The following is a 500,320-nucleotide window of genomic DNA, read 5'->3' on the forward strand; positions in this document are numbered from 1 at the left end:
ACACACACCCACCAACACCTGCACAGGGATGGGCACCTGCACCCACATCTACCAGCACCCACATCCACACCCGCACCCACACCAGCACCTGCGCCTGCACACACTGGCACCCACACCTGCACTAGGGCCCACACCCACAGCCAGGCTGGCACCTACACCTGCACACACCAGGACTGGCACATTCTGTGCCAGGGTCCACATGTGGGCACAGTACACGCATGCTCACACTCATGCACACACATATGCACCCCTGTGCACTCCCTCGACCACACTTGTGTGCTCACTCATATGCAGATACGCACATTCACACTCATGCACACACATACACACCCGTGTGGACCATCTCAGGCACACTTGTGCACAAATGTGTGCACACACACGTGCTCATACACATATGCACATGGAGGTGCACACATACACGCACTCATGCTCATGCACACATACACACCACTGTGCAACCCCCTCACCCACACTTGCACACACTCATACATGTATGCACACATCCGTACACACCCATATGCATCTGCACTCCCTTGCCTACACTTGCACACACACTCATACACATATGCACATGTATGTACACATACACACATGCTCACATACAGTAACACACATGCACATCATGCACACGCCCCTTCATACACACTCACACGTCGCACAACAGCCCTGCAGCTGCTCTGGCATGCCTCTGCCTGCACGGGTGCTCATGCGTGTGCACTTGCATCCCACTGCTGCCGTGCAGCACACAGACACACAGAGCTGCACAGCTGCATGCCTCACCCAGCATGCCGCGCTGCAGAGCACATGGCCCACAGCCCCGCAGACCCCACTCAGGGTGGGCACTAGGGTGGGCCGGGGCACAGGAGCTCTCAGGGCCAGCCCATCTCGAGGAACGCTGCTGAAGTGATGCACTTTGGCATCAGCGTTGTGGCCTCTCCTCTCACCAAGGGATACGGAGAGTGATCCCACGATCCCACGGCCGCCCGTGTTGCTTGCACCCCACACTATCCCCCGCACAGGGACCTGCCTGGAAAAGCATCTGGGCATGGGGAAAGGCCAGATCCTGACACTCTCTGCGCAAGGGACAGAGGTTGAGCTGCCCAAATTGGTGGGACTGGGGCTGTCCCTGCTGCCAGGGGTCTGCCTGGTATCCCAGGGCTGACATTCCCTGCTCCATCCCAGGCACCTGCTGGGCCAAACATGGGAGATCGTGGGGAGAAAGGCCACAGATGAGACTGTCCTGGGTGGAAGCAGGAACAGATCTGTCCATCTGGAAAAGGGAATGGTCTTGGCCTGCCCTGTGGCTCTAGGACATGTTTCGTCAGCTACTGACACCCGAAACGAGGAACAATTGTTCTTTGCACATGTGCTGGCACCTCAAGCAAACTGCCAGCAAGCAGTGACATGTGTCACTGCAGCAGGACACCCGGGTCCCTGCGGTCCCCGGGGGGGGGGTGGTGTCCTACTGCAGCATCCTGCCCCTGGCTCTGCCCTCCTGTCCAGATGCAGGAGTAGCAGAGGGAATAATCCTGCCCCAGTGAGGTGGTGCTGAAAGGGCTCACGGTGATGGGAATTATTTAATGTCACCGCCCCTGCTGCTCTGATGCAGGGCATGGAGAGGGAGGATGTCCATGGTCACGCTAAATTAACTTTCAGTGGCAGCTTCCCAGGGGACATTCCCCCTGTGCCAGGAGGTGACAATTGCCCTCCTGGGCTCCCAGTTGTGTTCTTCTCCTCCCAGTGGAACTTTTCTGTTTGGTTTTCAAGTTGTGTAGGCGAGAAAGGGCAGAGGGGGGAGAGGGAGAAAGGAGAGGAGGGAGCGGGGAGCCAGCCTGGTGGGGCTCAGCAGCCAGGGCACACTTGCCCCATGGGGCAGAGGCACACTGAGCTCGTCCAGAAGGCAGCTTGCATCTAGTTTTGCACCCAGTGAAACCAAAAGGAGGAAACCCCAAAGATTTTTCCAGGAGGTGAAGTGTGCAAAAAGCTGAAACAATAATCACTCAGGAGGCAGAGATGTGATTTCTCTGCCCCCAGCAGCACGCTTCCTAGACCTGTGGCTCTTTCGAATGTACGTGTGCTTCAGCAACAGGTTGTGCCAAAGGCAGGGTTCCCCATCCAGAAAAAGCACAAATACTTTGGGGAAAGTTTTCTTGCAGGTTTGGGAGGATTTCTGCAGGAAGAGAGACACCCCAGTGCACAGAGCAGCCTGGGGAGGGGGGAAGGCTGGCTATCCGCTTCCCCTCGCTGTGGCCTCCAGGCAGGTGATAGGGGTACCCAGGTGTCCAGAGGGAGCCACATCACCCTCTGACTTCACTTTGCATCTGGAAATTAGAGCTGAAGTGATAATTTACAGGAGCTTTGCAAGTTCCTGCTTACCAGTGCTGTGGCTCATGGGGTGCTGCAGCACACAGGATGCTATGGCTCATGGAGTGCAGTAGCTCATGGGGTGCTGTGGCTGGCAGGGTGTTGTAGCTCAAGGGGTGCTGAGGCTCATGGGGGGCTGTGGCTCACAGGGTGCTGTAGCTCAAGGGGTGCTGTAGCTCGTGGGATGCTGTGGCTCACAGGGTGTTGTGGCTGGCAGGGTGCTGCTGCTTTCCCAGCACAAGCTCTGCTCTTTGCCAGCTGGAGCTGCGAGGTGTAAGCAAACAGGGTGCAACACAAGCTGTTGCTGGGAGCTGCTGCATCACCCACCACCGCAGCCCTGGGTGGGCTGGGGAAAAGGCAGAGGCAACTTCTCCTTCTGGGGAGCAACCGGCATCTCCTTACTCCCCAAAATGCTCCCTGCTGAGCCCCTGAGATGAGCCCCAGGAGCATCCCTGGTCATTGCTCAGCTGCCACAGCTTCTCTCCTGCTCTGGGACCTCTTCAGACATGGAAAAGCAGCTCAGATGCCTGATTCAGCCCCAGACTGGGGACCCCAGCCAGACACCTCTTGCAGAAGATGCACAGTTTGCCTGCCGTGGCTCTCCGTCCCCCAGGGCTGCACTGGGGCTCATCCAGGAGGCACAGGCAGGGCAGATCGAATCCCACCCCACTGCCCTGCCAGTGGGCAAAGGGGTTCGAGCCTGCTGCCAAGTGCAAGCAGGGAGTTGAAGCACCCTCCTGCTGCCAGACCCAGGACTGAAGATCCTGGGAGGGTGAGGTCTGGTTCTGGAAAGGGACTGAGCTCTCTGCTTCCAGAGAAGATGGGAAAGGAGAGCATTCCTGTGAGAGGAGAGAGGTGCTGGACCCTTTCCCAGGTCACTGCCCCTTCCAGTCACTCCAGCTACTGCTGAGAGCGAAAGGATGGTGTTAAAAGGGGGCTGAGGAAGGGAAGCAGAGATGAGCTCTGCTTGACTCCCTCTGCCTGGAGTGAGAAAAAGCATGATGTGAGCAGGTATCTTCATTTCTGGCATCAAACTGATGAGGGCTCATGCAGTGGGCCCTTGGATTGCCCTAACAGCCGCTCCTCCATCCAAGCACCCTGGTTCTTCATCCCAGCTCCTTGCTTTTCATCCCTGCTATTCCATCCCAGTGTCCTGCCACTCTGCCTCTGCACCCATGCTGCTCCATCCCTGCGTTCTGCTCTTCCAACTCTGCTCCTCCATCGCAGCACCCTGCTCCTCCATCCCAACACCGTGCTCCTCCATCCTAGCACCCTGCTCCTCCATCCCAGCACCGTGCTCCTCTGTTCCAGCACCCTGCTCCTCCATTCCAGCACCCTGATCCTCTGTCTCTGCTCCTCCATCCTAGCTCCTTGCTCCTCTGTCCCAGCGCCCCACTCTTCCATCCTGGTATCCTGCTCCCCCAGCCCAGCACCCAGCCGGGTTTGCAGCATTTCCCTCTCCCCTTCCCTCCCTTCTGCAGCCCCGCTGCCTGGCTGTGACTCATGCCCTCTGCAGCACAGACACTCTCAAACTCCGGCCACTTCTGCTTCTTGAAAGCCACAAATGCATCCGGGCTCAGGCAAGGTCATTTACTCCCTCTCTGCTGCCATTGCAGCTGGCAAAAATAAAATAAAATAATAATAAAAAAGGAAAGCAAAAAGACCTCCTAAAAAGCAAACTGTGCTGTCTCTCTTCTGGCTGTGCTGCCGAGTCACTCCCAAAAGGCTTTTTATTTTGTCTTTGCAGGATCCTAATGCATTTCTGCCCTGACAGCCAGACACCGAGTCCTGCGGGAAAGGGGGGGCTGCTGAGGCTCCTGCGGGCAGCACTGCCCTCCTTGCCCACAGCAGGGGTCTGTGCTGCTCCAGCTGTCCCCGCCACCACCTTTGGGCAGACTGTGTGGAAATTCACTTTACATCACTGCTCTGAGAGACAGTTTTGGGGGCTGGGAGGGGAAAGCACTCAGGTTCTCCATCCTCATGTCTCAGGAGGAAAGCGGAGCAATGCCTCTGGGACCAGCTCCCACCCCATCCTGGGAGATGGACTAAGGGGCTGGGACAGGAGCTCTGCAAGTGGGACTCAGGGAAACAGGTTTGTTCTGGGGACTGCCCAGTGCAAAGGACATCATGGTGGTGGTTGCTTGGCCTGGGTCTCCCGGGGCACGCTGTCCATACAGATGTCCCCCCGTCTTACTCTGCCACGGCAGCCTGGGCAGGTGAGTGGGGGCACTGGCATCCCTGGGGCTCCTGCACAGGGACTGGCACTGCTGGGACAGGTCACACTGTGTGGCCTGGGTACCACTCTGCCTTTCCTGCAGCTGGACGTCCAGAGAACCTCCTGTGAGCCACCGTCCTCTGTAGACCAGAGGCTGGGAGGGCTGGCAGAGCAACAGCCTTTGGGGAGGGGTGGAGTGGGGTGGGATGGGATCCGGTGGGATGTTTTGGGCTGGGCTGGGTTGTGTTCGGATGGGATGAGCTGGCAGGGAATGTGTTGGGGTGGGATGGGATGAGATGGCATGGGTTGGCATGGGATGTGTGGGGTGGGATGGGATGAGATGGGATGAGATAGCATGGGATGGGATGGGATGGATTGGGATAGCATGGGGTGGGGTGGAATGGAATGGGAGGGTTTTTCCAGGTAGAGCAATAGCCAAGGGTTCTCTGTGACCCCAGGGCAGAAGGATGGTCCCTTGTCCGCCTCCCATCAGCAGCACTGAAATGAACCTGCGGAAGTGACGGGGCCAGGCCCTTGCAACAGGCTGGTACCACTCTTTGGGTGCCAAGACTGCCAGATCCTGCAGTCTGCCCTGCTCTGCCCCTCCTGCCCAGCCCAGGCCTAACGCTGACCTTGGCTCTGACTTCCTTGTGTTTCCTTTGCTTTCTTCCTTAGGTCCTTTGACCACTGACATAACCTGAGAGTATCCTGCAGGGGACCTTAGGGTCTGAAGCTAGATGGGGCCATGGGATTCAGGCTCCTGCACCTTGCACCTCACCGGGTGCTGCTTCATTCCACAAGGCAGGTACAGGCTGTACAGCTCCACTCCATCATCTGCAGAGCTTCTGCTGTGTTTTTGCCCATTCCTGCTGCTCGGGTTTACATGGAGGTCCCAGGAGCTGTGGCAGCATTGTGCTCCATGTTGTATGACTGTGTGTGTTTGCTAACAAAATACAGGGCTTGGATATCTTTATAGGGCCACTGAGCCGGAAGGTTTCCACGATACGTCTCCATCATTCATGCAGAAAGTCGTCATGCAGCAGAAAGAAGATGCAAAGTCCTTTTGGTGCTTCCTAACCTGGTTTGGGCTGGGGCTGGGGCTTCTCCCATACTAGTGATCCTGAGCTCTCCACATGCATCTGAAAGGGGCTCAGAGAGCAGGGATCTGATGGGTGGTGCAGACTGCGGGAAGGGCTCCTGCAAGAAGGACACCTAAAGCAAGGACCTGAACTTGGTCTTCTCCTCTCAACACATCCTTGTGCTGCTGGGTTTGGGTGTTCCTGGCGTTGCCCTTCCTCCAGCCCAGCAGCACCAGCTCTGTGAAGGGGGAAATTTACTGCACCAGCTCATTATTTTGGCAGGTTATTTCCCAGGGAGTGTCCTTAAGCAGCCCATCATCCCCAGGTTTTGGAGAGGGGCTTGACAGACCCCAGGAAGTTGCTCCAGGCTCCCCGGGATCATCGGGTGCTGCAGGCAGAGGTGGGTGAAGGAGGTGTCTTCCTGGACAGCTTAAAACTGGAAAGTGGCCGTGCAGATCACTGACTACATCCCTGCTGGGCATCGTGGTGGGGGTGGTGGGGGGCCCTGGGGCAGCAGCGTGCTCCAGCAGCACGCACCTGTCCTGTCCTCGCTGGCATTGCTGCTCCCTAATGCATCATCAGCCTCTCCAGCCAGCTTGATTTAGCTCCGGTAAATGGCTTGGTTTCCTGATCTGATTTTTTCTGACGTGAAGCTGTTCCTGCCCTGTGAGCTGCTCTCCCCGCCACAGCGGCTGGATGGATGCAGTCCCTGGGGACCTGACACTTGTCTGCAGAGGTGAGTGGGGAGCGAGCCACCTTCCCCTCTGCCCCAGCAAAACCAGCAAGGCAGCCACTGTGCTGTGCAGGGCACGAGGACCCCCCGTTCCCCCAAAACACTCCCTCCCTGCAGCCCCAAAACAGACCCGGCCTGGCAAGAGCCGCGTGATCCCTTAAAAACCCAATGAAAACACCAAAACGGTTGTTCGTGCCATCTGGAGCAAAAGAAAATGGAATTTTAATTAAAAACTCATGAGCTAGATGCTATAAATACATCGTCTTGCTGTAAGTTATTCACCCATCAGGAACATGGAGGTCTGATCCAGGGCTCAGCGAGAGGAGCAGGGTTGTTTTTTCATTTCTGGGGATATTGATTTATTCTCCCTCCCCCCGCCTTGCATTTCCCATTCAGTCCAGCTTCTCCCCGAGCCCTGGTGAGCAGCAGCACCCAAGCACCCAGCACCCGGTGGGTTTGCAGAGCCCCAGCTGAGCTCAGAGCTCTTTGCCTGGAGGGCTGGAGGCTGGCAGAGCGTGCCAGCCCTTGGGCCATGGCCAGCAGATCTCGGCACCAGCGGAGGGAAGTATCACTCTGGGTAAACTGGGGCCTGGATTTCTTCTTTCCAAGCAGTGGGAATAACACGCAGATGAAACCAGCAGCTACCTTGAAGAAGCAGCAAAGTTTTCATAACAGACCCCAAACTGCCAGGCATGCTGCTTCCCCAAACCAGCCACCCCCATCTGCTGAGAGAAGACTCAGACTTCCATGTTGTGGCAGTGCCTGCAGCTGCCTCGGCTGAAGAGGCAACCTGTTAACCCTGAAGCCTAATGATGGACATTTAAAAGTCACCAGAAAGGAAAAGCTTCCTGACAGCAGCACTGGGCAGGATCAAAAATTCACCTGGCCCAGGATTCTGTCTCCGTTCATGGAGAACAGGGGTCTCCAGGAGAACAGGGAGCCCCAGATTAGGACAGAAGCGGAACAGCCCAACCCGTCTGGACACTTCCAGCCTCAGGAGTTTATGGATGTCCCAAAACACAGGCAGAAATACCCGCATGGTGTGGAAATCTTGGGAAAGGGTTTTCATCCCAGCTGTTCTTCAGACCCTGTTTAGGTCCTTTTCAGGGTCTCACACAGGGAATTAGCTGGTTCCCAGTGGTGTGGCAGGAGCAGGAACCAGGGAGGCCAGTCCTGCTTCCAGTCCTGTGAAGTGCAGGTAATAACCCTGCCATGCAAACAGGCTCTGCCTTGGGTTCTCTGGGAAGCTGGCAACCATCATTAGGGAAGTGTTGACCTTCTTTAGCACAGGGGAAACCTCAGAGGGAAGGAGGATGGGAATTAGCAGCAGGTCTGTCAGAAAAATTCTCAAATCCTCCATGCTCACACACAGCAAATCTCACAAAAAAAGATCCCTGGGTCCCTGCTAGGAATATCTTTGCAGGATGCTGCCAGACCCCATCCCTGCCTGCTCCTGGGTAGATTCTGTGCCAAAGCACATGGGATCTGAGCTCTCCCCAAACTCTTCCCCAGGGAAGAGAGAGCAGAGCTGGCCTGGATGAAATGCAGAACTCTGCTTGCAGGGTCTTCCAGGGCAAATCCACCCCACCACCCCCTGCTCCAGCCCAGCTGTGCTGGTCTAGCTTCTGCAGTGATGCTTTTATGGGCAGAGGGTTTTGTCAAGGCTGCTCAGTCCCACCCTGGGGTAAGGTGGCCACATGGGTGAGGAGTACAGAGATGTAATAAACTGTTCTTTTAATAGTTTGATGTGCAAAACGTTTTTCCTGGCTCAAGCTTGCACGCTTCAGCATTCATTTATGAACCCTGCTGATAAATCATGGAGATGCTCTGCTGACCCCAGCCTTCTGGACACCGTGAATCATCCCAGCCCAGGTCCTGCAAGAACAAGGAGGCCCTGGACAGATGTTGTCTTCTGGATCCAATGGTGCCAGGAAGAGTGGACCCTGCTTGCAGTTACTTTGATCTTCCCTTCTCCAGGAGGTAATTGCCCTCCTGGAGAGCTCCCAAACCCATGTCAATCAGGAGGAGCTCAGTGATTCAGCACATCCTTTGCATGGTGTTTAAACCAGGCTGAGATGAACCACGCTCCAAGATTCTGATGTCTCACTCTAGATGATGGTGGGAGACAAGTTGCTGGACTTCAAATAGATGTAAAACTTTGAGCTGGCTACAGAAACAGCAAGACTATCATTATTTAACTAGATCAAGCAAACCTAAGTTATTCAGCTTAAAATGGGGCGAGGGAGGACTTGTCAGAGCTGATCTGAAGCTTTTTCACGTCCTGAGCTCTGGCAGGGCTGGCGAGCAGAAGAATTCTCTTTCGTGAGTGCTTTTTTAAGAGCACACACTTTGACGGGCCGAGACACGAGATCAAACCGATAGAAAACTGGAAGCCACCAGAAAACTTTCCCAAACGCCTGTTGTGATTCATTTGAAGTACATACTTTTTTTGCTGTCACAAAAAGACAGAACTAAGAATGCTAATAAACTAAAAGCAATGTAAATATAGAGCGAGGCAGTCAAAACAACAAAACCTCAGCATTTGTTCTGATTTTAAGTGACACACAAAGGCAACAACCTTGCACTCAGAAACACGCCAAGGGAGAGCTTTGCAAGCGGCCGATAACGCTGGTGTAGGGGTGGCTTGTTTTCACTTTTGTGGCATCACAGGCTGTCTGGAAGCAGGCTTCCAAGCCCAAAACACAGCATGCTTTTCAGGAGCAAAACACCATATCTGGATTCCTCAGTCTGAAAGCACGAGCACTGTATCTTGCCATGCCACATGCACAGCCAGAAAAGGAACACAGGAGGACTGGCAAGGCTTGGGCTACCTCTTGCAGAGCAGTATTCCTCAGGGATGCTTCTTGTTTCCCACTGCCAGCATCTGGGAGAAGGTGGTGCCCAGCTCGTGCCCAAGCACACCCCATGTGCCTGCACCATGGTCCCTGTGCATGCAGCTAATGCGGGCATGGGCTTCAGACACACCCACACAGTGCACTACAAGCGTAGCTGTGATGACATCACTTTTGCTCATGTGCTCATGACATAAACGGTGGTATGTCCTGTTCTCCATCCCTGAGTGCCCACCTCAAGCTGCCCTGCACACTGCACCAGCTCATGCAACCCACCCCGGCGTGCTCTGCCCTGCTCCAGGGTGGGATGGAGCTGGGCACCTCCTGGGGTGGATGAACAGGAGGCATTGCCTGGGTTTGGCTGGGGTAATGCCCTGCTGTAGTTGTACCCCCAGAGCTTGGCTCCAGATGGACTGCCATCCCTTGTGCCTGCTCTGGGTGGGAGCACCCACTGTACCCCCTCAGCCTTGTGCTCCCAGCATCATTCAAGGGCTGCACACGCACTCCAGAGCAGCATCTTCTCCATTCTCCTCCCTGAACCTCTAACATAGCAGCAGTACCCCAAAATGGGCGGGATTCAGTGAGGTACAGCAACCTTGGAGTGTTCTGGGGTCTGCCCTCATGTCTGCAAGTCCCTCTGCCTCCCCATGTCAGGAAGATTTCTCCAGGGCTATGCCAGGTTTACGCAAAGTGCAGCAAGCTGCAATAACAACAGGGCTGTTTAGCTGGCTGAGGTTGAGCCAAGCTGCGAGATGCTGCCAACCTCCTGTTCCCCTGCCAAGTGCACAGTGCACAGGCTTTCATCACCTACTGGGAGCCCAGCTCGTCTCAGGAGTCACTGCTGGCACTGATCTGGTGCTTTGGGAAAGATCTCCATGCTTTGGGAAAAGTCCTGGGTTACGTACGGGAAGGATATAAGCAGTGAACGGTCACGCCGTGCCAGACCCCAGCCATACCCGTGGTGCTGGCTCTGACTGGGACTGCTGTGGATGCCCAGGGATGGACACAGCCTAATGAGAGTGTGTGGAGGAAGGCTGGTTTGGGTAGGCTGGAGATGTTGTTTTGCCACGAGAACAGCGAAGGCACATGGGATCCCTCCTGCATCCTGGGTTGGTCTTTGCTGGTCGCTGGCAGATGGAAAGATGTGAGAGGCCCTCCTTTGCTATCCTGAGACCCTACAAACCCCTGTGAGCCAAGCAAGATCACCTCTAGCTGCTCCCTGGCCACAGTGTGGAAAAGGAGCATCATCCTGGTCACACTACTGCTCCCTTATGAAGCGAAGAGCAACAAGGGGACAGGATAGAAGAGAAATGAAGGAGGGTTGGCATATAAGGCAGTACCATGAAAATGGGATGACTCTGTTGCTCCTTACAGCCAAGCCCCTCCTGGTTATCCATGGGGAAGCAGAGATCCCACCAGTGGGATTTCTTTGACCTCCCAGGAGATGCCCCATCCCTGGCAGTGCTCAAGGCCAGTCTGGATGGGTCTTGGACCAACCTGGTCTAGTGGAAGGTGTCCTGTCCGTAGTGGGGTGGGTGGTACTAGATGGTCTTTAAGGTCTCTTCTAAACCAAACCATTCTGTGGTTCTATGATACCAGGGAGAGCAGCTGTAAGAGCGAAGCCCACCCTGACCCACCATTGCTGGGGAAGTGCGGAGGAGGAGGCTGTAGCCTCTTCCTAAAACCCAGCACTGAGATGCATCGTGCTGCTTGCAGAGTGGAGGATTTTAATCTTACTTCTCAAATTGTTTTGTTTGCTGTCAGGACAACTTGGGATTTCAGCTCCCTTCCTATAGTTTTCTCAACCAAGCCCTCATCCTGGCAGTTTGTCTCTGACCCTGGATGACTTCCATAAGGGACTTTCTGGAGGAAAATGCATGGGATGGGTGCTGTCAGGGCTGGGAAGGGCCCTGGTGATAGAAAGATGAAACCTTCTGCTGATGGGAGCATCTGAGCATGGGATGTTCTGCAGAGGAGAGGGAAATCCCAGGAGGAAAGGAAGTGCAATGGGGCCTGGAGAGCCCCTGTGAATGAGGGAAGCCCAGGTGGTGGTTTCACAGGGCAGAAGTCCTTCTCTTTCACCACAGGTGCCCGAGGAAGTCCTACAGGGAGACAGCTGACCCAGGGGCTGAGCTGAAATCATCCCCTACCCAGAGCTGGAGCAGGGGCCATCGCTCTGGGACCATTGCTCAGGCTCCCTTTTGGGTTTTCCTAAAAGGACTTTTTTTCCTGAAGGATGAGTATGCCCAGGCTGCCAGAGGGCATAGGTTCTCTCAGTCTCTGGAGCTGCACGTGGCATGGGCAACTGTTGGGAGCAGGACCATGGCGCGAAGCAGGGGAGAAACCGATATCACAGGAGATATCCTCTGGACACCAATATCTCTCGTCAGCGCTGGAGCCAGAAGGCATCATCTCTTCTAGGATCAGCCAGTTCTTGGCCATGGTTTGACCTTCGGGACCACCAGGTCCCCACAGCTGCGGGGAAGGATCAAAGGATGGAGCTGCTCTAATGAAATCTCTGTTCTCTTGTTTCCAGCCAAGGGCTGCCCCAGTGCTGTCTCTGCACCAGACAGGCCACCCACCGCCTTGCATCCAGGCTGTGTCCCAGCACCATGGCCACAGGCAGAGCTGGATCCAGCCCCTTCCTGTGTCCAGCTCAGTAATCCAGATGGCTCATCCATGGGATGCTGTGAACCAGATCACGTCCATTCTCCCACCCTGGCTATGTGAGGGTCCTTGCTGGGATCACAGCAGCTTCTGGTTGCTGTGGTTCATGCCATCAAACACTGGCATCTGCCAACACCGGGTATTTAACTTTGCACGGGTATGAAGGGCAAAGCCCCAATTCATCTCCCTTCCAGCTGGCCTGAAACTAGGCATCGGTCCACGCAGTTGGCAGTGGTTCATCCTCGCTCAGGCAGCCAAGGATTGCACAAAAAAGCCTGGGAAAGAACAGAGAGAAGGGGACGGTTGTTGGGCTGGGAAGATAGGGACTCCTCGCCTTTTGCAGGCACCAAGGGAAAGTCATGCACAAGCTGAGTAACTCCAGCCAAAACCCAGACACAGGCTCCTGTGGCACCTGGGACACTTCTGGCATTTGTATTCTGAGCAGCAAAAGAGCAAGAGTCATCACAGGTGAGTCATGGGCACAGGCGCCCTGGGGAACTATGGAATTGAAATCGATAATTGACCTGTCCTGCTGAGGTCTGAGGCTGGGACCCACAGTCTGCCAAGAGGATACGTAAACACTGGGGGGTTCTCCTTTAAAAAAAGGGGGAGGGGGGAAGGAAGAAGAGAGAGATTATTCAGTGATGTGGCATGAATCATAGGCTACAGCGAGAGGCTGCTTGCCGCGAGGCCAGAGGAGCAAAACCGAGTTAAAATGCAAACTATGATGCCTGGTGAAATAGGATGAGGGATGCACTCATCTCTGTGGCTTTGCTCCAGGTCTGTGGGCCACATAGCTCTGAGCAAGGCCAAGGTGAGCTGGAGGTGGCACGGGCTCAGCAGTGCCCACATGGGGAAGTCCAAAGAGGACCTGTTTTTCAGAGTCTTTTTGCTCTTTCTGCTGTCTGGTTTTGAGCACTTGAGGATGAAGGCAGTGGTTGTTCTGCAGAACATCCTGCCTATCTCTGAACTGGGAGCTGGAGAATCAAGGGAACATTTTCAGACTAAAATAGGTATTTGATGATCCCAGATTGTGATCCAGATGTCCACAAGTCTAGTGCCATTTGCAGTGCCCTCGGGTCACATCTGCTAGCCCAGAAAGCCATGGATCTCCCATGAATCTTTTGCCAGCCCATCAGAATGTCTTGCACACCCTCCCAGGTCCTGTGAGTACTTCAGATGGATCTGGCCACCTATGCTTGGGCGACTGGCTTGAGTCCATAACATCATGAGAGGGTTGTTCACACTCTCCTTCTGCTCAAAAGGCATTTCCAAAGAGCAGCTCATCTTAGTTCATCAAGGCACAAGATTATCTCATTGCACCTAGGAATTCCTGCTTTTCTCCTGGGACTAGCAATAGGTGGGAGGGTGAGAAGTTTCAGTGGAGATGTGTGAAGCTAGGTGTGGAGGATACCATGCTGAGAAGTTGCCAAGCTCAAGACATGGCCTGCAGGATTGGACTTTCCCAGGAAGTACCTTTATGAGGAACACCAGGCACTGGAATGGGGCACATTGGGTCCATCCACGTGGGACATCTGCAAGCAAACCCAACCCAGAGGTGGGTTTGAGCAGAGCAGAGTGAGTGAGGGGTTGGGAGAACCGTCTCTTGTATGAGGGCTGTGCTTGCAAGTTCAGCCCATAGCTGGGTGCTGTGTAACTGGTTAGTGAACCTACATGTGATGCTGAGGAAGATCAGGCTGGGTCTCCAAGAGGTAGCGTAGCCCACTGCAACACCACTGGTGGTCACCGGACTGTGCAAGATGGTGGGAGTAGCCCAAGCAATGGCTGCAAAAGAGTGACCCAAGCAATCACCCAAGCCCAGAGCTAATGCCACATGCCCTTGAGCAATGAGGGGGCAGGCAGAGGGCAGGGAGCAAGGCTCAGTCTGCACTCAGCTGAACTTTTGTTGGCTTGTGAGCTGCTGTCAGGCCCCAACACATCAGCAGCCCGTGGAGCTTGGGATTCTGCTTCCAAGGGGGATAAGTGGTCTGTGGAGTAAGAGAGGATATAAAACTGGGATCTTCTGCCCCCAGGCAAAGCCTGCTTGTTCTGAGCATTCCCTGATGCATCCTTGTTAACCTGTTTTTGAAATCTCCCTTCATTGACTTTGGATGTTTCAGACCAGCAGTGTGCTTTTTTCTAGAAAGGTTTTCCTTAACTTTCACTTCCTTCACTGCATTTTGAGCCTGGGCTTTTCTTCTGGACACCAGGACACTGGGAGACAGGATAGTCCCTTCCGATTTGCATTTGAAAAGCAGGGTCAGATCTCTCTGGCACTGTCTCTTCTCTACCCTGAAGCAATTCCCATTCCACCTGACTGCTGTTGCAGGTTGTATTTTCTGGAAGCAGTCAGAGCAAAGGCACTGGTGAACTGATGTGGGACCCCAGAGCATCTGCACTGGCCATGGAGTGCAGGGGAATAAAAGACATGAAGACGTCCAAGTGCTCAGCTGTCACACCAAGAGCTGTTTGAAGCAAGAACAGAATAGCGGGGAGCAGAGAGAGGCATGAAAGCCACAAGCGCCTGATATGACAGCAGAGGAATGAAATCAGAGAAAATCCAATTTTCACCGGAGAGCAAAAATAAACTCTGACAAGCGAGGGGAGGAAGGGAACAGCGTGTTCCTGAAACCTCTGCTTCCCCAGGCAATGCACACAACCCAACCCAACATGCACCAGCACACATCCCACAGCCCTGGGGTCACAGTCCCCAGAGGTAATGGGGACCCTGAGCTGTCCCAGCCCAGCTTGTTACTGGGGTGGTGCACGCTGCCGTGGTTACAAACCCCTCTGAGACCAGCAGAGAGGAGTCCAGAGGGGCCAGAGATGGGCTGTGCCAGCGCTAACGAGCCCTGATGGGCTCAGGCTCCATCCCAGCCTTGTGACGGCAGTGAGGTCCTCAGTGGGGTAGCTGCAGGGATGGAGCAGGATGCTCTTTGGCTGCATGGGGGCTTCCCAGCTGCCTGGACAAGACCATTCCCTCTGGTCCTTGGGGGTGTCCTCTTTGCAGAGCTGGTGCAGACAGACATACGGCTGGATCTCTGCTGGGGGATGAGCCCGGTGAAGCTCAAGAGGCAGATGCCAGGCTCTGTCCCACCACTGGTCTCACCATCTCTCCTTCCCCTTGAAAAAGTTGCTTTAAGGTGCTTCCCTGATGGAAAAAGGACCACAGGTCCATAGCTTGTCTTGGAGGGACTGTTTGTGGCCAATCTCCTGCCCGCCCTCCCTGAGTATTTCATTATTGGCTTTTCTAATCCACCTTTTCTTAGCATGCCCTCGTTTTTGCTATTATTTTGTGTTTTCCTATCTAATTAGACAAATAACTGCACAAAGGCAGCTCCCAGCAGGTAGCGAGCATCCTGCTGTGAGCAATCAAGCCTGCCATGGGTCTCCTGCTGCTGGCGATGCAGCCTGGCAGCACCTTGATGCTGCATGGACTCATTAACGTGAGAGGTGCCCCTCTCTATCGGGAGAGTTTTGGTGTCTGGGGACAAGGAAACCAGCTTTCTTAAAAAAAAGTTATTTCCTCTCAGTGCCTGGAGGTTTCATCTCCCTCTATGTTCATCCTTGCAGATAAAATACCTTTCTTGCAGGTGATGCATCTCATGGATCCATGTGAGCATCTACACTGGGTCCTGAGCAGGGAGGTCAGTCTTGCGGGGAGGGGCTTGGGGCTGTAGATGAGGAAGGGACCAAGTGACAACAGCATCTGTGAGAACTCTGTGCTCCTTTTCTCTGGCTTTGGGGTCCTACAGGCATATGATACTCTGCAGAGATTTTACTTCTTAATTATTATCTTTTTCAGAGCAGGTTTCTGTTTCACAGCAAACCTTGCAAATGAACATGGCAAAGCTATATCCTGGCTAATCTGCTGGATCTGGCCAGCCTTGCCCCACTGAGGCTGCAAGAGACCTTGCCACCCTCCCAGCCTTGCTCCGTCCCTTCCACTCTGACTCCCCAAGGCAGGCTTGGACACCACAGGGTCCTCCCATCGGCAGGAGCCCCCCTCCCCAGCTGTGGGTGACTCCGCTTCCAGCGCCAGCAGCTGCCACAGCGGCTTCTTCATCTCCTCCCAAAACCTGCATCCTCCATCTGCTCCGTCATCCGTGTGGCTTTGCCCCGTGTGCCTTGTGCTGTGCACTGCCTGATGCAGCCCTGCCTGCACTGCTGCTGGCTCCCCAGCCCTGTGAATTGTCACGTTGCAGGCAGCTCCTTTTGCTGTACATCCAGCAGATGAGAGCTGGATGTGAAGAAAGACACGGTACCCCTGTCCTCCAGCTGCCCCCCTGTGACTCCTCTAGAACCACTTCTGGGGCTCAAACAGCACATTTGAAGGATGGAAGCTGCATCTGGCCAGCCTTGGGTGTTCAGGACCAGGCTGTGCTTTGGCTGGCAGAAGGAGCATCACTACCAGGATGATGCCGAATATCGACTTTGCCAGTCAGATGCTGATTAAAGCCCCGAGCCCTTCCGCCTCCCTCCTCTGATACAGGCTGATAATGCTGGCGATGCACCAGCAGACTTTAACTCCAGCTTAATTGCCCTCCCTTTCTTTCTTTATTGTTTTGATGAAAAGGGATCTGAAGAATAAACTCCAAACAGCTATTTTAAGGGGAACAACCTAATGCACAAAAAAGCCTACGTTTCTGCCAAAATGGCATCGCGACGAAGCGGTGCGTTTGGCTTCTCCTGAAACCGAGCCCCATGACCAATTTAGGCAAAACTATTTGCCATCAGAGACAGATACTGCAGGGTTTCCCCAGACCCATCTCCTCGGATAGTCGCCATCACAGGACACAAGGCTTTCTTCGTGCCCCATGCCTGCGGGGCAGGGAGGAGAGGTTTGCAGCCGGGCTGGTGGTCCTGTACCCCATCACAGCCCCCTTGCTGCATCCCACCTGGATGGATGGGGTAGCCGGTGAGTCTCTATGAGTTGAGGTGGTGCTTTTTGTGGGGAGGGAAGTGTCCTCTGGCATGCAGCAACATGACACTGGCCCTCTGTGATGTCCCAGCACGGTGCAGACGCAGGCAAGGCAGACATAGGGGTCTGCTCTCCTTCACCTTGAGAGAAAAACAGCTGACGTGATCCATCAAATATTGATGCTTTCCATTTATGAGGCCCTCAGAGCTGGGTTGTGGTCAGCAGAGGGGGAGACTGGTGCTCTCCATCTCTTCCAGAGTTGTGCAGATGATCTGTAACAGCACCGTGAACAGAAACAGGGACCTTGCTGGTGTCCTTGTCCCCATCCCATCGGCTGTGAGCTGGGGATGTTAGCAGTCCTTGCTCTTGAAGGTGGCCAGCCACTTCTCCTGGTGATTTTCTGCACCCTCCTTGTCACGCCCCACCTTGCTATCATGCTTCCCAGGAGCCTGGGGAGAAGCAAAGCCAGCAGCCCCAAGCTGCAGAGACTGGCTCCCCCTCTGTGGCATGGTCCGTGCGGATGGTTTTCCCATCAGGGCTGAAGGACATGGGGAACAGCAGCATCAAGAGCACAGGCTCAGCAGGAGATGCTGCAAAACACCAGGGACATTTGTCACTGAGGAGTGGTGCAGGGCTAGGCAGGACTCCCCTGGCAGAGAGGTTTGTGAATGCTGTGGCACACTGAGGGCCATGGGCAGGCTTGGCCATTTTCAGAGGGGATGGAGAGGGTCTGGCTGGGGTTAGGGTTTCCTTTCACTTGCACTGGGCTTTTTAATCTTCCCAAGCACCTGCTCAGCTGCTGTTAAAGGCGGGATCTTGATTTCTTGTATTAAGGGTGGCTGCAAGAAGGGCACATGGTTAAAGAATGTGAGGGTCCCTGGGCTGGGTGCCTACAAGCCCAGCACCCGTGCTGGTGTTACACCATGTCTGAAGGACACCAGAATGTCCTCCTGGAGTGGGATTTTCTGCTGAACATTTTCCAGTGTCCCCTGCCACCATCAACACAGTCCTCGATGTCCCAGCCAGCCCCCCCGGCACACAGTGCATGCTCGGATGTGTGCCCACACCCCCTGCCCCATCGTCTCTGGGAGCGATGAGTGTGGTGCAGGCACCCTGGGCAATGCTACCACAAGCCTGCAGAGCAAAGCTGCTAAAAATACCCTCCATGCCTTGGAGCGGTGACAGTTAAAGCCTCTTCCCCCTGATTTACAACATCTCCAGCTGCAGCGTTGGCTGCCCGGGGCATTGTGGCCGCACTGGACACTGCAGGAGCATGGAGATTGACTTTCAGGGTGACTTTCCCAAGAAAAGCAGGAGAGCGCAATGGCTGAGCAGCCCTGCAGGGCTGCATGATCTGAGGAGCCAGTCAAGAAGCCTGAGTGACGTGGCCTCTCCTCTGGGATGTGAGCAGACATCCCACCATCAGACACAACCCCATCACGAACCATCAGAGAAACCTGGAGGGGACACAGGATGGGAAGCAAGTGACAAGGACATGGCAAGCCAGAGCCTGGACAGGAGCTGCCTTGGAGCTTGGCAGTTTTGGCTTGGGAGCAGGATGAGGTTCCCCACAGCCCTGCACCCCTGTGTGTGCACAGCTGGATAGGGAGCAGCACCCAGAGCCTGAGGTTTGGTCTCTTGTAGCCGAGAGCAACTTGACCCTGAATTTTGCAGCAGCATGAGCTGATCTTTACACATGAGGATGCTGAAAGCCCTGTCCTGGGGTCAGAAACCAGTGTGAGCTGGTGGCCCTGTGGGTGATGCCGAACATTGAGACGGTCCTGCCTAGCCAGGCCTCCCCATCCAACTCTGCCAGCACTGGGACATTTGAAACATTTTCAGCCAAAGCCCGGACTTCTTTGGGGCACCTACCCCTGACAGGTCCCTTGGGTTGGAGCCCCTCAGCAGCCCCAGCCCTTCCCCAGCCCTGCCTGCAGAGAGGGGGGAGGTGAGGATGCCCCATGTGTGAAGCACATACAGGTCCCTCCATCCTCTGTGGCAGCTGTTGGGGCCCCATGTTTTGGGGGAAGCATGGTCAGCAAGGGCAGCAAAGGGTTACAAAGGAGCCCTGAGACCCAGGCCCTTTCGTGCCCAACCCCCTCCCTCCCCCATCCCAAAAGTCCAAAGGGAGAAGGCTGGGGATGCTCCTCCTGCTCTTGCCCTTCCTCTATATCCAAAAAGACAAGAAGCAGCCTCAGGCATCCAATCTACACCTTTAATCCTGCCAGCAACATGTTCAGACGTGGGCTCTCTATGCCCTCTGCAAAGACCCCAGACCCCAAGAAGCTGGGGTTTGTGTGGGGCTGTGGGTGACAGCACCTGACAGCCACCCCCATAACATCCTGGGATGGGACAGAGCCCTTTCGGCAACTGGGAAATATCAGAGCACCACAGCAGAGCATTCCTTGCTGCTTGGCGTGCTGGAGGTAGAAGGATGCAGCACGTTGCTCCTTCCTTCCCAAATACCCCAGCTGCTTCCCAGTAGGAGCCCAGGGCCTTTGGCTGCTGCTGGTCTCAAGTGGGGAAAGGGGAGTAGCAGGAGGAATGGGCCAGCTCATCCTCACTTACAGAAATGGTAAATTTGACCTGGAATTACCCTGTTTGAATAACTGGCTTCTCCTGCAAGGAGTGGGCAGGCTGGAAGATCCCCAGACTCGCAGGCATTTGTCAGAGCGCGGCGCTGTGTGGGAGGCGGTGTTGTCATCCCCAGCCCGTGCGATCCCAAGTGACTCCATTCAGAAATCACCCATGATGCAAAAAAGGAAAAAAAAAAAAAAAAGGAAAAAGCATCTGAAACAGAGGAAACACCAGAATCCCTGTTGCCTGGACAACGAGTTTGGACCCCCTTGCCCGCATGCCTGATGACTCAGTCCCTAAGAAGATGGCCGAGGATTGTTTTTGCCTGCAGGAACCCCAGCTTACCCGAGGAGCAGAAGCAATCGCAGCCAATGCGTGAGGAGGCACAGCCCATGTCTTCCCTCCTCTGGGCCAGCCGACAATGTCTCCCTGTTTAAGGCCAAGCACAGGCTTTTGCCTGACAACCAAAAGGCTACCACGCCAGGACCGGGGCTGGCCAGCTCCTGGGGTCACTGGGGACATGGGACGGGAGGCTCCGGCTCCTGCAAGGATGCCCAGAGAAGGGCACCCAGTGCATGAACTGGGAGGCAATAGTGGTTGCAAGGCTGCATCACCTTTGCCTTGGAGAGGTTTGGTCTTTTCCTCTGGTTTTCAGCACTGCGAGAAAGTCACCAGCAGGACTCATTTGTGACTTTTATTTAAAATCCCATCATGTCATGCCTGCCTTTTTTTTTTTTTTTTTTTTTTTTGTCTTTTACACTTGCCATCTGCCAGTATCCGTTCTCCCTCTCCCTGAACCTTTCTCCCACTGGGGGTTTGGACTGGAGAATAAAAATGCTGGCCATGGAATAAATAATTCATTGGGCACAGCTATTGAATACGGCATCCAAAGCCCATGGTGTGGTAGGTACTAAACAGTCTTGCTGCGGCACAGGGAGCAAATAACATTGTTGGCCCCGGTTTTCTCCTGGTGCTGGCATCTGCCAGGGCTGGGAGCACAATGTACCTGGTGCCTCTGCTGATGCATCACAGCATGCCCAACCTCTTCGTCCTGAAGACTAGGATTTCTGGCATGGAAAAGACAGGGAGACTTAGGTTTTAAATAAGAGAAGCTGGCAGGGTTGGGATAGTGATGGATGGGAGCTTTTTTTGGGGGGGCTTTGAAGGACGCAGCCCTCCAGAGACTGTGGTGGCCTGGCCAAGGTATCCTCAGCCGAACCGCTCCAGTCCAGCCGCAGACGAGCCCCCAGCTCCTTGGCAGGGACCCAGGGATGGCATTGGAGGCTCAGCTGGGGTGTGGAGGGGAGGAGGTGATGCCTCCCCCTGCCCCTGCAAGGGCAGGGTGGGTTCAGAGGGACTGGCAGCCATGTCAGACTGTCCCGGTGTGACCTCTGGCAGCCAGACAGAGCTGAGCAGGAGCTGGCAGCACTGCAAGCAGGGACAACGCTATAGACCTGTTTGTCTCTACTGAGATCATCGCTCTAGTTCTCCTTCCCCTTTGCAGTGAGAGGCTTGGTACAGAGAGGACCGTCCCAGAAGGGATGCACTCGCCAAGGAGTTGGTACCCAGCAAGATGCCACCCAGCTTCGTGGGGCAGGGGCAGCTGGGAAGGGCAGCAAGGGGCTGGGGACAGGCGCTTCCAGGGGTGGTACCTGCTCTGAGAGGCAATACAGGTCACTGCTGTCTCCCATTCTCACCGGGGATGGCACATAAAGCTTGCAGGAAGCCTGCTGGCTCACTGCCAGGCCTTCGGGATGGATGGTGACTCAGCCAGGTGAGGACCACGCCAGGGACAGTGCTTGTGATGCTTGCCCAGTTCCAGCTTCCTGCATGCACAGGTCTGGGCTTCATCCTGCCACCCTCACACCGTCCTCTGCCTCCTGTGTCCACACTGGGAGCAGGTCAGGGCTGGCCAAGGACAAAAGCTGCATCCCCGCATCATGCCTACACAGGCAGAGAGCAGAAGCAGGAGCTGAGGGTGAGACTGAGAGGTTTCCCTCAGCAGCAGCAGAAGCTAGGGTTGGATGGGGAATAGCCTGCTGTGGGGAGGCACCGCCTGAATTTTGGAGCCATGTGCAATTTGAGTGCAGTTTGGTGCTGGGTGTGGGGGCTGGGGACCTGAATCCTCATCTGAAGGAGGGTGAGATGTGGGGAGGGGTCAGCTAGTGCATCCCTGGGCAGCCCCCATCCTGCCCTGCTGATGGCTGAGCCCCACAGCTCACCTCATGCCGCAGACCCCCAGCCAGACAAACAGATTGCTAATGCTGCCTAATTGCTGTTCTCCCAAGGTTTCCTTTAGCCCCTAATCCAGGGGTGGTTCAGCTGGATTTATCTATTGGGTCTGACCTCAGGGGGTTCCAGGCAGCTGGGTTTCCCCTCCAGCCTTTCAGTTTTCCTTCCAGCATTCTTGCAGTAATGTGTGTGGAGAGCAGAGCAGGTCCTTGCCAGGGATTGCTTAGAGAAGCCCCCCCCCCCTTACATGCTGCTCCCTTCTCCTCTTGCAGGTGACACTCAGACCATGGCTGGCCACCTGCATCACAGGCTCGTTTTAGCTCAGCTTGGGTGCCAGAGCTTTGTAAAAGAAGGAGTAAGGGATATTTAGGAGGGAAACCATCCCAGGCAGGACTGGCTGCTGCTGTGTGTCTGTGACTCACTTTGCAGGAATCTGCCCCATACCGAGGGACCATCCTGTCCCAGTTACTTGACCAGAACAGAAGCGGCCTCAGGGCCCGTCTGCAGGTCAGGACTGTAAAAACAGGCTTTAGCCTGTGCCAGCCAAGGGAAGCGGTGGATGCACCGGCTTGCCCTGGGGCAGGTGGGATGCTGCCAGCTCTGGGCAGTGGCTTTGAGGGGCTGGAGCAGCAATGCCAGGCACCCTGGGTCCCAGCAGGGATGGCCACAACAGCCAAAAGGTGCTAATCCAGCGGCCAGACCCTGCTCTGGGATGAGCTGACCCCTTCCTGCACCGTCAAGAAGGGGAGCAGGAGGAACCAGGGGGGAGGACAAGGATGCTGCAGTCCTTTGGTGGCTACATGGCTATGAAAATATGATTTTTTGCTTGATTATTGAGAATTTTTTTCCCAGACAGCCCCAAAAAGAAGGGCTGGAATGCCAGGGTGTGCTCAAAGCTTTTGTTTTTATCATCTAAACAATCCTGCATTGGGCCACTTATGCAGGGACTTATCCAGCTGCTGCCGCTTGTCTCACTGGCTATGGGGGACAAAGAGGGTCATGGCCACCAAAACAGGACACCGACAGCTGCCGTGCATGTCCCTGACTGGGGATGAGCTGGCATGAGCAGGCTCCCTGCCTGAGCATAAACATCTCTGCAGGCAGCCCCAGCATGGGCACACTCCCCTGCAGGACAGGGATGTTCCCACCATGCCAGACCTGGGTGTCTCACCCTGGGGGGGCCTCCAAATCTGGGCTTTGGACTTGTTTGTCCCTTGGGGATAGGAGATGGGTTAAAGCTGTGTTTTGGTCAAGGAGGAACATGCTCTGCCAGACTCCCCAGCATGCAAACACTCTGCCTGGACCTTTACGAGGGCTTCCAGGGCTGATTCAGGGCCAATAAACACCCAGGACCTGAGCTGGGTCCCTGTAGATGCGTGTATGTTCCTCAGCACTGCACTCCCCCTTACTATCCCAGCTAAATTATTTATTTTTCCTGTTATCTGGGTTATCTTTATCCTATTGTCCCACTAATGGAAATTTGGTGTTGAAAAACACTTGGCTTTCTGCACTGTGCAAGGAACGATGCTCTTCTGGAAGAGAAAACATAGGATAGACTAGCCTAGAACAGAATAGAATGGAACAGAGCAGAGCAGAGCAGAGCAGACAGGGTAGAATAGAATAGAGTAGAATAGAATAGAATAGAATAGAATAGAATAGAATAGAATAGAATAGAATAGAATAGAATAGAATAGAATAGAATAGAATGGAATAGAATAGAATAATAGAGTGGAATGGAGTGAAATGGAATGGAATGTAATGTCATGGAATGGAATTAATGAAATGGAATGGAATGGAATGGAAGAGAAGAGAAGAGAAGAGAAGAGAAGAGAAGAGAAGAGAAGAGAAGAGAAGAGAAGAGAAGAGAAGAGAAGAGAAGAGAAGAGGAGAAAGAGAAGAATAGAATAGAATTAGAATAGAATAGAACAGAATTATAGTAGAATAGAACAGAACAGAATAGAATCATTTCAATTGGAAGGGACCTACAGTCACCATTCATTCCAACTGCCTGACCACTTCAGGGCTGACCAAGTTAAAGCATTTTATTAAGGGCATCGTCCAAATGCCTCTTGAGAGGGCTGACAGTCTTGGGGCATCGACCATCTCTCCAGGAAGCCTGTTCAGGTGTTTGACCACCCTCCTGGTAAATAAATGCTTCCTTCTGTCCAGTCCAAACCTCTCCTGGAGCAGCTTTGAGCCATTTCCCAAAGGAAATGATGAATCTTTCTGAACAGGACTGTGGGAAGCACCAGCATTTATCCTTGTGCTTAAATCTATGTCTGTGCCTGCACATGGCCAGTCCCTCTGGCTGTGCATTTTCCTGTGGACCCTGTTGAGTGCAACCAGTACAAATGTGCAGATGAGGAGGAGAGTAGTGGGAAGTTTCAGCCCAGTCCTGTGCTTTGAATGACTTTTCTGCTTGAACCCTGCTCATCTGCTGGCTCAGGCCCCCTTGAAAGGCTGTCACTAGCCTCAGGACCATTCTGCCTGATAAGCTTTTGTTAGCTGATGGAGATGGGGTACCCAGGACTCTGTTTCTATCCCTCAGGATTATCTCAGATAAAATATTTCCATCTTTATTAACACAAGGAAATGGTTGAAGCATTTAATCCTCTTTCAAACAGCTCCTTGCATGGCTCCACTGCTGCAAATGAGCTTTGGAGCTGTGAGCTTCCCGGGGCTGGCAATGCCCCAGCTACCCCACAACCCTCCCAGGCAGCAATGTTTCCCTTCACGCCTTCTGCGACTCTTTCTCAGTGAGCCTGGGATGGAAAACGATCTGTCTTTCCAAACAAGACTGAGGCAAGCACTGGCATTTGTTGTTGTAATGCTTAAATTTGTATGTCTGTGTCTGCACACAGTCAGTCCCCCTGGCTGCGCATTATCTTATTGACCCTATTTAGTAGGATCGTGCTTCCTCATTTATCATCAAGAGCCAGTGCTGGCTTTGCCAGAGCCATGGGCTGTATGAGTAGCTGAGTGGAGCACTAAACCATGTTTTCCCTTGTGTAAGTTGGTTCAGCTACCCTTGGAAGCCAGGCAGTGCCATTCATCGGTCACAGCAGTCCAGCCTCCCTCCTATAACCTCCTCCAGCCCTTCAGATGAGACCCAGGGTAGCAGCCTTCCTAAGGGAAACTGAGATATTAATTTAAAAACAACAACAATAAAGACCCTTATAGCCACCTCCCTGCTCAACATTTTAGTGCTAACAGCTGGATGATGGGCAAGTAACAGGAAGAGAATATGAGTCTTTGTCCTCCTTGGTTGGTTTCTGCTATAGAAAAGTCTTGTTCTTGAAGCTCAGGGCAGGGTTGGCACCACCTTTGACCTGTCCTGTCCCACCACTGCCTGGAGCTACCTGTGCAGCGGAGAAGGCAGGGAGAGGTGGCAAGAAAGGCCCATGGAGAAAGCATCTTCCAGAGACCTTGAGCCAGAAAAGGCCAGCCCAGAGGGTCAGCCCATCCCTGCCTGAAGGTGAGCACAGGCAGGCAACGGGGTGCCCTGGGAGATGGGATGCTGCATCGTCTGAGTCTCATGTGGCTCAAGGTTCCTGAACGCCTGCTGTGGTCCCTCCCATGCCTCTCTCTCCTTCCTGCAGACAATTTTAAGAATAATATTCCAGGCCATTTTTCCCCTCTGTCTAAGAACCATTGGATAAAGCCAAATGCAGGTGTGAGAACATGGTCCTGTCTACATCTAAGCATCCCCAGCACCAAGATCATCAAGGGTGCAAGGGTTGGGTTTTAAGCATCTGCTAGCAAGCTGAGGGCCAGGAGTGACTGTGTGCAAGCAGAGGCAGATTAGACCAGCCAGGTGTTTGACGGAGAGCAGAGATTGCTGCAACAGGTCCCCAAAATGCAATTAGTGCTTTTAAACAGCCAAGTCCAGCTTGTGGGGTGGCTGCAGCTTCCAATGGTGATGCACTAGCCAGGCTCTGCAGGGCAAGGTTTGGCCATTTGTATAAACCCTGCAGGTAAGGCCACTGTCACTGGGTAAGGTTTTGTAAGGGGAAAGAAGATTTTAGGTGGCAGCTTAGTCAGTTGGTGGAGTGAAAAAACAAATGCAACCTAGGTCTGGTTACGAGCCACTTGCAGATGGCAGGAGAGGCATGGCGGTCACCCAGGATGGAAAGAGGTAAGCAGACAAAGTCCAAGCACCTCGATTCCCTGGCGTGACTGGAGAATAATTCATGTCAGAGAAGTGATGCTACTGCTGAGCATTACAGCTGAGGGTCCTCCATCTCTGGATTTTTGGTCCCAGGGTGGTCTGAAATGTCATCGTCCCTACCGTCCCAGCCTGCTGCATGCAGCTGGCGTGGGCAGGCTGGGACCTTGGTAAGTGCTGAGGTTGCTTTCCTCATGCGCCGCTGTTTAACACAAGCATTTCTGAGGCAGGCAGGGATAAGTAAATCCCTTTTTGTTGAAGGTTTGGGGGCTGGGGGGAGCGAGAAGCTTTGCCCTGATCCTGCCCTCCTCCATCCTCTCCTGCATCCCGTACATCCCTTTTCCACCTGCAGAAGGGGGATGGATATGGGATGAGGGAACAGGTGGTGGGCAGGGGACAGGGTGGACAGGTTTGAATGAAAGAAAATTAGGGTTAAAAACATTCTTTGGCTGTTTTCCCCTTGACTTTCCACACCGGGTAAAAGACTTCTTTGGTCCTTCATCTCTCCATGCTGTGCCTTAAGGCAAAGCACATCAGTCCCTTTCTCTGTGGCTCTAATTGGCATCTCTACGCTGTGTCAGGTTCTTGGCTTCTCTCAAGAATGAAGAGGAATTGATTTATTTTTTTATTTTGCCTTTGAAGCAATCAAAGGGCTTATTTTTAAACTCTGCTTTCCCCTAAAGAATCCCATTTTTCTTCTTGCAGAATCTAAATGCCTGGATAAATAAGATCCTTACAAAGATACTATTTCTGACCTGGTCTGATCTGTTTGAGTCAATTTATAGTCCAACTGCTCCCTGTTTGGCTGCATGGGGAGAACAATTAACGCCTGTGTTGCAGAAATCAGTCCAGGAAGGTAGAAAGAGCCGTGAGAGACAAAAGCCATTGAAAGGAGAAATAGAAATATTCAAGGGCCGGGGTCAGCTGGGCTTCACGTTGCTGTTACAACCTTAGGTCAGCCCCTTGGGTCTGGAGAGCACGACTTTTCTTGGAGACCCAGGAAGGGGACTCAAGTTCACCCAACCTGTTGCTGCAGTTGGGGCCATGCAAAAGTGTTGGTGCCTCTGCCAGGCTGGTCCCAGACAAACCATCCCAAAACTGCTGCATGGAGAACAGGATTAGTTTGGCAGAGGGCAAGAGATGATGCTCATTAACTTTGCTTCCCTACTGCTGAAGCCAAAGCTGTTTGCTACAACCCATTGTCCATCAACATGGTGCTGGCGCGGGTGAACCATGGGAAACGCACCCATCCTCATCCCCAACCAAGGCAGAGGTTAGTCCAGGACAAGCATCACCAGTGCAACTGTGCATCCTCATGATATCGTTAACTCTTTTTATTTGGGAGAGTGAAATGAGCAGGATGTATTGGTACAAATCACCTCCTGTCCACAGCAGCTCCAGGGAACTGACCCCAGATAAGATTTTTCTGCCCTTGGAGACCACTTATTTATTTCTGAGCTATATTTGCTTCACCCTGGGGGACACTGAGTTCTTAGGGACTACTCAAATCACTCAATTTTACGTCAGTCCTCCATCAACATTTACTATCCTATTGCCATGGTTATATTATTACTGCTTAATACTTACTTGGTCAGTCACCAAAAACAATTCCTGATAATAATCACAAGTTAACAGAAACGTCATCTCCTGGATTTCCTCCTTCACTAGTGGCCACGCCAGCTTTCTGGGAAAGAGCCTAATTCTGCACTGTCAACACACTGACACCTGGGGCATTCCGAGCTCCCCATTTCTGCAAGAAACCAAACAGCACGGGCAGCATGGGGAAGCCCTGGCAGCAGTTGGCATTTGGTGTTCTCTGGTTCTGGGTCTTACAAAGGCACAAGCCACCAGCATGATTATTGCCTGGGCTGTGCTGCTCTGCTGCTGTGGCTTCAGCTGTGGCATGTGCGATGGGGTGCATGGTGCCTGTGTTCTGGAGGGCAATGGAAATCAGCAGAGCTGCTTCTGCAGCTCCAAGGGGTAATTTAAGCAAATTTGGATGGACATTTCTTTTATACAAAGGTGTTGAAGTTACCTCTGTGTCATAGCTCCAGCTTTTTCATGACCCCCGTGCTCCAAGTGAACACCAAGTTACCTGGAAAGCAAAGGGACCAAGCTCCCCAGACAGGCAGTCCTTCAGGGTAAAACCATTACATGAAAGTGAAAGAAATATCTTTTCTCCTGGTCTAATACAGAGCTCAGGCTGGTAAGGTGATAAATAAAGGAATTGCTGTGGGGCACCATGGGTGTTGCCCAATTCTGAGATGTCCAACAGTCTTGGTGCCTACCTGGATGTGAGGCACTTTGTGCTCCTGTGGCACAGACAGAGAAGCGAGCCCTTCCAAGAGGGGTTTGTCTCCTTTAGCTGAGATGAATCATTTCCTAGAAGAACCCTTTTCTCCTCCTTCCTTCAAAGGGAGCCAAGGCCACTAACCCAGAGAGGTTTACAGACGTATTTTGTCTTCTTGGGCCAACCTTCAGGTGTCCTCCAGGCACTGCTTGTTGGAGTTAATTAGGTCAGCAGTTCTCAGGCTTTTCGGGCCAACAGAACAGCCCAACCTCACTCCATCTGTCCCGCAGTTAGCTTTGTCCCCCAATAAGTGATGGGTCCATGGGCAGTGGTGTCTATAGGGTAGGAGTGGACTGGATGGATGGTGGAGCTGGAAAATGTGCTGAGGAGAAGGTTCCAGATGGGCTCTGGGGCTGGGGCGAGCAGAGAGAGGGTCTAGGACAGTGAAGGGCAGTGCCCTGGTAGTGTGGAGGAGAAAGGAAGGTCCATCAGCTCCTGTCCTGGGCAACTGTCCTGCCAGAAGCTGTCCCATATGGAGCAAGGGGATTTGGAGTCTGAGCCAAAGAGCAGCCTCTGAGGCAGGAAGGTTTTTTCTACCCTAAGATTGTGAGCCACAATTGAACCTCTACATGGGGCATGGTGTCTCACTCTTTCTTTCCTTGCAGCAAAGAAATGTGTGAATATGCAGAGGTGGCATCACGTGGACTGCTGTCATACTAGTCTTATCTTTTCTCCTGGGTCCTGGAGCAGGTCAGAGGTTGTAACATTGCATTTGTGCCCAGGATCGAGCCACTTCACAAGGACCTTCACAAGGTCCCATACTCCAAAGAGTCCTACTCCACTCCGTGGCACCTGCTGCAGGCTGATTTATTTCCATCAGCCCACCCTGCTGGGTACTTTCTTGTGCATCAAAGCAAAGGTGAGCAGTGCTCTCGGCACTAGGAGTGGCTCAGCTGCCTTTTCCACTGCTGCATGAGGCTGCTTTTATTTGGGAACAACATGCATCTGAAGAGGGATGAGAGCTTTCAAGGAAGGTCCACAACTTCTGGTACTGATGCAGGACTATTGGTGTCATGCCTTCTTGCAGATGTTATCAGGATACTTAGTGCTGATCTGTGCATATGGTTTGGTTTGGGGCTGTGTAGCAAGACCCTCCAGCCAAAGACACCTAGACTGCATCACCTCTGCCAGGTGGAGACGAGGGGGAGATGCAAAAATACCATGCCAAATGTCAGGACCCTGAGGCTGCTGGGCATAGCCCTGAAGCCACTCAGGTGTTTGTACCCCTCTGTTGCTTGAAAACAGCCACAATACACTGGAGGGAGGATCTACATGCAGCTGCTGTCTGTTCTAAGGCATTGGGTACAGGTGGGATCCAGAGCCTGCATTCAATCCAACCTGGACACACACCTTTCCATAAGCAATTTGGAGAGCAGAAGATGGAACAGGTTGCCCGGAGCACTGTGGGTGCCCCATCCCTGGCAGTGCTCAAGGCCACATTAGATGGGGCTTGGAGCAACCTGGTCTAGCGGAAGGTGTCCCTGCCCACAGTGGAGGAGCTGGAATGAGATGGTCTTTAAGGTCCTTTCCAGCCCAACCCTTTCTGTGATTCTAAGATGAAGACCCTGGCCTGGAGTAGGTGCTCAGCCACACGGATACCCTGATCAGAGCCCAGCCACTGCCTCTGGCTGCCTTTAGCTTTGGGTTTAACCTTGACTGTGTCTTTGCCTTCTCGCACACCAGGCAGTGTAGTCCACCTCTATTCGATATGGTTTCCCCAGTGGCCGGTGCCACAGTAAATGGCAAGTTTGCTTTGCAAACCAATCGATAATAAGCTATTTAAACAGTGTTGTGTTGAGGTAATAGCATTAGTGAGTCTGTGGGGAGTTAAGGAAATAACAACTGGCTTTATTAAGGAGCTTAATTCAATTACATGGGCAGGATAGTTTAAGCTTCAGTCCTGAGCTCCACACCCACAGCTCTTGGAGCAGGATGCTCAGCAGCAGCAGCAGTGAACAAAGGCAGCCGAAACCATCTCTAGTCTCCTTGGAAAACTGCAGCATGGTGTAAAGGTGGAGCCCACTGGACATGCAACAGCCTCCCTTCACCTGGAGCACGTATGCTCTGTGCTCTGTGGGAGAATCAGCAGGGCTGAGGCTGGTGGGGCTGGGAGAGGACATCCCTGCTCCAGATTGGGGTCAGGTCTTCATGTCATCCCAGAAAGACTTGTACTAACCATCCTCAGCCCACGCTGGGATGGAGCCCCCACCCCCTCCCAGTCTATCACAGAGTTTCACTTGTCTGAGACTCCAGTGCTCCAGTGCTTAACCTCACTGCCCCATGTCACAGAGAATCACAGAATCGTTTAGGTTGGAAAAGACCTGTAACATCATCAAGTCCAACCATTAACCTGGCATTACCATGTTTAACCCATGGCTGCATCTACATGTCTTTTAAACACCCCCAGGGACGGTGACTCCCCCACTCCCTGGGCAGCCTGTCCCAGTGCTGGACACCCTGTCGGTGAAGAAATGTTTCCCAGTCTCCAACTTAAACCTCCTCTGGTGCAACCTGAGGCCATTTCCCCTTGTCCTGTCACTTGTGACCTGGGAGCAGAGACCAACCCCCCTGGCTGCAGCCCCCTCCCAGGCAGCTGTAGGTAGTGATCAGGTCCCCCCTGAGGTTCCTTTTCTCCAGGCTGAACCCACTCAGCCACTCCCCATCAGACTGGTGCCCCAGCCCCTTCCCCAGCTCTGCTGTCCTTCTCTGGATGAGCTCCAGCACCTCAACCTCCTGTGCCATGTTACCTAACCTCAATCTTCCCATACCATGTCACCCAGCCTCACCTTCCTGTGCCACTTTGCCTAACCTTACCATCCTGTGCCATGTCACCTCGCCTCACCCTCCTGTGCTACTCAGGATGCCCATGATTGCCTTGTCCTGGTGAGCACAGAGGCAAGAGCAGACTTTGCCTCTGCAGGGGCTTCTCATCAGCATAGTGGTATGCATCTTGTTACCACTTCCATGTGCACGCCCTCCTTGCACACTGCAGCGTGCCTAAAGCATCTGGGCTGACACACAGCAAAAGTTTTCTTTCCAAAGTTATCCAAACCTAGAGAGGGCCTTTGCTGTTTGACTGCAGATGGTATTTGCTACTGGTCTGGATGCAGCCAAGAGCGAGGGGACAGTAGTAAGATATCCTTTCACTGTGCCTACCTCATCCAGAGCTCCTGAACACAGAGGACAGGTTGGCAGTGTCCACAGATGGTTGCAATGGAGATGTCCTTTTGGGATCCTTCTGCTTCCAGAACCGCAGCCCAGCTGCTGCCTCAAGGGCCAACAGCCACAACTTGTCCTGGTGGGGCTGCGAAAAGGTGAAGCAAGGAGGGTGAGGCAGCGTCTTGGGAAGTGTCAGTTCTTCCCAGTCACTGTGGTGGGTCACCATCAGCACAAACAGGCAGAAAAAGCTTCCAGCATTGCCACTTCAAGTCCTCTGGCAGCACCCATGAACCTTGATGAGGATGGCCTCAACACAGCAGCCTTTGGGTGAATTCCTGTGTGCGCTGCAGAGGTAATGGAGATTGAGGTTTCCATCAATAAGGTCATCTACAGTGGGCTTGCACCCACCAGGGCATGCAGCTCAGCATGCATGGTACTAAGGCGTACCTAAAATAAAGATACCCTGCATCCAGTGCAGCACCTAGCAAGGATGTTGTGGCAGAGCCAGGGTGACCATGTCCAAGTCCCAACTCAGAGCTGCCCTGGGCAGAGCACTGGGCTCTGCCTTGATGGGTTCAAACAGCAATGAGGAGGCTGCTCAGTCTCCAGGACACTGGGGAAGGGAACAGAAACGCTCACCCTCAGCAGCAATAGCAGTTTAATAAACACTCTGACAGGAACATCTGCCTAAGTCACTTAATTGAATTTTGTGGTAGCAAGTGGATTAAGGGATCTGAAACGGAGAAGTTTTGAAATCATAATAACACAAGGCAAGAGCCATTGCACAACCTGATTCTGCTGTGGACAATGGAAACAAACAGATTAATCCCCGGGAGGACAGGAACCAAAATATCTGGCAGGCAGTGAGAGGGGGTCGTGTTTATACAACTCGAATGATGCTGCCTGCCTCTCCTGCCTCTGCAGAGCTGTTGAAAAAGACATTTGGGGTCGTCTGAGCCATTCTCTACCTCGTTTGGTGAGGGAGGCCGTTCTTGCTGTTTGCCAGGATGCACTGAGAGCCAGAGGCTGCAAATCTTGTTGATGCAACTTGAGGTATTTTGGGGAGGCTGATACTTCATGCCTCATCACGAATGCGAGAGCAGCTGTAGGGGCATCCTCCTGCTGCCTCCAAGTATGACTGGTAGCAGAAGCCTGGGACAGGACACACATGATGGATCATTTCTCTGGTCAGACACGCCTGGCTGCTGGCAGCCAGAGGAAGGACTCTCTGAGTCAGGCATCGCATGCACAATGACCGCCCACAGAGGACCAGTCCTCCATCAATCAGTCTGGCTCTGTTTTGAATGCATATACATTTTTGATGTCTTTGACTCCATTTAATGACAGACATGATGCAGAGGTACTTCCTTGTTTGTGTTTGAAGCCTGTTATCTTCTCCCCACATTGAAAGTCCAACAGCTCTGGGTAACACTGGGACATCCATCTGTCAGATTATTTGTCAGGACCAAAGTACTGACTTCAGGAAAAGGAAGGCACCTGCCAGAGATAAAGAGGCTGAGACAGGAGCACTCTCAATAAATGTGTGCTGCTGAGCACCAGTGGTGCGGAGGCAAGTTGGGCAAGTTACAGCACAAGAGTGAACAGAGACATGCTTGCAAATGAGTAGACTAAGCCTGTGAATTAGAAGAGATTCCTGACCTAAGAGTGGCTGTTTTCAGCCCACAGCAAGGCTCATCTTGCCCAAATGCGTCCTTTCTAATTTCAGGAGTGATTGCTTAGGACAAGTACGTAAGACCAGGGTGTTATCTAGTCTCCCCTCCTGCTCTGCCTCCTTAGAATGCAGTTCAGTGGAGGGTATGTAAAAGCAGACATCACCCTGCCCCAGTTTCCAGACATCTCCTGGTGTGCTCCCACACCATTGATTGTTCTGTTCCTCATTACAGTGCAGGAGAGCCGTCCAGCTTCAATGATCAGAGGTCATCTTAGACCTTCCTCCACCACAAGTCACACCTACCTTTTTAATGCAAGAGTCCTTGAAAAGCATTTCCTTCATATCTTGAAAATTTTTACTCTTTCAGCAGAAAGGGCCTGCATCAGTCTGTGGTGCTAGGTAGTAAAGGAGTTCTTCCAGCTTCTTCCAGTTTTTTCATAACTCCCATCAGACAGATTCACAGATACTCTTCCTCGTTCAAAGTGGTTCTGGAGCAAGGGGTCAGGAAATAGTATTCTTAAGCCTGAGTTAGTTCATGTTCTCGAGATGAGATGGAATGGGATGACATGGGATGACATGGGATGGTGTGAGGTGGGATGAGATGATGAGACAAGATGGTGTTTGGTATCACAGGGCCCTTGAGTATGTAACCCAATTGCTCCATCCTGTTCTTGATCAAAAGTCCCCCAAGGAGATGGAAACTACAGCAGCCAAAGAAGGCATCACTTGCTGGGAATAAAACCCCTGGGAGATGGAGCAGCGAAAGAATTCTCTGCATTGATGGGATGTCCCAGCTCACCGAAGCATCTTCAAGACACACTGGCCAAACACACTGACCTGGCAATTCCTGCCTGGCAGGACCAAACTGCCAAGGAAGCTAAGCTCTGAAGCAAATGTTTGTGCTGGTGAAGAAATGTATATCCTGTTCCCCAACTTCTCCCTCTCTTTTCATGTGTCTTCTCTGTGAGAGGCAGCAACAGTTTCTACACTCGGTGTTCAACAGGCAGAAATGATGCCTTCACTCTGCTTGCCTTCTGCAGTCTTGCTTCGGTCAAGCAGGGAGTTGAATTGTTTCTTTACTGAAACCAGATGAAAAAGTAACAGCCCTGCACAGTTTCATACTTCTGAATGAAAACATTTCAGGGAAGCTGCAATCTCATTTATTTTATTCTTTTACACTCCTCAGTGGCTCATACATCTGCCCAACAACAATTTAATTAGGAGAGTCCTCGCTTCCTTTCACGCATGGAGGAACAGCAAAACAAGAGAACAACAGTTGTATGAAATTATCTTGTTCCAGCCTCTTTCGAGAAGGGGAAAAGCAGAAGTGTGATTTCCTTCCTGGGCTGTGGAGCAATAAAGAAGCTCAGGCTGTGCACTTGTGTGAACAACTGATGCTCAGTTGTTCTTATTGCTTCCAAATATTTTTCTTGTGCTACTCCAGGACCAGGCTTGCACGGCAGAAAGGACATTGCTTACTTCTTCCAGCCCCTGAGAATATTTTGTCCTTAAACCAGTTGATATCTCTATGAGTGACTCCCACGTTGGTGCCTGGAGAGCATTACCCAGGTCCCTGCTGCTGCCCCAGAGCCCACATGGCAGAGGGTGATTCTGCCAGGGTGGGGTGCATAGTTAGACCCCCACATCAGCATGGAATGATCTGATGAGCCTTTTTCCATCATCCAGCTCTGCCTAGCATCGTCATCTATTGAGGACAGGCTGAGTCATGTTCCAACTGGAGACAGTGTCTGTAAGTGCAGGGAGTTCTCGTGTGACCCAGCTCCTCTTAGCTTTCATTTCCAACACGACGTGAAATAGAGTCCCTAAGGATCCGTTTATTACATTTTCTTGGAAATTTCATGGCCCAAATGTGTTTGATGATTGAGAGAATGCAGGCAAGCTAAGCCAAGGCCAGAGAGGCTGTGGAGCACCAACATGTCCAAGTAACACACTAAAAGGGCAATAATTATCTATCCAGTTCCCCAGAGAAATTAATTATTCCAAGTATAGCACTTGCAGTGTACTACTCAGGCTACTGATGCTTTCCACACACTGACTTTCAGGACGGTGCCTGGGACAAAGCTGGCAGGAGCATCTTTCTATCTTATTAACCAGGCTGCAACTGTTCCCCTTAGCAGATACTCCGTTATTCGAGCAAGTCTGGGATGTCGGGGATCATAACAAGAAGAGAGGGACCTACATGGGGCTAGAAGGTTTTAGGGGAGACCTCTGCCTTCACCTGGACTTTAGGACTGAGCCCAGAGCAAGGCCCAAGCCCAAGGTGACCTGGTTTTCTCCCTGGGTTAGTTCTCCATGGGCTGCAAAGGGAGTCAAGCACCACAAGCACGTGCAGATGCCAGGACATGGTTTGGGACCTACACGTGGAGGGGAATCCTGTCCCAGCCATCAGTCTTGGCCAGAGAGAATGTTTTTAGGTGGGTGTTGATAGCATTCCTCCTCCGTCTTTTCCAAGCACTTTCTGTAAATGAGTCAACAGACACACTAGCCCATCCATCAGTCTGTCCTCCAGCTACTGAAGGAGGAAATGGATGCAGTGGGGTGAAATCTGTTTAGATTTGCTAAAAGCATATCTGTCTTCTTGCCTTGCTCATTGTTTACGAGAGGGGACAGGGCAGAGAAAACATGCACCTGGACTAGGAGGAATTGGTGCCTCTGGGGAGGCTTTTCCTAGGATAGGGTTCTGTAGAGTAAGGATGCTCCTTACCCCAGGAACAACTCAATGCAACCTAATTGCAGAAAGAAAATCCAGGTCACAGCACCCACTTTTGATTCTCTTTTCCCCCAGGAAAGATGCAGAGGATTAACACAGTCTTTCAAGGCCACCAAGAGCCTCCAGGCCAGCCCATGGGAGACCACATTGCTGGGTTGGCCCAACAGTGCCCCACGGCCATCCTTGTCCCAGGTGAAGTTCACTCCATCCTCTCCAACCAGCCTGTGCAAGAGTCCAGAGACCTCAAGGAGGTGGCAGGGATAAGACAAGAACTATCAGCTTTTGTGTCTTCTAATGAAAAAAGGAATCATGTAACCATGGTAACACCCAGCAGGGAAACCATGGAGATAAAAGTAAAGCTATGGGGCAGCAGGTACTGCTGGGAGGGGAGTTGTCCCTGTCCAAGATGGGTGCTGGTGTCCCAGCCACCCATGAAGCTCCATGGGATGAAGTGGCTCTGCTGTCTGCCACAGATGGTGGACAGCAAAGTCCTGGGCATGAGCAGGCTGCCAGCTGGGAGGAGACAACCCAGTGCCAAGAAGCTCTGAAGCACCAACAGTGCTCCAGGGGTCAGGAACAGCAGGGTCTGAAGCTGGGATGTCTGTGGAAAAGCCAGGACCCTAAAGCAAGCAGAGACCTCAGGACATCAGTGTGAGGACAGAGGGTTGGGGAGGGTGGTCTCAGCCGAGGACTTGGTGCTGTGCTCGGCAAAGTCAGGGTGCAGGCAGCAGGTGAAGGCAGGACCACAGAGGATGCACTCAAGGATGCTGCCAGCCTCCGTGGCACCGTCCCCATGGGGTGAAGCATCCCACTGCCCAGAGCTCTCCTGGGGATGGGATTTTGGTGCCACGTGGCTCTTCAAAGCTGCACAGCCTCAAAGGTGGCAGCAGGTGGCCGCTGCCAGCCCCTTCCTAACCCTGCTCATCTGAAACTACAGAAAAGGACCAAGCATCACCTTTCCTTTCACCCCCTCAGTGCCAGCATCCCCTGGGGAAGCTGCAAAGGCATTTTGCGTCCATCCTCAGCCCTGCGTGTTATGAGGCTCCAGCTCTTTAAGTGGGTAAATGCTCCAGTGTCTCCATTTCCCATGAGCAGAGCTTCTTATTTCAAGACAAAGCCACCTGCCTGCCCATTAATCTCCCCCAAATCCAGCAGAAGCCCAGCAATCCCATTTAAATGGGGTTGTTTTATCTGTAGCTCTGGCCTGGTGACAACTAGGGCAGATGCTCCCTTTTAGCTCTGCTGTGTGCAACCGCTCATACTGATTTGTGTTCAGGATAAGTGTGATCTGCTGTCCTTGTTCATTAGTTACCTCCCCCAAACAGCAGGCATGAGGGAAACAAATGGGTTATTTTACACACATCTAATCCATTGCCCTTGGAAACCCACTGATCTCTGAAGCTGTCATAATTGAAAGGAGGATGCTAACAAGAGTGATGCTGAACACAGCAGGGTAAATAAGGTAAATTTGATTTAGTGACTGAACTGAGGAGTCAAAACCCCAAGTTATCCGATGTTCAGGGAAATTCATTAAGCCAGAGTACATGTAGCATCCTCTGGTCTGGATTTTCTTATGACCTCCAATGGGATAATTTGGCTGTTGAGGGTGGAGAAAAAGGGAAAATGAGAATTTTACTGTGTTATCCAAGGAGCAGTTCAAGAAGCTGGGGAGCTAGCCACATCCCTTCAAACCCTAGGCTGCACCACGGCAGCATGTGAGGACAAGGCAGAGAGCTAAATGCAAAATCTGTTCCCCTTCTGGCACCAGGTCCAGCTGGAGATGTTGCACCAGGAGCCTGTCTCTTGGGGAAGAGCAGCGCATCTCCCACAGTGGTCTCAGAGGACCCAGAGGTTTGTGGAGGCTCCCTGGGTACCGAGTTCTGCCCGAGCCGCACACTTGGGTCATGCGAGGTGACACCGGCAGCAGCAGCAGTCCAGGAGCAAGTGAGCACAGCTTGTTTGAGACACCTCCTGCCTGGGAAAACATCTGTCCTACCAACGGAGAGACATGCAAGAGCCTTGGAGAATGATCTGAAAATCATTTTGAGCTTCCCATTCAGGATCTGGGCTTTAGCATGTTTTCCTCTGTCTGCAGAAAGTAGCATCTTCAATGCAGCCAGCCTAGCAAGCCCAGAAAAGGCAGGTACCTGGTATTAACCTGTCTGATGGATTCATTCTAAAGGGGATTAGATATCCATAGCAGGCAGCCGTGTCTTCATTTCTTTTTTCTTTTTTTTTTTTTTTTTTAATTATCCCTTTGTCATTCCCCTTTTAATCATTTTGCACGCTTTAAGGATTAAACGCCTTGTTAGAAAATTCATGTTACGCATATCTCGTGTCCCTGAAAGAGATAATATGATTGCTAACAGTCTATACGCACTAAGAATAATGTCTGTCTTTTCTTAACAGAGACACTACACATGTTAAGATTCTAGAAATACTGCTGCCTTATCTGCCCAGCGGGAAGAAAAGCACACATTCCTGCAGCAAGGTTAACAAACGGCTCCCAGCCCTGCGCTGCTCAGTATTCCCCTCGAAGTGCCCAGAGCCAACCTTAAATCCTTCCTGAGAGCTTTTGCCTCCAACACAATGATGGATGGGAGAATAACGGCTGATGCAGAACGGTGGTGGATCGCTTTGGGGATGATTAAGCAGCACAGGGTTTAAGACAGAAATAGGAACAATTTTTTCCCCTCTTTGCCCCTTGCAGCATCCCCCTCTGCCCAAGGCTGCTATCATGATATGTGTATGGTCAGAGGATGGATGGGGGCATGAGCATCACCTCTGTACCCAATGGGTTCCCTGTCTGCAAGGGACAAGGAAGACCCAGAATTAGGAGTTGCCAGAACATCCCCAGTCTGCAAAGTCCTTCCTGCAGCATGCTCAGACTCTTTCACTCATCAAAATAAAGGTGAGGGAGAAAACTTGTGACCACATATAATGACCTCTCCTGGGGGAGGGCGACTGATAGCGGAGGCTCTTTAATCAAACAGGAAAAGGGAGATTAAAAGAGCTGGAGATTAAAGTTGGACCAAGCAAAGATGAAAGTAGGAATATGATCAGAGCTTTCCAGGATGGCCTTTCTGAGGGGACCGGGCTACCCCTAGGCATTCAGATGAAGCCCTCACATCCACTTAGGGAACCTCCATGCAGGCTTCCTCAAGCCCCTCAAGGATGAACCACGGATGGGGCTCTGCAGGGGTCAGCTCAGAGGTGCCTCTCCTGATCACATCAAGGCATGGACCACCCTGAATGCCTGTGTGTGGCATGGGGTGGAGGAAGGTATAAGGAGCCAGTCCCCAGCGCGGTACAGTGCTCCTGGTACCCACAGCCTCCTCTGTACTCAGCTTTCAAAATCTCATCACCCATGCTCAGACATCTGCTGGAGCCTGGCCTGGGCACCACTTTTAAATCCCTTAACTGTGGCCCGAGACCTGTTAGGATTGGGCAGGGTGCAAACTGTTTGGATATCATTATGTGTGAGCATTGTTTGTAATTTCCAGGGCTGAAGGCTACACAGCACTTCCAGAGAGAGGTATGTGGTCCTGCTTGATGTGCATGACATTGGTCCTATAGAACGTCCCTGGACTGTCCTCCTAAAGACATTTTTTGGACTTTCACGCAAAACTGCAGAACTCCCTTTGAGGACAAAGCCCCTTCCTGGCTGCAGCACTTTGGGAAGATACCAGAGACTGGGTTTCTGCAGCCCAACCCACCATGAGTACCCTGAGACCCAGGGCAGCTGCAGAGGAGGCAAAGCTGCTGTGTCCTGGCCACGGTGAAAGTGTCCTGCTTCTATATCCATGAGGAGCTGGGAATTGGCACCGAACTCATACAAAAGGTCATATTCTGCCAAATCAGCCCTACGGGGGGACTTAGCCACCCCTAACCTCACCTCCATGCAGCTTCCCCAAACATCTGCAGAACACAAAAAGGATTTACTGGGATTTCCTCTCTTCTTTTGACTCAAAATACAAATGAATCCTGCTGAAGACTCAGCTCTTTTCACGTCTCCCTCTTGCCTCCCTTTGTTTTGTTTTCATTTTTTCATGCTTTGTAGCTTTTCCAGCTCTGGGAAAGGTGTGGAGCAGTGAAAGCAGCTGTCAAAGCTGTTTCTTAAAGGTGAAACTGAGAAGGCCATCCATTTGCTTGAGAACTGCTCCTGGGTTTTGCTCACTTTTCCTCCTGCCAGCTCCAATCATCCTGGTTAAATCTTGACCTCACACTTTCAGCTGTAGCTTGCCTTTCATGCTCCTCACCCCAAGGCCAACTCTGTTCTTTCTAGCAGAGCTTCCTCCAGGCCCTCCCAAGCGACTCCTGCAACAGGCACACAGCTGTCCTGGAGCTTGCTTGCCAAAAAGAAAAACCCAACAAAATATTATATTGGGGTCCCTGAATTACTCCCCACTGTGTCCCCCAGTGCATGGCTTGCACCTTGCATCACCTGCAGCCAAAGTGCAGGTCCCTAACAGCAATGATGCTCATGGACTGCCCCAAATAAGAGGAGGGAATACAAAGGGAGGTAGCTGGGAGGGAGGAAAAAGGTCAGAGGATAGTGGTAAGAGGCATACAAGGATGGTAATAAGAGAGATAAAAAGATGACCCCAAAGTTTCCTTAACTGTGCCTATACTTATGGGGCTGTGCAGCCCTTACACATAAAATTGTGCCACTCTCAGCACTGCTATATAATTACACATCCCTGTTAGGGAAGAGGTTTCCCCTTTCCCAGGGTGCTGTAGCATCAAGGACATATTAATGAACAGTCTCATTTAATTACTTTTCCTCCACAGGACAGATGGCATGGAGGGGGGTGGCGGGAGACAGATGTTCACTGCGAGCCCACAGCAAGACATGGTGGTTCCCAAACCCAGCCTCAGCCCCAGTAATCAACTGGGAGATACTGGAAAAGAGGATGCCTCTTCCCAGACCCAGCAGTGCCCTAGGACAGCCAGACACAAGCCTGCCCTGGAGCCCAAGAAGTCCTGACAAGTCTAGCAATTGCCATCACTGATTCATAGCGTCTTAACTGTGTAATTACAGGGATTACACTGATTACAGGAAAGCAGGGCAGATGCAAGGGGGAAGAAATGTGTTTCACTTAATACCACTATTTCACTTAATACCACAAATTTGCTTTCAGAGGCAAGAGAAGAGCATCTGGGGACAGCTTGCTTCAGGGGGTGGAGACCCTCTCCAGGGGAGTTTCTCCATCCCTCATCCTGCTCCAGCCATGGACCAAAGCAAACTGTGCTGAGATGTCTCCCTCATGCTCATATCAGGAATATCCAAATACTTTATAGAGTTCCTGCGGGGGTTTTAGTGCAGATGGTTCATTTCTGGGATATTTATGATCTTCTACCAAAAAAAAAAAAAAAAAGTTTCTCTTGAAAGGCAAAAAACAAACAACTTTGCCATTCCTATAACCAGAGAGCCTTGTTGGGACCCATCCAGGCTTCTTCCTGACGTCATGAGCATTCATCATTGACCCTGGGACTTAAAATATGTGAAATCATACGAATGCAAACACCCATGTAGGAAACATGCTCCTCTGTCCCAAGGAACATCACGGGGCAGGGGGGGGAAAGTAAAAATGAGAAAATTCTGTGCTGTCCTTAAGGAATCAGACAATTTCTCTGGAGGACTTAATTAAAATCCAGGAACTAAATATATTTAGATACACTGTCAGTCTGAATTACACCAAGTGTGTTTGACTTTCACATGTTTAATTAAAGTTCTTTGCATGATGGGCTGCACAAATCTCAGAGCTCAACTTTACAAGCCCCTGGAACAAATCTTTTAAGAGTGAAGAGCTCTCACAGACATTAAAAGTGAAAACTGAAAAACTGGGAGGAGAGCCGTGCGTAGGTAGAGTGGGACAGAAACATGTGTTTTGGGAGGTTTTTTGCTTTCTGGATATCGATTAAGATCTGGGACTGTGGGGTCCTGCTCTGTACAGGGCTCCTGCGATGGCAGCTCGCAGCAGGTACCCCTCCCTGCCGTCCTGCAGAGGTCTGGGGGAGATGCTCTGTTCCTGCATCCCCATTGGGTGCTGCACTTGGTGCCTGGCTGTGCTCTCCAGCCATGGAACCCTGATACCCTGACAGGTGAGCTGGTAGAGGGGCAGACAGCATCACCGTCCCATCCTTCCAAAATTCGACTGGGCTGAGAGCACAGATGAAGCTGTTTATTCAGGGCCGAGGTGATTGTGCTGGCAGAGCCCCATACCCAGCTGGAGCCCCGCCATCTGCGGGGAAAATCAAGCTCAGCAACACCGAAGCCTCCCAGGACAGGCACCAGGCAGGTTTCCCCCATGCCAGCCGTCCCATGCACCGTGTCACCATGGTCACCCCCGTGCTGCCTGAGAGCCTGTGCTAATTAGCCTGTGTTTTAATATCTCTCTCTGCTGTTTTCGCCTTCACCACTTGACATTTGGAGTTATGTAAACATGCTGAGTTGTGGCAGACTTTGAGCTTTTTCCTGTGCAACGGCACTGCTAAGATTACCTCCACAACCACAGTGGCCAGCAGCATGTCAGCAAGGACCATCATGATGGTGCCTTCCGCCAAAACATGCTCCCTCTGCCCCCCGCCGGGTGGCACAGGGGTCCCACCAGCATCCCCCACCATGGGGGGGAGCACCACCAGCTCCAGCCCTGCTGCCTCAGGGGATTCTTGCTCCAAAGGGCAGATTTCCGCTGGAAAAGCCTCACTTGGAGCATCCAGAGGCTGGACGTTTTCTGGCGTAAGGGAGAGAGGAAACAGTCAATCCCAACCCACTCACACTGAGCAATGTCTCTTTACTCACTGATTTTTTGCAGCCACTTGCCAGTGGCCAGGAGTCCCGCTGGCTCTTAGCGATGAGCCTTTCCTGACCTGATAATTAGATTTTTTCTAGCAGAGGGCAGCTCGGCTGTGCCATGCATGGCCATGAGCACAGATGCTTCCTACACAGTGACCTCCCACCAAATTGCACATCTCCCTGCTTTGCTGCATCCTCATCGAGGTCTGAAATCATCCAGTCATGGACTTGGGTTTGGGTGGGAAGAGAACTTTAAAGGGCAACTAGTCCAACTTCCTGGCTATGTGCAGGGACACCTTCCAGTAGACCAGGTTGCTCAGAGCCCCATCCAACCTGACCTTGAATGTTTCCAGGAATGGGGCACCTACCACCTCTTATATCTTCATATATTTTCCTGACATCTGGCTGGATCTGCCTATGTTGTAACTTGTACCCATCTCTGCTTGTATCACCGTGCACCTCAAAAATCAAGGTGGATCCTCCAGCCTCCTACATCCTCTGGATCCTCTCCTCTCTGCTACCTGCCCTTAGGTAGCTGTAGGCAATAATAAAGATCCCCCTTTGCCTTCTCCTCTTGAGCCTGAACAAGCCAGCTCTCTGCCTCTCCTTGCACACAGAACCACAGAAGGATTTGGGTGGGAAGAGACCTTAAAGACCACCCAGTCCCACCCCCCACCACGGGCAGGGCCCCCTCCCCCCAGCCCAGGCTGCCCCCAGCCCCGTCCAGCCTGGCCTTGAGCGCTGCCAGGGATGGGGCACCCACAGCTGCTCTGGGCAGCCTGGGCCAGCGCCTCGCCGCCCTCACAGGGAAGAATTTCTTCCTCATCTCTCATCTCCATCTCCCCTCTCTCATGTAAAGCCATTCCCCCGTGTCCCATCGCCACCTGCCCTTGCCCAAAGCCCCTCCCCAGCTTTCTTGCCGGCCCCTTTAGGCACTGGCAGGTGCTCTAAGGTCTCCCCGCAGCCTTCTCCTCCCCAGGCTGAGCCACCCCAGCTCTCCCAGCCTGTCCCCACAGCAGAGCTGCTCCAGCCCCTGAGCATCTCCCTGGCCTCCTCTGGCCCCACTAAATAATCTATGCAAGTATGAATGAACCCAGCTGATGTGTTTGTGCTTGCCATCCCCACCTGTCAGTGCAGGCACCCCAACACTGTGGTCTCTACACCATGCAATACATGTCCCAGGGATGAAGCGTGCCCACTGCTCCCCAGCCAGGGTCCCAGGGCTCAGCTCCTGCTTTTCCCAAAACTCTTCTCACAGCAGGGGAGAAGGCAAAAATTTTCTGCCGTTCTATGTGTAATGCAATGCTGATGGCAAAAGAAACAGTTGAATAAGGTGGAAAACCTCCATATTCTTGCATTAAAATGTTGCTTAAAGCCTACTTGCTGCATTCACACCAGATGGCACCACAGGGTTGTCAGGCTTGTGAAGGAGCTGGAGATTTGGTCCTTGAAACCCTCAGCTGGAGAGCAGGAAGGTGAATGCAGTGGAAGACTTCCAGGTGGCTCCAGAAAGGCCAGCTTGACCTGTGGGCATAGACACCTCCAGAGAGCCGACGGGTGAGCCCACCCCTGAGCACAGCCTGTCTTCTCTTCCTCCTAGAAACAGCAAACCAACAGTTTACATAATTTTCATCTCTCTAAACCAACAGAAGATACTTTAGAAAAACATTTTCCCACATTGCTCAAATTCATATCTGTGCTCCCCTGTATGATCTTTGAGCAGAGCTTGGCACATCGAAGTCACAAAGGTGTTTTGTACAAAAAATAGACCAATTTGAGGCTGAAAACCACCCGGCTGATCCTGTTTTGATGCCCACCATGGTGCTCCTTTTCCCCCTAACCAAGTGCGAGGACTTTGCACTCCTGAGCATCCCTGTGGCTGATGCACACAATCCCCGTGTGCTTACACCACAAGGAATTTTTCCCTGGGCAAAGCTTCCTTGGACCCTATGAAGAATTTCCCCTCTGATAAAGCTTCCCTGGCACTGCCTGGAATGTGTCACTCAGCCCCAGGACAACGCAGATGTTCCCAAGCAGCACATCCCCACGAGGGTCTGTTGTACCCTGCCAGACTGGTGGAAAGACCCAAATGTCCTGTGCACAGGATCTTTCTTAAGAAAATCGGGTCTCAAACCAAAGGAGTTTAAGGCTAGCTTCAACACCTGCCAGGATGGTCTGGGACATGTCACTGTTGAGGTCTGGGATAGTGGCAGCATCTTGCTGGGCCATCAAGATACCTGCTGGAGACTTCTTTATAGTGTGTTCTTCTGTTGTTTGCTGACCCGGCAATCCAGCCACTTCCCTTTTATCTGCTTGGCCCTCTTCATTTCTCTCTCTGGACTCAGGAATGTGCCAGAATCATAAAACCTAAGAAAATCAGGGCTAGAAGGGTGCTTGGGAGCTCATCCCGTGCACCCCTTCCCACTTGCAGGAGCAACTTCTCTTTCCTCCACCATGAAGAAAGGTTTTTCCCTTCCTCCCCTGCTGAACAGGCTTAGCATCTTCTCACTTAACCTCCTTCCAAGGTGCCCATGGCTTTCACACCTCTTCCTTGGACTCCATCCTCCTGGTGCACGTCCTCTTCCAAGCCAGGGGGTACTGAACTTGCTGTCACCCACTGCAGAAGGATTCCTGCAAGGGTCTTGAAGGTGATACAGCAGCTGAGGCTGCTCACCAGCCAGCCTAGCTCCCGGGTCATTTTCTGCACAGCTTTCCCCTTCCACATGGTCCCAATCCTATCCTTGGATGGGTGCTTACTCCTGCTGAGTATTGGCCTGCTCCATCCTCACATTTGGTGATGTAACTTCGTGTCTTGCCAGCAGGAGATGTGAAGGGCTTTTTGTCCTTTTGGGACAGCATCCCACTCTCCTGGTGAGACAGAAGGGATGGGAATCACCCAGGAAAGCTGTGGCAGAGAGGTGGCTTACAGGCAGTCCAGCTTTAGGTGTCTTTCCAGGTGGTGGAGACAAAGACCTGTCTCCTGGGTGTGGTTTACCGCCTCCTGGAGTGGCCATTTGCACAAATTCTTGTGACTCCTGCCCCAAAAAGTAGCTCTGATGATGATGTCCCTGCTGCACACATTGCTGTGCTGTGGACGGATCCTGCTTTGTGCTGGCACGGCACTCCCACTGCCCTCACCGCTCAGCTGTGGGTCCCCTTCCATGGGGTGGGGAGGCTCCAAAGCAGAGGGATCCTCCTTTGCAGAACCAGCACAGCCCCGAGGGTGAGGAGGTACAGGATGTGTCCCATTGCCTTGCACCCGCTCAACAAGCTCTTAACTGGAGGGGTTTCTCCTGGATCTGCAGAAGCCCCCTTCCTGCAGGCACGACTTTGGGGTGCCGGCCCTGATGCCACATTAACTCTCTCCCTCCTCCCAAACAGAAATCTCCCCCTTGGGAAACAAAACCAGCCCCCAAGGTGAGAGGGACTGGCTCTGAGCCTTCCTCTTTTTTATTTATTCCTGCAGCATCCCTGGTGCAGAGCGAGCCGGAGACAGCCACAGTCTCACCACGCATCTGCCATGGATCATTTCAGATGAACACTTTGCATTTTGGGATGGCTATAAAATCCTCAAGCAAGCCTTTCCCTGGGCTGCCTCTGCAGTCATTACCCACCGAACAGACAATAAAGAAGACACAGCCGTGCATGTTCCCGTAATAGCAGGATGGAGGGTTCCAGCAGGCAGCTCACGCTCGCCTGCCTTGATTGCTTATGCAGATAACCCGGTGCTGAGCACACCAGCACCGACAGGGAACGGCTCTGGTTTGCCGTTGGACAACTGGATTTTGCATAGAGCTGGGGGCGAGGGACACGGAGGGTTTTGGGTTTTTTCTTTCCATGTTGGGATTCAGAAAACAAACACTGTGTTCTTACAGATCATCTGGTTTATGCAAGTATCTAACAGCTCTGCCTAACGCCAGGCGTGCTTTGTGCCTCTGGCTGGAGGAATACGGAATAAAACACATCTCTGGTCCAAACGAGCTCCAGTCTAAACACGGAAAGAAGGGAAAAAAACAGTGTCACTGGCTTGGGAAGCCAGAGCATGGCAAGATTAAACAAGTTGTCGAAGACAGTAAAGAACATCAGATTGATCCTGTAAATACCCACCTGTCTGCTTCCATAGCCAGAAAAACACGGCAGGACAGGAGCCGGGGGTGTAAGGGCGGGTGTCAACCTGGGTTAACCTTTATCTAGTTAAATGGTGCCGGTGGCTGTGCCAGCTGATGCTGGGCCGGTGTGAAGGGGGGACCCCACTTTCAGAGGGGTCTGAGACAGGATTTGGGAGAAGACAGGGTGAGGAAGGGGCAACAGTGGTCAGAGGGAGAGACAGTTTTCCAGGGACAGAAAAGGAGGAGAGGGCTTGCTTAGAGCTGAGCTGGATCTGGACAAAATCAACCTGCATTTGCAAAACACTGAGTCTGACTTAATTAATGAGACACGCTGGAGGGTGGGAAGAGTGCTTTAAACAACCGTGTCATTTATCGCTGACATCTCTGCTGTGGTGGATCACAGAACCACATAATTGTTTGGGTGGGAAGGGACCTTAAAGACCATCCAAGTCCCATCCCCCCACCACTGGCAGGGACCCCTCCCACCAGCCCAGGCTGCTCCCAGCCCCGTCCAGCCTGGCCTTGAGCACTGCCAGGGATGGGGCATCTAATACCTCTCTGGGCAACCCATGATTGAAGGGATGAAGAGAATAAGGTGGACAATTAAGGGCTTTCCTTCCCTTTCTCCTCCTCTTTTCTCTCTGTGCCTGTGTGAAAGGCAGGAATCTCTGCTAGCATTCAGGGTATACTCAGATTTTCCAGGCAGCTTTAACAACCAGTTACATGGGTGAGATGGGATGCCTTCCTGTGGCTCTGGAGCTGCTTGGAGGCCAGCAGATAAAATGAGCACAGGTGGGCATGGGTTCTCTTCCCAGCAGAGAAGAGCTGCTGGTGGGGCTCTCCACAACTCTGTGCCCAAAAGCACTCACAGGTGACATGGAAAAGTGGCACCAAGTGGGCTGGGACACTCAACCCCAGCCTGCAGCCAGACAAGGTGAAGAGCAGGGTGCCTTGACAGCAAGTCGGTAATGAAATTCAACATGGATGAGTGCAAAGCAATGCACAAGGGAAAGAGAGAGCCACAGTGGGCTTTAAACATACCATGACTTCTTGGAGAGGTGCCCAGGCTCATGGGCAACCCTCATGTCAGGGGTTTGCTGGAAGGCAGGAGTGGGGGAAGGAGGACATCACTTCCAACCATGAGTTTTGGGGTGTTGAAGGAGGGCACCACTTCCAACTGGGTGTTTGGGGGTGTTTGGACAAAGAGGACATTGCTTCCAGCTGTGTGTTTAAGAGTGTCACACAGCTCGGGAAAGCACGTCCCAAGGAAAGCTGCGTTAGATGGCACAGCGTGGACAGTGGAACTGTTCAGCTGCCTAAGGAGGAGAGGGAGGACAGAGTAGAGCTTTTCCACCTGGAAAAAGGGAAGCTCAGGAGGGTGTGAGGTCTGCAGGCTCAGGACCACCTGAAGAAGGGAAATAGAAAACAGCCCTCACCATGGACTAGACCCATCCTAGAGCCTGGGCCTGACCGAGTAGGGGAAATCCACCCTCTGGCTCTCACAGAGCTGATCCACACTGTCTAGGGCCTCTTTTAGGAGCAGAAAGGACACTTGTAAGTGGGAAGGTGTCTGGGCATACCCAGGCATGTTGCTTCTCCAGCCCCCAGGTATGACAGACATGCTGAAGTGAGCATGAGAGGAGCTGGTGAGATGCCCAGGGACACACAGAGCTCAGTGCGCTGGCCCCATGCTGGCAGCCCAAGATGGGTGAGCTGAGATGAGCAGCTCCTTACCTTGCTCTGCTCAAGAGCAGTCACCCCTCCAAGGTGGCCAGCACTGCCCACAGGAGCAGCACCCCAGGATGGTGGCATGCACACTGTGATCCCCAAACCTCAGCCACAAGGATGCACCGAGTCCCATCCTGTGCTCTGCAGGTCTCTTTGCCATGCAACCTTGCTCAGGGTAGAGGAGCATCTTCACCTTCACCTGCAGCGTGGAGGAGCTGGTGTCCCCTTCCCCAGAGCTGCAGGAGAGTGCTTGGCACATCCCTTTGGTTTAATGAGGATTTCACTCCCTTTGGACACCCGTGTGTCAGTGACATTTGCACCATCCTCATCGGTGGGTGCCTCTATCCCATCAGCGCTATGACCACGACCACATTCCTCCTCCTGAATCCAGTGGTGGTTCTTACCAGCCAGCGGTGCAGCTCCTGGACCTGGAAATCACAGGGTGCTCCTAGTGACACCAGCATAGCCTTTGAGGTGATGGCCCTCAAATTTCTGCTGTAGCAGAGCACCTCAGAGCTCCCTAGCATGTTTTAATGACTGATGACAGTACCGTCTATACACTGCCTTATATAGTCCTCCCTGACACTTTGGATTTTAGCCCTACATCATCCTTTTGATGGCTGGAGCTTTTCCAGTGAAGCAAAATTCTTTTGGAAAATACCGGTCCCTGGAGCGCCACATGTTTTGGTTTGTTTTTTCAGTGTCTCAGGTTAAGTGAACTGTTGTTGGTGCCCAGGCTGGGTCCCTGGGGCTCTGCCTGCTCTCTCTGCGGAGTATCCCAGGATGGGGGACCTGGTCCCAACACCTTTTCCTCCAAGCTATCCAGCTTGGCTCCAGTGGTGCCTGCAGAGCCGGGTGCTGGGTCCCTGCTCAGGGTGCCCCAGAGCACCAGCTCCTCCTCAGGGTGGGTACACCCCCATCAGGTTTCTCATGTCTCTAATGGTGTCTGCAGGTAACCCTCACCGAACAGCCACCTCCTGAGGGAGCTGCTTGGGGTCAGCCTGGTGGGATTTCCAGGGGGGCTCAGCATGGAGAGGGAGGTCTTATTCCTGAAGGGCTGTTCAGGGAGGTTTTGAACGCATTTTTCCCCACAAACACCAGGCATCTCAGGTTATTTCAAGGCCATCTTCATATCCTGTCCTTGGCTTTTGCTGCAGGGAGGATTCTCGAACCCTGTATTTCTAACCTGGTTGCTGTTCATCCCCTCCTGTCCTCCCCATCACCCCACTGCATTTGGGGTTATCAGAGCTGTGCCTCTTCCAATGCCACAGGAACAGAAGAACATGACAGCCAGGATTGGTCTGCACTGCAAAAAACTACCCTTCCCTCTGTGCCAGGGACATGCAGAACCCTGGCTTAGGTGGTGGGTTTTAATCCCAGATGTGGCTGAGCCATCCCAGTCCCCGGGCAGCAACACTTCTATGGGGCTCCCTGTCGCCCACAGAATTTTGTAGTTCTCCCTTCTTTCCAGGTAGCTGGCTCCTGGAGAAGGCTCTGCAGACGAGCAACACCATCTCAAAAGGCTGGGAGCCAAAGCAGCTGGAAAACGCAGCCAGGTTTTGCAGGCTTCAGCACTTTCCCCTGTGAGAAGGGAGTCCGTCCCTGCCACAGCTGTGCTGCCCAGGCACTCCATTATTTCTGCTTTGACCTTCCTCTGTAACCAACCTCAGCCCCGTCTCAGGAGCAGGATGGATACCCAAGTGCAGGTGCCATATATTCACGCACTGTCCCTGTGAGATCTGGGTGCCTTAGGCTTCCCCCATGCCCAGAAAAGTCCCCAGTTGTGTCATCTGAACCATCGAGGGAGGTGATAAGGGAAACTGAGGCAGGGGAAGGGGCAGTCCCCTGCCTTGCCTGCATATCCTCCATCCACGGCACGTCCCTGCACCACAGTCGGGTCCGTGCACTGTAGCCGCACCGAGCCAAAGTGCTGCTGAGCCGGGCATGGCCACCCTGCGGTGGGGCAAAACTGAGTGGAGATGCAGCAAGGTAAATTCGGTGTCCGTGCAAGCAGCAGCTCGGAAAACAGCCCAAAGGACTGGGGGTTCCATAATCCCCCTCCTGCCTCACTGCCGCCAGTGACCACAGAACACAGTTTGCAAGCTGCTGGTGCCCTCTAAAGGGAGAAGCAGAGGGAAATAGTCCCCAGCAGATATTTTCTGCTCTGAAAACAAGACATGTTTTTTTTGGTGAGCCTGGTCTCACCCCTGCTCTGACCCTGCCTGAGAGATGCCAGCCCTGCAGAGCAAAGGCGCCTGATCATCAAAGTCCTGCTAAACACAAGGAAGACGCAGAAACCCTGAGAGAAGCTTTAAGGGTATAAACTTCAGCTGATTATAATTTGCTTCTTGTCCTAGGGAGAGTTACACAGCTCCAAACAGCCAAAAATTATGTGCTTTATCAGGACTGTATTATTCCTCAGCCCCCCTATGACTGCCACCCTGTCACGTCACCTACTGCCAACGCCAATCATCTACTGTAGCAACCCCAAACCCCTGTGTGATGGGGTAAGCACCAGAAAACAGGGCTGTTTGCTGGATCCATGCCACTTGGGAAAGGGTGAGGAGATGCATCTGTTGCAGCACTCTCCAAACTATCAAGCTGCAACAAGGTCTTTTACCATCACACACAAACATACCCTTCATGCCAGTCCCTCTACTGCCTTCTCCTAGTCTCGCCTCATCCAGGGCACCCTCACTCACTCACTCTTCTCTCTGCTTCTTCCTTGGCTGCTCTCTCTTCCTTGGCTGCCCAACCCCTTAACAGAACCAGCCACAGCTGCACCTTGTCTACACCAGCCGACCCACCGCCCCTGAAGCCAGCCCACAGCTGTATGTTATCAATGTTAATTAACCCAGCTTCATTCCTCCACAATTCCCCCCTTTTTTTTCTTTTTAACATTTCATACCTCACATTTTTACCAATCATCACAAACTTTTTACAAATAAACTTTTCATAGAGTCCTCTAGAATTCCTCTACAATTTCCCCTTTTATTCTTTTTTCTTTTCTTTTTTTCTTTTCCTTTTTAACATTTCATACCTTATGTTTTTAACAATCATTGCAACCTTTTCACAAATAAACTTTTCAAACAGTCTGGACAACCTGTCCCTGAACTCTTTTTTTCTTCTTAAAATTTCATGCCTTATGTATTTAACAATCATCACAACTTTTTCACAAATAAACTTTTCATACAGTCCAGACAATTTGTCCCTGAACTCATACACCAGGGGTCCTCAAACTTTTTAACCAGGGGGCCGGCACGCAGATGAAGTGGCAGGCAGCCATCTGCGGCTGCTTGGTTCCCCCCCCAACCCCCGGCAGGGGGGTTCTGTAAATACCGGGGGCCGGATTGAGGACCCTGGGGGCCGTATCCAGCCCGCGGGCCGTAGTTTGAGGACCCCTGTCATACACATATCCCTTCTTCCATTTTATCTTGGGCTTTTCAGCTTCGGGGGGCTGATCACCTTTCTTCTCATCTGCTTTCTTGACATCTAGGATTTTGTTTTCTTCAGAGTGGGGTTCTGATGAACTTACAGTACCTCGTCCTTTCACCTCTAGGGTCACACCAGGCAGTAACCTGAATGAGCTTTCAGCAGCAGATCTAGAATACAGCACTAATACGTTACTCTGTGTTCCAACAAGCTTCTCAACATCCTCGTGGTCGCTCATTTCTTCTATGACTGGAGACACCTTCAACAAGCACATAAACACCGGCAGGAATACCACCAGGCTGAGCAGCAGCAGCAACGGCAGGAGCCACCCGTGGCACCACGCTGCTCCTGCGCCTTCCCCCAGCACAGCCATCACTGCTGTTGCCGCTCATTACACCCAGTCTCATAATCTGAAGTGCCTCACATGGGGAACCAATTTTCGCAGCACTCTCCTAACTACCAGCTGCAACAAGGCCTTTTACCATCTCATACCAACATACTCTTCATGCCAGTCCCTCTTGCACCCACTGATAGAGAGCAGACATCATGGGTGCAAGAGCTTCAGGGAGAGGGCACAGACTAAATGTGCTGATAAATCACCTCTAATGCTCTGGCTGCAGTGGGGAAGGCTGTGCAAGGTGATGCTGCAGAAGGGCTTCCACCTTCCCCTGCCTTCGCCATTTCCTATTATAGATATTCAGAATGTGGCAAGGATTGGAACAAGCACTGGCACAGGCTGGCCAGGGAGGTTGGGGAGTCACTGTCCCTGGGAGAGTTCAAAAACCATGTAGATGTGGTGCTCAGAGCCATGGTTAATGGTGGGCTTGTCAGTGCTGGGTTAACGGTTGGACTCGATGATCTCAAAGGTCCTTTCCAACCTTAACGATTCTGTGATATGATGATTCTATGTACATGCTGTTGGGAGGGTTTAGGTGCTCCATGTGTTGTAAACATCACCATTCCTTTTTTTTCATTAAAGGGCTACTGAAACAGAGTCACCAGAACTGACTGTTCAAAATGCCTCCTGGAAAGGCCAAGGTATTCCTGGTGCCTTCATGAGAGTGCTGGGGAGCTGGAGGGAGAAGGAGCGAGGAAAGCAATTGAAATGCCTCTTGCCTCCGTTACACTGGAGACAATAATTGCCAGCAGGGCTTAAAGCTGATGTTCTTAGGAAGGTTTATTCACCATGGGATTCTTGTGCATCTGTTTTCATTTGCTTTCCTGTACTTTAACCCTGAAGGCAACCTTCTTTTCCCTGCCTGCAGGTCACTCCTGCCAGGCACTGAATCGGCCCTGTGCCCTCCGCACACTACGGTTCTGCACTTGAGGACATGCTAGGCAGTGACAAAGCATGTCCCAGGCTAAAAATAGACCCTGTGCTGTGTATTTGTGATAAGATCACCTCCCCTGCCAGCTCCCTGGCAGGCAGCCCTTCCGGGAGACATGGTGACGGATAAATCATCTCCTGGGGACATGGTTTGGTAACTCCTGGGCTCCTTGTCTGCTGCCACCATGTTTCATGAACCGGGGAGAAGAGGGAGAAGTTTCCCCACGATGGGGAACCACCTTGTAGGGCTTGGTGCTTGGATCATGTTGTGCACAAATTAAAGATCAGGAGTTTCTTTATGTGCCGGGCTGGCTGGAAGAATAAGTCCATCTTGGAAGTCTTGGCCAGAGAAATGAAAATAAGAGATATCTATTTGCAGCACCGTCTTTGATGTGCTGGGGAGCTCCAGGGAGATTCAAGGACAGGGTTATGGAGCTCCGCCAGCATCTGCACAGAGGGGGCTGGTGGTGAGGGGCTCAGGCTGATGGTGAGGGGCTCAGGCTGATAGTGAGGAGCTGCAGAGGGGGCTCACAAAAGTGTGAAAAGGCAATAAAAAGGCAAAAAAGTCCTCATTTGGCATCTAAAACTTTAGACTCCAAGTTGGCTGCAGACCAGAGCCATCAAGTGAAGAAAGGTTTGGGCTTATCCACCCTGGGTGTGAGCTGTGAGCTGGGGAGAGCAGGCAGAGCTGCTCCATGAACCCCAGCAGCTCCCATAAACCCAGCAGAGAGCTCCTGGGAAAGGGGTGAGGGCCAAGGTGCTCCCACTCCTGCAGCATCACTCTGGGTGCCTAAACGCAATTTTGGGATCAGATCCTGGAACTGCAAGGGGTGGTCCCTGTGAGCTGCTGATCTCCACACAGCCTGGTCCTCTGCACTAAAGATCTCAAAGCTCTTGTTTTAACTTGGGGTTCCATCATATGATACAGCACCCGGACAAGAAACTCCCCAGGACACCTCAGCAGCCACATCAGGGGCAACACACAAAGCCCTTCCAGGGAGGCAAATGAAATTTGGTGGAAATGATGCTACTAATGAATTTTGTATTATAGTTCAAATAAATAGATGTTTCTTGCTGTTTTGCACCACTGGCTCAAAGTGACTTTCTTCTTTGTGGCTGCTGCACACATCCTCCTCTCTCTCGTAAATGCTGCATAGTTGATCTTGGCCAAGGAACAAGCCCTACAAAGCATGCACAACTCTCTCTCACTGTGAACAATGACCTGACAGGAGTTTAAAGTGATTTTAGTAATGCACTAAAATATGTGAGGGCTTTCCTTGGTGTGTTAAACTCAAGCTTTTGAAGTGCTGCAGTAGTTACTCCCCATCAGCTTTCTCTAACCTGATGAAATGTGTTGGCTGGGGAGTGATGAGGAGATAAGTTTAAAAGGGTTATTTCACTTCAGATGTCAGCAAGTGGGGGGTAAAAAGGCAATAAAAATCTACTAAACCCCCCATCTCTAGGTTTCTAAAATAGCTGCTACAAAGAGCCTCTCATCGCTGGGGTACTTTTGTGTTTTGAATCAGTCATGGGAATTGGACAGGAGGCTGGTTATGAACCAGATAAGTGGGAAAGGGTCCAGGGATGCGGCTGGAACGGAAAAGGGGTGAGGACATGAAGCTGCTCCTGTCTCTCTGGCAAGAGGCTGGGCTGGACCTCCTGCCTCTGCCCTCCCTACCAGCAGCTCTGAGATGGGGTAGGAGATGGAGCTCTGCTGGTAACAATGCATAAGAGGGGTCAGGGCCTCTTCTCCAGACCCATGGGCAAAGGGCACAGGCTGACACCCCGGGAAATGCTGTTCAGAGGTAAGTAAATGTCTCTCAGACATGGGCACTGCTTACAAGGGTGTTTGCTAGGGGCCCAGAGGCATCACATCCCCTCATGGATGGGTGGCACACGGGGGCAGACCCCTAGTCATCAGCATCAGTGACTCTGTCTGTGCCCTGCCATGTCACCCACTTCCAAAATCACAGGATAAAATATGTCTTCTCAAATAAATTAAGCAGAGCTAACTAAGGCTGTGCGTTGCCCTTTGCCCACACTGAGACACTGTCCTACCAGCCCTGGCATGGCTTAACTCATCCTAACACACTCTCCAGGGAACACAAGCCCTCCCAGAGGATGGAGTAATTAAGCTCCCATTCCTCCAAGCAAAGCACATTCTCCCCAGACTTGTCATCCTTGTAGTCACAGAATCAGAATCACAGCACCACAGGGCGGTGGGGATGGGAAGGGACCCCTGGGACCACCCAGCCCACCCCCTGCTCAAGCAGGCTCTCCTACAGCAGCTGCGCAGGATCACATCCAGGTGGGTTCTGGAAGTCCCCAGAGAAGGAGACTCCACAGCCTCTCTGGGCAGCCTGTCCCCGTGCTCCGTCACCCTCAAGGGAAAGAAGTTTTTCCTGCTCTCCCCACGGAGCTCCCTGTGCTGCAGTTTGTGCCCGTTGCCCCTTGTCCTGTCGCTGGGCACCGCTGACAAGAGCCCGGCCCCGGCCCCCTGACACTGGCCCTTAAGGTACCTGTGTGCATCGCTCAGGTCCCCTCTCAGCCTTCTCCTGCCCAGGCTGAACAGCCCCAGCTCCCGCAGCCTTTCCTCACCAGGGAGATGCTCCAGCCCCTCATCAGCTTGGTCACCTCTGCTGGCTCCTCTCCAGCAGTTCCCTGTCTCTCTCATACTGGGGACCCCAGAACTTGACATCAGTCATCCTGAGAGTAATTTTCTTCCACGACTTTCTTTGGTAGCTTTTTGAAACCATGTTAAGTTTTGCTGTGTGTGGTGTCCTGGAAGGGGACTCCTGTGGTTTAGAAGAATTATCCCATTGGGTTTGCTTTGAGCCTGACAGTGGTAACCTCCCATGGTCCTGTTCAGCTCTTCTGCAGGATGGGACAGTGGACAACCAACCCTCTCTCCTGCCCGCCCCCAGTGTCTTTCTGGCAGGCTGAGGGACACTATCTTGCATGACAGTTCCATGCACAGACACCACATGGACTCTCCAACTGCTCCAGTGCCCTTTCCTGAATCCTCTCCTGCTCCAGCATCTCACCCTCCCCTGCTCCATCATTTCCTTCTGAAGGCAGGACAGCCATGCCATGTACAGGCACCAGGGAGGGCAATCCCGCTGTTGGCTCCCAGCACTGCTTGCTCTGCTCTCCACCCTTTTCTGAATTATTCCTGCAGTCTGATTTGCTTTTTTGATCACTGCCAACCACCCACCCGCTGTAAAACCATGGTCTGGCTGCTGGATGGTACCACTGGGCTGGGAGCCCCATGGGTGATTTAGCATCATCTTCCCCAGAGACCATCCTGCAGCTCTTCTTCATTATCCTGGGTGATTTCATGTCATCTGCAGGCTCACCACCCTGTCTGAGGTCGGTGGTGACTATGCTGAAGTCCATCTGCTCTTTCTCACCAGCAGAACACTTCAGTGCTCATCCCAGCCCCAGTGAGAGGGTCCAGGGTGACCCTTCAGCACCTTAAGCAGAGCCCAGACTGGGGCAGAGCTGCCTTTCCACCCCAGCAGATGCAGCAGCATGCACAGACAGGGGCATTTTGCCTACCAGCCGGTGACCCTGTCAAACCAAGCTAATCCCCTGCCTGTCCTCAATGTCTTCTCAGCCCATAGATCATCCCAAATGGCAGGATGAGAGGCGTGATGGGAAGCTGCCCCCTCTCCTTTGAGGCCACGGAGCATCCCTACCGCATGCGGACAGGTCCCATGGCACAAGACAGAGAGCAGCTCCCTCTCCTTTATTTTCCAGTTGTTCATCTCCCAGCTGGAAAACCAGGTTTCCACTGAGGGCAGGGTGAATGTCATTGCTTGGGCGGAGTATCTTGGCTCACTCTGTCCTGGGAGGTGACTCTCTTCCCTGAGGGGAAGGTCTGGTAGGACATCAGGTTCACCAGTGACACTCACAGCAAATGCCAGAGGGTCTTTGTGCTGAGCAGCGGTGGGCTGGGGAGCAGCAGAGCACCAGGGATAGTTACGGAGGGGCAAGCAGCAGGTGCAGGTGCAGGCAGCGGTTACAGAGGTGCAGGCAGGGCTCAGCCATGGGGTGAGGGCACTGGGGCACCCACAGCCCCAGCACTGTTCACCCCAGTAGAGCTGCAGAAGCAGGCGAGCTTGCAGCATTGTCCCCACGAGAGAACTTTTTCAGTCTGAAACTTTGTGAATCTTCATTCATGAAGATGCTCAGGGGCTGGAGCAGCTCTGCTGTGGGGACAGGCTGGGAGAGCTGGGGTGGCTCAGCCTGGGGAGGAGAAGGCTGCGGGGAGACCTTAGAGCACCTGCCAGTGCCTAAAGGGGCCGGCAAGAAAGCTGGGGAGGGGCTTTGGGCAAGGGCAGGTGGCGATGGCACACGGGGGAATGGCTTTACATGAGAGAGGGGAGATGGAGATGAGAGATGAGGAAGAAATTCTTCCCTGTGAGGGCGGCGAGGCGCTGGCCCAGGCTGCCCAGAGCAGCTGTGGGTGCCCCATCCCTGGCAGGGCTCAAGGCCAGGCTGGACGGGGCTGGGGGCAGCCTGGGCTGGGGGGAGGGGGCCCTGCCCGTGGTGGGGGGTGGAACTAGAGGGTCTTTAAAGTCCCTTCCAACCCAAAACATTCTGTGATTTATGATTCCATGAATCTGACCTTGCATTGGGCTGATGCAACCCCGGGGCTCCTAATTCCTGAGCTCCTGCCAGCTCTGCCTGCTCCTGAGCTCTGCGCCTGTGCCCAAAGCCTTGCTGTCACAGAGTGCACCTGTACAGGTATTGTTTATTGGTAAGTGCAAGGAAAATGAAGGCAGAATTGGGAGATTTATCTGTGCCATGCTCAGAGCTGGTGCTGTGAGGCCAAGTCGTGCTGTCCTGTTTGCAAGCACCGGGCACCTCCAGGCCACGCATATTAATGCAGAAGCAGCTCTGCATGTTGCTATTACCTGGATGGGTTCAGTCACACACCTGCATGAGGAAAGACCCTGGGGATGGGGGAGCATTTGAAGGGATAGAGGGATTAATTTCAAGGCCACCACCGCTCCTGTCCCTTTGGGGACACATTACCTGTACCCCCAGGAGCTGGCCAAAGTCAAATAATTTCTGTGGGCCTGGGTCAGGGGGCAGGAAGGTCCTCAGAACCAAGGAGCAAGGTTGTGTAGTGGCAAGTCAGGGTCGGGATCAGGTCTAGAGATCGTGGTCGAGGTCAGACACAGCCCAAGGGCCACCCGGCAGTGAGGTCAAACACAGATCTGGGTCTGGGTTGGACCAGAGGAAGTCCAAGATAGGGCACAGAGCCAGCTGTTGCACAGCTGCAAAGGCAGGCGCCGATGATGTATCTGTGGCTTAAAAGCAGATCCCAAAGGAAAGGAGGTGCCAATCACCACCTCCAGCTTTGCTCACAACAGCTCTTATCAGGGCCGGGCTGACCTTGGTCTCTGCCAGCTAAACTCCTGCAAGGGGGATGTGCTCATGGCCCCAACAGCATCTGTTTTACTCCATCCACTTTCATCTATCCTCCTCTTCCCACACATTTGTCTGCCTTGCCATGAGAGCTGGCCTGGGTGAAGGACAGCCTCCCCTGCTCCGGTTTGTTTTGGATGGGCAGTGAAGGGTTGGTAAGGAGGCATCAGCCAGCCTAGATAGCCACAGCACACAGCCAGGATGAAGCGTTCCATGCCCGTCAATTAACCTCTCAGTTAAGCAGCTTCTCAGAGCTCCACAGACAAAATTTTACAGATTCATGGGCTTCCAGGGCTGTGCCATAACCACCCTTCCTGCTGTGCTCACAGCACCACCTGACTTCCAATCTCGCATGAAGGAAGTTCCAGCAGCCTCCTGGGCCATGTAAGCAGGACAGTGGCCAGCAAAGAGGCTGAGGCAGCATCCAGCCCCCCTGGCCAGTGTCTGCAGTGATGTGGCTGGTCTGGGAAGACACAGACATACGGCAGCAAGGGCCACTGGGATGGGCTGGAGCACAGCAGGACCCCCCTGCAGCGCTGCGTCTGGCTCTGGGGTCCCCAGCACAGGAGAGACACGGAGCTGCTGGAGCGGGGCCAGAGGAGGCCAGGGAGATGCTCAGGGGCTGGAGCAGCTCTGCTGTGGGGACAGGCTGGGAGAGCTGGGGTGGCTCAGCCTGGGGAGGAGAAGGCTGCGGGGAGACCTTAGAGCACCTGCCAGTGCCTAAAGGGGGCGGCAAGAAAGCTGGGGAGGGGCTTTGGGCAAGGGCAGGTGGCGATGGCACACGGGGGAATGGCTTTACATGAGAGAGGGGAGATGGAGATGAGAGATGAGGAAGAAATTCTTCCCTGTGAGGGTGGCGAGGCGCTGGCCCAGGCTGCCCAGAGCAGCTGTGGGTGCCCCATCCCTGGCAGGGCTCAAGGCCAGGCTGGACGGGGCTGGGGGCAGCCTGGGCTGGGGGGAGGGGGCCCTGCCCGTGGTGGGGGGTGGGACTGGGTGGTCTTTAATGTCTCTTCCCACCCAAACCATTCTGTTGTTCTGTGTGCAAGGAGAGGCAGACAGGTGGGTTGTTCAGCCTCAAGAGGAGAAGGCAAAGGGGGATCTTATTATTGCCTACAGCTACCTAAGGGCAGGTAGCAGAGAGGAGAGGATCCAGAGGATGTAGGAGGCTGGAGGATCCACCTTGATTTTTGAGGTGCACGGTGATACAAGCAGAGATGGGTACAAGTTACAACATAGGCAGATCCAGCCAGATGTCAGGAAAATATGTGAAGATATTTTATCTGAAGCCCTCTGAAGATAACTGGAGGGTGTCTTTCTGGATTTTACACTCCTGTTGAGCCTCAGAATACAGCAGTAGAGGGCACCCACGTATTTCTGCTGGTGGCTGGCTCTGCGGCTTGCCTCTGCAGCTCAGCTCCCAGTCCTGGGCTGGCAGCACTACAGGCATGTTTTCCCAGGAGGCCAGTGTTGTGCTCAGAGCTCAAGGCCAGAGGGAATTTTGGATGCTGGCTTCAACACATGCTAGTTGAGAGGAAGACACTTCTCTGACAGCTCCTCTGGTCCTTGGAGGGCTGAGCAGAGCAGTGGGGGCTGTCAGTGCCACGGGGGTCCATCCACAGGGCTGGTGGGACACCATGCCGGGCTGTGCCCCATGGCATGCCAGCCAGTCATGCACAGCCCACGGCTGTGAAGTTTGACAGTCTCGGCTGAGTTTGCACTGTGGGTCGATGCAAAGTCTCTCCAGGAAAGTTTAGCTTTGCTGTTCCCTGAATTTGGGCTGTGGTCTGTGCTACTCCATATCCTCACCAGGTTTTACTTTCCCTTTACTCTTGCTAAAAAATATTTATGACTATTTATTTCTATCTCCAAGGTACCCACTCTGCTTTCAGTGCTGGAGAGGAATACCCAGCTACCTAATCCATGTTTCGGCAGTGCTATGTTACTGCTGTCCACTTTGTGCCCCAAAGATGCTGACCAGCTCCCTCACATGGTCCAGCTCCTAGAGCATCTGCCCTGACACTCCCAGGTGAAGCCGCTCCCGTGTGACTCTCTCAGCAAGGTGTTTCACAGCTGCTCAGCCCCTGTGCACACTGCGGCGGTGGGCTCAGCCACCACAGCTGCCAGCAAGGAGCTCAGATGCATCCCTCAAGCAACACTTCAGCATCTGTGCTTCAGCGTGTGCACCTCAGGCTGCATGCATGGGACCCTGCAGTGCTTGCAGGACTGTGCCATGTGCAGACAGGTAGCAAAGACCAGCAGAAGAAAAAGCAAAGATTGATGGTTTATAGCTAACATAACCACAGCATTCATCAACAAATGGACAGACCAGACCTAAGGAGGAGACCTAGGGGGTGCTGCTTGATGAGAAGCTCATCATGACCCAGCAATGTGCACACACAGCCCAGAAAGCCAACTGTACCCTGGGATGCATCACCAGCAGGTCAGGGGAGGGGGCTCTGCCCCCCTGCTCCGCTCTGGTGAGACCCCCCTGCAGTGCTGCGTCCGGCTCTGGGGTCCCCAGCACAGGAGAGACACGGAGCTGCTGGAGCGGGGCCAGAGGAGGCCAGGGAGATGCTCAGGGGCTGGAGCAGCTCTGCTGTGGGGACAGGCTGGGAGAGCTGGGGTGGCTCAGCCTGGGGAGGAGAAGGCTGCAGGGAGACCTTAGAGCACCTGCCAGTGCCTAAAGGGGCCGGCAAGAAAGCTGGGGAGGGGCTTTGGGCAAGGGCAGGTGGCGATGGGACACGGGGGAATGGCTTTACATGAGAGAGGGGAGATGGAGATGAGAGATGAGGAAGAAATTCTTCCCTGTGAGGGCGGCGAGGCGCTGGCCCAGGCTGCCCAGAGCAGCTGTGGGTGCCCCATCCCTGGCAGGGCTCAAGGCCAGGCTGGACGGGGCTGGGGGCAGCCTGGGCTGGGGGGAGGGGTCCCTGCACACGGCAGGGGGTGGGACTGGGTGGTCTTTAAGGTCTCTTCCCACTCAAACCACTCTGTGGTTCTGTGCTCTGTCCTGGTTTGCAGCTCTGCCTGGGGATCTTCTAATGGGGGTGTTGGGCTGAACACTGTCAGATGTGGCAACAAAAGTGCTTCACATTGAGTGATAAGAGATGGTTTGGTGAGGTGTGTATATAAGTTTGACACCAGTGGTTTAGGGATCACATCTGTAAGGTCTCAGTGACCCTAATGTGGTTGTTAGTACAGAAACCACGAAGCCATGCCATTGGCAAGCTGAACATAGCACTGGATGTAGCAGATGAAACCCACCCATGAGATGCACCGAGGACTGGATGAGGAACAACGCCTACCTGCTGCCCTCCATGGCTGCTGCTTCACTTTTCTGATCCTCTGCTCCATCAGCCAGGGAAACAGGTCCAGGAGGGATGAGCAGTACACAAAATCTTCACCCATTGATGTCTTTTTCTCATGAATGACTGTTTGAGCAATAACAAAAGGGTGATTTTTGCCTTTCAATTTTTATGGGAGGCAGCATCATGGGGGTCTGGGATTGTCCCAGCAGAGGAGTGGTCCCCCAAGATGCTCTGCAGCATCTCCCCACCTCCCCATCTCACCCTGAGCCTGGTGCAAGCTGCTTGGTGGCAATGAGTTTGGTACCACATCCTCAGCCTGAAACCCCATGGTTTGTGGGATGTGAGGCTACCAGGAGACAGCTGGCCAAGATGCACGCTGACCTTTCCTGGATGCTGAGGGTCTGGTGCTTGGAATGAAGGGTCCCAGTCATTCTCCCTTTTCCTGCTGGTTTTCTGCCAGGAGAGGATTCAGCTGCTTCCCTTCCCCATTCCTTGGGTGCATGGCCAGCTAGGGATGTGCTGAACCCTGATCTGCTGGCAACAGCTCCCTGCCTGGGACACCTCTAATATGCAAGGAAGGGTGCTTAAAAAGGGAAATGAATGTCCTGGGTCATGAAAGCACCATTCCCTCTATCACCAGGATCCCCTGAGAAGCAGTTTATCCTCAGATGCAATGCTGTGCATATTTTTTTCCTGAAGTGGTATTATTTAAACCTGGAGAGGTGGTTGCTGGCTCCCGTGAGCATTCTGCAGAACCATGGAGGAGAAGGAAGCTCCTTGCTCACACAAAGCCCCAGCATGGCCCTTGCTGACCACATTTCCCATGCAAGTATTGAAGACGCATCCCAAACCCATCGTTTTCCTTCAGAAACACCCATGGGAATGCCACCATGAGATACCCCCAGGGTCTTGAGACTGTGAGGAAATGCCAAGCAGAGGGCTGGGAGCTGTGCCCACACATAAAGCAACCAGGAGCTTCCCTCAGTCAGGGAACAGCCCCACAGATGCTCCGTTTCCAAAACACAGGCCCAGGCTAGGGCATGGAATTCTGATGCCATGGCTGGTTCTGAGGGCAGGGGAGGGCTGCACAGACTCATTTCTACCACTTCATCTGCCCCATAAAGACATTATTTGGAAATTCGCTTAGCTCTTTGCATGCTCAGAGATGAAAATCCAGTTATCACCAATAATGAGAGGTAAAAGAATAAACTGTATTCACCCCTTCTGCCATCCTGGAGAGCTTGTGGGACTCCCAGTGTATTCTCAGAGCATGGAAATATGCCATTATTCTCCCTCCAGCTTCTTGCATTGGCCGTGAGCAAGCAGCTTTCCTGAAAAGCCCAATGTGCTGAGGCACTGCCATGTTTCTCAGGAGTCAGTGGAAACTGCTTCTTTCTTCCAAGCAAACTCACCCAAGGCGTACTGGAGTTAATTTTGCTGCAGTCTGAGATGCTCTGCCTGTATAACCCAAAACCAACTTTTCAGCTGGTGCAGGAGACCTTGGCTCTGAGCGCAGATCTGTATCATTCTGCAAAAGCCAGGAGAAGAAAGGGAATATCTGAGAGAAGAAGGAAATATAGCCTCTTTCCCCTTGCTGCCAGGGTGGAGAAAACAGAGCTGTTGAAGAAAGGAGATACCTGAAGGAGTAAATCAATAACAAACTACTTAGTGCATCCCCTGTTCAATGAGACCCTGGGTCTCTCTGAGTCCTGTGCCTTGTGCCTCCCTCTCCAGGGATGTTGCAGCAGTTGTTTTTTGAGTCTGTGTGGATGAAGCCACCACCTTGCTGCCTGCCCACAGCAGGGACTGGGCTTGGGGGCCCCAGCAAGCCCCTGTGTTGAGCCCAGACCCTGGCCAGCCCTGCTGCAGGGACAGCACTGACGCCCAGTAGACACCCCAGGTATAAGCACGAGTTCATTTGTCTGCCAGACAGTAAAATCCCAATTAGCATTCTCAGACAAACAGCACAAAAGCCCCAGCTTTCCCAGGAAAGTCCATTCTATGTGAGCTCGTCTGCCTGACCCTGCCCAGTTCCCATGGTGCAGCTTGAGCCGGGAATGAGGTTTTGCACACTGAACATTGCTTATATTTGAGCATGATTCAGTACCAGCATTCTGCTCATCTAAGGACCCAGATGATTTTTCACGAGAGAAGCTTGCTAATCCAGATCTCTCTGTTAAATGGACTCTGCCTGCCATGGCCACTGGTGCAATAAGGATGTCAGGACATCAATGGCCACATCCAGCCTTTGACCGAAGACATGTTCATTCACCAACATACAGGATGAGAGCACCATGCCAGCCCGTTCCCTCTGCTCAGCTCAGGCTTAACAGAGGACCCTCTGCTGGGGAACAGCTCTGTGAAGGACCTGGCAGTGCTGGTGGGGAGCAGGTTGCCATGGGCCAGCAGTGTGCCTTGGTGGCCAAGGGGCCAGTGGGATCCTAGGGTGCATTGGGAGGAACGTGGCCAGCAGGTTGATAGAGATAAAAACCAGTCCAGTGGACAAGTATTAGCTTGACATGTGTAGAGTGGGCGATAAGGTGGGCGATATCATCGTTAGCCAGCAGGTGTTTTACACCTGAACAAAAAGTTAGATAATGGATGACCTGTAAAGAACTCTAGTAGATAACAGAAACTAAACAACAAAGACTGCTAATATATGCAAAGATAAGCAGGAACTTTAGGTAACTGTCTAAGAAGAAACCAGTTTCACAGCATTCCATACCAAAGGTGAAAAGTACATCTTGAAGAGGTGCCACAAGGAGGAGATTATGATAAAGAATTTTTGGAAGCCTTATGTATATGCATGACTTTGTATGATAAATATCCAGCTGTTTGTTGAAACGGTGTGCAAGAGGAACGATCCCCCTTGCACCCGGGTGCTGCAATAAACATACCTGCTTTGTAACTCTCCTCGAGCTGTAGAGTTCGATTCTGCATGTCAAGGTTGAGGGTGGTGGTCCTCCCCCTCTGCTCTGCCCTGGTGAGGCCACACCTGGAGCTCTGGGTCCAGTGCTGGGCTCCCCAGTTCCAGGGAGACATGGACAGTTCAGGGAAGGGCTATGAAGGTGACAAAGCCTCTGGAGCATCTCTCCTAGGAGGAAAGGCTGCGGGAGCTGGGGCTGTTCAGCCTGGGCAGGAGAAGGCTGAGAGGGGACCTGAGCGATGCACACAGGTACCTTAAGGGCCAGTGTCAGGGGGCCGGGGCCGGGCTCTTGTCAGCGGTGCCCAGCGACAGGACAAGGGGCAACGGGCACAAACTGCAGCACAGGGAGCTCCGTGGGGAGAGCAGGAAAAACTTCTTTCCCTTGAGGGTGACGGAGCACGGGGACAGGCTGCCCAGAGAGGCTGTGCAGTCTCCTTCTCTGGGGACGTCCAGAGCCCACCTGGATGTGATCCTGTGCAGCTGCTGTAGGAGAGCCTGCTTGAGCAGGGGGTGGGCTGGGTGGTCCCAGGGGTCCCTTCCCATCCCCACCGCCCCGTGGTGCTGTGATAATGAGCATTTCTCTTGTCTGAGCCTCTTGAGACACAAAGGGGATGAAGTGCAGCTGGTGACAGCCCTGCAGTACTGATATCAATGAGCCATAAATCCGAAGCAAAGCAGTAAAGAAAGATATTTGATATGTAAGTACCCTGTTGCTTGCCACTCTCCACAGTGCTGGGAAGGTTTAGTAGGGAATGTAGTGATGGGACACGGGGGAATGGCTTTACCTGAGAGAGGGGAGATGGAGATGAGAGATGAGGAAGAAATTCTTCCCTGTGAGGGCGGCGAGGCGCTGGCCCAGGCTGCCCAGAGCAGCTGTGGGTGCCCCATCCCTGGCAGTGCTCAAGACCAGGCTGGACGGGGCTGGGGGCAGCCTGGGCTGGGGGGAGGGGTCCCTGCCCGTGGCAGGGGGGTGGGAACTGGATGGTGCTTAAATTCCATTCCAACCCAAACCATTCTATAATCCCATTTGGGTGAACAGGTACAGGTGCCAAAAGTGTGGGATGAGATTTAAGTGTGCAAGCACCCATGCATCCAGGCAGATGCAGCCCCAGGCAGGCAGGCAGGCAGAGCACAGCCCAGCACTCGTGCATCAGGCCCTGCAGCTCAGGGTGTTTCTCCCTGCAGCATGGCTGCAGTTTGCTGTTTGCCAGAGCAGCCGAAGAGAAGGAAAGGAGAGAGATTTGGCAGCAAACTTACTTTGGGGTTAAAGCAGTGAGAGTCCTTCAGATGTGAATGCAGAGCAGGCTGTCAACCAGAGTGCTGGATGGCTGAAAATGAGGCTCTCAGATGACCAGAGGAAAAAAAAAAAATCATATATATATATATCTATATCTATATATCTATCTTCTACAAATATAGCTCTGCATGTAAGGAAGAAATGGACTCCGTCAGCTCAGAGAGCAGCAGCGGGAGGGATGGATGCCAGCCACACATTTAACCCCACCACCAAGGAGACCATGGGTGCGGATGAACCTCCTGGGTCCACAGGACCCACAGCCTTGGCACTTGGGCTGGCTTTCTGCCAGGGCAAAGCTGCCAGGAACAGGCATTGCCCACCCAGGGCAAGGGCTGCCTGGGGCAAGGGCATTCCCCGGCAGTTTGGACCAGCCCTGGCTGCAGCATGAGTCTTTGCTTACACAAATAAAAGGAGACATGAAAGAAAACAAGAGAAGAGCAGAAAAAATATGAGAAGTCAGGAAGGGGCTGGGGAAGCTGCCTCACTAGAGAGAGCAGGGGGAGGGTAAGCTGAAATTCATCACAGCTCATCTGGGTGAGAGACATTTGGGGTCTAATGGGGAGAGGAAAAGCCCCCAAAGTCCTTCCAGGACCAGGCAGGTGCTTTAGCAGGATGTGTGGGAGAGGTCTGCCTCGCTCTTTTGCGTTTTTTTCCATCCTTTGCTGCATGCATCATTCACTGCCCTCATGTGATACTCCTGAGGAGGTGAGAAAATCTACCCTTCTGTCTCTGTACAATCTCTGATAAAAAAGACACCCCCTGACCCATGTAAAACAGCCCGAGGAAACAGGCAGGCATGGGGCTCAAGGGCAGAGCAGGTGGGAGATGGGGTCTCTACAGTTCCTGGCTCTTACAGCCCGTGCTAAATGCAGTCTTAGAACAGGAAGGGGCAGGGTGGTGGGGCAGGGTGCAGGACTTATGAAAGGTGTAGGGTCCATAGGGCAGGGTGGGGGTCCCCAGAGTGCGGTCCAGCCATGCTCAGCCCCTACTTGCTGCCAGCTGTGTTGGGGGCGTGGAGCATCCCTGTGCTGCAGCTGCCTCCAGACCTGTCCTGTGTGCTTCTGCCTGGCCCAGCCAGGTCACAAACAACACCACCAACAAGGCAGGGAGCTCAGCATCACCCCTCCAGACCCCCCTGCACAACCCAGCACCCACTCTTGACCATTCTCTGCACCCACTGCCTGCACCCAGCCAGCCCTCGCCACTGTACCCACCCCAGCACCCTCTGCCTGCACCCACCCTGGAGCCACTGCCTGCATCCACCCCTGCACCCCCTTCCCTCAACCTTCCTACTGCAGGGGATGCAGAAATGTCCCCAGCTTTGCATTTTTTAGGCTTTTTGGTTTTTTTTTTTCCCCCAACTCCTTATTTAAGGGGAGTAGTGGGTTTCATTCCTGCCCCAGGAGGGCAACCAGGGATCTGTCCTGGAAAGGCTTTAAGAAGGGTCAGTTGCCTATAAAGAACCAATGTAATTGCACACAGAAATCCGAGAATTCTATTAAAATAATCCTTGTAAAATGAGTCCTTGCTTGTAAGGGGCACTGGAAATTGGAGGGGCTTTTCCTTATTTGCATCTCCATCTAAGCTCTGAGGTATTTCAAATTAAAAAAAAAAAAAAAAAAGAAGAAAAAGAAAAGGAAAGAAAATAGAAATTCAGGGGCTTTCAGCACCCACCTCACACCAGGACATTACAGTGTGGGTCCTGGAGAAGGTCTCCCAGCCACCTTCTCTCCCCACACGGTCAGGTCGTGCTGCAGAGGCATGTGTTGGTCTCACCACACTGCACAGCCTTGAGCTGCAGCATTTCCAAAAGCCACGTGGTTTTGCTTTCCTAGAGGATGGTTCTGCTCTGGAGTTGATGAGGTGTTCCTGAGTTGAGTTGTGCATCCCCATGAGTGGGACATTGTGGCCAACACCACAGCCTGAGCTGGCCAGGCTCCTTGCTGCTATCTTCTCTAGGTCCTAGTGAGATGTGGATTCAGCCACCATGGGACTGGGGAGAAACTGGGGAGGGTGGGATCCATCACCAGGAGTTTGCTATGGGCATAGAAGACCTCATGCAGGAAACCACCACGTGTCCTTACAGCTGGCTTCTCTCTGCAGGGTGGAGAGATGAGGAAAGCTTGGTTTGCTAATTGCCATGAATTCAAGAAAACGTGAAAACCTCCATGTTAGAATTAAAAAGAAAATAATAAAAATCCACTCATTGAGAGCTGTGCTACAGCTGCTGAGTAACAAGTACAGCTCTGGCATTTAAGGAGTGAGAAGGCTGTCTGGCTCACCATGGGCTTTCAGCTGAGCATCCCCATGGCTCTCCAACCTGTCTTGGAGGATACGGTGGGAAGATAAAATAGACGGAAAATGATGCAAAAGGCCAAATGGATTTACCAAAGGACAATTCTACCACACTGACTAGGTTGCTTTCTTTGAAAACTGCTGATCTTCTGGCTGGGGAAGGGGACTAGACCTCTTCTAGCTGGGGTTAGTGCAGTCAGGGCAGGGCAGGTGGGTGGCTGATGCAGCTGGAGGAGAGTGGAACTGGTGGGAGGCTTGAAGGGGGTGAAGAACCTGCTCAGGTTGTGCCAGGGGAGGTTTAGGTTGGATATCAGGAAACATTTCACCGAAAGGGTGGTCAAGCACTGGCACAGGCTGCCCAGGGAGGTGGTGGAGTCACCATCCCTGGAAGTGTTTGAAAAATGTGTAGACATGACACTTAGGGACAAGGGTTAGTGGTGGGCTTGGCAGTGCTGGGTTAATAGTTGGACTTGATGATCTTAAAGGTCTTTTCCAACCAAAACGATTCTGTGATTCTATGCCAGAAGGACCTGCTGTTACTAAGAGTGCAGAGCTCACACTATTCCCTGCACAGCTGCACTGGAGTAGGACACTCAATCCAGAAGATCGCATGAGGACACCTTGCAAGCACTGATTTACACAGGAAAGTTTACTGGTTTGCCTGGGATTTGGCATTCCTCCTTTCTAAACAAGCCCTTTTACTTGCTTGCGCTTCTGCTTATGTACAGAAACTGCTTCCACAGCATTTCCTCCCCTTTTTTCCAGAGACTGATACACACATGCAGAGCCACCCACTAGAGCACTGAGAATCACAGATGATGCTACGAGGCAGCTTTATCCCACAAAGCCTCATTCATGACAGTTGCATCCCTGAAATTCTTTAAAATGAAAGAGGTTTGACTGCAGGAGGGATGATGGCAGATGGAGTGAGGCTGATGGTGGCAGAGTCAAGGTCGGGAAGAGCTGGGATCTGTAAGATGGAGTCTGTGAGTGGAGTGATGAAAGACAGCGGGGGACAAGGGTTGCTCCCAGCCCTTTTCCTGCTCATTCCTGGGCCCCAATTACAGCAGTCAGGAGTATCTTGGATGCTTCCCATGCACCTACAGTACACAGACCCTGCTCCACGGGACAGTTCATCAATGGGGGGTTCAGTTCCCTCTGAGTGGGGCTGAATGAATGTGACTGTTCTCTGGGAAGCTGTGGTGTAAGTAATACTTGTGAAGCACTTGAAAGCACCCCAAGAAAAGGTCTGGAGAAACTCCAGAAAGGTGCTTTAGTTTGCGTATGTGCCCCCATGAGGGTGTCCTCCTTACTCATCCTCCAAGGGTCTAGTTCAGTTCTTGCTGTTGGGGCAAAGGGACTGCACAGGGCCCAAAAAAAAAAGTGAGTCTGATGGGAAATGAAATGCACACCGCTGTCCCTCAGGGCAAGGAGGTTCACCTGCTACCTGTCACCAAGGCCCCTGGACTCGGTCTGAGGAACATCTGCATTGCAAGAGAAGGGTCTTTTCTGCTCCTTTTTGTTGTGCTTCCAGCAGCAGCCCCTTTGCCCCTCTGGCAGGGCTCCCCTCCAGGCTGATGCTGATGGAAAAGCTGGTTCAGGTGCTGCTCCTGTTCTGCAGGATTTGGGACTTTAGCTGACAGTGGGAGAGAGGACCAGCGGTGACCTCAGCAGCCAGTGGACCCAGCATAGGAATCTGCAGAGCTGAGTGCTGCAGGCTTTGAAAACTAAATGAAGCAGCCTGGAGGAAAGGGCAGGTGATATTTCTTCTAGCAAAATCACCCACTGGAAAATGAAATCTTCTCTGTCCTCGCACAGAGCTGCTGCATATCCCAGCTCAAGAGCTCTTCCATACGGATATTTTCTACATCTGAAAGGGGCCTATCAGACAGAGCTGCATAATTGCTTTCTGCTTCCCCTCTCCACCTGCTGCTGCATTGCCCTGCCAGCACTGCTGCCCTACCAACATGCTGTCCCCAAAGCACACTGTCCCCAATGCATGCTGCCTGCAGCTGGCGTGGCACCAGAGCCTTCCTTTGGGCTTTGTTTGCCCCTTTGATGGGCTCTGCCCCACGTTGCCTGCATCCTGCTGGGAGCGAGGAGAGCAGACAATGGGGTGAAATGCAACCTGCTGGGACACCTGATGGCTGCACATCCAGCAGAGAACCATCTCCTTGTCCACACCTGGCAGGAGGAAACCCTCCAGTTATTGTGAATTTCATTTGGAGGGACTCAAGAATCACAGAACAACAGAATGGCTTGGGTTAGAAGGGACCTTAAAGGCCATCTAGTCCAACCCCCTGCCACAGGCAGGGACCCCTCCCCCCAGCCCAGGCTGCCCCCAGCCCCGTCCAGCCTGGCCTTGAGCCCTGCCAGGGATGGGGCACCCACAGCTGCTCTGGGCAGCCTGGGCCAGCGCCTCGCCGCCCTCACAGGGAAGAATTTCTGCCTCATCTCTCATCTCCATCTCCCCTCTTTCAGGTCATCATCTCTTGTCCCACCACCACAGGCCTTACATCACTGTGCCAGTCTGCAGACGCAATGACAAGGGCTGGTTCAGGCATCCATCAAGGCTTTCTAGCACTGGGAAGAAAATTTGGAGTGGATTATTTGGCACAGTTATTGTGGGTATGTTACTAGAATCAGGCTGTGTTACCGCAGCCTGGATCTGCTCAAGGTATCAGGCTCCTGGGGATTTTAAGCAGCAGCCTGGATGGCACAAGAAGAGAAACATAACATAAAGAGGAAAATATACATCTTGATATACACACACGCATGCTTACACTATATATTATTGCCCCCATTAGCATTTAAACATCATTCAGTGCCTGTCCCCCCCTGTTGATGAAAGGGGTCAAAATCAGCCCCCAAAGGCAATGCCTTTGTCTAACTCTCTAGCAACACAAAAAAAATGGGAAAAACAGAGCAACTTTCTGTAATTAATATAGAGTTTTAGTGGTTTGACAAATGGAGAGGCTGATACAATTTTTCCAAGCGTGGGAAGAGAAGAGCTGGAAAAAAGTAGGGAAGACTTAAGAAAAGAAAATTTCATTAATTTGGGGCTTAATGTTCTGTAGCATCATCTATTGCTTCAGCATGTGCAATTGGATTTTTTCTAAGTGGGAATACTGGTGCTGTGGGAGGTGTATGTGGAGGGACTGGTTAAGGGCCTGATTCTGCCATGGCAAGCAGTTCTTTCCTGCTTGCCTGTGGTGTAAACCCATAGTAAATAAGAGCAATCATCAGTGATTCAGAGGTGGGTGTGTAATTTTATTCACAGGCAGCGATGTGAAAATTGCAGAGATATTGTGAAAAACTGAAATTAGTGTTTATAAAGGGCATTTTCTCATCTTGCTCTGTTAATCACAGGCGGGAAACCTTAGCTCTTAAGCTGGAGAGAACATTTTTAACACACCATACTTTGACAATCCTTGTGGTTTTTTGATGACTTTGCTGTTGGGTTCCTACGTTGCTCCTGCTCATCTTCATTATCCAATTTATGGGTATAATGGGTGGATAAATCACTAGGGAGGCAAGTGTAGATCTTCCACCATCCAGAAGAGCATTGAGCTCTAGAGGTCTCTTAGTTATGCTGGGTTGTAGCATCCTCAGAGGATGACCAGCAGCCGAGGGGCAGTAGTTCCTTGCACTGCCTTCAGTGACTGCAGTTGCCAGATTGCAGTCAGATTTAATGCACTGTATTAAGACCCACGTGTTTATCATCTTCAGCCTTAATTTCTTCTTTCTTGCTTTGCTGTGTCTCTTTAAGTCTGGCTGTAAAACTACAGGGTACCACTCCCCAAGAACCCTCCACTTGTGCTTTTAGAGTAGGAACAGCTAAATCATGTCTGGGATTTCATAGAAAATTAGGAAAAATGAAATCACAATCCTTATCAGGTCCTTCAGGTTGGTGTTTATGTGGTGGCCATCTAGCACCACTCACCTGATCAAGTTGCAGCTCTAAGTGATCCATCCGACTGCAATGAATATCTTTAGTCAACACTACTTACATGGGATTTTTTGTTTCTTAGTTATCCACTTTCTCATATTAAGAGGTTTAAAATTAACTACATGATTTAGAAGGTGTTTTCTGTGGTACTTGTGCCTTTAGGGCAATGTGGTTGCTTGGAAGGTGCCTCCTAGAATTGCTGGTGTGATTTGCTTGCTCTCGAATTGAGTGAATCTAGGATGCAGAACTGGGGGAGATGGAGGCAAGGACATCTGCTGGGACACCAGAAAAGATGAGCAGTGTTTGACTGAAGAGTTTCATGTGGCTGTTTTGTCCCACTAGAGATGCTCTGTGATAAGGGTCAAAGCAGCACCTGCGTTGACTTTCATGCAGCATTGACTACACAGCAGAGAAGAGCCAAACACCTTAAAATGTGTTGCAAAAAGCATGAGACCCCCTCCAAACAATCAGGATAAACATCAGAAAAAAACCTCATTGCCTCCAAACTCCAGCTTTTTAGCAAGGCTGAAGGCAGAAGGGTGAAGGGGGTTGCAAAAGCAGCACCAGTCTGGATGGCTCAGCTGAAAAAGGCCAACTAGGGACCAAAAAATGCTGGTTTAGCAGGATGGGACACACTGGACCCATCTCCGGGTCACACATGGCCTCATCTCCTGAACTCTGACATGGGCACATATCACGGACCAGCTTGGGCAGGGCTGCACCTTCCCCTCCCAATGTTATGACAAACCTGCCTTTCCCGGATCCCTCAGCACCGGTCAGCACCCTGCACACTGCCACCTCCTCCCTCCCTGCTGCCAGGAGTTAATTATGAACCTAACGAGAAATGGCACGCGCTGTTAATCCCCACAAGTTTCTTCTCTCTCATGCACTTATGAACAAGCACAGTGATGTTTGCTGCTGGCAGGACGACAGCAATCCAGCCTCTCTAACAGAACCTGATGTGGCAGGTGGAAACAGATGTCTTATTTCCAGTGTTTTATTATTTATTTGTGAAGATTTCACCCTCGCTTCTCTCTGATGATGCTGAAGCTCTCTTGATTTCATGCTTCACCACAGATGGATTTTTCCTGGAAGAGCCCAAGCAGGAAAGGAAGATGTATGAGGCTTGAAGACCCTTGTCCCTGTGCTCTTCCTCTTCCTAAATGCATGCATTAATCATCATCCTTGAAATAAAGGACAACTGGAAGACCCCAGGAAAGGTGTTCACGTGCAACCCTACAGGCAGGACCCGAGTCCAAATTGTAAAGCTGATTATAAACCACTTATATCTGGAAATTCCACTGTGTCCTGTTGAGGTTGAGCGTAGAGCATGGCAAACATGCCGAGCGGAGCGTACTGCAGCTCGTATAAGCATGCAGCAGAGCGCAGCACTGCTGGCGTTTGGGCAGCGGCTCTTCCAGGCTGGGATGCCGCCAACACTGCCAGGGACTTTCCTGCATCCAGCACCGCGGCAAGACACGTCCCACCCTCTGCTCCAGACTTTATGGTCCAGCTGAAGGGCTGTGCCCCAGCGGCCCTACTGCCACAGCCATGGGCTCTGCCGTGTGCTCTTAGCAACGTGTGCCACCGGTGGGCATCGTGGCAGGGACACACACACGGAGAATAGCCCACAGTGCCGGCTCCCAGCGCTGGCTGGCCCTTGGTGGTCCCAGGCAGTGTGGGCTGAGCTCAGGTCTTCCTGCGCACCCGCACCGTGCGGTACGGTTTGGGGGGAGGGGGGGGGAGGGGGGTGTTGTGGATGCACACTCTTGTCCCAGAGGCTCCAGCTTGCAGATGCCGTGCTGGGGCCGGGGAGATGTGCGGCGCTGCCTCAGTTTCCCCACTCACAACCGCCTGCAACCGGAGCGGGAAGTTCTCTGCAGCCCGCCCCCTCCCCCGCCCCCCCAACCACCCGGCTTCCCCGGGGGGTGGGGGGGAGTGTTCAACGGCGAATTGTTGGGGGGGGGGGGGGGGGCACCGCCCCGCGGCTCCGCGCACCGCCCCGCGCACCGTGTTGCACACCGTACTGCACCCCGCCCCGCTCAGCGCACCGCGCTTCGGAGCGCAGCCCGGCACCGCGCACCGTACCGCACCCCGCGCAGCGCAGCGCAGCGCCCCGCGCACCGTACCGCACACAGCGCATCGTCCCGCTGCCAGCCGGCACCAGCCCGCTCCGCGCCCCGCTCCGCACCATGGCTCTGCTGCTGCAGCTCCGCACCGTCTCCGGCCTCCGCGGCAAAGCCGACCGCATCGCCAAAGCGGCTTTCCGAGGTAGCGGGGAGGGGGGGGCTGTCGGGGGGGGTCCCGGGATGGGTTGCTCCCTGCCGCCGCCTCCCCGCCCCCCCGCCTCACTTTCCCCTCCACCGGCCGTGCTTAGGTTGGGAAGGGGGGATGCGAGCCCTTAAGGGCTGCCCACCCCTCCTCGACTGGGGCATGAGCACCCCCTCACCAGAGCTGCTCTCCTGGGGTCCCCCTGCCCGCCTGCACCCGGCCTGGGACACTGCAGGTCCCCCATTAACCCCCTGCCCCGGGCAGCCCCTGGGCAGGGGGATTCATTCATCCAGGGGCAAGTCCCGGGGTGACAAACTCCCCCCTCCCCCTCCCCGGGAGCAGGACCCAGCCCCAGCCGGAGGTTCCTGCTGTAGGGTCACGGGCTTGGTCATGAAGCTGTGTCCCCAAGAAAGTGTCACTGGCAGGGACAGGAGGAGAACTTGCCTGGTGCGGGAACCTGGTGTGTGCTTGGGTTTCTTCTAAGGATGCTGCAGCCTTGGTTCTTCTGCTTGGATCCACGCCAGCTCCGAAGCAAGCTGCAAAAAGCACAAAAACTCTCCAGCAGTGTGTACTCTCAGCAGCAGCCAAACCATTTCCAGGCACCTGGGGGCTTGGGGCGGGCTGGGTGTGAGCCCACGGGATCCATCTTCCCGCATGTGGGAGCACACCAGTGTGCAGAGGCAGCTGTGGGGTGGTTTGTCAGTGCCAGAAGTGGGGAATAGCCGCAGGAGAGCAGGGGAGCAGGTATTTTCAACACCTCCAAGCCAGGGCAGTCAGCACTGTCTGAAGTGGCCCTCCCTGCACTGCCTTAGCGGGTGTAAAGTCATTAAAAAGGTACAATTACCCCTTTACTTTCCTGTCCCTGCCTCCCCGCATCAGCACAGGGGCAGTTAAGTAGCGTCTCTGGGAACAGGTCGTGCCCCCCCGCTGGCTTGAAGCCTGGAGTGGCCCCAGCCCTAAGCCACCCTAGGCATCCCCTGCCCCCCCCCCTCCTCCCCTGGCAGTGGGGCAAGGGGGTCTGCAGGAGGGCCAAAGGCCACCACGGGTGCTCCCAGTGAGGAGAACCCGTGTTGAGTGTGCCTGGCCCTGAGCCTGGCACCTAATCCTGTTGAACAGGCAGGATCTGTCCCTGCTGTGACACAGAATCACAGAACAGTCTGGGTGGGAAGGGACCTTGAAGACCATCTAGTCCCACCCCCCCACCTCCCCACCACAGGCAGGGACCCCTCCCCCCAGCCCAGGCTGCCCCCAGCCCCGTCCAGCCTGGCCTTGAGCCCTGCCAGGGATGGGGCACCCACAGCTGCTCTGGGCAGCCTGGGCCAGCGCCTCGCCACCCTCACAGGGAAGAATTTCTTCCTCATCTCTCATCTCCATCTCCCCTCTCTCATGTAAAGCCATTCCCCCGTGTCCCATCGCCACCTGCCCTTGCCCAAAGCCCCTCCCCAGCTTTCTTGCCGGCCCCTTTAGGCACTGGCAGGTGCTCTAAGGTCTCCCCGCAGCCTTCTCCTCCCCAGGCTGAGCCACCCCAGCTCTCCCAGCCTGTCCCCACAGCAGAGACATCTTTGCCTAAGAGCCACTGTGAGACCCTATGGTCCAACCAATGGGCAAAGGAATGACACCCACTCTGAGATGCTCTGAGATCAGCGCTGCACCCACTGTGCTCCTGCTGTGCCCACCTTCTCATGCTCCTGCTAGTTCCTTTGTCAGAGCCCTCACGGGGTGCCAGGACATTTCTCCAGGCCCCCCCATGATCCCATTGCCATTCCCCTCCCAGGCATGAGCTGACTTCTGTGTGTTGCAGGATTGCTATTGCTGTCACACCATCCCGGGAGGATGACACTAAACTTCACAGCTGTGTCTCTTTCCCCGGTGCTGAGCCATTAGAAGCTGGTCTCCCATGGACATTTCTTTCCCAGGGGAGAAATTTGGTTTCATCTTCAAGGATGGCTGGGTCAGGATTCAGAATTTTTTTTCCTGGTATCTTGCTGCAATTGATTTCTGTGCAAAGAGGGGGTTTAGTCTCATGCTGTGCTTGTAGCGGTATTACCGATACCTGCAGGCAGGGATGCCTCTTCCCCTGCTCATGCTGGGCAGGCGAAGAGCTCAGGACTGGGACACCTGATGCTGCTGCCTTCTGCAAGCTTGGTCCTAGAGAGAGGCTCCTGGTGACCAGACCCAGCAGGGCTGGATCCTGAGGTCATGGGTAGCAATGTCCTGCTGCTAAAAGGGTGGTGGAGGTGGGTCAGGAAGCGATCCCATGTGTGGTAGGGCCAGTGAAGGCAGCAGGCAGGAGGGCCAGGACCAACCCATCCCTCAGATGGAATGGTGGGTAGAGAGGGGTTGGGGCTCATTCCCTGTTCATGCCACTCACTTTGTGTCCAAAACTGCAGAAAACTTGCCTGTACGTGGAACAGCAGTTTAGTGTCTTATGTAATCATTTAGCTCCAAAGCCTCTCTACATCTTACTCAAATTCCTTGCCCCAAAAGGGGAACAAGCAGAGGCAGCTCCATGTCTGCCCTGTGGACAGAGAAGTCCAGGGGCAGATCCCCTGGATACCTCTTTGAGGTGTAGCAGCATCATTTTGGGTTGTGGAAGAGCAGCGAGCCTGGGGTGCTGGCTAACGTGAGATGTGAGTCTGGGACAGGACCTTGCATGGGGGACAGGACCTCATTCTGGGTGAGGGGACTGGAATTACCACACTGTGAAGATACATAAGCAGTATGATCCTTATGGAAAGGTGATCTTTCTGACACACCATGGATTTCAACAGTTGTATTAATAGTGAGCTAGGAGTTCTTGCATGTTCTCGGTCTTTTCTTGGCATGCTTGGTGGTGCGTGTGAGGATTGGTTTATGCCGGATTGCTGATTGCTTTGGATGAAGCAGGCCTGGGTTCTGCTGGTGCCTGAGTCAGGTCTCAGCACAGCACAGGTGGGTCTCAGTGCTGGGTTTCAGCAGGTGACACTCAACTCTGAGGATGTACTGCACTGCCTTCTGCGTGAAGGCTTTCCTGCCTCCAGGGTGCTTAGGACATGGCTATGATGCTGTTGCGCTGGTGGGTCCATAAGTACACCTGGAGCTTGGAACAGGATCTGCTCCCCACCTGGTCCCACGCTGGAGGTGGCCATGAAGCATCCCAGCACTGTGGGCACTTGGCGTGTGGATGGGGCAGAGCTTCTCCAGTGTTTAATGGATCTGTGGCTCAGGCAATGCTTTGCTGTCCCCTTGGCCCATGAGACTTTGGGAATGGTGGGCAGCAGAGTCATGGTGTGGCAAGTTCAGTGCTGCTATGAAGTTGCATTATTTGTCCTGTTGACTGCCTCATCCTCTCTGGCTGACTCTTTAACCACCTGGCTGCATTTTTGTTGTTTCATTAAAATGATGCTGTGCCATTGCTGCCCTGATCCCCACCCAGGCTAGCCACAGCTCTTCACTCCAACCGGGGCCCATCCAAACTGCCCTAGAACTGCCCAGCCCTGGGCTAACCCCTGCCGTGGGATGGGATGGGATGGAAACAGGCACATTGGCCTAGAGCCTGGTCCCAGGCTTGGTAGAGCATCCAGCTGTGGACAGTTGGGTTGTGGTACCAAAGTCTCCAGAGGGAAGAGTCTCCTGCCTTTTTCCAGTGACTCTAGAAGAGCTTTAGACCCCTTTAGCGTGGAGTGAGGTGACCTCCACCAGCCTCACATCCCTCAGTGCTCTTCACAGCAACTCAAAGGTTGAGTGTTGTGCTGATACTTCTCAGCACCCTGGCCTTCCTGGAGTTACTGAGCACCACAGAGAGGGATGCTTTTTGCTAGTCAAGCTGCTATCCAGCCTTCTCCCTCTCCTCACCTGTTGGCAGCACAGCCTGGGGGGTTCAGGCAGAGCTCCCCGAGTGTGTGTTTGCTCATTCAGCCAAAAGCATCTATTATTGAGTGAAAAGAAGTTAAAAAGAGTTCAACTCCACTGTGACAGGCTGCCATGTGTGTTTCTGCAGGTGGGCAGTGCTCCGAAACATTGCTCAACTTCAGCTCAGGTGGGAGATTAATAAATCACAACCTTGATAAAAGCGTTCCTGAGAATGGGCTGAGACTGACAGTCGTGTGGGATGACTATGGAATAACGCTGCTCCTCTTCTCTCAGGGATCCCTGCACTCCCAGCAGCCCCCATGAGCCATAGCTGCACTATTTCCATTTTGCAAAGAGGAGAAACTGAGGCACAAACAGGAGCTCCCAGTTCTGGACCGCTGGGAGCAGCCAGGGGGAGGTGCCAGGTTATCCAGCTCCTCTTCTGGAAGTGGAGGGGAGAAGTAGGCTCTGTCCCAGCACTGTGGCCAAAATCCACTCCCACCCCTAAGTATCAGGGAGTTGTCTCCCACTGTGGCGTTGGATTGTGTTAATCAACAGGATCCCTCACCTTTATGACCCTCCCAGGAGGAGGCAGATTTGGGGCTGGTTTTGGACTTCAGGGACTCTAGGGCACCCATCATTCCACAGCAGCCGCTCTGTGCATGCTGACCAGGGCTCCAAAGCCCCGGATCAGTTGCTGTTGCTCTCAACCTCTTTGCTCTGCAGGTGCAACTCAGCTAGGGGTGACGGGATTTTCTGCAAATACTTGCTCTTCAGGCTGGCTGCAGGGGAAGAGCAGAAAAATGATTTTTCTGCAGTGTGCCCATTTTGGGGGTGTCTGCTGCTGTCCCCTAGCAGGGTCTGAGCTCCTACAGGGTCACTTGCCCATAGCACTTTTAGCATTCTTAGACCAGCCTAATTGCATTTGTGAAGGAGGGGGCCTGTGCCCTGGTGCAATTAGAACACTTGTCAGCTAACTGATCACAAATGGGGTTATAAAGAGCTTCTTGGCGAGGCTTTGTCTCTGGATTAGTGTGTGTAAATGAGGGAGATCATTCATGGATACTCCTGGAGCACCACTGGGAAGATGGATAATGATACTGCTGTAATGAAAGAAACATCACCGTAATGCTCACTGGATTGGGAGGGGACAGGGCAGAGGGGTCCCACCGTGTCGGCTTCTCTTAAGTCATGCTCTTAGGAGAAATATTTCGGGTTGCAGATTGTCTCCTTTGGAGTGTCTTTCAGATCCTGCTTCCTTCGTGCATTCGCTCACAGCTGATTCACCCCCTGACCTGTGGACGTCTCCTCAGTAGTTTGCTCCCATACCTACATGAGGGTGCTCAGCAGCTGCCCCTTGAGCTCACACCAAAGCTGAGATGCTGGCTGTGCCTTTGGCATGTGGTGTCTGTCCCATCACCTAGGAGGCTGTGTGGTCCTAGAATTATCGAATCGCACAATGATTTGGGTTGGAAAGGACCTTTAAAGGCCATTTAGTCCCAGACCCTTGCCATAGACAGGGACATCTTCCACCAGCCCAGGTTGCTCCCAGCCCCATCCAACCTGGCCTTGAATGTTTCCAGGGATGGGGCATCCATAGCTTCTCTGGGCAACTTATGCCAGTGCCTTGCTGCCCTCAGTATAAAAAAAAATATTTCTTATATCTAGTCTGAATCCCCCCTCTTTTAATTTAAAACCATTCCCCCTTGTCCCATTGCTACTAAAATGACCACCACCATCTCTCTCATAAGCCCCCTTTAAGTACTGAATGGTCACAATAAGGTCTCCCCGGAGCTTTCTCCTCCCCAGGCTGAGCCACCCCAGCTCTCCCAGCCTGTCCCCACACCAGAGCTGCTCCAGCCTCTGAGTATCTCTGTGGCCCTCCTCCTGCTGGCTCCATCCCAGTGGAGTCATGGTCTTATTTCCCACCGAGGCTCCCCTACCTTGGGTGAGGAGGGGCTGGGCTGCATCCCACTGCACCTTACATCCCACCCCACGGAAAGCAAGGAGGGAGCCATCACTGTGCCCCTTGGCACTGCGAGGCAGGTAACGTGCATGGGGCGAGGGTGGGCAGCCATCCCATAGCCCATGAAGCTCATGGGTCTCCTCCACCCTCACTTGAAGTTGCCTGGCATGAGACAGATACAGTGCTCTGCCTATATCCCCAAGAAACTCATGCATCCGTGGGTGCCATGATTCATGGCCAGGAACTGGGAGAGTGGTTTGCGATACAGGATGCACCTTTTGGGTTTGCCTTACCCAGGTCAGCTGCTGCAGGCAGCAGAAAGTCTGACAAAATGATTTTCTGGCCCTCCTTGTGTAAGAACTAAATTAGAAAGGGATGGAGCGTTCCCTGCCAAGGGCTGTGTCATCAGGGTACCTCAGTCTTTGGTAAAATAAAGTAAAAGTTGACCTGGCAGCAGCAAGGGGTACCCTGGCATCCATGTACCCTGACCTCAGGTTGTCTGTGCAGTGCTGGTCCCAAACCAGACTGACACACAGAGAGAGATGTTTTAAATTACCCAGGAGATAGTTACTTTTCTGGGAAGGGAAAGCCTCAATATGATTCAGTGATTAAATATTAGCATTTTTGTAATTTTTCATCCTGCAGTGTTATGAACTGGATATTAACTAAAAATATTGATTCCAGGGAGTGTGGGTGGGTGAGGTTATCCCTCAGAGAACAGCTGAAAGCATGGGGCAACCTAGGAGCTGGGATCCTTGGGAAAACCTGATTATTTCAATAACTAATGCACATGCTTGGCTGCTCTCTGGGCTTTCCCTCTGCAGCTGCTCCTCCTCTTACCCTGTCCCTGCCCCCAGCTGACCAGAGGCTTTTGAGGCTCCCCTGCCTGCACAGGCAGAGCAGTCTGAGCATCTCATCCTGCCCGGATCCCTGCCCCGAGGCAGTGGCTGGCATAGCTGGGGCAGTGGCAGTGCAAGGATGCTGCCGTCAGGGTGGTTGGACTCCAACATGAAGATCCTCTGCTCTGTGCAGGAGCTGGGGTGGCTTTCTTGGGGTAGTCGGTCCTAAATCTTACCCTTAGGGTTCGTGCATGCCTCTGGGGTGTGTAGACTGGCATACCAATACCCCTAAGCCTGAGGAGCCCTGGTTCAACTGATCTAAAAGCCGCTGCTGAAACAGCCGCAGTCCGCATCCCCCTGCTCTGTTTCATCTGCTCTGCAATAGACGGAGCACGACTTCAATATGCCAATTAAGCGCACTCCAGAAAATCCTTCTTAATTAGCTATTAAGCAGGTTAATGTGGTGTTTAGTGCCGGTATGGAGGAGCTGAAGCTGGATTCACCCTCTTGCCTGAGTGTTCTCACACCTTCGCAGATGCCTTTTCCCCACCCCAGGGAATGCCCACAGGCTGTGCAGAGGCCACCTCTGCAGACTCCGACTCTACGGTCTCTGCTGCCCCTACTCGTCCTTGCTACCCCAGCTGCCTCACTCCTCACTGCAACCAACCTGCTTCTCCTCTTCCCTCCAGGTCTCTCATTCTACACCCGAGTGATTGAAAACTGTGAGGACGAGGCCAGGTTTGATGAGGTAAGAGATGTGTTTTCCTCCTGGTCTGCCTCACACATCTGGTCTGCTTGCTGTGACTCCCTGTCCAGATGAATGTCCCCATTCCCCAATTTGAGTGTGTTGGCATCTTTGTTGTCTGCTCCAGGGTTTCTCCTGGCAGGTACTAAACGGGTCTCTTGTCTGTGTCCTGGCTGGAGCTGAGGACATAGGGTGTCCCACGAGGTGGAAACAGCCCTACAGTCTTTCCCTGGGGTGTGATTAATTAAAAAAATAATAAAAATCCACGTTGTTGGCACTGAAGTTTCAGGAAAAAATGCTTGTCCCCACTGGGCAAATCCTTCTGGGCTCTTGGCTCTCAGTTTTCTTGCCTCAGGGGGGAAAACTTTTTTCACGTCCCCAGTGCCTCAGTTGTTGATGCTCAGCCTGCCAGCCTTCCGCACCCCCCTGCATCCCTCCGCTCACGCTGGTAACAGCCCCACTGATCTGCTTTGGGTGCTGGTTGGGTGCTGTGCCAGCCTTCAGCGCTCAGCTTTGGGCTTGGAAAGGGACAGAGTAGGAATTGAAACCCGAGTTCTGGGTGGTTTTAAAATACAGCCTTTTCTTAAGCAGTAACCAATGAAATATTCTGAGATGATTGAAATAAGGTCACCCACACAAGCAGGGAATAGAGGTGCTGCTAAGAAGTCACATTCAAAATGGAAATATATTTTCAAAAGAGAATGGATGTTTCCTCTGATTGCTTTGTGTTTCTCGTAGAAGATAACCAGTTCCCAGGGGTGGAAAAATACAAGGGCTTACGAAGAATATTGGGATCTTTACACTGTTTATTGCTTTATATAGCTTTTTCCACCTTTAGGAAATAAGGTTTCATCCTGGTTCTAGGCATGGGGTAAGTTTGTGGGGTGATTTTCCCCGTGGTGTTGCCAGCTTGTGCAGCCAGAAGCATACCCAGATCCACCTTGCTCCTCAGCAGCTCTGGCACACATTAGACCTTGCTCCTGGTTTTAGGGGAGAGCTTAAACTCAGGCTGCCCTAAACTGCCAGGGAGGCTTAAGGGGCAGGGTAAGTCCAGGGCAGGGACAGGGTGGGATCTGCCCCTGATAGCTCCAGGGCTGCACGGGATGGGTGCAGCACAGAGAAGGTGGCTAGAGATGTAGCTCCAACCACGTTCCTACAAAGCTGAGGTAGCCAGGGGAAGCTGCTGATGTTAACGGTATGCAGATTTCTATAGATCTGCACACAGCAATCTGTTAATATAATCACTGATTTGAATAACAACCACGGAGGTGCACGTTGGCAGAGCTGCTTGCATCTCAAAACTCTTTGTGATTTGAATCCTTCTCTGCTGAGGCTGAAGGGCTGGAGGCTCCACTTGCTTTCTCAGGCTTAGTGGGATGCCAGACACTGGCTGCTTTGAGTGCTTGGTGCTGCGCGGTGATCTTGGAGCATCCCAGCCAAGCTTGGAGCCCGCTGCAGTCCCAGGCAGTGTGAAGGAGAGGATGGGCATTGGTGCATATCAGGAGGATGATGACTATAAAGCTTAACAGACAGCAGGTATAAGAGACCCTTGAGCCACAGGTGTATATATCAGCATGCACCATATTTTCTTCTAGTGCTTCTTACTGCATCTGGGTGGATGAGCCTCAGGCTGTCCCCATCTCTCTGTTTAGATCATGATTATTGCAATTCCTGCTGTGAGAGCCTGGTAGTATCTACAAAGTGAACTGCAGCAGGGTGAGGCAAGTTGATCTGGAGCAACCTTGTGTGTCCGGACCAATCTTTGGGCTTCTCTCATCTCCTTGTGCTGGATGATAGGTGATGCAAATGCAGCAGCTAGGCTGTACAGCCCCCTGCTCACCCACACTGCAGATACCCTGATTTTCCTCATCAGCACTTGGCTCCAGCCAGAGGAAACTCCAGCATGAATCAGAGGTTACTTTGCACTGGGGACCAAGATCAGCATGGAGCCCTGGCAGAGATGACATGAGGGTGTGCAATTGCTGGCTACTCCGGGGCTTCGGACCTCCCAAACATGAGTGGTTTTAAAGTTAAACATATTCCTAAGTCTTTCCTGTGCCAGTAGAAGAGGGCTCACGCCCTGAACAACTGCCCCACCAGCCAGGCTTTGATCCTCTGGGTCAAGCGAGGTCTTCACAGCATCTAACAGATGAGCTGAGATGTGCGTAGCCGCTCCACAAGGCGTTCAGTTACCTAAATGTGTACTAATGCCAGGTGAGACACAGCTCCTGCTGTAGCACCGTGACCTGACACTATCCCAACTGGCCCAAACCACAACAGTTTGGTGTGTTCTAGTGGCATGCAGTGAACAATGCACAGAAAACACAGGAAGCACAGCAGGGGACTGCCGGTGAGATCTGCCTTGCTACAGTTTGGAGGGGACGGCAAGCCTACATTTCTGGCTTCACCTTTCCAGCTTTGCTGGGAGCGTGCTGAGAATTCAGCCACGTTGGCAAGATTTGCCTGTGGGCCATGCCTCCTGTACTGGTGGGAATGGGGAGGCTGCTGCTTGCCCTTTTCTGTAAGAGCAGTACTACTGGCACACACTGGGAGGCTGAATGCCAGTCCCTGCCCCTCCACAGCTGGAGGGAGCTGCCTTTAGGAGGAACATGCTGGGTCCTCGCATAGGTGCATGCTGCTCGTTGTGTAGGGCAGAGCACAAGCCACACCAAAAGATGGCAGAGATGCAGTCCTTTTCCCTCTTCTTCTATTAAATCTCTTGTTATCTCTTGCTGCTCCCTACAGCTGCCTGGGAGGGGGCTGCAGCCAGGGGGGTCGGTCTCTGCTCCCAGGTCACAAGCGACAGGACAAGGGGGAACGGCCTCAGGCTGCACCAGGGCAGGTTTAGGTTGGAGACTGGGAAACATTTCTTCACCGACAGGGTGTCCAGCACTGGGACAGGCTGCCCAGGCAGGTGGTGGAGTCACCGTCTCTGGAGGTGTTCAAAAAATGTGTAGATGTGGCACTCAGGGCCATGGGTTAGTGGTGGGCTTGGCAGTGCTGGGTTAATGGTTGGACCTGATGATCTTAAAGGTCTTTTCCAACTAAGCGATGCTATGATTCTATGACTCCCTGGTGCAATGGCCACGGACAAGAAACCTGCTCTGAGCTCAGGAGTGTGTCTTGTGCTGCCTGGAGTAATTAGCTGATGGGGCTATCCAGGAAAGCAGGTGTTTCCCATTGAGAGTACACACAAGGCGAGACATCATGCCATTGATGACAAGCCCAGTTTGAAAATTTTACTGAATAAATTTTTATTATTGAATCACTGCAGCACTCAATGCTTCCCCAGCTGTTCCCCCTGTATGGGGCTATCCCACAGGCAGAGTTTGCAGGGAGGTGATGGGTCCATGTGGTCTGTCATGCTTGTGATACCCAAAATTGATCTGTCTTCTTGATGAGCCCTGATGGCTGGAGCAGTATCACGGGGTCTGCTCAGGGGCACTGCAAGTGTGGGACAGTCAAGGATGAGCAGGATGGTCTGCCTGCCCTCCCTCTGCAGAAGCAGTTTTATTCCCTCTTCAGCTCCCTAGTTCTTCAGTTTTGCAATGAATTCAGTACCAGTGGGGTGAGAGGTGGGGTGTTACTCCACGCGACTCGCCTGTTACCTGTGTGCCCTCCCAGTGCTCAGGTGGCTCTTTGCACTGATCATTTATGAACCAGAAGCTTCAGAAATTACCTTGTTACCTTCTGCTTTTCCCTGAAATGGGGTAAAATGGTGACCTTGTGTCTGAGGAGTGACTTGGTTGGGGGGATGCCTCATCCCCCATGTGGGGAAGGCTTTGGAAGCTGAGCTGGCTGATCTCTCATTTCTGTGAGGGCAGACAAATTGGGGTGAGGATGAAGAAGATGCTCCCTGCCTCATCTCAGAGCTGAGGACAAACAGAAAATTCACATTAGGTTCATGTAAAGCCAAAGTTTCTTTTGACAGCACTAATGAGGGCATTGGCTTTCCCTGCCACCGCTTAACATTCATGAGGGCCCGCTACTAGGCTGAATTTGGGCTGCACCAGTAGTTTCCATTTGTTTGGTTTCACTCTATTTCTTTTGCAATTATTTTTATTCATTGCTTAATGAATTATGCAAAACCTGTGCTTCTCCAGAGCCTGGGGCTGATGAGCTGCTGGCTATTCCGAAGGGTATGTATGGCACTACGGCTGTATTTTACTTAACGAGGAACTGCCAGCACCCCAAAGGGTATCTTCCTGGAGGGGCTTGTCCTGCAGGCACCCAGCACAGGAGGGAAGGGGACTCCAGTGCTGGTGTTGGGCATGGAGAGCTGTGGATGAGTCCTGTGTGGTCTTCCTTGCCTGCATTCAGTCTCTCCTAAAGGGACCAGGACAGGCTTAGATGCTGCTGCCAGTACAGTCAAGACCCACAGTTACAGCCTTGACCCGAACATCTGGAAATGCCCCTGATTAGTCAGGCTTGGAGATGACAGGCAGGATGAGCATCCAGCCAAGGTTCCCAGATGCTACAGAAAAAAGGGAGATACGACTTAAAAAGGGGAGAAATGGCTTGAAAAGGGGTGATATCGCTTAACGAGGGGAAACATGGCTTGCAAAGATGCTCTCCCAGCTTCCTTAAAGCTGTCTAGCTGGATGAATCTGGCTTCTGCATTCTGCCAAAACATTTCTCTGCTTCCACCTCTTTTTTTTCTTCCCTTTGTTGATAAAAACAGCTAAAATTGATCCAGCAGATATCGCTTGCTTAGCTTTGCACAGGGCTTTTCTTAAAAAGGCTTTTAACAATAAAACCAGTAGGGAGAACAAACAGGCAGCCAGGCAGGGAATGAGGAAGGGCAATGAAAGCGCGGCAGCCTGTGGAAGCGACCCCGGCCATGGCACTGTGCTGTGGTGGACCTGCTGCCGGGTCGGTGCTGCTGGCATTCCCTAATGGGGCTGGTGGGGAGGGAGCCCACAGGTGGTCAGGATGGTGCTGAGTCCCCGTGCTGAGAGCTGCTTGCTCTCAACTTGGCTATCAACAGTGGTGCAGGCACTCTGAGATGCTCCTCCAGCTGTACATCCTCTCCCTAGCCTTCCTCTTCCACATCTGGCACACAGCTGGACCCAGCCCTGATGGAGGGTGCAGGCATAGCTGTCACCCAGGGCTGGTTTTCTCCTGACATATAGCAGATACAGCAGGGGGGAGCAGGGGTTCCTCCAGCCATCCCATTATAATACACAGTCATCACAAATGTCTGGTAGCTCAGGACCACAGCACCCCAGGGTGGTGGGGCTGGGCAGGGACCCCTGGGACCACCCAGCCCACCCCCTGCTCAAGCAGGCTCTCCTACAGCAGCTGCACAGGATCACATCCAGGTGGGCTCTGGACGTCCCCAGAGAAGGAGACTGCACAGCCTCTCTGGGCAGCCTGTCCCCGTGCTCCGTCACCCTCAAGGGAAAGAAGTTTTTCCTGCTCTCCCCACGGAGCTCCCTGTGCTGCAGTTTGTGCCCGTTGCCCCTTGTCCTGTCGCTGGGCACCGCTGACAAGAGCCCGGCCCCGGCCCCCTGACACGTGGCCCTTAAGGTACCTGTGTGCATCGCTCAGGTCCCCTCTCAGCCTTCTCCTGCCCAGGATCCTGTTCTTCCTTTTCTGTGTTTCGCTTGAGCCTTAAATGCAGTCTGGTTGCCACTTCTCTTCGTTTGGTGCATCACACTTATCTTTTCTCCCATGACTGTGTCCCCCATACCTTTTCCTATGTGAAATGTGAAGCAAGAGCAAGTTTATAGAATCAGAGAACCACAGAATGGTTTGGGTTGGAAGAACCCTTAAAGACATCTAATCCCACCCCCCCACCACAGGCAGGGACCCCTCCCCCCAGCCCAGGCTGCCCCCAGCCCCGTCCAGCCTGGCCTTGAGCCCTGCCAGGGATGGGGCACCCACAGCTGCTCTGGGCAGCCTGGGCCAGTGCCTCGCTGCCCTTAGCATAAGGGATTTCTTCCTCATCTCTCATCTATATCTCCCCTCTTTCAGCTTAAAACCATCACCCCTTGTCCTATTGCTACAGGCCCTGCTAAGGAGTCTGTCCCCCAGTTTCTAGGCAGATTATTGAGAAGGAATGAAACTAGTTTGCCGATTATACTATTACTTTAATAGTGATGTAGTACTGAGATCATGCCATGGCTGGAGGGATTGTTGATGGATATGAGGTCATCAGTCCCAGGAGATGAGCTATGGAGAACTGGAGAGCTGGGGAAACTGTGAGGGTCAGATGTCTACCACAGTGACATATGAGGAACTTTCTGACTTGGAAGGAGATGGAGAACCTCACAGGTGGATGATTTGGGATGAGCCACTGTCCCCATGGCAGCATGCAGCACCTCTTGGAATGTGTCCCTCAGTTAGATGGGAAGTTAAGGTTTATCGTGAGTTTTTTAGCTGGCGTCCACATGGCATGGATGTTTTGCAGAATCCTTGGATGTTCATCTCTCTTTAAAAATGGACTTGAAAGGTTGAGTGGAGCTGCTGCTGCTGCCAGGGGAGGAGGGATGGATGGTTGTAGTCTCATTCCCTTGGCTTCCTCAGCGCCGTGGCCCATCAGACCGCATAGCTCCGTTGGATAAAAGTAAAGTCCATGGTTTTCACCCTGCTAGCTAACTCCAGCACTCATCCTGAAGCCAAGTGGCCGTTGCGAGCTTCTCTACTGATACAAGCCACGTTTTAGCAAGCAGCCTTCCAGCCTGCCCCCGCCCCACAAGTCCTCTGCCATGGTCACGGTCATGGATAAACAGGGTCATGGATAAACACCGTGAAGAGCAGCCATTCAGTGCAGCCTGTTGCGAAAGTTGGACTCACTGGGTCTGAGATGACAGACAGGTCATTTCCGCGCATGCCACATCTGGGGAGCACCTTAGGGTTGGGGGTGCATCCTGGTGCTGCTGGTTTTTAGCAGCTTGGTGGAAGGCAGCTCGGAAAGCAGGTGTGGGACTCCCTGCAGGCACTGCATCCCTCACCACTGATTTTCTCCATGGCATGTCATGGTTTGTGCTCACTCCCCAGCCCACATTCCCTGCCTCACAGCGTTTCCCTTCAGCCCAGGCACTCGGAATTGATGAGAGCAAGTAGTCCCACAGGGTGTGTTATAAATTAACAGAGAAAACTTCAGCTCCAAAACATTTGCCCTCTTCCATCGCTTGCATGAAGGGCACAAGGGTGCTGAGAGAAGGAAAACCTGCTTGCAAAGGGCCAGGCTGTGCCAGTGGGGCACGGCTCCTGGGTGAGCTGCCTCAGTGCCAGTGGGAGCAGCAGGAGTTTGCAGGGGGATGATGCCTGCCTTGGCAGAGCCTGTGCTAGGTGCTAAAGCAGGGTGCCCATCTCCAGTCTTTGTTCTGGAGGTGCGTGGTCTGGGCTGGGACATGGCTTTGCCACTCTGTGTTGCAGTGTGAGTGCTGGCTTCAGCCCGAGGGCAATTCCCTTTGTCTGTCTCCACAGGCAGTGAGGAATTATATCCAAAAAGCTGAATGAAATCTAAATAGCCAAATGAAAGAGTTTAGGTAGCACCTTAGCTTGGTGAGAGGACACAGGGTGAAGGCTGGGGAGCCGAAGCCCATAAATTCAAAGCAGAATGGTGGTGCAGGTGTTTATCACTGCAAGCAATCAGCTGCGGAAACCACTTACCTGAAAATGTAATGAAATGTTGTTGCTTGAATTCTGGGATGGTTTTTACTTTTCCTTTTTCCCTGTTAAAAATATGTTGTGACTGAGCTACAAGGCATATCTGTGTTTGATTGAGGAGTCTTTGACTGAAACACGAAAACCTGTGGATTGGGTTAAGAGGTCAGGCTGTGAGACTGTAATAATGCTTTCCAGGCTTAAAAGATAATAATAATAATAATTTAAAAAATCTGTCTTAGGAGGGAAAGCGTATCACTTAGTTCTTTTGAGCTGGTGGTTTGGTTTTTGTTTTTTTTATTTTTTTTATTTTTTTTTCGTCTGCTGAGGCTGAAATGGCTGTAACTGGGAGAGAGAAGCACAAAGGCTTGCACTTTTCGCAGCTGGGCTGGCTTGCCACCATCAGACCTCCACCCACAAGGTGCTAGAGGTGGTCTGGCTGCTCCAGATCAACCACCTGCCTCTCCAGAATACTCAAAATCAAAGGATGCTCAGAGAAGCTGACAGCAGCCTCGGGGGGAGCAATGCCTAGGGATTCACTAGTGCACAGGACAGTGTGTTTGTAAAATGAAGGGGCAGGAGTAGGGGAAATAAGTTTGTAATGCTCATGGCTGGGTGCTACCAGTCGATTTGAGTGGTTTTCCATGCACTAAGATAAAACCAAGAGGAGACTTGACCTGTTAATGTTTTTTGGGGGGGATTTTGGACAGCTTCCAGAGCAGGGTGCCCTTCTTTAATCTGAGGAATATAGTCATGGATAGATAGTCTTGTCCACAAAGGATAGAAAGAGTGTATGACCCCCTCCCAAAGGTGAGCCATGGCTTGGTTTGTACCCAGGACATGCCAGAGTTTCTCTAGTGATGGAGATTGCAGACAAGGGGTGTGGATTTAGGTGGTTAACCTGTAAGCAGCTAAGTCAAGGTGGAGGAATCTTAACCCTCATTTTTAAGCTCCAAACCGAGAGCAGCTGCATTCTGTCCTGAACGATTTAGCCAAATTCAGGGGATCTGCAGCAGAATTCAGCTCTGAGCCCCAAGAAACCAGGGGCCACACCATGAAGGGAAGACTCCTGACAGCGGAAAATGGTAACTTGTACTGCATGCCCCAGGATTTTAGGCAAAAATCCAAGTGCTTTAACCATACTGCATTAGTGGCCCTAGACAGGTGGGTCCCTCTGGAGCTGGAAGTGTGCAAGCAAGTGTGCAAGGAGAGCTCCCACGATGATACAGCATGTTGCAGAGCACAGCAGATGGAAGCATGCTCCTCCATGCCGTGCATCGCTGGCCGGCCACCCCTGGGGTTTACTGCAGCAGCAGCGGATGTGCTGCGGCACGAACATCCCCCGACGAGCTTCTTGGTGCGGAAAGCTGTCAGCAAGGCTGTTTAGTGGATGGAATCCTGGGAGCCTCTCTAGGCCACCACACTTTTCAAGTGACCTTATGTGTTATTTTGCTTCCTGACAAACCTCTAACAGAGGGGGGGCATGCCTACACTACAAGCAGAGAATGGTATTTCCAAGGAAGGAAAAAAACCCACCAGGACCTGTCTGTGTCTAGGAACAGAGTTTGCTGGGGCTTCAGGATGTGTTTCTGGAGTTCTTTAAACTCTTTTCTGTGTGTGAGCGAAAAGAGGCCATGACCAGCATGGTTTATTCTTTTATGGAGAGCATAGAATCACAGAATCATTTAGGTTGGAAAAGACCTCTGAGGTCATTGAGTTCAGCCATTAACACAGCACTGCCAAGCCCACCACTAACCCATGTCCATAAGCGCTGTGGCAGCAGAGGTTTGGGTTTGTGTTGTTCTGGCCAAGGCTCAGGAGAGATGGATCAAAGCTGGGGCTCTGCTGAGGTGGTGAGGACACATAAACACCACATACCAGGAAGGACCAGGAAGATCCAGGCAGAAATCACGTCCCTTGCACTTGAGCTTTCTGTCTCTGTCTCAGAAACAACCAGAAGTCCTGTTCCTGGAAGAGCAGCTTATCCCAAAGTAAAGCATCCCCACTGAAACTGCAGGTAATAGATGGGACCAGTTTAACATCCAGCACATTGTGAGAGGTTGATGGGCTGCTACTGTGCTCATGACACGGTGGACTCTGTCATGATCTGTCCCCTTCACCAGCATTGTCTGAGGACCATGGTGGGGAGGACAAGCTGTGGGCAGGAGCACCGGCCTGATGAATCTCCACCTGCACACACTGCAGAGCCCTGAACGGTGAGGACATGACAACTTCTCAGGACAGAGAGGAATGGAGGTGGCAAGAGGGAACTGGCAGCTCAAAATTAATCTTGGGACTGCTGGTTGCATTTATCAACCATTAGGAGCATTGAAGCGGTGGGAAGGAGTGAGCAGGCAGCAGTGCACATGCTGTAAGGGGAAGGGCTGTTACATGCCCATGATGAAGAACCCAGAGTAAATCTGGCTGCAGAATGAGAAGTGAGGCTGGACTGTACGAAAAAAGATACCACTGTCATGGGGCCATTTCTAGTTTTCTTTTCTGTTTTAGGAATTTTTTCATTTGCTTCCTTAAGTCACAGCAGAAAATGTAAAAGGGGCAAAAAATAGCTTAAAACCGGGTGTTGGCATATTTCTGCAGAGTCACTAATTTCTTCCTGTGAAGTTGCTTGATAAGCACTTTCCTTTCAAGACTTTGAGTGCAGCGCTACTGCTCCTGTAAGTGATGCAGGGCTCAACCCCGCTGCCTCTGCATCTGGGATGTCTCATTCCCATCCCATCTGGTGCACCAAGAGCCGCTTGGCAAAGGGGTGTGCTTGGCTTTTGGAGGTCGCAAGAAACCTGTGACTTAGAAAACTGAAGGCAGTTCAAGTGGTTTAGCTTGGCAGGCTGATTTCTTGCGTCGGGAAGTAAAAAAAACCCACAATTGAAGGTGATTTCATATATATATATACACATACATATAGAAAAATGTATTTATATGTATAAAATCATAGAATGATAGAATCATTTAGGTTGGAAAAGATCTTTGAGATCATCAAGCCCAACCGTTAATGCAGGACTGCCAAGTCCACCACTAACCCATGTCCCTAAGCACCACATCTATGTGTTTTTTGAACATTTCCAGGGATATGACCCCACCGTGTCCCTGGACAGCCTGTTCCAGTGCTGGACCACCCTTCCAGTGAAGAAATTTTTCCTAATATACAATCTCACCTCCCCTGGCACAACTTGAGACTGTTTCTTCTTGTCCTATTGCTTCTTACCTTGTTAATGTGTGTGTGTATCATAGAATCACAGAATGGGTTGGGTAGGAAGAGACCTTAAAGACCATCTAGTCCCCCCCCGCCCCCAGGCAAGGACCCCTCCCCCCAGCCCAGGCTGCCCCCAGCCCCGTCCAGCCTGGCCTTGAGCCCTGCCAGGGATGGGGCACCCACAGCTGCTCTGGGCAGCCTGGGCCAGCGCCTCGCCGCCCTCACAGGGAAGAATTTCTTCCTCATCTCTCATCTCCATCTCCCCTCTCTCATGTAAAGCCATTCCCCCGTGTGCCATCGCCACCTGCCCTTGCCCAAAGCCCCTCCCCAGCTTTCTTGCCGGCCCCTTTAGGCACTGGCAGGTGCTCTAAGGTCTCCCCGCAGCCTTCTCCTCCCCAGGCTGAGCCACCCCAGCTCTCCCAGCCTGTCCCCACAGCAGAGCTGCTCCAGCCCCTGAGCATCTCCCTGGCCTCCTCTGGCCCCGCTCCAGCAGCTCCGTGTCTCTCCTGTGCTGGGGACCCCAGAGCCGGACGCAGCGCTGCAGGGGGGTCTCACCAGAGTGGAGCAGAGGGGCAGAGCCCCCTCACTGACCTGCTGGCTGTGTTGCTCTGGCTGCAGCCCAGGGTACTGTTGGCTTTCTGGGCTGCGTGTGCACATTGCTGGGTCATGATGAGCTTCTTATCAAGCAGCACCCCTAAGTCCTTCTCCTTAGGGCTGCTCTCAATCTATTCTCCACGCAGCCAATATTGGTGCTGGGGATGGCCCTAACCCAGGTGCAGAACCTTGCACTTCATGAGGTTTGCACAGGCCCACCTCTCAAGCCCTCCAAGGTCCCTCTGGATGGCATCCCTCCCCACAATGCATCGGCTGTACCACACAGCTCGGTGTCGTCAGCAAACTGGCACTCGATGAGGGTGCACTCGATCCCACTGTCCGTGTTGCTGACAAAGGTATCAAACAGCAGTGGTCCCAGTACAGACCCCTGAGGAATGCCACTCATCACTGGTATATATATGATATGTATATATATACACACACACCCCTTTATACTATGTATATATATATATATATATACATATACTATTTATCTATCTATCAGATATTTGGCACTGAGGTACATTCTTCATGAGACCCCTTTAAAACAGCCCTGCCTGCCTTTTTGCTGGGGAAATGGGGTAGTTAGCTTTTTTCCATGGTCATCTCAGCTCCACCCTTATCACACCGCAGCAGCTCCCTGAAACAAGCCTGACATCCCCCTTTCATCCTTCCTCTGCAGACCTTCCGCTGGCCAGTGGCAAGCAGTATCGATGGGAATGAGATCCTGGAGATCCAGGTGTTCAACTACAGCAAAGTCTTCACCAACAGGTGAGAGCGTGGTCTGTCCTTCACTCCCACTGATCCCCTGTGTCCTCTCCAGCGGGAAAACACAGCTCCTGCTTGAGCTGGAGCCACATTCCTGCTTGGTTTGGAATCTGGAGGGTGAGGAAGATGCTGGTGATTGATGTCTGCTGGGAGGGGCAAGGAAGCTCAGATGCAGTGTGTACAGCTCAGTGCGCGAGGCTGCTAACCACCAGCGTCTAGGTGGTAGTCAGCACCAGGGCTATGCCATGGTTTTCCCAAGGTTCTGCTATTTGGCTTTATAAAATTTGCATGTGTTTCAAAGAAACTGAAATCTTTTGGTTAATTATCAAGGTGGAATTTAAAAGACAAATGTAGTTCCCCAGCTTTTTCAAATTCTGCCCCTGTTTATTTGTCTTACTGTAATTTTTTCTCACGGTTGTCATGCCTTATGTATTATCTGCAATGTTACATTTTTTATTATGTGTTATCTGCAATGAACATTTTTTAAGGTTTCTTACAGTCTAGGTTTTGCCACCATGTAAATAATGAACATGAGAGAAGGAAACATTGTCTGTCCTTTCTGTCAGCCTTAGTGTATCTCTGCATTTAGCCATGCTGTCATTGCAAAAATATGGGAGCTTTTCACAAAAACATGACTGGCATATTTAAATTGTCTTATAGATCATTTACACTGACATTAAAGAGGGGAGAGGAAAAAGAGAACTGAGGAAGGGCTTTTGCTTGTGGTTGGATGTTGCACTAAGTTTTGCACTGAAATCCAGTGTGTGCCCCAGCTAGAAGTCAGCAGGGCCCCCTGAACATCTCCCAGGTACGTGTTCATGCAAAACCTTGCTTCGGAGTCAAAAACATGAGGAGTCAGATAGACAGCATGCAGGGCAGGCATGCTAAATATAATAATTTAAAAAGAAAACCCCCAAACCCAAATGCCAAAAAACCTGCAAACAAAACAAAAAAGCCTGCCGAGCAACAAACAGAAAAAAAATACCTACCTTTGTCTTGCTTTTATGTAGGAGTTTGAGCAGCAAAAGGAGAGTTGAAAAGACTTGCTTTATTCAGTTGCTGTCTGGGAGGAGAAAGGCAAGGAGCCTCCCGAGGGTCCCAGCCCAGGCAGATGAGCTGGGTGGGGAATGGATGGCAGAGACAGGCAGATGAGCGGTCCAGGGCTTGTAGGGAGATCTTGGCTCACCCACAGGAGCCATACGTAGTACAAGCCACTTTGAGTTGTGTTCAGACCACCTCCTATGGGCACCTGCATTGAGGTGGTGCAGTTGTGGTGGTCACTAAGTTCATGACTGATGGGCATGTGGAACAGGAGATCTGAATCACTTCTGCAGCCCTGACCTGTCCCAGGGTCCGTGTGAGAAGGGAATTCTCAGGGGCTGTGGGCAGCTGACAGGCGGTGGGAGACCGAGATGGAAAGATGCTAGACCTGGAGGTCCACCTCCTCCCCCAGCCAGTGTCAGCTCCAGCCTCTGGAACCTGCTCTTCATGTTGCATCCATGACAGCAGCAGTTTTTCCTTGGCTGGATGCTCCTTCAGTGCTTTCCTTCACTTTCTACTCCCCTGCTGTGAGCAAGCAGCGGGTATACTGTCCTGCATTTGCACAGGCTTAGTGCAGCCAGCAGCTGGACGACTGGATGGAGCATCCTTCCGTTCATGATGGCTCCAAGCTTCCTATCTTCATTACCCAGCAGAAGTGAATAAAAACACGCCAACTGAAGCAGATGCTTTTGCCCTAACAAACTGCCCTTCAGGTTTTACCCCATTTGCTTCCTGGACAGCGATCCTGTGTGCTCTGCACACAGAGAAGCAATTCTTTCTCTGTCTTAAAATCTAAAAAAAATATCCACTTGAAAGGTGCAATAAAAAGCAGAAAGTGGTGTTTCTGTGTCTGGAAATGAAGAACTGTCGTTCCTCCAGGGAACTGGGAATTGGAAAGGCCAGAGCATCAGGTTGCACTAATTAGAGGCTGAGAAAGTGATCACTCAGGTAATTCCTTCCACTTTCAAGGTGACCAATGCCTCTTAGAATTTTTCAAATGCCCAACACAAAATAAATATCCAGCTAGTTCAGCCAAATTGCTTTAAAGTGCATTTTTCCATTGGTGTGCTGCACAGCAAAGACGTTGGGTGTATCAGCCAGCCAAGAGCCACTTCTACTTCCCAGTAGAATTTTAATCACTGTGGGTGTTTTCCTCAGTTTGCCTTTGATTCGTGAGGGCCTAGGCTGCCGCAGAGGAGCAGCCTTACCTTTGATGCTGATGGTGCGGAGGAGCGGGCTGCAGCCATGTTCCAGTTACTGCCTGCTGTGACCTCAGCCAGCTCAACTGATGCTTGCGTGCTGCAGCCTCACCTTTAACACAGCATCGTGGAACCGTTTCAGTTGGAAAAGACCTTTAAGATCATGGAGTCCGATCGTTAACCCAGCACTGCCAAGCCCACCACTAACCCATGTCCCTAAGTGCCACATCTACACGTCTTTTAAATCCCTCCCAGGGATGGTGACTCCACCACCTCCCTGGGCAGCATGTTCTGGTGCTGGACACCCTTTTGGTGAAGAAATTTTTCCTAATATCCAACCTAAACCTCCCCTGGCACAACTTGAAGCCATTTCTTCTTGTCCTGTCCCTCATTACAGGCAGCTGTAGGAAGCGATCAGGTGCCCCCTGAGCCCCCTCCTCTCCAGGCTGAACCTCCCCAGCTCCCTCCCATGAGACTGGTGCCCCAGCCCCTGCCCCAGCCCCCTGCCTGGCTCTAGGCATGCTCCGGCCCCTCAAGGTCCCTCTTGGAAACTGAACCCAGGATTCAAGGTCCAGCCTCAGCAGTGCTGAGTGTGGGGGGATAATCACTGCCCTGGTCCTGCTGGCCAGTGCCATTAACTTTATTCCTCACCATTAAGGGATGGCCAGATCTTCAGCGAACAGGAATCTGGTTCCAGTGCCCCATGAGAATTGGCTTCTTTCACCAATTTAGTCCCCACTGAGTACAAAGAAAGCCCCAGATGCTGTGGTTCTTGTCCCAGGGACCCAGGAGCCTGAGCTGAGGCAGCTGGGCTCCCCCATCATGGTGTCCAGAGCACATGAAGCCAGAGGCTTCTATGCCCATTGCTCGCCAGGTCTTTTCTGCCCTTGAAAGCTCTTGCACATTTGTACTCAAAGTACTTCTCAGTCTTCTTTTGAAGAAGGCCCTTCTTGGCACCTCTCATTGTGCATTTTTTTTCCCATCTCAAATCATCTTCGCAGCTCTTTATCCCACTAATGTTCAACTTGCAGCACCCTCCCTCTAAATACAGGCACAGGTGGGATGCATCTACTGCATCTCTGTGGCTCTGCAGAGTGAGGATGTCGCACCTCCCTTCTCCCCATCCCTCCTCCATTCATGCAGTTATGGATTAATGGGTTGGTTGTTCACCGTGCTGGGCTGCTGGTGCACCGTGCTGTCTGGAGCTGTTGCTTTCATGGAAGTCGGCTCTATTTTCTGCCAGCTTGAGGTGCAGATGCTGTTTCTTGGCAGTTTTTGGCACGTGAGTGCCCCTTTTTTGGTTCAGGCACATCCAAGGTCCCCACTGCTCTGCGTGGCTGCCTCCCCTGTCTCCTTGTTGACTGCTCTGTCAATCTTCATATTATTTGAAAATTTGATTGTAAGTTATTTTTACATTCCTTTCACTAATGTGGTAGTTATGAGCTTAATAGCAAAATTGCACCATAGCACTGTCATTCAAAGATGATTCTCAGCTGATGTCCTATTTTTAGAGTTTGTCTCCATTAATCTGCTCTTTTTAGTGTGAGGCACTGATAGCAGGCAGCGTTAAACCAAACATTCTGTAGGAACCTGCTCCTTTCATGCAGTTACCAAACAAACCGACTCCAAAGAAACAAACCAAGCTTGTTTTGACAGGCTCTATCTCCTCATAAACCTACCTTGCATGTCTTTGATTATACTCCAATTAATAATTGCGTATTCATTGAATCTTGTACAGGCTTTCCTATTTTTTTCCCTAGGATGGCTGCCGGTTTAGCCAGGCTGTCTTTGTTCACCCTGTATGAACTCTTTGCTGTGCTGGGATTTCTCTATTATTCTAACTTCATTAAAAATTTATATTGGTGCATCAGAAGCTGCTGGTTCTTTTGTGATGATTACCCACAAACTACCCCTGGCCTGCAACAACGAACAGAAATATTTACCCAGCATGTTCACCTGCTTTGCATCATTACAGGCTGGAGCAAGAGCTGCTGCTCCTGTTTCTGGGGTGCATTTGCCTTGAAATCATAGAATCATAGATCACAAAATGGTTTGGGCAGGAAGGGACCTTTAAAGGCCATCTAGTCCCACCCCCCCACCACAGGCAGGGACCCCTCCCCCCAGCCCAGGCTGCCCCCAGCCCCGTCCAGCCTGGCCTTGAGCCCTGCCAGGGATGGGGCACCCACAGCTGCTCTGGGCAGCCTGGGCCAGCGCCTCGCCGCCCTCAGTGTAAACAATTGCTTCCTTGTATCTAGTCTGAATGTTCCTTCTTTTAGTTTAAAACTATCAGCCCTTGTCCTGTCGCTACAGGCTCTAATACAAAGTCTGTCCTCATCTTTCTTACAAGCCCCCTTTAAGTTTCAAAATGTGGAGCTTGGTCTCCCCAGCAGCCAGACACCCGTTGGGGTCTCCTCTCACTGTTGTGGGGATCAGCTGCCCAGGGCAGTGGCGGAGTATCCAGCATCTCCCTGTAGAAGTTTTCCGGAGTTAATTACCCGTTCCGTCTTTCTCTGCTAAATTAAAAAGCCCTTCAGTCAGAAACAGTTTCCTCACGCTGGCATTTACAGACAGCAGTAAAATGAACCCCAGAGTGTGTCTGTGGCAGTGTTCAGCTGGTCCCTCAGCAATTCAGAGACGCAGCACAGCGTGCTCTCCTTGCTGCCCATCTGAGGCACCAGAAGCAACCCAGCTCTGCAGCCTGTCCCAGGAAAGGAGCCAGAATCAGAGCGCTCCATCAGCAAACACCAAGCAAGACATTGCCCCTGGCTTTGCCTTGACAGCAGTGGGAAGCAGAATCCCAAAACAGGGCTTCACCTCCTCTCACAGCAGTAGAGGTGTCCATGGGGAGCTAGGGCTCAGATCAGGTGCCCTTTGAGTATCCACTTTTGGAAGGACCCGTGTCTCCTGTAAATCCAAAGTTGTATCTACCATCCCTGTGTTTGTCTCAGACGTCCCAGGACATCTGCACGGCAGCAGGTACTCGTGTTTACATGATGGAGATGGACCACCAGTGCCTGGAGAGGGGTCTGGGAGAGCCAGAGGCAGCAAGGCATGCCCTACCCAGCAATGGGTGCTGGGCACAGGGAACTGAGAACTTCAGCTATGGCTGAAGGGTGGGCTGAAGTTCCCTGAAGCAGAAGACAACCAGGAGCCCAAAGGAGGCAATGACAGGAGAGCCCTATTCCAACCCTATAAGCTTCCTGGTAGTAGAGGAAGGAATATGTTTCAAATCTGAGCATCAGTGGTAGGAATAAACCTGCAGAATAGACTACTCCGAGTCATAAAGGGATTATCGAGGGATTTCTGTTCAGACTCACAGCATTTCTCCTGCTGGCTAAGAAATGTTTACACCAGGATATTAGTGCCAAGGCACTGGCAATGAACTTGGCCCCATCCTGGCCCCAGGCAGTTGGTGCTGAGCACCTCCCTCAAGAAAATGCAGGGAATCTGTGGCAGAAAACAAAAACTAAAGCCCAGGGTCACAAGCTAGTGCTGTAACTACAGCCCATCCTTCCTGCACAGAAACAAGTTATAGGAGGAGGAAAGACAGACATAAATCTTGGAGAGAGGGAGAGGAGTAGGGAGAAGTAGAGCCTCAGCACTGGGGTTTGGAAAGGTGAGCCATGATCTCTGTGAATAATTCACATGCAGCTGATTAATGCTTTTTATCAAAGCCCCAGATAAAGGCATGACACCTGATGCAGATCCACCCTGAATAATGGAGGTGACCAGTGCTGAGACATGGCTGCGTGGCTCATTGAAGCTGCTTTTATTTCTTGCCTCAGTGGCCATCAGCATGCAGCTAATTATCTGGTAAGATAATCCTTTCCTGGCCCCAGCCAAGCGCCTCAGCCTCCTTTCAGCAGCTGACTGCATGCTGACTTCTCGAGGGGTTCTGGGCTCCAGTGGGTCTCGGCTCTGGGATGGTGGCTGTCCCTGGTAGCCATTCCCCAGGGTGCTGTGTCTGAGTGTCCAGAGAAAGGGGCTGAGCATGGACGTGGGAAGAGAGTTCATGAGGACAGCTCAAATGGGCCAGACCAGCAGTGCCACCAGCCCAGAAACCTACCTCCACACCCTGAGCAGGTAGAGCATCCCCAGGCTGGGAAACTCTCCCCTCCAGCCAAGACCCATCCAAACCTCCAAACCACCCCAGGGTTGTCCCAGGGCAGGTGGATGAAAGGCAGTGCCACGTCCTGCCTGCGGCTAATTTACTAGTGTAGATGCAGACTGAAAATGCTCCAGACAAGAGAAGGACCAATAATCATGGGTCCTACATACCCATCCTGAAGACATGAGATGCCTCCTCTGATGCCAAGTAATGCATCCTGGAAGGCAGATGGTGAAGCCAAGTAACTGCTGCATGGTGGGATGAGCTGGGTAGAAATACCGAGATCTTGCTGAAACTCAGATCATCTCTGTCCTTTGCCTTCTAGTCCCCATGGGGAGATGTGCAAAATACTTTCAAGATGGGTGAAAATTTGTAGCATGTGGTCTGATGGTGAAGGGCCCTGGGAGAGGACATATGCAGGAGATGGGTGTGTGATGTGGGGCCCCAGACGTGGGTTTGAGCGTGTCTGAGCAGAAGAAGACACACATATGAGTGATGTGGGGTGGAGGAAACATATGCACAGGAGAGGGCAGAGATGCAAGAAGGAAGTGGAGGCAGCAGCCAGGGCAGCATGCTGTGCTGGTGAAACCTCATTGAGAATGGCTGTGTGGTCAGTGGCCACAGAGCATCATCCCTGAGGCAGGAGGTTTGGTCCCTGCTGCCGTTCCTATTCCCGACCTGCTGTGACAGCCTGGGCAAGCCTTTTCCTAGCCACATCTTTTCCTTGGGCATAAACCAAGGATAATACTAGTCAACGACCACAGCCCTTAAGGATGAGAAACACTGCACAAACCCAAAAACTTCAAGGTGGTTTGTTTTTCTCCGTGTCACTGTTTTCCTCACCAGGGCAAGAAGCCGTAACGGGATCTGGCCAAAGGCTGAAAGCCACTTTACAAACCCATCGGCTCCCTGCTGGCCCAATGGGTGATGCAGGGGTGGGGGCACAGATAACATCCCTCTGCAGAAACACGATACCCACTGGGAAGGGGCAGGAGCTGGCTCTCCTTACCTGACAGAGACACAAAGAGGCTAATACCAAAGGCTTTTAATACAGCACCGTGCTCTGGCAGGATAAAAATAGAGCTTTGTTTTGTCCTTTGTACTCCGGCTTCTCCAGCAATTAAGATCTTTGCAGAATTCAAGTCTTTTGTATGAAACTGTCTCCACCTTTCAGAAAGCAGAAAATAATCCACTGCGGAACTGCTATAGAAAGAGTATAATGGAAAAAATTATGAATGCTGATGCATTAGGTTTCCTCTCTTGTCTTTGTCTGATTGCCCTCCTCGCCCAGAGCAGCACTTGGAGAGCAGGCACTGGGCAAGCAGGACATTGTAAGAGCTACGTTTTGCAACTCAGAAAGTGCCATGAGAGTTTCCTTGAGACAGTGCTTGGACCACAGCTGGGCAAGCCTTTTGGCTGCCCGGCTTGCTTAAACATTGCAGAGGTCTGAGCTGCAGACCTTGAAGCATTGTCAGTGATGTGGGAGATTAATTTCTCCCTAGTTTCTTCCCTTTCAGTGTGGAAGATCCCAGGGATACCCTGAGGTATCACACCCAGGTTCTCTATCTGACTCACCAGACCACCAGATGAGTGGTGCCTCAGGTGCACACATCAAGATGTTATTTTTTTCTAGAGAATTGCTAAAAGGCAGAAAACAATTAAATCTCAAATACAACTGAGTATGCTTGTAACCCAGACAAAATATTCACATAAGATCACTGCACACTGGTCTCGTGCTTGGTTTGCTTTTGTCTTGGTCCAAAAGAATTTTTTTAGAGTTCCTTTCTAATTTCACCAGGAAGACAAAAAAAAAAAAAATCATAATGGGAGGATCTGACAGCATTTGGGGGCCACCTGCACAATTTAGTTGTTGGGGGGGGGTTGTTATTTTTATATGTGTTTTGGATCCTCAAACTTTATTACATGAAGTCCAGACTGCATATGTGTCTTGGAGGGGAACTTACACCTGTCTTAGTAGCTGGGAGCAATCCAGGAACCTTGAATATCTAAACATCATAGAACCAAGTTCTCCTACTAATCCTTTTAGTGCTGGCTTGAAAGTTGCTCTTCAGTGCTGTTATGGGCTGTCTTTCAACAAACTGTTGGTTTCAAGAGTCTTTGGTTTTGTGTTATTGGCTGTGCAGGAGCCAGAGGGATCCAATAAAACAGATAAAAGCTCTGGAACAGCTTTTATATGAGGAACTATAAATTAAACTAACCCTCTTCAATTCAACAGAGAGCATAATGAATAGCCACGAGGTTAAACTGGGGAGGACGCAGCTACTTATCATCTGTGTCAGTAGAAAAACTTGGAAGACAAGAAAATGAAGACAGCGGGAGGGAGGCTCGGGGTGCAGTGGGTCTTCAGATGATGCTGGGTGAGCTGTGGCAAGCCGCACCACGAGACCTGGTAGATACTGAAAGTTTACAGGTTCAAAACTGAATTTGTCATCTTCATGGACGAAAAATCAGCGTGAGTTTATTGAACACAAAGACACCCCCTCTGGCCCCAGGAGTCCCAAGGTGGACACCATACGTAGGCCAGAAGAGTCATACTCTGGACGGCAAGGTCTGATGAAGCATGGTCCTTCATGATGTATCTGGGTAATCATTACAAATGAATTTATAGAATTATAGAATCATTTATCTTGGAAAAGACCTTTAAGATCATCCAGTCCAACTGTTAACTCAGCACTGCCAAGGCCACCACTAACCCATGCCCCTAAATTTGTCGTCCTGAGAGCCCGAGTCCCCCATCCTCCTGATCCATGGGCTGCACTCTTTCTTTTCATGTTTTTTCTTAAATCAGCACTGATTTTCATCTCCATTTTCCATTGCACTTCCTGAGTTGTGGGATTATTCACCTTAGAAGGAGGTCCTACTCCAACTTCTCCTCTAGGTGATGCAAAATGGATATGGTGGGGACCAGTCCAGTGAGCAGGGTCTCCTCCACATACCCTTCCACAAAGCAGGGCGAGTGGCAAATGCTCCAGACCATGAGGTCTATAAAGCCCAGCTTAGCTTCCTAGTCCTAAGGACTGGTGCCTGTGGTACACCTACAGCTGCCCAGTCCACAGGCAGATGTGTCATCTACCTGAAACCTTCCTCTCCCACAAAACCCATTGCAATGGGATCACTGCAGCAAGCAAGTCTGAAGTCTCATTAAGACTTTCTAGCATCAGCTTCCACGGAAGGTAAAAGATAGATGAACAGGGTGTGCTTCGTTATGACCTGGGAGGACTGATGTCACCAGGGGCAGGAACCTGGAAAGGCAAAAGTTTCCATACCGTGTCAGAGACACAAGCTAATCAGCTGAGATGTCTACAGAGGTATCAGCTCAGCCTTTCTGCGAATGATACCATGTTATACAACTTGTCCAGTTTTGCAGGCAAGGCTGGCACGTGAAAAAAGAGCTGAAACGCTGAGCCCGGTGGAGAAGGGAAGCCACTGATACAGAGATGAGCAGAATCCAGACTTCCCTGGAGGAGCTGCAGATCATCGTGGCTCACCCAAGAGCCACAGTAAAGCGAGCAGGAGAGAAGGCAGTGGGGACAACTGGCTCAGCTCAAGTTGGACATGGCCAGCAAGTGATGATGTGGCTTTTGTAGTCCAGGCTGTGCAGAGGAAGAGGTTTGAGCCTTTTCTTTCATTTTTTATTACCTCCTGAGGCAGGCTGGATGTTCGGCTCCTAAGTGAAATGATACTTCGCTGGCTTTCCAACTGCTTGCTTCTTGTAATGCTAGCAATTCAGATCCTCTGCCTAGAGGTCTGGAGGGCTTGGTTTTGAGTGCTTTCAAGAGGACACCTTCCTTCTCTGGACTGATGCCCACCAAACTCATCTTGCATCACCAAGAAAACACATCATATTGAGATCTGCAGCAACAGGACAATTCCCACCACCTAGCTTTGCCTGCCTGTAACCTGGGCAGGGGGTTTAAGCCCAACAGTCAGTAGAGACTGACCAGAAACTCCCATGATTATTTTCTCCGCACCTTGGATACCCCTAAGGCATATGGGATGGATTTCCCTCAAGCTGAGCAGTCTCTTCATGTGAGCACAGAGAGCTCATGGATCGATGGTGAACTGCAGGACAGCTATGAGTAGGTGGGATGGGCCCTTCCCCAGGGAGAGAGGAAAACAAGCAATTATCAGTGCATTTTAAACCCTGATGATTTTGAGCTGCATCCAGGCTTTTTGCCTTTTGGGGTATTGTTTGGTTTTGTTTAACACAGTGTTGGTCATTAGGCAAAGTCTGTTCTGGAGAAAGGAAGTCTTTCAAGATTTCTTAGCCTTATATTTAAGTTTTAAAAGCACAGAAAGCAATAGGTGGGCTTCCCACAAACAGCAATGAAGACCAGATCTGATATCCCTGGGCAACTTGGGTGTCAGGAAAAGGGAAAACAGGAAAAGAAGAGAGCACTTCTGTTATTGCAGACATCTTATTTTTCACATCTAGGGTAGCTTTAAAATGATCTCTTGGTGGGATCTTGAGCCTAAAGCTCTCCTTTGGAGGCAGCCTGAGACATGAAAGGAGGCTGTAGTGAGGTGGGCTCAGCCTCTTCTCCCAGGTCACAAGCAACAGGACAAGAAGAAATGGCCTCAAGTTGCACCAGGGGAGGTTTAGGCTGGGTATTAGGAAAAATCTCTTCACTGAAAGGGTGTCCAGCAGTGGAACAGGCTGCCCAGGGAGGTGGTGGAGTCACTGTCCCTGAAGGTGTTTAAAAACATGTAGATGGGGCACTTAGGGTTGTGGTTTAGCGGTGGGCTTGGCAGTGCTGGGTTAATGGTTGGACTTGATGATCTTAAAGGTCTTTTCCAACTGAAACAATTCCATAATTCTGTGATTTGGAGATGGCCACCTTGGCAGCTCTGCCTCCAGGGTGGAGCAAAGCCCTGCCAGGCAGGAGGTGCACATGGAGAAGGCTTGTGCAGCAGAGTCACACAGAGGGGGTTGGTGAGCCTCTGCCCTGGGCTTATCCTGCCCCAGTCCCAGTCACAGCCCAGCGGCAATGTGCCAGACACGATTTGGTCTGTCACGTGGAGATTGCCTATGCTTTTCCCTCTTTGTCCTGACATGTCCCATCTCTCTCACCTTGCAGTGTTCACATGTGCTGAACATTTTGCCTCAAAGCCTCCCCTGCTTCTTCAGACCTGGGTTCGTAAAATGACCCTTCATGGCTTACAGTGGTTTCCATATAGCTTCTAGATTCATGCAACTGAAAACCCAAGCCCTCCTTTGCAAGAAGTGGGTTGAATAGTTGAAAATAGTGGTTTTTTTTCTAGCCATTAAAGAATTTTCTAGGGTTATAATTTCCCTGTCTCCCAGCATGTGAGGATGCACGTGCTAAGACATGTCCCAGGGGCTAAGCTGTGGCCCTCTTGCTGCCAAGAAAGGCTTCTTTGCTGTGGGACCTTCTTACTTCACACCAGCAACCTGTCCTTTGGCTCTGTGATGCCTTGCAAGCAGGCAGGACTGGCTGGAAGACCAGAGATGTGCGAGGGGTCCAAAAATGAGTGATGAGAAACCAGGGAGCTGCTCTGATGAGCAGCTGGATGGGTCTGGTTGGTCTGTGAAGCTCATTGGGGTACCTGGGGGAGAGGCAATGACTCTCTGGGAGCTCAGGCTGGAAAAGCAGAAAGTAAACGAGCTGAAAGAGAGTTGCTGTTGGATACTTGGGGGTCTGATGGTATGTCTGGAAGATTCAGTGCTTGCATTTATGTACACACCTGTGTTTGGAAGATACGGGTAAATGCAAACTGTTTCCTCTTGTGGCTTATGTGATGAGTGCTTTGAAGCTTGGACCAAAACCAAGAGCCTTTTCCACTGTCTTAGCCAAATTGCAGCTTCATCTGTAATCATCTGACACTTGAAGTTAAAGCTTCCTAAATCCCTTTCCTCCTAATTACCTCCTTTGCACCGAGCCTGTGCAGTAGGCAAGTCAGAGCTTACACTTGCAAGCACATGTAATTATTATTGTTTTGTTATCATTTGGATAACCTGGTGCAATGTGGGACACACCAGTTGTTCCAGCGCAGCAGCCTCTAGATATTAGAAGCTGCTTCAGTGAATTAACTTCTTTTCTTCCAGCAAACTCTTGCAAAAATTCTCATTAAATAGAAATGGACTTCCTTTTCACCCTGGAAGACAAGTGGAATAGCATAATGAGTGCCAGTCAGCCCTGTTGTATCAAAACATATTCTGTCAGGTAACTAATTTGGGACGAGATTACAGGTCTGGTTGCTAAAGTGGTAATTTGGGTATACTTAAGACTTTGGCATGGTGTTTGACTTGGTGTCATGCAATATTTTGATTAAGAAATGAAAAATTCTGCAAAAATTTGACATGGCGGGCACTGAGAGTGTTACACACACGAGCAGCACTCAATTTGTCACTGAGGATGCTGGCAGCTGGCAGAGCCCGGTGGGGACCAGACCTTGTCAGGCAGCAGTTTTTGCATTTCCCTGCACACAGGGAGCAGTTGCGGCTAGCAGCACGGGCAGGGATGCTGAGTGTGGGGAAGCTGTGTCTAGGGAAGCTGGCAAGGAGCTTCTGCAATTGCTTGGCAGCCCGTGACTAACAGCATTATGTGCTTCAGTGCGGGCTGGGGAAAAAAAAAAAAAGTGTCTAGCTTCAGAGCCTACTGCTTCAGAAAGGTGCTGGAAAAGTGGGGTTGATTAGGGAGGAGTAGCTGGAGTCATTAAAACCTTAGCAGAGCCACCTACACTGAAGTCATCAACAGTTCTGTTTGGCTTATGGGTAAGGAAAGGAAGTGGTGTCCTGGTCGTGTACCAAGAAGCGGGAAATTGGTGGCTGTTGCTCTGGGAGCTGACAAATTCACATGGGTTCATTACCTCAGCAGATTATAGCTGAGCAGGGCTGAGCTGCATGGTCGCTTAAGCCCCATTGATGGTCCAAAAGACTAACATCTCCCATGATCACTTCTTTGAGCATTCTGGGCATCTGTCATTTCCCCATGCTGCCTGTTTTGCATTGCAGAAGCTCTTTAATTCAGGGCAGACTGCGCAGGTGTTTAGGAAAACTGCTGTCCTTCCCCACCATGCCACCACGTTGGAGGCTGTGCCCCCCTCCAGCCATCCCCAGGGACCAGGAGCCCCCAGACCTCCTCTGCCCTCTTGGCAGGTGCCAGGTTGGGCAAGGTAGTGCTCAGTGTAGAGTCTGGGTTGTAGCCATGGTGCAGGAGGTTGGAGATGTTGCTTTGGGTTTGGGGGTGTAACCAAATCCTTCAGTGTTTGCAGCTCTTAGTGTTGGGGTAGGAAGGCATCTGGGCAGGGGCGTGAAGATGCAATGGCTGCTCCTGCCTGCCCTTCCCTCCCACACAATATTCCTCATTTCTCTTGGACACGCTGGAGTATGATGAGCATTGAAAATTTGGGTGGGGAGCAGACGAGGCTGCAGGGATGGGTTCTATAGTGGTTTAGTGTGACAACTCTTTTTTTTTTTTCTTTTCTTCTGTTTTTCTACTCCCCCCTCCCTGTTTGATATCAGATTAAAATCCTAATAACAATCTGCATCTGTCCCAAGCCCCCAGCTGGGCTGGTCGTGGTGAGGGGGGGAAGCTTTCCTCTCCAAAGTACCCTGAGGCTGCCCAGCCCTGGGCTGACCCCTGCCCCTGCATCCCTGCGATGGGCTGGGGACAGTGCATTGGCCTGGCCAGCCCTGGCAGGCAGCACCACAGTGTGGATGGGTGAGGGATGTGCCCAGGCAACACTTAATTCCCTAATTTAGATGGATCCAACAGCTCCAAGTGGTTCAGGAGCATGAGATCAGCTCTCCCTGAGGTCTTTAAGTACAGGCTGGATTCTCCCTTGGGCAGCTGAACCTTCATTCCACTCTCCTGGGCTCTTGCAGGCCTGGCAATGGGTTAAGTGCAGTAGCATCCCTCTGCTTTCCCCACCCTACCTTGCAAGGGGTGCCTGGAGGTGGGGACCAAACCAGGACAGAGATGTCGTGATTTACCTTTTGTCACTTCCCAGGATGTGATGATGGATGGATGGATGGGTGAGTGGATGGATGGGTGGATGGATGGATGGATGGATGGATGGATGGATGGATGAAGATGCCACCCACCAACCAGAGGCTATCCCTAGCTGCAGGAGCAGAATTTGCCCAGGGAGCAAACAGCATCCAAGGGTTGAGCTAGCAGGGAAGGGGAGACAAGGGCAAAGAGCAAAGCATGCCATGTTATGGGTGTGCAGCCATCCCAGACTGCTCTGATCCAAGGCTTTGAGCAAGCTCTAAGCACTGAACCAGCCAGGCTGGGTTTGAAACAAGAGCTATTCCTACAGTCTGATAAAATTACGAGTGACCCAGAAAAACTCCCTTTCTTTCCATCAGCAGAAATGCCAGGGAAGGGAGCAGGGCACTTGATGAATTATGAAACACTTGGAAATGAAGGGCTGTGTAGACAGTGCTGAATATTTTATTGGCTTTTGCTTGGCTTTTGTCAAGGGAGGGGTCTGAGGAAGGAGCATGTTATCCCAAGCCTAACGCGGATGTATCTTCCCAATAAGTCACACGCTTGCAGATGAGCTGGCCCGAGGTCTGTGAGCAGAGCAGGGGAGTGCAGAAACACAGAAGCCAGGCTGGAAGGGTTGCAAGGACATGCTAAGAGGATGGTGAAAGGGCCTGCATCTCACCATCTTCTCAGGAGGTGGAAGCATCTGCTCTTTGCCTGTTACCACCATCCAAATATTGTGGCTGGGAAAAAGCTGCTGCAGGGCTAGGACTGGCTCTGACATACCTGCTTTCATCTGCTCCCACAGCAGCAACAGCTTGCAGTTCTAAGCACTCAGAAGCAGCGTGTGCTTTTGACTGTAGCTCAGCTGGGGAGAACATCAACGTGATGGAGATGTACGTGATGCTGCAGCCTCTGGGCTTCTCACGAGTGATTTTGTCCCAGCCAGAGGCAGCACTGCAGCAAGTCACAGGAGCAGGAGGTGTCTGGAAAATCAGTCTGGGGGTTCAGGAGGGGCCTCTGGCTCTCTGCTGCAGCTGGGGCATGTGCTGTCCTGAGGGGTCCCTCTGTCTGGGACATCTTATTATTCTGTTCTCATGCGGAGATACTGCCTGGCTCTAGGGTCACCCCTATCAGCCCCAGCTCCCCCCCAACCCCACAACCATGCTCCTGAGCAGGCAAGGGAGGGCTGTGCACAAAATGCCTCTTGGAGATCCTTGCACCCTGTTGACTCCTGGGTTTTTTTCCCCCACTCTTTTTGCTATTTGATTTGACAGGGACAGATCCAGATGCGCTCAGGGAGAACCACCATACGGGTGTGTGGCAGCTACCATGCCATAAAGCCTTGAGCACAGAAACTGCCACAGCTCTCATACCCCTCCTGGCAAAGCCACAACAGCTACACTGGAGAAATCCCCCAGTTACCTCTTGTTTCGGAGGTGGTGTTCATATTAAGAGATGACATACTGTGAGACGGGCTGGACCATGGCCAGAGCTGCCAGCTGTGGGGGGCTTCCTTAGCTGGGAAGCACCAGGGAAGAGCATGTGCGTTGCTGCTATGAAGTAGAAACATGCTTTTTCGGACCAGCCTCGCCTGTGCCCTGTCCCACTACCACCAGCAAGGGGGTTTAGAGGAACCAGAAGAATCCTCGTTCCCCCATCTAGGATACCTTTAGGTATTTCCCATGGAATGGAATTCCCTGGAGGCACCAATTAATGGCAAAGTCTCATCATGACTAATTTAAGACTTCAGTTGCTTCCTCGGTGGGGTCAACACTAGCAGCCATCAGCTGGAACCACCACCACCACCACCACCACCACCACCACCACCACCACCACAAATGAGCTCTCAGCTGACTAGTGCCTGGAGCATGCTACCTGCAGAGAAAGGTGGAGGGAGTAGGGCTTGGCTGGTCTGGTGGAAAGGACACCAAGGTCCACCTAAGAGCAGCCTGAAGTTACTTGAAGGGGAGTTACAGAGCTAACTAGTAACTAGGTGAATTAACAAGGAGCAACAGGCACAGCTTGGGACATCAGGAAAATATTATTCCCTTGGAGGGTAGTACAGCCTTAACAAGTCAGCAAAGAGGTGGGGGGTCTCCATCCATGGAGGTTTTTGAGGCTTGGGGGGGTGAAGTCATGGCCAAACTCATCCAGAGCTGTTGATGGTCTTGCTTAGTGCAGGAGGTCCCTTCTACACAACAGGTCTGTGATTCAGACATGCTGGCCCTTGGACAAGAAGCTCTAAGCCCTGCTGTGAGATCTCTTGGGAAACATTTCAGCCCCACGCTGATTTGTTGCTAAAGCAGCAGCTGTGAGCACTGGGCTGTTGGAGATTTCAGTTGGGAAACTGAGAGGTATTTGGGCAGGGATAACTGGCTACAGGCACATTCCCACCCCCTGCAGTTGCACAGTAAGGCAAGGCAGCTCGAAACCGCTTTAGAGCAGCTTCTGCAGCTGAAATAGAAAGCAGAAGTGCCCAAAGCTACAGTACTGTCATGCATCCTCCATCAGCCTGAGGGTACTGAAGTGGATTGCAGTCTAGAGCATTAAATCGATCAGGAAAATTCAGTGATCTGTCTGAACTTGGTGAACACACTGGTGTCAGACACATGCTTGGTTTATGGTAGCTGAGCTTTGAAGACTCTCCATATGCTCATAGGCCACTGCAAAGGCAAGCAAAAGCTGAGCTCTTCCTCAGTCCCATAGACAGGATTGTTTAGGTTGGAAAAGACTTTTAAGGTTATCAAGTCCAAATGTTAACCTAGCACTGCCAAGTCCATGGTATGATTTTCCTGGGCCTCCTGAATGAAATTGCTAGATTATGCTATCTGTAACCAGGCTGAGACAGTCCTCCTTGTGTTCTTAGCTTTTAGGTTAAAAAAAAAAAAGAATTCTGACAATGGTGTCTTCTCATTAAGAGATCATACCATGTCCCTTGGCAAAGGAGCACACCTTGCCTTGAAACCAGGGCTCTTCCCTGAGGGTAGCTCAGTAAACCAGAGTTCCTGGGAGGGTGACAGGGTCCAGGGTAAATTCTCTGGAGGTGAGGCTGGTTCCAGGTTATTTTGCATTTCCCATCACAGCAGTAAGGACTTTCCTCATCACTGAGGGTTATTCCCACTTACAGACGCATAAGCCATCACTGCCTCTGTGCAAGAAGCTTCCCATTCCTTCATCAGGCCGCTCTGGAGCAATACGCGTATGTGAGCCACCGGTACCTGCATCCACCTTGATCTAAGAGGAGCAGAGAAGCCACTACCACAGCTTAGAGCTATGTGGCATTTCCAAGGGGCTGCATATTTATGATGTGCCGTCAGCAAATAGATTAAATAATACCAACACCTACAAACACATGTAAGAGCAAGAACTGCACAGTGTGTTGCTGGCTGAGCCTAGCAACGTTCACAAATCTAACTCATAAGCAACTGTACTAAAATAACTTGATTTTAGAGCTCAAGCCACAAGAGCATCCCTCCAAACTGACCTGCTTTAATCAAATCCAGCCATAGGCAGAGGACAGCCCTCCAGATCCCTGCAGCAGAGCCTGTGCTCACATCCCACAGACTTCCCTCAAGGAAGACTTCCCAAAACAGGAGAGCTGCTGCTCTTGCAAACAGCAAGTATTATTTCACAAACCCTGAAATCCAGGCTGATAGGGAGCCTTCTTCCCCGACAGGCTTGTCTTAGAGAAGAAGCAGGTCTCCATGGGGGCCGGTGGTGCGTTATTCATTGTGCACGAAGCGATGTGAAGCACACAGAGGTGTTAATCTTTGATGACCTACATGGCACCTTGGAGACAGAGTTAAAGGAGCTCGGTGCTGGGACCCAGCCATGCACAGTATGTGGGAGCTGAGGAGGGGAGGTGAAAGTCCTGCAGGGAGAGGCCCCATCCTGCACAGCACACTGGGGAAGCTCTGCCACAGCTCTCCTTTGTTCCTAGAGCATCAAACATGACCAGCAAGCTACAGCAGGACCTGTCAGAAGTTTGCTGGAAAGCAGGACATCCCTGCTGCTACTGCAAGTCAGAGCTAGATAAGTGGATGAGCAACAGTAATGTCATTTTTCTGTTTTGCTTAGGTGGTTTATTAATTTCCTCAGGTAGTTCATTATTTCAAATGAGTGGTGTTCAGTGGGACACCTACACAGCACAGTTTGATTTCTTTGGTCAGAGAAATACCCACAGAGGTGCTGTCTGATCCCCATGCATGCAGGTGTGTGCACAAGGAGGCACAGGGACCAGTGCAAAGAAAGGACGTTTGGGTGGGAAAAGAGGAAAAAAAAAAAAAAAAGAGGTCTGGCAGGGGCAGGACCCAGGCAAATCACACCCCCAGGACCCCAGGGAGCTGAGCAGACCCTGCTCTTCCATCCAGTGCTGTGCTGCATTTCAGAGGGTGCTTCAAAGCATAAGGAGACAGACGGCTTGAAAGGTGGGAAAGTCAAAGCCCATTTCCAGCGCTGCAGCAGGCTGACCTAGGGTAAATCTGCTTGCCCTGCTTTTACCGTGGGTCTCCAGGCTGCTGATGCAGGCAAAGCATTGGGCGCTTGGGTTACACAGGGGCAGAGGCAAGAGAGGAGCCCTCAGCACCCCAGCACACAGCACGGGGAGTTCTTGTCTTACTCTGTGAAATCACGTCTCCATAAACCAGCATCGCAGTAAGCGATGCCTTAAGGTTGGCAAGGAAGCAGTTTAATCAGCAGCAGCTTTCTCGCTGGCCCCAGCTGGCAGAGCACTGCAGGCATATTCCTGGTGTGCCGTGTAATATCTTCACTGTCATCTGGGATCATAGCACTGGAGATGACATGCAAGGCAGACAGGGTAAGGCAGCTCTGTGTTCACTGTTTCAGGGCTTTTTCTGTATCAGGAGTCACTTGATTCACAGCTGGCTCTTCTCAGCCTGGGAAGGTCCCTCTGGTGCCACAGCAGAACATGAAGAACACAAAACTCCTTGACAAGCCATGAGCTGGCAAATAAGTAATGACTTTTATTAGAGAGTGCCAGGCTTCTCCACACTCTGTGGTATCTATTCAGACCTGTAATTTAACAAACGTGGCTGCTTTTAGGTCACACAGTACTGCGCTCCCTGGCTGTACGAGTGGCAGGCTGCAGCAAGCCCAGGCAAGAACCACTAAGAGCAACCAGATGCTGTCATCCTGCTCATCTTGGAGGAGTTCAGGTGGTGAGAAGAAGCTCAGGGGAGAAACAGTCATGATGGTTAGAAGGTGTTATACACCCTCACCTCAACATTCATCTCAGCCCATGGTGGGAGTCAGCCCATGCAGGGCCGGTGGGACAGATGTGAGCCCTCCGCGTGTGTTCCTGTGCAGTCGGGCAGGCTGCTTGTTGCAGCGGTGGGGTTGGAGAAACCAGCTTGTTTTCCACTGAAGGAAAGATGGGAATGCTCTGCTGTCGGGCCGATAGCATCCAGCACAATAATGGGGACAACCTGGGAAGGAGGAAATAATGTGTTAAACCATTGCTCCATGCATGCTGTAAATGTCTCTCTTCAGCTGCAAAAGTTCTTGTGGCTCTGGGTCATGTGGTCCTGGCCCAGGTGAGGCTGTCACCAACTCCACCGGGGTGTGACAAATACGCAGGGACTGAACTTTGGCAGGCAGCTTGCCTCACACACTACAGACCACAGCAATAATAGGATCAAGGATCGTAGGATCATATCAAAGGATCACAGGATAATTCAGACTGGAAGGCAGTTCAGGAGCTCTCTAGCTCGATCTCATGCTCAAAGCTGGGTCAGCTTGACCTCACATGGGGTAGTTCTTGACTTGTTCCAGTTGGGTCTTGAAACTAGTGGTTGGACTTGATGATCTTAAAGTTCCTTTCCAACCTAAATGATTGTATGATATCCCCCAGGATGCAGACAGCCTAACCTCCCTGGGTCTCTGCTGTGTTGGTTGAAGATATCTAGCAGGGTCAGAGTGGTCTGGCACAAGGACACAAGCCTTCAGGCATCAGTTATGGTTAGAGAAGGGAGTCAGTCTCCTCTGAGCAACTTTCAGACTCTCATGCAGAACCTTCAGACTATCTCCATCCAAGTAAACTAACCATCATGAGCCCTGCTCTCCCATCCTGGGCCAGCCCAGATGGGCTGTTCAACTCATCCCCCCTACAACCAGGCACATCCGAACTGCTCCAGGGATGCCCTGCCACAGGATAAACCCTCCTGGGAGGGGGTAGGTTGGGGTCAGGCATGTTGACCTGGGACCTCCCCATGTCATGTCCTGTGCTGACAATGTCCTGGTGCAGATAGGTGAGGAACAGTGCCCTGGTTCTTGCCTTGTTTGATTAACTAGCACAGACATAAATGCAGACATTCAGGATGGAAAAGGCCAATTTGGGTTCCCTTAACTGCCTCCCAGTACTACAAGACTGATGATGCCCAAAGCCTCCTTCTCTTCTTATCCCAACAGTGTTACCTTGAAATGGCTTCTCTCCTGGCCTCTTTGACCACCATCTCTACTGAGCTGTGGTCACTTGCTGCAGCTGCCAGAAACCTTGGCCATGCTCTGATCTTGCGTCTCACATCTACCTCCTCTTAAGGCAAATGGAAAGCAAAACCAGCCAAAAACATATGCTTGGGTGACATGGCCAGCAAAGCCCTTTCCCATTAAAAACAGATGCTGGTGGGTGCTCACTAGAGCTTGCCTGACTTTTCTCTTCTTTCCTCTATAGACTCATTGGCACTTTCTGGATGGTCCTGCAAAAGGTGGTGGAGGAGGGGCAGGTAGAGGTGACGGACACACTCATAGACGACAATAATTCAGCCATTCAGGTAGGTCATGAGGAATAAGCGGCTGCTGCTGCCCTTCAGTCGGTCCATCTGTCCATATTTCTGCTGACTCTCTGAGAACAGAGAAGTCTGTGTTATGCACCTGAATCCTCAACCTTGCCTTCATCCCATTACTCTTGGTCTGAAGGAATAAGGCAGCCAGGACTTTCCTGAGGGTGCACAGCGAAGGCTGGCTGTTCTGCACGCCGTGAGAAGTTTAGGATGGGGGAAAAGCAGGAATGGATCAGGTTTAATCTACACACAGTCTCCAATTGCTCAGGCACCACAGCTCAGAAAAAGCCTGCAATAGACACCCCCTGCAGCACTGCGTTCAGCTCTGGGGTCCCCAGCACAAGGAGGAACATGGACCTTTTGGAGCGGGGCCAGAGGAGGCCACGAAAATGATGAAAGGGCTGGAGCAGCTCTGCTGTGGGGACAGGCTGGGAGAGCTGGGGTGGCTCAGCCTGGGGAGGAGAAGGCTGCGGGGAGACCTTAGAGCACCTGCCAGTGCCTAAAGGGGCCGGCAAGAAAGCTGGGGAGGGGCTTTGGGCAAAGGCAGGTGGCGATGGCACACGGGGGAATGGCTTTACATGAGAGAGGGGAGATGGAGATGAGAGATGAGGAAGAAATTCTTCCCTGTGAGGGCGGCGAGGCGCTGGGCCAGGCTGCCCAGAGCAGCTGTGGGTGCCCCATCCCTGGCAGGGCTCAAGGCCAGGCTGGACGGGGCTGGGGGCAGCCTGGGCTGGGGGAGGGGTCCCTGCCCGTGGTGGGGGGTGGGACTGGGTGGTCTTTAAGGTCCCTTCCAACCCAAACCATTCAATGAAATGTCCTGCTGCTGGAGACTCATGGCAGCTCAGAGCACAGCGTGGTCCTCAGATCCCCACAGAGGAGCTGAGCAGCTGCTTTGACCACAGTCCAGCACCGAGCTCTGCTCCCAGTGCTCTCCTGCACCACAGCAGCCCCACACTGGCTCTGCCCTGGCCATTAGTGTGTCAGCTTTGATCTGTGCCAGTAGCACTGGTTTTCTGAAAAGCTCAACATTTACAGTATTTGTCTCTGACCTCAACACTGCTTTTCTCTGACCCTTGTAGCACATGAGAAATACCTCACGCAGCAGCTCACCTGAAGTCTCATTCTTTATACCCCTCTGGGGAAAATCAGGATAAGAAATACCACCCGGTCTGGAACTGCACCCCTCTTCCAGAGCCTTCAGTGCCAAGGAAAAGGCTCCCTGTTTGCAGAGCAGCTGCTGCGTAACTCAGTGCGTTTCCATCTGGTTAACACATCTCATGGGAGCTGTTTCCTATGGAGACGGGGTTTTATAACACACTTGGAAATACAGTTACTTCTGATCTTTTTGGGTATCAAAACCCTAGTGTTTTAATTAAAAAATAAAGCCTCAGCCTCCCCTCCTTTTCTTATTCCTCTATAAACTGCTTCCTACACTCAGCACAAAGGAAAAGAGCAATCGCATGTAACCCTTGGTGCTAACAACAAGCAATTAGCAATGAAAAGATGAGTGGTTTCATTAGGAGGAGACAGGAGGTGACTTCTCCTGTGGGGATAGAAGGAATGAAACCAATAAAAGTACAAGGAATACAGTCCTAAGTAGGGAGAAAAAAATCGAGGGGGTGCAGACCTGGCATGCAACAATAATACCAGGGTTGGAAATAACAGCTCCTGCTGTTCCTTGGTTTATCAGACTGAGAGTTTCCCTGATGAAAGTCCGTGGGACCCTCCAAAGGAAGACAATCCCATATTTTTAAGGCCCTTCAGTGTCACAGGGAGGAGAGAGGAAAATTAATGGATGAAAATTAAATACATGCAACTTCTTGATGTCAAAAATGATGACATTTGTAGAATGAACTAACCTAGGACTAAGGAGGTACCTGCACTGCCTGGTGCCTTGCAGCCCGGCCAGGAGCTTGGTGCAGCTGCGCAGCAGGTCAAAGCAAACAGCCTGGTACCCTTTGCCTCTGTGTAAGCTGTGTGCTTCTGACAGGAGGCACCGGGAGGAGAAACCAGCTTCCCCAGCCTGTGCCTGAGGTGCTGGATAACCTGCACTCACCACCTCCCCTCTGAAGACCTCATGTCTCCATCTAACCCTGTGTCACGGCAGCTCTGCTGGAGCTGTTTTAGTTGGTATCTGCAGGGTGCTCTGGAAAACACAAATACTGACTGTTGTCTGTTGCTGCAAAATTGGGGCATCCTGGGCAGGGCGGATTTTACAGGAGCAGTGTCATAGTTTAACCCTGGCTGGTATTTAAATACCACACACAGAGCTGCTCGCTAGCTCCTCCCTCACCCAGAGGGGTGGGGAGGAGTGTGGGAAAGGGATGGAAATCTCAAGGGTGGAGATAAGAACAATTTAATAACTGAAACAGAACAAAAATGAAAGAGCAGTAATAACAATGATGACAATAACAGTTATAATGAAAGGGTGGTGGGAGAGAATAAAATCCAACGGGAAAAGGAGAAATCATAAACAAGTGATGCACAATGCAACCGCTCACCACCCGCTGACCGATGCCCAGCCACGATCCTGGGTCCCAGCCAACCCCCCAGGGATCTATACCAGGCATGACATCCCATGGTATGGAATACCTCGTGGCTACTTCAGGCCAGCTGCCCTGCCCGTGTCCCCTCCCAATCCCTTCTGCCCCTCCAGCCTTTTCACTAACAAGGCCTGAGAAACTGAAAAGTCCTTGACTTGATATAAACATCACCCAGCAGCAACTAAAACCATCAGCGTGTTATCAACAGTGTTCTCACATCAGAGCCAAAACCCAGCACTGTACTATCTCCTAAGAAGATAATTAACTCCATCCCAGCTGAAACCAGGACAGCAGAGGTCCCCCTTAGGCAAGACAATAAATCCCCCCATGTTCTGCACACCACAAGCCACATGGATGCACATGCTCAAATTCTGGATTTTTAGAGCCTGCTGTGAGCAGAAACGCCACATCCCTCTGTTTAGCCTGCATTTCTGGAGCATCCTCTGTTCAAACCAGAGCTGGGAGGTGAGGGTGTGTGTTTGCATTTTGAGCTTTTGGCAGGATTTCGGATCCCTTCAGATTCATTGCAACTTCAGGGGCACAGAGACAACTCGGCTTGATCAATTCCCTCTCCAAACCACCTGGTCCCAGCCTTTGCTCCAGCAAAATGATAGATTTAGACTGAGGAAGCCTTGAGAAGGGAGAATCCAGAGGGCAACACCTGAGGCATTTTGCATGGAGAAATATTAGTGGCAATATAAATCTGGAATAGCCCCTGATGCGCAGCAGAGCCAGCCCTCCTGGAGAGGTGACCCACTTTTTCCCAGGCTTGGAATATACTGATCTTTTTAGTAGGCATAGGGGTGGACTGTGGGCAGTGAGGGCTGCTGCAGGAGGAGAGAGGGACCGAAAAATGATCAGACATATTGAGGAGGCAGAGATGGGCAGGTATGGAAAGCCATTGCCCACCAGCTGAGACTGGATAACTAGCTGACTGCGCTTCCTTGTCCTTTGAGATGCGAAGAGAAAGGTTTTGCTTGGAAGCAACCTGTTCCTTGCATTGAGCAAACTCGAAGACAAGGGTTGCAAAAAATCCCCTCCAGAATTAGGATGGAAAGCACTCTCTATATGTCCCCTCTCAACAAACCTTGCCTCTCTCAGCTCCTTGAAAGCTGTGATTTTAAAGGTATGTTTCCTCTACAACGGCACCTGAGCAAGTTCTGGCATTGCATTATCATAGAATCAGAGAACCACCGAACCGGTTGGGTTGGAAGGGACCTAAAGACCATCTCGTACCCACCCCTCTGCTCCCAGCCCCATCCAGCCTGGCCTTGAGCACTGCCAGGGATGGGGCATCCGCAGCTGCTCTGGGCAGCCTTACCTCCAGAAGGGCTGCTGGCAAGCACGGGACAGATGCTCAAGGTGATGTAATGCAGCTCCATTTCTGCAAGGTACCAAGCTGGCAGCAGGGATCCTTGCTGCAGACTGAGGTCCTACCCCTGCACAACCATCCCACCTCCAAACCCACCCTGGGGTGGCCAAATTGCGGGCATGTCCAGGTGAAGCAGGGCCAGCTCCCAACATCAGCTCCCATCTCTGGGGAGAAGGGAGAGGTGCATCTTCACTGCCATCATTTCTTGGATGGCAGTTTCCAGGCATAACTTCATCTTTCTGTAATCAAATGCAAAAGAAGTGTTGAAAATGGTTTTCTTTATTCTGGGCTGACTGCAAAGCGATGCTGGCAGCTCCCAGCAAGCCCTATTAACATTATTGACTTGCTTTAGTAAAGAGATTAAAAGAGCCAGAAACTGTAAAGCCAGGAGGGATATTATGATGGTGCCATCTTGACCTCCTGCAATAGAGGCTCTGGGATGTCTCAGAACTTGTTATTATCTCAAGTGATGTAAAAAAAAAAACCTAATAAAAATGATTTTAAAATGTCCAGTGACAGAGCAATCCACCAGCCCTTCAGTCAATCATTCTGCTTGTTAATTTTCTTTACTGTTAAATTGAGAGTTTTGTTTCCAGTGTGAATTTCTCTTGGTCTCAGCTTACGCCTACTGATTTCTCTTCAAACAAGAGAGGATTTTATTCAGCCCAAACCAAAATCTTTCAGTTTATTACACTCATAATTTTTATTACTTTTCAAGGATTTTTAAACTTTTAAATATAATTTTAACATGAGATTTCATCAAATGTTTCACAACAGCGTTGTGGTGGTTTGAATATGTGAAAAATACTGTTCCAACATGTGTCTTCATCTATCCTCTGCATTTGCTTTTTTAAACAATCTGAAACAGCTTGGTGAGGTCAGCACAGTGTGGCAAGTCATTTTGATTGACTCAAATTTATATTTTGCCATATGAAGAATAATGTCAGTGAAAAGCTTCCATAATGTTTCCAGCTGGGTTTGAGTCACCCTTTAGCTCTCATTTGCTAAATTCTTCCAGGCCATATCTTACCTTGCATTTTCCAGCCTATCATCATCCCTTTGACAAGCTGCGGGTGGAGCAAGTTGGGACAGTGTGCCTCCTCTTAAACATATAGAAAAAAAAGGAAGAATTCACCATATATTTTCCTGCTTCTGGTTTGTTAGCCTTTTTGGTGTGTCCTTGTGTCTCAAATCAATTGCCTTTGCATTGAAAACTGAGTGGGAGTGGAGAACGGTTTTTGCTTTTGCTTTAATCTTTGCAGCAGCTCTTTGCCTTCCAAAATAGAGATGCTTTTAAGAGAGATATCTTTCTGGCTGCTTGTTTCAAAACTGTGGTTTTAGAAGGACTTTGGACATCAGGGCGAGGGTAGAACCAGCAGCTCTTTGCAGCAAGATGAACTCTCACATATCTGATTGTGTTTTAAATCCAGAGAAAGATTTTTTTGGGGAAACTGTTGAGAGGTCCGACCCTGAATTTGCTGCAGCAGCCTGGTGCAACCTTGTGTGTGTAAGTGGGGAAAGACTGTGCAGAAGAGGGAGAATACCTTACTTATACGTGGTTCATCCAGAAGAGGCTTGAGATCAAGCTTGGACAGACCCACTGCCAGTCCCTTCCCACCCAGGCTGGTCATGGCCACTCTAAGAGACCCCTTTCCCAAGCCAGGACAGCACACGGGGCGGTGGGGCTGGGCAGGGACCCCTGGGACCACCCAGCCCACCCCCTGCTCAAGCAGGCTCTCCTACAGCAGCTGCACAGGATCGCATCCAGGTGGGCTCTGGACGTCCCCAGAGAAGGAGACTGCACAGCCTCTCTGGGCAGCCTGTCCCCGTGCTCCGGCACCCTCAAGGGAAAGAAGTTTTTCCTGCTCTCCCCACGGAGCTCCCTGTGCTGCAGTTTGTGCCCGTTGCCCCTTGTCCTGTCGCTGGGCACCGCTGACAAGAGCCCGGCCCCGGCCCCCTGACACTGGCCCTTAAGGTACCTGTGTGCATCGCTAAGATGGACTGATCCAAACCTCCCCAGGATGCCCAAGGCTAGACAAACCCTGCCCAGGGTTGGGATGGGGCCACACAGGAGCAAGGCATCATGCCTCCATGGGGTTTGGCAGGCCAGCACTTAACAGCAGGTCAGAAACTCTTAACAAGGTGAAGCACCACAGAGAAAAACCTACCAATGTGGCATGGCTTCATCTGCTCATGGTGTGCTCAGCTGCTTGGGTTTGTCTGCTGTTCAGGGCTTTTTATGTCTCTCATATCTGATGTAGCTGGTCTGAGATGCACCAGCAACTCCAAGTGAATCAGGTCCATGAGCAGAAGGGAGGCTGCAGCACCATGCCTGAGCTGGGTTGGACCACCTCTTGAAGCTGAAGACCTGCTCTCCAGCTGTCCCATGCACTAGGAAAGAAGAGACTTTGGGGTCAGTAAGGCTCAGAGATCAAGCCAGCTAATGCAACAGCTTTTTCTGTCTTTCAGATTTTTCAGGACCTTCCTTCCTCTGTGCTGCTCTTGGGGGCTGAATGTGTCTTCCTTGTGTGTTGCAGACCAGCATCTCCATAGAGATCAGGTACCAGGCTCTGGATGGGACAGTTGGTGCATGGAATGACAAGGAGTTCCTGGAGACCCCCAGTGTCCACTCAGAAGGGGATGGCAGGTACCCCTTAGAGACAGACAGCCTCCTCTCCGGCCACCGGCAGGGCTTGGACATCTCTCCGGGTAAATCCAACCAGCAATCTGCAGAGAGGACCTTCAGGAGGTAATGTGATGCTCAGCGCTTGGAGATGCTTGATGGCAGCGGGACCAAGGAGGGCTTGGCTTGTTGTGAGAGGGTGGCATTGCCCCAGTGCTCCTCTAAGGTTCATCACATCTACTGGCTATCAAAAGACCCATTATCACCGCCCAAGGTGAGGATAGGCTGTAAGTGTCCACCCACCAGTGCCATCAGGACCCTGGTGCTCCACCACACCTGCCCAGCACAAAGCTGAACCTTCCAGCAAGCGCTGAGCTTTGTAGCATGCAGCAGATGATGGAGAGCAAATGTAATCGAGTACAGATTTGAGAGGATTAAGGGTCTGGGTGTTAGTCAGGCCTCATATTGGATGGGATTAGAGCCATGCGTGGGGTATAGAGCCACATGTGCAGTTGTGTGGAGTCTTGCATCTCGATGGAGCTTGAGGTGCCCCCAGGACTGAGCTGCCTTTGGGGCAGGAGCTGGAGGCGTGCCAAGGGCAGCTGCAGCCAGGGGCAGGGGGAGGAGGACATTAGCCTCAAAACCACACCAGTGTGGGTGCTTCTGGGATGGAAGGTGACAGCAACAGTGCCTCTGACCCATGTCCATGTGCTGGGGGGCACCATGAGTGCACGCACATCCCATGGCAAGGGAGTTGGCACGGCAGAGACTGGAGGAGAAAGCAAGGATGCTGTGGCCTAAGTGGAGGGAACAAGCCCTGGCACCTCCCCTGTAGCATTAACCCTCAGACAAGCACATAGCTTCTCAAAGACATTGTCAAAACTCCTTTCATGATGGCCTGTTGGGACCCCAGGACCTCACTGGGCTAAAGTAAAATCCCATACCAATGGCAGTGCCTGTGCTGGGTTATGAGGGATGCTTCACCCTGTGATGGCAGGTGGGAACACCTCCAGGTCTTCTAAAGGATTCTGTTACTGGCTTTCTATTAATTTAAGGGTCCTTAGCATCACCTCTGTCTCTTTCTAAGCTCATGGGCCCTGACACTGGATGAAGGCAAGCCTGGGGACTGTATCCTTCCATTTCTTGACACAAAGCTGCTGTAACCAGTTGCAAACCCAGCCTGGTGACTAGGATGGGTGGAGAGGGCTCAAGGCTGGGAACACTGCAGTTGGCTGTCCATTGGCATGTAGTGCAAGCTGGGACCAGTTCTGCCATGAGCTGTGGCTTACGGATGCTCAGGGCTCAGACCCTGCTGGGAGGAACAGCCATTTTACCAGGTCATATGCAGCCATGAGGTTCAAGGCCCGGTTGGACAGTGGGGCTCCAGTGCTGTTGGCCAAGATTCAGCCCACTCCATCACAGTGGCTTTGAACACTCTGCTCAAATCTTCACCCAGCTCATCAGGCAACAGGGGAGTTTTGCAAGTGTGAAACCACTTGTGTATAAATACAGTGGGTTCACAGGCTGCTAAGCCAGATTTTCAGGCAGCTTTACATAGTTTATGTAGTTGTGTTGTCCGCGGGTAGTGACTTTGTCTGTCCATCTCCAGTCCAGTAGCTCTTGAACCCATTGGCTTCTTTCAGTTAGAAGAGTGGAGACCTCCAAGTCCTGAGCTTGCTAAAAGTCTCATGGAAAGAGATAGATGTCGAGGGCAGAGACTTTTTAAGTGGGACAGGCAGAGAGTACAGGCAGCCCAGGCAGAGCTGGGTCCTCAGATCACCCACTGCTCTCCTGGCACCAACACAGTCCTTGTCTGAAGGCTACAGCCCAACTGCTTGCATGCTGCTGGTGGATCAAAGGCAGACAGCCCTCGTGTGTCCAAATCCATGTGGAAGCCCAGCCTGGAGGTGTGAATCTAAACATATCCGTAGGAATCGGTTCCTTTTTAAACAGCATTTATGTCTCAGGTGCTGCTGCAGCCATACATCACCCCCCTGCTGGGTTTATGCAATTCTGTGCTTCCACAGCACTTGATTTCTGTCTGGGTTTAGCACTTAATTCTGGCCATAGAAGGGGAAAATTTCTTTTTCCCCATGGTTGGAGATTGAGGGAAGATCTCTCCGGTCGCTCGCATCACTCCTAGGCAGTTAATTAACTGTGTGAATTGGGCTGAAACCTGTGAATTTTCAAGCAAATGGAAAGTGCAGATTTCGTTTCGCAGTTCAGCGGACCGTGATGTTGCTGAACGGAGAAGATGCCGAAGGGTTTAAAAGGCGGATGGCAGGGCAGCGTACCAGGTGCAGCCCAGCTTGCAGGGTGGGTCTCAGTCTGTCTGTTAGCCCCCTGTGTTGGGAAATCAGCACCCTGCCTGCTCCACTGGGACTTAGGAGATGCAAGCGGCATGATGTGAATGTGACTTTATTCTCATCGTAGATGGAATTGATGCTGCGTGGCTGATGCATCGCCCACAGCAGATACCGGCAGGCGGTTGGATGAATTAAGGCTCTGTATCAGGCCTCCAGGGACTGTAAAGTAAATCTAAGATGACCAGCTGAGCTGGAGGTTGAAGCCAGCCACATTTAGCCTGACAGATCCCACCCTGGGGGCAGTTTTTAAGAGGAGGCGCGTGGTTTGCTGAGCACCCTTGCCTGGGTACATAAAGCTGCATCGTAGCTGAAGGCTTGCTGGGTACATAGAGCTGTGCTGGATGTGTGCAGGCAGTGCTGAGCAGAAGGACTTTCTGAGGTTGGTTTGTCTGTGGTTGGGGAAAAATTGGGGAACTGAAGTAAATGCAAGTTTATAAATGGGCAGCAGGGACACGTGGAGGTTAAATATCACTGTGGCATCTGCAAGTTGTACTGTGGCATCTGCAAATCACACTGCAAATGATCCTTGTGCTGTGTTTCCCGTCCAGGTCAGTGCCTCTTAGCATGTGGGAGAGTGGTTCTTGGTGGTCACAATTTGGTGAAAGTCCCTTGCTATTTGTCTTCAGTTTCTCCTTCAGATCCAGGATGCTTTAGAAAAAAATCTCTTTGTACATAGGGCTTATCCTGAGCAAGGCTAAGTGCCGCAGGTGCCCCATCAGCCCCCGCACAGCCAAGAGAACTGTTGTAGCCCCTTCCTGTTGCTCCACAGGAGCAGGCTGTGCAATCATGCATCATAAGCAAGCAAAGACCCAACAGTTTTAAAGGAGGTGTGGGAGAGGCATCCCTTGGCAGACATGCAGGCAGAGAGTGCTAGTCCCACTGTCCCAAGCAAGTTTGAATGTGGACAATTACACAAAAACTGGTTTCACCTGCGGCTTTTGTCCCAAGGAGCTTCCCCATGTCCTCTGGTTTGGAGTTTTGCTCCACAGCAGGTCATTTTGAGTGCAGGAGGGCTGTCAGGTTTGGTTGTGTCTTGTTGCCTACTCCAAGGGCCATGGTCGTTAATGTCACCACCATTACCGTTATGAATACCAAGGAGGGAAAGGGCTGATGTTTACTGTCACCACCCTCACAGCATGGAAGAAGATGAGATGTATTACCACAGTGAAGATGAACTTCTGGGAGAGGGGGACACCCTTAGCCAGGGATCCCTCAATACAAGGTAGGGGAGCCAGTCAGCACCCACTCATGCTGCTGGCAGTGAGGTGTGCAGTGCTGTGTTGCTCCTGCCTTGGCCCTGTGGATGTCCTGCAAGTATCACCCCTGGATTCCCATTTCTTGGCTGCAGAAGAGCTGGTGGGGAGAAGCAATGGAGCAGCTGGAAAAGCATCCTTGGAAAAGATGATCAAGGTGGGGTTCTGGGATCCAGGATGGAGAAAGGGCCTTGCGGGAAGCTGCAGCTGGGGTACTGCCTTGCCTTTGGGTCTCCCTTCCTTCTCCAGGTCCCACCATGCATCAGGCAGAGCCATGCCCAGAACCAGAGATCAGCCATGTCCAGTGCATGGGGAAGAGCTCCTTGTGATGTGCATGAAGATCTGATTTCTGTTTGCAGTGGCTTTTCTTGCAGTGTGGTGCTGTGAGTTGTTCCCCACCGTGTGCCAGAAAGAGTTTGGGGAGGAGCTGCAAAAAAATGGAAATTCAGGTAAAACCCAGGGACCAACACAATGCCTCTGAGAGCAGCTCAGCCAAAGGAAGGAGCATTTTTGGTGGGTTCCTCAACTCATGTAGGTCCAGCGATGGCAGAAAACACATGAAGGTGGTTCTTCATGCACGTGGCTCTTCTGGGGAGCTCATTTCTCATAGCAGCTCTCCATGCAGCCTGTTGCTGAGTGCCTCAAGCTTCAGTAGCACGAAGATATTGACTGTGTCATTGGAATTCATGGCCACATCTGTACTGGTAAACACCTCTGTCAAGTCTCGTTGATTAGATTGTGTCAGTCCAAGCACCTGAAGAACCCGTAACCTTATTAAATTATTGGGACAGTCTCTGAGAAGGTTTTGCCTACCTAGCACTGACCCAAATGATACTCAAGCAGAATCAGGAGGTACAACAGCTATGGGCTAGTCCCAAAGGGCAGGTTAAGGCTTGCCTGTCCAAACCCTTTCTTTGGATGGGAAGCATTGGCATGGGTGCGATGCATGCCAGGCAGTTGGGCTTCAAAGGCAGGGATTGTGCCCTTGAACTTTTAATGTTGTAGTGTAGAGGTACGTGGCAGTAGTACGTGCCCAGGGAGCAAGGCACTCCAAAGGCTTGTCTGTCCCTGTGTACGCCCCAGGCTTAGATGCATCTGGCATGTCTGGGAACCTGGAGATGGAGAGACAGCCATAATGTTTTGACAAGGGTGCTGGATGCCTGGTGTCCTGGTGTCACCTGGGATGGAGTTAACTATCTTAGGAGCTAGTGCGGTGCTGTGTTTTGGCTCTGATATGAGACTTTTCAGTTCCTCGGGCCTTGTAAGTGAAAAAGCTGGGGGGGCACAAGGAATCGGGAGGGGACATGGCCAGGACAGCTGACCCGAACTAGCCAAAGAGGTATTCCATACCATGGGACAGCATGCCTGGTATATGTACCTGGGGGGCTGGCCAGGGCGGGCGGATCATTGCCTGGGGACTGGCTGGGCATCAGTCAGCGGGTGGTGAGCAGCTGCATTGTGCACCCCGTGTTCCTTTCTCCCCTTCCCTCTGGATGTTATTCTTTCCTTTCCCCTTTTCATTATAACTGTTATTGTCATCATTGTTATTATTGCTCTTTCATTTTTATTGTTTCAGTTATTAAATTGTTCCTATCTCCACCCTTGAGCTTTACATTCCTTTCCAGCTCTCACCCCCATCCCCCTGGGTGAGGGGCAGTGAGTGAGTGGCTGCTGGTACTTAACTACCAGTTGGGGTTAAACCAGGACACTTGGGAGTCCCCCAAAAGCTCAAATGCCACTTGGGAGCTTCCCGAGGGTATCGCTGCTTGGTGTGGGGACTGACATGGGCAGCCCTGCTGTGCCACAGCAACCTTTGGACCTGGCTACACCAGGGAAGCCAAGTTCAAAGCCAAGTCCAGCTCCTGCCTTGCCTTTGAGGGCTAGGTCAGGTTTGGGATGAGCTGCTCATCATTTCAGCACAGGACAACTGAAAGTCAGGTTTCTGCAAGGCAGCAGTGGGATGTATTGTAGGGATAAGGGGAGAGAAATTCCAGGTCTGATGGAGAGAGCTCAGATCCCTTCCCTAGAGATGCTTAAGTACAAGCTGGATGCACATTTGAGGAGTGGCTTGGGCTGAGCTGATCCTCCTCGGGGAAGAAGTTGGACTTGAAATCTCTAATTCTGTGCATCTTTGCAGTCTGTTTCCATCGTCTGTGCCCCCCTGAGGGGGGCTTGGAATCAGAATGAAGGCAGTGGAAAGGTCTCCCTGGATTTCTACAGGCTTTCTGTCAGTGTCATCTCCAATGCAAAGCTGTTTACCTCCTCCCCTGGCTCATTAGGGACATTATTTTGTTATTCAGCTGATTCCCTTTCCTGAGGGTGTGCAGAAGGCAGGAGAAACAAACAGACCTTGAAATGGGAAAAGCAGCAGCAACAACAAGGAATATATGAATATAGCTGGGCTTGCCAAGCACTTCTCAGCCATTTGCTTGCAGCCTAATAGAGGTGCCAGCAATGCTGATGAGACACACATTGGAAACCTGTGCTGGCAGTGGGGGTTATATCAGAGTTATTTGGAGCCAGGCTCAGTCCCTGTGCTGTCAGGAGTAGACAGACACCTTGGAGGGAAATACCATATTTGCTTTTGTAACTCCCCTGTTTCCAAAACAATGTCTTCAATTCATCAAAAATGTTTGCACAGGGTGAATAGTCTTGTTTTCTCGACAAACTCTCAGGTGAGGGAATGAGACGGGGAGGCACAAGTTTGTGCGGGGGTAAATAAATTATCCAAATAGAAGCATGGGTGAGGGTTGTGCTCTGAGACAGTAAAAGGCAGAAACAACTGTAGGTACAGTCAGAATTCACTGTTTCTGTCAAAGGGTTGCCCAGATCCTTTGACTGTGCTGGGCAAGGGGTTGAGGAATGGCCCCTGAGCATCGCTGTGGCTGGAGTCTGTAGTGCAGGGAGGTCAGGTGATGTCCTTTTGCTGCCAGTATCCCCCATCGCTCCTATCACCCCTCCTCTGCCAAACACCTCCTTTTGCCTGGCCAAGCCAATGGCCAGGTCAGGGCATGGATCCACCTGACAATGAAATGTCAAGCAGTAAATAACTAACCACTCTGGGTTAGTTTTTTCAAAACTGGATCACTTGTCAAGCAGTAAATTAACCACTCTGGGCTAGTTTTTTCAAAACTGGATCACTTCCCCCATCCAGTTCACAGTGGATCCACACGCTGACCACCAAAGGAGCTAGCTCCAAACCTTGCACCACCTTTGCTGTTTACCCATAGCCTGAAACTTGCTAAACTTCTGCCTGGACTTGGCATTTTGGCCCAGGAGCTCAGATCTGTCTGCTGGCAGATGTGGAGGTCTGGCCAGGTTACAAGCCAGGGTCACCTCCCTCCAGTGGCTTAGAGGTGGGGAGGTCCTTATGTCCAGGGGCTGCACAGGCTGCCCAAGGAGGTACCCAGCACTCTAGGGAAGGCTGGTGGGGCTGTTTGGGATGTCACAGCACTGAGCTGTTAGGCAGCAATGAGCAAGGGATGCCAGATTTGCCTTCTCTCTGCCAGTCAGTGCTTTATCTCCCTTAGCAAAGCAAGACCTGAAAGCCCTGCCCCAGTGCGTGCAGTGCAGGGGCCAGCCCGCCCTCAGCGGTAGGGCAAATCCTTAAGGGATGGCCATTTGCTCCCCATCAAGTCCCAGCAGGTTTCCTGGCAAAGAATTGCAGGTGCAAAACTCTTTTTGCTATTTCTCTTCCACAACAAGGAAAAATACCCAAGGGCCTGGAGCAGCTCCCTGGCTCCCCGCCAATGATCCAGGCAGAGACAAATAGCACACCGAGAAATAAGTCTGCAGTCGATAGACCTGCAGGAAGGCTGTTGGAGGCTGCTGCCTGACTGGAAATAATCTTCTTAAAATGTAGCCATGCTTCCTCATGGCTTGACCTTTGCCTGCTGATGGATCTCTTGGGAGCCTGGGCTCATCCTCTGGTTGCACACACAGTGCTTTCATGCAGTGACAGAATCATTATCAGCATTTAGCCTTGCCAAAACTGTGAACCTGTTGGTATCCACATAGTCCAACCCCACCTCTGGGTTTTTTCCACCCCTGGAACAGCTTTTAAGTTTTGCCATCCAAATGTGCGATATCTTTTCTAAGCTACCTTCCCAGGCTCCCTCAATGTTAAAAAAAAGCAGTTCATCTCCCTGCCAGACCCAGGCTTCAGGAAGGTGGAGGATCCCCCATCCACTCTGCCTTTACTTTGCCAGTGAATTTTAGCAGTTGGACTTCATGATCTTAAAGGTTTTTTTCAACCTAAATGATTCCATTATTCTTGGATGTGGGGGATCCTAGAAGAGAGGTTTGTTCTCCACCTAAAGTTTAAATGGCTCAAGGTTAGCGAGACAATTCCCATCCCAGAAGTGCCTGCAGACAGTCCAGGAGAGGTTTGGACTGGACAGAAGGAAGCATTTCTTTACCAGGAGGGTGGTCAAACACTGGAACAGGCTTCCTGGAGAGATGGTCAATGCCCCAAGCCTGTCAGCCCTCTCAAGAGGCATTTGGATGATGCCCTTAATAACATGCTTTAACTCTTGGTCAGCCCTGAAGTGGTCAGGCATTTGGGCTGGATGGTGATTGTAGGTCCCTTCCTACCGAAGTTATTCTATTCGGTTCTATTCTATTCTATCGTATAGTATCCTATCGTATCCTATCCTATTCCTTTCCATTGACTCCATTCCAGAGGGCTACCAAGCTGATGAGGGGCTGGAGCATCTCTCCTAGGAGGAAAGGCTGCGGGAGCTGGGGCTGTTCAGCCTGGGCAGGAGAAGGCTGAGAGGGGACCTGAGTGATGCACACAGGTACCTTAAGGGCCAGTGTCAGGGGGCCGGGGCCGGGCTCTTGTCAGCGGTGCCCAGCGACAGGACAAGGGGCAACGGGCACAAACTGCAGCACAGGGAGCTCCGTGGGGAGAGCAGGAAAAACTTCTTTCCCTTGAGGGTGCCGGAGCACGGGGACAGGCTGCCCAGAGAGGCTGTGCAGTCTCCTTCTCTGGGGACGTCCAGAGCCCACCTGGATGTGATCCTGTGCAGCTGCTGTAGGAGAGCCTGCCTGAGCAGGGGGTGGGCTGGGTGGTCCCAGGGGTCCCTGCCCAGCCCCACCTCCCTGTGGTGCTGTGACTCTGCACTTCCATTCCATTCCAGCCTATCCTGTTCTGCCTTTGGCCTGGCTGGGGCCAGGGGCTCTGTCTGCATAGCAGGGCAGGAGACAAGAGCTGGACCTTGATCATCTGCCCCAGGATGCCCAGGCAGGGCCACCCCTTTGTTGGTCTGGGTGGGTCCTGGCTGGGAGGGGAGAGGTTCCTCTGGCAGGCTGGGGTCCCTGTGAGTATGTGAAGAAAAGTTAGGAGATAGCAGCAGCCGAGTGAACCTGTTTAAATGAGGCAGGTTTTTCAGGGATAATGAGGCTAAATGCATCCATGCAAGCCTGCAGAAGGAAGGAGAAGATGCAGGAAATACTGGTACACCCTGTCCCATCCTTGGGAGGGGAAGGATTTAGCCCCCACCCCAGTTTGCCCTGAGATCAATCCCTAGACAGATTGCCGCACCTCTGAAGGTGTTAGTGGCATTTTACCATTGACTTTTTCACTGAGCTTCCCTGGTGCCAGGAGGGTTTTGCATGGGAGGGCACAATGCTCTGAGAAATGTCTGTGACACTGCAAAGCTGAGCCTGGCTTGGGATGTAGCAAACCTGTGCTGGAGTTTGAATCAAGTAAGGGGAAAAGAAGTTTCACATTCAGGCTTTTGAAAAGAATCAAAGGGCACTTTGATGTGAACCATCCTTTTGACTCAAAGAAAAGGACTCATTTTGTTTAAATTTTTTTTTTTTTCATACGGACAAAGTTGTCCTGTCTTCTTTGGAGGGTCTTTCCTTTTCCATCAGTTACAGATCCCAGACCCAAGACAAAATTACACCAAAAGAATAACAAAAAGATAAAGTTCTGGTGTTGCCAGATCTGCATTTCAAAAACAGGACAAGCAGCTAGTAATGCACCTTACCTCCTATCAGGCTGCCTGGCACAGGGTACAGCATCGACCCAGGGCAGCTTTTTCCAGCCTAAGCATCCTTTCTCTTTGAGCAAATTCACCCTGAGCAGAAGGCAGGAGGGGAGGAAGGAGATTAGGGTGGAGGGCACCAGGTTGCTTTCACCCTAATGTTGAGTTCGGCCAGTAAATAGTCACAGAAAACCAGTCTGGGTCACGCATGGACCCTGCAGCACAGCCAGGAGTGGTGTGGGTGGCAGGGGGAGGATCAGCCCCGTGCAAGGTGGTTGAGGGTTTTCAGGCATGCATGGAGTGGTTTGCTGTGTTGGTATGCTCTGAAGTTCTTCGTGTACTGAAGCAAAGTTTAAAATGCTGACACAATGGAAGAGCCCTCTGTCTTCATATCACAGTGGGTTTTCCCCCTCTCTCTCTGTACAATGCCCTAGCCTTGGAGATGACACAGAAGACCATCACACCAGGTAAATACCCACACCAGCCCTGCTCTGGTGGTGGCCTTGCAATTCTGCCTCTGCAGTGCTGAGACACGTTCAAAGTCTTGCTCTCCAGAGAGCGCTTCCTTAAACCCAGGCTTGTCTGGGCTTGCCGGCCCAGATCTGTTAAGTACAGACTTCTGTGTTTCACTGGGGCTCACAGCTAGGAGCCTGCTCACCCTACGCAGCATCCCTTTGATAAAGCAAGCCAGGACACAGGTGGTAGCACCTTCCCATCTGTTAGGTCATTAAGATGGTCCCTGGCATGGCATGGGTTTGGTTCAGTACATGTCTGGGATGGTTTATGATGGCACAGGCACTATGATACGATACGATACGATACGATACGATACGAGATGAGATGAGATGAGATGAGATGAGATGAGATGAGATGAGATGAGATGAGATGATAGACCACCTGATGGACCATACGATGGACCACCTCCAACAGGTAGCCTGGATATGTTTTGTGGAGGGAAAGGACTTGACCTATACAGACACAAACCATGCCATGGTCGGAGAATGAGCCTTGGTCCATTTATTTACCAGTATAGACATCCTTAGATTCCCTCTGTGACCAGTAAAGACAGATGGGCACTTCCAGAGGTGGTTTAGGGACCCCACTGGGCTGCCAAAATTTGCATGGGATAGGGCTGTACATGCCATGGCTCCTGACCACCTTGAAACTGAGATCCCAGGAAGCATCACCTGATAGCTGTTGACTTGAAATATTCATGGACAGGACAGAGCTCTGCAGCCGAAAGCAACCTGGTCATGGTGAATTATTGATGTTGTCTTTTCTTGTGTGTACCCAGTGGATCCAAGACATGTCTGACTGGGTTCAGCCCTCTGCCTGCTACTAATTAATCCCATGGGTCACTTGCTCCAAAGCTGGGGTCATTGCCAAGCACTGGAGTTGAGCTTGGTGATGAAAATACCCGTGACAGGAGTCTGGGAGAGGCAAGACTCCCTGCTTCTATCAGGTCTGGGCACCTCGCTAGTCAGCCCGTGCTGGTCAATGGTGCAAACACATTGCAAACACTGCTGCTGCTCATGGTGGCTTCCCAGAGCTGCTGTGGCGATAGAGAGGTAGAAATTAGATAGTGCAGTGAGGTGCATTCCAGCACCATCCTGCATGGCTCTAGGAAGCTCAGCAAGGTCCTTGCTATGATCCCAGCCTTCCTAGGTTGCCCCTGTAGTCAAAGGAAAGAGGAATCCTGCCACATAGGGTCTGATTCAGCCTTTGGGGGGGTGTGTCTCCATCCTTGGTTGTGATGGAAGACCAGTGTGGCCAGTTCATAACATCTGTGTCCAAGTAGATAAGGAGGGTCTGAAACTGCTAACTCAGGTGTGGCACTTGGGCACACATCTTAGGGATGCCATGCACCAGACAGTGCTGCCATCAGCATAACCAGACAAGTCTGGGGTACTTTGCATCCTGAGCAAAAAGAAAAAAAATAATGAAATGATCTCCCAAAGGCTATCAGTCCCTGTCAAGCTTCCCCCATCCTTTTTGCAACCCCTCCAATCATAGAATCATAGAATGGTTTAAGTTGGAAGGGACCTTAAAGGCCATCTAGTTCCAGCCCCCCCACCCCCCCCACCCCCCCACAGGCAGGGCCCCCTCCCCCCAGCCCAGGCTGCCCCCAGCCCCGTCCAGCCTGGCCTTGAGCCCTGCCAGGGATGGGGCACCCACAGCTGCTCTGGGCAGCCTGGGCCAGCGCCTCGCCGCCCTCACAGGGAAGAATTTCTTCCTCATCTCTCATCTCCATCTCCCCTCTTCTAGTTTAAAACCATCATCCCTTCTGCTATTGCTAGAGGCCCTACTAAAAACCGGTCCCCATCTTGGAAAAAATGCATCCTGAGGGCCCTGAAGATCAGGAAAAGGGCCAGGAAAAGGTGTTCAAAGCACTGGACTGGGCGCTGCTGTGAGTCCCAAGGCAGAGGAGCCTCCAGCAGCTTGAGAGATCTCCTGGAGGCTGTTAGCACCTCTGATCTAGACTGACCCCAAACTGTTCCAGTGCAGGAGATCTTCCAGATCCAGCAGGAGCAATGGATGATGCTGGCTGTGCCAGGGTGATGATGGCTTTTGTGCCTTGTGCCAGAAGCACAGATCCTGTCACCAGCCATGTTTTTCCTGCGGACAATGTGAGTGGAGCACCCTAGGCTGGATGCACACAGCTGAGGTTACCACCCGTTAGCTGTCTTTGAGGACCCTGTGGCTTGACACAGCACCACCCCTCCTTGCAAGGGATGTCCCTGCACTCAGCAGGTCAATGTTGCCCTTGCTGCTTGTGGGTTGCTGACACTGGTAATTTTTTTTTCTCTCTTTCTTTTTGGTGCCTTACTCAGGATTCACTTTAACGATGGATACAAGTCAGTAGCAAGGTACCAAAATGTCATGACTGGTGGGATCTTGGCTTCTGGAGGCGGGGGGTTGCTCTTATCCCAGCTCATCCCAGTCACCCCACCTCCCACAAGTATGTGACTGTCCAGGCATAAATACACCCAGGATTTGGGATACAGGCCAGTCTGGTTTAAATTCCAAATCTTTCTTAATTCAAATTAATTCCCAAATCTTAAGCCAGGAAAGCAGAGTATGTGGTCCAGACCTGGGTGAAGCCAATGCTTCATGCATCAGCATTACAGTTTCTTCTCTGCAAGTGCAGGAGCACACATGAATGTCCTGAAGCTGGAGCTGAAGCCTGCAAGGGAGGAAGAGCTGTATGGTTGCATACGAACCCTGTGCTCCAGCAGTTTTCTGTGAGACCCAGCTGCACCTGCAAACCTCCTCCACGTCACAGTGCAAAGGAGAGGCAGGTCCTTCCACAGCCGTACCCCATATAATATGATGGTGATCACCCTGTCTGTAGGGCTAGTGGACTCCAAGGGCACCATCAGTAAGAATACAGCTGTATAAGTAAATTTATCTGTCGTGGGTGAGCCCAGGACAATGATCCCAGCCCCAACCTATCCCTGTAAGTCTGTTCTTCACTGCTGCTGCTCACTATTTGGGGGTAGGTAGAGAAGGTGCAGAATAAACCTCAGAAGACTGCTGTCCTGCTGCTGGCAAGCAGGACTTGCGTGGCTGCAAAGAGCTGTGGCACAACGTCTCCTCAGTACTTTGCCACATGCTCTGGCTAAGGCCAGAGCACGACCTTTCCCTCCGGTGTGCCCTGAAAGAACCTTCTCAGCATCAGCCCAGGAGCATCCTTCCGGGTGTGGTGGCAGCCATAGCCCCTTCCCCTGGCCTAGCCAGCTTCTAGGGGCTGTGGGAGGGTATGTCTGTTTGGGTGGGTTTTTTTCTCCCTCATGTTCATTCTCCTGGCTGTGTCTTTTCCAAACAGCGAAGACCCTGAAGATCCCAGGTACTGGGCATGGTACCCATGCTTTGCTTAGGCCCTTTGGGCATGGTGTGTGCATGTATGTGACATGCGTGTTGGTGTACCAGTCCCTGCATGGCATTTGGACCCAGAGAAATGTCCTAATTGCTTCCTTCTCAAGACGGGCAGGGCTTTCTTGTATTCACACCACCCCCCCACCCCCCAAAGAGCAGGGCTGCTTTGTACTTATCCTGTTCTCCCCTCTGCCCAGCAAGGACACTTTTCCTTCTACTCAGGGGCCTTCCAAAGGAGCCTTGATAATATTTGTCCATCTACCTAGCTATCCACCCATCCATCCATTCATCCCAATGCAGTTACCACCATCCACCAAGGATTAATCTCAGTACAATCCTATGCATCCATCCATTTCATTGCATTTCTTTCCATCCATCACTGTAATTCTCTCCACCCATCCACCCATCCACCCACCCATCCATCCATCCATCCCAGAATAGGTCAGTCTGTCTATTCATGCTAATGCCATTCCATCCATCCTACTGTGGTACTATCTGTCCACACATCTATGCACAACATCAGCCAGCCCAGTGCCCTATGATTTATCCATCCATGTTCTTTTTCTGACAGTTATTCTTTCTTCTTCATGCAGTCCCTCACTCCTCCCTTCTCATTCCAGCACCACCAGTACTGTCACTATTTCTGTACCCAGTTCCCTGGATGACAGTGGGTTAGGAAGTCCTGTTGCAGCAAGATCTCCCTCTGGCATGCTTGTGAATTGGGTTTGGTTGATTGCTTGGTGCATGCTGCTGATGGGGGTTTTGAGAGGAAAAGGTGGGCAAGGGTCTCTGTCACTGCAGGAGGATGAATCACGTCTGAATGAATTGTGCTTTGTGATTGCAGAGCTAAGACTAAGGGGAAAGAGAAAAGACACATCGTGTTACCATTCAGGTACCCTGACTCCCCCTGCCCCTGCTCATGCCCAGGTTTACTTTCCAGCTCCAGCCTCCAGCCTCCAACCCTTCGCAGCAGTGTTACTGCATCCCCCTGCAACAGCTGCAGGGCAGGACCACAAGTTCATCTGTGCTAGTGAGAGTGCTTAAGACCAAGTTGCTGGGAGGCATAAAGCAAGAGTTCTCTGGTAGTGCCACTAATGGGAAATCTGTGCCCTTTTCAGGCAACCAGAGCCCAGGCTGTGGCTATCTGCAGTCAGAGGCACCTTTTGCAGTGAGGGTTGGAAGGGGTGGGCAAGGGGTAAGGGAGTGGAAGGAGAAAGAGTAATCTGATGTTAGCTGCTCCACCACACTCTTGGAGAGAGATCTCTGGACCTCTCGCGTAGTGCAGTCACCTTATTCACCCAGGCACCAGTGATCCAAGTGCCCAGGACCAGCAGCACTGTGATGCTGCACACGGAAGCCAGGAGAGCAGAGAGATGCAGGAGGAGGGAGACAGAGCAAGAGAGCAGCCTCAACTAGGTTCTTGCATCCCTCATCCAGGCCACATTTCCACCAGTGACATGAGCAGGGAAAGGATGCAGGCTCAGGCACTACCCTGTCCCATCCACCTGAGGATGTTGCTCCACATCCTGACATATCCAGGACCAGACACTCTTGCAGCCCTGGGGCAGCTGGGATGGGCACTGGTGGGCAGGGAGAGTTTCCCAGCCTAGCTGGGGCAGGGAAGAGTCTTGCACCAGTGAGTTGCTTGGGGAGATGCAGCTACTGGTCCCTACAGTGATGCAAAGGGCTTGTGCGCTCAGACTCAGTCAAACCAGCCATGCTCGGGGTGAGATGGTGGTGAGCCATGGCTTTGAAGGGAGCTCAGACCACATCCATGAACTTCAGGACAAAGCACGGAGTGATTTAAATCTCCTCCTGCTACTGGGCAGGGGCACTAGGGCAGCTTTTACAATGCAGATGAACCAGCTGAGCTGCTGGCATTGGTGTTTGCCTGCTCCTGTGACAAGCTCAGCTGGCAAGGGAATAATTTCTGCTGGTTTGCTCCCAGAGCAAGTGTTGGTGCAGGGAGAAAGCAAGACCGCTTATTTCAGAAGCAGCTTCTGGATGGGTTTCCTTGGCTGTTTTCCAACCCAGACTCTGAGCTAATCCCTGCCCATGCTGGGCTGAACAGGAGGACCCTGCTTTTCCCAGACGCCCACCCAGTGATGGATATTGTGCTGGAACTGGTCTTTTAGACTTCACCTCTCTAAAACCTATTCAGCAACACATCAAACAAAAAATATTTTTCATCTAGGTCGTTTTCCAGCAGCTGAGTACACAGAGAGCTGGAGCTTCATGCCCTGAAGCTACTCTCCTGCCCTATGTTCCCAGCACAGATGTGGCCATAGGGTGGAGTAACAAGCTGTAATTAAAAAACAGCCCTCCTAATTACTTTCTAGAACTAGTTAATTGCTTTCTCCTCCCCACTTTGCTGATGTGCAGTAGGGGAGATTAGCCAGGGAAGAAAGAGTGACTGGGGAGGAAAACAGGGAGGCAAGACCCAGGCAGAGAAATGTAGGAGCCATGAGGGAAGGAAAACAGGTTTGAAAAGCCACAAAGCAAAGCAGGGATCTGCAAAGTGAAACAGGGAGGTGAGGAGTCAGGCTTTCCTGCATGGTGTCATGGCAGGAGGATGCACTGTCAGTCTGAGCAGGGATGAGGACCCCCAGATCCAGCCCATCTCCTTCAGCTGAGTCCTCTCTGGAGGGACGATGTGAATACACCTCTGTGGGAGGATAATGAAGACCACTCCCCTCTATCAAAAAGTAGCAGAATCCTTATCTCCTGCCCTGGCAGCATCCCCAGTCTGTGCACATACCTACTTACATATGTGCATGCACAGCTGTAGCCACTTTACTGGCCCCATACATGCACCCAGTGAATACTCACCACCTTCAGTTCCTTGTGCAGGGAGCTGTGGTTCTCCTAAGCTCCTCTAGCCTAGCAGAGGGTCATGCAGTGATGTTGTCCACCTAAAATTACAGATGTGGGCAGGACAGGGGTGTTTGGGGTCAGCCTTGCTGAGGAAGGTTGTCTGTAACTGCCGCCTGGGGATGGGGCACTCATGAAGAGCAGGGAAACTGCAAAGGGATGAGCAGCCTCTTCTGGTTTTATGGTCTGATTGAAGCACTTGAAGTGCACTGAAGCTTGTTTGCTTTTTGTTCCCTTGGTGCGTGGCCACTGGCTCCAGCAAAGGCAAAGAGAAGACAAAGGAACACAAGTAGGTTTCCTCTCCCTGCTCCTCCTCCTCCTTGTTTCCAGCTTTCCTAGCTCATGTTGTGGCTGATCTGGTCTGTGGTGTGCTCTCCCTTTCTCTAAAGCTGAGCCTGTCAGCCCTGGAGGATCTCGGGTCTCTTGGATGTATGGCCTGAGGCTTCAGAGCCTGCAGGGTATATTTATCTACAACAAAAGCTAAATGTAAAAGACAGGGCCAAGCCTGTCCTTGGCAGGTCCTTGGCAGCACTGGAAGGCAACTGTGAGGTCTGGAGGGAAGCCTGTCTCCCACCAGGTTTGGATGGGTCCTGGCTGAGGGGAGAGTTTCCCAGCTTGGGCACTGACAGTCCAGCCAGGACTCAGGGCAGGACAGGGTCTGGGCATGGGTAATCAGCCCACGGTTGGGCAGAGGGAACTTGGCACCAGCTTTACAGCTCCTCTGCCCACAGGTCAGGCTGCCACATCATCCATGTAGACAAGTTTCTTCAGCTTCTGCCTGCCTTGTATCCCCAGCCGCTTGCACTGATACCAGACCAGGCTGTGTCTGAGCTCCCTCCTAACAGCAGCATCCTCCAGTTTAGCAGATCTGCTGAAATTTAAGCTTGAGTCTCTTGCAGCTCCAGATAATCTCCTGCTGTCCAGGCACTAATCCCTGCAACCACTGCAGAGCACTTCCCATCTGTGAGGTCTCTTCTGGCTCATGTTTATCACACTGCAGTTTAAGGACCAGTTTATGACAGTATCTTGCTGATGGACCCTCCTAATTAATGGTGTAAAGTGAGGAGGCAGAGGTGAGGTGGGGAAAGGGGAAAAATGTCTTCAAGCAGTGAGCGAGGAGAGGGCAGACTCAGGAAAAGATAGGAGATCTCCCTGAACCAAGCAGCCTGGTTCTTTCTGGCTCCCTTCCCCAGTTCAGCTGTGCAGGGAGGGGGGAAGAGGAAAACTGGGTTTGAGGACTGGGGTCTTCCCTGGGTTCAAGGGTGGTGTGTGTAGGTGGGGCTGGCAGCGGGGTCTGTTCCTGGTACTGGTGGCAGAACTGGAAGTCTTGTTAGCACAGAGGTGATGGAGGCAGCACCTGCCTGACGGGCATAATTTTTGCTAAGAAATGAGCCATGAAAATCCCGCTCCCTGCTTCCAGCTCCCCAGTAAAAAGCAATGATTAAAATGTCCTTTTTTTTAGCCATGAATAATTAACCAGTAACCTGCAACTGTGTCTTTAACTAGAAGCTGGCCAGGAGAGAGACTGCTTCCACTTCCCTGCCCATGTCTCAAAACCTGTCTGTCCTTCCGTGCTCCCCTCCTGGAAAGCCACACGGGTGGAATCCTAAAGGACAAAGCCAAGTGCTTTTGGGAGCAGTGAAATGGAGGATGTATGCTTTGCCATCAACTGAATATAATTCATCTGCTCAATCCCATTTTACCACTAGAAAATCCAAGGGGACGGTGCTGTGGGAGGCTGGGTGGAGGCTCTGGTGTCCAATACAGGTTTAAGCTTTGCTCAGGGGCTTGTCCCTACTTGGGGACAGAGTCAGGGTGTTTGGTCCACACCCCTGTACTTGCAGGAACCCAGTCTTGACCCTGCTGCCAAATTGGGTTGTAAAGGGCCAGGAGCTTGCACTGTTTTGGAAGGGAGTAGGCAGGCGGGCAGCAGCATCTTCTCCGGCATCTCAGTTCTTTAGGAAACCAGGCTAAACCCAGGCTTTGGCAAAGGGGGGGCTCTCGGTGCTGCCGTGCAGCCTGTGTCGACATCTCAGGTTCACGGGTCCTCATGGAATATTCATGTGGGGATGGTGTCAGCTCTCCACCAGCACCGGCTTCCCATCCGCGCTGTCGCATGCCTGGCAGGAGAAGTGAAGGGGTTGGTACGACCTTTGTTTAATGCTGCAAAGACCCTGCTGTGCCCAGAGAGGCTTGGCTGGGGTCCCCATCCCTGCCTGGTCCCGACCTGCATGTGGGACACAGCTCGGCACCGGGATGGCTGCTCCACCCTAGACGTGCTGCTGGCAGCTCTCCTGTCTCGACTGAGCTCTTCCAGCATCTCCTCCTGGGGGAAGCCAAGTCCTGGACAGCCAGCAGGTGAAGGTAGTGCCTCCAGGGATGGGCAGGGGGTATGTGTGGGATGTGTCGGTGCTCACCTGACTTGGAAAAGGTGACAGATGGGGTTTGGGAAGGGGCTGGGTGACAAGGGTGAGCCTCTGGGCATCTGCCTCCAAAGCATTTGCAACAGCTCCTTCCTCATCCTCCTTCCCTTCTCCTCGGCATGTGCCAAGCATGCTACCAAAATCAATTTTTTCCCTTTTTTTCCTTCCCCCCCCCCCTTTTTCTTCTTTTCTTTTTTTTTTTCTTAGTGACTTCCAAACTCTGTTATTTCCTAGATATTTGCCTCCCTAGGGCTCCAGTCCACTGTGATAATACCAGCAAGGGTAGTGAGAAGGAAGGAGGCAGTACCAGTTGTCCTAACTGGGGCTGAGAAGAGCAGCAGGGAGATGTGCAGGCGTGGTGACAGCACCTGAAGTTTTATGCCACTGAGGGACCTTGTGCCCTCTGGACTCTGGTCTCTGAACCAGCTAGAGCTGAGGCTCATCTTGTGGATGTGCTAGAGGCTGTTTCCCATTTCTGGGGCCTCTTCTGCAGTAAAACTGCCTTTAGGGACACGCGAGAGGCTCTTGCAGCTGATGTCCCCAGCACATTTACTGAGGCTCAGTTGGCAGCATGAGGTCGTTGCCCCAGGAGCGGAGTGGGGTGACACTGGCTCCCACGTGTATCCCTCTGGAAGGACCTGGGTTGGGCTGGTGCTGCTGGGATGGATCCCAGTGCATGCTCCTTGGACCTGGTGCTTAGTCCCAGTCTTGTTCCACACAGCCCAAAACCAGCTTTGTCATTTCACTGATGGGGTATGAGATGCTGTGCTAATCAGATCCCAGTGCATCCTCGGTGCCTGTGCAAGGACCTTGTTATTTTGGGTCCTGGTAAAGCACCAGCACTGCCAGTGTCCTCCCTGCATAGTCCTACTGGCTTCGTCACCGGTTGCTCTTCTGCTTTCTTTTACTTCCCAAGGAACCTCAGAAATTCCCAGGACAGATACAGCGATTTTATCACTAACCATCTGCAAGCAAATTGCCTGGATGCCAGCTCTAGGGCTGGTGGGAATTAATGTTTTCCCCCTCCATTTTAAAGAAATTAATTGTAAAGAAGAATGTAATGTAACCGACCCTGGAGGTGTGTTGCCTTATGGAGGAAACTTAGTGGTGGAGCGTGGTCTCAGAGCAGGGTTTCACAGCCTGAGCTGTTATTACAGTGTTTGCTCATTAAAAAAAAAAAAAAATTAAAAAAAAAAAAGTTTGCAAATAACTTAGAAGTTTTACTTTCCCTGCAGTACCTCAAGGCAGTTGTTCTCTGGCGTGATTATAGATATGGAAACCTAGCCCTCATCTTTCCTCCTCCTATAAGTTGTCCTTTCACTGAGGATCCCATGGATTAATCACAGCTACCAGAGACTGCCTTGAGGCCTGAGCATTGGTTTAGTCCCAATTAAACCTCAGCTATAAGTAGTTCCTGTATCTTATGCTGACCTTCTGCCCCGACTGAATTCCCCCTCCCTTGGTGAATACATTATCCTCCTAGTCTCTTTAATTTTCTTCTCATTTGCTCTGGCTATGCAAACCAAACTTCCAGTTATTTAAAACGACAAAAGCATCAGGCTGGCTGCAATGCCAAGACTTCTTGAAAAAAAAACACTATGCAATTTCATCCTTTGGCCTCAGCCACATGTGATCAAAGCTGAGACTGGGTCATCCTGCAGTTTTGGTGCTGTCACCTGGCTCATGGGCAGCGCATCCCAATCCTGTAGCATCCAGAGCTGAGACCAGGCTCCCCTGCCCTGGCAGCTAGTTTGGAGGTGAGGTTCCCCCTTGCTTCCAAGCTGGACCAAGAACACATCTATCAAACCTGCAAGGTTTCTGCAAAGAGCAACACTTTCAGGTAATGGGAATTTTCCAGTAAAAAAATAATACCCCTTCAGCTTTACCACCTTCTGCGTTTGGGACAGACAGAGGCCCTTGCCTTCAAGTCTCTCTCCAGTTGTTTGCTCTTTAATATTAGAACACGGTTATCGCACAATCTGACTTGTGCTTCTTGCTGGTTTCAGTTTTACAGATGCCACGGAGGTTTTTTCCTACTGAGGTTTTCAGCTGAATCTTCAGGCTAAAAATCCCCATGACATCTGGACTCTACAACTTACACCAGAGTAACTTAGAGCCTCCCACCTCTTTGCAACAGCAGCATGGATTTACCTCCAAATAATGTGGAGCCATCTCCTGAAAATATGTGCAAGGCTGTTATTAACAGTCTCTGCCCATTTGCTAGCCCTGCATTTGAGAGCAATCCAGACTGCAGTGCAGAGACCCTATCGTTTACAGAATGCTGTATTTGTGTCTATTTGGTGTTCATAATGAACGCCAAGTAACACAGGAGTCCAGGCTGTCAATGCGTTTGTGTTGCATGGGCTGATTTTGGAGCTGGAGTAATGATCCTAGCCCCACTGAAGCAGTTGGAGCTAGAACTTCTTCAACTTGCCTTGAAACAATGAATATTTTTAGAGCAATTTGCAAAGCATTATTTTGATCAGCCAATCCAGCCCAAACTGCCTTGAGTTAATTTGATCCCAGTCTAGTTCAGGTGCAGAGCTGGGACTGGCCTGGTGATGGTGTTTACCATGCTGGAAGGGTGAAAACCGTCTTGCTGCAATGGGCTGCTGAAAAACCTTAGGCTCTGCGCAGGTTTGCTGCTGGTCAAGCCGAAGAGGTTATTGATTTTTTCACAGTGAGGTGGTGGGGAAAGTGGTTGGACGTTTTGATTTTTAGTAAATGGCTGTAGGTAACTGCCCTGGGAAGCAATTGTACAAACGAGTCGGGAGAGATGAGAATTCGCCGTGCAGTGGCGGGCAGCAGCAGAGATGGGAGGCACGTGCTGTGGGCAAGAGTTCCTTGGCTGCTAACGCTGTGCTCCAGCCTTGTGCTTTATCCCAAATTGAGGCATTCCCTGAGGGGGGAAAAAAAAAAAAAAAAAAAAAAAGAGATCCAAGACTCAAAGGCTGTGCATTTAGCTGTGACCTTGACCCTGCCGTGTCTCATCTTTGCAGCAGCCCCTGCTCAGTCTTTCAGCTGATATTTCCTCTCTTGCTTTTGAGCTGTGAAAGGCTCCTCCTGTTCCCACCCCCACATCCTAGAAAACAGCACAAAAATACAGTAATTGACATGGGTTTGGGCTTTTTTTTCTTCCTCTCTTCTTCCAGAGCTGGGAAAGGAGTTTTTTCAGCCATGAAGCTTGGCAAGACGCGTCCATCCAAGGATGACCATCGGAAACAAGGTATGTTGTTCCTGGGAGGAGGTTGTTCCCTGCTCCAGGGCTTCTTTTTGGCTGTCCTCCGCATCCCAGGAAAGCACCTGAGTTGCCATAGAATCACAGAATGGTTTGGGTGGGAGAGGACCTCTAAAGACCATCTAGTCCCACCCCCCTGCCACAGGCAGGGGCCCCTCCCCCCAGCCCAGGCTGCCCCCAGCCCTGTCCAGCCTGGCCTTGAGCCCTGCCAGGGATGGGGCACCCACAGCTGCTCTGGGCAGCCTGGGCCAGCGCCTCGCCGCCCTCACAGGGAAGAATTTCTTCCTCATCTCTCATCTCCATCTCCCCTCCTTCAGTTTAAAGCCATCACCCCTCATCCTGTCGCTACAGGCCCTGCTAAAAAGTCTGTCCCCAAAGTGACTCACATGGGGCACAGCCAGCTGGTAACTTGGGGATTAGACAGGGAGCACTGGATGCTTGGAGGAGAGCTGCAGAGAGGGTCTCCATGGGGAAATGGGAAGTAGGAACTGACAGAAAGAGTTTCCTGCTGAAGGCTTGGCCAGTCTTCCCCCACCTTGTGATATCCCACCTGTGGCAACACTTATGAGTTGTGCAGGCTGCTCCTGGCTTATATTTAAGGGCTGATTTGCAAATGTGACAGTGCAAAGCAGGGTTTAGCCCTTGCACCTTGCTGGGTGCACAATGCAGCAGCACCATGAGAGGAAGGGCTTAGCTGCTGCGGGGCTGCCTGTCCCCCCAGCTCAGCACCGCTGAAATCAGATGCCTTTCTGGAAATGCACAAGAGGGGCAGCGAATGGAAATTTGTTGTTGTTTCCATTCAGACCAAAGGGTTGGGTTTCAACAGCAAAGAAATGGAGGAATGCATGTTTGCAAGCAAGGGCAAAGTGTTGCTTTAGATAGTGTTTCTGGGCAAATCTCCACTGTTCTTCAGCCAGGTTTGAGGGTAGGAAAAGGGGAATTTGGACTGGGACACCAGTGTAGGTAGAGGCATTGGCACTGGGAAGGCATGGCATGGAAACCTGGGTGGGCTCTCTCTCTCCCCAGTGCCTGGGCATTCATCTCATGGTTAAAGCTTTATGCAAGACCACAGAGAAAGCAGCTGGGATGCAAAGGCAGGAACAGGGTGTGCAGTCAGGTAGTGAAGTGCCCTTACAGATCAGGATTTACCCGTGGTCGGGAATGGTTGCAACACAGCTGCTGTGTTGCATGGTGTAGTCAGTGCTCCATGGCCATGGGGCTCCTTCTTCCCCTTTACCCAAGTACCCCTGGCTTTCACACACCTCACCAGGGCTCTGTTCTCTTAACACCACCCTCCTCAGCCTCAGTGCTGTTCTGGCTGTGCTTCCTACCATTGGTCTGGCCAGGTGGTGATGGGACAGGGTGGGTGTGTTGAACCATGTGCCTGCTGGCCAAGTCAGCATCCCTCCTGTGCCATGCTCTGCTTTCCTTCTGTATGGACTGCCGGTCCTGCTCAAATCAAATAGATTCACTGAATCACCAAAAACCAAGCTGGGAGGGTGCTAGTCTGTCTGCCCACCCGCACATTGCAGGATCAAACCTGCTTAGGTCCTTCCCAGCTGGTGGGGTTCTAACTCAAACTCAGAAACTCCCAGTTGAGTTGAGGACACCCTTTTCCCATCCAACCTGCAGCAGTGTATCTCTCCATCCTGATGGAAAGCTTTTGCTGACACCCATCCTAGATCTCCCTTGCTTTAGCCCATGTCATCTCAGAAAACCAGACCAGACCTGATTTCTAGTCTCCTGGAACATGCCAATCTCCATGTCTTAGGTTAGCAAAGAGACAGGGAACCTGTTTCCCAGGAGCTGTGTCTGTGCTGTGTGAGTGGATTTGGTGCTACCCTGCTGTGCCAGCCAAGCAAGCCAGTGATCCAACAGCTATACTGGTGTTTCTGGCCCAAGAGAAAAAACAAATTATTATTGCTGCTTTGTGGTCATTTCCTTACCAGAGCAAAGGCAGGAGGGGCAGGCATGACACACACAGGGATTGTGCAAGGAAAGTAGTTTCTGAGCAACTTTTACCAATAGAAAGGTAGACTGGTGGGCAACGCAGCTGTGGCTCAGTGCTGGTGGGATCTGAGGTTTTGACTCTCCCTGCAGCAATTTTTCATCTTGGGAAATAAAATCATAGAATCATTTACATTGGAAAAGACCTTTGAGGTTATCAGGTTCAACCGTTAACACAGCACTGCCAAGCCCACCACTAACCCATGTCCGTAAGTGCCACATCTGCGCATCTTTTAAACACCCCAGGGACGGTGCCTCCCCCCCTCCCTGGGCAGCCTGTCCCAGTGCTGGACACCCTTTCGGTGAAGAAATGTTTCCCAGTCTCCAACCTAAACCTGCCCTGGTGCAACCTGAGGCCGTTCCCCCTTGTCCTGTCGCTTGTGACCTGGGAGCAGAGACCGACCCCCCTGGCTGCAGCCCCCTCCCAGGCAGCTGTAGGGAGCGATCGGGTCCCCCCTGAGCCCCCTCCTCTCCAGGCTGACCCCCCCCAGCCCCCCCATCAGACTGGTGCCCCAGCCCCTGCCCCCTGCCCGGCTCTGGACATGCTCCGGCACCTCAAGGTCTTTCTTGGAGTGAGTGGCCCCAAATTACCCTTTTCTCCTGTTTTTTCATACCCCTCTACCCCAAAGCTACACAGCTGGTTGTCTTTGCAACTGTTCCGCTGGTAGTTGGAGCTGCCACACTTGCTCAAGTGCTCTTTCACCCCTTGAAGTCTGGGGCATTTGTCATTTTTTGTTTTCTTTCTGCCTTCATGAAACCGTATACAGGCACACTGCCCAGGCGGAATAACGTGTCATGCAAGGCAAACCTTTTTTTAGTCCCTTTCTAGACCAGGTTGTCTGTGACCTGACCCGGTGACCATTGTTCTTTGTATATCAGGTGAGGTTGATGGGATGTATTGGTTACCTTTCTCTTTGCCTTTAATTATTCACCGAGTGGAAACAATAAGAGACATTGTTTTGTCTCCTTTATGCAGATGAACCTGCTGTATTGGAGGCAGAAGACCTGGACCAAAAAGCCATCAGGCAGGGAGGCAGACTGGAACCGGACACCATTTCCTTGGCCTCTGTCACAGCTGTCACCACCAATGTCTCAAATAAGAGGTGAGGTCCAGATGTGAGCTTGTGCAAGCTGGGGGATGAGGGCATGCTGGCAAACACCCCACAACCAGATGTCCCCTGAGACGGGGTATGTTGGAAATCACATCGCCCCATGCGGCTGTTGGGTTTTTTGGAAATACCTGACCTACTACAAAGAGCACCAATGTTCAGGGGTGTTTGATAGCCCTCAGGGTTTATATTTCTCAGATTGAAAGATGGCAGGAGCTTCGAGGGGTGACCCTGCCAATGCTGTGTCACAGCTTGCAGCAAGTCAATACTTGCCAGGGGAGGTTTAGATTGGATATTAGGAAAAATTTCTTCACTGAAAGGGTGGTCCAGCACTGGAACAGGCTGTCCAGGGAGGTGGTGGAGTCACCATCCCTGGGGGTGTTTAAAAAACACATAGATGCGGTGCTTAGGGACATGGTTAAGGATTGACTTGGCAGTGCTGGGTTAATGGTTGGACTCGATGATCAACAAGGTCTTTTCCAACCTCTGTGATTCCATGATTGAGTCCATCTGTGGTTTTACTGAGGGTTTCTTCTGCTCCTCCAAAGGTCCAAGCCTGACATCAAAATGGAGCCAAGCGCTGGGAGACCGATGGATTACCAGGTAGGTGACAGTGTTGTGTTCCCAACCTCAGCTCACAGGGGTCACAACCCAAGGGATGGGGGGACAGTTTTACAGGGAGTGAATTTGTGCCGAGTTTCCACACGCTGCACTCGGCAAGCATGACTTCCCCAGAGCTGGCATTTAAATGGTCGAGGCAATAAACTCAAGAATAAGTAATTAACTGGTTTTGCTGTCCATCATGTGAAGCCCAGAAAGCCCCAATTAATCTGTGATTGGCGCAGGCTGTCCCCAATATGTTGCTCTTACTTCCTAAGAGCTTCCAGTGTGCTGCTTAGTATTCAAGATGGGTGAGTGCTGGCTGGCAGTAGGTTGCTCACTACATTTCCTTGAATAGTCTGGTACGTGGCTGCTGTGGTCCTGCTCAAGTGATGTTCCTGCCACTTTGTCTGGCGTTAGAAGAATGACACATTTCATTTCCCAAGGCTCAGATGATGCGTGCTGCTCCCTTTTCTTTTACTAGTTTGTGCCAGCGTGGTTCATAAATTGGCTTCTCGTCTCTTTTTCACAAGGTTGTGCTGATTCAGCAGCGATTTAGCTTTTATGTCCTCTCTCCTCAGCACAGCAACATGTTCCTGGGGATATCTTGGAACAGTGCAAATAGTGATTTCTGTTAGAGATTTATTACAGAACACTTGCAGCATACACTGCAGATCAAATTTTGAGGCTTGCAGGGAATGAGTGCGCTTGGTTCAGGAGAGGGGAACATAAAGAACATAAAGACAAGGGGGAAGGTGCAAAACAAATGAAATCCAAGAGGCAGAAGGAACACGAGGTCCAGTTATTTGGCTACTGCAAACAGGAGGATGACAAGGTTGGTGTTCATGGGGAATGGCTAATTTCTGGAGTATAATGGGATTTGCAGTTCTAGGCTGGTTCGTGAACAAGGCACATGCCTGGCTGACCTCCCTATGTCTGTTTTCCTTTGACAACTGGCTTCTGTGGGACATCTGAGAATTAAAGAGGAAAGGGCTTTATCTTCCAGACCGCATCCCTGGGAAACCTCGGCCTGTGGCAGCAGAGGGGATGGAGGGAGGGACACAGTGTTAATGAAGGATGGTGCCCAGCCAAGCCACCTCCAGGAGCTGGCGTGGGTTGGGGCAGGGGTGGAGGGAGGGTCTGGGTGCAGAGATGACTCCTCAGAAGACGTTTGGGATGTCTCTGCACAGTTTTCTGTGCTGTATGTGAAGAGCGAGCCCGAGCCAGGTTGCGTGAGCTGCTGCACTGCTGGCCATGGGCTTGGCGGCGGTGCCTGCACCTCGGCCCCCCTGTGCTAAGTAAATGGCAGGCAGCCTTGCCCCCTTCCTCAGCTGCCTTTTAGGAGTACTTTAGAAGAGAATATTTCAGCTTAAATTATCACAGCATCCCAGCAACTTCTGGTGATTTGGTGGGTTTTTTTGTTTGTTTGATGTTTTTGGTTTTTGGGTTTTTTGGTTTTTTTTTTTTTTTTTTTGCTAGAATCTGAACCTTTTTTAAAGAAATCTGATTGAAAGTCAAGTCTCTTAATATGTTACCAAAATGAAATTTCCCCGAATTTACTCATAAATATAATAGTTTAATTTTTAACGGATTTCTAAGATAAACCTGACTTCAAGTACAAAAGTAATTAATGATAGCTAGAGAAAGCATGTGTAAATTAACTCATATGTTGGGCTTCAAGGTAGCCAGGACTGAGAGTTCACATTATTTTAAAAATTTTTTAAAGGAACCCCAAATTCACTGTGCTTTGAAACCTGGAGGTTACCTGTCCTACCACCAACTTGGGATAGATTTTAAAGAGATGACTCTAGAAAAATGGCTACTGGGAACTGAAAAGATTTTTTACCTACACAGAATTACACCTTACGTTTTTCTTTAAGTTAAGAAATTTAGGTATAATCTGAGCAGGAATTCCTAATAGAAATTTAATATTGCAAGGAGGGAATTTATATATGATCTAAATACCTAATGTTAATTTAATGTCACAAAGTGGATTGAGTTGTGAATGACAAACTTCTGTTTTTCCCCAAGATTTGGGAAGACGGGGGTTAAGGCAATGAGTGGCATCTGATGCTGCTCTCAGGAGGTGAAGGTGTGCAAATCCCTCTCCCCAGGTCAGCATCACTATCATCGAGGCCCGGCAGCTTGTTGGGCTCAACATGGACCCCATGGTCTGCGTGGAGGTTGGAGAGGAAAAGAAATACACGTCCATGAAAGAATCAACCAATTGCCCTTACTACAATGAGGTGGGTCTGTCCTCTGGTGACGCTCACAGCTACCTGCTCCTCAGGGTCTTCATTGCTGTTAGTCAATTAAATGTAGTTTCTTGTCACTTTGGGTTTTTTCCTTTTTTTTTTCTTCTGTCACCTCTTGTTGGAATAAGATGAAATCTCAAACCACGCAGAAGGAAAAGTGAAGCCTTTGCCCTCTGGTATTTTGCAAAAATGGTAAAAAGTACACTCACTTGATCTGTGCTAAGGTCGTCTTGGTTTTTCTAAGAGGTCAGTGCTTCCTTCTAGTTCCCCAGACTGCAGAGGCTGTCAGTGTTGGGGCTCACATGGGTGCATCCCTGCTGTGACATGTGCTGCAGGATGTTCCTCCAGGCAGTCACAGCTTCTCCAGCTGGACTGTGCACTGTCTCTTCAATCGAAAAAATAAAAATCCAAATTCAAACTCTCTCAACCCAAAAGGAGCCCACCCCAGCTCTCCTGCTTTCACAACTGCTCCTTCCCTTTCAGTACTTCGTCTTCGATTTCCACGTCCCCCCAGATGTCATGTTCGACAAGATCATCAAGCTGTCTGTAAGTGAGCATGGTTGCGTTGTCCTTTTTGTGGGGCTTTGGGAGAAACCAACCTGTTTTATGTATGCACTGGGGATGGATTTAAAGCCCTTGATGTGAGACCCCAACAGAAGCCAAGGTGTTCAGTCCTACGAGCCTCACCTCTTTTGCAGATGCTCAGTCCCTCTTGCTGTTGCTGACCTTCATTGCTGGGTCGACACAGCTCCACTCCTGCACTCGCTCTCTCCCTCCATGGATGATCTCTGATATTTCAGAGCCAGGCAGAACTGAACCTGTCTTGGGATGTGTTTAGGCTTGGCGAGGAGGACAGACCTCCTCGAGCCTGCCAGAGGGTTTCCTGGGGTACGAGACTGGCAAAGCTATTGTGGAAACTGAGGACTGCAGATGCTGAGAGCAAAGCAGGGGCTGCAGGCCTCCCCGTAGCCATGGAGGAGGGTGATGAACAAGATTTGCCAATTCACTGACCAAAGCATGCTAATTAGGAGTATCCATATCCTTCCTATGTGCAGACCAGCTGTACAATTACTCCCACAAAGGGAATTAGACCATAGATTTCCAGCATCCTTAAGACCCTTCCTTCAGGTGAACATCCCAGTGCTTGTTGCCATAGTGGCTGGAAGACTGCGTCTTGCTTCAAAGACTGATTTCTTTGCAGTTATTTGTATTCAATCCAAGTATACACTTGCTTGCAGTACTACTAAGCAAGAACTGCCAGCTCCACTGTGGCTGTTAGTGTCCTTATACAGACCAAGGTCCTGCACAGACCATGGAAAATGCTTCAGCTCTTTTCCCATCTGACACTGAACATCTCTGGAAAGAGCCTTTTGGCTCTCAGGGCTTGGAAAAAAGTCTGACTGGTTTTCCCCTCTCCATTTCCAGGTGATCCATTCAAAAAACCTCTTGCGCAGTGGGACTTTGGTAGGCTCCTTCAAGATGGATGTTGGAACCGTTTATACCCAACCTGGTACGTAAATGCTGTTTGCAACTAGTCCTGTGTGCATAGGACCTGCACCACTGGACAAATATTCTTGCCAAGTAGCCGGGTGAGTGCTAGGTTCCATGGGTGATGCTTATCTAACTTAATGGTAGTATCCTGGACATAAGCAAGTCACCTGGGCTCCCACTGCAGTCAGGAGAGACCACACTCAGCAGCTTCAGGGAAAGTTGTACATCCCATCCTGAGATAAGGTGCTACAGCCAGAGGCTGAGATGCTCTCTGGGTGTGCTGCTGTCTGTCCACTGACCACCTGAGGAAAGAAGCCCAAGGTGACTTGCTCAGGCAAGATATCAACCTTCCAGATAGCTGAAGCTCATGGGCTGGACCTTGTCCTCTGTGGTTGGCGTTTGAACCAAGAAAGGAAGATGTCTGGTGTGCAACGTAAAAGAGAGAGGTTGATCAGTGCTGCTGTCATGTTGATCACTGATGATAAACAGAACAGCAATGCCCATTTGAGGGCCTGGTGCTCACCCTATGCTAGAGCTGCACACACAACACCCCTTCAGAAGAGATACCCCAAAATCACCTCAAGGTGCTTTTTTCCTGTGCTCCCACGTCACACCTAGTGCAACATTCTGCCTCTATAAATAAGCCTGAGAGCTAAGATGTGAATGAAGCCTCCAGAGTCTGCACCTGAGGGGGGTCAGCAGATGATGAGGGGGACCTTAAGGGAGCATCTAGTCTGGTTCCCTGCTCCAAGCAGGATGAAATCTTTCTAACACCATCCAAAAGGCACCTGAGACCTTAAAGACTTAGAATCATAGAATTATTTAGGTTGGAAAAGACCTTTAAGATCAAGTCCAACTATTAACCCAGCACTGCCAAGCCCACCGCTAAGCCATGCCCCTAAGTGCCACGTCTACATAACTTTTAAATACCTCCAGGGTTGGTGACCTCCAGTGATGGAGACTCCACCCACTTTCAGACAATTTATCCCATTGCTTCTCTAGTCTTCAACATGAGACACATCTTCCTAATGAATTTTTCAGAGGTTTCTGTCTGAATTCCTCACACCTGAAGATGTTTCTTGTATGTGTAAGTCCTCCCACTTGAGTGGAAGGATGTTTCCAGTCTTCATGGTTATTGCTGTGTCTCATTCTGATAAATGACTGTCTTGTCCCCTGGCTTCCAGAGCACCAGTTCTACCACAAATGGGCCATCCTTTCTGACCCTGAGGATCTCACTGCCGGGCTGAAAGGTTACCTGAAGTGTGACATCGCTGTCGTAGGGAAAGGAGACAACATCAAGACTCCACACAAATCCAATGAGACGGAGGAGGAGGATATTGAAGGGTAAGGATCTGCAGAACCAGCTTCAGACAAACTTTCTTGGGAATGACTTTTCATGTCTCTTTACCTTGAAATCTACAATGAGGACAGCATCTCTACACATCAGGCTGACAGCCCCTCTAGTACACGTACCTACCTTGTGCAATGAAACCAGGGGGACCCATAAGTTGTTTTTCAGAGAGAGAACACATGGCAGATTACTGGTGTGAACCCAGGTCATATCAAGTAGAGACAAGTCATTTCTGTTAGGTCAGACCGTCTCCTGATTGTTGAGCTCTCTATACCAACAACCAACACCAGCCTGATGTCAACCAATTTGATGTCCCCCCTGTTTACCTAATGCTCCTGTTGGTGCTTGGGTGGGCAAGATGGGATGGGATGGGGTCTCATCACCCACTGCCAGGGCAGAGCAGGGTGGTCTGGATGAGGTTTCCCAGGCTGCTTGCATGGGCAGGACTCTTTGGTTCCCCAGAGCATCTAAAAGGTTTCAGCCCCAAAGCGTTTCAGGCTAATTCAATATCTCTGAGTGCAACCATGGGCTTTCAAATCTACCCCTCAGCCTCTTGCCACATGGTCAGAAACCCAGACTGGTAGCAAAATACCAGTGCGGGTCTATTGACTTGCTGGCAACCGGGGGGCTTGAGGCACTACCTGAAATATTTTGGGCCATCGTTCCATGCTGTAGTGGTGATATTATCCCACTTTTTCATGGACAAGTCCAGCAGTTCCTCTAGAAATTGTTTTGTTCACAGCGTCCCACGTGGCTCCCATTTCTTCCTCCAGAAGGGGAAAGCCACATACAATGAGGAAAACAATTTAATGGAGTTCATTTCTCCCCCCAAAATAATCACCTCAGCTCCCCTTGTACCCTGATAAAGAAAAAAGGCTCTTCTAACATCCCGTTCATCTGGCCTGCTTTAAATGTCTAAATTAGGCTGAGTTTAATTGTCTTCTAGACTCCACTGACAATAATTATGTTCCTTCTGTGGAACGCCCAGAGGCACCTCAAGGGGCTTCTCTAAGATTTTCCTTACAAAACCATCACTCCACATCCCAAAACAGGAAGATGGGCAGAAACAGAACAGCAATAAAACATATGGCTGTGGAAATGGTCATCTTTCCTTCTCCACAGAGCCTGTGCTCAGAAAGTGGGGAGCTTCTTCCTCTTTGGTAAGCCTCTCCCGACAAACCTGCCGACCCCAGCAGCTGTTTCCCACCTATCTGTTGACTTTGCAGGAACCTCCTCCTCCCAGATGGGGTTCCTGCGGAGAGGCAATGGGCTCGTTTCTACGTCAAGATCTATCGAGCAGAGGGACTGCCCCGTATGAACACCAGCATCATGGCCAATGTGAAGAAGGCTTTCATTGGGGACAACAAGGACTTGGTAGACCCCTATGTGCAGGTGGTCTTTGCAGGGCAGAAGGTGTGCAAGCTGTGCATGGTACCAGGGTGACCCTGGGAGGTAACGTGAGCAGGACCAGCCATTGTACAGGAGGCCTGATCTTAGTTTTCCTGGCATGTAGATGCTGAGATGCATGGCAAAGCCACCTTGTTTGCTATGTTTCCCCTCTCTTGTGCAGATTGTGATGGGTTTGCAGCACTCTTCAGCTGAGGAAAGGAGCTTGTTACTTGGGAGAGGAGAGTGGCCAGGCAGAATGCATGTTTCAGTGGTGATTAGCAAGGAAGCAGTTCACATTGTGAGGGATGGCTTGGGAGCTCAAACCCTTGTCTAACATCTGTCTCCTCTCACTTGGCAGGGGAAGACATCCGTACAAAAAAGCAGCTATGAGCCTCTCTGGAATGAGCAAATAATCTTCACAGAAATGTTCCCCCCGTTGTGCAAGCGGATAAAGGTCCAGATCCGAGACTCAGACAAAGTCAATGATGTGGCCATTGGTACCCATTTCATTGATCTGCGGAAGATCTCTAATGAAGGAGACAAAGGTAAAGCTAAGGTGGGGAGCAGGCTGAGCTACCTACTCTACTAAGGTAGAGAGACATCCCTTTGGCAGAGAGTTAGCACAGTGGCCTAGGCTCCCTCCCCCACCCCTGGAGACAGCTGCTTCTTGGTGCCTGGCTGGAAAGACCTTGGTTCTCTTGCAGTGGTCTTCTGAGGTCACTGGACACACACTCTTTGAAACCAAGCCCAATCACAAGACTCCAATCCAATACCTGAAAGCAAGGACACCCAAGAACAATTTGCTGTTCCAAATAATTGCTATGAATGGATGAATGTCTGACAGGCTCCCCCATTCACGCACACATGAACACACCAGCACACATAGGCAGGACCGATGTGAAACCAAGGATGGCTCTAGAAAGGGGATTAATAGGATGTTCCTTTTTCTTGACTCACATTGGGTGACTTGCCCAATGGGCAACAAACCTCTGTCTTTGCACCTCTGACTCACTGGTGCACTGCACAGTCCCCATTGCTGCCTTCACTGCAAAATGGTCTCCATGTATGGTTGCAAGCATGCATTCTCATGCACACACGTGTGCATATTCAAGCCTGCATCAACTTGTACAGACCAGGAAAGTGATGTTAATCCATAAGTGAGTTTGTACCCTGAGGCAAAGAGTTGCCCTCCTTCTTGCACGTCCCCTTCCCTACATGCATATTTGGTCTGCTGCAGGATTTCTGCCCACCTTTGGCCCCGCGTGGGTGAACATGTACGGCTCCACTCGGAACTACACCCTGATGGATGAGCACCAAGAGCTGAACGAGGGTCTGGGCGAAGGCGTCTCCTTCCGGGCCAGGCTTTTGTTGAGTCTTGCTGTGGAGATCTTGGACACCACCAACCCAGAGATCAACAGCTCCACCGAGGTGCAAGTTGAGCAGGCCCCATCAGTTGCTGATGTAAGTTGCCCCTAACCCTACAGCTGCCAGTGGTGAGTCTTGGGTCTCAGGCCTCTTGGGGTTTTTATATTTGGTCTCACAAACCAAGGATTTTGTTTAGTGTTTTCTTAAGAGTTCTGGATCCTCCAGCACAATAAAAGCAAATCTGACAAGGATTTCAGGTTTTGCAGTCATTCAAATGCTTACCTCTCTTAGGAATGCTGGGCAGAAGGAGTATCTGAGTGAAGGAGGATCCTAGATTTTGAGATGTTTCTCCATTTGGGATTTAGACAGGGCAAAGAGAGAAGAGAGACGTCTCCTAATGCCAGATGTCTCACTCTTGTCCTGATGATGGGTTTCAAAGAGAAGACAAGACTAATATATTTCCCAACCAATTCTGGCAGGATGGAACTGGTCAGAGAAATTGAAGGGCTGTTTCCTGACAAGAGAAGCCCCGCAGCTTTAGTCTTGACATGTAGAGCCTGCAAGGCTGCTGCCTGTGCTCTGCATGAAAAGACACATCCAGGCTTGTCGTAGCTGGGGGTGCCTACATATGTCAACCTCTATGAGCCAAGGGTGTAGAGTAGAAATGGAGAAGTCTGACGGCAGTGTGACCGTGTGAAAACTCTCCTGCAGAAGTAAAGTGGCCTTAATTCAGCTCAAGGGGAAACAAAACCACCTGGAAATAAAGCTATTCCAGTTCTGAAAGAGCATCCAGGCAGATGATTCAGTGTAATTTGATTAATTCAATTTGTGAGTATTCCTCAATGTCCCTTAGACAGTCCCTTATGTGCAAGGGATGACTGATCTCAACCCATTTAAAAATTAGGGCAAAATCTTTTAATTAAACTCTCTCTGCAGTGAGCCTGGAGATGGCTCAGTCTGGGGAAGAGGAACTCTCATGGTCCTTTTGAAAGCCTGAGCAGTGGCACCTCATCTTTGCCCATGAGGGTGCTCAGAGGTGCTAGGTGATGCACCCTTCTGCCCAAGGGGACCTGCCCTGCCAGGGTCCCTCCAGATGACCTCAGCCCTGGTCCCCATGATTTCTTCTGCAGAACTGCACTGGGAAGATGGAGGAGTTCTTTCTCTTTGGAGCCTTCCTAGAAGCTACCATGATCGACAGGAAGATTGGTGACAAACCCATCAACTTCGAGGTCACAATAGGTTGGTTGTTTTTTGGGGAGGGTGGTTTTGAAGCATGCCTGGTGGGGAATGCAGGATCCATGGCTGAGAGCAGGATTTCTTCCCCTTTTTCCATACTAACACATGCTAGAGCACAAAGGGCGCTCAGTTTAGGGAGAAGGTGATGGCTACTTTCCTGGCACAAGCCATGTGGGGCCCCAAATCATCTATTGTGTTCATGCTGTGCTGTGGCCTGTGGAGCTGCTCCCTCTCTCACCCTGGCTTCGTGCCTCCCAAGGCTGACCACCAAATGGAGGGAGTGTCTTCCTACTAGCTCAAGAGGGGATGTGAGCAGGAGACAGGCACCCATCACTCATTTATGGTTCCTGGGCATGGTTTCAGAGAGTTGAACTCCACTGCCCCCCATGGTTCCTGCAGAGAAAACTTTTCCCCAACCTGAATTAAAGCCAAGAGATCGAGCCCTGTTGGAGTTACAGCCCTGTGAATTTATTTCACCTTTTTTGCCTTGAGGTAACTATGGGAACCAGATCGATGGTATGACCAAACCCATCCTACAGAGGAAGAAAGAGGGACGGAATGGGGATGAGGAGGAGTCTGAGCTGCTCCAGAACTCAAGTGAGGATGAAGGTGATGAGGATGGAGAGCTGGTGTCTGTTTCTTCATCTCAACCTGTGAAGCCCTTGGTCACAGACAGGTAAGCATGACTGCTTGGCCACTGAAGTGCCTCTGGGCAGAGATGTGGCTCTCAATTCAGACATGGTCTGTACGTGTTGCCGTACGGCTCTGGGTATCTGAGCTCCCACCACTATCTGCAGAGCTGCAGTCAGTGCTGTCGTGGGGCCTGGGTTCATTCAGCCCAGCAGATCTGGGAACAGCAGCAGGGATGAGATCTCCATGTAAAGGGAGATTAGATACCAGGTGTGTCGCAGCACTCTCAAAACTATCAAGCTGCAACAAGGTCTTTCACCACCTCATACCAGCATACTCTTCATACAGTCCCTCTGCTGCCTTCTCCTCATCCCACCTCCTCCAGGGCATGTGTTCTCTCTCCTCTCACTTCTTCCTTGGCTGCTCTCTCTTCATTGGGTCTCAACCACTTAACTTAACCAGCCACACCTGCACCTTATCTACATCGGCCAACCCACCGCCCCCGAAGCCAACCCACCGCCCCCGAAGCCAACCCACCGCCCCCGAAGCCAACCCACCGCCCCCGAAGCCAACCCACCGCCCCCGAAGCCAACCCACCGCCCCCGAAGCCAACCCACAGTTGTATATTATCAATGCTAATTAACCCAGCTTCATTCCACTACACACATGTAGATAGTTGTCTTAGATACTCCAGTCTGCCGTCTGACTCACACACACACCATTCCCTACAGTTCTGAGAATTCTTGTGGGTTCTCCGATGTCCAATAATGGTTGGATTCACCTCTCAAGCTACCCTGCAAAAGACATCCTTCAATCCACCTGGCCAGATTTGCACCCAAAACTCAAGGCTATGTGATAACTTTAGTGCTCTTGCCCTATGGGAAATAGGGATGAAGTTAACCAGTGGATTAAAAAAAATCATTGGTGAGCACTGGAAAAAACAGATTAACTTCTGTATGTTTAAGTTTCATACATTTTGGAGACAAGTCTATAAGGAGATCCTTAGGATTGCTGCCGTGCTTGGTGGCACAACCCAGTATTGCACATTGGGAAGGAGAAGTCAGGGCTTTGCTCCTGCTCTCTCTCTAGCTGCCCAACATACAAAACATCACGAGCTGCCTAACTTTAATCCATTTGGCTTTGGAAACAGAATTAGGAACCGACAAGACATCGTGAGCACCATGTGGAGGAAGCGAAAGCTCCATCTAGAGATGAGGCTAGATTTCAGAAGTGGGGTAATTTGTCCTGAGACAAGGAGGTGCATTATTTCATCACTTGGGATCTTAAAAGCTTGGTAAGGTCACTGACACACAGGAGAGGATGTAAAAACTGCTGAAAAAAATTCTTGAGAGTATGTTAGGCAGGAGGTTGGGGTAAAAGACGTTACATCCTCTCACTTTCCCTGGTTTGCAGCATCACTCTTGGCTGGTCTGTCTGTCACCATTGCTTACAGTCGTGGGCAGCCACACTCCGGTGTTTAACAGAACCAGAACTTGGGAAACTGGGTCCTACCCTGGGTCTGTCAGTGAACAAATCGCTTCTGTTCTCTCTGCCTCTGTTTCTCCAGCTATAAAATTCTGGCATTTTTTTTGTCTGCTTTATGAATTGCTTTGTGATGTGCAGGTCGCAGTCACCCTAAAATACAGGCAAGATTCAGACAGCTGCAAGTATGAATCTGGTGGGTGCTTTCCACCCCAAGCAGCTGGATCAGAAAGCCCCAAACTGAACAGGATCAGCACGTGTGTCTTGAGATGGCGGCTGGGCTTCAGCCACAGCCTGGATTTGAATACAAAGGACTAGTACTAAGGAAAGCTAATTGGATTTAACCTGATGAGATATGCTTTAAGTGGGTCTTAACTCTGTTATACTAATAGATGGATGTTAATAGAATTAACTGACTTAATTCAATTGGGAAACGAAACAAACCACACTGAAGCGAGGGTATGGTATTTGCACTCTGGAGAAAAATGTCCCCCTGGAGTTCCCTCACTTGTTTACCAGCTCCTTGTCAAGGTGAATGCCACATGGAGATAAGGAGCACTGATGGTGTTTGAGCCTGTCCCCTGGGCTCTGTCTCTCCTGCTCTTTACCCAGATGTCTCCAGCCCCTGGGTGCTGGGAGCCTCATGTTCAACTGTGGGGCTCTGCTGACATCTCCTGGCTGGAAACACCCCGATGGCTTCCAAAGGATGAGCTGAATCTGCTTTTTAATTAAGGTGTAGCAGGATCTGCAGTGGCTTTACACTGGGTGGATCTCAGCTCATGGCCAGTGATCAGGCATCCAAGAAGCATGAACCTGTTCTTCAGCCTCATCCTTCCTTTAACTGTACCACAACTATTTCAAGCCAGACTGGATGTGGCTTTGAGCAACCTGGTCTAGTGGAAAGTGTCCCTGCCCATGGCAGGGGGGTTGGAAAAGGATGATCTTCAAGGTTCCTTCCCACTCAACCCATTCTGTGATTCTATTACCACTCCATCCCACCAGCAAGTGGAAACCTAGAAAAAAAAAGACAGAGACCTCTGCCTGCCATAAAGGCCAGGAGACTAGGAGATGCTCACCAGCATTCAGAAAAGGGTGTTAATGGTTTGGTTTCCTTTGTGCCCTTGCCCACGTTGCTGCCACGCTGGAGACATTTGCTCTTTGCCGGACTATGGGTGAGGCCGTTTCTCTTTGAGTCACCAGGTCTGAGATGGTAAATTTGCGATCCCTGGGCACTGCACCCATCCACCCTGGCTCTGGTGTTGGGAAGGATGCTAGGAGAGAGGGAGCCTTTGTTTTTCAGGGTGAAATTCACCTTCAGCTCCCTCTCTCCCATGCCTGACCTCCTGTAAACCGCTCCCCCCCGCCCCCAATCCGCCCCCATCACAGCATTGCCTCCCTTGGAGAGGTGGTGGGACAGGGACTGTTCCTGTCTGGGAGCGTTACCACCATGGAGCATCTCTTCTGCCTCCTCTTGCAGGAACTACTTCCACCTGCCGTACTTTGAGAAGAAGCCCTGCATCTATATCAAGAGCTGGTGGCAGGACCAGCGCCGCCGATTGTATAATGCCAACATCATGGACAAGATTGCGGACAAGCTGGTCAGGACGTGCTGGGGAGGGAGACATTTTGGGGCATGGGACTGGCCTGAGGCACATCCAGGCTCGCTGTGCATCTCTGCAGCTTCTCATAAAGCAGGGACAACCAGAGCAAGGGCCCACTAACAAACTTGTGCCAGAAAGGGGGAAGTTTCCCAGTGCTAAATGCTCCACAATTTGAATGTCCAAATCCTAGGAGCTCACTGAATTTTCTGTGGGTCAGACCCATGTGTCCCCACCAAAGGGAGCTGGGGTGGGGAGGCTTTGTCCCCCTGGACTGTAGGGGTGAACCACTTGTGTGGCAGAGACTCCTTAATAGTCTCAGCTAACTCCCAAGGAGCCTTTGTGACAGCTCCACATCGGCTGGCTCACAGCAGGATCTGTGAAGGGAGAGCCTGGCAGGTCCAGCCAACACAGTGTGGACCTTGGCCAGCTAGTCTCCTGGAGAGTGGTGGAGCCATTTCCATCACCCAGAGCCAGGTCCCTGCAGCCAAATGTGTGCCAGACTTGAGCCCTGAGGCCGGCAGATGTTTCTCACCCAGCCCCCAAAGGACAGCTCTGCGTGGGGGTTGGACGTCAGGGGGACCTTGCCCCACAGTAGGGTTCTGCCCTGCCCCCCCTGCCCCTCACTGCTTCCCCCATTGATGCTGCAGGAGGAAGGGCTCAATGACGTGCAAGAAATGATCAAGACGGAGAAGCCGCATCCGGAGCGCCGGCTCCGAGGGGTCCTGGAGGAGCTGAGCAGTGGGTGCTTGTGAGTAAAAGATGGGCAAAGGTGGCACACTGCAGATCCTTGCTCACTGTGGGGCTATAGGCAAGGTTGCAAGGGTGAGCTCACCCTGCCTTACCCTCTGGATGACAGGCAAGCATTTCACCGCATTGACACAATGCTATATCAACCACCTTCTGGTTTGCAGCGTGGGTGAAGGGGTGCTTACATCTGCACCCCAAAGACCCCAAACCAGCGGTGGAAGTCTCAGTCCTGTGGCCTCCATGGGCTGGTACCTGATTGGCACCTGCTTCCCATGCATGGCACTCAACATAGGGTGCAAATGGGCCACTTGGCCGCGACTGCTTTGCAGACTGCGGGGGGATGAGGGTGTTTCCCACCAGTAACGTGCCCTGCTGCTGGCAGAGATCCAGCCTGCCACAGCACCTTGGGGACAACCCACAGGCTCCCATGGGATTCATGCTGCTGAACTTTTCCACCAGGCGCTTTGTGACGCTGGCTGACAAGGACCAGCACCACTCTTCCCATACAAGGCTGGACCGGGAGAGACTCAAGTCCTGCATGCGGGAGCTGGTAAGTGGGATTCAAGCCAGGCAGGGAGGAAGATTCATAAGCAGGGGCTGGATCTTGTATGGGGGAGCTTTGGTCCATAGGCATGCTGATTTCCCGTCTCTGTGGACTGAGGGTTTGAGGTTCATTTCTGAATAGAGGAGCCCAAGACCACCTGGGTCTTGCGTGGGTCCCAGGTGACGCTTGGGTCCATGGTGCTGCCTCCCCTCCACCACACTCTACTTTGCTTTGGAAACAAATCTGGGAGTACAGAGGGGCTATGGTGCTGTCAGACACCCAAGGAAACTGGGAAGGAATAATTTAGGGGAATCCCGCAGTAGCCTAGCTCCTTGCAGGGGAGTTAGATGTGCCGAAGTTAGATGTACAAAGAGCAGGTGGCTTCTCCAGCTGGCACAGCCAAGGACACCTGCTTCTGTAGCCAACCACATCCTACAGAGTGATGAATTTAACATGTGAAAAGTTCCATATCCCCTTTTCTGAATGGTCAGATGCTGAATTACAGCAGGGTCAGCAGAAAGGGAGAGACTATCCTTAACACTAGGCTTGAAGCCACCCAAGAATGCTCTAAGCACAGGTGACACCTTTCACAGAATCACAGAATGGTCAGGGTTGGAAGGGACCTATGGAGATCGTTTTTGCCCTTGCATTTTCTCCTGGGACATACATCTCAAGGTTAATGGGCAGGTGTCAGAAGTACCATTGCCAGGATGCACGTGGTGGGATTAAGACAACTGCCTCCTCACCACCCCTTCCCAAACACTGGGGACCTGCCTGGTGCTGCTCCCTTCTGTGTGCTCCATTCTTCTTTTGCTCACATGATGTCCTGCACTCCCCTTTATCTGCAGGAGAACATGGGGCAACAAGCCACGACTCTGCGGTCGCAAGTGAAGAAGAACACCATGAAAGACAAGCTGAAGCTGGTGCAAAATTTCCTGCAGAAACTCCGGTTCTTGGTGGACGAGGTGAGTTCCTCAGCACTTAGAGACAGTGTTAGCTGGGTCATCTCATGGCAACAGCAGCCTGGGATGGAGACATCTCTGCGAATGCTGTAGGTAGGAGAGGTCCCTGGTAGCACAGATCCTGGGAGTCATTCCAAGCCTACACATTGTCCCATGCCTCCCGGGCTTGCCCGTGCACAGCTGGGTTGGAACAAGTCAGTGCTAAAACAGATTTAAGAGCCCTTCCCATCCAGTATCAGAGCTTGGTCCTCCTGCAGCTGAGTTGAAAGCATTTCTGCCAGCTTCAGCCATGGCAAGGCCATGCCATTCCCTGGGGGGTCAGTCACCAGAAGGTGGCACATGTCCACACAGCATTAAAGTCAGCGGCAGGGAGCCATTTCTGAGCCTGGCTAGGTAGGGGTTTGTTAAACTGGCCTTTCTAATGGCTGTAGGCTAAATCCCTGTCCTTTTGCAGAATTCAGACCATCTGATTTTATTGCCGCAGTGTATTCTTGCTTCACTCCAGCTTATGAGTAAGGGAGAATAGCCCAATATATTAGAGCATTTCCAAAGGGATGCTCTATCTGCAAATTTTTTTTTCCCTTTCTTCAGAAAAAATACACCATTCCGCTGATATTTTTGCAGCTTAGGACTGGGTCAGCCATCAGGGGTCATTTGCCCTCATGGGAACTGTAGCTGTTGCATCCTGTGGCAGGCTCCCAGCCTTGACCACATACCCTTCATTACAAGGCGTTCCTTGGCTGTAACTCACCACAGCAGAACATAATCCAGACTATAAGGTGTGATGGTTCCTGTACAGACAGGGCACTTCTTCCATAGTAAGGAATGAAGGTATGGCCCCTGCCCTACAGTTCCCATGGCCACTGAATGAAGAGAGAAGGAAAATCTTTACTCTTCTAATCCAAATACATATTTTTTTAGCTAGAACAAATTTAAATCCCAGTTTCTTTTCTGCTAGGCTTCACCTTGCTGAGCTTAGCTCTGAGCAGCTTTTCTTAAGCAGATAAGCTTCTGCAGTGGGATGCTCAAAACCATTTCAGTGGCCCTAGTGCGGCAATAGGTACATCCACCTCCTGTGGCATCTGTTGAATTTGCCTTCAGAAGGTCTCCAGCCCCGCCGGTGCCTCAGTGGTCAGAGAGAGCTGAGACACCGACAGGGCCCTTTGCTGGTGTTCACAGCCTCAGCACACTATTCCTGACGTCTTCATCTGGATGATGAGCAACAACAAGCGCATTGCCTACGCTCGCATCCCTTCCAAGGATATCCTCTACTCCATTGTGGATGAGGAGATGGGCAAGGACTGCGCCAAAGTGAAAACAGTCTTCCTCAAGGTGCTGATCTGTCTTTCCTGGGAGAACAGCAGCCAAAAGGAGAGAGGTGGAGGAAGGACAGACTGGGAGGATGGGAGATGAAGATGAGTGTGCTGTGTATCCAGTTTTACTGGGGCTTGAATACTAGGCAGAACAGACCCATACTGTACCAGTAGGGATGGAAGTCTGCTTCTAGGAGATGTAAAACACTAGTTTTACCAGTTGGTAAGTGAGAAATGTTTGGGAAGGAGAGAGATGTTTGATCCAGTTGGCCACAAAAGGTGATGCTGGCTTAGAAAGAGGAAACCAGCATGGTGGGAAGAAGATAATGCATGACCAGAGTAGTGTCACAATTCAAAATGATGAGGTCTGGGTCCCTGGTTTTAAGGGGCAGTGGTAAGAGCAATGCACCAAAGGAGCTGAATGCTGCAGAGGTGGTCTGTAAATCTCTGAGGCCTTCCCTATATCCATGTAAACTCTTCTGTCCTTTCTACCCAGCTACCTGGGAAGAGGGGGTTTGGACCTGCTGGCTGGACAGTTCAGGCCAAGATGGAGATATACTTGTGGCTGGGCCTCAGCAAACAGCGCAAAGACTTCTTGAGTGGCCTGCCCTGTGGCTTTGAGGAGAAGAAGACTGCCAGAGGCCAAAACCTGCCATCCTTCCCACCCATCAGCCTCCTTTACACCAGTAAGAACTACCTGCCTCCAGTAGGTCTGGGAACAAGGCATGGAGAGGGCAGGAGGGAGCCTGGCTGGACACTACTTGCACCAAGGGCTTCCAGGAGCTAAGGGAAAAATAATTCCAGTTGTCCCAGTTTGAGGTTACCCACTGGTCCCATGGGGAGCAGGGGTGTAGGAATTGTGCACCCTCTTCCCTAACCTGTTCGTGGCTGTCATTCCACACACGGTGAGCAGGATACTAAGGAGGTCCCTATCCATTTTGGACTCATGCTTTGAGTCTATACCCTTCATCAGTGTTGGCCCTGAGCAAAAGCATGCCCCTGAGACCTCGCTCTGCAAACTGAGCCCCACGGCCGAGCTCCAAGGTTGCATATCAAGTGATCTCACTTCCCCTCTCTCTTGCAGAGAAGCAGGTTTTCCAGCTGCGAGCCCACATGTACCAAGCCAGGAGTTTATTTGCAGCCGACAGCAGTGGCCTTTCAGACCCCTTTGCACGAGTCTTCTTCATCTCCCAAAGCCAATGCACCGAGGTAAAGACCATCCTCTGACCTGGTGGGCTGGGCTCTGGCATTGTGTGTCCCATCAGCTCTCCATCCTGCTCCCCTGCCACAGGTCTTGTGACTGCTAGTGAATCAAGGATTAGGTTGATCATGGGGTCCTGTGGTGGGAAGACAGCTGTGGCATTGGGGCTTGACTGTCTCCAGGAGCCCCTTCCCTAGGAGCACCTTCATGACATGTTCCCCCCGCACCAACACATGGCTACACCGCATCCCAGTAGCTGCGATTCACCTGCCTGGTTAGGAGAAACTGGAGCAGGTTGAAATGTTTTTTGTGTCTTTCCCTTCCTAGGCTGAGGACTGCCAAGTTTTAGCAAGCTTGGTGGATGCTGGGAGTAATTTCTGTCTGATTGCCAGCTGTTGGGTTTGGTGGTTGGTTTTTTTTTTTCAGAAGATCCTTGGGAGATACCCTGTGCCTCACTGGTCCAGAAATGTGTGCAGCAGCCCATTAGTGCTGCCAGACAGCTGAGACCAGCGCCTGGTCTTCTGCCCTTGCACAGGGCCTTTGCTCCTGTCTGGAGCAGTAGGTCTCTCTCCCATTCTTCCAGGTTCTCAATGAGACCCTTTGCCCGACCTGGGACCAGCTACTGGTCTTTGACAACGTGGAGCTGTATGGAGAAGTTCATGAGATGCGAGATGACCCTCCCATAATTGTCATTGAGATCTATGACCAGGACACAGTGGTAAGATGAATGCCAGCAAAGGAAAATGTTTATAATTTAGATGCTGTGATGACTCCTGAGTTGGAGGCAAAGTGGATAGTACAGAGGATGTGAGAAGCAGCTTTTCTCCTGACCCTTGGAAGATGGTCCCCCCGACATCTCCCATGGCATGAGTGGCCTCTGCTGCTCATTAGGTCTCAGACTCAATATCTTATTTTTGGAGAGTTAAGCAAGAGCTTTTGTGACTCTGGAGGCAAGAACATGTTACTTGAGTCTTTCCCTTTAAAAAAGCTGCTCAGCCCTTGCCTCCTTGCTGTCCTAGCCCAGGGCCACCTTCTTCACCTTATTTCGTAGACTCATAGAATGGTTTGGATGGGAAGCGACCTTGAAGATCATCTAGTTCCAACCCCTCTGGCATGGGCAGGGACACCCTTCACTAGACCAGGTTGCTACAAGCCTGATCCAACCTGCCAGGGTTGGGGCATCCTTATTTGAAGAAGCCAGGAGTGAAAGCTGTCACTGAGCTTTGGTGTCTCAGGCCCAGTGGGCTGGTCCTGTTCTGATCACGATGTGGGGCTCACGTTGGGTAAGCAAACCCAAATGTTCTCTTTGCCTGTCCAGGGCAGAGCTGACTTCATGGGCCGCACCTTTGCCAAACCGGTGGTGAAGATGTCAGATGAGCACTACTGTCCCCCGCGCTTCCCCCCGCAGCTGGAGTACTACCAGATCTACCGGGGCAATTCCACAGCAGGTGACCTGCTGGCTGCCTTCGAGCTGCTCCAGGTACCAGCTGGCCAAAGCCACCTCAGACCAAGGGAGGGAAAGGATGGGGTGGAGGTTTGCAAAGCAGCAAGGCTTAACCCATGCTTATGTATCTTAGCTGCTGCAAATAGCAGGTAGCACATACATCCTAGAAAGACTAGAAGGGTTTAGCACAGCTGCTAACCCAGTGAGAAGGAAGCTCCTGCCCAGTTACACTGGTCAGGATGTGTCATGAGTCCCAGGCACCCTGCTGAACAGGACACCCTGCCTAAATCATTATGTTAGCTCAGACTCTATCATCACCAGGATATGGGCGATGCCAATGGAAGTTCTTGAGTTCTTGGAGGTGCCAATTTGTAGGTCTCAGGAAAAAAGGGTGTGAATTCATAGCATCATCTCAGGAATACGGTGAAATTTTAGCCTTGTGGTCTGTGAGGAGGTAGCAGAGAGAAACTCTCCTGCTTTTGTGCCTCCTTTCCCATACACTGAAATTTGTGTTTGTATGGATGTGTCTCAGTGGTCTCCTGGTGTGCAGGGGGTGTGAGATGTCCCAGCTGAAAAAAGAGAGTCCCCAGCAAACTCAGCACTGTGCTGGTGGGTTTGGGTGTGCAAGGGCCAACCTGCCGCAGACATCTCTAATGTAGCTGGGCACCAGCCAGGAGCAGTGGTCCCAAGGCTGGCATCTGTGCTTGCCGGGAGCAGGCAGTGCCTGGGGAGGTGGACCCTTGGGGACCATGTGCTCCCTCCACCTCTGAGTCCTCCTTTATTTCAAAGGAGACTTTGCTTTACATGCCTGTCTGTCTGCAATGTCCTCAGATGCCCTATGGTAGTGGCGAGATCAGGGCAGCCTTGCAGGCAGCTGCTGAACCTGCTGTCCCACTCCCCAAGGTGCTTTTCCCATTTCCTTTGTCTGCCAGGGCAGGTGCTCATCCAAACCCTTTCTTCCTCCAACTTTCCTTGCAATGGGGTGGTTTCTCTAGGAAAAGGCTTTCATGGGATATTTGCTCTCCTTCATACCCTGGGTTTGAAATGGGACCTGAAACCTGCTCCTGGGCTGAGCTCTCAGACCATTTCTGCATCTCTGCGCACTCAGCCCAGGCAGATGCAACTCCCTGCAGGAAGAAAAGGGACAGCCCTGGGGCTGGGGTACGTTGGTGGGCTGAGAAGTTTGCTTTGCTGCTGGGTCTTTCCTGTGCAGCAGCGCAGCTCTGCCCAGCACCTTCTGCTCGCGTGTGTGCCTTTTCCCAAAGTACCTGCACCGTACAGTCAGCTGGGTGCTCAGCAGCCCTTGTTGTTCCTGCACCCTCTGAGACACCACAGACACAGTGCATGAGGCCAGGGTGTGCCAGTTACAGACAAGACTGACAAAAAATTGCTTCCCAGCAGCTGAGCACTGGCTCAAAGGAACAGACCCTAATCCACACTGCATCTCTTCCAGATTGGTCCTGGGGGAAAGTCAGACCTGCCCCCAATTGACGGCCCCACAGACATGGACCGGGGCCCCATCCTGCCGGTACCACTGGGGATTCGGCCAGTGCTGAGTAAATACAGAGTGGAGGTAACTGCCTTGGAGCACCAGATGTCAATGTTCAGCGTTGCGTGGGGCAGGAGAGGCTGTCCATGGGTGTTTGAAGGCCAGGAGGGATCTCTGAGGCTTGGATGGCTAGCTGGGCACTAAGACCAGGTGTCCGCACTGGAAGGATCTGCCTGTACTGGCTACACAGGGAGCAGGGCTGCAGCAGCCCTAAAAGAACAGGACACTGGATCACTCCTTGCCATCTTAAATGTGAGCACTGTAGCAAGTAGATGGCACTTGGGCTGAGATGTAGTGCAGGGCGCCTTAGAGAGACCCATGTAATTTCCACCCAAAGCTGTCACATAGATCAGGTAGGCTGCATCCCACCAATCTCAGGCATCAAGGATGGGGTGCCTCTCATGTACCTGTAGATATCTAAAGGGTGATACATCCCATCCGGGTCTCTCTCCCTTGGTTGACTTGGTAGAAGCTGGTGATCCAGGCAATACAGTCAGCAATGTTCAGTGCACAATTCACCCATGGCTGTAGGTGTCTCTGCTCAGGTGAGATGCTGCTGACCACATCTCAAGGTCTCTAAAGGGGTCCTAGCTCCTGATCTTCCACACGTTTGCATCTAGTCAAACAAATTGTATTCCTCTGACAGACAAGGTTAACGCACCCACAGAAAATCAGGAGGTGGAAAAATTTCAGTTTAGGGTAAATTTCGATCTATTTACCCTATAGACTTCCACCCTATAATAGGTGGAAGTCTATTCTCTCAGGAAGGGAGAGGGAGGTTTCCCCAGTGATACTGATACCGTTTTGACAAAACAATGCCGGTGCTGAATCAAGAGCCTCTGTGGATGGACCAAGCTGGTCTAGTCCTGCTCTATGGAGTCCCATGGCAGAAAAAGGCTGCAAAGGCAGAAAAGGGAGTGTCAAAGGCAGCAGGCTGGAGATCTTAAGCTGCTGTAGATCAGGTGTGGGGTGGCAGAAAGAGATTATGCTACAGCCCTGAGTCATGTGGAGGAAGAGAAGATGCCTCAGGGATCCACTACTGCCCAGGCAATGACACTTGCAGTAGGTTCCTTGCTCCTGGAAGATACAGTGAACCAACTCCTTTGATTCCAGCCTGGCTCCAGCCAGGAGCAGTCCCTCTCATATTTATGTTCTTCCTTCTCCTCCTCCTGCCCTAGATCTTGTTTTGGGGGCTCAGAGATCTAAAGAGAGTGAACCTGGCCCAGGTGGACCGGCCCCGTGTGGACATTGAGTGTGCTGGGAAGGGAGTCCAGTCATCCCTTATCCAGAACTACAAGAAAAACCCCAACTTCAGCACTTTGGTCAAGTGGTTTGAAGTGGTGAGTGTTTCCTCTTCCCTCTGAGCCCTCAGCTGAAACCCGTTTTTCTGGAGCCCAAACCATGGCCTCTAGCCCCCTGTTTCAGTTTCCCCACAGCACTGGAGGACATGTGCACCATCCCAGTTAGTGATGGTCTTTCCCTGAGGATTCCCAAGCCATGCTTTACTGGAGCTGCTCTAGACCTCTTCCTCCAGCATGATCCCTGTTTTAGTCCCTACTGGGCTTTCCAACCACCCAAGCAGATATTCCACAGCCCACACCCAGCCCTTGATAACCAGCACACTTTGCTTCCCAGGACCTCCCAGAAAATGAGCTGCTCCACCCACCCCTCAACATCCGCGTGGTGGACTGCCGGGCTTTTGGGCGTTACACCCTGGTGGGGTCCCACGCTGTCAGCTCCCTCCGAAAGTTCATCTACCGCCCACCAGATAAGAAAGCCCAGCAATGGAATATGACAGGTACCAGGCTTGGGCCATGGGGACCTGGCTGGTGTGGGTCATTGGTGGGGTATTGCGCATGGAGGAGGAGATGGGTAGAGGGTTGTAAGGGTTATGGGATATTGCCTGCTTGTTGGTTAAGCAAACCATGCTTGTGGGTTTGGGCCAAGGGGGTGAGAAGCTACAAGGTGTGAGGTCATGATTCCCCTTTGGCTTTTTTATGGTCTGTGGGTCTCACTGTGATAACCCCATGCTCCCCCAGATACCTGTAAGACAAGAAAGACTGTTTCACCTCTGACATCTCTGTGGCTTCATGACTGTCTAGACTCCCCAAATGTTTCTCAAGACTGGGAATTGAATTTGCCATGCTTGGTGCCTGCTGCTGCTACTATCTGAGTAAAGACTAGAAAGCTACATACTGAGGCCACCCTCTCAGTCCCAACCACTACCCCATCTATCCACACCCACAGAAAACAACATCACAAACGCACTTGTCCTGCACCCAACACAGCAGCTGAGGGCTTGATGAACCACTGAAATTACTCAGCTCCTCCCAGTCCTTGGTGGAAGTGGAGGCACTCTTGGCTGGGCAGGGACAGGAGATCTGTGGGGGGATTGCCAAGGGCCATCCCTGGTTCCAGCCAGAGGTCTGGACCTGTGGTTGTGTTTGTGCCAGCTGATATTTCCAGGGCAATCACCTTCTCTGCCTCTTCTGCAGGTGAAAAAACCCAATCTTTTCTCATCATCTGCTTTCCTTTGCTATGGAAGGGGTTTTTAACCATGCCATAAGGGTCTGTGCTCATTTCCACTGTCGCTTTTCTCTGAACAAGGTGGTCACACCTTGCTCCTGCATGAACCCTGTAGGATCTCACCTGAGCTCTCAGTTTCTCCTTTACACTATCCTTCTCTCTTGTTCTTTCTCTTTCTCTGTCCTCTGTCCAGCTAAGCACCTCAATGGCTATCTGGCAATGACCAACAGGGCCCATCGCTCTCGCCCCACAGGGGAGATTGTTGTCAATATGGAACCTGAGGTTCCCATCAAGAAGATGGAGACGATGGTGAAGCTGGATGCTGTGAGTATCCATATGTCTGCATCACTTTAGCATCTCTTTCCTTGCTGAATTGCCAGTCTCTGAGGGCTTCCACCCAGGCAGAGGCTGCCTTGTCCTGCTGAACATGGAGATGGGCTGATGCCTGAAATGAAGGGCCTTGGGTCATTGTCAGTGCTACAAACTGGCCTCTTTCTGTCCTGGCTGAAATTAGCTGGTGCTTGCTGCCCAGACAAGGACTGTCCTGGGCTATGCAAATTAGACAGCTTTACATTTTCCTTCAAAAACAGTCATATGGGAATTAGCACAACCCTATCCCTGTCTGTGACCAATGCAGACACAAGTGACCCATCAGAAGTTCCCCATCTGCATAGCTGCAGCGATCCTGCCCTTTGGAAGCACTGCACGCTATGCAGTCCCTGCAAGCAGCCAGGGTCACGCACATTTCCCCAGTACTTTTTCCTTTTTACAATAGATTTGAGATATTCAGACGGCTACGTCAGCTCTTTGAAATGCCTGTTCACCTCTCTGAAATGCCCATCTAGCAGCCCAGACGGGTGGTTAGTGCTGTGTCGCTGCACAGCCGCTGTACAGCAAGTCTGAGCTGTACGGGACACAGCAGATGTGCATAGCATGGAGCTGATCCAGGCACACAGAGTCAGTCTGAGGCAGCCAAAGCTCTTTAGACTGGCTGTGCTGGCCCTGAAAACTTGGCACTGTATGCACTGGGCAGGCAATGTGTCCCGGAGGCAATGGGCTTTGTTCACACACTGAATGTGCCTGCGCCCATTTTCTTGCCCAGAACAGGAATTTCAGCTCCTCCTCATATCCTTCTGCTCCATAGCTTCCACAAAAAAGAAACAGATTTCTCTTTGCAGGAGGCCCTCTGCAGCAATGTGCGCACACAACCCCCAGACAAGCAGCACATGTGCGTACACGTGCCTACAGGCATGTTGTAGGCTCCAGATATGCATGGCCCCTCGCATGTGCGCATTAACAGAAAGGCTACGGCACATACAAAGCCTCACAAGCACTCGTGGACAGATACATACACACCCTAACAAGGTGCTTTCACATATGGACCTATATGTAGAGTTCCTGGTATGGGCTGTATCATGTACATCTGCTCACACAGCTTCATTCTGCGGGAGCTACAGGATACGTGTTCATGAATACGTCTGGAATGCCCCAGCATCCACATGCTTCTTGAAATCAACCCCAGTAGGTTTCAGACTGTCCTAGGTAGACAAGAAGAGCTCCAAGAGAGCAGAGAGATGTTATCCATGCGGAAGGTCAAAGTATCTTTCCAGACCCAGTCCCTCACTGTCTGGGACTGTGGTTCATGGGGGATATGTCAGAGAGACATATCCCCCATGGAGATGGGTTTGGTGTGTCAGAGCTTTCCCAGCCAGGGCTCTTCATTCAAGGTGTTTGGTTCCTTCATCGCTGGGGAGCTGTCTGTGACTTCTAACGCATGCATGTGCCAGTGTGCATTTGTACTCGGCCGAGGCTGCGCTGCTAACCTGCTCTCCCTCTCCCTGTTCCCTTCCGCCCCGGGTGACAGAACTCCGATGCAGTGGTGAAGGTGGATGTGGTAAGTGATGGATCTGCTCTTCATCCCTGCTCCTAACCCCTCCACTCCCTATCCCACCCTTTTGTGTGGCTTTCAATGGACCGTGCATCCTCACCAACCCCAAGATAGGCAGGGTCCTACTCCCCATCATCCCGAAGCAGAGACAGAACAGTGCTGTCTTACCAGCAGATATGGCAGTGGCCTGGTTCCTGCAGACTGGGAAGCTCTTCTGGGCCAGCACTTTTCAGCCCAGCTGTCCCAGGAGGAGCAGAACAGATAGCACCCCATGGGCGAGATGCAGATTATTCCCACCACAACCAGATATCAATTGCAAATAACTTTATTGTACCAAGAAGAAGACCCAGGGTACTTCACTGGGAAGAGGGAGGACTGTTACCATGTACAATCCAGGTGCTGTAGCCTGGGAAATGCATGGATGAAAGGGATGATGGAAAGGAGAAGATGTCTCAGGACTCTGATGCTGCATCTCTCTAGAGCCTTGGGTGTTCGGCTCTGGGGCCCCCAAATAAGAAGAACATGGACCTGCTGGAGTGGGGCCAGAGGAGGCCAGGGAGATGCTCAGGGGCTGGAGCAGCTCTGCTGTGGGGACAGGCTGGGAGAGCTGGGGTGGCTCAGCCTGGAGAAGAGAAGGCTGCAGGGAGACCTTAGAGCACCTGCCAGTGCCTAAAGGGGCCGGCAAGAAAGCTGGGGAGGGGCTTTGGGCAAGGGCAGGTGGCGATGGCACACGGAGGAATGGCTTTACATGAGAGAGGGGAGATGGAGATGAGAGATGAGGAAGAAATTCTTCCCTGTGAGGGCGGCGAGGCGCTGGCCCAGGCTGCCCAGAGCAGCTGTGGGTGCCCCATCCCTGGCAGGGCTCAAGGCCAGGCTGGACGGGGCTGGGGGCAGCCTGGGCTGGGGGGAGGGGTCCCTGCCCGTGACAGGGGGTGTGGGAGCTGCATGGTCTTTAAGGTCCCTTCCAACCTAACCCGTTCTGTGATCTTGCTTTGCTGCTCTGTGCCTCAATGTCTGGCTGTAAAAGGGGGACAGTGCTAATGAGGCCACCCACTCTGGAGGGTTCTGCTTTCTTGGACGGTTCACCCACCACCTTTGTGCTTGAAGAGACATTTCACTTTCATCTGCTCTCTCTTCTTCTCTGTCTTTGCTTCCTTTGTCCCAGCAGTCTGAGGAAGAGAAGGAGAAAAAGAAAAAGAAGAAGAAAGGAGGAGAAGATGAGGGACTAGAAGAGGAGGAGGTGGACGAGAGTATGCTGGACTGGTGGTCCAAGTATTTTGCTTCAATTGAGACGATGAAGGAGGTGGGTGCAGAGCAGAGGAGGGATGATGTAATAGGGAAAAGGAAAATGTTTCCTGCCTGTGAGGTCTCATCTATTTCCAGCTACTTCCAAAGGCTTGGGGCTGTGCTGCTTTCTGTGCTAACCTTGCCTGACTGTTGGCAAAAGTTTTTTTCTTTACCTGGAAGAACCAAGCAGGATTCCTCTTCCTTGAGTACACTCCAGGTGGACTTTGTGGCTGGTTTGTACTGGGATACAGGTATTTAACAGCATCAGTGCTGTAGGCTGCGCTGAGCAGCTTTGATTTCTCCAGCACTGCCAGAACCTCGCTCGCAGCTGAGATGGGAAGAGAGAGCTGTCACCCTGAGTTAGGCATTTCCAGTGAGCAGAGACCTCAGCACAACACCCCCCTCCTCTTCCCTTTGTTTCTCCCCCAGCAACTCCGGCAGCAGGAAGCAGCTGCAGCAGAAGCGGAGGAGAAGGAGGAAGTGGACATTGCAGAGGGTAAGCAGGATGCGAACGGGAGGGGGAGCATGGCAGAGAAAGGTGGGACCAGGACAATTTTCAGTGCTTGGGCATCCCTGTCAGAGCCTGCTGCTGCTGTCCTGCCAAACCGGGTGCTCGCAGCATGTTGTATATCCCCATGCAGAAAAAATTTCTGTGAATGCAGGCCTGGTGTGGGCTGCACTGGGTTAACACACTAATGCCAGCTGACCTCAAACCAGAGCATGGTATTCTGGCAGCCTCTGACCCATCTCTGCTGGCAGGAAGACCACATGCAAGTAATGCAGACTACTGACCAGGATCTGTGTTATTGTCAGAGGACATCATGGTTGGGTTTTAGGTAGTCCTGTGAGGAGCAGGGAGTTGGACTCGATGATCCTGATGTGTCCCTTCCAACTTGAGATGTTCTATGATTCTATGACATTCTTGTGCAACCACAAGTCAGTATGTCATTAAAAGTCCTGTCGCTTTGGCTGTGCAGGACTGTGTGCTTGAAGTCCATTGAGCACACAAGTAACAGAAACTTGTAGATCACCTTCATAGGGTTTTCCATCCTCATTTTGCAAGAGACTTTAAATTATTATTTTTTTAATTTTGCTCCAGTTTTACAAAGGAGGATTGAACCAGATAAAAGGTCTGGGATTTATCTAATCTGACTGCTTTTACCTGCATGTAGAGGTCTCCTGGCCTGCTGTTCTACCACAGGCGCTGAAGAAAAATAGGCATTTTTAGGGCAAGTTCTCTGACCTACTTTCAACACTGTTACAATGAGATGAATTGTGCCCTAAATGCATTTTTCTCTGACAGAAGTCAGGGGTCTGTAGCTCAGATGGGGTGTTGCAGATATCTAAAGTTGGGCAAGATGGATTTTGTACCACAAGTGATGTGGGCCAAGAATACCGGTGAGTTGGGACATGTTGGTCAAGGGTGACTTTGTCCATATGTGGCCTAGAGGCTCCTTGCCAGTCCCACCAGCGGGGCTTAGACAGGTTTCCCTGAGGACTTTCACCTCTGTTCTCCGTATGTTCCATGTCCCCATGACAGCACATTGCTGTCATGCCTGGGCAATGCAAAATCCATCAGCTGAGAAAAATACAGAACTTGGTTTCTTTTGGAAGACTAGTCTTCGTATGATGAGAAAGATGAGTCCAGATCTTTCTAAGCTTGGAGACAGCTCTAAGTAGCTTCTCCCTAACCTTGCTGTCATGACAGGGCTGCTGAGAGTGTCTTTTGTCCCCCCACAATGTTTTCTTTCTGTCTTCTCAGAAGGATCCATTTCCCCTTGACACTCCTATTCCTTCGTCCTTTTCCTCTTCCGCAATAAGTCTTCATCACCTGTCTGTCCCCATCTGCATTGCCCAGCAGTTATGAAAGCTGACAGAGGCAGTGAGGGAGGGGAATTGTAGAGGGGTGGGAGAAGTTTTCTTTGAACATCCCACCATGATGAGGGACTGGAGCATCTCCCTGGTGAGGAAAGGCTGCGGGAGCTGGGGCTGTTCAGCCTGGGCAGGAGAAGGCTGAGAGGGTACCTGAGCGATGCACACAGGTACCTTAAGGGCCAGTGTCAGGGGGCTGGGGCTGGGCTCTTGTCACCGGTGCCCAGCGACAGGACAAGGGGCAACGGGCACAAACTGCAGCACAGGGAGCTCCGTGGGGAGAGCAGGAAAAACTTCTTTCCCTTGAGGGTGCCGGAGCACGGGGACAGGCTGCCCAGAGAGGCTGTGCAGTCTCCTTCTCTGGGGACGTCCAGAGCCCGCCTGGATGTGATCCTGTGCAGCTGCTGTAGGAGAGCCTGCTTGAGCAGGGGGTGGGCTGGGTGGTCCCAGGGGTCCCTGCCCAGCCCAACCACTCTGTGATGCTGTGGTCCTGTGCCTTTCCAGGCAGCCTGTTCCCAATGTAGTTGAAGTCCATGCCTGGCAGTTGCTCTGAACAGAGACCCAAACAACCTGTCGTTGCAGCTGGTCATGAGCAACACCTCTTTCAGTGCAGCGGCTTGTACTCTGGTGCTGAGCATCACGAACTGTCCCTTCTGCAATACCTCGGCTGGGGTTTTTTTCTGCAGGCTGCATACAGCAGGAAAAGCCTCCAGTGGATGGAAGAAAAGGAGATGCTGTAGGCAGGATCAGGTTTTCTGACTGCTGTTGAAGCTACCCAGAGCCTACCACTCTGTCAATGTTTTGTAGTCCTCCAAATGCCTCCTGCTCAGGTCAGCTCTGGAAGTTCCCTGTGCAGAGACCTCTGGGCCCCTGAAGATGCTGTGACCTGGGCAGCACTGGGCAGAGTCAAGAAAAGACAGGAGAGGGCTGGGATGCAAGTTGCAGACAGTAGCAGCTGCCAGCTTTCATGCTCCTCCTGTTTGAAGGACCTTGATCAAGTTCCCCCTCCCTGTTCCCTCCACCCCTCCTCACCCTCATTTCCATCTCCTCCCTCCCCACTGCTTCCCCTTGGATTCAGAAATCAAACTTGATGACTCTCCCATGAAAGGCTTCAAGGGTCAAGTGAAGAACAAGGAGAAGTCCAAGACACCCAAAGATGATAAGAAAAAGAAGCAACCGTCAGCCCCTGAGCTTCCCGAGAAGAAGAAGAAGCAGAAAATTGATGAACTGAAGGTACGTGTGTCAGCAGGGGAGGAGAAGGCACTGCCTGATCAGTGGCAAGCTGGAAGTCTGGCAGGATGGCAGTGCCAGCCACCTGGAGATCAGAGGAGGATGGCTCAGCCCTGCATGAGGCACCTTGCCTATCTGAGGGTTAGCTAAACCCTAGGTGAGATGTGTCTTGGGACTGCTAGCTTCTCTCCATAGACTGAAGGAGTCAGAGGTAACAAGTTGTATGGAAAAGGGGGTGCCCTGGGATAGAATCATCCTTGTAGCAGCTTGGATGTGCCCTGGCTGGAGGGAGGAGTTTTCCAGCCTGGCTATGGCTGGCCCAGCCAGGACTCAGAGTGGGGATGGGCTCTGGCTCAATCTGCTGGCCCGTGGTGTTTATTAGGATTAAAGGCTGTGATTCTGGGATTCAGAAGGAGTTTGAACCTGGGTCTTGCACAGAGGGCAGACAGCTGCCTCATTCAGCTGAGCTTCCCTCTTGTACGTTACCCATTCAGGGAGGTGCTTGTGGCATCAAGGTCCAAACTAATGACCCTGGAGGTCCTTTCCCTTCCTTAGAGAACTGGGCACTGGGAGCCCATGTTCCCTCTGAGTTAACTCAGGTAGTCACCACATCTTTTCATCACCTTTCCCACCCCCATCTAATTCTTGTCCTTTAACTTTCTGCCATCTCAGGTCTTCAACAAAGAGCTGGAAGCAGAGTTTGATAACTTTGAGGACTGGCTGCACACCTTCAACCTGCTCCGTGGGAAGATTGGGGACAACGATGACAATGCAACAGAAGAGGAGCGGATAGTGGGAAGGTTCAAAGTGAGTTTGGTTGTTGAGCTTGGGAAGCCCTTGCCAGCAGGTTTCTCTCCTTGCTAATGCTGGTTTAGCAGGAAGAGGCTGGATGCCATAGAAGCCATTTTGCATTGACCCAGCTGCAGCCCCTTGCAGGGAGGGAAAGCCTCCAAGGATAGCCCCGGAGATCAGGTATCTTTAAAGAGCACATCCACAGCGGTGGTGATCTGCAGGCAAACAGACCCTTGATGATTCTTACAGAAGGCCAAGGGAAAAGCAATTTCTCTTTCTTGCCCACTGTGGAGATAAGTTGTGCCCTGGGTTATGTCTGTAAACCATTTTTCACCAACACTGGTCACCTAGGGCTGACAGTCACATTGCACCATTGCCAGTCCCCAGGCAATGCAGGAGCACATCTATCAGTTGTAAGATTCTTGAACAAGAACTTTTTTGAGGGTGTGATCCTGGCCAGATGAAGCCTGTTGATGCCAGTTTTGCCCTTTGTTTGCTTAGCAGAGGAGATGAGCAGACAGTTCCACCCTTAGCTAGGATCAGGTGCTTTGAGAGCACAGAAACCAAGCAGCATTTCATTTGGTAGTTCACAGACTTCCCAGACCATTCTTTGTCAACCCTTGTATTCCCATTGTTTTTGTCCTCCTGCCAGTTTTACTCTTGGAAATCCCTGTCCATGAGCACCTTGCTAGGCCGATTCCTCTGCAGGCCTCCTTCCCTTTGTCCAATTTCTCTGCTCATGGCTGCAATCCCTGAAGAGGTGCTTGTGTGGTGGAGGAATTTTCCAGATCTGACCTGTCTGCTCCAGCACGTGGCTAGGAACAAGAATATTGGCTGAGTCCTCAGGAAGGTGGTTTGGGATGGGTCTGCTTACCCTGAGCCCCTGGGCAGCCAGACTCATTGGGCTGTGAACTCGCACTAGGGCTCCATATGTGTCTACAAAGTGCCGCTCCCTGATGATATCACCAAGGAGGCAGGATATGACCCCAACTTCGGCATGTTCCAGGGGATCCCCAGCAATGACCCCATCAACGTCCTGGTCCGAGTCTATGTTGTGCGGGTGAGTATAACTGTGTGGTGTAGTAAGGCGTGATCCTGCGCTCCCGCCCATGGCACATGCCCAGCAGCTGGTCCCAAAGCTGCAGGGATTTGGGGAGCTGGTCCCAGAGCTGTAGGAACGTTGGGGAGCTGGTCCCAGAGCTGTAGGAACGTTGGGGAGCTGGTCCCAGAGCTGTAGGGACGTTGAGGAGGTGGTCCCAGAGCTGTAGGGATGTTGGGGTTTAGTTCTCAGTGCATCAGGGCCAAGGATGCAGCATGAGGACTGGAGCAGCTCGTTGATGGGACTTAAACAGTGTCTCCATAGCTTTGTGCTCCAAGCATTGGGAGCAAGAGAGATCCAAGCTACTGCTAGATCCAGAGACTTCTCTTCTGGTATGCAGGATGGATTGGTGTGTCTGTCCTAGTGCTTAAGTGAATAATTTTGATCAGCCCAGACTGGGGGGTGCTGTTTCCTTACATAGCCACCACACCTCAGTGATGCTTCACCGTGGAGCAGAATGGGAGCTGGCAGGATCTAAGAGATCTAGTTAAAGGGCATGGCACCTCCTTGAACATGCACTGCATGATTATTGATCAGATCTAGCTAATGCACTTTTCTTTGTATATGGAGCGTGCTCTGGAAAAAGTCTTTTCCTGACCCCTAAACTGGTCATCCTCGTGTCCCCAAGCATGTGAGCAAGGTGCTGTAGCTGGGGACTTGAGAGAGATCTCAGGCCTGCTAGAAGCACGTGGGCTGCCCTTTGTCACCACCTTGTCCCAGTGTTTTACAAATGCAACCTCCTTTTAGCTACATTTCCCGCTAGCATGGTTCTCCATCTAGTGCTGCATCCCATTGCCCAATGGGGTAGCGAGTCTCCCATCCATCACCAACAGACTGAGGCTGCAATAGTAGACACCAGCCTGGTCAGCACCACCAACAACCAGGACTGGTTGGATGTGTCCTAGCATAGGCATCTGCCCATGTGTGCCATGATGGAGGTTGGGACTGGAGAGTTTGGGGATAATCACCCCCTTTACAGGCAGAAGCCAGCAGCCCTTGGCTTGGATGTAGTGAGTGGAAGAGGGGAAGGGGACAGTCAACATCTTGGTCAGGTTGTTGCTCTGGGTATTTCTTTAGAGGAGCTCGTTTCTTTCCATAGATGAAAGAAATGACAAAGGAGACTGGTTATGTCTCTCTGAGGAGACACAGCCAGCCCCAGCCCCTCCCCAAACCGGGACAGGGGTTAACACAAGGCAGGATTTACCCCCGGTTTAAATGAAGACACTGTTTAGGGGGACCAAAGTGCTTTGCCACATGCCTGAGGCCAGGCAAGGCCAGATGCTCTCGGGGATGGAGAAGGGGGCCACCTCTGAATTCTGCACTACCGTGCATGGCACTGATCTATCACATCTCTTCTGCACAGGCCACAGACCTTCACCCAGCTGACATCAATGGGAAAGCTGACCCCTATATTGCCATCAAGCTGGGGAAGACGGACATCAAAGACAAGGAGAACTACATCTCCAAGCAGCTGAATCCTGTCTTTGGAAAGTGAGTTGCCCCAGCCCTGTTACCTGTCTGCACCTGGAGGTGATGAGCTAAGCCTGAGCCAAGCTTGCCAGCCTTGGACCTGCTGTCCCACAGCTGCTGCTTGGGCTCAAAAGATGGGACTCATCACACAGAACTTTCCTTGCAAGCAGTGTAGGCATCTTCATTTCAGCTGCCTGTCCTTTGCCAGCTGTATGGCCAATGTAGTAAAGGCTATTTAAGAGATGTTCTTATCTGATCAAGGTTAAGTATTTACCTCAGGAACCATTAGGCCTAAACTCAAGCGGGAGTGTGGCTTGGTCTCCAGTGACACATAAACTTAGTTTCAGGGCTATTGAGACATCCAGGTCAAGCAATTGCCCTGTGCCACCTCCTGTCTAGGGCTGCTGGATCTGAAACAGCCCGTGCAAAGACTGAGTTAAAGCCCCTACCTCAAATGTCCTGCATCAGTAGGTTCAAATTAAACACTGTCCTAAGACTGGAACAGACCCACCTCACCCATGTGTCTGTCTTGAGTAGCCACCAAAACCTTCAACAGCTTTTCTCTTTCCCCTCACCTGCTTTCCCCTGGCTTAGATCCTTTGACATTGAGGCCACCTTCCCCATGGAGTCCATGCTGACAGTGGCAGTGTACGACTGGGACTTGGTGGGGACTGACGACCTCATTGGGGAGACCAAGATTGATCTGGAGAACCGCTACTACAGCAAGCACCGAGCTACCTGTGGGATGTCACAGACTTACTCCATGTATGAGCAAAGCCTTCTCTGCCCAACCTTCTGCCTGGACCCATGCCTGTCTCATCTTCCACACCCAGCCTATATCTCCTGTAGGAACCTCCCTCCTTTATTGCCTGCTAATGGAGGAGTCTGTGCTCTACCCTCTCTCTTAAGACAGGTTTTGTGACCCACAGGGCAGAGCAGCAGTGGAGTGGGTTGTAAGGAGCCCAGGGCAGGGAGGAAGGGAAGGAGGGGCTCTGGTGGGACTCGGTTGAGGTGTAAGGCCTGAGCTGAAATAGCAGCAGGGCCAAGGCAGCAATGCTGAGCATCTGGAGTCAAGTGGGGTGTGCTGGGAATTTCAGGTTTGAGTCAGCACAGAGTAGAGGGGCTGGGGTGGAATGGTGTTAGCAAAGTATAGAGTCGAAGCACCGAGGGACCTAGTCTGCTCTAAGTTTCACATTTGCTGCCTCAGATCCTTTCCCTGTGAATCCTGGGTCCTCTGTGGCAGCAACATTTGTTTTGCTGGCACAGGGGAACAAAATAGCTTTTTCCTCTAAATCTTGCTACTACTTCACTGACCCTGCCCTCCTATTCACAGATATGGTTATAACACCTGGCGTGACCCCATGAAGCCCTCCCAAATCCTGTCCAAGCTGTGCAAAGATGGCAAGGTGGATGGGCCACACTTTGGGCCAGGAGGAAGAGTGAAAGTTGCCAACAGGGTCTTCACCGGCCCCACAGAGATTGAGGATGAAAATGGTATCTGCCCCATGGGATGAAGGCTGTGGAGGGGAGCAAGGGCCTGGGGTACCCCTTATCATCCAGGATTGGAGATGGATGTAGTGGCCCCATTACCCCAAAGCAGCACTGCACTTTTCATCCACCACCTTAAATGGACCTTCAAGTGTGTGACCAGTTAGAGTCTTATAGACCACCTAGGCCAGCAGGTTGCTCTCAGAATCACTCATGGGCATCCGTGGCATAGCACCACCAAAGCTACCTTTGAAAACTTTCTCCTGGCAGTGTATGCCCAAAGAGCAATGAAGACAGCCCACCCTGGCCTTTCCAGGAAGGGTTACTCCATGTAACTGCATCCCCAAATAACAGTTGTGTCCCAGCGCACTTGCATATGCACAGGAGAGGTGAAGACAGGTGCAGAAGGTGCAGGAGGAGTGCAGAAGAGGAGGAGAACATGGTCAATGGATATGGAGCTTGTTCAGCCTGGCAAAACATAGACTGGCAGGGGATTTGGGCCTTCTGTAAATGACTAGGGTTAGAGAGGGGAGAAAGAGAGGAGTTAGGAAGTGTTGGCTGGAGGAAAAATTGTACACAGCTAGCTAGCAGGCAGTTCTGCACCCTTGGAGCAGGGTTAAAGGAACAGGGTTGTTTGCTGTTCCTGGTGTCTCTGCCTGGTTCTCCAAGCTCAGCCCTCCCTTTGCCCACACAGGTCAGAAGAAGCAGACAGATGAACACCTGGCCCTGACTGTTCTGCGCCACTGGGAAGACATCCCATGGGCAGGCTGCAAGCTGGTCCCGGAGCACGTGGAGACGCGTCCGCTGCTGAACCCTGACAAGCCAGGCATCGAGCAGGTCCTCAAAGTCCCAGAGCAGAAGTGGAGGCAGCCCATGCTGCAGAGCAGAGATGTCAGCTGGGCAGACCACCCATAACCCACCTTGTTGTGGGCAGTGGAGGCAGGGGAAGCATTTGGACATCAACAGCCCTTAACAGTCACCTGTTGACACTAGCAGATCTTCAATGCCACTCATGCTCCAGCCTGCATCCATTTTGGTCTCACATTGCACCATGAGAGGTTTAGATTGGATATCAGGAAAAATTTCTTCACTGAAAGGGTTGTCCAGCACTGCCACAGGCCACCCAGGGACCTGGTGGAATTACCACCCCTGGAAGCTTTTAAGATGTGTAGAAGTGGCACTCAAGGGCATGGGTTAGTGGTGGGCTTGGCAGTGCTGGATTAATGGTTGGACTTGATGATCTTAAAGGTCTTTTCCAACTTAAATGATTCTATGATTCATTTCATATCCCCAAGTCCCTTGGTCCCCTGACCCCATGCCCATGCATCTTGGCATCATGCCATGCCATGGGACACTTCTGTAGGGAGGGAAGGAAGTTCCTGCAAGGAAAAGGACAGGCATGGGGGAACCTTGCCCTGCTCCGCATCTGGCATAGCCAGACTGGTGTTGAAGGGCAAGAGATGCTGGAGTTGGGGCTACTGCTGGGTGATGAGGGGCAAGGAGGGGCAAGGGGAGCTGACTGCACCTCTCCAACCTTGCAGGGTCGCCTGGAGATGTGGGTGGATATGTTCCCCATGGACATGCCAGCGCCCAGCCCTGCCACTGATATTTCTCCCAGGAAACCAAAGAAGTAAGGAACCTCCTAGCCAGCCAACCCCAGGGAAAACTCAGGGCTGGGAATGAAGCCCTGCTTCTCCCCTCTCCTGCTGATGCTCCATGGCCCGGCCCAGCCCTCTGCCTGGGTACCTTGCCCATGCTGGCATTTGATCCCGAGACTGGAGGCATCGAGATATGTCTGCCCCCTCCAGCGCCACTCCTGAAGGGTGTTATCCTGTCTGTTCCATTCCCTGCAGCTCCCCATCTTTCTCATCTGTACAGACTAGGAAATTAAATGGTTACCCAGTCCCCAGCCAGGGCAGACCTGTGCACCCAGTCCTGACCCCCTCCTGGGAAAGGGCAGGGTTAGCCCAGGGCAAGGGTTGGCCCAGGGCAAAGGTATCCCCAGGCCCTTTCCAGGAGGTGATGGCTGGAGCCTGGGACAGAAGAGGTCACTGAGACAGAGCTGGTCAATCCAAGCAGTTCAGAGCAGCCAACAGACATTGTGATACAGAGTTCTTTCCTCCCCACCCTGCCCTCTTCCAACTCATTTAGAGAGAAAAAAGAAGTTTCTTCCCTCGACATCCCTCCTAGTCCTGCCTTACTGTGCTACTCTGTGCCTTTGGGCCTGTTTTCCCACCTCCAGAGCTGGGATTCAGGGATGGCACTGAGCATCCTGGCAGGAGTCTCTTGCATATCCATGCCCAGCAGACAATGCCTTGGATGGAGAGAATGTACCTTGACCCCAGTGGGCTGCAGCTGGGGTCTGAGCAGCTGGACAGGCAGCTGCAGGAAAGCTGAGGCCAAGGGCAAGTTCCAGACAGCAGTGTGGACTGGAAAGGCAGAGGCTGTCTAAAGTGCAACCCAGGAGAGCTGTGCTCATCAATGACCCATGGGCTGGAGCTGAGATGTTCCTCTTGATGGGCTGACAAGAGAGTTTGCAGGTAGATAGCCTGTTTCAAGCAAGATTGTGCCTGGTTATTGTCCTAGGGGTTTAATCCATCTCCCCTGTCTTTGCTGGGAGCACCTGACACCAGCAGGCAGTGCTAGGTGCTGGAGAGGCAGTGCATGGGACAAGTGCCAACCCATGGGTGCAGACAGGAGGGGGCTGGAAGAGATGGCAGTAGTCCCACAGCTTGACTCAGCCAGGGCAATGCCAGAAGGAGATAGCAGAGGAGGTGGGTTAAGGAAGCTGTAAATCCCGTTCCTCTCACCTGTTGGACTCCCTGGTACTTTCAGCAATGTGTTGTGCTTGTGGCCACATGGCTGCATTGCCTTTCCACCATCCTCCAGCCTTTCCATGTTGCAGCTACACCCTGCAAGGAATCTGGCTTCTGCTTTTCCTCCACCACCAGAATTCCCAACCAAACCCAATGTGACTGAGAAAACCCAAGCTGCTTCACACAAAAGACAGTGCTGGGCACCTCTCAGAGCCCCTGAACCTGCTGGAGACCTAAGGGGGACTGTGACGCCCGTTTCTAAGGGGCGACAGCCCTGCTGAGTAAGGTGGTGTAACCAGGCAGAGAGCTGGACTCTGTTTTGCAGACCCTGTTTTTAGGCACAGACCTACCTAAGAACAAGCCTAGGGTGTCCCCTTGAGCCTTTGGTGTGGACCTTGCAGAGGTTCAGAGTGGAGGTAGATAAAGCTCTCTGCGCTGCTCCACTCACCCTGCCTAGGCTGATCTGAGCCCCTGTGCGGATCCCCCTCCTGTTCTTGTCCTGATCCCTCAGATAAGATTCTCAGTGCCTGCCCCTGGTTTCTGGCAGCATCACCCCATTCCCTCCTGCTCCTTCCCCTGCCTCTGCACCTCACCTCCTTGTCTCCCTTTCTCCTGCCAGATATGAGCTTAGAGTGATAGTGTGGAACACAGATGAGGTCATCCTGGAGGACGATGACTACTTCACTGGCGAGAAATCTAGTGACATTTTTGTCAGGGGGTAGGTACAGCGTGGCATGCCAGCATCATTTCCTCTGCTTCTCCCTGGGGTGGGTGAGAGCACTTGCTGGGGTCCCTGGGCTGGTTTTGGCATGGGGATGTGGGGGTACAACATGAACTGTGGTGCAAGGTCAGATAGCACCAATGCTGCCGTTGTCTTCTGTGCTGTGTTTCTTGCCTCTCCCTCTCTCTTGGCTGCACGACCCGCTGCTGTGCCTGGCCTGGCTGCCCAGCTTTGAGCTGCAGGTTGTTATCTGGAGCACTGATGAGGTGATTTTGGAAGGTGATGTTTCCTGGCAGGAGAGGTGTCTGACATCTGTGTCAGGGGGTAATGGCCAAGGCCTCGCTGCTTGGTCCTGTCTGCCCCGCTTCCCCTTGTTGAGCTTGTCTTGATCTCCCCACTTGGCATTTCAGCCCTGCAACCTCCAGTTCCAGCATCTGGAGCTGAATGGGAGATTAATTTCCATCTCCACTTCCCTCTCACCCAGCAGTAAGGGAAAGCCCCTTCCAAAACGGGCCTGTACAGAGATGTAGGGATGCACATCCCAGTTCTTTACAGGACCTCACACCAATGCAGCGGTGCTTCAGGCTGCTGGCTGGCTATGCCCTACCAGTCTGTTAAACTGCTCAGTGCTTCCTCTGCAGCCTTACCAGCTCACACCAGGGTTCCTCTACTTGCACCTCATGCTGATCTGAAAAAAAATGGGTTTGTTTTGGCATCTTGGGTCCTGTCAGCCCAGTGGCTTTTCTGCAACAGCCCTGAATCCAAGATGCTCCAGCCCCTCCCCGTCTGTGTGGTGGGGGATTGCTTGACCTTTGTGTTTTGTGAAGTAGAGCAGGGCATTGGCACGCTCAGAGTCTGAGCAAACAACCCTGCACTGGGTGCCTGAGCATGGGGTCGTGTCTGTGCTGGCTGCAGCCCCTCGGAACAGATGTGCAAAAAAGACCCTGAGAGCACCCTGGGGAATGGAGATACCTAGGCTCATCAGAGAAAGGCTCCAGGGGGCACCCAGAATCTAAATCAAAGCTGTGTTTTCCCAGGGCCAAGACTTGCAGGTATGGAACATCTTCTGTGTCCCCTTTTCTCTGGGAAACCTGCTCACTGGAGCCAGAAAATTGGGGGTACAAGCATATCTGATGGCAAGGTCGGTGTGGCCACCCTGTCTCCCAGGGTGGCATTGCTGGGACCGCACTGTCTCCAGTGACGGTGGATCCCACCCATCCATCATCCATCCCGTGACGCCTAGCTGAGCTGGGCACTTCAGTTCCCTTTGCTGGAGACTGGCTTAGCAGAGACGCCCCTACCCTCAAGCAGAGCCTTCATCAGGCCCTCAGTACCTCTGATGGGCTCAGATAGATATGCCCTGACACAGGGAGCCTGCGGTGACCAGCACAGACCTAGCTGCCATCAGGGGACACCTGCTTACCCTGTGGTAGAGTGAGAAGGTCTCTACAACCTCCCCTGGACTTGTCCACTCCACCAGTGCAGGATGGGGACATCCCTCCAGCATGCTCCGCTCCAGACTCCCCAGCAACGCTCCCTGCTCCTGTCCATCTCTTTAACATCTCCCTACCCAGAGAAAGACCTCTGACAACCTGCTTGCATTTCTGGCTCTCAAACTTCCCTCTTCCCTCTAGGGTCCTCCTGCCTTCATGCCTATTCTGCCCCTTGGAGGTGCTGCTGTGGTGAATGGAGCAGCCCCAGCCCATTGCTCACACCTTTTAGGTCCTTCTGAGTCTGTCCTGGAGACATCCTGGCTACACAGGTGGGATGGTCCTATGCCCTCTCCTTCCTCCTGTAACACATTGCCACCCCTCTGGGTCTTGCAGGTGGCTGAAGGGTCAGCAGGAGGACAAGCAAGACACAGATGTCCATTACCACTCACTCACTGGTGAAGGCAACTTCAACTGGCGCTACATCTTCCCCTTTGACTACCTGATGGCAGAGGAGAAGATAGTCATCTCCAAAAAGGAGTCCATGTTCTCCTGGGATGAGACAGAGTACAAGATCCCGGCTCGCCTCACCCTGCAGGTCTGGGATGCTGACCACTTCTCAGCTGATGATTTCCTTGGTAAGCAGGGGGTCTGCTGTGCTGGGGCAATGGGGCAGCCAGCAAGGAGCCCGTGGTTGGCCAAGCAGGGAGCAGTGTGGGTTGAGACAAAGCCTGGATAGGAACAGAACCTGGAAGGGCAGCTCTACTTCTCAGGTCCACAACATCTTACAAACTCCTTTAGATGCTGCTGGTAAGATGAGAGCCCTTGTCTCCACTGCTGCTGTTCAAAGGCTGCTTCTGTAGCAAAGACAGCAGCTTTCTAGTTCCCAGATCTAGTTCAAAGTTGCTCTCTGGGGCAGGAGATGCTGGCTCAGCCCACCTCCAGCCAAGGACTCCAGATTCTGGGAGTGCCAGCATCTGTGCTCCCCTTTCTTCTGCCAGGGGCCATTGAGCTGGACCTGAACCGCTTCCCCCGGGGAGCCAAGACGGCAAAACAGTGCAGCCTGGAGATGGTGACGAACGAGGCAGAGATGCCCATGATCTCCATCTTCAAGCAGAAGCGGGTGAAGGGCTGGTGGCCGTTTGTGGCCAGAGATGAGAATGATGAGCTGGAGGTCACTGTAAGAATGGGAAAAAGGGAGGGATTTTACATCCTGGGGACTGCATGCTTTACAGTCACCCTCCACCCCACACCCCACCCCCACTTGCCTATGTTCCCTCAGGTCCCCTCTGTCACCGTGTCTTGGGGGAATGGGGTGGGGACCATTGCCTAGGTCTCAGCACAAGTCTCTGCTCCATGCAGGGGAAAGTCGAGGCTGAGCTGCACCTTCTGACAGAAGAGGAGGCAGAGAAATCCCCGGCTGGGCTGGCTCGCAATGAGCCTGATCCGTTGGAGAAACCCAAGTAAGTAGGAAACCCCACTCCTCAGCAGGCACCTGGGCTTCTGGGACATGCTGTGGGGTGGCCCCGGGGAGCAAGCCAGGCATGGGGAGGTGAGGAGGGGTCACACTGGGGGATGTAGGAACAAGGATCAGGGGCAGAGCCATCTCTACTGGTTCCCCCCATTGTCTGTTATCCACAGTCCCACTGCTTTTCCTTACTCTGATCCTCCTCTACCTCTCTTCTTGGCTCTGTCCCCTTCCTTGGCCTCCCACCACGTTCTCCTCCCCTCCAGTCCTCACCACCAGATTCCAGTGTCAACTGGCATCTTCACACTCCATCACCAACCTGCATTACTTTATCTGGAATGTGTGGTGCTGACTCCCCATGTCCACCTGCCTGATCATCCTGGTTGGGCTCTTTCACTCTGTGCAGGTTTACCCAGGGAAGGGGATCCCATACCTCCCTTTGCACACTGTGCCCATGTTGCATTGCCTGCCCTGCATCCCTGCTCCGTGGCAGTGGCATTAATGATGGGTATTTGCTTCCCCTGCAGCCGCCCGGACACAGCCTTCCTCTGGTTCCTGAACCCACTCAAGTCCATCAGATACCTCATCTGCACACGCTACAAGTGGCTCATCATCAAAATCTTGCTGGCCCTGTTGCTCCTTATCATGGTCGCCCTCTTCCTCTACAGCATGCCAGGCTACATGGTCAAGAAGCTGCTGGGAGCATGAAGCATGGGAGCCTCCCCCATGTACCCAGTCCTGTGGCACAACCTTCCCAGGCTCCATGCCATTCTCCTCCCTGCAGCCTCTCAGCAGCTTCGGGGGGCATCTCCCGGCTGCTGCTGCTACTGCTGCCAGGACTCCTCTTTTACATTCATCTGTGGGTCTTCGTTGCGGCTTTTGTCCCAGAGAAATGGGGCTGGAGGATGGCGTCGATGCCGAGGCTGTGCATCCCTCACCGGGGCTGGCAGAGGTGCTACTGCAGGACTGCCCAGGCTGGCAGTCTGAGAGCCCTGTGCCCACTGGGGCCATGGGCAGTGCCCTGGTGGGGAGCTCAGCCCCTGGCCCCAGGGGAAGGGGAAGGACAACTGGGGCTGCATGGCTGGAGCTACAGGAGTGCTCCCAAAAGGCTCCTTGGAGGGACAGTCTGAAACGAGGATGGAGCAGGGACCTGGGACAGCTGGGGACATGCCAGCCCCACCAGCATGAGGATGGCACAGAGCGGCCCCAGTACCTGTCCCCCCTGCTAGCACTGTCCCTGCTCCACTCATAGCTCTGGAGGACACTGCTTCCACGGTGCAGGGGCCTGTCCCACCCCGGGGGACACTGGGCATCATGCCCCAGCAGCCACCAAGGCCCTGCAGTGGTGGGGGCCCTGCCCTTCCCCCCCCCCCCCCCCCCCCCCCCCCGCCATGGCTCTGGCAGAGGCAGGGAAGTGTCCAGCAGCTCAGACATCTTCCTGAGGTTACTGACCCAGAACTGGCGGTGGCTGAGCATCCCGATGGGCTTACAGGCAGCCAGGTTCCCTGGCGCAGTGTGAGCTCCCCCTGGCCTTCTAGATTCTCAGTTTATTTTCTTTGGGTTGGTATGTGTTGCGGCTGGAATCTTTCTTGCCATGTATATTGGGGAAGGGTTCTTTTCTCAGCTTGCTACCGTACTCAGCTGTTGAAAAGCCACCTTTCTCAGCTTCAGGTGTGCAAGACCCTCACTGAGTAATTGAGGAGATCTTGGGGATGTTTTTAGGAAGCTACTGTTTTAATCAGTCAATAAAAACTGGCGTTCACTTCTGGTTTCTCTGTCGAGGTCTTGCATTTATGGGGACAGAGCTCGTCACTGGCTGCTTTTCAAGATGAGCCCTTTCCTCCTTCCATCCTCCCACCCTGATGCTTCCCAGTTGCAGCCCCTTTTCCCGCTGCCTCCCTCCAGTTCCCCTGTCCTGGGGGGCTGCATGGGCAGCAAACCAGGCATAGTCCTGCCTTCCCCTCCAGGCAGGGTGGCAGCGGGCAGACAGCAACATCCTGGGGACCAAGAGGGGCTCCAGGTACTTCTTTCCATCATCTGCCACCTGCACTGGGTGGGTGCCCAGCGGGCCGTCTCCTCTTGCCCACACCAAGCATCGGTGAAAGGCCATCGCAGCTCTCACCGCCATCCCAACGCTCCCAGACCACAGTATCTTGTCCTACAGAAACACCTCCCGAACGACACAGCTGTGAGAGCTGCACAAGGCAGCCCAGACCATCCCCATCCTCCCGTGCAGCGCTTGCTCTGCCGACGCTTCTCCCATCCTACCTTTTCTTGCCAGTGCTCCTCAATCCTCCAAATCCGCAGCGTGGAAGAGTGTGTCGACCTTAGACAAGAGGTTGAATGTCAGCCTCTGCTTGCCTTCCGTGGTGCTGCTGGGTTCCGGGCTCTCTGGCTCCAACAGCTCATCCACCTTATCCCCGATGTTCCTCTGCATGCTGGCCTTCAGCATTTGCCAGGACTGCACGACGCGCTGCACAGCAGACCTCTGCCGCAGGCCCCTCTGATCCGTGTGGGGCAGGGCCTGCTTCTTAACACTCTGCGTCCCCTCCAGGACTGTAGGGGAGAGGGACGGGGGAGACATGGGGACTGGTTCCAGGACTGCAGAGGACAGGGATGGGGGAGATGTAGACATGGGGACTGGCTCACTGACCGCAGAGGACAGGGATGGGGCAGACGTGGGGACCGCGGTGGGGAGAGGGTCCTCCTGGCCATCCGGATGCAGGTCCATGCTGCTGCTGTCACTGCGTTCTGCCCGCTCAGGAGCCCTTGCGTCCTGCCTGTCCCGTCTCCTCTGTCCCTTCTGTGTTCTCCGGGGCCTGAGGACGGGGTGTGATACCTGCGAGCTCCGTCTGTCCCCAGGGCTCCTGGGCAGAGGCGCGTTGCAGTTCTTGCAGCACCTCTCAGGGGCTATTTCGGGGAGCCGCTGGGTGGTGTCCCACACGTAGGGCGGCTCCCCATCGATGGCCAGCTCAAAGCGCAGCCGCAGGTCCAGCTGCAGGTCCTCCTCGTGCACCAGGATGTCCGTGTTGTGGAGGGTGATGGCCAGCGTGGGCAGGTCCTGTCCTGCCGCGGGCTCGCTGAGGGCATGTAGCCCCCTCTGCAGCCCCCCAGCATGGCTACGGGTTCCTGCACTGAGGCCGTACCTCAAGATGCTCCGCAGGAGCTGTGTCACTGAAAGCCAGCCTCAGCGAGACACAGCACATGCCCCCGCCAAGCCCACCCTGCTGCTGGACCCCAAACCCAGCCTGACCCCATGTCACCATCGAAAGGGTCCCAGGCGTGTGGGGGTGTAGACCTCATGGCCATGGGTCCGTAGGATTCCGTAATACACAGGGACACGGAAGCTTGAGCACTAAATTTCTCTACTTCATTACACATTGCCTCAAATACCACAAAAATCACTGCTAGCAAGTATATCTGTGGTGTATCAAGCTATTACAATGTACAACACTATTATCAGCAATTGGTAATATAGCAGTAATTAATTATAGCAACAAGCAATTAATAGCAACATTCATAAAAGCAGCAATCAATAATAGCAGCAATCAAATATATATAGTATTATGGATTACTACAATCTTATCGCTAGTGGAGCAAATTTATAATTAATGTAATGTTAGATATACTTCTGATAGACTTATAAGCACATGTATCTATATATTATATATGTTTGCTATAGCAAGCACATTAGACAGATCCCAGAGGGGGACCCAACCATCCCATTCTTACTTTCCTCTCTCAGAGAACTTTTTAATGTCATGTTTATATGAACATTTTTCTATCATAGAGACATAAGAGGGCGTAGGACACCACCACTTTGAGCAGCCAGTATATGCTGTTACTTTCTGGTTTTCATCTTGAACAGCCGACAGATGATGGTGATGTCTTCTGTTCTCTGACCAGTTTTTATTTTTTCAGACTGTTTTCCTGTTTTTGTGATTAGAAAAACCAGTGGCAGTTCGCGATTCTTACTTCCTCAGGATGTTTTCCCCCATTTTCCCAGGCTATTTTTCACCTTTTCAGACCATAAGTTGCCATTACAGGTCCTTGGGTTTGCACTTACTGCTGGTATCTCAGGTTGTCTCTGGCTTCTCTGTAGCCAGCTGCGCTTCAGAGATGCCAGGTGCCCTTCTCAGGGATGCTCCTGGCTCCCAGGCTGAGCTCCTGGGCCGGCAGAGCACAGGCTGGCAGGCACCATATCAGTCCATATTTCACCAGACATTTTTCTTCTGTTCAGTAATTTTCCCCTTCCAACCAGGTTGCCTTTATGGCTGCTCACACCACCTTTAAAGGGTGTCCAGCACTGGCACAGGCTGTCCAGGGAGGTGGGGGAGGCACTGTCCCTGAGGGTGTTTAAAAGACATGTAGAAGTGTCGCTCAGGGCCATGGGTTAGTGGTGGGCTTGGCAGTGCTGGGTTAATGGTTGGACCTGGTGATCTTACAGGTCTTTTACAACCTAAATGATTCCCCAGACTCATCCAGCCCATGAGATACTGTTCCTGATTCACCTGCACACCAAATGACTCTCATAATTGGGCAAATTCAGGACCTGTGTGTGTGGACTGGTCCATCTCTGGCACCGGCACATCACCTACGTCCCACAGGCTGTGTGGCCCAGGAGGCATGGGGCTCTGGGGCTGTGCATTGACCCTGTTTCTTGGCGCAACATCAAGTAGTTATCAGAGACAGGGTTGTCATAGAACCACAGAATGGGGTGGGTTGGAAGGGACCTTAAAGACCATCTAGTCCACATACACACACCCCAGCCCAGGCTGCCCCCAGCCCCGTCCAGCCTGGCCTTGAGCCCTGCCAGGGATGGGGCACCCACAGCTGCTCTGGGCAGCCTGGGCCAGCGCCTCGCCGCCCTCACAGGGAAGAATTTCTTCCTCATCTCTCATCTCCATCTCCCCTCTCTCAGGTAAAGCCATTCCCCCGTGTGCCATCGCCACCTGCCCTTGCCCAAAGCCCCTCCCCAGCTTTCTTGCCGGCCCCTTTAGGCACTGGCAGGTGCTCTAAGGTCTCCCCGCAGCCTTCTCCTCCCCAGGCTGAGCCACCCCAGCTCTCCCAGCCTGTCCCCACAGCAGAGCTGCTCCAGCCTCTCATCACCTTTGTGGCTTCATCTGGACTCACCCTCCCTCACCATCATGACAGGAGGTCACAGGTTTTGCTTTCTGCCTCCCCCAGGGCTGCAAACATCTCTACCTGGGGCAGGACCAAGCTCCAAGTCACCCACATGCATATGTCGCTTGCCCATAGCAGGATTTGCTCGGTGCCCACCCACAGTGTTCCTGCAGCCCAGATCTTATCAGCACTTGGACCCACTGTCCTGGACACACATCAGCGGGTCCAAAGGTGGGCAAACGTGCCACGTGGCCACCTCCTGTGCCACGTGGCTGCCTCCTGTGTCAAGGGCAGTCAAACCAGTTTGCTACACCTGGATTTTGGGTGCCCAGGAGGGGTAGCCTCCTTGCCAGAGGACTCTGGGGAGGGTGCAAGGCCCCTCGTCCTGTTTTGGGAAAGTGATGCGCACCCATGGGGGTGAGCAGAGGGATGTGTGAGGAGCTGCTGAGCGTGGCTGAGCCCATCCCTGCAGTATCGGCGCACTGTGGGCTGACAGAGGGGCACAGAGCTGGATGAATATGGGTGGGCAGGCAGCCATGGTGCCAGCAGCAGGTACACTCTTCCCCCTCTTCCTCCCAATGAAGTGATGAATTAGTGAATTCTCATGTTAGCCTAATCCATACAAAGGGGATCGTGTCCTTGTTGGCTTGTTTTCTTTCCTAATGAGCTCATAAAAAAATAATTTACAGAGTAAGTTGTCCTGTAAATCTATGAGGTCCAAATGGACCACGACAGCAGCCTGCGCAGCCAGCACACAGTGTGCTGCCAAAATGCTATTGTTATTAACAATCCTTTAAGCATATTACACCTACCACAACAATCCTCTTAGAGGAAGCCGTCGAGACAGCTGATAAAAGACAAGGCATCGCTTAAATACACCTCGGCTTTAGCCCAGAGGGAAAGTGCAAGGCCCAGGTGGCTGCTCACCCATGTCCTGCAAAGGTGGGTCACACATTGCCTGGCCTAAGCCAAACTCCCTCAAAATTTGGGGAGCCTGGGTTGATGCCACGGCCCGAGGGGATCAGACCCTCTGCAGCAGCTTGGGTAGGCTTGTGGTAGAGCAGAGCCCATGCCTGCTGCAACGTCCCACTGGTGGGGGGGGCTGGCCGTGCCTCATGGAGCTGCAGGATGCAGAGAAACCCCTTCTGTTGGGTAGCAAAACGGCTCCTGGGGCTGCTCCACACCCACAGTGTCACAGTCGGGAGAGCATGGCTCCTGCCCCAGCAGCAGCACCCATCGCATACCTTGGTTTAGAGCAATTCTTACTATTTTTGGTAGAAATGCCAGCGGGTGGACTGGCACTGATGGTCACGGGGAGGTCTCTGCAGTGCTGGGTGTGGAATGCTGTGAGAAGGAGCAGCAGCGTAGGGACCCCCCTGCCACAGCACCCATGCCCCTGTGCACCAGTGGGGGAAGGCAGAGATTTCCCAACTGCAGAGGTCCTGGGTTTGATGGCATCAGTCCGAAGGGCACCGGGTGTGTGGTGCAAACGGCAGGAGGGTGGCACTGGGGCTGAAACTCCCGCTACTGCCAACCCTGTCCTCCTTTCTGCCAACAAAAGGACACAGAGAGGGAACTTTGGGCATGGGATATGTATCCAGCACTTCTCAGCCAGTCTGCTGGGTCCCCCAGGAGCTTCTGGAGTAGAAGCATTACCTTCTGCCCTCAGATTGGCCCCGACTGAAGCTCCCACCAGTTCATGCCTCTCCATTTAGCCCTGTGCCACCTGTGTGCCTTCCTGGGCATGCCTGGAGCTGCACACACAGAGCAGCAACTCAGACCTCCAGGTCTGGCTGAATTTTGATGTGATTTGGTGGCCACAAACCAAGATGCCCTCCCTCCCAGCCCAAGGTGTGTGTTTGGAAGGAAGAAGGCAGTTCCTCTCCCTTCCCCTGCCGCAGCCTTCCCTGGCCACCCACCGGAGCAAGGACCATGTCCCTGGCCACCTCCATGTCCCAGCACAGTCCTCCTGATCTGACACTGGGTGACCCAGAAGGGCCATGACTCCACTCACCCCATAAGAAAGTCAGTCAGGGGCTCGAGAGGACGTTCTTCCTAATTCCTGACCTCAGCTTCCTTGGCTTTATTGGGTATCTGTGGTCTCCTGTCCAGGGCATGCAGCCACCGACAGCAGCTTATTCCCCTGTGAGCAACCCCTGCCACACTGACACAGGGATAAAGCAGGGATCACCCTGATTAGCACCAAAGACGACAGCATTAAGAGCTTGCTGTGATCACAGGTGGCTTTGCTGGGGCAGAGCTGAGTCCTGACTTGTTGGGGCAGCCACACTGATGCCAGGAAAACAGTGGTTTCCAGCAACACTCACCTCCTCCCTCTGCTGGGGCACCTTCCTGAGCCCAGTTGGGGTGAGCACCACATCCATGAGCTGTGGTTGAAGCAAGCCATGACCCTGGCTTCAATGGGGCAGGAAAGGTTTGTCCAGCGAAACGCATCACCTCTGTCCATGTTTCGTGCCCTGCATTTTCACAGCACCACAGGGTGGTGGGGATGGGCAGGGACCCCTGGGACCACCCAGCCCACCCCTGCTCAAGCAGCCGCACAGGGCCACAGCCAGGCGGGCTCTGGACGTCCCCAGAGAAGGAGACTGCACAGCCTCTCTGGGCAGCCTGTCCCCGTGCTCCGGCACCCTCAAGGGAAAGAAGTTTTTCCTGCTCTCCCCACGGAGCTCCCTGTGCTGCAGTTTGTGCCCGTTGCCCCTTGTCCTGTCGCTGGGCACCGCTGACAAGAGCCCGGCCCCGGCCCCCTGACACTGGCCCTTAAGGTACCTGTGTGCATCGCTCAGGTCCCCTCTCAGCCTTCTCCTGCCCAGGCTGAGCAGCCCCAGCTCCCGCAGCCTTTCTTCCCAGGAGAGATGCTCCAGAGGCTTTGTCGCCTTCATGGCCCTTCCCTGAACTCTCTCCTGTCTGTCCATGTCTCTCTGGAACTGGGGAGCCCAGCAGTGGACCCAGAGCTCCAGATGGGCCCCACCAGGGCAGAGCAGAGGGGGAGGACCACCTCCCTCGAGCCGCTGGCCACATTCCTCCCAATGCACCCCAGGATCCCACTGGCCCTTTGACCATGAGGACACACTGCTGGCTCATGAAATAGCAGAGCAAAGGGAAGAAGCCTTTGGGATGTCAGAGTTTCAGCTAAAAGAGGATGCTGCACCTCTCCATGGACCCCCATATCCCTGTACCATGGCCCAAGGTCCCATTATTCCAGGAGAGTGCCACGGGGCAGGCACAGCCCAAGGCAACGCTGCCTTCTCCTTCCAAGTCTTCCCTGGTGCTGCAGCCAGCTCACTCCCTGCCCTGCAGCACCTTGCCAAGCACCACAGCTGCAGCCTGACACAGCAGGTGAATAAAACCCATCACTCCAAGCCGGGGAGTTTTTCCACCTCGGCTGCAACAAGCACAGCTACTCAAAGCAGGGCTGCAGCTCCAGCCTGGGCACTGCTGTGCCCAAACCTGCCCTGTGTGGTGGGCTGCCTGCTCAGCAGAAAGGAAGAAACAAAGAAAGAAAGAAAAAAAAAAAAAAAGGCAAACACCATTAAAAGGCTTGGAAAATTTTATTCTTTACTGAATAATAGTTTTTTTGTTTGGTTTAAACACAATAAATATTTCAGTAATAGCATTTAACAGACTGGAATTCAAATCACTGCAGTACCTAAGCTCCCGGAGACAGGACTCCGGGGATGTGATCAGGCTCCCTGGGAATGTGGCCAGGCTGCTTGACCTGATGTCTCTTTAGGGGCACCCCTGCGTCAAGGGACTGAGCTCGCTTGGCTCCGGTGAGGAGCCCGGCAGAGCACCCGGAGTCCCAGGGCAGCCAGGCTGCTGCTGTCAGTGTGACAGCGGCTCCTCTGAAAGGCTCAGGGGGGAAGGGACAGAACCAAACCACCATACCATCACAAGCACCAAACGCATCTTTCCCTGCATCATTTCACAGCCCCCCCAGTCCTGGGAACTGGGACAGCAGCCAGCAGCACTGGCTCTCCAGCCCCACTGCGCAGAGGGTCGGTGGCAGAAGACGGAGCAGGAGGGCCCACTTTGTGCCTCCAACTTTGTTTCCAGAAGGACCAGGCAGCATCACTAACTCCTTTCCCACCCTGCCTAGGAAAAGTGAATAGCCACACAGAGAGGTGCCTTTGAAGATGCTCTGAAGGGCTGCAGAGAAGGTCTCTGTCCTGCATTTATAGCAGAGGGCCGGAGAGCAGGGACTGTTTGCAAAACCACTCAAGAGGTAAGGGTTGAGTCTGAAATGCCCTGGGTTCACCCCGCTCCTGCAGGTTGGGTTTGACGCTGCTGCCTTGCTTTGCCTTTACGTGCAGGGTTACAGCTGTAGAAGAGAGCCATGCAGCACGCTCTCAGAAGACCAGAGCCGAAACCAGCCTGGGACCCACCACCCTCCTTCCAGAGGGGCTGGTGCCAGCGCAACACAGACCACTGCTGAGATCAGCACCCGCTTCAACTAAGAGCTTGAGGGACAGAAGCAGGTCAGTCTCCCTGCTGGGAGGGAGGGAAGGCAGGGTAGACCACTGGAAGTGTTCAAGACCAGGCTGGATGTGGCTTTGAGCAACCTGGTCTAGTGGAAAGCATTCATGGCCATGGCAGGGGGGTTGGATCTAGCCGATCTTTAAGGTCCCTTCCAACCCGAACTACTCTGTGGATGAGGTCTCCAGCCTGAAGCATAGCACCAGCTCCCACCAAATGGCCACCATGAATGCCACTGGCCAAGATGAACAGCACCTTACAAGGTGAGCAGCAAATTTCACCAAGAGCCTCCGCTCCTAGGGCAGTGATGCCCTGACCGCCTCCTCAAGACCAGCCTAGCAGCCTCTCAAGCCTAGTCTGACCCCACTGCGTGGGCCAAAGGGTCTTCTACTAAGTAGCAGTGACCTCTTCTAAAAGCAAAGAGGTCAGCGTGGCACCCATCGTCACTATGTCCCACCAAGAACCGCCTCCACGTCACCTCAGCTGCTGCTTCAACACAGCATGGTGAGGTAGAACAGGTGGGCAAAAGCAGGAGAAGCCAAGGCGGCAGGCTGTGGATCTGCATTAGAAAAGCAAAAAAGTAAATAAGCTTTTAGCCGACCCAGCTTCATCCCCACCACTGGCCCATGGCACCACAGCAAGGCTGACACACTGCACTGGAAGATTTCGGGATGGGGGGTTGTAAGGGAACCTGGTGCACTGAGGGACTCCTGCTTCTCAAGCAAGCCACGCACGCTAAGCAAAAAGGGACAACTGGAAACAAGACTGTTTCAGGGAAGCTCCTGCAGGTTTCAGGATACAGAAACCCCACGGACAGTTCAGCTGTGGCCTAAGGTGACCAGAGCTCCACCCACGGCTGCACACAAATCAACTGTTCCCTTGGACCCGTGTATGAAAAAAAAAAATATCTGAGCCACTTTCTAAAAAAACACTACTTCTCTAGAGACTTGCCAGGTCTATTGCAAGCAGACACAGAGGAGAATTGTTTAGAGGCCTTGCTAGAACTGACCCAACTGAGATCAAAGCCGCTCTCAGACCACACGCTGCAGGTACTCGACACACCCAGGAGGTAACATCAGACCAGCTCTATTTAAGGAGCTTAAATACATGTTTCCAGAGCCTCAGAAGCTCATGCTTACAACATGCTGCTCCCCTGGCTCTGGTAAAGCTGCCTGTTATCAGGTGATGGATGTTTACAAGTGGAGAGACTGCTGCCGAGCCCCTGCAGTGACCGGCCGCAAAAGAGACGTGTTAGCTGTGGCACAGACACGCCAGAGGAAGGAACAAGCTGAAAACCACAGCGCGTAGGTACTTGTTTGTAGGCCCACAGCTCAGCTGCAGCATTTGTACTTGTAAAATGTGGTCGTTGCACTAAAAACAACTTTTGGCCAAACCCCAGGAGATCCCAAAACCTGCACTTCACCCTCAGCCCCGGCTCTGCTTGTGAATTCCTGCTCTAGGTCCGTGGCGCGGTACAGAGGCAGGAGCCCCTGAACCACAAGACCAAAACGAAAAAGGCCTGCAAGCAAAGCTGCCTCTGCCTTGGCTGTGCAAGTCCTGCGTCAACACATCGGTGTGTCCCAGGCTCCCACAAAAACCTGCCTCAGAGCAAAGGCTGACTGGACACAGCATGGCAAGGACCAGGAGGAGCTGGCAGTGCCACCGCCTCTTCCCACAGCACAAAGTCCTGCCTGGAGCCAGAGGCCAGGAGACAGACATCCCAGTGGGTCTCGAAAGACCACACACCTCCCTGAACAGTTTTTTTTTCCTGGTAACACTCTGTATTGAGATAAAATGTGCAAAAGAGATTTAGGAAAGCTTAAGACAGTGCTGTTACCAACTCAGCAGGTCCATCAGTAATTAAGAAAATATGACTAACACTATCCCTGGAAGAAGAGGCAACACAGATCAGCCTTCAAATAGCAGGCAGGAGCTGAGGAGCAAGCGCACATCCTACCCAGACCGTGCATGACCCTATCCCACCCCAAAGAGCACATCCCAGCACAAGTGCAGAGTCTAGCCAACAAGGAAAGCAACCACCACCGTGACACAACCACCCTCAGATGCTGTTCACAAGGAATATATTTATTCTCAAGGCTTAAAACCGTTATTAATAATAAGTAGTTTCTCAGCATGCCGCATCCCACCACGGCACGATGGATTGGTCTTTGTGTGTTTCCATTCCCCTCCCAAAATGTGGGAGCAGAAATCACTTAATTTCTAACAGCCCAAGCAGAACCTCCTGCAGCTTCGCAGCAGCATGAGCTGGGGACAGAGCCATACGTGCACCGAGATCAGACCCACTCTCCTCACTCCAGCACAAGCCTGGTAGTACTAGAGACAAGCAAGCCTGTTTACCAGCACTGATTCAAGGAGATATTTTTTCTAGTTTTAAGGTGCAATAAATTAAGGCACCAAAAATCCAGGACTCTCCAAAGATAAAGCCTGTGCAGACATGAAGCGGTTCCAGTTTTTGAGACAGGTTTCTCCTACAGCATGACAAGTATTTGCAGGATTTTAGAGAGGAAGTCCTGCTTCCATGTTTGTAACTTCACAAAGGGTTTTTTCAGGGTATATTACGTGCTGTAATACACACCAGCTCACAGCTAGGTGAGACGACAGACAAACAGCGTATTATGGAGACAAAGTGACATCCTAAGATTTAAGATCAGACAACTTCTCACAGCATTAGTACTGGTCCATCTGCTACTTGAACATGTCCCATAGATAAGTGTTGTGTCCCGTTTTAAGATTCCCTGTAGTTCTTGTGTGAGTGTGACTTAAATTTATCTCCCTTCATAACTGTATTTCATTAAATAGTAAGTAAAAAATTCAAGCACAGCCCAATTCATTTGTACGCTTAGGGTTTTTTTTTTTTCTGTACAATGTCAGTAAAATATATAGGAGTAAACTACTTTATTTAATAAACTCTGAAAACCATTTGCCCCCTCTCCCAGATTAGGCACCCTTCCCAGACACGCCATAGCCATACAGACACAGGAGCACGCAGACGTTCAGCCAAGCCCTCCCGCAATGTCAGCCCAGACGAACGCACCAGCGCGTTCCTCGCAGGGTGTACCGTGACCGAGCAACCCCAATGTCGCACCCTGTGAATGCACGAGCTCGCCTCAGGATTTCAAGTCTCATACTCTGCATGACAATGACTCAAATTTACAAAAGAAAAAGCATTAAATACTAGTTACAGTTTGAAGGTTTCCTAAAGCAGGAGGAGTCTTCACCTGCAGAAGGAAAATGCTGTGACCAAGCTTCTATGAACCACGTTGCACAATTATCAGTGTATAAGTGACTTTGTTCCCATGGTAAATTACATATACACAACCTGCTGCGCTTGTTCGCTTCCGGATGCAGCCTTTCCAGAGCCTGGGTTTAAGCTACACTCTTCATTCAAGCACAGGTCTTCATTAAATAAAGTGAACAGAAAAGAAAATCAGCATTCAGTCTTCACCACCCCACTCTTAACTCAATTACAAAAACAAATTAAAAAAAAAACAATCAATGCAAACGTCTTTTACAAATGGACAGTAAACAAATGTATCTCTGGATGAGACATGCAGCCGCTGGGGACAACTGTTTTGAAAATGAAGTGATACTCGGAAAGGACTCCACCACACATACACCTGTGAGCTTTCTGAAACTGCACGCACAACCAACACCAACACTTATTAACGTGCTTCTCTAAGTGGTGGATTTGCTGCTGTTGATGGTCTAGTGGGAAGGGCGATGTGCAAACCGAGACTGGCTGTGCTGCTACAAAGGAAGAGGCTCAGGCAGCATGCAATGACCCAGCACAGCCAACCTGAAACAGCAAGTTCATAGTGGTAGGAAGAGGGGGGGAGTCTGGCTCTGTGTTAGGCTGGTGTAAGCCTCTTCCTGCTGCTGACCAGAGCCCAGACCCCACGCTCAGGCGGGGAACACACACAAACAGGAACACAGTCGAGATGTGGTCCCAGATATCCACAGCTCGAGCCGAGGAGGCAGAAGCTGCCTTCCTGCTTTTACAAGAAATTGAGCCCTGATGTTTTAAGGCCCCCAAGCAGAGTATTACTAGAAGTTTTGTGTGGTGTTTCTTTTTTTTTTCCCCTCTTGGGGGAAAAAAAAAAGAAAAGAAAAGGTGCAAGTATTTGCCCAAATAGCAAATAGGTGAATGCAGGAAGGCAGGACAGAATGTGGGAGAACTATCACCATCTGCTCCCTAAGTCCCAGCCCAGGTCAAGGGCTGTCTAGCAGGAATAGGGGCAGACAAACTCCCCCAACCACCAGGATGTTCCCCTGACCTTTTAGAAATCAGCCATTATGTGGGTTTTGGTGACAGGCCAAGATGCTTTGCTCAGGTAAAACCACCTGCACTCTCAATCAGCTCCACCTGACCAAGAGCCTCAGTCCGAGGTTTCACTGGGAACATTCAGCTGGTCTAATATACAGTAATAGTGACCTGAAAGGTTACCCTCCTCATCCAGTTTCACCCAAAACCGAAAGCTTACATTCATCAAACAGCAGCAGGGGCTGCCCCATGCCAGTCCTGCCCTGGCTGCACTAGATACCGTGCGTACTTTGCCCTGATGTCTTTCCAGAGGATAGGTTTAGATCTGTGGTGATGGTTGAAGTATTTACAGGTATTTCCAGCGGTTATTTACAGTACTTCTGCAGACCGCAAGCTGATTTTCTCTTCCTCCACTCCTAGTCAATCTGCTGTGGGCTTCTTTAGTGAGAAGGGCCGTATATTGAAGTGCCTGCTCAGTTGGCTCACCTGGGGACAAAGCAGACAACAGGACTAGGTTAGCAAGGCTCAGAGGGACAAGGAGGAATGTGGGCAGAGCACCAGACCCGTTCCCTGTATAGCCAGCAAAGCCCCTGCCACTTTCCTGCACTCACTTTCCCTGCCATTGCCCACCCTACCTGCTCCCCATGGGCACAGCAGATCCGGACCACAGCCTCTCTTTTGTGCTACGGGGCCAACCAGGCTGTCCTGCTCAGGAGCCAAGCCCTGTCCCTGTCAGCTCGACACTGGGGCTGGCCAGGTGCGTGTCTCCACAGGCTGCAGTCTTGCTCCCTTCCCAAGTAACAGCCTGGGCTATCCAGGAGCGGACTCACCTCCATTTCCTGCCACCCTCAGGGGCAGGAGCCTGAAACACCTGCCCTGAGCCCAGGCACGCACGATTTTACCCTGTGGTTCTGCTCCCTCTCAGCGATATTTTTATTGTTTTGCTTAATCAATCTGATCACTGCAGCTATCTATATGAAAGATTGCTCCCTGAATCCACCTGCAAGTAAAACTGGGGGCTGGGTACTTCACATTAACCGTGCAGACACACACAGGAAGGTCACAAAAAGGAGAGGAACCCAACACCAGATTTTGCATCATTTTACACCAGCCTTTAGAAGAAGCTTTCACCACCTCTTTTGAGGACATGAGAAAACTACAGAGGGCCAAGAGCTGCACCAGGACACGAGCTTTCAGGCACGGTACGGAGAACTGCAGGCAGGAGGATAAAACGGATGGCGTGGCACTGGCACCTGCTGCCTGCAAAGTAATGGCCACTGCAGAACCAAGAGCAAGCAGAGCTGAGCAGCACCAGAGGCTGAGCTGGGCAGAGGGGTTTATTCCTCATCATTACTCCCAAACTCATAGCGGTTTGGGATTACAGCCCACTCACAGAGCCTTAAAAGGCTCTTCAGCTCAAAGCTTCTTTTATCCTCACAGAGGAGACTGCACAGATGGGCCCTTGGAAAGCTGGTGGGGGGAAGGAGGGGAACACAAACTCAGGGGAGCAGAGCACTCAGAAGCTCACTGCAGGGGATGGACAAGCCTGGGAAGGATGGTTACACCATCCAGACAGTCCCCCTCTCCAGCTACGATTCCAAGACCAAATTTATTTAAGCTTCTTAGCTATTCAAATCCTTCTTGCACAGAAGCCTCATTACACTAATTGGAAAGACAAGACAACCTGGCTATTACTTCTTTGCTGTAATTACAGTTCAAACTCGACTCCGGAGGCCCCACATTAGCAATGGGTTTCCCAAGGAGGGCGTATGCACGTGGCAGAGGCCAGCTCTGCGGGGGACATCAGGTCCCTCACCCTCCTTCCTCAGCAGCTTCTTGGGGCATTTCTAGTGAGACTCAGTCTCCCAGTTTTCTCTCTTAACCAAAACTCAGGGAGTCAGGCAGAGCTGGCACAGAGCAAGGGGAGCAAATTGGTCCCTGGATGTCTACACAGCCCCTGCAGCAGGGCCGAAGATGTTGCAGCTGCAGTGTCCCACTTCCCCTAGCAGGGACATCCCCCCTCCATCCTGGCTCTCCCAGAGACTCCAGCACAGGGCACATCAGCAAGGTCGCAGATCAAACTCATCGACCAAAGTAACACCACCAGCAGTTTAACTTCTTATACAAAGACTCCCAAATTAAGCATTTCTGCCCGATGTGCAGACACAGCATCTGCTGCTCAGGGTATCTACTGGAGCCGCTGTTCCCACTCCCCAAGGGTGTGGGTCACCCATGCTGGCTTATACCCCACAAGCCAGTCACTAAGCTGCAACTGCAGCCAGGATGAGTTAAACATGGCAGCAGAGGTGCAAGTATTCATTTCAAACTAATCTCTGGTACAACAGCCCCTGTCACATTGCGTGTTGCTTGCTTAAAACCCATGTGACAGCCTGCACAAGCCTCTTGCAAGAATGTCATCTCAGGTTTCATATGGTCACAGACAGCATGACACAGCACCATTCCCAATGACATTCCCATTTTTAAGCAGAGTATTCTCTGCCCCGAAGAGCAGCAGCTCCCAAGCAAAGCCCGCAGGCACAGCACAGCAGCCAAGCCCAAAGCCCATGTGCTGAGTCCACCTACCACGACCACTCCGTAGTGGATGTGCGCCAGGGTGAGGAAAGCAGTTAACATGTAGAGGAGAAGCGTTTCGCTGTTTGGTGCAAACCCGAACATCACCACGAACAGCACCACTGCTATGGGGAGCAGCATCCAGTTCAGAGGCTGGCAGCGCGTGCTGCTCATCTGACAGACGATCAGTTGGCACTGCAGGAAGAGAAAGCAGGAAGAGAGCTTACACCCAGTATCGACTCTGCAAGCTCAGAGCTGTCTGTCCACAGTGCAGAGAGGACTGTCACACATGTACCCATCGTCTACGCTTAGGACTGCCATCATGCAGTTTCCCCAAGTTTCTCACTCGGGATCTTTCTTTGCATTAGAATTCCTGTGGGACACAGAGCAAAACCTCATGGGACAGGAAGGTAATAGGGAACCAAGCATCAAGGGCATCTTTAAAAGAAAAAGGAGTTTCCTTGAGCTGACAGACTTACCGGCATTATCTGCACCATCAGCAGAAAACCCTGCCAAGCAGCAGCATGAGCTGCTGGACTCAGGGCATGGACACACAGCGCTGCTCACAGCTGAGGTGATGAGCACAGGCGCCTTTGTTAAAAGTCTCAAGCAAGCACAGATGCAATAAGCAGCTAAATGAGATTTTGACAAAAGCTTCAGTCCCTCCCATTTTAAATGTATCCCAAAAAAGGAAGCAGGCACTCCTTTCATATTGGCAGTTTGCTATTCACAACACAGAGTGCATGAGTGTGTAAACACACTCAATTTAACTCATTCTCTAGTTTCTCAAGAGTGAAAACTGCAGCACAAAATTCACAGACCCCAAATCCTGTCTATTTTCCTGTTTGTTCTTTCAACCATAGCAAAACAGAAAAGCTGTTAGGTTAATCTTTACATCTGCCTTTTCACATTTGAGCTGGTCTTTTTCTTTCTGCCTCCCAAGCATCCTGGCAGGCTTCATGCTCCCCAAGAGATAAACCAGAGCATAAAGCAAAAGCTGCTTACAGAAATGTTAGCAAAGGCTGTTCCAACCATGAAATAGAAGAGTCTCGGCTGGACCTCCAGGATGTCTGTCGGGGACACAAAGATCCATGTGGTGCAGAGCAGGAACAGCAACACTGGGGATACCAGCGGCAGCATGATTTCATACACAGAGTGGTGCTTCAAGGTGTTATTTTTATAGGCCCTGAAACACAAAGAAATGAAAATACATGGAACCACAGCTGAGAAATACCTGGTGCCTGCCTTCGGTAGAGGGCTGCAAAATCTCACTGGCCATCCCGCTACTCAAAACTATTGGTACCAGTCATAACCACAGTCAGACGAGGAAGATGCACATCTCCATTGTTAACCAAAAAACCTCCTGAATTACAGAAGCACCTGGTTGTCTGGCTCTCTGGATTACAGCCAACAGGACAAAAACTGGAAGCCCTCCTGCAAGTGCCTGCCAAGCAGGCTGCCAGCTCACTCCTCCCAGTGCGCCCTGCAAACTCGGACCGTCTGGTGTGACAGAGCCACTCTGCCACACTGAAGGCAGTCACCTGAAAACTACTAAGGAAACCAAGTTATAAAGGCTTTGGGGGCTCTTGCAAAGGTGCTAGTGTAGGGAGGGAGACTTGAGGATGGAGAAACTTACTTGTAGAAGTTATACAGGCTCATCGGCAGCGTCACAGTGAGTGCACAGGCTGGAAAAGAAAGAGCCATGTTACTGCCCCATGACAGAGGGAGACCATCACGTGCACCTCACGAACGGGCAGGTGGTTGTGCTCTGGTTTAAGTTGCTTGCAACAAAAATAGCTCAGAGGTGCACCAAGAATAGCTCGGCATGTTTAAAAGTAGGTACTCCAAATTCTGGTCCAAGAGCTGTAATTACAAGTTACAGTCTGCTATAAATTAAAGACATTTCAGTTTTAAAAGGCTGCATAATACTGGGCTTATTAATGCTTTGAACAGTTACAAAGTTTAATCATAATACTGTCTTAAAAGGAGACACGAGGGGAGTTCAGACTCCACAAGTGACATGGCTGTGCACAACAGTTTTCAGTCTTCCTAATAAAACCTATTTGCTCTTTCTTCCACTGTGAGCAAGCTTTTTCAGTTTCCACTGTGCAAAAAAGTTCTTGTCATTTAACCTGACAAATGACACAAAGAGTCTAAATAACTTTGAAAAATCTAGACCTCAATAGGAAACATCATCCAGCTACACACAAATCCTTGATAGTCTACCACAACTCCTTCCGTGTTCATCTAGCAGGAGGCATTTTAACAAAGCTGTAGATATTCCTGCTTTTAATAACCCAACTCCTATCCAAGTGCTCAAACCCAGCCAATGTAGGCATTGCGCTCTAATTTTCATATAGAAAAAGTGCATTTATTATTCATGTTAAGTTACAGTTGCCAAAGGAAAGCTCAGAATATCCACCTGATTAAGTGCAAGCATTAGATTTAGCACAATTCAAGACATATTCATTTGAAATTAAGTAGTTACAATTAACAACTCCCTAAAGTTACAATTTAAAATTCCCTTAAGAAAGGGGCACAGACTAAGAAAAATTAAACTGAGCAAGGACTTTAAGTCAAACTGCATTAAGCAAAGACAGCTCTCCCTCACTAAGCTTCACCTCCATTACTCTCCCTTTTGCAGTGGCTTGTTCTGACTGACCACTGGAGAGAAAGGCTAGGCTTTTATTCATTGTGGGTTTTTTTTCATTTAATTTTTAGATGGGTGGATGGAGGGCAGGATCCCCAAACAGCAGAGTGCTTTTCCACATGGCCGTGGCTGTATCCTGCCTCCTGCAGCAGCCCCAGGCTCCCAGACAGCATTTAGGCTCTGAGTCCTGCAGGGCAAGACAGAGCCCCAAGCCCGCTCTGCAAAGAGCCCAAGCGCCAAGGGGTTCCCCCCTGGCTCCCAGCACCCACCTGCCCACCAGGCTGCAATTTATCCCCTAAAAACACCACAGCTCTCGCTGAAAACAAGCCGTGCTTCCCCTGGGCAACGTGAAGCACACAGCCCCAGCACTCGGGCAACACAGCTATGCAGAGGAGACATGTCTTCACACGCTCGCAGGTCCCAGGCACGAGGGAGGCTCCTGTTTAGCATCCAGGGGCCGGTGCTCAGCTCCAGCTGCCTCCCAGCACCCTGGCACACCCAGTTGTGAGCAACAGCTGCAACCCTCAGCCACTCTCATCTGCCCTCTATACAGCTCCAGGCCAGGAACTGGCTTGTGCCTGTAGAAATCCCGAGCCCCAGGTAGGCAGCAGCGGGGCTGACCCCCCCCCCCCCCCCCCAAGCAGCATCATACACCTGTACCCCCAAGACTGACACAAAATACATCTGAGGCATGAGTGCAGCACTCAGCTTCCTTGCTCTTTGGGTCAACACAGGCCCAGGCAGGCCGGAGTTAACTTCTTGAAGGTAACCATGCAGAAGACAACACTGCTTTGAAATCCTGGGAAAAAGCAGGCTGCAAGAACACCCTCAATTAGTCACGTCAATAACAGCCTACAGGAGCTCTCGTTACAGCAAACAGAACAGCATTATCATATAATTCAGACACTGGGTTTCATTAAAAAGGTGGTGTTTAAAAGACAAGCTTCAACATGGAGCTTCTTACCAATAATCATTGCAGTGAATAGGTCTCTATATAAGAAATTAAACAGGAAAGGTGCATACCAGGCCTCAACTCCCACAATGGCTGTCACTATGTAGACAATTGAAATGGTCTGAAAGAAAACACAGGACAAGCAGGTGTGAGCAATCGCCTAGGCAAGTCTGGCAGCGCAACGCACATGCCAGGCAGGTTCAGGGAAAGGCAGCTCGAGAAGTACACTCTAAGCTAACATCGTTTGGTTCTCCCCACCAGCAGGAAGGAGAGAAACTTACAAAAAAATATATATCCACAAACATCCCATGTTACGAGACCAGGTCTAGTAAGTATAGTAGCTGAGCTGCTGAGAATACAACTAGGAGCTGCTCCTCGCAGCAGGAGCAAAGATGCCCTCACACACCGTGAACTCACAAGATGGATGCTTGAAGCACGAAAGAGAGGTCTTATACTACAAGCCGCCATGACCCTGGAGGGTTTGTGTGGGGACTCTTTTCTTATGCACCAGCTGAAGCAATTACAGGGAAAGGGAAAGATATTTCAGTTTTAATAGTAACCCTGAAGCTGGGTGCAGCACACTGCAGGGTAGCTTAGCCCTCCACCCAGTGCCTTTATGCAATAGGCAGAGATCTGAAATCATTAGGGTTAAGCAATGCTTTTGGACAAAGGGGTCAGAGCATAGTCACAGGGGACCAGCTACAGTCTCCTTTTACTAGCAGAAATTATTATTGCAATTAATGCAGCTGCATTAATTGAACTCTCTTCCAACTTGTTGCATTTCCCACCCAGTATCTGATAAACCAGGAGACAAAGGAGTACTGTGTGCTGCACGGTGCTGTGGGACCGCACCCTGGCTAGCACAGCTGGCAGCAGTGAAGGTGAATTCTATCATCCAGAACTTGCTCCCAGTTCCGATGGGCACTTCAGAAAGAGCTTCCTGCAGAGAAGTCCTTAATGAGAGATGAACATGCCAACATACCAAAGGGTCCATCACTGTCAGTCTCTACACCAACTGGCCAGTTATTGTGGCACAGAGGGGCACCTCCCCAGGAGCCTCTGCTTCAGGCACAGTGATTAACACGCCAGTTAGCTACTTCGCCACATTTTGGCACACATTCTGCTAGTGCCAAAAGACACCTCAAACTTCTAGACTTGAATTTACACACGCTACTATAACGTGGGACACTAATGACAGCAACAATTTAGGTGACCAGAACATGCATCTTAGGACAGCAGAAACTAGGTAGAGGAAACGCAAGGCAACATCCATTCTTCAAGCCTCGTATTTTTGTGGAGAGTCCCTCTACAAAAGCTACTAGGAACAAAATAAAAATGACACCACACAAACCTCCTTGGATTTAATAGTTTTGAGCAGTCAAACTGTAGTGCCACATGACCCCAAGCTCCTTAAAGCAATTATAGCTCGACGTCATAAAAGCAGTCTCAGACAGCTCTCATCTGCCACAACACTTGGAGACAGGCTAAAGACACCCACCTCCAGACAGCGTTGCAGTGACCAATTTACAAGGCTTTGGACACATAGTAGAGCTGCATGCATCCCTCGCACCCTCAGTAGGCATGCTAGCAGTTTATTGAGCTTCTGCTGAAGCCGAGCAGCGGTCACAGCATGTACTTACCACCTGGCTGATGTCATATCCCCAGGGCAGGAAGAGAATCCCTGTGTTATACTTCTCCCAGTGGGAGAGGATGAATGAAAACAAGACCACCCATAAGAGGAGGTAGAGAACAAAGACACTGACACCAGTGGAGCCCCGTCCAAAGGTGGAGTAAACTGTCACGACAAAGTACACGCAAGCCCAGCTGTCCAGGCCATGATCAAAGAGCTCTCCCAGGGGCGTGCTGGAGTTGGTCCGGCGAGCTTGTTTCCCATCAACGCCATCTGGGAAAAGAGGAAGGAGAAACGAGGAAACAAGGAGTTGTGCTGGATACCCCCACATAAAGCAACAGGCCAGTCTGCAGCTAACAAAGCACATGCAGCCAGCAAACAGCAGCTTTCACTACCTCCTGCTCGAAGGGGAAGTGTGCTGCCCACCCAGCTGCTCTATTTGAGACTGCAAAATGCAATAGTCTGACAAGACTATTTATTTAAAGTGGACCAAAGACAGAATTTCACAATTCACCTCCAAGTCAGTTCCAGCATCGGAACATCACATCAGCTGCTCTGGGACAACTTCTATCCACTTTGCAAAGCAGCAACCAGAAACTGCTCTAGCAGACCAAGTAGCAACTGGACTAGTGCACGGCAGAAGGACAGAATAAAAAAATCTCTCATCCGGCTCAGAGATAAGACAACATGCAGCCGCAGCGCGAACAGAATGACAGACACAGCCCCCCACAATCAACTCGAAAAAGTCTTACCTAACGTATAAGCAATGAAGTTGAGGAGACCCACAACGACCCACACTCCATTTGGAACATGCTGGTGATCAGGAGCTGCAGAGATCAGAAGGATCCAAGTCAGGACAGCTCAGGGCATACTTTCAGTGGGTTTATTTTGGCACTAGAGGCACAGCAACAAGGACCGGCAGCTCACCAAGACAAAGCACCTATATAACTCAAACAGTGAAACTGAGATATTAGCTTTTCAGGACATGATGGCAGAGCTGTTCCACAACACCATGTGAAACTAGGTCACCAAGGACTCTGCTTTCCAGGACATATTTGTCCTCTGTCCCATATTTGTCCTCTGTCCCCAGCTCCCCAGAGTCACCAGATCTAAGAATTGGTGATGGCAGCTAGTAACTGTGGCCCAACTGCATGCCACAGAAGCGCATGCAGATTGGACTCTCCTCAACTACTTGTTCATAAAGCATTAAGTAGAGCCTCTTTGAGATGTGGTGACACTCTGCCTCTGTAGAAGCCTGTCAGCATCCCCCACCCAGTCTCCAGCTTGTGTCCTGCCAGTTGAAAAAGAGTTCCTTCTTAATAACATCTCCAGCACTGTTTCAGCAGGTAGCCAGCTTAGCTGTCTGCAAATCAGGGAGCCCAAAGGTGCATCTGAAAAACAGCAGGAAGAGGCACAGCTTCTTTGCAGCAGCCTCGAAGGAGGAGGGCCAATGGGGGTCTCCTAGGGGAAACAATGATTCCATGAAATGCCACCTCCTGTTTCCTTAAAGCAGCGTGGTGGTGCCTTTCCAGCAGTAAATGGAGAGCATCACTTCTACAAAACCATCCCCAAGGAGGCAAGGCACAAGCTTCTGGAGGTCTCACCAGCACAATGAAAAGTTCTCTTTACAAGCAGGACACATAAAACACGTGTGTAAAAGGGTCCCAAAGCATGAGCTTCACCATCCTTTTGGCAGAGACCAAGTTTCTGGACATCTGCTGTCTTGGGGATTCTCACATTGAGCTTCCTTCCTTGAGCTACTGTCAGCTTTTCTTCCCATGGCTCACGAACAAAACCACAGTTCAAATTTTAACTAACAGCACTGATGCCACCCAAGCTTTTGAAAGCCTGGCAGATCAAGAACAGTGCTTGTCTACCTACCAATAAAGGCGATCCCAAGAAACCAGCATTTTTCCTAATTAACTGTTTTGATAATTGGTCCAGTTTTAGAAGAACTGGATGAAACCTTCTGGACAACCTAAACCAAACCGGGCAAGGGCAAAGGGAGAGAAAAATAGGGAGGAAGCTATTGATAACTGAGAGCTATCATGCTGTATTGATCTTTCCCCTGGGAGACCCTCATGAGGAAGAAGACACAACTGAACCTTTGGATTCACGAACAGATGAACATGGGCACCGTCAAAAAGTTTAAAGCTGGGCATACCCTTGCCTTACACAGAATGGTGAAACCGAGAAAGAGGACTTTGCCTTTGTTAGTCTGAATGTGGTGCTGGCATGTTTTTGCAAGAAGGCAATTAACTGGGATGAAAAGAACAAGGTACTCTACAAGCTGACTTCAGGGAAGCAGTTTTCCCTATTATCCCATTAGATCTTAAAATAAAGAGTGTTGGCTGCTCTGTAGGCAGAGTCAATTCCTACTTGAGATGCTGGCTGTTTCCTCTTCCCTCGTCTGCGCGCATGATGCCAGCCAGGTGCATGTCTCTCCAGCAGCCAGAGAGAAGGTGCAGTATTCAGACAAGTCCTTGTCACTAAGGCCAGCGAGTTCAGCCCATCAACTCTGTCCCTCCTCTGGCACAGTCACTTGCCTCTGAGAAGGCCCAGACTATGAGGCCTTATCCACAAGCACCAGGAGTCACAGCAGAGGTGGTGACAGTTTTCACCACTCTGATCAGTGCACCACTCCGATGCTTTGCATCCAGACAGGAACATGCAGCCTTACCAGAAGCATAAAAGTCAGGGTCGAAGTATGCCATGAGGAAGAAGTTGAAGACAAGCAGCAGGAAGCCAGAAAACGTTATCAAATTTGGGGCCAGCCAGGTAGGGAAGATCTATGGGAAAGCAGCAAAAGAACACATGAACTCATTAAAACGTGTAATAAGGACCACATGCTGCTCCCAGCCATGGCAGAGACCTGGTTACAATCATCTGGGCATCAGAGAGTAGTGTTTAGTCTCATCTGGCATACCACAGGGCGGCAGGAAGCTTTAGGCAGCAATGCAGTGAGCTCGGGGCAGGCTGCAAGGCAGCAACCTTTCGTAATTAGTTGCACCACAAATGAAGCAGGGCTTTTCAGTCGACAGTTTCACAGAGGAGACTTTGTGGTGACTGGAGCTTTGCTGTCCCACTCAGGGCAGGATGAGGTCTCACCTTCACTATCGTGTTCCAGAAGGGATGCATGACATACAGAGACAGGGGGTTGCTGTCCACGGCACTATACTGTGAACGACAAGGGAAAAACAGAAAACAATAGTTAGGGCTCCACCAACATTTGCAAAAGGCCAGAATATTGAGCTTTCCATGAGGACACCTGCTACCTGAGTCTTGGCATTGCAAGAACACTTGGGTCAAGGATGGAGTCTCATCCGGGATGGTGCTAAACAGAACAACCTGGAAAGCACCCACCAGCTCCTGTGACACTGGCCACGGACCCAGAGAGGCAGCTCCCAGGTGCACATGTCATGCCTGCATCCAATGCCTCCCCTCTGGAGGGAAGGCCTCCATGGGAAGAGTGGGTAGCATGCTCACTGCAACCATTTTCGGAAGGCAGGAAGAGACTTAAAGACGTGCAACCTCCTTCGCAGCCAACACTCCCAGCAGAGCCCTGCACCCTTACGGCCACATGACAGTCCTGGCAGCACTCTTGACAAGCCAAAGAAGAAGTGACAGTCCCATGGCCCCAAGAACCCACTCCACGGGACTGACCCGCTGAGGACAGCTTGGCATGCTCTTACTTGAGCAACCCTGCAAAGTCCTGTCCCCTAAGGTGAGCAGGACCAGGGACCTTCTGGACTCGGCACCCAAAGGTGCCATGCAGAAGGGCAGAGGGAGACTTCCCCTCTAGCCATGAGAGCTGAGGCCACTCCTGCAGCCCTGCTGGTCTTCAGGCTCCTTAGCTTTCACACGCCAGCACCCCTTTTGCCACAGGCTACAGAAGGCCAGTGCCCCTGGTGGGGTCCCCAAAACAGGAGACTGTTCTCTGACAGGATACTAACAGAGAGCTCCAAGGTACACGTTCCTGTGCTGACAGCTCTGAGTGACCCAGAGACAACCAGTGACTGACCCCAGAGGTCCTGCACAAAAGCTGGTGTGCTTCAGTCAAGGACTAAGCCCATTGAGATAGCAGCTATCACCGTCTCACCCATCTCCAGTCACTTGGAAGAGACTTTCTCCTCCACAAAAGAGAGCAGGTATTTATGAGCAAGGTCTTCAACCCCTTCCTCCCTTGTCCTGCAGATACCAGAACACCCTGTACAACACCATGCATCCACAAATATCTCTGAAGCCCGCACATCCCATCACAGTTTCAGGCATAAAGGGTCATTTGACACTGAAGAGAGGGGCAGAGGCACCCCAGCTTCCCAGTGCAGCCATGCAGGTGACCTCAGCGGGTTCATGGGCACCACAGCCCCACCACAGGAGGTGGGGACAGAGACTAGGGCCAGCAAGGGAGCAAAGTGATTGTAGTAGAACGGGTGACAGACTTCACTGTTTGGAGGCAAGACTCACATCGGTTTTCCTTACTCAGGGCAGAGCTGTTTGAAGCAGTTGCCCACTGACCTGGTGAAGGATCAGCATCTTTGCTCCCTGTCTCCGTCCAGCTCAGTGAGCTGGAATTTGCATCTCCAGAGGGGTAAGACTGGTAGGTGAACAGGAGGAGGCCCGTGGGTAACCCCATGCAGGACAGGTCTCAGAAGGGCTCCTCCCTGTTAAGGAGCTGAGATTTCTGCAGAGGCAGCTGCAGCCCTTGGGAAATGGGGAGGAAGAGCTCTTACCCCCTATCCCACTGCCCTCAGATCATTTGAGGTGGCTGGGGTGTATATGTAGGGGGGACAATAAGAACAGAAATAAAAGTCAAAGACCTAGACAAGCCACGAAACAGTTTCTAGAAAGTTAAAATTTGACATTGTTTGGCTCTCAAGAGCACCACAAGCAGTTATCTGCTCTCCAGGTCACAGCGCCCTCCTAGCAAAGATTACCCTGTCTAAAGTCCTCTTCCGCAAGTAACACTTTGATAAGAGCCCCAAGAAGAAATTAATAGCGTAGGGAACTCCTCGGCTCATGTGCTCAGTGCCAAGCAGGGCAGCTCCCACCCCACAGCTGTCCCCACGGTCGGGACAACACCCCTGCAGCTCCCCAGCATTGGCACCTGCCACCACCCCATGTGAGTGTAACCTCAAGTTTATGAGCAGTGTTATGGGAAGCAACCAAAGCCTCTGCTGCCACGGATATAAGGGGAGTTTGGCTGGTAAAAGGAAACCCATGAGCAGAGAGCAGCTCCAGGTCCCCACCCACCCCACGGCCTTGAACTAGCACCACCTCTGCACCTATGGCTTCCTCCTCCCTCTGTGCTCCTCTCCTCAGCTGGAAACCCCATCTCCCCTGGAGGCAGGCTGTCCGTTCCAAAACTGGGCAAGAAAGCGGTAGGAAAGGGCAAACCAACACCCCAGAAGACAGATGCCAGCTCGAGGAAGGGGCATCACTGGGCTCTAAGCGCACAGGCTACAAGCTTACAGCATTTGTTCCTAACTAGGTGAATCCCATCCTTGACAAGCATTTCTGTACCCCCGCCGAGCTCTTCCCCACCCTCCCCATGATCGATCAGTCCATCTCACTGGGGGTTAACCCCAGCGCTTGCATCCCCACGGCGGCAAGCCCGGAGGAGCCACAGAGCAAGCAGCAACAAAGCCCCGAAGTCCATGCCGTATGGACGCAAGGTTTAAGCCGCAAGGAATTTCCATCCTAGCTTAATGCAATTTCAGCAGACAGAATTCCAAATGCTTTACGAGGTAATAGGATTTGAACCACTGGTGAGGGGAGGAGGAGAGCTGGAGACCAATTAAATCTCATTATCCCCAAATCAGCCTGGAACAAGAAAACAGACAACGCTGGAAGCAAAGCAGGGGAAGCGCTCTGGAGTTTCTATGCTCGTGTTTGTAAGGTGCCTCAGGGAAGTCTCCCCAGGCCCATGTCTGAGGAAATTTTACCCTCTCCCCACAAAAGCTGGGGATAATAGTCAATAAGCAGCTTTTCCCCATGGTCCCACATGTTCCCACCTTGGTTGCAGAACTCAAAGACCTGGAATGACCTGTTTCTCAGGGGAGAGGGCAGGTGTTTTGGAGAGGTTTGCAGATACAACCACCTCAGCTTCAACTGGTCTCCTGAAGGAATGCTTCTCTGCCTGCTGAGCAAGGCAGGTAGGGGCTCTGCCAGCTCAGAGGACACCAACAGACCGAAGGGACCGAGCTGGGGCTGGCTCTGGTGCCAGGCTGCCTGCCACCCTAAGGGACAGCGCTCCCAGCCAGCCAAGACAAGGCTGCCTGCCGAGAAGAGCTGCCTGCCAGAATACCAATGATCTGCCCAGGCATCTTCAGCAACAAAACTCAAAAACTGCCAGACCCAGCCTCTCAGCAACTGCTTTTCATCACCTGGCTTCTTTCCTACAAACATGACTACTTTTCTGCACTAGCACGAAGAGGGTCACAACCTGCGCGGCACATGCTCCACAGGGGACAGCAAGCTAGCAGTGCTGACAGGGATGCTGGTAACAAGCAAAGGAGAAGGGACAGGCAAAGACAGGCAACATGGGCATGCTCATCACCTCCGCGGGCGTGGGGCCTCTGCGTGGCCAGAGCTGAATGCAAAGCAAGCTGTGGAGACACTTCACTTGCAGCTCACTCCTCTGGCTGCTCACCTTCCAGCCCACACTGTGGGAAAACAACAGGTCACACCATCCCAGTGACAGAGGCAGCAGTCTGTCCTTGAAGGAAGCCCTCATCCAGGCTCCTCATTCCTGCGTCTGCCCCTCCGTGGCCAACATTTTTGGAGACCGACATTCCCTCTCTGGGAATGTGGGCTCAGGATACGTCTCCATCTGCCTGTTCATACACGCTCACACCTCAGAACAAAGCTGAGGAAGGGGCCCGACAGCCCCTGAGCACACCGGGTTGAGGCAGGGGGCTTGTACTCCCCCAGAGCTCGTCTCACACGCAGCTGCTGCAGCTGCTCTAAAGAAGCACTCTTGAGGCTACAGACACAGCAGTGTTTTAGCCCACCATGCACAGCACCCAGCTCCGTCATTCACCCACCTCATCCTCACTGCAGATTAGCATCATCTTTTCCATTATGGATCTCTACATATTGGTCTAGTGACTCACACATATCACCATTACCCTTCTCCAAGTCATTTTTCTATCACAACCAATGACTACCACCAGCTAGGACTCTGATTTCTCCCTCATTTTCAGGGAGAGGTCAAAGGAAAAGTGCAAGTGCACAGAAGGAATTTCATACACCCCAGAGCCTCCTTCTCAAAGCAGACAGGCATTTCTATCAGGCCCTGCTCTAAAATAGCACCGTGTATGCAGGCACTGCTTCTCCTCACAATTGCAGGAAGGAGCCAATCCAGCCCAGACACTCTCCTCGGGATTTGGTTTTAAAACTCCTTAAGAAAAGACCAAAGCCAGCTTCACAGCAATAATCTTATCACTCACGCCATGTGGCATCAGCCTCTCCTGCGCCCCATCCATGCCAGGACCACCACAGGGTCGCTCAGCCTCCCACTTCATCCAGGCACCGCAACAGCTGGCAGATGGTCCCGGCTGCCACAGTGCCATGAGCTGACTGGCATTGTTACGGGATTCAGAGACACAAATGGCTCATACAGCTTAAAAACAGCATTAATCACGCAACCAGGATGTTTCTGAAAGATCCAATTACGTGTCCAAGAAGGGGAAAAAACACAGATTTGTAGTTCAGATTCTACTAATAGGCTTCCTGTCCAGAAAAACAATTCCACTTTCAACTAATCTGGTTACCTGCAGCCAGCGGCAGACCAAACATTGTTGCATGGGTGCCCTGGGTGCACTAGTGTCAGGCACTCAAATGGATCCAGGGTGGGCAGGGGGAGGACAGCACTGGTGACACGGGCACCTGTGCTAGCAACAGCAAGCAAAGCTGGATTTGTACACCCCATTTTGCTCACAGATGCTTCAACAAGGCCCACGGCAGCCAGCACTGCCAGCCACAAGCCCGTGTTTCACTGCTTGCACTGATGGCAGGACCAGGGCAGAGGGAGCCTCAGAAGAGCAGCTCCAGCAAGTCCATAAGGCTGTTACCTACAAATCTCCTTAAGCGCAAAGAGGGCACAAGGCTTGAGATAAGCCAGAAGGCAGCAAACTCAACAAACCCCAGCAAATGTAACTGAGAAGAGCCATGCCAGCGCAAACAAGTCACATTTGCACCATGCTCACACTCCACTGATGCATGAGAAGTCACATCGTGCTTTAATGGTACTGATTAACTCGAGTCCTATTTATCATTTCTAAGGTCATTTCTCAGCTGGCATAAGAATGAAGAACATTGGCAGTGGTAAACCCACAATGACCACGTAAGCTGACAAGTTTGGCTCCCACCACGAGCAGCAGCAGCCCAGCAGGCAGAAAACAGCACGAAGGATTCCCGTCCGCCAGCTCTGAGGCAGAAGGGACTGCCCAAGCAGCCAGCAGACACTGCCCAGCAGTGCAAGCTTCAGTGCCAGCGTGGCTTCCCTCCTCCTGCCTGTTTTTCACCGTGCAGGTTTTAGACATCCAGCAATTCAAGATGCTCCACACTGAGCACAAGCCTCCTTCCTGCTCTCCAAGCCCTACAGGGTGTGCAAATTCATTGGGAAAACCAGATTTCCACCCTGCCAACACTCTCTCACCTTCAGAGCCTCAGCTCTCACCGGCAACAGCTGGGAGATTGTCCCTGACTTCTGCAAACACGGACATGGGACAACACCTCCAGCAAAGCTGATTGTGACTAGCATCAGGGAGAAACTTGTTCTTCCCCACAGCTCAGGGGGCAGAAAATATGTTTATAATGACCAGCATGGTGGTTGGGGAGCATGCAGCAATGGCCCCGCTCCAGCCAGAGGAACTAGCAACAGGAATAGCAATGCTCATGGTGGCAACAGCTGCCTCAGAGCAGGGGTACCGCAGAGGGACAGAACAAGCATGTCTGGATACAAAGCATCAGCAAGTGGCCCAGGCAGAGCTGACACACAGCACACTTCCACCCAGCCCAACCCAGGTCCCGCCACAGGCCAGACTCATAGAATGGCTTGGGTTGGAAGGGACCTTAAAGGTCATCTAATCCCAACCCCCTGCCACAGGCAGGGACCCCTCCCCCCAGCCCAGGCTGCCCCCAGCCCCGTCCAGCCTGGCCTTGAGCCCTGCCAGGGATGGGGCACCCACAGCTGCTCTGGGCAGCCTGGGCCAGCGCCTCACCGCCCTCATAGTGAAGAAACTACCCTTATAGTGAAGACTCACTCTGCTCTCCAGCACCATGGCTCACAAAAGGACCTGCCTGTGGTGTACCCCAGGAGCTCACCTTACAAAGACTCATCTGACTGGGAATTCACACTCAAATTGATCCTCGGCTACCTGAGCTCCAGCTAACTCGTACAGAGGGCTGGAGCTCTTGTGCTGGCACCATGGTCACCCTGCAGTGGGACTAAACAGGCAGCCACCACCACCCTACCACAGAGTCCTGACCCCATCCCATCATCGTTCTGGTGAAGGGGGAAATCATTTCCCCGTGGATACGTAATGTGAAGCAAGACCTGATGTTGATGGCAGGCTTCAGTGAGCAGCCTGCCAATTTCGGCTGCATCCAGGAGCTCTCTCTGTTTGGAAGCATTAAATATCCATGAATATGGGTCATCATTTCTGCTACAGTTCGAGGTGATCAGCTGCAGAAAGGATGCACAGATGGTGAGCACTGGAGTGGGAAAGATGAACCTTCAGGGACCTAAGGCAAGGATGCAATTAGAGGAAGATCAGCCAGTGACAAACCTCTGGAGTGGGAATTGAAGGATCAGAGCAGCCACTCTGGGAAGGAAAAACAGGGGGAAGGGAGAAAAGGCAGAAGCAAAAATGCACTAACAGGAAACCCATTACAATAACACTGACAGTCAAAAGACTTTGCTACTGATGCCATAGCTGTTTTGGACATGCATGAAGTACCTAAGGGTGTGTGTGTGTGTCAGACTAGTTTTGCAAGCCTGGTGCCCAAGGAGAACAGAAGGGACCAGTGCAACCTGGCCAAGGGGGTAAGGGAGAAGGCAGCAGCCACTTGCAATCCCCAGGCACACTTCAACATCCACCCTGTGCTCTCCTGAGGGCACTGGGTCCCAGTAGACTATCTCAAAACCCGTTTCCTGCTGTGTCACTGAGATGAACTGGCCTCTCGAGGCTGGGCTGCCCCTCACAGAGGCCATGAGCCATCAGGAAGCCTCAGACACTTGCAAGACCGCAGCCCCAGTCTCCTTTCCAGAGGACAACAAGGCCGGGCAGACCTGGGCCAAATTCAGGAAAGAGCTGGGTTTGATGTCAACCCACCAACCAGGAGAATACACAAGTCAGTGCAAGAAAAGAGAATTTGTTACAATCCCTAGAAAAAGAAACCAAGTTGAACTTTTAAGTATACCTATCAAAGCAAAACACAAGCCCACGCACATCAGGAGATGTTTACAGATGAAGCAAGGCACTTCAGGGAAGGAGAAGGAAGACTACCTTCGAGTTGCGACAGTATATGAAAGGCAGAAATTACGTATTTTTTTTCCAAAGCACGCAACCCTCTATAGCAGATAACACCCTGCCTCTCTATCCCTTGTCCCACCTCTCCAACAGGAGAAAATTCAGAATTATCAGAAAAATGATGTGTTACTTCCTAAGCCCCAACCATTCTGCTTTGTGCAAGACTTGAAGCACAGCAAGTGAGGCCAATTATACATGCCCTAATAACACAGGGCCATTTTCTGAGCCAGCTATGGGAAGTGATATTTTAACTTCCACAATGTGCTCCGGTTCTCTCCCAAACAGTCCTAACAGCCAAATACTTGCTGCTAATTAGCAGAGAGCGACTTTTGTGATGTTCATTGTAGCCAAGATTCAACATGCACCAATAAACATTGCAGTGAACTTCCAGTGCAATTAAGAAGACCCAAGATGGACTGACAAGCAGCCTACGCCATTTTTAAGTGACTGCTTTACACATCTTGCAACACTGGGCAAACACTCAAAGCAAGAGCTGCAACCCAGCTCTCCAGCACATGCTACCTGCCAGCCTGGCCCTGACAGAGCTGGGGAGGCTGCTCCAGCACATGGAAAAGGGTCAAACAGCCAAATACACCAGCAACACTTAGTGTCACCCACCTCAGCTACTCCTTCCTTTCCACATGCCTTTGGTCATTCAGTTTGGGAACGGCTCTGTGCTGACACTGACAACAGGGACAGGGGAGCACAGCGGAGCTGGAGCGCTCAGCCAGCTGCCTGCTCTGTGCAGAGGCTGCGGGAGGTGCACACAACCAGCACAGAAGAGCCCAGGCTGGGCAGCAAAGGAGAAAGGTGCATGTAAAAATCTATCAGGTATCCAAAGCAAAAATGCAGAGTAAATAACATTATTTTTTCTTTTTGTTTTTAAAGGGAACCTGAGCAGCAAAAGGCTGCTGTGCGCTGCTTCCTACTCCTCCACTGCACTCACACCCACGAGAAAGGCACCTGGTTTTAGCAGAAGTCCCCCACCACAAGCTCCTGTTTCAGGTGGGGCAAAGCATGCAGAGGGATGCAGGCAGCAGTCAGCTGGGCAGAGCAGGAGTTCCATCCTTCACCTGCACAGCAAGAGAAGAGCCAGGAGGGCTCCTACTGTGGGACAGGACAAGGACCCCACTACCTGCACCCTTCACACACAGGCTCCCCAACTCACACTTTTAAGGGTATGGACTGCAGTAAAAAAATCTACACAATCAGCAGCACGGAGCCAAAGACAGCTCCCCTCCCCAGAAGGAAGGGGTAGAGAGGCGGTTTGCAGCAACACAAGCCTCACCCCCTGAACATCAACAAGTTGTGACAGTTGTGCCAAGGCATGTGCTGTCTGGCAGCCAATACAGCCAAGCCACATGTCCCCAGGAGAGTCATCTTCTCATAAACCAACCCACAGAGGTTCAAAGTTCCTCCTACAGGACCCACTGTGGACTGAAGTAGCAGTAGGTCCCCGACCACAAAGGACTTCATCACTGCCACTGTGTGGCTAAAACCAGTCTGGGAATCCCTCACCAAAACATGGTTCAGTATCATTAATAACCTGTAAAGGCACCACTTAGAAACCAGACCTGTGGCAGCAGCAAACAGCACCCCAAGCTGCCAGCAGCAATTTCAGGATTGTTCAAGATGAAGAGATGTAAACACATTCAGACTAAGTCCCGGGAGTGGAACTAGCTCATCGTTCATCAAAACCTTACAACACATCAGAAAGCAAGAAAAATCCCTTACCCTCATCTCACTGCTTACCTGAGCAAAAGCTCAGCCAAGGCTCATGAGCCAGATCATTTCCAGTTAACCTGTAAGTGCTGCTGCCATCTCCTCCAACCATGGTAGCTGGGCAGTTTTCAGACCACAAGAGCTGCAAGGGACACATCAAGCCGAGCAGAAGTTCAAAACCCTGAACTTTCCACAGAACAGGAGAAGAAAGAAGAAAAACACCTCTGACTTACAGCTACCTATCTTGGAAGTCACAGGGTCTAGGAGGACTTCTGGACTTCATCACAGCATCCTCTGCAGCACAGCACAGCTGAGCAGCACCTTGGGAAGCTGTGTGCTGTTTAAAGACAGACACACACACACGAACACAGAGTCTCAGAGCAATTAAAAGAGCCCTTGGGGAAGGAGTTAATTGATTCATGAGCAGAGCTCAAAGGCTTCCCCTCCTTCACACCCTTCCTGCTAAGGACAAGGCAAGCTGTTTGTGGGTGATGAAGACTGGCCTTTTAATCACCATGGGCTCAAGTCTCACATCCACATCGCTAGCATCAAAAAAGCCTTCCCTTCTGCTGCTCTCACAACCAGTTTTGTTGTTGTTCCACTGGTCTGAACTGCCACTGGCATACGTTGGTGCCTCTGCTCAGCAGATGAAACCCTGCAGAGATCTCTTTAGGGCTTGTATTTCCAGAGCAGCCTATAAAAGCCTGCCAGGGACTGCTTCCAGCCATCTGGTTCCTACAGCGCAGCATCTGTAGCCCTGCTCTACATGGCACTTGGAAGTCTGAAGACAAGAGGATTTCTTGAGGCTGGTTGAGGGGAAAAGCGTCCTCTTCTTTAGAGAGGGCCCCACATGGGACCAGCAGTCCTGCTTCCTGCTGTTTGCTTAAGGGACCTATAGAAAGTGTTTAATCAAACAGCCAAAGTGTGATACACACACAACTCATGGATCTGCAGTGCCTGGCAGGTCTGGTGCTGGTGCTGGCTCAGGCTGGTGACAGCCCAGGAGATCAGAGGTTCCCACCTGGAAGAAGGGTGCGGAAAAGAGAGAAGAGCAGCATCCAGGAGGAAAGTACTTTCCACAATAAAAAGAAATCCTTTATGCTAGATGCCTACAGCCCTTTGGTGCATTCAGTGCACGGAGTCTCCCAAGTCAAGGTCTCATCTGACACTGCAGGACAACTGTGCGTGACATACTGCAAATCCAACCCGTTGTAGTGACCCTGACCAGGAGACCTCTGTACACCCAAGAGTCAGTGACCCACATCGCAGTCAGCGTGAGTGTCCCCAGGCCTGCACTGTGCTGCACAGACCCCTCAGCGGCAGGATAAACTCAGCCATTTTGTTGCAGCAGAAGAGCCTGCGGGCACAGCATCAGTGACTGGGCCACCTGCATGTCCTTGCCTTTATCTAGGAGTGCAGCAAGAGGCTCTGTGAACACTCTCCATCTGGAAACTGAATCTGACTGATTCCACCTGACTCGGGAAATGAGGAATTGAGTTGTCTTCCTGTAAGAAAATTCTGTAGTAGCTCAAATGATTGAAATATGGGAAATATCTTCCATGGACAGGGTCTGCTCAGCACACTGCACATGGATTGGAGGCCCAATTGACGCTACACCGCCTGGGGGGTCCCACCATCTAAAAGGAATGCAAAATTATCTATATTACTCTCTCCTTATAGTGTTAGCTCTAATAAACAGCATTTTAAATGGCACCTTACAGAGTTCAAGTGCCTTTCTTACTGGAATAACAGACCAGCACTCCTGGTACAGTCTTTGCTAGGTATGAAACCACCACAGGGTTTCCATGCTCTCAGCCACACAGCTATGCTCAGTAACAGATGCCTTCACCATCAGGAACACATGGCTGGAGAAGAGCCCTTCTTTCCCAAGACAAGAGATGTCACCCGTTGCTGCTGCAGCCATCTTGTAATGCCTGCTCTGGGCAGCTCTATGCTGGGTGCCTCAGTAGGAGTGCAAGGCTGGGACCTTCTGAGATAACTGCCCTCTGGGCTGGGAGAATGGAACCAGCTCACTGTATGTCACCAGCCAAACCCACAGCAAGGTGCAGGCTGCTGCAAAGAGAAGCTGGGATGAGCAGCTAGTCGGGACACTTTTTCTAGCACGTGAGCACAGCTGGCTGCTCGCAAACCTCAGCCCAGCAAGCATGTGGCAGCAGACACCAAGAGGACTTCATTTTACTGCCCACACAGGCAGGACAAAGAACCTCTTCACAAGAGCCACCAGCAAGTGGGCTGCCACCAGCCTCCCCTGTGCCGCTGCCAGCTGTGTTACCCACAGGCTGCCATTACCAGCTCCTCCTTGGCAGCAAGGGCACAGAAATGGAAGGATTTTAAGGTGCAGTAGTTTTGCTACAAAAAGACACTTCCCAAGCCCCAATTCACTTCCCTCTTACTGAACTCACACTTTCTCTCAAAGCTTCTGGGGTGAGGCACCCGTCTGTCCCACCTTTGGACCCAAACACGACATGTCATTGCTTTCCCTCTCATGTCCATGTGTAAGGAGCAGCACTTCCATGTCCTCCTTTGCTGGCTTTTCCCCCAAACGATTAATCCTGAGGATAACATGCACCCTTAAGGAAAGCCCAAGGTCCAGACGGCATCACAACAGAGGCTCACACCTGCACTTCCACTCAGCTCATGTAGTGAGGAAAACACACTAGCAGAGATGACTTACACAGCCAGAGCCTCACACAGAGCACTCGTCACTTGAGTACTTTCCCTGCTCCTGTGTGAGCTGGATGAAATAGCCGCACAGCCACCACACATCAGACAGTAAGACATGCCCCAGGAATAGTCATCAGCAACTCCATCACACCAGAAGACACCAGTACAACGAAGGATCCCACAGGGTAGAGCTGAACACAACAGAATCACAAGCAGCTCAGACAACACTGGGCAAGGAAAGGCTACAGAAAATGCAGGGCACGTGACTGGAATACAGAAAGACAGCGACAAACCATCGAAGCCATCTGTAACTAACAGAATGCTGAAGTTGCAGTGCTTTCACTTTCCACAGCTGCTTTTAGCACTGTGGCAGCTGCCAATGCAGCCACCTGACCCGCTGAAATGAGCCATTAACAGTCACAACGCTACAGAAAGCAACATGAAGCTCATCAAGACACACAAGCAGAAGTACTACAAGTGCTGTACGCAAAGCATAAAGCCATCCTTCCCGTCTCCACTGCGCTGGCAATGCTGCAACTCACACGCTGCATCCAGCTCTGGGCTTCACACGCAGGAAAGGCAGAGACAACCTGCACAAGGGAGAGCTGTCTGGGTTTCTCTGTGAAAACAGGACTCAGAGGCAGTCTGGAGGGAAGAAAGGGCCAGGTCTTTCTCCTAGAGAAAGCAAAGTAGGAGCAGACACCTCTGTGAATGTTCCAGATGGTCTCATTTTCCCTCTCACTGTAAATTTATAGGAGGAGGTTGCTCAGAAGCCTGCCAGAAAGCGATTTGCAGACAGGTTTTTAAGAAGCAGATCATGACCTCTGGCATCCAACTGCAAGGTTTACACACCAAAATAACAGTGCCCGGCTGCATCTTTCTTGGCAGAGGACATTCTATACTTAACTGTAACGGAGCATCTGGTTTTGGCAGAGGACACTCAACGCTAACAACAGCAGAGTGTCTGGTTTGTTTTTCTTCAGAAGACTGACACATGCATCCTGCTCTACAGCCTCAAAACAAACCTTTTATTTTTGATATCAAGACCTCCGCCCTGCTAGAAGCATTGATCATCTGCACTAGGCTGACAAGCCAGAGGAAGTGCTGGAGCAGACACAGAATTTGTCCGGCTCTCCCAACAGCCACGTAGAGCACCCCCTTGGGAGAAGCCTTGCACACTGCTGCCAGGCAAGGCTGTAACACATTAAATACAAACGACGTTCTAGCAGAGAAACCTTTCCTTCCTATTTTAGGTTAACTTAACTTAAACTGTCTCCAAAGGTACACCCGCTATACCCAAATCACACAGTCTCCTATTGAAGAACTGTTAGAGGTACAATTAAAAACTCTGAGAGCACTGAACTTTTCACTGCACAGCTTCCTCAGGTGGCGGAGCTCTTCGGTGCCCCTTCAAGAGCAGCTAAAGGATGGTTCCCCCTGCACCCCTACCACCCATGGCACCAAGCCAGGCTCTGACAGAAGGAGCATACACCTACCTCTCCCCCAGCCAGGAGAAATGTGCACGCTGCAAAGCTAAAACCATCTGGACTCCTGACTCGCACTTCCCATATGTGCTCCTGGCAGCAACGGGAGGAGCAAACCAGCCAGGGCTGCAGAAAGCTGTGGATCATCTTGCATGAAGCTCTTGCGCTCCTGCTGTATCAGCTCCAGGGACACCATCTCCTCTCCAAGGACATCTTCCTTCCCTTGGACACACATTGCCTCCTCCACACACACACACACACACACACCCCACCCCACATCTGTTTGCTCTTCTCCAAATCTATCATGCACAGGCTGCAGAGCTTCTGCCAGGCATAGCTTAAAGGCTGAAGCAGAGTCAAAGGCTGCAGAGCTGTTTGCAGTAGGAACTTGAAGAGTCTTCCTGCAGCGGGTTTGGTTCTGACCACACATCCCCTTTATGGCTGGTCCTGCCTAAGAGCAATCGCTGGTCCTAGCTGCCTTCCAGCTATCCTGGCTTCAGGTACGTATTCAAGTTACGTAACACAAGCCACCTTCTCAGGTGACCTGCTGTGCTGCTGCCACACACTGACCTCTTCCACTAAGGTTAAAAACACAGGCCCACTTTGGGGATGAGGCAGAGAAAACAGGTCAGCAACAGCTAAATTACTCTCCCGTTATTTTGCGTTGCCATACATACACATCCCATATGCTCCTTCTTGCTCTGAATTTGGGATGACAGTTTATGCTGCTATAGAAGTTTTCTGGGCAAAATCAGTTAGTCAAACCCAGAACAACCGGCTTTTCATCATCACAGAAGTGAGGGACCTAGAGTCGCACCCTCAAGGCAAGGAAAGGGCAGAGCACAACAAGCCTCAATGCCTAAAGCAAGGCTGGAATATGTGACTTAGTATCAGAGATTTGTGCCTGGATCAACCACTTTCTCAAGGCTAAAATAGCAAAGAAAAACAAGCTCCCCAAGCAAACAAGACATGTAGGAAAGGAGTGCTACAGGGAGACCCGACTTCATTACCTCCTACAGAATTGCTTTTCCTCAAAACACCTTATTGCCATCCCCAGCAAAGCGCTTTCACCTGCAGGTGCTCACACTGCTAGCACTGCACAGCTCTGATGAGTACACAACGATGAGGCATCAGCAAAGGGCAGAAATGATGCTCTTTGAGTGCCAGGTGAGAACCTGCCCACTCTTATCAAAGTCCCTGTTGACGCAGTAAAACCACAATCTCTCAAGCAAAGCTACTTCTGCCAGTAAGAACACACTCCTGACCTCGGGGCATATGCAGCTTTATTGGCCTCTGCCTCTTGGTTCAACTGTGCCAGGCTGGTACAGGGAGTGGTACCTCTATCAGAAACCTGCTTACACAATTCAGCCCTATGCCATCTGAAACCAAGGCCAGTAAACACAACACCAGAGTGTAACTGGTGACAGTAAGTAGCCAATGCTGCTCATGCTGTGCTTTATGGGCTAGATGGGATCTACCTCTTCACCCTGCTCTGCATTCAGGGTTCTGTTCATAGATTTAACTGCAACACTCCCATCAGAAGCACCTGCTACATAAACAAGAAGGTTGCTGCAGTCATCTGGACCCTTCAAAGTTCCAACTGCCAGCACCAACTGTAGAGGGTGGAGACCCCCTTCTCACAGCACAGGTACTGAAAGGGAAGGCAGCAATACCACAAACCCCTCCAGGCACTACTGGAAACAGGCTGAAGACACAAGCGTCTCCCTCTTTAGTCTCTTCCTCTTTGCAGCAGAGGGTACAAAGGTGATTAGGGGACTGGAGCATCTCCCTGGTGAGGAAAGGCTGTGGGAGCTGGGGCTGTTCAGCCTGGGCAGGAGAAGGCTGAGAGGGGACCTGAGCGATGCACACAGGTACCTTAAGGGCCAGTGTCAGGGGGCCGGGGCCGGGCTCTTGTCGGCGGTGCCCAGCGACAGGACAAGGGGCAATGGGCACAAACTGCAGCACAGGGAGCTCCGTGGGGAGAGCAGGAAAAACTTCTTTCCCTTGAGGGTGACAGAGCATGGGGACAGGCTGCCCAGAGAGGCTGTGCAGTCTCCTTCTCTGGGGACTTCCAGAACCCACCTGGACATGATCCTGTGCAGCTGCTGTAAGAGAGCCTGCTTGAGCAGGGGGTGGGCTCCAGGGGTCCCTTCCAAACCTGACCATTCTGTGATTCTTCAAGCAAAATCATTGTCTTTGCACGAGTAAAATTATTCACTTTGGAAGGTCTGGCTCAAAGCTGAGTGCATTTCGCTTACCTTCTTCCAATAACCACACAAACCCGCTATCTTTCACTGCCTTTTTAAACACACTTAAAAGTTTACTGATGAATCCCCATATAATCAATCTTCCACAGGGAACCCCATACAACCGGTCACTTGGTCAAACTTGCTCTACCAAGTCCATTTAACTCCACCTCATAAGCTCTGAGTGTGCAAAAGGAAAGCATGAGCAAGCCCTGACCACTCCTGCCCCCACAGACTGCTCCAGGAGAAGCTTTGCTCCCTCAATGCGTCAGACTTGTTGCAACTGTCCTGCATGCTTAAATGACACCCCATAAAATACCCTGGGTGGATGACTGCAACATGGCCCAATGCAATGGATCCTAGAACAAGAGCAAAGCAAAGAAGATGAAGTGAAACATTTTAGCTTCACGGTGTGGGAGAAGAAAAAATATGGCAAACACCCTCCCTTCCACATAAACATGCAATCCAGCGTTGCCCTGTGTTCAGGATGCCACATACTTTGGCCCAAAATCAGTCCCTAGGGATTTAAGCTGCCACAGCAGAGCCTGTTGGCATTTACAGCAGCTTCCTTCAAAGGCTTCCAGTGCTTTGAACAAGAGGCAGATTGGCACACTCACACGAGGAGACAGGGATGAGGTCTGGCACATTTCTGTGGGTCTGACTGTGCAGAAAGCAGCCACCCAGCAGGAGCAACATGGTCCTGCCCTGGGGGAGCATAGGGGGTGGTCCTGTGCTGGCCCTGCTCCCACCGCAATGCTATCCCACACACACACAGAGCTCCTTCCTGCACCCACAGAGTGCCTGGCAGTGCCCCTCACTTGCAGGAACAGACTGGGGGCACATGCACTGAATGTGATCACACTGCACTCGGTAACATCGTACTGTGCTGTACTTACAACACAAAGGTGTGTCCCCATGCCAGGAGTGTGGCCTGAGGAGTACAGTCAGTGTGCGATGACACTGACACTGCCCCGTGCTCTGCTGTCCCCACTACACAGCACACAGCCTGCACACACACCCCGGGGGCAAACAGCCTGGGGGTGCCCACCTGGCATGCTGACAGGCTCGCACTGCTGCTGGACATCATACCCCGCAGCATCGCACACGGCATCCTTGACCCCACTGTGAAACAGGCCGCAGTGTCCAATTTGCAGGCAAACACCCCTTGACTCACTGCAGGGTACACTACGGCCCCTCTGTCCCCTCCTGCGAGAACAAGGTGCCACACCTTCACACAGTCACACTGTGATCGCAAGGGTCCTCATGGTGTCCAAGCCTGCCCCCCCCCCCACCTCCGTGAAACAGCTTTGGGGGGACGGAAGAGGGGAAAAGCATTTCATTACACCACACTGCACTGGCCCCCACCGCACAGCTCTCCGCACGGCCCACCTGGGGAACAGTGCGTGGGGCAGGCCCTGCACCCAGCACCCACCAGGCTGCCCCACATCTCACCGCACCCCATGGTGGGACAGTGGTGGTGGGACACACACGCTTCATATAACCACCCTTCCAATGCATGGCACCCCCACCCCATGGAGCTCCGCGCTGCGGGGCCAGGGCCTGCTGCAGCCCCTGCCTCCCACCCACGGCACAGGGCTCCACTGCAGCTTCCCCCCCCCGCAACCCCGGGTCTCACTGCAGCTCCCCCCCCCACCCCCAACCCCCGGTCTTACTGCAGCTCCCCGCTCCCCCCGCCCCCCCCAGTCCCGGGTCTCACTGCAGCTCCCCCCCCCCCAACCCCGGGTCTCACTGCAGCTCCCAACCCCGGGTCTCACTGCAGCTCCCAACCTCCCCCCCAACCCCGGGTCTCACTGCAGCTCCCCGCCCCACCCCCAACCCCGGGTCTCACTGCAGCTCCCCGCCCCCCAACCCCGGGTCTCACTGCAGCTCCCCGCCCCACCCCCACCCCCGGGTCTCACTGCAGCTCCCCTCCATCCCCCAACCCCGGGTCTCACTGCAGCTCCCCTCCCCCAGCCCAGGATCCCGCCGCCCCTTCCGCCTCCCAAACCCCGGGGTCCCGCAGCACCTCCCGCCGCCCACGGCACCGGGTCTCGTGGCACACACACCCCGAGCACTGGGCCCCACCGCAGCCCCCCCACCGCCCTCCCACCGGGCACCCCCGAGCGCCCCCGCCCGGGCCCGGCGGCCCCCTCAGACACCCCCGGCCCGGAGCCAGGCCCCGCGGCGCGATCCGAGCCCCTCGCCGCCGCCCCAACCCCCGCACCCCACTCGAGGCGCCGTTACCTTGTACTTGCCGAAGCCCGCCAGCTGCTCGGCGGTCACGTACTCCATGGCGGCCCCGCTGCCCGGCCTTGCCGCCCGGTGCCGGTGCCGCCGCCCGCCCAGGCCCCGCCGGCCGCCGTAGCCCGCCTCCCGCCGCCGCAACGGCCCACCCGGCGTGGTCGTGACGTCACGGCGCCCCGCCCACCGCGCGTTGGGCGCGGGGCCGGCTGAGGGCGGGCGCTCCCTGCCGGGCGGGAGGGCGCCAGGCTCTGAGCGGAGCGGGCGGCCTGTGCTAAGGGGCCGGCTCTAAAAAGCGATTTATTTTCTTTTGGCGGGGGGAATAAAGACCTGGGGGGATCCCGTACGGGTGGGCCCCGCCGCCAGCGCCGGGCAGGGCGAGCCAGGCCTGTTTCGGGCGCCTTTGCGCGGCGGGAGGCCGTGAGGAGGCCGGTCCTGCTCGGGGAGGCGAGGGGGCTGTTCCCCGCCCGGGTGAGGCCGGGCCCGCGGCCGGCACGGCGGCCAGCCTGGCTGTGCCCGGGGGCTGCCCGCCCCTCCGTCCGACGGCTACGGGCTCGGACGAGGTGTCTGATTCAAAAGAAACCCCTCCTGGGGGGAAGGGGCAGGGGCCTTGCCGAGGGGACAGGTGGCGGGCCGTGGCAGTGCTGAGTTAACGGTGGGCCTCCGTGGTCTTAAAGGGTCTTTTCCAACCGAAATGATTCTATGGTTCATCTTCCCCCGTGCACCTCGTCCCCCGTCGCAGTTCAATGGGGAATTCTGGGGTTTACAAGTTCCACCAAGTGGAGAGAAAAGCATTAACGTTTTCAGTTTCCCACCTCGCAGGAACATCTGCTCGGTCCCAGCCCTGCTTGTTCGGCTTGTGCGTTTTGCTGCACTTTTTTCGTTTTTCCTTTAAAGGAAAGTGAAAGAGAAAGGTGGACCCAAGGAACCAGAGCAGGGCCTTCCCAATGCAGTTTGGATGGCAGGCATCCCAGGCCAGGACCAGCCAGAGAACCTCAGGAGCACGTAGGGCAGAGCTGGGGTGAGGGGAACCTATGGGCAGTGTGTATATTTGGGATCCCATGGGATGGGGGGGGGGGGGGCACACACACAGGGAGGGGGATTGGGACAGATAAAGCAAGGAGGTGGAGAAGAATATAAAGCAAGGAAGGGGAGAAGAGAAAGTGAAAGCAAAGTTGGTGCACTCAGGCTTCCCCATCTCCACTTTCAGCACTGTCCAGGCCTTTTCCCAGCCTGCCACCCCAGCCCCATCACCTGCCTTCTCCAGCCCCCATCTTTCCCACTGTATGCATCAGGCAGACCCCCACTGGACAGCTCCTTGCCAGCTTTACATTCACATCCCAACAGCATCAGGTCTTTTGCATTCCCTAACGACTTCTTTTGAGCGAGTCAGTGTCACCAAGAACCTTAGTTACAAACCTTGCATGCAGGGAGAGATCCTGCATCCCTGTGTCACTTTGAAGGCATATTTGCATTCCTCCCCACAGCAATGTCTGCGAGGAAGGACAGCTCAGGTGATCCTTCTGAGGGAGATGTGGGCCAGGATGGACTGGCAGAGACACTGGAAGGTGTGAGCCTCTGCATAGAGTACTGGCTCCCTGAACTGGCTGGAGGAGGAGCTGGGAGAAGATGAATCTTCATCTGAAAGGTGAAGATTACCTAAAGCTTGCAAGCAGTGCACAGCACACATGGGAGAAAATGTGAATTCGCATGCACGCCCCACACACATTTAGTGTGGGGGATACAGACACTCACTCCCTGCCCAGCAGCCAGGGAGCCAGCTGTGGGCTGCACCCCACAGACCTGCCTCAACTGCCAGTGCTCAGTCCTTCACTTACCTCATACCCACCAGTCCCCCCAGGTCATTTGTTTTCAGGACACACACACCATTCCCACCCCAGTGGCTGTAGGTTAAAGACTCCCACTTGTTCCACTAGCTGGCATTGAGACCCTCACTGTCACTCCAGTAGCTGCACTGGGACGCCTCTCACTCCCATAGCTGACACCATGGGCCAGAGGTACCTATATCTCAGTCTGACCCCAGTAGCTGGCCAAATCCACTCACACACACAGGTCTCACCAATAATGGGCACTGAGTCATTGCAGTGCATGCTCACACCAGTGAGGTTTGGTTCCTGTCATTATCTCCATGTCTGTTTTGTCAGGTCTGTGTCTTGGTATATTTTGGGTTTGATTCCCCTTTTTCCCTGTAATTTCCCAGCTGACCAACTCCCCGATCAGGTAACCTCACTGGCATAAACCTTCTTGTGCTCTCACTCATCAGTTAGTGTGACTGACCAGGCTTGGATCCTACCGCCACCTCCTTTATCATTTGTCAGTCAGATTTGTTTAACTGGATGTTCTTGTTTATGGCTTCCTCCCCTTCTTATTATCCCTTGAGACACTGAAGAAGGTCCTTGACCAGACAGCCTGAAAGGAGCAGATGCTGGCCTTCCACACACCCTTCCACAGACCATCACGCAGTTGCCACCTGCCCACCTTCACAAGCACAAACACTGAAGTAACACACACCTGTGGCTCACCCGAAAATAAAGGACACAGAGACCCGTCCAGTCCAACTCGACCAGTTTATTAGCAAAGACTACAAGGGATTAGACTGAATCACCACTTTAGCCAGCTGTCCAGGAGGGCCTTGTCCTTGGATGTCCAGAGGTGTATCAGGAACTGCGCAGCAAAAACCATGAACCCCCTCACTGGTGCAGACCCAGCTGGTTACATATTCTCCAGTCCACGGCCCCATTGCCACTGGCCTGTCTTGACAGCATGAACACTTAACATCACACACTGCCTATAGCTGCTGAGGGAGCTGCAAAGAGACATAATTCTCGACATTGTTAATACAAAGGCTTTTGGATTAACAGCTAAGCAAATGGCAAGAGCATTTGTAATTGTGGCTAAGAGCTGGAGGAAAGTTCGCCAGGCCATGCACCTGTGTAGGAATGGCTTAGCTAAATGTATGAGAATAAACCTCATAGACACAGAGTTAAACCACCACCTAAATCAGGGGCCCTCAAACTTTTTAAACAGGGGGCCGGCACGATGTGGGTGAAGTGGCAGGCAGTCATCTGCGGCTGCTTGGTTTCCCCCCCAACCCCCGTCGGGGGGGTGGGGGGGAGGGGGCGGGGGAGTTCTGTAAATGGGTGGGGGGGTGGGGGGGTGGGGGGGTTCTGTAAATACCGGGGGCCAGATTGAGGACCCTGGGGGGCCGTATCCAGCCCGCGGGCCGTAGTTTGAGGACCCCTGACTGAAACCCACAGAGGCTGTTGTGTTCACTGCTTAAATAACATCAGAGACAGAACAGCAATGGGTCTGAGCGACGCACTCAGCTTATCAATAAGGAATCAATAAAGGAATGGTAATACTGAAAAGCAAAACAGCACAGCTTGCAGCCAATGTTGAGCTGCTTTCAGATCCTGCAGCCCTTTCTTTAAGTGTGACAAGTACTTTCTACATGAAAACTATTTTTTTTTTTGTCAGTGTCACTTATTTTCTCATGGCAGCTGATAAAATTGGTGTTTTCTAATGCTGCCTTTGCCCTTGGCACTGTTCTCTTGGTCTCAGTCTTGGCCATATGACTGCTCACTGCAGGAATATTTTTCTTTTTTGCTCTAAGACAAAGCACATGTAAATGTTTATGGCAAGAAGGGAAAAGGATTCTGACTTTATCATGAAGCAGGGGAATTACTGAGCAGTGGCAGGAGAAGCACATCTTATTCCACCCAACTTTGTGAGCAATTAGATACCAATTCCTTCATGTGGCTTGAGTTCGTAGTCATTATAACAATATTTTGTGGATAGACTTGTACTACATTCTTATAAAATGCAAAGCAGCTGCCATTCTTCCTTCATATCGACTTGGCCTAAAACTTCTCCAGTTCAGCAAGTGCTTCCTGCTTTGTAATTTTCTGCCACAAATCAGGGATTTCTCCTTTGCCATGAAATTTCCCATTGTAATGCTTTTCTAGTTTTGTCCTGAAATGACACACAAACCATTTCCAGTATGCTTGCATGGATGGATCAGAAGAAATGTTCCAAGTGGAATAAGGAGGTCCAGCATCTCGGTATCTTTTGTAGGGCATCCAGGTCTCTTCACCAATCAAGAATGAACAGTCACTTGCAACACTAGTAGAACAAATATCAATGACCAGATTGTCTGTTTTATGCCACCTGTATCCCACCAAAACTTGTGGACGATGGAAGACAAGCTGATGGTCTCCATCATGATTCGGCATGGTGTTTGTGCAAACAGCCCCACAAAAGGGACACCTCGCCCAGCACCCTTCAAACTGTTCAGCCAGGATTTTGTGAGGCTGCCTTTCAAATTTGCTCATATCAGCACTAGCAAACTCTTCCTTGAGACTGTCCTTCAGGGGAGCCAGTGCTGCTGTCATGGCATTTTTCAGGAACTCTATGTCTGTTATCTCCTGATGTTCAATGTTCTTCAGTTCCCTTCTGGGCAAGCTTAGCACCTCTTCAAGTTCGCTGCAAAATGCATCCAGCCAAAGAGAGATTTTGTCATTTCTGTCGTTTCTGTCTTTGACAAAGTTGGTTGATACAAAAACAGCTGACTGGATGCTTTCATAGAGGTGAGCAAGAGAGTCATCTAAAAACTTATCCAGCCTCCTGTTCTTATCTAAACAGTACTCCTTAACACGTGTCTCAATGTAACTCTCTAAAAATCTTTGTGGGCAACTAAGGTAATCCTTGAACTTCTCAAAATTTTCTTCTTCTGCCAGGTATCTCAGTATGCAGCCTTCCAGAAAGGATCTATTGCCACTGAAATCTCGGATTTTACCCTTCATGTCCCGAGCTATGGCAAGAGCTGTCCTCTCATAGACTGCCTGGTGAAGAGCCGGGGCAATCTTGTCACACAGGAAAACAGCAAATATTGTGATAGAAGTGGCTCCTTGGCAGGAAATCTGGAAACATTTAAAGAAATCTTCTCTCTTGCTCTCCAGGTAGATGGCTGGATCGTTTGCTTTTCTGAACATTGCATGCATGGTTTTAAATCTTTCTGCTGCTGTTTTGCACAGATACAGTGATAAATCTATCCTGTAATCCTTATTAAAACTATATTTTGCATTGCTAGGGACAGAATTCATACCTTTCTGTACTTCATTTAGTATTTCATGAATAAAACTTCGACTGTAATCCCTTTTCTCCTTTTCCTTCTTGTCAATGTTTTCCCTCACACGTGCTATGATGGTATCTGTAATGTGTTGTATGGTGCTCAGAGCAACATCATCAAAATTTGTACTCCAGATGTACTTCAGAAAATTTCTTTTCTTAGCAACATGTTTCTCCAAGTCAACAGAAAATACTCCATGTTTGGGAAATGTCTTGATTCGTGTGGGTAAGTTTGGCTCCTTAAAGTGTTCTAGAAGGACATCTTCTATTTCCACATCGATATCAACCTGTTCTGGAGGGGGACCAGCAGAGGAGACTTCAGCAACACAGCCTGCCCAGAGAGACATAAAGTTGTCTCTCAGTTCTCTTTCGGTTAGTTTCTTGCCTTTTAGACGCAGAGCCAACTGTCTACTCCTTTTCAGAAACTTGTCTTCATATTCTGACTTCTTTTCATCCAGTTTACACTGGTTCTTCTTTAGTTCAATAAGACGCTCACACTTCTTCCTAGTTTCAGAAAGAAGAGATTCTTTTAGTTCTTTCAGCTTCAGTTCTGTGCTGCTTTTCCACTGGACCAGTATCTCAGAATCTCTGTCTTCACTGAAATACTTTTCCATGTCTTTCATGATGGCATCATTTGTCTCTTGCACTAGTTTTTCAAGGTATTCTGTGGTGACATTCTGCAAGTCCCCATTCCGAACTCTATTGTCCAGTTTCATTTGCAGGTCTAAGATGTGACTCCTCAGCTGCCAGGTCCACTGACTAAATGCGGTTTCCAGTTTCTTGTAGGCAGCAATCTCCACTGAATTCTTGAAGCTGAAAATGAAGTTTTCATTCAGCAAAGCATTCCAGAGGTCACTAATACGAATTTTCAAGCTCGAAAGCTTCAAAATGCTGCCCTGTGACTCCTTCTTGGCAGCTTGGAGAATTTTGCTCTTTAATTCCTGGACGTTTTGGCTGTAGGTGGGGTTGGGTGGTGCCATGGGGGGGTTTCCTTCCCACAGATGAGCAAAGTAATGAATGTGGGTGTTCACATCAAAGCGGATGACATCACTGAAGCAGGAGGCATCACAGAATTCCTGCTGGGCAGCTGTCACAGTCATTTCATCCAGCTTTTCCTGCAGACGTCTTTGTCCTTCCATGTTCTTTTCCTTGGCAGTTATTTCTCCCACATTTTGGTGTACAAACAGACAGCTTGGGGAAAGATTTACTTGCTTCATCCTCAGAAAAGCCTGCACAGCAATCTGAAGGACATCTTGCATTTCTGAAGGATTTTCTCCAAAGATATTGATCAGAGTCATGTTGCCGATGCCAATGACAAAGGTGGCCAGCTCGTTGTCATGATTAAGGGACTGTTTATTTGCCATCTCTATGGCACGAAGTCCCTCTGTGTCAACAACTAGCATGTAATCAAAGTCCAAATCTTGTTGCAGCTTCTTGTCCACTTTAATTAGCTGCATAAATGCTCCCCGAGTGCATCTCCCTGCACTGACACTAAACTGAAGACCAAACATGGCATTCAACAGGGTTGACTTCCCTGTGCTCTGGATGCCAAGCACTGAGAGAACAAATATTCGTTTGTCCCCTAGCTTCTCAATTAATCTGTCAAAGATCGCCCTGACCCATCGTAATGGTACGTAAGAAGCATCACCATCCATCAGCTCTACAGGATACCCTGAAACCATCAGATCAGCTGCAATTTCAGGTAGTTTGGCAAAACATATATCCTGTGAGTCCATTGATTCCAGAGCTTCATAAATCTGCCCTACCTCTCTCAAAATATGCTCAAGGCCAATGGACGAATCGTTGATTTCATTGGAGAGGTCATCTAACTGGCGCAGCAACACAGGTTTCAGATTGTTTTTCTCATTGCTTTTCTTTGTTGCCAGGATTTGAGACCATAATTGGTGATACTTTCCCTTCAGTTCATCAAGGTGACCAGAGGACAGGTCATCCATAAAGATCTTCATCCACTGCAGGAAGTATTTCTTGGTATCTGCTGGCTGTGACTGGAGAAAGCCAAGGACTGATTTCATCAGCTGATTGAGGGGGAAAGCTTTTGCTAGTTGCTTTCTTCTTATTGCTGACTTCTCTGTTTCAATTTGGCTCCGATGATGCTCTATGCTCTTGTTTCTCTTTTCCTGCAACCGAGTGAGTTCTTTGTCCTTTTTGCACCACATGTACCACAGCTTTCCTTGAAGAGGCAGAAGGTGGGATTTGATCTCAGACAACTTCTCTTGCTTCAGAAGCTTCACCAGCTCCTTCGCCTTTTCTTTGGCTGTGACACACGCATCTGTATCTTGGTCAACTAAGAATCCGTACTTGCGAGCTTTGTCCAGGCAGGCATCAAGGCTGGAAAGCATGTTAGACCCTTCCAGGAGATCCCTGATTTTTTTTGTCAGCTCATCCATTAATTCTGCTTCGTTTCTGTTCTTGATAGCTATTTTTATTTTTTGGCTAGATCGGCTAGCTGCAACATTCTCTTTTTCAGTGAAAAGGCAAACCAAAGGCGTTTGTGACTGCCACAGATCACGTAAAATCTTCACCCCTCTCTCATCACTCTGATCAGACTCAGATACAAATACCACATTCACAGCAGATATCTCCTGTAAAAACTGCAGCTGTTCTTTGTGATCCCTTGCATCTCCATGCAGGTTACAGAAAGCCACACAGCAGTCAAAGCTGTCATCACCACTGCCCCGGGGACAGTACCAGGAGATCTCCACAACACCTTTCATCAGCAAACAGTCTTTGGTGCTGCCTTTGCAATGTCGGTGGAAAAAGACGTCATGCTTCTGTTTGCTCAGCAGAGCATTCAGGATCTGAGACTTGGAAGAGGAGGGAGAGCTGCCAATCCGTATGAAGGACACAATGGGTGTTTCTGCCTGATACAACAGTTTGTTTTTGTAACTGTTCATTTTGGCCTCCTTTCCTGACTTCTCAGCCTCTTTCCAGCTTTTTTTTATTTGGCTGAGGGACCAGAGGGGGAACTCTATCTGTGAAGTGCATGGGTTGGGTACCAGGAGAGGTAGTGCAAACTGGCAGAAAGCAAGTTTTGTTGAAATGTACTGTCTCATGAAATCATCAGCACAATGAAATATTGCCATCTGGAGGTCCATAGGGTGCACACAATTTTCCTTGGTTGGAGATTTAGGGGCTTCTTCCTCCAAATCAGTGAAAAAGTCATCAAAGGAATCTGAGGGTTCATGCTCTTGCTCTGTGTTCTTTGGCACAGGTGTGAGTCCTGGGTTGCTCTCATCCTTGTAAGTCAGGTACCTCACCCGATAATCCACAGTTAACAGTTTTTGCAAGAAGTAAAATGGTAGTTCATTGTCCTTGCTAGGCTGGCTGTCATGTAAAGATGTGTTGTATATGATGTGGAAATCTTCTGTCCCCATTTTTCTTGGATAGTAACTTTCTAGTCCAAGGCGCTTAAGTAAGTGGAGGAACTCTTGATTTGCAATGACTTGATTTGCTTTGGATTTGCTGCCATCTGATTCGGATTTGGACTCACTGGAAGGCTGTATTCTTTGAAAAGTGTCTTCCATGTCTTTGATTATATTGTGTTTCTTCAGATCATCATGTGTGTCATCCAAGCGCCCATTGATGAAAGAAAGCAAGTCACCTTCCAGCATCTCCCAGTCTTTGAATGCACTGTGCTTTTCAAGAAGAGTTTTTATCTCTGTTGTCCATAGGTTTTTCATTTGATCTTCCATGAAAATGAAACGTTTATTCTTCTGCTCAGGGGGCACCTCTTTATGTTCAGAAGTTACAGTTAGACCCATCAGCAGCAGGAATGCCTGAGCTCTGTAAATGTCTTGCTCCTTCAGACCCAGATACTCCTTATGTCCCATTTCCATTTCATTTATCATGAAGTTAATTTCTGGATATCCAAGGAGGTACTGAAAAGTGCCCCTTTCCACCTGGTATCCTGTGCTGGTTGTAATTAAGATCACCAAGAGTTCTATGTCTTTCTGTGCCCTTTCCTGGAGAAACTGGAGTAAAGAATAAACAGCTAGGCTTGCAGTCAAGGTGGCTTTTATTTTTGCTTCATGAATTGCAGATGCAGAGGTTTCTGGTGCATAGGTGACTTCCTGGATGTACTCCTTCATTTGCAGGAGTGTCTTGGTGAGATCTTCAAGCTCAGCAACATGGGGAGTTTCGGGAACCATGTGCTCAGTATGGAAGATCCATTGCATAATGAAGGAAGACCTGGGGAAGTCCTTGACAGAATAGACATGAGGATCCAGGAGGCACTTCAACAGAGACTTGATATAGGTGGTATTTTCTGGAGGTGACTTCTTGCAAAACAGAACGGTATTCACCAGGAACTCCTGCAGTGCTTTGTCTGACAGGCATATGTTGATCCAGACACTATGGTTTTTGGTTTTTTCATTCAGATTCTGTTTGAAATCTATCAGTGTGAGCAGTTTCCTTTCATCACCTGTCACTGCCCAGGTCTTCACACAATCCACAAAAGCTTTGGCCTCTTCCACTGCACTGATCAATTCCTCTCCAAACACGGTGCCAACACAGCAATTCGTTAGTGCTTCGTATGTTGCCCTGAGGCTGCTGCTTATTTGATAGACAGACTTAAAGTCACTGCTGTGATTAAACTGGATTATATCCCACACTGGGATCAGCTGAAAGCCTCGGTCAATAACACACCAGGTTGTGTTGTTAGTTACAAGCCCAAATTTCCACTGAGGAAGAGAACTTGTCTCTGATGGGCCCCCTGTGTTGGCCATGTAGACCTGAACTGCTGTGTAGGCACTTTTTCCATCTCTTCCCTGAGAAGAAGCCTGTAAGCTGGATTTTGAAATGTCCACGTTCACCCCTGCGCTGACACCAAAGTTGCTATAGCTGGCCCCGATGCAGCTGTTCAGTGCTTCAGATGCTTGTCGCTTCATCTCTTCCCGCTGTTCAGCTCTGAATCCTTCCGTAGATGCCTTCCACCAGAATATCCCCCCAAAGTGCAGGGGACCCTGGTTTACATGGGACCCAAACCTGCTGAAGAAGCTCGCACACCTGCTCTTCAGCATGTCAGGCCTGTCTGCTTCCTGGGTGATGTTCAAAAGATGCTCAATGTCTTGCAGCTCCCGCAGGGCTGCATCTGAGAGGCGAAGCTGATGCTTTTGTAAGTAGCAGGAGGCCAAAGGGATGTACTGGTACTTGGTGGTGCAAATGTAGCTCTGTTCAGAGCGGGACTGGTGAACATCCTCCAGCTGCGAGGATCTGCTGTAATCTACATTAGCTTCAACATTAAACCCCCAGAAGCCGGCTTTGGCAGAAACGCTGATGCTGAACCCCAGCTGCTCCATGGACTTGGTGAAAGTGGCTTCTTCTGCAGAGGAGGAGAACTCCTTCCTCTCAAACAGCATCCCTTGCTCTGGACCGGTGAGCTTGAATCCATCGGGAATGCTGATGATCTGGTCTCGCTTTGCCAGCACATCTGCCAGGCTGCTGGTTCTGTAAATGCCCTGCAGGGCCAGTCCCCCCGATGCCCGCCTCAGGACCTCTGTGTCAGAGACGTTCTCACCCCTGCCCACTGATGAATCCTGCTGCTCCAGCTGCTTCTGGACGCTCTCCAGCACATCCAGCAGTGACTTCTCTGGTGGGATCCAGTACTCTTTGGGAATCTCCATGGCTTGCCGCAGAGCTTCCTCTTTCTTTCTTATGGCATCCCTGCTATGGCTGCGAATGTTGTGCATGTCTTTCAGCTCCTGCAGGACTAGCTTGGCTGCTTCTTGTCTCTGCTTTATCTTCTCCAAGCGCTCTTTCTGCAGGTCCTCAGAAGTTGTTTTGTTGTCTGTTAGTTCCAGGAGTTTTTGGAGAGCCTTTGTTTCCCAGGGGTATCGTACTGCACACTCCAGCTTAAGGTAGTCTTCATATTGCATATGTTTCAGGGCTTCTTTGGAATTCACTCCCAGTAGCTCTGACAGTTTGGGGACCCAGTATTCATCATCCAGTCCTTCTTTCTCACATGCTTCTGCCAGCTGTATTTTAGCAGAATGTGCCTTTTGATTGGCCTCTAGTATGTCCTCCTGTGAACCCATGGCTATGGAAGAAGAAAACACTTTCTTTAAGGTATATTGTAAGAGGCCCCAGCCTCTTATAAGAGGGGTCTCCAGCAGCTCTGGCCCTGGGAATTCCTCCTACTCAGCTGCTGGAGCCCAGCCTGGGTGGCCTAAGGCCTGGGGGGTCTCCATCTCGGGACAGTGGTTATGCCTGCTACTTTCCCATTTGCAGGTTCAACCCTGAAGCTGAGGGTTGAACCCTCACACACCCTGACTTGGCCACACAACTTGTCGTGGACAAGGTGCTGCCTTCAACAACACCCATGTATAGCCAAAAGGATTCATAAATGCCTAAGTACAGACAGCTGTGGTCATTCCTGAATCCCTCGAGCACCAGCACAGCCCCTCTGTCCATCCAACACCCGTGCTGCATTGTGCACCCTCTTACCAGCCTTACTGCTCACTGTGTGGTCCAGCTTGGTGCTCACCAGCAGAGGCATGTGCTCACACACTGATCTTACAGGCACCTCACACTCACCCTGAATACTCAGCACCACACCTACGGGCTGTGACCTGTGGTCCTGCTCCAGCTGCCAGCACAGAGCCTCACACTCATGCCCATTCCCCCTAGGAGCTGCTTCTCGGGATACACATCATTCCCACCCCAATGGATAGGAAAAAGCTATGTTATCCCTACCCAGAGTTTTGCCTGGAGCATCCTGTTGGCCCGTCATTAGTGACTGGAGACTTTGGGTCTTTGGCATTGTGTCCAGGAACCCCTGTCTATCCAGTTTGTGTACCTGTGTGGTTTTGTTTATTGTTTACCCCTTCACTTATTCCATCTGCACTGGAAAGGTCCTTGACTGCTAACCTTAACGGAGCTGGTGCTCTCACTGTCCACATGCTTTTACACCTTTTTTTACACTGTCATATAAACCTGATTATTGTCTGTGTCTCAATTCAGTAAGATACTGAAGAGATTTATGCAGTGCACAAAACCTTCCTGTGCTTTCAGCTCTCATCCCACCAACACCACAAGACTCTTACCAACACAGGCATTGATCTGAGATGCTTGTGACTGGACTTTGGAACCTTTTCAGAGCCTTTAAGTGTCAGCTTTTCCTTTAAAGTCAGTGAAGCTTTAGGGAATATGCTCAATGAATGTAGGGTCTGGTTCATCTCACCTCACGGTAGATGATCCTTTTGGTCAGATGCTTGATTTTCCAGAGGACACAAGCAGCCAAGGTCCCCAGCTCAGCCAAGAGAGCACACGGTCACATGGCAGGCCTGGTAGACAAGGCTGGGATGTAAGATGAAGATATGGACGACCTCAAGAATTCAAGAGGAAGAATACCAGGAAGGAAGGCCCAAAATCCTAAAAGAGAAGACCAGACAGGAGATGGCAACCCATCAACATGAAGGATTCATTCCAGGGAGAAGTGGAGGCCATCCCTTCTCCACCAGTGATGATTGCCCAGCCAACAAATGTTAATAGGGCCTTTTTGGGGTGGTGACCAAACTAGGTTTTCACCTGGGACCTAAACCCACATACAAAAAAGACCTTGAGAGGCTTGAAAGGTGGGCCCATGCAAACCTCATGAGGTTCAACAAGGCCAAGTGCAATCTCCTGCACCTGGGTTGGGGCAATCCCAAGCACAAATACAGTCTGGGCAGAGAATGGACTGAGAGTAGCCCTGAGGAGAAAGGCTTGGGGGTGTTGGTGGATGAAAAACTGAACGTGACTCAGCATTGTGTGCTCACAGTACCTTGGGCTGCATCACCAGCATCATGGCCAGCAGGTCAAGAAAGGTGATTCTCCCCCTCTACTCCATGCTCATGAGACCCCCCCTGCAGTGCTGCGTCCGGCTCTGGGGTCCCCAGCACAGGAGAGACATGGAGCTGCTGGAGCGGGGCCAGAGGAGGCCAGGGAGATGCTCAGGGGCTGGAGCAGCTCTGCTGTGGGGACAGGCTGGGAGAGCTGGGGTGGCTCAGCCTGGGGAGGAGAAGGCTGTGGGGAGACCTTAGAGCACCTGCCAGTGCCTAAAGGGGCCGGCAAGAAAGCTGGGGAGGGGCTTTGGGCAAGGGCAGGTGGCGATGGCACACGGGGGAATGGCTTTACATGAGAGAGGGGAGATGGAGATGAGAGATGAGGAAGAAATTCTTCCCTGTGAGGGCGGCGAGGCGCTGGCCCAGGCTGCCCAGAGCAGCTGTGGGTGCCCCATCCCTGGCAGGGCTCAAGGCCAGGCTGGACGGGGCTGGGGGCAGCCTGGGCTGGGGGCAGGGGTCCCTGCCCGTGGCGGGGGGGGTGGGAACTGGATGGTCTTTAAGGTCCCTTCCCACCCAAACCATTTTGTGATTCAATGATTCTACACCATTGTGGACATCAGCCTAGTGAAGTTTGCAAAGTATGCATCTCCTGCTTTAAGAGTCCCTTCTGCACACAACAAAAGGTGGCCAGAAGGTGCCTCAGGGGACAGGACTGTAATGCCTGTACACCATAACACCATCAGGCTTGAAAGAACAAGCCTGGCCATGCAGTCAAAGTTCAATCTGACTATAATTTAGAAAGGATCCCCCAGCACAGGGATCTTCCCCCAGTACCCAACTACCTGCTGACCTCTCAAATATTTGCCTTCCTGCCACCACCCAGAAGGCACCAGCAAGGGAGGGTGTGGGGCTCACACCAGATTTATTCGGGGGAGAAGATGTGGAACAATGGAGAGCACAGGCTGAATGATGGAGAATAGGCTGGTTCATGAGAGCAAAGAAAGAATCACAGCACCACAGGGCAGTGGGGCTGGGCAGGGACCCCTGGGACCACCCAGAGCTCAAGCAGGCTCTCCTACAGCAGCTGCGCAGGGCCGCATCCAGGTGGGCTCTGAACGTCCCCAGAGAAGGAGACTGCGCAGCCTCTCTGGGCAGCCTGTCCCCGTGCTCCGGCACCCTCAAGGGAAAGAAGTTTTTCCTGCTCTCCCCACGGAGCTCCCTGTGCTGCAGTTTGTGCCCGTTGCCCCTTGTCCTGTCGCTGGGCACCGCTGACAAGAGCCCGGCCCCCTGACACTGGCCCTTAAGGTACCTGTGTGCATCGCTCAGGTCCCCTCTCAGCCTTCTCCTGCCCAGGCTGAACAGCCCCAGCTCCCGCAGCCTTTCCTCCTAGAAGAGATGCTCCAGAGGCTTTGTCGCCTTCATGGCCCTTCCCTGAACTCTCTCCTGTCTGTCCACATCTCTCTGGAACTGGGGAGCCCAGCACTGGACCCAGAGCTCCAGGTGTGACCTCACCAGGACAGAGCAGAGGGGGAGGACCACCTCCCTCAACCTGCTGGCCACATTCCTCCCAGTGCACCCCAGAATCCCACTGGCCCCTTAGCTATAAGAGCACACTGCTGGCCCATGGGCAACATGCTGCCCACCAGCACTGCCAGCTTCACACCAGTGACTGCCCTCCAGCAGGTCAGCCCCAGCCTGTGCTGGTATGTGGGGTTGTTCCTCCCTCAGTGCAGGACCTTAAGCCTGGAGACCTGCAGAAAAGTCCCAGCTCTGGATACACGGGCAGTCCCATCAACATCTGTGCTCTCCTGTCAGGCTCAGCCAGCCTCATGACAAAGTCTGGATGTGGCAGAGCCCAGCAGAACAGCAGTGACAATGCAGGAGCACATGCCCTATCCCACCATTGGCCAGATCATGCATCTGCTGCTGTGGGTGAAGCTCAAGGCCCCAAAAAGAGGAGGAAAAACATCGTGGTGGTTGGCTTCCGCCAGCAACTAAACCCCCACCAGCAGCTCATGCCCGCCTGCCAGCAGCATGGGGAGGAAAATGGAAGCAGAAAAGCAAAAGCAAGAAAATCTGCTGGGTCAAGACAGGAGTTTAGCAACTGAAGGAAAGCTGTGCATGCTCAAAAGCAAAGCAAGATGTTTATTCCCTAATTTGCATCAGCGGGCAGATGTCCAGCTGCTCCCTGGAAAGCAAAACCTCAGCTGTTTGGGAAAGCAAATGCCCTGCCACCAGCATCTCCCTTACTCCTTCTTCCCCCTAGCTGTGATTGCTGTGCAGCATGGTCCACTCCGGCCACCTGTCCCAGCTCTGTTCCCTCCCAACTACTAACCCGTTGGCCTGTTACCAGTGCTGTTTCAGTCTCAGATGCCCCAAAAAGCACTGCACGGCGGTGGTGGAGATTAACACCAGCCCTGCCGGACCCTGAACTATCCGTCACCCCTGTGCACTTTGAAGTCCCAGCATGGTTTCATATTTCTTCAAGAACAAGGAAAAAACTCACATGCAATTGTGTTAGTGCATGCAAAGGACCACTAAAGCGTATTTATGGAATAACATGGGATTGCTTTCTTCCTTGGAAGCAAATGAGGGAAGCAGCAAGGGTGGCAGTATGACCTGCCATGGGACTGCCTGCACCCCATTTCATGGGAACAGCCCCCTTGAGGGTTTTTTCCCCAGCCCTGCATCAGGAGAAGCAGGCTCTGGAAGCACTTGTGCCTTTGAGGGGCTGCACCAGGCACCACAGCACTTTGGGTGGTGAAGTTTAGACTGTAGGAGAGGCTGGGACAGGTGAGTCCAACTATCACTCCATAGGGAGGAATAGGAAAAAATCTCCCCCTAGGCTTGGGGACAGAGCAGGATGTCCCACAAATGCCACTCATAGCCCCAGTGCTGCTACGCTTTCTAACGAGTGTCACGGGAGGCAGGCACTGCCACCCAAGCTGCTGGCACCGCCAGCCCGAGGACTGTGCCCAGCACCCACTTGCTTCTGCACCCTCTTAATGCTGACAAAGAGCGTACCACGGAAAAAGTCATTATCAGTGACCATAAAATCATGGCATCATTTAGATTGGAAAAGACTTTTAAGATCATCAAGTCCAACCATTAACCCAGCACTGCCAAGCCCACCACTAACCCATGGCCCTGAGCACCACATCTACACATCTTTTAAACACCCCAGGGACGGTGCCTCCCCCCCTCCCTGGGCAGCCTGTCCCAGTGCTGGACACCCTTTCGGTGAAGAAATGTTTCCCAGTCTCCAACCTAAACCTGCCCTGGTGCAACCTGAGGCCGTTCCCCCTTGTCCTGTCGCTTGTGACCTGGGAGCAGAGACCGACCCCCCTGGCTGCAGCCCCCTCCCAGGCAGCTGTAGGGAGCGATCGGGTCCCCCCTGAGCCCCCTCCTCTCCAGGCTGACCCCCCAGCCCCCCCATCAGACTGGTTCCCCAGCCCCTGCCCCAGCCCCCTGCCCGGCTCTGGACACGCTCCGGCCCCCCAAGCTCTGTCTGGGAGTGAGGGGCCAGAACGGACCCCAGGGCTCGAGGGGCGGCCGCACCGGTGCCCAGCACAGGGGGATGGTCACGATAGACGCCTGCACAGCTCTGCAGCTGCCATGTCACCCAGCCCACCGCCTGGCACGGCTGTCGAGGGCACCCACCCTGACCCTCCTGGGGCTGGGTCATGCCTGGAGCAGGCAGGGTTAACCCTGGAAGCACACACAGGTCCTCAGAGCTCCCTCAGACAGACGAGCAAAGCCTGTTTGCTCCATCCCACACTCAGAGCAGAGACCATTCACCCACTGCCTTAAAACCCCTTTCTTACCTTCCCTGGCATCTCTCAACTGATGGGAAAACACAAGAAATAAGAAGATGACAAGACCCCTGCTCTCTGCTGATCCCCAGCTCCCAGCCACACAGATCCTCAGCAGAGTCCTACTGTCTCAGTCCGGTCCTCAGCAGCTCCTGAGCTGGTGTCAGCCCAGCCCACCTCTTTATACAGACCCACCTCGGAGGCTGGCTTCCGCTTGTTTTATGTGTAGAGGCAAGGAGGAAATGTTCTGCTTTCCTGTAAATCAAACCATTCCCAGAAACAGAATGTGAAAGTAATGTGGCAGCTGGAGCTGAGCCAAGCAGCTCAGAAAGCTGCAGCAGCCCCAGACACACACACCAGGTCCCCCAAACCATGTCCTGGACCCTGCACAGGGTGCTGGGTGTGCCCTCCGGCCGTGGCAAAGCTGGGGCCTGCAGCTGGGGTGAAAGACAGCAGGGGCTGGGCAGTGCTTGGGGCTCTCGGCTGGAAACCTCCCCGACCTGCTCCTCTTGCCCCAAATCATCAAATCATAGACTGGTTTGGATTGGAAGGGACCTTAAAGACCATCTAGTCCCACCCCGCACACCCCCCACCACGGGCAGGGACCCCTTCCACCAACCCAGGCTGCCCCCAGCCCCATCCAGCCTGGCCTTCAGCACTGCCAGGGATGGGGCACCCACAGCTGCTCTGGGCAATCAGTTTTTCATCCACCAGCACCCCCAAGTCAATCTTGGCAGGGCTGCTCTCCATCCTCTCATCCCCCAGCCCACATTGATACCAGGGGTTACCCTGACCCAGGTGCAGGAGATTGCACTTGGCCTTGTTGAACCTCACGAGGTTCACCCAGACCTGCTTCTCAAGCCTGTCCAGGTCCCTCTGGATGGTATCCCACCCCTCAGATGTGTCAGCCACACCACTAAGCTTGGTGTCATCTGCAGATCTTCTGAGGGTGCACTCAATCCCATTGTCTGTGTCATTGATGAAGATATTAAACAGTCCTTCCTTCAGTACAGACCCTCGAGAGACACCACTCATCAGTGTTCTCTGTCCAGACATTGAGCTGTTGACCACTGCTCTCTAGATGCAACCATCCAGCCAGTTCTTCATCCACTAAATAGTCCATCCATCCAATCCACCTTGAATCCTCCTTTCCCCAACCCTGCATCAGTTGTTGAAAGGGCAAACCGTACCCTGAAGGATTATCTTCAGAGACAGAAAGTATCACAGGACATAGATGTAACTAAATGGTTGACTAAGGTGTTGTTTACCTTAAACTCTCTCTCCCTTACAGAGGATAGAGAGGGACCACCTGTTATACATCACCAAACAGCGCGAGGGAACCAAACAACTACAGTTCCTGTTTTGAATGTTTTGTATAAAAATATGGCTTCAGGTGTATGGGAAGAACCTAATCCGGTGTTATTTATTGGTAGAGGTTATTTTTGTATCTCCACAGATAAAGGACCTATATGGGTCCCTAGCAAGTTTGTGCGACCTGAATGTCAAGATCAGAAGATGGAAGAGAAGAATCAGAGCGAGCAGACAGAATAAACTGTCTATGTTGTAAGAGATGTAACCCACGGGTATTGTGCCAATGTATCCTATGTGGGGTAAAACGGTTCTGTAAACCAAAGTTTAAATGTAAATTGTGTAAAGAGTTATGTGTTTTATTAGTAACCAGGCATGAAGCCAGAGAAAGCATACGACTAGTGTAATACCATGCTGATTGGAGACAATATACATCATCAGAATCTGTGAAACCACAGAATTGTGGGGTGAAATGTAAAAAAAAAAAAAAAAAAAAAAAGTGTAAATTGCAGGAGTAAACATGTTTGAGTGGTGGACTTGGTTTACGGTCTTGATGAATTTTTTACCCATTGGACGAAGTATTTTTGGCATCTTGCCTAGGACAAACATATGGGTGACATGGGCCAATATCATGGGAGTAACAGACTTTTGTTTAAATCTGCAACAAGCAGACAACCCCTTTAGAACTTCTTTAATTGGTATTCCCCTGCAAGAGAATGAAACAAATTTTGATGTTTTTTGGAATGTTAAAACAGTGGATCTGACTTCCAATCAGAATGGTACATGTATGAGTCCAAATGGGCAATATGTTTGGCCTTCTATGTATAATGCAGCATGGCAGAAGACAGTATTTGAGAATTTAAATCAGCCACATCATTTACCTTTGCAGGAGGTAGACCTATTGGCTAGCGTTGTACCTGTTGAATATGTTAATGTTACTGCAGCTGATATGGCAGACTGTACCCACATGTTATCACCGCTTCAACCCATGAATCGCACTGGAGTAATTTGGTTTGGTGACCCGTGGCAGTTATGGCTAACACGTCAACAGGGTTTTATACAGTGTTTCAAGATCTAACCAGTTCACCTATTTGGGGTGAATTGAAAACTGGGGGTTTCCATATAGATGTATCAGGGGGTTATCAGTTGCCACCGGGTGTCTTTTTGATATGTGGGGACAGAGCATGGCCAGGGATTCCTGTGTATCCTCTCGGTGGACCATGTTATTTAGGGCGCTTGACTTTGTTTGCTCCAAATATGAAAGACTTATTAAAAATGACTCAATAATATTATAGATCACGGAGGACACTGCGCACCTTTGATGAAACATGTAATGACCGACTCGATCTGCATTCTGTAACAGCAAATGTCCTAGCCTCCATATTTATGCCGGGGGCAATGGCTGCATTAAATGCTAAGAATATACGAAGGTTAGCATGCTGGGGAGAAAAACAATTTAATCTTACATCGCAGATTTTAAGTTTGTTATTGCTTGATGTAGATAATGTTAGGCAGCCTATGTTACAAAATAGAGCTGCAATAGATTTTTTGTTATTAGCACATGGACACGGTTGTGAGGATTTTGAAGGGATGTGTTGTATGAACCTTTCCTATCATTCCATATCGATGCACAAGAAGTTGTTACAACTGCAGGGAAACATGAAGCATATTCTTGCTGATGATAATCTCTTCGATGGATGGTTGAGAGGATTGGGGATAACAGGTTGTTTAAAGATGTTGTTGATGGAAGGAATATGCTTTGTTATAATCATTGTTGTAATGTTTTTAGGTTTTAACTGTTTATTTTCTTGTGTGAAGAAAGGTTTAACATCTATTGTGAAACAGGCATGGGTTGTCCAAAAAGAAAAAGGGGATATGTAGAGGGATTTTTAAAGGACCGATGACATATGTTACCATTGTCCGGGTTGGACAACCCAGGCCTGTTAGTTGAAGCTGCAGAGCAACTTTAAATTGTCCTTGAAACAAGGAGTGTGAGAAAGAAGACAAGCTATGCACAAACAAGAAGCCAGGTGCAGAGCAAGTCCTGGGAACTGCGAAATCAACACACTCTCAGCGGCACACTCTGATCAGGCGCCTGCAGCGTGCTCACCGATCAGCGACACGGACGCCCAAGTGACCAGCAACCTTTATCCAATCACCTGTGTGTAAAGTCGTGTGAGCGGTTGGTTTAAGTTACAAATATGACCTGTTTGTTTAATAAAGTGAGCACGGCATGTAGCCATATTGGTGTGGTTGTTGTGACTTGGCCGACTCTCCACAGGGGACTCTCTTCTAGTGGGAACGCATGAAGGCCAGCAGAACCCCATGAAAGCTGGCAGTGGGATGAGTTGTGCCAACTGGGGCCTGGTAGCCACCTCTACCTGCTGGCACCAGCCAGGTTTGAGCTTCTCTGGAGGGGGACATGGTGACATCTCCTCATGACTCCAGCACCTCTCCTGCATTGGGTGCTCAGTTCCAGCTGCTGCTTTGTTCTCCCATGGCATCATCTCTCCTCCCACAGGCCCCAGGGCATCCACAGGGACATCATCTTCACTCTGGAGAGAAAGGTGATGGTGACCACCACCCACCTGGCGGGACCAGCCCACACACCCCATGGCATTATCACAGCCCCAGCATGGGCAATGCTGACCCCCAGTGATGCTCAGCAGCTCCTTGAGCTCCTGCTGCAGTTTCAGCTGCAGCAGCTCCCACATCAGCTCACGGCGCCGGCTCCTAGGGGCCACCCCCATGTGCCGCAGGGTCCCCTCTGTCAGCCGCAGCAGGACCCATCCTGAGATGGCATGCTTGTGTGCCAGCTTGGCCAGCTCCCTGGCCCTGCTCTGTGCAGCCAGCTACACACCCACCTCTGCCACTGTCCACTGCCCCAACGGGCGCTGCTCCCACCAGGCCCCCTCTGACACCTGTGCTGGGAGGAAAGGGGTGAGTGGGATGTCCCTTCATCCCTCCAGCCCCTATGGAAGCTATAGGGTTAAGCTGGCTCCTCCATGCCACCTACATCCCCCCTACCCAGGCTGAACAGGATCCTTGGTCCCATCCCTGAGCTGATGCTGGTGGCTGCACCCATGGCTCCAGCCTCCAGCCCTAGGGGTCTCCCAGCCACCATTATTTGTGGGGTATCTCCATCCCCTGAGCCCCTGCCCATGCTCACCTCAGCCTCTGGGCATCGCTCCGGTGGTGCCTTGACCCTATCCTGCAGTGGGGGGTCCATGTGGGGCAGCAGGCTGGGCACTGGGGCAGCTCAGGCTCACTGCAAATGGGGCTTTATCAGCCAGGGGTACTGCAGCTTGTGCCCAGGCTAGCCTGCCTTCTGCCAGCCAAGTCACCCTCTCAGCCCCCTGCCATGGTGAAGCAGCCCATCCCATGGTCCCTGCCTGACTCACCAAGGGGATGTGGGTCAGGGTGATTGTCCTACTTGATGCTACCCAGTCTGTGCCCCCCCGGAGAAGTGGCTGCTCACCAGGGTTCCAGGCAAGGGGCTGTGGCAAGGCCCCACTGCCCATCCCGCCACGTGGGCATGCAGAACCTGGCATACCCAGGAGGTGAGATCAGCCCCAGCTTGCCCACATCCGCCACCTCCATGAGTAAAGGGGGGGGATGCACAAGCACAGCACGGGTCCCCCAGCCCAGCCAGGACCCCTGCCCTGGCCTGACCCCTTCCTCCTCACCATCCTTCACCTTGCACCTTAACTCTGGGTCAGTGCCAAACACCGGAAGAGTGAAAGAAACCTTTCCCCAGCCATGCCCCTGTGAGCACAGCCCCGTACACACCCTAGCAGCCCAGAGCCCCCCGTGAGTGGCACCGCAAGGCTGCGAGGGACTGCTGGCCATCTCAGGGAGCCGAGGGTGAGACCCAGGCTGGGCTAGGGGAGAGTAGAGCCCAGCTCCGTCCACACCAAGAGCCAGGGAAGGAGCTCTGCAAAGGTTTCTCCATGCCACCTCCCAGTTTGCTGCAGCCAGCCCTCCCCATTCACCCTGAGCACCTTCCACACAGATGGGCATGGGATGCACCTGAGCAGCTTCGCCTACGAGGAGGATGGTGGCGGTGAGGGTCTTCCTGGGTGCAGGGACACGGGAGAGGCAGGAGCAGGCAGGAGCAGGATGAGCCACAAGGATCAGTCACATCCCGAAGAGATGCAGCCCTGCCCCACTGAGCATGTACAGACCCAGCCACTACCTGCAACAGCTCACAGCGCTGCTCTCTCATAATCGTCCCCCCCGCCAAGACCTGCAGAGGGATTAAATCCCCCAACTAACTGTGAAAATAATCCACCATGGAACAGGCAGGCCACAATACTCCAACAGAGCCACAACACTGCAAGGGCTGCCACCAGCCAAACACTTTTCGTGTGAAAATATTCCACACGGCATTAGCTTACAGAATCACAGCACCACAGGGCGGTGGGGATGGGCAGGGACCCCTGGGACCACCCAGCCCACCCCCTGCTCAAGCAGGCTCTCCTACAGCAGCTGCGCAGGATCACATCCAGGTGGGTTCTGGAAGTCCCCAGAGAAGGAGACTCCACAGCCTCTCTGGGCAGCCTGTCCCCGTGCTCCGGCACCCTCAAGGGAAAGAAGTTTTTCCTGCTCTCCCCACGGAGCTCCCTGTGCTGCAGTTTGTGCCCGTTACCCCTTGTCCTGTCGCTGGGCACCGCTGACAAGAGCCCGGCCCCGGCCCCCTGACACTGGCCCTTAAGGTACCTGTGTGCATCGCTCAGGTCCCCTCTCAGCCTTCTCCTGCCCAGGCTGAACAGCCCCAGCTCCCGCAGCCTTTCCTCCTAGGAGAGATGCTCCAGAGGCTTTGTCACCTTCATGGCCCTTCCCTGAACTCTCTCCTGTCTGTCCACATCTCTCTGGAACTGGGGAGCCCAGCACTGGATCCAGAGCTCCAGGTGTGGCCTCACCAGGACAGAGCAGAAGGGAAGGCTCCCCTCCTGCGACCTGTTGGGCTTGTTCCTCCCAAAGTGCAGGACTCGGCGCTTGGCCCTGTTGGGTTTCATGCAGTTCCTGTCAGCCCATTTCTGCCGCCTGCCAGAGTCTCTCGGGACTGGCGTACCAGCCAATACTCAGTGGTAGCCAAACTGTGGTACAAAGTGGTAGCTGCCAGGAGGAAAGCTGACTTCATCCCAGCCAGAGGCAGCACGGAACTTGATCGCCAAGGCGGGTTCGGGACCGGGATTAGGTCTGGAGTCGGCAACTGGAATGAGACCCCATCCTGAGCTGGCTCAGCAGCTTCACAGGTCCGAGGTCCAGACCTGTTGGAGCCCAGTCACACAGAACCAAAGTGAAGCAAGGGGGGAAGATCAGGAGATGACAGGCTGCTGCAGCCAGCAGCCCAGACAGGAGGAAAGAGCAAGCCCACGTTTTTCGGTAGCCCACCCTGACCCCAGGTGGCCTGCCCAGGGGGTGGGAAGGAGGGATCATGCCAAGTGGAGCTTCCCCGTTCTCCAAAGCTGCAGGTGCAGGGCCAAAGCACAAGCGACTTCTCAGCAGAAGACAGCCCTGCATCCATGCCATCAGCAGGACGACGTCAGCAAGTTGCAGAGTCTCTCCTCAGCCGTTCCTCCCGCTGTGAACCCCATGCCCAGCAGCCTTACTGTGCCAGGCACGTCTCCGCTCTGCCAGGATCCCCACAGGCCCTGGGTGCCAGTCCCCAGCAAAGCTCAGGAGGGGCCCATTGCTGGTGGGGAGCACTTGGACTGGGGAAAGGGGGGTGCCCTGTGCGCCCTGCCTTTCTTCTCCTTGCAGCCTTTTGGCAGCCTCAAGGGACTTGGCAGACTCAAGCCTCGCTGCTGCTGCTGCTGCTGCTGCTGCTCTTTTGCATGCCTCATCTGTGGGTCTCCGTTGCAGCTTTAGTCCTGGAGAAATGGGCTGGAGGATGGTGTCGATGCTGAGGCTGTGCATCCCTCACCGGGGCTGGCAGAGGTGCTACTGCAGGACTGCCCAGGCTGGCAGTCTGAGAGCCCTGTGCCCACTGGGGCCATGGGCAGTGCCCTGGTGGGGAGCTCAGCCCCTGGCCCCAGGGGAAGGGGAAGGACAACTGGGGCTGCATGGCTGGAGCTACAGGAGTGCTCCCAAAAGGCTCCTTGGAGGGACAGTCTGAAATGAGGATGAAGCAAGGACCTGGCATGAAGCTGTTGGGGACAGCTGGGGACATGCCAGCCTCCCCCATGGTGGGGACAAGGCACAGAGCTGCCTTAATGCCTGTTCCTACTGCCAGCACTGTCACTGACACCCTCGTAGCCCTGGAGGTCACTGCCCACCCCCCCCTCCCATTCATTCAAGACATGAAGAGCTCTCGCAGACGTTTTAAGGACACTGCTGCTTTATTCAAATAAAAGCTTAGTTTCACAGCCGACCTCTGCCAAGGTGTCGCGTTCCTGGGGAAAGTGCTCACGGCTGCTCTTTGGGCTTCTCTGCTGCTAGAGGCCTCCAGAGATGACAGGATGATCTTTGCTCCATCCCAGCAGAGCACAAGGTGCTTGAGGGCCTCTCTTATCCTTGGTCCCCCGATGGCTGCATTGCTTTCCCCTCTGGGCAGGACAGCAGCAGGCAGGCAGGCAGCAATGACCTGGGGACAGCATGGAATGTGAGGAGCAGCTGCTGGGCAGGGAAGCCCCAGGCACTTTTCTCCATCGTCTGCCACCTGCACTGGGTGGGTGCCCAGCGGGCCGTCTCCTCTTGCCCACACCAAGCATCGGTGAAAGGCCATCGCAGCTCTCACCGCCATCCCAACGCTCCCAGACCACAGTATCTTGTCCTACAGAAACACCTCCCGAACGACACAGCTGTGAGAGCTGCACAAGGCAGCCCAGACCATCCCCATCCTCCCGTGCAGCGCTTGCTCTGCCGATGCTTCTCCCATCCTACCTTTTCTTGCCAGTGCTCCTCAATCCTCCAAATCCGCAGCGTGGAAGAGTGTGTCGACCTTAGACAAGAGGTTGAATGTCAGCCTCTGCTTGCCTTCCGTGGTGCTGCTGGGTTCCGGGCTCTCTGGCTCCAACAGCTCATCCACCTTATCCCCGATGTTCCTCTGCATGCTGGCCTTCAGCATTTGCCAGGACTGCACGACGCGCTGCACAGCAGACCTCTGCCGCAGGCCCCTCTGATCCGTGTGGGGCAGGGCCTGCTTCTTAACACTCTGCGTCCCCTCCAGGACCGCAGAGGACACGGACGGGGCACTTGTGGGGACTGGCTCCAGGTCTGCCGAGGACAGGAACAGGGCATTCATGGGGACTGGCTCACTGACCGCAGAGGACAGGGATGGGGCAGACGTGGGGACCGCGGTGGGGAGAGGGTCCTCCTGGCCATCCGGATGCAGGTCCATGCTGCTGGTGTCACTGCGTTCTGCCCGCTCAGGAGCCCTTGCGTCCTGCCTGTCCCGTCTCCTCTGTCTCTTCTGTGTTCTCCGGGGCCTGAGGACGGGGTGTGATGCCTGCGAGCTCCGTCTGTCCCCAGGGCTCCTGGGCAGAGGCGCGTTGCAGTTCTTGCAGCACCTCTCAGGGGCTATTTCGGGGAGCCGCTGGGTGGTGTCCCACACGTAGGGCGGCTCCCCATCGATGGCCAGCTCAAAGCGCAGCCGCAGGTCCAGCTGCAGGTCCTCCTCGTGCACCAGGATGTCCGTGTTGTGGAGGGTGATGGCCAGCGTGGGCAGGTCCTGTCCTGCCGCGGGCTCGCTGCAGTGCGGGCAGGTGCTGATGAGGCATCGACAGCACTGCAGGCAGACGCGATATTCTTCCTGAAAGGCTTGAGGTGGGATTGAAGTGCTGCTGTGCCGCATTTTCTTCAGCTCTTCCAGCAGGTTGCGGCAGATTTTGGTGATGTCCAGGGACGCCATCAGGGATCTGGCGAGCTCCTGCATGTTGCCGATGGAGGGCCAGTTCCTGAGTGCTCGGAGCTGGTGTCAGCACTGAGAGGCCCGCCTTGAGCCATGCCTCCCGCCTCCTCGGGGAGCTCCCTTGCAGAGGCTCCTTCCTCGCTGCTGCTGCTTTCCCCCATTTTTCCTTCAAGGATCATCATCTGCCTGTGGGGGAAGGTACCAGCTGGACTGTGGGGGCTGTTGTGGGACGGGACAGAGCCAGCACCCTCCCTCTGCCTTCTCCTGACCAGCTGGGTGATCTGCCAGCTGCCCGGAGCCATCTCTGGGATGCTGTGGCTCAGGTGGGCTCCTGGGGACATGGGGCGAGCCCAGGCCGGCAGAGCGAGGGGCTGGGTGCCCTCCATCCTGAGGGGAAAAGGCCAGCCCAGGCCAGGGGCTGAGGACAGAGAGGGGCGCTGCGGCCACCGGTGACCTCTGTGGGAGGGGGTATGGTGGGTGTCAGCAGGGGAAACCTGCCCTCCCCGCAGGGGGCTGCGCTGGCCCTCCCCAGGCCCTCGCCCCCCCTTGCCTTGGCCCCCCACCCCTTCCTCGGCCTCCTCGTGGGGATCGGCGACCCCAGGCCCTGGCTCTCTGACGGATCTTGCTCTCGCCCACCCGCAGCCTCCCCGGGGCAAGGTGGCAGCTGCATGGGGCAGAGGGACCCCCAAGTGGGTTCCCCGGGCAGCCCCCTGGCAGGGAAGGGCTCTGCTTACTCAGGGTTCCGAAGCCACGCTGTAGAGTCCAGCACGCCTTCCCAGGGCACGCGGTCTCCTAGGGCAGGGGGCAGAGTGACCAAGGGCAGCCGTCGCAGGCACTCCAGCTCCGATGGCATCTCTTGGCCGCCAGCGGCTGCGCAGCCTGGCTCAGCTCTGGGATGGGGCTGCTCACCCGACGGCTCCTTCCTCGTGCTTCTCCAAGAGCTCTTCCCCGCAGAGGTCCCCTGCCCCCAGCAAGCAAGGCCCGGGTTAGTGCCGGGGGGTCTCCCCTCGGCTCATCCAGGAGGGCCCCTGCCCGGCAAACAAGGACACTGGGAAGGGTAACTGGAGCTCCAGGGACAGGAGTGTCCCTGGCCCCAAGCCTGGTGCTCGAGCGCAGGTGGCTCGGTGCCTGCCAGAGCAGGGGCCTGGGCTGGGTGGGCAATGGCCACCGTTCACTGCTCCCTCCCAAAAGGGGCCATCCCGAGCACCCCGGGGGTGGGCTGTGTCCCGGGCTAAGCCCTGCCCAGGGAGTGTTTGGGGCCAGGCCAAGACGGACACCTGCCTTGTCCATGCTGAGGAGCCACCAGGCCATGAAGATGCCCAGACCCAGGATGGCCAGAAAGCTGAGGGTGCAGGGCGGCATGAGCTTGCAGAAGGCCCAAAGGCTCATGTTGAAGGTGAAGAGCACCAGCGTCAGCTTCCACTCCTCCATCTTGCACAGGGAACACCAGCATCTCCTCAAGAGGTTCTGTGTGACGAGGGGATGTGCAAAGGGGTCAGCTGGGGAAGCCTAGAAACCCGGCGAGATCCCCCTCCCGCGAGGGGAGGAGATGTTGGAGTGACACCAAAGCACCCCGTTCCCACCTGCATGTTTGCTTTCCTTCCCACCTCTGGTCTGTTCTTCACCCTCTTGTCCAGCTTCTTGCTGGCCCACGAGCAAAGTGGTGCTTGAACCTCCCTGTCGGCCGCTGAAATAGGGGCAACGTTTGTGATGCAATGGTGACATCACATACGCAGCGGCTGCCACAGCGACCCCGGGCTGAGCTGGTGTGGGAGAGTATGAAGCTTCCCCAGAGAGCCCCTGTGTCAGGGTTTGGGGGGGCAGTGCGCCCCAGGATGTAGCCCAGGGCCTGTGGGGCCACAGGCAAGGAAGACCCCTCTGGGTCACCCACCTCCGGCCCCAGGCCAGGATGGGCCACTGCGATGGCTACCCGGTCCTGGTGGCACCAGGGCTGCTCTGGCACCCTGTGGGGCCTGGGGGACCGACCTGCTGGTGGCCCTGGCAACAGCCCCCCACTCCCACCCCCAGGGGCTGATGGCTTCTGTCCTGGTTGCAGCTGTGATAGAGTTAATTCTCTTTCTTAGTAGCTGGTGCAGCGCTCTGTTTTGGCTACGATGTGAGAACAGTGTTGATAGCACACTGATGGTTTTAGTTGTTGCTGGGTGATGTTTCTACTAAACCAAGGACTGTTTGGTTCCTTGGGCCCTGCCAGTGGCCAGTGAGAGGGCTGCAGGGGCAGGGGAAACTGGGAGGGGACACAGCCAGGACAGGTGACCCAAGCTAGTCAAAGAGGTATTCCATACCATATGACATCATGCTGGGTATATAAACTGGGGGAAGAAGAAGGAAGGGGGGGACGTTTGGCATTAGGGCTTTTGTCTTTGCGAGTAACCGTTACGCGTGATGGAGCCCTGCTTCCCTGGGGATGGCCGAGCACCTGCCTGCCCGTGGGAAGTGGGGAATGAATTCCCTGCTTTGCTTTGCTTGTGTGCGCAGCTTTTGCTTTACCCTTTTCCCCCACCTTTGCATTTTCTTATTATTATTTCTTATTATTATTATTATTATATATTATTGTTCTTCTTACCTCTTTATTCTGTTTAAATTATTAAATCGATCTTATCTCAACCCTTGACTTTTACATTCCTTTCCAACTCTCCTGCCCATCCCTCTGAGTGAGGGGCAGTGAGTGAGCGGCTGCGTGGTGCTTGGTTGCCGGCCAGGGTTAAACCACGACAGCTTCGCACCAGCCAGGGACACCAGGGTGTCTCTCTTGCACCAGAGATCCCAGCCTGGGCCCAGGACATCACGGCCTATTGAAGTGCCCCTGCCTCCACGAAGAAGACAAACAGGAGATGGTAAAGGATCCTCATGACCACAGGTGGGATGTGAATTCCTTGCCTGCAATTAGCAGAGGCAAGACTGAAAGACGCTGAAGGAGGAATTGCTTAAAACATGCCCTCACCAACCAAAGACAAATTTTACAAAATCTACAGAGTCAAACAAAGAACAAAGCATAAACTGCATCCTTGGAGATATTAAAACTTTCAGTGAATATACCTCAAAGCAACCTGACCTAAATAGCCTAGCTTTGAGCATGGATTCAGACTAGAAACTCCTAGACTACCTTCAACCTAAATTATTCTGGGATCCTATGGTGTTTTGGTGTTGTGTTTTCGTTTTTTTTTAATATTGGTCTTATTGCATTGAAAATGTTATTCCCGATCTGTTCAACACCAGGCAGCTACTCTAGTACCAGTACACCCCCATGAATTATTCACCTTCAACCTACTGTAGTTCACAAAGTGTTTAGAGACCAAGTCAACCATCGTCCCTAGGAAAGTGTAAAAAAGACACCTGTATCTCTTGAACATCAATTAAGGTGACCACTTGTGCAAAGTGTTACTGGAATTCAGGCAAGATACGTAGTTCAAAATGCAACTCTGAATGGCGGTGATGGCTAGGTGCCTGTTTCCATAGGAAGCTAGACACTTCTTAACCAACCAGCCCTCTGTCTCTGATGCCTTGAGTGAAGGTTTCTGGGTCTCTGATCACTCCTCTTGGAGGTCAACAGAACACAATGTCCTCCTGCAAGCCCTGCAAGCCACCAACCCATGGTTCTGTAGAACACATACAAACTGGATGCACTCATTGGGGTAAAGCGAGAAGGAAGGCATTAATGAAAGCAGAATACTCATTAGACTTGAGATTAAGAAAAGGAAAAAAAATGTTAGGGTGCCTGTCCAGAACCAGGCAGAGTGTTACCAGCAAAGGAGGTGGAAGATCACCACTGCTGTCTGTCTCTTCTCTGGTGAGTGCACCAGACACAAACATGCCTCTTTATATATTTTGGGATGCTGACAGTGCAGTCATGGGCCAATGCGACGAGCGAGGGGAAGCAAGCGGCCGACTCAGTGTGAGTGATAAAGCAAGCTTCAATTTATTACGGCGCGATTATGTCTTATATACAGTTCCAGTTAATTTTATGCCTACAAATCATCTGCTAATTGGCTAAGCTCTAAAGGGTTACATTTTCATACGTCCTCCTACTTGCGGTTTCTGCGGATAGCTAGCTACATATATTTTTTTCTCTCTTGTCTACGCGAATTCCTCAAAGTTATTTACAACATTAGGCACAAGGTCAGTGTTTTTCTCAGCTTCCTTATCAGCATGCCTCAGCACAGCTGCAAGGCCTGCTTCAGCTAACTTACGCTAACTTTGTTTCACAAAGATCTTTAAGGGAGTCATGGCCGTGATCACACAGCCATTCTGCAACAGGCCAATGAAAAAAGCCTTTTCCACCCAAATTTGTCATGTACTATGGTTTCTTCCAATGAGAAAGGAGGGTCTGCTTTGAGACTTCTTTCACCACAAAGCCCCTGATCTGTGTGCAACCCATCTTAGACCATCCAAGTTTGTGTAAGATATGTTAGGCCACAGGGTTATGTAAAATACCTAGGAACATGCAATGACTGCTCCTTTTGATCCTGCAGGATCCTTATTCTGCTTTTAGTACGCAGTTTCATGGTCTAATTTGCAGCCGTAGCATGGTTATTTATTCCCTTCATAACATTTTGTCCTTTACATTTAACCTTGCGGTTGTCTTTTCTCCACGTGAGCCAAAGAATAAGCATTGCCTGCTTTGCTTTTCAGCTTATTAATTACAAAGGCGACAGTTTAGTGCATAATGAAATTATAAGGTATGAAATTAAAATACAACCTTTCACATAAAATGTTCTAGCAGATCACATTTTCATTTCTACTACTCCCTTTCTGGATTACTTTTGGTTTTTTTTCCTGTTGGTTCAGTGTTCTTCCTGATACCAGCTTTTACTCAATCTTTCTCAGGCTGCCTGGCCTCTGGCAGGATAACCAGCACAACTGCCAACCTCATACATATTTCTCAAATTATCTATAAAAGATAGAGAAGAAATTTCATTTCAGCTCCAGCTGAATCGCAGTCAGAAGTCACACATTGTCTCTAAATACATGTGTATGTGTGTCTGTATACACACATATTATACATGGATTATGTATATACCTGTATTGAAGCACCAAATATTTAATTCAAAGATTGTGAAGATTTTGCAGTTTCTGACCCATAAGCATGTTTGCTGTTACTATCCCTAAGTCCTTTCTGGGACACAAGCAGCATTCCTGTTTCTGAAGTGCTTCTGCTCTAAGTCTAAACTGCCTGAAGAACCCCAGCCTCTGTCAGGACATCTTACTCTATTCTGTATAATCCCGGTGACTTCATCAAATACTCCTGGGTAGGGAATGTGGAGCCTGGTTATAAAGCACTGCTGAGGCACTGTCTCTTCCAGAACAGCGACTGATGTAGCTGCCCATGTGGCTTTAAACCTGCGACAATCCACTGAGTCAGCCATGGCATGAAGGAGGAATTTGCTGCATTGTTTTTCACAGGGAACGGATTAAAAAAAGTCTTAGAAGCTCCAATGTTGATTTTAATGGAGAACAAACTCAAATGATATTTTTGGCATGCAGATCTCCCTGTTGCCTGTGTCTACCAGTGAGCAAATCTTTCCTCCAGTTTTACTGTGAGTCTGAGAGATTTATGTGGTTTTCTGGTTATTATAAACTCTCATTCTGCAACAGCAAGAAATTTTCTTTCCACCTTTCCTTATACCCATCCTGATAAGATGCCTGGTCCCTCTTCCTCTGGGATCTGCCCACTCTCCCGTGCTACCCTATCTCTGCATGTGTCTTTACCTGTTCCCACTCTCTGCTCCAGAAGTCTTACACACACACCCAACCCAAATATCAACAAATAATTGTCCATAAGCCAACAATTTAAAGTCAAGCCATGCTCTACAGTAGTGGATTTGTTAACCCATGACATGGGGAGTTGGAGGATGGCAAGAAGACCCAGATGCACACAGCTGCTGTCAGCTTGGCCATCAGACACTTCTCTGTGCTGTGTCCCACCAGACAGGAGGTCTGGATCTGTGGTGCCCTCATCTGGAGGCTGCTGCCTGGCAGCTGAGCTGTGCGATGCTTGTGCACCTGGTGCTATAGAGGGGAGAGGTGGGCGGGAGCTGTGGATGCACAGTGGTCCCCAGAGGTTTGACAGCACGTGAAATGAGTCATCAGTGCCACCCTGGCTGTGTGGTGCCTTGTGTTTAGGTAAATGCCACATCTTCAAGTGTGCAAAGGGAGGATTGACACAGAGGTTAATTTATTATGGCTTTTAAAACCACCTTGCTCTGTTCCTCAGCATCCTGGGCATCACTGTGTGGCTGGGCTGGAGCAGAGCTGAACGCTGGGGTCGTTGAGACCTGAAACCTGGGCTGTGGCAGGAGATTACAGAGGGATTTATGGAGAGGCAGAAGTAAAAGCTGTAGGAAAATAACACTGAATTATTTCCTTCTTTCTTCCCTGTACCACAGTGCTTAGTTTTACACCAGATATATAGCTATTTTTTTCAAGCAACAAGCTGCAGCCTTCAAAAGATGGTCCCTGCTTAGTTTCACAGCATGACCTGAAGCAGAAATTCCCATCTCCATCCTGGCACCTTTATTCCTTTTCATTCCAGTTGTTTTCCCTATTGACAGGTGCACAGCTGTGTCTACCTTGTTCCCTTTGGGAAAGCATGCCGCTTGAAAAAGCGAAATGGACTTGCAGGGGAAATACACAGCATAGAAGGGTAATTTTCTGGGTAGGGCTGGTGCCTACCCAAGGAGGTAGATGGGATCTGAGTGGTAACAGGTTTCATGGACATTAATTGCACTGGTGATGAACCGGAGCAAGAGTGCCCAGGGACTGCCTGGTTATGGCTTCTTTATGTGAAAGAAAAAACCTCAGTTTTCCTTAAAAGATTTTGGGACTATTCCTGATTCAGGCAACCCAATACTGCAGTAGCCCAAAACTTGCATGAGTCATTACTCTTCTTAAATTGGGCCACATGTGCAAAAATGCTTAAAACCACCTTGGACTAAAGGAACAGAAAGAACCTAAAAGTTCTGTGAAGTTCTGGAGGCCTGAATTTGCCCTTTGAACAACAGTGTCCATGAGATGATGTCCCACGGTAGTAAAAATAATATGTGTTGCTGGCAGTGTCGCCAACTTCCCCTGGTGACTGCTGCGGCGCTTTGTATATCTCCTGGACCATGTATCCAGGAGGACCAGAAACCTTGCTGCCCAGGAGAGATGCCACACTTTGGTGAGGAAGGGGACTGGAATAGGCTGTTTCTCTCGGCAGGACTCTATGTGGATGATTTTAAGAAATCTCAGTGCTGGGAATATCTTCCTCAAGACCAGCTATCAGCTTTGGAGTTGCTTGAGTGCCCTGAATGGAAAGGCAGCTCAGATGCCCACCCTCAGGTTACCTAAATCTGTGTTTTGGCCCCAGCTGGGTAAACTCCCCATATGGCATAAAGCCTGGCTTTGCAATACAGTCGGTGAAGCACAGATAAAAATTACTGTTGCTCTGTAGACATAATGCTGGATTTCTGCTCTCTGGTTCCCCAAGCAGCACATTTGTGCTCATGTTTCCAGGTCTTTGGAAGCAGCTGACAAGCCCTCTGTTTGCTTGTGTCTTCTCTGAGCTCAGGGGTCTCTGTGGCTGGCAGCTCACTCTATCCCAGCTGCACAAAACACTGGGCAGCAGCTGGGATTTCCAGGCAGGTTTGGGCCAAGTCAGGTCTGGGCAGGTTTCCACGAGGCTGGCCAAGGCCACTGAAGGGACAGCAGGGATGTTCCCTGGCTGGATTTCATGCCGTTTTTTGCAAACTGTGGACGTGCTGCAAGGACAAGTGTTGGGCAATTTTACCAAAGGTCTGTCATCCCTTCCTGTCTTTTGCACAGTGGACACTAGAGGAAGAGAATGGCAAAGAGAAGATGAAGGATCCCTATGGCTTCAAGTTGGCTGAGGACATCCCATCATTAGAGGTAAGCTGCAGCATGATAGAGGCATTTATAGACAGACAGGGTTTAACCCAGCTGCCTTCACACCAGCAATGTGTGGTGCTCTGGACTGTCTGAGGTCTCCCACCATCTGGGACTGGTGGACAAGGGACAGGAGAGACGAGACCAAGCAAGCCTTGCTGGAGCAGCTGGGGAGCCCTGGTGGGACACAGGGGTATCTCAGGCAGCATTTGCCTAAGTGTGAACAAAGGAATCAAGACCTGGATATTCACAGAGGGCAGGATCCTGTGCCATGCTGAGTGATAAAAAGCCAGCTGGGATTTAGAAGAGTCATAGAATAGAATCATAGAATCATTTAAGTTAGAAAAGACCTTTAAGATGATAAAGTTCATCTTAACAACATTTTATACATATATATATATATATATATGTATATAAATATATATATGTTAGTGTGGATTTGCTAGGAGGACTGTAGAGAAATGGGAGAGTAAGAAATGCCACCATTATAGAATATGTGTAACTTTAAGCAAACAATCACCTAAATTAATGTCCTGACTATTCCTGAGTAAATTGCAGATCAAAATATCTGGATTATTCTTTTCTATTTGTATGTTCTCCAGCTAAGATAAAATATAAAGCAATTCTGAAAATTCAGCCTTTATTTCTCTCATAATATTTATAGATTACAAGTATATATATACATAGGCATACATATATACACACACACATACATATGTGTTTGCATATATTCTCTGTATAAAAGGACATGATTTTTAGGGCTCCACACAATAGCCTTTGCAGAACTGCAGAGAAAGGAAATTGAATAAGACGTTTAGCTGTTAAAATGCTTTCAGTATTAATTGATAAGCAATTATTATTCTTTTATTAGACATGTTTAATTGCCAAGAAACACATTAGGGAAATGTATCATTTTTGTAAGCCTGAATAGCAAAACCAATGTTTAGAGTCAATAATAGCATTTTATTGTTAAAACAGCATAGTTTAATTATGATATTTAAGAAATTTAAAGTACATTTGCCACCAAGTATAACAACAGATATAATTAATTGGTTGAAGACCTTACCCCAGTCTTGATTCATATTTGAGCTTTGTTCTGTTTTGTATCATTTTGGGCAGGTGGCACAGGCACAAAGCGGGAAACAGGAGGAAAGAGCCATTTTATCCTATTTTGAAGTCGTTTTCTGGAGGTCACTGACTGTCAGATCACAAAAGCTCAGTTCAGAGGTCTGTGGAACACATTTATGTATTTAATATTGATAGTATTTATTTCTGCCTCTTTAAATTTCATCATTTGATTAAGTACTATTTTTTAAAAAAGAAAAAAAAAAACAAACAAAAAAACCCAAACAACTGAAACAAATGCTCCTGCCTACTGTAAAGCACATACATACGTTCCATCGATTAAATTATACAGAAATGGGATTTAAAATAGCTGTCTCTTTCTGGGTGGTCAAAGCACCTGTTTTGAGTTTTCCTATCATATCACTAGGGCCTAAGTAAACAGGATTTTGGGCACCTGTGACACAGAGACTGATGATTCCTAAAGGAAGCAAATGTGTCCCAGCTCCCCCAGGTGCTGGCTTCAGCTGCCAAGGCAAAAAACATCCCACATTCCTTCTCCCTGGACCTCCTTCTGTTACCTGTTAGGTTCAATATGATTTTCAGAGCAAGGACTGGCTTCTTGTCCACTGCAGGAGTCCACGGCAGATAGCAAACACTGATGGCTTTGAGGCTGGACTCTCAGAGAACATAATTCGCTAATATAGCAACACTGGGATTCAGAAGGCATCAGCATAATGAAGAAGAAAACCCATAAAACCCTGCTGTCAGCATATTTTACGTACTCTTGACTGAAGAAGGATGTTGGAGAGAAATTTCAGTATTAGCTTTCCACTGCCTTCTCTTGGGAGGCAGGTGACCTGGCTAGGTGGATGCTGTTTGGATGGCTGTTCCAGTACAAGGATGTTGAGATTTTTTTCTAGACTCTTAGTGGTATGACAATCGAAACACAGCGTCTTTGTTCTGGGCTTACCTAGGTGCCTTCAGGGCCCAGGAGATACCAGTGCTGCCATGAGCATCTCTGGTCCAAGTCCTCTGAGGGCACATGGTTGACCAAAACATGTTTTGTGGAGGTTGTTTCCTTTGGCCACTTAGCCAGGGGGTGTGTGGAAGTAGAGGCCTCCCCAAGAATTTTATTGTTCAAACAATAGTTATTTCCTCTGCGAAGAGTGGAATATAAACATGGTAAATGCATGAAAATGAAAATATTCTGGGTGCACATATAAGTGTGCTCTTCTGTGTGATTGCACTACTGCAAAACGATTGCTCCCAACTGGGCTGGGTGCTCAAGTCAACTCCTCTCTGCTCTCAAGATATTGTCTACAGCCCACAAGACCTATCAGGAGTTTTTGTTGGTTTTTTTTTTGCAAGTCTTACGTAAAAAACAAGCTTCCCTAATGTAGCTGTTTGGATGCTTGGGTAGGTACCTCCAGGCTTCAGAGAGGACCCTTCTGCAGTCAGCACTAGGCACTGTGGCCATGGGACAAGCCTGTAGAATGAGGGTGCTGCTGGATCCAAATCAACAGCTTTCAGTATATGTCCCAGGATGTTTTTTTCACAGCCTACGATGGATCAATGTGTTGTACACAAACCAGGTTGGTGTAAGGGGCTTTTCCAAAGAGCCAGCTCATGTGCCAGAGAAAGGAGAGGGAGTTCACAAGCGGTCACCGTTTCTCATCAGCTGCTGGGAAGTGGCATTTGAGCTGCTGGGAATTGCTGTGAAAAGCCCATGTCCTTGGCCAGCTGGTCTGTGGCAGCTCGGTCATCAACAGGAACGTATAAAGACAGTTGTGTTGGGGCAAGATAGCACTCTGTGAAGGTGCCCCTGGAGAGGAACCAGCTGGGACAGGCTGGCCACCGTGACTCCTCTCCTGAAGTCCTCTAGGGTGAGCTGAAGGTGCGGTTTCTACACCACTTTCAACAGATAAGGAGAAAAATACGTATCTTTTTGATGATATTCTTTGCTTCTCTAAAAAGAAATTCATTGTTCTGAGACGTATAATTTTGCAGCTTAATTAAATTCTCATAAACAACTGAAACGTACAATGCTTGGTATTTCAGTAATGCATTTGGCTGATAATTATAGTCAATCATAGCAATTCTGAATGATTATAGTAGTTTGCATTATTTTCAAAAGTTAATTGCAATCTGCAGCAACAAATGATGGTGTGGAGATACACAGGCTTTGAGCTGGCACACGTTATGGAGGTGCTGTGGAGAGGAGGGGTAGATGGTTACTAGGCTTTTTCTGTAAAGGCAGTTTCAAGGACTACTGGTTTGTAAGCTACAAAAATGGCTATTTGAATAATTAAAGTTGCTGAGTGTTAATTATCCAGAGAAATTGGAATGGCTTAAGGCTTAAGTCATTATCTACACATATCTGAATTAAAATATGTGATCATTAAATAAAATGAACATTTCAGTCATTAAGCAACTTGGTACAAACATGAAGCACTGCACCATGTGGGCTGCCATGAAGAAAGTTAACACCATCCCAGCCAGACCCAGTATGATTGTTCAAAAAAAAAAAAAAAAAAAAAAAAGAAAAAACTCTAAATGGAAGTACTGTTGAGTTTGTGCATGTAGCAGCAAGACCTATAAGTTATAAAAGGGATCTAAGAAAAGCTGGCTTATATTATGACTTCAATAAAATTTAGAGGAAACTAATTACATTTCTTACTTTTTTTTTTTTTAAGTTATAACATCCAGGGTGTATGGGACTTAAATACAGGGGTCTTCACTGGAGCTGGTGTAGGTTACCTTTGCAGATGATGGAAAGAAAACCGCAGTATTAATCAAATTCTTTTAAATTTCATAGGCATAAATACATTTTCTTGATCTTATGCAATGTTCTTTCAAATATCTTTCCTCAAAAAGTGTTATTTCAATAGATTTATTCTACAACGTTTACTCTACTGCATAAACGACAATTTTTATCAACAAATTGCAGCTTATATGTCATAAATAGTGTTTGTACTGAGTAATGACAAATGCGGGTTAAATGTATGACCTCTTTCTGTTATTTTCTTAGTAGCTGTTGTATTTGGTGGCACTGAATTTGGACATGAAGATCTTTTCCCTTTTCCTTGCTGTTCTTCTCTTAATGCTCCAAGGCTCTTCAGGTAAGAGTTACATAAAATCAAAGGAAATGCACAGGGAAGATTGTGAGTAGGGAGTGCATAAAATAGAAATAGAAATTAAATGTGTTTTAGTCCCTTTTGTCCAAGGCAAACTAGTGCTGCCAGCATGTTGGGCACACTTTGGCAGTGAACCCACACCAGCTGGGTCCAATGGATACACCGAACCCTCCTGCTTTGGAAAATAAGGGAATTTAATGGTACGGATGGGGCTGGTCTACATGCAGCCTAGAATACTGCTGTCATGCTATAACCCTAACTTCTTCTTCATCTTGTTTGGGAAGGAAAATCAAGACTCTGGTATTTTTTTGGTGCAGGTTTCATGCGTGCACCTAATAACCATGTGCAATGCAAACAGGCTGGGGGTACCTGTTCTGCTGACCACTGTCCTCTACCCAATACGAGGTTCTTTGGACGTTGCCAGCAAGGAGTCCCTTGCTGTCGGACTGTGGTGAGTGATGGATTTGATGAAGATCAGGTGTTTCTTGAGAGAGTGGCTTTATTATTCACTTCCACACATCCAGTCTGCTTCTTAGATGAGAAACTCCTCCAATGTGAGCTGGCAAGGGAGTAGGGACTTTGTACATTCATATATAGGATTTCCCAAGGATTTCCTAACCAGTTCTCTCTGTAGTGTTCATGATGTAGCTCAGGTGCCTCATGGGAAATATCACTGTCAAATCTCTTTGGCAGAGATAAGTAACTAGCTAGAAATGAACTCTTTTTTTCTGATGTTCCCATTAGCTGGTTCAAACTGGTCATGATGAGTAATACTGGCTTCAAAGGGCACACTGTCAAGAAACCCGGGACGTTCAGGTCAGGTTCATCAGAAACCTGTGTGCTCCAGAATGCAAAGCCTAGCAGGTCTCACAGTCAGAAAAGCAACCTGAAAGTCACGTTGTTCTATTAGATGTTTGCTCCAGTTCTGTAATTTTCCCTTTTTACACAAAACCAAAACATGAAATCACATTTTTTTTCTTGAATTCCTTACTGGAATCCTAAAGTTCAGCCTGTATCTTTAGTCCAGTATGAGACTGTAGAAACACATACCCATGCAAATTTACACTTTGCCTCCACTGATTCTAATACTTCATTTTCTGTTTCTTTTTGCTGTAAGATGCTGGATCTAGTCTTAATTTTGGAGGCTGTGATTTAAACTTTGTTCAATATTACTAGCAGAGATTTTAAAAACAAAGCCTGAGCAGCAGAAATTCCTCTCTGTGACAGAGATTTCAGGATGAGTAGGAAGCTTCAGGTGTGGAGACCAGGCAATTCATTATTAAGTAAAACAGAAAGGCAATTCGTGATTAAACTCCAGCAGCAACTGATGAGTTATCCAGGAATATCAGCTCTTGGTGCTCATTCCACCCCTTCTCTGCTTTTTATTCAAGTACTTTCCTAGTTATAAGTACAACATCTGAAAGTTTCTTTCCTTTTTTGCAGTATGATTAGTTGGTATCTCAGTTGGGCTAAGGAGAGCTTTTGGCAGCTTAAGAGATGCATCATCCCATCAGAAAATCTGGAATTTTGAGCTGAAAATACCCATTTAACACACACGTGCACACACAAAAACATGAACAATAACAGAAAGAAAACTAACTCCTCCACAAACAAAATTAATGACCTGAAGAAATTCCAAAGCAATTCTTGAACCAACCAGGAAAGACCAACATTTCTCATTTTTCTAAAATGTTTTTTTCTGTTAAAACTGTGGCCACCAACATCTGTCCCAGAGAGAGGATTACCAACATGCAGAAGTCTGTTGCCGTGAGAGGAAGCAAAACAGGTTCTTCCTTTGCCCCTCAGAACAGATACTCATTATTTTCTTTCCTTTTTTTTGATTTAGTAGTAATGTGAATAATGCTAGCAGACAAAGTCTCCAGGGAACATCAAATGTTCAGCTGGAGTGTTCATATTTCATAACCTACATATCTCAATAAATGTTAATAAACTTGCTCCAGAAGGCTTGCATTTGATTTTTCTACCTGTGAGGTGTGCGTTTTTGCTGGAGGATCTGGCTCTCATCTTACCTGGGGTCAACGTGAGATGTGCCCTGTGATAAACTTATCCCAGAGAAAAAGACACCAAACCCATGTACGTCAGAAATGCCACCTGGTCCTATTCATCATGAAGCTGACCAGTAACAGTCAAGGGCAACTTCTCCAAGACCGCTGTGATTAGGCTACTAGAAAGCTTGGCACAAACTGGTTGTGTTCAGCACCCGTGGCAGTCCTGAAACCATCTGTGGCAGCTCATGGCATGAAGAGCATGGACACTTTTAGTCATCCCTTATCTTGGATCCTTTTGCCCTTTCATTAGCACTCTGGGATGTTAGGTGTGGGGAAAGGAAGCAGGGGATGCATCTATACCTTCTAACAGCAGGTGCTGAAACTCCAGGCTGATGGGGACACCACTCACTGCCTCCAGACAGCATAGTGCAGTGATAAATAGTTTGACTAGTTTGGGATCCAAAGAAGGAAAATTCCATTAACACGATGCTGGTCTAGACTAAATAAAGGCAGCAGGAGCAGAATGACATGAATGTGGTGAGGCAGTTTCAAGATCTAAAGAAGCTGGTCTTCTGCCACCCTGGGGTTTCTCTGCATCACCATTCCCAGCACCTCAGATGCAGCCCTGCAGAGGTGCAGAGGACTGAGCCTGCCTCCTGAACCCCAGCCTGTTGCTCTGCACTGGGATGGCAGAGGGAATGGACCCTACTGCTTTTTGATTTATTAATATATACTTTGCCACACAAATCACTGCAACACACCCTGCAGGACGATTTAACAGGACTTAATGACACGTGCACTTATATTAACTTGATTTAGTTAAATAAAATTCATATACAGATTGATTATTATAGACAATAAGAACAGCAAACCCCATCCTGACATACATCAGCAAATATCAGTAATGCGGTTTCACAGTGACTTGCTTTTATTAGAACTGAAGCTGCAAATCTCTTTATTGGGGTACAAGAACTCCTCCTCAGATCTTGTGCTCCTGAGTGTCTTCATCCCCATGGGAAGGGCTCTCCAGGCTTGCACAAAGGTTGCAATCCATTGATGTCAAAAGATGAGAGATGTCTCCAATGCCCAGAGCTCTTGTCTGTGTGGTCAGTGGGGTGTCAGTTCTAGGAACTGGGTGTCCTGCAAGAAAAAGTCAGGTGCTTAGATAGGCCACCAAAGAAGTAGATTATACCTTGCCATCTCAGACTACTAGATGTAAGGTAACACATAAGCTTAAAGACTCCTGGAGATCCTTGCAATCTGGACTGCTGACTCGTGCTTCTGGCCATGAGATAACCCAGATAAAGTGGAGGATGTGGATGGCACCACTTCGCACACACCACAGCTATCCAGCTGCAGCTGCTGATGACCCAGAATACCTGCCAGGGTAGAGTCTAAGCGTAAAACTAGTTTAGGAAGAGCTACACTGGAGAAAGTGGCTCATCTCACTTTCCTCCATGCTTTCCATGTCCTTTTTCTATGAGAAAGGCTGACAAGTCTTCTCCCTTTTTTTTGCATCCTTTAGCATGATGTTTCACAGAAACCCAACTAGATTAAATAGAAATGCAAATAACAATAATTTTTAAAGTATGAGATGTATGCAGAGCTGGACCATCGTATATTACAGCATCACTCTGCAGGGCATACCTCCTATAAATGCGGATGCTTTCTTGCTAGTACTGATGAAATATGCTAGAGGGTGTTCACCTACAGGGTGGAAAATGTCCTGTGGCACTTTGGTTTAACATCTGGCACTTTGCACCAGATCAGATAGCCCAGATGGAGAACTGCATCCCTGCTATGAGTCCTGACTTGCTTAATGGTTATTCTGTGCTGATAAGCTGGGGGGGGGGTTGTTTGTTTTTTGGGGGGTGGTGGTTTTGGATTTGGGGGGTGGGGGGTGGTATTGCAAAGCTCCATGCTGCTGCCTGTGTGGATTGAGAAGGAGTCCTCAGAGATGTCTCAGGTCAGTTGTGTTCACCCTGCTTAGTAAAGGCAGAATCTGAGAATGAGCTGGTTCTGCCCTGGTACGAGACCCATGCTGGAAGAAGTTATTGGTGATATGTAACTTGTTATTAGCTATATTAGTTGTTACTAGTGATGCAAAGGTTCAAAGGGTGTAGGCTTGAGTGTGAGCTCAAACCTACATTAGTGTCACTGCTGAGGTACAGTCTTAGTAAGCTTACGGAGAAGACATCTCCCTTGCAAAGACAGGCAGCCCTGGCTCCTTCATCTGCAAATGCCAGCTCCCTCCATGTGTTTTTTCAGAGAAAGCAGCCTGGCATTTCTGGCACCACAAGGCTCTGCCTTTTTGATACCAGGCACAAACCCCAGCAATTCAAGAGTTTTTTTGGAGGGTGTAGGGGGCTGAAGAAAGTGGCCTCTTTCATGCCAAAAGAGGGAAAAGCCCAGTATGTTTATTTGGCTTTGGTGCGGCAGCATTTCTCTGGAGGAATTCATCTTACCATTTGCAGCATTTCAGCTTCCCACCACGGCAGGTCCCAATGTCAACCAGAGGAGCAGAGCATGCAACAAACGAACAGGAGCCCCGGTTTTGCCGGCATGCTAAGGTGTCAGCAGCTTCTTGGCTGTAAGCTAAAAAAAAAAATGAAATATAAAAAAATTCATCTTAATTTGCCAAGGCAGAGGATTGGAGAGTTGCGGCATCAGATTTACCTGGTGTGGTATGTGGTTTCTTACCACAGTGCCTGGTTTATGATTGGGGTAACCTGATCACACCTTCTCAAGGTCTCTGCATCGATATGACATGCCAACTAACCAGACAGCAGGCTGTAATGCTGGCATCCCTCCATTACAGCCTGGAGAGGCACTCTGCCTGATTAATAGTGACCTGAAGATGACTATCTGCTTCCTTAGCATCTCTCCTGGAGACTAAGCTTGTCGAGTAACTGCTTGTCATTACAGTTACACACAGAAATACTATGTTGTATGAAAAAGCCATAGGAAACACAGGAATTTATTTTTTTTAACATTAATCTCACATTACTCTCAGAAACAAAAGTGATGATATTCTAATAAAAATGTCCTAAGTGAGTTTCTTCAAGCTTTCAGTTCAAGTTACAGTGAACATGAAGCATATTTATGACTCATAATCTTTGCCTGCTACTTCGAGGATCTTCCTTGCAGGAAGCATTGAACACTGTGAGTATCAGTGGCAAGTTCACAGGAAACCTGTGCACAGTGTTTCCATGTAAAATGTGGTATGATTAACACAGATGGCATAAAACTTCAGAAAAGATGAATTTTAATCACAGCCAAACCAATGGGACTAATATTTGCCCAACCAAAATGTTTTATACACTAAAATATATACCACAAAACAAAGTCATCAGCTGTTGTCACTTTATATGGTACTGTATATGGTTTAGCTGGATGCTATGCTGGTTTTACCATGCTGGTATGTTCAGAACTGAAGGGCTAAGTGTTTGGGTTGGTGGCAAAGGCTTCAGCTCCATCGTCATTAGGGGATCTGCCCAGGCTTATCTCAGCTGAAAAGCCAGCCCCAAGTTCGGGTTCAGACTATTTCCAGGCTAAACGTTGCTTGCTCCCACTGGGATGTTCAGCTTGAGATTCAAATTTTGTAATTTTTGTATGATTTAAATGGATCTCATACCAACTGGAGCCTTGCGTATCTGTGCATTTAGAAGGCAGAAGAGGCCCTTAACAGCTGCCCCAAATTCTTGCTAAGCACAAACCAAATCATCTCACTCAGTACTTTTTGTGCCTAGATCAATACACACCTGTCATCAAATTGGACTCTATCCTTAATTTGAAAGGCATGTAAGCTTTATTCTAAATTATATCTACCATACTTCAGTCAATTTGTCCTAGTCGTTCTCAAATTTTTTCTCTTAATCACATATTATTCAAGGATAGTGCATTGTTAATCCCACTCAGCTGATTTTTAAGACATCATTAGACTTTGGCTTCTCTTGTCTCCTAAATTAAAAAACCCTATAGTGTTAGGGGTCTTTTCTGTGTGTAAATCTTTATGAAGAGACATAAAATAACCTGATGCCCTTTTCCAGAGGCTCTACTGGAATTGCAGCAGTCCTGCAGCCATCTCAGGGGTCACAGTTTGTTTTGAAATAGAGAATACTTTTTGTGATGCATAAAGAAGTCCAAGAAAGCAATCCAGAGGCATGTAGTACAGGCTTTGTCTAAAGCTCCTACAAGTGCCTGCTTGTGGCCTAAGTGGTTCTAAATTTCTTCTTTGAGTAGACAGACATTGGCTGGTCTAGGAACGTAGGTACAAATTGAGTGTACTGCAAACCAAAGCAAGGATGGAGATAGCTTAAACTTATCCAAGGAACTCCAAACATCCTGGAATGGTGTATGTGCTCTAAATCCTCTTGATGCACATGGACAGTATAGAGTTCAGGTGAAGACCCACAGTCACAACTACATTTTTTCCAGAACTATAGGAGGTCTACTAATCTAGAATATGCAGTCAGAAATGGGGGGTGTGAATTGTGAGAAGAGGAAGTTCCCACTTCCTCTTAAGAGCTGTGTCTTAAGTAACAACCTAAGACTTGCCTCAGTAGAATAATCAAAAAATCATAGAAACATTTAGGCTGGAGAAGACCTTTTAGATCATTGAGTCTGACCATTAACCCAGCACTTCCTAGTCCACCGCTAAACCATGTCCCTAAGTCTTCACGTCTTAAATAACTCCAGGTGACTCAACCACCTCCCTGGGCAGCCTGTTCCAGTGCTTGACAACCCTTTCAGTGAAGACATTTGTCCTAATACCCAATCTAAACCTCTCCTGGTGCAACTTGAGGCTGTTCCCTCTTGACCTGTCGCTTGTTATCTGGGAGAAAAGACCAACCTCAACCTTGCTACAACCTCCTTTCAGGAAGTTGTAGAGAACAAGAAGGTCTCCCCGAGCCTCCTTCTCTTCAGGCTAAACAACCCCGGTTTCCTCAGTAGTTTCTCATCAGACTGGTGCTCCAGACCCTTCCCCAGCCCTGTTGCCCATCTCTGGACATGCTCCAGCACCTCAGTGTCTTTCCTGCAGTGAGGGGCCCAACACTGAACACAAGGTTCCAGGTGCGGCCTCACCAGTGCCAAGTACAGGGGGACGGTCACTGCCCTGGTCCTGCTGGCCATTTCTGATACAGGCCAGGATGCTCTTGGCTTTCTTGGCTGCCTGGACATACTGCCAGCTCATATTCACCTGGCTGTTGACCAGCACCCCCAGGCCCTTTCCCACCAGGCAGCTTTCCAGAGACTGCCCCCAGCCTGTAGCGCTGCCTGGAGTTGGTGTGACCCAGGTGCAGGACTTGGCACTGAGCCTTGTTGAACCTCATGCAATCAGCCTCGGCCCATCGGTCCAGTCTGCCCAGATCCCTCTGCAGAGCCTGCCTGCCCTACAGCAGGTCAACACTCCCCCACAACTTGGTGTCATCTGCAAACTGACTGAGGGTGCACTCAATTCCCTCGTCCAGATCATTCATGAAGATATTAATCAGAACTGTCCCCAGTGCTGAGCCCTGGTGAACACCGCTTGTGATCAGCTGCCAGATGGATTTAACTTCATTCACCACACTGGGCTCAGCCAACCACCCAATTTTTTACCCAGTAAATAGCACACCTGTCCAAGCCATGAGTAGCCAGTTTCTCCAGGAGAGTGCTGTGGGAGAGGGTGTCAAAGGGTTTATGAAAGTCTAGGTAGACAACATTAACAGCCTTTTCCTCCTCCACACAGCAGGTCACTTTTTCATAGAAGGAGATCAGGTTTGTCAAGCAGGGCCTGCCTTTCATAAACCCATGCTGGCTGGGCCTGATCCCCTGGTTGTCCTGTATGTGCCACATGGTGGCACTCAGGATGATCTGCTCCATAACCTTCCCTGGCACTGAGGTCAATACACAGTGGCATCTTTTTTTTTCCTTCATTTCATCATGTGACTGGAATGCAAGATGCTAGAAAGTGACCATCAGGAAGACTATCAAGGACCTTGACTCAACAGCTTAAAGGTTAAGACTATGACTAGAGAAGGGGACTTCTAATACGGAAGTCATGGAATCCAAGAGCACAGAGGTAATCTGAACCTCAGCACTGGTTTCTAACGGGTTCTCCACACCCTTTTAGCTTCCATCTCATCTATTTTCAATCTTACCTGGAGCAGTCTGGAAGAGGAAGACGAGAACAGCAACGAGGAAGAAAAGGATTCTCATGATTGCCGGCTGGTAGTAGGATTGCCTTTGCTGATATGAAGATACTCAAAGATGGACAGAGCTAATGTTCTAGGCAGAAGATGGTTAGCCCCTCTACTTATAAAGGCTCTGGGAGGTAGCAGTGCAGAGAGCTAGGGGGGCGGAGGAGCGGTTGTCTGAAGAACAGTGAGTTCATTGCCCTATTACTGTAGAGACTGGTGATGTATGAAGATGTTGCAACATAACACAGTTGAAGATGCCTGACCTGAGCAATGATCAAATCAAGCTAGCTGACCTGAGCACCCAAATCACTCTGTGCTTGCATGCCCTGTGCCAGCTGGTGGGCTGCACCTGGGGAGGACACAGGATTGGAGGAGGAGAGAGGTGGGTTCCTGTCATCTGCAATACTGTAAACCACACAGATCTGCTGATGCTCCATGGCTCCTGGCCATGGTCTTGTGACAGCCTGTCCTCCGCCCAGCCACCAGGCACAGTGAGCGCAGCAAAGGCAGGGCAGCTGGCCTGCAAGGTTGTGTGAAATGAGAAGGCAACAGACTCTCCTCCTTGAATGCAGGAAAGGATCAGAGCTTCAGTCCTTGCTTGGATCAGAGTTGTAGGGTGTCATGGTTTAACGCCAGCCAGCAGCTCAGCCCCACACAGCCACTCCCTCACTCCCTCCTGGTGGGATAGGGGAGAGGATTGGAAGAGTAAAAGTGAGAAAACTTGTGGGTTGAGATAAAGACAGTTTAATAGGTAAAGCAAAAGCCATGCACGCAAGCAAAGCAAAACTAGGCATTTGTTCACTATTCCCCATTGGCAGGCAGGCATTCAGCCATCCCCAGGAAAGCCAGGCTCCATCATGCATAATAGTTACTTGGGAAGGCAAAGGCAAACAGCATCACGACGAACATCCTGCCCTTCCTTCTTCCCACAGCTTATATACTCGGCACGATGCTCTACGGTACGGACTATCCCTTTGGCCAGCTGGGGACAGCTGTCCTGGCTGTGTGCCCTCCCAATTCCTTGTACTCCTCCAGTCTTCTTGCTGGCAAAGCCTAAGAAAAGTCCTTGACTTAGTGTGAATATTACTTAGCAACAACTAAAAACATCAGTATTTTATCAACATTACTCTCACACCAAATCCAAAACACAGCACTGCACCTGCTACTAAGAAGAAAATGAACTCTATCTCAGTTGACACCAGGATACAGGGCTGAAGCTGAAGAAGGCAGGGTAGGGGTGAAAAAGCTGTTGATATTCCCCCTCCTGATGATGAAATCAGCAGACACAGTAGCATCTCCACTCTCCCAGATGTTCTTCTAACGTGGTTCAGAGCTCAGTTACTCTCTGCATTTTGTATTTATGACTATAGCCATAATTTGTACCAAACATAGAAGAAGAAGAAGTAGTCATTAGACAGAAAGGACTTGAAGGGACACCACTGCCTATTGCACCATGCTAGCATGTAGAGGAATTATAGAGGAACGCAGGCAGGTTAATTAACATTGATAATATACAGCTGTGGGCTGGCTTCAGGGGCAGTGGGTTGGCTTATGTGGATAATGTGTAGCTGTGGCTTGTTCCTGCTAAGTAGTTAAATAGCTCTAAGGGGTATAGAGGAGGAGTACTGTGTGAAGAGGAGGACTGAAAGAAGAGAGAGATCTAGATGAAGAGAGACCTGGAGGAAACAGAAGGAGGAGAGAGAGTGCACCCCAGATGTAGGAGAGACAAGGAGAGGCCCTGGGAGAAGAAGGGAGCCTAGATGAGAAGAGGCTGGATGGACAAAGAGCCTGGAGAAGGAAGACTCTGGATGTAGCAGAAGTAAGAAGCAGGGTGGACTGGCCTGAAAAGGATGAAGAAACAGCATTGACAATAGATGAACTTTTGAAATCTTGTGGGGGATTGGTGGCTGTGCTGGGACAAGGTGCAGAAACTACTTATTGAAGCCTTGTTGTAGCTGGCTAGTTTGGATAGTGCTGTGACACTATCATAGAAGGCTTCATCCCAATTCCCTTTCAGCTATCACCTAAGTTTTCTCCTGAAAATGATGAGATTGTGTTGCTCGCTGCTGCTTCAGGCACTGGATTTCCATACCCTGCTCTGACAACTGGAACATTTTTCCAAAGTCTAGCCTTTGTGGAGAGTCTAAACTTATGCATTCTTGGCCCAAAATGTCTGGTTTAATAACATTTCCCCTTGCTGGTAGTCACCTTCTTGATGTGGTTATGAAGAGACTCATGTCCCTCTTTCTGATTCCGTAGATTCAACATACCAAGTCTACCTGTGTGTGATGCCTCCTTTTTCTGTATCTGAAATTTTTTTTCATGTGTGTGAAGGACAAGCCATATATAGGATGGACAAGAGGAAGTGTCACCAGAGATTTGTACAGCACTCTTAATGTTTGTGCTTGTCTCCAAGAAATACCACTCTTGAGACATATGAGAACTGTAGGTGTGGTGGTTTTGGTTTCAGACAAACAGTACAGGCCAAGAATCATTAATAAAATCAAGTCATGAGGGTGCTTAATTTTTTACTCCTTTAATGAGAACAGCAGCCTGGAGCAATGGAGAGTGATGGCAGGAGGTGAGCTACATCTGCACACTGTGAGCAGAGCATTCTGTGTCTGGTAAACTAGCTGCTACAGATGGGGTGGAGGGCATGAAGCGGGTGCTTCAGTTTGTGGAAAAAAAACCCACATTATCTTGCTATGTGGGGACTAGGATTTCAGAAACAAGCAAAAAATCTTCTTTACAGTAGAGTGCAGATGAGGATTTTGAGGTGGGGCAAGAGGACACAGGTGGCAAAGTGGACAAATTCCCCTCCATGCTTCATGAACATTTGTCCCTGCTCAGCAAGTTGGGCAACTACGTGATGCTGGCAGGATGGGTAGGACCCCTGAGGTCCAAGAGAAAGAGGGGAAGCCTCATATCTGTCTGTCTCATGTGATGGGCACAACACTGAGAAGACACTTAGGGGTATCAAGCCCACACCTCCCTCTCTCTGTACCTCCCAGATTACCCATGGCAGGCTGCTGTGATGAGGTTCTTGAGGAACATGATGAGAAAATGGATCTTCAGACCTCTGCCAGGGAGCTGTGAGAAGTGTGGTGCGAAGTGGTGGTCTAGGGAAAGGCCATGTATTTTCATACACATTGTTGAGGTGGAGGCACAGGTTCTTAAATGGGCTGTTGCCTTTACAGTTGGTGCCTTCACCAGCCCCATCCATGGGGATGAGGGATACAGAATGTGAAATCATTTGCGCCTTGTTGTGTTCTGTACTGTGTTGCCTCCTCCTTTTGCTTCAGGTAGGGGATGAAGAAGAAATTGTTTGAGATGAGGAAGTCCTCTCTCCTCTGCTTTCCTCTTGAACACGGGAGAAGAATTTTTGAGGAGACAGTCTTTTATACTAAAACATGCCGTCTGTGTGTGTGCTGGAAAATTATTTTAAGCAAGCCATAGGGAACATCGTCCAGATATCTGATTTCTGATCTGTGAGCTAGGACATAGAGGCAACCCCACAATCCAAACCATGCTGTGTACCTGCTCAAGGTTTCAGATGGGAACCCCATCCACATGCATCCTTGGCTTCATTTCTTAAAACAGAGCATGGCCAAAAAGAAGGAAAGAAAGAGGCAGGCCGTGATCACAAAACATGGCCAACCAGAAGTAAACCATCAAGGTGAAGTTTGTTTGCAAAAATAATAGGATTTAATGGAGAAGGAAAATGTGCTTTTCTACACCTTGCATAATTCTCATTCTGCCTCTCCCAGGCAGCATGAAGGGCAGGAGTGTTTGTTTTGGGGAGTGAGGCTGCTGAGCAAACCCTGCTGGGGTCAGCTCACACTGTCACATGTTGTTCAATGCTCTTTGGAACCAAACAACGTCAGAGAGAGGGAAGGAAAGGGGGAACAGCTCCATCCTCCTCACCTCCCTCCCCCAGCTCCAGCTAGAGAGCCACAGAAATGCTTGTCCCAGGTCCAGGCTTCCCCCATGGAAAGGTAAATACAACCCGGGGTGTTAACAGCCCCCTTGCAAACTAGTTGGCACTGAGGAAAGTGATACTGGGCAAGTTGCCCCACTTCTTCCTTCTCCATGAGCACCAGGAGAAGACACTGGCAAACAGTCACCAGTGTGCAGAGGAAGCAGTAAGGTTGTTACTGATGGGAAGCTGTTATCTTGGGATGTCTGTCTGAGTTAATTTTTGACCTGGTAGCAAAGGAGTGGGTTGGGGATTTTGTATGGGACCTGTCCTTGTGAAGAAATGGCACTTCATCACCCAGAAAGTGTAACTTCATCTCTTTGGCTCACTGTTCCTTCAGGGGGCTTGTTGGTTTGTTCTTTGCCTTTTAGAACATTGCCACTTGAGGTCTGTTTTTTGGGATGTGAGGCACAGAATGCAAATGTCTTTGGACCTGAAGGAGAGTTCCTGCTTTTAATTACTACTGATGGGCAATTAATCTGCCAGAACAGAAGTGGAGAATTAATGTAGTGAAAATCTCCTCTGGTCTACTAGTAAATCAATAAGTGGTAGCAAGCAGTGGTGTTGAGTTCCTCTGACCCAAAGTTAGGTGCAAGGAAAAAATAAGTGAGAGGCACTGATGTTTACAGATACAGTGAAGATGACAATGAGCAGAAGGTACATGATGTTTGTTCATTCCCCTTGGTGGAGCACTTAATAGAGGTTGCTCATGCTAGTCACTGAAGTGCCTGTCCAAAATTAGTCATGGGACCATCTCCAACCTGGGTCCCTGCCATGGAAGAGAGCTGTGACGGGAAGAAGTTGCTGATCAGCAAATTTTTGGAAAGTCCGTATCCTGATCACCTTTTTCCAAACTGATCCGTTTTTCAGGTGGTCAAGGAGGAGGTTTTCCGAGGTCCTGCATTAGCCTTGGAAAGTGTACAAGAGTCAAGAGATCTCTTTTCTCCCATAGCTTGAGCTGTGTGATCAAAAAGTTTCATTCCAGCTGCCTTCATGCCAATCCTCCAAGGGAAAAACCAGTGGTGTGCTAGGAGGGAATTTCTCAATAGACATGGGATGAGGAACTTCTTGGGAAGAACTCTCAGTGGTCAGTGCGTGAGAGAGGCCAGGAAACTGGTATGGGAGGAGCAGGTCCCTGTAGGGCCATTGACACAGCAGAGCTCTGTGAGCCATCCCATGTGATGCCGACCCCAGGCTCCACTCAGTGGATGTGGGGAGTGCAGAGGTGAGATAGAGACTCAAGGGACTCCACAGAAGTTAGGCTCATTCTAGCATTTTAGCCCAAAGCTACCTACCCATGTATGGCAGGGAGGGTGGCTGCTGGGGTGAAACAAAAGACCTTGATGGACACGAGGTGCAGCATCTAGAGACAGAAGTGGAGACAACCCTATTTGGAGTAACACTTCTATGATTTACACACTAGAGATGCGCTTTGTTGGAACAAGAGGGAAATCTGAGGCTCAGCATGTTCTGAATTTATCCAAACTTAATACCAGAGACTTTGTTTCAGGAGAAACTTGAGGGGTGGAGAACAGATCATTCACGTCTGTAGTAGTAAGTTGAACAGGACCAGGTTACGAGCAGTGAGATGGGCTTGCTAAATGGTTAGCGTGTTGTTTTGATGTTATCAGGGTCTTTGGTGTAGCTTAGGCTACCGGGTGGGTCAGGTAGCCATCTCCTGAACAAACCTTGGGCATAGTTCAGGGGTTAGCATAGACCAGGAACAGTTCTTGGTACACATCATGAGCGCAACAGTCTTATTTTGGAGACCAAGAAATCTGGTGAGTGGCCTTCTATTTCATCAGAAAACTGTTCCAGGACTCACTGGTTCCTGACATAAATGTAAGACTATTAAAGGTGGCTTCAGACATGGGTTACTGCTATATCCTCAGGCCTTTTCTGTCTAAGAAGCCACAGAAGGAGGTGGAACATGTGGCCCTTTTGTATCATTTAACGCTTACAGTGTATAGTCCTGTTGTAGATGTTGATTCAGAAAAAAACTGATCTAGCCTCATTTAACAAATCCAAATCTCCAGAATTTTTTTCCTTGCACAAATAAAGCTTATAAGAGCCTTGAGGGGGATATTTCCAAAAGAACAGGGAAGATCTGGACAGGATCATTGTCACGCTTTTAATGGGGAAATTGAGATAGGAAGAAGAAAATAAAATGCTGCAGAGTCTCTGTGTTAATTTGACCTTTTTGATTTCTGCATTTTCTTCGTGGTTTTGATTTGGGTTCTTTTATACTCTCTCTCTATATATAGCTACAGTTGTGGAGAAGGAACATCTCTTTCTTTGGCTTGATACAGCTTCAAATTCAGATACATGGGCATCAATTAAATTGCTTAAAAATAGGCTCCAGTGCCATGGGGAAACTCCTTGGGTTTTTTTCTAATGCACTTGGATGAAATCAGCCCTGTGTTGCCCTAACAACTTTTCAAGATAATGTGGAAAATTGGCTCCAAAAAAGGACTTTTTGCCTCCATGACTAGTTGTGATGGAAGGAAAGAAATTAATTGTGCATCTGTAACTGTTGGAGGAAACAATAAAAATAGCCTTGGTTTTGAACTTTTAGCACTATGGAGCTCATGACTGCCTCTGTACTACAGGACATTTAATTTACTTTTATGGCTGCTACTGAACACAGATCTGATGTTTTCAAAAACGGTCTATATATCACCCCACATCTTGTTTCTAGGTAGAGATAGTTCATACATATATATATGTGTATAAAGTTTATTGATCACCATTTTGTCATCCAATCACTTGCTACCAAGAGCTGCTTGTACAGTTCTTCACACTCAGTTTTCAGTCTTGATTACTTCAGTACCATCAGCAACACTGGTTGCTGTTTTAGTTATTCCATTTTCTAAATCACTTGGGAACATGTGAGACTGCACAGACTTACTTGTTTAAAAAGATTGTATGACTCAATGAGCCTTGAGTCAAAACCACAGAGAAAATTACTGTTAGTAACAATAAAAGATCACAATTACTGGTTTAAGACATTTATTTCTCTATGTGAATAAAATAATAATACATATATTGCTTCACATCCTCCAAGAGCTGTATGAACCTGAACTGATTGAAGATCCAAACATCTCCGTGAGGTAGGCTGGAATAGGTGGCTGAGGTGCCAAAGTGGCTTGTGTATTTAAAGTGAAAAAGGGAGTGACTTCAGCGAGGAAAAACCTGGGTCTCCAGAAGCAGTGTGCTGACGGGACATGCCCTCTGGAAGCTTCTTGTAATGCTTATTTGTAGGAGGGTTTAGACAGAGGAGGAATCCATCAAAATCACCTACTCAAGGCAGTGGAAATGTTGCTGGTACAAGGGCACTGACCCAGGAAGGCCTTATATTCTTACTCTGCCAAGATCCTGTAAGGATACAAAGGGTCTTGTTATTTTGCTGAAGTGTAATCTCAACTCAATCTCTAAAAAACTTAGTGACTGCTAATTACCTTTCAGAATAAATGTACGGCATGGGTGCAGCCTGCAGGTTTATAAACCTACATTTAGATGCCTCCACAGAAGGGGTCTCGGTGTGTGCTGGGTGTCTAGGTCTGCAGGCATCCAGCCCGCAAGAACTATGGTCACTGGCAAACTAGTTATATTACCACTAGTAATAAAATTTTGATTCACCTCACCTCAAAGTGAAGATTGGGGATTTGGTTTAATTGCACAAGCCTAGTGCCTTTTGAAGGGCTCTGAGGTATCTGCTTGGCCTCTGGCCATCTCTTCTGAAAAGCAATGTTTTCCTGTATGTCATTAGCCATCTCAGCCAGACAGGTATATGTGGTTTAAATACTCCAAGACACCTCAGGTACCACTAAACATTTCAGTGTAGCTTACTGAATCAAACTTTTTGTGTCCAATTTCATAGATTTCAAGCAACTCAGTAGGTTGAATTCTGAGCTGGAAAAAAAATTGATATTGTACCTCAAAATACCCTGTTGGTTTCAACTTCTAGTGCTGTATCCATCAACACAGCTAAAAATCTAAGACCCCATTAGGAAGAGTTTTCATCCTGAGCATTAGCATCCATCAATATTACATATAGGTACATTCTTCCAAGAAAGAGTATTTCTGTAGCAAAACTACACTTGGAACCAAACTCAAGAGCTCTCATGCTTTTCCCAGCCCAAATTCTCCTTTGATCAGGCCTAACAGATGTATCTTACAGAAATTTGATGTTGGAGATGTGTCATCTGCTCCTAACCAGTCTATTTGCTATCAGCAGAAATTGCTTCCTAAAGAGAATGATTGTTCACAGAGACTGAGGGATCACCTAATTTGTTTGTAAAATCAGCTAACTGTAGGTTGCTTCTGCACCATTTACTTTCCTGAGTTCCTAAGTGGGTGCTTTTGTAGCATCTTAATCTCCTGACAATAAACATGTCCTATTTTTGGTATGACTTGGGTTTCCTGAAACCACTGTCTGACTGAGGATACCCCTATGCTGAACAAATGCTACAAGATTTCTTCCCTAGAGCCATCTCATCATACTTTCTTCAGTTTCTGGAAACTTTAAAACCTGGAAATTCTACAAATAACAGAATAAGGACTTCTAGAAAATTCAGAAAACAAGGATCTGAGCTCTCCTTTTATTTTGAACCAGGCTCTGTCCAGTCACATCAATGGCTGAGGCTCTGCCTGAACATCTCTTGCTGGGATGAGTTGTAAAATCAGACCTCTCAGTTTCACCAAAAGATACAGGAATGTTCTCCTAATCTACCACTGAATGCAATGTCTGTGATAGTCACTGCAGCTGGCAGTGATCATCATGTGGCCATTGGTGGAACAAAAGAAGTGTAGGAAGTAAATGCCCAAAGAATATGCTTTGTCCTAAGCTAAAGTGCATTCCCCAAAAGCACATTTGAAACCTTAAGGAAAGAAAAAATCTTGCTGTCAGGGAACGTCCAGACATTATTAAAAATTGGACTTCAAAATCAAAAGTGGAATGCACACCCAGTCGCCTCCAGTCACTAACAAATTCACTCTCCTTCACCTGCCTAAGAGCTGCACAGTGGTGGGAAGAAGGAGAGATGGGAAAAGAACAAGAAGCAGAGTTCTGTGAACATATTTTGCCCTTTAAAATTCAATTTTCTAGGTCATTTTGAAAATAAAAAGCACAGAGGGAGGATACATTGGTTCCCTTGATGGTTGAAAATACTGTGAAATATTTTCCTAATAATTTATTGAAAAATCTCCTTCTCCCCCACCCCCATCAAAATCTAAAATAAAGTGAAAAATACTGAATTTTGCCCCCACCCCACCCCCGCCCCGAACTTTTACTCTTATACATAACTTCCATCAAAATGAATTGTCTCCTTAAACACACATCAGAGAATTGCACGTGTGCATCCTTTATCTGTGCTTTCTCACAAACGGCTGCCCTGCAAGCCCTATGGAGTTGTGCATATGATTCAAAGAAGTAGTTGATAAACCAGCAGGACAAAAAGGTCCTCTGATGCCCTTCAGTCCTGCAGTACTTACTTTGAACAACATTTCAGCAGCCCCCCGTGGCACGACCCGGAGGCAGTGAAGGTGGGTGGGCATGCCCCAACACGGCAGAAATTTCCCTGGCTCCTGCATTCTGCGGTGTCAGCAAAAATAGGATCTGCAGAACCTGCGGGAAGTGAAAAATGTCAGAATCTCCGTTTTCAGTCTGAAATGATGAAGGAGATATATATACATATATATGCAATAAATCATGTGTTGGGTTTTTAGGAAGAGTGCCATCATGAGTACTGATGTTCTTGATCCCGTCCACTGCATAGGCCCATCCCAACAGCATCAGATTCTGCCTGTCAGTTGATGGTTGCTTTTTTCCTCATATGCACACACTTCTGCTTACAAGCCCTTTCATTCTTTGTAGGATTCACTTTGCTTCTCACCTGAAACAGCCTGGAGGAGGAGGAAGAGAACAGCAAACAGCACATAGAGGATCCTCATGGCTGCCAGTAGTTTGTGAGCTGTGTGCTCCTGCAAAAAGCCTGACAGACTGATGGAGGATGAGGTTAGTTTGAGGAAGGGACTAGGAAAGCCACCTGGTATTTATAGGGCCTGTGGGATTGTGCAAGTTTGACGGCTGAGTGCTTTGTCAATAAGTAACTGCAACGAACCTTCTGGAAAGCAGACTAGTTATCCCCCTTATCGCAGGTTGCAATGAAACGTGCAGCGAACATGTTGCAATCCCCAAGGGTGAATTTCCACTGACCATGTCCATTGTATAATGTGACCATCAGCCAAGCCCCACTGAGCTGCACTGATTTGCATGGCTTTTGCAGACCTGCTTCCACCATGGGCATGGGGATGGAGCAGGCAGAGGGCTTGGGAGTCAGCCACTGTCACAGTCTGGTCCCAGTGTTGACCCTGGATCCATCACTTACTGACACATGACATTTTGCCTCCATCTCCCCATCCCTGTCACCAGGCAGATGATGTCAAAGGCAGAGGAAAGCATTGGGAAAGATTTGCGACATTGCAGCTTTGCTTTGTCACTTTTTAAACAGGTTTCAGAACATCCTCACCCACTGCAAAGGGCTGACACAAAGCTGTCTCCCTCATTTAATTCTCACTTATGTGCCACTCTGAGTGCTTTGCATTTTTACCAACTTTTGACATCCCCTTTTGTTTCCCCTCGGGGCCCCTCACAGTGCCCCAAGGGGTGAGGAGAATGGGCTGGTTCCACTAAGAGTCTTGGCAGGCATAAAGCCTTGAGGTGCAACATTTTCTGAGCTTTACTTCAGAGCACGATCCCCATGGCTGTAAATTTTCTGAGAAGCATTGGTTAGGGGATCAAAGCACTGAAGGGTCTTCCTCATAAACTCTTGGGCTTGTAGATGTCAAATGACTGCAACAGCTTTGCCCCCATGGGAATCCTGCCTTTGCCCAAGTACCATCACACGTCATGAACAGGTTAATCTCTGTCAAAGCCCAGGCGTTTCTGCAGTTCCTAGCTCTGACATTCTGGTTCAGTGGTTTGTTTCCTTATTACCTCGTTTATTATATTTAACTCGGAGTTAATGGTATTTTTGTTCTAAGAATTATTCATAGGATGAAAACATTACTGATGTTTATGTTTAAGCTACATACTTAAGCTTAAGCAGCTGAGAAAGTAGCAACAAGGTGAGTTACTTGTTTATGCAGTCAATAACAGTAAGATGAACACTGGTTTTCGTCTTCCACCCATAAAATCTAATTAACCAGCAAATGCCAAGTGCTCCAGAATGTCCTTTTTTGTACCCTTGTCTTAGAAATTATCTCTTTTTTTGCCAGGAACTCTCCATTTCTAAAGGAGAGGAGAGCTGTTGTCACTCCTCTCTTTTCTCTTTCAACAAGCTGTCAGTGGGGCACCTCGAGAAAGAGACCTGACCTGCAACATGAATGTGAAAAAAACAGGAAACAAACCCCTTTCAATTTTATGAAAACCCATTGAAATGTGAATTTCCCCCACCTATCTTTTACATAGGCAGGACGACAGTGTTGTGCTATTTTGCAAAAGGAAGAGTGCTTTTCATTGCTCCCTAAGGAAGTTCATGGTCAGGAGGAGCATTGTTTTCTCCAAATAACATCAGAATGTAGCATTGGGGAAGGTGGTGATGACTCTTTGCTGTCACACACGGCATGTGAACAAGCCCCGCTTGCTTTCAGGGCTGTACTGTTCCCACCTGTGGAACAGAATAAATCTATTATCAGAGTCAAATTGTTTAAGTTTCAGTGATGCAAATGGCTGTAGCGATTATAGATTTTGCTGAACAACCTTATTTCTTGCAGAAGGAAAACAGCCTTTTAGGAAAGTGAGCAACATATTAAGCCCTGCTAGGACAGGCAGCCTAAAAATGTCATTCAGAGCAACAGGAAAATTCCATGACTTCGGTGCCTAGTAAAACCAGACAAGTCCAAGCTGGTTGCTTAAAACCAGGCCAAACTTGTCTAAAACACCTCAAGAGCAGAACAATTTGTGCAGCGCAGCAGTGGCCTGGGACTGGAACATGATAGTGTGTGCATGGAGCTGTGTCCCACGGCAGTCAGGGCCAGGCAGGAGTCCTGGAGATCTCTGTTGAATATTAACTTCCAGACATGAGCTGGGGACTGAAGGAGTTGTAGGTACCTACCCCAGAGAAATCAAGCTCTCTAAGCAGACAGGTGGTGGAGGGACTTCACTTAATAAAACCTTATACAAGAATATTGCAATGCAAGTAAGACATAAAAGATTCCATGAGGTTATTGGTAGCAAAAGAGAGAAAGGGAAGACACACACGTGACACTCAGCAGACCTTTAATTTTGCCTTTGAGATCAGGAAGGGATGTGCAGCCTATAATAGTCAAAGCTCCCTTACCTGTGCTCCAGCATCTGAGTGCTGGACTTGGTACAACAGGACTTGGTACAACAGCAAATCTCTGGATGGTCATGAAGGATGCAATATCTCAGAACGGTGTCTGCTTTATTTCTTCCCATTTACTAACAGGAAATTTTGTAAACCTGTAAGGTATGAATAGGTATTTATGCTTTTATGTTTGCAATCCTATTTTGCTGAATTTCGCCCTAGCAGCACACCTTCCCAAAGGTAATATTGCAAGCAAAATCTGAAATGCTGAGTGGGACCAGCCCTGGCAAACATCACTTCATGTTGCTAAAGAAGCGTGCAATGACTGAGTAGATTTCTCTGTCTTCTTCAAGGCAGGTGTTTTTCTTCTCTTCTTCCCTTCTTGGTTGACAAACCACCTCCCATAATAGTTCACAACGAGCACCATACAGCTTAACAATTGCTTTTTGCCTCAACACTTTCTCAAAGGTGTTGTCTTAAGCACAACTTAACAGCTAATGGCTAATAAAATATTTTTTAGAGTCTAAGAACTAATATACTTTTGAGAATGGTTATTTATAATGGGGTACATGTATTTGGACACTGGTAGGGCTTGATTTTGCCATTTTAATTATAAGTATACCTTTACAACCACAATGCATGTTTTTTTAGGAAAGCATATGCTTACATCCCATTAAAACCAAGCTCATGTTAGCATATACTTCAGTATTCTCCTGGCTTTCATAATTATGCCAGAAATCCTTATAATACGTGCAGAGTGATTTCTGTTTGCAGTGCTTCATTTTCCATTAGTCACCGGTAAGTTAATTAATTATGTTAATAGTATGTTCTTCAATTGTGCCCTTTGTCCAATGCTTCCAAGACTTATCAAACAAGATAAAAGAACAAAGACTGAAATTCCACATTCATTTTATCATTATCACCATGTACACACAGGGCAATTTCAACTAACACTTTTGGGTTTTCCCACTTTTGGAGATGGCTAGTCTTCTTGTACAGTTTTTGTGGGAAATCAATGACAATTAAATTTACAGCCCTTTCCTTTGCAATGTAAGTGCTGGCTTGTTTCTCTTCCACAGCTGACTGCAGATACATGGTGATAAGAGTTGTGTACTCTTTGCACCTCTGCCTGGATAGCCACAGGTGAAGGTGGCATGCAACCTGCTTCTCTATTGCACCTTACATCTCTTGAGACCTAGGCATAACTTTCATAGTTCAGGGAAGGAGCAGCTCAGACCTGCTGTCAGTCTGCAAATCCATGTGTTTTCTTGACCACTGCCATGTCCATTCAGTAACTTGTCATCCCATGGGATAGCCTTTGGCATCGTCTCACGAAGGGCACAATGAGAATGGGAACATGACAGCTGATGTTGCTTCATCCATGGAAATTTTCACTTAGTGGAAATCCTATAATAGATACTCTTTGCTCTTGTGCAAAATATTCCCATATATAACTTTTGTCAGTAGGGTGGTTTATGCTATTTCACATGAGCTAACTGGGTGCACAAAGCTCCAAGCAAAGACCACCAGGCACATTTGACATCTTCCATCAGTCCTCACTGTGCTTGTGATAGCTACAATGGTCCTCTATTAGAGAAACTTCTTAAACTTCTTAGAGGAAGAGAAGTCCAGCAGAGCAGTTAATCAATCCTGATGTGTGAGAGACTTCCTAGTATCACTGGGAAGGCACAAGAGGAGGCTGGAGAGCCCCTGTGTACATGATGTTCAGGGATGCTGCAATGCTGAGGTCTGGGAACCTGGTCAATTATTACCTGCCTTTGGTTGCTTTGATCCCAATTGCATGCGTCCTCATGTTGCAATCCATACAGTGAGTCAACGTTAAACAGACCTTTACATGACAATGCTGAAAATCAGCATTGAGAATGTAATGTCCTCTGTGCCTCTAAAGCCCATTCAAAAGGAAGATTCCTCTGTAGAGATGAGGGCAAAAGGGAAAACTAATCAGTGTTTGAGAGGATGGCTGGGAGGCAGAATCTCCTGTATGTTATGGAGAGAAGTACTTCTCTGGTCCTGTGTCCTGGTTTCGGCTGGGATAGAGTTATTTTTCTTCTTAGTAGCTGGTACAATGCTGTGTTTTGGATTTAGTGTGAGAATAATATTGATAATACACCGATGCTTTAGTTGTTGCTAGGTAGTGCTTACTCTAGATCAAGGACTTTCAGTTCTCCCTGCTCTGGCAGTGCTCTGCTGTTGTTGCTGTATTTTACTGTATTTCAGTTATTAAATAGTTATTATATCAACCCATGAGTTATACTTTTCTCCAGTTCTCCTCCCCACCCCACCTGGGGGGGTATGGGGGAATGAGCAAGTGGCTGTGTGCTGCTCAGTTGCTGGCTGGGGTTAAACCACAACATCCTTCATGATGAATTTCCTGATCTGCCACACAGCACTAATGCTGCTGCAGTGATGCTTTTCCCGGAAGGGGCTGAGGCTTTTATGTGGCTGGTATCATATGAAATAGCACAGAAGCTTTACTTTTTAGGGAATTATTGTGCCGTTCATGCAAAACTAAAACACCAGAAGTGTTTTCATTAGACAGTGGACAGTGTCTAAATGCTTTTTTCTGTGCAGCACCAAAATGTCAACTCCTATGACAAGACAGAGAGGGACTTTTTACAAAGGCATATAGCGATAGGAAAAGGGCTAATGCTTTCAAACTAAAAAAGGGTAGATTTAGTCTAGATATTAGGAAGAAATTCTTCCCTGTGAGGGTGGCTAGGCGCTGGCCCAGGCTGCCCAGAGCAGCTGTGGGTGCCCCATCCCTGGCAGGGCTCAAGGCCAGGCTGGACGGGGCTGGGGGCAGCCTGGGCTGGGGGGAGAGGTCCCTGCCCGTGGCAGGGGCTGGGACTGGGTGGTCTTTAAGGTCCCTTCCAACCCAAACCGTTCTGTGATTCTGTGATGTATCAGGTAGATTTCTGTTGACTTTGGCACCATTATCAACAAAAATAAAACCACTGAAGCTCCATTGGCTTTTGTCAGGTAGGAAGCTGCTAATGCTGCAGCCACAAGAATTATAATAAATACCTAGTTAATTCAATTTACTTAGTTACTTCATTTCTAGCCCTCTGGAACACAGCTCACATCTTCTGAAGTCAGTATCACAGGCAAATCCCAGTTACATAAACCATGACATCATCATGTACGTGATCAGTTTCCAATGAACTGGTCAGTGCATTGTGTAATGCACGTAGGGGCCGGAGCTGTATGCAGGATTTGCTTCCTACCACCCGATGACCTATGTCTGCTGGGGATGGGAAGAGAAGGGCCAGTGCCTGGCTGGGCCCTAAGAGCTCTTTCCTTGTACCTTCATTCCAAAAATGTTTGCTTGCCAATTTTTATTTTTTTTATTTTTTTCAAGACAAGTTTCAATTAATTTTCTTGCTGGAGCTGCACCCTTTGTGGGTTGAAAACACCTCAGTATATGACTATACCATTTCCTAGTGGTTAAAGACAGGACTTTAAGGGTCTCCTTGATGTCTGCTATTTCTGTCCCTTAAATATTTCCTTAAGATAAGCATCTATCAGTGAGCCTCTGGGAGTGCCATGAAAATCTGCTGTCTCTCCTGCTTTCATCTCCCCATCCACGGATGGTGTTTCCCCACCGCTCTGGTCCCCATGCTGGGGTTTGAGGCTTGGCCCAGTCTTAGCTGGGAGCAGGACTGATACTGCAGCACCTGCACAGGCCAGCCTGAAAGAGTCCCTCAGAAGGAAAGGGAAGCCACTGAACTGTTAATTTTTGAACTCCCTTGTTCACAGACACACCAATAGGGTGTAAACCAATCTGATTTTCATCTGCTGAAGTTGACAAAACCTTCAAGGCCATTTGCAGGGACCCAACCCCACAGCAGCTATGAGGGTCACTTCCAGCATAAAGGTCTCCACAGAGCCACCCACAGCTAATAGCTCCTGCTCCCTGGTGCATGACTTTGCTAGGAAACCATGCCTTTAATAGCAGCACCTCAACCCCGCCTCCAAAGATGGGATTCCTCCAGGGTAATGAGCCAGACACTGCCAAGAAAATGACCTTTGGAAAGGCCAAGACTGGCTAGCAGCATTAAGAGCTGTGTTTTTCAAGAGTCCTCTGCACAATTTTCATGGCCACATGTTTGCTGGGGGTGTAAAGTGTAAAACATGGTTTTGCTCACTCTTCATCCTCATCGCCAGCCCTTCAGAGGGGCACCATGTATGGTTTTGTGGGTGTTGGTGCAGAGACCATGTGTAAAGGTTTTGTCTTGGTAAGGAATCATAAAAATACAGCAAAAAGCCTAACTCCTTTTCAATGTAAAAATGTATCACCTCTTCACAGGCAAGCCCCATGGATCACAGCTCTTCAGGCAGGACCTGCAAGGCAGAACCTCTGGGGTGCCTAGTCATGTCATCTGAAGCTAATTTGGAAGAGGTACATATTTTAAGGATTTTTTTTTGGGGGGGGCGGGGTGTTTCTGTTTAACTCCTTCCATTTGGTTGGGCCAGAAGGATAGATGATGAACAGGAAAATTATGATATGCCGGAAGTTATTTTGCCATACCTTCCTGTGCACTGATGGAGTCTGGTTATGGATGACAGTGGGGCCAGTCCAACAGTGGGTGGAAGGAGGTTGCCAGAGGAAGGATGGGAAGGCGAGTTGTGTCAACGATGCAACTAAACAGGATGGGGACCATTCCTAAGGCAACTAAGATGACTGGTCACATCTATGCTGTTAAATCCTTCCACCCTCCAGAACAAGGTGGCTGAATTAAAAGTACCTATTGGGAATGGTTCCTGGCCCATGCCAATCCCCATCTGTGCCCAGGGATAATTTGGGTCAGTGCTCAATGGCCTGGGCCCAAACTGTGCCCAGATTAGCTGGTATTACACAGCCATGATCCTGTACCTCTGCCCCTAGGCTAGTTTACTTGCTTTTTACTAGTTTACTAGTTTACATGATGCTGCTTGAGGGAATTTTGTTATAGATGTTCTCACAGGAGCGAGTAGATAGAGCCTTTCTCTCTCCTTTCCCTGCACTCAACTCCTGCCCCAAAACACTCATCAGGTGTGCTGGTATCCTATTTGGACCAAAGCTGTTGCAATCACACCACAAATAAATAAAATCTCTGGCTTTTCCCCTACAAATTGATTGGCCCTTTTGATTACAACAGCTCTTTATTTGATCAGCCATTTCACTAGTATAAAGAACACACATCTTATGTAGTGATTTAGTCGTAAGAACAGTTTTGAGCACAGGAATATGATTTAAAATCTCAGAAACATAAAGGAAGGAAGGAAGCAAGCAAGCAGTGGGACCAAATCCCATTTGGCAGACAGCTCCTGTTCTTACGTAAGTGACAAAATCTCAGGGAAAAGTTCATAGAAAGGAAAGAAAATTTCGTTGATTTTCCAGTTGCACTGGCATGAACCTTGTGAAAAGGCTGTGCTGAGAGAACAGCATGGTCGTGACATCAGACACCCATGACAAGTGTATTGATAATAGCAAGGTGAGAAGGTCTGCCAGGTCTCCCAGCTCTTTCAGATGGGGGAATTCATGTTACACAGATACACTGTAACTGCATGGCTTTCCCCCTGCCTTTCTTCAGCTGTATAATGTAGGGACATCACCCTGCTGGGGAAATGGATAAACAGTGGATTTTCCCCTTTTTCCCAATGTAAACATGTAAATAAATGGACTGAGACTGCAACAGCGAAATTTTATAGACAGCTCTCCATGCCCTGTTAATCATGCTTTCCCTTGCGCTAGAATTTGGTAGTCCCTGTTGTACCCCACCTCGTACCCAGGAAAGCCCTTCTCTAGTGGGAAGTCACCAATGGGACAGGGAAATAGAGGCACAGAAAGAAGCAAGCAGAGGAGGGGACAGCAGCCAAGAATCTGCTGAATCTTAGGGTATTGCATGTGACCCAGCGGCAGCTGAATTTGCCTTGCTGGGTAATTGTGCAACTAATTGATACTTAGAGCAAATTTAAATTATTTGGGAAAGCAATAGAAGTGGTAGCTGAGCTACTCTGGCACCAGCATCTGTGTGTCTTTTTGTTTCCTGATCAATGAGGAAAATTTGCTCACAATCCTTTTTCTGGCAGTTTGCATATTTGAAAATGATCTGGCAAATACCCAGGAAAACACCTTGAAAAGGTGGTAAACACACAAACCCATCTCATTTCTGCACTAAGGCAGGGGTGAGCCTTAAATCAAAATAGGGGTAGGGATGAGAGCCACCAGAGACAGGCTTGATCAGAGAAAATGAGGGACACAAACCTTGCAGTTCAGATTTTAATAGACTCCTCCATCACTTCTCCAGCAGCCACTTCATCAGTGATTCAGATACTGAGGGGAAAAGAGGCTGAAGACCTTGCTATTGACACCAGTGCCTAGGAGTTAGCCTCTCTCCACAAACAGGAGGATCTTTATCCTTAAAAAGGTCCGGCAGAACAAAAATGACCACACCTTGATCACTAACAGGGAGATGTGACTTTGCCCTCAACTTAGACACTAAGCCCTGAATCAACAGTGTGGAGAGAAATGAAAACAAAACTTCAGCTTCTAGGGCAGTCGTGGGATTGTGCTAGAAGTGAGCATGGCCCAGGGACACAAGAGTGGCACAGACACTTATACAGCCAGAAAAACATCCTCATTGCCTGTTAAATACATTTCAAGTTTCTGTAATCTTTTTCACCAGAGACAGAAAAACCAGAGTTGGGATCCTACCTGGTGCTGTGAGCAGGAGTCCCAATTCAGGAGGGTTGGGCTGGTGCTCACAACCCTCATGTCCTCTTCTGGCCTAGCTAGGTGTATGTCAATATTTAGAGTAAACTGCTTTGTAAAACAGATCTCAATAGAGTGATCACAATTTTCCGAGAACTGAATTTTCATTGGAAAACAGTTATATATGAGACAGAATTTTTTACAAGGATTTACAATCTTATGGAACATTTTTAAACCTTTCTCCCTGACACTTGCCAGTCTGATATGGCCTCAAAGATTTCTTTGTTTGTGTAGGATAGAGTGTTTTAACTAGAAAAACTTAGAGGCACTCAAGATTGAGAAATAATTTGTTTATTAAGTAGCCTACGACAATTTCCCTTGCATGGGAAACTTCAAGTTGTACTGCCTGGTAAACTGTCCCTTTGATTAAACCTCATCCCCAACCAGCTTTTGCTTATATTGCGACTCAAGTCACGCTTTTTTTAAAAAAAAAACAAACAACTTTAAAAAGTCTTAAAAGTTCAGCCCATTGAAGAGTGAGAATCATTTTAGCATTTTTTATGAAATGTAAAACCTGTTCTCATTGGCTGCAGTGAAAATAATACCTCTAACCAGGAGTATACCAGAACAATACTCCTTACCAGTTAGCATTCTTTTGACAGTGTGCTAGCACTCCCAGCAAAAGCATCTAGCAACCTGTACTATACTGTTTGGGGTTGGTTTTTTTAGCTGTGGAAGATCTGCAAAAGGAAATAGGTGAGTTTCTTTCCATTCAGAGAAGTCAAAGGGGCAGAAAATCACATTACAGAGACAAAGAGGTGGTATAAATCTTGCCCCTGGTTCAGCAGTGGTCGCAGCTGAGTGGATGCACTCAGCACATACAGGGGTTGGCATGTTTTTCCCATCTTACAGCTCTGTGCATGTGGTTCACGGTCAAGAGACATCTCCCCCCTGCCTTCGGGTGCTCTCCTTATTTGTTTTTAGAAGAGCCAAGAACGTCAAACAACGGTGAGGTAGCGACATCTGGAGGGCAGCCACCGATTAAATCTGCTCATTCAACCTACCGGTGACATACCAGGGGTTTTGGGACATGGGACAGGGGCCCCCAGGTCTATGTTCACCAGATAAGTGAGAACGGGAATCACAGAAGGAGCCACATTTAGGTTTTTGGCACAGGGTTAGGAACAGTGGAAGCACCCTGAGGACCTTGCCCTCCTTGGTTTGTCAGATTCTTCAGCCTTCTGTCTGTAGCTGTGATTCCCAGGCAATGTCAGGCTTAGGCCATCCCCAGGGCTCCCTAGAGCTATGATGCCCAGCTGTGGGTTGGTCTGAGCCTAGAGGTTGTCTGTTTTTCCCTCTGTTTCCATCACCCAAGACACCTGTGGATGGTGTCAGGCAAGCTATGGGCAGAAAGGGGGTCTTCCAGGGCTGGGCAGTCGGACAGGACAGCCTGTCTCCAGGCAGAATAAGCTCCCTGCGCTCTCAAGCCAGCAGTATTGCCAAAGCCCACATGCAATCCCACCACCCACGAATCCATGGAAATTATCTTTCTGAAACACTCCATCTACCAGATACCCTTAGCCGATCTTCCTCACTGGCTAAACTGCTACATGAGCTTCCGAAGATGTCAGTCCAGTACTGTGTTCAGATGTCACCGTTCAGGTGTTGTCCAAAATATCAGGAATGCTTGAATTCATTTGAGGTGTGAGCTCAAGGCTGCCTTGTTAGAAGAGTCCCTGGATTTCTGGGTCAATGCCCTCCTCTGAGTGTAGGATGCAGAACCGTGGGACTTTGCTTCCTCCTAAATCCCTGATCCTGGCACAGGCATAGCAGCCTGGACCTGCTGCGGGAGGGTGCACCCCAGATGTGGGTACAGCTGGAGAAATTACTTTCTTTCCCTCTGCTCTTTTCTTGCCTTTCTCATTGTTTCATTGCCTCTTTTCATTATGCCCACTGTTTACGTCTTTTAAAATTCACCTTTAAAGAGCTCTTAAAAGAGTTCAACTAGTTTTAAAGAAGTACAACTCATATAAGGTCTTTCCCACAGCTTCTTTTTCCTTTTTCCCCAGCCCTCTATACCCTCTGTCCATCTCTTCAGCAGATGCATGGGGAACCAGGGAAAGAATAAGTAGAGAGTTAAAGATCCTGACGGCTAGTCCTGACAGCTTGGTTCTGGTTCCCCACAGCTAAGTGTTTCAACAGACTCAACAAAAAACACTGACATAGTGAAGCAAGTCCACTGAGAGCCACCAAGGTGGTGGGAGATGTGGGTTCTTGAGATGTGAGGGGAGTTGGAAAGAACTGTGTTTATTCAACCTGAGGAAGAACATGCAAAGGGATTTTACCCCAACCTTCAACCACCTAACAGCAGGGCATAGAGCAGATGGACCTGGACTTTTCTCAGAGTGCACAGAGATAAGATGGAAGGCAAAAAAACCACAAATAGCAGCAAGAGAATATGTTGCCACAGGCTTGCAAGGGCCACCGCTGCAACGGATAATGTTCCCTGCTATGGATCAGGAGGCTACAGGCTGGGCTTTTTGTGGAAGTCCTTATCTGTAGTCAGCTGTCCTTGCCTTTCTGGAGAGGAACTGGGACCAAAAGTGGTACCCAGATGTGGAGCCACAGCTGGAATGTCCACTAATCCTGTCATCATTACAGACATAGGATGAGGGAAGTCTGAAGCTATCCAGATACTTCTCAAGACTGGTCCAGCAACGAAAGACCACTCTGCCATGGTTCATTTACTGCCCTTCTTCAGTGCTATGGGGTACAGAGCAGGAGGACAAAAACAAGTGCCTGTGAGACAGGCCACCTCACAGTGCTACCCAACGGACATAGGACATCCTGACCCCGGTGTGACTTGAACACACAGCCTTCTGATCTGGAGTCAGATGCGCTACCATTGCGCCACAAGGTCAGGGCTAGGAAGTGTCTTTCCCACATGTCATCCTGGATTTTAAGGCCATGGGCTGTTCTTTGAGAGAAGGGAATTTTTGATTTTGAACAAAGGAGGGGGAACACCTCTGTCAGTTGCCTTGTAAGCCTGAAAGGAGGGCTCTAAATGAGGTACTTCAGAGGAGGGAGGCCAAAACATGACCAATGCCCAGAGCAGCCCTGCAGGGCCTCTCCTAGGAGAAACAGGTTTTTGAGCGTGGTGTCTCCGGAGGGGCAGGAGGGATGGTGTCCCGCTACCTCCTCTGGGGAGAGAGGCCTGGTTCACCTGGGAGATGCACGGCACCCACCTCAAGTCCTGTGGCAGGAGGGATCCTTATGCCTTTTGCACAGCCTGGGCAAGGCCACCTCCCCCCCAACAGGAGGGTGGAGTGTGCTTTGAGTTCAACTACCCCACATATCCCGGACCCATGCTGTTATCTCTGCACCTCTGTTCCACCCATCCCTGGGCTTTCACCCTCCAGCCAGGTCGCTGCACTACTGGCACAACTTGGCTGGCCTCTCCTCAGTGGGTGATCCTGTCTTCTCTGCCTCCCATAGTCCTTCTCTTGGGGTTGCACAGACACCTCTGTGGTGGTGTCCATGGAGAAGACTTCCCCACCACCCAGGCTGGTGTTCCTGGTGGGGAGCTGCATCCTTCCACCCTGACCTCGTGGCGCAAGGGCAGCGCGTCTGACTCCAGATCAGAAGGTTGTGTGTTCAAATCACACCGGGGTCAGCCCTGGGGCACCACTGGCCGCCCTCTGTATTGCCCCTACTTTTCTGGGGGGCTGCCCTGCCTGAGCAAGTATTGGCCTACTATAGGGGGCACCTTGGGAATGGACTGTGGGGGAAACATGACACCCAGAGCCTTCCTTTCAGCCAGTTGGAGTGGGTCCAGTTGAGTGATTATGGGTCATGACCAGAGTGGAGACCAGTGCAGGGGCATGTTGTGGTAAATATCTGCCACACTTTCATAGAATCATTTATTTGGGTTGGGAAAGGCCTTCAAGATCAAGTGCAACTGTTAACCCAGCACTGCAAAGTTGACTGCTAAACCATGGCCCTAAGAACTGCATCTATGTGTTTTTTAAGCACTTCTGGGGATGGTGATTCCACCACCTCCCTGGGCAGCCTGCTCCAATGCTTGACAACCCTTTCAGTGAAGACATTTGTCCTAATACCCAATCTAAACCTCCCCTAGTGCAACTTGAGGTTGTTTCCTCTTGTCCTGTCGCTTGTTATCTGGGAGAAGAGACTGACACCCCCCCACCCCGCTGCAGTCTCCTTTCAGGCAGTTGTAGAGAGCAAGAAGGTCCCCCCGAGCCTCCTTTTCTCCAAGATAAACAACCCCGGTTCCCTCAGTTGTTCCTCAACACACTGGTGCTCCAGATCCTTCCCCAGCTCCATTTCCTGTCTCTGGACACGCTCCAGCACCTCAAGGTCTTTCTTGCAGTGAGGGGCCCAAAACTGAACCCAGGATTTGAGATGCAGCCTCACCAGTGCCGAGTGCAGGGAGATGGTCGCTGCCCTGGTCCTGCTGGCCATTTCTGATACAGGCCTTCTGGGCCACCTAGGCATACTGCCAGCTCGTATTCAGCTGGCTGTTAACCAGCACCCCCATGTCCTTTCCCGTCAGGCAGCTTTCCAGCTGCCCTTCCCCAGCCTGCAGCACTGCGTGGAGCTGGTGTGACCCAAGTGCAGGACCCGGCACTGAGCCTGGTTGAACCTCATACAATTGGCCTTGGCCCATTGGTCCAGCCTGTCCAGATCCCTCTGTAGAAACCTTGCTACCCTTGAGCAGATCAACACTCCTGCCAAGTTTGGTGTCATCTGCAAACTTACTGAGGGTGCCACATCAAGAAGCAGAAAGAAGAGTTCCCTAGGAAACTGCAAGAAGCTTCATAACTGCATGCTTAGTCATTCCTGGGGGTCTTGGACTTGTCCTCAGGCAACACTTGCCCAGGAGGCTAACATGAGGTGGTACAGTCAGTCCAGGGGATTTCTGGAGGGGGTCAGGGGCAATTACTCAATGAAAGACCATGGCAACAGGGAGACTTTCTGAAGAATAACATGAGAGGTTTTTTCAAGAAGATTGAGAAGGAGTGTCTAGGGACCTCTAATCTGGTCAGCATCAGTTCAGAGCCCACATGAAGGCGGTGGAAGAAATATTCCTGAAAGCCACGCCCAAATGGGGGAGGGACATGAAAATGACTGGAAACAGGGATCATGGATTTACCAACACCAGACCACTTTTTGCCAGCACGATAGGTTTCTTTGAAGACATCATTTCCTCAGCGGTCAAGAGGAGACCAAGGAACATCATCTGTCTTGAGTACCATTTGATCTCTGACAGGGCCTCCCAGACCTATCACTGTAGCAGGTCACAAAGAGCCTAAGCTGAATCGCAGGGCGGCTGGATTGTCCAGCTGATGTTCGTCACTGCTTGATGTTGCTTCGGATGTTCTTTGGTGTCCTTGTGATGGGTTCAGGGGAAGTTCTCCAGAATGAAGGACACAGGAAGGCTGCCAGGACCACAGGGGTGGTGAGGGGCCAGGGCCAGTGGCGCAATGGACAACGCGCCTGACTACGGATCAGGAGATTGCAGGTTCGACTCCTGCCTGGCTCGACACTTTTAGCATGGGGAGGTTCCTCCTGCTCTCCCACCTCAAGGGCCTTCCTCCTCCTGGCTATTGTCCCATCTCGGTGCCTTCTGCTGATCCCACGGCAGAGTGAAGATGCCTCCTCAACTGCTGCCCTGTAGCCTGGACAGACCCAGCACTCTCAGGCTGTCCTGGCATGTTATGTACTCTGAGGCTCACATTGGTCTTGCTGCTGACTGTCAGTGTCTCACAAAGTTCTGTGTGCACCATCAGTGAGCCCCACGGAAAGCACAGAGAGGCCACCTGCCTGCAGGGCTGATCCAAGCCTGGCCTCTGTGTGATTCAGACACCCAGCCCCTGGGTCAGGGTGGAGGGATGCAGCAGCCAGGCATCTCAGACCCCTCACTGCTACGACTTGGCAGCCTTCTTTTAGAAATAAGGAATGCTGTTGCAGTTAAATCCCAGATAGCAATAAAGCGCCACACAGCCGCTTGCTTGCTCCCTCTCACCCAGAGGGATGGGGAGGAGAATCGTAAAGGAATGCAAAACTCAGGGCTGAGATGAAACAAATTAATAGCTGAAATAAAATAAAAATGAAAGAACAGTAAGAACAAGAAGGGTTATAATGAAAAGGAGACAGAGGGGGAGGGGAATGAAATCCAAAGGGAAGGGAGGAAAGAAAATAGGTGATGCACAACACAACTGCTTACCAGCCGCTGACCAATGCCCAGCCAGTCCCTGAGCAACCATCCCCAGGCCCTGGCCAACCCCTGCCAGTTTATATACCGAGTATGACATCCCATGGTATGGAACACCTCTTTGGCCAGTTGGGGTCAGATGTCCTGGCTGTGTCCCCTCCCAATTTCTTGTGCTCCTCCAGCCTTCTTGCTGGAAGGGCCCAAGAAACCAAAAAGTCCTTGACTTAGTATAAACATCACCCAGCAACAACTAAAACCATCAGTGTGCTATCAACATTGTTCTCATATCAGAGCCAAAACATAGCATTGCACCAGCTAATAAGAAGAAAAATAACTCTATCCCAGCTGAAACCAGTCGCTCAGGAGAATACATGGTATGTCAGACAGAATGAGGCAAAAGCACGCCTGCCAGCAGGCTTTAAAAAACACTAAGTACGGGAAAAGCTCAAAGAGGTGTGGAAAAGTATAGAAAAGGACATAGCTGGACTTGCTGCATGTTGTCAGTGTCTTGTTTGTACTGAGGAGCTCAGTCTTAGACACAGTCCCCCAATCATGGTCTCAGAAGCGCTGGATGCTGGGCAATAATCCCTCCTTTTGAGCTGGTGACTTCACGAAGACAGCCCAGCATGCACTTGGCCTTCATGGGTGCAAGGGCACACAGCTGACTCTTGTTCAAGTTGTTATTCTCCAGGACCCTCTGTGCCTTTTTCTGCACTGCTGTTTTCTTGACCGTCACCCCCAGTCTGTAGTGCTGCATGGGGTTATCCCATCCCAGATGCAGGATGTTCTGTTTGCCTTTGCTGCACTTCCTTCACCCTGTCCAGGTCACTCTGAATTAGTCATCCCTGCTAGTGTCACCTGTTCCCCTCCACACTGGTATCATCCACGAACTCACATAGGATTAATCCTACCCCATTACTGAGTCTGTCAGTGAAGGTGTCCAATAGTATCAGTGTCCGCATTGACCCCTGAGGAGCTCTGGGAGCAATTAACCACCATTAGCACTTCCAGCCTCTGACCACAACCCTTCAAGCCCAATGTCCCAGATCATTTTCCACCCACTCCTTACCCACAGTTAATGGTGAGGTTTCAGGTAGCTTTCACTCAGTGATGCTAAGGAAGACAGAGGAGTTCTGCACAGGGCTTATGAAGAAAACATACTTGGAGACCTCAGGAGCAATCTTGCTGCCCAGCAGTCTAGCAAGTCACTAGGCTGGGCTGAGAAAGGACTTAAGGCATCATAGCCTTTGAAGCAGGTGGCATGCTTGCAGCTTTGATGATCCTGTGATGCTGATGCCAGAGACATGGACAAAAATCCTGGAAGGACCTCATGAGGGCAGCTGTCCCTCGTCACCTCAGCAAGAGTCAGGCAGGAGTCAAACCTGCAGTCTCCTGATCCATCGTCAAGCACATTGTTTATTGCACCACTGGCCCAAGCCCCTGGTCCCACTTGATGCCCGCCCCCCATGGTTTATGTATCACCTGGATGTGTTGCTGGTCAAAGGGAAGTGCAAGACCACACCTAGCTTCCTCCTGCCCCATCCATGACAGCCCCTATCTATGACAGCCTTGCCTTCTCTCTACGGGGGAGAGGTCAGTATTGCTTCTACTGGTCCCAGCACCCAGGAGAAGTGGTTCCTGTGCTGAGTCCCCCCACAAGGAGGCCAGGCAGCAAAGGCAGATGGTGGTCTACAGCCCTCAGCTGCTCTGATGGGTTGGAGGAGACGTCTTGCCTGCCCCATGAGAAGTGTGGCTACAGTTCCCAGCTAATGCAGGGCTTGGAGCAGCTCATGACTCTCTGGAGCTGTTGTGCCCACCTGAGGGGTGAGTTCAGCTGAAGACCACCTGTTTTGTCCTCCACTTACTCTTGCCTGCTGACAGAGGGCCAAGTGGGTGAGCTGTGGGTAGTGAGATCTTGCTTGATGTCCAATTGGTCTGGGATAATCTGTCCATGGGCATCTTTCTCTCCATAGCTACAGCCTTGCTGGGGGGGTTGCCCAGACACCCCTGGGGTGGTTCCTATGGAGAGGACTTCCCACCACCCAGGCTGGTGTCCCTGGTGGGGAGCAAAAGAGTATGGGAACAGGAACTTCATATTGAATAATAGAGTGATTCAGGTTGGAAATGACATGTGGAGGTCTCTAGTCCAAATTTCTGCTTGACTTAAGACATTCATATCAGTGCCTTGACTGCTTGAACCCTGAAGAGCTCCAAGGATGTAGAGTCCGCAGCCTCTCTGGGCCCCTCTCTCAGTGATTTACCATCCTGATGGTGAAATTTTTTTGCCAGTATATCCAGTCAGAGCCTCCCCTGATGGCAAGGGAGGGTTTTGCTGTGCAGTAGGCCCAGCAAGAAGGGAGAAACACCAGACAAAGGCAGGCCACCATGGAGAAAGAGGTCCCCTGTCACCATCAGTATTAAGGCCAGGAAAATGGTGAGCCAGGCAGGAGTCAAACCTACAATCTCCTGATCCGTAGTCAGACACATTGTCCATTGCACTACTGGCCCTGGCCCTCCTGGAGCTCTGGGGGCTTCCCATCGCTGGATGGGCTTTGTGAAAGGAGCAGGGGGTTGTGCAAGAGGTTTTAGTTAAATGTAGAAAAAATTAGACTTTTACAAGATCCCTGGAAAGGAGGTGATCTTATCCCCTGCACAGAGCACAGAAGTCTTTGACATTCGGTCATTTTTTTAGTCGAGCTTTGAATGTCTCCAAGGACGGGGAACTCCAAAAGCTTTCTGGGACCCTGTCCTAATGTGTGACCTCTGATGTATGACATTTTTTTTCCTGTCTCCTAACAGACACTTTTCTTGATATAATATGTTTTTGTTGAGTTCCTCGATACCCACAAGAAAAGCTTGGCTCCACTTTCTCTGTAGGTACACATAGTATGAAACAAGATTATAATCCTTGACCTCCTCTTCTCTGTATTATAGAAACCTAGGCCACTCCTTACCAGGGACTCCACAACCTTCTAATCTGGATGACCATCTCCGGGACTTACTGCAGTCTGTAAATGTCCTGGAGATCCCAAAACGGTATGAAGACTCCAGATGTGGTCCCACAAGCATCAAACAGGGTGATAACCATTCCCCCAATCTGATGGTTAGACTTCGGTGCTGACACAGGAAAACCAAAGCTCATCTGGAGCTGAGATTGGTAGGGATGTGGAAGGTCAGCTACATGGCTTTTAGAATCACATTAGCAGCAAATGAAAAATTAAGGAAAATATGGGACCCCTTCTGAGTGAGGGAAGGAGGGAAATAGCAACAGATGTGGAGCAGGCTTGAGGTACTGAATGCCTTCTCTTCTTGTCTTTACAGATGAAGTCTACTCTCAATTTTATGTCCCTTTCCCTTCTGACAGAGCTTATGGCAGTGGATTATTCATGGCAGAGGATGACCAAACCAGGAATCACTTGAGCAAAATGGACACATGAAGGACACAAAAGTAGTTGCAAACTTCCAGCATAGATTTACTATGGTCCTACCTGATCTACCCAACTGCCTGCCTTGATGGAACCTGGGAAGGAAACACTTCTTTATCTTGACTTAAGTGAGGCTTTAAATAAAATCTCCAAGAGTCTTCTTGTAGCCAGATTGAGAATATATGGTCTGAAGGAGAGGTTAAGAAGGTGGGTGAAAAGCCAGCTGGACTACAAGACCTGAAGTGTTGGGATCACCAGTTGGAAATGTATCAAGCGTCTTGTTAGTTATAGCGTTTGCAGGTGTTGATACTGATACCAACACGCTTAAACACCTTCATTAACAACCTTCATGATAGGATGGGCCTTTTAATACTGAAATGAGGCTTATAAGAAAGACGGGGGCAGACTTTTTAGTAGGGCCTGTAGCAATAGGACAAGGGTTAATGGTTTTAAACTAAAAGAGGGTAGATTCAGACTAGATATAAGGAAGAAATTCCTTATTAGGGTGGTGAAACACTGGACCAGGTTGCCCAGGGAGGTGGTAGATGCCCCTAGAAACATTCAAGGTCAGGTTGGACAGGGGTCTGAGCAACCTGATTCAGTTAACGACGTTCCTGCTCATTGCAGGAGGGGCTAGACTAGACATCCTTTAAAAGTCCCTTCCAACACAAACCATCCTGTGATTCTATGATTCTGTGATCAGAGAGGACAAAAGCAAAGTTCCGCCACGTGGGGAGGAAGCACCCCAGCAGTACCCTGCAGAAACAGGGAATCTTTACCCTGGTGTGATTCAACCACACAACCGCCTGATCTGGAGTCAGATGTGCTGCCCTTTTGCTACAAGATGGACATGGAGGGATGCAGCCCCCAGGCATGGACCCAACCTGGGTGGTGGGGGTGTGCTCCTCATGGGGACTACCCCAAAGCTGGCCACTACAGCTCCCAGGAGATCCAGGCCTGACCCCGACCCTTATAAGCCAGGCATTGCTGCTGAGTCTTTTGCTAGGCAGGTGAGATGTCTCCCCTACCTCAGTCACTGTCCCTGGCACCCACCAGGCCCCTTTTGAACCAGCTGAAAACTTACCTGCTTACCCCCTCTCCTCATGCCTTGGTTGCAGCCCCCTCCCTTCCTCACTCCCTCCTTTTATCCCTCTCTCTTTCCCAACTTCATCAATGACACAAAATTTGGGAAAACACCCTTCCCTCACATTTGGCCAGAACCTCCCATTTATACCTATTGCCTTTCATCCTCTCATCATAAAACACTGCGAGGCACCTGGCTTGATGATCTCCTCATAGATACAGGAGAGTTGCTATCAGGTCCTCATTGAAACCTCTTCTTCCCCAGGACAAATAAACCCAGTTCCCATGGCTTCTCCTCATATAGCAAGTGCTCCCACACCATACCATTTTGATCACTCTCAACTGGCCTTGTTCCAGTTGATCACTGTCCTTATACTGGGAGGCCCAAAGCTGCATGCAGTATTCCTAGTACAGAACAAGAGTAAGCAGCAGAAATAGAAGGGTGTCAGTAAGGAAAGCAGGAGAGTGATGAGACAAGGTGCCCAGCTCCACCATAAGGTCTGGAGGAACTCTTTCCTTCCTGCAGGGCAAGAGGACACCTCAGCAGTTTTGCCTAGCAGAAGGCCCCAAGGATGGATGATGGCCAGCAAGAAGGCAACCTTCGTGGAGAGAGAGAAGGAACCTCCCCATGCTAAAAGTGTCGAGCCAGGCAGGAGTCGAACCTGCAATCTCCTGATCCGTAGTCAGGCGCGTTGTCCATTGCGCCACTGGCCCTGGCCCCTCGCCACCCCTGTGGTCCTGGCAGCCTTCCTGTGTCCTTCATTCTGGAGAACTTCCCCTGAACCCATCACAAGGACACCAAAGAACATCCGAAGCAACATCAAGCAGTGACGAACATCAGCTGGACAATCCAGCCGCCCTGCGATTCAGCTTAGGCTCTTTGTGACCTGCTACAGTGATAGGTCTGGGAGGCCCTGTCAGAGATCAAATGGTACTCAAGACAGATGATGTTCCTTGGTCTCCTCTTGACCGCTGAGGAAATGATCTCTTCAAAGAAACCTATCGTGCTGGCAAAAAGTGGTCTGGTGTTGATAAATCCATGATCCCTGTTTCCAGTCATTTTCATGTCCCTCCTCCATTTGGGCGTGGCTTTCAGGAATATTTCTTCCACCGCCTTCATGTGGGCTCTGAACTGATGCTGACCAGATTAGAGGTCCCTAGACACTCCTTCTCAATCTTCTTGAAAAAACCTCTCATGTTATTCTTCAGAAAGTCTCCCTGTTGCCATGGTCTTTCATTGAGTAATTGCCCCTGACCCCCTCCAGAAATCCCCTGGACTGACTGTACCACCTCATGTTAGCCTCCTGGGCAAGTGTTGCCTGAGGACAAGTCCAGGTTCTCCAGGAGCACTTCAGAGAGGAAGACTTCTCTTCTTTCTGCTTGTTGATGAGGTCACCTGCTGCGGATACCCACCACGACAAGCCCCTGAACTGGAGATGAAAGGAAAACTCTGGGCATCACATTTCCCCCTCCCCTCAGCCACCCCTGAGGTGCCCCCTTATAGCTGGGCTGGCCGATGTCTTGCAGATACAGGCAGGGCAGCCCCCCAGAAAAGTAGGGGCAATACAGAGGGCGGCCAGTGGTGCCCCAGGGCTGACCCCGGTGTGATTTGAACACACAACCTTCTGATCTGGAGTCAGACGCGCTGCCCTTGCGCCACGAGGTCAGGGTGGAAGGATGCAGCTCCCCACCGGGAACACCAGCCTGGGTGGTGGGGAAGTCTTCTCCATGGACACCACCACAGAGGTGTCTGAGCAACCCCCTCAGCAAGGCTGTAGCTATGGAGAGAAAGGGGCAACCTGAGGAGAGGGTGGCCAAGGCCTGGCTGCAGAGAGGAGTCCAGGCTGCAGGATGAATATGCAGGGTGGGGTGGGGTGAGCCACAGGGTCAGTGTGAGCGGGAGCCAGGCTCAGGGATGCTGCGAGGGAGAATGGCAGCCCACGGCAGAACACAGGGAAGGGACCAGGTCCCCTCCTGCAGCACGGCCAGAGATGGGGTTTGGGTATGTACCCAGAAATGGTGGTGGACAGTGTCAAGAGCAGGCAGCCCATGGGCTCAGTTCAGTCACAGCTGGCACTACAGCTCCTGAAGTCCTTCCCCAGCCACAAGCCTGTATTGGCTGGTAATGGCAGCTAGACCTTCTGCAAGGAAGGCAAGACATCCCTCCAGTGCAGGCAAGGTCCACCACCAGCTCTGGGTGCCCAGTCCTTTCCTCACTGGTAGTTAGCACAAGGTTGTCATGGACAAGGGTGTCAGAGAGGAGGTGAAACCTTCCTCCTTCCTCTTCAACTCCATGCCCACCCCAGCCAGCATGCTGGAGGAAGGCTGAGGCAGGGAAATGGTGTGGGCACAATAAGAGCAGGGGGCTGGGGCTAGCAGGGCAATGGACAAACCACCAGGAGACTCCGGTCTGGCTCAACCTACTCTTGCCCACAGGCTGGCCGTGGTGGAGGTGATGGGGATCAGGCTGTCCTGGTGTCCTTCTGGAAGTGGTGAATAATGCGCCATGGGTTTTGCCCTGGCTCTGGCTTATCACCTTTCTCTGACATGTATTCTGCCAGCAATAACACATTTTTCTATCAGAAATCCATCAGGCATTTTTCCCAAAAACAGTTGTTGTTACACCTCATTCGTGAATGTCTCATTTCATCTGGCACTCCTGCAGACTGGATAGAGGCAGAGTGGCTGTGCCTCCGTTTGCCCCATTCCCTTTCTCTTTCTGAGCATGTTTTCTTCTGCTCAAACCATCTCTGCTTTGCTCCACCTCCAATTCATCCCACATTGTTCTCCACTGCCCCTGCCTTTGGCCTTGTGTCACAGATTCTGACACCTTTAAACTCCGTTCCTGTTTGCCTCAGAGCTCATATTAAAAACCTTATAGCTAGAGCTCTGACACCGTTACTAATATGTCTCTTTCCTTTTAAAGAAAATAAACTATTTAATGTAAGTGCACCAATTTGTGATGCAATGCTGAATTTATTGTTGCCATTAACAATGATCCATTTCAGAAAAATTCTTTAGAAATTAGGACAAAAATCGAGAAAATGGTTTATAAATGTAAATAAAAATTAGAGCACCCAAATAAGGAATGGCATAATTGATAGTTTAATGGATGCATTTATTTTCTGCAGTGGATGTAGTTAACTATCTATGCTTAAGGCATTTTGCTTGAATTGCCCAGCTAATGAGCTACTTGTCCACCATCTGTATGTAATAAGTACATGAGAAGATATACAGTATTCATTTGGAAGGAAAGACTGTGATGATCTTTATTAGATTTCTACTTGTGGATAGCTGTTTGGGAGCAAGCAACAACACTCTCACCTGGGCTAGCAGTAGGGTACAGTTTTACATGGAAAGGTTCTTCTCGTGTGCAAAAAGAAAGCACAAGACTCTCTGAAATCCTGCATTTTCAAGCTTTTGAAAATTAGTTTTATTTAAAAATAAATAAATAAATGACATCGTGTGGTTACTGCTTTCTGACTGCATGAGGCAGCATTGATTAGCAAGGCATGAAGCACTGGGGGAAGGTCTCCTGTGGTGGGATGCTGCTTTAGAAACTTGAATGTGTCTCGAGGGAAGATGCTTACCTGTGCACTAGGCAGCAGAGCTCCCGTTATTACTATAGTTACAAAGTTTTTTTAAAAGTTATATAAATGACGTAACATCATAAGTTAGCTTTGTTAGTTATACACTCATCCTGAATGTGAGCAGCTCGCTCCGGTCCCTACAATCCAATCTCTGACGCCAAAACCCATCCCTGCGCTCCAAATGTATTAACAAACAACAAGCATTTACTACGTGAATGGTCGATGCTGAAGATGAGCGAAGAAGCGGGCACCTACCTTTCCCCCCCCCCCGACCAAACCCTGCCCCACCAGGAGGGCCTTGCTGTCCCTTCCTCCGCAGCAAGTCGTCCCGCAAGAGGGAGCCATGGACCCGCTCACGGGCTCCGCAAGCTGCAAAGCCGGACCGGAGGGGCGTTCTGCTCGGTGAAGGATGCTCCGTCCCTAGGCTGCGCTGGAAATTCAGCTGGTTTCCTTCCTGGAAAGACGGTTCTTTCTCCACAGCCCATATTAGATTTTGTTTTTTCAGTCCCACTGGTCTCTGTTAAACTTTCCCCCCATCAGCTCAGGGTTTTCTAGAAGTGAAGCCTCAGATGTGGCCACAGGCTTCACCTGATGCCTGCTCCCTGCTGACCACCTCACAGTGGCACCTCTCCCAATTTATCCCACACGGGAGACACTCAGCTGCCTAAATTCAGATATCTAGTGTTGTGTTATGGGATATGCTGCCTGGTCTCTATTTGCCCCTTTGGAAACATTGAGTATCCCACACATTTCTGTCCCACGCTAATATCTTGGATGCTTCAGGACATCTGTAGTGATACCGTGTCCAGGCAGCTGAATCCTGCCTGAGGGTGGGAGTGAGCTCAAAGATTCGAACATTTAAAGTAGGTGTCTCCACATAGGGGTGTGTATTCACGTGTTAGATAGTTGATACAATATTAGGGCCATAAAATATCTTGAAGAGATTCAGGAGATACTTCTGGACACTTGGCTTTGCTGTGTCTATTTGTAAACAGAATATATTGAAGTCTATATGGTATCAGTTGATAGAATACTGAAATTTTCAAATTTCTCAGCAGAACACTCCATTTCCCCCACCCCCCTTATATTGTTATAAATAAGGTCAGTTTTTCAGCTAGCTCAAGGAGCACTAAACCCCAACTGCAATCAAATTCTGCTGATTTATATTGCCATTGCAAATCTGTGCAAGTGCTTGGGGGAAGCAGATTTATCTCTGTGCCCTAGATGAAACAGAAACAGCCATCTGTTTCAAGGTTGTTGATTCAACGCCAGGTTGGATGGAGCTTTGGGCAACCTGTTCTAGTGGAAGGTGTCCCTGCCCATGGCAGGGGCATTGGAACTAGATGGTCTTTAAGGTCTCTTCCAACCCATACATTAGATAGGGTTGAAGTCTTCCTGTATCTCCATTGACCCTGAGGGAAAACTAGAAGATGGGGATAGATTAGACAGCTGGAATGGATTTCATCCCATCTCTTTTGGAGGCTGACAGTAGAGATCCCTCCATCTGAACTAGTCTTCTGCATTCCTTTTATAGTCAATGGAGAGAAGCAAGCGCTGGATGAGTCTGCCAGAATATCACACTGTAGAAAGGACACTTGGCTACCTGAGTGGCTCCAATGCAGGCTCTAAATTGTAGACATCTTAAGCAGGATGAAGGGACCCCCACTTGTAATTTGGATTTATCTAATGTAAGACATACTCCACCAAAAGCCACAAAATTGAAGATCCCAAATCATGGGTGATTCATCTTAATAATGCTAATGACTAAAATAGTGATAAAAATGACCTAGCTCAGACTTTGCAGTTGTTGGCATTTTCACACCCTGCATGGAAATGCATGAAAAAGTCTCCAGCAGTCCTGTCTGCTGGTAAACTGGATGAACTGGAAACAAGCCTTTCCTGTGACCATTGCAACACTGAGCATGAGGAAGCAGTGACTTTGTGGAGGGTTGGTGACTTTCTCCAGCCCCAGCTGTAGGTCAGCTGCAGCTCATTAGGCAAGGTGCAGAGCTTTCCCCATGTGTAAGTATTTCTTCTGTGATCTGTGTAAACTATGTCTTATGCCTGGAATAACCTGGGAGAGGAGGAGGAGAACAAAAAAGAGCAAGTGAAGTGCTGAGGCATCAAGGTAGAATGAGATGGCACTCCAAATCGGAAGACTTTTCCTGGGATAAAATTTCTGATCATAATTTGAAGGGGACTGTGACTGTATAATCATGTATTGTCTAATACTTAGGACATTAATCCCTAATGGCTAGAAATTATAGGGAAGGATTTTGAATGTAAGATAACTCAACAAGCACTCCTCTTCTACCAGGGTATTAACACACTCGAGATTTTGCATTTGTCCTTCATTTCCCATGGGGAAAAAAAAAAAAAAAAAAAAAAAAGGCACAAACATTTTGAGCCCATCATTGCACAGAACAGGACCATTTTTTGAAATTTAAAAAATAACTTTGCAGAACTATAAAGCTGGGTTCCTGCTCCAGTCTGTCAAAGCACAGTGCTGGATCCTATCTGAGAGCTGAGATACTTCCTTGGCTTCAGTGGGAACTTGAGCCAGCTGAAGGTTTCTTGTCAAGGTCTTTGTTTCATCTATTTCCCTGGAGTGCCTGAAAATGGGTATAAATAGTTCTCCTGCCACATGGCTGCCCGTGACACTCAACCACACCTGTAGATTTGAAATTAAAAGCTAGCAAAGAAACCAGGAAGGCAGAGAACAATGCACATTGGGTAAGGGGAAGGTTTGTATTGGTATCAAGGCCACTGGGTCAGAACAACATCAATAAATATCATGTATAGAATCAGGCTCAAGGAAGTGACACTGGTTTCTTCTGCTCTGAAGGAGAACCTGTGCTGTCAGCTACCGTTTGTTTCACTATGACTGTTGGCAGTGCAGTTCACTGTACAGGCAGATCCTTATGAAAACTGTATCATTAATCTCACTTGTTCAGTGCTCTTTGCCCACCTGCAAAACTGAGGGTGATGCTCGTGGCACCCGCAAACTGATAATCTGCACCTCAGGTATGACCCTGCTGTATGTCCTGTGATACAACAATGGTTCCCAAGAGAAAGCAATAAGGAGTAATGGGCATCCCATCCATAAACATACCAAATAATTTTATTCTGTTCCTTGAGGAAAAAAAAAATCCTTTTTGTTTGTCAAACTACCCTTGAAAAGCCAGAAAAGTGACAAAGCATTCTCTCAGGGCTCCCTGGAAAAGAGAGAGCACAAACACTCATTTCTAGTTTATGGACCTCCCTAAAGCATTTGATCCTGTTTAAGAGAACTGCATGAGCACCTGGGAGTAAAACAATGGCTTTAGGCAACAGGTACAGGATCCTGCAGCACTGACCACTTCTAAGATGGTAAGAAATTACTTTTTAAGTAGAAAAATGGCATTTCTAATAATACAACAGAATTTCTGTGGAAATGAAATCCTGGCAGCCCGAGCACAAACCAAGATGGTTAATTCCAGACTGCTGTAATGCCTTGTTCTTGGAGTATGGCACTAGCATTTGAGGAACTGAAGTGTGGCAGAGCAGTGGAGTGTACACAACCCTGGGGAGACTTTCTGGTGATTTCCACATACTTTTATTTAAATGCATTATGAAACCAAATGCAATCTCTGCAGAAGTGCAGTCATGCATTCTTACTGACACATTTTCCAGAACACCCACTCAAACTGAAACCATGTGAGAAGAACCTTAATTAATCTGCACAGCTTTCTTAATAACTTGCTGCTTTACCTCTAAGGTGTAAGTTCTTACTTCTTTAATATTCAGATGTTTGCTCTGCATGATGTAAGAGTGGAGATGGGAGATGACTCATGGTCTGTGCTGGCTTGACCAGGATGGGTTAACTAGCCATCTGAATATTTGCCAAAGTGTTTGAAAGCAAAAGGAGCAAGTGCAGCATCCTGGAGACATGGTTCCTAGCCACTGAGAAGATCTGTACTTTCCAGTGCAGCCTGGAGACCAGGGTCCAAGGCAGATTTGGCTTTCAAGGTAGGAAGCATGTGGCATAGTAGGTGGAGAGAAACGGGGGTAGAGGAGGTATGGGGCACAGGATTTGGCCTGTCTTTCTGACGGTGTAGGGAATGAGTTAAAAGGATGGTAGATTTGGGTTCAGGAGGTCAAGGGTGAACTAAAAAAAGGAAGAGCTGACGGAAAGCAAAGCCAAAGCCCCAGAAGAAGAGTAGGGAGGTGAAAACCATTTTTCCTTGCTCCCATACATCCCAGGGTGTGCATGCAGTTGCTTTCAATATCCCCCTACATCTCCACAAGATGATGCTTTTGTGACACCCCTATCATAAAATCACAGAATGGTTTGGGTTGGAAGACACCTTCAAAGGTCATCTAGTTCCAACCCCCTTGCCATGGGCAAGGACACCTTCCACCTTGTAAGAAACTCCTCCTCAGCTTTCTCGCCGGCTCCTTTAGGTACTGGAAGGTGCTATAAGGTCTCCTTTCTCTTCTCCAGGCTGAATAACCCCAAGTCTCTCACGCTGTCCCATAGGGGAGGTGCTCCAGCTCCCTGATCATCTTCTTGGCCCTCCTCTGGTCTCAATCCAATAGGTCCATGTCCTTCTTATGTTGGAGACCCCAGAGCTGTACACAAGCACTGCAGGAGGGATTCCACAAGAGCAGAGTAGAGGGGCAGAATCACCTCCCTCAACCTGCTGGCCATGCTGCTGGTGATGCAGCCCAGGATATGATTGGCTTTCTGGGCTGTGAGCATGCATTGCAGGGGCTTGCTGAGCTTCTCACCAACCAACACCCCCAAGTCTTTCTCCACAGGACTGCTCTCAGTCCAGTCTCTGCCCAGCCTGTATATGTGCTTGGGATTGCCCCGACCCATGTGCAGGACTTTGTACTTGGCCTAGTTGATCCTCATGAAGTTCGCCTGAGCCCAGCTTTCAAGCCTGTCAAGGTCCCTGTGGATGGCATCCCTCCTGTCCAGCATGTTGACCACACCACACAGCTTGGTGTCATCAGCAAACTTGCTGAGGTGCACCTGATCCCACTGTCCATGTTGCCAACAAAGATGTTAAACAGCACCAGTCCCAGGACCAGCCCCTGAGGAACACCAGTCATCACTGGTCTCCACTTGGACATAAAGTCTTCGCTGCAATAATTTGAGTGTGACCATCCAGCCTGGGGTCTATCCGTGAAATGCATGTCTCTCCAGTTTAGAGACAAAGATGTCATGCAAGACAGTGTCAAATGCTTTGCACAAGTCCAGGTAGATGACAGCAGTTGATCTTATCCACCAGTGTGGTAACGCCATCATAGAAGGCCACCAAATTTCTCAGGCACCATTCACCCTTAGTGAAGCCATGTTGGCTGTCACAAATCACCTCCTTATTTTTCATGTGCCTTAGCATAGTTTTGAGGAGGATCTTCACCATGATCTTGCTGGGCAGAGTTGGGACTGACTGGCCTGTAGTTCCCTGGGTCTTCCTTTTTTCCCTCTTCAAAAATGGGGGTTACATTTCCCCTTTTCCAGCCAGTGGGAACTCATATCTCAGATATGATGGATGGTAGCTTAGTCACTCAGATGCCTAGCTCACATGGAGACAGCATGACTACGTGGTTGAAACCCACTTCAGTTTTCTAAGTCATGCCCTGCACTTTAATGCAGAAGAAACAGCAGAAGACATCATAAAACTTGCTCCAGAAGAGCCTGTTGGCTAAGGCAATGCCAAAAACCAACAGGAGAGAGTTTTGGACCTGTCTGTCTTGTCCCCTGAGGATTAACCACCTCAGGTGATTAACCATCCCAGAGTAGAGCAAGGATCCTTTCTTAGTAAAAAAAATAATAACTTGATGTTTGTATCATTTGCAGCAGTTTGGACTTGAAGCTTTGCGGGGATCTGCAAATGGATTGCAGGTATTGGTTACATTTATTAAATCATTCTGGAGAGAAAACAGCATGAGCTTCAGTTGGAGATGCTGGCTGTTCCTCAGCTATTTTCTACAGACGAAAGACGGGCTGGGGTTTGGTTCCTTCTGCTGATTAAAAGTCTGAATAAAACTAAAGCAGCACCACTTCATGGGGGGGTTGTAAAGACCCAACTCTTACTTCCTTTGTGTCTCACACCTGCACAGCACAAAAAGTTTCATTTCACTACGAATGGAAAGGTTCACATTAAGTGAAATAATGTATTTTATTTTCTAATGGTAATTTCATAGCAGTAACCTGGCAAAGTCTCAGCTCACTTCAGTCCAAATCAAACCCCTTTCTGTTTTCCAGCTTGATGCATCACTCAGAAGTTTACCTATGCATACAACATGTAGATTACTCGCAGGCAATGCAACCAGAAGCCCATTGATCTTGCATTTTGTGCCTATCCTTTTTCATCAGAGTACAAAATGTTTTCTGTGTACAGGCGTCAGGACCTGGGATGTCTTGGATAACTTCTGATGTGGTTTAAGAGGGAGCTGCAGAGTTTACTGCCACATAAATGAATATCTGATTGCAAGCTGCTTCTATAACAAATAAAGATGCTGTATGAAATACCCAGGAATATTCCCAAAGCATAAAGAAAAAGGAGGCGTGTTCTTAGCTTCAAAAATATTTCTGCTCTTTAACTTACACTTATTCGTGATCCTTTGATAAAAGGATTTTTCTTCTGTTTTTGATGTTGAGTATATGCTTTTCCTGTTTTTCTTATGGAGTTAACTTCTCATACTGCTAGATGCAACAAATTGGTTTAAGGGGACAAATTCCTATCTTATGCACTATAGATATAACAAATTAGACATGTCGTTCTGACAATGCACCAGATTTCTGTACCTCACACAAAGGAGGAAGTTTTGTATTTTATGAAGACTATATTTTATATGTTAACTAATAATTTTACTAAGCTTCTGCTGTAACTCATATTTGTTGTAACGACTGAGACAAAAGTACATACATAAAATTAATGATATATTCCCAGTTTCTTTGAAGACAATTATGTGGATGGTTTAACAATTTTGATTAATGTGTAAGATGAAGAGTTTGGAAAAAAAATCTTCTATACTTCACTTTATCAGAAGTTTCAATGGAGTTTTTCAGGTAAATCTCTCAAGAGGGAAAATAACTATGCCAGCTGGATATCTCAGTCCATACATATTCAGATGCACAAGACTAGATATCCAAGCATGAAAATTAGTGGAAGGCTTGCTCTTCAAAATAAATTTGGATTTTGTTACACCAAGGCAAGTCATAGATGCAGCTTGCATTCACTGCAACAATTCATATGGAAGAAAGGCTTTCCAGGGCTATTCCATACAACACTGCTGGATAAGAGGACATCACTACTTTTTTTGTCTGACAGCTTCATAGCTAGCTCCAGTTCTGTTTTTCCCTGGGCTACTTAAAATTTTGTATTAAACCTTTTAAAAAATTTTAAAACTTAAATCCTTTAGTGCTCCTTTTCAGACTATCAAGTACTGAAGAAAAGTGTTCATTTTACCTTCTTTACCCTGTTGTATGTGGTATAAAAAAAAAAAACAACCATACATCTAGTGGAGAGGAACAGTACCCTGGGTCTCCTGCTTTACACAAGGCTAGCTGACACTGTGCTATTTTGTGCCAGGATCCCTTGCTACTAGAGGTGCTTTATTTTGTATTAAAGCTTTTGTTCATTGCATCACAAATGATTCTATAATCTCTTTTTTTCTTTTTTTTTTTTTCCTTCTACACAATGGTCACAAACAGAAGTTCACCACTGAGAAGAACATTTAGAAACTGACCCAGCTGCCCACTTGCCCACACATAGAAACTAGAGACATTTGAGAGGCCCCATGATTTTAGAAATGTCACTGTCTGCCTGGGGCTGGTAGATATCATGCAGGAGCTATGGGGGATCTGCACCCTCATGGAGCAGCAGCTGGAGGCCAGATGGGATCCCTGAAGCATCTCTAATGACAATAGATGCCCGTAGCTCTGGACTTGGCCAGCTAAGTACAATTATGTTCAGTGCACTTGTGTTGGCTCCTAAGGTCCCACTATAGCTAAACAGGTGATTTGAGACCTAGAGCCACTAATTAAACACCTCATTCCCACACAGCCACATCCATTTTAGATGCCTACATCTCAGTGTGTGAGTGTAGCACTGATCACTGCTGTTGAGTGGTCAGTTGACCACACCTGAGTGTCCAGTGCCATTGTAAATAAATGAGACCACACACATGGCCATCCATTTGCCCCTGTATTCGTATGCAGATTGTCTCAGAGATCCTGTGTCTGACCAGGTAGCCCCATGAGTTAAGACCCCTAACTTTTTGGGCACCCCGCAGGAGTTAGGCCTGTATGTGTGGGCAACCGAATTGAGTCCATAATGTCAACCGACTAATGTTTTCAGAAAGAAAACTAGTTGTTTAGTTGGTTCAAATTTCATTATTCAGTTAGAAAAATTATGCAAAAAGTAGGTTCTTTGCATCGATGAATGGAGACTGCAAACATTGCAGCAGCTCCTTGCACCCTCTGCTATTCTCAGAATCATCAACAGTCTTCTGATATTCCAGGTGCCTTCCCTCCCACCAAAACAATGCCTAATTTTCTCTGGGTGGTCCATTACCAAGCATGTTGATCTTTGAAGTTAACAAGTAACAAAGATGCTCTCCATGTGAGTCAGTATTAAGAAGCAGCCTTCCCAGCGGCCAAGCAGGGAGGTGTAGTTACTTCTCTGCTTGCTTTTGTGATCTTCTGCCATTGTTCAGGTGTAGCCATGTGCAGCGGTCAAGCTGAACTCATTGCCTTCTGTACCCACCACTGCCAAGGTCCCCTGGACAGCCAGATCTGCTCCCACAGCCCTATAAATGCAAGAGTGCTCCCTCCTCCCCTGCTCAAAGGCTCTGGTGTTGTGGCCCTGGCTCCGCGCTGCAGCTGAGACCTTCCACCATGAAGCTCTTCTCCTGCCTCATGGCTCTTCTCCTTTTCCTCCTCCAGTCTGTTCCAGGTAAGAGGCAAGACCCGTGCTGGGGTTTGCCTGTGTAGGAGGTACAAGTAGCTTGTGTATTGGTGCAGAATGTACTCCTCCGTGTTCTTCAGCTCCTTTCATTAGACCTATTCCCTATTTCTTAGTCTAGAAGCAGAAGTGAAAAATTAACGTATTGGTGGCCAGATGTCAAACCAGAACATCCCCACAGAAGCCACTACCAGGTGTTGGCTCCTTACAACTTTTTGAAGTCTCTTTATGCCATTTTGTGGCACTATTGGAAGATGGTACCATGGAAATCACTGCCTCTTCTTACCCCAGGGTCATAACTTGTCTCCTTTCTGTACGGTAAAAGAGTGGCAGAGGTGTTCTTTTGTATTACTCAAGTTGAACTTCACCAGTGAAGTTTATTTAAGATCTCTGAATATGCTGCTTCCCCTTCCTCAGCCCTTCTGCTGCACTGACTCCTTTACTGACTCTGCTTTTAGCCTAGCTTTTCTTCATGCTTAATGAAACTCCCCATCCTGGAGTAAGGCTTTCAGAGAAGGAAAGAACTGGGCAAACCACTTGTCCCTATTAACTGGGACATATCCCAGCTTTTGATTTTTATTTTTGTAAGTCATAGGTACATCCCAGGGCGTACGAGCACCATACTGCCCCTTGCACGGGCAGCCTGCAACATTGCAGGCCCAGAACTTGGAAGCATCCAAAGGCTGGGATGTCCCTGTTCACTACAGCATGCCTGCCCAGGATATGTTCAGAAATTTGCCATCAACAGCTACGTTTTTCTCTAGTTGTACAAAAGCCTTCCTAGTGTTGTAGAGAAGAGGTGTGGTGTTGTTATCATGCAAAGTGTATAATTAACCAGACTCGACATGTTTCTTTACATAACAAAGGTAATAAATACTAAATGAACAGGTATAACAGTCAAATACATAAGGAAAGAGGCAGAAAATCTCTCTATTACACTCACACACAGAAATCCACAGAAATTTTGCTGTAACATCCTTGGAAAATACATTCCCTCTTAATCCAAAATTCTCTCCCCCTCTTCTGTCTCCTTTCCTTTCCTTTCCTTTCCTTTCCTTTCCTTCCCTTCCCTTCCCTTCCCTTCCCTTTCCTTTCCTTTCCCTTTCCCTTTCCCTTTCCCTTTCCCTTTCCCTTTCCCTTTCCCTTTCCCTTTCCTATAGAGGGCAATGTCTTCTCCTTCTATTAAAGTGATAGAAACAAGGAATGTCCAACTGGCATGGCCAGGCCATGTGTACACTACTCAACCCCCATTCTCCCAAGCAGGATGTCAGTCAACTGCCCTTCCCCACCTCCCTCTTTCCACCAATAAACTGCACCCATTTGAGCCCAGGTACCACCTATGGGAAGTCTTCATGTGTGACTGGGCAAATCTATCTAAATTCATTTTATGTGGTTTGTGCTTCCCTCTGTGGTAAGTTTGAATTTATTAACTGTAGAAGTTTCATTCAGAATGCAGACAAATAAGTGTTTGCTTCTGAGCATCATCTTCATGCGCTCAGCAGCTCCCAATCATGACTTCTGGCTTTCTAATTTCTCTAGTTGAAGGCGGAGTAGCCGGACATCTTTGCAAAGGAACACAAGGAGGGGTGGCATTCATCTCACAAGCTGTGGCACCTACCTTGGATGGGAGGCAGCAAACGTCCATTATTCTGTATCTCAACAGCTGAGACATCCTTTCCTCTGGCCTGAACTAATGCAAATGGCTTGTTCACGTCCCCACCACACACTTCAGAAAAGTCATTCTCTAGATCAGCATTTTAAACATCACCCTAGTCATCCTAGGCTGCTCTTCTGGTTCACAAAGAGGAACAGATCCACTGGCAACATCGTCACACTCATCCCTCACTGACCAAAGAGTGACCCCACTTTTTGTCAGCCAATATTTAGACAGTTGAGATGACCTTTGTGAAACACTTTTTTCCTCCATTCTTAAGATGTATAAAATGCTACTGACCTCTGCCAATGTGAAAACTGTTTCAGTAACAGCATCATCTCTCCATAGGAAAGTCTAGGTAACCAAGCAAGAGCCTAACAGGGCTTCTTAGTAACTGGACCTGAACCCTCTTCAGATGAGATTTCCAATCAGTTGTTCAAACTAATTTAGTTAATTTTCTCCTAGAAGTATTCATGCTGCAAGAAATTCTTTGCACTCTCTTAAAATCCCTGAGGGTGTTTTCTGCCATGTCTATTGCTGGTAGTTCAGGGACTATTTTAGGATTCTAGGTAGGTGTTCCCTGAGTTTGTATCACAAATCAGGCAGGTATGTGTGGCTTGGAGCTGGGAACAGCAGCACCTTTCTGAAGCCTTTTTTTTTTTTTTTTTTTTTTTTTTACCTAAGATGGAGTACTAAAGGGGAATAAAGGTTTACAAATTATCTGAGAATTTTTTTAAGCATTTTGGCTTTGACTGCTGTCTGCCCTTTGTATTTTTGGCTAAAGAGGGAAGGGAATTTATACAACTACATGCAGGGGAAAAAAGCCTTAAGAAAGGAAAAAAACCTACAAATATATAAGCATTATGTAGCAGATGCCAGCTCAGGCCTATGGTCTGCCTACACCAGTTAATCTGTGTTATTTTAGGAGTTTTAAATGTCAGCAGCTCTTCCTGGAGGAGTCTTGGCAGGATGAACAAGAACAGAAAGACATGGAAAGAGAAGCAATGCTGTAAATGGCTTGTCTGCTTCAGAAGCCAGTAGAGGCAGCCAATTTTCTCTCATTTCTTAAGAAACTGAGTTTTCCTGAGAAAACTGTGACAGCGACTATGTTTGTAGGAAGCCGCTGCCCCTGGCGCTCTGCCTCACCCCAATACTAAACATCGTGCACTGGGGGGAGTCATCAAAAGGAAACATCTCTTTGCAGAGCTATCTCTCTGTTACAGTCTTCTTGATTAGCCTTATCTTACCTACCAGCATCATGCTGTTGTTATACTTGGTTGCTTTACAGGACTGAGGACAATTAAGCATTTTTTATTGAAGGAAACAGCTAATAAAGAAGTGAAGCACAGAAAAAATTTGCAGGTGAGAGGCTGCTCTCAGGTTACTCCCCATTCCACTATGGCTCTGAGGGTTGAATGACATGAGCAGAGCAAGATCTATACACAGAGAAAGCCAACTGCCACAGCTGGAAAAGCTGGACAGGTTTGAGCACAAACCTGAAACAAAAGTGGCTCTTCCAAAGCTCGATGTATGTTGATGAAAATGCTTTGTTGATCTATCCTTGACGGTGTGTGGAAAGCAGAATGTTTAATGAGCCAGGGACCACCTCTTCACTGACTCAGGCATTCAGATACCCAGGTGTCCCTTATCAAACACCGTGCCAAGCACCAACACTGCCTGCTCCTCCCCATGAGCTATGCGGGTTTTGCAGGGCAGGAGGATTTAGGTGATACTTAATTCATCATCAGTAGTGGTGGCTCTGAGTGCCCTGCTGAGCTGTTTACAGGTCATGCCCCCAACCAGGACAGCTGCTCTAGCAGCCTCAGGAGCAGCTGCTATTACAGGGGAGATGAGATCGTCACTGGTTATCGACAGGCATTACCATGCTGCAGAGAGAGAGATATTCAGAGTTGGCAAAGGAGTCACCCATTGGAGAGTCATCCCAAGACTTCAGTTTGGCCTTGAAACACATGGTAGTTCTGTTTTCATTAAAATAAATTCCTGCTAGAAGGATTTTAGGGTACAAAGCTCCTTCTGCTTTGCTTCTCTGATCCCCTCCCATCCACCTCTCCCTAGTGCCATTGCAAGTTATTTTCCAGGAAGAATTTATTTTAAAATCTTAATAGCCTAGTTGCTTCTGTCTGGCCACCCACTGCTCAGCATCTGCACATATCACTGTCTTTCAGACAGAAAGACTCTCAGTGTGCCTAGGAGTACCAGCAACACTGACTCCCCCTTGGGACCCCCCATGTCTACATCCATGGTGGCCTTTACCCAGCACAAATCTAACTCAAAATCTAGACATGCAAAGCATCAGACAAGCCTTTGAGATATGTCAAGGTTGAAGTCCTGATGTGAATTGCACCACCCAGGCGCTTTACTGAAGTGTGGACAAAATCAAATGTTGGGCTGTCTCTGGAGCTGTGCTGTGCTTGTAAAATACACAAGCCCAGGCTATGGTGCTGCAGCTGGATGGTCTATGGCAGTACGTTGTCAGTGTGGTCTTTGACATGGTTTTGGCCGTCTTCTTCCTTTTTTGAGAGTGGGGAAAGGTGTTTCAGAGGGATGGGGATTGATCATCATGTTTAGATCGGACGAAAGATGGGAGGGAAGGTAGAAATGGAATGATTTGCAAATCAAACCCAGATGCAGGAACAGCCAGAGGACAGGTGTCCCCTTTCCCTAATGACTCCAAAGCCCAAGAACATACTGCCAGTCTGTGCAAGCTGGGAACAGAACCCAGGTCTTCCCCAGCCCTTATACCTTCCAAACTGGCAACTCACTCTTAGAAAACTCAGTACATTTTCATGCCAATTCATTATTAGAATTGCTAAAACTGTTCTAGTAAACTGAGCAATCTCAGGGGCTCTTGTCTAGCCCTGAAGCCAAATATCGTAATCCAGCCACATCCATCCTCTCCTCCAGAAACAGATGGCTGCATCCAGACTGCTTGATGGAAGCAATCCCTGATCCCAGACACACTTAGAAATTGTTTGAGAGAGAAATACTTAGCCTGGACAAAAACCTTTCCAGGAATATGCTAAGCATTTCACAGTTTGGTTGACCAAACCCCAGTGCTTGTATCCTGCCCTGTTTTATTTACTAGTAAGGATGTATTGAAGGAGTTCAAGCTTTGATAAAGTGAAAATGTAGGAGAGGAGATTAATACATCCTTTTTCTAATGGGATTTTTTCAAAAATGAAATAACTTGATTTATGGCCTACCCCATGAACTACTGAAATCAAGTGAAGTCAATAAATCGGCTTCAGTTTCTGTTCTCACTGAGTCTTCCCACATGTAAATACACCCCCAGTACCACACCAGAGTCAGCCTCTCCTACCTGGTCCCCAGACACATGGCTGGTGCCTCTGTAGCCTGTTTGCCACCTCCCTGAGTCTGAGTAGTGGTGTGCCCATGCAGGACTCAGTCTGCTCTTGGGTGCCTGGTGAGAGGTGGGAGATGTCAACACTGGTTGCGGTCCTGTGCAACAACAGCTAAGGACTGGTCAATGTTACACCATGCTCTGCTGCTGGTATATATGAGGAACTTAGAAAATGTGGCGTCCTAAAAGGTCCCATTCCAGCACATATGGCAGCTGTGGGAGCCTCAGATCTTCCTCAATAAATGCTCCCTTGTCCATAATCAACATAATGACAGTGAAAGTGAAATTGTTTTCTTACTTTGGCATGTCTTGCTTGCTTCTCATTCATTTCTAAGGGACATTTTTTCATCTGAGACCTGGAGGTGAATTGATGTTGATTAAAGCTGAGCATGAAGGTACTTTCAGAGCTAATGTGAAGACACTGTCCTCACACTGGTCCAGGACACTGATGAACAAGGATGCTAATTCCAGAGGACAGTACAGAGGTATCCAGAAAGTTTAGATCAGATGTAGGACCTAAGACTTCCGATGTCTTACATATGGGCTCTCACCATTAAGCCTTACTTTCATTTTCTTTCTTCTCACTTTCTTTCTGTTAGTTTTAGCTGATTTCGGTTGGGTGGTAACAGTTTGTAGTTTGTAGTTGCTTTGCTCATTTATTCAAGAACTCAGCTTCCTTGAATCATGGAGGGCAATGCTCAACTTTAGCATGGGGGGGGGGGGGGGGGGGAAGAGGCACTGTAACTAGCAAGTTAATGGCTTGCTAGAAAGTTTCACTGAGCTGCTATCAGATATGAGTCAAAAGGCTAAAGAACCTGCTATTCGCCCCAAATTGGGGCCTGTGTGCACATAGAGCACACAGAAAAGAGTATGGTCTGCACAGCTCCCAAGGAAACTCATCGAGGGACTCACCAAAGTCACCACAACCATGGATGAAAACCTTGCCATGAAAGCCATTCACCCACCCACAAAGGCATGTTACAAACCCAAAACACGGAAGGACCTGGGGGTGTGAAAGAGACGCATGGCTCAGCAGCCACGGAGACTGGTGGAGGACAAGACCCTAGCAGCTGCAGCTGCCCAGTCAAGTGTTCATCGTTTCTCAGAAGATGCTGGGTCAATGCCAAATGGAAAGGACAGCACTCAGATTTGCAGATGTTGTGCATCCAACTGACTGCTATGTCATAAGGTGATTTTAAAGCTAGCACCATGTTCCTCCAGCCTTCCTAAGACACACACAGCTGCTATCCATGGACCAGGGCTATCTGGGGGAAGGAGGAGGGGCTCGTTGAGGGGTATACCCCAACTCTGCCAAAGAGGTGTAAAGGTTCTTGCTTATCCATGTAAGTAAAGGCTTACTGCCCTCAAAACCCCGGCACTGAGTATTCTGCCTTTGTTACCCCTGATTTCATTAAGAAATGTTTCTCCCCAGTCCAGCTACAAAATTTAGCATTAGTAGCCCCTGGAATTAACACAACAGTGTATTTGGACATTCACCCACCCCTTTGGCATGGAGATATTGGGCACTGGATTGTCTATACTGTATTCTTAACCATTTCCACCCCATTTCCACTCTGGAGAGAACCAACTATGTACCTGAGTATGGAAAGCCACACGCAGAATTACACATGGTGAGGATGGGCCTGTCCACAGCACTTGGCCCAGGGAACACAGAGAAGATGCTATTAACAGTGATAGTACTTAGATATCCACAGGTGTATAGTGTATATACAGTGCACTCGATATGGTAGATCGATAGCGTACATGTCCGAGGGAGATTTTAAGATGGCCATGCTTTAGGCTTGGGATGGACTGCAGAAGTCCCCTCAGACCTGATTTTTAACTGATTCTAGCAAGCTGCACAAATGGTGTGCTATCAGTGGGACAAGTCCCTTTTGGGAACAGCTGTCTCAAAAAGCAAAGAATTATTTCACACAGGCAAAAAGCAAAGAGGTGAGGTGTTCATGTTTTACAAGACTGCAACATGTCTTGCCCCTTCCATGCAAGCTCTTGTCCCACATCCAGACACAAAAGATGTCCAGATGTGCACCCACAAAAGACCCTCCAGAGACTCTTTGCGAGGCTGACCTGATCCACACTGTCATGGGCCACTGGCAGGAAAGATCTTTCTTTCCTGCTCTATATGCAGGGCTGTTACATTTCCCTGCATCCTTACTGAGTGGACCAGCACACAGGGCAGCAAGCAAAGGGTCCTGCCCTACCATGCACCTTCCAGTCTCAGAGACAGTAAGGAGCAGCAAGCAGTCCTACAGCCCCTTCAAGAGAAGGTACATCTCACCCTCACACAAGGGAGACAAAGATACAGCACACAGTGAGGCATGGGACCAGCCACGCTTTGTCATCAGTTATAAGGCATGAAGAGGATGAGGAGAGGGGAGCAATGTTGCTTTGGAGGGGGCCTCAGGGGATAAAATCAAGCCTACACCTCTCTGTTGGAGTGGAAATGCACTGAAAAAGCAACACATCAAAAAAATGTCCTGGGGAGAGGAGGTAGAAAAACTCTGTCCTTTGCAAAACCTGAGCAGGCCAACTGGCAATTGTTATCAGAGTGCAGCAGGCAGTCTGCTGACTTGGCTGTTCCTTCAAGATCAGTATCTATCTGGCATGAAATGGTCCACAGCTTCCAGCTCTTTTGCCAGACCTGCCTTGCAGGTTTGCCCACCACACAGCCCAGAGGGGCAAATCCAAACACCACAGTGCTCAAACAGTTGTGCAAAGGTCCCAACCAGCTCCTTGCTTTAAACCCAAGGGAACAGTCCCACTCCCAAGGGGCTAGTTCTCACTCCAAGAGGGTGGTTGGACCTATTTCTGGTCCAGCAGGTGACCATGGAGTGAAGAGGTAATCAGAATATTAAGTGGACAATGAAAACGGAGGGTTTGCCAGCACTTGGCTGCCCTAGATCAGACTGACTGGTCAACCTTCAAGCAAGATGCTTTAACGCAATTGAGCCTAGAGACAGATGAAATTTGTCTTTTGTCCTTCTTGGCCTCAAGGCCCTGCTCAGTTGCCCACAGCTGGATATTGGTGCCACTGGAGATGACTCCAGGTATCTGGTTTTCCAGAACATCTTGTCTGCAACTAACACTCATGCAGAAATCCACACTATCTAGGCATCGCAAGTGACATAAATCAAGCTTCTCATGCCTACTGATCCAGGACAGCAAACTTCGACTTTATCAGTCAAGTACATCTGAACTGCAGGTTTTTTAGAGAGAAGGGAATTTTTTAATTTGAAAGAACCTTGATCTTTCAACTACTCAGGTTAGCATGCATTCACACAAACAGTTATATTAACACAGCTGAAGGGACAGCAGGACCAGGCAGGGACAGCAGCTGGGCAAAGACAGCTGGACTATCATAGGCTGATTTTACAGCAAGAGCTGTGTATCTGTCACATAATTACCATCAAGTGGTGCATTGCTGAGCTAGCCAGCTCCCTCCTCCACCAGTGCTGTGTGCTCAATCACCCTTAGGAATGAAGCCTCCTAAATTCCACAGAAGCCAAAGCTGGAATGGCTTTTTTGGCAGGAAAAAAATCACACCCAGGTTTCAGCTAGAGAAAATATTCACATGAGCTCAGATTAAAAAAAATTAATCACTCCTAGCCTGCACCGTTCTCTTCCTTGCAGCTCCTCAGGAGTCTCTCCTTGCTGGATGCCACCCTCCCACCCATCGGCTCCCTGGGGACTTTGCTCCTGCAGGTGAAGGGCAGAGGATCCCCCTGAGCCTCTTTTTTCCACCAAGCTGCCTGCAGCTGGCAGTCTACCAGTCCAAAATGCTAGCTGCCGGGGAGAGGAACCGGAGAAGTCGATAACCAGCAAACGTGAAGCAAGTCAACATTGTTTGGAGCCGCAGCACTGGGTCAGAACGACACGGAAGGTTTCTCAGCAGCAAGTGTTACTCCCGAGACTGGAATATAATTAACTCCTGCCTACTCCCTCCCTCTTCCCGGATGCCATCCAGCATGCCAGCAGCACACAGAAGCTTCTGCAAAATCTCACACTCAGCCTTGCAATTTTCCAGCAGAACCAAAGCAATGGAAATCCTTTGTTTCATTTTAATCTTCATCTCCTTGACCGGTCACGGTAAGACCAGGAAGGCCGAGGGTGGTAAACAGAGGTATCTGGGAGCAGGAAAAATATTTCCTCACTGTGTAATCAAATCAAAACATTGTAGGTACTGAGGAAAGGTGTCCTGAGGTTTCTGGATGAGATAGAGGGTGAGGTACTTTGGCAAAATGCATGTTTTAATTCCTCAGGGTAATGCAAAAATAAGCAGGGAAGCAGCTGTGAAAATGGGGGACTTGGCTGCCTTTGTAGGAGCAAACTGGTTGGAGAAGCGCTAGACGAGACATCCTGTGCTCTGGGAAAATGTTTCTGCCTTTTCCCAGGCTGTAGTTGCCTCCTTGGTGAGGCAAGAACAACTGCTCCAACCTCCTATGAGCAGCCTTTGCCAACATCCTGAAAAAACAACTGCATGATAAAATGTTCCTTGAGTGAGGTTGGCTCTGCATCTTGGGATTTTTAATACAGGTGTCCAAAGCTGTCCTTTGGCACGGGGATCCTGGGTGTGCTCCATGCAGCCACGCATGCCTGGGCTCCACGCACACTTGCACTGTCGGCTTGGCTGGCCAGGGACGTGGTGCCCGAGGAAGCCTCCTGCATTTTACCAACTAATTTGCTCCTTCTTTGTACAGGAGATGCGCATGGACCAGACAACTGTAACCATGAAGGGGGCTTGTGCCGAGTCGGAAACTGTGTTTCTGGTGAATATCTGGCCAGTTACTGCTTTGAACCCATCATTCTCTGTTGCAAAAGTTTGTCACCCACTACTGCAAAAAGCTGAAGATTTCCAAAGGAGCAAACCACAATATGTGGAGAGCTGCAGGCTCCACTGACAAGGAATGACCTGCTGTTGCAAAGGAAATGTTGTGCCTTTCTGTGACTGTTGCTCTCCTGGAAGAACATGGCTGTGGATTCACTCGTGAACTTCCAAACACATTGCTTTTTGCTATTGCTGTGACTTTGTCAGAAACACTGTGACAAGAAGAAATTGGGGCCACCCAGACTATTTGGCATCTGGTTGTTACCTGTCACGCACAGGTGAGAAATTGCCTTTCTCCTTACCTGAAAGCAATAAACCTAAAAGTTTAACACAACAGCAAGTGGCCGTCTGTGACTCCTGCTGACACTCAGCAAAGCTGCTGGCGGTGGGATGCACTCTCTCCCACCAACCAGGAGTGAACACCACAGCCCACACCTTCCCAGCAGAGCAGGGTGATGCTGTCTCCTTTGTTTCACTTCCCAGTGAACACAGTTGCAATGGGGACAGACTGTTTCCCCATCACTTTTGATGCAAAAGCTACCTGGTTTGACATAAAGTCAACTGTGGTCTGTGTTTCTCAGGCAAGCCCCCTCCCATATCTACTCTTCCTTTCCAGGCTGGGCCAGATTCTTACAGGCAATGGGAGGGGCTGGCCAGAGAAATAAGACACAGAAAAGGAGCAGGGATCCCCCTCATGCATACAGACCCCTTTGCCCATGGGATTCACGGCAGGAATGTGCTGTCCACCAGCCAACACCTAGACCAGAAAATGCAAAATGAGCAGGGCTGTCTCAGGTACGTCTCTCTTCCACAACACAGCAAGACCAAGGGAAAGCCCAGGCTGGCTTGTTTTAAACATGGTGGGAAAGGGATCTGAAAGTTGTGTGCCATTGCCTTTGACAGGCTCTCCTCATCCATGGACTGCATTTCTGGCGCTCCTCTGTAATCACCCAGCAATAATCCCAAAGCAATTAGCCTGTTTGCACCTAGCAGCTTTCTGCCTAAGAGTTGCATCAGCCTAAATCCATTAGCTCTCCAGATCCAGCCTCAGCCCTTCTGTGTTTTTTCAGCATGAAGTTTTGACACTCCCCTGCCTTTGTCAGTTAGCTCTTGGTCTCCCTTTCCAGGTAAAATATTTCTCTCTGGGTCAATCATTTCTGTGAAAGCCAGAAAACAATGATGTAATGAGAGAGCTATGCCAATTAGCAGAGGCGTTGGTCAGAGCCAGGGAAAAGTCCTCCCTGGGAGACAAAATTCTTCCTCTGATGAATCAAACGGGAAAATTCCCATTGACCTTACCCAGGTCAGGACCTGTTGCCAGAGGTCCAACAATTAATTCATCCAAGTGACTCCATTCTCCTGTGAGCAGCCCAGCTATTCTCCTCAGGTCATCATAACACAACCCAGGACACCAACACACATAGGGAGATGCCAGCGCTCCCCTGGAGATCTGCTGCAGTTGGATGAACTGGGTTACCCAGAGCTGGCTGTTGGCTTGGGAACCGATACTGAAAACAGAGACGACGGCTGAGCCCAGAGCCAAATTCCTCCCCAGATCCAGCCCCTCTCCAACACATGCTGATGTACAAGTAGAGCACAGGCAGGCTTTCATATCAAGGCACCTCTCCAAATAAAACAGTTTATTTCTCACATTCATCCGCAAAGCTCATGATTCCTGCCTTTTGAGGGATGCTTAGCCACCAAATTTATAGCCTGGTTTCCTCAGAAAGTGAAACTTATGGGCTCAAGTATCTCACCTTGTAACTCCCCCCACCTGTGGCTGGACCTTCTGCCCCACTACATTTTGGACCTGTTGGCCAGCCAGATTTCAATCAGGGAAGGTGGGAATGCTCTGACAGTTTGTAGGCAACATTGCCTCTCTGGAAGTAATGTAAATGCAAGCTGCTGCTACAAGGCACGGTCCCACTCTCCCCCCAGTGTCTGTTCTCCCGCTTGCTGATCTGGCTGGAAATAAATAAGTAAGTAAATAAATAAAAAAAACCCAACAACAACAACAAAAAAAGAGCAACAAAACCCCATCATCATTTCTGTCTGACGAATAAGATGAACTGACTTTCCTTTCAGCTACCTGGCCTAACACAGAGGGGAGGAGGGAGAAAGCACTAAGGATGTGGTGGAGGGTGGAGAACAGCACCCTCCAGTCCATCAACGCTACACAGCTGCTCCTTGATGTGGTTTCTTGACCCATTAACTCACCTGGGGCAGAGAACCCAGCCACCAGCACAGCTCATGAGGAGCTGCTTAAACAGCATAAACAGTACGAGATGCTTTGATAAGGAATGCTGCTCAAATTAATTATGCCCAGGTTGGCGTACACTGTAACCCCAGGGAGGAGGACGCACTAAACTCCTCTGGCTGAGGGACCATGTTCACCCACTCAGCACAGAGCTGTTCAGCTGCATGTTTTCATTCACCATGAAACCACACCCCTACAGGCCCTCAAACACCATTTTCCAACCCTTTATATCCAAAACCCCCCAAATATTCATTGTTTGAGGCACTCAGTAAAAGTCACCTCCCCAGTGTGACCCTTTGCCAGAGAACTTCCACCCATGACCAACAGTCCTGCCAAACTGGGACTGTTTCCCAGAGCAAAGACCCACAAGTGGAGTTCATCTGAATCCAACCTTTTACCTGCAGGATTGCATGCAGGAGTAGAAAGGACAGTCAGGCAAGCTAAGGGGGAAGCCAGAATGGCAGAATTAAGGAGAAGGTGAAGTCTACCATCCCTTAAAAGATACAGGCTGGTGAGAATTTAAATCAGGCTAGTGGTTCACTCTGAAGTCTCCCATGCCTTTATAGGAGAAAGACAAATGAGGAAGAGGATTTTTGTGGGAAAGGCTTGGTTAAGCCTTTAACTCCAGCTATCTGTACATGACAGAGCTCAGAAGGCTACAAAACGGGTTCCTCAGTACTACCCTAGCAGACCTATACCAGCTCCTAAGAGAGACACAAACCATCCAGACATCCTGGGAGGTATATTTGGCATCTTAGCAGCTATACGGACAGCCACGGCACAGCCCTACCCTCATTCCCATCTGTCAACCAACACAAGCTTCATGAATAACTGGAGACATTAGTTCCCCAAAGTGTGGCGTGAACATCCCCCTCGCTGGAGTTTGTTTGCTGTTCCCAGGCAACAGGACAGTGTTTGTCTGGCAGAGAGAGACAGGTGGAGATGAAACCTTCCGCTTCTGCCCTAAAAATGCCATTGTAAACAGAGTTGGTAATCAGGAGCAGGACACTGGTGGGATGGGCTCCTGCTTGGGGAATGTGAGATCTCACAGCCTTGGGCAAGCCACCTAGATCCAGGTTGTCTCTTATGGCCCCAGCAATCCCATGCAAACCTGCAGTCACCTGCATGCCTGGCCCTTCCTTCACCCCCATGTGAAGATATCATCACCCTACCACAGCCCAGCTCCAGGGGCATGCTAGGAAGATGAAATGGATCTGGATTCAGAGGCTGAATCCATGCTTCTGAATTACACAAGTAAATCGAATTGCATGAGGTTCAGTCTCAGGAATTACCAGGTACCCACACATGCTGTCAGCAAACTAGCACTTTGCCAAACTGTTTCTTGGCAGAATTTGGAGACGGGCACATGCCAGGGACCATCCATTATAGACATGTGGATGAGGCCATGCAGCTGGCAGGGAAAGCTTAGCTGTGCAGACACAAGGTATACTGTGCCTATTTGCTGTGGGGCAAAGAACAGCATTTTGAAAAAAAAAATAGGGAGAAAGGAGGGATTTGCAGATTCAGACCACATAAAGTGAAATATTATTCCACTCAGACAGCAAATAATCTGCAATATGTTGCGAGACCAGGAGCATAGGAGATTTCACAGGTGGAGTAGAGCATGATACAGGCTGAGGCCAGTATGAAGTGTGGAAGACAAGGTAATCAGTTTGATGTGGCTCACACAGCAGGTACCAGATGCGTTTGAGATGTCCAGGGTATCAGCCCTGACCTCCAGCTGCCACAGCAGAAGGGCACATAGATCTGGTGTCACACCTTCCAGTCCAGTGTGGGTGTCTTCGTTACCCCAGGGCATCCAAATGCTAACAGATGCCTGTTTAGGTGTCTGACATGAGTGCTGGATCTCCATGAATTTTAGCAAGCACTTAGATGTCTTAAGGGCCTGAAGACCTGTGTGTTTTCAGGGATATGTACGACCCACCAGACACCTGCAGTCCTGAACATGCGTAGGGTTTTGTACTTGTCTCCAAACATCTCCCCTGGGCTGACAGGGGACCTGGGGAGCAGGCAGGAGGCACAACAGAGCCTTCTGGACAGAGGCTGAGTCCAGAAGCATCTCTTGCAAAGCAGGACTGGTGTTGGGTGGTTTTGGTGGGATATGGCAGAAGTCTAAAGGATCAGAAAAGTGCTGAAACGTCTGGAGGATAAATGGGGTCTGACCGTTCACAGTCTCATCATGCACAAGAACTACTGGGAAACTGGTGAGAGACACATTTAAAAAAAAGAAACAAAATTATTCCTTTATGTAACTGGTTGCAGTCCTATGAAACTCGCCGTTGAAGAATATTAGCGTGGAAGACTTCACTCTTCAGACCAGAAAATAGCCTGAGAGCAGAAAAAAGGTTGAGATAAGTATCACAGACATACTGTGCTTACTCTAATTCAGACCTACCCATATGGCCACTGTTATGGGCAGGAGGCGGATGGTCCCATGGACTGGGTGAAGCTGATTGTGTTGCAGTCTATAACGAAAGCCTGCCTAAGGTCATGGGGGGGTTCTGGGCCAGGGCTGAGCCCACAGATGAGCCCACGGTCAGTTCTTTATGGGCTGAACTTCAGGGCTGCATGAGTGCTTGCTGGGCTCTAGATTTGGTAAAAAGCCACTAGTGGGATGGGGAGGCAGAGGTGGCATTGCGAGATGGCAAGGGTTCAATCACCAAAGCATTTGCTCCCGCTGGCACAATTTATCCCAGGCTGCATTTAAAATTTAGACTGCTCAGGTCCCGACCCAAAGGCAGATGAAGTCAGTGGAGACATCCTTCCCATATGGGGCCATGGGGTAGATGCAGATTGACTTGACTCCTCCTCCACCTCAAAACCTCTAAGGCAGCCAGGAGCTAATTTCTGTGCCAAGTGCCGCTGAGCACAGATCAGCCTTTGTGCATGGTGGGCTCTGAAAAAAAATCTGGTGGCATGCTGGGGAGTGGGGAAGGGTGGGAGGCTGCTGGGCCAGCCCCAGTAGGCTCACCAGAGGCTGAGGCCAACACGGCATAGGGACCATGCCAGAAGGAGGAAGCCCAGCTGTTGTTTGAGCAATTACCCAGGGGACGGAGACTTCCATCCCCTGATTTCTGGGGAAATCTGCTTTATGTTGGCACTGGCTGGTTTTGGCTTTCTTTCCCAAGACACATTCTGCAGCTTGGCCCGTGCACCACAGCTGCAGAGCAGGGGCTTGTGGTGGTGTGGAGGTTGCATCCTGGCCACTTTTTTGCCTGCCCCTGTGGAGCCTGCAGCATTCAAACAGCTCCAGACACAGCTCATCCTCTGAGATGGTGCTGCTCCCACCAAGGGAGAGCAGCTGAGCTAGAGATAAAACATGGCGTTTTGCCATCAGTCATCAGGAACACCATGGCCATGTGGTACTTTGGCTCTGTGCTAAACTTCCTGCATACACATGTTCAGACACGTCAGGTCACATACTCAGAGCAGGACACTGATATGAGCATCCACACGCTCCTCCCTGCTTGGGCTGTAGCTCAAGAGCTGCAATCTCATCTCTACTAGAGAAACTCTGCCCCAGCCCCATTGCACCATCTCTCTCGCTGGAGATACATGGTGGGGTTATGGTCTTCCACCACCACACCAAGCAGTACCACCAAATCTGCAAAGCACCCAACACTTGTAAAGAGGCTCTGCACATGCCCGGGCTAACAGCCCTGCTGCAGATGGGGTTACAGACTCATTTTCGTTCCCTGCATTCGGTGTGGCTAGTTTGCAGGACACCCTGTTCAAAGAGTGTCCCGTGATCCAAAGTCCAGCTGGTGAAGGGCCCCTTATCTGCACTGTTTGATGAAGGTGATCCTTGCTCTGTTCAAGCAGCCTGAAGGCCGTTGGGTTTACCTGGCATCCAGCCTCCAAGTAAAAAGCCATCAAGGTGACTTATTAAGGAAAAATGGAAGACTTAGTGATGCCCTCTGCTGTGTCATTGCTGTAAAAAGAAACCTTTATAAAGTTTTTATTTCCTCTTCCTCTATTTGTTATTGTTAGGGGAGATTTCTGCTTGTTATTTGCTGTGTGTTATTTTCCAAAGCTGAAAGTCAGGTCCCACCTCTACTGATTTCCTGGAACTGACCTGGAGAACTAGTACAGACCAGAAAGCCTGCCAGCTTTCTTGGGAGAGGTGCAATACACAACCTTTCCTAGCACTCCTGCTCCTGATAATTATGGAGAGGTATCCCAGCTTTCTCATTTAATAAATATATAAATGAATAAGACGCTAAATTGCCTTTTTTCTTGACAGTTGTAAACAAAACCTTGGCAAACAGTCTCTGCAGCCTAGAAATTGGGAAACGCAAACAGACCTTTGATTTTTTAAGGATCACATGATTTTCAAGCCAACTTTGTGTGACGGGGAGTGCTGAAGAGGAAACTGGATTTTTTCATCCTTGACTGTGTCAGTGCTAAACACAGAGACTGGGAGCTGGAAATGGAAGAAAAAAAAACCAACCACTTTGATACTGCAAACACTTGGATGGGATTTTAACATCAAGTGCTCGAGCCCACAAACACAAGACTGGGTCAGCTCCAACATCCTGTCTCCAGGAGCAAGCAGTAGCAGACTCCCCAGTGCTCGGTGCAATTTGTTGAAAAAAAACTCTTTTTTTTTTTTTCTTTTTTTTTTTTCCTGTAACATGGTGTGTTCAAGAATGGGCACATCCCAGTGCAACTGTTTGCTGTCATGTTGTAATGCATCTGAGATTGACAAAGTTCCCTCTGCTCCAGGAGCATTACACAACCCCTCGGGCAATATAAATCCAGGACTTCCCTCTTCTCCATCTCTTCACAGCCCTTCACTCCTCCTCGTGGTGGAACCTCCACCCACATTCAGCCATGAAGATCCTCCAGCTGTTCTTTGCAGTCATTGTCATTCTCCTCCTCCAGGACATTCCCGGTAAGGACAAAATACTCCCAGGGGATTCTGCAGGACTGTGGAGAGAGAACAGACAGGTTCCTACCCTGAGGTAGAAAAGGACAAGATGGGGCCCTCAAGTCAAACCAAGGCTGACCTGACTCTTGCTTCCAATTTTCTTCTGAAATGGTCTCCATGAAGTTCCTGGATGCAGGTGTTCCAGGTTCATAGACTGTACATCCCCTCCTTTCCACCCCTCAAACCCACCCAGAAATGCTAAGCCTAAGCCAGGAGCCTGAGCTCTGCTCCTGACCAGGATACAAGCCTCATCCTCCACAAAACAAAGAGAACACCATGAAATGAAAAGCATCTTGCAGGGGGAAAGACTGCTGGTTTATTTTTTTGTTCATGTTTTCTTCTGCGATTCTGTTTTAATAGAAAAATCTTCCTTGGCTTGGCTTTTTCACTGGTTGCTTGTATATATATGTTAGGAATTCAGGTTTCATTCAGCTGTGAGGTCACGATGATGTTACTAGGACTATGGTGGTATAACTTTCACAGAAAACAAACCTGATAACCAAGAAGATATTTACTTGCTCAGCCTGTTTATGTTCTTGTTTAGCTAACTGAAGTCCTAGGGATAAAGAAGAGAGAGAGAAGGGTTTGCCCACTCCACTGATGGTGGATGTCCACCACTGCCTCCAGAAACCCCAAACTTGGTGTTCCTGCTGTGTGTAAAGAGAAGCAGCACATACCCTTTTTATCAAAACAGGCAGATTTGAAACAACCAAACCAACCCAAAACACCAAGAAACCAACAATCACAAGAATCTCCAAACAAACCAATAGGTAAAACACCTGTTCCAAAAAGACACTTCTCTGACTTTTGATATTACCTGAGGGATCTGCTTCACCTAACTCATCTAACCCAGCTTAGCCAACCCAGAGCTAGCCATCTCACCTAGGCTAGTCATTAAGAGACTCCCAATGCTTGCTGGAGGGAGGTGCTCCTCCCAAGCACATCCAACCTTCACCATGAAGCCAGCTGAATTTCCCTGTTGCCAACTGCAAGCATCTCATTGCTCAGCCACCAACACCAGCAGGGCTCCAAGTGGGTTTGCAGGTCCCCTAAGCAGGTCTTCTGTCCCCTTTCCCCCTGCAGCAAGAGGCCTTTCAGACAGCCAGCAATGCAGAAGTAACCACGGCCACTGCCGGAGGCTTTGCTTCCACATGGAGCGCTGGGAAGGGACCTGCAGCAATGGCCGTCTGCGCTGCTGCCGATGAGAGTGGCTGCGCTGCGATGGACCCTGGCACCCCAGGGGGACCAGCCCAGTGACCCTGCAACCACAACTGTACATAGATCTGCTCTCAGACACCTGCGCGCCTACACCAGTATCTTGGTTTGTGCATCACCAATAAACCTGTTGGGTTTGTATGTCCTTCTGGGTCCAAAGTGCAGCTGTGTTTCCCTCTGAGATGGAACCATCCTGCCTAATGCTTGGGGTCTGATGCTGCTTGAGATGTGCTGGGGTATCAGGAACATTTGCGCAAGGCTGGCAGATATGGCACTTGACCAAGGGGACACCTGTGCCCTTCCAGTGTGACAGTAAGAAAGGGGTCTTCTGGGCTTGTCCTAGCAGTTTTGAAACCTCTCTTCACCCATACCTCTATCTCTGTCTCTGTTACACCCTTTATCAACATTTATCTCTTGCTCTGTCTACAGAAGAGACCACAGCAGGATCCATCCTCTTCAGGGAGATGGATCCAAGACAGAGGTATGATTTGGCCTCCAGAAGTACCTCTTCCTCCCCCATAACAAGGCAAACCTGGGCGGATGGCTCAGGTTATTCACCTCTAACACAAGGTAAAGATGGGTGAGATGGAGAAATCCCATTCCCATGGGCAAAACAATTCACCTGGCAGTTGCACCATGAGTATGGTGGGTTCTGTATCTGCCCTGCTTCTGCATGGAGTGATTCTCATGTGAAATCTTACTTGCATAGTGCAAGGTTTAAATGAAAAGAGAAACTGCTCATAAGGCTGATGATAAAGGCAAAATGAGCTTTTCTAGCCTCACTGCTATTTGCTGGTGAGGGATAACCCAGGCTGAGGGTCGTTGTGGGTCTGGGGACAGTAAAGGACTGAAGCATCCAACCTGACTTTGGACAGGCCCTGAACAGTGACACATACAAAGCACGTGCTTTTGGGGTGTGTGTAAAATAGCTGAAAAAAATGTGGTTTTCTTAGTGGGGAAAAAAGGAAGAAAATTTTCACCAGAGAAGAAATGATGAACACGCGTGTGAAGAAGGACGAGATACCAGATCCAGCAAACCACCACCCTGGCTGGGGAGCATCTCTGCAAACCCTGCTACCCTGGGCACCCAACCGAAAGAAAGGCTTGGGACACACATCAAAGGAAGGGAAGGTGAGGCAAGGGAAGCAAGAGAAGGCAAGGCAAGGAAATTAAAGGAAAGCTTAGCTTTCCACCCCTATAGTCGATGCCTGCATGGTAGGAAGACCATCTGGCCTGTGCTGTTCCCTGAGTCATGCCATGGTCATCTGGACTAGCCGGCACAGACCAAAACCTTTGGGGCACTTTCACCCATGCCTCATCCATGCAGTGTTTCAGGAAGTGAAAGAAAATAAACTCTCGTATTTCAAACCATATCACAATATTATGTGAGGGGCACCACTGCCTCTTTTCCTCCATATGCTGATCTGTTGAGTGGCATTACAAGTGGGAATGGGCCAAGGCCAAGTTCATTTACAGCAGATTTTCACCAGCGAGTAGATGTTGTTGGCTGCAGTACTAAGAAGGAAGAGGAACTGCTCACCATGATGTACTCTGGAGTAGGATCCCAGGAGCAGGTCCTCACCTAGGAGAGGAGGTGGTGTAGGGTGAGCAAAAACAGAGATGTCTTGGAGGTGCAAGGAGAGAGGGGGCACGAAGGTATATGAAAGTCTTCTTGCGAGAAAAGCTGGAAGGTTCATCTCTGGAAACACATAGTGTGATATCTGGGACATGCAAGCAACAAGGTGGCCAAAATTCCCACCCAAAAGCTTCCTTGAATTTTAAAACCATCAGCTACACACCTGGCTTTAACCTAAACCCACTCGGCTATCTATCCCAAAGGGACCAGTCTTGTCCTGGAGAAAACAGAGGGAAACCAGTAAAACCAGTGACTCAACTATGCCGGTTGACACCTAGTGGACATCATCAGTCCCATGTCTGTCTGGGTTCTGAGCACGGAGTGATTCCCCTGCTCCTCCTACTACCATGGATTAAACCAGCAAGGGACTGGGCTCCCGTGTGCTCCAGGGCTGCAAACACCCCTGTCCTTGCTCCTCTCGCTCTGCAGGCTGCAAACACAGTGGCAAGCCTTCACACAGTCCCCTCTCCTGGATGTTTCTCCCCTCCACTGAGTGACAGTTCGGCTCCTTGGAGGCCTTGGAAAGCTCAGCCAGAGGTCAGCAGCCACTCTGGCTCGCATGAGCCATCAGTCCCATCGAGCAGATAAGGCTCTCCTTGATAACAAGACCTGCCAGAAATGAGCCTCCAGTTTTTCCACCTTTTTGAAATCTAGCCGGTGAAGTTTCACAGAACTTTGTCTTTTTGCCAAAGTAACCAACTTCCAGCTCTAGCCTTCATCTTCCCTCCTTTTCCGGGACCTCCTCCCTGCCACCTTCCCTCTTCCTCCTCACTTCTCCATGCACACGCCTCTCGGTGGGGCTGATCGAGATTCTGGGAGGGGGCACCACAAGGGGCTGATGTCATCTGTTTTTGGCCCTGCAGAGAAGCAGGCGCTGCCGGGGAAGGCAGGGTTAGACATGTCTGCTTCTACCCCGCCTGGCGCCAGGAGCAACTGGGAACCTTCCTTTCACAGCCGCCTCTGCACCTTATCAGGGGCAGGATGACATCTCGGGGACAGGCTGCCGGGGTTGCAAGGGAAAGGAGGTGGGGAGCCCCTGTATGCAAGCCTTGTAAGAAGCACGCCTGCCTGGGTGTGCACAGGGGGGGGTGTGTGTGCGTGTGTGTGTGTGTGTGTGTGTGTGTGTGTGTGCTCGCTGGCAGGGGCTGCAGAGGGAAATTGCTCCCAGCAGGATGGAGCCAGCTATCAGCTGCCACAGACAAGAAAATGCCTCTGTGCCAAAGCCCAGCCAAGCCAAGGGCGATGCCTTCACCCAGCTCAGCTCCTACTAAGGCCTGGGAGAGTTTAACCTTTCATATCCCAGGCAGCCAACCTGGAAAATCCTGCGTGACTGTCTGGAAAGTGTTTAAAAGCTGCCCCTTGCCAGCAAAGGAGGAGGCCAGGGCAAAGAGAGGGAGGTGATCCAGCTGCCCCATACCCAAAGCTTGCAGTCAACAGTGATCTCAGGCAGGGCTGGGTACAAATTTACCATGGAAATAGTTTGGAGATGGAGCATCAGGTCCTCTTCTAAATGTTTTTGGCAATTTTTTCCTAATTTGGAATGGAAAACCTTAATTCTCCATAAAACAGCAATAACCCCTAATGCAACCCCCTCTTTTCTTCTCTCCCCCAGAAATGTGGTTTGATCAGAAAAGTATGAAATATTTTTGGCTAAACCCAAAACAAACTGTGCTTCCTATCTGCTACAACACAGCCCTTGGGAGGGAAAAGCTTTGTGGGACATGGATGCTGCAGCCCAAGGAGAGAGATGGTTCCCTACAGCAGTGGTCTTTTAATATATTTTATTTTATATTATTTATTAATGTTACAAAGAATATTTTTTCCACCACTTCAATGGATCATCTTGCTCATACCCCACTTAGGAGAGCAGTGCTCTAGAGGAATATGGAGACTTTAGGGAGAGGAATGACAGCCCCCAAGGCATGGGGCAGAAATGTAAACAATGAATGGTTCTCTTTCCAGTTGGAAAATTTATAAAATGTTTTGGGGTGGTTTTTTTTGCTTAGAATAAACCAGATTTTCTGTAAAAATCCTTCTCACTTGTAATTACAGTGAGAAAATAGATGCTGAAAAACTCAGAGTGCTATAAAATCAGAGTCACTGTCAGGGACTCTCAGACCCAAGCCCTGTTTCAGAAGAGCTCCTCTCATCTCAGGCAGAGCCAAGCCCTTGCATTGGGTAAGCAATCTGAACATCTACGAAGCAAAGGCTTCCATCTCCTTGGCCTCCACATCTCCCTTGAGAGCCAGAGGAACGGCAAGAAATTATGTCTTACAAGGGTTTTCTTATCTCTGCAGATGGCAAAGGGAGCCCAGGGTGAGCTGCCACCACGGACACACTTCTGTCAGTCAAATGAACCTCTGCCAGCAAAACCTTGGCACTTTTTCTTTTATTTTTTTTTATCATAAGTAAATTGATGTCCTGTTTGTATGCCCCTACAAGGGGCCTAAGAAAAGACTCAGCCACTGGGACTGCCCTGTGCTGACCTCAGCTGTCCACATTAGAGTGAAAGCCTGGCAGTAGGTCAGCCCTAGCATCTCAGAGGCTGTGTAATAAAGTACTTTCTTTTTTTTTTTTTTTTCCAGGCATAAATAAATGACTTCACCCTGCTGGCGAGGTGCTCTGGGCTTTTTTGGCAGCCCTACAGGGAAGAACAGCAGTGCTGGAGCAGTGCAGCCCCCCCCAGCCCCAGGGAGGGAGCGCTGGCCGGTGGGGATGCTCCAAAACAAACACTGTGGCTAGCAGCTGTCAGGCTGCTCCCCAGCGCGCCCGCAAAGCCACCTGCAGCCAAAAGCTTGTGGCTCTTCGTTTGGGATGAGAGACAATGCTGAATTTGGGGAAGGACTTTGCACCCCAGATGAGGAGGGCTGAACAAGCCCTTTCCCCTCTCCATCTTCCTCCCCAGGGCCACCACTTGCAGCACCCTTCCCCAAGCCCCACAAGCACTCGGCCCTTCCTCCAGGACCATGTCCCCATGCCTGGGATGGACACAAAAGCTGTCAGGAGGTTTTATTGTCCAGATCTTCATGCCGCTGTCAGTCACTCCCACACACTGGAAGTGAGATATGTGTGACAACATTTTTTCCATCCTCAAGCTTATCATTGCTGAGAAGAGGGGAAGGGGCTGGGGAGGGTGATGAAGAGGACAGGGGAAGGAGGGGAGGTGCATGGGCATGAACAGACACATACACCATCTTTCACCCACCCCATGCTCCCCACATCTATGAAAGGAAAAGAAAAATGGGGTTTTGGAGGAACATGTTGGCAAAGCAGTTGTGTCAGACCTACAGCCTCCTGGCCCAGTAGAGACACTCCTAATTAAATTCCTTGGGTAAGATCTGAAAACGCTCTTCCTGAAAACACATCTCAATTCATATGGGTGTACATATGGAGAGACCTTCTGCAAGGACGTTGGCTGGGCTAGCCAGACCCCAAGGCGTATGACCCCTTCCTGGTGTCAGACTGATCCTTCCCAGGACTGGTGGAAGCTCCAGCCAGCAGGAAATGTATTAATACAGCAAAAAGCTCAGCCGTATCAGACACGGACAGGGCAACTGGGACCCCATAGCTGTGGCTGCAGTTGTGAACTACGCATTGCATCTCACTGGGTTTTTCCAGCGGTCACTTTTACAAAGCCCTGGGAAGGCAGGGTCTTGGCCCACAACCCTGTTTTGTCGAGCAGAACCTGAAACCTGGCTTTCTCAGTCTTCATCTGGAGAAGACAGAGGGAGAAGAAGTAGGGCATGGTTCTTCAAGCCTGGCAATCCATCCCCAGCCTGGAGGACCTGATGCCACGGTCCTGGGGCACCAGGAACAGCAAGGTTTGTGGAGCTACAGGAGCTGTGGGGACAAAACCAAACCTGCAGCTGGACGACAGGAAGGCTTTAGAGATTTACAGGACTTGGTGAGCCTTCTGATACAGGTCTGGAGTTGGCAGCACTTGCAATGGCAACATATCTCAGTGAGGTCTGCAGGACAAGGACTTGAGGATACAGGTGTAATTTCAAGGGGTCTGTACATTTCCTCTGGAAGTCACTAGATTTATTCCAAGGTGGGGAAGTCAAGCATACCCCAAGTTTGCCATTAGCCTCTTTCCTCCCAAGTGTTGGATTTCTGCTTGGCCCCAGCAGCTCTTTAAAGTAGCCACCTCAAATAAAACATGGTTCCTGGGATGAGAAAAAAAATATTAAATAACCCCTCCTGCCAAGCTGTTGCTTGGAAGCAAAGCCCAAGCCAACACTGTCCTGGTTTTGCTTCATGGGGAGAAGTTTGGTAATGCTATCTCAGCACCACAGGGAGGTAAATGCCCAAAGGAGCCACCTCTGAAGGCAGAGGTGAAGCTGAGGTCCCCCTTGCTGGCATGTGAATAGGTTTATCTTCCCAAGAAGGGAAGTTGTGGTTTTGACTGTTAAGCACATTATAGAGTCTCCCAGGCTGGTGTTTCCAAGGATGGGACTGGCTGACAACACAATCTTTTAATGTATGGTCCACAGTCCGGGGGCAGCCCTATCTGAGCACCAGACATCTCCTGACACTGAGCACAGGGGAGAGAAAACACCCTGGAGCACATGACAGGGGAAAAATGTGCATGTTTTGTCTGTTCAGTGATGTGGTTACTTCTGGTTGCTTGTGTGGGGAGGTGGCAGCTGTGCTTCTGTGATTAATGGGAGGTTTCACCATCAGCATCGTTACTGCCAGGCTGCCTGTTCCTTGGGGAGCTGCTATCTGCTGGGAGATGATAGTCTTCAAGCACCGTTCGTTAGCAGAATCCCCGGGGGGGGTGGCTGACTGTGGTAGGTGAAGCACAGGCTGGAAAAGGGTCTTTGGTGTTTTGTGAGCTGACACAGTGGGGGATGACCCAAGGTCCTGCTGAGCATAGGCAGAAGCATTTTCCACTGGAGCTAACCCAGTTATCAGCCCCCACAACAGCCCTGTCACTCACCAGCGTCACATGGTGAAAGCTCTGAAAAAGCTCTCTCTTCAGAGACAGGCAGAATCATCCCACCAGCCATTGCCAGCCCCCAAGCCACCAGCTGGATCATCCTGAGATGAAACTGAATGCCAAAATACATGTGGAGACCTTCTGTGACTTGAGCATAGGACAGAGACCAGTGGGTTTCTCATGGATGGCTGCAGCAGTTACACTTTCATGAGGTCAGTGGTCATCCTTAGACCAATAAATGAGGTTTGTGAAGGAAAGCGTTATAAGGCAAACAAATATCTCCTAGCAGGGTGGGAAAGGAGAAGGTGCCTTGGACTGGGTTTTTTTTTAATTCTCTCTTATCTGTACATGAGCACAATGCATCCATGTCAATGCTGTGCTGCTCTTGAGAACAGAATTGCCAGATTGCCCTTTCACCATCCAGGCAACTGAAGGGGTGAAGAGTTTCCCTTGACCCCCAGAAGGTCTTCCAAACCTGGCCATTCAGCAGATCAGTAGTCCAACCTGGACCACAGGGCTGGCGGCCTGGCAGACAACAGAGACAACTCCAGTTGTTTCCTTGCCCAGGTGTTCCTTGTCCACCTCTTTGCTGTTCTGTCTTCACAGCTTGTAGGCCACCACAGTGAGGAGAACCTGCTCTGAAGAAGTGGTATCTGCAACAGGGAAGGAAGGTGAGCTCATGGTAACGGAGGTGAAGGACCCACTGCTGGGGTCATAGGCCAGATAACACAGGTGAGGCATGAGCCAACTTGCATGGACCAGGACACAACAGCCCAAGCAGGTAGGAACCAGACAGGAATATATTGGCCAAGTGCCAGAGGACAAGTCACCACATGCCATCAGGAACAGGAAGAAGCCAGCTCTCATGTATAGCAAAAGAGCAACCCCATTCCCTTGCAAAGATTCTGTTTTTCAACCTGCCACACCCACATGTCTATGTGAACTGTCCCCAAGGGTCACATTACCTGAGCTGGCAGCTCTGCTCCCTGTGTCTGGGACTGTTCTTTGAACTCAAGAGGTATCAGTGGATGTCTGTAGGGCACCAAAAGTGATGGACGGGGTGCTTAGCAGACCTTTTCATTTTTCTTTCCTTTTCCCCACAGGGCAGTGAGTACACAGATATGCTTGTTTTGAGGAATGTGGGAAGGTCCTCCATTAGCTGGCAAAACCCCATGTAACAGGTGGTAAACCAAGGCACCCATGTACCACAAAGCCTTTTGGGAACCCATCCTTGTGGGCCCGTCCTAGCTTGGATCGGGCAACCAGCCAGCATGAGCTTATGAGGCTGCAGACCCAACTCCCCACTGTGCAAAATGAGCACGAGCACAACCAGGGTTCCCTTTTCCCTCCATAAGCAGTGGTGATACAGAAAGTTGGGAGTGCCTGTGTCATCCATTTGCCAAAATCACGTAGGGCATCACTGGCTGACCCCAGTGACATGTTACAGCTCCCAAATTAACATTCAACCATGTACTGATTAGCTAGTGAAATCATTTGCACGAGCCACAGGGGGAACAGAGAAGAAGCTTCCCTGGTGATTCGTCCTCCTTGAAAAATCCCAGGACTAAACCAGATCTCTGACTCATTTAGCCCCACTGCCAATAGACACACAGAGCAAAACAGCTACAACAACGTCTACTTTGAAGGAGGTGTTGCCTGTCTGGATGAGTGCGTGCAGTGGTCCAGAAATGTCTCTTGTTCCAGATGCTCCTCCCAGCCACTGACAGAAATGCTGAAACCCCCAAAAATCAGTGGGGTTTTTCTGGGCTGAGCCTGCCTGAGCCAGCATCCCAGCAAACGGGAGGTCAGCAAAGCCTTGCTGTGGGAAACAACCCTATTTAAGGCTTGGCTCTCGTTCAGCTTCAGGATAGAGTTTTTCCTACAGCATGTGACCGGGCACGTGGAGTGCTGGTCTCCACTCCTGCCTCTGAACAGCTTTGCAAAGTTTACTGCCTCAGTTTACCCATCTGTAGGGTGGGGGCAAAGGTAACTCTCTCTCTCCCCTCCCAAAGGGAATTGCTGCAGAACAGCTTATGAAAACACGGAGTAACTGAGACTGAGGGGGACCTCAGGAGATCTCTGATCCACCCCCTGCTCCAGCCAGGGCAGCCTGGATCAGCTGCTTTTGGAGAAAGCTGAAGGAGTGGTCCCAAGGTGTCAAAAAGCATTTATTAGATTTTTAAGAAATATCTTAGAATATTATCTTTATAATAACTTAAAATAGTAAAGGCTGTCTTGGGACAAGCTGTCAGAGACAGCTATGCTGAAGAAAGTGATTTCTGGCAGAATTAAACCTCCCACAGAAACATCCTGTGACCCTGTGTGGTTTTTTATAACTTGCACAAATTGAAAAGCAAAAGCATTCAGCAAGAAAATTCCTCCATAGACTGTCAAAAAAAAAAAAACCACACCAAACCCAAAAACAACCAAAAAACAACCCACAACCAAAAAAAAAGTCTAAAAAAGCGATTTTTACTTCTTACAATGAAATTTCCCTGCAGAAGCATGGCTTTAGAATCTCTGAAGATCTGCACAATCCAGGCCTGGTATTAGAGCCGGCCTGTAATCAGAATTGTACTGAAGTTGCTGTGCTGAAGTTAACAAGAAAGGTAGCCTTGAGCTATTCTTGAATCCTGAGACCAAGTAATTACGTTGTGCCAACAGGCCGTGGCTGTAACAAGCTACAGCTGCTGGGAAAGCAGGTGCAGGGCCAAGAAAGATAGGGACCGGTACTGGAAAATAGGGAGTAACAAACTACAAGGCTGAAGCACAGCAACACAATTAGCTACATGGACAGAATGCTTATTTTAGTCATGATAATTAGGGGTGTGAGAACCGCACGCATTTAGAGACTACTAACCAATTATATTTCTGCTTTACGAATATGCATGTGTATCGGTTCTATATAAGTAGTGTTAGAAACTAATAAAGTTGAGCAAGATGCATAACTCATATTGAGCGTCTTCTTGACTCCGGCGAACCCTTCTTCCAGCACTTCCCTTCTTGGGGGTGGTGGAGGGGGTGAACCCATCTCCCTCTGTTTCCCTCACCACCTGGAGAAGATGGGTTGACTGGTGGTCATGCAGACCCCATGAGCAGGGCAGCTCTAAGCTGTCCACAGGGTCTTCCTGGGGAGCCCCCAGGCTGCCTCCCCCTCTGCCAGTCCCAGGGTACCCAGCCATGCCTGAAGAGACTGGGAGTTTGGCTACCACTTCCCGGTTCTTATCGGCATTCATGTGCACCCTGCCACTGATCCCACTTAGCTCAGCCACCATGCACCCACCATGGGGTCGGCCCCATCACCAGGGGACCCCCACTATCTCTGGCACTGGCTGAGACCTTGATGGGGGCTCATGGCTGTCTGACAGCACAGGAGCTGCCCCGGCTCCCCTCTCCCATCCCCCTGCTCTCCTCCTGACACTACCACCACCACGTCTGGCACATGCTTGGCGGTTTCTTGCTGACTGAAATAGCATCAGAGATAAGCAACCCAGCCAGGGATCCAGCAACGAATTTCCATTCAGAAAAACGTCCTCCCCACCCCTTTGGGGAGGACAACCCAGCCACCAATACCTAGTGTGACCCTCTTCATCTCCAGACTTGCAGGCCGGGGAGAGGGCATGTGGTGATGTCACCAAGGTCGCACAGCCTGCTGGTGGCAGAGCTGGAGGCTGATGGGTTACCAAGTGCTCTCCCAAACCAGTGCTGTTCATAATAGTGTTGTCGATGGAGTCTGGTTATGTTTTGCATATGTATGGAGGAAGTGAAGCTGCTGCAAGTAGACCATGCTTTGGGGGCTGGCTTCTGCTCTCACTTGTTTCCTTAACTCTTTCAGTGATGCTGCCCTTTGGGTGGCTCAGCAAAGGAGACAAGCATAGTCCTGGGCTCAGCAATTCCTGGACAGCAGTCCTGGAGCTGACCCAGCTTTGGACGTTGCACTTTCATGTGCAGAGTTACCCAGAATTTTGTATTGTTGGCATCTTACCACCTAACAAGCCATAAGGGAGCTTGTCCTTCCCTCCAAAGGCTTTCTCATCAGGCCCACAGAAACTGGTCTGGTCTCCTTGGCCAAAGACCACAATGCTAGTGTGACAGGGCGTTGTATGTCACTCGCTCTCTCCTTTTTATGTTGGAAAGAAAAGAAGGGCTCCTCCTTCACGCAGCCCACACACGAACAACTCAGCCCACCTTTCTTTCACTAACTAGATGCAATCTAGTATCATGGTCTTCCCTTGTCATGGCCCATCTCAGGCACCACCTTCTCACATCCCACACTCCACATCATGGCCACGATGTGATCACATGTTTACCTTAGACCCATCCGACAAGGATGCATGGTACCCATCTCTAGAGCATACTTGGAGACACCTAGGTCAGCAGTAGGATGCTGAGGGACAGATCACACAGCCCCTGGGCTTCCCTCATTATTTTCTCCATGTGACCTGGCTGCACTTCACCAATTGTCTGTGGTCCAGCCTTGCCCCACTGATGCCAGCTGGAGACCTGTCAGGGTACCATAAGCACAGGCTCTGCTTCAGCATATCACTAATGTTAGCGGTGGATTGAGATGGACTGTCTCTAGAGAAAGCTTATAGCCAAGCTCTTCCTTTGTCCCCTCTTCTCAAGGCTGCCCAAGCCATGCCTGGAAGTGTCAGGGTAGTTTGGCTACCATTACCCAGCTCTTCATCATCTAACATGATGTCCCACCCTTAACCATAGAGATGGGGAGCCCAGGGGAAACATGAAGAGAGGAATAGAAGATGACCTTGTGGCACAGATGAAGGGACTCAGGCCACAGATACTGCACCTCTTACCTTTTGGCCCATGTCCCACTTCCCAGGTGTTAGAGGAACTGGTTCTGCCTTTGGTGGACACCAGCCATGTCCTGGCCAAGTCCACCAGTTCCCTATGCGCTTGTGGTTGTCACTCTAGGCTGGGACTTTGGTTTCCATTCCCAGTACCATCAGTGATGGCTCCTGGATCAGGTTACTCAGATGATTCTGCTTGGGCTCATCTGCCCACATCCCTTGTCCAGCAGTGGAGGCTGGTGTGCTGGCCCCCGTATCATCACGGGGAACACAATCACTCTGTAGGTCTCTTCAACCTCTGGTGTATCTGAAGGATTAAGGATTGACCTCTTCCTTTCTGGGGTTATCATCTACCAGACCCCCACTGTTGCCAGGTTACCTTGGCAGGACACAGATAATCCCCCCTATCAAGGAGGGAATTAAATAAGTGCCTTTGTCTACACTTTTAAATTACTAGGTCCTTGCTTTTAACACTGACCGGGGAGCACTGAGCTCAACAAACCCTGGGCACACTTTGGCCATCAGTACATTCCCAACAAGCTCTCCTGCAGTGAAGAGGTCTCAGACCTGGTATACTGCCAGGACCCTGTGGGTAGAGAAGTGTTTCTGAAGGGCCACCTGGTTAAGCATCCTTCCATCGCACCCATCTGTGCTTTGCGGAGTGTTACACCAAAGATCATGGTTACAGCCATGATCAGGATGGAAGATGGTAAGCACCTGGATTGGGGTTTTATCCATGCAGGTGTTGAAGACAGGCTGTGTGTTGGAGAAACTATGCAAAAGGACAAGATTTCCATGTGCCGTGAGCAAGACTTGCTCAAGGGTCATACCAAGAGCATAATCCTGAGAGATCAGCAGGACAGTAGTGGTGTCTGCAGAAATCAGTCAGAAAACACGGGTTGTTATGTTCTGGCACAGTAAAATTAAACACCAGGACACGTGCAAAGGAAACCCTGAGGCAGGGCAGACACAAGCCCCTGTCTCTGATATGTTTCATCCCAGCAGGGTAGCAAGGTGTTGGGTTCACATCAAGTCCTGTCCCCAGGACACTCCCGCTCTAGGGCTGTCTATGCACAAGGCAGTGATGGTCTCCTCTCGATGGGAAGCGTGCCACTAACAGGTTAATTAGCAGGGCTTCACCACATGCTAATTAAGTTTCCCACAGGGCTGTGTTTGGAGTTTCCCAGCCAGATATAAGCCCTCGGGTGTGTGACAGCTCCCTCACACACAGACCTGCTAGAGCATTCCCAGCTCCCACCTTGCTGTGAGGTGAGACCTAACATGATGAAAAGGATTTTTCTGGGCTGCTTTTGTTTCAGCAGCTTCCTCTCACAGCACAATGTCTGCTGTAGGAGAAGCCATGATCTTCACTTCCCTCCTACCCTCCATTATTCCTCTATATTCCTCTTCCAGGGTCTTTTGCTTATCTGCCATCACCTTCCTGTTTTTCTTCCTTGCCCAGCACCCTCCAGCCTCCCTGGCTCCTGGACCATTGGCTCCTGTTGAAGTGCTTCCTACTTCTCTAGCTAATGTGTTCCCAGTGATAGCCCCAGGCATCCTGGGGGACCATGGGCATCCCGCAGGGCCCCATCGGGAGAGGATGGTGGTGCTGACCCCATGCCAAAGGAAACGGTGCTGGAAGGAAATGGTGCTGGAAGGAAACGGCAACGGCACTGGGATCCCAGAATATCTCCACAAAGGGTTACCCCAGGGATGCAGAGATAAGCAGAAAAAGCCTCATTTTGGGGGGTAGGAGGAGGAGGTCAGGGCTGTTTGCCTGAGATGTTTGTGTGTCTTCTGGCATAAACACCAGTCTGGGCTTTCCCAGCAGGCGCCAGCATCCTTTTTGGGGTGGGGGCAATTGTTTATTCAGCCTCTTCTCACCTTGGGACGTGCAGCTCAGCACTGCGTCAGTGAGGAAGATGCTCAAAGCCATGGGGAGACAATGTTATGAGGGCCAAGCCCTGACACAGCAGTTCCCAGGAGAAGTTGCCTTCTTTTTTTGGTGTTTGTTGCCTTGGGTGGGTGCCAATTCAAGGTTAGGACCTCACTGTGCCAGATGCTGGAAAGATTCAGGGCTGTCCCTTGCCCCTCAGTTGGGACCTACAGGCACTTGGGGCACACATGGGGCCACAAGTGACATAGCCCAACCTGTGGGACAGCTGCCTGCCTTGCGAGGAGTACCATAGGTGGTGTCCACCATAAACCTTAGTGGGCCAGTCTCAAGAGCCCATGGCTCTTGCAAATGCCAGCACACAGTATTTGATGGCTACCCGTCGTCAGAGAGGCTGTAGATGCTCCCTGAGCTCAGAGCAGGCAGCCAGGCCCCTCTGGGAAGACCCCATGGTGTTTCGTCAGCCCTCAGATGCTGAGGTCCATCCCTTAGCAGGTGACCAGGTGCCTCAGCACAGTGGAGGCTGCAGCCAGAAGTCACCACCACCTATTTTCCCATCCCAGAGGCTCTTTGTCCCAGAAACCTCCTGCAGCCAAGTGGTGCTCTGGGATGGGGAACAGCAACAAAGACTTGGGAGATATCCAGGCCCCTGCTGCACAGGTGCAGCTGGAGATACCAATGGGACTGTGCAAAGGGCTGTGTGTTGGGACATCGGCTTCCCTTACCCGAGGTGAAGAAGACCACCTCATAGCTAAAGATGACCCAATTCAATCTAGCTGACTCGCTACCTCATCAGCTGGGGAAGAAACCCAGCTGCCAGCTTCCCCTCCAAAAACTCAAGACTTGTCCAAAGTCCCAGAACAGCATAATTTTACACTTAGGTCTCAGTTTCAATACATGCATGTGACCCTGTCACAATGAGTACGAAGCACGCTCGCTGTCTCAGAGCCAGCTCCATCCGTTCTTCCCAAGCCAAACCTGCTGCCTTCCTCCTGCTATATTTATCTGAATGATTTAGCTGGTTGGAAAGTGCTTGGGGAGGCAGAGCAGGGGTGGAGCAACCTTGGAAATCAGCCATGGGAGAAAACCTGCAGCCGCCTCCGTCCTGATGTGGCTGTTGCAAGATGCTCTCACGTCTCCCTCGGGGTAATTCCAGTGTAAAGCTGGGAGGCTGCTCACCATTTGTTGAACTGCTCATGCTCTGCAGATAATTTTAATGTCTTTAGTGCCCTTGTGCATGGCCAGCTGGGCTCGTTGTCCTTGTGCTGGAGACCTGCTTGCCTCCCAAACCTTCTTAATCCTCATCTCCAGCTGGAGATTTCCAGGATGAGCTGGTGCCACTTTTCTTCTGCCCAGGAGATCATGCGAAGCAATTTGTCCTCCCCTTGTCCATCAGTCCTGTCCCTCTGAATCTACAGGGATAGTCAACGTAAAATAGGAATTCTTACTGATGAAAGTGAGATTGGTGCATTGTAAGTATCTAAAAAAGTTTGGACACCTCCACGCTATCCTGTGGCAGAGAGAACAGAGGAAAATAACACACAAAACCTTTCCAAAACTGCCACGGTGAGAAAGGACAATATGCAGTTGCCTTTTACTCCTCACTTTTTTGCAACCCTTTTTAAGATCTTCCTAGCTGGAAGCCCTGCCCGTGCCAGTCAGGAGGTACTCACTCAAATCTCTGCAGCTGCAGATGTTGAGCAAGCTTCGCATGTGACTTCTGCCGCGCGCCACAAGCACATGGGCTCTTGTTGGGCAACTGGGTTTGCAGCAACAGAGTTTCAATCCTCTTTGCAGTAGAGATTTTATGGTGTTCAGCTTCCTGTTCACTCCTGATGCACACACCCCTTGCGTTTCGGTTTGTGATGCGTTTTTTTCTTTCTGTGCTGCGATGAAGCAGGGCTCTGCAGTCACTTTGTTGAGCTGCCAGCAGGCACTTTGAATGCTCCCATCAGTTTCTATGAGGGTCAATACTTGCTAAATACTGTGCAACGAGGCTGTTCCCAGCTTGAGCAGCTGCCAGCGGTGTCATTGGGCTGGGACTTGATTCAATCTCTCCTGTAGACACAGATAAGGATGCTGCAGCTCCAGTACCTCATCATCTCCTGACTCTCCTCGCTTCTGAAGTGGATCTGCCTTTGTTTCATTTAGGAAGGGGCATAAAGAGGAGGGGACCCCCTGAGCCCATTCTGCAAGGACAGAGGGCAATGACCACATCTGGAGAGGGTTAGGGCCGAAGGTGAGGTGAACCCTCCCTGCTCACCTCTCCCCACTCCCTCGGAGGGATACTGGGGGGAGGGACATTCCCCCATCAGAGCTTGAAATGAGATGGGATGAGATAGCCCTGCTCCCTAGAGGTATTCAGGACAGCAATTCCCAAACAGACGGGGGATGAGGTGGTGGAAATCACCCTCCAGGGATGAGTCCTGCTCAAAAGCAGTGGGGCTAGGGCCAGATTTCACGGTGCCCTGGGAAACGGCAGCAGGAGCTACTTTACTCTGCAGTTGTCTGCCTAGCCAAGAAAATATGCTCCACACATCCCTTTGTAAAGACTTCCCGGACCACGAGATGGCATCAAAAACCAGTGCAACCTGAATCAGACTGGTTTCCCCTCTGGTCTGGCCTCATCCAGCAAACCCAGAGGTCCCCGGTGGGAGCCTGCTGGGATGGATGGCATAGAGCGTCCCTCCTTGCAGGCACCTCCTTTCTGCCTGTGGGAAACTCCCCATTGGCTTCCTTGTCCTGCATATTTTTTCTAAATAAACTACAATGAAGTTAAAAGTTCTTCCAGTTTTCCCCATATCCAAAATAGGTCCAAGTTAGCTTTTATGTACCAGTCTCACCCAGCCCGTAGTCCCTTGCCGCTGACCCTCAGAAAACCCTCCCAGCACTTTGCCCTTCCTGACCCAGCTCCTTACAAATGACCCTGATTTCCAGTCCCACCAGTCCTCCTCCTATTTCCATTTCCCCCCTGAGGCTCATGTATAAACAAAGCAAAGAACAGGGAAAAACAGGGTTACCAGGAGAAAATGGGTCCCGGGTGGCTGGCGTGCAATGGACCCTCACGCGTCACTGAGTGCCTGGCATGGTGCCTGATGAGATAACCTTTCATTGGAGCACCAAAATCCACTCATTTCTGGAGGATCTTGGGAGGTTTCTCTTCCTGCCAGGAGCCAGCAATGCTTCTAGTCTTGCAGGCAGGCAAAGAGTGCAGGCAGCATGGCCAAGTGCTTGCAGCAGGGCTCCCCATGGGCCAGGACTTCTGCTTTCTCCATCTGGGCTCACTATGGAATGGAGCCTTTATGCCTCAGTTTCCCTTCTGCAAAGCAGACACTAATAATGGCTCTACAGAGAAACTTTATCCCCCTGAAGCTGAATTCTGCATGTACAAGACAGCCTCCATCCCTATATCACCTTTCAACCCCCAACACAATACAGAATATCTTGACCTACCCTACCCCACCACCCTCAATGTGTGTTTCATGCTATGAGCAGGAGAGATCAAGAGATGGAGATAAATCCAGTGACACAGATAAGAGCTTGGGTGTCTCTTCGAATAGACAAGGGCAAGTACAGCCCCATTCCTTGGCCAGCCACTCTGGGAAAGCATCTTCCCCAACCCTGAATCAGGAGGCAAGACTCACGTGAGTGCAGGAACAAGCCCCATCAGCCAAAAGCCCAGATGCACACTTTGCTCGGGCTCTTGCCTGGGCCACGGCCAACCTCAGAGCCTGCAGAGAAAGGCAAAACTGTTGAATACCCCCCCAGAACAGGCTGTGCCCAGAGCTCTCCCTGTAAAGTCACGATGTCAAAGTTGCTCTCCACAGAAGGCACACTGCTCCTGCAGAAGAGCAAAGGACACAAAAAAGGGGGGGGGGGGGGGGGGGGGGGGGTGTGTGTATGTTTGCTTTATCTGTCCCTCTGCCCAGCACTCACAGAAAAAAATTCTCTGGTTGCAAATTTTTGTGATGTTTGTCAGTGCCCAGGCTTCTCTCACTTCTTCTTTCCAGTGGACTTCCTCCTCTGAGGTCAGCTGGAGGTTTCTTTTTGAAGCACAAGAGCTGTTCCCATCCTTGGCTTTTCTTACACAAATCTGTCATCTGAGCAGGGGGTGACCACAGAGGGCCAAGGAGGCAAAGTCAGTTCCTGCTTTCTGTCACAATCCAGGACAGGCAGATGGATATTGCAGCCAGGCAGCTCGAAAGCACAAACTCAGCAAGTGGTGGAAAGAGCAGGTCAGGTGCCTGGGGAGAGCCGCTGAGATCGGAGCTCTTGCTGCTGCTCTTGAATTTCCTGGAGGCTGGGGTATGATAGAAGCAAGGCCAAAGTCAGGCACGTACCACAAGTGAAGCCACAGCATCTGGCCCAAAGTGTCTGAAGCTGCCTGACATGTCATATGGAAAGCAGGTGGGAAAGGTGCCCTAGAGGTAAGGTCTTTCCCCAAGAGGAGCATCTTGGTCTACCTGGGACCATAGCAGCTGCCCCAGCCAGCTCCACACTGATGGGGAGACAGCACTGGGGAGCTGGCTCAGCCCAAAGAGCTAAGGAAGAAGACCTCTTGGTGAGGGACAGAGTAGATGGAAAAATTTCCCATATCTTCAAAAATCTGCCAGAGTCATGGAGGAAAGATTGTCACACAAGTCTACCTGTGGCCCCAAGAGTACCACAGCCAAAAATTGCTGGGAGAGCTGGCAACAGAGGTCTGGCCACACCAAACAGCAGAACAGCAATGTTCACACCAGGACGCTGCAAAGGTCTGTCTCAAACCAAACATAGGATGAGCTTTGCTCTCAGCCTCTTTTATGTGCCAGGCATGTAGACAGACATTTCTGCCTTTGGATGAGAGCCATTTGCCACCTCCTTGGGTACAGCATAGACTTAGCACAGCTGATCATTTGCTTGAAGTCAAGGAGACACCCCAGGAAGACAAGATGGATGAAGCAAGGGAAGCAAGGAGAGCTTTTCAACAGAAAATACGGAAAATGCTATTAGTGTTTAAATTAGGCAAGGATTTTGCCTTGTGTTAGAGCCAAGGAACAATTTTTTTGCTGTGCAAAGAGACCTAAGCTTTGCAGAAGCAAATGGTAGCCCTGCCATTGCCTTTCCACACCCAGCTGGGGCCAGCAGGCTCTGCCCTTGCCATCTCTCTGCTCACCCAGACCTGGATTCAACTTGTCCCAGTAATGGTGGGAAGAAGCTTTTTGCTTATGTCACCCATTCCTGAGTCAGCTCCCAGCAAAGTCACCTGCTTCCTCATGGGTTTGGCTGAGTCACCAGGTGCTGCAGCTTGCATAACCAGACCACAACATTTGCAAGGATTTGCAGGAACTGGGGGCAAGAGTGCCACAGGATCCTCCAGAGCATCAGCAACATAAGGCAAAAGGGGTGCACAGAGGACGGAGGACACCAAGACACCACCACCCACACACACACTTTCCACCTGCCTTGCTGAATGGATGGAAATCCAGGCTTGGTGTGGGGTTTAGTTCTGCTGATGCCTTTATGGCTCAGCCAAGCGCTGCTGCCTCTTGCTCAGCTGTTTTTGGGTTAGATACGGACCAAACCTGCAAAAGGGGAAGAAGCAGAGCTGCAAAACCAGGCTCAGCCCTCAGATAAACCCTTCCCATGTCTCCCCCGTGGCTGAGGAGCCATCCCCTGTGGCATTGGAGAGCTTTACTTACTGGCATCCACGACAGGAGCACACAGCTCCTGACCCAGCCAGCAACAGGGAAGCCCAGCCAGCCTCTTGCTCAACGCAGGCAGCAAAGCTCATTTTCTGTCTGGGCTGAAAAATCTGGTCAACAAACCCCCATATGCCACTGGACAAGCCTAAATCCACTAGAATTAGCCAACAGGAGGTCCAAGGCATGTTTCAGTGAGTTTTCTAAAGCCACGTGCTTTAGAATAGCTCTGGCATCTGTTGAAAGCTTGGAGAGCAAGGATTTGAACTCCAGCTGTCCCAGCTCCCACGGAGAGGTGAGAATTATGTTGGTGTCTAACCCTGCCAGCAAGGATTTATCAGACAGGGTTATGGCTTTCTAAAAATCCTGCTTACCTGTTGCCTTGGGCAAGTTATTTCTTGGGCAGCTGATCCAGCTGTAATAACCATTATTATCCCCATCAAAACCTAACTGATGAGTCACAGGAGATGTTCTGCTGCTGTGAGGGTGTGCAAGTCAGCTGCAAAATCCACAGAAACAATAGCTCGCTGTTAGAGATGCAGATATAACTCACACTCAAATCAATTAGTTTGCAAATCGGGGTACAAGGTGTATATCTGATGCACCTTTTAAAATCACTGAGAGGTTGCTTTTCTGTTTCATAGATGAAAAACCTAGCTATGTTAGCTAAAATGACAAGGGAGACCAATCTAGGCTGGTTACTTCTCAATTTAACGTAATAAATGCTGAGGTGCACCCTTGAAGTAATGTCTCTTGGGCCAGAAATGCATTCCCATTTCATTCAATCTTTTTATTCCATTTATTTCATTTATTGCACAAATGTCTCATGATAGGTCACCTGCAATATTTTGTGGATTAGGTGATTCAATGCCCCATGACAAGAGGGATGCCAAGAGGAAAACTGGCATTGAGAAGAGCTTCACGCCTATCCTAAGCCAAACTATGTGCTTATTAAATAAATCTGCATTTCACACCTTTGTCGTAAGCAATAGAGATTTTAAACCCTGGAGATGATAAAAACATACTTGCATTATTTAGGGCTTCTTTATTTATATTTTTGGTGGAAGATCAATACGCGTAGAAACTTTTTGTTTTAAACTTAGAAGTATGGGTCCTGCAGCAGCTTCTTTAGGAACTGTTTGCTGCTTGATGTTGAAGCAGGGACACCATGAGTCACTCAGCAGCGATTTAACAAGCAATAAGAGGATGTCGCCCAAAGTCTCCTGGCTATTTTTCTTATCTCATTCTCATAGTGGCGGATTTTGCTTCAAAGTCTGAAGCTTGCTATGGCCTGAGCAAATGCCATTTACTTCTCTGATACACCTACAAAAAAAAAAAATCCCTCAAAAGCAAAAAAGGGGGTTGTTTCATGCCTGATTTGGGCACACAAAGGATTTACAAGTTCCTTGGAGAGCATCTCCAATGGGGAAACTTTCCTGGTTGTATTCAGCTTCATATATAAACACAATGTATCTCAAAAATTAGCGCATTTTCAGCCCAAACCCACTGACAAAGGGATGGCAACTTCAACACAAAGTGGGAAGAAAGGCCAGCGGTCTGTGCAAAGTTTTAGGCTTTTGGCTCTTGAAAAAAAGCCACAAAATATATGTAGAAAAACAGCTTGCTGCTCCCTGCCCCGGGCAAACAGTGGAGGACATTGGCATAGCCCAAAGGATGGGCTCTGGAATGCCGCATAACAAGGCAAACTAAAACACATCTTATAGGCCTGCACAGGCTTAAAATTGCTAATATCCAACTTCTAGGCAAAAACCTAGTTGGAAATAAGGAGGTATTGGGAATGAGGAAGCAACCACAGCAAGTTACTGAGAAAAATAAACATTAGCCATGTCCTGACTCCAGCCCCCCAGCATGGCATGCTGTGCCCACATGGCTGGCAGACTGAGGACGTCAGAGCCGGGTCACACAGAGAGCAGGGCAAAAATCAGGTTCTGTTGCCTGTGTTTAATGTCAACAAAACCTCATAGGCAAGGGAAAACTGCAAAATCAAACGGCAGTGAGTGTAGTGAGGAAATCCTGTGTGAGTCAGAGGGAGGTTAGGTAAGTTACAAGTAATTAATTTACTTTTTTTATTGTTATTTTAATTGCCAAAGCATAAATAAAGCATAGTGAGGGACTTTACTCTTTGCTGGTTAAAAATTATATGTAAAGGCAGGCAATGGTCTAAGGGCCTTTGCATACAGCGTATCGAAGCATAAATACACTTAACCACAGCAAGATCATCTCCAGTTTTACCGCATAAATACTGGGACACACATTCAAGTGTATTAAATAATATTCCTTTGATTTTTTTTCAGCACCTCACCAGGAAGCCTTCCAACACAAAATCAATCTTTAAAATGTAAATGTGACCAAAAAATGATTGGATATAAATGGCAGCAGGGGAGGAAAAAGTACACTCACTGATCTTCTAGAAAAAGTATGTAACAAACCTTCCAAAAAGTAGAATGCAAATACTTATGTAAAAATAAGTATGAAGCATAATGCTCATAAAAAACCCAAGAGAGAGGGATGTCACCAGCTGCCAAGGGAGGCATTTGTTACCTTGCAGAAATGCTCTCAGGTGGCTGGAGAGTCTGAGGCAGCCTTGCCCAGGCACCACAAGCAAAGCTGGGAAGAAACATGGATTAATCATCTGCTTTTACTGCATCCTGTTCAGCATCTGCTTGTGTCCTGCCACAAAGCCTGCACTCCTGTAAGGCATCTAAAACTTCTGAAAGTCTAGAGAAGCTGGTCAGTAGCACTGCATCCCTTCAGCCCCTGCAGACCAAGCCCTTCTGCTCCCTCTGTGCAGCACCGAGCGCCACAGACCATCCCTACTGCCCTCAGCTACTGCAGAGGAGAGCTCAGCATTCCCTTTTCAAATTGAAATGTCATTTCAATCCCAGGTGACTCCCTTTGCCAAGCTTTGATTTTCCCCTGGTTGCCGGATGTCAGTAGACTTTTGATCACTGCTTAATTATTTTCTACTCCAAGCCAAACGGTCTGTCCATTCCTGAGAGTGATGAGGAATATATTTTATCCCCACCTTCTCCCAGAGAGGGCTGAGGAAGGGGAAGGGGCTAAAAAAAACCCAAACAAAACCAGATGGTCTTTCTCATTAAAGAGAAGCTTTAGCATCTTGTGGTTTAGAACAGGGATTGAAACTGGCTCTTAAGATGACCTTTATGTGCTGTACATACTGCCTGTGAAAATCAGCCAAAATGAGGGGGAAAAAAAGTTAATGCAGTAACACAGCAAAAAATTGCTGAACTTCCAGAGAAAAACTTCAAAGGAGGCTGGCGGGGTGGGCAGGGGACAGAGGAGACAGGCTGCTGGAGAGAAGCAGGCAGGGTGTGCACAGGATGGAGCATCTCTCCTGCGGGGTCAGGCTGAGAGAGTTGGGGTGGTTCAGCCTGGAAAAGAGAAGGCTCCAGGGACATGTTGTTGCACCTTCCAGTAGTTAAAGGGGGCTTATAAAAAAGATAAGGACAGACTTTTTAGCAGGACTTATAGTGACAGGACATGGGGGAATGGCTTTACATGAGAGAGGGGAGATGGAGATGAGAGATGAGGAAGAAATTCTTCCCTGTGAGGGCGGCGAGGCGCTGGCCCAGGCTGCCCAGAGCAGCTGTGGGTGCCCCATCCCTGGCAGGGCTCAAGGCCAGGCTGGACGGGGCTGGGGGCAGCCTGGGCTGGGGGGAGGGGTCCCTGCCCGTGGCAGGGGGGTGGGAACTGGATGGTCTTTAAGGTCCCTTCCCACCCAACCCATTCTGTGAGTCCATGATTGCGGAGGCACGCAGGTGGGCTTGATGAGGGGATGCAGGCGGGATGGAGGCGGGATGGCAGGGGAAGGCGGGTGGGATGCACGCGGGGTCGGGCAAGGCGGCGGGCGGGCTGGTCGGAGGAGGAGAACCGGCCGTGCCGGAGGCAGGCTGGGGGTAGGCTGGGGGCGGGGAGCGGGCGGCGGGGGGCGGGCAGGCTGCGGGCAGGATGCAGTCACGCTGGGGGCGGGCCGGGGTGACTCAGCCGCCGGGAGCTGCCCCTTCCGCGGCCGCCGAGGGAGCGCGGCGCCGTGCGGGGCGGTGAGACCCGGCGGGGGCGCGGGGGGACCCGGCGGGGGGGGCCCGGGGGGGGCGGGGGGACCCGGCGGGGGCCGAGCCGGGCCGGGCATAAGGCGCGCGGCGGGGCGCGGGTGCGGGCGCTGCGGCGGGGGCAGGTAAGGGGTAGGGATGCCGCGCCGCGCGGGGGACAGGCGGGGGGGGGCAGGGATGGGGTATCCCCATCCACTGCCTCCGTGGGGCGGGGAGTAGTGGAGCGGGGCGAGCCCCGCGCCCGGGGGATGTTGCGGAGCGGCCCTTGGGGGGGGGGGCGCAGCAGCGTCTCCCCAGTTTCCCAGCGGCGTTTCAGGGTATTTTTGGCCGTGGCGGATCCAGGAGGGATGCTCTGCAGCTCAGGGGTGAGGTTTGTTGCAGGGAAAATGCCATTAACCCTCAGTGCGCCTCAAAACCAGCAAACCTTGTAAAAATGTCGGGAGGAGGGAGGGACTCTTGTTTTTGTGATGAAGATAGGGAAAAAAAAAACAACCAAACCTCAGTCCCAGCCCTGACGCAAAGGAGGCCGGTTTGGCACCCACTGAAGTGCTTCTGGGAACATCCCGTGATGTGCGGCCGAGCTTGGGTCTGGCAGCAGGACCACAGCTTGGAGACGGCGCTAGGTGAGCGCTGCCTTGCACCCATCTGGCACGCCGTGGATCGGCCCAGGCTGCGCTGCAGGGAGGATGCAGCAAAGATCGCCTCCTTCTTGTGTTTACCCCCAGGTTGCAAAGTTGGGGGTGCGGGGTGTCTGCTACAGCAGCTGAGGGCTTGTGCAAGACTCAGGTTTATGGATGGGCCTGTAAGGAGGAGAGAGAGAGAGAGAGAGGAAGAAAAAAAAAATTAAGTGCAGCTCCATTTGGGAGGAATCTTGCGCTTTCTGTGAACATAAGCTGTAGATGCGAGCACCACAACTTGCCTCAGGATGTATTTATTTTGTCAGATACCTAATCTGCTAGCGATTCGGCTTTCCTGGAAAGGAATGGGTATGGGGCAGAGTGACTCATGCTTTTTCTTCTTTTAAGACAAAAAAATCAAGCTTTGATAATGCAGCAATAGCTGTAATGAAGTCACCAGGCCATGAGTTTGGTGCGCCCAAGCTAACCTGGCAGCGTAGCCAGCTGAGCTGGATGGTGTTGTTTGTAGGCTTGCTTTATTGTGGCTTAGAGTCACGCACAAATACTGGCAGCCAGAACAAAGGACAAAGCTGGGTTTCGGTAAAGGGCTGCTTGCTGAAGGAGGACACATGACTTGAGCTTTGCTGAGTACCTCTGACCCTGCAGGGGTGGGGGTGTTGTAGCTGTGGGGGTGGGGACAGCCGTGATCATCCTTAAAGCCTTGGAAAAGGGTGGGGGGGTGCCTCTGTCTGTGCCTGGAGGGGTTTGGCCCAGACACTGGAGGAGCTGAGGTGCTTCAGGGCTGTGACTTATCTCATGGCCTGACCTGCCTGAACTGAGTCATGTGAGCTGGGCTTTGACTAGCCTGTTTGGGGGTTGGGTTGGCTGGTTTTGACTGTGCAAAGAAATGCCCAGCTAAATGGGTGTTGTGAGCTTTGATTTCTGGGTGATGTGAAGAAAGTCTTTGTGGTGGGACTTCGCAGCGGTGAACCACAGAGGGCTTTGGTGTTGCCGGCACTCTGCATCTCCCTTGGGTGCTGGCTGGGAGGAGGCTGTGGGGCCCTGCTGATCCCCGGCATAATGTGGTCCAAATAGTTGGAGCTCCATCCCTGGGAAAGCAGGCAGGGAACTGCCGCTGGGTCCAAGATCTCTTCGTCAGGAGGGATGGAGAAGGCATCTGGGTGATGTCACCTTCCCTCCTCCCTGTGTCCCTGCAGGCAGAGCTGCAGTGAAGAGGGAGTGCGGGTGGGTGGTGCAGCACCAGCCACGGCCATCTCACTTCAGGTGCTCCTCTCTCTTGCACGCTGCAGCTGCTCTGAGCAGCTCGTGTTGGAGGGTCTGCGGTCTCAGTGCTTCCTCTTCACTGGCTGGAGGGGGGGGGGGGGGGGGGGGGGGCTCAAGGGCTGCACTCAAGTGGCCCAAATGTCCTCTTTTTAAGCAACCAAGCCGGCTGAATTGCCAGTCTTGCCCAGGGTCAGCTGTACTGATGGATAGATGGCAGCTTTCTGCAGTTCCTTCTTGCTCATCCTTCAAGAAATTGCATTACCCCAGCTACTTTGCATCCCAAAGCAGGGGGCAGGGAACTTGTTTTCAGCTCCCAGGTCTGCAGCCCAGTAGGAGGTGCAGCAGCTTGGGCGGGCTCTTTGCAAGCCTCAAGCATCCTCCTGCCATCTGGAGAATTCACTGGGGCAAAGCTGCAGTGTCTTAAAGTCCGACAGCCATGCTTTGCTTCTGTTTCCAAGCTACTAAGCTGTAGTGGGATGTGACCCATGACAACAGCCTTTGCCAGGGTCATGCTGAAGCTGCAAGGGACCTCCAGAGTCATGGGGGGTGCAAAGGGAAGGGTTCTCCTGGGGGTGCTGGAGAAACTCCCCTGGCCTGTTCATTGTGTGGAAAGAAGAGCAGATCTCTGTCGGATGCAGCAGGTGTTACGCAAGTTTGGTTTTGGTGCTGCTCTTTTGGTGACATTTAAAACAGTTGTGGGTGTGGGGAGGGGAAGGTGTGTGTGGAGGAGATAGTGGTAGTGGGGGAAACACACATGTGATAACACTGACATAGGAAGTGTCTTGCTGCTAGTATCTGTGGGGAAAAGGGGGTGATGGTGGAAACCAGCAGTTTTATCTTAACTTGCTGCATTGCCTCTGGGGCTGCTGTATCTCTGGCTGCATGTGACTTGCTGTCGGTGGACGTTGACCTGTGAGTCCCATGCCTACGTTCTCTACAGATAGATTTACAGTACACGGGGGGCTTGCTCAGGCTGGGGGTGTGGGTGGGTAGGGAGGAAGAAATCATATGAGATGAAGGATTTCCCCTTCCTTCTCCACCCAGATCTTGGGAAGCTCTGTGCCATCCAGCTGAGAGCATCAGCTCCCCGCTGAGACGCTGTGGCCACAGGAGACTTCATAGAATCACAGAAAGGTTTGGGATGGAAGGTTAAAGGCCAGTCTAGTCCAACCCCCCCCCTGCAGGGACATCTTCAAGTAGATGAGATTGCTCAGAGCCCCGTCCAACTTGGCCTTGAGTGGTCCCAGGGACGGGGCATCTACCGCCTCTCTGGGCAACCTCTGCCAGTGTCTCACCACCCTCATCATCAGGAATTTCTTCCTTATATCTAGTCTGTATCGCCCCTCTTCCAGTTGAAGACCATTCCCCCTTGTCCAATCACTACAGGCCCTACTAAAAAATCCATCCCCATTTTTTTTTACAAGCCCCCTTTAGGTAACGAAAGGCTGCAATAAGGTCTCCCCAGAGCCTTCTGTTCTCCAGGCTGAACCACCCCAGCTCTCCCGTGGCCAGTGGGGAGGCTTCGTGCCTGTAGGAGACTTGGCAAGAGGCTCGTTAGCTGGAAAACCCGACTGGCTCCCCGGGTGTTTGAGTTGTGCTGGGTGAGGTCTCTCTGTTTCTGCTGGGTCTGCTGGCAGCCAGCCATGGCGTGGCACAGATGCCGTGCAGCAGAGCTTAAAAGGCGAGCACCCGTTGGAGGGGAAACCTCCTCGTATCTTTTTTCATGTTGGTCTCGGGTTGCCCAGAGCTTGCAGTCTGCAGCTGGTGTGGTCCTGGTAACCTGAAGCTGTGAGATCTCCTGTGTCCGTCCATCAAGAGCTTGGCACAAGCAGCAGTGTGATGCAGGAGGCTTTGCAGCATGGGGTTCAGCATGTCAGCGAATTGACAAGCATCCTGCTGAAAACAAAAGTGTATCAGGTGGCTTCAGGCCTCAAAAATGCCTCCCTTCTGTGCTACAGAAAGTAGGAAATTGCCTGCAGGGAGTACAGAAGTTTTTCAGGTTTTTTGTTTGTTTGTGATTTTTGTTTTGTTGGTGTTTCGGGTTTTTCTAAGATTTTTCATTAGACAAGGTGCTTCAGCACAGGCTGGCCACCTGCAGGCTTCTGTGGCCATGTTGAAGGGGCACAAGGTAAAAAATCACAGTAGCCTTAGAAATATATATTTGTTTTTTCTGAGTGTAACCTGCTTCCTGCTGCATAAGCAGTGGAGCATGGTGGGGACACCAGCAATGCTAGTGAGTCCCTTATCCACGAGAAGCTCCCACGTATGCAAATACATATGAAACCCTTTTGAAGAGGTGAGATTTAGGGGTAGGAGGACCCATGTGCTGCTGAAACTCAACTGGCTTTTGGGCTGAGCATCCTGCTGAAAGCGCAGAGTGGGGGGAGAAATAAATAAATGGTGGAAGGAAGAGGGGGAAAGGAAAAAAACCAAGCCCCTTTATACAGTTAGCTGCAGCTGCCTGGGCTTGTCGCTGGCAGAAAGTAGGACACTCCTGCTGGGTTTTCTTCTCTGTAAAGGCTAAACTTGGCTGCGAGTGGGTGGAGGCAGGCTGCATGGAGATGCGTGTGTGTCTCCCCATCCCCTGCGGCAGCTTGGTAAGCTCTGGTGCCACAAGGATGAGGAGCTGCTGGCAAGAGCTGCCTGCCCGGCTGCTGGGGCGTATTTGCCCAGAAGGGTTTAAGCCCAGGCTTGCAGAGGCGATGACACGTTCAGCTCGCTCAGATGAGTAGGAATTAAAGCCTGAATATCTCTGCTGTCCAGGCTGTAGTGGAGTATCTGAGGTCTTGGATCGCTCATCAGGATGGACGTGGCAGTGGTGGAAGGGGAGCTGGGGGGCTTTTCAGGAGGAGGAGGGTGCCCTGGTGTGTTTGCAGAGATCAAGCAGCTGGTGGCCTTGCTGTGCATCTGAGTCAGGCGTGGGGACAAGGAGGAAGCAGCGGCTGCTGGCATTGGGGGTTGAATTCAAGGATCTCTGGGCTGGGTGATGCATTCCAGAGGCTGTGGGCCACCTTTGAGGTGCTCCTGGATTTCCCCTGTGTTTCTGTTCCACAGAATGGGACTTTCTTGGTGCCCTGTGCGAAGGGATGTGGCTTCAGAGCCTCTGCCATGAAAAGCCCCCGTGGGAGGGGAGCGCAGGCAGCAGCTGTGGGCAGCTCCCAGTGCATGCAGACCCCACTCAGCATGGGCAGGGGGGGTCCCTACCCCAGGGCTGTGACCCCAGTCAGGTCCCCAGGGCAATGGGCTGGCCAAAATGAGGCCATAAAGTCCAAAAATGTGGTTTAGAATGATCCCTTCAAAGGGAAGAGGACTGCACTAGGGCAGGGGCTAGCCGGCCCCCGGGCCTGCAGTCCTGCCGGCCATTTGCCATGGAGGTGGGGTGTCACTTATTCTTTGTCCTAGTCCTTATTCTCCGTTTTTGTGGAAGTAAACATAGCTTTTAATACCCTCCAAATCCCTTGGATCTGCTTCAAAAGGTATTTTCCTGCAGCTACTAATCCTGCAGTGGTAAAGAAACAGGGTTGCCTTGTCTGATTTCTTCTGAGCGGGAGGAGGGGGTTTATGAGTCCTGTACTGTGTCTCTCCTGACCTTTGGAGTAAATCGGGATTGGGAGAGACTACGTGCAGCCACGTGGTTTGTCATCCCACGTGTTACTGTGACGGTCCTTCTGCCAAGCCCTTGCTCGCAGTCTGAGCCTGCCTTGGGAAGGTTTCCAATGATGCCCATATCTGGCTGCAGGTGGAGTGTCCTGTTCTGTAGCCAAAATGTGGCCGTCCGTGTCCATCCTGTGTGCCCTGGTGGCTTTCGCCAATGCTCGCAGCATTCCTTACTACCCTCCTCTCTCCAACGACCTGGTCAACCACATAAACAAGCTCAATACCACTTGGAAGGTAAGTCCCGGGTTTTTTTGTGGTGGTTTGTGTTTTTTTTTTCTGGGATGCATCGCTCAACAGTCTCTCTGTGGGACTCAAGAGCCAAGATTTGGGAGTCTCACCACGGTGGTTGCATTCAAACCAGCCTTGTCCCAGGTGAGTTGGTGCTGTCAGGGATTCTTGTGGTGGCCGTACCTGTGGAGCTTCTCCTCTTTGGAGCAGAGCACTGATGAATTTGAAGAGTAGGAGCAATGCTAAGAGGAGAAGACTCTGTGGAAGGCTGGAAACAAGCAGCACGTGTCAAGCTGTATTGGTGACTGGCCAAACCCTCCTTGGCCAGGCTGCTGTGACCAAAGCCTAGAGCTGGACCATAGATTATGGGTCATGATGCACTGATCCTGGAAAGGGAGGTGTTCTGTGTCTGTAGGTAGCTTGGCCTTTGGCCCCTGGGTTTTATAGCAAGGGTCAGGCACTGGTTGGGTTTGAGGGAGATCTGGAGCTGGTCCCAGCAGTGCACTTGGTGGCTGTGAAGAGTCATGTCCTATTTCTCTGTGTCTCTTCCCAGGCAGGGCACAACTTCCGCAACACTGACATGAGCTACGTGAAGAAGCTCTGTGGCACCTTCCTGGGCGGGCCCAAGCTCCCTGAGAGGTGAGTGCCAGGAGAAGGAGACGAAGGCCCTGTAAAAGTTTGTGTGGATGCTCCTGGTGTGTCTGGAGTGGGTGAGGATCTCACCTGGCAGAGGAGATGTGAGCAGGGTTCCCCTGGGTGCAGCTTGTTGGACATCTTGCATGGAATTAAGCACAGATGCATGTGTGGGGGGAACATCCATCCTCTGTCATGCCAGATACTTGACCAATAATGTAATTTGTACTCCTTGAAACTTAAAACGTTGGTAGAGCTGCTGACCTGGTTTGAGGACTTGAAGTATTTATTCTACTTCAGTAAGCAAACAAGAGCCCTTATCCTCCAGATCACCTTCAGAGGAGGTTGGAGAGCCTTGTGCACCCAGTCCTGTTACTCTGGTGTTCCTATAACAGGACTTCTGTGTTCTCGCTTGCAGGGTAGATTTTGCCGCAGATATGGAGCTGCCTGATAACTTTGACTCCCGGACACAGTGGCCTAACTGTCCTACCATCAACGAGATAAGAGACCAAGGCTCTTGTGGTTCTTGCTGGGTAAGAGCATGGGTGGCTTAAGGTCCTGCCAGTGCAGAGTTTGCTGGACCAAAAACATGCTGTTGAGTTTGCGACTGAATTACATAAATGGGGTGGTGGGGCACGGGAAGTCCTGCAGTGTCTGAGCTTCTTCTGGGTGGGCTTCTCCCAGCCAGGCTTGTGCTTGCTGCACTCATTGCCAGAAGTTTGCCTGGTTTCTCTCCCGTGGCTGGCTCTAATGGTCTTCCCTTGGGTTTTTGGGGCTGCCTGCAGGCTTTTGGTGCCGTTGAAGCAATTTCAGACAGAATCTGCGTTCACACAAACGCCAAGGTGAGCGTGGAGGTCTCAGCGGAGGACTTGCTGTCATGCTGCGGCTTCGAGTGCGGCATGGGGTGAGCTGCTCTGGGTTCTTGTGCGCTTAAAAGGTGGGTGGGAGGAGTGGGGCCACAACCTGAAGATGCTGACCATTTCAGCCCCATTTTCCTAGTCTCCCTAATGAACAGGAAGCCCCACCAGTGGTTTATGCTGTAGTTGCTGGGGTTAGGTGGGAACAGAAAGTTGTCTGCGTGGACTGAAAGTCCCTGAGGGCCACGTCTTGCCCCAGCAGCAGTGGATGATGATGGCTGGTGGATGGAGGGCAAGCAGATAACGATGCTTTCCCATGCAGAGTCGCCGGCAGCCTAAGCCAAAGGAAGGATCTTTTAATAGCCCCAATGCCTTGGTTTTCAGGCACAAGCCAAATTTTGCCTGTGGCTTTTGCAGTTGTTGAGAGTGGATGGGTGTGGGGGCGTAGGGGGGTGTGTGTCTCCAAGTTGTGTGGCTTTTGCTGCCTCTGGTGGCAGAGGCTGACCAGGGACCTGGTGAAGCACCACTGCTTTGGGATTTGGAGGCATGGATGCTCTTAGCTCCTTCTTGCCCTGCGGCTTTGATGTCTCGAGGCCTAGAAATCCTGGGGAAGGCAGGGACAGGCTTAAAAAGGTTCAACATGCTGAACGCTTCCCTTCAGCCATCCCATGATGGCTCCGTTTCCCCTCTTCTCCCAAAAGGGGGGAAGGCTGGAGCTGGAACTGCTGCTTCTTTCTTCAGGTGCAATGGTGGTTACCCCTCTGGCGCATGGAGGTACTGGACAGAGAGGGGCCTCGTGTCTGGGGGTCTCTATGATTCCCATGTGGGTAAGTCCTGGTCAATATCCTTATGAAAGAAAAGAGGAGCATCTCTGTTACAGCTTCATGTCCTTCAGGGTGCTTCTCTTCTGGTCTGCATCCTTGTGGCTGCTCCTTCCTTCAGATCTCTGCTCAAACACTTCTGCTATCCCAGCTGGCTGCTCCTGTCCCCATGGCTCCTTTTGGTCACTCCTTTAGGACAAGGGCCCCTGAAGACCGCCTAGAGTCAGGAGACCCATCCAGGAAGGGAGCACAGTAGCCTGACTTAACAACCCCACAAGGCACCTGCTTCCGTAGCAGGAATGAATCAGGCTGTGAATATTTTGTTGGTGGTGGTTTCGGACCAGTTCAATACACTTTGGATGAGGGCAGGAGTCTTCCTGGCGTGTTTCCCCATCAAAAAGCAACTTCTAGACTGGAAACTTCTGCTTCCTCCTAGCGTGGCCATAAGTTGGTTCATGTTTTCATCTTTTCCATCACCTTGTCAAGAGGGGAGATGGCAGGAAGCAGGTCCAGAAGGAAACTCATTGCCAATGCAAGGATTGGCCATCTGGCTGTGACAGACCTGCTCTTGCTCGCACCCCGTGATACGTGGGGTTTTGGGGTCAGAAAGGTTGTGCCCATTCTTGGAGCATATGGTACTTCCTCCAGCATGGCTGATAGACAGGGGTGCTTGGGGACAGCCAGTTCATGCTGCCTCTGTCCTCAACAGGCTGCCGTCCCTACTCCATCCCACCCTGTGAGCACCATGTCAACGGCTCCCGGCCACCGTGCACTGGGGAGGGGGGAGAAACCCCCAGGTGCAGCCGGCACTGCGAACCAGGCTACTCGCCCTCATACAAGGAGGACAAGCACTACGGTAAGGGAGGTGGCCTCCAACACCGCTCAGTGCACAGCAGCTCCAGAGCTGCTCCTAGTGGTAGCTTGGTGGGCTTGGCAGGGTTGGACCTCATCCTAAACTGGTTTATGGTGGTTATTTTCATGCCCTGGGGATGGGTGGTCCTGGAGGAAAGATAAGCCTGGAGGAAAGATAAGCCTGGCAGATGCACAGTTTGTATTTGCTGAGACCCAGCTGAGTTGGGGGGGGGGGGGGCGGGGACAGGAACTGATTTGAGTCCTCGTGGTGCAGGTGCCTGGGTTGAAGGGCATGGTGCTGAGCCCTGTGGGATTATGCTGTCAAAGTCACCTCCTTCTTATTCCTTAGTGGTAGCCAGCCCTATACATGTAGGATAACCTGGCTGCTTCTTGGAGATTTGTCTTAGCCTTGAGTAGTTTGGGGTTTTTTGGAAGTGAGGGTGTGTAAGGAGAAAAATACCCAGTGAAGCTGTCTGAAGTAGGTCTGCGGGTACGGAATAGGACTCAGGTTAAATCCTTTCCTCTGGAAGAGGATGGTTGGAGCCCACTTTTCCTGTCTGTCTGTGTCGGTGCCTCTGGAACCTTCAAGTTTGAATTTAACCTTTAAGTGGAGAAGGCCTCTTGCACGGACATGCTGAGCAGTCTCTGCAAGTCCCAAGACCCATGTGGCCTGACAATGCCGTATTAATGGTGGGACTTTTTTCCTCCCCAGGCATCACATCTTATGGTGTCCCTCACAGTGAGAAGGAAATCATGGCTGAGATCTACAAGAATGGCCCGGTGGAAGGAGCCTTTATTGTCTACGAGGACTTCCTGATGTACAAGTCTGGTGAGCATCAGTGCTGAGGCTGTAGGGAGCCCCGTTCCCTGCTTCATCCATAGGTCTGTCTTTTGTGGCCCTTGTCCTGCTACTCAAGTCTGAAAAGAGACCTCAAGTTCACGCTTGAGTATCTGGTGTTGCAAGAACGTGGGGAGATACCATCTCCTGTATCCATTGGTTTCTGCTCCGGACTGGCTCAGGAAGGAAGCCCCGATGGGGAACCCCTAGAACTGCAGCTGAGAACAGCAGCTGGTATTGTAGGTAAACTCCTGGCAGATGGCTCTTCTGGTGTGGACCCTAATTCCCTGTTTGGAATTGCTTGGTATGTGCTGTATTTGGGCCCCTTGCTGAGCGTCTCTAGGTGTCCTGCATGCTGAGCTGATGCTTGGCATCAGTCCTTCCTCCAGACTCTACACTAAGCTTCGGGTCCGCATTTAACCAAAGCCACCTTCTCGGCTGGTCTCTGGGTTTTGATATCAAACATCTCATGAGCTGCCAGCGCTCTGAAGTGTGGAGACACAGCGCCTGTTGATGTGTTGACTTGTTGCCTTGCAGGTGTCTACCAGCACGTGTCTGGCGAGCAGGTTGGAGGCCATGCAATCCGGATCCTGGGCTGGGGGGTGGACAATGGTACTCCATACTGGCTGGCTGCCAACTCCTGGAACACCGACTGGGGAGACAATGGTGAGGTACCCCTGGGGGCTGCCAGAGGGAACCCCCTCCCCATTCTCCTTGGTGCGATGGGGAGGTTGATTTTTGTTCTTGCTGTGCTTCCAGGCTTCTTCAAAATCCTTCGAGGAGAGGACCACTGTGGCATCGAGTCTGAGATTGTGGCTGGCATCCCCAGCACGGAGCAATACTGGAAGAAGATGTAACCTTGATCAAACCACAAATAATCCTGAGCCCCCGATGCTTTTAACTGATAGCAGATTGGGTGCAGAGCCCCTTTCTTCTAAGAGACTGTAGTTGAGGTTACTTTATTAAAGCTTTTTATGTTTTATTTTTTTTAATGGTATGGCGAAGCTGGAGGTGAAACTGCTCCCTGCAAGCCCTCTGCTCCTGGTGAGTCGCAGCTGTGGGGCATTCCATGCTCAAAGGACTGCTGGAGGGCTTGCTGGCCTCTTGCACCATGGCAGTTGGTTAGCCTGCACCCTTTCCAGACCGGTCTGTTACTGGGAGGGTAGGAAGCAGTAGTTTTGCTGGGACTAGGGATGTGGTGGGGCAGTGGAGATGGACCCTGCTGGGAAACCATAGTGGGGGTGATTTGCGTACCCCTGGCTGGGTTGGTCTGTTAGTGCCCAATATGTTAGTGTGTGCCTTGAATTGGCTAAATTTAGACCTATTAATGACAAAATACTGACAAACTTGATGAGGGGCTGGCTCTGCCTGGAGCTGTGTTAAGGCCCCTTCCTGCCTGCAACAAGCCCTTTGTGCATAGCTTGCTCTGCTCCATCCATTTGGCTGCTTTTTAAACCACTTGTTCGTCAGCTGTTTGTTTTTTTTTTTTTTTCCTGCTGTAGTTTGGGGTTATCGATCCTAGCGAAGGGCCTGGCTGGAGGTCCATGAGCCTTGGATCCAATGTCTTGCAAGCATCTAGGAGCACACTGAAAAGAGCAAACCACCCTTCAGCCATGGCTGGGCAGGTTGGTGTGCAGCAGGTCACACCTCAGTGGGGGTGCTGCACCCAAAACTGGTGTGATGCTTTGGGACTGCGGGTGCTGAACACTGACCAGAGATGAGGGATGTTCCCCATGTTTGCTGCAGGGAGCTCATGCAGATGCTTGGAGGTATCTCACTAAATTGCACACAATTGAACCTTTTTTTTTCCTTCAGCCACAGGCATTAAGAACAAAACCCCTTATTTTTGTTACTGGGGGCAGATGTAATAGCCATGTAGGAGGAATCGTGATTTGTCAACACTAATATAGCAAAAGAGCTTTTTTTTATTATTTTAAAGCACAAAGTATATTGCTGAGCTGAGGCTACATGCCTGAAATGTGTGAAGCAGGCTCTCCCTTGCACTTTAAAATAGCCCCTTACCTCTGCTTACTCAGACACCAGTGAGACAGAGCTGTGGTGTATGTGATTGGAACAACTGTGCCAATAAATGATTTCTCCGATGTCTTTGTCTCCTGGCCCTTGGTTGACTTTAGACCCCCTCAAACCATTCTGTTCCCTGCATTGTGGAAACCAGGCGAGACCCTTCTGTCATGCCAGCGTGGTCAGTCCCAGCCCTGCCCCCTGGCTGTACTGGTGCCAGCATGGATGCAGCCACTGCCTGCAGCTTGTGCTGCCTCCTGAGCAGCCCCTGGGCATTGCCCACTGGTCAGGGGAACGTGCTTCGACGTGGGCGAGGGTGCAGCCAGGACTGCCCCCAGCACCTCTGCACACTGGCATGGAGGGTGTGTGGCGAGACGGATGCACCAAGGCACCTGCAGCCCCCGGCTGTGCCACCCCTCCTGCTGCCTGCAGTGCAAGGGCCATTAAAAATTTATTTACCAACCTTTAGCTCTTTCTCACCCTGGTTACAATTCTTTTAGGCCTGGCACGCAGCGCTTTACTGTGATGCCCTGAGTGGCAGCAAGGACACATCTGCATTTCATCTGAGCTGAGGGCTCGTACCTTGGGGCATAGTGAGGAATTACTGGTGTAAAAGAAATGACAGCTAACAAAAAAATAAACATACCAAACACTTTTTTTTTTTTTTCCCCAAAGAAAACTTTTAATTTCAACAAGACAGGAAGCTGCACAAAGAGAGCTACCGCAAGTTTCTTTTGAACAACAGCTTAAAACTATCTACATTGGTACTTGTGGAGTAGGGGTCCTTCCAGTAACAGCCTGGCTGCAGGGGCTTTGCCTTGCAAAGGCCACCAAACTGCACCTGGCAGACAGCTCTGTCCCGTACCAGGAGATGGGCTGACCTTCCCTTTGCAAAGGCAAAAGCACCATTGGAGGAGGGGTGGGTGGGGACCCTGAAAACAAAAACCCACCCCAGCAAAACAGGACTTCCCTTTACTGTGTTGTTTCCTCTTGAAGTTAAGTCTAGCACAGTAGAAACCTCTTCCAGCTTACACGTCAGTCTAACCCGAAGTGTCATCCCAAGCTGGAGCTAAGTAGGCCAGGGAAACCTGCCCTGGCCACCCCCTCGGTGGCTCAAGCCTTCCCAGCCCACCCTGCTGCCTTTCAGGGTGACCAACACACCAAGGCCCCCCAAGAAGCACCACGTGAGGGACAGCACGGTGCAAACCCTTGCGCCCCTGGCCTTGCAGAGGCACCTGGCGCTGCTGCAGTGGTGCTGCCCTGCCATGGCCACCCACCCCCTTGGGCTGAAGAAGTGGTGCAGAGCCCAGACCCTGGGTCGGGTACGGGGTGATTAGCTCAGGGCCATGCTGCAGCCCTTCTCGTTTTAATCACCTCCCAGCCCTGAAAGCATGAAGTTCTGCAAGTACAGGGTGCCATGTGCTGGAGGGCAGGGATCTGCAACAGGCTGCTTTCAGCAGGAGGTGCATTAAAGTCAGAGAGAGCATCCCACCTCCTATGAACTGAACGTTAAAAGGGCTTGTGTCAAGCCTAGCAGCCTCCTTCAGCACAACAGAAATGTGATTGCCTCTGCCTGTTTCCAGGCTGCAGGATGTCTCAGCCAGCCTGGGCTGAGGACCAGAAGGTGGCCAGAGCTTTTTCCCTGAATAAGGAAGCATGTTCCTCTCCTGGCTGAAGCAGCAATCCTTCCAGTGTGGAGCAGGCACCAGAGGCAATGAAGAAGAGGCTGCCTAAGAAAGGGAGGCAAAACCCAGAAGGTTTTGCTCAGCTCTGAGCTGGAAATGTGTCTCAAATCTCAAGCAAGAAAAGAGGCAACTGGAGTTTCTATTTAAAACCATCCTAACAAAACAAAAAAAAAATTCACATAAACTGTCCAACAGGACAGGGGAAAAAAAAATCAACTCCAAACAGTAAGACTCCAATTAGTGTTTGTAACGATCCAAGCAGATGGCAGGGGTGGTGAGGAGCGGAGTCTGGCAATGCCACACCATTGCCTTGGGGCTGCAGCTCACCAGCATCCCATCCTCATCGCCAGCATCCCATCCTCATCACCAGCATCCCATCCTCATCACCAGCATCCCATCCTCATCACTGGCACAGGCCCTGCGGCACCTCGGGTGCCTGGCCATCCCCAGCGGCAGGGGGCGAGGAGTCTCCTGCCTCCACTGCCCATCTGCCAACCATCTCTCCCCCCGCCCGCCCACTGGCCATCAGTTCTCGCCCGCCTGGACGTACTCCTCAGTGGCCTTGGAGATGGTGCTCAGGTACTGCCAGCTCAGGGCGGCCAGAAGCATGGCGCATGACAGGTAGATGGGGGAGTAGTGGTGGCGTGATGCCATGGGGCTGCCGGGCAAGCTCATGGCACGGATGGAGGCGATGACCTGCTGTGTCTTGTTGGATGACGGGTCAGTGCTTGGGATCTTCTGGTAGATCTGGGGAGGGAAGAAGGAGTAGTTATGGTTCCTGCTCAAGGTTAAGGGGACAAACAGGACAAACAGGTGCAAGAGGAAGCCTTAAGGGCCACCACGTCCTCAAGAGCAACCTCAGTGGTGGACTGCCATGGAGCAAGAACCAGCTGCAAGGGATGCCTGGATGGGGCCAGGGCCTGCTTCCCTTGAGCACTGCACTAAGCCAAGCAGCCTCTTGAGGGCACCCCGCGATGGCAGATGGACCGCGCAACCGCAGACACAATCCCTCAACCACAGGCGGTGCTGCTGGGGCCAGCGGTTCTTGCCCCCAGCCCTCACTCACTGCCGCCGCGCTACATCCCACCTCAAACCAGTGAGGATACTCCAGTGGTGACCAGCAGCTGGTGTGACTGCCACCCTCCATCACATAACACCATGGTCTTTGGGTTTTTCTCTTCGTGGTCTGCAAACCCCATGGCTTTTGGGATACTTGTCTGCACAGTTCTTCAGGAAGTGTGCACAGAGAGCCTCTTCTGGACTAAGGTGCTGAGGTGTGTCACTGTCCCTTGCCATGGGGTTGGCCAGCCCGCAAAGGGAGCTCTAATAACTAAAGGGTCTCCCTGGTGCAGAAGTAATGTCTTTTTATTTAACAGCCCTCACTGGATTTGAGTTTGGGGTTGGGTTTTTTTACCCCCCTTGAAACCATCCACCAGTTGTTCCACCACATGAAGTCTTAACCTCCACTGTACCCTGAAGCTGGGAGTCCCACCGCTTTAACCACCCTGAAGAGCTGCTCTTATTACTGTTGGCCACACAGCACAAGGAAACCACCACCACATCATGCTGCCAGCTGCAACTACAGACACAGAGAACACAAGACTGCTTGCCGGCACTGCCCATGGGGAGATGATGGCGCCTGTTCAGAAGTGTGCTGTGGGGAAGGTCCTCTGTGCCTGCCCAGCCCAGGTGAAGCCCTGATTCCCTTCTGAAGTCCTTCCACTGAAGTCCTTCCACCAGAAGGACGGCAGGACTTCAGTCTCTACCCCTCAACACAGGCACAGACCAAGGGAACGTTCAAGGGAACACATCAAGCACCCAGCCTGGTCCAGGCCAAAACTAGTGCCAGCACTGAACCAACTAGGATTCTGGGAATCCTAACATTCCTTGAATCCTAGGATTCCTAGGAAAGGATTAACAGATTTACATGTCTTCTCAATCCCACACCAGGAATGAGGATGGGACCAGCCAGAGAGTACTCAAAGCAAACTGTTCAACTTACCTCTTCCACATACTGGTACATGATGGCTTTGACAGCTTGTATGTTTGTGGCATCCATCATGAGAGTGACGGCTTGTCCCTTCCGGATCTTCACTACACCCCTGAAAACCTGCTTGTTGTTATAGCAAGCAGCCAACGTGGCAATAGCCATCACCTAAGGAGAAACATGAAGAGCCGTTACCGCATTGTGGGGAGCTTGTCAAAGGAGTATCCTTGGCCCTAGTGAAATCAATGGCAAGACATTCTGGAGTGGAGCCACAATCTCACCAGCAGCAGAAATTGTAGGTACAAGGACAGAAAGAAGAGACAGAAGAGATGAAGAGTAAAACCAGCTAATACCAACATGATAAATAACCTCCTTCACTTCCAATGTCTCATCAGCTGGGCTGCAGATGATGAAGAACCACTTAAAAATATAACTCACCTGGGGGATAGCACAGAAGTTGAAGACACTCTGGTTTTTCAGGCGGGATAAGTATGTGAGGACATCAGGGACATGGTGGAGGGCATTGGTGATGAGCTCATTCAGACACTGGACAGCCATATCAATGTTCTCTGGTTTGGCGAGATCTGAGAGCTTCTTTGCGTATCTGCTCCAAACCTAAACATCAAGATAACGACTCACAAGTTGGAGGGCACATGCATGCCTTAAGAGAGACATCACTAACAGTCTGAGGTCTGGGAGAGCAACAAGAACCGCCAGAGACCCACAAATGCCTTGAAGGATTGAGGCTTACTAGGCTAAAGAAAAGAAGGAAGGGCAGGCTGCAGAGATATGACAGCGGCCTTTGTATATACAAAGGGATTGTAAAGAAGAAAGATGCAACTCATCTCCCATCTTCTCTAGCTACAGCAAGGAAAAGGTGAGTCACACATCGGGCTCACGTCAAGAAATACTCTGAGACAGGTGAGCCACGTGGAAAAGGGAGAGAAAAATTCTTGGAGAGCCTGAAGAAGAGCAGACAAACATCTGTCAGGCACAGGCAGAGCTGAATCCTGCCTTTGGGAACCAACTAGGTACCCTCATCTCACACAGGCTTATTCTCCCTCATTCCTAACCTAACAGAGAAGGGGAAAGGAAAAGCTGCTCAATAAATTCTTGGTGGTGTGGGGAGACATCACCTTGTCCCCACATCTGTACCCAGACAGCTGTAGATAGATGTGGAACTTGTCAGCCGGCTGTCACTAGAAGAAATGTTACTATCAAGAAGATGTACAGCCAACACTAGTGATCTCACACAGCACAGCTTTACTGTAGGGTTTCAGTAAAATTAAAGCAGACCACCATGTCTCTCCTATTAACTTTGATCTATAGGGACATGAGAGATAATGCAGTTTTAGCTGTGCCCGTTCTGCTGCGCACCCTTTAATGCATTCCCAAGGCAGGTGTCCTGGGAAGCATGGATGGTTGGCTCCATCCATTATAGGTCTTGGACAGAATATGAAAGACTGTCAAGGGACACCAACAAACAGTGGGAAAAACCCTGGCTTTGAGGATTTCAAAGGGAATTCCAGCAGGAACCCTTCTAATGAGAGGATGCAACTCACTGTATTGGAGCAGCGACAACAGCACCTTCAGTCCTAGCGCATTTCCCAAAGAAGGACAGCAGAAACACTCCCCCCAAGGCAGTGCTTTCCCTCACCTCTCTGGGCCAGAACTCCCTTCCCTCCAGCTGGTCCTCCAGATAGTCACGGATTATGTTGGTTTTCTGCAGGAAAAGGCCCATGGAGTTTGCCAGCTCTGTGTCCTGCCCAACGATAGGATCTTCTAGCTCTGATGCAGAGAAGAGACGGGAAAGGCCAATCCCCACCAGCCCAGCAACGTAGTGACAATACTGTGAGGCACCGAGAAAGGAAGGGGCAGAAAAAAACAAGATAAAAGGAACAGTTGTTACAAAATGCTGCCTATTTCCCACAGCAAATTCTGAAAAAATGATGCTCAGAAGTAATCGACAGTGCATTTTCTGCAAGTTCTCATTGCCCTCCCTAGAATGTCTCAGCTTTCCCATGGCCAGCAAACACCTTACCAAGGATGTCCCACCAAGCTGCCACTCTGCCTCCAGCAGCTGAATGAACTGCCCACGGGGGAACAGTGGACGTGATGGGTGACCCAAAACACGTGCTGGTAGGCAACAACCACAATCTGCACTGTCCTGCTGTTAGCCACAGGGCCAGCAGTCTCTTAAAGCCTTCCCAATCCCACACAGCCTCCCTCACCCAACTGAACCCTCTGCCCACAGGGATGCTCCATCTCCTCTTTCCCCAGAGACAAGGCGGACTCTACTCACGTTCAGTCTGGGCTGACTTACCTTATCCCACTCATGCTGAGAATCCACCTTCTTCTCCAAGAACTCCGCCATCCCAATGCCCATCTTGTGGCAAATATCTGAAATCACATCCTGGTAGACCTTTGACAGGTTCCTGAACTCCATGGAGATCTGCAGCACAAATGAACATGGAGCGGGTGGGGGAGGAAACAAAGTCAGGAAAAACCAGCAGAGCTCCACATTTATTAAGAAATCAGAAAAAGACTGTTTACCAGGCTCTTATGCTGCCTTGGCTGGAGATCTAGGACAACTCCAACAACCAGAGTTGTTTCAAGGCCCTTACAGGAGAGGCTCAGTGTGTTCTCAGTCTAACACTATGTATGGTCTCTGGCAAGAGATCAGACACAGCAGTATCTTTGGGAAGGCTCTGTGGCCTTGGGCTAGTATCGTTTGGGAGCTACAGGACAAAACTAGCTATGCTTGGTACACAGAGCTGGGTTGGGTTTTTTTGTAATTTGTGAGAGCACTCCATTATTTCAACCATGGGAAAAGACCAAGGAGGCTTCTGATGTCCTGTTCCCCTGAGCCCTCTCCAGCTCTGGCTTTGCAGGACACTCTTTGCACAACTGGAAAGGCATCAAGCAACAGAGAAAGTGTGAAATCTTTCTTCTGCATGTCCAATAACATGAGGCAGTGACTCAATCCCTTTTCACAGTGAAAAGAAATTTAAAAGTGCATCCCTCCCCTTCCCAGAACTGTGGAGCACCACATTTTATTGCACTAAGCTTTATTCTCCACCAGTGGGTAACTGCAGCCAGCCCAGGGTGTGTGTCTGATAAGGACAGCGGTCTGAACAACTGCTGCTCAGGCACCACTGCAGACCCAGGCGCTCCTCCTGACTCTATCCACGGCTGGTGGCACGTCCTTGCCCTGTGCCTCACTCTGTCTATAACATAAGCATATCGACTCTGCTTCTGCCTCAATGGCTTCAATCCACTACCCAGAGAAGCACGACTTGCAAGTACACCTCTGCCAAATATTATTAAAACCATACCTGAACATGAGCTCAGATTGCCCCAGTGAATAACACATACAAACCAAGAGAGAACAATTAAGTGCCATAAACACCTTCTCAAAAGCTCTTCTAAAGTACCAAGTCATTCACACACCTGGCTATCTATCATTATACATCAAAAATCCTCTGACTCAGTCACATCCTATAGTGCATCTCCCTCCTAGGTAGGGCACAGCCACTGTTATCCCAATGCTGAGCATCAAAATTTACAATACATCTCAGTTTTCCAAACAATCACCCTATTACTGCTGCTGGGGAAAGCCTGGTAAGGGTACAAAAAATTTAAAATGTTAAAAAGCTGAACAAAATAGAACTTCCTCAGAAACGAAATGCTCCTCACTAATTATTATACTTTCTCTTAAACAGAACTTATAATAAACCCAGTTATTACTGATCAACACAAGCATCAGCAAAACTCCAGCATTCACCGAGGGCCGGTCCTTGGCCCTCACCGAAACCAGACATCTGTATCCCACCCAGCAGAGCCCAGCCTTGCCTTCCAGCCACAGCATCTCCCTGGGCTGGAGGCTTAATGGTCCATCCCCTCTAGGGTGACTGGCCAGACAGATTCCTCTTTCTACTCTGTGGGTTCACACGGCACTGGGAGATGCTGCGTCTCGGCGCAGCAAAGCTCCACCACCCCACTGCTTCTGCTGGGGCTGAAACCTGGCAGGAGCCGAGGATGAGCATCGTTGTTTCAGCTCTGCTGCCTGCCATCCTGAGCACCTTCAGCACAAAGTCAAGGCCCTACAGCTACATCTGCACCAGTAGCTTAAATATCAAGTACGGACTCAGTCCCCTGCAGCTACCCCCCGAGCAGCACGGTCCCTGATGTGCTTCTGACCCCAAGCAATCCCCAGGCAGTGCTTGGGAAGTCGCGTGGGTCAGAAAACACTTCCCAAGGACAGTCTGCGATGCAACCATGCTGTTCAGCACGCTGAGAGAGTGTAATGGCTTGGACATGGCCAGACTTTCTCAGTCGGCCTCCAGGTCAAAGAACAGGCTCTGATACTGCTTCAGCTTGCTAGTGGAGATGCAGACTCTCTGTGGCTTCCTTTTAGATGGATCCTTAGAGCAAGAAGACTTTGGGCAATATTGTTACCAACACCCAGGGGAGCTTTATATCTCATAAACATGTTAAAGATCTGCACAGAGACTCCTGTAGCTCTAGGGCACATCCTGCAGGACCACTGCAAATGCTAGCCTATCCACAAGCCAGATGGCCAGACAAGCTTTCCTCCTCTCCCTACCCTGTTAGGGATCACAGGACACCCAAGCCAGGCAATGCACAGTGTTCGACAACAAATCCAAAACCGCTGTCCACAAGGCGATGGTCACCTACTCTTCCAACAGCGGAGGCAAAAAGCCACTTTTTAGAGCTGGAACTTTTCCAGACAAATCATCTCTGGCTCATACAGAGAGTTGCACGACGTCTGTGTTTCTCCCCCCAGCTCTGCATCCAGCCCCACGTGCAGGTGATGGAGCTCTTTGAAAGAGCTATGGGCACACCAGGGACTCAGCGAGCTCAGCAGGCACAGGCAGGTGTAACATGGAAAGACAACCGTGCACACAAAGGTGACACAAGGCAGCTGAAACAAGATGATGGATGCCTTACCGTTGGGAAGTCTTCCAGCACCTGCCGGTCCTTCTCCTTGCTCTCCATGTATTTCCACTCTGGTTGATAAAGATAGGAGTGAAACTCATGCAGCATCGGGACCTTTATATCTAAGCTGATGCTCATATCATCCTCTATAGTGTCCAGGGCACGGAGAACTAGGTAGAATATGCAGACGGCATGTCTGGGAGTGGGGAGGAAGAAAAAACAAAAATCCCTTACTCAGGATTGCCTATTAGGCAGGACAAACAGCCAAGATGAACCGCACAGCCTTTGGCAGACGCACTCCATGCTCAACATGGCACACACTGGCACTGCCAGGTCATTGGTGCCTTTGGAGGATGTGAGCACTTCCAGCACAACTCACTTTCACACTTCAAGTGATAAAATACTTCAGTCATTGAGCAGAAGAGAACGCAGTGATGTGGACACCTTCCCGGCTCCCACTGTTGTACCCTAGCGTCTCCTAGTTTGGAAACCAGCTTTGGTCAAGGGATGCCCACATGCAATAATCCCTCCTCCATCAAATCACAGAATGGTTTGCATGGGAAGGGATCATTAAAGGTCATCTTGTCCAAGTCCCCTGCAATGAGCTGGGACATCTTCAACTAGATCCAGGGTGCCAGCTTCCCCAGCCCTCACCTGGGGACAGTGGCTGTCCCCCACAGTGCAGGAACACAAATGAATTAGAAACACGCTGCTCAGAATCCCAGGGTCACAGGAGCAGGTTAGGGATGGAAAGCACCAAGAGCAGCACTTCCCACCTACCTACACTGCTCATCATCTCCTTGAACCTCCACTCCGAGCAACAGAGGTGCCTCAGCACACAGTCCCTATGGGCTGACCGCTGCAAAAGCTGTGGCATGCCTGAGCTGGGTTAGAAAACCCAGGTTTTTTCCTTCATGTGGAGAACTATGGCATGGCTTTCGGCTAAGATGCGTACTGGGGAAGGGACAGGCCTGTAAGGTCTCCCCGGGCAGGACAGGTCACTGCCAGGTCCAACCCCGCAAGCAAGATTCAACCATGCAAGCAAAGCCAGCACTCGCCAGGACCCAGAGGACAGAGCCTGAGGTCAGTTCATCGGAAAAAGCAAATACAAAACAGGGAAGGGGAAAAAACGCAGGTGTACTTTTCCTAGTGTTTCCCATACTCTGCACCCAGCACACTTTCATCCTGTTTGGTGGGATGGGGGTGTAACGGGGTGCCTCACTGTGCAACAGGAACATTAAGACTCACAGCTTAGAGCCAAAACCACCCCGTATTTTCTATCTCCGTGCACAAGACACTGGAGCCAGCGCAGGTGTCCCAGCACCCCAGTGGGAAGCTGCTGGAGAGCCACTCCCTGGCCCTACCGCCCCTGCCTTCCCCACCCAGGCTCTGTATTTCTGCACGTGGAGCAAGAACGGTCCTGATGGCAAGAAATACTGGCTCCAGCTCCAGGATTTACACAAAACAATCCCCAAGTGCTAAATGATTAGCATTGATAATGCAGTTATAATGCAATGATAAGCAGTGATACGTCAACAGGATGATGCATTTATTAATTGTTTAACAAATGAAGAACAGCTTGGACTGCTTAAATGCTAATCGCTAGGCAAAAGTGTTGCTCTCCCAAGATGACAACATGCAAGCGCTGATTAAGTTGCCAGGGAAAACTGACTGGTTCTTAGGGCCAATACTGTTAAATTTTGCATTTTTAGCTTAACTGAAGGGTATTTAACACATCCACCAAACCACACATCTGAGTGCTCATGAGCAGCTCTCTCATGCCCTCCTGTTCCTTCACAAGACTGAGTTTTTTCCGTTTCAACTGGGTTGCAAAGGTTTATCTGACACGATGCAAGTGCCCAGGACTCCCTGCTCCCCTCTCAGCAGCAACTTCCACCGGCAGCAACCAAGAAAGGTGGAGCAGAACCTGAAATGCCATCTCAGAAGCATGTCTCACATTGACACTGTCCCAAGGGAAGAGCTAGCAACAAGTCCAGAGCCCAGCATAATTAAAATACTTATTTAACCCCACTTCTGCATCCAAACCTTAACTGCATCCCTAGTTTGCATCACACACCGAGCTTAGCTCTGTGGTGCTTTGGGCAAATCAAAGGAAGAAATTTTTTACAGTGAGGGTGGCGAGACGGTGGCACAGGTTGCCCGAAGAGGTGGTAGATGCCCCATCCTCAGAAACATTCATGGTCAGGCTAGACAGGGCTCTGAGAAACCTGATCTAGTTGAAGATGTCCCTGCTTATTGCAGGGGGCCTGGCCTTTAAGGGTCCCTTGCAACCCAAACCATTCTATGATTCTATGAAACACGAAATAAAAACAACTACATAGTGAACGTGGTCTGCCTGCAGCTCCCCATTTCTCTGCAGGGTTCCCAGGCACCATGCTCCCAGCGGGGCTCCAACTTGAGATCCATGGGGATGGCAGGGGCCAACCAAAGCCAGTCTTCACCAGAAAACTCATGCAGCAAAGCTGGCAAGAGGACCCTCTGGCAGTACCTCCACTTTATACAACGGAAGCACTCACTTCCGAAGGGCAAGCCTGGTTTCATCTCAGGGCTCAAGCTCCAGCCCTGTCCCAGGCACAGCTCCCCCTTCCCAGGGGAGGAGGTCTCCCTTCTCCTTGCCACCATTCACCCTCTGCCAGCCCCACAAAGCAGCGGAACCTACAGGAATGGATCCCAAAGGGTCCCAGGGACAGGCAGGACCCTGGGGCTGGCAGCAGGGGAAGGCAGGAGCATCCCCTTCCTCCTCTCCACCACCACGAACAACGATGTCGGCTCATCACTCCACCACCCTGAGCTAGGATGTTGGCTCACCACTCCTCTCCACCACCGCCAGCTAGGATGTTGGCTCAGCTGCTGATGAAGCTGCAGTTTTGAGCCTCCCACCGTCTAAGAAAACACCCTAATCATGGAGCAATGGGCAGGGCAGGGCCCTCGCCAGCAAATCACACGGTTTATGGGGCCAAAAAACATAAGCAAGAAGGAACAAAACATTTTAGCTCAACTACCAATAAATATCCTGGTGCAGGGAGCACCGCTCCAAGCGCTCATCCAGAAGTTCTCTGTTTTCCTACAGTCCTTGGGGGATGCATGGAAACTCTCCCCAGAGTAGGGATGTGAACCAGGGAGCAAGAGCTTCACGCTTCCCCAGCCTTCAAACAAGGAGATTTCACTCTACGGAAGTTGCAAACAAAGCTGCAGCAGGGCAGGGGACTGGGCTGTGGCACAGGACAGCGTGCTTGGAAGCAGACCCCAGGCAGTGCTGCATTTCTCAGCATGGCACGGTTGTTTTAGTGTTGAATCCTACCACCAGCTCCTTCAACCAGCAAGCACAGAGGCAAATATTAAGCAGTCCATAACCAGAGAGGTTCAGTTTAACCCCCTAACGGAGATAACATCAACAAAAGCACTTCTTTGACACAATCCAGCAAAATCAATTCCTTCGGTAAGCTTGCTGCTCTGCCTGTTTCTACATTCTGCCTATTTTGCATTTCCCTCTTTTGTCCCTGAACTCTCCAGCAGAGCTACTACACTTTGAAAATTAGTTCCTTCTGCTCCACTACAGAGCCAGCTGCAGTTCAGCAGCAGCCCTCACACAGCCATAGGTTGCAAAGATCTGGCAACAGCATTTTCAGGATGCCACGCAGAAGCTTCTGCGCCCTGAGGGGAGGGAGCCTTCCTGATCCCAGCAAGCCGCAATTCAAGAATTAAAGAACAGAAAAGACAGACGAGAAAGATAACTGCAGGATGATCAAGGCAAGCACACCACATACCGACACTGCTAACAGGTTTCAAGGTGGTTTATTGGTTGGCTCTTTGTTTTTTTTCTTAATTTCTACATTATGTAATATACCGAGCATGGGGAAAAAAAAGTTTAATTCTTGGCCCCACTTGTACCTTTCCACTCAGCCCCAGCCAAAATCCTGAATTCCTTTGCCTTTCCTGTCAAAACAGGCTGCAGACACCATTTCATAATCAATGGACAACTCTGGGGCACCATCCGAAATGCCAAATTTGGGCTCAGAAACCCAAAAAAATAACCCAGTGTTCAGGCTGGCGCTTGCAACTGCTCAGCAGAGTTGCAACCGCAGCATTAGACACATTCAGTACAATTTATACAAACCCATAATTTTGATGATTAACCCATTCTGGGATTAATTTGAGAGATCTACACACTGAAATCAGTTACTAGTGTGTGAAGATAAGGAATTTTTATATAATTTTATATATATAATTTTTTATATATATATATATATATACACACATATGCATGAGGCCACAGGCCAGCTGAGCTTTGCGTCCTCTGGTACAACAGCAATAATTATGACCAGCCGAAACTTTCCTGCATGGGTCAGCAAAATTTGTATGGCAAAAAAATGAGTGTGCAGCAAGTCCGTCCGTCCGTCCCCCACCCCATGCCCACATAGATTTTGAGGCAGCTGCTTCCAGGCAGCGTGCAGACCCTCGGTTAGCCCCAGGGTTTTTGCTCACCTCCTCCCGCTGGCACAGCCACGTCCCTCCAGCCAGCCTGAAGGTCGGCGCCAGCCTTGGCACCGCTGGGACACATTCCCAGGGTGTCATAAACAGCACACAGCCAAGCAACGAGTTTAAACCGTCTGCTGGTGCCCGTCCCCAGGCCTGCTGGGCCCAGGAACCCAGCTGGGGGGTGTGGGGGGGAATCATGCGTGACAGCCAGCTGGGAGGTGGGAACCCCCACGTCCAGCTGCAGGGGGTGGGGCTGGATGGCAGCTCTCCCGGCCAGCTCAGCCCTGGACCCGGGTGATCTGCTTGCACAGGGGTGGAAGGGGAAGCGTTTCCAGCAGCTCAGCTGAAGGAACATGGCATAGGGGGAAATTGCACAGACCACCGCCCGGCTGGCTCTGCCGGGGAGACCCTGTGCAAGGGGGGCCTTGCACCCACCACTTCCCGGGGAGTCCCAGCGCCGGGGGGGGGCTTTGCACCCACCACCTCCCGGGGAGCCATGGTGTCAGGGGGGGCCTTGCAGCCACCACCTCCCGGGGAACCCCAGCGTGGGGGGGGACACTGCACCCGCCCCCTCCCAGCCACCCCCCACCTCCCGCTCACCGCAACTCTCCGTCCAGGGCCTGGATGACGGCGGCGAAGCTGCGGCTGGTCTGGTTGAGGTAGCGGTAGCAGGTGCGGAGGCCACATCCCAGCGAGTCCTGCGGGCAGAGCGGGGAGCCGGGGGGCGGCTGGAGGCGGGCGGCGGGCAGCGGCGGGGCCGGGGGGGGCGCGGGGGCACCGCGCTGCAGCTGCGCCCGCCGCCCGCCGCCCCGCAGCCGCCCTAGCGCCCGGGGGGGACCCCGCGGCGGTGACAGGGCCAGAGTCCGCTTGAGGAGGGCCACGGCTTTGGAGCTAGCCGCCATGGGGGCGCGGCGGCGGGGGGCTGCGGCCGCTCCGCCCCCCCCCCAGCCTGCCCGCCCCCTTAACCCACTCGGTGCCCGCCCCGGCCGAGCGCCGCGGCCCTGTGGGGCACGGAGCCGGTGCGATGCACGCAGGGCACCGGCTCCGAACAACGCACCGACAGCCTGAAGCCGGTGCAAAGCACGGAGCCGGTGCGATGCATGCAAAACACCGCGCCCCCGCAGCGCTCGGGGCCGCTGCCATGCACACATGGTACCAGCCCCGAGCAATGCATGGAAAGAGCAAAGCACTGAATGAAGCTGGTGCGGTGTCCGGAGTCGTGCAAGGCACTGGAAGCATCAAGCCGCTGCGAAGCACCCCGGCCGTGCAATGCACGGGACCGCTGCGATGCAAGCAAAGCACCGGGCCCCCGAGTTACTCGGGGCCGGTGCGATGCACGTAGGGTACCGGCTCTGAGCGATGCATGGAAAGCCTGAAGCCGGTCCAAAGCACCCGGGCCGTGCAATGCATGCAAAGCACCGGACCGCTGCATCACTCGGGGCTGGTGCGATGCACGCAGGGTACCGGCCCCAAGCAATGCACCGACAACCTGAAGCCGGTGCGAGGCACCGGGTTGGTGTGATACTTGAGGCCGTGCAATGAAGACGTAAGCATAAAGCCGGTGCGAAGCACCCAGGCCGTCCAACCGCACGGAATCGGTGCAATGCAGGCGAAGCGCCCGGGCCGTGCAATACGTGGGATGCGCGACACCGGTGCAAAACGCCCGGGCCGTGCAATACCCTGCGTCAGTGCCATGCACGGGAAGCATCACGATGATGCACCGCTCGAAGCCGGTGACAGCGGGATCCTGCAACGCCCGGAGCCGGCGCAATGCACGCTGCGAACTGCATCAGCGTAAAGCACTGGTCCTGTGCAACGCGTGGGAAACCTGGGGCCAGTGCAAAGCACCAAGCCCGTGCAATGCACGCAGGGTACCGGCCCCGAGCAACACCCGGGAAACCCGAAGCCGGTGCGATGCCCGCCAGGTCGGTGCAACGCATGGGATGCACCGAGCCCGTGCAAGGCGCACACAGCCCAGCCGGTGCGCGGCCCTGCAACGCTCACCTATGGCAACGCCGCAGGCGCGCAGCAAGATGCTAACCCCCTCCTCCCCCGCTCTGGGCATCGGCGGAGATAGCGAAGCGCATCCCCCGCCCGGCCCCGTATCCCCTCCTGCTCACCGGGTCGATCCGCGGCATGATGGCACGGTAGCCGCCCATCTTGAACCGCAGGAGGTTGTAGATGTCCTCGGGGTGGCCCAGCCATTTCCTCAGCAGCTCCATGGGGGCCGCGCTCATCGCCCCCCCCGCCGCCGCCGTCCTGCGCCCGCCGCCCCCCCCACTCCACCCCGCCCGGTGCTTAACGAGAGCCGGGTGGTGCCGCCTCCGCCCCGCCCCTCCGCCAATCAACCCGCTCGTCCCATCGCTCGGTGGGCCGGCGGGGCATCCATTGGCCGAGACGCGCTCGCACCAGGGGAGCGCCAGCCAATAGAAAGGCGGCGGAGCTGGTGTGACGCCGGCCGGCCGGCGGTGATTGGGTAGCGGCTCCACACGCGGCGGCGGCGGGAGGATCCGGGCGGGCCACGCGCGGCCCGGCCGCCACGGAGCCCGGCCTACTCTCTCACTGAGGCCCGGCGCCGGGAGACACAACACCTGCCCCGCCCCGCTGAGGCGGCCCCGCACTGCCCCCGAGGCAGCCCGGCCCTGCCACCCCCCACCTGAGGCAGGGCTTTTATTTATTCCTTTGATTTACGTCAGGTCTCATCGTTCTCCCCCGTGGTACTTCTGTGGGGTCACCCTCCACTGCTTCGAGCCAGGACCTGAGGCCTCCAAGCAGCTCCCTGCACCCACGCCTCCCTTCAGACACCCAGCTGCCATCTCATTTCCTCAAGCTGTGAGGTTCAGCTTCTGGGCTGCTCTGTGGGTTGTTTTTGAAAGGCACTGGAAAGACCATGCTTCATTCCCAGGCCTTTGCTAACACTCTGCAGGACATGCTCAGAAGTGACATTAACCATCTTCCTTGGCACCATAACCCCATTAATTGGATTATTCTGCAGTTTCATAACCTGGGACTACTCAAGGGCCTCACAGTTCACAGGGGAGAGTCTGTCCAAATCTTGCCTGGGAGGCAGCCTACTGCCAAGGTGTTTAACTCCAGCATCCCCAGTTGATTTACAATCACCTTTAGATCCAGTTCTCTTGCACAGAGTTTTCCTGCTGAGCCACCTTTACATGGCCTTGGAAAGCTGCAGGTAGCATCCGCTACAGGTAGTTTCCCTTGTACACCTCAGTTTTTAAATCCAGAAAAGACACACTGAACTAAAGACAAACATCACCAGCAGTTCTAACGCCAGCTTTTATTTTTCACAGAAGTCAACAGTCTGTTCAAATAAATCCAGATCCTGGGAGAGAGGACAACAGATCCTGCCTACTGCATAGACACACACAGCTCAACAAAGGAGGGACCACATCATCTCTGTTTCCAAGCCTTTCTGCTTTCAAGTTACCTTGGAGATCATGAGTTTTATGCAATCTCCATCATAAAAAAAGTAAAAATACTGTGTTCAACAGCAAAATCTGGAATTGGAAGTTTGTCACAGAACTGAAACCTGTGGGGGCAGAGATGAGCTCCATCAAGCACTGCCGAGGTTTATTTTCTCCCCTCAAGAGGAAGCAGCTGTTCCTGTAAGAGCCATTTCTTCTGTCAGCTCTTACTTTTAACCACACCTAATTGCAGCCCAGCACACAGGTATTCAGCTACAAGCAGAGGCAGGGTTATCTAATACCAAGTTATTTAGGCAGAGGGATATGCTCCTTTCTACAAACTCTACCACACCAGGGTCAAGGGATAAGCTCACTTCAGACCCAGTAATTGTCTCCTCAACACCCTACGCTTTCCATTTACTGTAGTCTGAGCAGGCTGACCAGGACTCCTCAGAACTGGTCAAACCATTTGCACTGTTGCATCATTGTGACAAAAAGGGTAGACATGTACCACTGCTTCCCTTTTTGCACCCAGGGGCACACAGTACTGCAGTGATTCTTGTGACTTCCACTAAGCACTTAACTCTGCCAACTCACTGTCCCTAAGGAGCAAACTCAACAGCCTCAAAAGAAACCATGAAAACCTTCTCAGGACAACTAAGAGCATAGTTCAGAGACCACCTAGACACTCTCCAGGAAAGGAGGAACACTAAGCCAGGTCACTCAGTGACTGGGGAAAGATCCCTATCCCCTGACAGCACTGCAGGCTGGCACCGAGGACACCACCATGTGAGTCTCTTAAAGCTATTTGAGGGTCCAAGGGTTCCTTTCATCACTGTATGCCCGAGGGGACACTGCTTCTTCTGGTAGATCTGAAGATGCAGCCTTTTGTCATGCAGCTTGCTGTACAGCCAGTCAAAGCTAAACTGAATGGCATAGTCAAGCAGATGCTCCAGATCTGAGAGTGCCAAGAGAGAGCCTTGTGTTAACGGATGGATCTTGGCCAGGTACAAGATCTCATTCTTAATGATGTTCCCTGGAAACGGTTAGAAATAAGGAGACAATAAGGATATTTGTTATCAAGATGATGTAGACCTATGGCTCCAGTCTGTGACTTCTGCCTCAAGGACCACAGCTAGCAATGCCACTGCCCCTGTCACAGGTGGCATACAAGAGTAGACTTACAGCTGCGACTGGACTGGATGATGTTCTCTTCCCACTACCCTTAAGCAGACCTTCCTTTCTTCCACAAGTACAAGCCAATCCATCCACACTAAGACAGTTCAGTGGGCACTGCACCATTGGGCTTACAGGGTGCACCCAAGTATCTGAAGTGGCTACAGACTGCAAGTCTTGAACTCTGCGAGATTACCACATACCCTCAGCTGGATCAACCAGAAGCCATAAGGCTAAGGAGAAAAAGGCTCAGACATGCAGGTCTGCATCTGGAGGCATCCCACCCACCTTCCTCTATTTCTTGCTCTTCCATTATGCCCTGGAACTCACCCAGCCCTGAAAAATATCTTTGGTCTAAGAGGGTGTAGCAGATGGGAATGGGTGCACGGAGGGCATCCAGTGCCTGGCCACGGTGGAACTCCACAGACAGGATGTCAGAAGCAGGATTGGCCCTCGGAGAGGAGCACCAGTGCATTCGGCAATTGTAGAAAACAAGGAAGCCTCCACTCTCAAAGTGCAGAACCAGCCTGGGAGAAACAGAGAAGTTGAAGTCTCATCAGAAACATCCCTGAACCATTTGAATCTTGCTTTGGCTGAAGAAACTTGCACAGAAAGAGCACAGCATAGCAATGGAGTGAAAAGCTACTGGGAGGTGAGAAAAAAGCCTGTACAGGACAAACTTGAGAAGAATGCAGCGAGGCATCAGCCCTCACACATGGCTACTCATTCTCATGAGACCCAGGGAGACATCTTGACGTACTAGTCCCCCAGGCCTCCTCAGGCAGGAGGACTGCCACAGTTCAAGTGGGAATCAAAGGTCATACCCTAGTCCAGCTGCTGCTTCCCTGCAGCTTATCACTGCACTTACTTGTGTGCACAGGGTGACAGCAGGCACTCCAACACACCAGGCCACCACCTTAATTCAAAGTAACATCTGTAATGATCTCAGCCAAAAAATTTGGCGTGAACCCACACAGCTTGTGGACAATTGTTCATGCTGCTGCCCTGTGGTCCCTAGCAGAGAGAAAGCAGCAGGCAGGGACAGGTATCAACACCTTGGCTCTCCTCAGCAGGCAAGCCAGATGACCAAGGGCTCCAGCAAGTGGTAGGGTCCATATGTCAGGGAAACAGATGCTGAAAGTAGCACACAAAACTATCTCAAATTACTTGTATAGAAATAAAGTAATTCTTCAAAAGATTGCAGGATGGGGGAGCATGGAGTTTGTCCCCAAGGAGTACAGCACATACACAGGGGCCAGACCCACCTTGTGCATCATTAACCACTCAGACTAAATGGCTTACAAAAGCAGAGTCCATACAATCTTCCAATATTTACACCTTGTTCAGTACACTTCCAGTGGGACTTAGGATACAGACTGTAGTCCATGTTTTCAATGCACTGCTGCCTTTAACAGCATCACTTCAGCTGCCTTAGATGCATGCTATTTATCCAAGGCTTTTTTTAAAAGACATGTAATTGGGATAAACTGGCATTTTGTGGGCATGATTCAGTCTGGCATCCTAAAAGTTTATCTCTATGATCCCCAGGCTGGCAGGCAACATGCATCCTGCAAGTGCACTGTGGATTCCCTGGCTGAACACACCCACTCATGCCATCTCTCACACCTACTTATCTTAATTAAGAGAAAAAAGACAAGGCTAAGAGCATCCCTACACAAGTTTAGAGACAGAAGAGTGTCTCTCCTTAACGAGAGGCAAGGAGAAAGCATAGTTTGTGAGGAATCCACTAAATACCTGGGTACAGGGTCCTTCCAGTCTCCCCTCTTATTGGCTTTCTTTGCTCTTGAGAACTCATTTGCCCGAACGCTGCCAAACAAGCCAAAGTGGAAGCGCAGCCAGTTGCCTGGACCCTCTGCTGCATCTGGGACTTCAGGTCTTGAGGGCTGGAGTTCCTGCAGCTCCTCATCCTGGGGATGTGTCTGTGGAGTACAAACCTGTTCTTGCCCTTCCTGAGCAGGAGAACTTGCCCCACTAGCAGCCTCTCTTCGCAGCACTGTCTCTTCTTCTGCAGTTGGTCCTAAGGGACCTTCAGCTGCCACAAATGCCAAGTACAAGTTCTTCCCATGAACCTGAGAAAAAAGGTGGGATGTACTGAGGAACCATATAACCTCTGGTTGTTTCCATACAAGTGACTTTTCTACAACATCCTTTTGATAGAAGGCACATCCCCCCACCCCAAACACAGGATTTATTAGCATCTGAGCCATTCCCATCAGAGCTGCAGCATCCCTTCCTTGTCTACATGAAGCACAAAGCGTTCAAATGCCACTCCAATGTGAAGCTCTACCAGAGGCTCCTGTCAGGCCAGAGTCACACCAGGAGAGACACACAGGGTTCTGAAGTCTGTCATCACTGCTTTCTGTTTGCCTCCCCACTTTGTGCTGGCCTCAAGTGTCTCAGGCTAGGGTGACCTAACTCAAGGGTGGCTCTGAAGCCACAGCCTGGCCACAAATGACTGCTGAGCAGCTCACATCTATGCCCCCAGCTGAGACTATCATGTAATCAGAGCTGAGGCTGCACCAGCACTTGGTCAGTCAAGTTTAAGTCATTACCTGGGGGGAGTCAAGCAAGTGAAGCCCCCAGCAGGACTGACCCAGTTTGACTATCTCACAAGTGCCCACAGCACAGACATGTCAACCTAGCCAGGTGAAACCCTGCTCTGGTATAAGGGAAGCAATCATGCAAGTTCACAGCTGAGGGAAACAAGGCTGCTGCTTCTGACATCTGCATACTGAAGAAATCAACAAATTTTGATTTGTTTTGTCTTGTTTGATTTGTTTGATTGATTTGTCTCAGCCCTCACCAATACCAACTCCTCATTCCTTGAGAGGCACAGAATTAGCATGACTGACTCAAAACTGCAAATAATTTTGGGTATCTCCATATCTAGCCACATCACTGCAACAGCCTCTCCTTGCAGTAACCTTGATCCCAGACCTTGTAACACAGAATGGTACTCCAAAACAGGCACTGCACCCATTTAGCAGCTATAAACAAAGCCAATGGTCCATCTCAAACACAGACTTGGTGTCATTTGCAGGTTGTGCACCTTCCGTGACCCAGATCCAGGACAATGGTGGTTTGCCTCAGACTTGTCATGGACCAATAATTTCCTGTCAAGTACAGCTCACCTGAGAGTCCTGGAGCCTCAGAGCATTCAGGTCATTCACACTGATCTTCCGGCTGCTTCCCCCCACCTTGGCCACCACTTGTCCCACAAAAGGGGAGGTCAGCAGCTGGAACTTCCTCACTGATGGGCCCTCTGGCATCTCCTGCAACTGTTGAGGGAATAGCAGGTCCTTCTCACACTTGGTGCCTTGAACTTGAAGGAAAGTTGCAACTCAGAAATACACAAAATCAGAGGCTGAGCTCACCACAATCTCCTCACCCCTGTCCTCACTCCAGTCCCTGTGGCAAAGTCCACAAAGAGAAACAGATTCCTTTCAGGCCCAGGGAGGTGAGGGAATTTCTGAATTAAGGGTATCCCCAAGGACAATCAAAGAAGGCCCTGAGCAACCTGCTCTAATGGTAGTTTTTGCCCCACAAGCAGGAATTTGGCCTGGGGATCTCCTGAAATCCTTTCTTACTGCAGGTTCGCTAGGAGTCATAGAGGACCTAAAATCAGACTGTTTAGCATCTCTGTCCCCACCGACAACAAAAGCTTAGCTGACTCCAACCATTCCCTCAGTTACAGCCTTGACGTCCCAGTACAAAGGAGAAACGCAACCTTACATAGATATTAATGAACCAAAACAGGCCAGCGAGCCATCCTTTTCCCAATACAGCCACCATGACAAGCGCTGCTCCCTGATCAGCACTGGAGTTAGTTCATCCCCTCCCCTTGCTTTACCAGCTGCTTGCCCCACTGACTGCAACAGCATGGGGCCAGTTAGGGAGCATTCATACACTCTACTAGCAGCACCTTGAAGTCTGCTAGCATCAGAAGACTCTGGATGAAGGGGAGATGAAGCAGCGCCATCCCTACAGCACCCTGTAGCTCCCTCCAGGAAGTCACACCAGTACATAAGGAGTTGTTTCTAGCATGAAATCCCAGCCGCATGTCACTTGTGGTTCTGAGGACTGGGTGTACAAGAAAACAGGCTCTGGGGCAAGGAAAGCACAGTTTGGCTTTCATCCCACAGTGCCAATTCTCCCTGCAGACTAATCCCAGAGACCAGCACTGACCAGAGGCTCGGCTTCAAACTCCACAGCACACAGTACAAGGTTCAGAGTGCTTGATGTGAAAATCAACAGCAATCTTGTGCATGGACACCCCATCAGAAGAGGCATTCCCACCTCATGCTAGCATCTCAGCTTCTCCACTGTTTGACCTAGCTCAGATACAGCAGCCCACACTTGCATCAGCTCAGAGAGACTGTGAAACCAAAACCTTCAGTGCCACATGCTCCTGCCACATCCAGGAGAAATCCTTGTGCACTGAAGATCTTAGCCCAGAAGAGGCATCTAAGCCAGCAGCTACCTCCACAGGGCTGTGAACAGCATTGATGTATGGACATGCCCTCAACAGGAGCAGACAAGGCAGCATGGCTGTAAAGCCCTCATGTGCTCCAGCACAAATCAAATCCTTTTTGGAAGGACTCAAGAGGAAAACATCAGGGAACATTACCTGGATCCAAGACATGAAACCGAAGATATCAATTGGTCGTACAAACTAGCTTTACCAGGAGTAAAAGTCTGAGCTTCATTCCTGCATCACCTAGGACACAGGATAATTATTCACAGACCTGCTCCAGTTTCACCCAAAAAAATCTACAGTTTGTACAGACTTTACAGAAAAGCCTGTTGCAGGTCATCAGCTAAAGATGCTCCTGCTGCCAAAGGCACCAGCAGCAATCTGGATCCCTGGTAGCAGCATTGGCTGCTGGACACAGGTCACCCAAGGGGTCTGTCCATGCCCTTTGGGTCTTCCTCCTGACTATCCAGGCACTGGCTTCATGTCAGGCAGCATGGAATGAGCCCCAGGACCTCTCACACAGCTCAGAGCCCAGGCCCCAAGGAAGCTCGTCACCTGCAGAGCTGCACAGCTCTGATTGCTGCTCATTCAGTTCACAACAAGCTTGTCAAGAGAGACTACAAGTGCCAAGTACTTTGTAAGATTTTAACACACATACTCCCCCTGCTGTAACCACTCCGGACAGCAGAGTAATGCTCCTGTTCTAGAGGAGAGCCTAACCTTTACCCCAGGGCATCAAAAGAACCAGCATCTGTTGTCTCTGGTTCTCCCTACTTCACCTTTTTACTCTGGACCTACTACAGTCTCTTCCAAAATGGTCCCCCTGCAAGGAGGAGAACAAGCCCCAGCCCTCTCTTGCAGGGCACAACACCCATCTCTCAAAGAGCACGACCACCGCACCCCAGAGCCTGTCCCAGCAAACCACCTGAGCTGGTACCACTGCAGGAGAAATCATCCCCACATATGGGCTCATTTCCAGTCCTTGTGCTCAGACAGAAGCCAAACACCCACACTGGAGCATAACAAGGATGAAGCTTCCAGGTTCACGTACCTCAGCACAACTTTACCTACACACCCGTGCTGCCAGCTCACCTGCACACAGGGATGGCAGCCACACATCTGCTGTGGAGGATGTCCCACCACAGCTTCACACACCTGTCCAAGGCTCCTGCAGAGATTTCAAGGCACAGCCCAGACCCTCCATGTGTAATTAGGTGGGGGACAGAACTCCCCATCTTCTCACATTCAGCCAAGCATCAATTTGCAGCTCTCCAAGACAACTGAGCCCAGAGCTCTCATTCTATTCTCACCCATGTCCCCCCAGGGCAGTGGGGGTACCCACTGCACTCCCCCCCAAGCCCCACATTCCTGCATCCAGCCCCCAAACCACTGTCCTTCTCAGGCCCACCCTGTACATGCATCAGGGGAGCAGACCACACAGCCTTTCTCCCCTACTTTGTTGCCCCCCTTCTGTTCCCTCATACACATTCCTCTGCCCCCAACCACCTCCCACAGCATCTTAACCTACTCCCTAACATACCTACCTGACCTCAACATAACCTTATACACCCAAAACCACCCACCCACTTTTATAGGGGAGGAGGACCTATCCCACCCCCATCCCTCCCCTTCAAATAGCAGGGGAGCGCCTCAGCTGGTGATGATGGGGTGGGTTTTGTTTGTACTTGTCCTACCAGTTGCACTGGTGTCCAGGGCCTGGTTGGTTTGGGAGGGAAATGGAGCACCCTAGGAGGAAGATTGGGTGCCTGCTTGTAGGAGAGCTGTGCTCAGCCACCTCCACCCTCTGCAGAAGTACAGCACTTGCTGGTAACATGATTTGGGCTTGAGGGTGGTGCCTCTGAGTTCAGCTGAAAGAATTTAGGCTGAGCAATAGCCTACTACACACAACCATGTTAGTGAGCAGACTAAAAAGGTAAGTCGTGATGGTATTTAAGTGTCCTAAAGAGTTTTTCCCTCTCCCCCTGTACTAGGGGGATTACCTGCTACATAGAAAAAATATTGGGTGCTTTCACCCCTTTGTATTAAAATCATAGAACAATTTGGGTTAGAAGGGACCTTAAACATCATTTAGTTTCACCCTCTCTGCCATGGGCAGGGACACCTTCCACTAGATCAGGTTGCTTCAAGGCCCATCCAGCCTGGCCTTGAATTGCTGCTCTGTTGCTGGGTCTGTCACTTCTGGTGTTTGTCATCCTGTGTTGGTCATCCAGTTCCTACCTACGAGGGGGCTCTGTGTGACTCCAGAGCTGAGAATGCTCAGTCTCTTGCAATGACTCAGTTTTTGAGTCAATTTGCCAATGATTTTGTCTCATCAAAATCTAATGTTTATTTGGAAAAACATTTCTATTTTAAAAGTTGTCAGACACTGGAACTGGAACCCAGAGAGGCTGTAGGTTTTCCATCCTTGGAGATATTCAAAACTTGACTGAACAGCACCCTAAGAAACCTGATATAGTCCCATTTGACTTAAATTACTCTGTAATTCTGTTGTTATGAGCTCCCTAGGACAGGACCCATTGCAGCATTGCTTCTCCAGGTGTACTTCATTTGTGATCATCCCAGGTCCTGCCAAGAAGCCCACGAGCGTAGTTAAGAGTCAAGCAGCAGCCTTCTGGTTTTATTATCATTGTTTTATTTCCATTATTTCTAAAGGTGTAAAGTTATGTGGATTGGTAGCCATACTACTTCATAATATATATTTTTTTACATCTTTAAATAATTACAGCTTGTTCAGTTAGTTGGTTTCCCTCTCCCCCTTACAAGTAAGTGTCTGTGTCCATGTGACCTTCCCAGCTAACCTGGGAAGCTTCAAACTTTATAGGTGGGGAGAACAGAAGCAAAACAAACCACCACCCTGACACAGTCACAGTTTCAATGTTACTTTAACAGTTGTGGATTGGTTTTAAAGCTCCTTACAATATTCATGAGCTCCTGATTGCACCCTCTCCAGCTAGCCCATAAGATTGCAAGGGAAATATGGATCTCTTCTGATCAATTTACAAAACAATAACTGAAGTGATTCAATATATTGCACTTCCACAAAGGGGAAAGACACTTAGAAATGGTTAACTGACCTTTCTACCCCTCTGGCACCCTGCCCCAGTTCTCATCCGCCCATCTCACTCTGCTGACCGCTGAGCCATTGTGAAGGTTTGGTTTGGCACAACCAAACCTTGTGCTGCAAACCTTTCAACACCAAAATTTGCGTGTGTGATTAGTGATGACCTCTAAGGGAGCAAGTCCTGCAAAGGCATTTATATATGTGTTTAAGTGTTTTGCAGGACTGGGCCCTTCCCTCTTACTCATTAGAATCTAATGTTTATTTGGAAAAACATTTCCACCATGAGGGTGGTTAAACTGTAGGATTTCCACCCTTGGGGTTGTTCAAAACTTGACTGAACTGGACCTTGAGAAACCTGATCTAGCCCCTTCTGATTTAAATTACTCTGTAATTCCCTTGTTACAAGCTCTGTAGAACAGGACCCACCTATTACGGTGTGTTTGTACAGCACCTAGCAGGGTGGTGCTCCATCAGAGGTCAGCCTCCCACCATCTCGGTATCAGTGTTGGCCAGAATGTGGCAAATGCTCCTAGACCGACCACAGCTCTACAACAGTTTTGGGTGATTGAAAAGAACAACAAAACCAGACGTATGTGGACTTTCACTGCTTGTGGTGCAGAAGGGGAGATAAAAGAGCCAAGTTTCCTCACAGCCTCCAGGGGTCCTTGTAAATGCTCCTCATTGTGTTTCAAGAACTATTTTTAAGGTTTTGAGGAAGGCTAAGAACTTTACCATGGCCTTCTAGATAACCTGAGGAAGCATAAGGCAGGCCTATATCCTGCAGGGCTTTTCCCCTCTTGCATTGCAAGCAGACTCCTTGATGGCATCTCAGATTGTGTTTTAGGGGCAGGAGAAAAATTCAGCCAGGGAGTTTGGCTCTGAGGGTAGGAGGAGGAGCACAGTAATAAGGCAAGGTAGACGGAGCTTCTGGGAGCATCCATATGGAACAAGAAACGGGAGCTGTGGTCGGTCTGGACTTTAACTCCTCTCCAGGAGGGCACCTATTCCCCACCCTCTCAGGTGTCCAGGGTAGTTCTAGGTATCTCATTTGTGTGCATCAGCCAAGGGGCATCTTTGTGGTGCATGCTTCTCTGTTACAGACAGGAATTCGCAGCCAGATCCCAGAGAGCTCAATTGCCATTTACAAAGGAATATAGTTCAAAGAGGAGGTTGGCTAAAGACCTGAATGCCTGGGGAGAAATGCATTTGTTTTCACCCCAAACTGGTATTTTTATATACTGTTTCTGGCCTCTTCTCTGCAGCCTACCAGGCCTGAGCAGAACCACAGGATTTTGTTAAATTTTATTCATGTTTCATGAATGCCTCTTTCTTGTCTGTAATTAACACTAATGAGGCTAGACCCTGCTTTAACTCAGCAAGACAGAGTGGAAACTCTGGTGCAAACACCTTCCAGCCTTTAACATGGTATCGCTGCCATGATGTTTCACTCTGGGGAGTGCAGAGGGTCTGTCAGCCCTCCAAAACCCTGCAAATCTGAGTTACACAGAGCACAGGGAATGTGGAAGGGTCCAGGTCTCTACTGTGACTCCAGTTCCAGTCTTTATCTTGACCAGTCCAGTTGAATCCTTCTCCTTATAGAAGATTTTCTACCATCAGGAGGAAAATGGAGAGTTCAAAGACAATACAATGCCATTCTTTTGCTTCAAACATGTACGTGGCTTTCCTCTTCACCAGGCCATGCATCTTGGTGTTTGAGTGGAAACATTCTTTGTGGGAATGTTAAACACTTGGAGACAGAGAATGGCACATTTGAGAGGGATGCACAATCCCTCTTCTAGATTTTCACTTGGCAGTTGCATTCTGGAGTCCTGGATGGAGGGAGAAAAAGAGGAGCAGGGAAGGCAAGAGTAGTAACAGAGCTTGGGAGTGGACAGAAACAAGAGTGGATAATCTTGTAGGATAAGGTCTCCCAGGAGTTCTCTGCCTGGGCAGGCAAAGCTGTCCCTCAGAAATTTTGATGAAAATGTCATGGCAAGCATCTGGTGAAGCACTTAGACTACACAGGAGAGCTGTGGCATCTGCAATGCTGGAGTTTGTTAAGCACATGCTAAAGAAAGAGCAGTCTGGGCTAGGTTAGCTAGAATTGATCCCTTTGGGAAAAGGGAATGAGTCAGTGAGCTCTCAGCATCTCTTCCAACTCCATTTGCTAGGATTCCCTGGTTGCTGAGAGCCTTATGGGCAAGAAAAAACACCAGTCTTAATATTCATGCATGAATGGAGTTATACTTCTCTTGCAGGCAAGCAAGTCTATGCACATGCTTGGTACAGAAAATGGCCCCTGCCTACCTCCATCACAGGCTGAAGCCTTTGCTTGTTGCAAAAAGTGAAATCCTAAAGGGTTAGATTTGTGAAGTGGTCGTGACCCAACCTTTAGGTGGAAAGTGGGCACTCATAGTACAGCCGAAAAGAAAGGACAATCAGATTTCATCAATGACATCAAAACCAATGCAAAACTATGCAGAATAATTAAATTAACTGTCTCAAAAGCGATGGCACAGCAGCGTTGAGAGAGCGTCTTTCACTTACTGTGCTCTTAAATAATCTCTAGGCCTGTCTTGTAGCTATCCATAAGGGAAGAGCCCAGCAATTTTCTCCAGGACTTGATAACCAACGTGGGTCTCCTCTACGTGCTTCCAGAAGGTTCCTCCTTCCAAAATCCCCCTTTGACTTTGGACAGACCTTCTCCATGCTTGGCCAACAACCTTTTGGAAACAAGTCCCATGGTTTGTAATGATAAATAGGAAAGGAGTTACTATTAAATAGACATTCATTAGCTTTTCAGACCATCTAGGAAAATGAAGACAATGCTCTAGATGTGTGAGCTGAAGATGTGTGTGGGAGGATCTCTTCTCCTCTCTGCCTTAGATCATATCAAATCCACTAAAGCCACCACACCATGTCTCATGAAGTTTGTTCAACAAACTGTTCTGGAACTGGCTCCATTTGGTGGAGTATCACTATTTGAGTAATGAGAAGATGATGGCATTTTCTTCTGGTCAGGAAAAGAACGGATGGTGACAGAAGAAAAAAAAATGTCTCTGCTGCACCATTGTCTGAGTCTTAAATGCCAGTTATTTTTAAATAAAAAAAAAAAACTTTAGAACTGTGTCCATCTTTGTGTTTCTGGCTATTTCATAGAAGGTGATGACAATCAAATAGAGAGGCTCATTTGAAGTGGGAAAAAAAGGCACCGAATCTATTAGTTACTTTGAGATTTGAGTCTTCTCTGTTCGTTTCATAAGAGCTCTCCTACACCTCAGATAAGTCAGTCCTCTTTACCTCTTTGCTGGAACATCTCACAAGGAGAGAGAATGCAGGAGAGCAGGGGAGGTGGGAAACAACATTGACTTGATGATTACATGGCATCTTCTTCATCCCTCAAGCAGATCTGCCTGAAGTTCATGGGTGGAAGACCAGGTTATGTAGTTATGATGTCCCCATGATTTTCAGCTAACACGAGGCTGTTCCAGGAGTCCTGTTTGGAGCTGGTTTGTGGAGACTGGCTGATGGCTGACTGGTAAGCCTGCGGGGAAAGCTTCAGAGCTGAAATGGCAGGGTGAATAGATGATCCATGGCCAGACATGGAAGAGACTGAGAATGCCTATGGAAAAAGAAAACAGCTGTGAACAAAGCTTCAGACCACAGAGGACCATATGAATCCCTTTATGGGGGCCTGGTGCTATTGTAATAACACAAGTAATGTAGATTTGCTGTAGAGCTGCAGATTGAGCTTAGGCATGATACTTTGGACAGGCTCTTTCCTTCTTGTTCTAGACCCTGCTCTTTCCTACTGCTGCATACAGAGCATCTTGTTGTCTTCTAAATGTCAGAAATGATCATTTTACCTCTCAAGGCTTGAAATTTCATTGGCCTGGGGCTCTCCTAGCTTTCAGATGGCCTCCTGTGGATTGCAGGACCCACTCACAGTGCTGCACAGTGCTGCATAGTGCTGCAGGTGCAAGATCGGTCCAGCACAACACTCCACCATGTATTTTTCTCTCCAGGGAGAAAACCGGAGTTCTCTGCATGAACCCAAAAGGAGACCAGCTATCATATACCGCTGTCTCATAGTCGTGCTGTGTGATGATTAATCAGGGCATAGTTAGTAAACCCACACACAGATCAGCTGCCAGAGCTGGGTGTTGCGGTTGTGTGGATGCAGTGCTAGTCTCAAGACATCTAGTGGTGGATACAGTACAGAGCACACCACCCTGCGGCCTTCTGTCATCATCCTGGCTTGCTCTACCTTCGCAGGGGCTCAGTTAAGTTTGTGCTGTGTGAGTTTATTTCCCTCACACTGCATTTCTCAAATAGTTCCACACACAGACAGACAGTGCAGAGAAAGTAGGGTAATATTGCCAAGTTTTGCCTTGCTCACGACAAATCAAATCATAAAAAGGGAATGAGCATTTTCTTGCTATGGGACCTATATAGCTGCCCAGCTACAAGGAATTTCATGTTTTCAACAAAGCTACTACTTCTTGTGGTCCATTCAAAACTACCACACATCATTAAGAAGCTATATTGTGCTGCAGACATAGTGACAAGAATGTGGGGTTTTGCCCATCCCAGAGAATAGATCTCTTACTGTGAACCCCTAGATCCCTGGGTTGAAAAGAGGCAGCCTTTTTCTACAGAGCTTTTGAGGATGTTCTTCTCACCATGTCTACCACCCTAGTTCCCATCTTTGTCCCACTGCCACCATCTCCCCTCTGTACCTGAGAAATTGGGCTGGGGTGCCCATAATGAGATGAGAGCCCAGGTTCTGTTTTTATGGGGCGCATTTCCTCAGTGGGCATGGTGCTGCTGCTGCTGCTAGTGGAGCTGGTTGTCGGGGTAAGACTCTCACTGCTGGATGGACCTGTGAGGAAGCAGATGATAAACAAGGCTCTTTCCAAAGACCTTTCAGTACAGAGCTGTCACCACCCATCAAGAAATTAGTGTGGGTAAAATTAAGAAAATAAGCAGTGGGAAGGGCTTTGTTACTGCTGAAAGGCATTCAGGCATCCCCTGTTCTTGAAGAATCAGCCCATTTTGTGGTTGAGTGTCTAACTCACATTACATGATAGTCAGAAACACACACACACACACGTATACACATGCAATAAACTCCTCCATTCAATGCTTACCTGCTGGTGTCTTTGTCTTGTTAAGGTTCTTCGGCTTGCGTTTCCTTGTCTGAATGCCCTCTTTTCTCATTGCTAAAGGCCTTGGAACCTATGGACCCAAATATAAAAGCACACTGGTTTCTCTATGTCCATAAGATCATCTAGGATAACATGATTCCAGCTCTACCTTGTAGGCTCTGTGAAAACCAGCTGATTTAATTGAAAGCAACAGGATGGAGTCCAAGTTCACTGTTCAGCACTGCTGTGTGAAGATATATGTCAAAGCTAAAAGACAGGCAGCCAAATGGGAATAGATAGGCTTTTCACACCGTAGGCATTGAGTGTTTTAAGGCCAGAAGGGAACAAAGGCTCATCTTATTTAATTTCCTGTTTAATTCAGAGCAGAAGATGTCTTTCTTGCTAATGCTTGGTTTCTGGAAAGTTACCGAGCTAGTGTGGGGTGATGTCCCTTGGGAACTGATCCCACTGAGGTAGCCACCCTCATAGTCAGAAACACTCAGGGAAGTTTTGTTGGGTTAGGTACGGTTTCCCCTCATCCTTGTCTTCCAGCTTTAACCTGTCTCTCCACTCTGAAACACTGGACACCACTGAGAGCATGGATGTGTATAAAAACCCTAGGAGAAGCAACGAGAAGCAGAATGGGGTTTGCTACTAAGCAATCACCAGGGTGTTGAAGGCCTCTGTCTCTATCATAGTGGTGGCTCTATTGTCACTGACTGATGGGAGAAGGACTGGAGATGTTTATCTTGAAGTCCTGCTATGCCTTGGACTCTAACAGAACTCTTCTAGATGTGTCAGACATGACATAGATACATGAAGCCCCCCACTGACAGGAAAATATCTGGACACCCGTGCAAGAGAAGTCTTCTATCAGTCCCATGACAAGTCTAAAACCAAGCCTGAGCTGGGATCTGACACCCTGTGTGGAGAAGCTCAGCCCTTCTTTGTGCTTCTGACTCAGATTTTTCACTAAATTGCCTGAGTTTAGGTGGGAAGAATCTGAGCTTCGTTTTATTGGGTTTTAAGACTTTGATGCAATGAGTAGTTAATTAGTATGTGAAAAATGCCCTGCGTGCATCATCCCTTGCCAGTACAAACTTGGTGTAATGTTGAGAGGGACTAAAGCCCAGAGGGATGGCAGGAAAAACAGTTCCAGGAGAGCACAGAGTTGCACAAGAAACCCAATCCCCAGCTTGGTGCTATCGATACCCTCCCCATAGAGAGCAGAGAGCAATAAAGGTGTTACCCCATGGAGCTTCATGTAGAGTCCGCAGGCATTACAGACGGGCTCTCCCTCAGCATTTCTGCGCCAGAGCGTAGTTGTTGTCGTGTGGCAGTTGGCACAAGAGAGGCCAACGCGGCGGGAAGCCGACTGCAAGAAAATGCAGAGGAAGAAAACATATCAGCCCTCCACCACGACCACCAGCATCATCTCAGATCCCAACAAGCTCACTCCAGCATGCCTCAGGTTCTCCTCTCCTCTTGCCTCTCTTACTTCTCTGCTGCAGTGGATAACACAAGTGGCTTTTTATTCCCTTCTTGCCTTTCAGCTTCTGCTCCACTGACTTCCCACTGCCTCCTGCCTGCCAGTGCTGCACAGACAGTTCAGCTGTCCTGGAGTATCTTAGATGGTGCCAGAGACATCGCTTAAACAGACCCCCAGATCTCCAGCAGAACTAGTAGCTGCTTAGAGACCCACTGCACGTGCACACACCTACACTAAGATGTCTGGATCTCAGACCCTCCTGCCCTTTCAGGCTCCCAAGCCCTTCACCTTCCAAGCATTATGGCGTATCCCAAGAAGTTACCAATGCCATGAATGTTACATACTCCTTGTTGGCTTTGTGTGATGTTGCTCATGTGGCTTGAGGGGGAGATAAGAAAAAGAGTGCTTCCAACAGCAGCATCTTCCTAAAGATAAAGAGGGATAATTGATAGGAAACCCCACTAATGAATCGGTGTGGGGAACAGGCCTTCTGAAGTTCCCTTTTTGGGTGAGCTAGTTTAGCCAGGCTCAAAATGCCACAGGAGAAAGACAATAGTCTTGAAACCATATAAAATACAAGTTTTGAACTTGGAAGCAGGGTGGGAGGTAGGAAGAAAAAGCCACAACCTCCACGCCTCCCTGACTCTTCTCAGCATCCTTCAAAGCTCAGGTCTTATGAGGTTGAGGACAAAGTCTGGATCGGCAGGGGTCAAATTCCCTCTTTGCTTGCTGATAAACTGGGGACTGAACAGAAGTACCAGAGCTGTGTGAAGATGCCTGTTCTTGAGGTCCCTGAAGAGGAGCCTATAGGGAAGAAGTCTGGTGGTCTTGGACATCTAACCAGCTCTGCAGGCCTGAATTGCATAGCTGGCAGCTATTTGATGGGGTGAGAGCCTGAAAGATGAGGACCTGGCAGCTGCCAGGGATTTCCTCTGTGATCTTTGCTACAGCTTTCTCTCTGTGTCTTCTCCCTCATTATAAAACAGGATCAGTTAATCTGCAGCTGCAGAACAATAAAAATTGAAATTCGAGTGCTTCTTAAGACTTCGAAAGCTGGAAAAACCTTGTGGTGCAGAGAAAACTAACACTCCTTTAGTTGTAACCTCACCATGTATTAGCTTCAATCATCAGACTTTGTAAGTGGACCAAGAGCTTAAAGGAGAGCTTGCAGTAAAGGCAAAGATCTCCCCTTGCAGGGCCTTCTGGCATATCTCAGTCTCCAAAAAAAGGGGTTATGCAGTGACAGGTTAAACCCAATCACTTGTACTGAATAGATTTATTTATGTAGACCAGTTGGCATTATTTTAACGAAATATTGCATGCCTAGACTTGTCCTTTTCTTCATGGAAAGTCTCTTCTAGAAGAAAAAGCAGGAATTTGGCCATTTTTGCCAGATTTCCAGTTTGCCAGATGCCCAGCCATGTGACAAAAGTGCAGGTACAGATATGTACAGTTCATGCATTTATATTTCTCATGGGGTTTTCCAAGCCTTACCCCAAGGCTGTGCAGAGTTAACAACATGCATTGCTGCTTGCCCTGATGGACCAGCCCTGGTACCCAACGGGCCATTCCTGACTACACAGATGTACCCAAGGGTAACATGTAGCAACCAGTAAATGAAAGGGAGCGAGGGCCTGGGTGCCAGGGCGCAGACACTGCCTGGCTCGGTCAGTGCAGGATCTAGGAAGGGGTTCTCACAAGAGGGCGCTGGGTGGCTGTGTCTGGTGGCAGTGCTCAAGCCACCAGTGCCATTTTTGACACTTGGAGGGGAAGTCTGTGTTTGAGCGCAGGCAATGCGAAGGACAGGGCAGGTTGGGGATGGAGCCTCATGGAAGACAAGGAGTGGGGAAACGTGACCCTCAGGGATGGCTTCTTGGCTCCTTTCTGCCTGGGATCATTGATGGGTCCACGTCCCTGCAGCAGAGACTACAGAGACCTTCCCACAACCCCTCAACAAAACCAGCAGGTACAGGCAGGAGGATATCAACACTGAGATGTTCCCATCCCTTATGCATACCCCATCCTAACCCCACAGGCATTGGGATGCCCTGACCCTGCAGGCTTTGGGGTGCCCTAACCTGCCCCATAAGCTCTGCTTCAGCTCACCCAGTGGAGCCATGAGTGGGGTATCCAGAAAAGGTGGCCATTCACCATGGAGTGCGAGGGGTCATGCAGCAGTGACTGGGGAATAAGGACCCTGAGGGTAAGAGGAGATGGACTAGTAGTGCGGTGGAGCTGAAAAGAGTTTCCATTTGTCTTAATATGCCTTCAGGGATACTAAACCAAAGACTGGCTTTTGCTAAACTGACACCACAGTACTGCCCCTTTGTCCTACAACCCCTTCCACTGGCCAGCCTGGCTGTCTGCATAACTGGTCAGGACAGTACAAGGTCTTGGAGTGTACCAAGCACAAGACAGTCTGGCTTCTTTTGGAAATCTGGACCAAACCCACCTAGGTTAGGCAGCTGGGAACCCAAGGAGTTGAAACACTCCTGGCATCTCCACCTAGCTGAGGTCTTTTTGCTTCTTCCTTGCACACAGCCTTGCCCCACATGCGTTGTGTGATCATGACTTACCAGCCTCCTCTGAGGTTTGAACAAGGGCCGGTTGATGCCATTCATCTTGTGGTAGAGACCGCAGGCATTGCAGAGGTAGTGCCCCGTGCCATCTCTCCTCCAGAGTGGGGTGGACATGGCCCCACAGTTGACACACTCTCGCCCCTCTGAATAATCATCAAAAAATTCTGCTGCCATGATGAGAGAGAAGGGAAAAGAGTTGGTTAATTAGGCAGCTGTACATTTAATTTCTGGTCTGGTTCTCAGTTTAGCCCAGAAGTGGCATTTCAAGAAAACACAAACATTCAGATTTTATAGGTTGCAAGAAATAGCTCTTCCTGGGATTATTGGGAAAAGGATCCCCTTTCCCTGCCATACACTGTTGGCTGCAGGACTTCTGTGGCAGCAGGGATATGCAGGAACATAGATACAAGGAGACAGAAATAGAAAACTTCCCTTCTGCTCTGATGTTATCCAGTTTTCAAGAATGGACATATCCAGGGCAAACAGATTGGGGCAGGTGAACAGCCATGTTTACAGTCAAGACAAATTGCCTGTTACTATGGACAACCACAAGCCTGGACCCACAAAGCAGAACTGCCCAGAGATCAGACACCTGAGCATCTCGCAGCGGGGCTCAAGGGGGTGTGGGCAGGGAAAGCTGTGCCATGTGCTCTGCTCCCCTACAGGACTTCTCCTCACCCAGCCCATGCCAGCTCCCACCCAGCCTCCCTGCAGATGGTAGCGGCTGCAGAGAGCCAAGAGGGAGAGATGTTCATGTGCCTAAGACCTACTCTCTGCAATGAACATCTCCTGAACTACAAGAATCTGCATGTATGACCCCAGCTCAGACTGTCAGCTAACAGACATCATTGAGCATTGATGTGTGTCAGAGGCTGAGCTTTTGATGCAGATTTCCATCGTGCTTGATGTCATTCTCTAGAGCTTGGTGCGTTCACCCACCATGTTCCTGGTTCATCCTCCACCGGGGCCCGGCTGCAGCTGTGATGGGAGTGTGAGGACAATTGCCCTGGGCCGAGCCAGTCCAATCCCTCTGACTATGGCAGGTCCATATCATCTGCAAGGCGGTGCAGAGGTCAACACAACACGCCTCAACTGCATAGTCATTTGGAAAGACACAGGTCAGTTCACCCTTGGCTATAATGCCCTCAAGAGGCCAAGACCTTTGCCTAATAAAATATAAACATCATCTATAGGCCTTGCTGAGATGTAAATATAGCTGCATCCAGATGGCATGGCCCTTGAATATGCATGTTGATGACGGTCATCCCACCTGGAGAATATAGGCTATTGAGTTCAGCTTGAGGATGGATTTCTTCTGTTACAAAACCATTCCTTGCTGCACATGGACATGTTCTGTTATAGGCACCAGAAAGGGAACACTATATGGTAAAATAACTGGGGAGAAGAAGATGACAAATGACAGCAAAGGGTTCCATTACTTAGCATAGGCTGGGAATAAACCAGGCTGCTGAAAAAAATCCCAACAAACTGCAGCGCACAGGCGATATTTGGAGACAGTAAGAGACCTTTGCATCGGGGCCTTCAGCCGTTATAGGCCAGTGCCCCATTAACTCTTAAAATCTTATTATGTATCTTGCTACTTTTTGTGCTTGTCCGCCTGCTTCTTATACGAGTATCTCAGCTTTCTGCTGGAAGGCAATAGTTCCCCAAAGAGCAAACCCACAGAATCTGGCTTCTTGCCGATCTGTGCCTTGACCCCATGTGGATTCTCTGATATCTAATAAGGGTTATGCTCAAACATCAGTCTTATTTTCTCTTTTCTCCTGACTATTTTTGGAAAATCTGCAGGAAATTAAGTAACCATGAAACAGGCAAAAGATTAAAAAATTACGAAAGTGGCACCAGTAAACAAAGACTCAGAGAAGATAATTCACATGAGCCTAATTCTCTCTAGAAAACCAGGCTAAAAAAGGCAAGGGATTACACCATGTGCCCATGGGGAAATGATAGAAAACAGTAAATGAGCGTACCCAAGGGACTCTGGAGACAGAAAATAAGGAATCCAGCATCTTCTCAGCAGCTTAGGAAAATCTCATTACCTTTGAGCAATTCCGGTGGTTTAGGAAAGATGGCAATCCCTCAAGGTTATTTTGGTACACATGGATTCAGTGATACCATAACCATAATGCCTCACTTTCCCCTTTAAAACCATAATTGAGTCACAGCCAAAATCTAGATCAAATAAACGTCCTTTGAAAAGAGAAAGGATTGGAACAGCTGGTCAGGAAAGAACTCATTTCCTTGAAAAATCTCAAGAAAGGAAAACATTTCACTACTTTTTTCATCTCAAAGTTGTTGAAGCTTTTGATTATCATTTTCCAAAGAAAAAGCCAAATTATTTTCACAGTAATTTTTGTGCTAGAAGAAAACCCCTTCTTCTTTGAAAATAATTCATTACAAAGTTGTTGACATAATCCAGTAAGAATTTAGCAGAGCAGAGGTAGTCCAAAGGTAACAGCTAAAACTCCTGACCAATTTGAGTTCTGAGTGTGACTAATTACAAAATATCATCTCTCCTGCAGATTTTTCCACCAGAAAACCAAAATCAAACGTTTTCAGCCAGAGAAAAAGGAGAAATTTCTTAACAGTCCCTCATAAATTAAGAGTTGAACTAGCTCTTGAATAAGAAGAGCTCCCTCAAAATGGGTGTAATATGAAGAAATATCAAGCATGGGTACACTTCTATTTTTAGAAGAAAACAGAGGATGTAGAGTTGAACCAAGGCAAAGTATAAGTCTCTTATTTTCTGACAATAATCAAATTTGCTGCTGAATATTAAGTGTTATTTCCTAAGAGTTTGCGTGATACCCAGCTTCAGTGTCCACAGTATTTTCATTGTTGGTTTATCATCAGACATCTAAAGCACCAGTACAAAGCAGTTTTGAGACCTGCTCTCCTTTTTCATCTGTATTTGTTCGAGCTACATTCTCCACTATGTGTTTGGTGGTTTGATTGGTGGGGTGTTTTCAGTTTCCACGGGATTTGGACTGGAGCTTCTCTCTTGAGGGACTTTTACCAGTTTAAGTGTCCAAAAGTCCTCTTCTGCTTCCATAGTAATAGCATTTGTGTGGTTTTCTCCTCTCAGCTGCAGGCAAAGGTGATCCTTGTGAACGTTAACAAACAGGAATCACTGGTGCTCGAGACGGGGAAGGAACAGAGTTTGTTCCCAGGGCACACTGAGGCTCCACGCAATGGGTGGCTCTCCCTAATCACAGCCCTCATGGGGTGATATCAGATGGGTGCGTCCCCTGCATGCACCACCCAGTGCTGAGTCAGAAGATGACATCTGCAGAGTGCAACCTCATTAAAACCATTCCTGGAGCCCCATCAGAGCAGAGGGAGCTCCTTGACCTCAAGAGATCTCACCTGGAGGACAATTATCCTCTCCATCTTCAAAGTATGCTTAATGACAGCAAAGGATGTGTCTTGGACACCACTGGACACCGGCTTAGAGAAGATGATGTGGGCTTAGTGCATGCCCTTTAGTGAACAAAGGGCATTTGGGCCCCAGCAGAGAAGTGGAAGGCAAGAGACTGGATTTATTTCTAAAAGAGGTACTATAATTTCACAGCATCACTAAACCCAAGTTTGAAGTTGCCAAGAGGAGCTTTCTGAGCTGACCTTCTGGCCACACAGCTGAGACAGCCCAGCTGCTCTTGAAAACCTGAAGGTCTACAAAATAATGAGAAAGTGTCACCCGAAGAGCTGCAGCCCATGCAGCTTGATGTGGATGGGTGTCCAAGACCTAGGAAACTCAAATGTTTCCAGGGCTCAGAGCCCACAGGAACGGTGATCCACTGGCAGGCTGAGCTGTATTAGGCATGGAGGTCACTGGGCTTCAAGTGCACTAATCGTTTAATTTGCCATTGTTATTAATAATGGGGATTAAAGAGGCTCCCCGGGAAAAAGCAGCGAAGTGTTTTCTTGGCTTCTGTCTCGGGCCTGGAGCTCTAAATCCCGGCATTATGAGATCCCCTGACACTTATTCCTTGTACTTAGCAGCCGGGAAAGGAAACGTTTATTCAGGCAGCAAATTGCCCGAGCGACTCCCGGAGGGCCTTGAACAATGCTGGGGAAAGGAAAGGCTCCCCCAGTCGCACTCAGGGCAATAATTTCCGTTTTGTGGCACAGGAGCCGCTGCCTGATAATGGAGATTTATGGGTCCGTCTGGTGACCTCTGTAATAGCCTCTCTGCTAGAAAGATTTACTCCCTCTTCCAAAGCCAGGTATGGCCAGTGTGGGACAGGGTTGAGGAGAGGATAACGTCTGATGGATAGGCTGAGAAGGACACTGGCTCATGGTTGGAGTAGCCTCCAGTGTGGTGAATGGCCTCATCTTCCTCTTTGAACGTATAGCACCACCAAATGCCTTTGCTGAGCCCTTATCTTGGATAATATCAATTTTGGGATCATTCAGTACTTCTTATGGGCTGGGTCCCTGGTGTTGACTAACGCTAATGGCCTTCTACTTAGTTCTTCATAAGATCCTACCTCTGGTCCATGAAGGAGCTTCTCATGTGAGAGCATATCATGAAATTTTGCTGAACAACCCAGCTGGTGGAGAGGATGGATTGGGTCCTGTCCCTATCCTGGTCATCAGCTTGCTGTGTAAAAGGAGATCTTTTTCCCTCTCACACCTAGAGTTTATGAGGACTGCAAGGTTGCCAGAGCAGGAAATGTCACTTGTGTGTTGCACAACAGCCTCCTAATCTTGGGTGAGGCCTTGAGCATGCTAATGTCGGAAATACTTTCCACAATGGGACATTCAGTCCCCAGGGAGCCAGGAGTAACTCTTAAGTGAGGTGCTGGGGTCTGGTAGAGAAAAAGGATATGGCCCCTCATGGCTTTTAGTCATCGGGAGTGGTCCTTCACATTCACCACCGGGTCTACAAAAATCAACTGGTACGGACAATGCAGGGCTCAACAAGAAAGCAGATCTGAGCACCGCCAGCCAGCCCACACCTACAGGCACTTTATCCAGCATGGATAGGACATGACAGCATCTCTGACCAAGGACATGGCCCACCCAAAGTCTGAGTACTTTTGCCTTCCCAAGCAGGAGAATCAGATACCCTCTTGCAACCAAGTCAGCTCATAGGGAGGTTGCCCAGGGCTTGAGTCTGAAGAGTGGCTTGAACTGCCTTCCTTGGGTCTTCCCAGCAGCTCTGCAAACCCCAGCTCTGCCAGTCTGACAGTATGTCCATTCCTAGGTCCAGACCTTCTGGGTTTGTTCGGGCTTTTCTTTGACAACCCTAAATCTCTTAGCCTTGGAGAGATCATCTTGAATACGCGAACCTGATGGATCAGGACCCAAAAGAATAATAACAATAAAAGCACCTGCAATAGAGAGATTTTGAATCCTTCAGTTCAGAGCCAGCAACCAGCTTCCAAGTTTCTGTTCCCAAATCAACTTCTAGAAGGGGACAAAAAGCCCTCCCTTCACTGGTTTTGGTCAGACAACAACGAGCTTGTCCACCTTCTTCTGCCCTCCAGCCCCCTCCTGCCTTCACTCCCTCTGAGTGAAGAAGAATGGAAAGAGACTTCCATTAATACAGCACTGGAGTTTTGTTTACAGCTGGAGGGACACTTGATATCAACATTTCCCCCTGCAGAAGTGTCTTCTCAACCCAGAGAAGCAACTCAATAAAGGAGAAGCTGTTCTTCAAACACAGCCAAGCACTTACAGGCTTTAAACAGACCCTGAGAGCAGTTTTCCCTGCAGTGAAGCAGATTCCTAAAACAATTTGTTATGATAAGAGGTGAAAGCCACGATCCTGTGTATATGTGAATCCCAAATGGACTCTCAGGGGCACTCGCAGCTGAAGGCAAAGGACATTGGCCCCTTGGACTTATGGACATCCTAGGATTCCACCCAAGACACCATCACTTTCTTCTTCAAGGCAGAGACATGACTGCACAGCAGGGGGAAACAGGTTTTGCCATTCCCAGTTGCTCAGGATGGTTTGTCCCAAATCCCAAGATGGTTTCCATTAAAAAGTGACAGTGTGGAAATCCTTCCGACAGCTCAAACCTTTAGGGGTCCTTTCAATAAGCCTTTTGCTGCAGCTAGCGGGGCTGAAAAGTCACATCTATTTCTTTTGAAAAGGTTGAGATGCTCCCATGAATTGCATGACTCCAGAAGCTGAAGTTTCAAGTGGAAAAGCCTAGCAAAAGCTTTCTGGTCAGATCACAGAAGTTACAAGTGTTGGTTGGTTCAACACTGTGGCAGAGCAGGGCTGAACTGGAAAGGAAGACAGCACCAAGAAACAAGGAGAGATGGAAGTAGAAAGGGCAGGGAGGGACTCTAAACAAAAGAGCCCAAATTTATGCATGGGAGAGATCTGTAGCCAAAAAAAAAGCTGTCAGTGAGCCTTTCTTTTTTCAACATCATCAGTTTGACACATAGACTGGAATCAGAAAGCTGATGTGCATTATCTTACCCTTCAGCTAATGGAGCCAAGGATGTTTCTGTAAATACAGGTTCTGCCTGTTGGCATTCCCCCCCCCACACCCCCACCCTCTTCTCTGCCTGTTTCCCCTCTGAACAGAATTTGGGGAAAATTCATCCAGGACCCCACTATTTTAGAGACTTATGGGACCTAGACATGGGGAGAACAGGAGAGTGCCTGTTTGAGTAGTGCCCGTCACTGAGTTGGTTGCTGGTGGGAGTGTGGCTCCCTACACTCCTCTGGTTTGGATTAACAGAAGTCATCACCTGTGTGACTGCTGATCTGCAGGAAATGGAGAAGCAGGTAAATTCCCTATGCTTAGCCAGAAACACAGTTTCAAGCAAAACACATCATTGTGCAGCTTCACAGAAATGGCTTCATGCTGTTCCAAGAATGTTTTGGGGTTTATCTGACACATCTGCAGTGGAGAAAATGGTTGGTTGCTCAGTTGGCTGCCTAGATCAGCTTTCCCCCTGCGAACCTAAAGACCCTGCTTAGTGCTTAGGAAACATTCACCTTACAATCTGGCTGAGCCACACACTGCTTTTAAAAAGGCAAAGAAATCTGGGGTTTTTTTTCCCTTGCTTCGTGAAATACCACAGCAAGACTGTTCCTGTGCGGCCCTTCCCAGACCAAATGTTTCATGTCAAGGCAAAGGGAACATTGTGTCCCTCCCCTGCAAAGCTCCCTCCTCTGCCTGCGGCAAGCCAAGGTCTATGGCACACACCATTGCCAACAGCCAAGAATACTCCTTTCCTTCATGGATATGTTTTCCCTGGTTTGAAGGACAGTGGAGTTAGAAGCAGCCAAGGGACCAGCTGAGACTGTATGCAAGAGGGGCACAACAGGAAGGTTGGTCACATGCTGGGCCTGGCTTTGAGTTCAGGCTTGGCTCTGCAATAGGCTTCCCTTGAGCAAGGCTTTTCATCTTGCGACACTCCTCTTCCCCCAGAGAAGGAGCAAAGGCTCTTACCTGCCTCACTGGAGGGGGCAACAGGACCGCTTTCAAAGGCCACAGTCACAGATGTGGAGACAGTGGTTGGAGGAAAGGTGGGTGGAGACGGATTGGATTCCTCTAAAGCAGATTCAAACAAACTGCCTGGTTTGGGAAGGAGCAGGAGAAAGTCCTGGGGGACTGGCCAACCTCATTGCTCAGAAAAACATTGACAGCTGTCTGGCACACCAAAACTACCAGACTCCAAACCATCAAGCCCAATGGCTGTACCAGAGCTGTGTGGAAAGCCTGTCGACCCACACACTAAAGTACTATGTCCCACATCCAAAAGGTACACAGTCTGCTATACAGGAGACAGGCATGCACACATCCCCAAGAATGTAGGCTGCTTTGGGTTGGAGCACTTGCTGGCCACCGCTTTGATAGCAACCTGGTGTCCAACAGCAACTTCTGCTGGCTGTCAACTTGTGTGTGAGTGAACTCTAAGGTCTGCTTTCTTTTGCTGGGATGCATGCCTAATCCCACCCACCAAGATGACCTCGCCTTTCTTACTTTTACTTACAGTTCTCACACTTGTAAATATCTGAGGCTCTTCTGATAAACAGGAGATTCCTCTGCTTATCGACTGTCCAAATATTTTTTAACAAATCTTAGATTAGCATGGAGAGCCCAGGGAATGGCCAAGATGAGGCTATCCACAGCCTGGGGTCTGCTTGGCAGGAGGCACCTGGAAATGGTTTTTCTCTCTTTTGACAAAGGAAAACCAGCTACAGCATTATCCTCCTTGAAATATGGCCCATCTCCAAATGGACATGTCTACCAGAGGCTCTTCTTGCAGGGAAAGGGACAATGGGGAAAAAAATGTAGAGGATCAGAAAAGTTTAGGATTTTCAATGCCATGATCTCACCTAGGCAGCTATTTCTGAGTTGAACATAGGCAATGGATCATCTCCATCATGTGCAGCTGTGTGTGGTGTGCCCACAGGAGACCGCAAGCAGGTGTGCTGTGGAGGCATGCCAAGCTGCTGCTCCCTGGCTGAGCCATGGGAACTGGACATATGGCTACTGGGAGACTGGTGAATTGGGGCCAGTTACTGGGTAACTGGTGAACCCTGACCCTAAGCCCAGTTAACAGAGTCTAGCCATGTTCAGATGCTCTCGAACCCCAATCTACAGGGGTGACATACAAACTGCTTCCGAGGACCTGCACCAGGAGATGCTTGGGTCAGGCTCAGATGGTCTGTGCTTGGACCATGCCAGGAGCTGTGCTACTGATTGAAGAGCATGGTCTGTTGGGCTGCCACGGCTGGCATCTGGCACTAGTTCATCACCAATGGTGGCACAGCCATCACGTGCTCTCGGTCCGCTTGGGCTCCTACAGAGCAGGTGATGAGCTGAAACTCCTTAAACAATGGGAACAAAATGGACTGTGGTCATACATCCTAGCGCAGCATCTGTCTGTCTGACGGTGACCATCTGGTCTGCCTATAGGAGTAACTACCAGCACCCAGGTGGACCAAAGCCAGAGCCAGCTCTGGGCCCAGGGAAATTGGTGCTGTTTGGGATCATTACAAGGGCATCAGCTAGCCAGACGTATGCCAGACCACAGAGCCAAACTCTTCCCCATAGTGGGAGAAGGCACAAGGGGGTGCAGCACAAACCACAGGCTGGGCATTAGGAAAAGCGTTTTCATGAGGGGGTGGGGGAATTTCCATCCCTGGGCATTTCCAAGCCTCATCCAGGTAAAGGTAAAAGGTAAAGCCACAGCTGACCTCAGCCACTGCTAGTAGTTGTCCTGCTTCAAGCAGGAGGCTGGACTAGAGGTCTTCCAATCTGCATGTCTATGACCCTGCAACTCCAGAAACAGAAAGATTCTTGGGTTTGGGGTTTTTTGCCCCAGACTAGCACAGATCAGACAGAAAGACATTTATCTGAATCAAATGGGCAAAATCCTGCTTGTAGGAATACAATTAATTGTATTATTGTTATCATATGTGTGCATGTGTATTATACATGTGTAAGTGTATATGTACATACATATGAATGTATATATTTGTATATTTACACATATACCATGTCCTGAAGAATGCCATTGTAGCAAGCTAGGAGTAATCTCTAATCAGTTATTTCTGGTTTTGCTGTTAGAACTATTATTCTATGGCTATATAGAACATACCTATATAGAATTGTGTGTGTATATATACATTTATATATGTGCACAAATATAACACACACACACATATATATTTTAAGACTCTCTTTGTATATAAAAAACATATATATACCATGCGTAGGAATGTAAGAAATAGGTAAGGTATATATGGTTCCACATGTCTGAGCCCTCTCTGAGCATGACAGCAGTAACCAATACTGAGGATCATGTGCATATCCAAACCCCTGCCTCAGTTTTCTTTAGTTCACTAATTTAGACACAGGCTCTGACTCAAATTTGGAGGTGTTGCACTGACAAATCCCACTCAGAAGAGTTACACCACAGTAAGTTAGGCCAGATCCTGGCCTCCCTACGGGACACCAGCCAGGGACAAACAAAAAGGTGTTTACTACAGTTCATCACGTTACAGGGGGCAGTCAGTTTGTCTAACCCCTGGCCCTTCTCTTTTCCTCTTTTATTAGTTATTCTGAACGTTAAGTCAACTCAGCCCCTGAGTAGGGTGGGAGGATGGAGCAATTCCTCCGGCTGCCGATAAAGATCTTCAAAGGTCAGTTCGCACAGAGACTGCAGCCCAGGCCAATGAAACTGCAGGTACCGAACTTATCAGGGCAACGTATAACTTGCAGTTTTTCTAACTCAATTGATTGGACTTTTTATCTAAAATAACAGGTATTATAAGATAGGCGAAAGTTGAGATAAGGAAGAAAATTGAGTAGGTCTTGAATCAAGATCAACTTGGGGACAGGTTCAAACTCCCACACCTGCCCCAGAGGAATCAATGAAAATTTCTTGGCATCATCTGCTCGTTTTGAAATGCTGCTGAAGTTGAGTGAACTTTGAGACCGCGGCGTTTATTCTGTGATTATAATTAACCTGCTCACCCGTTGTTATTGATTTTGCATGAAGGGAGGTGACAGAGTCTGACTGGGATGTTGGTGTAGGAATAGAAATGCTTGGGGAGGGCAGGCAGCAGGGCAGGCAGCTAGCCCTGCCAGAGCAAGACCCTTCCCTGGCTGGGGGCAAAGGGAAGGGGGCATGAGGGGGATTTCACCCTCCTGCTTGTGGCCCTGCTTGTGCTGGGAACTGAGAAAACCCTTGAGGCCAGACCTCCACATCCAGAGGGTCTGGGTAAATCACAGCATCAATGATCTGCCCCACTGAAGCAACGAAGGACCAAACATGAGAAGCCCCTAGAGAAATTAACCTAATATTTGTGCACAGGATCCAGGGCATCCTCCCAGCCCAGGGGAGCAGAGGAGGAGACATCACCACAAGACAGCTGCCTCTCTTGTGCTCCACATCACCAAGGCATGTCCCAACTCAGCATCCATCCCAGCAGCTAGTCCCTCGAGCAGCCAGCCCCTGGGGCCAGCACTCCCTTCCCAAAATAATCTCAGGAATCTGGGGCCAAACATGTCATTTGGAGGAGTCCTGATGTCTGGGGCTCATCGCTTCACTGACTTTTTACAGCTCCAGTGCTGCAAGCCGTGAATATTAAATAACGATGGCTCCCTGGGTTGCAAACCAAAGAGCCTGGCTTGGAAACTCACAGGAGTTTAAATCATAAATATCAGGTTGGTTTTTTGTGTCTTCTAGAGTTTCTGCATGAAGGAATCAGGGTTTCCCAGCTTTTCTCTTGTCCAGAAAAACTGCTTCTTCCCTTCCTGCAAATATAATGACATGACTCGGGAAGCTGGAGCCTGAAGGAAAACCGAGGTGCACTGAAGCAGGAGGACTGGCAGCAGCCAGAGGCAGGCAGCTGAGAAGCAGACAAGTGGGAGGTGTCTCCCAAACTGTTTGGAGATGTTTGCAGAACCCAGGGAGACAGCCCACTTTCCCGGCCGTTGAGGCCAGAGGACAACCTGGACTTACTTAAATATTGTTATAGACACAGCCAGAGAGCACCGTGCAAGACAGAGCTGTGAAAAAAAAAAAAAAAAAAAAAAAAAAAAAAGCAAGAATTGGCAAAATCTTACGCCAAGGGAGCGGCCTGGTCTCCTGACCCTGCTGCTCCATCTCTGCACCCAACCGCTTCCGCTAGGCTTGAGTTTTAACCTTTTAGGAGTCTGATGGCAACAGGCAGCAGACCTACCCCAGCACCCCGTAAACACATTGTGCTGCGGCTGGAAGCATCGACCCGAGGAAAACAGCCGAGCTTTGGGAAGAAGAGCAAGAGCAGGCAGTGACGTCCCACTGCGGGACCTCTCCTGAAATGCTCCCCCAGCAGACACCGACTTAATTCCCAGGGATTAGGAGGAAACATTTCCAGGCAGCAATTTTGTTATCCCAGATTCAGAAGCGTCCAGTACCAGTCCCTGGTGGAGACAGGAGATCAGCCCCACCGCATCTCTTAGCCGGCTGCCCTCACCCCACCTCTGGTGGAAAACTTACTTTTACTTGACTTTCCATGAATATTTTTTTTTCTTCTTTCACAAACAAAATGAATTTCAGAGTCTCTCCCAAGGCCAGCATGAGCTGTTTGAGCCCAGCTGGCTCCGATAAGGGGCTCACCAGCTCTACTGGTCACTAAAAATAATTTTGAAAAAAAAGCACAAATCTCTACACGCTGCAACATAAAAGCCAAGTGGCCACTTTCCAGAAAGGAAAAAGAAAGGTCCCACTGGCCTTTGGGGCTTCACCCCCCCGAAAAATCCTGTAACGGCCCCATATAATTTGCAAGGAACTGCATTTCTTCCCTATGGAAGCTTCTTGTATGGGCCTGATCCTGCACCAGCTCCCGGCAAACACCATTTTGCTTTAAAATTTGCTTTAAAAAGAAATGGTTTCAGCTCTGAGCAAGAAAACTGGGGGGGGTTTGGAGGTTGGGGTTTGTTGGTTTTTTTCACAGTACATACTGAATCTGGTTGGGGGGGGGGGAGTGGTTGGAAGGGCTGATCCTGCAAACCTTGCCTGGGTGATATAGCAGCATCTGCCTCAGGAAGACAGAAAAAACAGCAGAAAGACGGAGGAAGGACCCAACTTTGCCCCTGCTCAAGCAATGGATGTGTCCTACATTTAGATGTCCATATAATTAAACTAAAAACCCCTCTGTGCCAGCAAATAATTGAGAAAAACATAAGCACTGGGCATACCATAGAAATAAAAAATTATTTTCACTTCCAGCTGACGCTGCCCCAAACTTGGCTTTAAAATCTAGACCTTGACAAAACCTGAAAGCTGAAACATTTCAATGTAGATGGAAGGGTCAGATCTATGTTCAGCTTTGAAAATCTCTGCCCAGCTCTTCTTTCCTAGCAGATCCAGTGCCTGCCCACCCGCCTGCGCTTTTTTGAGATGAGAAAATCCAGCTCCAGCTTATCATTTTGAAAAAGAAATCCCCACTGAGTGCTCCGAGTGTTTCAAAGGGTGCAACCGCATGGGGAATGCTGCAAAATCAAGCATACCCTGCAGCAAGCGACCTTCTGAAAAACTGCAAGAGACAAAAAAAAAAACATTTCTGCCATATGAGACCTTCCAACGGCATCGCTTAGCACAGCAGAAACGTGGGGGTTTTCAAAAGAGCCTTTAATGCCACTTGTACGAGCCCCTGCAAAGCCAATGATGATCAAATTATTTTCAAGTGCTGTCACGCTCGTGTAAGCACCCATGTATAAAGACCTCACTGCTCAGGCGTGGCAAATAATTGGGTTTAATTTGTCATTACAGATGTATTTACAGCTTGGACCGGTCACCATGACCGATGATTTGGGGAAGACTTGTAAAGGCCAGAGAGATTTTAATATTTTGCCGTAATGCTGGACGTTATCGTAGAGAGGTGCAAGGTTTTTGTCTCACAAAGGGGACCTGCAAGGTCTTTTTCTTCACCCCTAAAAAAACAAACCCATCAAAAAAACTCGATCCACCCTTATAATGAAATTTGCTTTTATAATTTGAGTTAATTTTGGAGGCAAGAGCACGTTCTCACCTCTTTCCCTGGTTATTTAAGCAGCACTTCACAGTCACACACCAAAGGCGTATTTACACCTTCCTGCCAGACAGAAACATGAATTCAGGATCCATCTACAAGGCGAATATTTGGCATTTCCAATCTCCCTTTTCGCAGTCCTACAGGCATAATTACACACATCCCCCCTGCCAAAGCAAGCCATACCTGTAACTACCTAACCTTGCCATTACAGCCGAGGGGCTTTGGCGACATAATTACGTTACTGGGCAATCACACGTCCCGTCCCCGTAACACGGGGCCGGCACAGCCATCCCAGCAAAAAAATCTACATTTCTGTTTCTGCCCTCCCCAGCATGAGCAAAACCAGCCACTTTAAGCCCACAGTCTGAGCTCTTGAAACCGACCCCCACCCGATTTCGCAGGCAGTGGTGAGCCCCAAATGGGAGGCAGACACTTCACTACATCTTTTTATATAAGGGTTGCAAGAGCCTCAAAGGACCCGCAATGTTCAGCTGCATCTCCCCACCTTCCTCTGCCTCGTGCCCCCCAGGAACATCACTGAGCAGAGGAAGATCCCCCTGAATATCCCATTTTTGCATTTCCTTTGCAGTAAGGAAATTGTAGGGTGGGAAGGACACACTGGGCTGACGTGAATTTGGGAACAAAACCTCTGAAAAATTATATATTTGCACCCTTTTTTCCTGTGCGTGCAAAGCTCTGTGGGGCTTGAGGAGCAAAAATTTCAGCCCAGAAACCTATGCCAATGAGACAAAAAGGTTTCTGCAGGTTTGGGGACTACAGTATCAATTTTTAAAAAAATAATTTTTCCTTAAAACTGCATTTTTCCACCTTTATTTTAAGAGCCCCTGAACACATCCTCCCCTTGCAGCAACAGGCTGCCGACCTTCAGGCACAAAAACTTGCTCATCTCACTGCATTGCTGCTTTTTCACCCAATTTGGGTTTTTATTTGCTGGTTGGTGCTTTGCTGATGTTTGAGGGTTTTTTAATTATCCTTAATTTTTCCGAGTGAGATGGTTTGCCCATTCAAAATACACAGCTGCTTTTGGGATAACCAGTTTTGAGGAGCCCCTCTGTGCCTGCTGAGCAAAGGTTTCTCCAACATCAGAAAGGCACAGAGGCAGCAGGATCGGGCCCGATTTCCTTTGGGAAACACTGCCTGATAAACATGTGTTTCCAAGGTTTTTGCCTCTTTCCCCCAAAACTGGTGGAAATCAATATGGAGAGAGCAAAATATAGGCTGTCTCATAAAAAAACTATTGCTGTTATTCTTGCAGGGATAAAGACACGTACATGAGTGCGAGTGCAGAGGAGAAAAATAATTAATCCTGGCTTAATAAAGTCTTAGATTCAGTGCCAATATCCACTGCCTGAAGTTTTACTGCTTTACAAAAGTCCATGAGCATTTATAATATATTATATACTACACCATGGCTGTTCTATGCAAAATGCATTTGTATTCAGTAATAAAGTGCAATTTTTAATTAAATAATTGTATTATTAATAAAGGTCATATAGTGCCCATGATTTTTTGTTGTTGTTTTATTCTTCTTGTTGCTTTATTTACAATTTAAAATATACTATTTGGGGACTGGGGGGGTAATAATCAGTTGTGTGTCTGAGCTTGATCTTGCTTAAAGATCAGAAACCCTAATTCTGTGGGTTTCATCCCAAATCCCAGACTAACCAGTGACAATTAAATTAGGCAGGAGAGCAGAACGTGGCTTGAAACCCACAGGGGGGAACAAAGCCCTGGGCCAGCTTTCCCAGCCAGTGGAGCTGAGGCGAGAAACGCAACCACTTGCAAAACAGGGGATGTAGAGTCCCGTGCAAAATGCAAGACATGTCCTACGACCCAACCCTCCAATCTACAGCCCCATCCCTGCATCCTGTGTCCCCATCCCTCTATCCTTTGGCCCCGTCCCTCCATCCTATGCTCCCATCCCTCTGTCCTATGACCCTGTCCCTCTGTCCTACGGCCCCATCCCTCCGTGGGCAGGGACAGCAGAGGTTCTGGGCTCCCCTCATCACCCACTACCCCACGGGGAGCAGCCACCTTGTCCTTAGGTGCATGGGGAAGGTCAGGGGACACTTGTAGGGCAGAGGGTTGTAACAAATGCCAATGAGTCACTGGGAATGCCGGCTCTGGGATGCTACAGGGCAAATCTCTTAGCATCCCTATGGGAAAACTTAAGATCTGGTTCACAATCTCTCCCCCACCAGCAGTAGAGAAGACATTTTCCAACAGCCTCTGCTCCAGGCTTTGATCTTCCCAGATGCTGCTGCTGTGTTCAAACGGTGCCTGCTTGAGGAACCCTGACTTGGACTTAGTCAAAAAAAAATGCAAAGCACCCATCAGAAATACCCATAGCCCCTCACCCCCACTTACTCCCAACCACATCAACCTTCTCAGTGCCACAGAAAATAAAACACACACACACACACCAAAAAAAAAAAAAAAAAACAAAACCAACCCAAAAACCTGCTGCTTTTTTTACAAATAGCAAAACTGCAGGGGGTAGGGGGGTGGCAAACCAGGATGTGGCCCTCCATCCCCAGCCTGGAGACATCCAGGAGGCAGCAAGCGGCAGCGACTCTACACGCCTGGGCTCCCGTGCCGGCCTCGATCCCCGCTGCCCTCAGCCTGGGAAAGGGGAAAGGGGCAGGCTGCCCGACCCTGCGAATTTTGGGACAGATTTCAGGAGCTTTTTGGTGCTGGCAGGCAAGTCTCCCGTATGGGGACATCGCAGCGGGTCCTTTTTATGCCTCATTAAGTCGGGAATTCACTGTAACCCCACCCCAGGCAATGCCTGGAGCAAGTTCATGGCCTCAACCACAGGGTCTGATCCTACCCTTCAGGGTAATGAAATAATTCACCAAATTTACCCTGAAAAGCCCAGATTTGGCATTTTGAACTCACACCAGGGAATGTTTTTCAAATCGGCCCATGTGATTTACCCACCCATCCTTCCCAGTGCTTCACACGGCACAGCTGCATTGGCACGTTTTAACCCTGGCCAAAATTCCTCTTATTAGGGAAAAACAAGATGTTTATTTCTTTAAGGATCATTTTCTTTGAATACATTCTCACTAAACTTCTTTTCCTGGTGCATTGCTTTACAGCAAGGAAAAAATGTCATGCCCACTTGCATAGACTGCATATCTGTGTCTGCATATTCACCTACACCTGCATAGACTTGATCTTCATTATTAAAAACTGATAATAATTAAAATTCTAAAGATCCCAGGGGTGCTCTGCAATTAGCGCTATCCAGAGGTGGTGGTTCTCCAGGAAGCAAAATCACTGGAAGAAAATGAGAGTGCTGCAAAAATCACTGGATTTAACCCAGCCTTGCACTAAGGATTGCGTTTCCACCTTGAGATTCCTCATTGTGCAGAGAATAAAAATATTTTTAGTCCTAAGGAATGGCAAAGGAAGGAGTAAGCACTGCTGTGCCAGGGACTGCTCAGATGCCGAGCCAGGCTTGGATGTGTTATTAAAGTGGGTCTGTCCACGACGGTGTGTGTCACCCCCCTGCTACATCTTTCAGTGCCTTCAGTTTTTCAGCCCATCGGGGCTTTTCACCTTTGCTCATAAAAAATCCCCGCTTCTCCCCACTCAGAAACCACCAGCCAGCCTTTCCACGCTTCATACAACCTCCTCTGTACCTGCAGCCTACAGCATTGCCCCAGCATCTAGAGGGGAAGGCAGCGGCCACGTCCCAACTCAGGGAGAAGAGGGGAAGGGGAAGGTCTAGACCTTAAAATAGTTGCCAGGGGAGCTGCCTTCCAAAAAAATCCTGAATTTAAATTAATCCTGAATTTAAAACTCACCAGCTCTCGAGCAGGTTTGTGTTGGTTTTTTGGGGTTTTTGGTTGTGTTTTGGTTTTTTTTTTACCAAAACCCAAGCACTTTTTATTTAAAACCCAAGTGCTTTTTCCACCTTCAAGGCAGAGACATGATTAGACCCACGCTAATAAATCCCCCAGTTTCTGCCGTGCTGCCCTTGGCGATGCTGGAGATGATACTGTGAGTGCAGCACCCGAATCAGGACCTGGCGATGAAAAGGATCCCAGCTCCTTCCTCCTTCGTTAGCGACTGCTTATGTTTTCTGGACTGGTTCAATTCATCCCATCTTCCTGGTGTTATTTAAGGGCCCAGATAAAAACCACTTCTTGCCACCAAAATGCAGGCTGCAAGACCTGCAACGCAAACAGCTGCGTAACACAGAGCTTGAAACCCCAAAATCACTACGCTTAATCTCTGGCACCTTAAAATCCGCCAGGTGTTTTTGCAATGCAATTCTTCATTTGCATTATTTTGTCTTTAAGTTATTTTTATTACTAAGAACCCTTCTGAGACCACTGCAAAAAGGTAATATATTTTTCCCCAAGGGAGAGATGACACTGTAGTCAGATACAAATGCACATATGTCCTTGTTGAAAATATCCAATTATTATTTGATTATTTGATTTGTGCTGCTTTTTTTCCTATGCTTTCTACCTTCTCATGGCTTCCCAAAAAACTTGCCTAGTTGGCCAAAACTTTACCCTTAAAGGTAATCTGCCTCTGATTTTTAGCAATTTCGTAATGCCCAAAGAAAAGCAGAAGGCTTTGGCAAGGCCAAGCCTTCACCAGCGCCCAACTTGCCTTTCTGTAGTGCTTTAAAATAATACTAAAGATAAAGCAAATCTTGCTAGATACGATGGGAAAATTACCCTCCAAAATTCAGGTTAAAGAACGCAATCTTAAAATTTATTTGCAGACAAATATGAGTCGTTTTCTTTGTTAACCCCGACCCCGAAGCTGACAGAAATACTTTCATAGAGAGAAGGCAGGGAGGAAAAAAGGGTTTATGAAACCGCGATACAAATGTGTGCCCCGCATTTCTCTCCCCTTTTCTCCTTCTTCCACCATACCAAATACAAAAGCAATTTTTTAAGCCATTCGGGATGATTTCTGGCTGTAGGACCTGGGGCGCATATTGAACTGAAAGGTTCTGAGATCAGGATCGGCACAAGAGATCAGGGCTGAGATTTTATGGGGCAAGCAGACACTGAAATACAGGGCTGGGTCAGTCAGATGTGCCTGTGAGCCCCCCAGGAAACACGATAATCAATGTGGATACATTTTTCCTCCTCCATTGCTTCTCGCTTCTCAGCACTAGATTTCCCTTCACTTTCCCTTTCTCTAGCCAAAACCGACCTTTCAAAAAATTTTAAAAAAAGATGTCACATGCAACAGCCCCAAGGAAAGATCTGGGATTCACAGGCCAAATTTCATTTCCCTATTTTCCAAATAATTTTTCCCTATTTTACACCTGAAGCAAGACCAGGAAGGGACTGCATGCATGCCCATGGAGCACTGTGGTCCCGTACACTGTGGACATCCCCTAAATCCCCTCAGAGCTATTTGTAGACCCAGCAGGCCCTTGCGCAGTAGCTCAGCACATCATTTCTTGCCAGTCCAGACCTACCCTAAACTACATTTATTTTTATTAAAACTGTGGTCCTTGAGGATAATTTGAAATGGCAGTTTTGCAACCAGAGAGGAGGCTCCAGCAGCGACATCCTGAATATGCCGAATTTCTCCCTCCTGCCTTTCTTGCCTCCTCGCCCGACCCAAAACAGGGTGCGTGCACAAAAAATTAGGGGGGGCAGTGGGGCGCAACCCTCCCTCCCCTATCCCAACCCTGTCTGCGCTCACCTATGTTGGCATGCCGGGCGGCTGCGGGCGTCCCTCGGCTCTGCAGGTTGTGCAGCATGGGGCTGTCGAAGGGCGAAGAAGTCCAGGTCGTGGCCATTTCAGGGCTCATATAAGCCGGGTAGGGGCTGGAATAGGAGCTGCTGAAACCCCTGCTGTACTGCTCCCTCCCGTTAGCAGAAAGGTTCAAGGAGCTGCTGTAAGCCGCCGCAGCTTCCCGGGAAGAGGTGGCAGGGATGGGGGTGCTGGTGGAGAAGGAGAACCGAGGTGACATGGGACGATGAGAAGATCCGGGGTTGTAAGCGGCACTTTCGGCTCCGGGTTGAGTCCAGATGGAGTGGCTGGAGACGGGGCTGCCTTGCTGGGAAGAGCCGCTGCTCTGGAGGTATGGCAGGCTGGGGAGCATGGAGGTGACCCTCGTAGTGGGCACATAGACGGGGGACGCTGCGGCCGCGCTGTGCATGAAGCCACCTGCCCCCTCGTACGCTGGAGGGCCGGGGTTAGCTGCCATGGCTAAACTCTGGTACATCTCGCGATGGGCCTTCCCAAACCCCAGCCGGGTCCCCAGCCACAATCCAGAGCAAAGGGGAGCGAGTGAGAAACCCCCAGGCTTCGCTTTCCCCTGTGGTCAGCAGTGGCCAGAGAGGTTTCGCAGTGCTACAGCCTTCCAGTCAAAACCAAAATACCACCAGAGATGCGATTTCCGTCCACCCACCCCCCTTCCCCACCACCCACCTTCCCCACCTTCAGCAGGTCTGGCCGCCTCTTCGAGACCCCAAGCCAGAAGCCCAGGTCCCTCCGGAGGAGAGATTTAGCTCCCGCCTGGCTTTAGCTTCTCCCACTGGGCTCCATCCATCACCTCCTGCTTTCCCCCCCCCGCTTTCCCCCCCGGCTCCACGATGGGGCTGGGCTGCTTAAAACCCTCGGTCAGTCTCCTCCCCGCCTTTCCCCCCCCCCGCCCCGTCCAACACCACCTCCGGGGGAGGCAGGGGATGATGCGGCCGGGATGCGGGAGGCAGCGGCCCGGAGCCCCACTCGGGGCGGAGGAGATAAGGAGGTTAGAGCAGTCTTTGGTGGAGGGTGTGTGGGGGGTGGGGAGGGTGTGAAGGGGAGAGGGGCACACAGCCGGGAAGGTGAGAGACAGCGATGCTGTCTCCTAAGGCCTGGAGCAAAAACCTTTGTCCCGCAGGTACGACCGGTGCTTTAAGCTGTTAATGGCCCGGGCTGATGTGGGCTGGGGGGGGCGGGATAGAGAATTAAATTAGGCAGACAGTGGGGAAAGGGGGGGAAGAGGAGGAGGAGGAAGGGTGACTCGACCCTCCCACCCCGCGCCCTCCCCACGTGTGTCCGCACCCCCCAAAGGCCGGCCACGCGTGGGGACGGGTGCCTACAAGGAGGGGGGGGGTCATCACCCCCCCATCAATGCTGCCCGGACCCACTTGCAAGTGATGGCACGTGGGGAGCAGACCCCTAGCAGCACCCACAAAACTTTCCCCCCCGGGTGTTTATAATTCCTCTCTTCCCACCACCACCCCGGCTTTTCCCGCGTGGGGAGAGGCTGGAAGCGCAGCAGGGTGGCCCACTGGGGACGGGGATGCTGTGGGGACGGGGATGCCGTGGGTCTGGGAGGGGGGGAGGCACTTCCCAGAGCGGCGGGGCAGTCTGGGTGCGGTGGGTGCTTTTTCTTGCCCATCGTGGTTTGGTTTCTGATTCGGGCTCCTGTGACGGGAGGGGGGTCGGGGTGGAGGTGGGGGGTGTGCATGTGGCTTGCAATGGTGAGACCCCAAAACCCACTTGTGGCGGAGGTTCAGGGTGAAATACCCTTCCCAAGGAGGGTCTGGGAGGGGGGTGAAACCACCCGAGGTGCTGTTTTCCCTGCAGATCATGGCGGGATCCTAGAAAACCGTATCACAACCGGCGAAGGGCTGGAGTGGGGGTGGGGTGGGTGGGGTGTATTATGGCCGGAGAAATAACTCTTGGGACTGATTTAGATTGAACTAGCAGATTCCCCCGGCGGAACCCCTCCGCTGGGCTGAATTTAGCAGCAGAAGAGATAACCGGCAGATAAGGACTGATACCCCCGAGGACAGCGGGAGACGGGCAGGCGGCCGAGGAAAGGGGGAGAAGCCGGAGGCAGCTTTGGAAAGGGGTAAGGATGGAAGCGAGCTGGGAAAAAGGGGGTTTAAGGGAGCCTCTGCTTCCCTCCGCCACCCAGGGGACGGAGGAGCGGCTGGTTCTGTGCGTGTCACCGGCCTGGGATGGAGCGTTTCCACTGGACTCTCAAAATGAAGCCAAAACGGAGTGAGTTCCCCTCCTGCCTTAAAAATAGTCATGATTATAATAATAATAAAAAAATAATCGACCCCAAAAAGGAAAATCGAGTCCGTTTTCAAGCCTGAGGAGACAACAGGAGGAAGCTTTCAGGGGAGGCCCATGGGAAGGGGCTCGCCGGGTCCCAGTGTGACAACGAGGGAGGGGAGCGAGGGGACAGAGAAGCGCTACCCACCTTCGGTGCTGGGGGGGCGAGGGGTGGGAAGGAGCGAGGCCGTGGGGCAGGACACCCCCTCGCTGCGGGAAAGGCAGAGGGCTAGGAGATGCCTGGCTCCTGCCTGCTCCTGCTTCGTGGGAAGGGGGGGCGTTAGGGGCAGCGGGACTCTGTGTTGCTCCCCACCACCATCCCCCGGCCCCCCTTTGGCTTCCCAGTGTGGCCAGACTCCCCAGTCCCACTCGCTGACTGGTTTGCCCACATCACGTGGAAGTGGGCGGCGATGGGAGGTAAAAGTGGGGGTGGGTGGGGGGGCAAAGGGGGTGGAGGTTTGCTAATATCTGTTGCACCGTCAGCTGGGCGCCAGGTTTCATTGCGTTACGAAAAAAAAAAAAAAAAAGAAAAAATAAAAGGAATAAAATAATACAATCAAACCACCACCATGGGCATGGCCACACGGCTGGCCCCGTGCTGCAGGCAAAGTCCAGCCGGGCAGCCCTACTCCACACCTCCCTGTGCACCTGGAAGGACACCCGTGCCCAGCTCACAGAAGTAACAAAAGGCATTTACTGGGGGGGCACGGACACCCTCCCACCCCCCACCAGCTCCCCAATCCCTTTGGAGGCAACCCCCTGCCTTGGAGATATTGCAGGGAGGGGGGGGGGGGTATCTCCAAGCTCCTGCCCCAAATTCTCCATGGTTCGAGCAAAGAGATGAGGTTACAGCTGCTCTCCCCTCCACTCCAGCCTGTTTAGGGGTGCCCCCCCCAAAAGAAAACCTGGTACACCCATCTTTTGCCTCCTGCCTCCTCCCTGTGCACTGCAGAGGCCGCTGGGTCTTAAAGTCAGTGGTGCAGCGCAGGGATAGCCCAGGGCAACTGCACCCCTCCGCAATGTGGGGTCCCGAGGGGCCAAAGACCACTGGGGGTCAGCCCCCACCGGCCCCCTTCTCCCAGGGGCTCATTTGAGAGCTGCCGAGGCGTCCCAGAGCCCTGCTCCCCGGGAATAATGCTCGCACCCTGAATATTTCCTACACTCCAGCTCCAGGGTTTCCCTTGGAAATTGGGGGGTCCTGGCAGGGAAGCGGTGTGGGGGGAGTCTGGCAGTGGCTTTTGGGACTTGGAAAGAAAAATAATCCCTGAGGAAATTAAAAATCTCTGTATGGAAAAGGTGGAGGGAGGAGGGGGGTGGGGGGAAAGGCCGGGGGGGTGGGGGGGGAAGGGATTTATTGAAGCAGGGACAGAAGGCAAAGGGAGAGCTCGGGGGAAGCGGGACCGGTGGGGATGCTACAATAGAATAAAAAGCAGCTAGAGGTAAATCCGGGCAGATACACAAATATAGGCACGAAGATGATTATAGGCACGTATAGAAAAAAAATTACAGGGGCGGAAGTACAGCACAGGGAAATATCGGCAACGGTGCCGCTGTGTGCCTTGCAGATCTTTATACTTAAAGCATACGGAGGAAATAGGTATGTAATAATGAGTGTATAGTTATATACATACCGATACAAACACTGCGTATAGATGGGACTTAATGCATGTTGGACACGGGAACGTGTGTTACTATCAATATGTATATACTCCCATATCTGAATATCCAGTGTAATTTATGTCACGCTGTGGGCACGTGTATATATAGAAATACGTTGTTGAACATAGGACCATTGGCATGCACAGAAATAAAGGATAATTAAATATATCGATGTCTTCTATTATTTTTTTCTTCTCCAAAGCAGCAGAGTATCCGGCATTTCAGACACGCATCTCCCTCTCCACGCCTTGCAAAATCCCTGGTGATTCTCTCTTTGCTGAAGCTCCGTTGAATTCCTACTGAATAACAGCCCTTTCCTTAAAAAAGAAAGAAAAAATCCAGTTAAACCCGATTAAAACCGCCGGAGCATCTCCCCCAGGAGCAGAGCCGATTGCAAGGACCTGCTTTGGCTTTGCCTCATCCAGGAAAAAACAGGAAAAGAAAAAAGTATTCCGAGGTCGGTTTTGCGTGTGAGTGGCCGAATTCAGCAGCGTTCAGTGGGAAATATCGGCCCTTGGTACCGAGCACCGCATCCCGGGGAGCGCACCCCGAAAAAGCAGTGCCCTGAGGAGTCAAGCCGAGCCCCAGCCGGGCGAGAGAGGATGGATTTGGGACACTTTTTATCTCCCAAAACAGCAGAGGATGGGGCACAGCGGAGCGCAGCGACAGGAAACAAAACCCTGCTCTGCACTCCGGGATTTTTATTTTTTTCCCCTGCGATTCCGGAGCGCGCTCGCCCGCAAAGCGAAGCCGTTAACGAAATCTGGGTGAAAATAACCCAAGGGAACAAATCTCAGCCTTTCCACTCTCCTTTCCAGGCCCCCCTTCTCCCCCAGGGAGGAAATAAATCGATACGATGCCAGTTGTTTTGGTTTCCCACCCCGCATCGAATTCTTCGGCCGTTCTAGAGTTAAAGCTCCGGGTGTTGATAGATGCACCCGCGAGTAGCAGGGAACTTAAAAATAACACCACCACCACCACCCCGCCAAACATTAGGTATTGGGGCTGAGGGGAGAGGGGGAGAAAGATTTATTTAAAATTTTCTCCGCAGGACTTTGCTGGAAATCGAATTTTTTAAAAATCACGAAAAAATTCTTTAAACAGTGGGTAAAAAACCCCAAACAAACAAAAACCAACAAAAACCCCAAGCCAAACAGTATGGTTTTGGCAGAGTGAAAGGGCTAAATGCAGCCGGCGGCTGCAGTGCCAAACCTGCACGGGGATGGGGGGTGTGAACTTGTTTTTTCTTTTAATATATTATTTTATTTATTTCATGTCCTGTGTAAGGAGGGTCTGGGCTTTACGGGCTGCGGGAGGGGACGCGCCATCCCGGGGTAGCGCAGGGCGCGCAACCGGGCTTCAAAACACCGGTGCCCTCGGCTGCGTGGCATCTACGGGCGGTATAGATCCGTAGGGATAGACTTAATACGTATGTAGGGATAGACCTACCGGGGTACATCTATAGGGATCCATCGATAGGTACAGGGGCTACGGAGATGCAGCCCGCGGTGTTTGCACGGCGCTGTCTTGTATTAGAGCAGCCGGTGCCGTTGGGGAGGTGGAAGGCGGGGGGTGCACGGATGCACCCCCGGCTTTGAGGGCAGGATCAGGCCGGGGTGGGGGGGCTGACGACGGAGGGAGGGGGGTGTCCAGGCGCCCTGCGAGCCCGGCGATGTCTCGGGGCGGCACCGCGGCGGAGCGCACCAACCTCCCCTTGCCTCCCCTCCAGCCTCTGGGGCTCTGGGGATGGAGGGAGGGGGGGGGGGAGGGATGCCGCTAACGGCCCCCCGCCCCTACCCGCCCCCCGTCTGGCCGAGACGGAGCAAGGGGGTGACTCCCGAGCATTAAACCCCAGTGGAATACTGTGCCGTGTGTGAGTATGAAACAGTCCTTCCTCCCGGGGGGCTGATCCTGGCTCTCCCCATCCCCCGGTTAGCCTTGCAGTCCTTGCTCTGGCACCGCCTTGCACCACCTTGCACCCCCTTGCACCCCCCTGCCCCTATCGGGACATCCTGGCCCAAGGAAACCCCCAGAGCTGCAGGGGTCCCGGCTCTGGCTACCACCCGTGCCCGGTTTATCAGAGGCCCTTGCCACACCTTCAGAGACACTTTCCTAAACAAACGTCACATCTGTTCACAGGATGACAGTGGTCCTAAAATGCACCCCCCCACACCTCCACTTATACCCATTCCCCCTCCCAAAGACCAGGTACTACCACTTGGAAGAAGGGTGTCCAAAGAGCATCATGTGATGCTCCAGAGGCATTTCTAAATTGTTTTTGACTGCCCCCAAATATTGTTATTGCTTTTTGGTTTTCTCTTCCCCACGTACCCCCACCCCCCCAAATGGAAATAAATACAAATTACTTCCTTAAGGACAAAGCTGTGGGATGCAGGGTGCGTGGAGCCGTGTGCTTTGTGCTCCGATGCAGCAGGAGTGGAGAGAGGCTGAGCAGTGAGGGTCAGTGCTGGGTTTTTTGGGGGAGAGTCAGGATTCAAAGTCCACGTGGAACCAGATTCTTTAGGGAAATGGGGCTACATGATATGAACATGTATACCTTTGTGTGATGCCACGCATGTCTGCACCACTGCGTGTGAGTGGAGGATCCCTGCTGCAGGTGACAGCGATGTCCCAGGGTATACTGAAAATACTGTGTGGATCAATGTGCTATGTTCCTGTTCAGCTTTACTGCCAAAATCAAGTGAATCGAGCCTCAAATATCAGGGCTCTGCGTTTCCCAGTCTGGGACCCTCTCAACTGGCAGGGATCTGTGAAAGCTCAGTGCAGAGAGGGCTTCCTCCAGGGGCAAGGGGCTGTGCCGTGGGCACATGTCACTGGTGGGTGGGGGGATCCCCCGGGGCTGCTGGCACAGGGATGAATAGGTGAGCATCACCTCCAGGGGTGGGGTGATACCACAGGGGTGGATGGAGGTGTGTCAGCCCTGGAGTCCCCGTTGCCCACTCACACCACCATCCACACATGTGGTTTTAGTGTCATTATGTCAAAGCACCAATAAAACCCTATGTGTGGAGCACACCTGCTTATAAAATCACCTTTATGGCTGTTGGGTACCACTCAGGCCCAGGCAGTAACAGCATCCCCATCCGCTCCTGTCCAGCAGTCACAGCAGTAGTGATGGAAAGCCCCTTCCCATGTTGGAGAGGCTGGAAAAGCCTCCTGCAGCAGGCAGAAGGATGAGCTGCTTGTGAATGCATGGGCTGGAGCCCTGGCAGTGCAGAACGCCAGTCAGTATCACTACCCGTCTATCCATCTAGCTAGCCATCTAGCCACATGTCTATGTAATTTTCCAGTCATTCCTATGTCTATTTGCCTATTTGTGCCTATCTACTTGCCAAAATACCTATATATTTTTCTATACATAGGTATCCATGTGTCTATGTCTCTTTCACTTATGTGTCTATCTGCTTACACCTATTCACTGTATATCCTTATCTGTCACTGTATCTCTGTGTGTGGCTGCACTGGTGTGTCCCTCACTGGATGTCTATTATGGGTCCGTGCGTTAAGCCCCGACCCACGCAGCAGTCGGTACCACCCCAGCTATGGGGCTGCCCGTGCCCCCAGGCCTGTAGGACTCCCTACAACCCATGACAAATGGTGCTGCCTGTGACCTCCCAGATCCATGGCTGCCTTGATCCTCCGGTCTGCCTGTCTCACAGACCCACAGGGCAGTTTGTACACCTTGACAAGTGATGCTGCTGCTACCCCAGACCTGTGGGGCAGCCATGGGAATGCCTGCAACCCCTGGTCTTATGGGGCTGCCCGTGTCCTGACCCATGGGGCTGCTTACCCCAGATCAACAGGGCTGCCTGCAACCCAACCCACGAGGCTCTCTGCACCCCAACTTGTAGGCTGCCTGTACCCCAAAGACCCCTGGGACTGCCTCCATCAGGACCCGCAGCCCTGCCTGCACTCTGCCCTATAGCTGCCTGTACCCCGAACCCACTGCTCTCCCTACAGCTCAGACTGATGGCGCTGCCCACACCTCAGACCCTCGAGCCTGCAAGCCCAGCTTAGGGGGCTGCCTGCTTGCAGCCCTGACTCTCAGCCGTGCCGAGCTGTGCCGAGCCGAGCCGAGCCGTGCCGTGCGTCGGGGCAGTGAGGCCGTGGTTGTCAGCCCCTATTGATGAGGTGTGGGCTGATGGCAGGGAGCGACGGCCGGCCGCCGGCTTCACTCCAGACTCCCCGGCGCTGGGGTCAGCCCCCTGGCCAGCCCCGTCGCCGCCGGGAAGGGAAGGGCTGGACCTGGAGGGGATGCCCCTGCTCCCCCTTCTAGCATCACACACCAGGTGCTGGGCTGTGACAACTGCAGCGGTGGGGTTGGATATGATGAGTAAGGGCCAGTCTTGACCCATATCCTCTGCCCCTGAGCGGCAGATGCTGTGTCAGGATGGAGGCTTCATCTCTGATTTTCTTCTGGACGGGAAAAAAACTATTCTGAAAAGGGGAAAAAAACAAAAAAAAAGAAAACCAGAATTGAAACAACAGAGCTAAACAGCAGTTTTCCATATCGATGCTCAGGACTCCAAGCACTGAACCTCCAAGTGCCAAACCCACGTGAAATTGTCTCACATGAGCAAAGGACAAACAGTTTCAGGTGCTGGCAGCACTGAGCAGTAACACCGTAGGCTGGTTTGACCTTGGATTAGATTAACAGGCAAACCCCACAAAACACTGATAATTTTAAAAATGGAAAACTTGAAAAAAAGGCATAAAACTCTCTCATTTTCTTCAACAAGGAAAAAAAACCTTTGGCGCAGGGTGAGCATGTGATCTAAGGCTGACAGTGTCCTCCAGCAAGGGACACTGGAGTCGTCTGGGAACTCTCTGTGAACCTTCCTCTCTTCACCTGGATCTGTCACAGACAAATTCCTTGAGCCTGGAACAGTGCTCACATGCAGATGCTCACACAGCCTCCCCCAAATCCCCCGGCCTCAGCTTTGCAAAGGAAAGGGGACCCAAACTCCTGTGGGAACTGGGGACTTAAAAGCCTCAGGCACCCTTAGGTGTTAGGGTAGTTGCATTTGGGAAGCACTCAGCTCCATCAGAGCTGGGGATGTTTGGGATCAGAGGCTGGATAAGCGGATCTGTTGCTATTAAATAGTTGTTAATCTCCAGGTGTTGCCAGTCCTTTGGATTATATCTAATTTCCGTGTGATCTGTTGCAGAATGGCCGTGATCACACAGCCATTCTGCAACATTGATCTACACAACAATTTCTGCAGTAGAGGCAACACCACGGACATTTTTTTATTTCCTAATTAATGTCCACCCAACACTCCAGAAATGTCCCACAAAAAAGCTGCTCAGAGCACCCCCTGTGCTGCTGATTTTCAGCGAAGTTGATCACTGCAACCTTCCCTGGCTTCACTCCCAGCAGCAGGAATTCAGGCTATGCCGCTGAGATTCCTATGGCCCTGCAAATAAAGCTTCCAGTTTCCCTTTACCATCAGGAGGAGTCTGCTCACTCTTTTGCTTCTCCACTTCTGGGTTTGTACTGTAAAGAAAAATATCACCAGTGTTGATATTGCTGATGCATTGGCGTGACTGGACAACCACAGAGCAGATGCTCCCTTAAATCTGCTGAAACCCAGCTTGGCTTTGGCTTTCAGACTCAGCATGAAGCTTCACACCAACCTAGGACTGCTTTCCAGGGTGGAAAGTCTCGAGTGAAGGTGGCATCTTGTCACCTGTGGGGAAAAGAGAGGAAATACACAACGTGCTATAATCGTCAAAGGCCCTGTAATGTTCAATTTATCGTGAAATTACATTGTTACTGTTAGGCAAAACAGCAGTGCAGCACACTGTGGAAAGAATGCTCAGGTATGTTGGCAAATTTATATCTAGTTAGCCCTCATTCTTAGATCATTAATGCATTCTTAGATCAATAATACAGTGTTGATATTGTTAATAAACAGTAATACATGTTAGGCAATGCACTTGGAGACAGATGCAGCTCTGATTTCTCGTCCATCACACAAACTGGGAGGGATGCTGTGAGTCCTGGGGCTGGCAGTGTGGGAGGGGGAGAGGCAGACTCCTGGGCATTACTTGAGTTTTGAAGATTTTTACTGGGAAAAAAAACCAACCAAACAGTCAGAGGCAGGAGGAGCCTGGACTTGAATGTCTGTAATTCTAGCTATCATCTGCCAATCAATCCATCAATGTATCTATTGTTCCAGGTGGCAAAAAAAATTAGATACATGATATGCTTATATATGCAGCTATTAGATAAAATAAATTAGAAACATGATATGCTTATACGTGCAGCTATTTGAATTTGGAGTCTACCTGGCTGAACAGAAAGTGCTTTGGGTAGGTGTATATACCTCTTGGCTTGCAGGAGAGCACAGCACAGGCTCAGCCCCATGCTGTCCTACCCTGGCCAGGTACCAAGGACTAGATGGATGCCCTAAGGAAGGTACTGGGAGATGTTGTCATTAAGGAAAGTGAAACTTCTGCTTGAGCTGGACAGTGTGAACTGCATCTTGCACCTGCTGGTGGGATCTTGCCCTGTAACCAGTCTGAGATTTCTTTGGCTTAACATTCTTGCCAGTAGCACAAAACCAGTAATAAAGGAGGAGCAGGAGTGCAGGGAGAGGGCGTAGATTTTATTAGACCAGTTGACATCTTTAGGAAAAAAAAAAAAAAAGAGAGAGTATGCTTTTGCCTGACAGATCTCACCTTTTTTAGGGTGAGCAGGGTTCCCTGACATTTCAGAGGGGCTAGGCAAAGGCAGAGGTCTTCCTTTGCCCTCCCATCTGGGTGGCCACCATCTTCATGGTTGACACTAAGGGTAATATTGCACTGGTGAAAAGATATACCAACAGCATTTCAAGTAAGGGGGACAAAGCAGAATTTGATTTAGTACATAACAGCAAAGATATCACTAAAGCACAGGTCTTTACATGGGCTGGAAAAACGTGTGTCACGTACCCTTACTGGTACCCAAGGGGCTAAATGAGGGATGGCCCCTGTGTTCTGCCATGGTACCTCCAAGAGGGATATCTGATCTTGGGCTTGCTTGTGTCGATCAGCTGTAGCTCCCTGGGAATCACTCCTCGGCCATATGAGACCAGAATCAGGCTGGATAATTTCTTTTTCTTTTTTCTTTTCTGTTTCTTTTCTCTGTTACAAAGGATCCATGGGCCCTTTATAAAGATTACCAAGTTAAGCCACACAACAACACTGCAGGGTAGGTAGATCTTCATATCTGGGAAGACAAGGGAAAGGATGATTAAAGGTCTTGTGGGGGACAGCAGATCCAGGATGGGACCCGCCTCTCACAGAGCACTTAGTCCCGTGCCTTACTTAACACAGGATTATGTATTTTTGGCAGAACAGCTGTGAAGTCTCACTGTAATGCTAGTGGGACATTGGAGCATATTCCAGTTGTTAAGACCCAAAGATACGTAAACCATCATGGAGAAATGGTTGCATGCACCCACGGAGGGCTCCTCTGCAGAATACATACTTTTGATTTACTGTCTTCTGACATGCCAAAAGGGCAATATTTAGCACCTTTCCATACAGACTGTGGTAGAGCTGTATGTCTAATGTTCACTCAAGGAAAAAACACATGTCAGAAGTAGAACTGATTAGGAAATGCATTTTTTGGTTCAGTGGAAAATCTTCCCAAAATCAAGAAAAATATCATTTGTGTTTCATCTGGAAGAGGAAGAAATACAAAATTAGCAAACTGGGAGGTTCAATCCTTTTGTATTTCTGGCTGGACGAAACTCTGAAGTGTAATAGCTTTGTTCAATTTTTTTTTTTTTAATTTAATTTAATTTCACTTTGGGGTTTTTGGTTTGGTTTTGGTTGGTTTGCTTGTTTTAAGAAGATTTGAAGACATTTCTGGATGAATTGCTATTTAAACTCAATAAAAAGAAAAGCTAGGCTTGAGCTGCTATAAACAAGAACTTTAATCATTTTTAATTGTCTTCAGGTACATCTAGGGTTGAAGTTTTGTTCTTGAAAGGGCAATATAATGGGATCATGAATTCACATGGGCTTTACTAATTATAACTGAAATTTTTTTGAAATATTTTCCTTAGCTTGCAGTAAAAATGTATTCCTTCTTTCCAGAGTCGTGGTTGTTTTGCTTTTTTGGTTTTTTTTTTTTTTTGGTTGTTGTTGTTCATATAGAGAAGAAAGAACATTTTCAAAACTCTGTCTTCTTATTGCACGCCTGCACACCTGAAAAGCCTTGGCTGTTAACAGCATGCAGTCGGAAAAACACAGAATGGGCAAAAGATGTTATGTTTTATATTGTTGCAGGCAAAACCCAAACTCACAAACAAAAAAACCCCAAACACCCAATGGGACCTTTGTTGTTTAACTGTTTATTTCTTGGCTTTTCATCTTCCATGGAAAATGTTATTAAAAATATAAGAGCTGCAGCTCTGCAGCACAAATACCAGGATAATAGAGAAGTCTCTGATGTTTTTTTTCTCACTTGCTTGCATTGGATGAGCATTTCTGTCATCACCCCTTGCAGATGTTTCTTGCACTCACCTGTTCTTTAAACAAATCTCAGCGTTGTAGTTGGGTCACATCATCCCTGGCCTCGAGGCTGTAGGTGAGATTCACATAGGAACAGAGGTTTTGCAGTTTGTTCTGCACGTCTTCATATCCCGTTCACAATAAATCACAGGTTTTTTTCGAGGGCTCCCTAAAATCTTCCATTTTCCAGTGACCAGTTTTGTGAAGAGCATCTTTGAGCCTTAGCTGTGCCTGTCCTGTTTCCTGCTTTTTGTCTGTCCTTGGGATTTCAGCCCCAAATCAGAGGTTTGTGAGCTAGTGTGCCATGCAGAGCTCTTTACATCTGATGGAGCCTAGGCGCTGTGGCTACAGGGGAGATTCTTGGAGAATGGCTCTCACCATCTCTACTTTCTTCAGAATTTCAAGGCTGGGGGCAAAATTCAGGGGTTGTTTGTAAGCAAGGAAATTTTTCTGATCCACCGCTTTCCTCTGCTGTCCAGATGTTCCTCCTGTGAATTGCAAAATGAATGTCCCACTTTCATCCTCATCTGAACAGGATCAACCCAAGTTATACATATACCACATCCACTGCAGGCAGGACCATGGCTGAGTTTTAGCTGGTGAAAGCAAGGCCACAGGCACACTCCTTAATCTTCCAGGGTTAGTCCCCTTCCCTTTTTCCAGGGGCCCATAGACTGAAGCTGGTAGAGTCCCATTAAATGCAGAGATCAGGAGATGATGGCAGTGGACAGATGTGGGTCCGCTTTGTTCTGCAATTCTCTGCTAAGGGTCTCCTGGCAGATTTTGAGGCAGGATGTCTCCTAGTAGGTTTAGCCACAGTGGAGCAAGGGTTCTGGACATCAGCTACAGGGGCAAGCAAACACATATCCCAAACCATTCCCATGAGGTGGCTTGGCTGTTGCCACTCTGAGTTGGGAGCTGGAGTTCAATAGGATGGATGTGGCCACCTGGCCAAAATTCAAGCCTGGCTCTGTTATAATTTACTTGATGTTCCTAAAGATGCTGTGGCCAATTCCCTTAGCTCTGCTGTGAGCTGTCCAGGAGCTTCTGGTCAAGTCATGTAGGCTTAATGTCACTCTGCAGTCACTCCAGAGGGTGCTTCTCAGGTGAAGGAACTGTCCCTCTCTGTTGGTTACCAACAATAATTTAGACACACTGGGAAGCATCTGAAGTGGGTCCAGCTGGCCTCCCGGCCAGGTCATCCTTTTAAGAAATGGGGCTTTTTTCCTTCCCTTGTATACAGCTGGCCACCAGTGTTAAAAACATGGTGGAAGATGAGGACATCTTCTGTTGGTGATTAATTTTTTTTCCAGAATTCTTAGACAATTTCAGGTTTTTCATATGAGCGTTTCCACATTTTTATCAGTTTTTCCTCCTTTCTCTCTCCCCCACTCTCATTTTTTCCTCTCTGCTGCTGGTTCAATACTGGAGCCCAAATGCCTTACATATTGCCATTTTTGGGGAAACCCCCCACAAAACAATAGAAGTATTTGAGGGAGAAGTCTACCCTTCAGATTTGGCCTGATTTGGAGCCTGGATTATCACAGAGCTTTTACTTTTACTTTTTTCTTTCTTCTTCTCCACCCTGTTCTTGTTCTGTCAGATGAGTCCTGATCTCATCAAGATCTCTACAGGTGCTTATCTCTGCTCCATTAACTGGAAGAGGGTTGCTCAGTAAATAAAGCCAAGGGAATGGTCACGTCTTCAAAAGATACCAGGACTTTAGGTGGAAAGGTATCTCTGGCCAAGGCTGCTGTGTTTGGCTGTCAGCACAATAATGCCCTGACTTGGCTGGTCCTTTACAGCACTGTTGGAGGAGAAGGATGCCCTTAAGGCCTGGGAAACCCTAGCTCAACTCTCAATTGTCCTGAGGCTTCGGAAAGGCCACTGCACCTCCCTTGGGACCTCAGTTTCTCATCTGCTAAAATAAAGGTAGTAAAGCCCCATGGGATGCAAATGGTGAAACTTTGACTGCGACATGCTCTCCGCATAGCCAGACTCTGAGATGGCCGAGGGGACATTCATCCCAACATCCAGCTTGCAGACAAGGGAGGGAGGGATTTGACCATGCAAACAGAGATTAGGCATTGATCAAAACAATCCTGAATGGGTTTATGGATAGGTCTATCAGTGGCTAGAGCTTGGTGCCCTCCCTGAGAAATCTGGAGGGCTGATGGCTCGGCAGTGCCACTGTGGTGATAAGACGATAATGCTGACAAGAGAAGTTATCGGGGTTGGGGACAATGCGAGGACATAAGCAAACATCGGGCAGTGTCATTGCAAGAAAGGCTTTGGTAGTCCGTGGGGTAATGCTGTCTTGCAAGGCAGATGCTGGGAGCTGCTTTCTCTGCCCAGTGGTGTTGGGAGGGGGGTCTGTGTGTCCTAAGGGTGACTGTGGCAACCTTAGGTCATGAAAGATGGCTGAGGGTACAGCGTGGTGGCGTTTGGGTGAAAGCACTGGAAAATCAGTGTGCAAAGCAGATGTCTTGGCCCCCCTCACCAAGTGTACTGAAATCATCAGTTCTCAGCCCAACTTTGTGCTGGAGAAGGCTGTTGGAAAACAGTCTCTATGTTATCTCTGTGTCTGTAGCTTCCTTTTAAGAAACAAAACTATGTGACTGTGCTGGCTGCACGTTCATCCAGATAGTGTTTACTTTTACTGATTACTTCAAACCAGATTTGGGAAAGGTGTGGAGGCCTGCAGGTAAAAGCAGGAATAGGTACCAGGTATCAGGATTCATAGACCCTGGCTAGAAGCAATGCTGAGCCAGGAATTCTGTGTGTCTGAGCTATGGGCAGGCTGCAAGACTGGCTAAAGGTGAAGCAGTTGTTCTATTCTAAGGAAAATCACAGAGTTTTATTCTCCACCCCCCCCAAATGAAGGGTTTCTAGCTTTCCCATAAAGAGAAACCTGCTCTTAGGAGGTGATGTTTTGAGACAACCAATATGCACCCCTTCCTACTGGGTCTGTAATGAAAATGAGATCCCAGAGCTGAGAGCTGTCGGCCAGCCCCTGTGAAGCTCACACATCTAAATGTTCCCATCAAAGCAATAGGAACATCCAGAAACCTTGCAGTAATTGGATCATGAAGTGCAATCTCCTGTGATTAGATCAGGAATGCTCTGCCAGGATTACACTAAATCAAAATAACTAATCAGATGGCTAGAAGAGGGAGCTCCTCTTCATTTAAACTTCATGAATTTCCTGTCCGCTTGCCAGAGCCCACAAGTTATGCACTTAAAGACGCAGAGGTTACTGCTAGTGAGCACAGGCTATTGCTGCAGCAAGAAAAAACCTTCATAAGCCACACAATGTGAAGAAACAAAATCCAGGCTCCAATTGTCCCCAGTGTGCCTTGTCTACAGAAAATATGTAGCTGCCTGCTGTATTTTCTATTCAGGTTGTAAGGCTGCTGCTCTGCTTTACGAGTTTCCTGGGACAGCTGGGGTCCTTCACTGCTGGGCTAAGCGGTGGCATTCCTCGAGGGTAAGAGGAGGGAGGTAAAGGTGCTGATGATGGCTGGTTGGACAGGCCCATGTGGTGAGCTAGAAGAAATGCAAAGAAGTGACTATTATTTTTTATCGGAAAATCAAAGGTTTCTCAGAAAAGTTTCAGAGGTCTGCAGCTTATGCTGTGCTAGATGGGGGGTTTTCAGCTCTCATGCTGCTGCTCAGAAGAACGTTTGTCTAGAGGGAAAGCCACATGTTTCCTGCTTAAAAAGAATTTTGCTAGCAAACACTGGGCATCCACAGGTTTGGCCCTGCTTAGCTGTCGCTGAGGTAATGCTGATGATCACTTGTTTACATCTTCACCTAAATGAAGTAAGCCAGGATGTTTTGCTGGTGATGTTATTTCTTGGGGAGCTGGACAACAATACTGTGAGCCAACCCTTCTGTGCCACTTGTCTGTGAAGGCCATACCACCTAAACCTCTGTAAGGCTTGGCTTGGAGCTGAATTTGCAGCTACCTTGTCTTATCTAACTGAGTAGCTCCATAGATTCACAGGGGAGGACTTGAGTGAGTGAAGGTTGATGGGGCCAAGCCCATTGTTTGGGAGGTATAACTGGGTGGTGCTGTATATACTCATCTTCTGGCAGTGTGCGAGCAAGTGCTTGGTTTTAGGAAGACATAGACCATGGCAAGGTTTCTTGTACCAAGTTTTGTGTGTCTTAGAGGCCGAGTTCCCTGGAGTTTGTGTGGCAAGCCACACTTTGGTTGTGTTGGCCAAGGTGTGCACCATCTGATTCACCATAAACATAAAGAGGTCCAAGCCCTGATTAGTGCATTGTGGCAGGTAGGTGCAGGGATGCTGACCTGGTTTCAGGACCCCTAAAGTTGTCCTTACCACAGCCTGAATTTATGTGGACATCTAAACCTGTTGGGGCAGGAGAGACCGAAAATGTTCTGGGCTGCAACTACTCTACGTAGCGTAACTTCCCCAGAAGGATACTGTGGTTTTAGCCAGAGTTTTTCATGACAGCAGCTGAACACACTTTCTACTGTTAGGAAGGTGCTGGTTTTTTTAAACAGAAAATCCCCTAAAATCCTGTCAGTTTTGGTTTGAAAGCAAAAATAAGGGAGTTGCTGTCAGCAGAAAGCTCATTCAGCTTAAAACAAAAGAAAGACATTCCAGCCAAATTAAATAATAAAAGTGGTGATAAAACCCACCTGCTTTTTAACTCCAGGTTTCTGTTTCTTCTTAAATCAGATCAGTGTATTCAAGATATTGAGGTCAAGATTTTTTGTGTGGAATTATTGGGCCAGATCTGTATCTGTTTCAAATAGGAAGAGGCATATCATTCTAATCATCATCATTTTATGATGCTGCACATCCCTTTTCACTAGCCAGTCTCAGGGGAAGCAGATTTCCCTCCTGCTTTACAGGAGGGAAAATCAAAGCAGAAGACTTTCCTGAAGTTCCTCAGAGGGTGAGGGAGAGGGCTGGGAGGACAGGCAGAACTCTGTGCCTGTTTGTTGGTCTGGGCATGAGATCATGCTTCAGACCCAGACCTCTTGGCTGTGTCTCAGAAGTGGATCTGCCAGTTCCCAGTTCCTGACATTTATTGGCCTCCTGGTCTAGACGGAAACACTGGCTGTGCAAGAGGATGGTGAAAAAAGGAGGAAGGAATAGTAACAACACCTGGGCATTCAGCACCATCTCAGCCCCCCATAGTGTTCCCCAGTGGATGTCCAACCACAGCCATGTTTCACCTGTGGCAATACCCATTCTGACACTTCTCTACAGGCAGAACTTTGCAGTGGCACAACTGCAGCTTGTGCAGTCTGCCAGAGACCTAAATTTGTGCTGCTTTGTCTGTTTCTGGAAAAACTTGGAAACAACAGCTTCTCCTAAGACCCAGTGTTGGCATTCCATACTTTGACATTGAGGCTGCTGCAATTCACAGCTGACCATGGAAGAGTGTCCTTCTTGGAAGGATGTATAAAAAGAAAGGACTTATTTTGCTGGTGGTTTTTTGCTTGATGTTACCAGAGACAGCCGGATGCTGCCAGGAGGTGGGCTGCAAGAACCCTGCATTAAGGATATATCTAAGGAGCCTGTATGTGAGCAAAATGGACAGTAGCTAATTGGTTTCAAGGGCTCTAAACACCTCTGTGCCTAGCAGTGTATTCTTAATTTAGGGAATGGACATGTCACACAATGGCCATGCAAACCTAATAAACCTGGACTGAGTGAGGGGTGCATCTCTTGGCAAAGCTAACTCAGTTGCAAAGCCTGGGACACACAACAAGAAGTGTGGAAGAGGTTTATGATACCTTGAGACAAGGGGACACTTGGAGGAAACCTGGAGAAAGGTATGTGCATAACTCTGGGACAAGACACAATGAGAAATCCAAGGATAAAAGAGGTTTCTTCATTAAGGGCTGCCCTGATTAAACATGAGTATTGTTCTCACCATGGAATGAAGAGGATCAGTTGGAAGTAGGAGCCTCAGTTGTGTTTGGTGTTGGACAAATATATCCTGCTCCCCCAAAACTGACAATCTTTATAACCAAGAGAGAAACTTTGTTGAAGGGGAAAAAAAGAGGTGAAAATCAGTGGAGGGACTTGCCCAGGGCTAAGCAGGATGTGGTGAAGTCAAGGAGGGCACTGCGGTCTCTTGGCTCCTGCTAGCTGCACCAATCTGTTTCAGGAGTCAGAAACGAGTAGTGACAGTAGATAATGAATGGAGTTGGTGCATTTTATTCCTTCCCTTTTCATGACACCCTTGGATGCTTGCACATGTGAATGGACCTAGACCTTTTAATGGAAAGGATGTTCCCGGGTCCACAGAGGTCATAGTGCAACCATTTCACTGGGGTTTGTAGGAGATCTTGGGAGACTGCTCTTAAAAAAAATCAAGATATCCAGCAAAGTGACCTATTTTGTGGCTTTCCCATTGGGGTTCCCCCTATATGGTTGGGTTGAAAATGACAGACTGTTTTTTAACAAACCATCCTGGTATTTGATGCAAGCCTGGGGGAACGGTGGGTAGGTGAGCTGTAAAATGGTATGCCCTGGCTGTCTTTCAGCTCCCAGCCTTTGCCTTGGAGTTAGATAACAGGAACAGCAGATAAGAGGAAAAGCGGGTCTTTAATTCAGTAGAATTTCACTTAGTGTGAAGGAAAGTGTCTAGTGAGATAATTAGACTAAGCCAGGAAATAGCCTTTTAAATCTCAGCTCTCCAGTGCTAAAAGTATATTTAGCATTTTATATGTATGCACATCTATATATCTGTCTTTCACTATGCCACCATAAATCCCCTGCCTTCTAGCAGTTTGGTGGCCAAGAAATTCTTTTAAACTCATAAAAATAAGCCAATACAACAAGCTGCCTTTTCAACTACAGAGGCTGGAGCATTTTATATCAAACATTTGCACCCTCTGAGGACACCTGAGGCCAACAGAGCCACAGTCTTTGCTTGCCAAGAGGTGCCCACCCAACCTGTAGCTAGCTGCACAGAGAGGGGCCTTGGGGAAGCATGGACAAGATGATGTTTTAGGTGGTGTGTGACCTACTGTGCCCTGGAGCCTCACACTTGCGTAAGGGGGGCCTGACCAAGGCTTTGCATTCAGCAGAAGCTTTTGGTAAGGCTGAGTAGGGCTTGAGGTTTGAGTTTTACTCTTTTTGAAGACCTGGATCCCGCTTCTGGAAAGAAAGCCATATCCACTCTGCTGTTCCTCTTACATATCCATCCCTGAGCGTTTGCTGGCAGGAAGCAATGTTCCTTCCATCTGGTTAGTGGTGTAGGGTTAGCGCGTGGGTTAGCACTGTGGTTCAGGGAGATCTGCCATGAACAGCCCTTCCATGGCAAAGCATTGCTGCACCTTCATGTGATCAGGTGGGTTCACACCAAGAGGACAATTTGGCATAATAAAAGAGCATTGGGCATTCCTGGATCATGGCAGCTAGGAGCTGGCAAAATCACCCAGATTCACTTTCTGTTTTGAGAGATAGATCCAAACACCCCTTCACAGCCTTTGCATGGGATCTTCCCAATCTGCAACTTGCTGGTGGGTGGTCTTATGACCCCTCTACCAGCCTCTCCTGAGAGTTCCCTGCAGTCCTGTGCTACTGTCTACACCTCTGCAGCTCCAGGGACTTAGGCCAGGGAAATCCTAAGTGTGGTAGGCTGATGTTAAAACTTGAGATGAAAGCAGAAGAGGCTTGGCCCACATCCATGGGGAAGGTCTTAATGGCCCACTGCCATCCTGCTTCTCCACTTCAGGTTCCTGAGCTCAGCTCTCATAAAGATGTCAGGCAAGAGAGAGAGCAAACATGGGGTGGCCTCTGGGGTATGCCTTGTCCAAAGTGAGCAGTTTTGGTTAGTGGTTTGCATTTCATTTCTCCAATCCTCTGGCCATCAGAGGCTTCAGGTGGAGAGATACAGTCTGTTCATGGTCTTGCCTTTTTTTTTCTTTTTTTTCTTTCCAGTTATGCTTGTTATGGAAGATCAGGCACTCTCATTTTCGTCAGAAGTAAGCATCTGTCTCCTGGGACACTAGCACCTAATTAAAGGTGGTATGGTCCAAGGCAGGAGCTATGGTCTCTCTTCTGAGAAGTCCTGCTTCATGGCTCCTTTTCTGGTTTGTTTTTAGGTTGCAAACTTATCAGGCTTTGAGATGTCTCAGTATCTCTATCATCTAGTAAAAAAAAGTCTTGGTGTGCTGGGAGTGAGAGATTGCTGCAATCATACACACATCAGTTGGTTTTTTTATATTACAGGCATGAAATGCTGCTTACTAAGATAAATAAGTATATCAGCAAAATAAGGATATGGCAATACATCTTTGCTAGACCACACAGTCTCCACCAGCCTGTGGCCAAGGATTATGCTGAACCTGAAGCGAGGACTCTGGGTTTAACTGGGGATTTTTCTTCTGCAATTTTTTCCCATCCCTGCTTGAATGCATATTGACTTTGCATCCACAACATCCTGTGGCCACCTCCACTAGACTGGAGAGAAAACATGCTTCCAGGCAGCTTGTTGCAGCTCCTGGGGGCCAATGCAAAGCCAAGAGACATTCTCTCTGCACCTAGCAAGGAAAGGTAAAGTCGAGCTTGCCTGTGAACTGATGCTGAGATAGCAGTTCAGTATCTAAACAGGTAACACCCAATTACAACAGAACTGTGTTGACTTACACTCCCCCTTATCAGAAGAATCAGGTATTCATGTAAATCACAAAAGAGTTTGATGGATGTCATTTCATGGTGAGCCCCACACCAAGGAACAAGAGCCTAGTTAAACAAAATGTATGTTGTTCTTATCTTTAAGCTGTGACTATTGCTATGAAATAAAAAACTATGAAAGAAAGTGCCTTATTGTGGGGGTTATAATTCTTTAATATTCTCCAGGGGCTTTTGCTGTGCTGGAATCAGACCCTTGGGACCACTTTCTGAACCCCACCAAAGTGATTTTCTTGCAGACAGCAGATGATCTTTCCTTATCACGTGTTGTCTTGGCAATAAAAAAGGTCTCTTTCTTGAGATGCATGTTTAGACTGAGCCTCCTGAAAAAAACAGAAAAGGAAAAGAATGGGCAGCTAAATTGGTCTTAATTCTGATGCTTGCCTAAAAGTAAACAATGAGGTCCAGGAACAATCTTCATTCACTTCCCGGGTCTGGAAGCGTGCCGTGGAAAGCGCATGTGGTAAGTAGCCTTGAGACAGCCGTGCCGGAGACTAGCTCAGAGCCTGCTCTGAACACCGCGGCTAATCAGACTCTCTTATCACATTTACTGGGAGATGGGTGATGCCAATAAAACCAAGTCAGGCTGAGTGCACTTAGTGGAGCCAAAAAGCTAATTGTTAATAGATGCCTACAGCTCAGGAAAGGCAGCTGGCTCTGCTCTCCTGCCTTGGTCCTGGGGGGACCTCAGATTCGGGTTAGTCCTAGATTTCCTTTGGGACATTGCAGATATCGAGCCCTGCCAGGGACAATGGGCAGGACATGTACAATTTTATTGACATTTAGCCATATTACGGGGTGTACAGGTGCTCTGTTTGAGATCAAGACCTTATTAATGTGATGCCTGGGGTCTCCAGGGGTGACAGTAAAATCAAGCCAGAGCTTTGTGCTAGGGGTACGCTGAGCCCTGATTTTGCCAAACATGGAGAACTGAAATGTATGATTTGTGACAGTGATGGACTGTGTTTACACCTCCTCTGCCCAAACTAGAAATAGTGGATGTTAGGAGGTATCTGTGGGAAGAGATGAGGCCAAAGTGAACTTGTAGTGATTTCCCCCTGGAATACTCCCCGTGCCTTTAGAAAATTTCAGGTGATGAATATCCAGAATCGGAACTGATATAAATGTGTTTAAATATTTATCTTCATTTTTTTTCCTTAAGAAATGCCTGAATATCTAAAGCCTTGTCTGCTTCTTCTGCATCCCGGTAGTTTAAATACTGCAGCACTCGCCTTGTGTAGGACACAGTTCCGTCTTTGAGATCTTACAGCTCAAATGAATGTATCTGTTTTTATAGCCTAATAAAGGTTGAGCTAGCCAGCTAGATTGACCAATACATAGTTTAATAGATCCTTAAAACCCAGTATCAAAACTATGGGACCCAGGTGTGAATGGTAGATAGAGTTTTCCAGATGATGCTCTCCCTGCAGACTCTCAGGCTCCAGCAAACACCTCCCACATCTCTGCAGCAATCAGTATCCCCTGTCTGCTCCGGAGGGAGCCTCCAACTCCAGGTCCTTTGTCCAGGAACTTGGAAGGTCCTTCCTGGTGGCTGTGTGAGTCTGAGCATGCAAAACACCTGGGAGTCAGGCTGCAATCCTTCCATGATTTGTATCCAGCAGAGGTAGGAGAGCCTTCCCTGGTCTAGCTGGTGCTTATTTCCATGGAGGGGCCATGGTGTTAGCAGAGGTCTCCATTTGCCCAAGCAGACTTGAGTGCCTGACCTGTATATAGGTTAAGGGCTGTGACTTTGAGAGGCAATCACTCCGCACTTTCGCTAGCTGCCTCTTCCTTGCTGATGGCCCACAAGGCTGCCATCATTTCTGAACTTCCAGACCTCAGCGAAGCCCCTTTATTACAGGGTTCACAAGCAAGTGCTGGAGACTTTAGAGTGGTTCTTGGAGACAAATAGCAGGGTAGTCCTTCAAGTACAGCACAAAAGGCGGCCAAGTGGCCTCTGCAGAGGCTTTGCAGAATTATTTCCCATCTCTGAGGCCATCATTGGAGTGCATGCTACCATCTGAGTTTCCCTCCCATTTCACTCCATCACCAGATCTGAAATTCGGTACCCAGATGCAGAGACCCAGTGAATTCGAGACACTGACCTGCAAAAAGGAGACCAGAAAAGCAGCTGGTGGAGAAGGTGAGTGGGCTGTGAGTGTATGAGCATGACTTTGGCTGCAGGTGTGCAAATACAGCTCATCCCTGGCATCTGCTGGGAACACAGCTGAGCAGGAACCTGCTGCCTTTATCTCTTGACCTCTTGCCCCCCTGCCCTGAGGATTCAAATGCTGTGGGTCCAAATGCATCCCAGCCAGCCTGGATGGGTCCCACACCAGGGGAATGACACTCCTAGAGAGGGAACCCTTGGAAACCTACTTGGGAGCACTGTGGTGGGATGCTGCTTCCCCAAAAACATACTTGCACCCAGCTCCACAGAAATACAGGTGTCTGGATGCATTTTCACACACTGCAGGGTCTTGTGCCAGCATATCTGCATCGTCTGGGCTCACATCTGCCTGGCAGGATCTGCAATGGGCAGCTTTTGAGGCTACTGCTCACAGAGGCTAAGCTGCCTTTATTGCAGGTCACACACCCTCTCAAACAGCGGTGGATTTAGATGCCATAAAACCCATGGTCTAACACACCCTGGGAGTCTCCCACCACCCTGTGTGTGTTGCAAAGCATCCTTCATTGTATTGGCCAAGGCGGTCTCGTTCAGCATCCTTTGCCAGCAGTGCTCTGTCTGTCATTTAGTAGCTGAAAAAATCACAGCAGCCCATGGCCCCCTCTCACTCCCTCTCTCTCTGTTCACACATGTTACTTCTGTGGTCACCTTTCTTTATTTTTCTGGCAACGGAGATAAAAACAGCTCATGTGAAAATTACTTATTTTGTATTAATAGCTTGGAGTCAAAGCCTCAGCAGACACTTGGAATAAACAGGTTCACTCGAAATACATTTTGAAATCAGAGCTTTGCTCTGACCCTGGGGTTTCTAACCAAAACCAGAAAACCTGTGTATACAGAATCTCTTATACTGCCCTCTACCCCCCACCCCCCCACCCCCCACCCCCCACCCCCCTTAATCCACAGTACAACAAGCCTCCCTTGTAACCAGAGGACTTTGACCAGGATTATTAAGCCAACATTTCTTTTAAGTGGTCGTATGCATGGTTGTATAGATGGTCGAGATGTAAAAAATATCCTCCTTCTCTGACTAATAAACCCCTTTGCACTTCGAGTGCAGTTGGTATTCAAGCACATCTCACTTCTCAGCGATTCCTCTCCTTTCTTTTCCCTTCTCAAAAATATGTATTTTTAAGTGGGGGTGGCTGTTGAGAGGAAAAAAATATTTTCAAAGAGATTTTCTACACTTTTTTTCTTGAGAAAGATAGAAGGAAAATCAACACCTTTGTTTTTTGGTTTTGCTTCCTCTTTCTTTTGTTTTGTTTTACTCCCTGTCCTGCATAGTCAGTTTTCCAGCCAGATAAAAGGATGAAAAAGGGGAAATAAAAACAATGAGTGAGTTGTTTATATTTTTAGCTGGCTTCAGTATGGCTTTCCTCTCTTCCTCTTTTCTTCACCAAATAACAGCAATATTTGCAGCTGAGAATTAAGGCACCTCAGCTTATTTAAATTATTGTGCAATATTGAGCACATCCATCAATGAACGCAGCTCCTTAGCTGTGGTTACCCCTTGCTACTGATGGATTAATTAAGGCACAAAGGGGAAGAACAGTCTATGCAGGGGTTAATGAAGACCTTGAGAAACCCGAGTTCAAGTCCACAAGCTCTTTTATTGACTCTGAATCATCCATATGGTTACTTTTTGTCTAATTTCTTTGTGAAATGGGGGTGGCAGCCCAGACTCCATGGTCTAAGAGCAATACATAGGGTCCGTTGCAGGGTCTTGCACTGCAACAATGCGGCCTATGGGGTATCTGCAGGCAAAGCAGAAGCAACCAGGCAGGGATGCTCCTGGAGTAGCTCTGAAAAAGGTACCTCAACTTTTCTCCCTTTGCAAAATTTCATTATTCCACCTTTGGGCTGGAATTAAAAGACTTTCAAGAGGCAAGCGCTGGCTTTGTTGGCACCCCTCTCCACCCTGCTGCATCCCTGATGAAGACGGCTCCTGCAGGGCAGGCAGCCAGGCTGCTGAGCCTTCACACTTGCTACGGCTCTTGGAAAACCTCAGCTAGCGGCTTTCCCTAGCCCAGCCAGCTGTTAGAATCACACATTGTTCCCGGTCGCTGCCTTGTCTTTTAACAGCACTTGGAAAATGTCAAATGTGGGAGTCCGGCAGCCTTAGGTTAGAGTAAAAACTCCCAAACATATTTGGAGGGCTGCCAGCACTTTGCAAACCCTCTGCAAACTCAGATAAGGGGTGACCTTGCAGCCTGGGGGCTAGGCCAGGAGTTTATAAATCCTCCGTTTGCTTGGGTTGAGCTTTCTCAATATTGTGATCATCCTGTCCCCTTCCAATGTCACCCAGTGCTGTGGGGTGGGAAAGCAGCGTGCAAAAGCAGGGGCTCCTGGCAATGATGACCTTCACCAAGATGTTCAGCGTTCAAGGTGGAAGAACTCGTCGGAGATGTGACGTCCAGAGCCAGTGGGGACAGGATACCCCTGCCCATGCATGTGGAGGCAGATTGTGCCTGGGCCTGGATCTGTCACGGCCAAGTGAGCAAACCCAGCACCTGGTTTTGTTTGAGTTGGAGGTTACAGATGTTGTCCCAAAAACATGTTTGGGTTTGCAGCACACAATGGTCCTGAAAGTGTGGTTGGGGAAGGATGGCAAGCGCTGCTTGGCAGGGAGGGGGAGGAAGGGTTGAGTTTGGGGATTAATTTTGAACCATAACGAAATCTAAACATTTTGAAATTCTTCCCCAAATGACAAATAATGTCAAATACTGAGATAGCACTGGGCTGGATTTGAGCTGCGAGGCACCTTCTTATATTCCTAACCTCTGATAAAACGGATGGAACAGAGTCAGGAAAACTATCCTCTCCTTCCCCTCTTTTTTTTTTTTTTTTTAACAAAAAAAGCAGCCCACAACCTCAGTGGAATCAGCAACGTCTCCTGAAATGTTCCACTGTGGATGGGAGAGCCTTTTGCAGCAGGAAATGTTTCCCTCAGGGTTTTCCTGGCCAGCTCTGGCCGACTGCACATCCTCAACCCGCTGCCATCAGGCTGAAGGTTCAGCTTAGGCACAGCAGCTCAGCTCAGGGGGGGGGGCAAAAACCTCCCCCCCCTCCCTAGAAATCATCTCTAGGGGAGCTGGTACCTCTATGCACACAGCATAGAGAAAACAGCTTGAATTCCCATTAATTAACTCTGTTAATTATCTCAGAGGCAGCGCAGTAGCTGTATTAATGAAGGACATGGGTCCTTAAGACGGTGTTGTTAATCTGCTTTTTTCCCCGTCTGCTCTCCTTTGATTTAAACTCAAGGCTTTCTGGTAAAAACTTTGTGGGTCAGTTAACCAATATTTCTACATTTTAGGCCATGAATAATTTATAAATCCTTTCCCCTATATCCTTATTGCATGGCTGTCAGTGGGTGAATTATTTCTCACTTGTCTATACATCATCTACTGAATTCAGGAGCTTTTGGGGTCTGTCTGCAGCCTGTTGGCAGATCACGTTTTCTTACTTGCAAACATATTTTTCTCTGGGTCAAGTAAGCCATGTGAAAATGTCAGTGTGTGAATTACCTGTGAACTATTTACCCCTTGAATCCCAAAAGGGACCCTCCGAGCTTCCTGATGCATGGCTGGTCACCTGAAACACCATGAAAGACTTGGGGTAAAGCATGATAAATGGCCAGAAAAATGTCCAGGTGGATTCTTGTTTGCTTTCACCTTTGTAAGAGAATCGAGGGCTGTTGTCCTGGACAAATTCTTGGCTCCCAAACCTAAGCAAACTCAATGCTTTTATGGGAAAAATACTCGCAGACATCTTTTGGGGCTGCTTGGCAAGCTGGACTTTCCCTAGTTGTCCTTAACCCCTCTCAGCAGATGAAAGTTTTTTGTTTGGCTCCGAAATTTGGAGGAAAATTCTTCTGTTATTATGGTTTTTAGCTTCCTGTTACTTTTCCCACTGCACCCTATGGATGGCTCCGTGTCTCAGCCTTCCTGGGCAAAGTGCACATCCCGAGCTGTGCACAGGGATAATAACCCACAGCCTGTATGACATGGAAACAACCTCTGCTTGTATTTCCTTTGGGAAAAATGAAGAAAAGACCCATATCCTCTAGTGCCACATCCCCAGCTGCGGGGAGGTGATGCAGATTAAGAACTCAAATACCCCAGGACTGGGGTTTTAGTTACTTTGGTTAAGGATGGTAAAGCCAACCTGAGTTTAGGTAAGCTGGGGGGGTCTCCAAAAGGAAGAAGAGATCATCTCTGGCTGGACCCTGCAGCAGACACCTGCTCCTCCCCTTGTACAAATCAGCCTGCCTTGGACCTCCCTTCTTTTTCTTCTTCTTTCTCCCCTCTTTTTTCTCAGGTCCCCTCTCTGGGGCCATCAGTGGAGCATTCAGCAGTTAATATCCTTCTGTCTCCAATTGTGCTTTAAGAGGTGTAATATTTGATAAGCCCCATTTAACTTGGCTGTACTACATTGTTTAAATAATTCAAATACAGATTGGCCCTTTAGAAGGATTTCTGCTCTATTGACCCTGCTGGTCATGAGTTACCAGGAAGTCAGGGAGGGGCTTCTGTGGCTGAAAGCCTGAAAAAAAATCAATTCCAGCTCTTTAGTGCCCCAATCACACCCCATTATTCCCGGGTAATTGCAGACCTGCTTTGCTGTTAACTCTTTGGGAACGATACAGCCTTTGAAAGGAGGCAGGAAAGCAAGAAGGGTTTTCTCTGGTGGGGTCCTAACCTGCATAGGCAGCATCATGCGCTTATCGATAGAGTTTGGATGGATAATTATTTACAGGTAGAAGTATCAAATTCTTAGTGTTTTTCTGGTTTTTTTTTCACTACCACCCCCTTTCCCTTTCTTAATACCTGGCTTGCCAGGGTTGCTTGGACTTCAGAATTTGCAATGCATTTTTTTCCTGTTCCTATCTCTTCCTCTTTGTGCATTGATTCGTCAGAAATGAGGAATGGGATCCTGTGAGAGTTAGTCCTCATTAGTGCTTGTCTTTCCTGCTGGGGCCCCTTTGCTTTGGGTGCTGCACAGACACGTGGCAAGTACTATGCAACAGGCTGTGGAAGAGCAAGAAGAAAAACTACATCAGCCAGTGGGATGGCTACATAGGAGTAGGTCCACGGAGCCAATCTGTTGGTCTTCAGTTCATGATGTCCACACCACACACATTTCAGCAGGGGTTTCCTCTGGGCCAGCCCTTCAAGGGTCCCATAGACAAAAAGACCCATTAGCAGCTGTAGTGCATTGATTGGATTTTAGGTTTTTAGGCACAGGTGGATCTGAGGAGGAATTTTTCAAGGCTCAAAACAGACTGGAGTGTGGTGATGCTTCAGAGATTAACTGAGTCAATCGCAAAGGATGTGCTTGGTTCTTTGACAGCTAGAAGAACCCAAAATATTGCACTCCTAAAAATATCAGCTAATGAAACCTGCCCTGATGAGAAGGGGGCTGTTGTCCTGGCACCTTTTGCTTGGGAGACCCTGGGGGCAAAACCTGGGAGATTTCATTCATTAGGCTAGGAACCCAATTGCAGATTAAAAACATGCCACACCCCACCTATGGGGTGATGCCTTCTGTCTTCATCCAAGCCCCTTCTTCAGCTCTTGCTCCTCCTCTTGACACGAAGTAAAGAGGACAGGACCCAGGGCTAAAGACTTCTCAAGACATGATGCACAAAAATCTCTCCTTCATTCCCAGTGTGGGAAGGCTAGAAGCCATTCACTCTGTCATCCAGTCCGATCCAGCCTGTGGCAAAAGCCACAGCCTCCTCCTGTCACCCAACATGGCTGCTGCAGGTGGCATTGTAGGAGGAGATGCCAGTCTGGGTGGAAAACTTCAGGTGATGGGAAAGTGACCACACTTCTTGAGACTGCTCAGTCCCCACCCCATTTACAAATGGGCACCTTATCACTAGGCATTGTTTATCCAGGAACAGGGGAGAGAGGGCAGGGAGGAGCAGCATCAGCCTCCACTCTGAGTTACCAGACCAGAAGCTGCTCAGAGTCCATGTGTAGGTTGGGTGGGCTTCTTGTCTCATCTGCTTCTCCTAGGAGGGCATCCCAGAGCCTCACTCCTCTGTAGGGGTCATCTTCTAATGTCCAGATTACATTTTCAGGGCTTACATGTACTTTGCAACAATGGAGCATCCCTGGTGCCTTCCTGAAGGGTCTCTTTGGTGGCTGTCCGTCTTTGATTGACTGGTTGGTCCAATCTGTGGGTTTCAGGGTGTTGGCAAGGTTGAGGTGACATCTCAAGGTAACCAATAAAGTCGTGTCCATCCTGGCCAGCTTGCAATATTTAATTCAGCAGGTGATATTTTCCTGGGACCTCTGTCGTCAGGGTCTTCCAGGGGACGATACAGAGCAGGAGCCTAACTTCGATGTGCTAAATTGCCCTCGGGATGTACCACTGTCTCTCCCTTTACCATTGAGGGCCTACAGAGAATCTCTGGCTAATTTAGCTGCCTAAACAATTGCTGACAAGTCAAAAGCCCAAACACCTTCCTCAACCTCATGTGTCCAGGCAGGAACACACTGCTGCACACTGCTGAGACTAAAGCACCCAATAGCAAGGCAAGAGGGTCTTGCCATGGAGACATGAAGTTGGGGGTAAACCCTGCCTGCTGCAGCAGAGCCCTTTGCCTGTGATATTTTGTGTCCCCAGGTGAAAGCTGGGGAGAAAGAGCATGTCTGATTAGCTCTGTGCTGTTCAGAGTGGAGATCTTCCCATTACAGACATGTACAGCAGAAGAGGAACTGTAGCCACGGGCAGCTCAGGGAAGCTGTAGCACAACCACCATGGTGTGAGTGCAAGCAACACCTGAAATGTGAAACAGAATCAAGAGGAAGCAAAGTCTGTGATAATTTTTCAGAGCCAATTATTGGGACTTCCTAGGCATTTTAAGGTGGTTAGATGCTTAGCTCCCACTGAAAAAGGATGTCTTCAGATGCAGGTACCAAAATGAAGGATTTTGAAGAGGGTGGGGGATATCCTTTTAGCAAAGCCCTGGATGCAGAGCAAGGGGATGGCATCTTAACTGATGTTCACAGGAGACTTACCCCTATCTCCAGTTGCTCTAAAGAGACTCCTGGGACCCTGATTTTAGACAAAGCACAGCTATGCTCACCTCCTCCCCCTCCTTGACCTGCAAAGAGTTAAAGGGTGGGGGAGCCGTTTGATTAATAGATGTTGTGTGAACATGCACATTTGCCTGTGACTACATTCCTGGGGCTTTCTGCTGGGTGATAAGCTGTGTCCAAAGTCCTCTGGCTCTGGGCAAGGAGAGCAAACAGGGCCCCAATGGAGCAGTTATTAATTCCAGCCTTGCATCTCCAAGGGCTGTCTCTCAGCAACGGGGCTCCCAGGAAGCCTTTCACACACCAATCAATACAGCTCACCTCTCCCCTTGCTCTTTCCATCCTCATCCCCCTCTTTTTCATGGTCAACCCAGTCTCCTGTGCCAGGACCTCCAGCTCTGAGACCCTTTCCCATTGGCAGCGTGGGAAGGAGAGGATGAAATTCCCATTGAGGTGATGGAAACAACCCCCAGCACCCAAGCTGTTGTGTCCCCCATGGGTCTTGGCACAGTGGGGAGGAAACATGTCTGACCAAAAAAGGGGAATTCAGCAGCAATATTTCCAAAGACCACATATACCCTTCTCCACCAATGAAAGGACGCACTCTGAGAGTCATTGCTTTTTTGCAAAATAGATTTATAAAATGAACACACCTGATTTGGAATTTCTTTGGCTGCAAAATTTCCTTTTCCTTTGCAGTTTCAAATCAATTCAAGGCACAAGTTGTCTTCTTTTACTCCAGACTTTGACATAAAGATATTGATTGAAAGTGAAACTCCTTTCCCTCCCTGAAAAGCAAAACAAACCAAAACAACCTGGACTTTCCAACCTGCTTGCCTTCGGATAGGACATCATCATATTTGCAAAGCAGCTTTCACAAGTGTATATTTTTAGTGGCAAGGACTGTTGCATGGAGGATTTCTGCTAGCCCAAATTTGGTGTTCCAGGGCAAAAAGTGGATTTCTGCATCTCTCCTAACCCCACAGCTGCTCTCAGGAGCCTGGTGGTGGTGATGCTCTGACTGGGAGTGTCTCCTTCAGGCAAATCAGTTTCTTGAGGTGGGCTAAGACATTCAATAATGGCTTTGGGAAGATTTGACTCCAGCCACTTTACAATTTCATCTCAGGGCAGGAGAATGTATTTGGTGCTGTTTGACAACAAGTTTTTAAGGCATGCCAAGACGATCACTTCCAAAAAGGAAGTCAGCTTTTTATGTCAGCCTGTTTTCCATAAAGAAGGCAATTCTGGATTTCTTAATGAACAATATGGAAATCTTCTGCCATTACAGAGCATCATAACGGATGCTGTATCCACACATATGCAGGCAGAGGTGAGGGAAAGGCACCACCTGCATGCATCAATACCTTTGCTCTGTAGAAGGCTTTCCATTGACTTTTATAGAGACTGGACCAGCTGTCTGAAAATACTGAAAGGGATGTGGGTGAAAAGAAGCTGACTTATACCAAGACAAGGATAGTGCTGCAAAACTGAAAGGCGTCTTAAATGTTCATGTCTGAACTGGTTTTAATCCTTGAGGAAAGAAGCTGGGATTGCACCCCAGTTTGCTCCAAGCCACAGCTGTCCTCCCTTCCTGTGGCTGCTTCAGAGGACGTGGTGCTGCACAGGATGCCAGGACCACTAAGCTACGAGAGGTCTGGGAGAGGGAGCCAAGGTGCTTTAACCTTTGGTCAAGCAGTAAACCACAACCTGTCATGCAGGCAAGGGGCGGACTGGAGTCAGTCAGTTCCTCTGCCTGATAGCTAACATGGAAAAAAGCAAGAAAGATGAGAAACCAACACTATCATCAAGAGTGTTGGGGTAGGAGTCCTAATGTGAGCTGCTGCTTTTTGACAGTGTGCATTTCCTTTTCATTTTATTTCAGCCCAGGAAAAAAAAAAATATTTGTGCAGGACTCTTAAATCCAGAGATTATTTTCAGGTGAGGAAGCCCTTCTCTGGCCATTTATTCACAAAGCAGTAGATCCTTGTGCCTAGCCCTGGATTGTCATGGAGAAACATTAAAATGAGATGTCCAAAGAGTAAAAACTGATCCCTGTACTGAGAAACTCAGAATTAAATGCCTGATTTGGACTGTAAAGGTCTTCACACCTATAGGGTGAGAAAAGTGGTAGTTTTGAGCAGAAATTCCATCCAGCACTGAGAATTTTTGCAGGATTCACTGTAATAAGCACATTTCCATAGAAAAGTGTAATAATAACAATAACAACAACTACAATAATAATAGTAATAGTAATAGTAGCTAAACAAACTAGCTTACTCCATTTAAAGAAAAAAGAAAAGAGTAGTTTTGTCCAAAAATTCCCAGTGGGCTCAAGTTAGGCCTATATCTGTGGTAGCAGATATGAAAAAGGCATACTGAGGACATCTAATCCAGGGTCTGGAAACCTTTCAAGGGTTGAGTGCCAGACTGTGTTTTATTTCCCTTACAGAAACTCAGCAGTCTCTGTCTCTCTCAAGAAAAGGTGAGTCGATGGGTGGGATCCTGGCTTTCAGGATCTAAACCATCTGCAACAGCCCAGCTACACTCTCTGGAGCTTATCCTCATAGCTCCTCTCGCAACACATGCATGATTTAAATGGTTTTGGAGCTGTCTTCAAAATCAGACCCAATGGTGGGTTTTTTTCCATGTAAAAAGACCTACAGTGGGAGTAGGTGACCAGTAGATCGCCACTGCAGGTGATGGTCTGAGCTCTTTCATGGCCTGTAAGCCTTATGCTGATGTACAGGCACACTCTGCAGCTACACATAAGTATACCTGGAGAGAAAAGAGACAAGGGAAAAGCTGAGCCTTCACTGAGTGAAGGTCCACAGTAGCAACACTGTGCTTAAAATGAATAGGAACAACTTTCTGCTTGGTTTGAGGCCTCCATGTGCTGACAGAAGGGGATGGAGGGAGGGATTCAGCTTGCAGGATGAGACACCTGCACTGATTTCATACGTTGGAGGGGTCTCCATAGTCTCTGGGTGCCTGAGCTCACACGATAGTCACTGGAGACCCAGTCCATGAAGGCAGAGGAGATTAATTTAAAGCACCAGGCTTAGGTCAGCCTTGAGATATTCCCACTTGACCCCCACACTTGACCCCCAGCTGCCGGACAAAAAGGCATGAGTCACCTGTATTTCCTTTGCCTTTCAGCCCCATGTTGGTGTCTTGGCTGCTCTAGTGCATCTTCAGTGAGGACAACCATCTTAGGCCCTAAATTTAGTTTCTTGAATCTTTCAGCTGAATCCCATCCAAGGTCTTTGCAGGAGGATAAACACTATGCATTTCTCTGAAGATAAAGATCTCCCCATGGGTTTTGTAATGTGGGAGGTAAAGGGGTTTTCACTAGAGAACTGTACCCCCACAGTCATATCAATAAGGAAATCCCATCAGCTTCAAAAGATCTTTGAGGCCTTGGTCTGGAGACTCTTGTTTCCTAACAGCGTTTCCTAACTGTCCCTATGGAGACTCTTGTTTCCTAACAGCGTTTCCTAACTGTTCCTACTGAAGCATCTCCAAAACACAGCAGTGGGCATCTATAAGAATTTGAGACCAGACCTAGGTTGTTTCTGTTTCCTGAAATCCTGAACCTACCCCACTTCTCCCTGGGTCCCTGAAGCCTGCTCCCCAGTCCTCAACCATGTCTGCAGCTAACACGACATAGCTTCTACCTCTCAAAGCCAGATCTAAAAACCACTGAGGTCAGGGGAGGGAAACAGCATAGCACTGAGATCATATCTGCTGTAGTTTGAGTCCTCAGGCAGCTTTGGTCATCTCAACAAGGACACATGTCACAGGGAAACACCTTCATCTTCTGGGCTGCAGTCTAGCACCACAGAGCCCCTCTTCTTCAAGTGATCTTGAGTCAAAGGAGAAAGTGGCTGTCCCAGAGACCCTTTCTTTCCAGAAGGGGTGACGCTTTTAACAGTGTGGAAAGGTCTTTTATTCTTGGAAAATTTCCTGCAAAATCTTTGGTCATTAAAGAGTTCCCCATGGGAACAATGGTGTTAGTTCATTGCCTTGGTACTGTTTCAGAGCAGATAATTAATTTCTCCTCTGAACATCTCCCTGGAGTTTCCATACAATGCCAGACATCTTCTACTGCTTTGTCCTGGAGGTAATCAGTGCTGGCAGACCACAAGCCCTGATCCATGCCAACACATACAGACTGTGGCCCATATTTGCCTCAGTCAATGATAGACAAGAGGTAGGAACCTCCAGGGGATGGGAACCTTAAGGAGGATATTGAGTTTTAAGGGAGCTGAAATTCCACTTCATCTTGATTGACTCAGAAGAAGCCTTTAGCACTTTGGGAACACTTTATGGAAAATTGTCTTGGTCCTTCACAAGCACACCTCTACAAACCAATGCAACTGGGGCACAAACCGTACCCCCAGCAGTCCTGATGAGCAAGGGGGGCTTGAGCCTCCACCTCTCTCTTCTTCCAAATGGAGAGGACCTTCTGTTCTTCCTTGTACATCTAAGTACTAAAGTCAGGTGCTATGCCAAGAAAGTACCCTCCATCCACCTAGCTGATATCAGAAGCAAAGTTCAGGCTGGGACTTCCAACACTCACAAGAGTTTGCAATGGGACTGACATGGGGAGCTCCTTCAGTTGTTCAACATCAGTTTATTGAAACAAAAGAGGTAGGATCAAGATGCAAGAGTCTCTTATGTCATAGGGTCTTCTTCACAATCTTCCACTTCCAACAGCTTTGCCTGGCCATCTTGTCTTCAATCTACAACCATGTAGATGATGGCCTTCCATCCTCCTTTTTTTGCACTCTTCAGCCTTTTGGGTTTTGTTTCTACCTTTGGTAATGAGGAATTGGTTCCCCAAGTGTCCAAACTGGTAAGAAAGCCCACTAGTTTTGGGGAGAAGAGAAAGGTTTTAATAAGAATTTTTTTCAGAAGAAAAATAAGTAATACAGCTTTGTTGAAAACATACTTAGGTTGTTTGGTTGTTTGGTTACTTTTCAGTGAAAGTCTCCACTTCTCATGAAACAGAAGGGCAATCTAGGAAGATTTTTAGCCCAGTTTGAATCTCCTTCAATGGAGTTTCATATTTTCTACCCCTGTAATGTGCAATTGTAGCTCTGCTCTACCTCCAAGGACTTGGGTAGGAGGCAGCATCCATTCCCCAGCTTAAAACCCATGCTCTCCCTTTACACCAGGGATTTGGCCAGGGCTGATCTTGCACCAGCTGCCTTGTGGCAGGCTCTGAGCCCCTCACATTCCCACAGTGGTGTGAGCAAACACGGAGAGAAGGACTGGGCTGGTTCCCAAGCCTGTCCTCTGTCCCATTTGGATGGTCCAGTTTTTCACTGGGGCACAAGGTCTTTGCAGCATTCCCACCACAGGGTTTCTCTAGGACCTGTCTGGCTAACGAGTGCAGTGCTGGCACTAAAAAAAGCCCTCTAAACTGAAAGCCAGGCCAGCACGTCCACTGGAAAAATGACATAACCCTGTCACGTAATCAATCTGGAGTTCCTCCTTTGGGGCAGCCTAGCGGGCCAGGGCCGTGTGAGAGGAGATCAAAGGGCAGCACAGGAAAATGAGAGCAGATCCCGTAGAGGGAAAAACACCCTCACCCGCCAGCCGGGGACTAATCACAAACCTCGGCAAGCTTTGGGAGTTCCCGTTCACAGGAGGGATGGAGACAGACATCCTCCTCTGGCTCCGGGCACCCGGGTGGGTGTGGGCATGGTGTCCTTCTCAATGCCTCTCCCACCTTATCATTCAGACTGGTGTGAGATGGTGGCTTGAGACAAGATTTGGTCCATCTTGTGCCTGGTGCTACTCAAGCCCCACGGAAAAGACTATCTTGACCCAGAAGAACTAGGGAGACCACAGAGCAGTGCCATCAGCATCGTCTCCCCTGCATTCTCCAGCTGATTTTCCAGCCACTCTGACTTCAGAGTACCTGGGGAAAATACAGGAGATGGATGAGGTGGTGGAGGCAGGTGAAACAACTAGGAAAAGCCACTAAAACTGAGGTGTCCCATGCCAGGACTGGTGGTGCTGAGGGAACTGCACTGGGTACATCCCTACACACAGCTTGGAGCAGTCCTGCAGCTCAGACACTTTCCATCCTTTGTCCTTGCTCCCCACCCCTGCAGCCATGGGGCATTTGCCACCACCTGCCCCCCCACCCCAGCCATACCCTCCCACCCCAGCTTCATCTGCCCACCAGTGCCCACACCAGGGGATTTGCATTGCCCAGACTTTGTGGTTTCTGACCCCTGACTTGCCCGTTGCCACTGGAATTCCCTATCACTCTGTGACTCAGCTGACAGAAAGGGAGACAATGGCATTTTACATCAGCCCAGGCTATCAGGAGCCTGCCTTATCTGAGCTGTGTTTTTCTATTAGTCTAACACTCCATTGTGCATCCCTTTATCAGCTGCAATGTTGATGTAATGCTGGCTTGGAAGTGGTTTCTGCATCCTAGCACTAAGACAGCTCACTTTTATTTGGGGGGGGGGGGGGGGGGAGGGGAGGGCACGAGAGGAGGGTTTATCGGGATTCTCAGGAGATAGGAGCCCTTCTCCTGCATAGAGTGGGGAGGGAGGGCTGGCTGGGTGGTGGAGGGTAGCTACCAGCCCAAGCCAAGCAGACTATGAGCACACTATTTGCAGCCAGCAATTTAATGAACACTATTTCTGCTCCTCCCCTCCTGGCAATATTTTTAACAGAAGGGCTTTCTCATTAGGATAGATGTCCCCTCTGGTTCCTTCTGCAAGCCCCAGAAAGTGGGGACTGGACTCTCTGCAACTGGACTGGCCCGGCTGCTGGTGGCAGGATGAGCCCAGACTCGTCCTGCAGTGTGGGTCATCCCAAACAGCACTTTCCTGGGCAGCTTTTTCCTGGCTGATATACTGCTTGAGCTCCCACTGTAGTTTTTTTCCCCAGTTTCTTTCACATCTCTAGACACCTATTTTCAAAAAAACAGCCAGCAACTTAGCATCCTTAGGTGACCAATAGCTTAAAAAAATTTCTGGGGTTGAATGGGAAGGACTAATGAAGCTACCTGCACAAAATAGTAACATGACTGTGTGGCCCTGTAGGCTTTGCTTCCTGAGGTTTTAAAACCTCAGGACCCACCTCCATTACAGCAACAGGGACAGAGTCACTTCAGCTGCTACACGGGAAGAGAGAAGCACATTGAATTTATGTTAATACAGCAACATGAGGTATACATCCAGGTAGGAATAAGTGTGTTAGATTTAGCCTATTCAGCAGTAGTAAGAGCAGCAATGAGGTTATCAGCCCAGGGCACAGGCCATCTGGAGCCATACCTGAGCATCATCCTTGAGTACTATGTCCTGGTTTCACTTGGCTACCCCAGCCCATATGGCAGCCCTGCTGCACAACCATCCATTGGCCAAAGTCAGCAGCATCAGTATTTTTAAGTCCACTGTAGCTACCTCTTGAAGCATTCCCTCATGTGAGGGGCCTGGACTGCATCAAGTGCTCTCTGCTCCTTCCTTGATGAGATTTCATGCTTATTCTTTTCACCTGGCTCTGTACATGGAGGCAGGATCAGAAGGTGTTTGCAGGCACATGTGCTAACCTGAGTTTCCACTGCTTATAATGAACTTGCTCATTTCCTATTCTGCTTCACCCAAGCCCAGTAGGGCGGCAGAGAAGCTGTAGCTGCGATACGTCCTCATAAGGTATGTATAGCCACTTGTAAAAGCCACACAATATTTAATGTGTTATTAATAAGGACCTAGTATGACTCATACTTCGGCTGTCTCACTAGTGCCTGGTTCACAGTGTGACTGAGCAGAGGATGACATTGATTTTGGACTTTGGGTTCAACTACTGAGTGACTCACACCAGGCTGTGTTGTGTGGCTCTAGGTAGGTGTCTGCTGCACATCCATCACCCCGGCGGCTAGGCAGCTCTGGTGTCAGCTCAGCAGGTTTGTTTGATGTGGAAGGATAAGCAATCACATGTCTTGCTACAGATCCCTAAACTCTCATTTAATAGCCAGAGTCAGACTCAAGGCTTCTGTGTTATACATAGGAAGTGTCTGTGGAGCTCCAAAAAGCTACTCAGGACTCATTTGCATCCCTTCAGTTTATCCTTGAGACAAGAGGAATTTACAATGAATTGCAAATACTAACCCCAGGCAAACTCTCTGCACTCATGGGAGCATCATCCTCTGGACCATTGTCTAGGGTGAGCTGGGCATGGCTCTCCAGCTGCAGGAGAACTCACACACAACATGCTTTCCCCAGAGGAGAAGATGAGGGGCACGTACAAATGCATCTTGCAGCAGTTTCCATTAAGGTCTGGTGTTGGAAATTACCTCAGGTGTAGTAGTGTGTCCTGTCTGCCACTAATTCAGACATGAACAACAGCACTTTTCATCCATACCCAACAGGCTTCAGCATTTGCCTGCCAGTACTTTTGCATCCGTGTTTGCATACCCCGGATGACTACGTTTGCATGTTGACCCCCAGAGATGTGTGAAGACCACCGTACATTTTACTTGCAATGGAGAAAGCAAAACAGGTCTTTTTGAGAAGACCTTTGGAGTTAGTTTGTTTTATGTCCTCTTTATACAAGACAGCACCCATCAAGCTAGTGGGAATCCCACTGCAACGGAGACTTGACAGACCTCAGTTCAAAACCGAGTGCTTAGTTGGCAGTTCTGAAGTGCTGATGAAGGGAAAATAAGAGTAGAAACATGAACCATGGTGGGCAGAAAGAGTCATGGTAAATGGTGGCTGCCCATCCCCAGCCACATCTATGGTTTGAATTTGCTGTTGTGCCTTCAGATCCCAAATAAAATTGTGGGAGTGCTCATGCAACAGGGTGCAGCAGTCCTGGAGGGTCTTGGCTATCAGAGGTCCTACCTGGATGAGCTAGCTCATGCACTGAAGCTGTTTGTGCTCTCGCCTCTTCCTTTTCAGCCTCTGGCTGCCAGCAGCGGACCGGCTGCTCTCTCTGCCCAGAGAGTGGCTGCAGTTTTGTCTCAGTCATCATTTCTATTGTTATCTGCCCATTATCTGATCCTCTCCCAGGCTGGGCCAGGAAATATCCTTCTGTCTCTGTCTTCGACGGCGCTCCATCCTCTTCCTCCTTGGAGAAGACAAAAGCAAAACAAGCGCATAATGAATCAGACATTTCCCTTCTTGCTTTGCCCCTTACTTCCCCCTCTCATTTTTTACACGGACCAATTTCTGCCTTTTCCCTCCTGTTTGTTTGGGATGTGGCCTGCGCAGTTCCCCTGTGCTCAGCATCCCGGGGAGTCTGGCTGGCTCCTTTTGGTGTCAGCAGGAGTTCAGCGGTGGGTAAGGCTGATAGGGCTCCTCTGGCCCTCACTGCGTCCTCAAACCTAACGCCTGCAAGAAGCTTGGCCTCATGACACCAGGGCGCGGGATCAAACCCAGCAAGATGAACTCCAGCCCAGCTAAAGGTTCATGTGGGTTCAGAAAAGCAACAGTTGGGTGGAGGAAAAACAGCCTATTGAGGGCCATTAAACATGAGATCAGCTCATCCAGCTCAGGATGTCACGTGACAGCAACTTGCTAGAGGCTGGAAGAGAGTGTTGGGGAAGTATTGCTCTGTCCCTGCTCTGTTTTTGTGTGCTTTCATTGGCTTTGCTGGAGAGGAGGTGGAACACTCACTTCTACTCACTCTATGGGTTTTGTTTTGGCTGCAGAATAGGATGGTGCAAAGCTCTGCCCATGAAACCCAGCACCCCTTGGCCTGTGGTGACCTTTCATGTGTCCCAAAACAATGTGGGGTCCCACTTCCAATATTCTGTGGGATGTGTGTTGCCTCAAAGAGGTCCTGATCTGCCCTGGACCTGGTCAGGGTAGCTATACCAAGGGCCTGAAAAGAAAGCCACACTTCTGAGGCATTATGGCTCACCTAACACATCCACACCAGTCTCAATATTAGCAACATTTCCCCCTCCTTCACCTCTCTCGACTACCCAACAATACTGCACTTTGGCTCCTCTGTTAATGAGCGAGCTTTTCCTGGGGGCCAGGGCAGGGGAAGGGCTGGAGATCCCCGCAGCCCAGGGTTAATGCTGCTGTGGGCAGGCCATCCCTGCTCACGCAGGTCATGCCTTCCAGTTAGGTCTTGGGAAGCTCAAATACTTGTTGAGAAGCTCAACTGCTGGTTGGTCAAGGGCAAAGGCATGGCAAAGGCTTTTCTGACAGTGGTGTGGGTGGCTATGGGCCAGTGCCAACGGGTGTGCCTGGCTTTATTTCCTTGGCTGGTATAGCTAGGTAAAAAGAAAAAAAAAAAGTCTTCAGGAAATATTCCCATTTCTGAAACTTCCCCACCTTTTTTCAGAAAATGAAGGTGAAAATCAACACCTTCCTCCCCAGATAGATGAGTTTCCCCAAATATAGATTCTGTAATCAAATCTTTTTTATGGTTTTTGACTGTAAAGAGGAAGGAATAAATTAAAATATCAAAAAGGAAAGATGAAAACAGCCTAATTTCTTTACCTTGATAAAACCTCCTGACTCTTTTTCCTGTCATTTCTAAGCAGGCCACGCAGCTTAAACCAGAGAGGTCTTCTCTCTGTGAATGCAGAGACAGGCTGCTGTTAAACACTGGGAAAGTTAACTGCTGCTTTAAAGAAGATACTGAAAATGAGAAAGGGCATGGAAAAAAGGGCTACAGAAACTATCTGAAGAGTGAAGAGAAAGCCTTAGCATGACAGGCTCAGAAAGCTTGTTCTGGTTGGCTTATCAGAAAAGGAGATGGAGAGGTGACTGGAGAAGAATTATTTGAGGAGAAAAATGCCTGATGCAAAAGGTCTCTAATCTAGCAAAAAATGGCCTTCCCACGGCTGCAAAGCAGAGCCAAACCACCCAGGCTTGTAGTTACTGATGAGGGTAATTAGTCACCAGGCTACCCAGGTTCTTCATCCCTGGATACCTTTAAATTAAAAGCAGATGCCTTTCTGGAAGCAATGTTTTAGCCAAATGCAAGCTGCTGAGTTATGGGCAGGAGTTTCACCTGAATATCATAGTTACAGTGCTGAAATGTAATGGGTTGAGCTATATGGGAGGTGAGATCATGGGGACCATGAATGCTGTGGTTCATTAAAAGTGGAGGAGGATTTAGGAAAAGGATGTGGGCACTTTTTTTTGTTTCGTTTTGGTTTTTTTTTTGTTTTTTGTTACCCAGAAGCTAGATGGATATTCCAGCTGTATTTGCTTCGGCAAACTTGGAAAGGCTGCTGAGGGAGACTTGGCACCTACTTACTGGCCAGTTCAATACATGTTTATGAGAGCTGTAAGATTTCCTCCCAGTTTGAGGGCACAGCCCTTATTCATAGTCACGGAGCTTCTGCTCGGGGTAAGGTTAGTGACTCAGCAATCAAGGTGATGGAGAAAGCAGAGTGCTAATATTCACCAGGAAAACTTGGAGTAATTCAGGAAATGTTTTCTTGTGCTTTTATACTGGTGTTATTACACTCCTGGTCCTGCTGGGTTGGCAGGTCATAAGCAGACAGGAAGGCTGTGTGATTTAGTAATTCACCTCTTCAAAATGGACTTGTCCTTTCTTTATTACTCATTATGTTTCTTCTTAATTATTTACATTTTTTTCTTTTTTTCTTTAAAGTTATGTTTCATTCCCATCTGTTTCCTTAACAATGTTCCGTTTTCTCACGGGTCAAGAATTGTGGGACAGACATTCACCAAATGTGTTCTTTGGAAAATGCTTTTCTCAAGCTCTGCCTACCTTTCTGAGCAAAGCTCTTTGATGGATCTTCACTGGGAAGAGCTGCCAGCAGTTAAATAGGGTCTAAAAACATCATTTAGACTATTGGATGCCAGATGTGACCATCAGGAGGACGACTTGACCAAATCTTGAGGAAATCTTCAGCATCAGAGGAATAAAAAGAGAACAGGACTGAAGAATATTGTAACAGGTGGGGGCCCTTGAAAAACACAGCCAGTCCAAACAATCCTCCCTTGGCTGGATTAGACCTCCATAACCTTTCCTCCTTGTGCAGCCTGTTCTTGTAAACCACTGGTTTTCCTCTCTACTCTCTCCCTAGACAGGCAAATGAGCTACATATCACATTTACCCTATGTCTTATCTTTGAACTGAACACTCCATGTCCTTCAACTGCCCCTCATCGTCTGTCTTCCACTCCCCTGTGCATCCTCGTTACTGTCTTCTGCATTCCCTCAGCTTGCTCCTGTAGCCTCCTGTGATGCCCCAGGCTGGACCCTGTGCTCCAGCACTGAGCAGTCTGGACCTCCTGTATCCCAGGTTACGCACCAGTTTATACATCTCAACACGGAGTTAACCTCCTTTGCATCAGCTGACTGGTCTGCTCAGCTTCTGGTCTGCAACGCAGATCCTCTTCTGCTCCTGTTGATCTGTTGCCTTGTGGTTGGCCTCCATCAATCCTATCCTATCTTGCTATGTGCAGGATCTCTTTACTAAATCCTTCTTTCTCCCATGACCCTTTGATCCATGGAGATTACCCTGTATTCTCACAAATACTCAGCTTCCAGCACGGGACTTTTATACCGAAATGACAATGGAAATACCGTGCTAGGGAAATACTTGCTAAGTTTCTCTGACACCCACAGAACCAGTGCTGGCCCAGACCCTTTGGAATTCAGACTGGTCACCTCGACGTGAGCTGGAGGTGGGATCCCAACCCTGGGGGATCTCAAGTATTTTGTGGTCTGTGCACGCAGCCTTCTGCATGGCAGGGAGGTGCTGTAAGGTCTTGCATATAGAGAGGCCCTGATGCCTTTCATTGCATGGCTGAAGAAAAGCAAGCCTCTCCATTCATTCCTTCTGAGCAGGTTTTCCAACCCCTCCTGTCTTGACCCTGATTGCTTATCAGCTGGGATATGTTTATCCTAAATCTTTCTTTCCCTCTTTTCACATCTCCCCCTCCACCTCTCCCTTTCCTGCTTTTTCTTCCACTGTTTGTCTCTCCCAGCAGCTCACGTGCACACCCCCTTTCCAAGGCCAGGGCTGAGCTTGCAGAGGAGTGGAGCTTCAGACTAAACTTTAATTTGCACACTCCCTGTTTCAAGGGCACAAGGTATTTTTTCGGCTGTTGTTCTCCACCGCAGAACTGGAAGGTACTGGTTTGTGCTGCTGTTGATTAAGACAGCACCAGCATAATTACAGCATGTTGCCACCCTGTGGAATTTAGCACAGACCAGCTCCATGTATAGCCAGGCCAGAACCCCTCCGAGGGGCTGCTCCTGTGACTCCGATAGTCTTTTACACTCTCTGTGCCCAGGACTCACGTGAAAATGTGCAGCGCTGACCTCAAGCCCCACAGATCCTTTGAGTGGTTCCTAGAAAACCCTCCTGGCACCTTGCCCATTGGGTATAGTGGCAGCTATGCCCTGGGAAGGCTCCGTGCTGGCCGTCATCTCTGCAAAGTCCCTGCTGCTGCAGATGCTATGCAGAGACAAGGTTCTTAAAAAATTGACATCACAGAGCACATAGTGTGACACACACACACACACCCAGCTGTGCACTTCTGCCATCTCCAGGAGCTCTATATGGCTACAACTTCCTAGGTAATTCATGAGCCCTTTTCCTCAGTCTAGGTTTTACCCATCCCAACCACTCTTGCATGCAGGGTTCCTGCAGGGCAGGTGTAAGGATGCAGATCAGGAGGTAACCTTCCTGTGATGATGTCCTTCCAGAGCAGTGGTGGTGGTGGGGAAGAGGCAAGTAGCAGGGTGAGGTATGAGGAGTCTTGTGCTGCTGTTTTCTGAGATGTGCTTGTGCTGTGGGAAATCTGGGCCTCTCTGGCATCCTGGTAGTCAGCAGCAGTGGCAGGTCAGGCTGATTAAATAGGAAGAAGGGAGAATGCTGCAATCCCTCCCTTTCCAACCCAACTCTCAGCCCAAATCATGTGGATTTAACAAAGTGCAAACGAGCATCTTCTGCTCTCCATAGACCTCTGACTTGTTTTGTATTTTCATCCTTTCTCTCTGAGGGCCCATCTTCTTGCTGTTCCCATACCTCCTGGTCTACTGCTGTTTCTCCACATTTCCAACTACTGGACAGCATTAGCAAAAAGTCAAGTGCATGCAACTCCTTCCCAACAGACATTTCACAAAGGGGACTGAAAACTTCCCCAGGATCTTTCTATGAAGTCTTTTTTACTCCTTCTGTAAAGACACAGCCTTATTGTGAAGACATTATGGAGTGTTTCTCTTAGATTTGCAGAAGCAGGATATTGCAAAATCCCTGAAAGGTCCAGGAGACTGAGATGGATGGAAACCAAGGAGTCTCATTCTCTTAACTGTTTAGATGTTTTGGCTTTCTTCAGCCCAAATCCCATGGAGTGGGGACAGAGTACCTTAGGTTTATCTGCAGCATGTGTTGGGTCTTGTCCCTGCCTTACCCAGTAACCAGTTAGCCAAGCAAAGCAAATTTAGTTACTCACTGGGTAGAGTGTTGGTTTGGGAGGTAAGATGGGATTTAAATTCCCCTCCTTGCAGTGTCTCATCATGTGTCTCCCTAGCTGTGAAATAAAGACAGTGCAAGAGTGGGATGAAAAGAGCTCAGCATTATCATGAATAACAAGAACCAGTGGGTTTCTAATCTTGGGAATGAGATGATCTTGTCCATCACAGGACATACAGCTCTACTAATAAATCAAACAGTGCCAAGCACAGATCCTGGAACTTGATTATCTATATTGTTAGCATGATGCTTGGCTCAGTTTTGGCACCAAATGGCTAGTGCCAACATAAGCCATCCTAAATCTGCACAGGGAAATGTCTTTGTGGTCCGAGCACAGGGATGCTGCTTCACCCAGATAAGGTTCAGGTGGAGTACCCAGTCTTTTGGCATGCCCCATCTGAACCCCCTCTGAATGCAGTGAGTATGTGGCCACAGCACAGCTGAGCCTGCTGATGTATCACTCCTCTTGCCTTGCTTCTCAAACCCTTTACATAAACATTTTCAGTGGCCCGGGTTGGGAAAGAGCGTGTAAGCAGATAGAGCTCTGCTCTGACTCATTGCGGCTGCTCAGACATTTTTGCCCTGCTTTTCATGCAGATGAGCTCAGACCACGGCAGAGGTCAGAACTGAACCAGATAGTTCTTTCCAAAAGCCTTTCCTGGCAATTTTTTTCCTCTCTCTTGGCATACCTAGGCCATGCCAGAGTTTCTGCCTGCAGCACGTGGAAAATGCAGCATCGGCATGTCAAAAAACACAGGGGAAGGAAGAACAACAAAAGAAAAGGACAGATAACACAGGGTAGTTCTTGTTTAGCTTGCACTGGGGTTTTCAAGGTTGCAGAGATCCTCAGGCTGAGCTTGGATGGGGAAGAGATGTCCATTAGCTCCGTTGCCTTCATTCCCCACGTAAAGCTTTCTCCCTGCTTTGCCACTCCAGCGCCCCTACCTCTGCCCCTGCCCCCCGCCCCATTAGGACCCAGAGGGCTGTCGGAAGCATAATGGAGGAGAAAGCTTTCATCCATCATAGACCTTGAAGAGTTCAGCGAGGCAGAGCCATCACAGAAGAGAAACATTCCTCCGTGAATCCTCTCTTGTCTCTCGGGTGGGAAGGGGGAGGAGGAGGGAGAGATAAGGCCAAACTAATTTGTCTTTTTTAATTGGCTCAGAATACTTGAACGAAAGCTGGTTTGTTATCCTTGGCTTTGCTCTGGCAGGCATCCAGGATGTAGGGCAGAGACGGAGGCTTCTGAAGAGTTAACCTCTTCTAAATATCCTATTAAGATCCTCTCCATTTAATGTAAGGACGGTGTAAGCACAGACAGAGTGGGAGGGCCTCTTTGTCATTCTTTTTTCCCCTTTTTCTATTGGAAACCCAGCTTTGGAAGGGACACAAGGACATGCAGAATAGCAAAGGCCCAAGGGTGAGAGTCTTCTGGTCAAATTTTACTGTATGCACTGTAAACATCCAGAGCTGAGCTAATCACCCTGAGCTTGCTTTGTAGTCAGCGAAGGGAGACAGGCACTTTAAGGCACAGTTTGTCTCAGCCTAAGGCAGTCATCTCAAAGAGGTCAAATGATTCATGCTTCCTTGTCTGCAAGGGTCTGCAGAGACTGGAAAGGGAGACTAGAGGTCATTAGCTTGAATGGAAGCATCCATTTAGCTTCACAGATGTAGGTACCTAGTGTCCTCTGAGATGCTCTAGGCTTTATCATAGAATCATAGAATGGTTTGGGTTGGAAGGGACCTTAGTTCACCTAGTTCCAACCCCAAGACATTTTTTTTCTGAGACATTTACACATATCTGCTGTCACACAGATATGATCTGTGCAGGTCTTGAAGAGCAGCTGGAGGCTGAGGGCATCTAAAATGTTACTTGTTGCCTACTCATGGGCAATGGAATCAAGCTGCCAAAGTCAAAGCAGATGACTCAGGCTCTGGATGCCTGGCCCTAGCTGACCAAGTTTTGTGTGCCTGGCTGGGAAGAAGTGGCTCCAAAATCAGGCTTGAGGCCAGACTAGCTGACAATCCATGATTTGTGTTTCCATGCTGCAAGTGACAGTTGAGTGACCCATTTGTTCTAGAAGAGAGATCACCAAATGCTTTAAAACAAACTCAAAGCCATATCTACAAGATCATGTAGGCATGAGCTGCAACATGTGTGCCCTTCACCAGTCTTTGTGCTTATGATATCCGGCAGACAAAGTGGTCCAACATGCTTCCTTGAAGGGTCCCAACTCTGTCTTTCATGAGGACATGCTGATGTGTATAGAGTTGAGTTCAGGACCATGCTGGTGGGTCTTAGAACAACCCTGGACTTTGCCAGGGCTCATCACGCAGCCAGCTCAGGTCCAGCAAAGAGGCAGTTAGCAGAAAAACCAGTGATGCTGCATGCTTTGGATCCTCTCATGCTCGGATGAGTGGATCCTTTCTTTGCAGATGGTTACAGCCACAGGTCAAGGCCTGTGCCCTCCACATGTCTGGGAGCATCAGATTTGCTTTGGTCTCTGACAGCATTACTGCAAAGTGATTTCTCTCTGGGCCGTGCAACTCTAGTAGGCAAAGAGGTGAGAGGCACTGCTCAGCAGCTTGACATACAGTTTGCAAGGTCTAGGGTTAATTCTGTGCTCAGTTATAAATTTCCCTTTGTAGACTTGGCAGGCCTAATTGATTTAGGAGCCAAATCCCCATTTCTTAAGGAAGACTTATCTGGACTTGTAAAAATTGGAGCTTGCTTTCAGCCCCAAAGCAGGAGAGTTAATATCCCTTGTAGATGGTCTGCCATCTTAAATCATGTTAATTAACGATGTCATTTAATTCATATAAATGTCTAATTCCTTTTTTTTTTTTGAAACCTGTGTTCTTATCAAAACCCATCATGTAGGCAGCGTAGTTGCATTCCTCTGTCTTATGGAAAGGAGAGTGCAAAATCCAGTTTTTGCAGGGGTTTTGTTTGGGTAAATAAAAGCCTATAAAGTCAGAATGGGGAAAATGTCCTGGTGAAATATGGCAAATATTGGAAATCCCTGCCCCCTGTTTTCATTGAAAAAGCCTGTTAGAGTTCAAACAGTGTGATCCAAGTAATGCCATCAAAAGACAGTCCCAGCCTCTGGGTTTTGCTTTTCTCAGATGTCTTAATCAGCCTGTTTTGTTTGACAGATGCAGGCAGACAGAGGGTGGCCTTGCAGCCAGAAGCTGGTGTGGGCACCCGCAGAGATGGGTCTTGTTCCCTGCTCCACCCCAAAAAGTCCTGAGACACCTGGGGCAAGTCACACCACATGGCAGCTGCCACAGCCTGAGTCGAAAAGGGTCAAAGCGCTGTGGGACTGAAAGGGGATCCTTGAGGGCACCTCACCCATCCTCCTGCCTGAACGCAGGCAGGCGCAGCTGTATCTACCTACTTACCCTTGTCAGAGGCTGTTCTGAGGGATATTGAGTTTCCCAGGCAGTTTCTCCTTCCTAGGCTTCCCTGTCCTTGCCATTAGAAATCCCTTCCCTCCCTTCCTCCCTCTCTTCTTTTACCTCTCATGAGGGAATGTCATGCCTCAAGTGCCTCTGCAGACTAACCAATTTCAGTGCTTCCTCCTTAATCTGTCGTTTCTACTCCTTTAGTCATTCTCTTTGTCTTTTTCTGGGGCTGTCCCCAGCCTGACCCCTTTTTTCCTTGAAGCCCAGGGCCCAGGAGGGGGCCCAGTGCTCCAGCTGAGACCTTCCCAGCACCAGGGAGATAACTTCACAGCTAACTTCAAAGATAATGCCATAACTCCACAGAGCTCCCCAAAGGCTCAGACACTTCCCAGCTTCCCAGGGACTGCAAAGAGTGGTTCTCATTACAAAAGGAGACTGGGGAAGGCTCTTGGTCTGCAGATATGACACCCATGTTTCAGTGTCCACAGGTCAGTCATCCAGCTTTCCAAGCCTAGGTCTTTGCTGCTTCGTGGAGCTATAGCTGTGGTGGCCCCCATCAATAGTGGGGTGGGATTTGGTTGCCACATGGGTGTCTAAGGGCATTTTAACTGGAGATCCTGCTACCATTCAGATGGGTGTGAGTCTTGTGCCGTATCTTCTGACCCTGTGTTGACACCTCAGGTCCTTTCAGACATTCCCAGTGCCTCTGTCTGGCCAAGTGAATCACATCTAAAGTTACCATGGGGAATAATGGGAATATAAAGGGAATTTAGACAACCAGCTCAGAGGGAGACACTGGCCTGGAGAAATGTTTTAGTCTTAATAAGCAACTGAGTCCTGACTTGGAGTACTAAGTCTTACAGCTTCCCTTGCTCTGTTTTCACATCTACGTTCTCCATTTCCATCTCTTCTTCCCATGCAAAGAGACTCCTCTTGCCCTGCTCTGAGGAGGCATGGCAGGACCCCAGCCCATCTGCATCCCCCGATCATCCCCTGGGAACAGGGCACTGAAACACCTGCGACGCACCCCAGCATTTGAGACTTGAGTCTGATACAGATGAAAAGGATGTTAAAATACTTCCCTCAACTCTGTGAGCACCATTGAGCCCTGCCTGGAAAGGAGCTGCCTCCTCCTGCATAGGGATGTGCTGGAGACCGAGCAGAGCCCACCCCTCTCTGGAAACCCCCCTCCTCTTCCACATGCCTCAAAGACCCGGGCACCCCCAGCCCTCCGAGGGCTCTGACAGTAACCATGCCACAGGGGCTGTCAGTCAACGCAACGTTGGGCAGTGTCAGCCACAGTTCGCTGTAATCTCCCAGCGGGGAGAGCCGTGCCAGAAGTGACAGCTACCTTTATCCACATCCCGGGGATATAAACAATATCGTGGAATAATGACAAGGGGAGCATAAGCATCAATATCCTTCAGCTGCTTTGCCCCCCCTCTCTCCACCCTGGAGTATGTTCCTGAAAAGCCTTGTTTCCTAATACCTGGGGTTTCTTTGCTTATAAGCCTTATCTGCTGGAGCAAAGTACCTCGGTGAAAGACATTTTTTGGTGACGTTTTTTGGAATGTTTTTGTAATCCTTGCATTTATAGGCAAAGACAAGAAGATCAAAGCTGCCCAGGGTTTATAAAGCATGTCAGGCTGAAAGTTCGACATCAATTAAAGTGATATACACGTTGTCCAGATTTATGAGAAAACACTGATTTCACCCCATCCCCTGCCCCCAAATCAGTGAGACTCTTTGCAGTGACTTGCATGTCTTTTCAGGGCCTGCTGATGAGTGATCAGGGATCTGAGAGCAACATGAAGGGGAACCGGTGCCCAGTGCTTCTTCCCAGCTGCGAGTCCTGGCCCTGCATGCACTGAGCTGGCTGGTCTCAGCTGCTTCCATTCACTCTGCCCATGGCACTGCAGTGGCAGCAGTAAGAAATTATTCACTTGAAATGCTTTTGGAAGGGAAATGGGGATACAGAAAGGCCGAGAATTCAGTTTTCTTAATGCTTTTTGGGGGTCTTCTTTTCCTTCCTTTACAGTAGAAATAGTTTTGTTTTCGCCAGAAGGAAAGGCTGAAAACTGTAAGGCCTTCATGTTTCGGCTGCAAATAGGCAATTTCCTCTTGAAAGGCTACTGAGGGATTTCCTAGTGAGAGGGGGTTGGGTCCCCATCCCCACCATGTTCCCATATACTGTCCCAGAGTGGATACCCTCTCTGTGACACTGCAACAAAGGTACAGGAGAGCCCCACGGCTGGGCTGTTTGGAAGAGGAGAAGATATTTCAGTTCACCGCCCCTCTCAGGCTCAGAAAATTGAGGCTGAAATCATCTGTCTCCCAGTAAGGAGCCATGACCTCCTCTCCAGCCTTCTGAAGCTGGCCAACCCTGCAACAAAAAATGACTCATAGACCATGAAGCTAACCAAATGCAGTGAAGGCTGGCTGTGCATTTCACCTTTAGGGTGCTCCTCTGCACAGCTGGAGTCTTCTGCTGTCTGTTCATTTGTGTCAATGCAGCAGGATGATGGGGATGGAGGCTGCAGTCATTGATTTATAAACACAGGCTTCCTCTCCCTGCGGTCTTCTGGGATTTACACACCTTCTTGTGCAAGGTGACAAATACAGACTAGCAAAACCTAACCTGCAAGAACATCTTGGAAAATATTTTTGGTGCTCAGCTGTGTGTTTTGCAGCTCTCCTGCCTTTGGAAATTTGGTACATGGAGAAGATATGAAGTGCCAGGAGAAAGTCAGCTTTCCCCCAGCTGGAGGAAGACCCTAGACATGTATTTGGAAGCAATGGGGCTCATACCACCTTTTTGAGCAAGCCAGATGGTGGGGGTGTATGTTGCCATTGTGCAGATTTCATCCACCTCTTGTTTCTGGCCAGGCAGTAAATCACGTAGGCTCATTTTCCTGTAGGTTGCTGGAGTAAGTATTAAAACAATCCTGAATGTCTGAGAACCTAAAAAAGGTTCTGGATCTAAAAATGGCCAAAGGGAAGGCAAGGGGCAGGAGGTGGAGGGATAATAAATGCAAATTGCATAGTTCATCCCTAAATTAGGCCTTGCTTCCATCTCATTTCCCCTGCTGCATTTCAGATATCCTCCGAGTGTTTCCTGGCAATCCCTCTGCATTTTTAATATCATGATTTTGTTCATTTACCCCAGCGTTCACTGCTCTTCCTGTGTCTTATGACCGAGGGTTGATTGCAATGAACATTATTCCCAAAGAACAAAACAGGAACTGCTTATCCCTTTAACCCTCCTGGAAACAAACCCATCCAAACCAAGAAATATTCCAAAAGCACCTGTTATAACGAGATATGCAGCTCACTGGGTGGAAGGAACAAGAGACAGGGACACCACAAAAGGGATCAGGATCTGGCTCCTGCTAGAAACGTGGTCAAAGACATAATTGCTTGGGCTTTTTCTCCCCAGCAACCTGAGGAGCTGCCTTGATGTGATGTTGCCCATCACAGATTTGCTGCAAATCCACTGTTGGTTCAGTCTTTCTGGGAAGCCCACTGATTGCAGCACAAGCTGATGAGCCTACACTTTCAGCTTCAGAAGTCATTCAGCCCTCACCTTCGTGGAGAAAAAGTGACATCTTCTAGGAGGGGAAAAGATGCTTAAAACTCAGCAATGCTTGTAAAACCTCATGGTTTTCATGCTAATCTGATAGCTTCTTCAGGGACTTGAAGTATGGCAGATGGGAAGGTGCCACACAGCCTGTCTTTGCCTCTGTGCCCCCATGTTGCCTCTGCTCCAGCTCAGGATATCTCAGGATGTCTGAGACAAACTGAGTTTGCATTTCATTGGTGAAGGAACTGCAGGTGTGCTGCCTGCATCGCATGGGCAGCTGGAACAAAAGCTACTCCATCACTGCATGGAGCTGCTAGACCAAAGGGGTGGACTCACCTGAGCAACCACATTTGGAGAAGAGAAAGAAATGGAAGTGGAGGTGCTCTTCAAGGTGTTCTTCTGTCAGCATCAGCAGCATTTTACAGATGCTCATGAACAAACCCATCCAGACACTAAGGGTCTAGATGCAAGGTTTACTCTCTGTGGATGTGAAACCAGTTTAAGGATGTCTGGCCCTAGTGATGTCCCCCAGGTCTGTGCCACAGGCTGCTAAACCTGACAAAATTTCTGGTGCTGTGCCACATCGTTGGAATGATTAAGACTAATGAAAAAGAGGAAGAGGAAGAGGAAAAGGAAGAAACAGAAAGTGAAAAAGAACAAGAACAAGAAGGAGAAAAAATAAAAATAAAAATAAGAATAAAAAGAAAAAGAAAAAGAAAAAAAGAAAAAGAAAAAAAAATGTTTTCTTTACACTTGTTCCCTGACTCTCCTAAACCAGCTTTCTCATCAGAGAAAATGTCACTGAACCACATCCTGAGTTACAGGAAAACTCCTCTCCTGATAGACACATGCATGGTGAAGGCAGCAGGACCTGGCAGGCTGTGCTGGGGACCATGTTGGAGAAATGGTCCTTTCTGTGTGCCTGAGGAGCTGCTGGCTTCCTTAAGATGCCCCAGAAGCTGTGCGTTCTGCTTACAAAAAAATATGATCATTATGACTTAGCTGAAACTGTAAGAGGGGGAAGTGATGAGATAATTTTGGTTTCTCCTCAAACCATGGCTTTAGTAGCTGCTGAAGCAAGTCAGGTGTTGTGAGGAACAGCTTGTGGCGGTGCCTGGGGGGATGAGCTGGGAGAGATGTGTTTGCTCCGAACACAAGGAGAAAAGGGAATGGAGTGGTCTGTGATTCAGGAATTAATGTCCACCATGGGAAGCATGGCTTTTCACCCCTGCACTGTCACAAGTGGCTCAACTACTCTGTGCCACACTGGTGCAATGAACATGGGAGATTCCATCAGCCATGGGGATTTTCCGCTTCCTCCAAGCAAAACCCAGCACTACAGGGGGCCTCCCAAATATTAAGACACTGGCCCTCCTCCTACATATTTCAACACCTCCTCTGGATCAGACTTCAGACTAAGGATAAGATTTAATCATTTATTGCCTTTGCATTAAAAAAAAAACACAGAAAAGCAGTTTTTCAGCTCCCCTTTGCTCTTGATGGCTGTTTAATGTGTCCCATGATGGTCACTGGAGATGTGATCCAGACGGTGGAGCCTTGAGGGATTCAGCTCATGCTAAAGCAGACACCTGCATTGCTGAATTGCTCTCCAGGCTCCACTGTCTGTATCGACTATGATGAATTCAGATGCTTAGGTGCAGGTGTTTAGCATTTTGCAGGATCCTTTGTATCTAATGCTGAGAATTGCATCTTGGTGGTGTCATTTGTCTGGGAAGGGGAGAAGATGTACAGTGACATTTGATCAAGTGTGGTCCCGTGCATGTCACCCAGCCTGTCTGACCATCTTTTGGAGGTGCACTCTGAAAATGCCTGTAGCACCGTGAGTTGGCATGGCAGCTTCTGTGTCTCAGCCTCAAGGGACGCTTGAGAACAGACCTGAATCATTTTATGTACCAAAGAGCTGGTGCAAGGATTTCCAGTACAGCTATTGTAGGCTGAAAACAAACCAGAATTCCCTGTGGGAGCCCCTTTACTGCCCTTTTGCTGATGTCTGGAGCGATTTAGGACCTCGGGGCATGCAGGTTTTCTTAAAAGACAACCAGTAGTTTCTACAGGCACCAGTGGCTCAGCACTTTCCACCTTGAGATTTTACAGTGGAAGTTGGTGTTTTACCAGTGAAGTGAACTGAATAATCAGATTCATAAGGGAAAGAAATACTAGTTACTGCTTCCACACAAGGGAGGTTAGAAGGTTGTCTTTAATTGTGGTGCAACCACATTCTTCCTATTTTGGGCCAAACCAGAAATGACTTTGCAGGCCTGTTCTACTTATTTGTCACAAATGTTTGGAGAACTTCAGCTTCTGTAAGCTGTGTTATTCAGTCTGATTCAGTCAGACAAAGCCATGATGCACAAATTCTTTCTAGGAAAGTTACCAGGAAGTGGGACCCTCTTCAAAAGACCTACCTGTGAAAAAGGAGTCAACACAACCACCGGAGAGAGGAATGCAGAGGAGTTTGCTATTGTCTATATAGCAGTGGGATGTGGGGCTGTAGCTTTACCTGTCCTGATTTCATTGATTCTTGTCAGGTTTATAGTAAGAAACAAATGGGAATAAGTGTTTTCATAGTCAGGGATGGAAATGAGCTCCCCATGGAGGCAGTGGGGACAAAAGATGGAGCCAGATTAGGATGGCATGGGTGAGTTTCTCAAAGCACTGGGTTGTGGAGCCTGCTGAACTTGGTGTCTCTGTGGTCCCACCTGCCAGCAGTGCCCTTTTGCATGATATAGGGCTCATGTCCCCAGCTGGAAGCAAAAATGATGTGAGGTCTTTCTGGCTAACAAAGACCAAGTTACCCTGAGGACTGTGACCAGTTCCTTCCTCTGTTCATGGCCATATCATCACTGTGAAGCAAATGTCATCCAAGTATCCCTTGGATATTGACCCCAAAGCATCACTGGTGCCCTCAGGAACCTGGTGGACCACATGCTATGTGATTACACCATACTCCTGCACCTCAGGGCCAACATTTTCGCAAAACCAGCTCTGCTTTGGGTCAAAAGGACCAGAAAGCCAGGCTTCAGGGATGTTGTATATTACCCAGGCAGCTCCCAGAGGCAGGGGGGACCTGGCGTCAGAGTATCAGGCAGGCAGGAGACCGAAGAAGAGGATAACAGCAGCATGCAAAGAAACAAGCTATGACAGTATGAGCTCCTTCACATCCATATAACAATAAGTCCTGGTGGAGTTTGCTGTGACTGTGTCCATGCAGCATCTCCTGAACCTGGCGTTGAAGGGCTGTGGTCCCTGCCTAGAAAAAGGAGTCCCAGACTGGCTGCAATTGATACTGGCACAACTGGACTCTCTCACTCAGCCTGTTTTGTTCAGAGGCTTCAGTTGCAACTTAGAGGTATTTGCTATTTTGCAATGCCTGTTCCCCAGTGTTGTGTTGTGTCCTGTCGTCTCCTTCCAGATAAACTGGATGGCATAATGGTGAGGAGGGAATGGGCTTCTGGTCTGGGGGACAAATCTCTTCCTCCTCCCAGAAAGAATTCAGATCATTCTTACCAGGTGAATGAAATTATAGCAAATATTTCACTTTCTCTTGTTTTATTACTTATCTCACAAGAAGTTAAATAAGGGCATCATAGCTTTGTTTCAAAGCAAAACCACTGTATAAGAAGGAAAAGGCAAGATATTTAATTTTGAAACTCAGGGCAAAATGCTTCCACATTTTCCCCATTTTTTTTTTTTTTTTGGCTTAAACAGCTTGCCAAATTTGGCCTGAACTTGCAAAGAGACTTGATCTGCCAAAACCTGCATTTTTCAGTGAATTGATTGTCATGAAAAATTTCAGCCAGCTGAGACAAAACCCAGAGCTGCTTTGAAGAGATAAAGTTAAAATGGTGCAAAAGTCTTCCCAGACAAGCCTTTATGGTTAGCTTCTTAAAGGAATGCATGTACCTAACTCCCTCTCAAATGACAGAGAGTTAGTACTTAATTCTTGGATGACATTGGACCTTCATGCCTGTGTGGTGACGACTGTTTTCAACAGCAGAAGGGACTGAACCAATGACCACCGAAAGCAAAAAACAGAGTTCAGACTAGCGCCATTCACCCCCATCCAAGGGTCTGCACAGACTCCTTTACAGTAGTATTTGAGCAGCACTTGGTAGCATAGCACACCACCCGCTGTTAACGGATCTGGCCCTTCTCCCTAGGAGTAGATTTGTGCATTTGGCAGGTTCCAAGCCCAGCTTGCTTTAGCTATAAAATGAAGATTCTGTTGAAAACTCCCAGTGACCAGCTCTACTCTTTGGCCTTGCTTCATTTTCAAATCAAAGAACAGCCACAGCATCCTCCCTCATCCTCCCTTTTATTTCCCTCTTGGCAAAAAATAAACACGTATATTTTTCCTAGGACACTGGTATCTCTGCCCAGAACATGCCATGATGTTATTTTTAACCCTGTTTTCTCTTCCTTGCTTTTCATTATGAAAGAGCCTTGGAAATGATCTTTTTGTTTCATCTGCACCCGCATCTGCTTTGCCCTTTCCTTCCCTTCCTCACTCCTCTTGATAAAAGACCCTGGTTCAATTCCAGCAAAGTGCCAAATGTACCATGCACGGAGCTGGGCAGAAATACCTCGGCTGATTAAATCACCCTTTTTAAATAGCCCGAGCAGTTAATGTCAACTCTCCCTGCCAAACAATTTCTTGCCTACCCATATCCGTTCAGCAGTGCAGCGGCCAGACTCTCTTGCTCTTGTGCTGAGAAAAGGCAGCATGCAAGCCAGACAGATATGGAGACATCCCCTGAAACAACGGGAGGGGGTGTGAGCGAACAGAAAGAAGCATTGCTGGGAAGATCTGACATTACATTTCACCATAATGTTGCTGTTTCCTTGCTGAGTGTGGACCAAGTGTTGTGTTAAGAGCCTTAGAGGACTAACGGCTTAGTTGCAGCGTACCTGGGGGGCTGTAGGTGAGTTTGGAGCTTCACTGTGCTGGGACTATTGTAGATGGATAAAGGGGACTCTCAGACCTAGCCTTCCCTGTGGTGCTCTGAGGAAAGGCTGAGGGGAACTTGGTAAGGTGGAAGCTACCTGAAGTCTGGTGGTGAGGAGCACAGGGCATAGGGCTTAGGTGGGAACAATGCTGTCTGGAAAGCCACAGGGCGGTGAGGTGGTTTTAGGGGCTCAGATGTGTCTTGGTGACCATCAAGGTGCTGCCTTATCTCTGAAGCACGTTGAGGTGCTTCCTGGTGCCTCGAGTTTTCTTCTCAAAGACATGGGTCAAACTGACTGCCCTGCTTGTCCATGGGTCAGCTCCCAGCAGCTCTGAGGTTCCTGGTCACGTAGGGAAGAGGAAGGAGATGACTCTGCCTTGCCGAGTACTCAGGACCTTGCAGTTGTTGCATCCCACAGAAAAGGCTGAAGGAGAAGAAGGGGCATGAGGAGGTGACCCAACTTCCTCTGGGCTAGCTGTGGTCAGTGGATGACCAGGGAAGGAGAGGTCCTTCTCTGGCTAAGAACAAGCCTTCTCTTAGGATGGAAAAGCCTCTTCTCCCCAGCCCCATCAATACTGGTGAAGGGTGGGCTGGGTGGACTGCAGCAAAGGCTGAGACATTGTCCTGTGCAGTGTGTGCAGGTTCAAGTGCACTTCTCCATCTGATCTCCAGGCATTGCAGAGCTTTGATGTTTCCTTGTTCTCATGCAGGTCCAGGCCATTAGCACTAACAGGTGACTGAGCCTGTGGACCAGGGGAAATCTTTTCCACAGCATGTCACAGGAGCCTAGGTCACAGTGTGTTTACAATCCATGTGAAAACAGAGAGGATGTTTATATGGATAGAAAGAAAATCCAATTTTATAATAGCAAGGCTGTAAATAATACACCAGGGCTTTGTAAGGGATACAGACCCTTGTGTCTGAGAGGGAAGGTAAATGGGGTCTAGAAATATCCCATGGGAACTGCTGATCCTTCTGCTGAGGGTATCTGGCACCTTCCTTTGATGCAATTGCTCCACTCCCCAGTGAAGCATCATCCTGGAGCCACAGCTCAGAGAGGGGAATCTGGACCAGAGCATCCTGCACCCAGGCCCTGTTATTACACGCTTGTCTGCAAGCATAGCCCTTGCCTGTCCTTCCCCTTCCCAGGCAAAAGTCAAGGTCACCACAGCAGGAGAGCTTGATGCAGGCAGCTCCCCTTGTGAAACTCCTGCACCCGGGTACAGAACATTCCCATGGGGAGGCGAGGGGTGGGCAGGGGGAGCAGGGCACAGATGTGCACTGCCTGTCGCCTTGAGCATCAGGAGGGAGCAGGGATACAGTTGGCTTGTTTTGCAGTCCTACTCCAAGCAAGAGGAGGAGGAGGAGGAGGGGGGGCAGGAGCGAGGCTGTCAGCAGGGATTGCATGGGAGACTGCGTTGTAAATGGCCAGCACTGCTGGGCTCTGTCCTGTGGCCTTCACCTTGCTTCTTTGCTAGGGGAAAAGGAAAGGGGGACTTGGCTGGGGAGCCCTTTGATTTTTCCTGCCTTCATTACTTTGGTTTCTTCCCAGGTGGAAGGACTCTCTGGTCCTGCAGGCAAGCAGACCAACATGGATTGGATCCATCCTGTTAAGCTCCCTTCACCCTCAGAAAAGGATGGCCACATTCAAAATGACTATCAGGAATGGTCCCTGGCTCATGATAACCCCCAAAGCATGCCTGGGTCTCACCTGGATCAGTGCTAGCCAGGCCAAGCCAGACCTGTGCCAGACTAAGCAGGATGGACAATTTGGAGATGGAAGTTCAGAGGGATTTTTCCATGTTTCAGTGTGAGACAGAGCAATGTGGTGGTCCTCTTTCCCTCTGTTCATCTTTGTGAGTTCTTCCTGCTTCAGAGGGGACATTGGCTGGGCATTTCCGCTGCGGTGAACCATCCCAACATCCCATCCTTTTGCATCCAAGGGGGACAAGCCTGTGAGAAACCTTCTGAGTAAAATACAACTCGTCCCCGTGGGGATGTAAATGCAACCTCTGAGTAAACTACAACTCTTCCTTACCTGTGTACAAGAGGCTGAGATTGGGAAACAGGAGGCATGTTCAGAGCCCCAGCATGGTGGGTTTTGCTTTTACTCCAACAAATAGCTTCAGATTTGCAGGTCATACCTTGGGGCTAGGATGTTATAGGTACATGCCGAGGGCTTTACAGTCTTCCACTATCCCACTCTTTTCAGACCAAATACATAAGACACAAACCAAGGCAATGAGTTAGAAGCATCTACAAGTGCTTTGCTAGCACCGCACACACAAAGTTGTGCATGTAGAGCGTGCACACACACACACTACTGCTCCCACCCCTTCAGCCTCTCCCAACTCCCCAACCCACCATAGCTGACACTCCACCACAAGATGAGCCTCTCTTTGCAATTTTGGCTCCAAACATGCCTCTCCTTCAGGCTCCCAATGCTGTGGGAGTGAGAAGAGGGTAGGAGAATCAGGGGGAAGGGTGTAAATTGCTCACTGAGGATGCTATCACATCAAGCCCACTGTTTACAAGCTGCTGCCAGGTTATTGAAGATCAGAGAGTCGCTGGGTCTAAACACAGCTACTCCTGGAGTGCAGTGTGTCAAAGCTGGTTGATACATGTCCACCCACTGCCCTTGGGTTGACCTTTAAGACCTCGGAGTTATCAGAGGGAAGCGACCATGCGGTGGGGCTGGAGGACCACCTACGGTGCGACATGAGCTGTGTGGTGATTTTGCACAGCTCAAGGAGAGGAGATCTAGAGATACAGTCTACGCAGGGGGCTCCTGGCCCATGTAGGTCCAGGACTGGGAACCAATACAAGCATCTAAACACCCGGGATAAATAATTGCCAGTCCATAGACGGCAGAGGTGTTGTTTCCCAGTCTATCCTGTTCGGCTGATTAACAACCTCTGTGGTGTTGGCCTATGGAGCAAGGTGGCTGTGTTCACCAGTGCTGGTGATTTCAGGCAAAATCGGGCTTAGTGGATATATCTGTACTAGTAAATTCAACACAGCCAGGTATTTGATCACCTGCATTGCTAAATTGTTAACATGCTCCCAGCATCAGCTTGGCCCAGCTCAACTAACATCCCAAGCAACCCCTGGGCATCAGACTGGAGACAGCACACACCATTCCCAAAACATATTTTGAATATGTCCACCCTGCTCTGGAGACTGAAAGAATTTAATAGTGTGGACACGGCCAGAGCAGGCTGACTAGCCTCAGGATCAGAGGACAGGCCAGGTACTTTGTTTACCAGCACAGCTGTAATGAGTAGGCACAAAAGTTTAAGGTACTGGAGAGTCCACACCAGCCAGAACAGCCCTAGCAGTGTTTGTCCTGCAGCAGGAAGGCTCTTGAGGTCTTTGGCTGAAGATGGCAAGGGCAAAGGGCTGGTAAAGAAAGGTCAGAGCATGTCCCAGCTGTAGGGCAGAGTCCAATTTCAGGTGCAGAAGGGCTTGTTATGATAATAATTTCTGACCTCCTGGATGGTACAGGCCAGTTGTTCTGAAAGGTTGATCCAGAAAAGAAAACATGGGGCAAAGGCACTCTTATGTACCTGGTCAAAGCAGCTGAACATCCCTCTGCTTGCAGGAGCACATCCCTGCCAAGGGTTATCCTATGGCTTGGAGGTTCTCTGTGTTCTGCCTTTCTTCTTTGCAAGGGGGATATCCTCTTAGCAACCAGCACTGCCCTCTGTAGCTCCAGTCTTTACCCTTCCCAATGAATCCCTATGGGTAAGCTAGGGGCCTGGGTGAGACCCCTAGCATGTGGGGCAAGGGAGAGCAGCACACCACACACATAAGGCTCACTGGGAAGAAGGTCTGTTGTTGCCCACATCACTTTGCTGGTGCTTAGCAGAGAAGAACCTGGACAACCAAGCCAGATCTTTCTTGGAAGGGTTTCTTCCCAAATAAAAACACATGAACTCAGATCTGGGCTGGGTTCCTACATGCCGCTTTCTACTTGGAAATTCCTGCTCCTGGGCTTGTTCCTCTGCTATTTTCTCATTGCTCCCCAGCAGGCATTCAAATTTCAGGAAAACTCAGAAAACCGACTGCAGTCCCTGTTAATGTCATGGACGGAGGGATGCAGAGAGGTGAGCATTAAATGCCAGTGGAAGCAGGTAGGTCCAAATTAGGTGTCCTCGTTCCCCAACACCAATATGGCTATAGTTCCCACTTCTGGTCAAGTGGGTCCACGTGAACAGCTCCACACCTGTACATTGAACCTTCCTTAGCGTGTGACCCTCCTTATTACATTTATTGTTTTTATCCTTCAAAGACTTCACTACGAGCTGCTAATTGCAACCCACCTTCCTGTTACTGCCTGCTGACCCTTGATGGAGAAGTGGTGACCACCACCATGTCTAAATCCAGAAGCAGTAATCTTTCAGGCCCACATGACGCCAAAAGAAAGGCATATTGTTCATGCCTGAGTTGGGTATCAACAGGAGAGCTAAGCAAGGTACCCCATCCTCAGGCCTGTGCTGTCCAGGCTTGGCTAGCAAAAGGACTCAGCACCTTGACTTGCTTCCAAGGACCTCTGCTTTGCACTTCACTATGAAGAATTTGCTCAGAAGAGTGGCATCTTTGGGAAGGAAAGCCAGAAGGAAAGCTGCAAGACAGGACCAGAGACTGAAATAGAACAGTTGCTCTCCAAAGCTTTGTGAGGGGTTTTGCTGTAGGTAGGCCACAGGGACACATGGTTGTTCAAGATATAGAGAAAAGATTTGGAGAAGTGGTGTTTTTTCCCACTATCAGTATTTTTAAGACTTTGAAAATGCTTTCATGACCTGCTGGAGGCCCAGTAAGTTTTCCATCCAAATGAGGTGGTTTGGGAAATGTGGCTGAATGAACTGTATTCTCAGGTGGTGGTGGTGGTCCTTGCAGGTGGACTACTTGTTGTTTGATAAAATGCTTCCTCCAATCTGAAGCTTTTTCTGCACCTGGGGCATTCATAATATCTCTTTCAGCTCTTGTAATAAGGACTGCGTTCATGCTACAGACTTCCCCTCAGGAAGGACATCCATGGGCTCTCTCTTCTCCTCAGCTGACCATTTTTTCCTTGAGGCTCACAAGAACATAATACCTCTCCCATCTTCACCCTTCTGGCCAGGAAATCAGGGCTACAGCAAGAGACACCTTCCTCCCTCACTGGGTGGCCAGAAGCCAGGTGAAACCAGGTTCAGCAGTGCTGCCAGAAGGACAAGGGCTCAGTGGATGATTCTCTGCTAGTCCAGGAGAGCTTCTCTTAACCTCATCCTTTCCAGCTCTTCCATTTTGCGTAGGAGATTTGTAGCATGGGAGTTTCACCCCGGTAGCTGTTCTCCAGGGCACTAACCGCTAGGCTGGGAATTTAGTATTCCGAATATCCAGGATTTGTCCCAGGAACTCCACCAAAACCCTAGCTTCTGTGGCAAAACCTCTCCTACCCCTCTCTTGTGGCCGTTTGTTGATCCCAAGAGTCTGCTCGACAGCTTCAAGTGAGCATATTTTCTCTGTGAAAATCTTGGATTTGTTCATATTTCAGGTGGCATTTAGTGATAAGGAAAAGTTTAGGTGTTACACAGTTTCTCTTGGCTTCTTCCTGATGTTGGAAACACCTTTGTTTTTGAAGACTCTCAAGGAGTGCCACCACAGGGATTTTCACTCGCAGATGCCTGGTGCAAAGGTAGGGTTGCCATGCTCACTCATTCTCCTCCTAGTGAGGTGCACGTAATTTCCTTTTTTTCTGCAATCACGGCTGCCCACATCAGCTACTGGTGGTTCATACACCAATATTTGAATTCAGTGTTGAGTTCAGCCTAGAGGAGACAGCCTGACTGATACATCAGGGAAACAAGGATGCTCTTTCTCCTTGGGACCAAATTTCAGTGCATGTGTTACAAAGGGACAAGTTACATGAGTGTTACTGCTGTGTGGGGCAAGGGGATGCTTTCCTGGGCTACACATCAAGCTGGGACTGAGGCCCTGATTCCCTTTACCATCTGCACTCTTTCCTGGTGGACCAGACATCACACCCCAGAGCATCCTCAACGCAGGGCAGGGAACTAACTACAGCAAAAGTTGCATCACCCTGCCATGGCTGCCTTTCTGCTACCTCCACCCTGTGGCTTCAGCCTGCCTGGAAAAAAAAGGAAAGAAATATGAGAAGGCCAGGAAGAGGGATCAGGTGAGGACGAGTTAAATATAGGTTTGAGAGGCTGGGGGAACTCTTTTGCTATCACAGAGACAATTATGACCAGTAAAACATCTGGCTTGGGTACAATGAGGGTGATATCTGGCATTCAGAGGAGGGTGATGGGAACTGGAGGCTCCGGGGAGATGCTCCTTCCTCCTTCTTTGCTGGCACAGATCTGGAGCTCAGATTTAAGGCAGAGAGGGTGAGCTGACTGCAAGTCCTTTGCTTATGACTGTGAGGATGGCAGGCGCTGGCTCCCTCACCTCAGGGGAGTCGGAACTGGATCCCCTGACGACAGCTCCCAGGATTGCGAGCAGGCCAGAGAGGTTGGCCGTCCCTTCTCTCCAATGTTGAATAAGCTGCTAATTTTAACTGGGAGTGACCTTGAACAGATTGATGGGGAAGGAAACTCTGGAGAAAGGAGGTCTGGAAGCAGCCTAGAAAAGGGGGACCCATGGCAAGTCACAGCCTGTCTCCAATGGTGGGTAACTGCAGATCCCATGGGCAGGACAGGGGAAGGGTACAGCAAGAGCCCTGGGAGAGCAGAAAGAGTAAACCAGTGATTTAGAAACTTTTCCAAGCCAGGGACAGTGCCATAACAGCTGACGTAAATCACCAAAGGATGGGCAATCATCCAGAAACAGTTCCAGCCCTCCTGCCTGCAACCCCACAGGACTGGAGAGAGTCTTTGACATATCCCACAAACCTCTCTGGAGCCGCCATGGACCCTGGGTGTATAAAGAAAATGCTCCCCTTGATCCGTATTATCCATGGAGGGTTTTTCTGGCTGCTGGCAGAGATGCGATGTTGCACTGAGTGGTTGATGGGGATGATCTGAACCAAGACTTCTTCTTGGAGAAGCAAGCCAGATGAAGTCTCCCTTGGCTGTAAGCACTAGGCTAGCTCCCTGGCCAGGGAGGAGGCCCTCCTGGCAAAAAAATGGTCATTGTTCCCTTTGGTGGCACAGCTTGGAGATCAGAGCTTAGCCAGGCAGGCCATTGATGCCCTTGTTAGCTCTGCAGTATTTGCCAGGGGATATTTACTCTGTCATGTGTAGGTGGAGGTAAAACAGAGCAAGGTGAGGGCTCCTCACCACCTTCCTTCTCTGGGGCCAATGACTCACGTTTTGGTGGCAGCATGGCAAGCTCCAGGCACCCTGTCCTGCATGGAGTAGGCGGTGACACTTGGATCATCACTTTATGCCTCTGGGAGAGGTCCTGAGCTCCTGGCACATGCCAGCGTGCACTGTTGGTGAGGCTGTGCCTGCCAATGCTGTTCTTCTCAGGAACTAACGAGCCTAGCATGGGATGGCATTGCAAAAAGCTCATTTCCCAGGACATGACTTCGATACATCGCGGCTTTGCTTTTGTTTTACACCAGCCAGCCAAGCCCACCTCACAGCTCCAGGGTCCAGCTGCAGCCTGTTAAAGTAGATGCAGACCTCTCTCTACTGGGCAACCTCATTCCCAAGAAGGGTACCAGCTCCCCTGTTAGCCAGAGGTCTGGAAACATAATGGAGTTTCCCCCTTTACCCCTCCCATGGCTGAGTCCTGCACACACAGTGTTGCAGTGTGGGCCAGAGTCAGGCAGATCAGGGTGTTAATATAGCACAGGGAGGAAAAAGAAGGTAGAGAAGCCTTATATGAGAAGCCCTTAGTCTTTATCGCATGGGTAGGGCTATGTGCTCCCTCCTCCCCCTGCTCTGTTCTTCCGTCTCAGCAAATCTTGTCCTGCTCCGATTTTAACCCAGCTTCCTAAAGACATTCAGGAAAACCTACAGTCTATGCTACGTTTAATCTATTATTGCACATGAGAAAATCCACATTGTTATGAATGCCTGGGTTACGAGAAAAACCTCAGCTGAAGTTCACATCTTACTAGACATCAGAGAAGCCACTTGATTTCCTCAGTGTTGCTGCTTCCCACAGCCCTGCCCTCTCACTGGTTTTCCTCTGCTCTTGGTGTCACTCTCACCTCTACTCTGATCACCTGCTCATTTTTTTCATCCTGTCTCACCCCCTGGCTCGAAGTTTTCAGACACACTGTCTGCCTTGCTAAGATGTCACAGTGCACAGCTATTGCTTGGAGAAGGTTTTGCACTGCAGCCACAGGGATATTTCTACCTCTGCGGGGAGGAGAACTGAGAAATACCAGAACTGAGAAGAACCTTCCCTCCTGAGCTTCAAACCACTTGCAAACAGTGTTAATACAGATGAACTCAAGACCAATGGAAGACTAGATACCAACTGCACAGGCAAAATTTCAGACAGAGAATGGGGGTGAAGTAACAGGACCAAGGCTGCATGGGAAAGCAGTAGCAAAGACCAATAATGGAGGTCTGGTTCTTTCCCTACAAGAATTAGGAAGACCATTCCAGTGATCTTTGGAAAGACCACTTGGCACCTGGGGAAGAAATGAGAAGACTATTTTGGTTGTTATGTAAGATACCTATCATTAAGTACCCCTTTTAATCCGTGTCTGGGCCATTCAGAGAGTTCATGCTCTGTATGTGGCAGGAATTGCCTCTTATGTTGGAAAACACCTTGCAAAGGCTGATGCCTGCACAAAAATAAACAACAGGCTCTTGGGTAGCTTCACAGGGTCCTTGTAACTGAGCTGTCTGTGTGAATGATAGGGTCCCTGCTGCAGGTCATTCAAGAATCACAAACGGAATTTGAGAACCTGGATCACTTTTACCACCTTCCTTCTGCTCTAAGACTCCCCTGTGAGCCTCTGGCTGGAGCTCACCCATGGTGAAAAGACACCTCTTAGGCTGCCAGGTAGATATGGAGATGAAGAGGCTCTTGCAGAGCTTGCTGGGCCCATTGGAGACATCCTGGTCCCCTGGAATACAGTTCACAGGAGGCAGCATCCCACTTCTCACCTAGGTTTTTGACTGAAGTCCGTGGGGTACATGTCCAGGGTGCAGACTAGAGTGCAGGTCCTTTTGTCCTTAACTGAATGACCTCAGCTGTGGTGGAGCTGTGGGGTCCATTTTCCAGTGGTTTTGGTGGCTGTTGCATAAACCCATGGCTGCACACAGAGCTCAGGGTCTCCCTCCACCACCTGTAGCGACTCCAGTTGGTGACGCAACCCCCAGCTCCACTTCCCTAAGCAAAGACAGAGTTGCCAGTGGCTTCTGCAATGGTTTCATGGTGGAAGCACAAGTGACTATGAAGCCAGGTGAGTGTCTCCCCATCCATTTATCACAAGTGTGGCAGGGAACAAAATTCAACAAATGTTTGTGCAGCATGAACGAAAAAGAGCTGTGGTGTCCAGTGCAGAGGAAGCACAGCTTGCAGTCTCTTTGTTATGCTCACTCTGGGCTCAGCCACGTGTTGTTATTGGCTATAAAAATATCCATTTCCTTTCTAATTTGAGCTACAATACTTGACTTTTTGGCCTTGGGCAATAATGCAATTCACAAGTGCTTAGCAGACACCCTGTAACTCTTCTTCCTGGTTTGTTCCAGTGCAAACGATCCACAGTTTTCAGTTCAATAAAATATTTACATCCAAGGAGTCAAATGTCTTTCATCTGTATTTATTTGCAATGTGTTATCTCATTAATAGAAATCTGCTGGTCGTGCATGGAGTTCCTGGTACATGTGAATGACCAAGCTGAAGTTCAAGCAGGGGGAAAGACTGCTTCTTCGACTCCAGTGAAATTATTGAATAAATGACTTTTTTTTTGAAAGAGGCTTCGTATAGTTCTAGCACGATAGTTTTAGATAGTTATAGCATAGCATCTAGCCTGATTTATCTTAAATTAGCATTAGGACCTACTAGCATTGGGTTCACGGGGCCCAGGAACCAGGTTGTGAAGACGGAGATGGGTGGACAAGGTTTGTTGATTTGATGAAGAGGGCTGTGTCCAGGCCCTGGTCACACAAAATATAGGCAAAACCAGGACATGTAGGATGACTTCTTATGGCTCACAGAAATGCTTGGGTGGAAACCTCATCTTCTTCCATGAGGAGCAAAGCTGCTCATGGGTCTGCTGTTGAAAGCAGTTGCAGATCAGATGTGTTAAGGGTGGGATAAGAAAAGAGCTGTGAGACACCAGGGACTAAGTCATCTTCAGGGTTGGACACTTTGGGTGAAATCCCACCTCCTGAAGCAGTCTGGCTGGCATGTGTGACTTTTGGAGTCGGCTGGTGACAAAATGTACAATATGCAGCTGTGCCCTTGCTTTGACTATGTGCAGCCGGTCTCCACTGCACCCCGACACCCAGCCTAACATGATCCTTCCTGAACATTGGTGTCACAGGTCTTGCTCTGTTCCAAACCCTGAGGTTTCCCACCCAGCTCCAGGTACGGTCCTAGAGGTGTGCAGGTCTCCCATAGACTCCTATTTGTCAGCCCTGTGAAAATATCCTGGACACCCTGGGCTGTCTCCACCACACCTAGGATTTCTAAGGCTGGATCATCTCACCCAGTCCCCTTCCTCCTGTGTCTGGGACATTTATTTACTGCTGTTAAAGCCTCCTTCCCTCCTCAAGATGCAGGGAATGACATTTCCAAGCTGTGCAAACCAACCATATCCAGAGACTTTGGCTTCTGGTGAATGCTAAATCAGCCCCTGTAGGCTGTTTCTCTCAGTTGAGGGTCTGCAAAGGAGGGATGACCAGCATTTGAAGCCAGGCAAAGTGCTGTTCACGCCGACACAAACATGTTGTCCCATCAGGAGTACGTGGGAAGTGATGCTGGCATCAGGGTCGGGGCTTTTCTCTGGTTACAGGTGACAGACGGGCGTTACAGCACTGAAAATCAAGACCTTGGACTGAATGTAGCTGCTGTTAGCCTGGTTGTCCCTACAGATTCGGTATGATTCTTCCCCCTCCTTTTTCCTTCTAGACTCTCTTGCAGCAGGTAACTCTGTCAGTGTTGGTGGTGGTCAGGTATTTTTTACTGGCACATGGGTCATCTCTGTTGTCTCATAGCATCCTTGTCACACAGTGAAAAGCACCCTCTGCAGAAGGACTCAAAATCTGGTGCAAGGGGTAGAAAACAACAGATCAAATACCCTGGGGAGATGCTGTTCAGCCTGTAACCTGAAAGAGAGTCCACCTGGGTCCCAGCCTGGCATTCACTCCTAACACCCCTTCAGTGCTCCATCTGTGCCTCATTCCTTCATCCTCCACTCCCCAACCCAGTGCAATGTGCAAAAGTAGAAAGCACCCTGCAGCCTGATGTGGGCATTCCCACCGGAGCTGTGGGTCAGAGATGCACCAGAAACCAGGGAAATGGAATTTGAACCCTCTTAGTGATGGGTGCGGAGCAGGACCCACCGTGGGACTGGCATGATGAGCTGATGCTGCATCAGGAGCTTGTGCAGTGAAGAGCTCAAGCAAAGCAAGGGGCGAGGTGTGTGTATTTTTTATTTTAGAGATCTTGTAATATGGATACTTTAACCCCCACCCAGAAGCAGGGAAGGAGGGACATCTCGTGGCCACATCGCGAACATCTCTCCAGAGCTGGCTGTGCCGGTCGGTGACGTGCCCCCCAGGCATCCCCCCTTCCCGCCCGGGGTACCACCCCAGCATCACCCCGCACTGCCCGGAGAGCCTCATGGCCTCACCCCTTCTCCTCCATGGGCTGGGGTGGGCATGGGAAGCACAGGCACCCGTTCTCACCCTGACACCCAAATAAAGAAACAGGAAATGCTTGTATCCAGTTCTTTATTATTGACTTGGGGCAGAGGGATGGCACCACCTGAAGAGATCGCTCCAGAGCTTGGGGGCCTGGTGTGTGACCCAAGGAGGTGCAGACAGAACGTGTTCCCACCCCTGTCCGTGGATTGACAGGGGTTGTAGTATTGCAGGCAGTGACATAAGAAGGCTGGGGAGAGATTGTGCACCTCCGTACCCTCACCCTGACTATGGTCCCCTCTTCCAGGGGCTGCAGTTGCAGGGCTGAGGGGCTTTTCTGGTCCAGGTGGGTCACAAGGGATTTTGCTGTCCTTCATGGCAGAGATGATGTCTGCAAAGTGGGTACAGACCTCCCAGGCGGATGAGGAAGGAGCTGTGCCAGCTCTCAGCCACCACTTTAGTCTCCATGATAACCACAGAGCTGGCAGCATCCACCTCCCTCATGTCCCTCCTCATTCCCCATCTCCAAATGCATTTTGGTGGCACATAGGAGAAAGGGAAAAGCCTGAAATGAGCCATTACCGGATGGTGGCTTTCCTCCAGATCTGTCCCCAGGTGCTGGTGGGACAGTGGCTTACTGCAGAGGCTCCGGCTCGTACTGCTTCTCTGTGGCGGTGTAAAAGTCCTCAAGGACTGACTGCAGGTACTCAAAGGTTGGACGCTCCTCAGGCTTGCTTCGCCAACATTTCAGGATGATACTGTAGAGTTCGCCAGGGCACATGTCCGGACAGGGCATGCGGTAGCCCCGCTCCAGGTTGCGAATCACCTCAGGGTTGGTCATCCCTGGGAGGAAACACAGACCATCAGGAGTTATTCAGCACCCTGGGGGTGAAGCTCAGTGCTCCCCAGTAGCTCACATCCAGGCAGAGCTGGAGGGTATGAGGGACTGCAATGCTGAGCCATACCTGGGAACCACCCCTTCCTCAGGGTTGCACTCCCCCCTCCATCCCTCTGTCCCCTCCCTGACTCCCCTCTATAAGTTTTGCCTTGCACGGTTATACTGGAGGCTCGTGGGAGCCTAGGAAAGGAAACTCAGCATGAATAGACAAGCGTGTGTGTCTGGGCACACATGTGCACACTTGGGTATGTGCCTTCAAAACTTTTTAGATGTTTTGAAGTCGATGCACACTCATCCTGTATTCACAGTGCGCTGTACCTGGGTAAGGGATCCTGCCATAGGTTACGATTTCTGTCAGGAGGATGCCAAAAGACCACACGTCAGATTTGATGGTGAAAACTCCAAAGTTAATAGCCTCTGGCGCCGTCCATTTGATTGGGAATTTGGCACCTGTTTGGAAGAAAGAAAGGGAAATAGCACATGGAGGTACAGCATCTCCCTCTGCTCCCACAGACATGGGTGAGCAGCTCCCCAAACCTAGCCTGGGGTCCTGAGGGCTGTTGGCTGTACTAGGGGGCTGTGATGGGACTTACTGAAGAAACCATGGAGTTATGGAGATAAGGCAATTGCTGCCTATCTCCTGTTTTTAATAAAAGGTCATTTCTACCTGGCATGTCTTTGCCTTTCTTCATTCTTTCTCCATTGCATTCAAGGCTATTTCATCTTAAAAAAATTATTCACATGTATATGCTTACAAACAACCATAGGTACTGATACGAGGAGGCCAAATAATGAAAAAAACATAATGCCTTAGGTAACTGATAATATGCATATTAAAAAACTCTAGGTAAACATTTTTACTGATGAAGCTAGACGAATCCACAGTATTAGAGCACCTTTGAGTCTCTTACATGTTCAGCAATGGGATCTCAGGAATGGAGCCAGGAATGGTAGCATGGACGGCTGACCAGTGCCATGCGTGCACAGGTCGTGATGCTGGGATCAGCAATGCCTGCCGCAGCCCTTGGGCACCAAGCAGCTCTCGTCAGAGACCCATCACTCTTCAGGTAGCAACCTGATGTGTGGGATCAGTGGGTTTCTGTAGCCCAAACTCTGTGTCTGTGCTATTCAAAGTCAATGCCTCCAGTGGCTTTATTAGCAGGCAACAACAGTAGGATCATATTCTGTGTAAAATCACTCATTGGAAGGGGGCTGTTTTCAGCAAAAGTGTATAATCAATACAGCAAATATTATTTTTCCAGTTCTTAAAGCTGCCTATGTATATTAAAACCAAAAGAAATCTCATTTTACTTTGTCTCCCAAATTCTTGTTTTGCACACTGTAGACAACAATGACCATAAGATTGCAATTTCTGTTTAGCTAAGGCCAAAAAAACCTCACCCCAAACCACTTTAAGCAGGAACTGAATGTGTTAAGGACTGCAGAGGAAACCACATTTTTATTTGTAGATATCCCTTCAGGACTGAAAGCCAAAATGTAGTGTGTGAAATAACTGCCTTTGTTCTTGCACATCATACTTTGACAAGTAGGCTGCCGAGGCTCGGAAATGCAATCTATGAAGTGAAAATTGTTCAAAGTAGATAGAGGGGCAGTTGTTATTTCAGATTAAAACTAGCTGGAAAAATGCTGATAGGAACTGTTTTCCACTGGAAATGTAGCTCCTTTGGGTATGTTAACAGAATTATACTGATTTCACTAAAACTTCTCTTATGGATAAAAAATGCCTTAAAAAAGTGCCTTAAAAAAATGCAGCAATCTCACAGTAACCTTTCATGAAATTTTACAAATTACATTTGCCAGCTTTTAATACTTTGAAATAGTTTTATATCTTGGAATGGGTATAATTTGTATCATAAAGTATTTTGGGACAGCAAATTGGGAACACTTCTATGAAAACAGGCTGAGAGAGTTGGGGTTGTTCAGCCCCTGGAGAAGAGAAGGCTCCAGGGAGACATGTGGTGGTAGGACAAGGGGGAATGGCTTTATAATGATATAGGGTACATATAAATTAGATATTAGGAAGAAATTCTTTACTGTGAGGCTGGTAAGGCATTGGCACAGGTTGCCAGAAGAAGCTGTGGATGCCCCATCCCTGGCAGTGCTCAAGGCCAGGCTGGAAGGGCCTTTGAGCAACCTGGTCTAGTGGAAGGTGTCCCTGCCCACGGCAGGGGGAGTGGAATGAGATGGTCTTTAAGGTCCCTTCTAACCCAAACCATCCTATGGTTCTATGAAAGTGAAAGAAAAGTTTCCTATCTTATAAGAAAAAAATAAATCTATTCAATCTGCTTTCCCCAGCATATTTTTATAGGGCATTTTAGCTTCATCCCAACTCTAGAGGACGACAGATTTCCAAAATTTTAAAATCTTCTGGTAAGTGCCATTTAAGCTAGACTTAATTGTTTTATTTCACTCATTTCTGTTTGTTTCCCTGATGATCTATGAAGTCTCTTTGCAATCTGAGTGACACGATCTCAGAATTGACCTCAGAATCAGAAGTCAGTACAGAGAAAGTACAAAGACAAAGCTGCCACCAGAGGAATTTGACTTAATCGCCTTAACCCTGTTGTCAAATGTCTGTAGACGGACCTCTGCACCAGCCAAACCAGCTGGCACCTCTCATGGTCATGCTCTCCTGTTCACCATGAGTTCAGATACTCAGTCCCAGCAAGAAGCTTGGCTTTGCAGGTGGATTAATAAAGAAATTTCACATTTAAAAGGGAAATATATTTTTTTAATGCCTTTTTTATTTGTTTTTTTTTCAGATGCTCAAGGTACTCTGTTCCCCTGAGAAACACCTACCAAGCTGCAAACTTTCTCCCACATTTTGTAAGTTGTCCCTCTGTTATGGAAGGGACCTGATCTGATCTGGGCTGTTTGCCTGCGACATCTGGAAACTGCACTTGGGTCCAGATTCGTGGCTCCCGCTCCCCTCTGCAATGTGATGGCCAAGTTACAATGCTATTTCCTTCCCTTCAGACTGACTCGCTGTGGACACGTAGGCACAGGCAGCAGGTTTCATTTAGCGGAGGTCAAATTTCTCCAGTAAGACAACCTGAGATTCAGCAGGACTCCCCCAAACAGTGCCAAAAGACTTTTTTTCTCATTTCCCTCTGCAAACCTCACTTGCTCTTTATTGTCCTCAGGTGCTGCTGCTTCTCCTAGGACCCAATACCTGGCTCTTTTGCCCTGTGCCTGCTGCCTGAGCGCTGACAACAGCAGCAGTGGAGGCTCTGGTCTCATGCCACTGGCAGTGCTGCCCTGTGCCTGGTCCCAGTCCAGCCCTTGGATGCCCAATATCTTGGCATGTCTGTGTGGCAAAAGAAATAGAGATAAGGGTAATGTGTTGGTGAGGCAATGCTGGGAACGATACCCACCTTCTTGTGCCAAGTATTCATCCTCGATGATCCTGGCCAGGCCAAAATCAGCAATTTTGCAGCAGAGCGTCTCTGAGACAAGGATGTTGGCAGCTCTCAAGTCACGGTGAATGGAGTTCATGCGCTCGATGTATGCCATTCCCTCCGCCACCTAGGAGAGGAGGAAGAGTCCACCTACATCAGTTACCTCCTTATGACAACAAGTTCACTTGATTTCATCTTACCCACCTTTGCAAAAGCACAGCATGCATACAGGGTTGCTCACATGCCTCCATGTGCATGGACATGCATACATGCCTCATGGATGGATGGATGGATGGATGGATGGATGGATGGATGGATGGATAGATCAACAGACAGCCAAACAGGTAGACATACATACATACATAAATAAATAGATACTGCCCGTGTATGTGTGCACATGTTCAGCTTACCAGCATACATCCGGCCACCCAAAGCTTTAAGCAGACAAGTCAAGCAGAACAGAAGCATCACCCTCTGTTTTGTTCAGAAGTTACAGCTGTGAGTTGTGGCTTCAGCGAGATGCAGAAAGCTGAAGCAAACCTGAAACCACATCACTGGAATCCCAGTTTTCGCCACATGACTTTCCCCTCTAGTTGGGATTTTAATCGCAAACACTCCAGGTTAAATACGTGAATTAAAAAAAATTAAAAAAAACAACCACAAAGAACTAGTCTGTCCCTCAGTCACAGTGGAAAAGTCTAGATCTAGGAGGAGAACTAGATGTTTTTCGGCATCCTCCTCTGTTATCCCTCACTTTTTTTTTGGGGGGGAGGAGACCCCTGGAGATCCCTCCACAGTAAAACAGAAACCTTTTCTTTCCCTGTGCTGGATCCAGACTAGGACCCAGGACACAAGACAGTTCTCCCCTCTGATACCTACAGGATGCATTAGAGTAGAAAACTCAGATACCCATAGAAACATGACTGGGATAGAGAGTATGTCCCTGGACAAATGCCCTGTCCTGGGCATGTGCTGCCTTCTTCAACCATCTCCAAACTTCACTTTGGGAGGTTCTTGCTCCCAAGATCATCTTGCAATGTTTAGGTCCTCAGAGCAGGGAGCAGCACTGGGCAGGTGCCTGGTGTGTGATGAACCTCTGTAAACGTAGGCT

The 500,320-nt window shown here is 50.1% G+C and overlaps 12 protein-coding genes and 4 long non-coding RNA genes across 38 annotated transcripts in view; 7 read left to right on the forward strand and 9 right to left on the reverse strand.

Annotated features, from left to right (window-relative positions):
- Positions 1-74,271: 74,271 nt before the first annotated feature.
- On the forward strand, positions 74,272-201,953 carry OTOF (otoferlin). 18 transcript variants are annotated; one of them, XM_080388275.1, is made up of 52 exons: positions 74,272-74,591; positions 81,917-81,975; positions 94,074-94,162; positions 115,175-115,274; positions 121,736-121,947; positions 125,323-125,409; positions 131,868-131,900; positions 134,265-134,300; positions 135,260-135,280; positions 136,154-136,201; positions 138,440-138,469; positions 143,756-143,829; positions 146,825-146,951; positions 147,506-147,560; positions 149,672-149,803; positions 150,296-150,358; positions 151,238-151,322; positions 152,488-152,647; positions 153,881-154,067; positions 154,402-154,588; positions 155,281-155,504; positions 156,539-156,647; positions 157,137-157,320; positions 160,234-160,354; positions 161,005-161,105; positions 161,564-161,654; positions 162,497-162,613; positions 163,790-163,942; positions 164,420-164,609; positions 165,008-165,132; positions 165,708-165,842; positions 166,443-166,604; positions 168,022-168,141; positions 169,296-169,457; positions 169,753-169,915; positions 170,837-170,967; positions 172,508-172,537; positions 173,697-173,834; positions 174,248-174,314; positions 176,769-176,923; positions 177,593-177,727; positions 178,635-178,772; positions 180,175-180,302; positions 180,876-181,046; positions 181,615-181,775; positions 182,464-182,606; positions 183,311-183,399; positions 185,205-185,303; positions 187,133-187,374; positions 187,738-187,916; positions 188,099-188,199; positions 188,732-201,953. In XM_080388275.1, exons 1-52 carry the CDS (start codon positions 74,513-74,515, stop codon positions 188,910-188,912), a joined length of 6,309 nt encoding a protein of 2,102 aa, XP_080244401.1. In that variant the 5' UTR covers positions 74,272-74,512; the 3' UTR covers positions 188,913-201,953. The 18 variants fall into 18 exon arrangements, with proteins under 18 accessions (XP_080244401.1, XP_080244412.1, XP_080244411.1 ...); XM_080388286.1 differs by having other exon boundaries at positions 176,799-176,923; XM_080388285.1 differs by having other exon boundaries at positions 173,700-173,834.
- Positions 200,670-230,987, reverse strand: SELENOI (selenoprotein I). The gene is made up of 10 exons (XM_080388310.1): positions 230,827-230,987; positions 213,016-213,084; positions 212,588-212,696; positions 210,660-210,734; positions 209,918-210,180; positions 208,290-208,398; positions 206,312-206,360; positions 205,681-205,861; positions 204,688-204,870; positions 200,670-202,590 (listed from the first exon to the last, which is right to left on the reverse strand). The coding sequence occupies exons 1-10, from the start codon at positions 230,872-230,874 to the stop codon at positions 202,474-202,476; spliced, it is 1,203 nt and encodes a 400-aa protein (XP_080244436.1). The 5' UTR covers positions 230,875-230,987; the 3' UTR covers positions 200,670-202,473.
- A 3,257-nt stretch (positions 230,988-234,244) lies between these two features.
- Positions 234,245-247,950, reverse strand: URGCP (upregulator of cell proliferation). Of its 2 annotated transcripts, XM_080388273.1 has the most exons (3): positions 247,577-247,950; positions 243,170-243,360; positions 234,245-242,026 (listed from the first exon to the last, which is right to left on the reverse strand). In XM_080388273.1, the coding sequence occupies exon 3, from the start codon at positions 242,022-242,024 to the stop codon at positions 234,705-234,707; it is 7,320 nt and encodes a 2,439-aa protein (XP_080244399.1). In that variant the 5' UTR covers positions 242,025-242,026; positions 243,170-243,360; positions 247,577-247,950; the 3' UTR covers positions 234,245-234,704. The 2 variants fall into 2 exon arrangements, with proteins under 2 accessions (XP_080244399.1, XP_080244400.1); XM_080388274.1 differs by lacking the exon at positions 243,170-243,360.
- A 9,489-nt stretch (positions 247,951-257,439) lies between these two features.
- Positions 257,440-270,388, forward strand: LOC308064237. Its single transcript, XR_013928316.1, has 4 exons — positions 257,440-260,599; positions 261,003-264,632; positions 265,749-269,279; positions 270,272-270,388. It is a non-coding gene; the product is annotated as an uncharacterized lncRNA (long non-coding RNA).
- Positions 270,389-273,294: 2,906 nt separating this feature from the next.
- LOC308064234 (gallinacin-9) lies at positions 273,295-277,080 on the reverse strand. The gene is made up of 2 exons (XM_080388325.1): positions 276,981-277,080; positions 273,295-273,432 (listed from the first exon to the last, which is right to left on the reverse strand). Exons 1-2 carry the CDS (start codon positions 277,036-277,038, stop codon positions 273,299-273,301), a joined length of 192 nt encoding a protein of 63 aa, XP_080244451.1. The 5' UTR covers positions 277,039-277,080; the 3' UTR covers positions 273,295-273,298.
- A 7,181-nt stretch (positions 277,081-284,261) lies between these two features.
- On the reverse strand, positions 284,262-294,719 carry LOC308064233 (gallinacin-10-like). 2 transcript variants are annotated; one of them, XM_080388323.1, is made up of 3 exons: positions 289,338-294,719; positions 286,489-286,621; positions 284,262-284,370 (listed from the first exon to the last, which is right to left on the reverse strand). In XM_080388323.1, exons 1-3 carry the CDS (start codon positions 289,408-289,410, stop codon positions 284,355-284,357), a joined length of 222 nt encoding a protein of 73 aa, XP_080244449.1. In that variant the 5' UTR covers positions 289,411-294,719; the 3' UTR covers positions 284,262-284,354. The 2 variants fall into 2 exon arrangements, with proteins under 2 accessions (XP_080244449.1, XP_080244450.1); XM_080388324.1 differs by having other exon boundaries at positions 286,890-294,719.
- Positions 294,720-294,726: 7 nt separating this feature from the next.
- LOC308064238 lies at positions 294,727-320,109 on the forward strand. The gene is made up of 3 exons (XR_013928317.1): positions 294,727-314,381; positions 316,222-316,266; positions 317,803-320,109. It is a non-coding gene; the product is annotated as an uncharacterized lncRNA (long non-coding RNA).
- Positions 320,110-320,478: 369 nt separating this feature from the next.
- Positions 320,479-329,549, forward strand: LOC308064086 (uncharacterized protein). The gene is made up of 2 exons (XM_080388010.1): positions 320,479-328,573; positions 328,924-329,549. Exons 1-2 carry the CDS (start codon positions 328,344-328,346, stop codon positions 329,234-329,236), a joined length of 543 nt encoding a protein of 180 aa, XP_080244136.1. The 5' UTR covers positions 320,479-328,343; the 3' UTR covers positions 329,237-329,549.
- Positions 329,550-329,639: 90 nt separating this feature from the next.
- DEFB125 (defensin beta 125) lies at positions 329,640-347,164 on the forward strand. Its single transcript, XM_080388326.1, has 2 exons — positions 329,640-336,387; positions 337,507-347,164. The coding sequence occupies exons 1-2, from the start codon at positions 336,327-336,329 to the stop codon at positions 337,626-337,628; spliced, it is 183 nt and encodes a 60-aa protein (XP_080244452.1). The 5' UTR covers positions 329,640-336,326; the 3' UTR covers positions 337,629-347,164.
- A 4,607-nt stretch (positions 347,165-351,771) lies between these two features.
- Positions 351,772-360,579, reverse strand: LOC308064236. The gene is made up of 2 exons (XR_013928315.1): positions 352,592-360,579; positions 351,772-352,330 (listed from the first exon to the last, which is right to left on the reverse strand). It is a non-coding gene; the product is annotated as an uncharacterized lncRNA (long non-coding RNA).
- Positions 360,572-372,579, forward strand: CTSB (cathepsin B). 3 transcript variants are annotated; one of them, XM_080388317.1, is made up of 10 exons: positions 360,572-360,681; positions 366,331-366,482; positions 367,030-367,115; positions 367,528-367,642; positions 367,895-368,013; positions 368,708-368,793; positions 369,497-369,643; positions 370,352-370,468; positions 371,015-371,143; positions 371,237-372,579. In XM_080388317.1, the coding sequence occupies exons 2-10, from the start codon at positions 366,357-366,359 to the stop codon at positions 371,332-371,334; spliced, it is 1,023 nt and encodes a 340-aa protein (XP_080244443.1). In that variant the 5' UTR covers positions 360,572-360,681; positions 366,331-366,356; the 3' UTR covers positions 371,335-372,579. The 3 variants fall into 3 exon arrangements, with proteins under 3 accessions (XP_080244443.1, XP_080244444.1, XP_080244445.1); XM_080388318.1 differs by lacking the exon at positions 360,572-360,681 and adding an exon at positions 360,792-360,815; XM_080388319.1 differs by lacking the exon at positions 360,572-360,681 and adding an exon at positions 361,032-361,055.
- Positions 371,455-387,881, reverse strand: FDFT1 (farnesyl-diphosphate farnesyltransferase 1). 2 transcript variants are annotated; one of them, XM_080388307.1, is made up of 8 exons: positions 387,751-387,881; positions 386,231-386,328; positions 381,143-381,326; positions 378,495-378,623; positions 377,829-378,020; positions 376,610-376,786; positions 376,187-376,339; positions 371,455-374,931 (listed from the first exon to the last, which is right to left on the reverse strand). In XM_080388307.1, exons 1-8 carry the CDS (start codon positions 387,865-387,867, stop codon positions 374,710-374,712), a joined length of 1,272 nt encoding a protein of 423 aa, XP_080244433.1. In that variant the 5' UTR covers positions 387,868-387,881; the 3' UTR covers positions 371,455-374,709. The 2 variants fall into 2 exon arrangements, with proteins under 2 accessions (XP_080244433.1, XP_080244432.1); XM_080388306.1 differs by lacking the exon at positions 387,751-387,881 and having other exon boundaries at positions 386,231-387,683.
- Positions 387,882-388,842: 961 nt separating this feature from the next.
- On the reverse strand, positions 388,843-393,533 carry NEIL2 (nei like DNA glycosylase 2). The gene is made up of 4 exons (XM_080388120.1): positions 393,381-393,533; positions 391,984-392,318; positions 390,559-390,755; positions 388,843-390,088 (listed from the first exon to the last, which is right to left on the reverse strand). The coding sequence occupies exons 1-4, from the start codon at positions 393,516-393,518 to the stop codon at positions 389,772-389,774; spliced, it is 987 nt and encodes a 328-aa protein (XP_080244246.1). The 5' UTR covers positions 393,519-393,533; the 3' UTR covers positions 388,843-389,771.
- Positions 393,534-401,242: 7,709 nt separating this feature from the next.
- GATA4 (GATA binding protein 4) lies at positions 401,243-426,791 on the reverse strand. The gene is made up of 6 exons (XM_080388119.1): positions 426,252-426,791; positions 407,018-407,184; positions 404,202-404,327; positions 402,956-403,043; positions 402,545-402,687; positions 401,243-401,427 (listed from the first exon to the last, which is right to left on the reverse strand). The coding sequence occupies exons 1-6, from the start codon at positions 426,775-426,777 to the stop codon at positions 401,245-401,247; spliced, it is 1,233 nt and encodes a 410-aa protein (XP_080244245.1). The 5' UTR covers positions 426,778-426,791; the 3' UTR covers positions 401,243-401,244.
- A 419-nt stretch (positions 426,792-427,210) lies between these two features.
- On the forward strand, positions 427,211-431,681 carry LOC308064140. The gene is made up of 3 exons (XR_013928216.1): positions 427,211-427,305; positions 428,464-428,549; positions 430,471-431,681. It is a non-coding gene; the product is annotated as an uncharacterized lncRNA (long non-coding RNA).
- A 63,284-nt stretch (positions 431,682-494,965) lies between these two features.
- Positions 494,966-500,320, reverse strand: part of BLK (BLK proto-oncogene, Src family tyrosine kinase) — a 44,200-nt gene continuing 38,845 nt past the window's right edge. Inside the window, exons 11-13 of the mRNA XM_080388308.1 lie at positions 499,186-499,336; positions 496,109-496,240; positions 494,966-495,735 (exon numbers count right to left, since the gene is read on the reverse strand). Of these exons, the coding sequence (XP_080244434.1) occupies positions 495,527-495,735; positions 496,109-496,240; positions 499,186-499,336 (492 nt within the window). The 3' untranslated portion in view covers positions 494,966-495,526. The remainder of the gene's footprint in view (positions 495,736-496,108; positions 496,241-499,185; positions 499,337-500,320) is intronic.

This window comes from Falco punctatus, assembly GCF_963210335.1.
Source record: "Falco punctatus genome assembly, chromosome: 5".
Taxonomy (NCBI): Eukaryota; Metazoa; Chordata; class Aves; order Falconiformes; family Falconidae; genus Falco; species Falco punctatus.

Bases quoted from the DNA above. Each gene is read 5' to 3' on its own strand.
- OTOF (XM_080388275.1), top strand. From the start codon at position 74,513: ATGGCTCTGCTGCTGCAGCTCCGCACCGTCTCCGGCCTCCGCGGCAAA. The intron at 143,830-146,824 runs GTATGTTGTTCC...TCCTTTATGCAG, and splicing joins GGATGACCATCGGAAACAAG to ATGAACCTGCTGTATTGGAG. The intron at 177,728-178,634 runs GTGAGTTTGGTT...AACTCGCACTAG, and splicing joins GGATAGTGGGAAGGTTCAAA to GGCTCCATATGTGTCTACAA.
- URGCP (XM_080388274.1), bottom strand. From the start codon at position 242,024: ATGGGTTCACAGGAGGACATACTAGAGGCCAATCAAAAGGCACATTCT.
- LOC308064234 (XM_080388325.1), bottom strand. From the start codon at position 277,038: ATGAGAATCCTTTTCTTCCTCGTTGCTGTTCTCGTCTTCCTCTTCCAG. The intron at 273,433-276,980 runs GTAAGATTGAAA...TTTTTTTTTTAG, and splicing joins CCTCTTCCAGACTGCTCCAG to CTTACAGCCAAGAAGCTGCT.
- LOC308064233 (XM_080388323.1), bottom strand. From the start codon at position 289,410: ATGACCATCCAGAGATTTGCTGTTGTACCAAGTCCTGTTGTACCAAGT. The intron at 286,622-289,337 runs GTAAGGGAGCTT...CACTTCCCGCAG, and splicing joins ACTCAGATGCTGGAGCACAG to GTTCTGCAGATCCTATTTTT.
- LOC308064086 (XM_080388010.1), top strand. From the start codon at position 328,344: ATGCCATCCAGCATGCCAGCAGCACACAGAAGCTTCTGCAAAATCTCA. The intron at 328,574-328,923 runs AGGAAAGGTGTC...TTTTTAATACAG, and splicing joins TCAAAACATTGTAGGTACTG to GTGTCCAAAGCTGTCCTTTG.
- DEFB125 (XM_080388326.1), top strand. From the start codon at position 336,327: ATGAAGATCCTCCAGCTGTTCTTTGCAGTCATTGTCATTCTCCTCCTC. The intron at 336,388-337,506 runs GTAAGGACAAAA...TTCCCCCTGCAG, and splicing joins CCTCCTCCAGGACATTCCCG to CAAGAGGCCTTTCAGACAGC.
- CTSB (XM_080388317.1), top strand. From the start codon at position 366,357: ATGTGGCCGTCCGTGTCCATCCTGTGTGCCCTGGTGGCTTTCGCCAAT. The intron at 367,643-367,894 runs GTAAGAGCATGG...GGCTGCCTGCAG, and splicing joins GCTCTTGTGGTTCTTGCTGG to GCTTTTGGTGCCGTTGAAGC. The intron at 370,469-371,014 runs GTGAGCATCAGT...GTTGCCTTGCAG, and splicing joins CTTCCTGATGTACAAGTCTG to GTGTCTACCAGCACGTGTCT.
- FDFT1 (XM_080388306.1), bottom strand. From the start codon at position 386,781: ATGTGTGCATGGCAGCGGCCCCGAGCGCTGCGGGGGCGCGGTGTTTTG. The intron at 381,327-386,230 runs GTGAGCGGGAGG...CCCCACTCCCAG, and splicing joins GCCCTGGACGGAGAGTTGCG to ACATGCCGTCTGCATATTCT. The intron at 378,021-378,494 runs GTAAGTCAGCCC...GGTGCCTCACAG, and splicing joins CTCAGCATGAGTGGGATAAG to TATTGTCACTACGTTGCTGG.
- NEIL2 (XM_080388120.1), bottom strand. From the start codon at position 393,518: ATGCCAGAGGGCCCATCAGTGAGGAAGTTCCAGCTGCTGACCTCCCCT. The intron at 392,319-393,380 runs GTGAGCTGTACT...CTTTTTTCTCAG, and splicing joins TGAGGCTCCAGGACTCTCAG to GTTCATGGGAAGAACTTGTA. The intron at 390,089-390,558 runs GTGAGTTCCAGG...AACCGTTTCCAG, and splicing joins AAGATATTTTTCAGGGCTGG to GGAACATCATTAAGAATGAG.
- GATA4 (XM_080388119.1), bottom strand. From the start codon at position 426,777: ATGTACCAGAGTTTAGCCATGGCAGCTAACCCCGGCCCTCCAGCGTAC. The intron at 403,044-404,201 runs GTAACACCTTTA...TTGGGTCCATAG, and splicing joins TCTACATGAAGCTCCATGGG to GTTCCAAGGCCTTTAGCAAT. The intron at 402,688-402,955 runs GTAAGCATTGAA...GCTTCCTCACAG, and splicing joins CAAGACAAAGACACCAGCAG to GTCCATCCAGCAGTGAGAGT.